General features: G+C 39.7%; 53 protein-coding genes, 2 long non-coding RNA genes and 1 other non-coding gene across 181 annotated transcripts in view; 33 read left to right on the top strand and 23 right to left on the bottom strand.

Annotated features, from left to right (window-relative positions):
- beta-Spec (spectrin beta chain) overlaps positions 1-6,940 on the top strand; it is a 39,488-nt gene extending 32,548 nt beyond the window's left edge. For all 8 annotated transcript variants that reach the window (XM_031982886.2, XM_031982868.2, XM_076366206.1 and 5 more), the window contains one exon: positions 3,360-6,940. In XM_031982886.2, coding sequence (XP_031838746.1) covers positions 3,360-3,363 — 4 coding nt within the window. In that variant the 3' untranslated portion in view covers positions 3,364-6,940. The remainder of the gene's footprint in view (positions 1-3,359) is intronic.
- A 725-nt stretch (positions 6,941-7,665) lies between these two features.
- On the bottom strand, positions 7,666-8,919 carry LOC116429802 (uncharacterized). The gene is made up of 2 exons (XR_012998268.1): positions 8,788-8,919; positions 7,666-8,208 (listed from the first exon to the last, which is right to left on the bottom strand). It is a non-coding gene; the product is annotated as an uncharacterized LOC116429802 (long non-coding RNA).
- A 313-nt stretch (positions 8,920-9,232) lies between these two features.
- LOC116429788 (sortilin-related receptor) lies at positions 9,233-22,751 on the top strand. Of its 2 annotated transcripts, none has more exons than XM_031983131.2 (11): positions 9,233-9,249; positions 9,568-9,909; positions 11,519-11,794; positions 11,882-12,043; positions 12,136-12,414; positions 12,506-12,771; positions 12,874-17,162; positions 17,233-17,486; positions 17,587-18,067; positions 18,186-18,392; positions 18,520-21,890. In XM_031983131.2, the coding sequence occupies exons 2-11, from the start codon at positions 9,637-9,639 to the stop codon at positions 18,579-18,581; spliced, it is 6,549 nt and encodes a 2,182-aa protein (XP_031838991.2). In that variant the 5' UTR covers positions 9,233-9,249; positions 9,568-9,636; the 3' UTR covers positions 18,582-21,890. The 2 variants fall into 2 exon arrangements, 1 of the variants encoding a protein (XP_031838991.2); XR_004235559.2 differs by lacking the exon at positions 9,233-9,249 and adding an exon at positions 21,916-22,751 and having other exon boundaries at positions 9,637-9,909; positions 18,520-21,762.
- A 6,279-nt stretch (positions 22,752-29,030) lies between these two features.
- On the top strand, positions 29,031-60,449 carry LOC116430968 (uncharacterized). The gene is made up of 7 exons (XM_076365678.1): positions 29,031-29,840; positions 35,896-36,085; positions 41,796-41,939; positions 50,319-50,401; positions 52,413-54,914; positions 54,998-55,064; positions 56,654-60,449. Exons 3-7 carry the CDS (start codon positions 41,863-41,865, stop codon positions 59,724-59,726), a joined length of 5,802 nt encoding a protein of 1,933 aa, XP_076221793.1. The 5' UTR covers positions 29,031-29,840; positions 35,896-36,085; positions 41,796-41,862; the 3' UTR covers positions 59,727-60,449.
- Positions 60,450-61,288: 839 nt separating this feature from the next.
- On the bottom strand, positions 61,289-67,340 carry LOC116430392 (uncharacterized). The gene is made up of 6 exons (XM_031984464.2): positions 67,261-67,340; positions 66,090-66,581; positions 65,288-65,535; positions 63,906-64,476; positions 63,108-63,330; positions 61,289-62,499 (listed from the first exon to the last, which is right to left on the bottom strand). The coding sequence occupies exons 2-6, from the start codon at positions 66,579-66,581 to the stop codon at positions 62,336-62,338; spliced, it is 1,698 nt and encodes a 565-aa protein (XP_031840324.1). The 5' UTR covers positions 67,261-67,340; the 3' UTR covers positions 61,289-62,335.
- A 13,539-nt stretch (positions 67,341-80,879) lies between these two features.
- Positions 80,880-108,547, bottom strand: LOC143174344 (uncharacterized). Of its 3 annotated transcripts, XM_076365738.1 has the most exons (4): positions 108,432-108,541; positions 83,639-83,784; positions 81,309-81,429; positions 80,880-81,200 (listed from the first exon to the last, which is right to left on the bottom strand). In XM_076365738.1, exons 1-3 carry the CDS (start codon positions 108,475-108,477, stop codon positions 81,424-81,426), a joined length of 198 nt encoding a protein of 65 aa, XP_076221853.1. In that variant the 5' UTR covers positions 108,478-108,541; the 3' UTR covers positions 80,880-81,200; positions 81,309-81,423. The 3 variants fall into 3 exon arrangements, with proteins under 3 accessions (XP_076221853.1, XP_076221851.1, XP_076221852.1); XM_076365736.1 differs by lacking the exon at positions 83,639-83,784 and having other exon boundaries at positions 108,432-108,547; XM_076365737.1 differs by lacking the exons at positions 80,880-81,200; positions 81,309-81,429 and having other exon boundaries at positions 83,404-83,784.
- On the top strand, positions 93,895-110,959 carry LOC116429897 (uncharacterized). The gene is made up of 5 exons (XM_031983404.2): positions 93,895-93,943; positions 94,275-94,367; positions 102,069-103,138; positions 103,683-105,305; positions 108,441-110,959. Exons 2-5 carry the CDS (start codon positions 94,353-94,355, stop codon positions 108,562-108,564), a joined length of 2,832 nt encoding a protein of 943 aa, XP_031839264.1. The 5' UTR covers positions 93,895-93,943; positions 94,275-94,352; the 3' UTR covers positions 108,565-110,959.
- A 610-nt stretch (positions 110,960-111,569) lies between these two features.
- On the top strand, positions 111,570-118,184 carry LOC116430975 (odorant receptor 4-like). Of its 7 annotated transcripts, none has more exons than XR_012998127.1 (10): positions 111,570-111,722; positions 112,540-112,806; positions 113,146-113,632; positions 114,030-114,129; positions 114,192-114,314; positions 114,993-115,148; positions 115,278-115,438; positions 116,232-116,398; positions 116,521-116,632; positions 118,085-118,184. XR_012998127.1 is itself a non-coding variant. In XM_076365320.1 (7 exons), exons 1-7 carry the CDS (start codon positions 111,707-111,709, stop codon positions 115,338-115,340), a joined length of 1,212 nt encoding a protein of 403 aa, XP_076221435.1. In that variant the 5' UTR covers positions 111,570-111,706; the 3' UTR covers positions 115,341-116,212. The 7 variants fall into 7 exon arrangements, 3 of the variants coding, with proteins under 3 accessions (XP_076221435.1, XP_076221436.1, XP_076221437.1); XR_012998126.1 differs by having other exon boundaries at positions 116,232-116,454; XR_012998125.1 differs by having other exon boundaries at positions 116,232-116,454; positions 116,521-116,815.
- On the top strand, positions 118,183-131,401 carry LOC116430978 (uncharacterized). Its single transcript, XM_076365677.1, has 12 exons — positions 118,183-118,268; positions 118,663-119,140; positions 119,714-119,813; positions 119,883-120,005; positions 120,888-121,104; positions 121,174-121,295; positions 124,496-124,916; positions 125,285-125,771; positions 126,116-126,215; positions 126,277-126,399; positions 127,328-127,483; positions 130,834-131,401. The coding sequence occupies exons 1-12, from the start codon at positions 118,205-118,207 to the stop codon at positions 130,885-130,887; spliced, it is 2,445 nt and encodes an 814-aa protein (XP_076221792.1). The 5' UTR covers positions 118,183-118,204; the 3' UTR covers positions 130,888-131,401.
- Positions 127,666-130,924, top strand: LOC116430241 (odorant receptor 13a-like). Of its 2 annotated transcripts, XM_076365325.1 has the most exons (4): positions 129,548-129,667; positions 130,071-130,170; positions 130,243-130,365; positions 130,581-130,924. In XM_076365325.1, the coding sequence occupies exons 1-4, from the start codon at positions 129,567-129,569 to the stop codon at positions 130,749-130,751; spliced, it is 495 nt and encodes a 164-aa protein (XP_076221440.1). In that variant the 5' UTR covers positions 129,548-129,566; the 3' UTR covers positions 130,752-130,924. The 2 variants fall into 2 exon arrangements, with proteins under 2 accessions (XP_076221439.1, XP_076221440.1); XM_076365324.1 differs by lacking the exons at positions 130,071-130,170; positions 130,243-130,365; positions 130,581-130,924 and adding exons at positions 127,666-128,105; positions 128,660-128,934 and having other exon boundaries at positions 129,190-129,677.
- A 263-nt stretch (positions 131,402-131,664) lies between the features above and the next one.
- LOC116430993 (odorant receptor 13a-like) lies at positions 131,665-136,266 on the top strand. Of its 2 annotated transcripts, none has more exons than XM_076365323.1 (7): positions 131,665-131,869; positions 131,937-132,200; positions 133,205-133,655; positions 134,061-134,160; positions 134,226-134,348; positions 134,723-134,878; positions 136,085-136,266. In XM_076365323.1, the coding sequence occupies exons 1-7, from the start codon at positions 131,845-131,847 to the stop codon at positions 136,091-136,093; spliced, it is 1,128 nt and encodes a 375-aa protein (XP_076221438.1). In that variant the 5' UTR covers positions 131,665-131,844; the 3' UTR covers positions 136,094-136,266. The 2 variants fall into 2 exon arrangements, with proteins under 2 accessions (XP_076221438.1, XP_031841689.2); XM_031985829.2 differs by lacking the exon at positions 136,085-136,266 and adding an exon at positions 135,052-135,374.
- Positions 136,267-136,349: 83 nt separating this feature from the next.
- LOC116430996 (uncharacterized) lies at positions 136,350-148,313 on the top strand. The gene is given in 17 exon segments (XM_076365676.1): positions 136,350-136,499; positions 136,989-137,272; positions 137,741-138,007; positions 141,704-142,190; positions 142,574-142,673; positions 142,736-142,858; positions 143,059-143,214; positions 143,334-143,385; positions 144,921-145,229; positions 145,491-145,974; positions 146,139-146,238; positions 146,292-146,311; positions 146,313-146,433; positions 146,663-146,818; positions 146,915-147,667; positions 147,736-147,936; positions 148,078-148,313. Coding segments are annotated over 14 exon segments (2,445 nt in total). The 5' UTR covers positions 136,350-136,499; positions 136,989-137,256; the 3' UTR covers positions 146,969-147,667; positions 147,736-147,936; positions 148,078-148,313.
- A 2,132-nt stretch (positions 148,314-150,445) lies between these two features.
- On the bottom strand, positions 150,446-155,066 carry LOC116430244 (ATP-dependent RNA helicase DHX30-like). Of its 2 annotated transcripts, XM_076365318.1 has the most exons (13): positions 154,870-155,066; positions 154,562-154,633; positions 154,347-154,455; positions 154,219-154,272; positions 153,731-154,144; positions 153,477-153,655; positions 152,431-153,414; positions 152,003-152,344; positions 151,700-151,929; positions 151,423-151,627; positions 151,155-151,341; positions 151,018-151,085; positions 150,447-150,955 (listed from the first exon to the last, which is right to left on the bottom strand). In XM_076365318.1, the coding sequence occupies exons 2-13, from the start codon at positions 154,609-154,611 to the stop codon at positions 150,724-150,726; spliced, it is 3,054 nt and encodes a 1,017-aa protein (XP_076221433.1). In that variant the 5' UTR covers positions 154,612-154,633; positions 154,870-155,066; the 3' UTR covers positions 150,447-150,723. The 2 variants fall into 2 exon arrangements, with proteins under 2 accessions (XP_076221434.1, XP_076221433.1); XM_076365319.1 differs by lacking the exon at positions 152,003-152,344 and having other exon boundaries at positions 150,446-150,955.
- A 732-nt stretch (positions 155,067-155,798) lies between these two features.
- firl (firelighter) lies at positions 155,799-157,949 on the top strand. Its single transcript, XM_031985857.2, has 7 exons — positions 155,799-155,954; positions 156,317-156,454; positions 156,524-156,718; positions 156,933-157,062; positions 157,143-157,260; positions 157,362-157,487; positions 157,844-157,949. Exons 1-7 carry the CDS (start codon positions 155,799-155,801, stop codon positions 157,947-157,949), a joined length of 969 nt encoding a protein of 322 aa, XP_031841717.1.
- A 253-nt stretch (positions 157,950-158,202) lies between these two features.
- On the top strand, positions 158,203-165,257 carry LOC116430797 (estradiol 17-beta-dehydrogenase 11). The gene is made up of 7 exons (XM_031985372.2): positions 158,203-159,008; positions 161,497-161,692; positions 161,785-162,144; positions 162,268-162,382; positions 162,466-162,550; positions 162,706-162,816; positions 162,914-165,257. The coding sequence occupies exons 2-7, from the start codon at positions 161,504-161,506 to the stop codon at positions 162,984-162,986; spliced, it is 933 nt and encodes a 310-aa protein (XP_031841232.1). The 5' UTR covers positions 158,203-159,008; positions 161,497-161,503; the 3' UTR covers positions 162,987-165,257.
- On the bottom strand, positions 163,158-172,632 carry LOC116430806 (uncharacterized). Its single transcript, XM_031985410.2, has 3 exons — positions 171,106-172,632; positions 163,903-164,036; positions 163,158-163,582 (listed from the first exon to the last, which is right to left on the bottom strand). The coding sequence occupies exons 1-3, from the start codon at positions 171,143-171,145 to the stop codon at positions 163,277-163,279; spliced, it is 480 nt and encodes a 159-aa protein (XP_031841270.1). The 5' UTR covers positions 171,146-172,632; the 3' UTR covers positions 163,158-163,276.
- Positions 166,412-174,996, top strand: NKAIN (sodium/potassium-transporting ATPase subunit beta-1-interacting protein). 4 transcript variants are annotated; one of them, XM_031985353.2, is made up of 7 exons: positions 166,423-166,763; positions 167,543-167,680; positions 167,768-167,848; positions 167,935-168,126; positions 168,207-168,267; positions 168,977-169,034; positions 172,447-172,597. In XM_031985353.2, the coding sequence occupies exons 1-7, from the start codon at positions 166,710-166,712 to the stop codon at positions 172,454-172,456; spliced, it is 594 nt and encodes a 197-aa protein (XP_031841213.1). In that variant the 5' UTR covers positions 166,423-166,709; the 3' UTR covers positions 172,457-172,597. The 4 variants fall into 4 exon arrangements, with proteins under 4 accessions (XP_031841211.1, XP_076222134.1, XP_031841213.1 ...); XM_076366020.1 differs by lacking the exon at positions 168,977-169,034 and adding an exon at positions 168,562-168,595 and having other exon boundaries at positions 172,447-172,570; XM_031985351.2 differs by lacking the exon at positions 168,977-169,034 and having other exon boundaries at positions 166,412-166,763; positions 172,447-174,996.
- Positions 174,997-175,269: 273 nt separating this feature from the next.
- On the top strand, positions 175,270-185,398 carry GLS (glutaminase). 10 transcript variants are annotated; one of them, XM_076366011.1, is made up of 12 exons: positions 175,270-175,538; positions 176,779-176,876; positions 179,208-179,243; positions 179,675-179,774; positions 179,878-180,020; positions 180,101-180,474; positions 180,795-181,075; positions 181,140-181,316; positions 181,428-181,588; positions 182,026-182,151; positions 182,391-182,531; positions 182,826-185,398. In XM_076366011.1, the coding sequence occupies exons 1-12, from the start codon at positions 175,479-175,481 to the stop codon at positions 183,004-183,006; spliced, it is 1,878 nt and encodes a 625-aa protein (XP_076222126.1). In that variant the 5' UTR covers positions 175,270-175,478; the 3' UTR covers positions 183,007-185,398. The 10 variants fall into 10 exon arrangements, with proteins under 10 accessions (XP_076222126.1, XP_076222124.1, XP_076222133.1 ...); XM_076366009.1 differs by having other exon boundaries at positions 182,008-182,151; XM_076366018.1 differs by lacking the exon at positions 176,779-176,876 and having other exon boundaries at positions 182,008-182,151.
- Positions 185,399-189,354: 3,956 nt separating this feature from the next.
- LOC116430762 (uncharacterized) lies at positions 189,355-196,781 on the top strand. 3 transcript variants are annotated; one of them, XM_031985338.2, is made up of 5 exons: positions 189,355-189,724; positions 190,504-190,782; positions 191,525-192,379; positions 193,205-194,962; positions 195,274-195,421. In XM_031985338.2, exons 1-5 carry the CDS (start codon positions 189,655-189,657, stop codon positions 195,339-195,341), a joined length of 3,030 nt encoding a protein of 1,009 aa, XP_031841198.2. In that variant the 5' UTR covers positions 189,355-189,654; the 3' UTR covers positions 195,342-195,421. The 3 variants fall into 3 exon arrangements, with proteins under 3 accessions (XP_031841198.2, XP_031841179.2, XP_031841170.2); XM_031985319.2 differs by having other exon boundaries at positions 189,366-189,724; positions 193,208-194,962; positions 195,360-196,781; XM_031985310.2 differs by having other exon boundaries at positions 189,366-189,724; positions 195,360-196,781.
- Positions 196,782-198,869: 2,088 nt separating this feature from the next.
- Positions 198,870-203,921, top strand: LOC116430799 (uncharacterized). Of its 3 annotated transcripts, none has more exons than XM_076365592.1 (4): positions 198,870-198,903; positions 199,758-199,944; positions 200,014-200,339; positions 203,138-203,921. In XM_076365592.1, exons 1-3 carry the CDS (start codon positions 198,873-198,875, stop codon positions 200,330-200,332), a joined length of 537 nt encoding a protein of 178 aa, XP_076221707.1. In that variant the 5' UTR covers positions 198,870-198,872; the 3' UTR covers positions 200,333-200,339; positions 203,138-203,921. The 3 variants fall into 3 exon arrangements, with proteins under 3 accessions (XP_076221707.1, XP_031841259.1, XP_031841247.1); XM_031985399.2 differs by lacking the exon at positions 198,870-198,903 and adding an exon at positions 199,363-199,536 and having other exon boundaries at positions 199,758-199,866; XM_031985387.2 differs by lacking the exon at positions 198,870-198,903 and adding an exon at positions 199,363-199,536.
- A 912-nt stretch (positions 203,922-204,833) lies between these two features.
- LOC116430815 (uncharacterized) lies at positions 204,834-206,268 on the top strand. Of its 2 annotated transcripts, XM_031985422.2 has the most exons (4): positions 204,834-204,985; positions 205,386-205,520; positions 205,780-206,008; positions 206,118-206,268. In XM_031985422.2, exons 2-4 carry the CDS (start codon positions 205,442-205,444, stop codon positions 206,167-206,169), a joined length of 360 nt encoding a protein of 119 aa, XP_031841282.1. In that variant the 5' UTR covers positions 204,834-204,985; positions 205,386-205,441; the 3' UTR covers positions 206,170-206,268. The 2 variants fall into 2 exon arrangements, with proteins under 2 accessions (XP_031841282.1, XP_076221884.1); XM_076365769.1 differs by lacking the exons at positions 204,834-204,985; positions 205,386-205,520 and adding an exon at positions 205,573-205,683.
- Positions 206,269-214,464: 8,196 nt separating this feature from the next.
- LOC116430420 (uncharacterized) lies at positions 214,465-217,811 on the top strand. Of its 2 annotated transcripts, none has more exons than XM_031984549.2 (4): positions 214,465-214,816; positions 214,939-215,399; positions 215,736-216,163; positions 217,004-217,811. In XM_031984549.2, the coding sequence occupies exons 1-4, from the start codon at positions 214,732-214,734 to the stop codon at positions 217,098-217,100; spliced, it is 1,071 nt and encodes a 356-aa protein (XP_031840409.1). In that variant the 5' UTR covers positions 214,465-214,731; the 3' UTR covers positions 217,101-217,811. The 2 variants fall into 2 exon arrangements, with proteins under 2 accessions (XP_031840409.1, XP_031840417.1); XM_031984557.2 differs by having other exon boundaries at positions 214,494-214,816; positions 217,035-217,811.
- Positions 217,812-220,231: 2,420 nt separating this feature from the next.
- On the top strand, positions 220,232-222,889 carry LOC116430446 (uncharacterized). Its single transcript, XM_031984608.2, has 3 exons — positions 220,232-220,369; positions 222,320-222,662; positions 222,747-222,889. The coding sequence occupies exons 1-3, from the start codon at positions 220,294-220,296 to the stop codon at positions 222,766-222,768; spliced, it is 441 nt and encodes a 146-aa protein (XP_031840468.1). The 5' UTR covers positions 220,232-220,293; the 3' UTR covers positions 222,769-222,889.
- Positions 222,890-223,251: 362 nt separating this feature from the next.
- Positions 223,252-226,543, top strand: LOC116430435 (uncharacterized). Of its 2 annotated transcripts, none has more exons than XM_031984596.2 (7): positions 223,252-223,343; positions 223,643-223,833; positions 223,906-223,939; positions 224,011-224,207; positions 225,010-225,253; positions 225,334-225,466; positions 226,329-226,543. In XM_031984596.2, the coding sequence occupies exons 2-7, from the start codon at positions 223,792-223,794 to the stop codon at positions 226,384-226,386; spliced, it is 708 nt and encodes a 235-aa protein (XP_031840456.2). In that variant the 5' UTR covers positions 223,252-223,343; positions 223,643-223,791; the 3' UTR covers positions 226,387-226,543. The 2 variants fall into 2 exon arrangements, with proteins under 2 accessions (XP_031840456.2, XP_031840446.2); XM_031984586.2 differs by having other exon boundaries at positions 223,254-223,343; positions 226,326-226,543.
- A 177-nt stretch (positions 226,544-226,720) lies between these two features.
- LOC116430430 (calaxin) lies at positions 226,721-233,772 on the top strand. Its single transcript, XM_031984572.2, has 5 exons — positions 226,721-226,807; positions 229,180-229,516; positions 230,209-230,323; positions 231,185-231,438; positions 231,512-233,772. The coding sequence occupies exons 2-5, from the start codon at positions 229,182-229,184 to the stop codon at positions 231,729-231,731; spliced, it is 924 nt and encodes a 307-aa protein (XP_031840432.1). The 5' UTR covers positions 226,721-226,807; positions 229,180-229,181; the 3' UTR covers positions 231,732-233,772.
- Positions 233,773-239,102: 5,330 nt separating this feature from the next.
- On the bottom strand, positions 239,103-315,834 carry Oatp74D (Organic anion transporting polypeptide 74D). Of its 26 annotated transcripts, none has more exons than XM_076365797.1 (16): positions 315,018-315,824; positions 314,337-314,635; positions 286,589-290,138; positions 269,422-269,630; positions 260,125-260,216; positions 247,551-248,045; positions 247,052-247,434; positions 246,682-246,911; positions 246,370-246,510; positions 246,096-246,218; positions 242,492-242,656; positions 241,948-242,143; positions 241,596-241,746; positions 240,966-241,209; positions 240,707-240,835; positions 239,103-240,015 (listed from the first exon to the last, which is right to left on the bottom strand). In XM_076365797.1, exons 6-16 carry the CDS (start codon positions 247,866-247,868, stop codon positions 239,846-239,848), a joined length of 2,250 nt encoding a protein of 749 aa, XP_076221912.1. In that variant the 5' UTR covers positions 247,869-248,045; positions 260,125-260,216; positions 269,422-269,630; positions 286,589-290,138; positions 314,337-314,635; positions 315,018-315,824; the 3' UTR covers positions 239,103-239,845. The 26 variants fall into 26 exon arrangements, 24 of the variants coding, with proteins under 24 accessions (XP_076221912.1, XP_076221914.1, XP_076221910.1 ...); XM_076365799.1 differs by lacking the exon at positions 269,422-269,630 and adding an exon at positions 261,456-261,688; XM_076365795.1 differs by lacking the exons at positions 269,422-269,630; positions 286,589-290,138 and adding an exon at positions 313,596-313,632 and having other exon boundaries at positions 314,333-314,635.
- Positions 315,835-316,323: 489 nt separating this feature from the next.
- On the bottom strand, positions 316,324-317,166 carry Sf3b6 (splicing factor 3B subunit 6). Its single transcript, XM_031983840.2, has 3 exons — positions 316,987-317,166; positions 316,770-316,888; positions 316,324-316,701 (listed from the first exon to the last, which is right to left on the bottom strand). The coding sequence occupies exons 1-3, from the start codon at positions 317,017-317,019 to the stop codon at positions 316,476-316,478; spliced, it is 378 nt and encodes a 125-aa protein (XP_031839700.1). The 5' UTR covers positions 317,020-317,166; the 3' UTR covers positions 316,324-316,475.
- A 164-nt stretch (positions 317,167-317,330) lies between these two features.
- On the bottom strand, positions 317,331-323,249 carry eEF1delta (elongation factor 1-delta). The gene is made up of 9 exons (XM_076365815.1): positions 323,101-323,249; positions 321,173-321,304; positions 319,878-320,423; positions 319,060-319,158; positions 318,848-318,917; positions 318,612-318,782; positions 318,239-318,304; positions 318,043-318,168; positions 317,331-317,972 (listed from the first exon to the last, which is right to left on the bottom strand). The coding sequence occupies exons 2-9, from the start codon at positions 321,263-321,265 to the stop codon at positions 317,818-317,820; spliced, it is 1,326 nt and encodes a 441-aa protein (XP_076221930.1). The 5' UTR covers positions 321,266-321,304; positions 323,101-323,249; the 3' UTR covers positions 317,331-317,817.
- Positions 321,316-323,294, bottom strand: Snm1 (DNA cross-link repair protein snm1). Its single transcript, XM_031983595.2, has 2 exons — positions 323,152-323,294; positions 321,316-322,734 (listed from the first exon to the last, which is right to left on the bottom strand). The coding sequence occupies exon 2, from the start codon at positions 322,711-322,713 to the stop codon at positions 321,544-321,546; it is 1,170 nt and encodes a 389-aa protein (XP_031839455.2). The 5' UTR covers positions 322,714-322,734; positions 323,152-323,294; the 3' UTR covers positions 321,316-321,543.
- Positions 323,295-323,439: 145 nt separating this feature from the next.
- Chrac-16 (chromatin accessibility complex protein 1) lies at positions 323,440-325,377 on the top strand. 2 transcript variants are annotated; one of them, XM_031983655.2, is made up of 3 exons: positions 323,440-323,550; positions 323,857-324,110; positions 324,292-325,377. In XM_031983655.2, the coding sequence occupies exons 2-3, from the start codon at positions 323,976-323,978 to the stop codon at positions 324,682-324,684; spliced, it is 528 nt and encodes a 175-aa protein (XP_031839515.1). In that variant the 5' UTR covers positions 323,440-323,550; positions 323,857-323,975; the 3' UTR covers positions 324,685-325,377. The 2 variants fall into 2 exon arrangements, with proteins under 2 accessions (XP_031839515.1, XP_031839507.2); XM_031983647.2 differs by lacking the exon at positions 323,440-323,550 and having other exon boundaries at positions 323,625-324,110.
- LOC116430046 (vacuolar ATPase assembly protein VMA12) lies at positions 325,175-325,952 on the bottom strand. Its single transcript, XM_031983678.2, has 2 exons — positions 325,532-325,952; positions 325,175-325,445 (listed from the first exon to the last, which is right to left on the bottom strand). Exons 1-2 carry the CDS (start codon positions 325,947-325,949, stop codon positions 325,198-325,200), a joined length of 666 nt encoding a protein of 221 aa, XP_031839538.1. The 5' UTR covers positions 325,950-325,952; the 3' UTR covers positions 325,175-325,197.
- A 9-nt stretch (positions 325,953-325,961) lies between these two features.
- Positions 325,962-327,112, bottom strand: Muted (biogenesis of lysosome-related organelles complex 1 subunit 5). The gene is made up of 4 exons (XM_031983827.2): positions 326,992-327,112; positions 326,805-326,887; positions 326,365-326,553; positions 325,962-326,270 (listed from the first exon to the last, which is right to left on the bottom strand). The coding sequence occupies exons 1-4, from the start codon at positions 327,008-327,010 to the stop codon at positions 326,106-326,108; spliced, it is 456 nt and encodes a 151-aa protein (XP_031839687.1). The 5' UTR covers positions 327,011-327,112; the 3' UTR covers positions 325,962-326,105.
- A 316-nt stretch (positions 327,113-327,428) lies between these two features.
- On the top strand, positions 327,429-330,042 carry LOC116430037 (serine/threonine/tyrosine-interacting protein). 3 transcript variants are annotated; one of them, XR_012998200.1, is made up of 6 exons: positions 327,429-327,559; positions 328,582-328,680; positions 328,748-328,899; positions 328,976-329,164; positions 329,236-329,565; positions 329,676-330,042. XR_012998200.1 is itself a non-coding variant. In XM_076365816.1 (5 exons), the coding sequence occupies exons 1-5, from the start codon at positions 327,512-327,514 to the stop codon at positions 329,444-329,446; spliced, it is 699 nt and encodes a 232-aa protein (XP_076221931.1). In that variant the 5' UTR covers positions 327,429-327,511; the 3' UTR covers positions 329,447-330,042. The 3 variants fall into 3 exon arrangements, 2 of the variants coding, with proteins under 2 accessions (XP_076221931.1, XP_031839529.1); XM_076365816.1 differs by having other exon boundaries at positions 329,236-330,042; XM_031983669.2 differs by lacking the exon at positions 327,429-327,559 and adding an exon at positions 328,008-328,214 and having other exon boundaries at positions 329,236-330,042.
- On the bottom strand, positions 329,974-332,486 carry LOC116430105 (NPC intracellular cholesterol transporter 2 homolog a). Of its 2 annotated transcripts, none has more exons than XM_031983812.2 (6): positions 332,196-332,486; positions 331,811-331,941; positions 331,532-331,632; positions 330,492-330,605; positions 330,231-330,412; positions 329,974-330,153 (listed from the first exon to the last, which is right to left on the bottom strand). In XM_031983812.2, exons 3-6 carry the CDS (start codon positions 331,614-331,616, stop codon positions 330,070-330,072), a joined length of 465 nt encoding a protein of 154 aa, XP_031839672.1. In that variant the 5' UTR covers positions 331,617-331,632; positions 331,811-331,941; positions 332,196-332,486; the 3' UTR covers positions 329,974-330,069. The 2 variants fall into 2 exon arrangements, with proteins under 2 accessions (XP_031839672.1, XP_031839654.1); XM_031983794.2 differs by having other exon boundaries at positions 331,532-331,664; positions 332,196-332,485.
- Positions 332,487-333,145: 659 nt separating this feature from the next.
- On the top strand, positions 333,146-337,454 carry Tmem214 (Transmembrane protein 214). Its single transcript, XM_076365814.1, has 9 exons — positions 333,146-333,386; positions 333,582-333,775; positions 333,857-334,540; positions 334,619-334,829; positions 334,900-335,039; positions 336,034-336,160; positions 336,236-336,501; positions 336,566-336,717; positions 336,784-337,454. The coding sequence occupies exons 1-9, from the start codon at positions 333,260-333,262 to the stop codon at positions 336,908-336,910; spliced, it is 2,028 nt and encodes a 675-aa protein (XP_076221929.1). The 5' UTR covers positions 333,146-333,259; the 3' UTR covers positions 336,911-337,454.
- On the bottom strand, positions 337,221-339,545 carry LOC116430011 (deoxyribonuclease TATDN1). 3 transcript variants are annotated; one of them, XM_031983619.2, is made up of 5 exons: positions 339,376-339,545; positions 339,035-339,214; positions 338,189-338,582; positions 337,917-338,120; positions 337,221-337,847 (listed from the first exon to the last, which is right to left on the bottom strand). In XM_031983619.2, the coding sequence occupies exons 1-5, from the start codon at positions 339,413-339,415 to the stop codon at positions 337,742-337,744; spliced, it is 924 nt and encodes a 307-aa protein (XP_031839479.1). In that variant the 5' UTR covers positions 339,416-339,545; the 3' UTR covers positions 337,221-337,741. The 3 variants fall into 3 exon arrangements, with proteins under 3 accessions (XP_031839479.1, XP_031839486.1, XP_031839493.1); XM_031983626.2 differs by having other exon boundaries at positions 339,035-339,269; positions 339,376-339,527; XM_031983633.2 differs by having other exon boundaries at positions 339,035-339,266; positions 339,376-339,477.
- A 146-nt stretch (positions 339,546-339,691) lies between these two features.
- Positions 339,692-342,339, bottom strand: LOC116429977 (ribophorin I). The gene has a single exon (XM_031983569.2). It carries the CDS (start codon positions 341,655-341,657, stop codon positions 339,831-339,833), a length of 1,827 nt encoding a protein of 608 aa, XP_031839429.1. The 5' UTR covers positions 341,658-342,339; the 3' UTR covers positions 339,692-339,830.
- A 56,145-nt stretch (positions 342,340-398,484) lies between these two features.
- On the bottom strand, positions 398,485-458,538 carry LOC116431473 (uncharacterized). Of its 10 annotated transcripts, none has more exons than XM_076365982.1 (8): positions 458,314-458,391; positions 455,031-455,361; positions 454,703-454,956; positions 448,611-449,249; positions 436,561-437,016; positions 418,143-419,234; positions 402,908-403,597; positions 398,485-402,262 (listed from the first exon to the last, which is right to left on the bottom strand). In XM_076365982.1, exons 5-8 carry the CDS (start codon positions 436,726-436,728, stop codon positions 401,468-401,470), a joined length of 2,745 nt encoding a protein of 914 aa, XP_076222097.1. In that variant the 5' UTR covers positions 436,729-437,016; positions 448,611-449,249; positions 454,703-454,956; positions 455,031-455,361; positions 458,314-458,391; the 3' UTR covers positions 398,485-401,467. The 10 variants fall into 10 exon arrangements, with proteins under 10 accessions (XP_076222097.1, XP_076222098.1, XP_076222099.1 ...); XM_076365983.1 differs by having other exon boundaries at positions 448,611-449,243; XM_076365984.1 differs by lacking the exon at positions 454,703-454,956 and having other exon boundaries at positions 448,611-449,243.
- Positions 439,682-454,462, top strand: LOC116431522 (uncharacterized). 7 transcript variants are annotated; one of them, XM_031987138.2, is made up of 6 exons: positions 449,082-449,291; positions 451,457-451,532; positions 451,614-451,802; positions 451,907-452,075; positions 452,443-452,569; positions 453,339-454,462. In XM_031987138.2, exons 4-6 carry the CDS (start codon positions 451,951-451,953, stop codon positions 453,522-453,524), a joined length of 438 nt encoding a protein of 145 aa, XP_031842998.1. In that variant the 5' UTR covers positions 449,082-449,291; positions 451,457-451,532; positions 451,614-451,802; positions 451,907-451,950; the 3' UTR covers positions 453,525-454,462. The 7 variants fall into 7 exon arrangements, with proteins under 7 accessions (XP_031843041.1, XP_031843023.1, XP_031842998.1 ...); XM_031987163.2 differs by lacking the exons at positions 449,082-449,291; positions 451,457-451,532 and adding an exon at positions 448,866-448,990 and having other exon boundaries at positions 451,694-451,802; XM_031987152.2 differs by lacking the exon at positions 451,457-451,532 and having other exon boundaries at positions 451,694-451,802.
- Positions 458,539-458,906: 368 nt separating the features above from the next.
- LOC116431514 (leukocyte receptor cluster member 8 homolog) lies at positions 458,907-464,396 on the top strand. 3 transcript variants are annotated; one of them, XM_031987062.2, is made up of 6 exons: positions 458,907-459,052; positions 459,553-459,959; positions 460,243-461,414; positions 461,506-461,839; positions 462,054-462,261; positions 462,907-464,396. In XM_031987062.2, the coding sequence occupies exons 1-6, from the start codon at positions 458,907-458,909 to the stop codon at positions 463,067-463,069; spliced, it is 2,430 nt and encodes an 809-aa protein (XP_031842922.1). In that variant the 3' UTR covers positions 463,070-464,396. The 3 variants fall into 3 exon arrangements, with proteins under 3 accessions (XP_031842922.1, XP_031842912.1, XP_076222101.1); XM_076365986.1 differs by lacking the exon at positions 462,907-464,396 and having other exon boundaries at positions 458,908-459,052; positions 459,553-459,578; positions 459,656-459,959; positions 462,054-462,559; XM_031987052.2 differs by lacking the exon at positions 462,907-464,396 and having other exon boundaries at positions 462,054-462,559.
- Positions 464,193-474,374, bottom strand: Pka-R1 (protein kinase, cAMP-dependent, regulatory subunit type 1). Of its 3 annotated transcripts, XM_031986734.2 has the most exons (6): positions 473,965-474,102; positions 468,553-468,645; positions 467,744-468,053; positions 466,829-467,095; positions 466,415-466,618; positions 464,193-466,331 (listed from the first exon to the last, which is right to left on the bottom strand). In XM_031986734.2, the coding sequence occupies exons 2-6, from the start codon at positions 468,562-468,564 to the stop codon at positions 466,159-466,161; spliced, it is 966 nt and encodes a 321-aa protein (XP_031842594.1). In that variant the 5' UTR covers positions 468,565-468,645; positions 473,965-474,102; the 3' UTR covers positions 464,193-466,158. The 3 variants fall into 3 exon arrangements, with proteins under 3 accessions (XP_031842594.1, XP_031842585.1, XP_031842601.1); XM_031986725.2 differs by lacking the exon at positions 468,553-468,645 and having other exon boundaries at positions 473,965-474,374; XM_031986741.2 differs by lacking the exons at positions 468,553-468,645; positions 473,965-474,102 and adding an exon at positions 470,677-470,896.
- A 482-nt stretch (positions 474,375-474,856) lies between these two features.
- On the bottom strand, positions 474,857-481,805 carry Syn2 (Syntrophin-like 2). 9 transcript variants are annotated; one of them, XR_012998235.1, is made up of 11 exons: positions 480,555-480,843; positions 480,014-480,118; positions 479,667-479,865; positions 479,218-479,343; positions 478,981-479,142; positions 478,711-478,895; positions 478,480-478,638; positions 478,186-478,410; positions 477,910-478,113; positions 475,599-477,833; positions 474,857-475,484 (listed from the first exon to the last, which is right to left on the bottom strand). XR_012998235.1 is itself a non-coding variant. In XM_031986653.2 (11 exons), exons 1-10 carry the CDS (start codon positions 480,624-480,626, stop codon positions 477,726-477,728), a joined length of 1,545 nt encoding a protein of 514 aa, XP_031842513.1. In that variant the 5' UTR covers positions 480,627-480,844; the 3' UTR covers positions 474,860-477,177; positions 477,719-477,725. The 9 variants fall into 9 exon arrangements, 8 of the variants coding, with proteins under 8 accessions (XP_076222102.1, XP_076222106.1, XP_031842513.1 ...); XM_031986653.2 differs by having other exon boundaries at positions 474,860-477,177; positions 477,719-477,833; positions 480,555-480,844; XM_031986662.2 differs by having other exon boundaries at positions 474,876-475,801; positions 477,719-477,833; positions 480,555-480,844.
- Positions 481,806-482,114: 309 nt separating this feature from the next.
- Positions 482,115-484,473, bottom strand: LOC116431399 (mitochondrial nicotinamide adenine dinucleotide transporter SLC25A51). Of its 3 annotated transcripts, XM_031986781.2 has the most exons (4): positions 483,906-484,180; positions 483,256-483,519; positions 482,841-483,168; positions 482,613-482,761 (listed from the first exon to the last, which is right to left on the bottom strand). In XM_031986781.2, the coding sequence occupies exons 2-4, from the start codon at positions 483,400-483,402 to the stop codon at positions 482,742-482,744; spliced, it is 495 nt and encodes a 164-aa protein (XP_031842641.1). In that variant the 5' UTR covers positions 483,403-483,519; positions 483,906-484,180; the 3' UTR covers positions 482,613-482,741. The 3 variants fall into 3 exon arrangements, with proteins under 3 accessions (XP_031842633.1, XP_031842615.1, XP_031842641.1); XM_031986773.2 differs by lacking the exon at positions 483,906-484,180 and adding an exon at positions 484,253-484,473 and having other exon boundaries at positions 482,115-483,168; XM_031986755.2 differs by having other exon boundaries at positions 482,119-483,168; positions 483,906-484,184.
- Positions 484,298-488,041, top strand: Acadvl (Acyl-CoA dehydrogenase very long chain). 4 transcript variants are annotated; one of them, XM_031986620.2, is made up of 8 exons: positions 484,298-484,458; positions 485,381-485,588; positions 485,666-485,884; positions 486,026-486,454; positions 486,524-486,787; positions 486,874-487,230; positions 487,349-487,561; positions 487,642-488,041. In XM_031986620.2, the coding sequence occupies exons 1-8, from the start codon at positions 484,436-484,438 to the stop codon at positions 487,777-487,779; spliced, it is 1,851 nt and encodes a 616-aa protein (XP_031842480.1). In that variant the 5' UTR covers positions 484,298-484,435; the 3' UTR covers positions 487,780-488,041. The 4 variants fall into 4 exon arrangements, with proteins under 4 accessions (XP_031842480.1, XP_031842489.1, XP_031842470.1 ...); XM_031986629.2 differs by having other exon boundaries at positions 484,441-484,590; XM_031986610.2 differs by lacking the exon at positions 484,298-484,458 and adding an exon at positions 484,598-484,986.
- Positions 488,042-488,324: 283 nt separating this feature from the next.
- Positions 488,325-493,075, bottom strand: LOC116429970 (leucine carboxyl methyltransferase 1). Its single transcript, XM_076365993.1, has 4 exons — positions 492,681-493,075; positions 491,692-491,875; positions 491,260-491,611; positions 488,325-491,176 (listed from the first exon to the last, which is right to left on the bottom strand). Exons 1-4 carry the CDS (start codon positions 492,888-492,890, stop codon positions 490,972-490,974), a joined length of 951 nt encoding a protein of 316 aa, XP_076222108.1. The 5' UTR covers positions 492,891-493,075; the 3' UTR covers positions 488,325-490,971.
- A 445-nt stretch (positions 493,076-493,520) lies between these two features.
- On the bottom strand, positions 493,521-511,934 carry Gyg (glycogenin 1). Of its 2 annotated transcripts, XM_031986363.2 has the most exons (9): positions 511,769-511,934; positions 501,722-501,857; positions 501,468-501,642; positions 501,091-501,380; positions 500,793-500,973; positions 498,618-499,820; positions 497,867-498,070; positions 497,677-497,794; positions 493,521-496,157 (listed from the first exon to the last, which is right to left on the bottom strand). In XM_031986363.2, exons 1-9 carry the CDS (start codon positions 511,773-511,775, stop codon positions 494,614-494,616), a joined length of 3,858 nt encoding a protein of 1,285 aa, XP_031842223.1. In that variant the 5' UTR covers positions 511,776-511,934; the 3' UTR covers positions 493,521-494,613. The 2 variants fall into 2 exon arrangements, with proteins under 2 accessions (XP_031842223.1, XP_031842231.1); XM_031986371.2 differs by lacking the exon at positions 498,618-499,820.
- On the top strand, positions 505,708-507,618 carry LOC143174379 (uncharacterized). Its single transcript, XR_012998236.1, has 3 exons — positions 505,708-505,893; positions 507,120-507,390; positions 507,477-507,618. It is a non-coding gene; the product is annotated as an uncharacterized LOC143174379 (long non-coding RNA).
- A 1,180-nt stretch (positions 511,935-513,114) lies between the features above and the next one.
- On the top strand, positions 513,115-528,256 carry LOC116431250 (guanine nucleotide exchange factor DBS). 7 transcript variants are annotated; one of them, XM_031986391.2, is made up of 16 exons: positions 513,115-513,578; positions 519,938-520,033; positions 520,127-520,241; positions 520,321-520,411; positions 520,500-520,730; positions 520,801-521,060; positions 521,133-521,367; positions 522,392-522,586; positions 522,679-522,855; positions 522,932-523,117; positions 523,181-523,516; positions 523,586-523,903; positions 523,978-524,175; positions 524,246-524,454; positions 524,533-524,731; positions 524,934-528,256. In XM_031986391.2, exons 1-16 carry the CDS (start codon positions 513,407-513,409, stop codon positions 525,159-525,161), a joined length of 3,246 nt encoding a protein of 1,081 aa, XP_031842251.1. In that variant the 5' UTR covers positions 513,115-513,406; the 3' UTR covers positions 525,162-528,256. The 7 variants fall into 7 exon arrangements, with proteins under 7 accessions (XP_031842251.1, XP_076222123.1, XP_031842260.1 ...); XM_031986400.2 differs by lacking the exon at positions 513,115-513,578 and adding an exon at positions 514,394-514,917 and having other exon boundaries at positions 524,934-528,255; XM_031986427.2 differs by lacking the exon at positions 513,115-513,578 and adding an exon at positions 519,451-519,533.
- Positions 516,059-518,257, top strand: LOC116431278 (uncharacterized). 2 transcript variants are annotated; one of them, XM_031986455.2, is made up of 3 exons: positions 516,059-516,441; positions 516,827-517,033; positions 517,122-518,257. In XM_031986455.2, exons 2-3 carry the CDS (start codon positions 516,881-516,883, stop codon positions 518,133-518,135), a joined length of 1,167 nt encoding a protein of 388 aa, XP_031842315.1. In that variant the 5' UTR covers positions 516,059-516,441; positions 516,827-516,880; the 3' UTR covers positions 518,136-518,257. The 2 variants fall into 2 exon arrangements, with proteins under 2 accessions (XP_031842315.1, XP_031842307.1); XM_031986447.2 differs by having other exon boundaries at positions 516,061-516,441; positions 516,770-517,033; positions 517,122-518,256.
- A 365-nt stretch (positions 528,257-528,621) lies between the features above and the next one.
- Positions 528,622-531,037, top strand: Ak2 (Adenylate kinase 2). Its single transcript, XM_031984534.2, has 4 exons — positions 528,622-528,949; positions 529,089-529,325; positions 529,586-529,753; positions 529,827-531,037. Exons 1-4 carry the CDS (start codon positions 528,833-528,835, stop codon positions 530,079-530,081), a joined length of 777 nt encoding a protein of 258 aa, XP_031840394.1. The 5' UTR covers positions 528,622-528,832; the 3' UTR covers positions 530,082-531,037.
- A 342-nt stretch (positions 531,038-531,379) lies between these two features.
- Positions 531,380-536,327, top strand: Cul4 (cullin 4). 3 transcript variants are annotated; one of them, XM_031984492.2, is made up of 11 exons: positions 531,380-531,876; positions 532,455-532,818; positions 532,893-533,081; positions 533,158-533,304; positions 533,376-533,562; positions 533,635-533,827; positions 533,914-534,215; positions 534,302-534,532; positions 534,624-534,902; positions 534,985-535,137; positions 535,230-536,327. In XM_031984492.2, the coding sequence occupies exons 1-11, from the start codon at positions 531,570-531,572 to the stop codon at positions 535,323-535,325; spliced, it is 2,448 nt and encodes an 815-aa protein (XP_031840352.1). In that variant the 5' UTR covers positions 531,380-531,569; the 3' UTR covers positions 535,326-536,327. The 3 variants fall into 3 exon arrangements, with proteins under 3 accessions (XP_031840352.1, XP_031840371.1, XP_031840360.1); XM_031984511.2 differs by lacking the exon at positions 531,380-531,876 and adding an exon at positions 532,005-532,207; XM_031984500.2 differs by lacking the exon at positions 531,380-531,876 and adding an exon at positions 532,214-532,376.
- Positions 536,328-537,065: 738 nt separating this feature from the next.
- Positions 537,066-550,615, bottom strand: LOC116429862 (mitochondrial intermediate peptidase). 13 transcript variants are annotated; one of them, XM_031983314.2, is made up of 11 exons: positions 549,965-550,113; positions 540,721-540,899; positions 540,383-540,645; positions 540,081-540,267; positions 539,857-539,936; positions 539,330-539,518; positions 539,096-539,237; positions 538,676-539,014; positions 538,385-538,606; positions 538,081-538,311; positions 537,066-538,012 (listed from the first exon to the last, which is right to left on the bottom strand). In XM_031983314.2, the coding sequence occupies exons 2-11, from the start codon at positions 540,856-540,858 to the stop codon at positions 537,719-537,721; spliced, it is 2,085 nt and encodes a 694-aa protein (XP_031839174.1). In that variant the 5' UTR covers positions 540,859-540,899; positions 549,965-550,113; the 3' UTR covers positions 537,066-537,718. The 13 variants fall into 13 exon arrangements, with proteins under 13 accessions (XP_031839174.1, XP_031839212.1, XP_031839230.1 ...); XM_031983352.2 differs by lacking the exon at positions 549,965-550,113 and adding an exon at positions 544,808-544,902; XM_031983370.2 differs by lacking the exon at positions 549,965-550,113 and adding an exon at positions 544,509-544,745.
- HDAC6 (histone deacetylase 6) lies at positions 541,419-547,000 on the top strand. The gene is made up of 19 exons (XM_031983215.2): positions 541,419-541,569; positions 541,935-542,102; positions 542,193-542,615; positions 542,696-542,793; positions 542,853-543,026; positions 543,099-543,291; positions 543,409-543,468; positions 543,679-543,768; positions 543,841-543,947; positions 544,023-544,166; positions 544,238-544,344; positions 544,420-544,589; positions 544,675-545,015; positions 545,086-545,281; positions 545,368-545,497; positions 545,577-546,155; positions 546,213-546,379; positions 546,456-546,743; positions 546,851-547,000. Exons 1-19 carry the CDS (start codon positions 541,567-541,569, stop codon positions 546,926-546,928), a joined length of 3,516 nt encoding a protein of 1,171 aa, XP_031839075.1. The 5' UTR covers positions 541,419-541,566; the 3' UTR covers positions 546,929-547,000.
- A 266-nt stretch (positions 550,616-550,881) lies between the features above and the next one.
- LOC116430258 (uncharacterized) lies at positions 550,882-563,348 on the top strand. Of its 3 annotated transcripts, none has more exons than XR_012998154.1 (16): positions 550,882-551,027; positions 552,953-553,165; positions 553,406-553,519; positions 553,734-554,222; positions 554,343-558,657; positions 558,805-558,871; positions 558,989-559,060; positions 559,984-560,173; positions 560,262-560,378; positions 560,454-560,630; positions 560,698-560,865; positions 560,942-561,034; positions 561,107-561,149; positions 561,237-561,349; positions 561,420-561,620; positions 562,367-563,348. XR_012998154.1 is itself a non-coding variant. In XM_031984164.2 (16 exons), exons 2-16 carry the CDS (start codon positions 553,028-553,030, stop codon positions 562,383-562,385), a joined length of 6,246 nt encoding a protein of 2,081 aa, XP_031840024.2. In that variant the 5' UTR covers positions 550,882-551,027; positions 552,953-553,027; the 3' UTR covers positions 562,386-563,348. The 3 variants fall into 3 exon arrangements, 2 of the variants coding, with proteins under 2 accessions (XP_031840024.2, XP_076221634.1); XM_031984164.2 differs by having other exon boundaries at positions 561,420-561,550; XM_076365519.1 differs by lacking the exons at positions 550,882-551,027; positions 552,953-553,165; positions 553,406-553,519 and having other exon boundaries at positions 554,099-554,222; positions 554,322-558,657; positions 561,420-561,550.
- A 131-nt stretch (positions 563,349-563,479) lies between these two features.
- On the bottom strand, positions 563,480-565,898 carry La (La autoantigen-like). Its single transcript, XM_031984177.2, has 7 exons — positions 565,563-565,898; positions 564,989-565,342; positions 564,753-564,895; positions 564,581-564,665; positions 564,255-564,503; positions 564,038-564,173; positions 563,480-563,803 (listed from the first exon to the last, which is right to left on the bottom strand). The coding sequence occupies exons 1-7, from the start codon at positions 565,728-565,730 to the stop codon at positions 563,718-563,720; spliced, it is 1,221 nt and encodes a 406-aa protein (XP_031840037.1). The 5' UTR covers positions 565,731-565,898; the 3' UTR covers positions 563,480-563,717.
- Positions 563,880-563,959, bottom strand: LOC116431817 (small nucleolar RNA U6-53/MBII-28). Its single transcript, XR_004236010.1, has one exon. It is a non-coding gene; the product is annotated as a small nucleolar RNA U6-53/MBII-28 (small nucleolar RNA).
- Positions 565,899-566,024: the final 126 nt, after the last annotated feature.

The raw sequence follows: 566,024 nt of genomic DNA, 5'->3' as shown, positions 1-566,024 counted from the left end.
ACTTTCCAGTTGTTTTCCTTGTTTTCGTTTTTTTTTTCATATATATTTTTTATTCATTATATAATTAGCGTATCACGATAAGTACCAACAGGAATGTTCTTCCAATTGTGAATGCGGAATGATTTTCAAGGTTCTTCCTAACAGGAGAACATTGTATGTGCTTAATGTGTTTCATATGCGCGCTAAAAATTTCTTTGATTTCTGTAAAACATTTGGAGTCGCTGGTTACAGTCATATTTCGTTATCCGTTTTATGTAGTTCACATAAAACTACTTTAAAATTGATAAATTTATACTTCTATGTATATACAGGATGTTCTGGGATTTTCGTCATTCAAATCGTGAATGTTCGAATAACAAAGCTAAGAGAAAAATGTTATATGTTAGCTCCCACAGAAATATTTGTTACTATTTCGTTAGCATATTAACATTTAATGTTATCGTTGTCGTCATATTGATTAATGAAAATCTTTGATTATTTGAAAAAAAAGGTTTTACTTAATTTTTAAAAAAGAAAATTTTGTTCCGATCATTCAAATTTTACTGTATCAACTGTATTCTTCTTATTATGGAAGTACGTTTACGTAAAAAATTGTTTCCGACTACGGTTTGTAAAAGAAGACCAGGAACATCCTGTACACACATATTTTTAGCTTTTAGACTCGTACTGATTAGATTAACGTGAATTATAGCGAATTTACGCTTAATGAAAGTATTCTAAATACTCGAAGCCTCCAGTCAAAGTAAAGTAAAGTAAAAATTGCTCAAAAACTGCTGGTCCGAGCTTGTTGATTTTTACTTTACTTGTCGCCGACCTGTTCGTTTTACGAATTAAAGAGGCGAGTAGGAACTAATGAGTACATAGCGAAAGATGTAACGACATGTTAAATTTATAATTATGAAAATTACGTGTTCCAGTGTTCTGAGATTCTAATGTTACACGTTTCAAAGTTCTAGAACGTAGTGGATACGTGTTTTCATATGGAGTATAGACCTCCAAGATGTCACTTAATGAAACATGTATCGGTCTCTATGAGATTCAATGCACCGGAGACGAAATTCCAAATTGGAATCACTGGCCATTGAAAAATAATTTCAGTTTCGTTATACTCACAATCAGTGTCAGCAGATCAACGAATAGCGAGATGGGTGACTGTATTGCCTAATATACTATTTGTGCTTCAGCGACAAAACATTTCCAAACTTTTCTGCAATATTTGCAAATATAAAACGTATAGGTTGATCCGCTCCAGTTTCCTGTTTTAAGTGACTTCTTCGTTCCAAATGACACAAGAATGTTTTCCATAACAGAATGCATTAAATGCATTTAATTGCAAATCATTTTTTACCATTATGATTTTTATTAAACCTATTGTGGTGATATTCAATTACAATCTGGAGTTTATAAATGTCTAATATGTTTATTATATTAATAAATGACATTCTGTCATCTGATAGTTAAAAAGGAATCAAAATAACATCTTGAAGTCCTTTAGATTGATTATAAAATTTATTCTTTGATATTATTTAAAACTCAACGGTGATAAAAGTGGAGTTTATTTGAGGTGACGAACTGGAGTGATTCACCCTGTATACATATATGAAACACAATCGTTTCAACATGTCACGTATTATCCAATGGCCCAGTTCACTAGGCGCTTTTTAATCGCATTTTTCATTGCTTTCGTGAAACGTTTCTTTCGTTCGCCTAACGCTACACCTGGCAGAAAGTGTTCCACCAAAATCATTAGCATGGTCATTACAGTTCAAATGTCTATACAAATCACGACTGTGTATATTGCATTGTAATAGACTGAATGAAATATTCAGCGCGAGTAATATTATACAGCTAGAGATAAAATTTTAATTTTTCATGTTTCCGTTAATCTCTGATTTATTATAAAGTCGGTTATTGTATTCGATTTACAATAGAAATGTAATTTGCTCGATTGAATACTTTCTGCAAGGGATAATATAATTTCTATTATCACTATATGCGTAGACTATATTTGCAAACATGATTGTGTATATCACTGTTGGATCATCATTACCGCGGCCATCTTTTTTATCAGTATACTTACTCGCTATCATTTACCAGTTCATTTGTTCATGCTTCTTTGCTGTTGACGAGATCTCTCCTGCGTTTTGTAAACTGTAAAACTTTGTTGCCTTTTTTCTAGTGAAGGTACAAAACTTTGTCCACGCGTATACCCACCAGCCAATGCAGTTCTTAAAGACGGGACTGTGACTCATGCATATATTATTACTTTAATTGTTCAGATTTGTGTGTAGCATCCATTCGCTCTTATCGGACCTTGAGCCAAATATTATTATAGTATTCGTTTAGAACAGCATCAGAAGATATTTTCAGGCGTAGATATATTTTCCTCGCGATCAGGGTGGTCCATTTCGATCTCTCCATCTTATGTTATTCAACCAATAAGAATAGAATACATATTCGAGGCACAATGACTGCCGTTTGAATTTAGAAAGAAATATTTCGAAATGATAAGAGCTTTAATGTAATTGATCTTTCACACTCAATTGGAAGTTCTGATGATAAAAGTAAATAAGACGTAAACGGACCATTCTGTGTCTCCGTGTCGGAACACAATACAACTTTCGCTAAATACACGAATCAAAACGTAAAGAAGAGGCTAGAGCAACGTTATCCTTTGCTTAAATGATCAAAAAATAGTTGAACAGTCAACTGGAAAAATTTAAATACATAGGGACCGTACATTCATAAGGTAAAAACAGACGAAGGTATTACTTTGTTCAGTTGCAATTAGAAAGTAAGTAAATAGTAGTAGTGTGTACTGTGTTATGTATCCACCAAACGAACGTCCCACAGACATTCGGGAGCAATATTAACTAACAAGTTGCTCTTTGGTCCCTTGGTAGATACATAGCTTTATATTATTCTGCTCTATGCCTCATCAAAGACTACAGATCAGTTTACACCACTATGTAGTGTTCAAATCAGGGGTTGAAAAATATTATGACCAAAATTCATTAAGAATATCATTAATAGTCTCCATCTTGTTCCAGTTCAAAGCACTCCTGAGGGACTTTGATTTGACTTAGGCTCTAGTGGAATTTTTAATAGGATAATATAATTCCTATTTAATAACGGATTTTCTAAATAAGTCTATGAAGATTTATATTTGGATATATGTCTGCAGTTTTATTCCCATTTATTCAGAATCTTTATGTAACTATTATTAATTAATGATTATTCTTGCAATTGTTTTAACCCCTGGATTAAACACAGATGCACATGCCCTCCCGAAAATCCCTAGTATGCGATATTGCGTTACAGCTTTGATTTAACGTTCGGTTTGTTTGCCAATTTTTCAGCTAAACCGGAGCAGTGAAGTTCGGTATAAGCCGCTCAGCACAACACACGTTTAAACAAAGAAATGTTTCGTCGCTCTGCGTGGTTAAAGCAACGTTAACATAACAGATTAGGAGACACACGATACACGGCCAACGATGGTGTTTCGCTGAACAAAAACAAAACAAATAATGAACACGAAAATCGAAGGACGACCTTTGCTAAAACCAACTCGTTTCACGAAACGTCTACATCTCGACTACTATCAGCCACGGGATAAACAGAAAGAAAGAAAGAAAGATAGAAAGAAAGAAAGAAAGAAAGAAAGAAAAAAAAATAGAGAAATATATTTAAAGAATCAGCTGTCTGTATGTGTTAAAACACACTCCACACGCGTGTAGGCCATTCTCTCGAAGTCTAATTCGCATTTTTAGTTCTTCAAGGAATTTTTGGACACCTTGCAATATACCGCTAGTTGAGAAAAGTGATACACGCTCGGTATGTCCCACGTTAGCGTGATCCAGCGTCCATACACATTCAAATCTATCGATCGTCAGACGTTTATTGTGCACGCTAGAAGTTTGTCTTCTTTTAAGCCTTGTCATTGTACACATATAACTCAATGAAAATGTACCATTTAACATGTTTTGAAAGTTTCATACTGACTTCGTAATAAGATACGCATTGTAAATTTTTTAATTGAACAAAAGAAAAGAAAGAGAATGGTTTTTGATACCAGGTTGCCGTAAAAATTCATTCTACAAGCTAAACGAAATTTTGTAATTGCGAAATTTATAATAATGCTTCTTAAAACGTTTTCTATTGGAATCATACAACGTCAGACACAAACATATTTGTACACTGTTGCCTCTTGCTTTCACGTGATGCTAATACAGTCTAACAACTAAGTTGAACGATACTCTCGATAACCTACGTTTAGAGGTGAGAAAGTAAATGTTTATAGAATAATGCAAATAATTTTTAACTTAGTGTTAAGCTGGTAACGTTATTAACAATTGCAAGCAAAACGGTGTGCGAACAGATTTTTTTTTTTCATTGTGAGTACTCAAAATGGCGAGCAAAGTATGAAGAATTAGAGAGATTATATATTCCCATCAAACTGTAAAATTGTGCCAGTAAATCCTTCGTTTTGTGTAGCGTATTGTTGATATTATTCGAGAAGAGATTTCACAACAGTGTTACATGCATGAAAATGAGGAGTGACATGTTAGGAATATAAAATACTGGACATTTCCAATAAGTGATAAAATTATTCCAGTGGGATCTTCCATTTTAAATAGCTCTTGCTATAATTGATTATCCTCTTGGTCACTATGTTGAATGGGAACTCGCAGAGCAACCAGTGCCTTTTTTGAGATACTTGCGCATATACTTCATTACTCTTTGTATGCGATGTTTGTATATTCAATCCCATTTTACCTTCGGTTTTATTTTGTACGATCACGGAAATAGTTGTGGTTCCACGGCAACCTGATACGTGGCTGCTCATCACAAGAACATCATATTTTAATTTACATTTTTCACTCGTTTTGTCACAGGTCAGCGAAAGAAAAAGAGCTCAACCAGTGTTTTCGTTTTTCAGACAATACTTTCTGCACGAACTATTGTACTCTGATTTCGCGTGTTCCCGCAAACGGTTTGCGTTTGCGTTTCGATGACTGCCATATATGTTTATAAGAAGCACACTAACTTGGGACATGATATATAAATATATAAATAAATATATAAATATTATATATATATATAAATATGAATTAGCTTTTAACAAATTCTTAAATATATGCTGCGCTCTAAGGGAGAAACGCATTGGAGAATTATAAAGAATGGAACACACTGTGTAATAATTAAAAAGAGCATCCTCTTAACACGATCCCAAATATTAAGGAACATTCTACGGAATTAAAAAGAGAACGAAGAGAGTGACGTTTTTAATTGTTCGTTAGACTTCTTCGTGTACGGCGTAGTTATTATCAAGCATGAATGCATACGTCTGTATGTCTGTCTATCGATCTGTCTGCATATCTGTCAACCAGAATCAGACTTCAATCGATATTGATTCCACTGGATGTATTTTGCTTGATGCTGACTTAGCCGTCCCCGTTACGACTTGCGCGATTGTTAACTTTTTCTTTTTTTTTTTTGGTCTCTTAAATATTTATCAAGTTCGTTTCTTTTTTTTTTGTTTTTGTATATAGCATGTAAGAGCTGGATCTAACGCGACGTTAAAGAAAAGTCGCATTTTTCCGGCGGAAAACTGTTTTTAACAATTGACTCTCGATAAAAGCTCGTTCCCGTTCTATCGCTGCAATAACAATGCGACTCGAGCAACTTACTGTCGACTTGTTCCACCCCTTGGAATGCATATTTATTTTCCTTCGGTCGACAAACGATTAGACCTTGCGGATTTTTATGCGTATATGGATAAAAATAATTGTTCGGTTAGTACAGTAAAATTTTCATAAATTTTAATTAGACTTTTATTACGTTCGGCACTTAATAGAACCTGCGCAACAGTAAATCAAGCGACTGTCGGATCTCGGTCTCTGTAAATTGACTGTCAGTAATCTACATTTGCATAAACATCCGCAGTTTAGTATTAATAATAATGGGTCTCTTCAACGAACATTTCAAGAATACGATTTTATAGAGTACCTCATGTTTTTTAATCATTGATCCGCGCGCGCACTTCACTGATTTGTACATACAAACAACACGAGTTACAGCAGTACGCTTAGAGCATGAAAGACGAAGATTAAAAAAACGAAAGTATATAAATGGAATGACAACAACAGTCTCTAATCAAAAATCGTTTAAACACGTTCGCTTTTCTTTTTTAATTTAATGCATGTGCATTTAGTGAATACTTTTCTAAATATTTCGGAGTCGCATTGCTACACTACACAACTTGATATTTCATAGCTATGTGTTTTATATATAAATATATATATATATATAAATATATAAATATATATTTTATATATAAATATATATATATATATATAAATATAAATAATGAAGATCAGTAAATTATAAGAAATAAAAATTATTATAATAGATAATATATGATGATTGTGAAACCAGTCGATGGTACTTCGTGTACGGAATAACCCTTTCCGCAATTCCTGAGAAAATATGTGATGTTACATGTCTTTTCTGATAATGGATTTTTTAGAAGGAAAAAAAAACGTTTGTTGGTTTCGGAAAACTCATTTTTATCGTGTTACTCTGTTTTGTGCGTAACGCCGCAGTTCAAGAGAGAGATCTGTTCGTGCCACCAGGAAATGAAACCCATTATCTAATGTAGTTTTATTATTACGTTCAAGAGCCGCCATTAAAGTAGGTACTTACTCCCCCAACGACGATTTTCAATTCTTTTCTATTGACTGCTACCGATAATTATACAGGCAAGGACGCTTCGATTCATGCTATCTCAATGTTATTTCATACCTAGCACGTTCTGTGAACGTTACGATAAATGCTGTTGTTATTTTTAGTGTGAATTGTATCGACAACTGTACAAAATTTCGAACAAATTTAAAAATTCTGCTTAAGATTATATAATGTGTATCATTTTTTAAGAGAATATTTCCAAATTTTATCGTTTCTATTCAAATACCATGTTTGTGAGCATCTAATAATCCAATGCCAAAGATCAACGAATGACGACGCATATACCCGGTAAATAATATTTAATATTTTATAGAAAGTTCCTTAAATCTTGTTTGCAGTGTGCACGAGGTAATGTATCTAACTTGCCAAGGTAAATATTTAAATATTATATATATTATATAATATATTTATATATATATATATGTTTATAGATTGTGTGTGTAGGCTATGTCTATATTACTAAAACTTGGAGCTTTCACCGTGTAAGTAGTTACAGCGGCATTACAATTTTCTGTTGGATAGTGACATATCTTGGTATTTCTCTGAAAAAAAATATAAAACAATAGCTATCGGAGATAATTGGTTATCCACAATCTATAAATCATTATAAACTGTTTTGTACAGTGATGGGTTCGACAAAGTATATTGGATCATCGATCTGTAGAATGTTCTCTTTAACTCTGAAATACTGAATCATTTCTGCAATTACAATTCTATCGTACTAATTAAAATGAGATTATTCGGTTCATTTATTATGACTGTGCAAGCAACAGTACGTACGTGTATTTAAACTACAATTAGATTCAATCACGGTTTACCAGAAGGATTAATCTCGTTTTATTGTAAATCTAATATCTGGCAAGAGTTCTCCATTCGAAAGATTTCGGAAATCCGTAGATGAAAACGACGATGAACATATCTTAAATATGCAATACATCGCAACAATGCAGTGCAGTTTTTATTGAATAAATACAATGTCGTATGTAATAGAATATTAAATTTTTTGTAAGCTACGATAAAGAACATTAACAGGAGTTGTAGCACCATCTACAATAAAACGTGCAAGCTGGTAGTCTTCACATCCGTTTTACCTATTTCGCCACGAGAGGTGCAACAATCTTTCCTTTTATCCTTTTTGTTTTTCATGTAGGTAAAAAGTCAAATTTTAATTAAAAATTCTACATTCAACAATGATTAAATGTAATACCTACTTAAGAATCTATATACTTTCATATATCTTCAAAATATACTTTCCATTTAAGATTGCGTTAGTATCTCGATTTGTTCTATCTGATAACAACTCGTCATTATTCCGTCCATCATTTTTCATCATTTTTCCTTCGCCAAATGTGTAATAGAGAAAAACGACCTAGTCATCTGACATGGACACCTTAGATTTGCGCGATGCCACAACTTGGTTGAAACTATTTTATGTGATCACTTTGAACCAGTTTGCAGTCCCTTTGTTGAAACAGTAGATTACCGTTTCGTATACGTACCATATTGTATATCATGTTCTAGTATTTATCGCATGTATTTTAAAATAAATAAAGGCCACTTATGATAGACGACTTTGCCCAGCTCCTCTATTTTACTAATAAATTATCAGGTTTAATTACTATTGTAATGTCCGTATTTACCCCGAGAAATAAGGACAAAGTTACAAACTGATAAATTCATTCGCATCAAGAAGTCGATAAAGTTACTTGGCAACGCGCAAAAATGGATCGTTCTCCACTCTAATTTTGAAAAGTCAAATGTCAAAGAAGTAGAGTTCAACACAAACTCCGAAAATCGGAGTACTACAAAAAAATATGGTACTCAAAATTACAGTGTCGAAGAGTTCACATTTATCTCTGTCAGATTATACAATTCTCACGTGAAAAAGGAACTCTATTTATAACATTTTTAATTTTCCAGATTAGTTAGCAAAACGCTCCTTTTTTGCAGCGTTTTGATGTTCTGACGTTAAAAAGAAAATTCGTAGGTAAGAAGAAGATGAAAGTAAACGTGTAACGCGAAGTTATAAATCATACATACATTCTATGTTTCGATCACGTTGAATATTTAACAAATTAATAATCATATGTTATTTGAGCGATCGTATACGAGCACAAAGGATATTTCCGGACTGTAGTACGAACGTTAAGGAGTGGTGGCGCGCAAGTGAAGATAGATCAGATACTTTAACCTCATGTAACATTGCCTTCAAATGCAGCAAGCTTAACGATCTTATTGCTTCCTGTGATAAAATCTTATCATTATAATTATCCAAGAACAAAGTTGCTTCCGGTATCGTATTTTATACTTGTAGACATTCTTCATGTTAGAACATTTCCATTTCCTTTGTCGAGTGTCGCATTGTTCGAGTAGAGTTAACCATACAACCATTTTGGTCATCAGTACATCAGTTGCAATTGGCGCGACTTGTGGACGCTTCATGGAAACGCACATTTTATATAATGTGTACAAGAAATCCTCGCATACTTTGACGAAACTAAAGTAATTTCCACTTATCGGCTTTCTATTGTACACGTTTCTTACTCAGATCACAAGAATTCGATTGACTGATATAATACATTGCATAATTAAAGGACGTTAACAGTTTTTATTAGCATCCCTAGGAATCACGAATTACTTTTTAATAGATTGAATCGAATCTACCAAACGATGAACATCCATTTTCCTGACATTTATTAAACTGACTAATATTTCATTTATCGTCTATATTCCGGGCAATCGATTGCGAACGATCGATACATCTTTTACAATCACTTTATTTGATATGGCGTCGTTGTTATAACCGATACCTGTTTTCAGGACACTGCGTATATTTCTCAGTGCATATATACGCGTAATTGGTCATTAAAGAAAGTCAGTCTGAGCAAGATGGCCGGCCGGGTGAGTTCGGCCTTTCGTTATTCCGCGATTGTTTTACATTTGACATTATTAACAAGTTTGAATAATGGACTGAGGTACGGTGACAAGGCGACCACACTTCACATCGTCGAGGACGACCATCCGTTCAAAGGCAGACAGCCAGTTGTCATCAATCGGGACGAGCATTTGCACGATGATGATGCCAGCGAAACGTCATCGAGTCGAAGTCGCAGAGATGTTCCTCCAGAACATCCGGCAAATGATCCACACATCGTGACGAAGGTACGCAAATTTTTCAAGTACAGTCATCGTCTGTACAGGCTAATCGTAACGAACGAGCCGTACAAACAGAAATGCCATCAACCAGTTTCCCGCATAATTTGCGTTTTGTTTTTGTCGCCTTATCTTCTGCCACAGACTTGTTATGCTCGCGCGAGATACCACCAGTGATTTACAGAATTTTATACAACGGCTAATAAGGCCAGCGTACAAATGCGGCCTTTGTGCGCCGACCAGAGTAGCCCGTAATTGCCGTATTATGTCCCTTCCGGACTAAATTTAATCAATCTTGACGAAACGCACCGTAGCGTCACAGTCGTTCTGTTATTGACATGCAGAGGTCAGTAACCGCCTCGAATGGTTCTTTATTTTGCGATCAACATTCTCCTTTTTTTCCCGTTTTTATTTATTATTTCTTTTATTCCCTCTTTTACGTTTTAAAGAACTTACGGATCAGTTGATTGTTATCTACGAGCGGCAGCTTAATTCTTTTACGATGCGTCGGCTGAGAACAGCGCCGAAGGCCTGTTTTGATCGAAGCGTATATTGCAACACGAGAATTTCGGGGATTTCCCTGTTCTTTAGATAAATTGACCTTTCTTGTATCAACGCTTGAAAGGTCAGGGAAACTTTCCGCATTAGGTTGTCCCGTATTGGTTATCTCTTCTAAAGGAATTGCATCTCATTATTTTGAACTGAAATGGAACTTGTTTACAACAAGGATGTGGCATTAAAATTATATCTTTATGTTTTGATGAGACAACAAATGACAAGGAATCGCGAAGCTACAATTCTATGAACTCCATCAGTATCATAAATGATATTTGTAGAATAATGTTCTGATGATACAGCAGAGCGTGACAATTAGTCATAGGTACGTGCCCCTGAACACAATGAAATGTAAAGTTATACATGGACAAAAATACTTTCGTTGAGTGATAAGAAATATGTATTATGTGTCAGTGTTCTGTATTGATAAAATGAACCATATTATTCCAAATTAATGTTGATGCTTGTCTTAAAAATAAATACAATAAACGTATTTTTATATTGATAAGTGTTAATAAATCATAATTGTATTGCATATTTATAAAATTACTAATCAATAAAGAAAAAGAAAAATATATATTCTGAAATATTTAGGTAATTCTGTTTTATATAATTCGGAATGAACAGAAATAGTGTATAATTAAAGTGATCATGTTAGTATGAAGTCACACAGATTTTATAAGAGATATAAGCATTTTATGAGTCATCTGTTATACCTATTTGTATACTTTTGATAAAAACTGTTTTACCATGTTTTCTTTTTATGTAGATATACTACATATACAGTTTTTGTGACCATATGTCAACAAATGCAGGAAATAATAGTTATAAAAATGTCACAATAGTGTCACCGTATTTTTCTTACATATACCTGTGTTTTTGATAATTATTATCAGTTTGTCTTTATCTACATTTATGATTGATTCCTTTTGATACCTTTGACAGTCAACAAAAACAATAATTAATGACTGCAATAATGATATGAAATGATAAAAGTTGTATGGATTAGTAGTCCTAATAATCAATTTAACTTTTAAATAGCACAGTGTATTTTTCTTTGCAGGTTAATGCTTTAAATGATTCTCATCAGCAATTGATGGTGCACTGGGTCGGAGATGGATCTAATGTAATAATATGCTTAGCAAGGGATAATTTGCAAATACTGCGACATCAGGGAAGTAAATTCACCAACGTTCCCATTCCCAGTGCTGTTTATATAAGTTATGATTATGGAGATACATTTATAAACAAAACTGAACACTTTAGAGTCTCTTCCGAGCCCAATGCAGAATATGCAACATTGGATAAGTTTATGAACCATCCAAAATATTATATATATGTGAGTTTATGTTTAACAAGTATTTGTTTTCTCTTAACTAATTCTCCATTATTACTCATATTATTAATAACATATTGCATTTTCCAGTGTATTTTTGTGGACAGTGCGAATAAGTTACTTTTTCTTACACCCAACAATGGAGAGATTATTCAAAGGGTTGCACTTCCATTTAATCCAAGTGAAATTTCCTTTTCTGAGACAGACCCTAGAGCTCTTCTTGCTCTTGATAAAAAAGATCCAGAACGCAAAGTGAGATTCTGAATCTTTAATTACATATGTTCTCAATGTGTATGTATGTGTGCATGTTACTATTGTATCAATGGGTTCTTGTTTCAATTTAGTTATGGTTATCGATGAACATGGGAATCACTTGGGTTCCAATATGTCTCTATGTGAAAGCATTCTTTTGGTCGTCTTCGCCTGTAGTAGTAATCGAACGAATGTCGCCTTCTGGATCAAATACCGTTTTAGAATTACCGTGGACACACATTATCGATAGATTGCTCAAGGTTGGACCAGATAAGGGATCATTAAACGAATCATTGACAGTTGTGATGACAAATGTTGAAGATTTTCAGATGAAAGGTGATTATAGATTCGCAACGTCGAAAGATACAAAGGTACATTACGTGTTTATTTGCAATTTATATATTACTTTAATCGCAGTTCAAATTAGTTGCGTCTATGTTAAGGTAATTTGCTTTTAAACAGAGTGAACACGAGAATCTGGATCTGTACGTGTCTTACAAGAATAATAGTTTCGTGAAGGCGGAATTTAGTACGGACTTGCCTCGTAAAAATTACCACATTGTCGACGTTTCCTATAATAGGATCTTTGTCACAGTTGCTCATAACGAAACTCAAGTAAACCTGTATGTATCAGAGATTATAGACGAAAAACGAGCAACGTTCGTCTTATCACTCGAAGGAATTATGACGTTCTTCCCCAACAGTACCTGGAAAGACAGTTGGTTAAAGTAAGTCGATATTGTGATACTTGAATAAGTATTTGAAATGTATCCTTCTTATTCAACCAGGATCCTATTCTTTATATTCACACATTTTCTTGTTCTTTTCAGTGACGTGGCCGACGACACGTTTACTGACCTGTACAAAGTGGAGGGTCTTCGAGGTATCTACATAGTGTCTCAAGTAAAGGGCACACCCAAATCAGGCACAATCGGACCAGAGCATTTAGTGTCATTGATAACATTCGATCACGGTTCGACATGGAATCCCATCAGTACACCGACTGCAAATCACGAAGGATTTTATATACATTGCATGAAAAATTGTTCGTTGCACTTAAGTCAACGTTTCAGTCAGTTGTACCCTGTGACTAGATCTGTGTCAATCATGAGTTCAAAGTCGGCACCGGGTATTATAATGGCCACTGGTGTTATAGGATCGAGTCTGAAGGGTCATCCTGCACTCTACGTGTCCAGAGACGCTGGAATAACGTGGAAACAGGTTCTGAAGGATTATTACTTCTTTAACATGGGCGACCATGGTGGTTTATTGGTAGCCGTGAAGTATTTTAAATCGCGCGGTGAAACAAGAGATCTTTCTTATTCTATTGATGAAGGCGAGAATTGGCAAACGTATACATTCAACGAGAAAATGTTGAGGGTGTATGGATTAATGACCGAGCCGGGTGAGAACACTACGGTATTCACGATGTTCGGCTCGGACAGTGGTCAGCATCAGTGGCTTATAATCAAAGTTGATTTGCGGAATGTATTCGCGAAAAACTGTACCGATGAAGACTTTAAATTCTGGTATCCATTGCACTGGGATCAATCGGAGATATCATGCTGGTTAGGTAGGAAGGAGATCTATCGCAGGCGAGCCACATGGGCGAATTGTTACACCGGCGTAGATTACACTCGGCCAATTCGAACGGTTTTATGTCAGTGCGAATCTAACGACTATCAATGCGATTTTGGATTCATGCGGGAGGGTAATCCGTCCATGTGCATCCGTAACAAATCTATGTTCTGGTACGATCCTTATGCCATACCGAGCACTTGTAAACCCGGCGAGTTTTACAATCGAACCAAGGGCTATGTAAAGATATCCGACGATGAGTGTGTCGGTGGTTCAGCAAGAAACTTCGAACCGGACGAGATCCCGTGTCCCATAGGCGAAGTATCGCAATTCTTATTGGTAGCCCAACGGGAGCATATATCGCGTATCGATTTGGCGGAAGAGAATCTGGAGAAGTTACCTGTCCACGACTTGAAGAACGTTATAGCAATTGATTTCGATATGAAAAACAATTGCCTGTACTGGGCCGACATTGTAAATGACACGATCGGTAGACAGTGTTTTAATGGTACGAACGCTCCGGAGATCTTAGTTGAGACCGATCTGAGTTCCATCGAAGGAATGGCGTTCGACTGGGTCTCCAATCTCCTATACTTCGTCGACGGTGTTAAAATGAGAATCCAGGTGATCAGAACAGACATATCCAACATGGGAAGAATGCGAAGGACTATCCTTGGGCCTAATAATCTTCGGAAGCCGAGGGGCATAGCAGTCCATCCGATGAACGGGTACATGTTCTGGACTGATTGGGCGCCAGACAACGCCTCAGTTTCTCGTGCCAATCTGGACGGGACAGAAGTGAAACGATTGTTTGTGGAACCGACTGTGGAGTGGCCGAATGGGATAACGATAGATCACATAGCTGAGCGTATCTACTGGGTAGATGCCCAGCAGGATTACATTGGATCTAGCGACTTCGACGGCAAGAAGTTCAAGAAGGTAATTTCGAACAACGAGCGGGTGTCACACCCATTCGCCGTCGCAGTGTTCAAAGACAGCATGTACTGGGATGACTGGAAGCAATCAATGATATTCGTTGCGGACAAAGATCACGGTCTCGGCATTTACGCGATCATAGGCGAGTTGACTGGTTTGATGGATCTGAAGGTATTCGCGCATAGTATCCAACAGGGTACGAATGCATGCGCAAACAGCACCTGCCCGTACATTTGTGTCGGAGCACCGAAGAACGGCTATTCCTGTCTTTGTCCAGACGGTATGGAGATGGTTGACGGCAAGTGTATGTGTCCGGAAGGTGTCACTCCCAATCCGAACTTCACGTGTCCACGGGTGGCGAGTACATGCGCAGCGAATCAGTTCACCTGCAACAACGACGTGTGCATTCCGGAGTTCTGGCATTGTGACGGAGATAATGATTGCGGCGACCGTTCCGACGAGCTCAACTGTCCCCGAAAGTCTTGCTTCCCGAACTTTGAATGCGATAACAACACCAAATGCATCTCTCCGGCTTGGGTATGCGACATAGACAAGGACTGCAGAGACGGTACCGACGAGATGAACTGCAAGTACTCGACTTGTCCCGAAAATTTATTCAAATGCGATGGTGGCAGATGTATAGTACAGAGATGGGTGTGTGATGGTGAATACGATTGCCAGGACTTTTCAGACGAGTTGTTCTGCAAGACCGAACCCGGCGATGTAGCGCGCAACAACACCTGCAGGTCTGACGAAATGCTTTGCAAACACGAACGCACTTGTATACCCACAGGCTGGAAATGTGACGGCGAGGTTGACTGCGAAGATGGCATGGACGAGACGGACTGCAGTAGGATCGTATGCGAGAATTGGCAGTTTACTTGTAACCTATTTCAAGGGAATCGCAGGTGTATTTACAAGTCATTCGTTTGCGACGGCGATAAGGATTGCCCGGATGGCTCCGATGAAGTTGACTGCGGTAATTCAAGTCGAACGCCAGCGACAGTGGTCCCGGTGAATCCGGCGTTACCGACTAGCCCCTGTAACGACTGGATGTTCATGTGTGCTAATAAGAAATGCGTGCCTTACTGGTGGAAATGCGACAGCGTAGACGATTGTGGCGACGACTCCGACGAATTCGGTTGCGGAAACCCTGAAGATACGGATACCACTACAGCGATCGTGGATGTCACTGTGCAGCCTAAGGTTTGTAAGGAGAATCGGTTCCAATGTATGAACGGGTTTTGCATACCGAATGCTTGGGTCTGTGACGGCACAAACGATTGCCCTTCAGGAGAAGACGAGCTGCGCTGTGTTGGCGATAAGGGCAAATGCAACGAGGGGCAGTTCAAATGTCGGATATCTGGCGGTTGCATACCTATAGCAGCTGTTTGTAACGGTGAGATCGATTGTCCTGATGAAACCGATGAACTGGGCTGCTCCAGCGAACAGCACTCTACACCTGCAACGCCATCATGTCATCCTGGCCTGTTCCCCTGTGACGAGGTCAATTGTTTCCCGTTGGCCTCTTTCTGCGACGGTAATCCGGAATGCTTAGATGGCTTCGACGAGAATAACTGCGACAAGAACAACTCGCGTGTTTACCAGGTACTCGTGATGGGAATAGACGAACGTTCCACGAATGCTACCAGCCTCTTCTTGTTCTGGTTGATACCGGTCCCAGCGAATGTTACCTTCGAATTTCTACCGTCTATCGCGTACGCGGATCCACCGGGCAACTGGACAAACTCCACCAAGTGGATCGAGGAGATGGACTATCAGTTCAACGAACTGAAACCGTACACGCGTTACAACGTCACGGTCTACGTTAGGGTGAAAGGACAGTCCACGGTGTTCCCTCCAGCTAAATACTTGATAGTCATGACAGGGAAAGGTGTCCCATCCGAACCGCGAAACCTCACCGTGAAACAAGGCAACGGTACTCGTGTGGAACTGCATTGGTTACCTCCTTTGCATCCGAATGGACCTATCATTGGTTACGAGGGTTTCATGACACCGCCTAATCCGCCTGTACGGTTCTTCAAGGTAAAATCGCCAGCGGTGATCGATTTGATGTTCGAGGACGGCAAGAATTATTCTTTCTGGGTGATAGCCAGGAACGGTGAATACGAGTCGGCTTCCTCAAACGTGGCCACGTTAACTTTCGATGGATCCGTGAACATTGACTATATTGAGAAGCTGCTCATATTTGCGACCACTAATCACTCCGTTGAATTAGGTTGGAAACCGATTAAGAATGTTGACGAGTATCAGGTGAAACCGAGAGCAAGCTATGGTCTTTCGTATCCAAAATTGCCAATGATTACGACAACACAGCACCGAATAGAGGTAAAGAATTTGTCACCCGGTGTCAGGTACTTTTTCGAAGTGAAGGCAGTTAGAAAGAACTATTTTGGAAGAACATCCACCATATCCGCAACCACGCAGGGCACACAGTTGCCAGTGGTTCGCAACCTTACCGCACACTGGGTGAAGCAACAAGATGCGCCTATAACTTTATCGTGGCAACCACCTGAACCCGAGAAGAAGATCAAGTGGCAGTATGCTATTCATTATAGCAACATTTTCGCGACTGTTTTCGATGGTAATTTTCAGGCTTCAATAACGGATCTCTGTTGCACACTGTTTGAATTATTTATAAATGATTGTTACAGAACGCAAACTACTCACAACAAATCTGACGGTCACGATCGAAAATCTGGAAGCTTGTAAACAATATTGGTTCGCGGTTGGAGTTAATGGAGAGTACGGTGTTGGTCCTCTGTGTCCGCCAATCGGTGTATTCACGAGTTTCAATGCACGTGCTCCACCAAAGAGACCAAGAGTGTTGAAATCAGACAGGGACGACACTATAATTATTGCGTGGACTGCCAGTTGTTACGATATCTATGAACCTATCAAGTATACGGTAAGCTATGAATTCAGGGGTTTGTGTTCTTTCTTTGATGAAAATGCGGCATTTAATAGTTAACAGGAGTATGTTAGTTAATGTAACCGTATTGCTCTAGATTACTGTAATCGAGATGACACGTAACAAGAATTTTGTTGTAACCTTGCCACCAACGAACGAAACTATAATGAAACACACATTCAGTTCTATAAGGCACGGCGGCAAGTATTGCATCGTAATAGCTACAGACGTAGAAAACGCTGAGCCAAGTCAGCCGATTTTCTATAATGCACCTGAGATATCGCCTCCGCATCAGCTTCAAGTCATTTCTGAAGGATCAGAGTACATTATTTTCTGGCAAGAACACAATCTGCCTGAAAGTCTGACGAACGGAAAATACCATTACGAGATTTTGGTGGCGGAAGGATCCAACAAGATAAACGAGTCTATTGCTAAAGTCATCAAGGTTGATCAACCATCGTACAACTTCAGGGATGTTAAGCCGAATGTGATCTACAGTTTCGCAGTTCGTTTGGTCTCCGATGAAGGCTATCAAAGTCCTTTGAGTGAAGTTGTTAGCATCAGAACTTCTGCTGATGGTAATTATATCATTCTTTATGAACGATTCCGTAATTACTTGGACTATTTAAATCTGTTTCTATTATTCTCGATATTGCTTCGTCATTGACTATCTATATTCTGGTATATCTGTTTCAGAATTGGCGTTGCCGGTGGCAATAAGTACATCCAACATTCTGTCTTTTGCTATACCCATCTGTTTGCTCATTATTGCTCTGGGATCCGCGTTGACATACTTTGTAGTGAGACACAAGAAGCTGTCCAAGAGTTTCACACAATTTGCCAACAGCCATTATGATACAAGACGCGGGCAAGCGACCTTCCCAGGAACTGCAGACGGTTTGGGTTAGTCTCATTTGTAACCTATAACAGTCATCTAATATGACTGTTACACAATATTTAATTATTGATTATTCAGATTTATGCGATTTCAAATTAATTACGCAGGTTAATCATTTTTTATTGTTTTCAGAAGAGGAAGATAGCCCCGTGATTCGAGGCTTTTCCGACGACGAACCGTTGGTGATAGCGTAAACCCCGAAACACCCAATGTCCTCAATTAAATTCACACACCTACACAGAAACATATCACAGATAAATCACTGAGACACATATATACGTACATGAATATGATATTTACATGTTAGGAGAAATGTGCCAAGACACTATTATTAATTGCGGATAACTTCGAGTATACATATGTATAGATAAGACTTGATCATATAAGAGGGAAGCTTTTATGAAAGTGACTCGAGATTGATACACTTCATTAATCCTAACAAGTTACAGACTGATTAGACGGGCTGCTTAGAGCACTTACATGAAAGCTTTTGCAAATTACCAACCTCCTTTACGAGTTATAGAGACCTAATTCTACACGTTATCGCTCAGAATTTCGGAGTGTCTTTCGGACCTTGGAATGAAAGATGTTCGATTTTTTAGTTACATCTATAGACAAGTTCCTTCTTTCTTAGCTGTTGGTCTATTCATGAGTCAGCAGTACATAAGTCATGCCCAGTAATAAATCTATTACCAGACTGCGGATCTCTATGCAAAATTATAATTTCTTGGATGTAATTTACAAAGACTGACGTTGAAAGAAACTCGCTTCCCTCTGCCAATGATATTAACGCGTTACCATTGGGGTGCAAACAGCATTGAAACCAATTGTATTTTACATTTCGTCGTGCGTCTCAGATTTGCATTTAACGTTAAACGCATAAAAATCTGCAGTCTGTTTCTATCACTGTAATCAAACGAATCGAATTATACAGCGGTCGAAGGATGTTCCAAATGTTCGAGCCATAGCGTAAATGTACATGATATTAATTAGTATACGGAATCAGCTAGGTTTACGTCATTAAGACGGGCCGAAATGGTGGAAAGAAGTTGTTGATATATATATGTAAAAGTCGTACAAGAAGAGAATGAGAGATAGAGAGAGAAAGGTAGAGAGAAAGCATGTACATATAGTAAATATTTTGTACCGAATTGCGGAGACTAGTAGCATTTTTCAAGATGCCATGCATACAATGACGCTCACACGGGTTTGTATAATAGGATGAGGTTTAATCATTTGGCAAAGATTCTTTCATTGTCAATGCGTTGGGGTGTTGCTCGAATGGCAGCCGGATCAGTCGAAAATCGGTTTTTACGTATTTTTACAGAGAGGAGACAAAGAGAAACATTCTCCTGTCCAAAGTTAACGAAAGCATTTTATATAACTCTGCCTCTTCTAATTGTTTTGTAATAAATCTTTTTTACGGAAATATAACGAACACGTATGTATACACGTGGACACAGGCTGACGAGAGCTTATCTCTATACTTTTAGGAAGGGTGCAGAAGACTCCGCGTGATCGCGATGAAAGTTCCGTTAGTTTAAACCGTTCCAACGTGATCCACGACGATCCGAGATCGCGTTTGGTGCAGCTAACGATAAGCGAAACGGAACACCAGTCTCTTGTAAAGAAAGAATGCGTATGTGCATGTGCGTGAGTGCGTGAGTGCGCGTGAGAGAAAGGGAGAAAGAGAAAGAAATTGTATATTTAAGCGCGACGTTGTTCGTGCAGTTCCATTCTGGAACCTGTACGTTGGTTCATGGTTTTCATTGGGAAGGAACGGTGTCTTGGATTTTATTGCACAGGGTATTTCGTGGACGGGGCAAGGGGAGGTTCGTTGAGCAGCGTTAACCCTTTGCAATATGATTGCTTTCTTAGTGTCTTCTCGGTCAACTCTGATTTCATTTTTCTGGTTTTGATGCCTTACGTTGGATATGAAGAAATTGGTCGCAGCTATTTTAAGTTTCAACTATGACATGAATATTATTTTATGTAGAATATTATGAATATTGTTATTTCAGTTAGTGATATTATTATTTCAATTAAATAATATTTGTTAGTGATACTATTACCTCGATTAAATAATATTTAATCTGTTTGTTAACCGTATGAAGTGTGTCATGTCAGAGGTGACTCAAGAATTCTTGGGAAAAGTTGCGTTGCTAAACCAGTGGTGACTACGTAGTGCAAAGGGTTAATCAAGGTTCGTTCTACGCCGTGTCTGTCTGTTCAACTGAAACGCATTTAATCTGGAAAGTCTTTTCGGAATTCGATTTTAAGGAAACAACATTATCGTTGAAAACAAACGATCATTTTTTAATCGTTAACGCTCGCGTCGGATTCCTTCAGTTTCAAATCAATCGATCGATAGACTCTTATAGCTCACCAGTGTTACGGATATCACGGCACAGTTGTTCGCAAGAATCTTTCTGTAAATAAATAAGGAAACTAGAAATCATCGGCAGATACACATACATATACATATGTATTACGCGTTGATAGAAGCCATCTGAAAGGAGTGCAGCTCTAATTGGTCAGAGTGAAAGGAGGCACGCCTCCTCTTGCAGTTTTGACAGTAACATGTTATTCGTCAATACAATCACACGCCAATTAACACGTTGAATGTTCTGGTGTTCTGGTCATTGCCTCAATCAAATAAAATTACTGTAATCCGTTGGACTAAAGGATAACTGTTCAGAAACTTTTCGAAGCTTCACTCGTGATCCAATTAACACGTTCGCGACCACGGCCAAATTTGAACTATAATTCATAGAATTTTTACACATTTAATGCATAGTGATTAAACTGTATAATATTTTCACAATTCAATTAGTTTCACATATTATATCAGACGCTAAATATATGATAAGATCGCAATGGCAACGGTAATTAACTGAATTCTTTAAACGAATCGCTGCCTCACAAAAGTACTTATTTACGCGACGCGTGCTTGTGAACGTGTTAAAATAGTGAATTGAGTGCGAATCAACTTAATTTAAAAATGAAAAAGAAAAAGGAACGATGCAACGTAAAGCAGTTGAGTAGCTCAATCTGATAATCCGATATTATAATTTCCAATTCAACGTGTTAATTTCGCGACGTTTCCGTTCTTCTGTTTCTCATTGTTTCTTCCATTGATGTTTCCTTGTTTCTTCGCGTTCGTTTTTTCTTCTGATCGCTGTGTGCGCCGAATGTTCCGAGATTAAAGCGTCGTTGGGATATTACCGGTGGAGATCGATCCAAGCATTGTCAACACGATGATTATTAGACGAGAGAAACGCAGAAGAGGATGGGAGAGACGGTGGAAACGTCTGGCTCGGACAACTTCGATGGGGTCGCGTTGACGAGGGCGACGAGTTTACGGGAGCATAGTTTGTACGTGTAAATCTCAAGGGTTATAGCAATATAACAGTGATATATATATATAAATATATAAATATATATATACACATACGTATACATATAATATATTTGCGTGTAAATAAACGAAGTTAAGGCACGAACTCCAGGTTTTCAATCCATTTCCAGGTGTCGGCACTGTCGCAGGGAATTTCCTAAGGAATTCGAGTCGAATACCCGTCACTTCAACGTTCAACGATCACGTTCGATGAATTTATTTACGCGAAAAACCTCTTCAGCGTTTTACCATTTACGAAGAGAAGAGTGAAGACATTTTTGTAAAAAATAAAATGGTCATCGACGCGCGGGATACGGACTGACTGTCAGTTAACACGTTAAATGCCATGTCAGTCACTGATGACTGACGCTTCTGAATTACTTGAAAACAATCATAACATGCAAGATAATCGATGTCGAATCAAAATGTTTAACACGTTCGCTAGCAGCGCTTTTTTCGGCGACGGTCTCCTCAATTATAATATTTTTTTCCATCCAATAAATCTTCTAAACAAAATATTAGAAAAATGAAACTGATTTGAGTCATTGAGTTCCTAAATATAATCTCGTAGTTTATAATTTCTAATAACAATATTCATAGGATTAATTCATTTTCATTCTGTAAAATATAAGATTACGGCCGTCGCAAATATATGACGTTGGTATCGAACGTGTTAATAACGTACCTAAGTTGATAATCGTGTAATGCAAAGATTGTAACACCAAATAGTGAATAATTGTTGCTACTTCTCTTTGCTAAAAAGGATAACTGCACAGAAAAATGGTGAAGATTTGCGTGGCGCTTAACGTGTCAAATGTCTTGGGTGTATTAATCCTTTGCACTTGAGGTGACTCTCACTCACCACTTGATTTCATATAGTAAAAATATAAAATTTGATATTTAATATTATACCACGTATAATGCATCAATTTGAGAAACATTGAAATAAAATAGCTTTGTCCCTCGATGTACACGTGATTTCTCTCCGAGTTAATTTCACAAAAAATATCGTCTTTATCTCGCATCATCAAATGTTAAAATGTTTCTAGTGAAAAACTGCCAAGTACAAAGGGTTAAGTTTGTAGCGTATTTCGAGGTGTGATGCAAATGGTTTAACACGTTGACTGCCACGAGAGACATCAGTGTTTTATGTATCACTCATCCTTTCTACTGCAAAAATACAAAGCAAGAATTATTAATTCTTTAATACGAAAATTCTTACATTACCCTATTATCTAGTAATTTGCGTTATGGAAAATTAGTATTCGAAATCAATTATCTTCCAAGTTATAATTATTTTCTTGTCATTTGAAAGCTCCGGTCATCGGTGACCGCCCGGTGGCAGTCAAAGTGTTAACAGTAGGGAGTTCACTTGTATTTACGTAGGTCGCAGATTATTTCGCGTTTGGTCACGCGTGGCGGCCGTCTGTCGCAGATTATTCCGTCCGCGGATGCAAATGGGTTAATTGCACACTCTAGGCCAGTGCGCGGCGCTCGTGACGATCCCCGCTTCGGCGTCCCGCGCGGGCTAGGATCAGGTACAACGAAATTACGGGTCCCGTTCGTCGTCGATTGGAGAACGGAAGCTTTCGAGAGCAATCGTCGAACGAAACGCGAACCGGCGCTTCCGGCGGATCCGCGGAGAGGAGTCCGAGCTGCCGAAAAGTGGAACGCGACCGTCGTCCGACCGATTATTCCACAATGAGCTCGCTCGCCTCCCAGGGAGACTAAGCACTTCCGCTCAACTTCACGGAGATAATTTGAGGTTTTCGGCACCGTTACTTCATTAAAAATGAACAGAACGGAATGCTTTGTGCCCTCCGCGTTCTAAATTTCTACATACGCGGCCGCGGTGACGTTTGTCCTTTATTCCCCCTGCCCGCGGGAAATTGGAACCGTGTATTTTAAAACAACGCGAATCAACCGATCGACACGTATTGAAAAAATCAATTTTTTCTCATCCTCGTTTGTTCATTTTTTCCCTGTTTTATTCATTTTTGCTGAAAAGCATCGACTACACGTGTCTCTTCATACACGTGTACCATTTTTAACGGTTATTGAATAGATCTGAGTAAGCTATACGCTGTTAAATCATTAACTCGTTTAGATAACGTTAAAAAGTGGACGTGACAACGTTTAACCCTTCGAATGCTTAACACGTTGAATGCTACGTCAGTCCCTAGGGACTGACAGTGAACTTTCCGTTCAAGCGGCGTCAGTCCCTGGGGACTGACAATAGACTTTTCGTTTGGGCGGCGTGGATTCTAGGGACTGATAGCGAACTTCTCGTTTGGTTGACATCGGTGCATGAGACCGGTATCTTAAAGGGTTAAATTATTAATGACAATTAAAAAATTTATGTTAAAATTTAGTGAAGTATATTAAAACATTTTAAGCAAAGATGTGGCTGAGATCTGCACACATTACAGTATGTAACAACTTTCTTTGTGATTTTCCTCGCTACCTGGCGTCCGAACATTTTTGTGTTTGTGCTGTAACATTCAGCACAATATTTTCGAATCTTATGCGCCTTTCCTTCCTTCCTTTGAAATTTGTGAATACGTCTACTTGTATCGCGATCTAGTTTAGCGTTCGGCATCAAATGCTCACGCGCTGCCCCCTGAGCGGAAAGTATAGCAAAATCGGCGCTGCACTCAACGTGTTAATACTCCCAGCAGAAACGTTTTTCGTGTACAAGGCATAATTGAATTGTAATTCAATGACAAATTGAATGATACTAAGAGACACGTGTATTTATCGCGTTCACTTATAATTGTCTCCGCGGCGTTATTGTCGATATTATCGTAATTTTAGTGTACAAGAAAACCACCTTTACTTAGATGAAGATTATTTTACGAATCGTTTGAAATTGGCGAACCTGGGAATACCTTCTTAACCGGTTAGGACAGATTCTGAATTTGTTGCATCTCATTAACGGATTCCTCGGCGATCGTTGTTATCGTCGCTGTTAATAATTTTATTTCATCGCGGTCTGGGTGTACCGGAAACATCAAGCAAAACGTAACGCGCCCGAAACAGCCATTCATTTCGACGAAATGGAGACGAATAGCGCACGATTGCGCGCGCATTTCCGTGATTCTTTGATTTTCCTCGATAGCCTCGTATTTTTCTTTCTAGCACGTATCGTCGGCGATAAACACGCGGGAACTGGTTTACGCGTGGCAAACACGTTGCGGATAAAAGGCACTTGCTTTATGGTGCTTTCCTCCGTGCTGTTCTCCAACTTTACTACACCTGTCGTTTATGCCTATGCGTTATGATACAAACCCGTTTTTTCCGGTTAGTCGTCGATGATATGGCCTGTAAAAGAAAATATAAAGTATCGACTAGAAAATACGAGGAGCAATTGAACACGTAAACGTGGGTGTAACGATTCTCTGTCTCGGAAGAGTAAGTATCCATGTAATTATACACAAATCGGTTAACTGATCCCAGGAAATTTTTGCAGAATCCTCTCCCTTATGTTCAAGAAAGCCAAAATCGTTTCTTTGTCTATACTGAAAATATTGTAAAGATCTTCGGATTCTTATGAAATTACTTTATTACTCATTTTGGGGTTTTGTCCGAAATAGTGATGTGAGGTTTGACCATTTGATAAGATTCCTGCGAAGAGCTTTCCTCTTCGTATCCAACAGCCAAAATTATTTTTTGATTTACATAGAAAATATCGGAAAGGTCTTTCGGCTCTTATCAATTACTTTATTCCCTATTTTAGGGTCTTAGCTTGAATAGTTTGAAGCCTATACAACTTTCGATATTGATCTGCGCGTGATTGGTCTTTTTCCATGGGACACCTGTTCTATTTCACACTTGAAATTGTTGTAAGTAGTAGCTGAATCGTGGCGAATATTTTCATGGTCGCTGACCGACGTTTAGACGTGTTCTACGCTGTCACGCTTTATATGGATCCAAATGTAAAGTACACGTGTCTTTCGGTGCACAAATTAGGCAAAGGCAATCGTTTGATTCCCATTTTGTTGGCTTGAGAATCTCTTAAACCGGCTATTAAGCGCACGAAGACTACAATCGGCAATTAATTATTCATTAAGGCAGAACAAAGACCTGATTCGATACCTCCTACTCACGGGGCCTGGCGACTGTGAAATCATTCGCGGCACGACCGATGGAAAGTTCGTCGGATGCGGACTATTATGCGGCTAATGTTTTAATAATCCAGCAATCTGGAAGTCCATTCCGAGATTAATTCGCGATCCGTACCACGGGCATCGGTTTCCCCGTGAATCTGGCGCCTGTGAACCGGTCCGCCTTCGTGTCGAACAATTTTTCGATCATTCGGAGATCATTTTCTCACGGAACATCGCATTTTTCTCGATCCGAGTTAGGTGTTGCGTTTCGTTTCGAAGAAGTCGGTTATCTTTTACTCGTTCGCAGTTTAGTTTTTCTAACGGTATCCATTTAACGCTTAACTTTTAAGTTTAGCAATGTTCTACTAATCGACTCTTTATTACACGTATTTGCACTTTATAATGGTTCATGAAGCGGTAATTCTTGAAATAATTCCAGTGCCCTTATTTTCGTTTTATTATTCAATTATCATTTCTTCTGGTTTCTAGAGCTAAAGATAGTCGTAAAAAGTATCGAGAAGTTTGAATTACATGGGAATCATGGAAACGGAAAAATGGGGTTAAACCAGTTGCTTCACCGGTCAAAGTGTCCAATTCAGCTCATCGGGTGTTTTCTACGAATGTAACTTCATTTCACTCCATTGGTTTAGTAAACAATTATTTTTTAATTTTTAATATGCTTGGGTTTCGTTCAACAAAAATAGACCCTTTACCCCTGTTTTTGGATCGAACCAGAAATGTTGATGTTTCTGGTTGTCCGTATAGTATTTAAAACATGGACGAGTGCAGGTAGATTGCAGATTAATTAAATCAACTGGTCGGAGGTTATTAATTGACTGCGACTCGAGCGTCCCGCAAACTTCCGCTCGTAAACGACGAAGCGCTTAGCGATAAGTTCGAAATGGTAACATTTCAGAGATAGAAATTATACAAAAGGCACAAAAATCATGTGTACAAGATCATAAGTTCCATTTATTTCGCTCTGCTGTGCAGTTACCCGATTTTTCACTATATCGCTAACGTTCTATCGCTTGCTGCTCTATCACTTACCGCTTTTTACGTCACCACAGCTTAACGCTTCGATAGCCTCATATTTCACTCGTCGATTTACTTGTCGCCGATATATCTTTCTCTATAGGATTAGGGAAGCCAGATCGTTTCGGCCTATTAAAAAAGGGTTACTGAGTAGCAAGAAATGGCTTATGGAAGGCGAAAGTAGAAGCTTCGCGCTTCGTTACAACGCATATTTCAATTAATCAGTTAATCAATATTCAAAGATCATCAATCTTTCAGTTCTAATACAACGATTCTTAACGTTAAAACTAACGAGTAGTCAAATTGACGTTACTTACTCTTCCCGTAGAAATTCTAAGTGTGCATCCATTGAGATTTCGGGATAGCTCAGCAATTTTCGAGTTCTCGAAAGATCAAAAAACTTTGTCGGTTTAGGTATTATTTTTAAAATGGACTTTTGACTGGCCTAATCGGGCGAATACCTCATTGTGTATCGTTACACGTCAGGAGAAGCGACCGACGTTGTAATACCGCGAAAACTGGGCTACGCACGTGCAAATGTACCGCAATAATAATTGTTTCCTTAATTATGGGCTCGGTGTACGCGCGTGTACGCTCATTGCTTTTTTCTCAAACGCAGCTGGATCGTAGGCTAGAACACAATACTTCTTGGGAAAAGAAACGCCTCGATGATGTCCCTGGCGCCCGATTATCGACTTGTTTCGTCGTCAACGAATCGTTATTAGCGGAATCTTATTGGGAAATTGCGATTTGTGTCGTTTGCCGATTCCAAATCGAACAACGTCGTCGATTTTTTGACTACCCGGTATGTTTAGCGTTAACGCATCTTTCTGGATTGCACCATTAAAATGAATTCTGAAAGAACTGCGTCAGAAGTTACGGCAAATGAAATTGTATCCTTTGTACGATGGAGTGGGTAAAATCTGAAATCAATGAGCGTTTAACAAACAATAGATAATAAAAATAAGGAATTTATCCTGAACCGTGGATCGTCCAAGGAATCTTTTTATGGGCATTTGACCGTTCCGCGGAACGTCTAACAAGATAATTACACGATAGTCGCACCTTGCGTGAGCTCAATAATAGTAATCAGTAAGCAAATTCGTAATTGATGGAAACGCGGCTTCGTGGCTGGCGCTGAATCAACGTACTGGTATTTGATGGCCTGATGGTTGGAATTGGCCGGTATTAAAACGGGACGAATAATTTCGCGTAAAAATATATCGCGTGATCCGCGCGGAGATCTCGTTCTTGACTATGCATGACGTTCCTCAGGACGGAACACGTTTATGAATTTTTAAGAAGCTGGAAACGAGGAAAAATTTGTTATTCAAAGAGTTAATAGAAAAATCCTCCCTTTTATCTAGCTGTTTCATTTCAATCAAAGTCAACGGCGCACGTATGCAAACGCGGTCGCTGTTACGGGCACGAATTAATTTGCACGCTTCGGAAAGTTTCCTTGGGCGGTAAATCTTCATTAAACGCGATTGAATGGCTCATTTTAAAAACGTTCACCTTCGGACATGCGTTATACGAATACACGATAGCGTGATCAAACGCATTTCACCCAAGTTTATTTCGTTTAACGAGGGCGATCGATGCGATCCCGTGCGCCGCGCAAGCATCGCTCACGGTGACTTCAACGCTCGCGCAAGCGGTAACAGCGCGTCGCTCCGCGCTGGACTGGGCCGAGACAGCCGACAGTTTGCGATATGTTTTTAACGGTATTGACGTAACCGTTTCGTCTAAGCATCGATTGCGATCATTGAAATTTCCTCTTAACGATTTCCTTATTAACACTGAATCCAGTATTTTCCAGAGCGACAATGACCCGACTCGCGTTTCTTCTTTCACAATCACATAAAAGACACAGCACCATAAAGCAAGTGCCTTTCTGACGAGTATACACGTCATCTTAAAGCTTGAAATTACACTAATTCTTTCAACGATGAATTATTCATTTTTTCAGATAAATATGTTATTCTTTCTTTGGTTTACTTTGGTTTTTCATTCAAATATACCTTAGGTGCATCTGTTCTGCGTTTGACAAGTACACACTTCATTTTTCTATTTTATTGTGCGCAAAGACTTCTGAAACTAAACTCGATAGTTAACAGATCACAGAAGCCCTAAGAGCGCGATTATTGAGACGTTCATTGATTTAAAATTCAGTTTGCGTATTGCTAAATCAATTTCATAAATAATTTCTCAGAGAAACATACCGTTACCTCTTTAACAATTGTACAACGAAGAAATCAGGAATGGGTTAGTTTGACCCGTCCGGTAGTTTTAGTGTTAGGGAAAGTCGCGCAGATTATTTAACGAAAAATAATAATATCCCCGTGAATTCGTACCATTTTTCCTTCCCCATTGTGCATTGTGTCCGTTTACATTTCCCTAGTAACAAGTTAGCGAGGAAACAGTTCCATGCAGCTTGTTTAACATGCTAATGGATGACGGCCACCGGTCTGAACGGGAAAAACGGCACATGCCACGCACGTAGAACGGGGCGGACGAGCGCGAGAAACTCTCCGCGCGTATATGTAACGTACAAAGTATATACATAACTTACGCGTCGGAGTCGGATTGTGAACAAATACGCTCGCGTCACGGAGACAATAGCTCGTTTCGCGGTAACAGTTAATGGACTCTCGCGTCACGGGAAATTAGTCCGTTACCGACGTTGATTAACATGTTACGACGTAAACGCGTCGCGGATGACACTTTCTTGCCCGATGTAACTCGGTGTTTCCGTTTTCTTCGACACCTCTTTGTCCTTAACCAGTTAGCTGCTACGGCCTCTTTGAAAAGGGTGTAAATACCTTACTCTGGTATACGTGCGGTTTGGAGATGGCTCGATGTCTAGCGGAACGGCACAGAGGCAAGCGGTGTCTTTCCAGTTTAGAATTTTACAGGTGTGATTGATTACTCGTAATCGTATTAACCCCTTGGCCTATGATTTCTTTCTCAACTCTGACCGATATGGCTACTTTGTCATTAATAATTTATTGGAAACAGAGAAAAATTTTAAGCATGTGTTATACCTATATTTCCTTTTAAGTATAATAGTTGATTACAGAGGAATAATATTTACTCTGAATTCGATTAAACTGAGTAATATATATATATTTGTTGAATCATGTTGAAAATCTTCACCACGAGTGTCACTTATTGTAGGACAAGGAATTAATGGACAGTAAATTAGCGATCGAAAATGTCAGGAGTTCGGAAATCAAATCAATAGAAAATTGAATGTTCAAGTGATCTCCTAGCAGTAAATACGTGTTCGTATTTATAAATAATCTGTTCAAAATTTTTCATTTGAGTTATGTATACTTATAAAATTGGTTGTTTAAAAATGAATATTCCCTTAACCAGTTAGCTGTTTCTGGACAAGTGTACTCGTCACAACGCAATACCTTGCCATTTCCTCGTGACGAGTAGACTCGCTAAAAACAACAGCGTTTTATGTATCACCGACTCCTATTGCAGCGAAGATGAAAATGAAGAATTACTACATAATTATTTGATATTACAATTTTTCTATTACACTGTTACCTAGTTATTCAAGCTACTGAACATTTGTACTCGACATCAGTCATATTACGAGCTATAACTATTGCCTCGTAATTTTGAAGCTTCGTCCTCCGATGACTACCGTGGCGATCAACGTGTTAATTAGAAATCGGAAAAGACTAGCGGGACTGCGATCCTTTTTCCTCCGGGGGTAAGGAAGCAAGAAAGAAGCAGAAGAAGAAGGAGGAGAGGAAACACACGCGCACGCTTTGACGAACGGAATCTTTAATAAAAGAGAAAGTAACGAGAACTCGTTCTCTTCTTTTCGCGACGAATGCTGGATCCGATCTCGCGGCTCCCGTTGTTTCTTTGTTAATTACACGCCCCCATCGCCGGCCCGATCGCGGACTACGAGGTTTACGCGTTGGATCCGCGGGTTTATCGCGTGATTATTGCCGGCGGTTTTTGCGCAATACGGAATTACAGGTGTTTTAATTAACCGAGCGATAAAGTCTGCAAGAAAATGGAAATCGTTGCACTGATTTGACGTGGCGAAACGGTGCCGGGCATGAGTGTTTCGTTCAATAAGAACAGCACACCGACGACAGTGTTTTCTAGCGATGGTCCGCGGCTGCAGGTACAGGTGTGCCTACACTTTTCGCGCGTGTAGAAAGTGTTCGTTGTACTTGAAAGAAGCGAAGATTGCCTGTGAATATTATTCCGTGGGACCGAGCGACGCTTAATTCATTCAAGTTGTCCGTTAAGAACGTATCGGATACTTTTTTACCTGGCGTGAAATGTGGAATAAGCGTGTACAAGTATACTGTTCACCGAATGGAAACGTGAGGATACATTTTTGTTTCGTGCTACGTGGCCTCATTAACGAGCTAAACCGACTGTCAAATATAAACGGTTCGTTCATAAAAATTTCTAGAAGAGGAAGCGATACCTGCCTCCATCAGGTCGAAGAAAGGCCGCCTCTATTGAATGGCGAATAAATTCTCTACCGTCAAGCTACATTTACTCTGTTCGATATACATTGACGATCGACGAGATGATCCGGCGTCGGAAAAGAGAGAAGCGGGGACCCATGGATACGGGTTCCTTTCGAGAAACGAAAGAAACGACTGGAGAAACTTCGATGAACGTTAGAGAAGGTGGTCCAAATACTGTTTACGTATTTTCGTTCCGCTATTTTATGAACAATTTATTGAAATAAGCACTAATTCATCAGATGGTGAATGTTAAGTGGAACTGGGAGTGTTGAGAAAGAAATGTACACTAGTGACTACTGTTAAGAAACAACTCTCACTGAAGTGCCACTTTAGACACGTCTTCCCAAATATCTCGATGTGAAAGTATGCAGATTTTACTTTTACTTTAGCATGTTCTTTGGCCCGCATTTTGAAAGAGGAACATCTGCACTTTGCTTTGAACATTAATATTTCAAATAAACAGCACTTTCGTTCAGCAGAAACTTAGTAAAATGAACATGTTACAGATGGTACATTGATAGTATACAGTATACAGAAGCGTCGAAGAAGCAAAACCGTCCCGTATTTAGACCGCCTCCTCCACTCTTCCCGGCGCGTGGGCCGTCGGCGTATGCACGATGACGGTTCACCGAGCGAAAATCGAGGAACCACTGCCGAAAACGATCGGCGCCCCGTTTCCGGTGTCGAGCGACGACGCTCCGACGACGGACGAAAACGCCGACACGAATCTCCACTTTCGAGGAGCGGTATTATTCGCGAGAATGGTGTTACCGGTTAAACGAGAGAATCGTGGGAACAACGCTGCGGCTAGACGGGACGGAGGAGAAGGCGAGAAGAAAAGAGTAAGACGAGGAAGAAGGCCAGCTAGATAAACGAATGGAGAATGAGGTGGTGGAGGAGAACGAAAGGAAGGAGGTGAAAGAATACGGGCGGCCAGTAGGGAGAAGGTCTCGGGCGACGAGGATATCGCGATCGCGAACACCAAGGACACGAATAGCGTCCGCGTGTTTTGCCTCCATAGCGAAAGAAGGGATATCCGAGTCCCCACTATTAAATGGCTCGACTCCGACGCAGGAAAGGAGAAGCTACATCGGGGGCGGCGGAACACCATCCAGCCTCAGTGCAATTTCGACACTCGGCTGGCGTCAGCTAGGGGATCGATAGTGGTTTCTCGTGGTACAGTGTCTATTCGGATCGGCGGTTGAATGGTACCTTGGATCGATCGAGTTCGACGCGTTCTTCGAAGGATTTTGAAGGACCACGCTGGAGATCCGTAGCACGTACTTAAGGTATCTAAAGGTGCCAAGTTACCGGGGAAGGACGTTCTCGGTCGGCTCTAGATTTTGAAATCCTAGGGGTTGAGCTCTGGAAACGATAGATAAGTAGAGGATGAAAGAGCTATTTGGGAAACGAGTCTCTTCTATGAGAGCATGCAGAACGTTGAATCTACAGTGTGAAATAAAAGACTACAAGTAAAACATCGTTGAAAGATAAAGATGTGTAATAAAACTGCTCGTTCAAAAGGTTCTCGCGAAAGGTAAGGTTCTTTGCGAGGATTCTTGGGTAGGTGTCTGGGATTCTCTGCAGAGGACGAAGGATCCGAGTGAAAAGGAAGTTGAGAAGATTTGCAAGCAAGGTTGACTTCTCGGCCGAAGGATTCGAACGGGAAATACAAGGGAGGAGTGTTTGCGTGATTTTGAAGACTGCTTAAACGAAAGGAGGACACCTGGTCCTGGTGAAGGAGAAGAGATTGCCGGTAATTAACGGACAAGCACGCATTCGAGAACGACCGGGAGGATAATGGCACGGGAACAATGACAATCTGACGCGTGGAAGGGAAAGAAACTCGTCGGAAACAAAGGATCAACGGTCCCGGGAAACGAACCTAGACGAATCTAGGAATTGAACGCTTCTAGATGCCTTATTGGAGCACGAAGAGGAGGCGCGCGGGTCTCGGCGATGGCACGCGATCACTGAAAACACGTGTTCGGTTTCCCGCCAATTAACATTCACGCGTAGAAACGCAAGCGGGTCGAACGAGGATTGTTCCACTGCAAGGATAATTCGTCCTGGGAATCACGGTCGCAGGGACGCTCGATTGGAGACGGTGATTAACACAGTATTTACCACTGTGGATATTCCGAATTTTCCTTGACTTCTCTTTACCTTCATTTCTTCTTGTTCTTTTACTTTCTTCGTATTCAACTTACAGAAAATAAAGGATCGTTGCTATTCAATTATTGTTCCTTGTTTATGATGTCTTCTATGCTCTATGAGAGTGTCCATTTGTAAAGGTTGCTACACGTTCGCGAAAAAAACGCGATAGTTATCGTGTACTTAGACACGCTGGACCTAGCCTTTAAATCGCTCCGAGCGGATCCCCGTAGCTAGTTCGAGGAACATTCATCGACAGAGGTTATTATTCACTCCCCTTAAGCGTGACGATTAGATAGCAACTTGGGCGAGAAGCAAAAAGCTTAACGAGATTTCGTTCTAGTCCGGAAACGACGGGAAAACGGCGTTGTAGAAAGTGTAAAAGGGACCGGCGATCGATAAAAGCGAGGAACGACCGGCAAAAACGGAGTGTCGGGACGCGTTTCCGGGATCTAGGAGCCGTGAAATGTCACTTGGCAAAGAAAATTTCGGTCGGGTCTAGAAAGAGGACGACAAGAAGTTTGGAAGAAGAAGAAATTTATTGGAATTGTTCGAGTTGATTGAAATGGAGGCTCGGAAATGGTAGCTGTGAGAAGGATGTTCGATGACGGAGGACGAAAAAGTTCGTTGATCACATTTCGAGGTAAACGTAGATATTTGATGAACTGTGAAGACAGTTTGTAGAGGACTTGCCAATGAGACTGGACACTTTTTTCGGGTGGAGAGAAGATTTAGACTCTTTGTTGGTGAAGTAGTTTGGGTCGCCAGTCGGTCGAATCCATGCCAATTAAGTTCGATGCCGAATAGTCGAGAGTTTGCGAACGATTTTTCAGTTCAAGGAGATTTAGTTTATGAGCACACGGGTAAAAATATCGGCAAAGTAAGCGCGGAACATTTTTTTAATCGATGAACAAGGTTACAAGATTGTAGCCTTCTTCTCAGGAAGAAAGTTGTTTCGCATGGGGGATAATGGATTTTTAATCAGCCTCGACAGAGATGGCACGAGAAGAAGATTTAACGTGAACGTAAAATGTGATATTGATAACCAGGAATGTTGAAGATAATTGGTTCGACGATAAAAAGAAAAACATGATGACCATATGCTGTTGAGAAAATGGTGCGGATGCTGTAAAAGGAGCACAGTGACTAGCAGAAACGTCGGGAATGAATAGGCATTGGGAAAACTGGAGCATAATGTTTGTCGGTCTGTAAAAACAAACGATAATTATATGCGAAGCACAAGCTGAAGACGTGTACCAAGAAGACGAAAACAGCGTGCGATTCGTTTCGACGGATGTAACGAATTGGTCATTTAGATCGGCGATCACAGAGATCTCATTTGCCTTTCTCACGTTTTTCGATCGTGTATTTTGTGATTGATATGCTCGGAAACTATAGAAGATAGACGAAAAAGAAGAGTATATACCAAAGGTGAGGAATCGATGAATTTTCCTTAAAAAGAACATTCTTTTAAGTAAGGAATACAAATATAATAGCGGATACCTTACATACAATTTTCAAACTTTCTGTACCCCCTTGAAAAGTAAAAAAAATCTATAAAAATCATACTTTTACAAAATCTGAACCGTATTTCATCAAACTTACTAAAATTTTTCATTTATTTCAAGAATTTTTCGTGCATAACCTCAAACATCGTGTTTTCGAGAATATTTAGCGCCGCCATGTTGCGACAAAATGGCCGATGAGTAGAGACGTTAAAACGCAGTTGTATAATTCCATCGGTGATATTCGATTGATTCTAATTGGACGCAGAAGAGTATCCGGTCTGCAATTATCGTCGATGGAGACAACGTTAACGAACTAAACATTAGAGCGTGAATTTATGCTAATGCCTCGTTGATGGTCGATGTTTGTCGGACGCGCACCCCGATCTATCCGAACTATAATCGGTCCCCGTTACGCCTACTACCGGATTAAAATTGAATTCCCCCGGAAACAGTACGATCCCCCGATAAATCCATTGAGCTATAGATGCGTTTTGTATATACATACACGCGTTCGATCCGGCTGGCTGAAACTGTCGGTTATACGAGAATCGCCGAAAGAAAAATGGTAACCCGTATCGATAACTGTTGCAAATGTATGTAGGTGAGACCAGGCAACAAGTCCTATCGCCGATCGGTAAATCGTCCGATAGAAAGCCCTCGGAGAATGTAGGAGCTTTGAATATCGTCTTCCTTATCGGACCGCGGCGCGGATAGCCGATACTCTTCGCGGCATTACCGAGAATAAAATATTCCTAATCTTCCAGTTTTATTGATCGAGAACCCGTCTAACGTTTCAGGGCAGTGGAAAGCGATATCGCTGCGACCGGCCGCGGGGATCATTCTACGGTCAGAAGACGTCGATCAAAGGATCGAGGCATTATCCGTTCGATCGTGGCGAAACGTCCGATTGGATCGCCACGGGAAAATAAGGTCGATCCGCATTCCCTCGGCAAAGGAGCAGAGAAGGATATCCACGGTATGTAGTGGGTGAGTCCTAAAAGTTTTATAGTCGCGCGGAACCCTCGATCGGCGATTTTTCGCGTGAGGAAAATCGAATTCGCGGATCACGAATGGAATACGCTACGAGTATTACGGATGAATCGATCGTAAAACTATATAATCTGCGGACGAATGCCGTCCTAATGGCGACTTCGGTTATTTGAGCTTCGATGTCTAACATTGGATGCTGCAAACGAGAGATCTAATTATTTAAATAACTAGATATCAATACGTGGTCTTCTTCTTTTCTAGTGTTTAAGGCTTTGGTGTGTATTTCAACTTTCTATGGAAAGAGTGTTTAGAAGTCTGAAAAATTAATTTCGCAACGAAAGTAGGTAGGTATGTAGATACTATCAGTCCTCGCGTTCTAGACGCTTGCCTCGAGATTGAAGTTCAAAGAGTCATCTTCCGAACTCGATTCACGAAAGCCTGTAAATCATGAGGATAGGTTGGAAAGATGGCGAAGTGAACTTTGTAGAGGATATATCAAAATTTGATATCTTCATGCGAAGATCTAAGTTCACAGAAGGGTGTCTGGGGGAAGATGAGAAATGCGTTCGTGGAATTGAAAATTGAGCAGATTTGATCGAGGATGAGATGTAAAATACGATGATCCGCCGGAATTGGAATCGAATCGGCCATTATAGCGGTTAGAGACTGTATAATCAGGATTTCACGGAGAGAAACAAGTCGATAGCACGTTTACTGTGTTTACAAACATTTCTCTCTTTTTTCGGTTTACAGCCGACGTAATTATATAACGATGCGATAATTAACGCGCGAACTTTCGCAAACCGTGAAGTATATACGGTTCCGATGGTACGGTCTGTAAATACGTTCGGTAGAAATCGCACGTAATCGTTCGCCGAGGAAAGATTTCATTCTTTTGTCGATGTTGCCTGGCTGGTTGTTTCGCGAGTGTGCGAAATGCGGCGTCACGATGAAACCTATAAAGCTATCAAGGCAACGTCTTCTTCGGAAACATTCTCGTATCAATCAAATGATGACCATCACTCATCAATTTCAATTACGTCAATATGAAACTTCTGTATTAATTATGACCCAGCTAAGCTGTGCCTGTTAACAAGTATTAAAGTAATCGCAGTGAAACGTTCGTTCTCCTTTTCAAGAACGTCCACTACGATCGAGTACATTCTGCTCTGTCGATGTTTAATTTCAAATTGAAATTTCTTCACGAGAAACTGTTCTGGACCGTTCGGATCGAAATCACTTCCGTTTTGAGGTCGCGTTCATTTTCTCCTCGGGTTATTCTTCGCGTCGGAATAATTACGGTGAAACGTCCATTATTCCTCCTATTTGCAAATGTTCACCGGCATTTCCGGATGTCGTTCGTCAGTCAGATGGAACCAAGCTTCTCCGCGGAAAGCCGAGATTCAGCGGAGCTATCTCCTTTTCGAGGACACCGGTGGATGTTCACCGCGAAACCAATAAAACGATCAAAGTGAAACCGTCCGTTCCTCCGCGAGAACATCATCCGCGTTGGAGGATCAACTGCAACTGTATGACATCAATTCCATGTAACTAAAAAAAATGGTGAATATAATGCATGGTGTTCGAGGAAAGGTCGTCTGTTGGTGTTCAACGTTTTCTCTTCGGGTATTCTCGTCGTGCGACGAAACGATGGCCTAATAATATAATTACTGGATGAACTGAATTACAGTGAAACCGTTCATTGTTCGCTTTATTCGTGGGTAAATTCGCGGTTGAAAATTAATCGATCACCCTATGCATGTCCCGTGGTTGCCGCCAATGATGGTCACGGTGCGGTAATTAATTATTATTGCACCGTTACAGCTGACGCGATCTAATAAACATCCAGCAGACATGCTTAGCGAGATCCTCCACGACGATCAGCGTGCGGACGCACCTTTTCCTCGGGCGTCCTGCGAGTTATCGATATACGAGCCATTTGGACAGATTTGATAAAATTACGTATATTAAGGAACGATCGAGTGTTTTAATACTGAAACTTCCAAGCATAATGAATATAATTTTCTTTCGCTTCCTATAATAATTAGATTATGTTACGCAGTATAATTTGATGACTCGGGATTGTAATATCCATTGCTATTGGCTATCGTTTGAAAATAATTATAATGCGTTAATTAATCTCGAAAATGTATGTTTCGTAATGTAAATAATTAGGTAACAGTATAAAATGAAAACTGTGATATTTATTAACAAGTAATTATCTTTAATACCATCTTTGCCATGAAAAAATATGGTACATAGGAGATTTAAGATTCAGTAACTGCCGGTAAATAATATGTTACTAGGATAATTGTTAACCGAGAATTTTAATAACAGAAACACCTTTTACGTGTTTAAGATGAAAATGTGATTTACACTGTCTGGCTTCCGAGCCATTCAGACGTATTTACGTCTGTGTTAGCCTGGTACCGTTTCACGGTAGCCAATGTCACTTTTTCCTTCTTCGGTGTCGCGCCTTCCCCGCTTCCACGAAACTTTCGTTCTCTTCTGGATCGATGAACTCGCCCCGTCGCACGTTTGCACGCATGTCGAACGATCGACGATATTCGACGAGTTTTTACGCCGATTCCTATACGCGGAACGAACAAACCGGTCGACGATGGGGTTCCATTATATTAAAGTATTTATTATTATTTTCCAGGCTTGCCAATCTACAGAAGATTTCGTTTTACCATGAGTATTTAACTCTCAATTACTGTAGACGTTCGAAATACAGCTATCGCAAAAAGATCTCGTAAACCGCTGATGTTTATTGCGGTTATTTATACATTTCAGTAATTGAACGTTAGACTCTAATCAAAAGATATCTTCTATAAGATCAGATGAAATGTTCGGAGAAGAGTAAGGACGAATGAACATTGGGGGCGATTAATTCAATTAAAAACTGTTCCACTATTTTCCTGTCTTTATTATTTCCAAACTGGAATTCAAATCTATGCAAGCGGTAGAAGAAAGTTCCGTCTTTCCCCAAGAAACCGACAAAATGGAGATGCCAGCGTTATTCGTCGGTAAAACAGAATCCTACCATTCTGTGTTAAATTGAACGTGTGTTGGTAACCCGAATTCTCGAAGATTTTCAGAATCCGTCAATTATCAGAGTACGCGATTAACACTAAAACTACCAGGCGGCTCAAAGTTACCCATTCCTGGGAAATTATTAAAGAAATTGATTTAACAACACGAACACTGAATTGTAAATCAATTAAAGCCTCAATAGTCGCACTCTTAGGGTTTCTATAAAGGAATTTTCAAAAGTTAATTCAATAGCTCGGTAGTTTTAGCGTTAATCACGTATCAAGACTACGCGACAGTATCAACAATCTTTATTAGATGTATTGAAAGACCCGTCCGATTCTTAGATAAATCGTTTATGGAAGTTTAGTGTAGTAATTTACCTATTACTTCGAATAACCAACGTTTCACCGTACATGGAAATGGAACAGATATTTCAAGCAACAAATTCGCTCGCCGATGGCTGTAGGATCATAGTAAGAGGATGAAGAGTAGCCAAGATACCGAGACAGCGGGCGCTCCGGATACGTGTCCTGTCGCCCCGGGGCGGACAGAAGCATAACCGTGTTTTTAATTAGCTAATCTCGCCGGTTTTTACACCAAATATTACAGGAAACCGTGTGCGGTGCTGCTTCCGTTGTAAATGGAGCAAGATGCAAAAGTGCACGACCGCGAGATCGGGACCGGCTCCCGTCGATTGGTACGGATTACCGAACGTCGGTCAACGTTTTCATCGATAACGGTGCCGCTCGTCGCGGAAGCGCTCCCGTTCAACGACGCGTCGATTTTAATTATTTATACACCCGGCTGTGACGCAACGTTACAGAAGAGCGGATTGCGCGTCGACCGACCGATATTAATTTCAAGTTGCCACGGCCGATTGAAACGCATTTCACAATCGCTCGATTGCCCCCAGTTTTTCGGAACTGGAATCTCCTTTGGCCGGACTTTTCGCGTGACGTTCACTTTCCATCTCTTTTTTACACTTTCGATCGTTATTATCGGGTAAAAAGTCATTGACGAGTGCACTACATCCGTAGTATTCTGCTATCGATACGCAGTAATTATTATCAAGCAATCGTTGTCGCGAATGGAGGGGTGTAATTAAGTTATTTCGGAGATTAATATTCTTCGATGGAGATTATAATGTTGACGAGGCCTTCCCGTTTTCTCCAATATGGCGTCCGCATCGTTACGCGCGGGCTGACCTACAACAAAGTAACGTGATTTGTTACGGAAACATGGGACAATTGCGTATAATGATTACCGTAGTATTCAGTGAAGTTTGAATTTCAGTTAATAATCAGCCGTCCGGTTTTCAAAACGTTTAAGTCTGCAAAATGAAGAATAAAAAGATGTGATGGAATGATATATATATACGTAAAGGATCAATTATTTTAGCACTGGAATTTGATAACATTGGAATGTGAATTTAATTGTTTTGACCTCTGATCGATTGAAATGATAATTGACATTCTTTATCAGCTCGGTGAAAATAGAGTGATTTGTTTCATGTTAGAAAACGGATTCGATCGTAAACACGATGATTTTCCTATTCCAGAAATCCCGATACCGTAACGATAACTGGGAGAGTTTTTTCCTCGAATGTTTCTTACCGCGACGCAACCCTTCATTAACGCGTCCCATCATGCTAATAACGAAGATTCACGGATGCAGTTAACGTTTCCCAACAATTTGCCTGCCGATCGTGTCGATTACCGTCATGGGAATCGTTCAGTCTTGAGTCATGAACGATGATCTACATCCAGACCGGTGTTTTAGACGATTTACCATTAGTTCAGCTCCCTAGTTGAAATACAGGCTCACATTGTAGCTTAAAGAAAACTGCGGCCGACCAGTGTGGGTAACTTGAATGACGGACTGATTGTGTTCAGACTGTAAGCTTCTTTCACGTGTACTCCATTCAATTTTTAATGGTCTCGGTGAACTTCTGTTATAGTCTCATGACTATTTTTACTCGAATGCAACCGTGAAAGTACCGCTCGATTCTTATTCTTTCAGTTCAGAGCAACCCGAGGAAAACGATTCTCTAACAAAGCGAAGGAACTACAAATCTGACAGTGACATATTATTATTTATTAATTTATGTTACATCGATGAAGAAATTGTTAACGATAATATACAAATGAAATATATCAAATACACGAATAAAAAATTAATAATAATATTCGTAGAACAAACATTCAGGTCCAACGGTTTGATTTTGTGTAGCTGACTAAGAATAAACGAATAAACTAAAAATAAACAAATAAACTCAATTTTTTTAGGCAACCGCTACACATTTATTAGTTCAGTTCAGACGCCTTCCCTTACAAATGTTCGCAAATTAGTTTAACCCCTTGGCCTATGATTTCTTTCTCAACTCTGCTCGATACAGCCACTTTGTCATGAATAATTTACTGAAAAAAGAGAAACATTCTAAGCATATGTTACGCCTATGTTTCCTTTTAAGTATAATAGTTGATTACAGAGGAATAATATTTACTTCGAATTCGAATGAACTGAGTAATACATATGTTTGTTGAATCATGTTGAAAATCTTCACCACGAGTCCCACTCGTTGTTGTAGGACAAAGGGTTAAGATAACATTGCCGGAACGATTTTTATGTTCACAGGGAAGGAACAAGTTTAATTAGTAATTCTTTTTTCCAGGCGGCGCGCGCACACGCATGGAAATGGTCTGGCGACAGTAACGTCGATAGGCATCGTTTGCTAACAGATGGGAAAGGTATCCATGGCCGTAAGAAGTGCCGCTATGTCCCACATAGAGCCACGTCTGCCTACGATTCTGGGACGGTAAGCACGTTCTCCTATTATATCGTACATCTTCCGGGAGGTGGTTCCTGACAGCCGGCTTTTTTCACCCTTGCATACACGGTCGACCATGTATACCTAACTGCCCTACCACCGCTTTGCATGGAACCGATTCCAAACCTGGCCAATTCCGCGTCGTAATTAGCTGGGTACATTTCTAAGCCTCTTTCGCGTTAAATAGATCCTTGGCTTCGTAATTTTCAGGTGGAATCGACGAAGAGATTAGACAAATTCGACCAACAGGAAGCGTTGCTTTCCTTAACGCTAGAAAGCACCGAGCACTTGAACTGAAAATTTCTTTATAAAAACTACAAGTGTGGATATAAAATTATAAAACTAATAATTCCTCATAGATATCCGTACCTCTTCGATAATTGCAAAGGAAGAAATAAGGAATCTGGTAGTTTTAGTGTTAATGATCTTTTTAACAGTTTTCGAGTATTCACAGAAACGACAGACTTTGCGGAAAAGACATTTACTTTCGATAGGGATTTTCATTTAACCGTCTTTTCGTAATGGTAATGATTTAATATTATATTAAGCGTAAAAATATTTTTTAAGACGTTCTTCCTTGAGATAGAAGACAGCCTCTAAATTTAGTTTTTCAAAGTCAACTGTTATTGAGAAGTACCTTCTTTCCCATGTAATAAAAGTCGTTCCAGTATTGTTTCTTTTAAGATAGTGCAAGTGTTTCGTTGTTTGGCTCGTCTCAGAAATCATCCGCCATTTTGAGTTGCACTAATAATGGCGGGATGATGCAAAGATAATTGATCCTCTTCCGTGAAATGCGTCGTACAATTGAAAATTGTTCTCGCATCGTATATCAAGCCATTTGTCCGACTGCTTAACATTCAAACGCGTAATTACTGGACTTTTTCTTTCGGGGCGGCTTTGTACGAGCGTCGCCGCGAACCGGAAACGGTTGTCCGCCCCCGCTTCGCCACGTTCGCGCGTTTTCCACGGCTACGACGTCTCAGCCGAACGATCTCGCGTATTCCCCTCTCACTGGGAACAAGTTTCACCACGGGTTTCATTCTTTCCTCGTCGTTCGACGGCTCAGTGTCAATGTCGGATAGAGCGACACGACACTCATAACCGGAGAAAGGATTACTTCAGCGGGAAATTCAAATTTCACTAGCGAGAACCCGTTTCCGAATAAGAAGAAACTGAACTTTCATTCGGTTTCAGGTTACACGCGAATCGAGCAGGAATTTGCGATAATTGACAAGATGATTAATATGATTGACCCTCTGCACTCGAGAATATGTTTCTCTACAAACGTTCATTATTTTCTGATGAAATACCAATGATATTTTCTGGAACTATGGTAAAGAAATATCCTGCATAAAGTAAGGGACAGAACTATTTTATTTCGATGTTCTGTGTGTCGATACATTATGTAAAATTTAATACTGAATTTTGTTTTATAATTTTATAATTTTGTCGGGCCAAATCGAACGGCGATCGAAAAGCGCGCCTCCAGTGCAAATGTTTAATATGTAATTTTTATGAAAATTGTAACAATTTTCAGATTCTCTTCTGTTTAATAGAAATTTTTAAAATCATTTGGGATGTTTGATATTTCTAAGACGTTGATCATTGCGAAATGAGAAAACTAGAATTGGTCATTATGACTGGTACGGTAGATCTAATAGTCTAAAGAATGATTTTAAACTGCCTTTACAGCGTGAATTTTCATTTTATTGCGAGGTCTATGTGTTCCACCGCCTGTCACGTTTGCTTCCACTGCAACGGAAGTGGATCACTGGTACACAACAAATCGTGTACCTTTGAAGTAAACGCTGTACTTGCTCAACGCTGTACTTGATCCCTATCGCGACAAAGGTGCTTAACTTTAGAACCGGTTCCATCGTTTCTGCTTCGATTACAAAGTCAATCCTAAATCAAGATTTACTAAATCCCTAGTGACACTTCAGAACGTACAAACAGCCATAAGCTTTTGTGTCTGAGAAGATCTAAATCCTTCAATGGCGACCTCCAATATCCGGTTTCTTCCAATTTTGTCAAACTCTTCTTTCTCCTTACAAATGTTACAATAATCTATAAACAATTCAAACTCTGGCGTTTCTTTGAGCCATCTTCAATCGTAGAAACTAGAAAAAATGGTAATCAACTAATAAAAAGAGAATATCAGTGGTTAAATGTCGTCTAGAAAGGGTTAAAATGGCGAAACCCACTTCTTTCGATGAAGAATATGGATTTTTCAACATTTCTTCTGGAAAGAAGGACGAATGTCTTTTAGTTGAAAATTTATATATATTTTCACTATATTTTTATTAAGTTCCACCGATTTCTTCAGTTTCACTTCGATCAAATGTTACGAGTTCCGTTCAACGAAAATGGCGACACATCGAGGATCGCGTGTTCCCCGACGCCGCGAAAGTGTAGGAGAGAATTAAAATACCTGGGGGATACTGTTATCCGCGAATGAGCAATGGATGACTCGTTTCGCGCCTCGTTGTCTGTATAATTTCGCCGTTTCTATAGCCGCGTTCCACGGAAATGTACGGTATCCGACGTTCCCTTCGCCAGATTCGGACGAATTAAGCGTTGCTTGTCCCTCGGACTAACACCGAAGATAAAAATCTCGTCGAAATCCCGGTGTAAGAGATCATGATCTCCGACGATTTGTTTTATGGCCGTGGTTAACTTCGCGTTACGATTCTACGCAACACGGACGGACGCTTTACAATAGGAAGAACATCGAATCTCCCCCATTTTGCTCGTTCCATTTACTTTAATCGAGTTTCCGAGGAACCGATTCGCGCGTAGGAGCAATAAAAACAAACGCGTTCTACGAATTGATATTTTATTCATGGGCTGGACCACAATCTCCACCGTACTTCGACAACTCGAGAAAGTTACCATCGAACTTCCTGGTCGTTTCAGAAAATGTTTGGATTTTTTAGAATTGTTCGATTGTTTATTAATTCGATTCCCTTTTGCTTCATGCCGGCGTACTGCTGGAAATCTTAAAAAGAACAGCATTCGTTTCTTTGAAACATAAAACGTTCCAATTACGAGGACGATTGTTAATGTCACTGTCGAAAGAATCCAAGGAAGAACACGATACCATCTTTCCAAAATCCGTCGAAAGAATTATAATCATTGAAATACATATTACAGTCGTTTCTGTTACTATTTGCCTTACAAGATCTTATGACACTCTCGAGAAAGAGACCAAACAGTATTTAACAAATACAAACGTTGTTTTATCCCTTCAAATTTAAAATTACATATTATTTTTCCATCACGAATCCTAGTGCTCTAGAGCAAACATAACCATCGAATGCTTTTCTTCTTTCATCGAATAAAAAACAACAAAATACCCCTATCAAGTTGTGAAAATTCTAATCTAACCAATTAACACCAGAAACACCAAGTAGCCACATTCCCCAATTTTCCCACAGAAACTCCAAGAATTCCAATTTTTATATCGCTAAATCAACTGTTTATTTAATTTCTCAACCATCGGTTACCTTCTCAATAATACCAAAAGAAGCTTAGCAGTTCTGATGTGAACTATTAAATTAACCGGTACTTGTACGCCTATCAAGCAGCGAAATCACAAGGACAAGGGGTTAATGTCACCTGTAAACAAGGCTTCACGACTCTGCCGTATCAAATCAAGCGATGACCGAGATTCACATCTCTCGAGCGCGAAGGGCTCGAACGCTTCGCGGCGGCCCGACAAAATGGCCGCTGGCCGGCAGCCCGTGGTTACGTCATCCAGGAATTCCTGGCGCCCTGCGCGAGGTGTTTCAGCGCCGTTGCTCCCCTCGGATTCACCCAGTTCCCCGGTGATCGGCCAAGGTAGTCACGATTACACGCTTTAGCATAAGGCCCCGGTCATCGGGCGCGAAGGTTATTCAACCCGAGCACGGATATCTCGTTCGTGTATCCAACGGAGTAACGGGTTCCCGATGACTCGTGCATGAGGCGCCTCTCCTCCACCTTCTCGTAGATTACCCGGTGGCCAGCTGCGTGTGCACGCGCGCCGGCCAGCCAGCCAGCCTTCTCCGGCCGTTCTCGCGGAGGGTTCAGTCAGCCGTGCACCATTGTCGAAAGATCGTCCACCTAGACGACACTCGCCGCGTTCGGTTCCCCGACAGTTCGCCGCGACACAGACGGTCCTCATCGATTTATTGAACCGCGATCCTCTAAATTACGCTCTGCCGTCCTCTGATTACGTTTCGCGTCGGTTTGTCTTAATTCTCGTGATCCTTGGGGAATTGATATCTGATGGTTGATTGATTGTTATCGTTTTTAACGTCATATTAAAACACCCAGCGGGTTCGCCTGGTTCCTTTCGGGTAGCGAAGCGTGTTTTTTTTCCGATTCGATTTTCTGTGCTTTCGGTTTTCGATTTATTATTCGTGTGTCCGGTGTTTAAATGCAGCTTCTACGTGCTCTTTGAGTTTGATCAGGTAAGGAAGCATTTGAGGTGTTCCGTTGATGTTTGGGAGATTGATGCACGGATTTTGCAGGATTGAGAAGGTGGAGCTTGAGGAACGGGGGTGGTTGAGGAAATTTGTGATGCTTGGCTGGTCTTGTGTAAATCGATTGCGTTCCAGCGCGTCGTGAACGCGTTTTCCTCGATCATTGAACGCGCGATAAGATCTCACGGTTGTCTTTTTGGGACTGCTTTTCTTCCTCCTCGATGAAAGTTCGCCCGTTAGATGTTTCGAGGGGGAAGATTAAAGTCTAGTAGAAAGTTATTAACTGAGTATCGGATCGGCTGATCGATGGTGTGTTAAAGAACGTTTAATTATGCGGAAATTCTTCGTTTTTACTGTACTCCAGATTTCTCGCTTGTTTTTTGCATCTTTGGTACCGTTCCTTTGTTCCTTTAATCGATTTTTGTGAATGCTATTTGTCAGCTATGCTGAAGCGCCTTTTTGTATCATCAGTTGTTACCACTTTTCTTTTCTGTATACTGAAATGAATCCAGTAAAGTCACTTTCTTCCTCGTCTGTCGTTCCCTGTACTCTTTGTTACAATTCTCGTCTTCTATAGGAACTTATCATTCCATTATCATCTTTCAATTTTTCGATTTCTTAATTTTTAATTGAAACTAACCTTGTTCCTCGTTGACTGATACGATTTCTTCTAAAATTTGCCTCATTCCTTTGGTTCTTGGTTCGCGATAATACAATGTTACTATGTATTACTATTATATTTTCTTCTTTACTATTAGATTACATTATGTTATATTACTATTAAATTACACAATAATATTAATAATCTCTAAAGATCGGTATTACTAGTTGCAATATTAGTATTCAATCAATCCAAGAACATTCGACAAAAACTCTTTTCCTCGAGATCTTAGAAACAGGTGTTATAGACCGCTATTACTCGGAGCCACTCATATTTCTCCGTATTTCCAGTTACCCAACGATTCATCCCCGATTCCCCAATGAACGTCTTCTCCTTTGTCCTCGCCGCAGCCCCCGCTCCGCTCCAAAAAGTGGTCGTCGGCGGTCGCATAGGATTCAGGAATCTCGAAAACGCGGCGACCCCGAAAGCCAACGGACCGAGGGCCACGATAAAGCTGCGGAATTCGCCCGCGAACGGTCCGCCGCGGTAGGAAGCACCGTGACGAAAGGCGCGCGCGTTGTTCGTCGGTGCCGATCGTTCAAACGACGCGCGTCGTTTGCGACACATATTAAACGCTCTAACGGTACACCACTTGGGAACGATACGCGCCGCCGAGACGCATCGGGCCCGTGCAATACAGGGTGTAACAGAACATGTAGCACTCGAGCAGTCGACAAAGGAAACAGAATCAATAACGACAGCTCGTAAGGACACGTGTCCCATTTAACGTTTTTTCATTATGATTTGTTTCGTAATTATTCTCTTTGAACATTTAGGCTGACGATTCTTTGAAGTATTCAAATTCTTCAATAGAACAAGAAGGCAAATTACACATCGAACTTTGAAGTCCTACAAAAAGAAGACACTATGCACTGATCTTTGGCCATCTGAATAAATTATGTGTGCAATTTTGTATTAAAATTTTATATAACAGATATGAACACGACATTGTTCTTCGAAGAATTGAAGTTGCTCTTAACTTTAGAACTGCCGAGCTTCATTTCTGATTACATTGTTATATTATTATTTTATTCAGCCGTGTGCACAGTGTTTTTCGCGTATAGTGATGAGGACTTTGAAATATGATAATACCAGATGATTATAAATTATTTCTTGAGAATTGTTTACAGAATGGAAATGATTTCTATTTCACGTTATTCGACTATGAGTCAGTAGTAGTTCCACCCTAAGAGTTCGTTGTGAGTTTGTATAGTAGAAGGATTAAATGAATTAAATGTCCTTTCAAGGAGAAAGATAATATTTGATTTCGAATGAAAAGAGAGAACTACTGTAACGTTCTGTTACACCTTGTACGCAAATCAACTACAATGTTCCTCTGACACGCTGCCCGACCCCGCGGAGACATCGCGGCCGTATGCAAACGTGCGGGACTGGCGCAAACCGATATACCCGGTACCGTTATCGGACACAAATATTCAACGATAAAAAGTACTTTGAAAGAAACAAGATAAATAAACAAGAGGGGAAAGAAAGAGAGGAAACGGGCGGACGAGAAAAAGACACTTTTACGACACAGTCGTTCAGCCGCAGAGCCAGTCTGAATAGGTAACGCTTGCACGTGGGCGGACGGCCGTTAAAACGAGAATGTCCTGTTTCTCGTTTTGCTCCATTCGATTCCCAATCTCGGCACACGGTCAAGGTCATACCGTTGACCTTGGAGAGCGCGTGCTACGCCATGATGATGGGATTTTTGGAACTCGAAGGTTTCGATGTTGAATCGTTGATCGTTGGACCTTTTATGGTTGAAACTTTCATAGTTGAAATTTTTATAGTTGAAATTTTTGTAGCTGAAGCTTTTATAGTTGAATCTTCTGATACTGAAACTTTTATAGTTGACGATTTCACAGTTGAAACCTACATAGTTAAAACCTTGATACTTGAAGGCTGTAAACGAAACAAATTGCCAATGGTCAACGTGTTATACCAAAACAACTGAATACTTAAGCAACCAAGCCTGTGAGAATGATTTCAAATTTCTCATTTTACAAGAAAAAAATCGAAACTTTTATGTAACCGAAATTTTTTACGAATTATACATAGTAGTTGAAAAACTTTCGATTCTGACAGAATAGTTTGTTACTTCTAAAAAGTATTAGCAGTAGAAATTCGTGTTGAACTGTTCACAAGATGGGAGAACAAGAAACCTTGGGGCCTAACGAAGACCAAGAGAAAAATGACCCGCGCGGAAGGAATATTTTCATATAGATGTGACGAAGGAAGAATTTGATAGTCTATAAAGGATACATTGCAATAAATCGAAGGCTCAATTTAATGTCGTCTTCCTGGACGTCTCGAACCGTTCGATGCTTTACCGAGAACGGCGGCAAATTTTCTCATTCCCATGCGACCCGTGTCGCCTCGCGACCGATCGACACATGAGAATTGAATACGAACGATCGCCTCAATCGAGGCCTTTGCACGCAAATCGACCATAAAGAATTCGCCCCGCGACTGCACCACCTGCGTCATTTCTTCCGCAATTTAGCACGGAAGATTTTTTTCGGATCTTCACTGTCAACTATTGAATTTTCTTTTATCTTTCGCGTTCCCTTCGCTTTGGATACTCTGTTTCTAATACCTACACACTTAATCAATTACTAAACGTATTAAAGTACTATACGACAGTTGATCTATATAAAAATAAAATGAAAAATATCGAGTGGGATTCGCGACGAAATTATCGAATGAACGTTAACGAAGTTCAAATTGAAAATTCGATATAAATTCAATGTAACAGAAATCAATGAGATTTCAATTGAAAATACAATTCATATTCAATTTACCGAAACGCTATTAATATTCGATGTTCAGAGTAAAGTTCCTTTCCCTCTTAACAGATCGAGACAAGGCAAAGACAAAACAAGTCGATTAGTTAACGATGCAGTTAACCCCTTAACTTGCACGCTCGAGTTAATTCTAGCGCGCTAAACAGGCCAAACTGTGAAAATAACAATGTGAAAGCAAAGAAAAAAAATCGTTTTATTGATATTTATCATTTATATGGAATTGTAAGCTATAACACTTATTTATTCAAGAATAAAATATAGCCTTTTTCCATGGAACAAAAGAGCAGTATATCAAAATTGATTTTTTTGGCCGGCTTTTTTTAAAAAAAGAACTGTGCGTTAAGGGGTTAAGCGTTCGAAGGATCGTTCCCTCTAATAACACGTTATTCGAACATGAAGATACTTCAACCGTTCCCTGATTTGTCTGTTGCAGTGCAAAGATGCGGTCGAAATTGCTGAAGATCGTGGTGATCCTGGTGCTGTGCGGTTCAGGGCAGGCCAGGCCGCAGAAGACCGGTAAGTTTCTCGCGATTTCCCACGGGTGCCCGTGAAACGTGGCTCCCTGGTTACGGGGAAAAGGAAAGAAACGCCTACGGGGAACCCGATCTTCGAGAAAACGAGCTCTCCAAGGGAAGTGCCATCGAGGAAGCGGTTGCCAATCGCGAAAAGGAAGAAGGCGGTTCGCGAGGAGGGGCTGTATTCGTTCAATCGCGGATCGTTCGATGCGAAACGCTGCAGATTTCCGCGAAAGTCCTCGCCCGAAGACGGGCGTCAGCCTCTAATCAATCGGAGTGCTGTGCAATTTACGACAATGAGTTTTATTTGACTGGAATGACTTCCTGTCGAAAGCGAGACGGAAGGGATACAGGTTCAAAGAGAAAGATTATAGCACGTGATTAGTCTTCCAACTATTTTCTTAAGTACTTGAATTAAAAAATTCTTGAGATATCTGATCTTCTCGGTTTTCGAATTTCCAGACTATTGATTTTAACAAAGTATTTAAGCTCTTGAGTTCCGATGGGTTTTAAAGTAGAGTTTTTAAGTCAGCCAACTTTTGATCTACGAACTTCTTCGAATACTCAAGATTTTAAGGTCTCAAGTTCTGAAAGCTCTGGAATATCAAGTCCTAAAGCTTTTAAGGTTTCAAGTTTCAAAAGCTCTAGAATATCAAATCCCAAATTTTTTAAGGTCTCAAGTTCTGAAAGTTTTGAAATATCAAGTCCTAAAGCTTTTAAGGTTTCGAGTTTTGGAAGCTCTAGAATATCAAGTCTTGAAGCTATAAAGGTTCCAAGTTTCGAAAGCTCTAGAATATCAAATCCCAAATTTTTTAAAGTCTCAAGTTCTGGGAGCTCTGGAATATTAAATCCCAAGTTCCTAGGATCTGAATTTCTCGAAGTTCTAAAGTATCAAGCCCCAAAGCCACTAATGCCTCAAGTTCAAATCCCCCGACTTCTCAAATTCTAAAGTTATCAAATTCTTGCATCCCTTCAGTGTAAAAATCTAAGGACATCCCTTCAGTCTCCACGCAACATTCGTCAAACTCTTTAATTCACATTTCGAACCTAAACTCTATCGATACAGTATTCCCTTGGCGTCATCACGTCGACAGGCGTGTACGCAGGAAAGCACGACACGGAACACGTGATTACACGAATCGAGTCGCGCGCAGATTGCACATTAACCGAACTCTTAATTCGTGCACTCTGTCACGGACGTGTTCTAAGCGAGCGACCGCCGCGCTCGATGCACCCGCTTCAATTCCACATTCGCATTTCTTCAACATTATAAAATCGAATTTCGTAACAACGCGAGACTTTCCATTTTTCATCGCGAATCGTACTCCCCCGTAATGTTCCGCATCAATTGTCGATCGTTCGCGTCCCTGCGCACTCATCTTCGACAACGTTCACTTATAATGTCCGTATCGTCGAATCTGTACCATTAAGTCCGCGACGATTTCGTCGGTTTTCCATATTGTTCTTGACTGAACAGAATAATTCTAAGAAAATGTAAAGAAATTAATTGACTGATTCTTTATCAGTAACTGAGAGTGGTTAGTAATCGAGAAATAATTAACCATCTTTAAGCTTGTGTGAGTTTGAAATCACATACCAATATATTGGCATCTCGTTGATTTATTTCATTTTCCATAGCAAAGTGACGAGTGAAATTCAGTAATTAATCAACTAAAACTTTTATACGCCCTGGAGTGAAAGTTCAACGTCATTGTAATTCCAAAATAATGAGAATAGATACACGTTTTACTGCAATTATTGAAACTATTGAATACATTGTTAATTTGCATTTACAGGATATTTGTTAATTTTATACTGCACACATCTTTTTATGGTCACGAAAGAAAATTCGGCTTGTAGAGGGTTAACATAGCTGGAGAATATACGAATAAAGATTCGTAGTCTGCTTGCAGTTCCCAAATAACTTTAAAAACGATTCGAAAATTCATCGAGAATTAATTAAAAACTAGCTTTTAAAACAATTTGAAAATTCATTTTCCTCGATGTTTCAGGAGAGTCCTCGCAACCGGAGGCACTGAAACCAGACGAAAAGAGACCCGTCCAATCCGCCGGCACGCCAGCGCACGTTCAAGACACCAGGTACACGCGGAATTCCGGAAATAGTAGAATTCCATACGCTAATCCCTATTACGATCGTTTCGATCCTTTCGTCGCCGAGGTAAGTGCGGACGAATCGAGACCGAAGTCTCCGATCAGTTTCAACGGAGTCCGATCTCAAAATCCAGCGACGTCTCTCAGAGACTTGAAAATCCCCAAAAATTCTACTTTCAGCGCCGCTATTAACTTCGAGAAACCAGTTAGATCTAACCATCGTATGTTGAAAATATTCCCCGAAGGAAATCAAAACCATCCGCCGAGGTTGAGAAACTTTACTCACAAGTCCAAAGGCTCTAGCCTCCGCAATTTCACTTCTTTAGGGAAATCCGATCAAACATACAGGTTCAGGTACGAGTCAGATCGGTCCTCGAGTTCTAGGGTTTCGTATTTCATTGGTTCGAAAGGTTCCAACAACAATGTGTCGCGCAGAAGGCCAGAGATCGGCTTGAATAATTCACGTAAAGGTCCGTCCTTGGCCGGCGATTCGAAATTCTCGGAAGTTTCCTCTGGTCCCGGCGCGAAGGTCGAGGCCTCGAGGGAGTTTGATCACGTGGCAGCAATCAAGAAGATCACCGACATGTTGACTCGACAAAACGCTGCTGGATTACATTCGAAAGACAGGGTTCCGTTCGATAGAGTCCCTCAGTCTCCGCCGGTCCGAACCACTAGCACCCGTCATCCGAACACGAAAAATTCGAACAGAGTGAAGCACCGTCATCCTTCGAACCAGAGCAAGATAGATCAGAACAAGTTGAACACGAAGATCTCGAAGATCCGAGAGAAAAGCAATGACACCCAGTCCCAGTACTGGAAAAATTGGCCGAACGGAGAGATGCAAACCCAGAATGATTATCAAAATTACGAGAAGTACACTTCGTTCATAGAGGATTTGAATCCGGACCAGGTAGTGAAGAAGCCGGTCCACTTAGGGGACAACGGTACCGATCACCTGTTGCCCATTTCCAGCCCCAATCTCCAGGAGATCGTGCACTGGTTGAAGATCCCGGCCTTCATGGCCAATGGCAGCAACGTCTTGGAAAGCAATGAGGCTAATGATCCGATGAGCGCTGTATTCGACCCAGTGTACCAGAACCTGGAGCCGAACAGACCGTTGAGGCCTGAAAGCTTGAAGCCTGGTTTCATTTATCCTCTAAATTCCAAGTACACGACTGTGAAACCTGCTTTACCTAACATGTCCTCGAAGAACAAGACTAGTAGTCCTCAGACTCTGCAAGATGAAAATGCTGTTCAGTTGAACAGCGACTCGAAGAAGCCTAATTGGACTAAGGGACCTGGGAACAGTGGCAGACCAGTTAATCCGAGCTCTTCAGTGTCCTCCGGGTCTCTAGATGCTGAAAGTCAACCTTCACTCATTACTTTACCCCAGTTAGCTTCTTCGACTACCCAGAAACCAGGCCCCAACGTTCACATAGGCTTCACTTCTTCCGAAGACAAGAACAAGCTGCCCAATCAGGAGGAACTCCGACCTCCTTTAGTAACCTACGATCAAAGATGTCCCACCATCCTAATAAACTCCTACACCAGGATCAACAACACTATTCAGAGCAAAGAGGGTTGCACTGATCTGAACATCATCATCAATTCCCACGTCTTTAACACGAACACGTTCAAGTCGACTCCTTCACCTTCGTATCAGACTAATCCCGGGATTGATCAAGAGACGGACAAGTACGGTTCTGATCTTAGTTATCATTCGAACATTGAGGACAATTTCTATGGTCCCTTGAAAGATCCAGTGGCTAGTGGATCTCAGGACAATGTAGACTCGAACGTTCAAGTTTTTCAGGGTACTCATATCAGTATCTCGGGGTCTGGTAATGACGGAACTTCGGAGATCAACGAGTTTTCCGATGCTCCAAGTTCTGCTAATGATGCTCCGGCTGTGGAAGGAGTCAATCAAGCTGACAACGATCCCAACGTGAATTCCGTGGTTCGACCGGACGCTGATGTGGTTAGCGACGAAGCTTTTGTCCCTTCTTTGGGGTCTCCTTCTTCCGAGCTAGTTGCTAGCCCTGCTCCCGCGGCTGTGGCTAATGACGACGACGACGATGACGAATACGATCTGTCTCCTAGCGGCATCGTCGAGTCGATCGCTTCCGTGTTCGCCTACTTTACGTTCATCAATCCTTTGCATTATGGTTTCTTCAGCATCGCCGCTGCTCCCTTCACTGCTTTAGCTGCTGGGATACTCGGCACTGTCACGTTTCTATTCCCTTGGTTGTTCCCTAGCTCGTTCGGCTTCAGCAGAGCCAACAACGACGCGATCGGCTTTTGGTCGAGTGTCGAGGAGATTGTCAGTCAATCTTTGGAGAAGTACGGTAGGCTGAACGAGTGGAAGAGCAGGAAGAAGAAGAGGAAGAGGAAGAGGAAGAGATGAGGGTGCGGATCCGTGGTTAGGTTCTCGTTTCTTGATTTTTGATTCGGACAAGTGGAGATTTTAAGGGATTTTGTCTGGCAGTTCTTGCCAAAGTTGTTGTCAGAAGGCCCCCGATGGAGGACGAGAAGGCTCTTGACAGGTTGCCTCAGTAGATAGTCATCGAGTTTTATTGGATGGTTCGTTTAGAGGGTTTAGAAGGTTCGTAGCGTTGTGTCGTGTTCTTAGAGTAGGGTCAAAGAAGCTGGATTTCTGTTAGTGTTGTCCATGTACGGGGCTCGTGTTTCCTCTTTTACAGGCCATATTTTAGTTGTAGATTCCTCGCATGTGCTTTGGCATGTTCGTTAATTAACGTTGGACAAGTCGAACGGATCTATTTTAGATGCATCGTTTCGGGATACTTGAAATCGTAAAGGTGTCTTCGCTGGATAATTATTAACCCCCTGTCCTATAATTTCTTTTTAGATTCTGATCGATCCAACTACTTCGTTATTAATAATTTATTGAAAATAAGAGAAAATTCCAGGCTTGTTCTATGTCAACATGAGAGCTCTAAGGTATAACTATTGATAACAGAGGAATAATATGTAACTCGCATTCAAACAAACTGAATAATATCTGTGTTTATTAAATTTTATTTCAAATCTTCACCACGAGTCTGACACGATATTGTAGGGCAAGGTTTTAAATTGGTTTACTTGTTCGTGAGTAGGATATTATAAAAATCTTAATAATCGTGTTCTTGTGATTTCTGTAAATAGACTACGGATCGTTAGAAAAATTCACGTGTGTATAAAGAAATCAGTGTCGGACGTTTGTAGTATTAATAAGAGGAAGGGAGGTAGAATTAACTAAGGCGGAATGGGAGGAAAAGCCACGAGCTTTGGACAGCACTGCTGTGCATCAAAATAAGTTATTTATTTATTCATTTATTTTTCTATTTATTTATTTATTCAGATGTTACTTATAAAAGTATTGCAAGAATATTATTTTTAGTGATTATTTATTTCTAGCCAAGATTGTTCTTGAACATGGTAAGGGATGGAATTTCAGAGAATAAACCTTAACCTCGCTGGACGTAGCTTTAAACCTGTACCAATTAACGATTGTAAGGAAATGTTAAGCAGAGTGTAGACTAGATCCAACAGGAACAGTATTATTGAACCCGAACGAATTCACATTGTAACGATACGGTAATTAGTGCATTACTTGGATTGTTCCAATTCATACTTAACTTAATCTTATGTCATTCTAGGGCATTGATAGCGTTTGTGCCAGTGAATTGTAATCGAAATAAAACATTCCAACGAAGAAATTTGTATTCTTTCTTTACATCACCATGAAAGTAGAAATTAGCATTCAGTCATATAGTTCACTAACTATTCTTAGTACCCATGTGTCCCCTAACATCGTCCTCAACAAAATATCCTTCAATCATCAAAACGTTGCCAACCATGCATCAGAAAGCAAAGATTCAAGTACAAAAGAAATCACCATTGAAAGTTCCTTAAACAAATTAGAATAGAGCCTTTCTGACACACAGACGAACAGAAAAAAGGTAAGGAACAACTTACGCAGTCTGTCGCGAGTTTGAAATAATCAAATTTTCCAGATATTCAAAGTTTTCGTGCTCGAAATTCAATTTGATCCAACGGGCCCAGTTACCAGACTATCGAAATCCAGTTGTCTCTTGAATCATAGATACCAACAGAAAGACTGAATCGCCGAATTTCGTTTCAGCGCGCTGCAAAATGACACGCAACGTCAGCTGAAAGACCTGCAGTACATGGACCAGTCGCTGAGGACAGTGGCCACGCAGCTGTTGAACGTGACTAGCTCCGAAGATGGCAAACCCAACGGGAACGCAGCGAAGAAGTCAGGCGTGCAAAAGCTGTCGGAGAGGAACGAGATCCCGACGAAGGAGATCACGGTGAGCAGCGGCCCGCAGTCGGTGAACGTGGGCTTCGGTAGGCCGGTGAACTCGAAGTTCGGCTTCTTTGAGACTAGCCACCCAGGCCAGGCGATGGCGATCACAGAGGAAGAGCTGGAAAAAGAGTTAAGTTCAACGCGTTTGATGACTGCGTACAAGAATCATCCTACGACCACTGGCGGCATCTCCACTTGGGTCCTACTAAATCCTCCGTCAACCACTATAAAGACGATCGAAGGGGAGAAAAAGACGAAGCTTCCCATCGAGAACGAAGTCAAGGCGACATCGAAGCCAACGACCATCATGGAGAGGATAGACACAACGGAAAGAGTGATGGAGAAGGTTACACTGCCAGTTTCAACTTCGGTGTCCTTGGAAGAGGCTTCTAGCACCAGGAAACCTGTGCCAACCACGAAGAAGCCTGACCAGAAGCTAGAGAGGACTACCGAGTCCAGCCAAATCACTCTGAAGCCACTTCAGAATGTTACTGTTAGCGGTAACCTGGAGAATAAAGAGTCTCCTGTGGTTAGCACTAAGAAGATTCAGACTATCAGGACGACGCCAAAACCTAAGGTAGCTGTTCTGAAGACGACCGTACTGTCGAAACCGTCGATCTTGAAGACCTCCAGGCCTAACCAGCAAAACAGACCGAAGCCGCAATTGAGAAGAACCACTACAGTGAAGCCGGATATTGTTAAGAATGAGAACGCCTCGTCGGCTAAGATCGAGAAAGTGACTTTTAGGCCTGTCCAAATGATCACCGTGTCGAAGAGCAAGCCGGAGAGCACCGAGAAGCCGATGTTCGTGACGAAGATCAAGGCGTCGATCCTGATGGACACGCAGAAGACCACCACGCTACCTACTGTATTTTCTACCGGCAATCAGGATTTAACGACCACCTTGAGGACAGTGTCGAGTACCAGTGAACTCGTTGAAACCTCGACCAAGATGAAAACCGTTGGCACCAAGAGTAACGTGTTGAAAGTTCAGCTGAAGAAGCCTGTGGAGGACACCAAGATCGAGATAGAGCCTATCAAAGTGAACACACCTGTCTTGAAGATAGAAAAGGTGGAGAAAGACGAGTCAAAGGACGAGACCAAAGAGGATTCAGAGAAGGATACTTTGAATAATTCCAGGATAGACCTGAAGTTCGACTTCAATCCAGAGTTGACGAAAATCAACGTGGATTCAGAGACGCCCACTTCGACAACCCGGCCCTCTTCGACCACGAAGAGGTCCAGGCATAGTTCCAAGAGGAAGAAGAACAAGAGCCGTAGAAGAAAACCATCCACGACGACCACCACCACTATGGTCACTCCTTTAGCGTCCAGTACGATGGAAACAGACCTAATCACGGTGAATCCAGTCGCTGAGAATGGGATCCAAGAGTCCAAGATTGCATCTGACACTAAAGTCTCCACTAATGCGACGAAGACCAAGAAGAAACCAATTCAGAAACCGATCAGCACGCAGATATACAATTTCTTGAGTCGAGAAGTGATGCCCAGTTTCGGAGTGATGTCCCTGGTGGGACTGGGTCTAGGCTTGGCGTCCTATTTCCTGTATCCCTTCGGTGGAACCATTGCCAGGAGGAACTACGAGGTGGAGCCTAAGTATAAGTACAACTTGGACGAGTACGGCGGCAACTATGGCCAAAGCGAGGAGGAGGTTCTGTCCAAGGTTTTCCAAGGTATGACCAACGAGGACAACAAGTACCCTGGGGTGAAGGATTACGACAATTACTACCAGTACCAGCACTTCGACGGGGGTTATGATTCGCAAACGACGAAGAAGTACGACCAGAGGTACTCTTCGTCCCCTATCTACAGGCCAGAGAACACCGCTTCTGTTTTGAAGTACAGGAACACTGATTTTAGGTACCCTGACGTATCGAGTACTCCAAATTACTATGATAACAGGCCTAAACACACGGAATACGTTGTGGGTCAGTCCTCTTCAGCTAACAGGCAGTTCGTCGTTGGAAACGTTCCCAAAGAGTACCCCTACGAAGAGAAGATTTTATCTGAAGCTACCACAGGCAAGCTGCCAAGTAGCTATGAGCCTACCGAGAGCGACCACGTGAATTTCAAGCCTGATATCAATCAGAACTTCAATTTCCCTAATCAGAATCATGGACAGGTGCAGACAGCTAGGCCCGAAGAGGGCTACGAAGAGGTGGAGATTACTCCGACTGCAGTAGCTGTTGAACATGGCCCTAGGTCTCTGAAGACGAAAAGGTCCGTGGACAACCCATTGGGGTCTGTCTTCCTCAAAGGTCTTCGTTCGAGGGTGAAGAGGGACTCGGTGATACAGATCATACCCTCAAAGAGGGAGCTAGAGGAGGAAGGCAAGGAAGAGGATCTTAGCAACGAAATTTTGAATATTATCGATTCAGCGATACCTGGCGAGGACAACGTGAAGACGAGGAGGAAGGAGAGCGAGATTTCGGAGGAGTTAGAGGCCAAGAAGAGGAGGAAGGAGGAGGAAGAGGAGAAGAAGGAGTCCATTACGAAGAGTACGACTGTCGAAACGTCTGAGAAGTCCAGTGTCGAATCATCGACTCAGGAAACCGTCTCGTCAACGACGTTAAAGGAGGCAGATGGCTCTTTAGCATCCTCTTCAACATCTTCTTCAAGTTCTTCGGGGGTCACTTTCGAGAGTAGTTCGACCGAGAGCTCGAAGACGACCGAGGAGAGCGACGCGGAGTGGATGAACTCGACCACGAAGAAGCCTGAGGAACAAGAGGGCTTTGGACTTTTCAGCTTCGTGAAGAAGATTGCGGAGATTAAACTGAGACTGGGATTAACACTGCTGAAGCACGCGAGCGAGGGCTTCGCTAGATACCTGGGACACGTGCAGAAGAGAATCAACGGCGAGGAGTGAAGTGTCTCTTCTGGGTTGATCGAATCATGAACTTGTAAAGGTTCTCGCTGGCCGCGCTTTAACACTAGAACTATCGGACGGGTTAAAATGAACTGTTTCAGGATTTTCATTTGATAATTATTCGAATTACGGAGATGCTTTTGCGAGAAATTGCAAGGAAAATTCGTTTCTGCGGATGCAATAGTAAGAGTTACTTGGAAACTCAAAAAATATACTCTTTCGATTATTAAAGAAAATTGTATATAAATCGATGTAGTTACTTGGCAGTTCTAGTGTTAAAAGGAATTGAGTCTATTAATGCAGGATTAGGAATAGTGATTTATTGTCTGTAGTGATAGATTTGATTTCACTTTCTTTTATGACCACGGACAGACATCATTCCGAAAACTGTTCTATCGACCTATGTCTGGAGGTCCCAAAATTTTCTTGGACACTGCGAGTAATGATTAAAATAGTACCGAGGCAGTATGTCGCGCTGACTGCTTTCGCAATGTGAATTCTGTCTTCCAGCGTGTTTTGATTTGATTCGCGAACGAGCAACCCTCGATTAGAGATTTCGAGGAGCTCATTTCGCTCGAGGAAAGTGTTTTCGATGAGTTTCTGCAGCTGTGAACTGCATTTACGCGCAGGGCGAATTGTTTGACACCAGAGAAAAAGACTTCTTTTATGTTGAAGATGCTCGAACAATTGTTTATTGCTCTGAAAATTGAATTTGGAGGCGCAGCGATTTATTAAGAATTCTTCCTGAAAACTAAAAGTGTTTAGAATGCATTTCACTTTGAGTCTCCATCAAGATGGCGTAACCTTTCAATTTAAAAGGACGAATGCATTTCGTTTTATTTATTATACTTTCTTTTCATTGATTGTATCGCAAAAAATAAAAAATACTTTCCTTCTTCGTGTCAGGTGGTTCAACCTGTACAGGATGGCGTCTGTCCATTTTGCGATCGTCAAGGAAGTCAGTTTTCATCGTTCTGTTATAGAAAAAGCTAAAGAAAATTCACAATTTTTTCGACAGAAATTCCTCCTTTCCAAATTAAGAAGAATTCAAAGTTAACCCTCTGCGGACGAGCATTTTTGAAACTTCTAGAAATTCTTTCCACAGAAAAACTGAAAATTCATCGAGTTCTTACATACTAGGAAAGAAGAAAATCGCATATCAATCTATGCGACGCCTTAATCCTAATCACAAAACTAATCCCTCGTTATTCGAGTAATGACATTATTTATTTACAGCTTTCGATTACAGGTATATAAGCTCGAAGTCGTCATTACGGCGGCGTTCGACCGCAAAGGGTTAATACAGAATCATCGAATAGAAAACGAACGTTCCTTGACGAGAATGAAAACGAGTAGCTTTAAAACGGATATTAGGGAATAGGATTTCTCGCATGGAATGCGACCCCGACACGATCTATTTTGCGTCGGACGCGTCGGGTTGCATTCTACGCAAGCTTTTTCGAGACAATGGTCGCCCGGATGGGGTTTTTGAAAAACTTCTGGCGAAAAGTTCTATTTTATTACGACGCGGGATTTGTCCGCCACCGACAATTGATTTCTTTGTTCTGGTACTCATGCCTTCTTTTTTTTATTAAGTATTTAAGCGAACGACGAAATATACGACGAGACATTGTAAAGTATGTTATAAATAAATATATTAAATAAATAAATAAATATGGTGTGCTTCTACATGATACCCGGTAAGATACACGTATCCCTAGATATGTTATAAAGAAGAAGTTATTTATACATTCGTTCCCATCTCCTCCAGCAATTCGCTAAATAAATAATCAAGTATTAACATTAACGAGTCGTGACGAGTAACAAACGTTAACTTAAATCTATCCGGGAATGAGGAACGACGTTTCTGTGTCACGCCTCCGCTTCTCGTTAAAGAAAATATCTGTAAACGACGCGTTCGTTTCTTAAACGTTAACCTATGTATTTTGACACTGTGTGATATTAGAGCGACCGGAATGAAATCCATTTCTAGTCTCAACCGAAAGCTTTACAACTCTGTACAAATACTTTAATATTAATCTAAAATTTTGAAAAATTAATCCTTACACGGAGAAATGTGGTAAGAGAAGAAGGGAATTATATTTTGAATTAATGTTTAAAAATTCACAAGAATCGGTAAAGTTTTCTGTAGAGACTAGAAATAATGGATTTCCTCCCGGTTCCTATAGTAGAATATTTGTATAAAGTTGATCGTGAATTTTTTAAGATGATTGAGTGACCATCCTCGAGACGATGAATCGACTGATGAAATCCAAAGTGATTTCTTTTCCGTCAAGATAGTTTCACTTTTAAAGTTCGGATCAATGATCTTCAAACGGGACCAGTCTCTCCTCGAAAATCTTCTCGCTTTCAAGAGAACTGTCCCGTTCAATCAGAGATTCATGTTCTAATCGGCAATGCAAATTTCGCTAATTGAAAGCCGGATTTTAAGCGTGCCTACCGATGTCCCATTTCTCAGGTAGAATTAATTGATAGCGATAGATTCTATTATGGGCTTCGTAATCATCGCTGAAACACTGAGATCGTTCATTTTCTAATCTCCTCTTCTATTATCAAAGACTTTCTCCTTCCTCGTTAATTCGCATTCCCTATCTCAGCCTCGTTCCGTGGGCTCGTTTATTCGTAGGAACGCGAATATTTATGACTGAGTCACGACCCGCGGCGAACAGACCCGGGTCAGAAGGTGTTACGTCCCTCCTCCGACGGCCAAGTATCATTGGTATCATCATCGCCATTGTTGCTGGTAATATTCCTGCGGGGAAAAGGATTAACATCTTTAATTAACACATTGTTCTCAAGACAAAGAATAAATATTGAATACATAAATATAGGAATGAACATAAAAACTTAATGACTCAACAAAAGATCGAGGCATAAAAAGTACTTTATCTACTTAGTTTTCCATCTTCCATTTTTCATCCGGTTAAATTCATCTTTCTTTAATTTTCACTTTATTTCTCTAGATTTTTACCAAAAGGCCTAGCGGTGAGTTTTATCAATTTTTGTTTACTTGCTACTAAAATTGGAACATCGTACGACTGAACTAAAAGTTTGTCTTTGCTCTATTAAAAATTTATTTTTGATTCAATTAAGAATTCATAAAGCTCTCATAAGTCTCCTTTTAACCGATTAACTGTGAAATTTAGTTTGAAAAATCTTTCATTCTGCACGCAATAAAATCAAATAATAAAGCGTATACTCGTCAAACGCAGAAGAAGTGCATCTATTAATGTATTCTAACGAACAATAAAAGCAAAACGAAGAAAATTACACGTTTATCTGTAGAAATAAATAATTTATCGTGGAGAAAATCGCAGTTAATTGGTTAAATAAATACACAATAAATAAATTGTGATGCACCTGCGCCGACGGCCGCCAAAACGGCGGAGTTAGACGGCTGGCTGCCGAGCGTGTTCCTGATTGGTCTCTTCTTCAAAATGGCGGGCAGCAGCGACTGTTGCTCCAATTCGTACTCCCTCCGACTTTGATCTACGCTCTTGAACGTCTTCTCCACCTCCAGCAGACCTCCGTGCGACGTAGTAGTGTTCGTACCGTTGATTGACGGTAACACCGTCAGCCTGACCTAGGTAAACGATATTTCATCAAGCGACTGCCAGTAACATGCTCGAGCAGAGCGGATCGATCGGGTCGCTGAACAAGTGTCCCGACGACAACGTTTCTGGGTCGCCGGTCAGATTCCACGAAATGTTATCCATCGTTCAACCAATTATTACATTAATCTACCTCAATATTCAATTTAACGTGTCTACCTCATTTCACGAAAAGCAGGCTCAAAGAAAAGTTACCGTTCCGCATAGAAAATCCCTCAAAAGTAAAACAATAAACCTTCACCGACTCCTACAAACTTTCGTTTCCCAAATCCTTTATAAACTCAAATGATCTACAATCTAACAGAACTCTAATTGAACTTATCAATTAACCATCCACTGGACATCTACTAATAGCTACAACAATTAATCTCATGCGAAAAAGCGGTCTACTAATTGTCTTCATCGATTACCAATTTTCAACAAACAGTTCAACTGCCTACACACGATACGTTAACAAATGAAAATTCATAAACTGGAGACTAATTTCGATTACGAACGTTCTAACTGTCACTCGTAAAAAGAAGAAATCTTCAAGATCTAGCCTAACCTGTCTCTTGGAAGTCATCACTGCAATAGCAGGATCGTGATCCTCCTTTTTCACTCCGGCGACCATAGTCACGTTTGCAGTGGGTGGCGAGTCGATCTTGATTGATCTTTGCCTGGACTTCGAGTAACCTCTGTTAGTGGATAATAGGACCCATTGACCGTCGCCATTTCCAGGATAGCTTTGCGGATGATTGTTCACGTAGTCGTAATGGGAGAAGCCAGGTCGGTCGGTGGTCGGTCTAGGACGGTCGTCGTAGCGATTCGGGTAATCGTGCCAGTCGTTGCTCTCTTCCGCTTGATTCTTGTCGGGGTAACGATCTAGGAACTGGTAGCTGGGCTTGGTCGGCGGCGGCCTGTTCCAATTGTTGGGAAAGTTCGCTGGACGATTGTCGGTGATTATGTCGCTGTTCGGCCGATCGGTGTACTTGTTCCAAGACGGCCGCTCCGGCGGCCATTTTTGCGCTTGGTTCTCGTCGTTCTTGTCCGGGTAATATGGCGGACGGGCGGTCGGCTTCTGCCACGGCTTTTCGTTAGTTGTTTCCAGCCAAGTCGGCTTCGGCTTCTCTAGGTACCTAGAATTGACGAAGTACTCACGATCAGGGAGCTGAACACGGAACTTTTCAGTTTTAGGTTATATAGACGTGTAGGTTAATATTGATGTAAACTTCATGGACGTGCGTAAATATGTATGGGTGTAGCGTGCGTGTATGCGTTGTTTTGAATAAACGCGAAAAAAAAGAAAAGATATTGAAAAAAAAACGAAGTTTGTGTTGACAACGAAAAATATATAGAAATTGTCATCGTTTAAAATAAACGTCTATAGTTATGAGTACACTACGGATTTTTTTGCATTTACATTGGAGAAATTTCAGTTTTCCACTGGTGTTAATCCGTTTCTATGGATCCCGTGAAATTTTACAGGATCTATTATCCAAAGTGAACGTCTGCTTCGCCATTATTATATAAATTGCACCTTCGTTTAAACACACAAGTATTTTCATAGCGAAACTGATAATCAAACAAAATTATTCAGTTACTAGATAGGAAAAGTTCTGTAATTGTAATTAGATTCGTATGAAATCTGCTATCTAGGAACTGGAATATTTTAATTCTAAAGCGCCAAATTTTTAAAGTATAGTGCTTTTTATGTTTGTTAGGGAAAACCATCTTCTATCGTATATTTTTATTTTTCTGTGCTCTTTACAAGTTTGTAAAGGAATTCAAGTTTTTCATTTCGATGAAGGTCCACAGTATAGTTATGAGATTGTTAATACATTTAATGAACAATTTCATCTGTAACTGACGATACAGAATGTGAGAAGTAATAGGTACTTTTATATAAGCATTGCGTATGAAAATTTTTATATGAAACTTTTAATTTACCATGGCTTATTATTTTCGTAAATCGGCCTGACAGAGTAGTCAGAGGCCCAAGGCTTTCCCATGCTAGGCTTCTCCCATGGCTTCACTTCCGGCCAGGGTCGTTGAGTGGTGGCAGTCGCTTGCCATTTCGAAATTTTACTCTTGGACCACGGGATCGCTTCTAGAGTGACCCAGCCGTTTCTGTCTTCGTATGAATTCGCGCCGTAGTATTTGTTCCTTTTCAGGGTATCGTTCAAAGCTTCGCTCAGCTGAAACAAAAACGATTAAGTTATTCTTCATTTCTGAACAAATTTCATATTCAACGAGAAATTCGTCGGCCTATTCAAAAAGCTTTAAACAAACGAAACTTACGATCAGATTACAAAAACCTGAACAATTTTATACTCATCTATCTATTAACAAATAATCGAATAATGACGATCGAGGACCTCTAAACTATTAAAAATCTCTTCCGTAGGTAGCAAAATCTCATTACTAAAAAAGTAGAAACTTACTCGCTCTTAACGCTACAACTACCGACCAGTGAAATTGTCTTCTCGAAATTTTCCGACAACAACTCCAAGAATCCATTTAGATTTCTATTGATCTACAATTCAGCTTCCGTATCGCTAAGTCAATTTCTACAATTTCTCATGGAATCATCTATTGTCCTTTCAATAACCACAAAAAGAAGAAACCAAGAATGGTCACCTTATCCTGTCCAGTGGCTCTTATATTAACTATCAACATTATCAATATGGCAACACTTATTCCTAAATAGTAGATGCTTCATAAATGATCTCCCAAAAATTCGTAGACCTACCGAGTCCTCAGCAGCAGTGGTGTTCTCCACGTTAACTTCGAATTTGGTCTCGTGGTTGTAGCTAACGCTGGTTGTGTGCGTGGTCGGGTCATCCAGTTCGAGCAGCAAGGGTTCGGCAGGCTTCACGATCCTGAACGGGAATCTAGGGTACTTCTCAGTGCTGCCCTTAATTTTATTCGCGTACTCCTCAAGGAACTTGTTCAGCACGTCCGGATTGAACGTGGACGTCTCGAACTGGTTCTTCTGTTCGTTCTCGGGCTTCGCGTCCTTCGTTCTTCTCTCATCTTCCTCGGATTGGTAGTTACTGGTCCTCGACTGGTAGTGGGACGGGCTGGTGTCCGAGTCCTCCAGCATCCTCGAATTGTCCCCCCTCGTTCTGAACAGGTCGGACGCGTTCGTCCTCATCTTGACGAAGTATCGCGTGCTGCACCGGCCGCCGGTCAGGGTCAAGGCCACCAGGAGCAACAGGCAGATCGCTCCCCTCAGCAGCATCTGGAACCGAGGGGGAAAGTGGACGCTTGCACTTTCGAAACTTTCCGGTCCTGATCACCTTTTTCGTGAACTTGACCTGTTTCGCGCGCACAACGGATTAACGCGGAGTACAGTCGATCGAGATCACGACAGAGCGAAACTTGATTTCATTGTACGCTACTGATGATGGCACGAATGTAATTAGTTGACTAGAGCTCAATTTATTACGACCGTCGATTAATGCTGTTGGTAGATTGAAAGTAGGTTACAGTAATGGTACTGATGTAATGTGATTTATCTATGGATATACTCTTTAGATGTCTACGAATCTATTGATAAGTGTTACTCCATACTGAAATCGTTGAAAACTCGAATTGACCAGTGGGGAAATTTTCACAGAGTTTAGTTCTGTCTTATACTACTTTTCCGATCTATATCCCGTTTACATTATGTCCGGCGAAGACGAAACGAGAAAAGGAGACAAGGGTTGAAAATTCTTATGTCTATGCTCCTATCCTCAAGTTTTCCAAAAATTCAAGCTAGTAATACAAATTCAGAATAAAGAGATAAGACAATATCCCCGATTTACAGAAGGAATCTGAAGAAACTTAAGGAATACTCCATATCCCGTTTACGTTATGTACGGTAAAGACGAAACGAGAAAAGGAGACAAGGGTTGAAAATGGACACCATCACTGACCGTGTCGTGGATCGTCGGCTGAGGTCCAGGCGGCGGCGTACGATCACGTGGGCGACCAGGATCGGCCCGTCGGACACCGGAAATCCCGTTTCTCGGTTGCTCGCCGAATGAACTGTGTGCCGTGCGCTCTGTTTTATCACCGGTTGTGGAACGAGCGCGTGCGTTTCTGCTCGACCTCGACTCCTCAAGGTCCGAGATGGCTCTGTCGCCGAGACGTTGCCCTCGTTTGCTTTTAATCCAGGTCCCCACTTCCCGGTGGCTTGGTCCATTTTGTGTCTCGCTCTGCGGCCAGGCCGGTGCACGCGGTCGACACCGCGCGCACCTTTGGTCAAACCCGGAGAACGGACGGCCGGCTCGCTCGCGCTCATCCTTCTCTCCTATCTCGGGATCTATTCTTTCCCCTCCAGCTCCGCGTCCTGTGATAATTGTCCCGACAGCGGGAGGAGCCGGCGAGACAATGTTATTCGCGGTTTTACGACGGCCGCGGATATAGATCGATATACGAATGGACAGGAATAATGTCCTAACCCCCTGTTTCTGAGTTCTCGAGGAGAAATGCTTTTGCGAAATGGTTTTCGATTCATCGAACGCTAATGTTACAGTTATTCTTACAGCTGTAGGCTACTGTCTAACCCCTGAGTTCTCGAGGAGAAACGGTTTCGTGAAATGTTTTTGGATCGTGGTAATAATGGAACAGTAGGGAATAGATATATTAGTTATAGCGATGGCAAGTAGATATTGCAATAGTAGTATTGCAATTACCATTTGTTAACTGCAACGGTTTACTGCCGTTTAGAACTTAACAAGTGCATTTTGATATTGATTCGATTTGCGAGTTCTAAGTCCTGAGGATGAAATGTAATTTGTCTGTAGGATTTGGTAAAGAGCAGGGTTCTTGACTGTGGATAAAGTGATATCGTTGTTATTAATGCTCTTTGAATTTTCGGGAAAAGATTTGTTTAGACTTGATCAGAATTCGATGTATAGTGTTATTTTTGTTCGACCTTTGTGCACTGTTCACGAAATTGATGCGCTAGCGTTGAAATTCTTTTTCAAGAAATTCAGAAAATTCTTTTTCAAGCTTCCTCATCGATTCTATAATAGTCTTCGAGTCCACCGAACACCGAGGACGAAGATCAACGAAGCTGGACAGAATTTAAACAAATAAATATGCGTTTTTCGTGTTGGGAACGTCTTCGAGGTGTGTACCACGCTGAAAAAGCCTGGATTCGTCACGCACTAATTGCACCGGCGTGGACAATCAGCGGCTGCTTTACACGCTGGTTTTTCTGGTTATGATTTGGAGTGTCAGTCATCGTCACCGAGTTGTTCCTAATTCTTCGAGAGCTTCAGATTTCTTCGGATACAAGTTGCATCTTAAACAAAAAAAGAAAGGGAACGATTATCCCTACTCTCCGAGGAGTATCTCATTGGAAACCGGTTACCCGTTATGTTATTCTAAACCAATCGTTAGTTCGAACCAATAAAATTAATTAATTCAAACGAATAATGATAATCAGTTCAATCTAATCTTGGTTGATGATTTCCTGCTTCATCCGCGATTGAAAACACGCCACGGAAACTCTGATCCAAAGCTTGATATAAGACCAACCAAATCCCGAACGAAACTAACTCTGTCTTCGTCGAGACGTAAAACGGAGAGCCCTGAATACGTGAAAACCAATTAGAAATCAATGAATAAAGTTTTATCTAATTAATTCCTTTAAAATCTAAGACTCGTTCGAACTCGATTCAACGGAGACTGCAGAGAGATCCTAATTTGCATCTGACTCGTTCACATTTCGAATCAACGAGCTCCATTTCTGTAACACTGCCAAATTCTACTAGGAAAAATCTTGATTGCTCCTTCGAGTATACAATTCCGTCAAATTGATCTATTTCGTTATTATTTTGTTTTTCTATGTTACGATCATTTTATCTACATTTCTATTTCACGATTATGTCGATTACTGTTCTGTTTCACAACGGTCTTATCTATATTTCTGTTTCACGGTTATGTCGTCTAATTTACCATTTTATAACTATCCCGTCTACTTTTCTATTTTACGATTATTTTGTCCACTTATCTATCTTCTCATTTTGCGTTTCGAAGTTAACCACTCAGGCAAACGAACAGCTTGTCTAGACACGCTCGAACTCGGCCTAATCGAAACTTAATTAAATGGAACGAGCCTCGCGTGTCGAGACAATGTTGTCCGAGGTCCGGGCAAACGAGGAAGAAACGGTTCTCTTCACGGTCGATAAATCATCGATCGCGGCCCTGTTCACGGTCGTAGGTGGCGTCGGGTGCGATCGTTGCCGCCGATTTTTGCGCTTTCTCGGCCCAGAAACCGAAACGGCTTGTGTTTCTTATTTATTCCCCCGTTCTAGCGAGAGATTCTCCGCTCGTTCCCGAGTGAAACTAACGTTTCCGTTTTACGAGCAACTTCCGACCGGCGAGCCGGATTTTCACCGATCCCTCATTTTTGCCATCCCGACCCACAAACCGGGCTGCGCTTCTCTGTTCCGCCGATCGATCGTGCTCGATTTTCAATGCTGCATCGGCTTACGCTTCTTCCCGAGTAAACCGTCGACGGTTTTTGCGTGTAAAACTGTCGGTGGTCTCGGAAATCGTGTACCATGACATTACGGACGACGTTGGTGACATAAATTCTTCGATAATCAGTGAAGTTTACCGGTTCCAGCGTCGATGGATGTAATTTCTAGGGATATTACAGAAAATTGATGGAGACCGTTCTGGAACCCGTCAAATTGAAGGATGTTACGTCTGGTTAATATTATTTGGTAGAAGTTTGTGTATTTTGTTTGACGCAACTGTAGGAACACGCAATCGTAGTTCTCGGTTTTTGAAGTTTTCTGGTTTCTTGGATCTGTGTAATAAATAATTGTGAATCTAGTGTCAAAACTAGAATTTTTCATTGATTCAATGAGAATAGTGCTGGAAAGATTTTTTTCAAATTTAGTAGAATGTAAATAAAGTTGTGTCCTACCAGTGTTGATTCTACTGTGAGCACATTTCAGAATTAAATTCCGCAAGTTGACACGAGTATCTCTCCGAAAGAATACTTAATTCTCTCATGAATGAGGGACCAAACGAATCTTTCTTTCCTATTAACAGTGAGAGAATTACGTGTTGCTATTATATTCATTAAATCAATTAATCGTTCTTTTTAATTCAAAATTCAACGAAACTTTCATCTAATTTCAAACCTGGTAATACCTTCTGTAAAGAAAACAAGTTTTCACACAATTCTTACTCTTTCCAGTCAGCCTCCACAAGGAAACCAAGTTTATTTACATAAACAATTACATTCTACTCTAATAAGATAAAAGTGAAGAAGTCATTTGGCTTTTACCTAAGAAATTTTCGTGACCGATTGTACCGACGAGTCCGACAAAGGCAGAGGACAAGGGATCCGGTTCGCAGGGACGACTTCCGCTTTTACACGCCGCGCAGGAATTTTTCCCTTCCGATTCCGGTCCGTCGTTGCGGTCGGTTGGCCTACTCAAATCCGGAATTGGGTCGTTCGAGGCGTAGGTAACCGCGAATACGAGCACCGGCGAGGCCGTTGCCACGAAGAAAAACGACGAAAATCGAGAAAAAGGAAAGAACGGACGGCTGTCAAGCGTAGGGAACGTCTACTTTCATTGTCGGCTGGACGTTCAACGGAAGGGGGACGACGCGCAGTCTTCTCACGAACCAAAGCGCGAACCTCGTCTCCCTCTTTACATTTACCGTGTTTACTACTTCCTTTTTTTATGTACGTGTTACTATACCTTATGATTGCTATTCCTTTTGTTAAACATTTGTTACTAGACGTACTATGTTTACTATTCTCCTTTTTATGTATTTATTACTATATCTACTGCGTCTACTATTCCTCTTTTTATGCAATTAGTATTATACTTGTCCCTGTATACACATTTCTTACTAAATCTACAATATCTTCCACGTACGTCGGTAAAATTTAACGCACTGAACGTCAAACTATGGAAACTATATAATTCTATTCTCGGTTCTTCTCGAAAATAGCAAATATCTGGTGAATTAAATTCACAGAACACCTATTCGCCAAACAAGCAGCGCTACTAACTCCACTTTTAATACATCTATTGTAATGTCGATATATAAATTGGTTCTTTACGCAGCTAACATAGTTTCATTGAACTTTTCCACTTTTCGCTTTCTGAAAATCAGATTGTCACAATTAAATGTCAGGTACTTACGAAGGTAGTAACATAATTGTCCAATTGTCAATTTAAACGTTTTAATAACAGAAACACTCTTTAAATATTTCAAATGAAATCGTAACTTACATGTCCCGATTTCCGTGTCTTCCAAACATAAATCGCACTGCGTTCGATGCGTCAACGGACGATGAAAAGGGTTAAGCGACGCGTGAACGTACGCGTAGCGTGGCAAGCGGCGCGGATGACGTGAAATCAGGGTGGCGTGGCTGACTGATCGCGATTGTCTGGGTGTGGTTAACTGGAGAATCAAGATCGGGGATCGAGGAAGCAACGATTAAGCCGATCCCCGATAGCGGATCGCTGAACCGTCTTTGTCAAACGTTACACGGCGACGCGGCGCGGCGTGCAGCTGTTGCTCGGAAAGTAAGCTAACAGTTCGCAAGTAGAAACCGATGTCAGAAGATAACGCGGAGATACTGTTGCAATTTCGCGTTTGAACGACTCAAGAACCAGATGGAATCTTCTAAGTGTGGCTTATGAAACTGGGAGAAGATAGATTTAAATTGTTTCGTGATACTACAGTTTAGATCTGGATCGATGGAACATTGTGCAGAAACAGGAACGAATTGAACCATCGCCGGAAAATTGCATTTCGACGAAGGTAGGTAAAGCATCGTATTAATTTAGCTGTGAGTGGATTGAGAATTAAATTATTAAGGAATCGCATTGATTTGTTGAAGGTAGATATAACATTGTATCGTATAAAAGATAATCAAGTGCATTTTCAGATTAAAGATTGTTTCATAAAGTATTCTGTTAATAAAGAATTCTGTTTAAATATCTATTAGTTTCTCGTAGCTTGAAAGTTCTACTGCTTTCTATGAAAAATTCGATTAGTTTTCAATATCAGACCAAGAGGTTAACTGTATAAATATTCTTGTACGATTTCGTTCGAAACGTTTCATGATATTTGATGGTTTCAGTGCTGTGTCCATTTGTTTCGTTACGTTCAAGTTTAGTTTGTATCACGAACGTGAAACCGAACCAGTACAACGGCTTTTCGGGCGGAACACGTACAAAGGCATTATCGTGCATCTAATGCACCGGTCGTCATCCAGTTTTCTTCGTCTAGCTTGACCTCAGCGTGAAATAAGGTCAGACTCTCGCCGCTCGCTGATAAAACTCGCCTTAGAAAGTCTTTTCACCCCTTTCCGTTCTTCGCTCGCATTCCGTGGAGCTGTAATAAATACGATTTTTCCTTCTATTGCGTTTGTCCTGCGTGGAAATTCGAACCGAGATCCCTTTTCATGTCTGTTATTAACCTATTGATCGATATACGCTTCAACGGGAGAACTGGTACATTTTCTACTTCCGTGGAGATTCTTTCTATTTCTTGAGTAAGAGATTGCGTTAGATAAGTGTTCGGTTACTCGAGAATGAAATCCATTTTTCTTGTGTTATCCGATTTCCGTTAAACGTCTGATCGTGACAGACGGTTCCTACTTCGGACAGATTACTTGTAGTTAACGGAGGAATGTTTATTAGTATATTGGGGACTGTATTGTCGTGTTTTGCAGTCTCCTAATTTGGTTGAAAACAAAATCATTTATTTTTTACTGTTTTCTCGTTTGAACTCGATGCCTCATTATGACAGACGGTTTTTACTTCGGACGGATTTCTTCTACTTTATCGAGGAATGCTGATTATTATATTAGGAACTCTATCATTGTACACTGAAGTTTTTTTAATGTGTCTGAAAATAAAATTCACTTTATCTTTTGCTGTTTTCGATTTTGCACTCGATGTCTGATCCTGACTGATAGTTTCGAACTGATTTGATCACGTTTATCGAGAAATTTCCATCACTGGAAACATTAGCATCGTGTTTCAAAACCTTCCAATTGCCAGGAAATTATTTTATATGTTCATTTTTTATTCTAAGTCTGGTAACGACTGGACACTTCTACTTCAATTAGATTCCTGCATGTAACTTGAGTGTGTATTTCATTTCGACTATTAACCAACTGAATAGTTAAAATTAACGCTCTCAGAAGCTGTTTGGGTAATGTTTCTAGTGGTATTCATTTCATTACAAAAGGATTCTCATTTACATTATACTGCAATCTTAATTAATAGTCGCATGGGTGCAGGTCATAAAAACATACAACTATTTTATATTTTCTTCTGCTGGTACCGTTATAAATTATACAGTTGCATGATTCTCAGCTAGTATTGTACTGTTCAACCTCAATAAGTCGGATTGCTAGGAAAGACATAAGATCTTCGTGTTACGAAAGCTATTGAATTAAAAAGCTTTGATTTATAGACATTCGAGTTATGAAAGCTTTCGAATTATAAAACTTTGAGTTATAAACATTCAGGTTACGAAAGCTTTCGAATTATAAAGCTTTGAGTTATAAATATTTGAGTTACGAAAACTATCGAATTAAAAAGCTTTGACTTACAGACATTCGAGTTATGAAAACTTTCGAATTATAAACACTCAAGTTACGAAAGCTTTCGAATTATAAAGCTTTGAGTTATAAATATTCGAGTTACGAAAACTTCCGAATTATAAAGCTTCACATTACAGACGTTCGGTTTATAGAATCTTCTGATTTACAGAAACTTTCAGTGCCAAGAAGATTTGCGAGTTACAAACACTCCAGTTACAAAAGTCTCCAACTCTCAATCTATTCCGTCGCCATATCTCCGAGCCTGAAAAAAGTCAATTACAAATCGGTTATAACAGTAATTAAGGATTCGTTAATCGCGTTACGGTGAAACCACGGATGGCGTCTACATCCACAAGGGAAACTCATTTTTGCGGCGTGAAAAGTGTCCCAGAAACCTCGACGGTGGACGCGTGCCGTGCTGGCATAAACCTAAATCTCAGATTGGTTCGTGACGTCCATGCGTTTAACGGCCGTCCACGACACGTTTCTTGACGGTAAAAACGTTTCATTATTACCAGCGCGGTACTTTCCTTGGAAACTGGTTGTCGATGCGTGAATATCCCATACGGGCATCTAGGCTATTCCCCTTTTTCACGCGGTCATCCTTTCTTCCCACCCCGGTTCGATTTTCCGGCCACTTTCGTTCTGACCTCAGCCAAATGACTCCGGGTGCACGTCACCGACGACAATTCCGCCGGTTTGTCGAGCACAGAACGTTCGCTCGCAGGCCTGTCCGGCGCAATGGATCCTCCAGTGAAACTCCCGAGGAAAATCTGCAGTCGCGATCGACTTCAAATTGCCCGCTGAAACGGCGACTTTCATATTCCGTAGAAAACGCACCGGAGTGCGTGCACCGCTGCAGTCTTCAGTTCGAGAAACATCGTTTCTCGTTGATACATTGAAAGTGATCGTTCGCGTAAAAAATTAATTATATACTTTTGACAGTTCGAAGAGAAAATGTCTGTTTCTAATTATATTTCTCGGACGCCTGTTACTTTGTCGAGTTAATCGCGTCGTTTTTTGCTGGCTTTTCTTCTTCTCAGTAAAGAGATAAAGCTTCTTGAAGTATTATAAATATTTAAAAGTATATGATGCTCGAAATTCGCTTGGTAGTTATTAGAAATATAAAAGGTTAACAATCTCAGCAGATAAATATATAAGAGTATTACCTTCATTCGTAGAAATGAAACGATTTCCCTTGCATTACCGAAATTTTCTCCTCTAATTGATTGTAAAATACCTAAATATTTCGCGTGAACTTAAAGTACTCCTTTTAAATTCCACGTTAAAGGTAGCTGGAACACGAAACACACGATCGCGACTCGCCTAACACGCCGTGTTCGAAGGAACTTCGCAAAAAGAAACCGAGCGAGTCACGAAAATACGCGAGAACTATTAAACACCCTATTACCTCAGATTCGCGGCTGCTGGAACTAAACGAGCACTTTGTCGCCGACAATTGGAGTGAGTCCGGCGATTAAGGGGGCGAAATCGCTGTCGCGTTCACGCTTTTTAAAAAATCCGCTCGAGTAAAAGACCCAGGATGCGCGGGGGAACCGTTTAGTCCAGCGTTCGCGTCGCGATGGGAATGTCCTCGCTTTTTCTCGTCCCATTTCTCCGAGAATAGCATTCATTCCGACAAGATGCGTCTGCGATCTGGCGTCCGCACGTTGATTTCACTCTGTCTCTCGCTGTCCGCAGCTGGGATCCTCGCGAAAGGCCTCGAAGAATACGAGGAACGCCCGACGAACGAAGAAAAGAAGCCGATGGAGAAGTTCTTCACGGAATCTTCCATGGAAAACGACTTCTCACCGCAATCTACGACAACGGAAGCCTCGATCACGAAGAACGCGGCAACCTTGAAGCCGACACTCGAAGTTCCCAAAGCGAAGAACGCCTCAAGAGCGTTCAGACCCAGCATGCACTTGGGAGAGATCAAAGAACCGAGAACTAGCGCGAATCCGTTCAACCACGTGCAACACATCAAATTCGAGAACGAGGTAGACCCTAATGCTTACCAAGAGCAAGGAAAGAGTTATCAATTGGTCGTCGAGCCTTCTAGTCATCTACAACAGGCCAATCACCTTGGAAATCACCAGAATTTCTACGAGACGCTTTTCGGTTCGTCCGAAGAGAACAAAAACGTGCAGAATAATTTCGTCAAGTTCCAAGAGGATGTACCGCGGATTAATTATGTGTTCAAGGATCAGCCGCTGCATCCGCAGTTCGTCTATCCTGCGACGGACACCAGCGTAACGTACGGTGATGCCGTTAATCAACAGGTCTTTCAGAACTTCGAGAGACCGCTGAATGAACAGGACACAGCTATTCTATTTGGGAAACCGTCCAAGTTTCAGGTTGATGGACTGAAGCATGAGTTAGGGAGTTACTCAAACGGAGACGCTTCAAGGTTGCCTTATCTTGGCGGGTTTTATGAACAGAACCATCGACCAGGTCTGCACGACGTTGCTACGACCACGAAGAAACCGAACAACGAAGTTGTCTATGTACAGGAGTCGACTTTCATGAGGACCAGGAAGTTCCCTTATACGTATTATCAGCCGGGGGTCGGGTACCATCAGGTTGAGTTCCTAAACGGCGATCATATGGCTTATCCGGTTGCAAAGAGGTAGGTGGAAGGCTAGTTTTCAAGTATTTCATTCCTGGATTCTTTAGATTCTGCGATATCGAATTGTTCAGTTGTTTAATTGAAGTATTCCAGTTTCCAGGTTATGACTCTTTTATTACTCGATTCTTCAAGTTTAGTGTTTGAAGTCCATTGTAAGGTTTGATCCTTTCGATGTTTCAAATATTACGGTTTATAAGTTCGAAAGGTTTCAGTTCTTTAGTTTTCTAGGCATTTGAGTTTCTATTCTTCAGTTCTTTGATTCTTAGAGTTATTAAGTTTTCGAATTTTCAAGATTTTCATGTTGCCATTCGCACGATTTATATTCGAAATAAATTGTGGTCTCTTCGAATTTCTAAATATTCGTTAAATTCTTACTTCAGAAACTGTACTTTTTGAATTTCAATTTTTCATTTGATAATCCTGATTTGCTTTAAATTTTATACAAATAACTTTCTTCCGTGAACAGCTCTAAGCGTCGGTACAGAAGTTTCGAAAGTGTTCCTTGAAGAAACGAAACGAAAACAGCACGTTTACAGTAATTACCCCCCAAGGCTCGCGCAACAAAGCACTGAAAATCTCACCAATTTTCTGCACGTTGATCTTGATGAATAACCTCCGAATTAACGGCTTAATTAGCGCCTTCGTTCATTAATCCGGAGTTAATTTGCAGAGTTTCACCTTGGAGGAAGATTCTACACTTAATCGGCGCGTTTCTGCCTTTCGGCTTGCTACTCGCCGCGCTAACGCCGAGCGTCGTCAGGGTCGAGAATGTCACGTGAGTGTTGCCTTTGTCTGTTGTGACCTAATACTATTAACGATTGCTTCATTGTCTTCGTTCGTAACATTTAGTCGATTGAATTTTATCAGAACAATTTTTGTGATTAACTTATGAGTCATTACTTACCATTTAATCGAATTTTATAATTATTCTGTTATTCTTCGAAAATTCTGATATGTTAAACTTTACCTTCTTTTTCATTTGTAACATTTAAGTAGAAAATTCTTGACAAACGACTGCCCATAATCCTGAGTCTCAGCGGCCATCTTGAAATCTGGTTGTCGGCCATCTTGTCGTTGAAGTTCCATCAGAGTCTTTCTTAACCCTTGAAACACCGGACACACACATTTGTCGAATAAATTCCATTTTCGAATAGCTAAAATTTTATTCAGTAGTAATTAATAAATTCAATTTTGTAAATAATCATTCCAAGAATTCTTCATAACAAATGTTTCTTTAATATTTTCAGAATTCAAAATAGAACTTGGCAAAAATGAAATAAGTTTGATCGGCCAGATTGAGCCATACGAAAATCAATCTAAAATATTACCTACCCAGCAGCTATCAATAAGTTTCTCCATTTGTATTATTCAATATGATTTCCCGATTCAGGATTGTAATTTCAATAGTTATTGAACATTTCGTAAAGAAATCCTTAGGCATTGATTATCAGTCTCTAATAACTACCAGCAGATAATGTGTTGACTCTGTATTAATACGATTTAAATTTGGATTTTCAACAAATTTAGCCAGCCTAACATCGTTCTGTCGAAGTGGAGAGTCGCCGACCTGCCGGTGGAGCACAAACAGGCACGATTGCTCACGGAGGACCAGCGATCGACCGTCTGCGAGGAGAGATCGATTTGCGAGGTGATTTCAGCCGGCGGAGGGACGGAGTCCAGCGTGTTGCAGAACCTTCTATGGAACCTGGCTACCGGGTAATTCGGACGAGAAATTCTAGAATCGTGAAACTGGCCATCGCAGAAACGCGAACTAACATTCCGCCGCGATTAGGATCTCGGGAAAGTAACGGCAGGGCGAGGAACGGTTCCGTAGAGCTATTTTTACTGCCGGTCTAGCTTGCATCCTCCACAAGTTTTCGGAATTCGCATTCTCTCCTCTGGGATAACAACTAGATGAGATCCACTGTCGGCATTTCAATAATGATGTAAATAATGATGTCTTTGAATTGTTCCTGCGCGGTCGGTATACGAGGAGCGTAAAGAATAACGAGGGAAGTCCGTATGAAAGTTAATGTAACGTGGAAAAGAACATTGGAATTTGGATGATATAAGGCATAATAAGGAATTAAAGAGTCCAGGTGCGAGAATGATGTGGAATCAAAGAACTGTGGCAAGGGGGAAGTTGAAGTAATTTTATGCGGTTTGATTGGAATTGATTATTTCGATTATTTCCTATTCGGTTCAAACTAATTGCTACGATTATTTTCAACTGATTTGATTGATAATAGCTTTTCTGTATTTTCTATGTTTCTATAATTTATATTATTGTTTTTCTATATTAATGGTAACGATTGTTAACATCAAATTATTCAACATTCTCAAGAAAACCGGACGTTTTGGACTCATGTTTCAGAACCTCCAGCCGAGTGGCGAGGGAGAACGGTCTTCAGGAATTGTTCGAAGCGGTGAAGAGGAAGGACTGCACGAAAGTGGAGTGCCGACTTTAATTCCTCACGCAATTAGAAATCGCAGGGGAACGAAGGGGACAGATGAAAAAAGTGAAACGCGGAATGAAATTAAGGTTGACGATCCGCTGTGACACTGGGTTTTCGGTGAAGATCCTGTACAATTGGGACGTTTGAGTTCAGGGATTGAAGATAGTTGTTCGTTCTGATTCCTGAAACGGTTATGTGAATTGAAAAGATATCGATAATTTCTTTATTTCTATATTTCTATATTTCTATATTTCTATATTTCTATATTTCTATATTTCTATATTTCTATATTTCTATATTTCTATATTTCTATATTTCTATATTTCTATATTTCTATATTTCTATATTTCTATATTTCTATATTTCTATATTTCTATATTTCTATATTTCTATATTTCTATATTTCTATATTTCTATATTTCCATATTTCTCCATCTCTATATCTCTATATTTCTACATTTTTACATTTCTACGCTTCTATATGCCTATACTTTTATAATTTTCCTTCGACTCTAATAACTGTTTCAATCAGAACCAACATAAAACATCTCGAAGCAATTATTTTCATTTCAATCTCTAATTAAAATCGAGCAAGCGGCGACGACTTTCGTCCCGTGCCCCTTTTTCAACAGGAAGAGGCAAAGGAATAAAAACAGTCACTGGTTGGGTGTACGAGCAGGAGGGGGCCAGATGAAGAGATTAATTCGGGAATTCTTCGAATGAGTCGCGTGTGTGTCTGCCTCGGCACAAGTGAAAGTAGTTGGCGAAAAGTGGGTCGCCGGTATTCTATGCCGCCTCGACCCAGGAATTTATGTCCCAGCGATGAGATACGGGTTATCGGCGGCTTCAACGAGCTTTCACGTGCATCCCGTGCTCCCATCGCCACGCGATTCGTCGGACGAGATATCGATTCTCCCGTGAAAATTCACCTATCTCCCTTCCACCCTCCCCCTCTGTTTCCAGCATTCCCGTTGTTCCCGTTTCGAGACCGTGCTTCGCGAAGTTAAGCAAACATTACATTAACACTATTTTCACCGTCTGTTTTGTATATTCTTATGACTGCCAGAAGCTTTTTGTCAATTTTGCGCGAAACAAATATTGAAAATCCTGATTCGTAATTAAAGCGAGAAGAAAAACGAGATTCTGAGAAAGAACGCAAGGTCTCGTTGAGCGATTCTAAAGATTTTTCGAGGAAATCTATTAAATTGTTTAATACGAGTTAATTTGGAATTTAATACAATCTGATACAAAACGTATGTCGCTGAATTAGTGAAGGAAAAGGTTTCTTAGCGGAGGAGAGATGATTGAATTTAAGAGATAATTTTAGATAAATATTGATTGAGTAATGAACGAAATCGCGAAATTTATTTATAAATAATGAATAACGATTTTGTTTAAGTGTAAATTTGTTTAAATATGAAAATGTTTGCTATTCTCGAATAATTTTCGTCTATTCGACGAAGTTGTTTAAAATGTTATTCGAATAATGGCCAAGTCGACGCGTCCAGAAAACTAGGCCGTTTTAAATTGAAAATGCGTGAATTTATACGGCCGAGGTTTCCCTCCAATCATTTATTATCCAAGTTGCTGATAAATAATATTTATTTATCAACGAATATTTTCTGTTCGATGTAAATGTGCAACTAACTTTCCTGATCCAATTATCTGATTTTCATTTCATCGAAAGTGTGTACACGAAAAGGTGAGGTATTAGAAAAATGGCGAACTGATAGCTGAACTTTCTCTCGAAACATTTATTCACCATCAGTGTTTACAATAAATACTATTTATTTACACAGTAATATTCTGCAATTGACGTGAGTGTGTAATGAACGCTTCTGATCCTATAATTTCGCGTTCGCGATGTTTTCTACGTTGGAAAAGTGATGATCAAACTTTCCCCCGAGACTTTTATCACCAGGAAAGTAAGCGCACGATAAACGATGTTTATTTTCCACTTAATGTTTCGTTGCAAGTGTAAAAGAGCGTAGAACGTTGCTAAACCTATTATTTCGACGTTTCTTTGAAATGAAAAATGATGAACATAATAATCGAACTTTCCTTTCTTTACGTTCCTCGCTGAAGAAGACACCAACTTTGCTTAGAAAAATAATATTTATTTTATGTATTAATACATTGTTGCCAACGTAAATATATAATTCTTCTGCCTTCGTGACGATTCCAATTCTGAAGAATAAAAACCATTAAAGAGATTAAGCGTTTTCTTCAAAGAGCTGTAATAAACAAAACACTCAGAACAATTTGCGATAAACAAAATTTACTTTAATAACTCACAAGTCCGTATTAAAATGCAGAAATAATTGTTTTCTATGCTCGCTGTTCGATGCTTCTGAAGACTTCAACGCTTGGAGGAAGAGGGCGCCTCTAACTCCATCTCCATCTCCCGAGTTTAAACCTTACAATTAAACAAGACTTTAGATAATCCATATAACATTTATTTCCTGTCGACAAATCTAATGAACAAGAAATATCTGTAATATTCTAATTCGAAGTGACTTCAGCTCGCTGTAGAAAGTAACAATTTCAATTGGACGAATTATTTCCTTCCCAAACAACTTTCCCACGATGCAAGAATTTATGCTGTTCGAATGGAACACATACTCTTAGTGGAAGTTATTATAAGGAAACCATTATAGAGTCTTAAACTCGAAGAGCCGTAGAGTAAATTCAAATGGGGCTCGAATTTCGGGGTCGCGAGGCAGAAGTCTCGCTTCTCCATTTTCACTTCAGGAATGCACGAGCGCCAGTGTTGATCGCCGCACAGCGTTCGGTGGATTGATTAATGACACCCCACTAGCTTCTCCAAATGCAGCCAAATTATCGACTCGACGATTAACCTACATTTGTTTTCCCACGATCTAACCGTGCAAACCGTTAATGAACTAACTAGGATCTGGGACGAAGATTAGACATTGTCGGGCCCGACCTTTTCTTCGTTCCAACCCTGAACTTTGACAACTGGTTTGATTAATTAAAAACTATACACGACCAAAACATACCATCAATAATCGTTAAAACGTTTTTATTCGAAATATGTTGTATAAAAAGGAAATGAAGGTTAACCTTGAGGCTTTCAAAACTTTTTATGTATTACCTACATAAATTTAGACGCTGTTGTGTTTTTACCTGTAGCTTACTTTGTTATTATTATTCCTTAACTTCATTTCGTTCGTGTTGATTTTAATTGAGCTTTGAAGAATGAACATATATGTCGATATATTTGCCAACGACTTAACTCAAATTTCTCTATACCAAAATCCATCAATATAATCAATCACTGGGATAGTTGTTCTAGTTCAATATGATGAATTAATTTGTCGGTTGTTCTAATTCGACATGATCAATGCGAACATACTCAAATACGATTAATCAATATGCTGGTTGTCCTAATTCAATACGATTAATCAATATACTTGTTTCTATAATTCAGTATGATCAATAAATAAGTACTTCAATGCGATAAATTCATATACTGATTGTTTTAGTCCAATACGATCAATACATACTTTAATACGATCGATCAATATGCTGGTTGTTCTACTGTTAATCCGATTTGACTAGAAATCGCGCGTAATTTCGTTACGACGTAGTTGCTCAACGTGAACGGAAAAAAAATGAAGAGTCGTGTGTAAGAGCAGCTGGAAGAAAGTCCGGCAATTATACCCGTTTACCTCTCCCGTTAGAGCTGGGCTCTCCTCGCCTCTAATAAACACACTTTCAGAGAGCCAGCGGCTGCGCTGTGCCATGGATGGGCTGTTCGTATCGGTTCTGTGTTCGCGTTACGCGAGAGATCGAACCGTTTCAATGGCAAACGAAAGTGAGCCACTTTTTGTAGCGCTGGTTCCACTTTACACGGGAGAGGGCCTCGGGGCCACGGTCGAGAATCGTCCGCTCGTAAAACGGAAGGAACGGCCGGCCTCCGGTTTCCGGTCAACGCGCGCGCGACAGCTGTTTTAACCCTTTCAGAACGTAAGTTAAATGCCGCGATAATTAACTGGTCAACTCCTTGACCTATGATTTGTTTCTGAACTATAATCGATACAACTACTTTATCGTTAATAATTTATTAGCAAAAGAAAAAGTTTTGGATGTTTATTCTATGTCTACGTTTATTGCAAAGGTTTACGATTGATAATTGAAAAGTAATACTTAATTTACAATTTAAAAAAAATGAGTAATATTTAGGTTTCTCAAATTCAGTTTAAAATTTTCGTCACGAGTCTGACACGATATTGTAAGTTAAGAGGTTAAGGTTATAAGGGAGAGTATATTTATTTAATAAATATGTGTATACATATTGAAAATATTAAGAGTATTATAAATATTATATATATTATATAAGTTTATATTTATTTAACCATAACTGGTTAATTATTTCATAGTGGTTACAAATTATTCGCGTGACTAAATCCATCATGGCCTCGCTGATGGAAAACGTCTTGCAATGATAACCCACAACTTCTGCGATTTTTTCAAGTTATGGTATTTCGAATATACTTGGAAATAACGAAGATTCGATAAAATCTTAAAATTTCTAGAATTTTCGTCGCTTAATCGCACAATTCGTATGTCAATAGCGTAACAATATTCATATCTATGTTTACCTCGTCCTGCCTCAGTTTTTGCACCTCGAATTCAGGCATCACTTTGATCATCGTTTCCAACAACAGGCTCGTATCTTGTCGTCTGAAATTTTCGACGATCTCTGTGTTTTTCTCGACGCAGGATTCCTGAAGGATCCACGACCCATCTGTATTTTTTTAAGTATATTTTAAGACTTGAACCCTGCTCACCTCCAAAGGATTAAGACGAGATGGAATATTGATAGTGCTATTCCTTCCTGAATATCAAGTCGTCTCGAAGTATACTGCGGTTTACCGTGAACCGACTCGATATCATCAGTTCCATACATTTCTGTTTATGTCGCATAATTGCTGTGTACGTCTAGACGAAGCTCCTTCACGGGAAACGTGACCTTCCATTCGAAAGTTGAATTCTCCCGAAAAATCAAGGGAAATCGTCTCTTCGTTAACCCCAATGACAAGTGAGACCCGTAACGAAGATTTCTATGTTAACTTAATAAAAATCAACGTTCTTCATTATCCACGGATCAAAGCAAAAAGCTATTTCGTTGTTACCAATACATTATATTCAAAATAAATTTATATATACAATGGAATGGAACATATTTGCATTTCTTCCGAATTGTTGGTAATAAAATTTTATACGAGCTTAATAGCGAAAGTAAATAGTACACCAAAGAGTTCTCATAAAGATCCTTAACATCTTTATTTTTCGAAGATTTCATTTGAATTCGCGAAGGGTAAACAATAAAAACAGAAAAAAATTAAAAGCTTGCTGTGTTTGAAGGATAGACGATTAAAAATTTGACGGTCAGGAGAACCAATGTTCTCAAGGCAGACGGTTTTTTGTGATTCTATCAATCAGTATTTGTCGTTGGATAAAAACCAGTCGGGATTCGAATTGAAAAAAATTTCGCGACGCAAACGCTAAGAATACCACATGTTCTGTTTCCCCTTAAAATGGTGAAGATCCGACCAGAAATAGCGCGTGGCTACACATATACACAGGAGATAGTGGAATCGACCACAAAAATGTTCGGAAGAATTTATTATACGAACGTTCCTCGATGTTGACACTTTCACTTTCCGCGAGCTTTCTATGCGTTGATGAGAAAAGAGCCATTTTTTACGAGGACGATCGTTTTAACACATTCAGTGAGTTTCGAGTGGGTAGCGCCTTAACACGTTACCTGTAATAAAAGAAGTTCAAGAAATGAGTAAAGAGTATTATAAACATGCAAAATTGATATATTTCTTACGTTCTGATAAGCTGAATATTTATTTGTTACTTATTATTTATTATTATATAGCAATAAATGTTGAAATTAGTGTTATTTCTTATAATGCAGTCTCTTCTCGAAAAATTGGCCTTAGTATGCGTTAATTGATCGACGAGATGCACTGGTCCACGAAATGATTTAAAATCGATACAGTTGTAATAGAAATGGACGCCTCAGACGTGCGTTATTCGATTCCATGTAAACCAAACATCATGTATAGGGAAATTTCAAAGTATGTATCATTCAGTGAGTATATTTCCATTATAAATGTATCGATTTAAAATTTGATGAAGTACGCAGTGCTGAGGAAATTCGTGAATCCTCCAACATAAATAAAAACACATTTATACTCGGTGTAAACACGTACGAATGTAGTACAGTCGGGCAAAATCATGAAAACAAAAACAAAATTAATAATAATAAAATATAATATAATAATAACATCTGGTATAATAATGAAATATAAAATAAAAATAAAATATAATCTAATAATAAAATTACTTAAAGTTAATTAACACGTTGAATGTCATGGAGGTCATGGCTAGATGAACGTGCAATAATAATAATGCAATTCAATCAAATGATTTAACATTATGTTTTTTCATTTTGTGTATTTTCGTCTAAGAAATCGTACGGCGTTTAACGTGTTAAATTTCTCGACATCGAAATCGATGGGGAACGCGATGCAGTGAGAAGTTTGCTGCTAATAATATAATGGCGACGGGTAAATACGTGGGTAGTTTGCTATGAGGTCGCGTAGGCTCGTCTTCGAGGTGTGTCAAGGAAAACAAGTGCGTGTGCAACAGAGGAGGCCGAACGATATTGGAAAACGTCGACGGGCCTTCGTGCGGATCATATCGAACACAATGGCACGCGTACGCGTTCATAATTCTTAATGACGAGAGGCGTCGCGAGGCCGCCGAATTCTATCGAAGGACGCGAATCGAATGGCTGGCCATCGTACGAACTCGACTTATGGGTTCATTGTCGCCGATCATGCTTTGTCTGTGAATAATAGACGCTCGAAGCTCCGATTGACGTGTCGGACGTTGACAAAAAGGAGAAAGTGTAGATTCGAATGATTAGAATAGAATTTAAGTCTATTTTAACATGAAATTAGAATTTTAATTTGAAGATCATTTGAATATTCAAATGCGATGACGTTTGCATGATTGCCGTGAGATTTGTTTCTAACTAAACGGTTTTAGGGGCATAATGAATTGAGACGTGTGATTTGTTACTTTTAATTGTGTCACGTTAGAAATTGGAATTGGCACGTGTTAGCAGTAGTATGAGATGTATTTTTGAATTAAAATTTAAATATTTAAACTATACGTTTGAATTTGAATTGATTTTTGCGATTAAATTCACATTCAAATTCGGATTTAATTTCAACGTCAACGTCAACTTCAACTTCAACTTCAACTTCAAATTCAACTTCAAATTCAAGCTCAAACTCAAACTCAAACTGAAATATAATTCCTAAACGGGCTGTTTGCACAGATAGTGCATCACCTCCCCGTTATCCCTTCGTTCCGTATGCCCGCACGCTCGCTTGCCTACTGAACCATATTACGAACCACCTGTTCACCATTCAGAATCGATCGATGCAAAAGAAACCTAGGGGAGGCGTCTCGCGTGCAACTCGCGTCAACAGGTCTCCGTCTCTTCATACATATTTTATCGCATTCCTCGGATCGGCGACCATTGGAAGCCGGGATTGCGCAAAACGTTTCCTTCCTGCGAGATTGCCTCCGGTCGCCCTTGAACAGCGAAAGTCTACGAATTTTCTCTGCGAGACGATTTCTGATATTCAAACACTATTGGCGTTATTTAACCCTTTCATCTGTTATGAGCCAGGACAACGAGCAGCGTAAGAGTAGCATGGAATCAGTTTGTTAAGACTCTCTCATGGGACCGAAGCTTCGAAATGACTTCAACACAATTATAATTCATAACTGACGTCGAATAAAAATGTTCCATAGCGTAAATAACTAGATAACAGTGTCACGTAAGAATCGTGGTAGCAAATAATTAACCCCTTGCACTCGGAAGTATTTCGTTAGAAATACTTCACATTTCCTAGCTAAACGAAGACGATATTTTTTAAAATGAACTCAAAGAAATTAAAGCTTTTTTATCCCAGTATTTCACACTCCGACGCATTATACACAGTTCATTACTAAATATCATATTTTATAGTTTTACTGAACCAAATCAAGTGGCGACTGAGAGTTACCTCTTGGGTGCAAAGGGTTACTAATTGTTCCTTTTTATCTTTGCTACAAGGGAATAAGTGATACGTAAAACGCTGCTGTCTTTCGTGGCAGTCAGCATGTTAATAAGGTGCGCGGACGAACCCAATGCGAAATTGGAGAGCCACCAGGTTGGAGAAATCTTTTCTTTTAAAGTAAGTGTCATCGAAAACGAACCTGACACAAAATCAGTCGCTAAGATTGTTAGTAGGCCTCGTAACATTATATAATTAGAATTATTTGATACGATCCGAGTGGTAGAATTGTATCGTGTGGGAACGTTCAATCGGTAGATTAGGATTTTAGAGGATAATTAAGAGCCTTAGAGGATTGCGACGTTTATATAACTCAATAACATTCTGAATAACTGCGCTTACAGAAATGTTTAGTGTCGTGGATGAATTTATAAGATTATAAGAGTATTACCTAAATTTGATCGGTGTTTGTTTAAAGAAAGCAACGGCTACAATATAACATTTGTCCGTGGATTGTTGTTTCAACAAGTTGTGTGAACGCGTTTCCGTTAACCCCTTGACCTACGATTTTTTTCTCAACTATGATCGACACGCCTACTTTGTTATTAAAAATTTATTGAAAAAGACAAAAATCCTAGGCATATTCTACATCTATGTTTGCTCTAAGCTATAATAATTCGTGACAGAAGAGTACTATTCAATTTGTATTCACAAAAATTAAGTAATATTTATGTTTGTTAAATTCCGTTTAAAATCTTCATCACGAGTCTGACGCGTTATTATAAGGCAAGGGGTTAGGTTAAACATCCTCGCGAAATCGTGTTCCATAACGGCGAGTTGTGGTTGTCAGGTGAGCCAGCCGGAAGAAGGTCGAGGAAGGTCATCGGCTCGATGTCAGCGAGTCACGCGGGCCAATCGCCACTTTCTTTTTCACGGGAAGAGACATTTAAACCGGCGCACTGGCCGGCCAGTTGAAGACAATTCGTTCACTTTCGACAATTTTCGGCGCAGGAAGAGGAATAATGTTTCACGGTTTCTGATCTGGTTCGCTTCCTGAGAAATCTTCCCGTCACTTTGCTTTCTTTCTTATCTTGGTTGTTGCGGGGAGAAATGATTTTTCATAGACGACGTGTTTTTCATTGTCCTGAATAAATATTAAGATAATGATGCATATGATATTAATAATTAACGAATATAATTAATACTTCCTTTGATACGCTGAAAAAATTGAATACTAATTTAAGACTAATTATCCTATCTACCGATATGATGATACGACTCATTTAATTACTGAAATCCTGTAAATTAATGTTATGTTTATTAAAAAATTGTTTATTTTATTCTTATTACTCTCGGACAAAGTTTCTGACAGAACAGACTCGCAATGATTGATTGTTTTAATGCGTCGTTTCATTAATCGCTTTAATATACTGTCAATTATTTCACGACGTGCTTCGATGGGCCGAAAAGAATCCGATAATTATGCAGGCGACACCGTGGTTAATTAATAGCGGGCATGCGCAAGCGGAAAGTTCCAGTTTTCGAGTGTCATTATCGAGGCGTCTAGAACAGTGGTTCTTATCCTTATAGAAGTCATAGGAACAGTCTTGGTTAAATATATTATAATATCACGTGTACATAACAACGAAAATAATTCATTTATCATCAATGCAATTTCAATTTTTAGAAATTATAGTTCTCAAGGTGAACGAATCCTACTTTTTTACTGTAATACGCAACTGTACTATAGTTCTTAAGGCGGTACTGTAGTTCTGAAAGCATCTCTTAGAAATTACGTTAGAACTTCACTCTTGGGAACTACAGTTTCTGTAGAACATTCGTCACCAATGTATTAAATTTACAAACTCATGAGACTGCTCTCTAACGAGTTACACCTACATTTTTTCCCACAGTACTTCACATAAATTCCTATAATTTTCCGCAACGCTTATAACAAGCTCATAGAGCATCAGCTAACACTAGGTTCACGAACAGTTATTGTACAGTTTCTTCTATTGTTCCTAGACAAATTGATCTTGTACCTTAGAAATTACATATTCAAAAATAAACAGTCAGTATAATCATTCATTATATTAATCAAAATCGACTTAAACGTTTACTGAATTAACACGCCCCATTCAGTTTTGACGTTCTTCTATGAGAAATAAGCAGAACATTTGTTTCTAAGATAACAATTTCTCCGTTAACCGTTTACCAAAAAGCTTCAAAATTTGCTTCAGCCCAATATCTCACGTGTTCTAACACGAATCGTTAACAACTTTTCGATAAGAATGAAGCCACACGATTTGCTTCTACCAACGAATGACTTAACACTAAACGTACCAGCATTTTATATACAACTATCCACTCTAACCAGCTGAATAATTAGTCGTAAACTAAAAGTAAACAGTTCGCACGAGCAATTCTTTTAGTAGAAACTACACCAAATGGAGAAACTAATAAACCGATTAATCGGGCAATATAAGAATCGTTAGAAAGTTAAATGGACGAAAGAAAATACAAAATTTTAAGTCATATTTTAAAACCGGTCGCGATACGTTTAGCATTAACACGTTCCGTGCCGGACCATTTTTTTAAGACTTTCCGTTCAGGCCGTATGGGGCGTATACGACCCTCACTTTTACAATCAATTAAAATTAAATAAACGCAGTATACATGATATTAAAATACCTATCTTTGACTCTACACTAAATTTTGAAAAAGTTCTTCGTTTTTCAATGGGAGTTCATTTTCGGTCTGAATGGAAAATTCAGCGTGGGTCATATACGCCTCACGCGGCACGAAACGTGTTAAGAACCACTGGTCTAGAAGAAAGGAACGAAAAAGGAGCGAACGGAATGGAACGGAACGGATCGAACCCGCTTCGGAATAAAATGAAATCACTGCGAGTGACAACGGCGGTGCTTCGAAAAAAGAATAACCGTACGGCGAGGGAACGGGATGGGGAGGAGGGGATTGTAACCGAAGATTTCGCCGCAGGCAGGAGGTTACGCAGGTGTGCATCGTCTTTGTCGCCCGTCGAACCGATGGACTTTCACTGGCGGGTCTCTGAACCCGTCTCCACGGCCGCCACCTTTAACGACATCTCTTCCGGCCTGGCTTGACGGGTCGTCGATCGTGAACTTGAAAATCGGACTTGCCGACTCAAAAACGTTTCGTTTCGCGAACGATCGTTTCGCGCCTCTGCGAACCCGCACATTATCACTTTAACCTCTTACCCTATGATCTCTTTCACAACCGTACTGGGTAAAAGTACTTTAACACGTTAAGCGCCACGAGAATCTAGAATATTTTATACATGATTTGTTCCTTCGTAGCGGAGGTAAATAGGAACAGTTATTAAATATTTGCCATCAGAATTCTTACATTACGCTATTGTTAACTTATTTATGTTACTCGATATTTTTAGTCAACAGCAGTTATCTTGCATATTGTAGTTTTACTCAAGAAATTAAGAAGCGTCGGTCATCGATGACCGACACGGCATTTGTGTTAACCCATTCGATATTAGCAATTCTTTCAATGACAGTCGTCGTGATTAAAATATTTTATTAAATGGAACATATCGTCTTTATAAAATACAAGGAATATTCAAGAAGAAATATCTTCGTAACTTTCTGTACGTTATACCATGCGTTGCAATGCTAGATGAGAACACACGTAAATGTAATTTACTCTTTATTTCATAATATATGAAATGTCGATCGTCACAAATATGTGACGCTGGTAGCGAACGTGTTAATGTGAATAATTTATTAGAAAGCAGAGAATTTGGTACTTATTTGACTCGCTACTTTTTATTTACTTGAGACGTCAACGATTGATAACAGAAGAGAAATGTTTAATTTGTATTTAAGGCAAATAAATGACGTTTAGATTTGTCAAAGTTAGTTGAAAATTTTCATCGCGGGTCTGATATGGTAGCGGCAATGGGTTGATAATAGAATCATTAAGTAATCGAAGTAATTAGTTGTTTTTTATGGAAACTATGAAAGTGCGGTTATTGACATTCTGATTCCGTTGTGTCTAGTGTAGTGAAGATCTTTTCGATTTTTCGGGAAACCAAAATTTCATTTACGTTCTGCCATTTTCCTGAGAACTTGCAATGCTAATCGCGATATATATATTCGGTAGAGTTGATCCTTCGCACATCAAATTTTTATCACATTTCCTTTACAACTTTGCATTACTATAAGTGTTTCCCTTGAAATATATTCCAAAGAATAGAACTTTGTTTCTTCCCTCCGGAATTTCCATAATGTCATAATTAATAATAATTATTTTCCATATAAACATATAAAATCTCCAGTCCAATATAATCCACTGTTACAATATCTGTCATGTAACATCTAAATATCCGTGCGTGAATTCGAGCAACCATTTCGGTTGCAATAAATCGAGAATGACACTCGTTGGACCTCGATACGAGTGTGCGACCGGTGATTTTTATGAACCGTCGCATTTTCAATTAATCTCCTGTTATCGATCGATGTGAACGTGCTACAGAGGGAATGAATTATAATTTCAGAAGCGTGTAATATCTCGTTTCGCTCCCTACAAATTTAACCGGCGGTTTTAATTGAATTTCCTTCGCTCGAGAATGATTATCGGCCACTTAATAAGCGATCAATTATTTTCGAGTGATAAGCGTGCGTGGACGGGGCCATTTTCCGTGATTTGCGCGTGAACCGGATGAAACTCGCGCGCGCGCGCGAGCGCGTTTTCTTCTCTGTTTTTTCCCCGCCGCGCAAAGGCGGTGAAAGTGGCCGGCGAACGATCCACGAATCGACTGAAAACGCGATTTTTCATCGCGCCGCGCTGCTGCCGAGTTTCTTCGTCCATCGACAATCTAGATTCATGCCAGTGACCTTAATAATGCCCGCGCGTAAGAGGAAGAGGATTACCGAGGCCGATTCTCTGGCAGACATCAACTGAAATATGAAAAATAGATATTGGGTTGATGTAAAAGTTTTCACGTTTTTTGTACGTGGTTTAACAAACAGATGTTTTTCATCGAAACAAATAACACCTATTTCAAAAAAAATTATAACGTGTATAAAGGATACTTCCTTCTTTGTTTTTATATACTTTTGGTCTAACCAATAAACAGCTGAGCTACTAAAGGAAATTTAAAAGCTAGACACATCGAAACTTTTGCATGAAAAAAAAAATAATTAGACTGTGGATCTTTAATGTGAATGTTTGCTAAAGTTTGCTGTAAAACGAAGTATTTTATTGATATAAATATTTCAACGTGTGTATTAAAACAGCGACAATTATATTTGTGATTAATGTATAATCTAGTATGGTAATACATATTCGTTGCAAAATTAGAATCACGATAGAAAATGATTTTTTATAACAAACATTGTGAAAAGTACTACGATTTAGATATTTCGTGTATTATTATACCATGTGGAATTTGTGCAACTCTGCATTTCCAAATTTTCTGCGTTTGCATAAAAATTAGAGTTATGGACAACGAAGATCAGCAAGAACATGAGAAAATAAGTCAAAAGAAGAGAATAGAATTTTTTCGTACAAGGTAAATTTATACTTATTGATTTCATTTTGATGGAATGAGTTGAAATGGAGAATTTCGTGGGTTAATTCGGTTCGAACCGCCAGGAATTTGTAAATTGCTCGGTGTGATGACGGTGATCAACCAACCACGGCTGTTAAAGTTTTTCAGTAGGCGGTGCATTACAATAGTTTCTATAATTATATGATCGTTAAATTGTTATAGCTAACAAGCTTTAGTTATCCAGCTATGCGATTAGTCGATTTCGATCATCGATACGGGGTCCATCGGTTATTAGCAACTATTAAATTCCAACAGGTACATATATGATCCATTTCTGTTATCAAAAGAAAACTCTACTTTCAGATACCATTAGAATGAATCTCAATTGACTGTCGTACATATTCTTTCAATGAAGTTCTTAGAATTTTCCAACGAAAAGTGTTCCTTTCAATCATTAATTTAAAACTATTTTGTAGATAAACTTGCACCATTTTAAATTTAACTAACTTTTCAACAAAAATATAATGACCTTTTCAATCTGCAATTCCAAAATTTTCTTATATAAAGTTACACTTCAAATTTGGGCAACTTTTCAAAGAAGATTTAGTGACCCTTTCAATCCTCGATTAAAAAACTTCCGCGCAAAATTACGCCACTTCAAATTGAAACAAGGTTTCACCGAAAAACGTAGTCACAATATCGATCTTTAATTAACAAATTATTTCTATTAACTCTTTGAACTCGAGAGGTGAGTCTCAGTCACCACTTGATTTAGTACAGCAAAACTATGAAGTTGAATATTTAGTATTTTAAATTAAACTTTGTATTGCTATGTGGTATAGTCAAATAAAATACCTTTGGTGCTTAATTTATCTTTGAATTATTATTAAATTAGTTTCAAATAACGTCATCTGTATCTCATCAGAAAATGTTGAATCTTTCTAGTGAAAAACTTTCGAGTGCAAAGAGTTAAAAGATATATCACTTGAAATTCAAGCAATTCTTCAAAATCATTTCCTAGTTGCCTACCGTTAAATCACTCGCCAAGGGGTAGCGCTGCATTCCGCTCTACGAAAATTCAAATCGCCGATCCTCGTGGATCGAATTTCGGGAAAAAACGTTCCCTAACAGATCGTCGTCGGCGACGGAAGAAGGCGAAGGCGAACGCGGGAAGTAGGTCGGTGAGAAGTGTCGGTCCTTCGTCGGAGACACGAGGAGCCGCTGACTGAGCGCCTTCGTCAGTCTCGCGAAGATATTCCGGGAGTCAACAGGTGCGTAGGAGCGGGCCTCCTCTGTCTCTTTCTCTCTTTTTTTCTCTCTCTCTCTCTCTCTATTCCTCTCTTTCTCTCCGTCGTTCTCTCTGCTCTCCTCGCGTTTCTTTTCCTTCCTTCCTTCCTGCGTGCCGCGGGCCGACTACGATTCTCTCCGTCTCCGCAAACGGCGAACGACAACCGGCGCCGACACACCGATCGATCGTTCCGCGGGATTTATTCGTAAGATCGCCGCGCGCCGCGTGTCACGCGGACCCGAGAGAACCGCGCCTCGATCATCCGTGTGCACTCGCCTTCATTTTTTTTTCCTCTCGCGATCTTCTCGTCACAGCTTCTCTCCGCTTCCGTGATCTCTTCGGCTGGAGGACTGCGTGCATCGGGAAAGGAGCAAGAGGACTGGAACAACAAAATGGACAAATTTAAGGTAGGTTTCCTGTGTGTGTATGTGTGTGCGTGAAAAGAGATATGTTTTTTGGAAAAACTGTGTGCAGTAGGATTTTAATTGATATTAGAATTATTTAAGTGGTAATGTGGCAGTTTTTGCGTGTGTGAAAGGAGACGTTCTTTTTTTGAAGAGTGTATACAGTGGGATTTTGTTTGTTCACGTAAGAGTTAATTAAATTGATATCTAGAACTGAAATTTCTCAGATTTAGGTGAACGTTTAGATTTTCGAATAATTTATTCTGGAATCTACACGCGTGTAAATTGTTGGTCACCCAATTAAATCGGATAATTGAAGTCTTAGAATATTGCATCTGTCTTCGTAACGAAAAGAAATTGATCTTTTATTATGACGATCTTTTGTGTGATTTTTCTAGTAATTATGAATAGAGTATGAATCGTTGAATATAAGAAAATTGATTGAAAAATCTTGGATCTCGTTGTTAAGTAGAAGCGAAGAGATATTTCGTCGAAACTAATGACTCTATTGTGGCGAATAATCGCCAATAAAGCTGGTGAGTGCAGTTGTTAGGAAAATTGTGAGGCGGGGAGGTAATTATCGTATAGGCTAATTGAATTGTTCCTGTATCGGAATATACGGTTCTTTACGACGCGGATGAATCACTGCAGGTACGAAAAAGAAAAGGTAGCGTGGGATGGAAGAAAGTCCTGTGATTGCATCGATGATGCACGATTGGTTGTGTTCGCCTGTTCCTCTTTTACCTGCGATCGACCTGCTCCTCTTGAAAGGAATCGCCTTCTTCATCGATGAATCATTCATAATTTAGAATCTATCGATGCAGCCGTTACAGTGTCCCAAAAAACAACGCGCATGATTCTATAAACCTCTTCAAACTTGCATGTTTCCTTACTGTTTAATATTTACAGTTAAAATGTCACGTCATATGGACAGATTCAAATGTTCTCGAAGGAACGTTAAATCACTTGAGCATGACGCATTCTAAAATTGAAAAGAGTAAAAAACAGAGAACTCAGCTGAAAAAGATTAACAAATTTCAGACCTGTTTTATAAACCTCAGCTGAACAGAATTACAGATGAAAATTCTAAAGCCATTAAAGAAATTTGCGTCCTAAAAATTTCAAATGCAAATTTCCGAACTGTTCAAGAAAACCCAGCTCAGAAAGGATTTCGAAGCTGTTTGAAAAATGTCGACTCATTAAAAAATGAAATGTAAAGTACACTAAACGCAAGCTAAATACAAATGAAGTGTAAGAAATATTTAACTCGACATTGAAACTAATTAATTCGATAACGAAAAACCTGGCTTGGTCTCGTATCGGCGAAGATATGTTTAAATCCTCGTGAAATCGTTCGCGGTTCTCTAAACCAGCCGTTGGACCGTGAAATCGGGGGTGATTCGTGAATTATCGAGCTTATGGGGACATGGAAAATTGCAGCGTCGCTGGGACTAATGAACGGCGCGCGATTAACGTGCGTTTCGTTGGAGGAAGTGCACAACGGTTTGGCCCCGTTCCGTGTCACACTGTATTTCCGCTCCAGAAAGTTCGCGGACGTTAATTCCGCGGCGATTAACTATGCCTCCTCGTCCCTGTTTCGCGATTTTTGCCCGCCGCTTCTGTCAAATTCCCGCTAAGATTCACCGCTGGACTCCGTGACAGTCTAATTAAGATTACCGGAAATGAATCTTACTGCTAACGAGACGCTAACATAACGTCCACCAGGGAAAAATATTTTCTACAATCTTCCTGGTGATTATCGAAAGTATTCTTCGCGTGTTTAATCTATGATAAACAAGAATTGATATAGGTATAATTTATATTCCTTAATGGACTATATTATTATAACGCTGTTTCCATATAGTTAAGTACGTCGAGAATTATGTCAAACTGAAATTTAATGATATATGAAATCAGTGTAATATATTTTATGATTAAATCGTTGAATTACTTTACTTTCATTGCTAATTATTACACGTTTTATAATTTAATTGTGTGCTAAACACATAATTTGTGTCTTATTAAGATTCAGCTCTTTGCATACTTTTCACGGTTACTTCACATCATATTTTTCATTCGTTCAAGATACACATGTTTCTGTGGAATTATTAACACTAGATTTGCGGAGGTTTATTGTACATTTTATTCTATTGTTCCTAGAAATCTAGATGTTCGTTCGTATAGAAATTGGAGCTTCGGCAACAAAGAATGGCGATATGTACAATCGCATCGATCGAATTAAACTGTTACCATATAATTCCTCTAAAATTCAATATCTATTGTCTAATAACTACACACCAAGTGTGTACAGTCAACGACGTGTAAAGTTTAAACCTCAAAATATGTTTTTATATGACAACAAATACTTTTTCCAAATATACAATGTAAATCCAAAAGAAGTTTCAACTTTTAGGCATGATTTTTAACACTTTATCCGACAGGGAAAATTAGATTAGTTTCAGTTTTATTAAGAAAACTGTTAAGAACTTTACTCAGAATTGTTTCAACCGCATAGGAGTTCCGGTACAGTGAAATTATAAAGTGAATTTGATATTAAACTTTGTATAAAGTATCAATATTTAGAACATTGAAATAAACTAGCTTTGTTTCTTGATCTTCCCCTTGTTTTACAGTGTCATGTATATTTCATTAGAAAAGGTTGAATATTTCCAGTGACAAACGATCGAGTGCAAAGGGTCAGAAGACACTATGCTCTCGGATGGGTTAAATCGAGTCAATAACTCAAGAAGCTTAAAGTTCACCGTGCCCAGATCCTTCTCCACCGATAAACCCGCGTTCTTCTTACCGTTCTACTCTGTTATCCTTCGAATCGCTAAGAGTTCATCAGGAGAAAGAGAGAGAAAGAGCAAAAGGGTAAGAATTTTCGGGAGGTCAAACCTCCTACTAAGGTCAACAGATACGCAAACGAAGAGAGAACACGGCAAGAGTTTCTTGTCGCGCGGGCGATCGCGCCGATCGAAAGTCACCGGATCGGAAAAAGTGGATCGTCCCGTGGCGGACGCGTGCTGGGGCCATAGAGACGTGCCGAGCGTGGAATCGCGCGGGGCAAAACGTGCCCGGGGAAAGCATGTCGTTCCATTTCACTTGTCGACGGTCCAGTCTGCCCATGCAAGTTTGTTTCGGTCCTGTTTCTCTCTTTCTTTTTCTTTTGTTCTCTCGTCTGGCGGTGGCTCCCGAGAATTTATGACGATGGGGCTGCAGAATTATTTAAAATTTTTGGGTACTTGTGTATTGTACTGGCTACCTTTATTTTTATGAAATGAGATATTAATAATAATAGTATTAATAATAGTAATAATAATAGTAATAATAGTAATAGTAATATAGTTCTACAAATGTCATTCGATTTTTTCGAGTTCAAACGAAATATAATTGTTCCCGTTATTAATTCATATAGTCTGTAGTAAATTTAGATACAGAAAGAGCATGGAATTTTTTAGTTTTATAGTAAGTTAGTAATGGTAAGTGATTCGAACAAGTGTCAAACTAGAATCACACAGTATATAGCGCAAGAAATGACAAATTATAATTGAATGCATGCAAATCCATAACTAAAACAGAAATTTTTCTTTTCTATTCTGGAGGGGCTGCAGCCCTGCAACTATATAGTATGCTACTTCTAGAACCGGCTCTACGTTCGTTCCATTCCTCGGTTGTTCGAAAGTTATTCTTCCATTTCGTTCTGTTTTTTTTTCCTTTGTTCCTTTCTTTTCTGGTCGCAGTTGTTCCCGCGAATCAGCGAAATCGAGGAAAACCGGACGCCACGCGACTTTTTCTGCGGAGGAGGCATTCTTCTGATGACTTTGAGCCTCGTCGATCTGGTTAATAGAGAGACCCGCGATACAATGTTCAATCTTTTATAGCTGACTCGTAATTACTCAGTCATCCAGTAAAAAATTAAGATAAATGTTTTTTAATCCAAAATATATTGTCCTTAACAACCTACAAATGAACATCTATAGATATGTATATAACTGATATTTGATTAATTTATTAAAAAATATTTTAGCATGACATTTTATTCGAATCGTTATTAAGTGACCGGAAATCAAAATGACGACCGAAATAACTTCAGTTTTGTAGTTTAACACGTTGACTGCCACGAAAATGTCTAGCATTTTGAATAGTACTACTTATTCTTTAATAACAAAGGCAGATGATATTGAAAATAATTATTAATGGTTTAGTATCACAGTAGTCATATTACGCTATGATCTAGCTACTTATGTTACTAAATATTTTTATTTGAAATCAAGCTTTTTATTATAGCTGTTTTTCAGCAATTTGGAAGCTGCGGTCATCGGTGACTATCGTGGCAGTCAACGTGTTAATGATATTACTACACATAATTACTATAGTTTACTATACAATATTTGTTGGGACATTCTAATAACTGAGTCAGTAGGTGAAAATGCTTCGAAGATCGTACACTGATGAATATTATTAATATATTAATCGGTAGATATTATTGTCCAGGAAAGGAGGGAATAATGGCTTCTATTAAGACGGAAGCGCGATGGGACGAAGGAATCCGGAGGACGTCAATGTTGATTCCATCGCGATAAATAAAACCTCGACTTAATAATAGAAAGTATACGGAGACCGGTCGGTTACTGCATCGCTATTTTCTAATCTCGAGAAAGAATGTCGGCAATTTCAGCGAGCTATTAAATTTCTCTCGCCGCGATTACCTTCGCGTGATCGAGCGGCTCCCTCAATTCCCCCCGTTACAATGCATCGATTTCTGTCGCCTCAGTTCCGGCTAACTTTTCTCATTAGCAGCCGTAAATCCTTCTTCAATTATCCCTCTTCGCGAGAAAACGTTCCGGCAGGAAACTCTATCTTCGCGATCGAAATCTGGTTCAAAAAATTCCTGTCAGATAAATAATTCCCTGTTTTCGATCTTCAATCAATATTTCTCTATTAATTACTCTTCATATACGTACTCATTCCTGTTCCACAAATAAAAAAAATGCTATCAGCTGTGAATTTTCATTCGATTACCCTAAACGGCCGAATCAAACGTTTATCTTTGCGATCGCAATCCTATTAAAAAGTTTCCTATCAAGTAACTAATATTTTATTTCTGATCTTCATTTTATCACTTCTTCTTTTTCATTTTATATAATCTTTACTCTTCATTTATTCATCCATTTGTCACGAATACAAAATATACCATCGTTCACAACGCAAACGAATGTTTCGGATAATAAATCTGTTCATTTTTGTTCCCCGATTAAATTCTTGCATCGATCGCCTCGCTAATGCTACTTTAACGTCCAAATTGACGTGTATCGTGTTTGCACGCATTATGGGTTCCGATGACCGAAAAATTCTTGATTAATTACCCACAATTACGAAGGAAAATAATGAACCAGGTTAAAAGATATTTCCACATAAGCGCGAACGATCCCAGAGATTTTGCTCGAGCTCCCATTCCCGTCGACTGACTTCGAATCAAAGACAGAACTTGTTGCGGAATTCGCGGCGCGGCTCCGTTTATAGAACGTCTTTCGAGGCAGGATAAAAGGGAACGACACGGGAGAAAGTTCAGTGACTTGATAAGGCGCAAGTTCGCGGACCCTTCCCTTTTCCGTTCGATGTAACGACTCGCGTAGAAAGTGCGCGCGATTGCACTTTTTTTTAATGGCCTCGAAAGCCCGGCCGGCCGGCGACCGAGGATCGACGCAACGTCCGCCATACTTCGACGGATCGTGCCCGGTATCCTACTTAACATGTTCGCGGACGTGGATGCTATGGCATTCATTTTTATCATGATGGACAATTACACGAGTCCTATAACATTCAAATTTATATCAGCCCCATTATCAAGCATTTAATTCTATATGATTTTAATTTTTTGAAATTACTATGCACTTTAATCCTCGGAGCTTTAATTCTATGTAACCTTAATTTTTTTTAATTATTACGCACCATCATTCTCAGTATTTAGATTTTTCGCAGCTGAACATTGAATATTTTTGTAGCTCAGTAAAGTTTGAACGCGTTAACACATTCGCGACCATCGAATTTGTCGCTTTTCTGATACTCGTTGCCGGTGAGAACGAAAAGAATCGTAAGCCGACTGCCGCGAATTTCTAATGTTAAAACTAAGACAAAAATTGGAACATCTCTTTGGGAACATTAGACTTGTAACGGCCTGTTGTTTGAAAGTTATTATATTTGAAAAGACTCGAATTCATATCAGCCGTCCCGATTGTGCTAACGCATTACGGTCCGGCCTGTTTCCGCGATAATTGATGCGTGGAAAGAGATCATTTGAATACGATCAGAGTACGCAATATTAACCTAGTCTGTAAGAAATTATCTCAGTGCGTAGAACTTGTATTCTCAACTGAACGATAATTATTTGAAAATATTTCTATATTACAAATAATGCTATCTAACTTGATGACGTTTGGCAAGATAAATGTGTGGTATTAATAACGCAATTCAATTAAATAATGTTATATTATATGCATTATTGCCATATACGATGAAGATTCCTAAATTAATTTAAGGTTTACGGAACGCGCCAAATTGACGAATATTGGATTTTAGAAATATTATTTTGTAAATGTTTACGCCGATTTTGATTGATGCGATCACACTGATATGTACCCTAATTACCTACTATCAAATCGCCAGTTTCCACAATCTAAATAAACGAGCATCAATTCTTTTAGGAATAATAAAATGAAGTGTACAATAAATGCCCGTAAACCTAGTGTTAATAAGCATCAGTGTTGTTCAGTGTACACAAATCAAAAATCAAAAAGTTATTTCACTATTACCAATGTTTTCTCTTCAAAATAAATTTGCAGTTACAATGGAATGTAACAGTTTTTTGCGTTTCTTCCAAATTGTCGAGGATGAAATGGTATACGAACTTAGTATCGAAAGTAAGTAATACACTGAGAGGTTAATGTGTATCGTTTTTCGGTCGTTCAGCTCGAATCGAGTCGAAACATCAGTTTCCGATGTTGAAATTCAACAGAAGCACCGCGTGGATCGGAAGTGGGTCACGCGTAAGACAGGTATTTACTTGCACGCTGTTCACGATGCACCTTCGCGCGCGCGTTACGTTTGCCCGGGATCGAGGAAGGCACAATGGACTTCCGGTAGGCTTGTTTCCAACGAGGTGCAGCCGCGTAACACATTAGTCGTTACATAAAACGAGTTTGTAATTAGTGCCCGCACTACGCGCTCTTCCTAGATGAGCTTAACGGTGCCAGCTGCTGTTTTATTGTTAATTATTCAATCATTAATTCCGCGACAGAAAGAAATTTAAGCTTGATAAGGAATGGACCTTAGTATTAAATAAGAAAGGTTAAAGAACAATGTCCTTTATCTTCTATTTGTTTTACTGATTCAGTATTTCGTTAAACTATTACAGAATGAAATATTAAATACATGTTGAATATTAAATGTTAGTTTACTCGAATATATAATGTTTATGTTTATTACATATTTTTAGATTCATAGCTGAGAGTGAAATTTTTATAAAGTAGTACATATCAGTGGTTTTCAGTTTACAAGGAATCCGACAGAAGATTTATATTTTCCTCTATAAAATAATTTTAAGCATTCAATTTTTTCCTTAGAAACTTATGAAACCCCTACTCAGCTCATAATAATCGTGAAACGAATCACAAATCAATATCCCGCCTCCTCGTGTTCCAGGTAACGCTTCTCCTATGCCTGACCATCTCAGCCGTCATGGCGTCAGCCGCGTCGGAGGTGCCGAAGCCCAGCTACGCGCGAACCATGCTGAAGGTGTCGAGGAGCTTACCAGGCGAGACGGAGGAATTGCAAGTGCGGACCAGCGAAGGAAGTTTGGCGACTCTGATCGTCAAACGAAGGGACAAGTCGATACCCGAGGACAAGCTTGAAGAGACGCAGAGAGTCGATCTCGAAGAGAAGAACAAGACTTCCATCCCTCTGCAAGCTTTCAAGCTAGTGAAAAACGAAACAAAGAGCAAAGAAGAAGTGAGGAAACTGGAAGAAGCTCAGATACAGCAGCTGAGAGCCAAATTGTCGGACTCCGATAACCAAAAAGGCGCGGCGAAAGCAGAGAACAGTCTGAGAGAATTGAAAACAAGTGCGACAGAGAGGGAGCAACAAACGGTTAGCGAGAAGAACATCGATTATGGCAACTGGACACCTTTGGGAACGGATGGCAGAGCTGTACGCTTAGAGGAATCCACCACAGAAGAGTACCAGAGCTGGAAACCTCTTCCCAGCGACATGAAGAGCAATTTGGAGGAAAGAACCAGCTACGCGAGGTTCGATCCCGCGTTTCCGACCAGCGGGTTGCTCCTGCTGCGACATTTCCAGGATAGATCACAGAGGAATCTTCCTGTCCCTGATCAGTCGGAGGAAATGACTCGTTACACCTTCCTGCCTCATCAAATCCGCTCAACGAGGACCAATATAGGGGCCAATCTGTCGAAGAACAGGGATGCGAAGAATGTGCCGCCGGAAGTGATCGTTCGCTCGGAGATCAACGTGAAGTCGGGGCCTAAGAGAACTCCCATGACCATCGACAGGGATGGAACACCTGTTATCCATGGGAAGAGGGTCCCCGATGAGCCTATCGATAAGATTCAGACCTGGCGCAACGCTAGAGTGATCAATAATAAATTGATACACGAAGGAGCCAACGCTGACATGCTGGATCCGTCTGTGAGCTACTATCAGGAAACTGGGGAGAAGCAAGGCTTCGAGAGGTTCTTCAGGAACGTGAATAAGAGGTACGTGGTTGCAGATTTGGGCAAGATGTAATCTTGCGTGTTGACCGTTTGACTTATGATTTCTTGGTTTATTGTATGATTTATGCTGTAATGTTTTGAGGGATTGTTTACTAAGGAAGTAAGCGGAATTCTGGGGTTACGTTTGCTTCAAAGATTAATCGGTTTTGTCACGGGTCTAACATATTGTAAGACTAGAAGTTGAGGTTAATGATGAAAATGCAGTTTTTAAGTCGATTGTAAGTTAGCGTTATAAGTTGTTAATTAGAACTCATTGTAATTATCTGGATAATAATTCTAAATTAACCACGGTTGACGACTAGAAAAGAGATTTTACAGTCGATTTAATCGTTGCACTTGAATGATCGTTCTTCGCGTTCATTGGCTGAACGAGTAGATACCCACGAACACTAGTACGCGAAAGAGGATTTCAATTTCGTCCGAGTCCAAATTTAATTAGAGAAGAACCTGCTCGAAGTTTTCTTCCAAAAGAAATATTACTTCTATCAAATCCCAAGCAACAATTCTCCGTCACTTCTTCCAACAGGTACGGAAAAGACATCGAAGAGGAAGGAAAGAACGTGTTCTTCGAATGGGACCCGAAGAACTACAAGAACGAAGCCCTGAAGGCAGAGGTGTACGAGCCAAGAAACGATAACTACCGCGCGAGCGGTCACAAAAGGATGCTCCATCCCGACGGAGTGGCAGTGTACCCTGTCTCCCAGTTGTACAGCACGCCGGAAAGCCAAAAAATCGCCCCGGTGGCCTTGAAACCAGGTGCCAGAGCACCTGTCCTCCAATACGCTCACCCAGAATTGGGTGTGCAACCGGCGAAGATCCTGAAGAACGAGAAGAAGCGTCCAGACAACTTTCCTGAGAACCAGTACTCGTTCACGGAGCAAAAGCAGAAGAAGAAGTACGTTTTGAATGATAAGAACATCGTGGACACTTACACGACCAAGAACTACTACCCGAACCAACACTTTTACGGGCTGAAACGCCCGAACGACGCGCCATTCTGGGTCAAGATCTCCGAGAACCTGAAGAGCCAGTTCTCGAACGGCGTCGAGAAGGTGTCACAGTTCACGCGGCCAGTGATCGATCCCTTAGTAGAAGCTACACACAAGATATCGCAGAACCTAGGCCTATCCAAGGGAAAGGAGGCTCAAGAAAAGATTGGCACCGTTGCTTCCGGCAGCAGTATCTTGATTCCAGCATTAGGACTAGTTGCATCCGGAGCTGCTTTGGGCATAGGAGCAGTGGCAGTTGGCAGATACCTAGACGTCGACGTTTTAAAACGATCGAACGGCGTGATGGGTAGCGAGATAGAGTACCAGAGAGCTCTGGATGCTGATCGTCCTTTCGGCGAGCAAGATTCTGAGTCTTCTCAGAGGAACAATGGAAAGTTCATCGGAGGGCCGGTGTATTTCCTTGAGAATCTCCCGAGGAATATACATTCCAGCGACGTTAGGAATGATAATGATAACTCGAGTAAAGAGAATGGTGTCCTGGTGATCCTCGAAGAGGATCAGAAGACAGAGAACCAACAGAAGGAAAAGGAAACGGGATCAGGGTCTGTGGTGAGCAGAAGCAAGAGGAGTTCGGACTACTTGGACATTTTCCAGGCGGATGGGGACTTCAGGAACCTAGTAAGGAGCAAGAGGTTCCAGAGGAAAGGCGCGGATTCCATCAGCGAGATTGTGGAGATCGATCTACCGGCTAAAGAAGACAGCATCGATGTTACTGAACTTCTTATTCCGAGGAAGAAGACGGCGGCTGAGAGCTATGGCAAGGAAAAGGAGGAAGATGCGTCGATTTTGATAGTCGAGGATGGTTCCAGGCCTTTGAAACTGTTTGACGATCGATTAGGGGCTGAAGCTTCTAAAGGGAATGATTTGGATAGTTCGGCTGGAGCTTTAGATGATACGGAAGGGAAGAAGAATTCTGTGGATGGCAGAAACGAGAGGCGAAGGAGGAGTGTGGAGGGTGATCAGGAGCTTGAGGATGCTCTTCAGAACTTGGAGAACGCGGAAGTGGCCGAGGTCGCGCATATCGATGGGGATTGGACGAATACGCCGTGCGCGAAAAGAATATTCTGCGACGCCATGGTACAAAGGGGCGCTGATGCGGTTATTATGATGGAGAAGAAAATGGCGGCTTTGCTGGGCCTGTGAGTAGCTTCAATCTTTTATGTAGTAATGTAATATAATTATAATTGAATAGTACCTATATTTATGATTTATTATATTATAATTTAATATACTATAATCTATTTTAATGATGTTATTAATAACGATATAACAGAACCTCGATTATACGATTTAATTAGGTGACTAATGATTCACATAAATGGCGACTCGAGAATGTTCGAAGCATAATTTTAAATTCTAATTACATCAATATCGAGATGAAACCCAAGAATATTCGAACGATCAGGCTCGTGAGTAATCATGAATCTGGAAAGTAGCGACTCGGTTAATCGAGGTCTGAGAATTTTTCTCCGTAAAAAGAATAACCCGGTCGCGCTTTACAAAATAGAAGGAAGTCTCGTTGTTCCACGCCGATGATATAATAATGTTGCCCCGGTTAGCATACGATTGTGCAGCTGACTATGTTCGCTGGACAGACAATGGGCTTTCGTTTTCGCGGGAAACGATCGAGCTCAGGAAGAACGCACGCCACCGAATTTGGTGATACGAATTTCCCTTGTGCACTTCGGACGACCATCTTGTTGCATCTGTCTTTTAAAGTTTGGAAATACGTAGAAAGATTCGGTTTCGCAGTCTTAATGAGTCCTCCGTTATAAAGGATATAGGAAAAGAAAAACCATTGAATAATAGAAAGATATAATATTACTACATGATTATTACATTTTCAGTTTCTGTGGAAGCATGCAAATTACTATCATCGTTGCTCTCGCGAAATCTGCTAATTAAGATAACGAAAATATTTCTGTTTCACTTTTCTGAACGTGGCGAAGCTGAAGGAAATGTAGTTTCTAACATTAGTATGCAGAAAGGGAAAGATACAAATTAATAGTCAGCTACATAATTAATCACTCACAAGTTATCTCAGAATGGGGCCGCATAAAATTAATTCTTTTATCTTTTGTATACTGGCTCTCACTTTTTCCTACAGATCCACGAACATTTCCATTTTCGAAGAAGAATATGTTGCAGCGTATTCTTCTCAAGATGAGTTTTATAAATTATATTATAATATTCCATAGTAGAAAGAAAGCGGAAGAAAAGTTACAATTAACGTTGGAACTACCGAACTTAAAATTAATGAAGTTATAAAAACATAAAGGCATAAAGCTATCAGTCTGCCAGGAATTGACTCTGTAAAAATGTAATTTGCCAACAAATTGGAAACGAATCTCTGCAGTTACTCGGTAGTTCCAGTGTTAACATTGGAACTATCGCACTCGTCAATATGACGGATTCCAACTTTCTGATTTCTCTGTCATTGATGCCCTACAAGTGTCTATTACACGAAATGCATTTGAAAATAAGTAGTTTCACTTGAATACCATAATGAATACACGAAGAAACCGAGAAAAATCAATTTTTATAAAATGTTAATATTACATATTAATATTACATATTAATCATATTAAACACTCGGTAGTTCCAGTGTTAACACTTTATTTAACACTTGTGTACGTGTCTACTTGTAAAGCTCTATATCTTTAAAATCAAAGTATGCCAAAATCTCATCACGTTGCTTTGTTTTAATTAATTTCGTTTGTTTTAACACTAAAACTACCAGACGGGTCGAAATGATCCACTTCTGATTTCTTCGTTTTGAAATTATTAAAAAGATAACACATGCTTCTCTAAGAAATCATTAGAGAAATTAATTTACCTATGCGTAAACTGAATTGAAACTCAATTAAAGTCTGAATAGATACATCCTTGGAGTTTCTATAGAGGAGCTGTCAAACAGACAATTTAACTGCCCGGCAGTTTTAGCGTTAAAGCAGCTGATTTTAATAGGTTATCAGTTGTTAAATATTCGGAATCTGAAAACCGATTAATAGGCTTGCGGTAGTTAAAGCGTTAAGAATGCAACGGATGAGAGACTCGTCTTTCTTTGATTTTCAAAGGACGTCCGCGGGCTTTTCCTAACACGCGCGCGTCCCGTGCGTGACGCGGCGCGCGCCGCATGCACAGAGTGAAACTGTGCTAAGAGGTAAAAGTCGAATCAGTCAGTAGGACGTCGCCGGCGAAAGCTGGAAGAAAGTTATCTGTTCCTCGCTACGGTTCCGTCTGGCCATCGTGCCTCTTCGATTTTTCTCGTGGCCCCCGACAAAACCTTTCGACTTCGAAGATCGCGATTGTACAACAGGCTAATGAAAACACGGCATCCAAGGCCTCAAACTTTTTCATACTCTAACTACCACATTAATGGAAGTAAATTTTTTCTACAAAATTTTGAAAGAGAATCAATTTTCTCGGTGATACGTTAACTGAACCGGATTTTGTTGAATCTATGAGATACTACAAATCTTCGCTTCTCAACAGACATCTCATTCCTTCGTTAAAATTCCCGACCAGCATCCAACGCAACGCGAGTTAATTTATCGTATTTATCCTAAGTAAACGCTTTAGAACATTGCGATCATCGCCGATATCCTAGTTACTTATAGAAACTGAACAAAGCCGCAACAATCTTCAGTTAACCATTTAGTTCCATCATATGAAAGCACATATTTCCATATCAATAAAATGCAAACCAGCGAACCAGTCGCGATACTACCGGTATAAAATCAGTATGGTAATAACCACCTATTCGTTGACAGAAGTAATAGCAGTGTCTATAAAAATATTCATTTTTGTTAAGAAAGAATGTTTCCCGTAAATGTCCTTATTTGTGATCGAAATCAAACAAGTCCTCCACGATCAGATTCCGAAAATCCCGAGTGAAAACGTTTCTAACCAACTTTGAAGCACTAGCAGTCAGATCGACACCCGATCATCGCCCAAGGTCTTCCCATTAGACCACTAAACACATCCACGATCTCTCGTGCATCGATCCCGACAAATGTGACTCATTTGAAACATCGTTCTCCCCGTAATCTCTCGATTCGATCCGATCGACAGGTCTGTCTTTTCCTGCGGCGCGACTTATTAACAAGCTCAGAAGGTCCCGCCGCCAATTACAGACGAATATCCCCTTATTCTACTCGCTATCAATTATATCAGCCCGCCATGACCCCCGGCAAATTGTCAGCTCGCGGTAGAGCTTTCTAAACGAATCTCTATCTGCCATTAATCGTCTGTCTTTTGCATACCTTTTTTAGGATCCAGCCGGGTGCCGCTGTCCAGGTGTCCAGTCATTTTCAGGAAGTGATGGACGCGGTGAGGAGACACGATTGTTCCAGCTTTCTGTGCCCCCAAGCCAGGCCTGGCAACGTGTTCTTCTAAATCCCACTGTTCCCACCGGGATTCCCGCACGAAAAACGGCGCGATCGTGGAAAGCCGGACGCTGATAATAAATCTGCGTAGCTGCGGGCCCGGTGAAAGCGGACCACCGGATCGCGTTATGGGATTCCGAACGAATATCTGATCACCTTCGCAAGCGTGCGCAATCGTCATCTTGAGGACTGCATTCGCTTTATAGTCAACGACCGAAAGATTAAGGCCACCTTAACTGATATCGATTGAGAATATTTAGTAACCCGAGTAATTAGATAATAGTAAAACGCGAGAACTGTGATGCTAAATTGTTAATTGGTAATTGTAATGTGTCTTTGTAATGTGTCAAGAGCCAGCAAAGGAATTAAGCATGAGTTATGACAAATTGATATGAGGAAATGAACAGGTATTGGTAGATTCTCAAAGATGGCACTAATTTTTTTATTAGGGACTGTTGAACTTTACGCTATCCGTAATTATTCGAATGGGGTTGACTCTTTATTTGTCCTTGGCGTAATGAAATGTTGAAATTTTGTGTAACGATGGTTAGATGTCTTTTTGCTGATGTTATTAACATGGTGATTATTTTTCTGCAACTACTATTGATGGTTACTGTGTGCAGTTGTAATTTATTGATGTAATGTATATCATTTGGATAATTATGGATGGTTGTGTGCGTCCGAAGGGATCGAAATTCGAGGAATTCCCGAAAGTGACGAGAGTAATTTAGCCTAAGTCGAAGAAGCTAAGGAAACAGCGGAAAAAGAAGATGAGAGAAAATGGACGAATTTACGGCCACATCTGCACTTCGAAATTCTCATTTGAATATTCATTTATTTTTTCTATTTTTCTTGTGTTTACTTCTAGCTCATTACTTTTTCGCTTTCGTTTTCATAATCCGATTCGTAAGTTGTTCCAATTTTCGAACATTAATTTCTAATTTGTATCTCTCGATTCCTCGAGACGCGTAGAATTAAGAGTGACGTTTCAGGCATCAATCGGACCATAAATTCCATTTACTGTCATTTTCATTTTCAAGCAGATTCTCGGAGAAGAGACTGCAAACCGGTCTCGAGCCAAAAGTGTACATACCTGCCACTCTATTTAATGTCATGCCTAAGCAATTAATCTTAAGAGATTAGAGAATAAGATTTAGAATCCAGATTGGCGATCAATACGAAGATCCTTCCGTTGGCAAGAGCTGGGTAACTTGAATTTAACCTTATCCATTTTAGACGGTGGACCGAACGTTTCGAGATCCAGGAGATTATGATAATTATTACCGTTACATCGTCATTTTAGTTGAGGCAGGATCAATTTAGTTGATCCCCTTGCCTTTCAATTCTAATGAGATTCATTAACCAATATCTTTAATGAATATAATGATGTAACAATTAATACGTTTCCGATTATTCATTTTGTTTTTACTTTCAAAGTAATAAACAAATTTTGTTAACAAAACGTAATAATAGAATAATTACAATTTTCATATTTTTTCCTAATTACAAGTTTTGTTTTTACTTTCAAAGTAGTTAACAAATTTTCCGAATTAAACTGAATTTTTCTGGGACTCGAGGAACTTTGTATGCGCGTGTTCGACGTACGACTCTAACCGTGAGATTTGGGTCAAATTTGAGTTTCCCTTGGGTCTTCACTTTCACTCGATCGCCGGGTTCGACGCGAATGTTCGATCCCGTCGACTCTCGCGCCCGCTGAACATAATTGTAAGATGGTTTTGGATTCATTTTTCGCGGGGTTTCGACTCGAACATACGTCAAAACTGGACTGGGGATTCTTATGCAAATTTACATTTTCATAAATGTAATTTAAAAAAATTTAGATTTTTAAGAGTATACTTTAAAAAGTTCAAATTTTTAAGCATATAATTTGCAAAATTCAGATTTTCAGAAATATAATTCAAGCATACACTGAAAAAAATTCAAATTTTTAAGAACAGTATGTAAAAATTCACATTTTTACGAATATAATTAGATAAATGGAATTCTTACTAAGAATAGTTTCTCATAACAAACGTTCCCGAATGCTCTACACTATGGATAGTTTATATATTTGTTCGTTTTCTATGCATTTCGTGCAAGTTTACGCTCTCAAGTATCTCAACAGCCATGAAGATCCACAGTCTGGTCGCAACAGATAGATATTTATTTCGTTCCCATTTTCGTCGCGGGGAGAGCTCGGATTTCTCGAGATGCATCGAATGTACGTGCAAACTAGTAATAAAACGTGTGTTCTTTCGTTTTTACAGTAATCGTGAGACTTTTAACTCTTGACCAATCCCCCTGCTTCACGAAACGAAAATGAATACTTAAAGATAGAAGTTATTTATTTTGTACTGCGTGTTATGTATGATCCTAACGAATGAAATATATTATTTTATATGACATCCATCATCTGATTTCGTCGAAAGTAATCGAGTGCGAGTTTGTCGAGTAGAAGAAAATTATCAACGAATCATTTCATTATTTTTATCTATGACAAACACTGGACTATTTTAACATTTCTTTAAGGCTATTAAAATTTTTGAGTTATTTGTAATCTTCGAAGTTATGTTCATTAATTACAAAAACATTACTATCAAATTGATTTAATTTTATCCACAACAAATACCCAAAATTCATTACAACGAAAAATTCATGAAATACTATAAAAATATTCGTATCACTTGTAACTAGAGATATTCCTCGATGAAGTTAATTCATTTAAAGTTACAATTCCTTTAATTCCGTGTAACAATTTAATTAGAAGACACGTCGCACACATAATCCCCGGTAGTTCTGAGACCACACGACTATTCGCGGTGCATTTTATCGAAGTGATAAGTCCATTAGGTTAAGAACACCGGGGAATAAGAATTTTTTTTGGATACTAAGAAGCGCCTTAAATAATCGAGGAAGTTAAAGACAGCGGTAAGACGAAGTTGCCATCGATTAGAAATGTTTTTTTGCCATCGCAGAAGAAGTAAATTGCGAAACTACGCCCAGAGCCTTCTTCCACTTGACCTCGTCACGTTTTCTACGGGGGTGGAATGGAGAACTGTCTCACTATAATCGAGCATGCGTCCTTCTGACTGTGAGAAGGGAGAAATTCGTGGTAGCCACTTTATCGTGTAGTCTCCGCGCGAGTGGTGCCAATGGATTACGAACGAGGTATTCCGTTCCCCTGTTTCAAATCGAAATTCCGGTCTTCCACCTTGCAAACGTGACTGTTTATTAAATTAAAATCATTGGAATGCTAATCGAAACGTTTACATTGTGCACGAGGCTTTAGAAAATCATTTACATCGCGACTACAAGTTTCAACACGTTAACGTCGGTGCTGGAATTTACGTTTCTGCACATCCAGCGGTGAAATTCTAAAAATTATTGAAATTATCAATAAGTAAATTAATTTTCATACATGGAAATTTGTTCTGTCTACCAGAACAATTTAACGAACTACGTATTTGATGGTACACGTGCTGTGACATTTAAGTGTGAACCACCGGTGGCGCACGCCGTCGCCAACGTGTTAATGTTGGTATCGAATAGTACGGAATTAGTGACTATCGCATTGTGCGATCAGTGATTTCGTTGATGAGCATACGAAATTTGTTTGTAATAAATTTGATAAAATTGAAAGATCAGTTTGCAACAGATATACGTCACGTACAAGTGAACCAACTTGTATATTGGAAACGTGTGAAGGATTCGTTTTAATGGAACTGGTTTAACATTATTTCAAATGATTGATCCTTGATGGTGGATGTTTTTGTTATAGGGAAAATGTTGCAGTTAATTAATTGCTAGAAGTTAGAATAATGGAAGTAAATGAAACTTATTTATTTTACGTTCAATGCTAAGGAATTATATGAACTTTGAGGAGGCTAGATTCTTTCGATTTTTATACAATATCGTGGATCGTTTATTTTGATTTCCAAGTGATTAATTAACGTTACTCTGCATTACCATTGTGATATTTTCATAGATTTGAAGGAGGCAATCGGATGGAACATTTTCAACTTGAACGCGATCGGAATCTGGCCGGACCCGATGACACTGCATGACCGACTGGCGGATTTCAGGGCTTTCGCGTCTATGATTATTATCCTCACGTTTATTAATATATGGCAGACCTGGAATTTGTTCATGTCGGACCGAGACCTTATCAGGATCACGGAAACGTTGTCCCTAGCTAACATCCCAGCGTACAACGCGGCCATAAAATTAGGTGTCATATGGTATTATAAGAAAGGTATTACAAACAGACTATTAAAGATATCTGATTGATCAATAAGTTCTTCTGATTGATAATAAAAGAATTACAAAAAACACTAAAAGTATTATCATATTAAGAAAACTTGATTGATAAATAAATTCTTATGATTGTTCTTGTTATAATGTCTTGTTTACATGATTCATATAATGAAATTACAAAAATGAAAGATTGTATATAATAACGTTATAAGACTTGAAAGTTTGTGTTAAAGTTTAATTGTAATTCCAATTAAATCCGTATAATACAATTTCATGTAGATAATAAAATGTGCACATATAAAAATTTGTCAACTATGATTTTCGTTTATGTTCGAAGACCTCCAACCGATCGTTCAATCGTTATACGACGATTGGTACGCTCCGAAAACCAACGAGGAGAGGACAACCATGATGAACTCTGCCAGATTCTCGAAAAGATTGTCTTTTTGGTGCATCGTGTTGAGTCTGATAATGTTAACCACGTACGTGTCTCTTCGGTCGTTCAAAATAGTGAAATACGACGTGAACGCGATGAGCCAGGACCGTTTGGCTATTTATCCCGCCTATTATCCGTTCGACTTGAGACGAACGTCGGTCAGAGTTGTAGCGAACGTGGCCCAGGTGATCGCTGCGTACTGCGGTGCACTCCCGTATTCAGGCGTTGACACTTTCATAGCCACGCTCGTGATGCACGCGTGCGGACAATTCAAAAATTTGTGCAGAAAATTGGAGAGGCTGATGGACGAGACGAGCAAAAAGAGAAAATCGAGCGAGATCCAACAGGAATTAGCTTGGATCATCAAGAGACACGAACACTTGAACTGGTGAACAATGAAATTGTTTTGTCTAATGGAGAATTAATTAACTATTTCACGAAAGATATTTCACTGATTTGCATTTTAGTAAACGTATTTTATATTGGTGAAACAGTATTAAGTATTGGTAAAACTTTTTTTTGTTTCGAAAAAAAAAATATTCTTTTGTCTAATATTCTAAAGTTGATCCTAATATTTGGAACTTTATTGTGATAGAATTAATTAGCTAATTAGAAAGTATAAAACATTTGGTATAATATACGTTTCATTGAATTATTCTACTTTGTGAAAAAAATTTGTTTATTCCTATTGGAATATTTAAAATAATGTTTATAATCATAATTCAACAAGAGAATATATTCTTTGAATATGGTAAGGAAATAACGAATATTCTTTTTTCCTGAAGGATTGGCAATAAAATTGGAGAATACTTTAGCATTCTACTGTTTCTGCAAATGTTGCTCAGCACCGTCGAAATATGTTTTCAAGGATTCTCATTTTTCAATGTAAGTTTTCTCGAGCGGTCAGACGAGCGATATTAATCGTATGCATTCATTTGAGATTGCAGGTGATACTCAAAGATGAGAACGGTTTACTAACCTTTCAAATGTTCTTTTTCGTGCTCTACGTATCGTTCGTTATAGTGCACATGTTTGTTTATTGTTACGTGGGCGACTTACTTCTTGTCCAAGTGAGTATCACATCCGTCCGATGCAATCAATCGATTCATATTCAATACTTCCTTAATTGTTCAAGTGCATAATGATAAGTTTCTCCTGTTATTTGAGTTAAACATCAGTTGTCGCGAGTCAATTCAAGAAAGGGGGGGATAGCCGTCCATTTTTCTCACTAATAATTCTGGAAGCGTTGTTCTAAACCAGTGTTTTCCTTTTCATTCAAATTCTCTTTCTCTTCAACTTTAATTCTATATGAATTGATCTACCAAACCTCAAAATAAAATAAACATTCCGAATACTTTGGATAACTCTGGTTTCAATCATTTGAATATATTCTTTGGATCATTCTAGAAACTTAAAGTTCAAGTAAAATAGAATATTTATATTATCCGTCTATACACATCAGAAAAAAATACTATTTGAATAATTTGAGAATCCAAATCCAAATTTCATTCTCCAAACTCCAACATATCCAACAATCGTATGTAGTTATTCAAGCTCTACGAAAATTCAAAATCATATTACGAATACACAGAAAATGAAAATCTATCAAAGATTATCGACGTATAGGTGTTTCCTAGGATTCATAATCCAGATTCCAAATGTAATTGGACAACGCTTTTTTTGATTCTAATATAGGTCTGAAACCGCGACTCATTGAACAAAACCCGCGTCATAGAAACATGTTTCAGAGCAGTAGTTTGGGCATGTCTGCCTACAAATCCAGATGGTACAACGTCGCTCCATCGGATGCAAGGTGTCTTTTATTCATTATGTTAAGATCCACGCGACCACTTTGTTTGACAGCGGGAAAATTTGGTATATTTTCCATGGAGATGTTTAGTAGCGTAAGTTTCACCAGTATATCCACTATAGAATCTCAGAATGAAAATTCTTGTAGTTACCCGATACCCTAGTGATTTTTAAGAAACCATGAATACAGGAAGCTAAGAAAATCACTGACACTTTCTTTCCAGATTCTAAGAACAGCCATGGGTTATCTATCAGTTCTTCTCACCGTCTCTAGTGGCGACAACTGAGCATCTCCATTAGAAAGAAGTTTAGACATTTTAGTTACAACACTATGGTACGATTTCTGAGAGTCGAAATCAAAACAAAAATAATCGAAGACAAAAAGGTTACCATGACAAAATTGAAGTAACTTTGTTGATGTGTCAGACGGACGAAAACAGTTAAAATTACGGTTTGTCTTGTCTTGCGAACTTCCAGATTGCATTCCGTTAGAATTTCTTATCGAAAAACGTTTTCCTGGAACAGATGCAAACAAAGTAATGGAGGTTGTAACCTGTAACGGGTTACATTGCAATCTGGTAGTTCGTTTGTCGGAAGCGGGAATTCCTTGGTTAGCGAACGGTCAAACTATCTCTAACGTGTAGAAATCTTGCGGTAAAGTTCTTAGGTTAGACGATAATTAGGTATTAAAATAGTATTTAAGTAATAGTTTAAAAATTATTCTTACGTATTACATTCTGCAATGTATACTTTGATGGTAATATACAATCGATGTTGCTTGTTGAACATATTCGTGGCTTATCTGTTATTGAACACCTTATTTATCGGAGAGTTATTAACAGGCTTTTCACTAACACAATCTTATGAAGTGGTCTAATAATTTCCTTTGAACAATAATTCTCAAATAACAATTATATTATTTGACTTGATATATTTTGCTGATTGTGGATGGTAATTGTTATTTTCATCGAAAGTTTCATTGATGCTTTATTAATCTTTAATAAACTGTTCAATAGCTACCGACAGATAATGTGTTAACGCAATTACTTCCGCAGTAAGAGAAATTTACCAAGATTCTATAGATAGGTTGCCAGACTTTCATTCCTGGTTTCATAATCTACCAATTCCATTCATTACTAATTTCAAAGATTTTTATTTCTCGTTTCTCTGAATGATAGAAACCTGCACGATGAAGTATAACAACAACCGAAACGTGTTCACTTTGAAATGCATGCTTCACGACGTCCTGGTTCATTTGTACACATTACGTAATGAATTCAATATTAACATGCAAGAGTTTGAACGAAATGGTCGAGAATTTGTTGAACAAATTATTGGATTCAAGGTTTCTTACATTTTTCATGTTAAGGATCAATTCCACGGAAGAAAGTCGCGAATAAAGTAAAACAGATACTCACGAATTTAGTCCATACGGAAACACCATTTTACTAGCGATTCTTGTTTCAGTAACTCACCGATTCAAGAACAAATTCTGAAAATCCGGAGGTGTAATGGAGAGTATGAAGTTACAGATAGATACCACCAAGTAACACCTCTTGAAAAGAACAACACAAATCAAGTAAATAAACACCAGAAGTAATCACGTAAAAATACGTCACTGAAAAGAATCAACAGAAAATTAACCTATATGTCAAATTCGTAACCACCTGACCACTAACATTCGACGCTATGTTCAAAAAAATATAATTAATCCAGAAACTTTTCTTCACCATTGCATATATCCTCACATTGTCTGCTCCAGGTACATACGTCCATCTGCAATTAACGCAATTAATTGCCACTCGAACATTTATTTCAATTTCGATTTTACTAGACGAGAGAAGTGTTTGTTAACGACCCCGATTAAGTTGACCAAAAAGTTTCGTCGTACTTCGGAAGTACTCGTGAAGTTCACAGGAAAATTTCACTTGGTCCAATTTAAATTGTATTTTATTCGGAAGCTTTCTATCGTCTTTTAGTTTACCTATCTGTATTTATTCTAACATTACGACTTAATACGGTGAAGATTATTCAAATATTTGTTTCTTGTGGACAGTTATCGGATCAAACGCGTGTATAACAAGCACGCGTCTTCGGGATCCCGCAGTAATTCGTGCACCGTGTCATTAACGTAACTGTCGGTTAAGGGAGTAGCGAAAGGCAATTTTTTTTTAAACTCTGGAAACGTCGTTAAATAATCGACGATGCTAACGACAGCGGGAAGACTGTTGCAACGAAGTTCTAATCGATTGGCCATTTTTTTGTCACCGCGACAGAACAGAACTATGGAACTACGTCCAGAGTCTTCCACTATTTAACTTTGTTATTCGTTCTAAGAAAAGAGGGTGGAAAATCATTTTCTTACAGTGTTCGAGCATGTGTCCTCCCGATGGACTATGCGACAGTTCAGAACACCGGGGAATTTCTCGATAGTCACTTTATCGTCTAGACTATACACACGCGAGTGATGTCAATGGATTTCGAACGAGGTATTCGTCTCTACGTTTCCGAAACTGAATTTTCACTTTCTTCTTTTTAAATTTAACGATCGTTTGATTCGACGAAATATCAGTTAAAAAGTTGAAGTCGTGAAGATTTCAGAGTTATCAAGAGTTAGTGCTGGGATTAATTAACAAATTTCGTGTCAAACGTACAAAAATATTGTAACAAGATATTAATCATTTTAGAGATAAAAATATTAAAAATTATTCGCCGTATGGGATAAGTAACATAATTTTTCTATGCCAGTGACAATTACTTTTCTCGTCGAAGAAGTGTTTGGGGAACATTAAAAATACATGAATAAATGTTCGGAGAATATAATATGAAAAATGTTTGAACAGTGAAATTTTCAAGGAAAAATAACTTCTGAAATTGTATACGTGTTTTCGGTGGAAATTATTCAGTCTTTGACGCATTAATCTACGAGGAAGGATTCTTTTAATTTTTGAATAATATTACCAATCGATTGTATTGATTTTTTAGTGATCACATTATTTCTGATATTGCAGTTGTAATGATATTTTTCTAGATTTGAAATACGCGATCGGATGGAACCTGTTCAATCTGAACTTAGTTGGCATTTGGCCGGAACCAACGAAAAGCAACAACTGTGCCGCGAATTTCCGAGCAGATCACGCAAACATTGACTATGGCTAACATTCCGACATTCAACGCAGCCATTAAATTACTTGTACTGTTGTATTGTCGAAAAGGTGAGCCTGCGAACAATGGAAAACAAACGACAATTATTTACAACATTTCCATCTCGAGAAAATTTCCTAATATTCCTTGAAACAAAACATTTAACATGACAACGTTTCTATGATCGATAACAGATCTTATAAAAACTTCATGGACAGATTTTCATCGAATACTTTAAGCTTCGGCGGTTGAATACAGCCGTGATAAATAATAAATTTGAAAACAACAAAGTTCCAAAATAATCAATTTTATATCTAAAATCGCACGCTACAAACTAACAGTTTTATTATTCGAATAACTAGATGTTTTCGATCAATAATTGCATTTTTTACGAACAAAGTTTTTAGAAGTTTCAATGATTCCCGTCCGCGAAGAGTTAATCTCCGACGCGTGTTTGTCTTGAAGATCTTCAGCCTCTGGTTAAGTCGTTCTACGATGATTGGTACACACTGAAGACTAAGGAGGACAGAACAACGATGCTGAACAGCGCGAATTTGTCCAGATTTTTGTCTATATGGTGCAGCGTTCTGACGGCGATAATGGTGTCCTCGTACATCTTCCTTCGATCGTTTTTGATATGCAGGTACAATATAACCGCGGAGCCGCAGTATCGTTTGAGTATTTATCCTGCGTACTATCCGTTCGACATGAGACCAACGTTGGTCAGGGTGATCGTGAATGTGGCCCAAGTATTCGGCGCCTATTGCGGTGCCGTTCCGTACACTGGTGTCGACAATTTCATAGCTATGCTCGTGTTGCACATTTGCGGACAATTCCAAAACTTGAAGAGGAAACTGACGAGACTGATGGATGGCCAGAGGAAACCGAAAGAGATCCAGGTGGAACTGGCTTGGATCGTCCAGAGACACGAACACTTGAACTGGTGAACAATGGATCTCTTTTGCCTATCGGAGAATCAACTGTTCAACGTCATTTACGATTTTGAAAGATATTATCTTATTCATATAATATTCTTATTATAATATCTTATTAATATAACATAATAAAATTAATATTCATTTATTCATGCTTGGAGAAATGATTTTCATTTTGGAGAAAAAAAGTTTTCTTTTCGTCTGACATACCAATTCAGGAATATTTTTATCATTTTTCTTTTTTGATAAATCGTTTCCGTCTGCAGATAATTGAGAACACTTTTGTCGGAGTTTTACTTTTTTTGAAAAAGTTCTTCTTGTGCTTTTGTAAAAGAGAATTTTTGTATCAATCTTTCGAGAAATAGTTTACTTATTTATGTATGAAAGAAATGGTCCAATGATTTGTTTGAAAATTTTTTTCTATATTCTACCGTTTCATTATTCTACGTATTTGTTAGTAGTACAATATATAATTCAGTGACTCAGTGGGCGTTGAACAGCGAGTTCAGTACTTCGTATAAGGTATAATCAAGAAATTAGTAATTCTGTGACCATAGTGTTGCATATTTTTTTTCCTGAAGGGCCGCTAGTAGAATTGAGGATTGTTTTAACCAACTCCTGCTCTGGCAATTGCTGCTCTGTACCATTGAAATATGTTTCCAAGGATTTTCGTTCTATAACGTAAGTTGTCTAGAGTTGTTAACGTAATATCGAAGGATATTAATTGCATATATTGATTCGAGATTGCAGGTGCTATTCGTTTCGGAGACTGGTATATCAGCCTTTCAAACGATATTCTTCACGCTGTTCATATTATTTGTTATAGTGCATGTGTATCTTTATTGTTACGTAGGCGAATTATTACGAGTCCATGTAAGTATAACAGTTTAATGCAATTATATCAGGCGATACTTATTCTTATTTCTCATGGAAAAAGAATACCATAAGCAATTTATGGGATTCTGATCTGATATGCTTTTTCGTTTTTTCCATTTTTCTTAATGGGTGGTTCAATAATTATAAATGGAAGTCCGATACTTACTTATTTAAACTAAAAAATGAAAATATATATAGAAGATATCGTACAAGGCATGGAAGCTTTCAATTACGTCGCAGTTGTCAAACATCAACCGTTCGTCGCGTCGTGCTTAATTAAGATCGGTGACCGCGTGCATTTTTTCACGTAATAGGAGATACACAGTATATATAAAAGGTTTTTGTGGATACAAAAAATGTAACTGTGTTTCCTCTACTCCTTGTTTGCTGGTTAAACTGTCACCACAAATTCCACATATAAAATTGGGAATCTGCAAAAAACCCTCCTTAAATTTACAAAATGCCCAAAATCCTTTGGATGTCCCTATTGGATCCACTGGAGGAGCGAGATGAATAGAAGATTTTATTACCTCTTTCTAAATTATATAATATATTAAGCAAATTAAAAATCATTCAAAGTTTTATATTCAGGAATTAAAATTATAAAAAAATCATTCAGAATTATATTAGAAAGTAAATGTTAAAAAGATCATCCAGAATGATTCAAACACCGACCAATTTTCTGCAACGATCAAAGATAAAAGAATGCTGCTAACAAACTTGTGTGTATATTATCAAAAATTACCAAAAAGAAATATAATTTGCTCGACATAATCTGATTCTAGGAAGTATACACACAAGACAAAGGACACTAATTTATGAGCTAGACAAACCTATAGTGAGAATTCTCTCAACCGTGTCACAGAGATGTTGTTTCAGAGTAGTAGTATGGCCATTGCTGCATACGAATCCAACTGGTACAATGTTGCGCCATCAGAAGCCAAGTGCCTATTATTTATCATGCTGAGATCCACGAGACCTCTTCGTTTGACAGCAGGAAAATTCAGTACCTTTTCCATGGAAATGTTTAACACCGTAAGTTCCATTTCACTATACACACCATGTGATCCTAAAATAAGCATTCACTCAGTCACCCCATACTCTAAATATTTTTAAAGTAACAGAAACATAGAAATTCGAAAAATCTCCAATTTTGCCATTCCAGATCCTGAGGACAGCAATGGGTTATTTGTCGGTTCTTCTTACAGTCTCCAGCAATCTCGATTGAATGTCCCCATTAGAAAAAAGAATCTAGAGACTGTAGTTTCAGTTACCATGTTGTCGTTGGTAATAGTTCAGCAATCCTCTACACTAACAGTAAAATGTTCAACCTCAGAACGGATTCCTGTGTCAACGAAGACGAACAGCGTTTCCTGTCGTAACTGTGAAACTTTTTTTATCGGTCGGACAAACGAAATGAGTTGCAATTGTTGCCTACCTCCGCGAACTTTTAGATTGCTGCAATTAGAAGTTCGTATTGGAAAACATTCTCGCGAAACGGATACGAATGTGTAATGAAACATTCTTACGGTCTGCGAACGTTCAAAGAGACTACGCGTATAGAAACTTCTGTACATTGAATCTGACGAAACTGAGTATAGTATTGAATCCAATTCTATGATTTTTGAAAATAAAATAAAATTGGTGTACACTTGTTAAACATACGGTATCGTTATTTATTTTTTAACATTACAGCATTCTAAGGCAACGAAACTAATCTTAATATTCAAATTTATGGCTCCTAGGTTACTTGATTTTTACATTTGATTTTCCATTAATAATATCCAAGTCGTTTTCAAAAATATATTGGATGCATTATTAGTTTTAGTAATGTTTTTTTCTTGTTTCTTTAAACGCTGAGACAGTGTAACTGTTGAAAAGTGTTCGTTATCGAGGTTGAATTTGAAATATAAATAGGGAAATGGATTATGCGATGAAATGGAGTCAGCTTAACGGTTAATATACTCTTGGATAAGAAATTTTGCGGTGCTCGGGTTCACCCTCGCACCTCGCACCTCGGATTTGATGCTGACGTCGAGAACTTTGCACAAACTGGTTGAGAATATGTTGATCAATGTGACAGTTTCGCTCTCTTTGGTGAAGGAAGTCGTTTTACAGTATCACCAGAAGGGTAACTGAAAGAATATTACTTCAATTCACTGTTCCAAATCGACAACTGTAGTAGAACAGCTATATTTTCTATTCTTAGTCCATTTTCCCGTAAATAATAACTTTCCGATGCAACAAAAAACGTTTTAATTATCCTACACAATGTAATACCATTTAATATTTGCTTGAAACATAGCTTTTTCATTTTTACGTTTTCAATTTTAGGGTATGTACTGCCGACGCAATTAGAGTAAGCAATACATTAATAACAGTAATTTAATTAATAATAATCGATAATCAATAATGACCATTTAAATCATATTTTCGTGTTTAACACATCATTAATAGACTAAATAATCCATATCTCTTAAATGTTATCATAATTCAATTATAAGATGGTGAAATATGAATTAGTAAGTCGCAATGATGATGTTACTACACGCAGAAACCAGTTGAACAGATGTTATCCGAAATATTAAGGAATACTGAGCCGTTGTTAACCAGTTTTCAAAAATGTTTTCCATTAAAATAAGAATTTTAAACATTCTCGTGATTAACGTTTAATTATAACATACCCAACTCCAGAGCATTGGTTTTGCTCAGTCAGCGTTTGACTGTATTTGGTACGAACTACCACCGAAACAAACAATAACGCCAATTATTACAATATGTCGAGCTAGAAAAGCGATAAAAATAACAGCTGAAAAATCTCAACCGTTCTGTTTGGAACTTTTCACCGCCCTGAGTTCACAAGAAATTACCAACAAATACTAATATGCTGTTATTTAGTTGTAAAATAATAAAAATGTCGAGGGTGTAACATTTTTTTCAGACTATAAAAACTTCTGCTGAATATATGTTCATGTTACTGGCTACGAAGGATACAAATACTGATGACAAATAAATAAAGACAGATACGATTTACGTTTTGTTGATTATAAACAAGTGTTCTGATCTTTGTGATAATATGTGATTATTAATCTTATTCAATAAAATTCTCATGAAATTATTCTGTGAACAGAAGATAAATAGATCCTCGCGTGTTTGATCCGTATAAAATCTTCCATTTCAGATACGATACATGCTTTAATAATTCACTTATTCCAACGTGAATGGAAAAAGATCTGTAAATGAAATTAACAATATAAAACTTTGCTCATATTTATGTATAATGAGAACGAGGCATCTTAACAACAGACTGATCCGTATATTAAATACTCAACTACCTAAGATCCAGAATTTGAGAAAAAGTGTCTGCTTCAGGTATTCATTCGTAATTAACATAATTACCTACGATTTGAATTCTTATTTTAATTACAATCTTCCATTCCGTGTAACTTGTCATTTCAGTCATTCGCGGGAATAATATTTTACAGAAGAAAACAATTCACTCTAAATTATACACTATGCTTAAAAATGTTTAACAACTCACCAGAATAAAAAAAATTCAACAAGAATAGATCGAAGTTTAATTTGGAAACACAGTACGTCGATTATTCTGTCACTTCAAGTTTCCACCACTTAGTCGGTAAAGGTATCGTTATTCGTTTAATTACTATCAGTCCAATTAAAAGAATCGAAATGCTTGCCTCGCAAGTTGTTTTTCATTTCGAGGTTCCGCAGACAATAATTCGTAACGTGTTTCATTAAAGTAACTCTACGAGTTACATCTGTCGATTACGAAAACCATGGAAAGAAAATTTTGTTTGAGTCTGCAGGGGTCGTTTAAATAATCGACGAGGGTGAGGACGTCGACAGACAAAGTTACGAACGAAGCAGGAATTTTTTTCGTCGTCGCGAAGGAAAGAAACTACCAAACTACGTCGGCAGCCCTCTTTTACTTGACTTCGTTGCATTTTCTGCAGGGGGTGGAAAATAAGTTTCTTATGACAAACGAGCATGCGTCCTTCCAACCAGACGACAGAGAGAATTTCGTGAGTAGTCATTTCGTTTTGTGGTCTATACGCGAGTGGTAGCAATGGATTTCGAACGAGGTACCATTCCTCTTCCCCAAAACAGAATTTTCACTCTTCTAAATAGAAAAGTGAAAAAACTGTTTAAATTTCATTGAAACTTTTAAGGAAATTGATAAAAGTATCTATCACTTATCACTACGTCTTCATTCATGAAGACTTTGTTGCTGGAACATCAATATTAGTTAGTGACAAGTATACGTCATTAATTAACTGTTCAAAATAATTAATGACCTTTGCTTCAGTGGAAAGAAATAGATATACATCGTGGAAGTGTTTTCCGTCGACCAGTGAATGTACTGAATAAAGTTTGAGAAGTATTTTTTTCAAATGTTTCTATAGTGCTTTATTGTTTAATTATTCATGAAATTTAACAAGATTTTCCTTCGATAAAAATGGTTATAGTTAGATTTACTCCTCGTCATATTGACAGTAAGAAAGTTCTTCAAAGATATACAAATTGAAATTCTTTTAATTTTTCCCAGATATTACAAACCTGTTATTTTAACACTTCCGCGAATGTACTATCAATCTTCTTACAATTGTGATAATGTCATAGATTTGAGAGAAGCGATCGGATGGAATCGTTTGAATCTGCATATAATTGGTATCTGGCCGGAACCAATGGTGCAACAGGATCGTCTGGCGGATTTCCGTGCTTTCGTTGCCATCTTCTGCACTCTTATGTTTGTCACCATATGGCAAAGCATAAATTTGTTCAGATTGGACGGAGACCTCGGAGAGATCACGCAGACGTTGACTTTGGCTAACATTCCAGGCTACAATGCGGCCATAAAAATATTCGTTGTCTGGTATCTTCGAGAAGGTGAGGCTAATAGTGAAATAATAAACAGTTAATTTTCTTTTAGTGCAACAAAATGTTAACAGTTGTTCAAGCTTCAATATTACAAACTTCTTAAAGAAATTTCTTACCTTCTAAACCATGCAACTGTAAATATTATAGAGAGATATTACATACTATCTTCTAGCTATTAATTAATAAGTTATATTTTCTCTATAGTTATTAATCAATTCATACATTAATTGCTCTATTAAGTTCCAGAGAATAAAGATAATTAAGCAAGATTTTTACAAGAACACAGCCAATTACGCTAAATAGAATATAGCAATCAATTAATCACAATTTTTCAAATCGATTCCTCAAATTTCACTGACTGCGAATTATGTTCGAAGATCTCAAGCCTCTGATTAAATCGTTTTACAACGACTGGTACGCTCCGAAGACTGACGAGGAGAGAACAACAATGATGGACAGCGCGAAACTCTCGAAATACTTATCCATCTGGTGTACGATTTTGACGCAGTGCATGGTGACCGCCTATATCAGCATCCGGTCGTTCACGATCGCCGGAAGTAACGCAACCACAGAGCGCCAGGACCATTTGGTCATTTATCCCGGATACTACCCTTTTGACATGAGACGAACGTCGGTCAGGGTAACAACGAACGTGGCGCAAGTGATCGCTGCCTACTGCGCTACCATCCCGTACACCGGCGTCGACATTTTCATAGCTATGCTAGTGTTGCACACCTGCGGACAGTTCCAGAATTTGAACCGGAAACTGACAAGGTTAATGGACGAAGCGGACGGGACCAGAAAATCTAGCGACATTCAGAAGGAACTGACTTGGATCGTCAAGAGACACGAACATCTGAACTGGTGAACAAGGAAATTCTATTGTCTGTGAAAGAATTAATTGATTGTTCAAGGTCATTTGAAAGTTTGAACTTTGCTTGTATTTGATACTATGAATTTGAAATTTAACAATTGGACAGAATATTGAGAAGGTGAAAGGAAAACGTTGTTTGTCCAATATTACAAATTGAAATTATACATTCACGTAATCTATTAAATATGTTTCTGTTAGGCTTTTGTAATTTTATTCGTTCAATTCGTTGCCGGTTTCGAACGATCAGTTCATTCTTTCTCTTCCCAGGAACAATAAATTAAGAAATTATAGTTTATGACCTAAGCATAGTGATGAACGATGTTTTTCATTGAAGGACTGGCATTAAAATCGGGGAGTGCTTCAGCATTCTATTGTTTTTGCAAATGCTGCTCAGCACCGTCGAAATATGTTTTCAGGGATTCCTATTTTTCAATGTAAGTTTCCTGGAGCGAACGACGAGAGAGATGTAAATTCACATATTAATTGAGATTTCAGGTGATACTCAAAGACGAGAACGGCTTTCTAACTTTTCAAATGTTATTCTTCATACTCTTCGTATTGTTTATTACAGTGCACATGTATGTTTATTGTTACGTGGGCGAATTACTTCTTGTTCAAGTAAGTATCTCTCACTCGTATCTTATTAACTAATATATTGATGAATGTAATAGACGGCCTAGTATTCGAATAGTAGGACTTATAATACATACAATTCAATATACGGTAAATAAGTCCAAGTCTGATCCGATACTGTAGTATCTAGAATTGATATACACCCCTGTTATTGAAATTTAAGCGTCCTTCACCGCGTACATTATTCAAGATGAGTGAACGTGCGCTTTCCCTACGCTTTTTCTTCAGTAAAATTATATGAGTAAAGTAAAATTATAAAATTGTCAGACTACACTAAAAAAAATACATTTACAACTTTACTCCTCCTTCGTTCCTGTGTGATGATGATCATGGGTGATGGAGGGGACTGTTGTTCATACGACAACAAAAATAGTTCATTCAGCATTTTAATATCCTACCCACCATGACATTGCAATTCGGATCTAAATAATAATTCTGATGCCATTATTACGATTTTCCTAAGAGCTTTCCCAAAAGACGACTTTATCTTATCCAAAGAAATAAATTATATCCTACTATATTGTGTGAAGTTGTTCATGAATTTGGATAAAATTTAATTTGTGAAAAAGATCCATGCTAAACATGGATGTTGTTCTGTTGTAATATCCATAAAATCAGGACTCAGGAAACGAATTTGCGTAAAGAAAATTTAGGAAAAACATTCTTCCTAATGGAAGAATACGGAGACTACTAGACTGTGGTGGCCCCATAAAGAGAATAGAATATATATTATTATTATGCAGTTTAATTTACGATAGATCACACAACAGTTATATTTAAAACTTCCTCAAACCTTCATGAGCTTCAATTGAGAATTACATGTAGTCAAACAACGCGTACCCATTCAATTTCTCTTCTGTATGAAAAACTACGACAAGTTGAGCAAACTCTGCAACAAAGAAACATGTTTCAGAGCAGTAGTTTGGGCATCGCTGCTTACGAATCTAAATGGTACAACGTCGCGCCATCAGACGCAAAGTGCCTTTTATTTATCATTCTAAGATCCACGCGACCGATTTATTTGAAAGCAGGCAAATTTGGTATCTTCTCCATGGAAATGTTCAGCAGTGTAAGTTTCCACCTCTATAGTCCACGACACGATGTTACAATAAAAACTCAAACACATTAGCGATTGTTGACGAAACAGCAATACAGAAATCCGAAGAACCACTGATCGTATCGTTTCAGATTCTAAGAACAGCGATGGGTTATCTGTCAGTTCTTCTCACTATCTCGGGTGGCGACGAATGACCATCTTCGCGCACAATCTAGAGATTATAGTTAGAACCATTACGAATGGCATTTATGAAAGTTCACTGAACCTGCGGATGTGTCCATAGTGCTGCATATAAGAAGAAATTTCTACCTCCATGACAAAACTACATTCACCGGCTGAACTGTTCGAACTTTTTCCGTCTATTAGAATGGTCATTATTTTAAGAGTCTGTGAACGGTTTTCGACGGTATTCGTTGAACATACAAAAAGAGCTCGGATTACAGGGTGTCCTGCCACGATTACTTTCCAGATTGTAGCTATTAAAAGTTCGTATCGGAAAACGTTTTCAGGGAACGGATACGAATGCGTAATGAAGGCAACGGGTTGCGCGCAATCTGGGAGTTCAGTCGTCGATAGATCTCCGTTCGACAAAAATTCGAGTGAAAGGAACCCGCGAAACCTGTAAAGTGCAAACGTTAGTATTAAAAAGAGAATTTCTGTAGTGCCGTTACTGATCCATCAATGATTTCTATGAGTTGCATTCTGTGAGATGATGGTCCTTGAAAATAAAGCTTCGTTGGTGTAAAAATGTGGAATATACTGATACCATTATTCGTTGTCCGATATTACTTACTTCTTACATGTAGACATATTTTTAACACTAGATTTATAGACGTTGTATTGAACACTTCATTATATTATTCCTGGAACAGTAAATATTCACTGATTTATCATCAATATGTGATGGCATATAATATTATGTAGCAATCTACATACATCAATTAAAATTGACTTATACTTCTCCTAAATAATGTTCATAAAATTGAATATTCGTCGAGTTAACAGATTCCGTAAATCTGGTGTTAATTAGTATATTTATAGGCTCCAGAGTATTTGTTTCCGGTCTCGAGCCTTACAGAATTGACTTTTAGCTTTGCTGCATTTAATTCGCGTTGCATCTACGGCTGTACTTCACTGTAACGATGAAATATAGTCTTTGAATAGCAACGTCCATTTAAATGCGAACAGAGAAATGGATTTTGCGGTGGGATGGAATCGTTTCAATCTAACTTTGCTCGGCGTGTGGCCGGAACCAAGGGTGATCTCGAATCGCGCGCGACGAATATCGTCTTTCGTCTTCTGGTTCACGAGTTCCGTGTCGCTTATGTTCATATGCGCACCACAGACAGCGAATTTGATACTGAAATCAACGAATTTGAACGAGGCGGTCGAGAATCTATCGATCAACGTGCCGATCGTTTTCGCTTTGGCGAAGCAAATCGTTTTACGATACCACAAACAGGGTAACTGCAAACGTATAATTGACAAATTTTTGCTCTGTCGTTTGTTAAATGAATTCTAAGCTAAGTCAAATACGAGATAATAAAGTAGAACGAGACATCTGTAACTATCCAAGTTTATACTTTTATTATTGTTATTTTTATATTATTACGAGCATGTTTGGCTAACAAATTCGTAACTTATATACCAAAGAAGATAAAGTTCTTCGATTTTGATCGCATTCGAGTCTTCATCGCAGTAAATCATTATCGTTCCAGCTCTCACGTCGTTGGTCAATCAAATACTCGAAGACTGGTCCAGGTCCCTGCCGGAAACGGACCGTCAGACGATGATGAAGAACGCCCGGTTGAGTCGAATGATATCTATCTCTTCCTCCACGCTGAATTGTTTCATGTTGTTCGCGTTCGTGTCGCTGCAAATTTGGAGCAACATGCAGAACACTTCGGAGGCCGACTTGGGCGGTCTCCTGCATCCGGCCGTGTTCCCTTATGACACGAAGAAGAGTCCCAATTTCGAGATCACATGGCTGGGCCAATTTATGGGCACCGTTCTGACCGCAATCTGCTACTCTTGTTTCGACACGTTTCTAGCGTTTCTCGTGTTGCATTTGTGCGGGCAACTGTCTATTCTCAGGATGGCCCTCGAAAATCTGGCGAACAAGAGCGACGGGCACAATTTTGTGAAGTTCAATGAGAGACTCGGATACATTGTGTACAGACATAATCAACTGTTCAGGTGTGTATAATATATTATGCAAGAATCATCTATGATAATTTTTGCTATAATATTTGACACTCTATGCTATAATAATGTACGATAATTTATGCTAGAAATGAAATAAAAAAGGTAAAATTGTGCGTCTTATTCCTTTCAGAATTCTTGTTTTGCAATTAACTCTTGATTTCGTGATTGCGGCTGCGGCTTTGTTGATTTTTTTTTCATAAATAATGCGCTGCGTTGACTGCTTCTTTTATGTTTCTATGGCCTGCCAAAAGAGAGAATATTTCTTTATTACCTAATGTATTTATCAGTTGATACTCGGAAAACGTGAAATTTTTATTCGTACCAATAGTTACAGACTGCTGATGATAATTGAGATTCAATTTTGAGCGTGTATCCTTTAAACTTTGCGTTCTAGATTTGCAGTGGTTGTGGAAGACTGTTTCAATCTAACACTGCTTATACAAACCCTGATCTGCACAGCGATGTTGTGTCTGACTGGGTATCGTATGTTAACTGTACGTTCATGGAACAATCAATTGAATACAATTCCCTGATCAAGTAACGGTAGTTGCATAATCTTTTCGTAGTCTGTGGATCAAGAGTGCGAAGAAGTGCCTATTGTTGGGTTAATATTTTTTATCATACACGTGTTATACACGATGTTGCATTTATTTATATATTGTTATGTGGGCGAAGCTCTTGTCAGAGAAGTAAGTATTTAAAATATATATATATATTATTCTATATCCATTTATTACCGGTGAAATGAAAGAAAACAAATAATAAATACTTAGCAAATACTTTTACAAAAAGAAGGAATGACAAAAGGTTCTAAATTTGGACTGCGAGTTGGACTATTGAAGAACAAAAAGTAAGAAATACTTTCGCGCAGTTGATCTGTAACGATAGTTTCTCTAAATTCTAGAGTACTGAGATTGCTCGGTCAGCGTACGAGTGCATTTGGTATGATTTACCGTCAAAACAGGCAACCATGCTGATTAACGTAATATGTCGAGCGAGAATATCCTTCCAGATAACCGCAGGAAAATTCAGTCCCTTCTCTTTAGAACTCTTCAACGTCGTGAGTCAACAATAAATTATTATTGAATGTACCGATATTTTATTAGCATTCTTCCAATAATCAGAAACCTATCGGAAAATTGAACGAATTTTTCCAGGTGTTAAGGACTTCCGCCGGATATTTATCCGTGTTACTGGCCATGAGAGAATGATTCGTCAATAAAGAAAATAACAATGAGTATTAATTCCATTTACAGCAAGAAAAATTACAAATCACCGTTAATAGAGCTCAAACATTCTTCGTACGCATTTTATATTCAATTGATTAATAAAATTGTATCCAGCATTACATTCGAGAATTACATTCTTTAATTCTGGAACAAATCATTGTATGAACACTATAGCTACTCACTGCAATTAGGAAGCGACAGTAAATGGATCCAACAAGTACTCTCAACAATTCGATATTTTACCACAACGACATTTCCGGTGAACTGATTTGCATCTAAAACATTGATTTTGAGGATTTAGCATTTAGAACCGAGCAACAGTATTTAAGACTCTATTTTCAAACAAAATATTTAACAGAATTAAAAATAACTTAATAGACTCCACCGCTAAGTTAACGAACTTTAAATATCTGCAAGTAATTTCTTCGCACCCCATGCGAGGTGTCGAGACCACAAAAATTACAGTTGACTTAAATCAGAGCTAACCGAGAGCAAACTAAGAAAACAATTGCAGCGCAAAGGGTTAAAACATTATTTAAAAAAAAAAGAGAAACACCTAGACTAGTCGCAAATTCTCCTATAATATTCCAGCAGTAAAATTATGCAACAGAATTTGTTTCTGTGCTCAATAAATTATTAACGTCAAAGTAGTCGCACTGATCGCAGCTGAGAAATAAATCATAGCGCAAGGGGTTAACCCGAGGAACATCAAACGAACGAGACGATGTTAAAAAAATAAGAAACTAATTTTATGAAATAGACAATACGTTTCACTTACGCGAATCCGCCCGACGAGAAGCTTCGACCACCCCTGTTCGTGTTGATCTGTAAGCGATTTCCGCGCTCCGCTTCCAATCGTTGAAACGAGCATGCGCGAATAGGGAAGTGAGTTTTCAATAAAAGAACAGCCTTGCATTTCTTAGAAAATAGTCTCCTGCGATGGTCTCGGTGGACGTGGAAAAGGGTCCGTAACTTTTTTCCTTCTTGCTCGCCGTTCTCTGGCCACTCGTTCTATTCTCTGATATCGTTAGACTTGGGGTACGTGTATGGATGGAATTATTACACGATGAAATTCATGGGCATCTGGCCGGAAGAGAGAGGATGGAAGCAACGATCGAGCTATCTGGTCCTGGTCCCGATCTTCTTCATGCTGTGCTTCGTCTGCATCCCGCAGACCGCCAACATACCTAACATTCGGCACAACCTGTACCTGTTGGTAGACAATTTTTCGATGGCGAACCTCACAGTCTTCCTGTCCTTCTTCAAAACGGTCACCTTTTGGATGCGCGGGACATGTAAGTGCAACATACTTTTCGTTTCATTCACTGTGAAAGTTATGATTAACCCCTTAACGCACAGTTTTTTTGAAAAAAAAAACAAGCCAAAAAAAGTCAATTTTGATTTACTGCGCTTTTGTTTCATGGAAAAAGGCTGTATTTTATTCTTGAATAAATAGGTGTTATAGCTTACAATCCCATGTAAATGATAAATATCAATAAAACGATTTTTTTTCTTTGCTTTCACATTGTTATTTTCACAGTTTGACCTGTTTAGCGCGCTCGAATTAACTCGAGCGTACAAGTTAAGGGGTTAATACGGCTTGTGCCGTAAGACGTGTAATTCGTTCGATTTGTGTGGTAGGTAGAGAAAATTTCGATGTAATCGAGGATTAGTTTACTTATTAACAATTTCAATATAATTTCAAGAGTTTTAGGAATTTCCTCCATAGGTGCCAAATGGGTAAACTGAACATATGAATGAATATAAACTCATCAGAAATAATTTAGGCATCTAATTAAAGGTTTCGAAAGCGAACAACAAAATTCGAATAAAGATGTCAAAGGTAAACAGAGTCTAAATATAAATTTCGAATATAAACTAGGTAACAACCTAATTAAATGTTTCTTATGATAGTCAGTTTTTAACCCTTTACACTTGGAAGCTTTTCACTAGAAACATTCAACACTTCCCTAAAAGACGTAAACGACATTTGAAACGAACTAATGAGAAAACATACGTAAATTAAGAAACAATGCTATTTTATATAAATACTTCACGTATTGATGCACTATACGAAACTTAATATTATATATATAACATAATTTTGTTATATCGAATGAAATGGTGACTGAGAGTCACCTCTCGTGTGCAAAGTGTTAATAGTCTACCCTTGGATACGATAAATACGCGAAACGGTTTACTTGTCAGCTTTCTGAAGGATGTGTCTTTCTGTTGTCAATGGTAGTAGAGCTCTAGCATTGACACAGTCGATCCATTGACACATTTCCTCACTTGCAAGCATTGAAGTCCCTGCTGAAGTATATGGCGATAGACTGGAGCGTTAGAACGAGGCCCAACGACAGGGTGATCATGATGAATGTCGCGAAGTTCTCGAGAAGGACGATTCTAGTGAGCACGATGTGCTGCAACCTCCTTGTGGGCGCGTACGTGGTGAAACATCGGATAACCGCCAAGTACACGGATCGCAAACTGTTCTTCCACGCGATTTTCCCGTACGACGTGAGCACCAACCCGAACCTGGAGCTGACTATTTTCGGTCAATTGGTAGCGGGGATGTACTCCGCTGGCACTTACACAGCGGTGGACACTTTCATCGTCATGCTGGTCCTTCACGTTTGCGGGCAGCTGGCCATTTTGAAGCAGGACATGCTGAACCTTCAAGAACACCAGGGTGCACAGCTGCAGGCTGCCTTGGCGGACATCGTACAAAGACACGAATACATTAACAGGTCTGTGTGGAGATAATTTCCAATCTTTTCATTCGATTTCATTGAGATTCAACGGCTTCTTCATTTTTTTCATCCTATTACGGTCCCCCGTTACCATTTTAAAACAAGATATCGTAATTCTGCACGATATTCTGGAAATTTTTAGTCTACCATCAAATTGAATTTTTCAAGAAAAATTAAGTGATTTTGTTAAACTGTATCCTCCTTTTTCCATTTTCAACACGACTGAATTGTTTTGTTAAACTTCAGCGATGTTCCGTTTATTCGATTACCTTTTCATTTCTTTGAAGTTCTCTATAAATATATGTAGCTGTGCTGAGGACCGTAACAGGATTGACGGCTAGGGATCACTGTGATCTACGTTTAGGTTATACTGAAAGGGAAAAATGGATCTTATCGGTGAAGGTTCGCGAGAACGATTGAGAACTGTTTCACGATGATGTTGCTGGTTCAGATGCTTGGCTGCACGATGCAGCTTTGTTTCCAGGCTTTCCAAGCCATCATGGTACGGATAATTTGCTATTCATCGAACAACAACGAGAAAGAAGTTCAAGGATATTTGAATTGCAGACGCTCAGTGGCGAGGAAAAGGAGCTGATGTTGGTTCAAACCATCTTTCTCTTTCTATACCTGCTCTACATTATGGCGCAGCTGTATTTGTATTGCTACGTGGGAGAGAAGCTCGCAACGGAGGTATGTACAATTGCTCGTGAAAATTCAAGAACGAATTCTGCAGAATTCTTCAGTGTCTGTAACATTCAAACTACCGAACATTCTTCATTTCACTTTGGAATAAAATTAAGTTCGAATGAATAACCAGGCGCACATTGTAAAAATATATCATTTATTCCTTGCAATGGACCCCTAACTACCATTGGGATGGACAAAAGTGGAATTCGAGTAGCTTCTTTGCTCAATTAAATATCATTATCCCGTTGGTAGTGTAAGGTTTAATGCGTGGGAAACTATTGAGAGTATAATTTTGCACGAGTCGATAAATATTCGAGACCCGAGTAAATTTTCCTTTAAAAATGCTGCAAACTTGATGCAGTCGCTGATTTTTACAGAGCGCGGGTATAGCCACCACAGCGTTCAACTGTGGGTGGCATAAACTGCCGTCGAAGAAAGCTAAATTATTGGTAATTATCATGTGTCGGGGGAAATCACCATTGCGGATCACCGCGGGCAAGTTTTGTTCTTTCACGTTGGAGCTATACTCCGAGGTAAGCAGCCGCGAATAAATTCAACGCAACCGTATCTGTTTTTACCAGTACACTCGCGTGCGAACGATGGTGCATACAATGTAAAACCTGTTGCATAAATAATTCCATTTTTTTGCGATTAACATACATGGAAATCCCTTGCTCGATTTCGAAACGCGTTTCTACGTTTTTAGATCTTGAAGAGATCGATGGGCTACATTTCCGTCCTCTACGCCATGAAAAACAAACCATAGGCATCCCATTACAATTCAAGGGAAGGGTAGAACTTGATGTCAAAGGCGTAATAACGTACTCTATTTAATATAGAATAAATAGTATCAATAAACTGCATAAAAAATCAGCTTAATCCTTTGCAAAATAAAAAGAAAGGTGTCTCGCATGTAATTAGACGAACCACGCATTATCTGTATCCAAATTACACATTCCCTGGTTTATTGCATCCGGCGGACCCTATTCCTTTGCACTAAATCGAGCCTCGATAGATTGAAAGGGAATTACGACTCCTCGTCGAACTAGAAAGCAAAAAAAAAAGGTGAATGCACACGATACATGAAAAGTACGACAATCGTGGTAAAAAGATCGAAAATTGGTGACGAAGTAATAAAAGTATGAAATATTAACGAGCCTCCTTGTTGCTCGCGTGATCCGTGCATCGAGTATGCATTCAGTAGCTCGAGAATATCATTTTTCTTTCGTTTTTTTTCCTGTACGAGTGCAAGGACACGCGATCTCCCTTCGCTGATGAATATTTAATTTCTGCATTCTCGAACCCTCAATTACGACTATATACAATAGATAGAACGATGTCACACTGTCACCGGACCCTTCATCTTCATGTTAGTCCTCGCACGATCAATTATGCGAACGCGTGTATGCCCTATCTGAAACATTAATGTCTCTAAATTTCTGTGAAAAGTCGTTACATTATTTTTAATCCAACTTGGAATTCCATCTCCACTTTCTTACTTATTTTCTTCTCCTTTGTTCTTTGTTCTATTCTATTCTGTCTCTGTTTTACGTTTGTACTCTAGATTATTAATGATCGTCAAAGTTTTAATGAAGAAATATATTTCGTAAAGTTTGCTGTAATGATTATAATCAAATGAGTAGATAATTTAATTGAGAAATGAGAAGTACGTTTTCTTACTTTGGTTTCATTTTCTCTGAGCATGTTGCAAACATTCTCTTGCAACTGTTTCTTTCAAGATTTCATGATGCGTGTTGCACTCGAAGAAAGTGAAAGAGGCTCAAAGTTTCAACGTGAATGGCGGGTTTTTAAGAGGAATGACGCGTTTTGGGGCGGAGGCGAAAGAAAGGGAGGAGCAATGGATCGGTAGTGTTATCGGTGGCATACGAGCCACGTGTCAGTGATACCGGAAATGCGTGTTTGCCGCACACCCCACGATACTTCGATCGTTTCCTATCGACGCACAGGATGTTATTGAATATCAGCAGCGCGCTGCCGGCCGATATCCACGAGAATTATGTGCATCCGACGGTCTACATCAGTGCCGCGGTCACCCGCGAATTCTTCAGGTTTTTCGGGTTGAACCACATAACCGACACAGTGATTATAGCTTCACGAATCCAACTGGTACAATGTCACGTCATCAGAAGCCAGGTGACTATTATTCATCATGCTAAGTTCCACGAGACCACTTTGTTTGACAACAGGTAAATTCGGTATCAGTTGAATTTGAGACAAAGTGTTTGCATCAGGTATACATCTGTAATTAGTACAGTTAATTATTATTCGCAGGAATAATATTTCACATGAGAAAACAGTTCACTATCACTTCTAAACCGTACACAGTGCTTCAACATTTTTAATTCATTGCAATAAAAGATTGAATAACAGTAGATCAAAGTTTTAATATAGAAACACGGTACATCAATTTTTTTTTACTTTAATTGCTGCTAGATAGTCGATAAAGATATTGTATTATTAATTACTACCTGTTCAATTAAGAGAATTGAAATGCTTGCTGCACGAGTTGTCTTTTTCATTTCGAGGTTCTACAGACAGGAATTCGTAACGTGTTTCATTAAAGTGACACTACGAGGTACATCTGTCAATTACGAAAACCATAGAAAGAAAATTTTGTTTTAGTCTGCAGTGGTGGCTTAAATAAACAACGAGGGTGAGGACGTCGACAGACAAAGTTATGAAGAAGGAGCAATTCTGTTTTTGTCATCACGAAAGAAGAAAACTACGAAACTACGTCCGCGGCCTTCTTCCGCGCGACTTTCTTGCAATTTCTTGCAGGGGTAGAAACTAACTTTCTCACGGCAAACGAGCATGCGTCCTACCAACCAGAGAGCAGAGGGAATTTAGCGAGTACTCACTTCGTCTTGTGGTCTATACGCGAGTGGTGGCAATGGATTTCGAACAAGGTACCATTCCTCTTCCCCAAAATAGAATCTCCAGCCTTGTAAATAGAAAAATTAGAAAAATGTTTAAATAACATTGCAATTTTTAAAGGAATTGGTAAAAGTATCTATCACGTCGTAGGTTCAACCACACTTTCGTTCGTGAATACTTTATTGCTGGGACGTTCTTATTTCTCTCATCGTGGAAGTGCTGTATTACAAACAGTGAATGTACCGAATAAAGTTTGAAAAGTATTTTTCAAATGTTCCTAGAGTACATTATTGTTTAATTATTCCTGAAATTGAACAAAATTTTCCTTTAACGAAAATGGTTATAGCTAGATTTACCCCTCGCCGCAATGATAATAAGAAAGTTCTACAAAGATATACGAATTGAAATTCTTTTAATTCATCTCAGAAATTACGAACCTGTTATTTTAACATTTCCGTGAATGAACTATCAATCTCCTTACAATTGTGATATTGTCATAGATTTGAGAGAAGCGATCGGATGGAATCGTTTGAATCTACATATAATTGGTATCTGGCCGGAACCGATGGTGCAACAGGATCGTATGGCGGATTTCCGAGCTTTCGTGTCTGTCTTCTGCATTCTTATGTTTACCACCATATGGCAAAGTATAAATTTGTTCATGTTGGACGGGGACCTCGGACAGATCACGCAGACGTTGACTTTGGCTAATATTCCAACGTACAATGCTGCCATGAAAGTACTCATCGTGTGGTACTATCGAGAAGGTAAGACTAAAATATGAAATCATAAACAGTTTTCTTTTAAAAGAACCAGGGTGCTACAGTTGTTTAAATTCCCATATTATAAATTTCTTAAATAAACTTCTTAGTTTCTATGCAACGCAAGTTTATAGGTATTAACTAATAAGTTATAGTTTTATCATAGTTATTATTGAACAAGTTATTAGCTACTTCATATACTAATTACCTGTTAAGTATACGGAGCATTAGAAATCTGAAACAATTCTCTGATATTTTTACAAGAACACAATCAATTACGCAATATACAACATAAGAATTATACTCTGATTTATGAAAGAAGTGCCTTTAGAGGTAAACCTGATTTTTTATCGTGTCGTCGACTAATCGATGGCGATTTGTCTGCGTGAACTGAATCCCACTACCCATACTTTGACCAATTAATACCCTTTTGCCAGTGGCCTTTTGGCCATTTGTTTTTGTGGCAACGAGACACTGTTTCGATGTTTAATAGCAAACACAGGAAGCTCACATTGCACCTAATGAATGACAGGTAGCGAGTCGTCGACGATTTCAGGCAGTTTTACGCTAAAAGTGAAAGGAAACTTATACATTTATTCAATAAAAGTTTAGATCAATGCAGCTTTTCATAACAGCTTTACTATATAAATTACACCTATAAAATTTATGTAAGAAATTATTTTGACTAATTATACAGTTGTAGAAAATTGTTCAATGAATTATATATAGCAAACATTTTTATTTTAGAAATTGAAATTTTGACAAACGAAATAGAAGTTTAACGTACATTTCCATTTAAACTATAATATTTCTAACAAAATTGTTAAGCATTCACAGCCGTGTGAATTGAACTAGGGAATAATTACTCGGCATATTCTTACATGGATCAAACAATTTCGCAGCCGATTAGCCTAGCACCATCCTCGATAGGAACTACTCTATCGGCGATGCTGCTAGTTTCCAGGTCTCACCACGTGCAGGTTGCTGCGAGGAGACCCTGGGAGGTGGGTGGAAAGTTCAATTCCACCGACCTTCCGTTCTAAATCTAAATCTTATCTCTAACACACTTATTTTTATCGCACTTATTGTTAACGCACTTATATTTAACGCTCTTAATAATATTCATCTATCGGCTGTCTTCTTTCTTGAGTTTATTCTGAATTAGATTATACTACTCTTCGTTTCTTCGGTAGCCCGCCATTTTTGAAACCCTGAGCTTGCTCGATAGCGAATGACCAATGGCTCGGGAACAGCCATCGAACATTCGACAATGCAATCGAGCAATTTCGAACGTTTCGCCTAATTGCGCCTGATACCGATCGCGACCGCGGCATTTAAGTGGAACTAAAAAAAGTCGAGGTCAAGGCTGATCAGCAATCGGCATACTCCGTTTTGCTATCAACTTAGAACCGATTTTTCAAGTTCCCCGGTAACTGACCATCGTGCAGAAACGACGGCCAGCACCGGCCCCTGCCTACTTAAATCTAACATTCATTCCAGAGAGTATACTACCTGCCTACCTACAGCTATATTTAAAAAAGGGGCAAAAGACTCATTCTCACAAACACACATCATTCCAGGATTATCTCTGATGCACCCGGGTGCGAAAGAACCTAACGCATAGAGAGAACGTCCCGGGACGTTCGCCGAGAACCACATTCATACTCTAGTTTATCAATTCCTGAAATCGACAGGCAATGGCTAACGATCTTTGAGAAAATATTTTACTTGGCACGAACGATTCATTGAAATTAATATAATTCTACTGTTCTTTATGTCATTTGGTAATGCATGGACGATCAAAGTATTCTAATATTTTTATTCTACTGAGTAAAGTAATAAGGAAAAGTGTGTATATATTCCACAAACAATTTATTTATTTCATTTTCAGTAACTGGAATATACACGCATAAAGAGTATTTATGATATTATAAAGTCCGACGCATTTCCACTTCCTAACCACACACACACACAAGTGGATAATACGTCGGGAACGATACGTTAGCCATTGTCCATCGCTCACATGTTTAAATAATAACAATTTCATCATGTCCATTGCTCTCACTCTCCCAAGTAGCACCTGGGCACGTGAGAGAGATCGAGCAACGAACATGGAAACAATATCCTGAAAATCCTAGCTATAAAATGATGTTAGTTTCTGGTTTTTCTAACGGACTAATGTTCTTTGGTTCTCAATAGTGACTATAATTGACTCAAAATTAAGAATTTAATTCTCTAACTTTAAATAGAAAAAGTGTACTATTATATATATATATGTTATAATGTTTACAAAAAGGATAAGAGAAATTATAATTTAATGGGAAATGTGATTTTAAGTAAAATTTCAGTAAGAATGTATCTATTTTAAATTTATAACATATTTTTAAAAATCCTCAGGTGATCCCTTTGTCGAAGCAACTGTTTTTAATATCAAAAGAACGTATTACAAAGTAGTGGCTTCGACTCGGAGATCTACCCGTCGCGAAATGTTTTCTTGTACGATATGTACTACGATGTTCAGCGAGTGAATGAACTTTAACGCGAATAATTAATTATCGTAATCAATTGGACCTTAATCGAACTTTAAAAATCGAAAACTAGACTGAACCTAATTGATACAATCAATGTACCGCTAAGTTCTCGGTCATATTTTCTAAATGAAATCTTAAAGGTTGTATTATATTTCTATATGAAAGCACAAAATAAAGTTACTTAGCTCGTAATATAATAGAAAATCAAAGCATTGTTGCTAGTATTTACAGTTAACGTTAAACGCGACGTACAAGAAGGCCCTGTCCTATCTAACAAATAAACCAAAAAATGCTACTACTCTCGGGTATGCCTCGCGAGGCATATCTGAGATCACTGCACTCACAAAATCAAAAGCTACTAAAATAGTACCACCGGTCACCGGTGTCGTTACGGACCATTCGTCCTACGACATAATGAGTGACCGGAGTGAAACAAAAATAGCATGCGACTCACCGATTGCTGCTTGCAATCGGTACATGGCTCAGGTTGGGTTGAGGATCACTGGTTTGCACTCAGCTAATGAGCATCATGGATCTGCATTGATCTCAACCGGACGGTAATGGTCAGTAGTGGACAGTGATGGTCAGTAGTGGCTACTAGTGTTCAAGAGTGGAGCTAGGAGTAGGCCACTGATGGCCAGAGAGGTCCAGACGATTTCAGGAGTGTCTACTGATCCTCCCCAGTCCTCACAGTTCAAGAGCTCACGACAAACTGAGCTCTCTGCTGTCGAGGCTGACCTATTTATAAATAAAGGTCGCCAATGTTAGTCAGTCAGAAGAATGTTTAAAGAATTATTGTAAGGGTGGAGGGTAATTCTAGTCTTCCTATACATGGTAGAGATCGTTAAAGAAGTATTAATTAAACGTTACGACATATATTACGTTCTTTCTACATAGAAAACCATCAATACAATAAATAAAAATTTATTTATCATGATGTTGTTCAGTAATAATGTTAAAACTGACACTGTAATTTCTTTAAGAAGGTCAATTTCTTCTGATTAATCTAAAGAACCGTATATGATTAATATTTTTTGAGATAAAAATTATTGCTCACCATACTCTATCTCATAATGTGACAAGGGCCCTTCTTTCATAAAACAAAGTATAATTAATTACAATTGTTCACCTTGATTTCTCGAATACCAACGACTTCAATTTATGTTCGAAGATCTCAAGCCATTGATTAAATCGTTTTACGACGACTGGTACGCTCCGAAGACCGAGGAAGAGAGGACAACGATGATGAACAGCGCGAAACTCTCGAAATCTTTATCCGTCTGGTGTACTATTTTGACTCAGTGCATGGTGACCGCCTATATCAGCATCCGGACGTTCACGATTGCCAGAACTGACGTAACCAAGGAGCGCCAGGACCATTTAGTCATTTATCCAGGATACTATCCTTTCGATATGAGACAGACCTCGTTCAGGATAATAGCGAACGTGGCTCAAGTGTTCGCTGCCTACTGCGCAACCATCCCGTACACCGGCGTAGACATTTTCATAGCTATGCTAGTGTTGCACACCTGCGGACAGTTCCAAAATCTGAATAGAAAATTAGAGAACTTGATGGACGAGGCGGCTGGAATAAAAAAATCTAGCGACATTCAGGAGGAGCTGACTTGGATCGTCAAGAGACACGAACATCTGAACTGGTGAACAAGGAAACTCTATTGTCTATTAGAGAATTAATTGATTGTTCAACGTTACTTGCAACTTTGAAATTCTTTTTACTTGAACTTTTGAATTTGAAGTTACTTTTCATTGAAGGAGATCATTGATGGGAGAATTAAAGAGAACATTGGACAGAATACTGAAAAGATGAAAAGAAACTATTTTCGTTTAGTATCATAAATTGGAATTATATGATTACGTAAATCTATTAAATACACATTCGTCGGATTTCTGTAATCGTAGTGACTCAATTCATTACCGATGTCGAACGGTCAGTTCATTCTTCCTTTACCTAAATGACAATAAATTTAGGAAATATAGTTCTTGATCTAAACTTAGTGATGATTGTGATTTTTCATTGAAGGACGGGTATCGAAATCGGAGAATGTTTCAACGTTCTATTGTTCTTGCAAATGCTGCTCAGCACCATTGAAATATGTTTCCAGGGATTCTTATTTTTCAATGTAAGTTTCCTAGAGTGATCAATAAAGAGATGTTAATTACACATATTGATTTGAGATTTCAGGTGATACTCAAAGACGAGAACGGTTTATTATCGTTTCAAATGTTATTTTTCGTGCTTTTCGTAATGTTTATTATAGTGCACATGTATGTTTATTGTTACGTGGGCGAATTACTTCTTGTTGAAGTAAGTATATTTAAACTGTATTTTACTAACTAATATATTGAATGCAATAGACTATATGATTAAATAAAATTGCATGAGCGTTGACCGGCTATTAATTCAGATTTAAGTGTAGTCAGACAACGCATACGCAATCAATTTCTCTTTTGAATTAAAAACTACGACTAGTTAAGCAAACTCTGCCTTAAAGAAACATGTTTCAGAGCAGTAGTTTGGGCATCGCTGCTTATGAATCCAGATGGTACAACGTCGCGCCGTCAGACGCAAAGTGCCTTTTATTCATCATATTAAGATCCACCCGACCAATTTATTTGAAAGCAGGCAAATTTGGTATCTTCTCCATGGAAATGTTTAGCAGTGTAAGTTCCCACCTCTGTAGTCCACGACACGATATTAAAATAAAAACTTAAACACATTAGCGATTGTTGAAGAAACAACAATAGAGATATCTGAAGAGCCACTGATCGTTTCATTCCAGATCCTAAGAACGGCGATGGGTTATCTATCAGTTCTTCTCACTATCTCGGGTGGTGAGGAATAATCATATTCGCGTACAATCTAGAGACTATAGTTAGAACCACTACGAATGCTATTTATGAAAGATCACTGAACCTGCTTACGTGTCTACATTCTTGCATATCAAGACAATTTTCTACCACTGTGACACGAAGAAATTCCCCGACAGACCTGTTTGAACATGTTTCGACCATTGGTATTGTTAATCTCTTAGGATTCTGCGAATGGTCTTCGAATCTTTTCATTGTTCGAACAGACGAAAAGAATCTGGATTGCAGGGCGTCTTTCTACAACTACTTCTAGATTGTGGGTATTATAAGTTCTTAGCGGTTGTGAATGTGTAATAAATACCATGCCCGATAACGGGTTGGGCTCAATCTGGGAGTTCAGTCGTCGATTTATTTGCGTTCGGGAAAAATTCCAGTAAAAGAACCCCGCGAGGCCCATAAACCGCAAACATTAGCATTAGAAAAAGAATTTGCAAAGTGTCATCACTAATCCATCAATCAGTTTTACTGAAGAATTAAGATATTTAACAAACATATTATAGGTAGTGATTTTGGCAATATATAACAGAGTCCAGTAAGAAGAGATATGGGGTGGACATCCATAAGTTTGGCGCTCCTATGTGCACTGTAACATACTTAAAATGAAATTGCATTTGATTAACGATTTTTGGAAAAACAGAAGTAAAAAGATACCAGGAACGACTGCCTCTTTCAATTTCAGATAAGAAATTGAAGAACAGCGATTGATTATCCATCAGTTCCTTTCACTATCATGGGCAATGACGACTGATCAACCTCAGAGTTGTAGAACCTCTACGAATATCATTTATGAAAGTTCCACATCTGCACGCATCTACGATATCTCATATCGAGACAAATTTCTATGCAACGACCAAATTCCCCGACAAAACTACCCAACTTTTTCTTCCAACGGGAACGTTATGACCTGAAGAGTCTACGTCGATCTTTGAATCTTTCGATCCGTCAGGCAGACGAAAAGAGTTCGGATTACAGGGTGTCTTTCCATGGGCAACTTTCAAATTGTGGCTATTAAAAGTTCCTATCGGAAAACGTTTTCGAGGGATGGATGGGAATGCGTAATGAAGACCGTGCTCGGCAACGGGTTGCGCGCAATCTAGAAGTTCAGTCGTCGATTCATTTCCGTTCGGAGGAAATTCGAATAAAATAAACCCGTGGAAGCCGTAAACCGCAATCGTTAACATTACAGACATAGTTTCCGTAACTGCGTTCTTGATCTATCTCAATCATTCCTACGAGTTCAATTCTGTGAGATGATTCCGGAAAATAAAGCATCGTTGATGTGCAGTTTTGGAACATACTGATACCGTTAATTGTTCTTCGATATTACTTACTTCCTACGTGAACATATTTCTTTTTGATTATAATACTCATAGATTATATGACATTTGCTTTCGGTTCGTAGACTCGTAGAATCCATTTCCAGTATTCGTTTTTGTTTGAAGTTGAGTTGAGTTTATGATTGAATTTCGTTGTGGTGATGAAATATAGTCATTAAAAAGTGTTCAGCAACGAGGTTGATTTCAATGCAATCAGAGAAACGGATTTCGCGACGGGATGGGGTCAATTCAATCTAACTCTGCTCGGCGTGTGGCCGGAACCAAGACTGATCTCGCATCGTAAACGGCGAATATCGTCTTTCGTCTTCTGGTTCACGAGTATCGTGTCGTTTATGTTCATATGCGCGCTGCAAACCGCGCGACTGGTACTGAAATCGACGAATTTGGACGAGGTGATTGAGAATCTGTCGATCAACGTGCCCATTGCTTTCGCCTTGGCGAAGCAACTTGTTTTACGATACAATAAGACTGGTAACTCCAAGCAAATATTCGCCACTTCTTGCTCTCTCATTTGTTAAATGCCTCTAATAAACTAATCATTAATTAAGTATATAGGAAGGAATTCAGGCATTATCATCTTATTTTTTTATTATCATTCTTATTATTACTACTTCTTTATTATTACTGGTCTTATTACCAATTTTAGCTTCTTGATTTTCAACTTATTTTCCAGAAAAGAAAAAATCTTTTCAGCTATCGCCATGGACTCATTGTTTTGGTAAATTATTATAGTTCCAGCCCTAACGTTCTTGCTCGGTCAAATACTAGAAGACTGGTCACGGCCTTTGCCAAAAGCGTATCGCCAGACGATGCTAAAGAGCGCCAAGACAAGTCGAATGATATCCATCGTCTGCTTCACGAGTGTGTGGATGATGCTTCTCGCATTCCTCACGCTGCAAGTTTAGAACAACATGCAGAACTCTTCGGAGGCTAATTTGGAGGGCTTCTTACATCCTGCCATGTTTCCTTATAATACGAAAAAAAGTCCCAATTTCGAACTTACTTGACTGGGACAGTTTATAGGCACCGTGCTCGCCGGGGTTGCTTATTCTTGTTTCGACACGTTCCTCGCAGTCCTCGTGCTGCATTTATGCGGACAGTTGTCCGTTCTTAGACTGGCCGTCGCAAATCTGGTGAACACGAGCAACGAAACTAATTTTATGGAGTTCAAAGGGAGACTCGGGTACATCGTGTACAAACATAATCAGTTGTACAGGTCTGCACCGATTATTTATGCTGGTATTAATACATTTGCGATCGGCAAATTGTTCACTTTTCTAACAACTATTACTGGTGAAAATAATATATGCAAATGTTTGCAGCCTAATGATACTAATTATGGTCTTTGGGAATTTAATTTCTTTAATCTTTGGATTTTAGATTGGCAGTGATCCTGAAAGATTGCTTCAGTCTGACATTGTTTGTGCAAACCCTAATCTGCACGGTGATGTTGTGTCTGACAGGATATCGTATGTTAACTGTACGTCTATGAGAAGTGAATGAAACCAGTTTTTCCTAATGAAATAACGATAGCCGCGTAATCGTTTTGTAGGCTGTCGATCAAACCACAGAGGAAATGAATGTTGTTGGTTTGACATTCTTTATTTTGCACGTGGTATCCACGATGATGCACTTTTTTATATATTGTTATATGGGTGAAACTCTTGTTGAAGAAGTAAGCATTCAAGATACTTATAATTTTATTACTCATTTTATAAAAATATTTTATGAACAATAAAAAATAAACGTGCTAAGCAATCGTGCTATAATATTCATGGTAGCAAATTCAAAGATTTTTACAAAAAGACAAGAATAAAAATATAAATTTGCATTTTCATTTTATTGAGAAAAAAATAATATTTTCATGCAGTTCCTGTATAATATAATAGTATTCTAAACTCTAGAGTACCGGAATTGCCGAGTCAGCGTACGATTCCATTTGGTATAAGCTGCCGCCGAAACAAGCATCCACACTGATTAACATAATGGGTCGAGCGAGAATATTTTTTCAAATAACGGCAGGAAAATTCAGTCCCTTCACTCTCACACTCTTCAACGCTGTGAGTCAGCCAGGACTTATTCGCGAACAAACCGATAATTGTTTAAAATTTTTCAAGTAATAACAGACATCTCGGAAATATAAAAAATTCTTTCAGATTTTAAAGACTTCCACCGGATATTTATCCGTATTGTTGGCCGTGAAAGAATGATTTGTTAATAAAAAACAAAATAGTAATCACCATTCAACGAACGCGATACATTTCTCGTACACATTTTATATTCAGTTGATTAATAAAATTGTAGCCAATATCATATTCAACAATTATATTCAATTATCCTGGAAAACTTATATAAATATTACAGCTACTCACTGTAGTTACAAAGCAAAGGTATTGGATCCAACAAATTCTTTTAATCATTCGATGTCTTTTCACAACAAAACCATTTATTATACGTCCTTATTGCATTTCTTAATTTATCAATATTTATTACTCTATTCCCCGAACTAAATATTTATATTTTAACATTATGGATGTTTGGTGAGCAATCGTAACTATCATGTGCCGGGAGAAACTAATTGCGGATCACTGCGGGCAAGTTTTGTTCTTTCACTTTGCAGCTTTACTCCGAGGTAAGCAACCGTGAATAAATTGTGTCTTTTCTTGCCGGTGCACTCGCGTGCGAAGGTGGGTGTCTTCAATGTGAAACCTGTTCCATAAACAATTAAATTTCTTGCGATTAAAATACATGGAAATCCTTTTCTCCATTGGGAGACGCGCTTCTACGTTTTCAGATCTTGACGAAATCGATGGGGATACATTTCCGTCCTCTACGACATGAAAAACAAAACATAGGAACCCCATTAAAATTCAAGAAAACGGTAAAACCTGATGTCAAGGCGTACTCAGGTACTCTATACAATACAGAATAAATGGTATCAATAAAATACATAAACAATCATCTTATTCCTTTGCAGAATAAAAAAAAGGGTATCTCGGATGTAATTGGACTAACGACGCATTATCTGTATACAATTTACACATTTCTCGGTTTATTGCATCCGGCAGACCCCATTCCCTTGCACTAAACCGAGCCTCGATAGATTCAAAGGAAATTACGACCCCTCGTCAAACCAGAAAGAAATGAAGGAAAGGAGAGCGGGAATGATACACGAAAAGTACGAAAACCATGGTAACAGAATAGAATATTAGTGAAGAAATAATAAAAGTATGAAATATTAACGAGCCTCCTTGTTGCTCGCATGATTCGCGCATCAATTATGCATTCGGCGGCTCGAGGATATAATTTTTTTTTCTAGACGGATGCGAGGACACACGATTTCCCTTCGCCGATGAATATTTAATTTCTGCATTCTCGAACCCTCAATTACGAATATACTTGCAATGGCTACAACGGCATTACACTGCCACCGGACTTTTCATCTTACTGCTAGTAGTTGCATGATCAATTATGCGAATGGCAATTGAATTATTCATGATCCCGGAGTGTAGATACTGTCCCTAACGCTTTTATCTACTTTTGTGAAACATTAATGCCTTGCAATTTTTTTAGCGAAATCGTCACATTATTTTTAATCCAACTGAGAACTGACTGTCCATTATATTGTTGAAAGTAAAATGTCCACTTTCTTACTCATTTTCTTCTCCTTTGTCCATCCATCTTTTCTGTTCAATCTTTTTTACGTTTGTACTGAGATTATTAATGGTTATCAACGTTTTAATGAAGAAATATACTTTGTTCTTATTTTTGTTTCATTTACATTGATCATCGAGTTGCAAACATTCTCCTATAATTGATATGAATGACGTATTTAAATATATTCTAAATTTACGATGGTAATTGAAATTTCAGCTATAACTGCATTTCGGGACAATCCTAACTGTCTCGTCACTTTGACGCATCGATTCTTCATCCTCTTGGAGACTATGTTTCCCATTTTCTATTTCTGTCCTGTTTTCTAAGAAGTTCAACGAAATTAGCTGATTTCGAAGATTCCGTTCACGCAACTAAGTAGCAAATAAAATCAAAAGTAAATTGCCATCGATAAACGTAAATGAATCTTTAAACGATACCGTAGAATCATCCTTCGGCTTGTCCGGTGATATGTTTCCGACCAGTATGTTATTGTTAAGCATTTAGTTTACATCTAGACTAATTAAACACGAATCAAACGTTACGCGTTTAAAAGTTCGTCAAACGGGTAAATGTTCAATTGCTGTCTGCTCGGTTAAGAATCTTGCAATTGCGACATTTAGAGGTAGTTAAAGAATCTTAAGTAACCGAAGCCGCTACGTGATTGACATAATGATTTAGCAATGATGTCAGGAACCTTATATACTTCGCATTTCTAATATATACGTAGTTCTTATCAAACAATTATATTCATTGCCATCACAGAGTCTAATTCAACTATACAAAACGGCCGGAAGTGCAATATTACATTTTAGAGAGGAGCACTGTAGCTATTTGTTAATGGCGATACTTGTATCCTTATCGATGAATATGTACTTATGTGCATTAAATACGATGTAATTAGGATTAATTACTAGTCGATACAATAACTCTCTAAGAAAGTAATATAAAGATATTACCAGTTATTAGTATTATGTTAGTAGTAAACACCATTGAAGTAAGATTAAACAGATAAAAGAATCTGATGAAACATCTTTAAACATATCACCAAATGTAGCATCGAAAAATGTTACGAGTTACAAAAAGTCAATGTTAACTTCTTCACTCATTCTTTATTGGTGTAATTATTGTTTACGATTTGTCCAAGACTTTATATTCGTACTTTATTAATGTAATTGTTGTATTCTTTGTTGTTGTTCATCTTATTACTCAATAATTGAATATAAAACGATATTTATACTCATAGCTGGATAAGATAGAGCCAAATAACATCTAATACTACTATGCAGGCGATATATTGTTCATAAGTTACTTAGGTACATACTACATTGCTATTTATACATCTTTTAACTTATAGATTAATATATGTCATAATTGTTGCACTAATTTATGATAGAATTGTACATATAACAAGATACGAGAGAATAATAGATGGTTGTTATTTAGGATGTAATAATTTTGCCTGTTTATTTTTGACAAAATCGTTTTTTTTTCTTTATATCAGAAGCGCACGCTTCAATGTACCTGCCAAACATATGCATAATTATATAGAATATAATGTTTTATTAGGATATAATGATGGTACATTTTATACACTGTATGGAATAGTAACGGGAAGCTTGTAATGAAAAAGTGTATTTAACTGAATTGTAGATATATACATATTGTAATAGTGCAAATGGCGAACCGATTGTCATATTTTTATACAGTCAAACAAATTAAGTCGGTTGTGCGACTTTACACGTGTGTAACGAATGGAACACCGCGAATGAATTTAGGTAAATTAACGATTGAAATATGAAAAAATATACGATTCATTGTAAGATCATGCGCGTGTAGAAATGAACGAAAAAATGAATTGTATATTGATGCTTCTCCAGAACGAAAAAGATACTTTTTCATTTGGGGTCGAGAATAAATCTTTCGTATTACTCTCAGAATTGCGTTCGGTGATGGTAGGGATTCGGGACTTGAATTGCGTTCGGTGATGGTAGGAATTCGGGACTTGAATTACGTACTTACTTAAAATTTTTTTATTGGACAGATACAATAATTATATAAAAATATCATACAAAACATTGTACTGTGATCATATGCTCACGCATATGCGTGAAACTTCCATTTATATGAATAAATAATTTTGGAATCTAAATGTATATGTATGTATATGTACATATATATTTTACTTTACATTATACTTCTTTAATGTGCATAATACTTACATGCATAGAAAGTTATATTGTTTTTAACAATTTATCTGTGCAGACGTTTAATTCTTCAAATGTTTCAAAAAAAGAATTGAATACCTTATTTATATAAATGGATCTGATGACGTCGTCTCTTGCTGTGGTTCCTTTACTACAACGGGTTTGTCTATATTTTTTGCCGATTCATTGATTATTTTTATTACTAAACGCAACATTTTCTCTTTATAGGAATATACAGATATTACATCATTATTATTCTTTGCGGTCAAGTGCTGAATTACGTAATTTATAACTTTCCAGAAAATACCTCGAAATTCTAATAGTAATTCTGCAGTCCTGTTGGAAAAAAGGCAACATAAAATAATCATTATAAAAATTAAAAATTTCAAAATACGCACCTTTTATCGCAATACAGGCGTAGATTCTGAAAATCCTTCATAGTCATAACAACATTCTCTTCACTTACCTACAAATACATTAACTGTTAATGTCTGTTTATCATATATAGACATTAAAATATATAAAACTATTTTACCCAGTCACAAGTGATTTCATTCTGGCTAAATAACACCACCGACAGTGGTGAAAGTAAACTTGTATCTGAAATCGAAGATTTCCTTCCATCTTGACCAACTTGGTGAAAATACGTTAAAAATGGACTTGGCCAATTTTTTCTTTTACTATTTACACTATCAGGTGATATTGCAACCTGTGTATTTTTTCTAAATGAACGTGAATGTTAGGTCGCATAATTATTTTTTTCTTATTGTATTATGAACGTCCTAAATGTTTTTGATACTCACTCGGAAACTATTGTGTTTATAGTTTTTGTAAAGATCCCACGTTTAAATCCAAAAGGTTTAACATTTAATAATTGATTGCTGGCCGAGAATAAAATAGCTCGAAGTAGTTCTGAATGTTTAGCATTTGTATTTAAATGTTCACAGTCATCCGCAGAAAGTAGAATTTTAGAATTTATAAGGTCATTTATATGTAAATTGTATATATCTATAAAGAAATAACACAATAATCAATCGTCGTGTGATTTATACTACTACCGTAAATGTGTAAAGATCATACTCCATAATTTCCGAGAATTGTCATTCTTATTCGCGTTGTTATGAAATTTTGTTGAGTTTTGCTGATCCGACACGGAATTCCTAAAATACCGTATCAAAGCGATATGATCACTTGTACTGTGAAACGTATGTTTTATATCCTTTCTGACCGACTTTGACATCAACGAAGTAGTATTCATTTCGGTTGTAGTGGAAAGCATTGTGATTAATGACAACATAGGACTCAAACATCTACAAAATAGAAGAACTCTATTAATTACAAATAATTTGTTTTCACTTCGGAAACTTGTATACACATACGTACTGAAAAATACAAGAAAGTATTAACGCTTTACTATATCTAACATCCATTGAGAAATACACTATTCGTATCCCTAAAGGAGTGAGATTTTCATTCTCGTCCAGAATATTAAGTTTCATCAAAGTTTCGATAGCATTAGATACTGATCTTTTTTTAGGTTGTTCAATCATTTTACTAAAGAAATCTCGTACATTTTCATTACCGAATCTTTTACTAGTAACAATTAATTCATTTAACGATATTCTGCGTATTTCGGGCTCTGGAAATGATGGTAGTTGATGATACATATCTTCTGTTATCAAGTGATAACTTTCACCAGGTGAAACGCGACCAGCTCTTCCTTTTCTAGACGTTAAGACGAAAACTTGTTTTACTCTTATTGTTTCCCTTCAACGACAAAACATAGTAAAATATTACAGTTTAATAATTACCTTTGATTAATATTTGCACGTGTTACCCAATGAGTGCATATATTATATATAGATGTACGTTCATCCCAAATTAAATTTCTCTTACGGACAGTATCAACAACATACTTAACATCTGGAATAGTAATACTGTTCTCAGCGATATCTGTGGCCAAAATGATTTTTTGAGAACCGGGGGGAAGAGTTTTAAAAACTTCCTGTTGTTCCAGATTCGTTAATTTTGAGTGAAATGGAATTATATGTACATTATAATTCTGTAGATATTGTAATGTCTTTCTAAGTATTTGAATTTCACTCCAACCTGGTAGAAAACACAAAATACCACCAAGTGGTTTATTTTCGATAATCCAACGTATTAATTCTGCTGTATCGTCAAGAGGAGTTTCACTTTCCTTCAACATTTTACTGAGATTATGCTGTTTAAAGATCTTAATATCCTCTAAAAAATGTGTTTTTACTGGATATATCTGTCCAGGTATCTCAATTACATCACAGGAAAAGTATTTTTGTAATATGTCTACGTTTATAGTTGCTGACATAATTATAAGTTTCAGAGATGGTTTATCATTCAATAATTGTTTCACTATGCCAAGCAGAACATCAATTTCTACTGTTCTTTCATGAGCTTCATCTATAATTATATGCGATAAATTTTCTAAAATTGCATTACGTTGTAATCTTCGTAAAGCTATACCAGTTGTACAAAACAAAATTGAACCACTCGATTGTGGAATTACAGACTCAAGTCGTATATGGTACCCTACCACATGGCCAAGACGTTCTCTCCTCTCAGAAGCAACACGTTTGGCTAAAGATACAGCTGAGACTCTTCGAGGTTGCGATATGAGTATGTTACATTTGTGCGATTCAAGTTTTTCTGTGTATAAATCCATTATATATTGTGGTATTTGAGTACTTTTACCACAGCCAGTATCACCTTTGATTATGACGACTTGATTATTCTCTATAGTGTTAAGTATATGTGATCTGAAAAGTTATTTTCAGCATATTAAGGTAAATCTTAGTACACTGTAATTCTTAATACATACTTATATTGCTGAATCGGAAGATTCTTCTCTGAATCTTTTCTGTCTTCAAGTTCCGAATATAATCTACGATTACGAAACTCGTGATCTTCACTTGAGTTCATAAATGGTGTTTGTTTTGCTTCCAAATCAATTCCATCAATGACCATACTAGACGATTCTGTTATAATAGGTTCTATTTCCTAAAAATATTTTTTCTATGGAAAAGGTTTATACAGAATTCTAGAATATACATTGTTACTAATCCTGAAACTTACATGATAATATGTCTCCAACATAAATTTGATTTCATTGTTAAACTTTGAATCAAGATCTATTTTAAAATGATTCAATAATAAAGATTGAATTTCTGTTCGCGTATAAAGTTCAGGTATTAAATTTTTAACATTTCCAGTTTGGTTCAGCCACATCAAACACTTTCTTCCAGCATGTAATCCAGCTGCTTTCTTCGACGACGCTGCTTCAGAGAATGACATTTTCTCAGGCCATGATACATTAATAGTACATATTTGTTTGCGGGGATGAGTTGTGGTATCCTCCGAATAAATGAAAGATATGTGTTGTTTTCCAAATTCACGGTTTACAGTAGAATAAATCTGATGAAGTTGGCTTATTGAATTTTCATGCAGGTTGGCATTAATGATTTTAGATTGCTCATATCGTTGACGTTTCTGTAAAAATTATCTTATACTAGTAACGGGTATAAAAATTTCTGATACTGTTCCAAACAATATACCACACGTACATCATTTTGGCTATGAAATCCCTTTTGTTCGTCATTAGAGCTGTGGGTTAGTCGCTGAAAATAAGTGTTTATCTCAAACAATTAAGGTAAAGTAAGGTAATTCTAAACAATTATTTAATAAATCTTACTGTATTAGCAGCTATTATATATAAATTCTTTTTTGTCTTCTTATTATCGGGATAACAAAATATTTTTGAATGTGACCGAATACTTTGTAAACATCTCCAATATAGCTGACTATAAAAAATAAATTCCATTTAATCAAGACGTAATATGACATTAATTATAATGAAACTAAGTTTGTATAATAATATATTCTAAACAAATGCATAATATTACTCACTGCCTATGCATTGGATTCTTTAGTGTATTCATTACTTGAGGCAGAAACATTGTTGTACATTGGATTTTAACTCTGTAACAGAATAGGTATCCAGCATGATTTAATTCCGGATGATTCTATAAATTTACCATTACATGACAACAGAAAACAGTGCACACGTTTGAAAGAATGAATAAACATTTTATAAAGAAACAAATTGTATCAAACAAACGATTAAAATTAGAATAAATCTGACATTGTAAAAAACTATATGTATACTAATATTAATGAATTTATGTTAAGGTTAACCTTATTTTATGTTTTCTTACCATTTAACCATATAAATTTGTGTTAATGTTCTCTTTTTATCTTCCCTGTGTAATATATAATTAACTCGTATAATATATAATAAATATATACATGCAAAATAACTGACAGAGAACGTGGCCCTTAAAATTCCTTGCTCTGTATAACCAAATCTATGTACAACTACAAGTTAGTTACAACGACTACCAGCTTAGGTATTTCACTGTAGATGGCACCACGAACATTTTCAATGATATCGACTGCCTAACTTACTAACAACTTTCTTTTAAATTCAAATAACGATAACACATATTTACAGAAACATTTAGAAGATAAATTTACAAATTCAGATAGTACAAGAACTGATAATAAATAACTGATTGCATCGATGCTCAAATACAAATGATTGATTAAAACTTATTGTAATAATGTCCAAACAATTGTTTCTAAAGCTTAAAATGTAGTGTATATTTATTTACGTCCTTGAAATTAATATTATAATTAGACGAGAAACTAATTTTCCGCTACAATACAACTTAACAAATACGTATTAAAAACTTTTTAAGTTCATAGCATTCTATGCTCATACGTAGAAAACGTCGACTATTTGAAAGCGGAAAACAAAAGTAAAACCAAAACAACAGAATTACGAAAAAATGGAAATACGCTACATTGTGAGCGAATTCACTATCGTCAAAGTAATCACATCTAATTAATGTACCATTGAATTTTAGCACTCGTTGAAACTACTTATAACGTAGTATCGATAAATAGTAATGCACTCTAAGTTGTGTAAACGCACACACTATAAAATAGTTACTCTTTTATAATATACACATACTCTTTTACATGTCTAAACAATACGTAAAAATATTAGATATTTACGGTGTATCGCTTAACCGCTATCTATCGTCCGATATCCAAATATCGGTAATTATTCGATAAACCCAGGATGCCAAGTATAATATCTGCCTTTACACTAAATCATTTACGATTATTGTACAATCTTTCCGTCTTATCGATGAAGATTTGTATAACTATCATAATGAGAGCCATTAAGCAGATCATACCCGCTCGTTCGAAGAATTTATTAGGAGAAACAGTGTTGGTATGTAACAACAACGATAAATGCACAACGAATAGAAAAAGTATAATGACATTACAGAATTAGTGTTGGAATTATACCTTCGATCGCTTACCATATGAACCGTTATGTTTATATGATAACACAGTCTAAATTCATTTTCTAAACAATTTAAATAACGTCTATAAACTGTAAAATTAACGTTTGTGTACAAAAGTGCAAACACCGTGGAGTAATCATTTGAAAAATACAAATTTGTGGCCTCTGCAACGTTTAAATATTCAACTTTAGAGTCTTGAAATGCAAATGATAAATATAAGTTACGTCGTTTTCACCTTGTAAACAGAAAACCCAACTTTTGTTGATTGCCGGTGTGTTTTAACCAGATTACTGGCGCTGGACATGGAATTGGCCGCGAATTGGCCATTCAGTTAGGTTCTTTGGGTTGCATAATCGTTTGTTGGGACATAAACGTCGAGACGAATCGTTCAACGATGAAAGCGGTGTCCGAGAACGGAGGAGAAGTGAGATAAAAGGAATGTTGAACGTTAGAAAACAATATATTACTTTCATTCTGATTTTGGGCAAGCTAGGTGTACGGGTTTGCTGTGGATGTATCAAACAGGCTACAGGTTCAAGAAACCGTGAAATTGATGAGGAAACTAGAGATACCGGAAGTCACCATTCTAATTAATAACGCTGCGGTGTTGTATCATAGACCGTTTCTGCATCAGGATCAAGATCTCATCGAAAAAACGTTCAACGTTAACGTTCTTTCTCACTTCTGGGTATAAATTCGTCAAGTATCGACAGACGATCATTTCTATTCTCCGATTTCTTCAATCTTACTTGTAGCAAATCAAATTTGTCGGGAAGGCGGGCTAGTTTTTATTATTATTATGCAACCACGAAGTTCATGATCGAACAAATTTGAGCCCGATTAACAATTTAATAATTAGATTTAAGATTCCTACATACTTACGTAGTGCTTTATTTTATTAGACGATCAAAGCTTTACTTCCGAGCATGATAGAAAATCAAAAAGGGCACATCGTGTGCTTGTGTAGTATGTGCGGTATGTACGGCGTATCCGAGAAAGTGGCGTATTGCTCTTCGAAATTTGCCTTAAGAGGTATCATAACATTTGCGAAGTCGTTGTTCTCTTACTAGATTGTGAAATAACAACGATTAAATTATCGATTTGCTTAACAGGATTAATGGAAGCGCTTCATGAAGAATTGCGGCTGAATCCGAGAACAGCCAACATACGATTTACAACCGTTTATCCGTTTTACGTGAACACCGGATTAGCTAGAGATCCGAAATACAGGTGAAAAGCAAACTGTAGATTAGAAGTCTGTGGATGATTGATTTAATGCTACTTTAAGAATCCTTTCGAGAACCGGTCATCGCGGGTGTCTATCGCCGTAGGTTGCCTTACATATTCGGCGTGGTGTCTGCAGAGTACGCAGCGCAAGAAGTGATTAAAGCGGTAAGAAGAAATTACACCGAATACACGATACCACGGTGCCTTCTCGCGCTGAACTCTGTCAATAGGTTAGAACATTAATTCAATTTTAACACGTTGACTGTCACGAGAATTTCTCGCGTTTTGAATAGTAATACTTATCCTTGAATAATAATAATAATAATAATAATAATAATAATGATAATAATAATAAATAATATTATTTGTAATAATTTAGTATTACAGTAGTTATATTACGCCATGATCTAGCTACTTGCGTTACTAAATATTTTTATTTAAAATTAAGTGTTTATTGTAATTGTTCTTCAGCAATTTGGTAGCTCCGGTCGTCATCGGTGATCACCGTGGTAGTCAACGCGTTAACATACACGTCGAAAGACCTAAAAAGCGACTGCGCGATAATATTCTTTCCCTTGATTCTCAGAGCACTGCCGGACACGGCGATGAGGCTTATCCTCGACTTCCTGTCGAACGCCGAACGGAAACGAAGAGAAAACTTGGTGACTGACAGGAATACAGCGTCGAAATGACGTTATTAGTCGCAAGAGGTAATCGCAAGTTACTCACCGAGTGTCGCAATCGCGAATAGATGCGGTAATTGGAAAAACAAACGTGTCTCCGGTTCCAAAACGAAACCGAGTCCGATCAGTTCTCCGGTTGACTGCGTGCAACGAATCGCCGAGATTTTTTCGAATTGTAGGAATCATCCTGTCTCCGAAATATTGGACTTTGTTTTCAAGGACTCCAAATTAAAATGCGCTTCCAACGATAGAAAAAAATAAAGAAAGATGTGACCTTTAAGGTCTCGTCTGGCGAACACGAACGTAATTCCTCGTGCTACCCCAGACCTTGACCATGGATATTGAACCGGACCGGTTTAAAGGCTGTTGCACGGAAACGGCGCAGTGCATCCTTTCCTTTCAACGCAGCTCGCGGAATCCATGGTCCACCCGTCGCAATTGCTGCAGGAGAACCTGCCTAAATCTTTTGGCTTCTGCCTGGTCCGGGGAGGGATCACGCGTGTGTTGTCCGTAGTCAGTTAGAAACGGTGAATCGAATAGCAAACAAAGCAACGAATCTGGAGGAGAGGAAGAAGGAATGAGGATGAAGGAGGCGACGACCTTGCTGTGCTTTGCTTATCCCAACATGTTCGAACGGAACGATATTCAGTCAGGTTGAAGCTATTCGAGCGCACTGTCGGCCGGTGGAGTGGCGGGAATTTTCTCGTGCACCCGATCTTCCTCTTTTACATCTTCACCGGTTACAATAGAAATCGCAGTGCAACGCGAACGTTTCGAACTTTTTCGTTTCCCGGCGTCCCATTCGATTCGATTCCTCGTACTCAATTAGCGTGGAAGAAGGGAAACACGAATTGAACGTAATCCAACGAGGATCGTAGTTAAACCGAAGCGATGAGCCCATTGTTTCGCGTTTAAACATTTTGTTTTCGGTGGTAATTTGGGTTCACCGTTAACCATAACAGTCGCAACTATAACAGTTCGCCGAAAATCAGTGATTCATCGCGTGGACAGTTACTGGCGATTTGTACTTATATTCTCCTTCCCGCGACAGAACACCATAAGCTGAAGGTAAGTGCCCGTTAATAACGCAATAACGTTGTTAATGATACGTTTCATCCGGAAATTCGATGAAACACATGTGAAATGCGAGCAAAACGAGGAAGGAATAATTTCTTACTTATGCTGTCATCTGATCGTACGCAACTTAAATGCATTTAATTCTTCCTTAATTAACTATGATATTATATTCGCGTATCTAAATGTCCTAGCAGATTTATTCTATTGCGTATCGCTTGCATGTATTGACGTCAATGCATACAAACGCGTTTTTTGTTGCTTACTTGCGTAAAGAAGAATCGTAGGATATTTTCGAACGGATTTAGTCGAATGTTCGTATGTTTGCAGTCTCATTCGTCATATAACGGGACGAAAATATTTCGATATGCTACTCGAAACTTAGCTGGTTGTGAACGTACAAGAACCAATATAAATAGTTCTAAATTAAATTATTGCATTAACCCTAATCGGACCACGATGTGACTTTGAGTCACATTTGAACTTTTTACTTAAATTTTTTTATTATTTCATATTGAATTTCCAAAAATTTTTTTGGGCTTTTAAAATTTGGGCCCTGTGAACAAAAATAAGTAACATTTTAATCATTCCTTTTATTCTCATAAATGACTGAGAGTCACATTGTGGTATGATTTTTTTATAAAAACACATAGTACGATTAGGGTTAAAGGTATTGTCGCCGGTAAATAGCGGGACGCAGAAATATATATGAATGCTTTGTCGTTTAGCTAAATGAAATTTAAAATTAAATGATGTCAACCTGTGATAAAAATTATACTTTGATTGAACAAGTAACTTCGAAACCTCGGGAAGACCTTGCGTAACTCTTAGAGCAATGACCACCGTCGTAGACATAAATAACGTCTATATCTTTTGTCGGAATACAATTATGCTAGTTCATATATTGATATTAAATTTTTAGATATGTCACGACTATATATCTTGTTAGCCAACAGGTCTATCTATCCGAAGGCCTTAATTATCCATTCATTTTTCTAGCTATCGATGTTTCTGCCTATCGAATTGATATTCGCATTAACGACTAGATTTTTCTCTTTCCACTTCGCATTTTTTTATATTTTCATCCAAGGATGAAGATCGATTAGTAGATCGAGTAAAATATTCATCAATATTCACGTCTATAAAAATAGAGTACCATCGCCTTAACAATTATCGTCAATCGAGCATTGCGAACACATACCCAGCCAAGGCAAGAGAGCCGTACACGTTTACCTTGAGGATGTTTAATGAAAGAGTAGCAAGTTCACGAGTAACTTCCCCGTATCTACACAGTTATATGACTTACATGTGTGTACTGCCAACTCCATTTCTCAGTCGTTGACACCAAGGGCGCAAAGCTGTTCGCTACATCGGAGGCTGTTGCACCGAATGTCGAATGCAAATTTAGCTCGTTATCGTTACTTTAATCAAAGTAATATCCGTTTTCATAGAGCATAAACTGCACAAAATTAACAGAAGTTACCTCAATTGTGAGCGAGTTCTACGTTAATGAATCTTTGCTGTTCATTTTGTAAAAATACTGAAATACAATGAACCTCGTGAAAATACATACTTGTCTCAGAAGTATAGAAGAGAGCTTAGTCGACCCAACTCGATTAGGAAACGATTCTTGGCTATCGGAATGCTATATGATTCGCTAAATATATTCCTCTAGCGTGATATTTCTTCCTGATTTCGAAAGACTGTTTGAATCACCTACTGAGCATCAAAATCCTGTAAAGTATAATCGTTACTCATAGCTCGTATCTTCTCAGCGCGCAATTAATTCGGGGAAACATGTTTCTGAAACGATAAGCATATTCGTTTGTTTCATTCGGTACGTATATAGCTCTAGAGGGCAACCGCGCTTCGTTTAAATAAGAAATTAGAATTGCACGAAACAAATGCATTTAATCGAATGGGAAACGTACAACGCGAATTGTATTGTCATTATTTCGGTGGACGTTAATTCCTCGATTTTATATCTTACTTAATATCGTGCTTCTAATACGAAAAGTTTTACAAATAATTGTACAATACACGATGAAGCATGCATATTTCTGTTGAATTATCTTATGTAAAGTTTTTTACCATTTAATGTAATGACTCGTAACAATGCATCAGTACAACAGTTTTTGTGTCACATTAAACGACACATACATGAGAAGTATACATATTTCTGTTGAATTATGTTATATAAAGTTGTTTGCCATTTAATGTGGCGACTTATGAAATGCATTAGTATAACAGTTTTTCCGTCACCTTTAACTGCCTGGTAATAACTCCTTAAAGCAATTAAATGAGTTATTCGAACGTGATCGAATCGCCACAAATAAGTTCCCATTTTAATTACCAGTAGAAGGTTACAACGACTTTGTAACTTTAATACATCTTTCCATGGTTTCAACTTCCCATTATTATCCAGCATTATTATTTTTCTGGAAATATTAGCGATACACGCTGATAAAAACTTTATTTTCAGTGAAAGAATGTTCGTCACGATAGACGAAGCTTCGGTGACAAACTCGAGACTCGGTAGCCCTTCGTCGGTTGTCTGGCTGTTCCTCATCGTTGAATTTCTGATTGGCGCGCTTCTGTCAGGTTTTCTAGGCATTCTCGAGATCGTGAAATCGTTGCTACCCAAACCGCCCAGGGATATGACCGGTGATGTAGTCCTGGTAAACGTTTATAACGATAACGACGTCTGGCTCAAGTTTAGCTAACGGGTTACACGACTGATCTGCAGAACACGTTTCTTTCTCTTGTTTAGGTAGCCGGCGCTGCGTCGGCTCTGGGTGAATCTCTCGCCGAAGAATTTGCTAAATGTGGATGTTCCGTCATCTGCGTGGACCACGATTCGGAGTCGATCGAAAGAATAGCCGCCGGCTTGAAAGGACGTTACCCTATGGTCGAAGAAGTTAAGCCGAACCATGACAAAGACGATTCGCAGAGGCTGAAAACGAGAAAACTCGCTTACGAGTGCGACTTATCGGACAGAGAACAGATACGGAGTACAGCGCAGAAGATCAAGGACGAGGTTGGACGAGTCGACGTTCTGGTGACTTGCGTGGGCAACCTGGATCAAGACATCTTCGATACAGCCAGCAGAACTTTGATGAGTCATTTCTGGGTAACGTTCGCCCTTCATTTTGACCATAGAGGACGAATTTAAAGATATGAATCGCGCATCGATTGATCTCTGGTATCCCGACATCCCCGGTTCTCGTTTCTGATTCACTTTTTCTTCCCGCAGACGGTTTTAGCGTTCCTGCCGCTGATTTTGTATCGCGAACGAGCACACATTGTCGGTGTTACACCAATTGTGTCGAGTCGCGACGCGTACCACGGTTCAAGGGCGGCGATAGCCAGTCAGTATAAGATCATAATGGTTCCTTCTGCGACTGAACTCACGGGATAACAATATTATTTTCATGTGAACCATTTTATGCAGGCCTCATGGGGAGTCTGTGCCAAGAGTTGAGCAACCACAGCAGCCAGTTGACGTTCTTGGCATTCGCGCCAATCGCAAACTGCAGGTAACGTCCAATTTCGAAAATGATCTCGTGGCCATCGTTATACGTATTAAATACAACGTGCCCGTATTTTGTCATCGCCTCCTATTTGCATTTTCCTGTTGTTTCTCTCGTAAATCACGACCGTCGACCAAACAGATTTTCCATCGATCTTTCAGCTCGCCAGAAAAAAGCGTGAAAGAAGTAGCCACGAACATCATGCACGCGGTTAGAACGGATCAACAGAGTTTAAACGTGGGTTGGATGTCTGGATTCTTGTATCGATTAAGGTATACCCCTCGAAAATTCGCATAAATTAAACTAGCAGTACGAAAGTCTTTAACACGAGTTACGTTACAATACATGATTCCCATTTAATCGTTTCAGTTGCACAATGTATTATTATATAACGGCCTTCACGGAGTGGGTTCATTCTCAAGGATGCGATTATCCTGCATAAGCTTCATCCAAAAGCATGCAAATGATGAAGATAAAAGTTGTCGTATAGAGAGCACTCTCTGTTTCTCTAAACTTGCTCAGTTGATCGAAGACTACAAATTGGAAATGATAATAAAGAAAAACTGTCGGTATGCAGTCTAAAATTGGTCGGTACACGTGAAAAGAACACATCTACAGAAAAACAGCACAATTTATTAATGAAACAACAGAGGTTGCGAAAAAACAGTCGGATAGAGATCTTATTGAACGATCTCGGCTCGTTGGGGTCGGCTGTGCGTACTTATTGTTAGTTCAATCAGGAATTAGAACGTCGTAATGGCCACTGTCCGAGTTTCCCGTGAACAGGAGCCTCGCGGTTTCGTACTGAGAGCTCACGTGGTTGTGAAACACTCGCTTGAGTTCATACCGATTTCTGATCTCCCGATAGATCGACAGATTCATGTAATACATTTTCGTGGCTACTGTGCACTCCAACTCGCAGGCGAATGTGCCAACCATGCCCATGTAATCGCAGTACCTTTGACGATCCGATATGTTCCATTCCGCCATCACGAACGGTCCGTACTCATACCAGTTGTCCTTGATGTGTTGGACGACCTGTACGATAAACCGGCGAATGAATCCTACGACAGGATAGTTATACATAAATATTTGATATCTTGGTATCGATGATATTAACTCATCAATCAAGAAATGCGAGTTCATTCGTCATTTTATTTGCCTTCGACTTCCCGTGATTTTTCAATTGCTTGCCTTGCCTTCAATTATACTTCCACGGGCAATTACAATTGAAAAATCACACCGTTAACGGTTTAAACTCGGTTAGCTTTAAGATACTCGACAAAGAAAGCTCGAACTCTGTCAATGAATGTACACTAGCGAATCGCATTGATTATACAGGGAGAAGTGAAGCCCACCATTGCACGAAGGTATCGATGTTCATCTTCGTTTCGCCATAAAATATAACTGATCGCTCGAAACATGCAATTCCCATCACCGTATATATTGTGCACGCGAAACGTGCCCTCAGCGCACCTTAATCGAGCCGTACCTAGAACATTATGAAGATATTAATAAGAACACGGCAAGCTTTCGCGTATGTTAACCCTTTGCACTTGATAATATTTGATATTATAAATAATTCTTGAGAAGATATTTTATTTCTTGATAAAATATCGATAACATTATTTACAACTAACGTAAAGAAAAATCGTGTATAAATTAAAAAACAGAACTATTTTATTTTGATGCTTCCTTGCACAAAATTGAATATTGAATTTGAAATTTTACAATTTTACTGTGTTCAATCAGATGGCGACTGGCAGTCGCCTCTCGAGAGCAAAGGGTTAAAAGACCTTCTTTAAAGGAGGTAGATCGTTTGAATTTAGCTTTACTAGAGCGAGCAATTCTAGAGTTGCGCGAGATTAATTTTATGTGCGAACTCCAGTTTATGCGCCGGAAATACACGGAGTTTGTTTCCCGAATTCTTGTGAAGCTTTCAACGTTACCGAAGTCTCCGCGGTCCCAGTATTCTTCTTCTCTGAATTGGTTGCACCTTTTTGCATTCTTGACCGACGGTAGACGAGGCGCAACCTTCTCTATTGGAAATGTTCTTTGAATTTATTGTCGTTTAAACTGTAAACTGGATCATTTTTTAAGTCTCTATGCTCGTGTTGGCATTATTAAACATTTGCACTCGAGAGGTGACTCTCAGTCATCACTTGGTTTCATACAGTAAAATTATAAAATTTAATATTTAATATTGGACCATGTATAATGCTTAAAAAAAGCATAATGCTCCTTAAAAAAGTATCATCTTTGTCTAGTTAATTTTAAGTATTTCTAATGAAATACTTCCGAGTACAAAGGGTTAACACTAGAACTACGAAAAATGACCGGTTTCGATTTTCTTGTTTTTTAATTATTAATATCTCAAAAGCATTGAATACTCAAAATGATCTTGAAAATAAATAGTTCCACCTGAGTACTATAATGAATATCTGAAGAAACCGAAGATAATCTATTGTTACAATTTTTATATGTATTAACATAGTTAATATTACATATTAACACGTTGAATACCATGGTAATCACCGGTGAATTCGCGGGATCATTAGGTGAATTCCATGAATAATGACCGGGGGTCATTAGGTAAATAACGCTACCTAATGCAGTGACATTTAGCAAAACAACCCTGCGATAACAACAGCGCAATTCAATTAAATAATTTAATATTGTATTTTTGTTATAAAAATATGTGTTAATTGTGTTAAATGCTTTGTGGTTCTAAACATTATTTCAAAAATGCGAAGAAATGGAAGTCACAGTGGAGCATAGGCAACGAGTTAACTCGATTTCCAGTTTACAGATTGAACCTGACCCTTAGTCATGAGGTTTGTTACAAACACGCAATCATCCTTCTCGTTACATTGCGAACGTAATGGCATGTACAACATAGCATTTATACCTCAAAGAAATTTAAGAACTACTTTATGTATTGTGATATGACGAATTAAAGTGTGATTAAATTAGAACGATCGTCTACGACTAAAAGAGGAAAAGTTCAATTTTCTTTACCGTCCTCGAAAATGTAGCTGCAGAAGTAAAAGTACAACAAGCAAGGTAACAATAATGTTTTCAAAAATGTTAATATCTGGACTTCAGCAATTTCCAGTTTAGGTTTCCTTTAAGATCGCGAAAAGATTTCTGCTTCACCGATTGCCGCATCTTTCGATAATATTTAAACGCGATCCAGAACGGGCACAACAGGATACTCCAAGTATTTTCTAATTAAACTATGCGTTCATTCACGTTAGCAAAATTTCATACACAGACATTTGCATTTTGGATGCTTCTGATGTTTTTCTCGTGTTGCCAGACGTTGAAAGTGCATGTATTCATTACACAGAAGTGTCATGATAAGTTTACGAAGACGGGCTTACGCAATTCGGAATCGTTGGGGTCAGTTTATATTTAATTATTATGTATAAAACAAATTAGCGTATCATAAAATGATCAAACCTACAAGAGAACCGATCTTTGTATGCGACGAATAACCTCATCCCTTCATACGTCTCTCTCTCTCTCTCTCTCTCTTTCTCTCTCTCTCTCTCTCTCTCTCTCTCTCTCTCTCTCTCTCTCTCTCGTTTCCTTTCTAAAATAGTAATTTATGATCATTTTATCCTTACAAAATTTAACGTATTTATTTATTAAATAAATTGAAAATAACACAGAAAAGTAGCGTAATTCATTGTTACAAATCTGTTTGTTGTTTATTAATAACTTTAATGCTAATCCTAAATTTAATGGGAAAAATGATATGATGTGTTCATTGGATAGTATACTATGTAAGTACTTGAGTAGCAACTTATCTGTTGTCCTTTTATTCGAAACTTTACACCGCAAAACGCTTCCCCCTACTTATTTCTCATTTGAATGGAAGGGATCAGTTCGGGCAGAATGTACTACGGTCCGATTCGATGCGTCCGCGTCTCGTCACAAAGCGGCTAGTCTCGGTCTCGGGTACAAAATAGTACCACGGTCGAAGCGCGTGCATGTCACTTGCACCAGTCATCCACAAGAAAGGTATGGGGAACAAGTGTTGAGGAAACATGGCGGCGCATTGGAACGTGCTAGAGTGATGCAGTGTACGCGTAACGAGACACGCTCGAGTTCGACTGACCAAAGAGGCCTCGTTCGCTAAATATCTACCCGGCCAAATGACATGGGAATTTGTAATCGAAGACACTTCCTGCTGACAATATGTGTCTTACAACTTGTAAGTTCACCGAACAAAAAAATCATTTCCGATCCCTTTGTGTGTTGTATCGTCATTATTATCATCCTGATTGTGATACGCGATTCACAAGCGTACACTTTCTTGCTACGGTAATTAAATGAATATTAGTTTTTCCAACCTAATTCTACGGTCCGCTTTCCACTTTCGTTTCACGAGTATGTTTTATACATTGAACGGCGGTACCATCGTTTCGTCGAAACGGTGAATCAGTTTCGAACAGTTTTATCGACAATACATTGCGACCCGATGAAACGCTATACACTTGTTAGATTATCGTATCGTTTTATCGATCCGTGGGTCGTCTGGTTTATCTCTGCTTTGGGAAGATCTGTGTAGAAACTAGACGAACCATTTATAAACGCTGCTTTTCCTACTTTCTATTACTTTCTTGTGCTCGATACGAAAGTTTACCATTTTACATTAACTGGACGATTTTGTTTTAATAAATGATAAAGAATATCTGTTTTCTAATAATAAAAGTCTCTTACATAATGATTGCGTGGAACAGCTTTTTTTTTGCTAAGAGTAATAAAATGTACTCCATAAAACTGGTTCATGCATTGACTCTGCGACTCTGAGTAATTAATTCAGTATTTAGAGCAGAAGACAATTGGAACAGATTATGGACACGTTTAATGAGTTTGCTGAAATTGAAGGAGTGATGTTTAGATGTTAATTTGTTTACACCGACTTTATGGCATTCTCTTATTAGATGCAATTTAAAGTATCGTTTTCTTTTCTTTCCCATACTTTTTTAGATTACTACTGTGGAGCGCCAAGTTTTCGACTTTTTAGGCTTTATGTGGGCCCCGATACTGGTTAACTTCTTCAATATTATATTTGTTATCTTAGGATTTTTTGGGGCCTTTCAATATAGACCTAAATATATTATATCAGTAAGTAAAAGAAATTCTCTTTATTAATATAATGATGTTGTTCAGATATGTGTATAGTATTATTAAAATATGACTGATTTCTTTCAGTACTGTATATGGAACACTGTATGGTTAGGATGGAATATTTTCATGATATGCTTTTATCTCAACGTGGGTGTACTGGACAAAGTAAGTTTCGATCTTTTGTGTGTTTCATTTTGTAATTACTGCCTTAAAGAGTGCAACAATCGGTCCTAATTTGAAATACTTTTCAGAATAGCGATATTTTAAATCTTGGAACAGGTAGTTTTTCATGGTGGCATGTAAATGGACCAGGTTGCAAACCAATTTTTGATGTCACAGAGCCTGAACTGTTTAGACCTGCAAGGCCTACAAATGTAACAGACTGTGTACTAGATTATGAAGTAGTTGAAATTTTACACGCGTCTACGCAATGTATCTTAGGTGTACGTATAATGTTTTTCCTATATATTTTTCAATAAAATTCTGTTAAATTCCTGTTTAACGCAATATTCACATATTTCAGTTTATCGCGGTCGTGGGTGGTATTTGCCTAAGTAAAGTTTTCATGGAAGAAGATGATAGCTGTAAGTATCAAGTTGAAAAATATTTATGTTGATCATTTCTATCATCGAAACACTATAAGATGTAGTTTGTTGCATAAAATCATTCAGAGTTTTCTTTTGGGGTATCATCTGGTGGTAAGTTTAAGTATAATTAGCAATGGTATCGGTAAACGAGAACTGCATAAAGAAATAAGTCATGGGGATTACAAAACGTGTATCACTTCTATATAGTACAATACGTGACGATAAATATTTTTATTTCTAAATAACATGTTGGGATTTATTATTGCTTGAAAAGAGGGTTGTCGGTTACAGTTGATTTCATTGGTGGATTTGATCCTCCATTTTGGTAAGTGCTTTGCCTGATTCATTGTATGCACGCATTTTTTATCTGCCCCTTTCAGCACGTGTAAAATTATTGTTTCTCGAAATTGTCCAGTATTTTATATCATCACCGAGAATGTCACTGTATTGCGTGATAATATTTTGCATCTTCAGTAGCGTAAACTTTGTATCTATTCTGTTCAATTAATTCCATGAAATTATGTACTCGAATAGCATGAATCGTTTAACGAGAATTGTTTTTACTTTTTTTTTCTTACAACACTTGTTCGAATGCTCTGGGAGATTATTAAATATTATAATAAGTAAAAAACTGAAGGAAAGAATCGTCTGAACGACAAACACAACAAATTTGATCTAATGCAATGGATTCTGCGTCATATTTCAGTTGACTTTGTGGGAGGTGATGACTTCGGGTTGGCAGGCCACACACCGTTACATCCTATGTACGTTAGCTACTCGGCTCTTCCATCACCTGCCCACCCTCAAAAAAATTCCAATCAAAATTACCCAGAAGGCACAGTTAGCTCTCATCAATCGGTTGGTCACGATACCAGCTTCCCAAAGCAAAACGACAAATTCTTAAACAACTCGGTGCGAAGTAAAAATAGTTTTCGAAACGACACGATCAGAACCACCAGAAGCAACGTGTCTAATCGCGATTTGAAGTACGTGGATTATTCTAACGACTACTCAAACCCCTTAGATCATTTGCAAAGACCCGTGTCTCCGTGCGACGAGTACGACTCTTTGGACAGTGCGGCTAAATTGAGATATCAGAGAAACAAAATGTATTATCCGCATTCATCGAAATACAGTCCCGTTGCATCACCGCGTGTAAAGTCTCGCCCTGCCACAGCGAAACAATCTAAAGTCTCCAACAAGCCTAGAGTTTTCACGGATCACGTCCGTGAGCAACCTCTACGATCGTTTTACTCGGATCCTAGATTGGCGATCGAGAATCAACAGAACGCGAACGAACAAGAAAGTTCGAGCAGGTCTCACAATCACAGAGACAGTAGACCGCTGTCGTTGTACGCCAGTAACTTTTAAAACAGTTAGAATTAAGCATGACGTTTCCCTCGGTTCTTCTTCTAGGGATTCGCATCGAATTATTCCCTAGTTTTAAAATGCGTGCTGCCGAAGTTCTGTGAAGTACTCTCACATTGTTCCGCGGAAAATTGTCAGAGCGCAACACGTAATTCCTATACTTGCCAAATAGATAGAACGATTAGAGTAGCTAATTTAGGGTGCCTTCTCCAATCTACGATCTTCATTAGCGTAAACGTAATTCTATCATTCTTTGTAACATCACGCTAACACGTGTTTGCCACGTTTTCTTTTTTTCTCTTTTTTAAGTATTTTAACTGATGGCCCGATCAGATCCTGTGTTCAGTAGCTCCGTTTGTTTTCGTGCTCATATTAATATCTCCTTCCCCCACATTTTTTTTCTTTTGTCGGAGATTTATTTACAATTTCAGTTTCGCGGATGAATCGACCGCGAAGCATACGTATAGTCATGTTCGATGAAGCAACATGAATTTATACGGATACGCGCACTGTGATAACGTATAGGAATATGAATCATGTTCGAGGATATTCGAGATTTTATCAGTTGTACGATTTTAAACTTGTACTTATTGTTAACAAGCAATTTCGTTTTTATACATTAGATTGACGACGTGTTACATCGTGGAAGTAACTGCTTGAATATGAAATTTGATCGTAAATGTTCCGCGAATGCTGTAGGATCGTTCGAAGCTTCGTATAAGGATATTCTTTGTGACTGGCTTGAAAAAGTGACACTCGATGGAATCGTAGGCTGCATTTAGCGAGCTTGCATCGTGACACGATGAACTAGTTTCGTTTGTTCAGTGCTGCGGACGATTTTGATTTTAAGAATGTGTCTGAGTAGTGCATGCTAGTTCCCTTTTTACAGTTTTAAGTTCAATAAAATGTTTATTCTAGGTTCTTTTTTTCGAGCAACGATTACAGTATACCGATTACATATAAGTATACGCTTAATATATTAAATAAAGAACGCGTGCAATTGGATATTGTAAGATACAAAACGAATTTTCTAGATTTTACATTTACCGTAACTTTCTCTCTCTCTCTCTCTCTCTCTCTCTCTCTCTCTCTCTCTCTCTCTCTCTCTCTCTCTCTCTCTCTCTCTCTCTCTCTCTGTCTCTCTCTCTCCATTCATATATATATATTTTTTTTTTCAAAAACTTAATTTTCTACATTCCATATCGTATACACAAAGATTGATCCGAAGTGACGAAAAATTGTACACACAAGTTCCTCGTTTTTCGAGAAACGTGGAAGTGTGTCGTTTTGTTTTAATAGACTGCACAAACTAGCGTCGCGCAGGGTGTTCTACGAATCGCGGTTCAAGAGCCAATAATAACTATTTGTCGAGTGTGACGAATAAAGCAGTACCGGTATATAACACCGCAATTCGATTATAGAAAATTGCATCGAACTCGTTTCGAGAATTGAAGGTATTTGATTTGCCGAATGTTCCTCTTTCAAACGTTGCACACGCGAAGTCCATGAATGAGCACGTACATGTCCCCGTTCCAAATGATCCGCTGGTGCGGCAATTAAGTCGCCGATGGTATTGAATTGCGCGCAACGATTGATAAATGAATATTTAACGGGATCCAAATATAGACAGGAGATGAGAAGCGCGATGCTCGATTCGTTGTGGCGTGCAAGAAGGAAATAGCAACGACGATAGAAAACTTTTAAATATATTTCAAATTGAACCGTATTGTGCAACGCTCCTCGTCACACTCCACCCATACCATTGTTGGCCACGTTCGGTACTTGTAAAACAGCCTGCTCGTTAACCATGTTTGTTTTTTACTTTAAGTAGGTTTTATCGAAGCATCGTTACTCACGGATTACATACTTCGTACACGGTGCAATACTTTACGTAGGATACACGAGCACAAATTGTTACTTAACGTTCTCGCAGTTTCTCTTAGGGGGCATACACGATGGGATATCGCCATCTTTCATCGGTGTGGTTCGATGAACATTTACTGTACATAGGTGTACGTCTTTTTCAGTGGATGTGTACGCATTTTCACGTAACTTATTTATGAAGCAGCCTAGCTCCGTGCATTATGATAGCACACTTAGCGGAACGAAATTAATACCTGACCGTCGAACGTGTCACTTTCGGTTCAGGTTGTCAAAACGTAGTGCAATCCTCTCCTCGTTTGAAGCTTGTACACAGTAGTCGTGTGTAATTCGTTTAAAAGCGTAGCCCTTAGTTTTATATTTATTTACTGTATCATTTGATTTATCTTGGTGCGGTTCATTGGCGACAATAAACGTGCAATGCTACTACTCGCTTGCTTTTTTTATTTATTAACCCCCACTCTCTGTCTCTTTCTTTCCCACTCTAACAATCTCCTCTGCGGTTTTCGGGGAACTGTTTCGTTTACTCGTCGCTATTCTTCTGGTTATCGTTCACTTTAAATTCTTTACCGTTCACTGTAGTCCGTAAGTACGTATGATCGTATTATCGCTGGATATTGCGCATTTCGTATCAAAACTAACGGGATCTGGGTAAAATTCATACGAAGTTGCGTCGCTCGAAAAAAAATTCATCGGAGCGTCTGAGGAATTGTTCGCTGTGCACGTAGTTGCCGTTTCAGCTCTCGCGAGGCAATCGCATTTCTGTTAATTAACTTAGCCCTGTGTGCATTAATCCGAACGTTTTGCGTCTGTTATACGCGAGGACGGTCGTTCGGGAACGTCCAAGTGTACAGCCGCAAATCCATCCGTAATTCGAATCATTCATTCCTCTTGTGACCAGACTTTCGCTCTCTGTTTCCGTAACAGTACAAACTAAACGGAAGAAAAAGCAGCCGAGGCCGTTGTATAGTATCGAGTACTCTCAGCCGGAGCCGCCGGTGCACGATGACAGTGTATCCCCGAAACCGATGACCCCGCGCAGAGTGAAACGCAGGTCGGTCATCTCCCGGGACGGAACGCGAAGATCCAGCCGCAGGAGTTCGGTCAGGCAGTCGCGGCGAAAGAATCCCGTGAACCGTATCATGGACCATCAGGAGAGCCTGTACGCGAACACCACGCCCAGCAATCTGACCAACCAGAACGTCAACTCGCTGTCCCAGGGTACCCTTAATTACGACAGAATCTCGATGAGCTGGGACAGAGACAGAAACTCGAACTGGCAACCGGAAGCCGTCAACATGGCCGTGTCCTCGCCGACGCTTTGGAACCAGGACTCCTCCAACAATTATTCCAACACGAGCAACTACGCGAACCAAAATTATCCGAATTGGGACGCCAGCAGCTCCACCAGGAACCTCACCGATAATTGGCAGCCAAACGAAGTGAATCCTATGCAGTGGCAAGGCCAGAGCAATCCGACATTCCAGCAGACCAGCACGCAAAGTCTGAACGGCGAAGACTTGGACGATTTGTACAATAATCGGCCAGCCAGCGCCAGGTCCAGCTACAGTAATTATCATGGGGTAAGAGCGACACCTCAGGTGCCTAATAGGACCGATATCGTTAGACAGAGTCAGAGACAGTTCGTTCTCAGCGGACCACCCGCTTATCAGGACACGGTGATCTGAGGTGTCGTTCGCGGGCTTGCGTTCGCGGAAGACGCAACGTCGGGGGATGAAAGCTACTGCAATTACAACTTACAACTGGGGAACGTAACTGTCGACGAACGTCGCGGATGTTACTCGAACCAGTAGATAAGATTGCTGACTGATCTCATCGGTATCATCCCCGAGTCTTTCACGGTTTACATATTTTCATGCGAACGTTGGCTACTGTTAGCAAATGATAGTACCGTATATGCTACGGCGATCTTACGTTAGTACTGTTACCGTTAAGGTACAGTGAGTGAGAGAAGGTGGTCCCCCTTTCTCGACATTTCACTGATTTACAAGCTTTACTCGACAGCAGCGGATGCAATTTTTATAGCACGACCCACCCGCGTCTTGTTGTACCCTGTATAAATATGAATTCGAGTCCCCCAAAACGGGGGAGCTCTTTATGAAGTTTTTGATAATCTTTACATTGTATCGAATCTCGTAATATTTCGTAGATCTCGTAGACTTTGCCTTCTTAATCTCTCCGCCTTTTGTCTCAGGATCGAACGCGTTGGAGTTTATTCAGCGGCAAACACTTGGCTTTACGATCGTTAACAATTTTCGAATTCTCGGTCAACCAAATATTTCACGTTTCCACAGCCAATTTGTATCGCCGTTCAAACTGTGTTCATTCGAACGATCATCTGTAAATATCGAATTACGATCATGACAATCATCCTTTATTTATACGATTCGAGCCTTAAATACACACGTACGATGCACCTTCTGGGCACGTATGAAGCAAAGGAAGATCACTACTTTCTTACACGCATACTATTTTCCGAAAGGATATTTAAGATTTGCACTGAACGCCATTGTATTGTTACGATAGTGTCATAGTCTTCCAGATTACGAGAGGAAAAATGTTGTATAGGTATGAGCTACGCGGGGACCAAAATAGATAACACGGCGCTTCGATCTTTACCGTCGAGGACGAATCTATGGAAATAAGGAAGAAGTTTTCGAAAAAGAAAAAAAAAACGATTTACAGGTGATTTATCTTGGTCTCGTGTAGTCTCCATATATTGTTTTCTATGATGTATGCACTGCGCGTGAAAAGTGCAATAAGGTTTTCTCATCGGAGTTGCAAACTATTTTTTCATACGATAAATCAAAATAGATTACGTCGATGATGCTGTTGAACTGTACGTACTTAAGTACATTCGTAGATTACCTGGTAGAATGTGAAATGGAAACCAAAGTATTAAACATCGATGTAAGTTATATTAATAATATCTACTTGTAACTATTCTACGTAACGTTAAACTACTCCTTAACTTGTTCTTCGACTTTCGTACAATGTTAGACATTTAATTCCGCGTGTCGCGCACAATCGACATTAGATACTTAATTCTCGTCGACAAGAATCTCTCAAGTGTGAAAGCGCTCGGTCTATCGATCAGAGACACTGCACCTGCTGTCAGTCGCACGACTAACGAACAGTTGCACTTTTGTTCGTTACAGCCGGATCGATAAACGGACCGCTCAACCCGTAGTGAACAACTAAATCGTGCCTCGTTAGGACTTAATCGTTCCCCCGTGTTTAATCGTTATCCGCCTGCGAGATTTCGAGCTCGCAATTCGACGGATCCGTCGCCACAGCGACACGATAGACTGACCGTTTTACTGGCAGCACGGTGCGTCATCTTTACTATTACCTTTCTATCCACCTTTCCGTGTACAATGTACCACGAATACAATAACTGCAAGACAATAAACGAAAAATGAGATTTTATCTAGACTCGTACTACCGGTTTCTTTCTTCCAAAAGAGTTTCCGATCGTCGAGGCCATCGTTCATCGCGTTCTTGGCCTACGGTTACCTAAGCGCGTCGATGATCGTCTCTTTTGTACCACCACGGCTAAAGAGGTCTGCCTGGCCCGAAATCCTCAATGCTTAGAACCAGTCCCGCGTCCTATTGATCACGAGCGGCAAAAAACCGATTCGACCAGCCGTGAATTTCTCGACGTAGTCGCGTCTAAATCGCGCATGTGCCCTATACGCCGGCTGGCCTCCCCGTTGGCAAACGTCCCCGCGACCCTTAATACCGCAGTAACTCGTAGCTGACGGGACGTCGAGGGTCGCGCTCTCGCGTCATCGTTTCCGAACGTACGTGCGTACGCGTGCGTCTTTCGCAGATTCGAGGAGAGCCGAGAGTGTCAACCCCCGAGTTCCCGTGCCGTTGCCCGAAAGCGGACACCATCGAGATCTCCCTTTACGAGCAGTGAAAACCCATCCCCGAGGATGCTGAAGATCGTGAAGGTTGGCGCGAACGGGCTCAGGAGGCTGCACATCAGCAGTAAGGTGCGAAACGTTCTCCCGGTTCTGTTCTATGCATTATTGATCCGAGACGTTCCCGCGAAATTCGGTTAACGTCTATCGATTCGGATGGCAACGAAGACCGACCCTCCTTTCGCAGTCTCATCGATCCGTTGTCTCGTGAAATTGGATGAACGTTTGGGCCAGATCACGTAGCAACGTGCTGCTTGAGCCTCCAGGAAGGAGCTAAAGTGCGCGTCGTGGTGTCGAGGACTCGATCGAGTGCAAGCATGGAAACATCTTGTTCGCCGACAGTTCTTCTGTCTTCAACTTCTTTTCACCCGTGCGATGACCGGTGATTGTTCGAGATGTAGGAAACAGTTCGAAAGTAGACAGAGGTATCTGGATATTCGGGATTTTCGAACAATCCTATACCCTATTCTCCGGAAATCTTGTCACTTCGACGAATCTTCAAAGTCTCTAATGCAAAATTTGAATGAAACTCGTGACGGTTGCTCGACGAACGGCGACAGCGATTGTGCATACGCACTCGCGTTATTCTATTCATGTTTAGCGTCCACGTGGGCGGTGGCAGTGGCCCATTTCAGCGACAGAAATACTTGAACGCCGTACAGCCGACTCGTAGCAAACAGGCGCGAGCGTCGCACTTTAATCAGTTGATCGTTAGCGTCTTTCTACGCGATAAATTGCTGTCAATGATCGACAACCACGATTGGAAAGGATGCGTTGCTCCCGCTGTCCGCGACGGCTTCGTCGGACGTTTGATCCTTCAACGTGTGATTTTTCATTCGGCAGCGGCGGCTTTTCGAAACTGGGTCAAGGGTGGAGCAGCGCTCCTTAAGAATTTGTTTCCCTGCATGCAACCCGTTGATCCGAATTAGGAATACACGTGGCAGGTTTCGGCTTAAGGTGTTCGGAGTTGATTCATCGAAGGATCAATACGGGAACTGTCTGGCAACCGGCGCCTCTGCACCCTTCCTCGCACGCTTTGCCGACTCGAAATTCTTTCGTTCTCAAAACGAAAGCGGAGGCCTTTCAACGGCCCCGCGATCCCTTCCCTTTAATCATTGTGAGTCCGCGCGGATCAAATTTTCGTTTCGCACGCCGCGAGGGTTCCCGTGTCCCGTGGGAAGAGAGCTGGTCGTCGAATCGCCGATTCCGATTGAAAATCGAACATCTCTTCGACGAGCGTCGCGCGATTATTTTGCGGTTTTTCGTTTTTCGGAGTTGTCTTGATCACGACGGCGGAACTGATTGATTGCAGAGACGGGCTGCGGTACCGGCGTCGAAGAAGCTTGGAACTATAAAATACTTGGATGCCGCTTTCGGAAGTGCCTTAGAATTAGAACGCGCGCAAACACGGTAACGAACACGTTCCCTCTTCTCTTGTCATTACTTTGTCAATTACTTGATCGAACAATCAGCTGTTCGACAACTCCGTTATACGCCTTTCGCCTCTATGGAGCCGCGATCGCGTGGATGTTCGGTTCGAATCAACGAACGAACATCTCCTTTCACTTTTGCTAATGTCGAACGATTCCGTGTCAAAGGATACGCGATTATTTATCGTTTACGATAGAGCGCACGGTGATTAAGCGATACGATCGGTTTGCAAAGCGATTATACGCGCGTACTCGACTGGCGCGTGCCTTCGGGCGCGAGAGAATTGTTCGGAATTAGCTAAATTAGTTACTGCAGCGATACGCGAGGCACAACGACGATAGTGTTCGACTAAACGATTGAAATAGTTTTGAGTTTTACAATATATTGTATTTTATATTTGACTGAGTACGATACAGTGTGCACGTATACGTGTAGAGTCGAAGTTCCATTGCGTAATTCGGAGAATAAATGGAAACGTTTACAACGAGCCGATCTATTTAAACGCAGCGACGCGTACAATAGTCCAATTGCTTGTATCGAAGATCGTTGTTGCGCATTCGGAATAAGGCTAATCGTTTGTTGCGTTCTCCTTACTCGAGGAACATCGTAACAACGGAGAAATAGATCCATGCGCTAGGTGGAACACAATAGAGAATCAATAAATCCGATGTAATCGATGCTGACGGTTCTCATTCGTTCGCCTTCGGTTGATTCCACATCGTTTTTCTGAGAAAGCTGCGAACGCTCGATCGCTTTCGATCGGTCATTAATTCCTTCAGTTGCAATTACACTTCTATCACGAGAACTTCTGTGATTCGTTTTGCTCGTATTTTTTCAATCAACTTGGAGTTTCGTTTGCCTCGTGTCATATCTCTTTATCATTCAATTATTTCATATTCATATTCTCATCGCCGATCCAATTACTGTTTACTCTCGACGAGTGACTGCGTCGGAGTTTTCGAAGATCGTCGAACTCGACGGAAATCCCACAGATGGTTAATTGAGAACCATTGATCTTCATAGATCCGACCCCAAGCATCGCTATTTATTGTCTTAACGACACCGCTCCGCATTTAAATACGTTCGGAGGAAGATATCGTTTCGTTCTCCGTAACTTTGCTCAATCGATCGACCGTTCGTGCGAGCTTAGGGAAAAGAGTGTTGCGCTGCGATAAGGCCAGAAACCGGAAGGAGAGTAATAATCTTTACGAGTGATGAACGGCTGGTCCTCTTTCGAATACACCGTTAACACGAGACCGAAGACAATGGACGACTTCGACTTCTGCGAACAATACATGAAGGATGTCGCCGATCTGTACACATCGTCGCTTCGGTAAGACCGAACGCTCGCCGTTTCCTCGATAAAACGGCTGACCCCGGTGCTCGAACGCGAATATTCGATACGCATGACGGTTTCGCTGACGAAATTCACACCGCGCGCTTACCAGATGACTATCATTCGTGGTACTCGAATGTCCATCGTTCTAATTGATTCTAATCAACTGTTTGTCCACGGGTGCGATTTTCCACGGTGTTTATCCCGTAAATTGCTCGTTCAAACTTCGACGCGATTTGTGCGCGGCAGGAAGCCGATTCTGTTCTAGACGCGTTGCTCGCGGATCGATTTTCTTTTGCTTAATAGATAAGTACAATGTCAGATATGTTTGCGGTTATGCAATCCAATCATCGGCGGCGATCCCGGGGTTTCCATTTGTCCAAGCTGTTTGCTCGTTTGAAAACGCTCGAACGCCACCGCGATAAACACACTTCGCACCAGTTGTCACTCGTTGGCGTTTCCGCTATTTTTGGATCGTATTTCTCGAGTTCGAGTGGGGTCGTAGCTCGTTTCCTGTCGTTTATATAAGGTCGTATTCCTCATTGATTTCACGCAAACAGCGAAAAGATCTCGCGGAGGTTCGGGATCGGTCGAGAAACGCGGAATCGAATCGTGTCCCTCGCGACAATCGTGATCTTTCCGAAAGGTCCAACACGGAGAAACGATCGAAACGATTTCTGCATCGAGCTACCGGTTGAAACGATTCGTTTCTGCTCGCGGAACACTCGAAAATGAAGGAAAATGGACTGAGCATCGTTGTGCCTTGCGTCGCGGTAGCCGAGAAACGTTCGACGGAGAGTTCGGCTTTAGTGCCAATCGGGATTTCTGATGATTACTCGATCAAATCGAAGGTCGCGTGCTCCATCTGGCTGGAGAAGAAAGGTTACAGATCTAAAAGAATGTTGGCGCGATTCCTTAGGTAATGACTTCGATCGCAGAATCGATTGATCCAATTCTTCGTTATGTTTTTGCAGCGAGTACAGCTTCATTCATGACAGCCATTACATGTAGTGAGTACAGTGTGAGACGTGTTGTTATTGGTTGATGCATGACTCAACACGCGAAAGCTACCGTTCCGAAGGGTAGTAGATTTTTCGTTGAAACGAACGTTATTTCATTGTTAAATGCTAATGACAGCACTATGTCGCTAGTAAGGGTTAGCGTCTAGGGTACACGCAACGATCGATAAACGAGTAGTTGTAACTTAGATTTTCCTGCTCTCGCGATAGAAAGGGTAAACTCGATGTCTATTTGTATTATAAAATTGTAGGCATCGAATCTGGCCACGAACTTAGCACCCTGTCATAATACTTCTATTGTTCTGCATGGAATAGTAAAGTTTAGAAAATTGCATGCTCATAGAACTGCAAACGTTCGGTTGCTAGTAAAGGCGAGATAACTTTCAAAGATTAATCGTTCCTTGTTCGACGTGCTATTCCAGTACCAGGGATCAGGATCAAGCCACCAACGCCGAAGATGTATTATTCGACATGTTCAAAAACGAAGATACCGATCTCTTACCGGTGGGCAAGTTCTTGGCTGTGAGTATTGCGTGATTTTACCCGCGAGGAGTCGCAAGCGAGACTAGTTAACGCTCATTGCTCCCGACGTTCCGCATTATCTTCTTATTTCCCGTGTTTCAAGGCTTTGAGGACGACCGGTTTGCGAAACGACGACCCCAGGCTTCAAGAATTCTCGGACAACCTGCGGAAAGAACATTTGGCGACTGGAGGCCACGAAGGTGTTTCTCACGAGACGCAGAAACTGAACAGGGAACAATTCCGAAGGTAGGAGACCCTAGGAGACATGTAACTGCCGTTTCCACGATTCGATTCTGTTGTTCGATTACCCGTCGCCTCGTTTCCAGGATCATAAATCCGAATATAGTACTGATCTCGAGAGCGTTCAGGCATCAGTTTATCATACCCGATTGGTCGGGTTTCACGAAACACATCGAGGACTTCTACTGGAAATGCAAGTCGAACTCGGAGGGCAAGGTCGCCTCCTATATACCCCAGCTGGCCAGAATGAATCCAGATTACTGGGGTGTCTCGGTGTGCACGATCGATGGACAGAGGTTCAGTATCGGCGACACATCCATTCCATTCACTCTACAGAGCTGCAGTAAGCCATTGACATACGCGATAGCTTTGGACAGGCTAGGGCAAGAAGTCGTTCACCAATACGTCGGACAAGAACCATCGGGGAGGAACTTCAACGAGTTGGTGTTAGATTACAACAGTGAGTTAAAGGTTTAACGTATGACGTCTCGGTACCTTGAACGCTATTTCTATCAAAGGTGTCAAAAGACATCATTTGAAATTTTAACTTAAAATTATTTTCCAAGTTTAGTCGTATATTTTGAATTGATTTTTCAACTTGTGCAATAATGATTATGAAATTAACTGTACAAAATGTCCAAAATTCAATTGAGGAAAAATGATTAAACTAAGCAAACAATTTTAAATACTTTCAAAAGGTATCCAGTGAGACTATCAATAGAAATAGTGTTGAACCCATCGCTAGTAAGAATGTTGATACACTTGTGTACATGTTTTCAGAGAAGCCTCATAACCCTATGATTAACGCGGGCGCGATATTGGTCTGTTCTTTGCTGAAGTCGTTGATTAAACCGGAGATGACACTCGCGGAGAAATTCGACTTCACGATGAACTATTTTAAGAGATTGGCCGGTGGAGAGAATCTTGGCTTCAACAATGCCGTGTTCTTGTCGGAAAGAGAAGCCGCTGATAGAAATTACGCACTTGGCTTTTACATGAGGGAACACAATTGCTACCCGGACAAAACAAACTTGCGGGAAATAATGGACTTCTACTTCCAGGTGTGTAACTAGCTCTATTTCTGTCGGATCGTCGCGTATCTCTATGTCGTTCCTCTTATCCCAGTGTTGCTCGATGGAAGCGAATTGCGACACAATGGCGGTGATGGCGGCTACCCTCGCGAATGGCGGTATATGTCCTATCACCGAGGAGAAGGTCTTGAAACCTGACAGCGTCAGAGATGTCCTCAGTCTGATGCACAGCTGCGGCATGTACGATTACAGCGGACAGTTCGCGTTCAAGGTGAGTCGACAATGAAAACATTGCCGATCGATAGATCAATTTTCGATCGGACACGAACCCCTTCGTCGTCTAAGGTGTATAACGACGGAAAAACTGTCCATTGAAACGCAGGTCGGAATACCAGCTAAATCCGGAGTGTCGGGAAGCCTTCTCGTGGTTATACCGAACGTAATGGGAATCTGCACGTGGTCGCCACCGCTGGATCCCCTCGGCAACTCCTGTCGGGGCGTGCAGTTCTGCGAGGAGCTCGTCTCAGAGTTCAATTTTCACAGGTACGCGCGTCGACATTGCTTTAAAACTGTTCTCTGGCTATTCTTTTTTTTTTACGATCGCGTAGATGGAATTTACACGGTTTACACTGTCACAACATGAAACACATGTACGATAAATTGCGAACGAAATGTCGATCACGATTCCGTTTCTATGATTTTCGCTGCGAAGATTTACGCTTGTTAATCTATATTCTAAAACTAATCGTTCCTCGACCGAGTGACAACACATTAATCAATTATTTATTTCCCTTCCTTTGCTTTTCTCACGATCCGCTACACGTTAATCCGCACGAACAAACCCGTCCGCAAAAATCTCTGTCACCGTCTTCGAAATCGGAACACGGACCACCACCGGCCAACGTTACTTGGACTATTTTCATTGTCTCCCGTCGTTGTCCATCCCGTCCCGATTAGTGTAGCACCTACTATGATCACAGGTATGACAATCTAAAACACGCGACAAACAAAAAGGATCCCAGGAGGCACAAGTACGAGACAAAGGGACTGTCCATCGTGAATCTGTTGTTCAGTGCAGCTAGTGGCGACGTCACCGCGTTAAGAAGGTTCGTGGAATCGACTTATTCATGAGTCAAAGCGATTAACTCCATTTTTACAATATTTTCAAATTGTACTGAAATTCTTGATTAATTCTCTACGTATGTAGTAAATGTTGAGTTGTTCTATTTCCCGTTCTATAGAGTTGATCGCTTTGGCAAATAAATTGCTCGATTACCGATCGAATGTTGCCTTATAATTCGAATCAGCGAGAAAAGGGCGAGGTGCGATATTATTCCAATTTTAGGCATCGACTAAGCGGCATGGACATGACGCTGTCGGATTATGACGGCAGGACAGCCCTGCATTTGGCAGCCAGTGAAGGCCACCTAGATTGCGTCGAATTTCTGATCGAACAGTGCGCCGTACCTCACGACCCCAAGGACAGGTAAACCTGATTGAACACCGTGTTCAAGCAATTTAACAGACAATCCGATTGACTCAAAACGTTCGGAGATTTAACAAAGTTTTGCACAAAGAATTTCCTTTTTACCTATCTCGCGCAGATACCTACATTAATTTGGTTTATCAATTATTTTCTATAGAGCGATGCATTTTAAAAGAATTTAGTATCTATAATGTAACAGGACTATCGATGTGTACAAGACGTCGTTTGCAATTTTAGAACAAAAACATCAAAGTCTTTCCAGCGCAAAGAAGTTAATCGCGTTCATCGTTTCAGGTGGGGAAAACGACCGGTAGACGAAGCGGAAACCTTCGGGCACATGCATGTGGTCGAGTATCTGAATAATTACGCGATAGCCCGTAAAACGGAATTAGAGAATACGCAAGAACAAGCCGACAACGAGAAAACGGACTCAAGGAACGTCGTGGAGACCACTGCTCGAACTCCGCTACCTTAAACGAAGATTTAGATAGGGTATTTTTCATGGGAAACATGACGCGTGTGTTGCGTGTATGATGCGTGCCTGTGCGCGTGTGTGCGTGTGCATGTGGATAGGAAAAGAAACACGTGGGACACATTGTACCAGGACGGTGGAAGTTCAAAGATCTCCGTTAATCTATTATTTTCGTAAAGTACCGCTGATTCCATTCGGTGTTGCGTTCCGACCTTCGAGTATTAGCTGGCCAATAGATGGCTTCCCTACTTTCATTCTGTGGAACCCCACTGCAATATGCTCCCACTGATATTTATATCTGTTTTTTACATTGTTTTCCGTGCTTCTTCTTTTAGTCTTATCGTTAGTTCCGTTCGCGCGGACTCGCCCTCCGTTCTTTTTAAGTTACCGAGGAACAGCGTATACATGGCATTTGTAACATTAGATCCGAGAAATATTCGGATTGCAGAGGGTTCGCGGATAAGGCAGGCGTTTCTTAGGTAGAGAAGAATGACAGTTTACAGTATTATTTGCTGCGCTCGAACTTTCAAGTGGTAATAATTTATAACGACACGCGGATAGATGTTTCCGTTAAGGCGTTAAGAATGTAGATTTTAATTTGTCGACAAGTCCAGACGATTGTACGTGGAAAAGATGTGCATTGACGAACATTTTCATACGAATAGCGTTCCATTCGTTTATGTGATACTCGTTCCTATTCATCTCTAACGTTTAAGAGTTCGCTCTCGAATACTTTCGACGAAGAAATTGTTTCTTCTCTCTCTTTTCCCTTTCGAATAAAGTTTGGAGCTGAGAAACATTTTCACGTAACTTATTTCTGAACGATAAAAATCGGTAGAAATCTTTCTTTCCAAAAAAATCAATCTTGCGAGCTAAGAACCGATCTCGAATCAATCTTCCAAATCTCAATATGACCGAACGTCAAACTTCATTGTCTCAAGCCGGGATTGTATAATGTCGAAGTCTGATTCGTGAGTCAGTATGTTCGTGACCTCGATCTCTTTCAAAAGAATTTCGTCCGAGAGCGAAGCAGCATATTCGGGTTAACAGGAACTGTGATCCTTTGTGTCCTATTGTAGTCGATAGTAAACCAATGATTGCGAAGAGAAATGTATCGATGGAAAGGCCACTTCTACGGGGAGAATGTACGCAGAAGCGTTTTCCGTTTCCTCTGCGAGCAATATTTTTCCACTGTCCCTTTATTGGTTAAAACACCTGACCCTTTACCTGGCAAACGACAAGCGCGATCGCCATATTATTTACAGTAATCTATAGTTTCACGACGCATTAGATATCCTGAATTTCCCATACCTTTCATGTCGTAAGGAAGGATGAACACTGAATGAACATTGAAAGAAAGATTCACTGATATTTTACTATTCCTAGGAAACGTGTATTAACACGTTGAATGTCATGGGAGTCACCGGTGACCAAATCGAATTACTATAGTTCATTCAATGAAACGATGATTATTTGAAAACATTTCTATGTTATACATAACGCTACCTGATACGGTGACATTTAGTTAGATGAACGTGTAGTAATCATAATGCAATTCAACCAAACGATTTAATATTATATTGTTTCCATTGTGTGTATTTTGCTCGGTGGATTCGTGCAGCGTTCAACGTGTTAATTGCCATGAATAACAAATTGTCAAGTAAAGGGTTGGCCGTCTCAGCGTCTTTTGTCAATTACTTGAAAGTCTGCCTTAATGTCGTCGAGAACGAGGTAGTGAAGTGCACGACGAGCAACGAGTTATACGTACATACTCGCGTGAGTATGTCTGAGAACTGTGCGTACCGAACGGTCCGTGAATTCACGTCGAAGAATGCCTAATGAATGCGAATATATAATAAGTATATTGGAAAATACAGATGTTATCTCGTCCGATGGATCTCGTTTCCAAACACATCGTTCTCGCGTTAGAAGAGAATTCTCGAGCGCGAACGCCGCCATATCGCGTTCCAAGCGCGTTCTCCGCTCATGTTATGTAACTTTTCTCAAATGTATTTTCCAAGAGAAGGACAATAATAATTAATAATACTTCGATCGTCGGCAAACGTGATCGACTTGCCGTCGGAATCTCATGCTCTCCGCCGAATATCGTTTACGTTCAAACACGAAGAGACAATAATTTTCATCGGTAGTACGCTATTGTTTCTCAATTGTACGCGCGATCTTTTCCCAACGATCGCGCGCGCTAAGTTCCGGAAGAATCAATCGCAGTATTAGCAGCAGACTCGTGTACAGCTTCAACGCGCAAAATGTTCGCGGACTCGTCGAACGATAGTTTGAAAGACGACCATCTTCGTTCATGGGGAAAGAATTTAGAGACTACTTACACCTACATCCTTGTACTTGAGTTGCTTGTCAAATAAATGTTCAACGTAGACGTTCGCAGATTCAATGCCGCCAAGCTAAGAGCGAACGGTGATTATCATGTCACGCTCATCGGTTCATCGTCGATCGCGCGCGTTACGTCATGGAAAAAGAGGGAATACACCGTGTCTAAAGAATGTGCATTAAATCAGTAATAACGCGTGACGCATATCTACGGATTCGTCAATATTCGCGAGTGAATTGACATTCCGGGAATTGCGAGTTCCCCGTCGATTCTTCGTCACGTGTTACCGAAAGCAGCAATACCGGTGTACCGATCGCCGAGATTTCCTTTCATTGCCGTCGAATTTTGTCGCGCGACGAACCATGCAGAAACACTAACGGTGAGTCGCCAAGGTCTCGTCGAAAGGTGCGCGTTGTTACGTTTCGTAACGACTCGAGTTCCGTGTGTCAACGACGGCAGACCGTACCGCGCGGCGCGAGGCGTTTGACCCAAAGATCTCGGTTTCCATGTTCATCGATTTCCCTTTTGCTTTCCCGCGGTTCCCGAACTTCATCAAACAATCGTCCAATGACGAGTCTATCAATAATCGACCGACAACGCGCGAGTACCAATGAAATTTAGATACTTTCAGGATATCCGTGAGTCATCAAGCGGAATTCCCAGTTTAAGAGCCATTCAAAGTCCGCGCGCGTGATTCTGAAATTCCGCCTACCACTTTGCGCCATTATCATATCTCTGACTGTCTATCGAGCGTAGTTTATTAATGTCGAGCCGTGTGTACGTATCCTGTCTAAGACGTCATCCCGGTGTGGGTGATTACCTCGCGACGTCGTGGAACAGAGCCCGATATCGTCGGCGATCTTGATTCGGAATAGAATCGGATGATTCTCCCGATCTCGCGGAGAATTATAATTTCTTATTACTGGCGATACCGATCGATGCGCTAATATAAGCGCGATTCAGCTGCAAGGTTACTCGACTTATCACACAGATTCAATTTTTCCGTGCACGTGATCGCATTTTTCCCACACGCGTAATCGCGCGAGTATTATCGGCTTTATCGGCGATCGTGTTTCAAAACAAACGCGCTTCCCAGCCGTCGAAACGAGTCATCGAACAAGTTGTGTCCGAACGTTTCCTCGTTAAACGTTAATGGGATTAATAACGGATGATTATATAATAACCGAGGACTGTTTTTATTAAAACGGAATTACTTATCGCAGCGAGGCGATCTCCGTCTTCTTCGGAGTTTAATTAACCCGGTCCATCGACTTAAATTTTTCGTCGATCGTGAAGAGTATTTAAAAGCGTAAACTCATGCCGGGAACAGTGTCCTTTTTTTTTGTTTCCCAGATGCTCCGTCGCGATACGATCGCTCGGAAGATTTATTTTCCGCCGGGTTGTTGAAAAATATCAACCGGTTCCTCTTGCTAATTTGCATAATCACAGAGAATCCCGTCGCCTCCACGAAAAAAAGGATCCACGTGTACCTTGGTCTTTTTATGTTTCCGCTCGATTATTCTACGGGCACCGAACATCGGTGGCTGATCGGCGATTACTACCGGATCGGAAAACGAAGCTGGCCGATCATCGTTCCCATCGAGTTACAAAGAAAACACGACGCGCTGCTCGGTGATCCACTTTCGTCGAGCGATCCGGGATCGATCGGTGACTGCCTCGAAACGCCGGATCGTGACACGAGCATCGTTTTCCTTCTACCAAGGGAACGTTCTTTTTCAAATCCCCGATTACTTGGGAGTCATTGAACCCGACCTTGAGGATACTGGTTCTCATTGCGTCGAGTGGAAGCTGTAAAAGGGGGTTTCGCGCTGGATAAGTATTTACATACACGCGAAAAATTGCGTTCATATACACTTACCATAAATAACGAGGCAACGGACAGTCTGAAAAATTATCGAATCGCGTTGTTGTTATTGCTATTCTCCTCCAACGGAGTTCTTCGCGTAGATGCAACACTGTAACTCAAGACCGGAATCAGGTGACGTAACGCGAATATCCTTTCGTGAAAGGATTTTGATGAACCGGTAGCAGCCCGGTCTTAAGTAATTCTCGAGAAGAACCGTTTAGCGTATTCTTCGATCATGGACATTTTGGAATTACACATGTATTCCAATTTCTTCTAGCCTCATCTATTCCGAAGACGAATTTTATGTGTTTTTCCCATTTCCCTTCGTTCTTTCGCAGGAACAGTACCTTGACCCACATCAGAATTCACCGGAATCGGTCAAGATTGCTCGGAGAGGGAGGCGTCGCTAGAAGGTTTGTCCAGCGGTCTTGTTCATTCCGACCGGAACGCGCTGCGATTTACAATCGATAGCTGATTGGGTTTCCCCCGACTTTGTATGGCGTCCCAGGATTATTCTCTCATTCGCGCGCGCGTTTGCCGCATAATTAATGGGAAGTACGTACGAGAAATGGCGGTCCAACTTTTTCTCGTGACGTTTTACTATTAATAACTATACAGACTTCACAGACGCTCGACAGTTATGGGTATCTTCCTTGAATATCTGCCGTATGCAAATGTCACCTGTTCCGTTGAAAAAATGCCACTATCGCAGAGTCCTTCTATGAATGTTAATAATCTAATTATTCAATCAAAACGACTGTAAACTGAAAGGAGGAAACTCGGTGACCCGTAACATTTTATCAATCCTTCCTCGTAACGTTGAAATGAAAATGAATGGTGGATGAATCGACCATGGCTCTGAAGTGTGTTTATAATGTTACACGAGTTCCCTATCTGCGTTAGTTCACCGTTTTCCTTGATCATTTTCATGGCTTTATCATCGTCTCCTACGCACCGATTGCTCATCGATATTATGAGGCGCGCGGATCGGCCGGTCGCTCTAGGATCGTAAAACTCGCGGATTAAAGTCTCGGATTATCTCGTGAACGACCACATTTTTCGGCAAATTGGTCACCAGCTATGTAAAAGGCTAAAACTGTGGTGTCAATAAAATTTAGACTCGTATTATTGCCACGTTTGCATGGAAACATATATCATTTCAACTGCGTATAAAGTCATTCCTGGAAATTAAGCGTTTATAATCTTTAAACAAAGGCTTTGCAATACGACGTTAACTCAAAACTAATCTTCTTTTCCACTGCACGTTACGTTATGCTCACAAAAACGCAATGCAAATCCGTAGGAATGGAAATACGCCGGAATACAATAGTACCTCTTAATAATTGATTTAATTGGGCTAGTCGCTAAGATAGAGGAACGATTTTCGTGTCGAGTCTCCGAATAATGAAAGCTCTTAACACTAGATTTACGGAACGAGTCAAGTTGACTCATATTGAATTTTATAAACATTATTTACCAAATGTTAGGGTCAATTTTGATTGACACAATTACGCAAATATGTATTCTAATCATTTACTTTTAAACCTCTAATTTCAAAGATCTAAATGAACGAATATCCATTTTTCTAAGAACGATACAACGAACTGTACAATAAATATCTAGTGTTAACACTAGGTTTACGAAGCGCGTCGACTCGACGCATATTAAATTTTATAAACACCACTTGATAAACATTTACGTTGACTTTGACTGATGCAATTACAGTATGCATTTTATCAATTCTTAAGCCTCTATCTTCCAGACTCCGAATGAAGAACATGATTTTTCTAGCAGCAGTAGAATCAATAATACAATAAATGTCCATAAGACTAGTGTTAACCGTCGGCATCGTTGAAAACAGTGATTCGCAGAGATCATGTCCTGTTCTTCCCCTCGATAGTTCCAGTTTTCCCAAAAGGTTACGAATTTCCCGGGCACGCGTTCGCTCCGAATGTTTGGGCAGAGGAGAAACGGAGGATCGAATAGTCAGCAGGGATACCCCAGCATGGAAAAATGAGAAGCGGTTCGCCGAAACGATCGGACCTTGATAATACTGACTCGATCCTTGTCCAGAGAAAGTTTTGTCTTTTCCCGCGCGACGTGCTGTTGTCCTCGCGTCTTCGTTCGGGACATTCGAAACGATTCTGCGTGAATCGGGAGATCACGGGAATCCGTCGAAGGTACCTTCGTACGAACCGTAAATCCGATTTCCACGAACGGAAATCGAAGAACGGAAGAGACTCGACGCGGCGAGCGACGGCCAATTATTGTCCAACGTAAAATCCACCGGTGTCTCGTATATAAGTTGTTGTCTCGTTCAAGAGCTTCAGTCGTTCTTGACTCTTCGACCGCGGAGATTATCAACCAGTAAACATCAGCTAATAAATAAAACTTTGTGCGTGTCTATTGATTGTCGGACTTCACTCGTGCCAGCAACATGAAGTTCTTGAAGTGTCTTGTGCCGGTGGTAATATTCCTGCTTGCTGGGACATGCCACGCTGCGCCCGGTGAGTTTTCCTCTCGATCGACCGTTGTCTTTCTTTTTGGAGGAAAATCCTTTTATTTGAAGAATCTATACACTGGCGATACGTTTCGTTTTGCTTGATCGGTATTGGAATCAAGATTTATTAGTACTTAGATAGTTACTAGTAGTGTCCGGATCGTTGATCTACTTGTCAGCGCGATGACAGAGTTTCAGTTTCAACCTTAGTAATTTAAAATAATCAGTATAATTATAGTAATATTACCCTACAGAATCGTTTTGGATATTTTATTAATCATATTTGCAAGCGTTTTTTCGAACAACACTTGTTCAACGTCGCGATCCCTTTAACCCCTTGGCTACTATTGGCGCCTAAAGGCACTGAAAAATGTGGTTTCGATATACTGTTGGCGCTTGTAGGCGTTCGTAATATATTGTTGACAATAATTGCAGCAAAGCTCGCTTAGATCTGACGTAAGTTAATTATAATTCAAGAATTTCAATTTCCGTTAGTCATATATTATATATAAATCTCTTATACAAATGACTATTATAAATTGGTTTAATTTAGTTTAATTCAGTGTTTTCATAGTTTCAATACACTTTCTTAGAAATATACATTGACGCAAAATTCTGTCGTAGCCACAGGGTTAATGGCGATAAGTGTGAATACAAATAAGTTTCAAGGTCTCGACGAAAGTCTCTGATGGGTTAAGTGTACACATAGTTGAATCAATGGTGCCTCTGAAACAGAAAGGTCCACGGGAAAGCAAATGGTAAATATAATTTGAATGTTGTACGTAGGTCTGCTCGGAGAATTGGCAGCCAACCATGGACTCAGCATATTGGACCCCTTGGGACTGTTCCATAAGGATAAAGGTACTCGATCGACGAGTAACGCGCAATCGTTCGGAACCAACCTGAACTTAGGACCTCTTTCCTTTTCCTCGTCATCGGCATCGGCATCGGCATCAGCGACCGCCAATGGCGGCGGATCTGACCTAGCCGCTGCGAACGCGAATACTCAAGCCTTTGGAGGGTCTAATGCAAACGCTGAGGCCTCAGCCATCGCTAATGCTCAAGGTATTCCACACAGGAACTATTATCGAACGTCAATTGCATAGCGATATTATATTTGCACCTACCGCTATTTAACCATTTGCGGACAAAGACTCTTTAACCCTTTGCACCCCAAATTTTTTTGCATTTTTTCCTCGATAACTCTGTATTATTACGATATTTTGTTTGAAATGAATTTGATAAAATAGTTAGAGTAATAGAGAGCAGAGTAAACGATTCTTCTTACTAATAACATTGAAAATAACATTTTCCCTCGATAACTCTGTATTATTACGATATTTTATTTTAAATGGATTTTATAAAATAGCTTCTAGAGAGCAGTGTCAGCGATTCTTACTAATAATATTGAAAATAACAATAATATAATTTATTTTAAAAATATCTCGACAAAGCACACCTACGAATAAAACTGATATCACGCTCGACACAGGAGCGCAAAGGGTTAAAGTCTACAAAACTCGCAGCGTATGAATCTAAATTATATACCCAGTGGTTAAACAATAGGAAAAAAGGGAACTACATACTGATCTCTTGATGTTCGAATAACTAAGTCATTCAGTTGCAATTTAGTGTTCCAAACCTGAAAATTCGATCTCGACCGACATTCGTCTGCAATGAGTTAATGCAATAAGTTCCCAACAATTCCTCGCGATTTAAACTCTATCCCCGGTGTCAGTACGCACCTGAAAGCGACGAGAAATGGCCGCGCAAAGAATGACGAGCGTTGCATTTTCTTTGGGTGTAGGTGTAGGTCCTTCTCCGGGACCGGATTACACTTCTAACGCCGGTGGCATCTACGAGGGCGGTCATAGCAATTACGTTCCACGTAACTATCGGCATCACGGTAGTAACATCGGTTCCCCTTTATATGCGAATTACGGTGCACAGGCCGGCGCGAGTGCAGGAGCGAACGCCAACGCGAATGGCGCGTACGCCGGTGCGCAGGCTGGCGCTCACGGCAACGCGTACGCGGGTGCATCCGCTGGGACGTACAGTGGTTCGAGCGCGAACGTCAATCAGAACCTAAACTCGAACACGAATGCGAACACGAACGTCAACACGAATGTCAACACGAACGTGAACTCCATCGCCGACACGAGCGCAAACGCGAACACAAACGTGAACACGAACGTGAATACGAACGTGAACACCGTCTTGAACACGAACAGCGCGAAACCACTGACAAGCTACTACAATTCTGGAAACGTTGAAGCTAATGCAGATGCGCACGCGGTCACTAACGGCGGAGGAACCGTTATTCCCGAGAAACAATTCCCATATAGTCCCGGCGTTCAAGGACCACGTTATCCCGGACCTAATCGAGAAATCGAGTTCATTTCTAATCCAAGACCAGTGCTCTCCTATCCGCGGCCAGATGTAATCGTCCAACCGCTTCCTCCGCCTCCACCGCCGCCATTATCGATTCACAATGTCCCGCCGCACCCTCCGCACAATGGAGATTCGGTGATACCAGTGGTCGTCGTTGACGGTCCACCGTATGGTAGACCCATACCTAGACCAAGACCGATGCACCGTCCGAAACCGAAGTATGAGCCGTTGCAGATCATCGTGATCGAAACTCCGGAGCCGCAAGGCCAAGGTGAGCCGCTTTGGCGGATCGATCACGCGACACATCGATCACTGCACGACGCGGGCTTCCTCGACTGCACGTGGGTTCGGAATCATTGAAAGATGAGATGAAGAAAGAGAAGCTGAAAACGCATGGGGAATGTTGTATCTTCTTCGTTAGAACTCTCCAGTTGCGATCTCGTTGCACCATTTCTCTGTTCGAAACTTTCCTGCGGATCGACTGCACCATCATTGCAAACATACCGAGAATTTCTACTTCTCTTCTGAACACTAATACTATTAAAATACTTCTGTAGACAGTGTTGCGAAGTTCCCTGTGGCTCGTTTGTTGAGACCGACTGGTTTATCGCGTTTCCACTGTTGTGTATCTTTCCAAATAACATTTAACACGATACTTCTTGAAATCTATGAAATGGCTGTTCCCCTTGATCTCGTGTAGATGGGACTGTAGTAGAAAGATCTTTTAGCCTTGATTGTTCGACTGTCGTACTTCACCAGCATTTATCTGTTGTCGAGAATCTATTAACTCCTTGCCTTGTAATAACGTGTCAGACACGTGGTGCAGATTTCACACAGAATCGAACAAGCATGAACGTTACTCAATCCTTTTGAATTCAAATTAAATATCAGTTTTTGCTCCAAGATATAATAATTGATAACAGAAGAATATCTTGGAGTAAAGACTGATATAGAATATGCCTCTAATTCGGTTCTGTTTCTTAATAAATTATTAATAACAAAGTATCTGTATCGATCTTAGTTGAGAAATAAATCGTAGGGCAAGGGGTTAAATGACGAACTGATCTTGACTGCAACTTACTGGAACGTTATTCAGCAGGTGGAGTTGGAAAGGGGTACTACCCGCCAAGCGGACGTCAACCGACCGAAGGTGGCAACGTTTACCCGACGGGCTTCTCAGGAGCGAATGCTAACGCCAACGGTTTCGTGAATGCCAACGCGAACGCGAACGCGAACGCTAATGCAGCTGCCAGTGGAAATGGCTTCCCCAGTTCACCTGGTTACGTGCATCAACCTGGCATCTATCCTTCGAGCGGCCCATCGTATCCCGTCGGGTCCAGCAATCCTTTCCTCAGTGGATCGCAAGCGAACGCAAATGCCATCAGCAACGCCAACGCCAACGGTAACGCCAACGGTAACGCCAACGGTAACACTTATTCCGGATCGACAGGCATCGCGCAGAGTCCAGGATATTATCCGACAAGTGGTGCCAACCTTAATATAGGCGGAACCAATCCTTTCCTGTCAGGATCCCAGGCAAACGCGAACGCAGCTGCGATTGCTAATGCCAACGCCAATGCCAACGCTGGAGCGAATGCTGGCTCCTCGAGTCAACCGCAGTATCAGAATCCTTTCTTGAGCGGAGCTCCTACAATCCCCGAAGCTCAGAATACCATTGTACCGAAACCGTCCTCGGGACTGGAGCATATAGTGATCAACACAGGAAGCTTGGCTAACGCGAACGCTGGAGCGACTGCAGGCAGCCAGGGTAAAGCGCAAGGGATACCAACCGTGTATCCGGGTCAAGGTAGCGGTTCGATAAACTACGCTCCGCAAGGTGGTGACTTTGGCCCGATTTCTGGATCGGCAGGTGCTGGAAGTTCCGCGAATGCTAATGCTGCAGCGAATACCGTGGGCTCGAACGGTGGATACGTCCAGCCGATCAAGTCAGCCCCGGTAATAATGATCCCGGCGCAACCTGGCATCATCGCAACAGGACCGACTGGAGGACAAGTGCCTATCAAGGGTGTTCCGATTTTCAAACCTTCTGGGTCAGTTTATGGTCCGACTGGCTCGTCCGGTGCTAATGCGGGGAGCAAGGCTGATGCTGTAAGTGGTGGATTCAATGGCTACGGAGGAAACAGTGGCAACGGCGGTACTGGTAGCGGCCCGATCTTAACTGGTCCCTCTGCACCTGGTTTCGGAGGTTCTGGAGCTAAAGCTGATGCGATATCCCATGCCGGAAACACTGGATTTGGTGGATTTGGTGGAAGCAATGGATATACCGGTCAAAATGGAGGATCTTCCGGAGCTAACGCTAAAGCTGATGCTATATCCAATGCTGGAAGCAGCGGATTCGGCGGTTTCGGTGGAAACAATGGATATACTGGACAAAACGGAGGTTCTTCCGGAGCTAACGCTAAAGGTGATGCGATATCCAATGCCGGAAGCAGCGGATTCGGCGGTTTCGGTGGAAACAATCGATACACTGGTCAAAATGGAGGTTCTTCCGGAGCTAACGCTAAAGCTGATGCTATATCAAATGCTGGAAGCACAGGATTTGGCGGTTTCGGTGGAAGCAATGGATACACTGGCCATAACGGAGGTTCCTCTGGAGCTAACGCTAAAGCCGACGCGATTGCCAATGCCGGAAACAGCGGATTTGTTGGAAATAACGCGTTTGGTGGAGGCAATGGTTATTCCGGATCAAATCTCGGTGGATTCAGTGCAGGATCGAGTGGAGCCAATGCCAAAGCTGATGCAGTCGCTAATGCGGGAGGTTCAAGCGGTAGCTTCGGAGGCAATGGAGGATACAATGTCAAAGGATCCGGTGGATCGGGGATTTATGGACAAGGTAGGTTCTCATGTTAGACATATATCAGTGTAGGTAGTTTGACACGCGGAACTTAACACTGCATGTACTAGATCAATACTAAGTCAATATAAAACATTTTAGATTGCCTTTATAATTATATAGAAGAAACGGGTTTCTGGAAGCTTTTTTAAATAACATTCGTATAGTATTGCACATTCTAAAGTGTAAATCAACTGAAATCTTACTAAACGTACCCTTGTCTGTCATTTATGTAAAAGAATAAATATCAGGTAATTTGATTGCTGGGTAGTTCTACCGTCAATATGTTCCTTTATGTGTTCTTTCCGCAGATTCGACCTCGGCGTCGACGTCAGCTATCATCCAGGGCATTGAATCTGGCTGGATCCTAATTAAATGATTGCTATCCCCTTTTCAGGACCGTCTGGCGGGTCGTCTAGCGCCATTTCCAACGCCAGCTCGAACGCCTTCTCGAGCGGCGGATCAGCTAACAGTTCCAGCAAGTCTTCTGCTTTTACTTCCGGAAGAGGATCGGCGAACGCAAACGCGCAAGCCTCGAGCAGCGCTGTCTCGACGGGCAACAAGAGCTCAGCTTCCAGCTACGCGTCTGCCAATGCGAACACCGATGACATGTTGATATTCAACTGATCTTTGCGACTCTCAATTCCTCCAAAGATTCATCCGTGAGGCAACCCGACACCACAGACGTGCCATCGCTCGAACGACTCATCGCCAGATAGTCATCTGACTTCCGGAAATGTAATTCCTGTAATGTTTCTTTAATTTGTGATGCCTTAGACTTTGGATACTCTTAACGACGCGTCGAGTGTCGCAGGAATAGGCTTGAAATTACCGGACCGCGTACACTATTGATGCTCGGATAATAGTTTACCAGTCAGCGCAATAAATATTTCGATGCTTCGAACGTGTTACGTAATGTTTTACTGCGTTTCATTTGTCACAGCGTTTTATTCCAGCAACGTTCCCTCGACACTCGATTTGTAAATATTTCGAACGACAGATCGATTATCCTCTGTAGTAGTAATTTCAAGATAAAGATATTCTTCATTGAATATCCATTGGCGTGATTCTTGCCAATACACAACGCTAACGTTGCCATTCTAAATTCGTTCGAATCGATTCCCTGAAGGATCGAAGAAAGTATTTTGTCGAATTCCACTGAACATTAAGGGCTTTCGACATGATCTTCCAAGGAGATTGAACAAACGAGGAATACTCTAACTCTTACGTATAAGTATACAACCGTTACGTGCATGTACCATACTATTAGATTGTAAAGCTGTAGGTGAATGTTTTTAACGAATGTTCTTGCGAGCGAGGTTGTTTGCCGCGTCGCTTATTTATTGCGAGCAGTTCACGGTATCCGATGACGCGCGTCATATTATCGGCTTGACCAGACGAAAACACGTCTAGGTCAAAGTGCACCACGTCGGGCGGGTGCGACTAATGAAATTGCATTTACGCACGGGACCGAGAAAGAAACCGCAATGTTCGCGCATAGCGCGGTGAATGAAACTCGGATGAAAGACAGTGACATTGGAATTCAATGGAATGACATTCGTTTGGTTCCGTCAATTTTCATTTAAGAGATACTTGATAATCTTCACGCAATTACCAGTAATCAATTTCGCATCGACGGACATTTATTTCGCGTCTTCCTCGGAATTTCAGACTATTATCATGTCTTATCACATGACTGCAGACATCGGTTCCTCGTCTGTGTCATTGCTTCCCTCTTTCTCGCTCTCTTATGTAATGAACATTTTTCTGCGTTCTTCGTAAATTGTAAAAACTCAATAAACTGTCATTTTCTATCGAACTATTCGAGACGTTTTCATTTATACGAGTGTATGTATCTTCTCCTCCTTATAGCAGCCGTATGAGAACTGATGGAAAGAAATCGATTTAATCGCGAATATAGTGCAAGTAACGTGTAACGATGAGTTGCTGATTAATCATTGCACATCTCTCTGGCGCTCTCAGATGATGCAGTTCTTCAATTATTAATTGCTAATCTTCTTTGTATTATATTACTGACATCTCCACCCTTACCGATAATTATAATCAAATTCATATGAACCTTCGTGTAAGTTTTATGAATGAATATGTAGATCTATGAACATAAATTTCTGCGGAAACCTCTGGCATTGAACCAGAATCGTAAGTCTTATTATCGGTTGCACCCTTATTAGTTTTTCGTTATTATTGACCATTTAACACGTTCTACCAGCGTTACATATTTGTGACGGCTGAGATCCTACATTTCACATAATGAAAATGAAATTAATCCTATAGATACTGTTATTAGAAATTTTATACTACGACATTGTATTTAGGAACTCAATGACTCATTTCAGTTTTATTCTTCTAATATTTTGTTAAGATTTATTGGACTGAAGAAAATATAATTGAGGAGACCGTCACCGAAAAAAAAGACAATTCATGATTCTATGAATTACAAGGTTTCCTAAGACAATACCTTTTACTTGTGGCGCCATCAGTGGCGAAACGTTAAAACTAGATGCGAATGATGAGCTTATGGTGAAAATATGTACCTTTCCCTACCTGTTTGAGCGTTATACCACGGATGGCGCCTCTATTCGATGATCATGCCTTTTTACCATAAATAATTCTGTAAATACAGACACCATCAGAGAAGAATGAAATATAATATATCATCGTAAAAATTATTAATGTAACATATCTACTGTACACAGATATTGTATATAGGCCTATGAGCTCGAAGATGATCTTTATGGTCAGCTAAATAAATTTAAAAAAAAGTAATTGCCCGGTAGCATTATTTGTACATCATCCGTTATAGTAAAAAATCACTTACATTCGCGTATAACAAGAATTCAATATGACAGCAGTTTGAACAATCGGTATTAACAATTTATAATTAGCGAAGTACTCCGCAATATTTTATATAAGTATTTACATTTTGCACTTATCATATTTTCTCTGAATGCAACGAGCTGGAGAATGAACATTAAGTAAAAAAGAACATTAACCCTTTACATTCGAGAGGTGACTCTCACTCACCACCTGATTTCATACGGTAATACTACAGAATTTGATATTTAACCCTTCGCACTCGGAAGCTTTTCACTAAAAGCATTCGACACTTTCTGATGAAACATAGACATAGACACTTAGATTAATTAAGAAACAGAGCTGTTTTATATAAATATCTCACATATCGATGCATTATACAAAACTTAATGTTATATATAACACTTTGTAACTTTGTCATATCAAATCAAATGGTGACACCTCTCGAGTGCAAAGGGTTAATATTATACCTTATATAACGTATCAGTTTGAAAAATATTGAAATAAAATAACTTCGTTCCTCAATGTACGTCAGATTTCTCTTCGAGTTTCACAAAATATCGTCTTTACTTCATCAGAAAACATTCAAATATTTATAGCGAAAAACTTCCGAGTGCAAAGGGTTAATACACGTCAGCCATACTGAAAACTACAATTTTTCGTATGAACACATGTTGAAGTTTCAAAACTATGAAACTTATATGTAAAATTCATCGTGCTTTTCCTCGATCGTTCTGCCTACGTTAGGCACTGCTTACGGTAAACTGAAATCTTAAGGGAAACTATCCTTGCTTCGCCATTGTTCTCAAACGCAGCTGTACGATATTGCAGCCCTACGGTCTTCCAAAGTTCTGGGACAGATAACGCGTACGTCCTATCGTGTTCGCAGGTCAAGAGATAGACGGAGCGCAAATGCAACCCTCAATCGCATCTCTGGAACCATTCGTTTCCTGAAAAGCAGAAAGCATCGAATACGAAGCGCATTATTCACTTGTGCAGTAGACGTCCTACCAAAATGAAGTCTGTCGTCCTGTTCGTTCTGATCGCCGAAGCAGCCATCATAGAGTCTCGACCCATGAGGAGCAAGCATACGACGTTAACAGAAAGTAAGACCTTTAGACTTTTATGAAAATTATTAGGGGGAAGCACAGGAACGAGGATCACGTGATCCGTACTGAAATCTCGTACGCTCGAATCCCGAGCGTAAAATCCCGAAATAAAATGAATAAAACATCGGAGACGGTCGCGGCTCTCGCGGGAACGCCTCGGGTGTATTTTTGAATTCTCTGTTTTCCTTGACCAGTCGATTCCCCGAATCGAATACACACAAAGTCCCCGTTCGGATTAGCGTCCTTAGATTTTAGCCGTACGCTTTCTTGCGGTCCACTTTCGATCGTCCCTGGACCGTAAGGACGTCCACTCGTTAGGAGCCGATGAAAAATGAGCCGTTCTCGATCGCTCGGAAGTGGCCGCGCGTGTATTCCTACGATTTCGACAGTGAAGGGGTCCCGAAGTATAAAAGCGTCGTGAATCGCCGACTATCTTCGATTCGTGTTTTTGTCTCTCGCCCGAGTGTTTCCGTGAGAATCTGGTCGAAATGACATCACGATTTCTGTCAATAACTTCGCTGTGCGCGGTCCTGTTCGTTGCGTGCTACGCGAAGCCGACCGACGTGCTCTCGGACGGATCGCCCTCGTTGAACCCATTGCAACGACAGCTGATCACGGCCGTGGAAACTGGTTGGTATTCGTTAACGTATGCCACGTGGGTCACGGGTGACCCAAAATCAATCAAACACCTCTGGTCCATTCGAAACGATAATTATCTAGGAACGTTCCGGTAGAATCGATAATATAACGTAAAACGGTGACATTCAAGATTTCTCGCGTCACGCGTTCCAGTTTGCGAAATCGTCAGGCGTTCGATGTGCTAACGGTTTCGTATTTCCGAACTTTCGCAGACACGAAGAGGCAGCAACGATCCCCGCAGTTCGGATTCCCTGATGGCGGATTCGACGGAGGATTCGACGGAGGATTCGGACCCTACTCGGACTTTGACAACGATCGCCGGTACGAGAACCATCGCAAGCATCATCATAAGCATCATCACAGGCCGGAAGGCTGTCGGGAATTTGGTTGTGGTGGAGGGTACGCGTCGGAGCCACGCGTCTCGATTCAGCCTTTCGTGTTCTAGCATTTGTTGCTCGCCTGTTGCAGATATGAGCCGGTGCCGCCGTTCCAAGGCGGAGCATCGGAATCCGCAGCTCAGGCTTCCGCCGGATCCAATGGAGGACCTTTCGGTGGAGGATCGTCGGCTCAGGCTTCCGCCGGATCTGCGGGTATTGACGGGCCCTTCGGAGGACCTTTCGGTGGAGGATCGTCGGCTCAGGCTTCCGCCGGATCTGCGGGAATTGACGGACCGTTTGGAGGCGAAGGCGGAAGCCAGGCGAACGCACAGAGCGCGAGCTTCAACTTCGGCCCGGTCTCTGCCTCCTTCAGCATCGCCGAATCGTCGTCCGGTGGTCAACGGTTTTGAGATCACGGTGAGTTTCGAGGATATTGCGAAGAAACGAGGAAAGGAAGCGAACAGGAGAATATTAACCCCTTGCCACGACGAGTGAGACGAGTGAGACGAATGATGAAGATTTCTAGATGAATTTAACGAAACTCAATGTCGTTCCTTGGTCAATATCTCGAAAGAAAAAACTATTTTGCTATTATCACTGTATTATCTTCAAATGAAATTTCCACCTAAAGTAGAATGGACAGTTGCGTTGCATTTCTTTCAAATTGTCGATAGTAAAATATTACACGAGCTTAGTAGCCAAAGTAAAGAATACGCCAAGGGGTTAATCGATGGCTCGAGCTCGTTAGACGATCCAATTGTTGGTAATCTATCGAAATTGAGGCGATCACGGCGAACTTCGAATAATAATTCCAGATAGCTTGAGTAGAAGTTAGATTTCAATCATTAAACTTGTCCGACTAGATTATATTTCGTACAACCTTGGTTCGAGGCACGCGTAACGTAACTTGACGCGCTCCGTCACGAGAATTTCGAGAGTTTTGTATAATATTACTTCGCTCTTTCGTAACGAAGGCAAATGGCGTTGGTTATTAATCGTTCGGTGCCATAGTTCTCGAGTCACACTATTATTTAGTAACTCGCGTCATCGAATATTTTGATTCGACATCAGTCCACTTCGCGTAATTGTCTTTGAGCGTTTCGGATGCTACGGTCATCGGAGCATCGCAGCGATCAACGTGTTAACGAGAATCGCGTGCAGCCGAGAGGAATCGGTTCGTGGCGAATCGCAGTCCTACCCGCGACGCCTTCGAGCGCGAGATGCCTGAGCGTACGCGTACGTTCCTGTTAATCCGTCGAGAATGTTCGCCAGTTAGCGTCGATTAATATACGCGCGGGTCCCTCGTATTTTTTCCTTTCCATTGGCAAGCGATGCTTCCGCAATCGTTCCGAGAACCGACCGGTCGAACTGAACGCGAGGCGATTTGATTATACGGCGCGCCGCGTGATCATCGAAAACTTCTGCCCGAAAAAGAGCCGGAGAATCGGGAATCGCGAATTGTTTCGACACGATCGCTCCCGACTTGATTGGTCGGCGAGATCTCGAAGCTTCCCTTGTTCGCTCAGGACGAGACGTAAATTCACGCGGGAGAGCGCGCGCGCGCGCGCGCCCGAACGGGGGTTAACGAACTGTGCCCATTACAGATTTGCACGTATTATTACAAGAGACGCAGCCGTCCCGCTTCCAGCGTATAACGAGAACATCTGTCCATCGGTTGGTCGGAAAGAACACCGATCATGCGGATATTGTTCGCATTCTTCGTTGATTTCCGCCGGGTTACAAGCAGAAAATTAACGCGCGCACCGCTCTCGCATTTCCCGGGAATTATCTCAATTTCGAGAACTGGCGAGTCTCTATGCTCGTGTTTATGTCGAACTCTAAGATGGACAAACTCGATGAATTAACACTGGATCCATTTCAGTTTGGTTTTCTTCTTTTAAAACGGGATCACTTTACCGAACAACCATTTAAACAATGTATTTGCTCATGTCAACTAAAGCATGAGTGAATCAAAATCCAAATAAACGCGTTCTCGTTCGTAAAAGGAAACAGAAACCAGTCGATTCGACTGTCGTGGTTGCAGCGTTAAAAGAAAAGAGGAAGTAGCGCCGACGCCCGTGGACGACGCATCTTCGCGTCCCGCGTCGCTGGTGGATCGCAAGAAACCAGCGGAACATCTGTCCGGAACACCGGCTCCGTCCAGGTCGAAGATGCAACAATCTTCGCTTATGTGTCAGTTTCGTCGGGTGGCTTTGACGTCTATTTCCCTCCTTTCTTCGTTTCTCCCCTGTCTCGGCCGATGCTCGGCTTAGGACGATTGACGGGACAAGCAGGAGTAGCAGCGAACGCGAATACACGAGTACACGGACGTACAAGTACATGAATACACGAATACGGGAATACAGGAATACTCCATTATTCAAATTCGCGAGAGCGCGGTCGCGTGTGTGCATGCGGGACCTGTGCGCAAAGAGCCTCGTAAACGCGCGCTGCCCGCCATTGTCCTATTGAGCCGCGCTCCTTTTGGTACGGTGTGAAAAAGAATGGACAAAGGGAAAATGAATCTTCTTGGTTCTCAGGCGATCGGCAGACGGCCAGACGGGACGGATTAACTCGTTTTAAAGGGATCGGGACGCCATATTGTCGGTCGGCCGGCCCGGTAACTCCGGTACCTACAGAATCGGGCAACACGCTTTCTCGGCCCCTCCGAGAACCGCTTCGTGCCGACGAACCGGTCTGTTTTGATTCCGAAAACGCGCCTACGCGTGGTCCGCGAGCCGCTTTTCGCCAATTCGTTTCCCGATTCCCAAGCGGACGAACGATTTGTTCTCGATATCGTTTACTTCGATGGGATTCTAGTCGAAATTTCATTTCGAGCACGACGATTCGGCCGTAACAAGACGCGTGTCCGCGACAGTTCGGTCTTGGCGAAACCCGGTATGCAAATCGCCTCGAGTCTCCCTGGCAGGGGTCATCCGGGAAGGGTTAAAGGTCACAAGTGGTTGCACGTCGCACGCTTATTCATCCGTGAGTCCACGGTCGGCAGAATGTAGATTTCGGGCTACCCTCCCTGAAAGCGCCTAGTCCAGTTATCTGATTGCCCACAGCAAACAAACTTTGACTGCATTTCAAGCGCGCGACACCGCAGTGAATCGTATTTCGCGGTTGCAGGGTCAACAAAGGAGGAATATTAAGGTCGAATTTCAGGGTACAAGTTGAGAGGAACGCTGAAAAATGGTTCTTTCTCTTCACAGGTCCAACAGCCCTGGGGAGCATCCGCTGATTTATTGGTGCACCGATCGACGATCCGCGCCGATGCTCGGCCATTGTTTACAAACATTCTACGTCACTAGGTATAAGTAAATAAAGCAGCAGCCCGCCGCAGCGGAGGCGAGGTCGTGCGTGAGTTCGCGAGTGCATGCGTGTTCGCCACCCTCCGTCTCCGAAGATTTCCTGGGAGCGAGTTCCCTTTGTCCACGCGGGCAACCACCAGATGTTCCTGCAAATAAAACCGACAAAATATCGCGACGCTGCATCCCAGATACGGGAGGAACGAAGACTGGAGCAAGGGCAGAGAAAGACCGAAGACCGGAGGGCCCGAGGATTAACAGCACAAAGGGAGGCCAAAGAGCGGAGGGCTCGCAAAAAGCGAACACCTAAAATTCGGATCTGAACCGAGCGGAGCGGTGTGCAATGACCGGGCGATCCGCGCACACGCGATCATCCACGCGAGCCTGTATCATCCCGCTCGCGTCTCGATTCCGGCTAAAACTTTCTCCGGCCGAACGAGACCCTGTTAGATACCTGTTCTTGCGAATAAACGTTTTGCGCCTGCTACGATGATATGGCCTTGATTCCACGTTTCCGTTCCCAACGATCGTAATCGCTTCGTTCCTGCTTAGTTTACAGTGCCGAGCAATTTTCGTCTCGCGCGACGCTGAATCGAGAACCTAATATTCCGCGATGGTATATTAGGAACTTGAGATAATTAAGTCTACGATTATCTATCGATATGAATTGAAAACGATGAAATAAGAAATGAAGAACGTGCACTGTTTTTATAGGAAACTCGATGATACTACAGCACGAAAATGGTAGTGTGATCGCGAACCAACCGTCGGTTACGATAGGTATCGCCTACGGTTCTTGAAGAATCTACTCCGCAAACGACTTGTCCCATCCTCCACCGCGAGGACTCGAGTTTTACGATTCCTTTCTAAAAGATTCCTTGAGAACACGCGAGCGCCTTAACACTAGAACTACCAAGCACTCAAACTGACTTCTCCAAACTTACAACTGTGCATTTATTAAGATTTCAGTTGATTTACATTTCAGTGTAGGTATTACTTAATCAGCTAACGATTTCTCACACAAGCATCTGTACCTTCTCAGTAATTGCCTAAAAAGTAATCAAGAATGGGTCTTTCTGACCCATCTGGTAGTTCCAGTGTCAAACATCGACGGTCGAACGGAATCGATCAATAGAAACCTAACTTTCTCCGACTCATGAACCTATGCGGTGCAAGCAAAGAGTCTTCCCTCTAACTCTGTAGAAGACGAGTGTCTTCGCACTTCGCCGAGCAAGGACCGATTTAAATTTGGCATTTGCGTCAGTGAGGCGACGATCGCGAGCGGAACCGCGAGCCGCGAGCCGCCCGGCCGCGAGGAATGAGGAGCGAGACGCGGCGTGCACGGTAGCCGAAAGAAGTGACGTTCGTGACACCGGAGATGCGTTAAAGGGGCTCGTTAAAGGTCCGTCTCCCGGTCGTTAAGCATTGTTTAGCCGCTCCTGGACGCGCACGGCCCCGCCGACCGGGTAAACCAGTCCTCCTCCCGGCTGGATCAGTCCGCGAGGAGCGAGACGAACGAACGTTCGAAAATGGGGGGGAAAAAATGAAATAGAAAGTGGTCTGTCCGGTGCAACGATCTACAGTTTGTTGAACGGTCCGAGGCGCCTCCGACTGGACCCTTACCCCCGACGTGTTCCTGTTCACCACGCACTATAGCGAATCCGCGATGCTCTCTTGAAGGCTTCCGCGGCATTGTGCTCGCATTTCTCGTGCGGTTGTCGACTCGGAAAGTATCTTCTGGTCAACTCGTCGGTAAGTCCTACTCCAGTTTTAAGTGGAAACCCTACGATTCTCGTTCGCTGTTCGTTGGACCCCTCCGAACGCAACGTCGTTGCTCGCCGATCCTCTTTCTCGCCGTCTTCCTCGATTCTTTCGAATATTCGTCTGGTTCAAACTCGCGAGATCCGCGCTGTCGTTGATCCTTCGGCAAAGGGAATGGCCCTTTGAATTCGACGCTTCGGACTCGTTGCCTCTCTCTCGATTGGTACTCCTGATTCGAGCCGTTGCGAAAGCTGATCGGCGATCAGGGAAGGGAACGGACCTCGGATGACGTTTATGTCTCGGTTGTACGCGACGCGAGAAAGGTGGCCCCGTCGCGGACTCAACAGAACTCACGGATGCTCTAATTTCTATCGATTCTATCGTTTCGCAGGTATAACGACATTTTAGGCCCCGTCAAAAAGTGAAGAAAATCTGCAACATCGCAACATGGCGAACCTTTTGGCTCTTCTGGTGATCACCCTCGCTTGCGCGGTCGTCCACGCCCAGCAACTACCCAATCAAAAGCGTAAGTAAACGTTCGTTGACCGCGGAGAACGAGAGATTCCGATCGATCCTCGACCCTTTCGAAATGAACAACGCGTCACAGGTATTTCAACGATCGTTGCCGAACGAGCACGATCGCGACCTTGACATTCCGCTCGCGGAAAGGAAATTCTTCGCTGCTCGAGGTAATTACACCTGTTTCGCGTGATTCGTCGAGTCGAACTCTCTCGTCGATGTTCGACCGTTCGATCGCGAATTCATCTTTGTCTTCTGCGTTTCAGCCGTTTTCGGTCAAACCTTCGACGAAATTGTAGTCTCCTCGGACCTGAACGTTAGAAGAAAGTCCAAAGAAAACCGCGAAGGTAAAAGATTGACGAACATACCATCGGGAACCACCGGCCCACCTGAAAAATCCACCGTGGTCGCATCCAGATTCGTCTCCGACGACGGTACCCGGATCACGTCGGAAAAAAAGCAACAGAAACGCGAAACTTCGGATTCCCGGAAAAGGTAAGCCGGTGAAAGTACTCACGTACAACGAGCGAAAGTTTTCGCGTCGTCCCGCAGAGATGTCGGTCCGCTGAAACCGGATCGTCGGCTGTAATCGAATCTGTTTCAGGTATCTGGACATGGGCGTCGCGGGATACTTGCTGAAATCTCGAAAACGATGAAAATTCCACTCCGAGGACAACCGCACGATCCTCACACAGCCATCCCGACCATACCCTTTCGGCTCACTTTTGGACCCAGGCCTTGTAACAAAAAGTGTAATAAAAATTTTCTGTGTCACAGCAACCTCGCCTCGGCTAACGTTATTCGAACCTTCACCGTGCCGCCCACGATCCCGCGGCGCAGCCGATTTACCGGGAATCCCCTTCAACGCGAGATATTCCGCGAGACGCGGCTCACGGCTCGGGAATCGCGGTGTCGAAAGATGACGCGAGGCCGCCGTTTAAAATATTTAAAATCATTCGGCGCTCGTTTCGAATGCACCCTTATAGGCAGCGCGTCACGATTTCACGATAAGTCCGCCGCGACGCCGGCGAATTGTCAGGCATTCCGTGTGCCGCAGCGAGCTGAAAAAATCGGTTGGGCTGAAATATGGCGGGCCGTGGTCAAAAGGTAGCCGCCATTGCGATCCCTGTGCAATCGAGCGACGATGCACCGCGCTGCGCCGCGGTTCACGCGACACTCCGCCCCCGTGGCACGTGACGCGCACGTCCAAAACCTCTCAAGCATTTTTCCTCGCGCGCACAACCGTCCCGCGCCTTCCGCTTTCTCCGTTTCCAGCGAAACCGATGCTTTCCGCGCTGCGAGGACGACGCGCGTAGCGTTTCCCGTCGGTCGCGCCGCCATCGACGGAAGGGAGTTTCCTCGAATTTGAAATCGGCACCGGGCAGAAACAGGCTGACGCTCGTTAACTCGCGAAACGATCGGACCCCCGTCGTCGAATCGGAGATTTTATTCATGCGAGGGAAGGAATCTCGTATTCCGCGCGTTGCCTTCGGCTAGCACTATATATTTTATGGTGAATCCGTGGCCGGACTGGTAGGCACGCTGACGTGACGAAGCGTTCGTCATACTTTTCGTTTGACGCGTGCGTGGCCGCTGTTATCAATGTCCGAAGGAGACGTTGATTTAAGGCCACGAGTTCAAAGGATCGTCTGATCGGTGCGGCGCCTGCACGAAACCTCGTAAACAACGCGTCCGTCCGACGAGGCTGATGCAGGCTTCGTTCTCGACCTGTTCTCGATTCACCCATACACCCACCGTTCGCGACTTCCAGCGATTTCCAGCAAATCGCGAGAGCATTTTCGCGGTCGGAACATTCGAGCGAACTCCGTTCTCCTTTCCGACGAACGGATCGATTCTAATACTCTTCACGGATCGCTGTTCAGCCCTGAATCACGCAAGACGTTCCTATGGTCCCATGAACGCGAGTAGGGACGAGTCGAACGATCTCCGACGGAACGAGCAGGTGCTCGTCGAGCAGATCTCGTTTTTACATCGGGATGCAGAATCCGTAGTCGACGTTGCGAATGCTCGCGGGCGTTTATGTCGGCCGACGATACACCTGCGACTATTTTATGTCTTCCCTGAAAAGACCGGACGGTAAATTCCAGCCGGCTACCCGGCGTCGATCCTCTGACTGCTGATCAGAGGCATCAGTGGCGTAGAACGGGCGTGGGTGGATCGAGGGTGGCTCGATCTCCTCGTCTCTGACGAAATTTTACGTGTACCTTCGTTCACCTCGCATTCGCTAGCCATCCGCGTGGATCATGAATCGATATCGCTAACGTTCCTTCGTCGCACCCGAGAAATCGGTCCGAACAGACGTGTTCTGGTGCTCGTCCCTCCCGAGTAACGTTCTCCACGCCACTGCGAAGGATACGCGTCTAGCACGGCGCGCATTACGCTAGTATACGACACGAAAACACCTGTCCCCGGTGTTTTATTCTGGAAATTTGCAAAATGAACGCGATCCACGGGCGAGATGTAACGCGGTCTTTCAACCCATTTCAAGCCTCCTGAACTTGCCGGGCTGGCAATTCGTGATTCGTGTTCAAATAGGAATCCCGGTGTGCCGGTGCGCGCGTTCTATCGAGAGTCATCGTCCTTCTGGAGGAAAGTTTTCGCGAAAAAGCAGAAAAAGGGCGCCACCGGAAAACACGGGCGCGGGGCTGCCGCGTAAATCAAATCGGCGCCCGAGTATTTCCGTCGCGTTCCGTTTTTTTTCCCCGCGGCCGCGCGCATTTTTACCGGAGACCTGCATCCGTCGCCGGGAGAACCGTGAGGTGTAAAATTATTTGCGCTGTCGGAATTATTCCGAGAAACGATCTTGAATTAAACATCCCTGTCCACGCGCCCCTCGGGATTTCTATGGAATCGTAGATCAACCCCGACCGGATCCGAGCTGGCGAATTAGAAAATCAGAAAGAAACCAACGGGAACAAAAGCGACATACTACGTGCTTCTCGTAGCGAGCGGCCCTCTAATTTCTTCCCGGAAACCGTGCGCTCAACGAGCTCCTTGTCCTCCGGCCGCGAAATCGATCGCCGCGTTTCAATCCAACGGCGAACGGCTCCGGAAAAGCGGCAAGCCTTTCGCGAAACCGCGTTCAAAGAGCGCGTTCGATCGCGATTATCGAAACGGACGAGCGAACCCACCGCAGAAACGATACGATTACGATGCGTTTCGACAGTTGTCGCGCGTGAGCAGACGAACGTGTCCGATTCAGTATGCCGCTGCGAAGCACGTGCAACTCGACATCGGTTGATTCCGGATTCAGTGCGTGCGACTGTTCACGAAAACAGGAGCCACGTACGGACTCCGCCTCCTGAGAACCGCGCCGTCGCGCGTCGCGTCGCGTCGCGTCGCCACAGTGGGGTATTTGCCCAATCCGAACGGCCAAAATTAAAAACAGGTTTATGCCATTTTGTTTGGGAATCATTTTTCTTTATTTTAATCGTTATTATTTAGCTGAAAAATATAACATCACATTCAAACTTTGCAAAATATCACAAAGAATCTATTCTAATTAATAAAGATATTTCATCCTTTGCACTCCTGTGTCGAGCGTGACTCGATATCAGTTATGTTCACAGGTGTGGTTCTTTGTTAAGACACTTTTTAAATAGATTATCAATATTATTAGTAAGAAAAATCGTTTACACTGTTTTCTAGGTACTAACTATTTTTTCAAATGCATTTCAAATAAAATATAGTAATACAGAGTTATCTAGGAAAAAGTGCAAAAGAAATTTGGGGTGCAAAGGGTTAAGTCAGCTTAACTGAACTCAGCTGTCTAAGAAAGATTGATGACTTATGGGTATCTCTAATGATTATATATGATATATTACATGATATAATATACAATACAGTACTTTATAATACATAATACATAATACATAATAATACATCATAATTGCTATATAATTGTTCAGTTTTCTATTTATTTTAACTTTCGCGGGAACTCAGCACTTTGCGAGTGCTCCGAGAATAAACAAATCATTATGACGGTATTCGTCTTATATTCAGCTATATCGAATATCAAGAGTCTCACAGTTCACGTAATAATGATTACGGCTGTCGTAATGATTCGTTTACGTAAACTGCAAAATTTGTGATATTTGAGATAGTTGAATATGCAAGGAACAATGTTCTACAAATTTTATTATCCTTGGAGCATACAAAAACTGCTGAGCTTTTTTCAACTACGCATATGTCCACCTTTTCGTTCCAGAGCGATTTCTAATATACTCCTTTCTAAACCAAAAAGGGGCGGAACCAACCCCCAGAGGCGTGGCTAAACTGTCCAGGAGGCGGAGTTAAAGCGAGAGTGATGTAACTAACCTCTCAGTGAGCTGGACTAACCGATTTAGTCCTAACACTAGCCAATTTGCTCCGCCCCTTAGAAGGTTAGTCCCGCCTCTAACAAATTAGCACCGCCCCTGGGAGGTTTTCCCACCCTTCCGAGTTAGCCCAGTCCTCAAATTAAACAATTACATATCATTTATGATGTATTATCATATATCATATATTATATTATTTTATATTACATCGTGTAATGTATGACATATAAATATATATTCTTTCATATATAGTAAATGCATATAATGTATATTAATAAATTCATTGATTGCATATTGTCATATTACAGTCCCATATTTCGTTGCAAAAAGTCGATATAAACCTCCTCAACTTTGGCCGCTCACATCGGGCAAATACGCCAATGTGCGTTGTCTCGTCTTTCGGGACGGTATCCCGCGACAAATAAGCAAATGACGCTCGCCGTTACTGCGATGGCCGTATCAAATCGTTCCTTTTCCCGACTCTCCTCTATTCGTCGGTTTTACATTCGGTTTCCATCATCTTTCCGAGAGGCCCGCGCATACGTTGCACACGGTCGGGCTCCCCTTTATGAATTATTCCTTTTCGAGAACACGCTGCTGTTATACACGCATCTCCATGAAAAATGATTCACGGGATGGGGCGAGCGCTGGGGTCGACGTATTCTTTCGAGCCGGCTAGGCGTACCATAACGCGAAACCGCGTCCACTCGTCCTCGCCGGCTGACGCACGCGGACGTTCTAACAATAACCGTTATTCCTATCGATTTCAATATTTCCAAACTTCCTGCCATTGCCGCTTTTCCGCTTCGTCATCGGCGATACCGATAACCGCATAATTCATGTCGCTTCTCGTCAAACTTCCGCTGCACCGACAGCCGGTCTGACCCAAATCGAGGCCCGCCACGCGTCGCTCGGCGATCGCGCGAAACGGTATCGTCCGGTTCCGCTCGAGACGATCCCGACGCGGAGTCGTCGTAAACAGGATCGAGGGACGCGTTTCGATGCTCGACCAATGGGGTGGAGGAACGACGGATGGCTATGGAAAACGGTCTAACAAAGGGATCTTTCGCGGATGGACGCAGAGGTGGACGATCATCGAGCTTTTATGAAACTTTACAATGGTATACATATATAGACGTAGATATAGTTCAATGGAGAGAACATTTCGCTTGTCCTAGAAGCTAAAAAGTCAAGAAGACGAGGAAACTGCGAGGGAAGCCGGATGCAACGAAGTGAGATGTAACGATAGAAAATAAAATTCATAATGTCGCTTCATTCTCTATCGTTACGTCTCACTTCGTCGCATTCGATGTCCCTTCCAGTTTCCTTGACTTTTTAGCTTTTAGGACAAGTCTTTTCTCTGTCGAACTCTACAAATGTATGTACGTACATGTATAGTTACGACACAAGCCTAACGTACAGTGCGGTACAAAGTACATTAACATCAAACGCTACTCTGCTCGCGTATGCTCGCATACTTATATTAAAAAATGAAAGACACTCGAATCAGAAATCTTGACGCAAATCTGGCTAATGATATTTCAAAATTAACCAACGGTTTACCTATTCTTTTAACACTAGATTTACGGACATTTATTCTACACTTTATTCTATCACCCCTAGAACACTACATGTTTGTTTATATAGGTTGTAGGAATTAGAGTTTCAAGAACAGAGAATTATAATGTGTAGTCGCATAATTGCACCAACCAAAGTCGACTTAATTTGTTACGAAACAATGTTCAAAGAATTCAATATCCGTCAAATTGACGGGTTCCGGAAATCTAGTGTTAGTTACTGAACAATCGCGAGTTTGCCTTTTCCAAGTAGCTCTGACACGATCATCGAGAATTTGATAGTATTTGCTGGTGTTCCTGCAGGATTTGAATTGCTCCAACTATGGGGCCTTGATCGATTTCCGGCTGCATCTTCCGTCGGACAACGAATACGCCAATTATCTTCAAGCACTACCCCCTTCCAAATAATCGATGCTCATGAAGGTACTTCGCGTTGCCGACGAAAAGAGACCTGGAATGAACGGGAACCCAATTGATCAACTTGCATCTCTTCTCATCTCGTTTTCAACACTATCATAAATTATTACGAATATATTATATTACAGTATATTGTATAATACACTATTCGTCGATACGGTTACACATAACCGATTAAAACTACAAACAAACCGAGCAACAACACAGAATACGCGTCTATTCAAAAGTAAAACAATCGCGAGCTGCTCTCGCTTGTTCCACGTCGCGAAAGATATTCTCGAGAGCATCTCGCGATAGTTCTGCGCGTAGCCTCACGCTCGAATCCACAAATCTGCCGCGCTCTCCATCGTCCAAGCGAATCGTGTATCGAGTACCGCAAACGACAAGATATTTACGAAGCATCCGAGGCAACGATCGTTGCCGATGTAAGCGGCGGAACGCGTCCGAGGGTTTTCTGCGATCGAGCGTGTATCTAGGCAACGATAGGTCTGGCGGACGGGCGCGCATCGTGAATTTTAACGCGGAGCAATCGTCCGATTTCCGAGTCCGCTCCGCGGCGGACGGTACGCAAAATAGGATCGTGCACGCGGGGTCGTCGAACCAGGCTTCGGCCGTTCGAAGCTGTCGAACACGAGGTTCCGCGCGCGGCTACGCCGAAGCGGAGAGCTCCAGCGAGAAGGACGCGGTGTCGTCCTTCGCGAGGTGAACGTTGCCGTTCTTTTCCCACTCGATGGAAAAGCGAGTCCCATTTTTCCACCGGCCGGCAGAGTTTCGCGTTACTCTGCCGTGAGAAACGCGCGGTCCCCGTAAAAAATGGCGCCTCTTAGAGTTACCGGCGCGATTTGCATTTTCGCGGGCCGTCGCGAATCCAGCCTGCATCCGAGCGAAACGGCCGTCCCGTGTTCTATCGGAGATGGACGCGCCGCGCCGGTTTGCGTCGGCTGGTCACGCTCGAAGATACGATGACGCGTGACTTGGAAAACGGTGCGTTTGGAAGTTGATTCATGAAATAGTACGAATTCATGAAGTATTCAGCGGCCGCTGCCCGTACATCGTCCGGACGATCGATGGAGATGAATTTGACGGTGGATCGGTAACGGAAGGTCGCCGGTTAGACCGGCGCGGCATCGAGTCGCCCGCGATCGGTCTCGATCAGTCTCCATCGACAGCCCGGGCAACTTGTCCCGCCACGTCCGACGGCGTACCGTTTGACGTAACAACCTCTTAATATTAATATTATGTCAGTCATACGCGTTCGAACGTCCGCAGTATGACTGGTCAGAGGCGACGATAATTCTTGGGGATGATCAAAAGTCCGTAAGAGTCCAATGGCGGTGGCCGCGGCGCTCGTGCTCTGAATTCCAAACAAATTCAGACAGATCCGCCTCGACGCGTCACCGTCCTCCTCTCCTCCCCCTCGCCCATCGCCTTTCCACTCCCCTTAGGTTTCGAGTCACCTTTGCGAAAACCAATGAAATTACGATCGGCCCTCTTCTTCCCGGCTCCGATGAGTCCTATCATCTCGCCCTCTGCGTCGTTATCGATTTCACCGAAACTCGGATGCGTCTCTATTCACCGTTTGAGTCCCACGCGCCGCTTTCGCTCTCTTCAGATTTCATGTCAAAAAAACCCAGCGCGTTTGAACGATACGGACAAATGACGGCGCACTCGCTATCTGACAAAACGCGCTTAATTTTTCAGAGGCATCTACGTCCCATCGTTACTTTTTTTGTATATAAGTAATCCAAGTAATACATTTTGTATTTCGTTGTTACCAACTATAAATTAACATATATACAATAATATTCACATAGATTGAGGCAAGCGCTATCACGCCGCTTGGATCTGTTTGCATCCTATTCAGAAAGCGATATTGCGCTTTTGGCTTTTTTCGACCGTGTTCTTTTAAAAACCTGTGGTACTCAAAGGGTTAAGAATAGTCGATGGCGCCTATAGGGTATACGTACGCCATAGAAAAAACGAGTAGCGGTATCGGGAAAGCGCCAGAGATCGCAAGGGAGGAATCGAAATTCTGGGGACGCTCTGGTCGACCTGGCTCGTCGCTTAGGTCGCGGGTATTTATAGACCGATGGAAAATGTATGAACCTTCTCCTTTCTGTTAGGTCGAACGATTCTGTAGCGATTCGAAGATTAACCGACGGAACTGTTGTCGATGCAAGCGGCGCGGGATATTCCACGGTATCGTCGCGCGCTGCGCAACATGGTCCAGCCGATTTCCTCTCCATCGAAAAGGAAAACGGTCTTCCCCGTCGGCCACGACGAGCCACGACGAGCCGCGTCTACAAACTTGGCGAGCTTCCGTCTACTTCCACTGGGCGACATCGTGTAATGCGATCAGCCGAATTCGATCGGCGACCGACGAGGATCGCCGGGACGGCCGGGGATAGACGAGGATCGCAATTAATGCGTTCGATTCGACGGGCGTCCGATCAGGGATGATGATCACGTATCGTTGATCGATGCGCGCGTTTGCGTCGACGACGATCCTGTTGGGTACGAGGCAACCACCTGACGAGCCATGGTGGGGGATCCAGAAGATCCCGTATCCCCGTTCCGCGCGTGGATCCAACCGATCCCGTCCCATGCCCTGTGCCGTCCTCGTTCGCCCATCCCATCCCCCGCGAGCTCTCCTAGCTTCTGGTATAAAAGCAATTGCGGATTCGAGTATAGCAGCATCTAGCAAAAAGTTCGCGGACCAGGTAGACCTTGGCGGTAGTGCTTGGATAGCTCCGGAGTTCAGCGGATTCCGCGACTAACGATTTTGCGGAGAAGTGTCCCGAGAGATCTCGACCCGATCGACCGATTTCCATCGAGTCCCAGCGTTTCTAACCGTTCCGATCTAACTCCAGCAATTCGATCATCGAGGATGGCGCAGTGGATCAGTTTCCTCCTCCTCGTCGCCGCAGCGACGATAACCGTCACGGAGTCCAGAGCAATTCCCGCCGAACCCGGTAAGTACCTGCATCAGCTGATCGGTCTCGATCACCGTCTCCGTTACGTGCGTGATATTTGAACTAGAAACCTAGACCATCCGCGGGCAAGCGCGAAAAGGATGTCGAACGTCTTCGTAAAGTTTCAGTGATGCTGGACCCATATGGCAATCCCATAGTCTTCCTCCGCGAGAAGAGAACCCCCGTGCAACCGTATCCTCACAGGGCGATGATGTTCACCGGGTACTACAGGCCCGTGCGCCGCTCGAGTACCGGCGGCCAAGCGACAGGCGTTTTCGCACAAGGAAACGCTGTTAGTGGCGAGGCTTTCTTCGGAGGCATGCAGACGCCTCACTTGAACAACGGCCCGGAACCGATCGAGGAGTCAGAAGTCTCGAGCGCGGAGGCCCAAGCGGCGCCCGTGCCCGACGAGTCTTACAACGAGGACCAGACGCCGGTGCAGCAGGAAGGAGAATACCAGCCCGAGGGACATAATCAGCAGGATGGACACTATCCTCAAGACGAGTCGCAGAACCATCCACAAGAAGAGTATCCTGTGGAAGAGGAACAGAATCATCACAAGCAGGGTGCTCTTCCTCCTCAGGTATCGGCGTGACTTCGGAAAGAAGATAATAATGGTTTATTTATATTAGGTTGTCCTGAAAGCACCTTTCATTATTGATATAATCAATGCACATTTTATGTCTTATTACGAAACTCCGATCTACTCTACCTTCCAATACCGAACCTATCTTCTTTCAAACACTACAATTAGAGCACGAAAGAAATTTGTAGGACAGCCTGATAGATCGATACCCTTTTTGCAGTGGATAGGAATTGCAAATTATAGCAAGAAATAGGAATAGGAAAAATCATCTCGATAGAAATGGAGAATAAGAGAGTTATTACAACGATAATATTCCCCGTTGTTCGTTATTAGGAAGAACCGGAGCCCGCGCCTGCGCCAGCGTTCACCACCGAGGCGGCTCCGGTTATTCCTGCTGAAGAGCCGGTCTACCCCAGTTCCGAAGCTCCAGTGAATCGACCCAAGGTTCACCACGGCAAGAAGACCAAGAAGACTCAGGTGGTGGTTAAAGATGACGACGACGACGAGGAGGAGGACGACGAAGAGGACGACGAGGAACTGTCCGTTCCTTTCGTGCCTTTCAAGGGCAACCGTCGCCGGCAGAACTACCCGAACTTGAACAACTACTTCCCCATGGTGTTCAGCTTCCCCGGTGTGTCCACGCGTTCCGGATCCTCGGGATCCCCTCCGGGAGCTGTGACCGCGATCGCCAACAGTTACTCCACCGGCAAAGGAGGAGTCGCCAGCTCGGTAGCCACCGCGTACGGAGGATCTCCTAACGGGTAAGTCGGTATAGAAATCAATAACTACTTCCGCTTGAAAGCGAAACTGTCGCGAGTTGCTCTCGAGTGGACGTTGCCTTAACACTGGAACTACCGAATAGGTCAAAATGATTTCTTTATAATTGATTTCTTCTTTCGTGATTAATGAAACGGTGTGAACAGCTGTTTGAGAAGTTACTAGAGAAGCTGATAAACACGTTCGTTATCAGCGTTTATTTCAGGGAGGACCTCCTCAATTGTGATATTTAATCCAATAAATCTAAACGAAATATCGAAATGAAATTGGAACAAGTAATTGAGTTCCTAAATATAATGCCGTAGCTTATAACTTTGAATAACAGTGTCTATAAGACTAACCCTTTGCGCACGAGGATTCTTTGAAATGTACAAAATCTTCAACATATGAAGCTAAATTATATATCAATTGTTTAATTAATAGAAAAAAAGAAAACTACGTGCTGAACTCTTGCTGTTCGACTAATTAGATCATTTGTCCACGATTTAGTCTTCCAAATCTGAACATTTCATCTCACTGAAATGCCGACATCCGTCCGTAAAGGGTTAATTTCATTTGCTTCATCTAGAATATGAAATTGTCAAATATGTGACGCTGATAGCGAGCGTGTTAAGTAATATCTAAGCTGAAATTTAAAATCTTTCGAATCTTAATAAATCTACATTCGCAGTTTTTATAAAGAAATTGTCAAGGGTCAGTTTATGTGCTCGATAGTTCTAATGTTAAGGGTGGGTTTTGAGATCGACGATGCAACATAGTATTTGCTCGCGAGAGATGTCTTGGAAAGCAACTCGCGATAATTTTTCTCTCGAATGGATACACAGCGTTACGATGCAACGATCGATCTGTGTCCAGAAAAAAGAAGCGTCCAACAACTGGCGACGAATAAACCTTCAGCCATCGGATGGAGATCGGCCGTGAGACCGGATCGACGGACGAGCCGAGTCCACCGTTCGATGTATCTTTCGAATCGATATTCCACGCGGCATTAACACGCGCAACCGGGCGGATTCCCAGCGGTGCCCTGCCTTCTCTTCATCATCGTGGTCATTATCGTCGTCGTCGCTGGAATGCCGCTCCCGTGGACGTCCTTAAATCAATTCGTGTTCCTGGCAGCCTATCCAATCGCGTTAGCCCTTTAAGACCGATCCAGCCTAGGAGATCCTCGATTCGATCGACTTCCGCAGAGTCGCGTCAACGACCGATATATCTGTAATTGGTAACGGTAAAACGAACGAAGAATCGTGATCGGAGTCGCGGATCCGACCAGCTCGCGTCACCATTTTTTGGGGCGGAGACGCGCGGAATGGAGTCGCATCGATTCGAGAGATTGTAAAGAAGTCGCGTGATCGTTCGTTATCGCCTGGAATCGCAAACAACTGAAAAATCAGGAATCTATCGAAGCTCGCCACATTGTAGCGCAGCCTACCGATTAAAGAGTAATCACGGATTTATGCACAGCTGATGAATTTGGTGAGTCAGCGTCGAGGAGGAACGATAAGGTTACGCGATTCCATTACGATCCTGTTACGGCGTATTCTTGCATTTTCGGAAATCTTCGCATGCGATGTTCGAGTGTCGCGTAAGAACCTTACTTTTAGATAATTCTAGAATAAAACTGTTTTAATAGTAGACTCGTTCGTTTGTCTCGTTGTTGAGTTACCTATACACCTACCTATCCGACCGTTCCTAGTCCTTTTGAGTGTTATTGACTAGTCCTACGCACTTGCGGCAAGGCCTTCCAAGGCCGTTCAAACACTGACCCCAGAAACACTTTCTTGGAACGAACGTTGGTTATTAAGCAACCACGCCTACGAGCGTAACTATTTCCGAGAACCGTCCGTTAAAACTCATAATCGCGTCTGCTTGCTTTTCAATGGATCATCGGTATTATCTTGTGACACGCTCGTCACTCCGTTTACGCAGAACGATACCGCGAAATTCACGGTTGATTTTCATTTCGTGCAAGCCACGCGATTTAATTGTTCGCTAACAGCGGTTGCGCAATTGGGGAATCACACGTTTGTCGTCGAGATCTCGAAAATGCGGCGTACAAGTGAGCTCGATCCGACGAGCAATCGCGATGAAAACTGCATAGAAATCGGGAAAGACGCCTCGCGTCTGCAACCTTGAGAGTAAAAAAGCAATCACTTGCATTCTAATTCAAACGGAGAAATATGCGCCCGTGATTCATTCAAGAATCACCGCTGTTGCGGCTTTGATGGAATCCTCCTGTGAAATCACTCGCGAATATCCGATCGATCCGACGAAACACATTTGGAATGAACGTGTCAAGGAACTTAGGGTCGTTAATTTTTTGTCGTTCCGCGGAGAACTGGTCGCTGCTACCGTTAACGAACGTGTCATTAACACGAGCTTCGGTATTTTCGTCTAGTAGTTTCTTTCGCTGTGGAATACCATTTCTCGAAACGCTGCACTTTCTACGTTTAATCCCTTGTCTTAGATTATCGTATCAAATTCGTGAAGATTTCAAATGGAATTTGACCTTTGCACTCGAACGTTGTTTCGCTTCACATATATATTATCATCTAATGGAACATTAATTAAACTGATCCTATTAAACAGAAATGATGCACTAAACAAGGAACAGAATTATTTTATTTTAATATTTCGTATCTAACTAAAATATGTAATATATGATATTGAATATTGAATTTCACAATTTCGCTATATCAATTATGGCGACTGTGAATCGCCCTGCAAAAGGTTAACAAATATAATCACTAAATTCTCCCCAATATTATTTGTCTATTACTAATTGCAATGCTTCTACGTAAACGTGAACATAGAAGCATTGCAATTAATAAGAGACAAATAATATTTCGAAGAATTTAGCGATGTTTTTAAATAAACGTGGACATAGAACAAGTACGGAATTTTCCTCTTCGAATGAACTATGAACAATAAAGTATCTCCGTGGAGCACAATTGGGAAGGAAATAACAGGGCAAGGGCTTAAAATCAATCGTTCCCCAAACGGCGCCTCTCTTTCTTCGTTTTTCCTATAAAACGCGGTTTATTTCGCGGATAAGTACGCACGGATGCGCACCGTAATTCACAATTCCTTCTTCTCCCTTTTGGCTCACGATGACAGTGCTAAACGAGTCGCCGGCTGCCTTTATTGCCCATTAAGCCGAAACGAATAAAACGGTCAGGACAAGGTATCCCGCGCGGAGAATCCCAAATGTCCTAGGGACGATTAACGAGTACCGTAGACACGAAATTCTAGGAACACAGCCGTGTTCGGATGATTTTTGACAAACACCGCTGCTAATGCGAGTTCCCCGCACTCTAAGCCGTATCGATGGTCCCTCAAGGCTATGCTCCTCTCCGAGACAATTAGGAAGCCCGCATCGTGTTCTCGAAATCGCTGAATCACTTTCTGTTACGTTAACCCTTTACACTCGGAAGTTTTTCACTAGAAACATTTGAACATTTTCTAATAAGACAAAAACGATACTTTGTGGAACTAACTCGCAGAGAAATCCGTACATTGAGGAACAAAGTTATTTTATTCCAATATTTCTCAAATCGATGCGTTATATAAGGTATACTATCAACCCTTTGCATTTTGATTTAATATAACGTATCGCCATTTGATTTAATATAACAAAATTACAAAGCGTTACAAATATTTATATAAAATGGCTTCGTTTTTAAATCAACGTATGTTTTCTCATTAGCTCGTTTCAAATAGTGTCTATGTCTCATCGGAAAGTGTCGAATGTTTCTAGTGAAAAGCTTCCGAGTGCAAAGGTTAATATCGACTCGAAAGAGAATAACGGACCAAAGTAAAGATTCAGATAGTTGGACCTACCGACAACGTTTATCGTTGATTCCGTTAAGATCCGACGGTCATCCTAGTTGAAGCACGATCGACGTTTCTACAAAGCTGTGGCTCAGCCGTGCTAATGAGATGCGGCCGCGTCCCTCGCGAAGAGTACCTGTTTCGTACCTTCGTAAATGAGTCGGGGTATCCCAGAACGGTTGGAACGAGCACGGTTCCTATATAAAGGCTGCCCTCCTGATTTCCTCATCGCCACTTCACATACGATCCTCAAAGACGTCTGCTACTCGTCGCGACTAGCCGGAACATGTCGAACATCGTCTTGCTCGTCCTCGCCGCGGTGTTGGCCACCGCCTACGCTTACCCCGCCGTTGTCGCAGAAGGTACGTTTCCTTTCTCCTATGACAGACATTTCGATTTTCAGGAAAACGGCAGTCGATTCTCGATAGTGATCGAGCTTGGCTGTTGTGGTTTCACTGTCTTATTCGGACGAACTGGCGTTCCGAGAAACGGACAGCTGAAAATCGCTGTGTGCACGTTCCGAGTGTGTACGTGTTCGATTGCTTTTATTTATGTGTTAAAATTCGAAAAGAGTATCTAACCCTTTTGCCTGTAATATCGTGACTCTTGACGAAAATTTTGAACTGAGTTTGAGAAATTCAAATGTTAATTATTAATAATAGAACAGTAATATTCAATTTACATTTAAAAAGTATAAGTAACACTTAGATTTCTTAAATCTCGACAGAATTTCTAGACATTTCTCAAATCAAAGGACATAATTTTTATGTTCACTCTACGTCTAGGTTTACTTGAAATATTAATGGTTAATAATAAAACAGAAATATTCAATTTATATTTAAGAGATATAAGTAACACTTAAAGTAAACCTAGACGTAGAATGAACATACAAATTCTGTCTTTTCCTAAGAAATTATTAACGATAAAGTAGTTGCATCGGTCCTAGCTGAGAAATTAATCATAGGTGAAGGGGTTAACACTAGATTCACGGACGTTTATTCTAGTTTTTGTTCTGTTGGTTCTACGACACTAGGTGCTGGTTTATGTAGATCGCGAAAATTGTAAATTCAAAGATAGAGCATTACTATGCGCGTTAATTATTATGCATAAAATGACTGGTTACAATTTGTTTGTTTCGCAATCATTGATATCTCAAAAGCATTGAATACTCGGAATGATCTTGAAAATAGACAGTTTTATTTAAATACTATAATGAATATCCGACGAAACTGAAAATAATCTATTGTCACAATTTCTGTAGGGCTTACATATGCTCGTTAATTCCAGTGTTAAACTGCTGGTGAATAATATTTGAATTCAATATCCGTGAAATTGGTGGATTTCATAAATCTAATGTTAATATGATTGGTATGTAATTATTATAAAATTATATACATTCTTTTCAATTTCTGGGAACATTCATTATACATTAAACGTTCAGTTGTTGATTTGTAAAATAATTTTGGATAAATAACACGTTGAATAGCAACGATAATTATTTGAAAACATTTGTATATTATAAATGATCCTACCGCAGATGCTAGATGAACAAGCATTAATAATAATCTAATTCAATCAAATGATTTGAAATTCTGTCTTTCACTTTGTTCACTTTGCTCTATGAAGTCGTGCAGCATTCAACGTGTTAACATTAGAACTACCAAATAGGTCAGAATGACCCTTTTCGTGTCACATTTTCTGCAGTTATAGAAAATACAGAGGCGATTTTCTGAGAGATTATTCAGCAAATTGATTTAGACCAATACAAACCAGAATATAAGGAAATTGCATACTCATTAAATTTATTTTTATACATTTTATAAGGAAACACAGAATAATCAATTTTACTGTTCGGTAGTTTTAGTATTAATACATTTACGATATCAATTAGCGTGAAGTTCGTCGGACCACCAATCCGTCTGAGCACGTGTCCACTATAACTACAGCCTCGCACGTAATCATTCCTCGTTTGCAACTTCCGTTGCTTCCGCTTTCGCTTAATCGCTGAACCACGCTCTGAACGGTTGTCGCAATTAATTCGCAGATTTCCATCGAACAGTGGCGTTTGAAAGTTTCCCGTACCACATCGTCGCCATCGAAATATACTTAACGCCTTGACTCATCGTTTAGCGAGCGTTGGTGCAATCTTTTCACAAGCTAGCACCAATTGTCGTCTGTCGGCCTTACTTCCCGACGAAGGTCGATGTCATTCTCGCTTCCAAAATAACTTCTGTTCTTTCGCACGAGTACGATTTCCTTGACTCCAAAATGTTTCCAAGAAATTCAATGAGATCGTGTCTTGGTTTTTCCAGAATCGCCATTGCCGAGAGTTGCTAGAGCCGCTTCGCCTGATCCAATTCTGCTCTTAAAGCATGGTTTCGGTGGATATGGTGGATATGGTGGATATGGTGGATATGGTGGATATGGCGGATACGGAGGACATGGTGGATATGGTGGATATGGTGGATACGGAGGACATGGGGGATACGGTGGATACGGAGGACATGGTGGATACGGTGGATACGGAGGACACAGAGGAGGTTATGGCGGCTACCCTTACGGAGGCTACGGTGGTGGACTTTCCGGAAGCTCCGCTCATGCTGGGTCCATCAGCTCTCCATTCGGAAGTGCGTCCTTCTCGAGCGCCAAAGCTGGGTAATTATTTATTCGAATTTCAAGATTATTATTGTCGTAAGCGGTTTATGTCCAATGATTTGCATCGCTTCTCTTATGTTACAGAGCTCTTGGTTTCGGACGATGAGACATCGGCTGAGTCACGCATTGACCAACGAGAATACGGTTCCGTCCAGTGCATCGCTCATGCTTGTAAAATATTGCCTAACATGTAGCTAAGTTTGTATAATAAACCATTTTATACTCTCGATTCGACTGCTCTGTTTCCCCTTGCCAATCGTCACAGGAGAGTATCATTGTTATAATAAAAAAGTCTATAGAGATGGAGATTGTCTCTATAGATTATCGCGAAATCGAGATTCGTGGACGATTCGTAATTATTATTAACCCTAATCGTGCCACGTGTTTTTATAACGAATCGTGCCATGATGTGATTCTCAGTCACATATGAGAATGAAAGGAATAATTAAAATGTTATTGTTTTTGTTCAAAGGGCCCATATTTTAAAAGCCCAAAAATACTTTTGAAAATGTGGTATGAAATAATCGAAAAATTTCAGTGAAAAATTCAAATGTGACTCAAAGTCATATCATGATCCGATTAGGATTAATGTAACTATTATGTCATAAAAACTGTTCTCCGCTTACCATGCATTCGAACTGACAATTTCTCGAGATTAATAACCAACGTTTCTCATCTGAGGTAAGCTCGCGCACGATTTATCGCGCTGCTACGTACGGTTAACACGTTACATGGGGGTCTCATCGGTGACCTAGACCAAATAGAATTACTATAATTTATGCGATTAAACGATGATTAATTGAAAACTTTTCTATATTACAAGTAGCTATCCGATGCAGTGACATTCAACAAGATAAATCTGCAACAATAATAACGCAATTCGATTATATTATTTGATATTCCATTATTTCCATTTTGTATATTTTTCTCGGCTAAATTGCGCGGCACTCGACGTATTAATCGCGCACGGATGTTTGCAGCGAATGTTTGGAAAAATATGGCATGCCACGATACTCGAGCACCTACGCATCGCGGCTATAAAAGCGATCGTTTCGTTCGAGAGCGATCGTTAAGTGCCGCGATTGTCGATCGATCCTTTCGCGAAAAGTTGATAGTGAGATAATAAGAAATGAAGCTTGCCTTGCTCGCGCTGCTGTCCTTCCTCTTGGAAGTAAGTCCATTGCTTTGGTAATGAGTCCGCAAGATACTCTAGGAGTTTACTGTGATTTTTATCGGTTTCTAGGCTCACTGCGTTCTCGTTTCTTCTGAGCCGAAAGGTACTTGAAAATACCGAATCTATCGAGATCGAGAAGCCTTTGTTCTTTATTTGATTGTTGTATTTGCGAAGGGAATGAGACGGAGCTGGAGCAACGGCGTAGCGCTCGAGTTCACAGAGTCGCCAGCGACGACTTCTACGGGAAGGAAGATGTCCATGCGAAAAACATAGTGGACGTAGAATCGACCGAACAAACTTTTCGATCAGGCAGTCAGAAAGAAGACGTGTCACTGGCAGATACTGTTTCACCGATAACGACTGAAAGCGAGGCCAGTAAACTACTATATGATTTAACTTACACCGATCTAGACTCAAATCGTGTGAAATTTAAAAAGTCGAACAGGCTTAACACATTCGCGGACGTGAATGCTATAAGGTTCATCCTCATTGTGACCTCAAATGACTTGGATGCTATAATATTCAAATTTACAAGCCACATTATTACACATTTAATTCTACATGGCCTTAATTTTTTTAAATCGCCACGATTTTTCTATTTTTACAGCTCATTAGAATTTTTACTGTTGCGAACGTGATAACCCTTTGCACTCGGTGACTCTCAGTCATCATTTGATGTGACGCAGTAAAACTATAAAATCTGATATTTGATGTAGAACTTTGTATAATGTCTTGATACGTGAAATATTGGAATAAAATAGCTTTGTCGCTCAATGCACTTGTGATTTCTGTTCGAGTTAGTTTCAAAGAATATCGTCTTTGTATCGTCAAACAATGTTAAATATTTCTAGTGAGAAACTTCCGAATGCAAATGGTTAATATTTGCACTACAGTTAAAAATCTGAATTCAACGTCGAGATCATAATCATCTAGGGCGCTGTTCACTTAATAACTATAATTGAATAATCCCATCTCGATTTAATATAACATGAGCTATATTATTTAATTTTATCCTAAATGAATTCACTATATTAACGAGAGAAAATCAATTTTCTTATATCGGTGACCTCGACAAAACGTTTCGATCCGCGAGCGCGCCTGAAATCCCATAGGATTCCGAACGCAAAAAGCAACACCGTGCACTTACAATATCATGGTAACTGTATTTTGCAGACGAAATTTTCCAAACACATGGACAGTGTTAACCGCGTCCTGAACGAGTGGTCCCGAGAAGTAACCGTCGCGGCGAGAAACGATGACCTCGCGTTTAACGGGATGACGGAAATGATCGAGTCACCGGCGTTCATTAAGTTACTGCCGAAAAACGTGCATGGTTTACGGAATCCGCTTAATTCGCCTGAACTAATGGATATTTCTTATTCGGATAACTCGAACGTCGTGAAGAAAACTGAGTCCGGTATTCGCTGCTCGCCTCGCGTTCGTAAATGATCTTTTCGTTTAAATTTCTTTCCTGGTTACCCGTGTGCGTTTGTTTAGGACCCAAGTATGGAGAAACGGACGATTTCCAGCTGAGAACAATAAGGACCGTTGGACTGTACTTCGAGAGGCTGCTCGCGGAGATTCAGGATCATGCAACTTATATTCAGAACGTCATCGAGAAACTTTGCAGGTAAGATAACAAAGGAGCTACCAGCTGCTGCATAAATGTCTTATAAGAGGATCAGACATGAAAATCTGTTTTTCAATGAAATACATGTTGTAGTACGTACCTAAAAATGAAGAATTCTCGTGGCTTTCTTGACAATGGTCTTCCATTTTCGAAAAAGATGAGTTTCAACACTAGAACTACCAGATGGGACAAAATGACCAATTCCTGATTTCTTCTGTTACAATTATATATATTGAAAATATAATATATATATTTTTTTTATTTAAAAGTACAGAAGCATCTGTACTTTTTCAATATATATACTATATTTTAAATATATATTTTACTACATATATATATATATAGTATATATAGTATAAAATATAGTATATAAAATATAATATATATATTGAAAAAATACAGACGCTTCTGTGAGAAATCGTTAAAGAAGTTGAACTAGTAATACTTATACTGATAAGCCGATTGAAATCTTGGTAAATAGACAGTTAGAAGTTTTATGAAGAAATTTAGGAAAGTTAATTTAAGTGCTTGGTAGTTCTAGTGTTAAGTTTGTAAGTTACTCTATTGGAATTCTTTTTTGTTCCTCGTTTTCCTTTGTTTTTATTTGAATTATATAATCTCTAAATAACTTGTATTTTATTACTGTAATAGTATTTATCGTCTTATGAGTAACATACCAAATTGAAGCTCATTTTCCTTGGACACAGAGAACCATCGTCAAAAAGCCATCAGAATTTTTCATTTCTAGATACGTACTACAACGTGCATAGAGTTTCATTCGAAAACAGATTTTTCTGTCTGGCCCTCTCCTCATTAGTCCAATTAATCAGTATATAAAATCAGTATACATATGTTTCAGAAGACATCGTTCGAAAACACCGCGTCAATCGGAAGTCGATGGTCCGGTGAAATTTTCGTAGACGAATCACCGAAAAGGAGTTCCAATAATTTCAAATCAATTTTAAAAGCTACTAACAAGATTCACTACTAACGAAACTGTTGTTGAAATCACTACGAAATTGATCTAGGCAATAAAAAGGAATCATTGACAGTATTTAGCGCACAGCACGAGAAAAATAGATGGCGTTCATTTCTTATTCCTCGCGCAACCTCTATTCGTTAAGCATAAATTTAACAGCATCTTTACGTTCCTTTATGAATTCTCAACGTAACACAGCATATACATAGAATGAGGCTTCAAAGAAACGTCATGCAGCAGCTTGAGAATAAAGAGATTATCTTGAAAACGTCCATAACGGTTGAAAAGTTAGATCGATTCCTTCCTGTAACCGTTGACGACGGCAAAGAAACAATCGCGGCGAGTTTACTACCCGTTGGACGGTAAGTTTGTTGCTAATAGGATAAGATTAGTGTTATAGGTAGACAGCAATAAAAGAATCGTCGCGCGGCTGAAAATTGAGAGATTGTTGCTCGTAGAGGAATAGATTGACCGTACAGAATACAAAGCAACGCGAGAGAATGCTTGCCGTGCAGCCGAAGTTTCAGAGCTCGAGACGTGTATACAGATTGTTTCGCTATTATTCACCGATTATTACTGTTCCTGTCGTGCGAAACTTGTTTTCCATAAAAATATTCATTACGAAACAGCTGTGCGCCAGCTTGCTTCTTAGTCAGCGGTGAATATAATCGATTAACATATCCGTTTCGCGTCGTATCGAGCAAGCTATATTTACAACCTCATTATTTCGAACGAACGTTCAGCCCACTATCGTGCCTGAACTTCACGGTTGACCTAAAATCGCGCATACGCGAGCTTCCCGGTGGTTCAATCTCAGATTAGAAGGCGATTGTATTCGCCGTTCGTGAGGCGAACTAATTGCTCGGGAACCGCGCCGCCTCTGCTAATTGATCTCGAGCGTGTGCCTTCAACGTGCGCCTGTTGAAAGGCAACTGGGGCTACAAGTTGCAGGCGAGTTGCACGGGACGTATTCTTTAAGGACACTTACTCGCGCTTCGTCTTGGATATGTTAACCCTTTGCACTCGAGAGGTGACTCTCAGTCATCACTTGATTCGATACAGCGAAATTATGAAGTTGAAGATTTAGTATTTTAAATTAAACTTTGTATTAATTTATCTGTGAATTATCGTTAAATTAGTTTCAAACAATGTCGTCTATATCTCGTCGAAAAATATTAAACCTTTCCAGTGAAAAACTTTCGAGTGCAAAGGGTTAACAGGTTTACCTGTTTAACACTATGTTTACTGACATTTACTGTACGATTTCTTCTATTGTCCTTAGAAACATTGTTATCCGTTCATTTAGATCTTAGAAATTAGAAGTTTAAGAGAGTAGACAATTAGGATACATATTTTATAACTGCGTTAATAAAAATCGACCCAAACATTTACGAAATAATGCTTAAAAATTAGCTCGTTCCGTAAATCTAGTGTTAACCAGAGATAATAGAAATAATAAAGATAATACAAATGTAATAACTGTTCATGAACAGTCTTCGATTATCCGAAATTTGTCGGTACGGAACGTTCGAAATGAACAGCCACAGAAACACGGTTGGGCAATTTCACTGTTTCGCGAAAGATGTTATTTTTACAGGAAATTGCTAACTATATATTCTATGCGTTTAATAGTTCTAGCTTTAGCGATGTAACAATACGATGTTGAATGAACACGTGACTGAAGTAGTTTCGACTGTGTAGCGTAGGAACGGTGCAAATTGAATGCACCGAAACGTGATCGTTCTCCTCCGAAGATTATTTCTCGGTTACCAGTACCAGGCACGACGCGATAAGCCCCGCTAGCCACTTCTCGAAACGAACGTTCCGCCGTAATCCTGTAAACGGTTTCAGACTTCGCGAAGAACTTTTCATATTTCATCTCGCTGCTAACGGGTTTCCGGCACGCACCGATTCAATTCCGGCCGGGACGCGCTTACATACTAAAATGCATTATGCAAAGCGGTTCGTTTAGGAGGATTCACCGGCAACTTTGCATAACGGACAGTTCTCAGGGTCCACCGAGAAAGCTATTTCTCAAATCGCGGAGTTACGATTCGTCAGCCGATCGGTCCCCGATCAACGAGTTCCTTCCGAGATCGGAAAAGGCGAATCATTCTGCGTTATCGACCAATCGATTCGTAACCATAGCTTCTATCGTCTTCTCGCGATCAATCCTTCACGTCCGGCCGCTATAATTAGAACGACGTAAGAAAGTTCGAATGCATTCCACTTCGAGTGAACGTTCCAGCGTGAACGCCTGTTAACGTCGCAAAATCCGAGCTATAATGATAGCGACCGACATCTCACTTGTATGGTCACCTCGAGTCAGACTCGTGATCTTTGGTCCAAAATTTTTATCAAACTCGTTAAAGTACGGTAAGCGGTTAACACGTTCGCTACCAGCGTCACATATTTGTAACGGCCGTAATCCTATATTTTACATAATGAAAATCAGATTAATCCTATGGATATTGTTATTAGAAATGGTAAACTACATTATATATAGAAACTCAATGATTCAGTTTCATACTTCTAATATTTTGTTTAGAAGATTTATTGGATTGAAGAAAATATAATTGAGGAGACCGTCCCCAAAATAAGCGCTGGTAGCGAACGTGTTAAGCCAGCGCGATCGGCACCCAGCTCGTACCGATTTTCCGGATCGAAGATACAGCGACGAAAGTCGTCGTGGTAAGATGGTTCGCCGACTCACGCGATCCCGCGAATTTTCCAGAGATGACCGAAGAGCGCGGCAGTTCCTCGAATATGAAACCTCGAACCGATCACGGAACGGTCGGCGCCGGCGCCAGCGTCGCCGTTGGCGTCGGCGCCGAGGCCAGGAACGTTGCAAACATTCGAGCTGGCTCAACCCTCATGAAGAGCGTGTCTATCTTCTTGATGAGCGGTCGCAAAGCTTCGGTGGACTCGAGGAAGTTGATTTCCGACGGGCCGAAACGCGAATCTCGAAAAAGGCATCGCGGAAGGATGCCAGACGGCGGAAGCGGTACCAGAAATTCGACGCACACCGTCAAGCTCATCGAGTCACTCCGGAAGAAAACCAGATTCTCCTGGCAAGTAAACCCCGCCGCAGCTGCGATGCTTCGAATTGGTGTACAAAACTAACCGTGGTTACTCTCGGCGCGTTCTTTCTCGACATTCAGTCGCTTTATTTTGTAATTGCGCGCCACGTGTGCCCTTTCGCACCAAAGATCAGGCTAGCGAATCGCGTCGCGTGAAGCTAAGTATTGTAATACGTGCATCGACACCGGGTTTCGTAGAACCTGTATCATTTCTATTGGCCTCTACGTGTTTGATTCTTCTCATTTTACTGGATGATACAGGATTTGGACGTTAATTTCAATAATGATCTTTGATCATTCCGGGGTATCAGATTATTAACCCTTCGCACTCGGGAGGCGACACTCTCAGACACCACTTGATTTGACGCGGTAAAAATATAAAATCTATTTAATGTTGAACTTTGTGTAATGCCTTGACACGTGAAATATTGGAATAAAATAACTTTGTTCCTCATTGTTCTTGTGATTTTCCTTCGAGTTAATTTCAAGGAATATCGTCTTCGCTTCGTCAAAGAGTGTTAAACATTTCTAATGAGAAACTTCCGACTGCAAAGGGTTAAATTGAATCCGATACCTGAACTACGAGTATTGAAACACGCGTCAAGGAACCTAGATACCGATGCGTGTATCCCCGACGTGTATCATAATGTGTAGAGGCCTCTCGAGGCGTTCAATTGTCACAGGCTGGAATTGGATAATCTGTGCAAGCTCTACAAAAAGTTAACCAGTTCCGGGCAGCAACAAGTAGGACAACCGTTCGTCATCGGCAGGAGGCAGCAATCGAGCCACGCTATAGAGGTAGCGACACTTCGAATCATAGGAATTTCGAGTCGCGTGCGTGATCCTGTCATTTTCAGTCCGCGTGGAAGCATGCAACCCGCATAACTTTCCCACAGCCGCTGACTCGTGAATCCCGTGCCTCCTTCCCTTTTGTCAAGCATTTTTCAACCGATCGCTGAGTAAATCGTTGCTTCCCGTTCGTTCGTTTGGCGACGGAGACCGTGGTTAACCCATTGCCCTATGATTTCTTTCTCAATTCTGATCGGGACTACTTTGCCATTAATAACTTACTGGAAAAAGAGAAAAATTGTAAGCATATTCTATGTCCATGTTTGCTCTTAACCGTTTGAGTACCAAAGATTTTTGAAAAATCGGTCGAAAAAAACCGAAAGCGTGATAGCGCTTTCTGAATGGGATATGAAAAGATCCAAGTGGCGCAATAGCGCTCCTATTTCATGTCGAAAGAAACCCAGCAGCGCGACAGCGCTTCTCTTAATCTATGTTAATACTTATGTATTATTTTATAATAGGTAACAACAAAGTACAAAATGTATTACTTGGATTACTTGTATTAAAAAAAAAGTAGCGATGCGACGTACGCGCGTCTGAAAAGTTGAGCGCGTTTCGTCAGATTGCGAGTGCGCCGTCAGTTGTCCGTATTGTTCAAATGCGCTGGGTTCTTTCTACATGAAATCCAAAGAGAAGCGGCGCGTGCGACTCAAACGGTTAAGAATAATAATTCATTACAGAAGAATAATATTTACTTTGAATTCGAACGAATCGAGTAATATTTATGTATATTAAATCACGTCGAAAATCTGCATCACGAGTCTAACATGTTATAAGGCAAAGGGTTAATTGTTCCGTCGTCGGCGTCAGGGTATCGACAGAACCGTGTTCAGGGAGTTGCTGCACAACACGTTCAAAGTCATCACAGAGGACGCGCTGGTGGAGCGTATATACTGCTGCTGGGATCGGGAGAACGAAGGGATCATCCGGCTGGAACCGTGGGTGATGGGCCTGGACCTGTATCTCCGAGGCAGCCTGCGTGAGAAGATCGAGTTTTGCTTCAAAGTTTACGACCTGAACAACGACGGCTTCATCGCCAGAGACGAAATCTTCCAGTTGTTCAAGTAAACCGTCGTTCCGACGCTAAGTCCTCTTACCTGGTACACACTTTCCGACGGAGTTGTCTCGCGTCCGTAGGAACTGCATGATGAAACAACCGGGCGAGGAAGATCCGGAGGAGGCGGTCAGGGATCTGTCGGAATTGGTGTTGAAGAAACTGGACGTGGATCGTGACGGGAAGATTTCCTTTCAGGACTACAAGGTGGCTATTACCGGGGAACCGTTGCTCCTCGAGGCTTTCGGACAATGCTTGGCCACGGAGGAGACGTGCGCTTGTATTCTCGCCACGTTACAGTAACGGGCCCGGTAAACGTTTCTTTAACGATCTTCCGGCGCCGCAATTAGGGAACCTAGGATAGACGAAAATGCAAAGGTCGTTAGGATTTCTGGAAACGAATGGGTACACTTTCGTAAAACGGTCGATCCGTTCGACAAACTTTGTAATCATGGCACCTGCCGTTTATTAAAAACAAATTCGATAGTAACCGTAATTACAAACAATAATAATATTAATAATAATAATATAATATAATAATATTATAATATAATAATAATAATAGTAATAATAATAGTAATAATAATAATAATAGCAATAATAATAGTATAATTACAAAATACGTTCGATCTGGCTTTCTTACAGCGTGCTTTGCTGAATCAGTCTTAACCCTCGGATTACCAAGCATCGAAATCTTTTGTTCTCTTTCCCCAGAAGCGGTTTTCTTTTTCCACCCCCACCCCCCCTTCGAAGCTTCGCGAGAGTTTCTCGTTGTCTCGAAAACAATCGATCGAACCGGCGATTCTCGACCGATAACCCGAAGGCTAATTAAACTATGAAACGGTCTAGAGGTATGTTACAGTGATGCAGGGGTTTCTTTTTCATCGCGTAAATCGAAACAATTGACTTTTACTCTGTCACGCGCAACAAAATACATATCTGCTTCGCGTCGCGGGATTTCCGGTTCCGGGGACCCGTGCCGCGACCTCAAGGTTCCTTTCTACAGACGCGCTCGTCTATCTGTTCTTTTTTCTGTCCTTTGTGTGTATATATGTGTGGTGTATGTATGTATATTGCGTGTTTTTCTGTGTCACGTGTTGTGTGTGTGCGCGCGCGCCTCTGTATATATTTATGTATATATATACATACATATATATGTATATATATATATATACTTTTTTTATTTATATATATAGATTCATTTATTTATTTATTTATTTATTTGTTTGTTTATTCATTTATTTATTCATTCGTTTGTTATATCCGCAATAATTAATATATCCGAACGCGTTGGCGCGTTTGCAGAGCCCATGGGCGCATCGGTTGCATGCATCTTTGTACAATTATCACTGGGACAAAGGGTGAAACATCGTTCCGGTTGTACTAAGTTGGTTAGTCGTCTCTTTGTACATACCCATCCGTACTCTGTTGTACCGCTATAATAATATACATACATAGTTTATATTTGTCGAGTGTCGGGTGCACTTTTACACGTTATAGTCGTGAATCCCGATACCCGGATGCACTCTGCAAACGCGAGTGTTTCGTGAACGCGCTCCACGGAAACGAGCGGGACTTTTATGCGCGAATAAAAAATAAACGATCCACGTTCTCGTTTCGTCAGAGTGCTGAGATCTGCTGAGGGTGTTGAACGACTTTCGTCCATTGTGACGCGGAACTAGTAGTCAGATAAAATACTATTTCGTCTTTTACTTTTACTTTTACTTTTACTGTTACTTTTACTTTTACTTTTACTGTTACTGTTACTTTTACTTTTACTTTTACTTTTTCTTTTTCCTTTACTGTTTTTTCTTCTTCTTCTTCTTCTTCTCTCGTCTTCTTCATCTTTTCTGTCTACGACACGCACGCGTCGCGCGCGCCTATTTATATTTGTATGTATGTACGTATATTGATTCGTCAAAAATCGGAAACGACGATTCCATAAACCGCTACTCGTGCGCCCACGCGTTTATTCGCCGCCGCTACGGTCGCGTTTTAATCCATGTGAAACGTTCTATCTTGTAATTTTTCGGGTAAATATAATCTTTCCCCTATAATGCATATTTCTCTTTTTTTTTTGCCGCTTTTGTTTTCTCGTCGATACTTTCCCCGCTATTGTATGCGTCTGCTATGTATTTATTCAAAGTTGAACGCGCGTTCGTCGCGATCGTCGCGCGACCGGAGCCTCTTGCGCGCGCTCGCTTCGTTCCGGCCATCAAAATAGTATCTTACCCACTTCTAGAAACTAGACAACGAGGATTCGAGGAGGATAGACGCGATTTTTTCCGGTTTCTTTCTTTTTAGGCACTTAAACGTCGGGAGTAGTGAGGGAACCTTAAGGCGGAGGTCCATCGTACGCCTATTTTCTATGTACAGTCTTGTCGGAGAGACGCGGGTTTCATCTTCCTGGAGGAATCGTGAATCGACGAACAACATCGCGCGATCCGCGTCAGAGTATTCGACGCGTTGCTCGGCTACTAATTCGAATCGGATCCGCGTTCACCGAGGTTCACGCGCGATTATCCAGATTACAATTGACCCGTACGTTCGTTTTGCGCGTTGCCGTATCGATTCGTTGGAGAATTTCTCGGAGGGGCAGCTGTAACTTTTCAATGATCGTAAAGCGAGAAAACGGAAACGATTCGTTCTCGGTTTGTTCGATAGTTCTAGGCGTCGACGTGTCGCGATGAGTTTTGCTTTTTTCTTCTTTTCATCCGATTTCCGTTCAATCACGCTCGACGAAATGGAATTATTCGCCGAGCAACGATACGGACACTGTTCGTCTCGATAAAAGAGTAACTGCCTACGCGATAACTAGCTAAAAATAAGCACAACAGCAAAACAGACATACCGACAACTCAACGACATTTACAAATGTAAAATTCGTTCTGCGCGCATCCGATGATATATTCAGACCGGACGCGTGCAGAATTAATCCGTATCACACTTGCACGCATACACGCGGCCAATACGGCACCGTGCAACTATATCAAAATACACGTATCTCCTACAGAGTAATCGATTCCTTTATATATACATATATATGTATACACACATATATATGTACGTACTATACATATTATGTATAAAAATTGAAGCGCATAGTACGATAATTCGCGGCCGCGAATAATAATTATAATTAATAGCGATATTCGATAAAGAAGAATTAATAGTCGATGCCAGCGTGCACGGCGGTCGACCGTGCCACGGTGGCAATTAATATTAATCAAACCGAAATTCATTATAATCGTTAGCGCGATATATGCGCCTATAAAAAATGGCATTGTATTCGTTTTTCATTTTACCTCGTTTCTTCCTAATTCTATTTACCGATTTAATCGTTTCTCGATACACAATTCGAATGCGTGTATATATATGTACATACACACATATGTATACATATACATACATATACACACACATACATATATATGTATATTATGCGCATAATCGTAACGCTGAAACAACTTTAGCACTTTGCGCTCCTTCGAAACGTTAATCGGTTCGAAAGTCGAATTGTCGATCGCGATCAAAACACGATGGATTTATTTCGATTTCGTTAAAAAGTCAAAAGAAAAAAATAAAACGAACTCTCCGCGACGCTCGAGTATCGATATCGACGACCTTTCGATCGGTGACCCTCAATGAGATTCATGAAATCGTCGTGTTACACCTTCGACGAGATTGAAATGTGTCGCCGCGATTTTGCTTTGTAAGACCCTAATAAATACGAAAGAAAAATAGGATGATCGGACGATCGTGTCCGCGATTTCTTATGAGGAGAACCCCGCGATTTTCTGACAGTACCGTGAGCCTTATCGCCGAGTTTTCGTGTAAAATGGTAAAGTTGTTTCGATACGGGATCGATAAAACATTTAATATAGATATATATTTATACATATACATACATATATATATATATATATATATATATATATATATATATTTATTTATATATATTTCAGCGAAACGTGCGAATTACACGGATGCGCGTCGCACGGTAAGGACTAGCAATTATCGTTTTCGTAAAAACAGAAACTACGCCGTAGTTAGGTAAGACCGTGTTGGGGCCACCGACATGGCTGATTATCCTACCGGTATATTATCGATAAATCCTTTCTTTACTAAAATAGAATTATTACAACGTTTCGTGTTGCGCCAACGATCGGTCTGGTCGAATAGAAGTTGGCAACGGCGGTGACGACGATGACGCGACGTCGACAATCTTATCAACGAATGGATAGAGTGAATATTAAATGCTAAAAGAATGTAAACGTCGATTATTAAACCTGAACGCATCTTTGTGCGCGTACCTTTAAAGGTGGTCTCGGATTGTCGAAATTGTACACGTGGACGTGAGTGTAGTCGTGTTACGTTCACAGTCGATTCCATCGCGAGGCTCGGGATGCGAAAGTGCAAGTATCAAATGCAAAGATACAGTCGTTATCTGAGAATCTTAGAATTGGTCAGTTCGAAACGTTCGAAACGCAATGCAGAAATTGTTCTCGCCGGTTTGTCAGTCTCGTGAACGCAGATCATTCGCGTACAGCTATCGATACGGTTGATCGGTTAACGACGTGTAAACGTTATCGGTTGAAAACGCGCTCGAGAACGAAGCAAAAAACGTACTCTGGCAGTAATTCAGTCTGCTATCGTTATTTCTTTTACTGTTTCTTTCACTTTTTGAAACTAAGTTAATGATTTTCAATCGATTGGCAGTAACGGTGACGTAGGCAGTGTTCGGTGCGATCGCGTCGTCGTCCCGTTCATTCTCTGTCGCAGTCACGAGGCGGAATGCGAACGATTCGAGGCTAATAGAATGCAATCGCATCCCTGCGTATCGAGCAAGGACATTCGAAAGCTACGGATCTTACCGGGGAGAGAATTGAAATCGTGGAGAAAGTGACGAACCGTTCCTGTCCGCTCGTGATGGACCGCCGCTGGCGCAACACCCGGAATTAAATGTCGAGACTCTGTCGTTCCACGCCACGATTATTTTGGCAATTATTGTACTTTCCTATATTTACAAGTCTATCGTACACGTAATATACAATCGTGTATCGAGTGCTGAAAGGTGAGCGCGCCCATACGCGTCGCTCGCCGCTTAGCTCCGTCGCTCGTTTATCCGAAAAATAAAACGGTACTCGATAAAAATCCGTCCGTACCGGCTCCTTTCGCGATCAAAATAGAATAACAAACAGACAGATTGAGAGAAAAGAGGGGGGAGAGGGGGGGGGGGGAGTTTTTCTTGGAGCGATACAAGGTCTCTCTTGGTTCGCAGGTTTTGTGGAAAATATAACGCGTACGCCGTCGTTGACCAATTTTTCGCGTGTAATAAATATCTGTATTCGACGGACGCACGGGACGACGGCCAGCCATCACCCGTTCTCGCTCTTTCGCTCTCTCTTTCTCTCTTTCTCTCGTTCTCTCGCTCTCGCTTTCACGTACGCTCAGCCGCTCTTTGATACTTCATGGCCGCCGTATGGATGGGCAATCGAAGGGATCGGACGTCGTGAAGAGAACCGAAGGAAGGAGAGAAGCGCGCACGATAGACGCGAGATGGTCGTCGTCGCGGTTCTATTGCATGCTTGGAGAAAAACGAAGTATAAATACAATAGAATCTCGATTATTCGATTGAATAGGGCAAGTAACAGTCTAGAGAAATGGAAACTCGAGAACTTCTTCGAATCGCGTTTGTAAAATTCGATCGTACGCATCCTGAGGTACGATCCGAGAATCCGAATTATCGAGTTCGGGACTCTGAACGGTCTAGAGCGCGATAAACAGCGATTCATCGATCTGCTGAAATTGTTGTTTGAAACTTCGGTTTTCCGACGAAGCCGCGACGCTGCACGTTGCAGACTTCGACGGAACAGCATCGCGAACGTTAAGGACCGTCAGGGCGGCAAGTCAGAGGAAGAGAGGAAAAAACTGATCCCGGACAGGAAGAATCGCGTTTGAACGGGTCTGTTCACATCCAGCCGCGCTCGGCGCGGAGGATGAAAGAGAATAGATAGATTCGAAGGGTGGATCGGCTCGACGTCACGTGTCATGTGTGCTTACGCGACGCGTGATCGATTAAAATATAGATTACGTTCGCTTCGAATACAAAAATACAATTCTCGGTTGGAGACGGGTACAACGGGTACACGAAAGGCCGTATCCGTCTTTGTGCGGAACAACGATTCAACGATTCAACGATACAACGAGTCAACGGTACGAGTGTGCTACGCGCGCAACAGGCACACAAAAATACGTGTAATGCACACGTGCGATCCTAGCCTCCCCCTCGTTGGAGATATCATCGCGGAGACGACGCGATATTACACAGACATTTTCTCTGTTTGTGTTCGCCTTTTCGAGATACCGATCGATCGGTTACGTATCGCCGGGAGAACGTAGATACTTTTTCTTTGTCACCGGAACACGTCAAACGTCAAAGTCATCTTCGCTGTAATAAGATTACTTTCACCCGGATAAAATATCACGCGAAATCAATTCACGAATAAACTTTAAAAGAATTGCAATTTCTGATCCTCTTCGCGGCCGACCTCGGAGGACGGTCCTCCGATTTCGGTTAACGAGAAAGCACAGAACCACCGTTCGAACGGAAATACATGTATTTCGAAACTTTTCAATAATATATATGTATATATATCCCTAACTCGCTTAAATTGACTTCGACGGAGACGGTAACAACGCGCTATCGCCGTCCAATTAGACTCTAATAGACTCGCTGTCTAATTGCAAAATAACCGTACGACTTTCTATTCAAATAACAGCACGTATTGTTCTCTTGATTACCATTCATTGCTTCACTCTGCATCGAAATCGTTGTATTTTCCGGAAAAGTACGTTTTCTCCTCGATCGCAACATCGAAAAATGCACGAACTTCTTAGGCTCGGCCGTGATTCCTTGGATCCGGCAACTCGTAGTCTCTCTAGCGATTAACCCGTTCCTTAAACGCGTACTCTTAATTCCTTTCTTCTTCTTTCACATTATCTTTTTAAAGGAACTCTCTCCCTCCCTCTTTATTCTTCCCTCCCCTCCTCCCTGCCTTCTCTCTCTTTTCCGTAATTCAATATTAGCGATAAACGTTACTCTCAATCTTTCTCGTTAGTTTCCTCACCAAATCATCTAAAAATATGTCCTATATATACTTCTTAATATTCGTTCACGCATACATACATATACACCCACCCTCTCCGTTTCTCTTTTTCGCTTTTTCACTCGTTCACACTCTCTCTTTCTCTCTTTCTTTCTCTCTGTCCGACCCTCTTCCTAACGTTCGCGCCTGTTCATTCTTTCGCTTGCATCGTTCGATGCAAACGTAATTCTCGTACACGCGAACACCACAGATCGCTTGTACGTGTAGCTTGGTTACGTCTGTCTATACTTTAAGAGAGAACACCGGACGGTAATGGCTAAGAAAACGTCCAACGGAGGATCTTCCGTATTCTTTCCCGTTTCGCAGATCTAAGACGGCCGAGATCGATGCTCGACCGTATTCAGAAAATTGGGCAAGCGATCGCAAGAAATTAGACATACCTAAATAGTAGCTCATCCATCTTCCTCACACACACGACACTCAATTGCGACGATCATTTCTTTTCTCTCTCTCTCTCTCTCTCTCCCTCTCCCTCTCCCTCTCTCTCTCTCTCTCTCTCTCTCTCTCTCTCTCTCTCTCTCTCTCTCTCTCTCTCTCTCTCTCTCTCTCTCTCTCTCTGTCTTCGTCAACGAGGAAATTGGGTAAATCCCAATCACTGGTCGAATGGAATGATCGACAGGTTTGTTTCGGGGGATACAGACTCGGACAGACGACACGCTTCTAGGATCCGACTCCACCGTGTATATACCACCACCAGATACCTCTCGTTTCGACGATTTCCGGACACTCGAACGTTTCTCCGGCGATCGGATCGCGATTCCAGCTCATCGGCACCGACTACTACTCTTCTCCATCTTCTCTACCGTCGCTCTCTTCGTTCCGCGCTGATTCAACGTTAACCACGACACAGCCTCTTTGGAAACTACGGGCATTTCCCAGCCCAGCCTAGGACTGACATCATCGATAGTCGATTCGCGACGCGTCCGTTTTTGCGTACCTCGGTTTTTCCCGTGGGACCGCGGAACACGATCAACGCGAGCACCTTCTAGAATCGAGCCAGCGGTTCTCTCGCATCGAGTTCTTCGACTCGAACGAAACTCACAGAGACCCAGGTGACGCAACGCGATCCGCCGTGGCCTGTCGACCGCCGCTGCCGCCGCCGTCGATCCGCCATCGGATCCAGCGTCACTGATGTCGCCGAATTCTCTTCGGGTTAGGAACACTTCGCGTCGCTTCGTCTCGGCCCACGACGAGCGGTTAAATTCGGACCTGGATTCTGGGATACCGTCGACATTCGACCATCGCTCTTCACAGATAGTCGTTGTCAACGGCTTGCGCGTCCTGAGATTTCAGGGTGGCCATTTCTTCCACGGTGCCCTCCTCGGCCTCCTGTTCCTCCACGAAACTGATGCTCCCGGCTTTATACCAGACCACGATGTCCACCACGAACGCGAGGATCAAGATACCGCCGGTTGTACCTGGACAAATCGTTATCGATCATTTCCATTGTAGACGTTCGTCTTTACTTTTCTATCTCTTTCCTTGGTTGCCCGTCCTATTATACTTCACCTCTTGCGCTGGAAGGACGTACCACACACGTCGAGATTGCCAATGATGTCTTATATACATCGATAATGTATCACTCTGCAAAATGGTTAACACTAGAACTACCGCGCACTGAAACTGACTTTTTGAAACTTCTCTGTAGAAACTTCAAGAGTGCATCTATTGAGATTTTAATTGATTCATGATTCAATTTGCGTATTGCCAAATCAATCTTTTTAATAACTCCCAGAGAAGCATCTGCAATTTTTTTATTATCGCAAAAGGAAGAAACTGAGGATGGATCATTTTGACCCGTTCGGTAGGTCTAGTGTTAATAAACAAGATTACTGCAACGCATCTGCGTGAAATGGGCAGAAACAAAGTTCTTCGAAGACTTTGCTAGAACTCGGAATTTCCAGCGCAAGAGGTTAATACCGTAAAGCTACGACCGATGCATTCGTTCCACCGTTTCATTCTTTGTTAGACAGACCAGTAACCTACCAATGACTGTTAGATAAACAAATAAATAAATTATACGCATTCGTCGAAAAGGTCGCCCGAAAGAATCTCGATTCGAGTATTCGGTCAATGATTATTCGATTCGGGAATCGAGCGCTCACGTACCATGATAGAACATTCGAAAGATGTTCGAATCGTAGAGCCAACAGGCACCTCGTTGGCCGCACGCATACTCCCACACGAGGCAGGCGGAGTCCACCACAGCACCGTAAACGATTGGACACGGGACGTTACCTGGAAATCAAAGGACGAACCGATGAGACTATACTACGGGGCAAGCTAATTCGGACTAAGCCCCATCAGCACTCGTCTAACGAAGACAAGCTTCGATAGGAGGTGAAGGGACACTAATAGGGATAATTACCGAACAGGCCGATGGCGAATTGTATGAGCCCAAGAGCCATGGCTTTGTCCCGTGGATCGACGCACCGTAATATCAACAGCATGGAGCCCACCTCGCTCGTCGAGTGGATGAAAACGAATACAGAGAAGAGGACCATGTAAACCCAGAAATTGCTGCACTCGAGCTCGCAGTAACCAATCGTCGCCGTGCTGCTAAATGGTTCCGGTATCGTGAAGTTCGTGCCAACGCACTGGCAGTTGTAGAACTACAAACACCAGCGGAAATCCAAGTTATCAAACAAACGCTTACGTACAGCTACGTTGCGAAGTAAAAACCGCTACGACGAGGAGCAATTCTTCGTCCGGTAAGTAGATCAATCGAATACAATTGGAATAATCGAAATGCTTAGAAACAATTGAAATGATTTCAGCAGTGAAGGATAAGTTATAGAAATGGAACGAAGTTGAAAATGATTTGAATCTGTGAATTATACGATAACATATGTCGGGAGTAGATGATTCGTAATGGGTTTGGAAGACGATATGACTCGCAGTTTATCAAAAAAGCGACGTATCCAATGATAGATTATGGATAGCAGGCTTCGACCAAGATTCCCAACGATCCTTTCGATCGAACTCGAATTATACTCACCGAAGCCACCTTGCCGTCGACCACGGTATAGTTGGAACATCCGGCGTGACACGCGGAGAAGTAAGTTTTACCGTCGGCGCCGCAGATCGGACTGAATTTATTTTGGTCGCAGTCGCAGGTGGCCTCGCAGGTCGGTTCGAAGTTGGACAATCTGCGGAAAGCAATGCATACCTACTGGAAAACAGAACCAGGATAACCCGAAGCGATCGAAGACGAATCACTGGCGCGAACGACGGGAAACTTTGTATTCATAAAATGAATTTGTAATTGTGAAAGTACAATGGAGAGAAACACAGAAAGAAAGAAAGAAAAATTGAAAAGTGGAAAACAAAAGCCAACGTGGTCTACTTACCCGTTGGAATAGTTGACGAGGCCGGCGAAATCGTCCATCGGACAGCCGATGAACATTAGCACACCCATGCCGATCGCGTAGACGACCGCCGTGAAGGCGATCCAGGCAGCCACGAACCTGGCGTTAGGCTTTGCCCTCAGAATAAACACTCCGCTTATTATAATGCCCAGGCCCATTACTAAAATACCTCCGACACCTGCAAAACAAAGCGGTCGTGTTTGCATCGTGCTAAATTGTAACTAGATTCTCTCGTGTGCACGATCATTTAGGGTATTTGAATCATTTACGGGTTAAACGGATCAAGTCAACAATAATACGAACATTGTTGTTTTCTTCAATCTGAATTCTATCGAGATCATTTATTTCTTATTCATGGGATTAATCAGTTTGACAAGCGAATGGCGCGAGTGTTACTAAAGTTATAAGTTATAAATCAATGAACAACAACGGAAACAACGAGCGGAGTTAACGACATCAGGGCGGGGCAACGTACAGGCTCGACAATGACGAGAATGATTCTCGCGTGTCTATTCTCGAAAATTACCTGAGATCATGTTCGCATGATGAGCCGGCAAGCGAAATTGGCTCTCGAGGTACTTTGGCAGGAAGGTGTAGAGGCCGGCGATCGGTAGGATGTGCAGCACGCTGCTGGCCGTCCGGAACATAAGAATGTCGTTCTTCAACAGCCTCTTCACCGCTTTAGGGAAGTCTGCAACAGGTAAAGAGAGAAGCCGAGGTGTAGCCAGCCGGTCGCGCAACGTTCCCGGTTTCCAGTCCCGCGATTTACATCGCTAACACAGACCAATCCATTCCCCGCGCTGCATTATTCGTATTGTCAGAAATTTCGACAGCTCCGAGATTCTTCCGGACACACGAATCGAAACCGTACCGACCACGGAGAAGATTGATCCTTATTTATTTCCGCGCGAGCGTCCATGGTTCGTTTCCCTCGGCTCGATTCCTTTGGGAACCTTTGTAGGGAAGCAGGATCAGACAAGCGAATATCGAAGAAGAAACCCGCAAAGGTGCAAAGTGACGAGCGACACGCGATCCACCTGTTTTCGGTACAATTAGTCGAACGGCCGCGAAAAAGGAAGAAAGGGAACCGCGAAACGGTAGAAAAAACGGCGAAAAAAAGAGAAGAGAAGGGACGAGGAGGGAAGAGAAGGGGTGGGAAGGGAGGAGAAGAGAAAAGGAGGAAGCGAGATTGGCTCGCGTTCATGGCGGATGCGTTCCTGCAAGATTTCCTTTCGAGAAACCCTCGGCTCGATGGAAACCGGCATTAACGATGCCTAGGACTGCTCTAGACTTCCTGGAAGGCGAAGCTAGAGTCGTGGCAACCCTGCATAGAGACGTCCTGCAGACCATGAGTAGACAAACGTGACTAACATTGCGCTTCGTGTATTATCGCGACAACCCCGCATCGACCACATACAGGGTGGCGTTCCGCGAAATGTCCGTTAACGACGCTGCTCTATCGAACACGACCCGCCCGAAACTCGACGAAAACGAGTCGAAGGATCATCATCTTCCCCGTGGAAAGTACGCGAGTAAACTCTTTCAACGAACTTCACAGCGATTAATTCGATGACTATCGACGGTTTTCCCTAGATTTTCGCGGAGAGGACGAAGGAATCGATTCGGAAAACTTGTTCCCGGCACCATCGTAGGTCACGCAAACGCGCGGCTGGTAGAGTCCGTCGTGGCGCGACGGAAAGTGAAATTTTCGCGACGAAACGCGGAACACATCCGGATTTCTGGTCCCTCGGAGGGGCGCACGTTCGTGTGCGATGGGCGATGTGTGTGCACGCGGCACTAAGGATCGGCGGTTGTGCGAACGCACGGGGCCTCGTGTGTGCGTTAATAATGATGACTGACCGACTGGTGCACTAGGTGGGGCAAGTTCACGGTCATGCGTCGTGCATAGCGCTCGGTAGGCACGCGCGCGTGCATTTCTCCGCGCATATACGGCCGTGTTCTTTTGCACGCGGATCCGCTCCTCGTGGGGAGAGACTTATCTCAGCTGTCCCGTGCACCTCGACCGACATAACACGCCTCGCGCGACGTAACCGTACAGAAATACACGGCGTCGCGCGTTTGCAATTTCGAATCTCGATTTCGACGGCGACCACCGGAGAAAGCGAACGCTTCCGCGCGCTCCCGTTTCTCGTATGTCGATCTTGCGGCGTCGACGATGACGTCGAGGATTCTCGGGCTAGGCGTTGCGTCTTCTTCGACGGGTTTCTACGGGCACGGGGTCGCAACTCGCGAATCTGGGTCATCGACGATCGCCGGTCGATCGGGATCAAGAATCTGGCTGCTGTTTACTGTCCGGATGCGACTTTCGATCTGAACTTCCAACCGAGCGGATTGAGAACAAACGGGGAAGGGTCGCCCCTTCATTGTTCCGGCGTGGACGAAGGGTTCTCGGAAAGGGGCTCGCTCGCGACGAAACCGACAACGTCCACGCACTCTCCGAGAAAGTGGCGGCGCGACGTGAACTCGTGATGGAACGATTATCGCGATCGACGAGCAACTGCGGCGGTTATGAGGAATCTCAGAGGGCTCGGTTAGCATGTTGAATGCCGCACGATTTCACGTAGCGAAATGCAGAAAATAAAAACAACGTAATATTAAATTATTTCGTTGAATTATTTCATTATATTTGCACATTTATCTTGCCCAATGTCACCGCATTAGATAGCATTATTTATAATATAAAAATATTCGCAAATAATGATCGTTTAATTGACTGAATCATAATAATTCGATTTGGACGGAAGTCACCGATGACCCTATGGCATTCAACGTGTTAACACGTTCGCGATCACGCGTCGCGTGTATTATTGATCGAAAGTTTGGGACCATTTGATATGTAACGGTGCGAATTAAAAACTGTATATCTGATAAATATATAAAATAAAATAACAGAACTATTGTATATAATTATATATTTATGTTTGTATATATTTATGTTTTACTAATACACGTGTGTTCCACGTTCCTTTATCATACGCAGGAATTCTTCAATCAAAGCTGTTTCCAAAAAATGGGACTTTTTCAGGCAACCCAGCGTGAGATATATGTGACATTGACGATTATTGTTGCTGTGGTGATACTGATACATGAAATTGGTTCTAATCTTCGTCTGTTACTTTGTAAAGGAATGAAGAACCGAAAGACATGCTTGGTCTTGTATTAGCTTTTGTTATGAGTTGTTACAGCAGTTAATCTGGTCTTTAATTTATCAATATGCGATACAGCTTCAGAATTTTTGAAATCATCTAACGAATATTGTAAAGGTCGTGTATGTTCCATTGAAAACCGACGCACTACCACATGGTGTTGTGAAATTTATGAAACGCGTGGATTCTTGTTTTGAAAAGTGACGTAAAACGTGAAAAAACCCTCTCAAAGAGTTTGTCTTCATTTGTTTCCAGTGGATTTCATTGACTTTTCCCAAATCAACGTGTCACATATGTGTGCCGCATGGTATATGCTATTAGCGCTCTATCTACATCCCAGCGTAACACGTACGTGACACTTATTGAAAATGCTTCGTTTATTACGTTTCATATGACTACAAGTTATACGAGTAACATATGCCGTAAAATTATCGCGAAAAAATCACGGTCTACAGTGTATTTCCAATATGATCTCGATCACGAACATATTGACACATTGACCACGATGTTCACCAATGACCGGAACTTCCAGAATGCTCGAAGACAATTACACGAAGGAAACTGATGTCGAACGAAAATATTCAATGACACGACTAACTAAATAACAGCGTAACTCAAGAACCATGGTACCAAAGCAACGATAACTAATACCAATTGCCTTCATTACGAAAGAACAAGTAATACTACACAAAACGCTATAAATCCCCGTGAACGCGCTAATAGAAGGCTTCGAGCGTTCGACATTGCCTTTATCCGTCTCGTTGAATCTTCCTCGGTCGATTTCACGAGGCTACGAATGAGGGGCGCGCGGATCGTCCGTCTCTCGATTCGGGAAGCCGTAAAATCAAATTAAACCGCCTCCGATCGGACGGTGGAGTTTAAACAACAGCGACCTCCCCGAAGAAAGATTCGCGTCGCCGCCGCGTCGCCCGCCGCACGGCACCGCAATAAATCAGGACTTACCTCTGAGACTAGGCTTTTTCGCGTCCGCCCGTTTCGGCGGAGTTCTGCTCGCGGGCAGCCTCGTCGGGAACGCGAACATTCCAATGCTGACCAGCATCAGCATGGCGGATATTAGCACCAGACCTGAAACACCGGACGCAACCGATTCCCGTCAATCCAGGAAATTTCATGCTCGAACGATCTTCCCGAACTCGTTGCCGCTTGGACATTCGTTCGGAAGATCGAATGGAATGGGTAATACCGTAGCCACGCGCATAACGAGAATCAAATTTACCGAGCCACCATGCTCCGACCCATCTCGGGTCCGTCGGCGTGATTTGCGGATTCGCCGACAAGTCCGCGTAGACCATGGTGCACAGGGAACCTAGGATGAAGCCCAGAGCCGGGCCGAGGATCCTCACTCCGATCGTGATCGCTGCAACAAAGGATTCGCGAGATTAAGACGCGAGGACAATCGCGGAATCGGCGACACGTCGACTGCCAAGAGAATCGCCGTCTCGCGGATCGCAATCGTGTTTGATCGATCCGGCAATCGGCCAACGTTGTGGCAGTGAACGCGTTCGAATGGACTCGGAGCTGAACTCACCGAAGTAGAGCGGACTCTCCCGGCTGGCCACATTGTCGTCGATGTAAGGAATGCCAAGGGTGTAGACCGCCGTCTGGCCCATGCCGACCCCCAGCAACGACACGAAAAATATCGCCAGGACCACCGTGGTGATTTTACTCTGTATCATCTGCTCCTTCTTGAAGTCGCCCTCGCAGTAGTTGAGCGCGTCGACGATCCGTCCAGCCGGCGTCGTCGACGAGATCGTCAACCTTCGATCGTGAAAAGCAGCGTGTGTTACGTATCATGCGTGCGTGCTAGCGTGTGCGTGTTCGTGTGTATGTGCGTGAGTAGGTAGGTGCGTGCGGTTACGTATCGTAATACGTGTTTACGCTGATAATACGACACTCACTCGTCGAGCGTAACGTTCTCCGGGCGTTCCGGCATCTTGCAAAGGTTCGCGGGTATCGGGTCGGTGCTATTCGACCCTCCGGCCTCGCCTCTCGGCCCGACACCGCTCACCAGCATCTCGTTCTGATGGATCAGCTGTTCGCCGAAGATGAAATGGGGCATCGAGCAGGTGAACGAGCTCACCGCGAACAGGATCATGCCCCAAGCGATCCACTTCGGCCGGTGACCTTGGCCTCCGTAGTACGTCAGCAGGAGAGAGGAACCGATCTGCCCGATCTCCGTCGCCGACATTATGATGCCGGTGGTCTTCGACTGGATCTGAAAGAGCTTCTCGATCGTCGTGATCACCGAGACGAAGTACGTGTAGTACATCCCCTGGAGTACCTGCGAATGCGACAACTTTCGTTTTCAAAGGGGCACCCCGCCTAGCGAAACAAACTTCTCAAGTAGAACCTTACGGTCCACGGAATCTTGAAATCTGAAAATCCTCGGATACTAACCCAAGTGACGCAAAAGGTCACCAAGAAGGCCTGCTTCGTTGCGAAATACTGGAGCCAGTGCGGCCTGCACGGGCCCCAGCCGCACGACACGTCCGCATCGTCGAACTCCGTGTGAAGGCTGCTCGATTTCTCGTCGGATGCTATCAGCTTCCCGTTCTCCGTCCCGCCGATCTCGTGCAGCTTTCCGTTCGGTATCGAGCCGTTGTTGTTGTGCTGCTTCCCGCAGATTAGACCGTTCCCGTTCGTCATCTTCGCCGGTATTATCGTGAGCGCCTCGACGTTTCCGTTTGCCAGGATCTGCGTGTCCTCGCCCGCCATGATCCCTCCGAGAGATTCGAAGCAACGCTCCCGCTCACCCAACCCCACCCCCTCGATCGCTTCTTCTTGAGCGTTCTTCCCGACCCACTCGACCCGTTGCACCTTCTAATCGGGATTCTTCCTCGTAGGAGAGCCCCAATGGCCGCCGTTCAAGCGGTTCGTCTTCGAGCGTTTAACCTGGAATCGATCAAAAAACAATCGTTCACTATTGAATCGTTCGAGGACCGATTCGCGGATTACACCACGGAGAAACGTTCGTTCGGGTCTCGAAAGGAATCGGCGAAATCGCTGTCGCGGCTTCTCGCAAAGGACCGCTCTCGAGACGCGTTTCGCGTTTTTAAGTGTTCAACGTACGTGCGTCACGACATTATTTATAACGACGGTCTCCCGAGTCGTCTGCCGCGTTTCCCCGAAATCGCGATTGGCTTTGTTCCACGACCCCTGTTGCACGAGAACGGGTTCCGTACAGTTTCCCAAAAAGCACGTGCGTTCACTGAAATTCTAAACCCGTAAACAGAACAATAGGTGCAGATAGAAATGAACAGAAACGAGGACCGGAAAGCGAATCGATCACGGTCGATCGGTATCGCCTTTCTCCCCGCATGATCGACAGAAAGGAAACGGTTCGACTGAAACAGCCTGTAGCTGGCATCCTCTCACTTTCATCGGTGCCCGACTTTCCTCATTTCCCTCGCGTTCCATTGCACACCGGCTATCCTACCGATGCGGTTTTCACTGACAGCGAGTAGGAGTCTGCGGACTAGAACGCGCCTCCGCGCGCCACTGGCACGTAACGGGTGACCGGAAAGTCTACGAACGTGAGATTTGTACTTCCACTATCGCTTCGTCGTTCTGGAGAACGTGCGAACAGTTACTGCCTGGAGAACAGTTTCTGCCTGTTTCTTTTCGAATCCGTCACGACGGACAACGCGGCGTAACGAAATTCAGCAAAGGATACCGTGAGAAAAATTTGTTCTCCGGACGTCGCGCCGACGTTAATCGATCGTCCGCATTTGTCGACCCGTGAAACGACACCGTCCGAGAACGCGAACGTGTTTACGGTGGAGCGTCGTTTCGGGTACGCCATTGACCCGTAAATGATTAACATCGCGCGACTCGTACGTCGCGTGTATTCCGTGCGCGTCTACGAAACGACCTCCTTCGAATCGATACGCGCGCACACGCTCGAATACCCTGTACACGGCCAAGCGAATTAATTCGGAGTCTCCCGTCGAGAGAAAAAATTGACCGTAGACGTTGTTTTCAACGATTTACGGCGATACACTCCGTCGTTTCCTCCGGGAGGAATAAACGCGTTGATTCAAAGCCGGACAAAATTACCCGAGAACGATTTTCCTGCAACTTTGCATACTGGTAGCCGTTTGGTTCTCACATTGATTCGGTGCGAAAACTTCTTCCCCGGACTTCAAGGTTACGAGGGGAGAAGGTTAAAGTACGGATTTTGCGAAATCTGTGATGCGTTGTAATTTTTGGTACAAACAAGATACAAAAACCGATACAAAAACATGGTAATAAATTCGAGCTTTCCAATGGTGAAAAAAATCGTAATAAATTCGAGCTTTCCGATCAGAAGCTACAACACGTAATCAATTTCCCGAAATATGTACTTTAACCCCATCATCGTAACCTTGAAGTCCACGGAAAAAGTGTTTGCACAGAATCAATGTCAAATCCAAAGGGCTAGCAACAAGCAAAGTTTCAGGAAAATCGTTCTCGGGTAATGTTGGCCGATTTTGAATGAACCGCATGTGTATCATTCGAATAATAGACGATCCATAGTCGTAGCCGGCAACGTCGGCCCTCGCAACAACGAAATTCCCAGCGGCAATCTCCGGTGAGAACGGAATCGGAGATTAAGAAGTTCAATTAGCTGAGAACTTTCGCCGGTTAAGGAGGGCAATGTCGACACACACCACACGTATCGAGGCTGCGATCGGAATGAAATCGAAAGGGCCCGGGGAGAAGAGCGTCGTGCTCTGTCGAGCACGGTATCGATGTCGAAACGTCTCGTCTCGTCCCGTCCCGTTCGTCCCCGTTCGTCCGGTCTCGTCGCAGTTTGCCCCGCGATCGGCTTTTTACCGATCGTAAATCCTTCTCGGACTACACGGGTGCCAAAGTGAAAATCCTCGCGAAGTCGGTCCTCGATTCGACGAGATTCCACGAGATTCCACGGCTCGTCGCGCGTGCCGCGTCGATGAATCACGTCTCGAAATCGACGTTCAAATAGTATCGCCGTTCAAATATTTTCCGAGAGATCGGAGCGTGAATATTCATCGGAAGAATTCTCCGGGTAAAATTCGAGTGGCGAAGGTCGCGAGATGCAAGCTCGGAACTTCCGAACGGCCGTTGGCCGATGATGCGATTCGGCGCCGCGAGGAGATGGCATTCCTTCCACGTTGGAAACGCGTTCAGCTCGCAAAAATCGCACGCTTCGACGAGCTCCTCCATCGGTAACGAGGGAATGGGTAACGGGCAACGTGTAACGGGTAACGACGCGGAATGGTGTTACAACGATGTTACAACCTTAAGAAATACTTGTAAGATCGACGCGATTTCTCGCGCAACCAATTAGGAATTCCGCGCGCATTATGATTTCGTTCAGGATCTCGTAGACCGGCGTGGAACCAGCTATGATGCAACGAGAAAAGAAATTTCCGGTAATAAATTGTCGTGGTATGTTGCCGTAGGCTTGAATGGGGACTCGAATGGATCTCGTAACAGTTGTTGCGGAGAGAACCCACGTGCGTACCTCTCCGAGGTAAAGCTCGTCCTTCTCGTTTCAGCCATTTTCCTTTTTCATCGATAGCCGATCGCGACGTCGATCGTTACTCGCCGCGCACCGACTAGGATCTCGAAAACGAAATGCCTCCCGTTTCCTTCCGTCGAACGGTACCGATCTAATTTCTCGAATCGGTCGACCGTTTGCTCCAAGTGGAACGATGGGCTCTGATCGTTGCGATTCGACCCAATCTCGTTGGTATCGGGACGCGAGAAGATCCGCCATGCGCGATGCGCGAACGACTGAACACGGCCAAACCGTTTACCCGTGTATGTATACGTGTATGTATGTATTTATACAAGTACATGTGCACGTACACTCGCACACGACACGAAAACAGCGGCGTTCGTCAAGTTCCAGCAGCGTTACGGCGGAGAGACTTGGTCTAGGTCGCCTTTCACTGTCCTACTGACGTCTCGTGGTTAGTTGGTTAGTTGCTCTATTCTACTACGACTACAGCTCAATGCCAGCGTGCAGCGCGTCGTCGTACAGAGCGATTCAAAAGAAACTACCGGCTCGAGAGGCGGAGCACGCGATTTACCCGATTCACGCGATCGGTCGAGCGCGAAATCGCTCGTCGTTCTCCTAAAAGATCGATCGAACTTCCAACAGCGCGTCGTCGGGTTTTCCGTTTGCCAGTTGTCGCTTCCACGGGTTCGCGCGAACCTAACGAGACCGAAGCGAGACGAAATCGCGCAACGAAGGCAAAGAACGCGGGATCCTTCCGCGTCGAATCGTCGTGTCGACCTTCGTCGAGACAATGCTGCGTGCCCCGTATTCGTGGCACACTTTTTGCCACCCTTTCACGGTCAATTGCCCTTTTAAAGCGACTTTTTGCCGGGTTGTTCATCGGTACGTGTGCATAGAGAACGAAAGAGAGAAAGAAGAAGAAGGGTGGGAGAGATGGAGAGCACGAGAGAGAATCGGAGGGAATGAGAGAGAATGAGAGACGGGGGTGGGGCAGAAAGAGAGGTTGACCGTTCGATCGAACCGAGAACGGACCGGTCTCCAGCGTCTCGAGCGGCGCGAGCGTCTCGGCCGTCTGGAATACGCCGAGGGATTCCACCTTTGTCGACTTCTACCGGGTTATAGAAATGTTCTTTCACAGAAAATTGTTTTTCCTTAGATATCGAACCGTTGTTCCCGCCGGTAACTCGGTTCGGGATCGATAAGCCTGGAAGAACGCGAGTAGCTCAGCGCGCCTCGCTCTTGGGACCGCTCGATCAGGGTGCGGCAGTGTCCGCTTTCTTTTTTTCCCCTCTTTCGAATCAAGGATCGATCGTGGCATTTCAATTCCACTGATCGAATTCGCGGCGCGAGCGAAATCGAGCGAAATCGAGCGAAATCGTTCGCTCGGAATCGGCTGGCACAGGAGAACCGCAATTTTTCGAAAACCGTGTCTCCGTCGCGTCGCCGCGAGAAAATGTCGGCGAAAGGATCGATTCGAGATCGGTTCTACGCTGTAACCGGCGATTCGCTTTCGACCGGCGCGTCGGTGAATGCGTGTCGCGGGAATCTTTGCAAATGCCCCCAAGAAAGTAAGTGGAAAGCAGCAAGATTTATATACCACTTTGATGTTACCAGCAAACTTGTTGAACCTGATCTTGAATCTGGTTTACGGTGATACGCTTACATGCGCGTGGTGCGGCGCAATCCGAGCAGCGCCGAACGAATAATTCGAGCCACTTTTGTGGAACAATAAATAATAAACGGTGTTAAGAACCGGCTAGAATGGCCGAGAAACGATTCTAATGGGCCGCGATACGATACGCTCACGTACTCTCCTTATTATCGGCCCGCTGATTGCCGTCCACGAGTAATGGGATCGAAGAGTCATCTAAAACTCTTACGGGCGATCGTTAATCATCGCGCCGCCTCTTCTTTTCCTCGACTATACACGCTCGTTGAAAAAAACACTTCGTGAAACGCGAGCCCTCGCGAAATCACGTTCCCCTGGACGTGAACCACGTCGGAGAACCGACGATCGCGGATCGAGGATAGAGGATAGAGGATATAGAATAGATGATAGAAGATAGAGGATAGAAGATCGAGGATCGAGGATCGACCACCGCGAGCAACCCATGGAAACCCGCCGTAAATAATTTTCATTCGCGCACACCCAGTCGCGCGAGACTCCGATTCCAATTCCGACTCGCGATACGAAGAAAAGAAACGAAATTACAGCTCTCCGCGGAAAATGGCCAGGGATCTGTAATCGAGCGAGAACGAAAGTCGTTTCTATAGGATCGCGATCCCCATGAAAATCGAAAGCGGCGAAAGTATTATAATTCTCATCTGCGAACAATGGGGGAATCTCAACGGCGATCTCGTTCTGGAGAACGAGAAACGCGAACGATCGAAACTCCGCAATTTTTCGATCCCCCACGACGCGACGTCGAGTAATCGTAATATCGGGGTACACAAATCTCTCCTAGTCTTTTATAGTTCACATCGTTAACATTCTTTTTCCCTTTTCTTCGTTTCTATGGATTCTATACCGCTTACGCGTCGCTCTTTTTCTTCGTGATTGCTCTGTTTCGATACTCCTGTTCTATCTACCTTTGTTATTACGTTATTCTCAGCTTGATTCTCATTGTCGTTCCTTCGGTGTCAACGAGTTTCCGTGAATGAACGTCGTGTTATTACTATCGGAACAGAGGGGGAATAAACGGTCGTCGAAAGCGCGTCGCGGACGAGGAAAGTTGCACGAGAGACTCGCGCCGAAGGAAAGGAATCGAACGAAACCAAGAGTGAAAGACGAGCTCGCTCCGATATCTCCACCGGCCGAAGGAAAGCAAGAGTTTAATGGAAACTAGAACATGAAAATCGTGTCATTAGAGCAGCGGGGAGAACGAGAAAGGCCGGCAACGAAAGTTCAGACCCGCGCCCGTACCCAGCACCCGTTCTCGTTCCCGTTACCTTTTCGCGGACCGTGTCGGTATAATTCGACGCATGATAAATGCCGCTTCCGAGCACTTTCCATTTTTCTGCTACGGCTCCGACGCCGAACCGCGGCCAGCCGTAAAACCCTCTGCACACGTTGACACGTCCCGACACGCGTGTAGGGGGCTTAACTTGCCGCAACTCACCGCGTCACGCAGGTACCGCGCGCGTCCATTATGCTCGGAGTCGATCTTCGAAATTTATACCATCGCGCGACTGTTAATAGCCCGCCGAACCGATACACCTGGTAATGATAGATAAACGTCGCGATATTAATAACAGTCGGTATATTCATAGCTGCAATAAACTTGCTCGGAAATTATGGGTAATAAAGGCTCAAGGGTGCGCTTTTTGCACTGCCTTTATATCGGCTGCTCCCCGAGTAGATCTCGTTAACATTGTAGCAAAGTGGGCCGTGCAACGACGAAAAACGGGACCGAGCAATCGAACCTCCGCTTGTCCCACGAATTTCCAGCGTGAGTACGATCGCGGCGCGAAAAGATTCCCGATCAATCGCCGACGAAGCGAATCGACGATCGCGCTCGCCCCCGGACGGCACGGTTAAGAACACGACTTAGAACATGGTACGATTTCGCGTTGCGCGTCGTACAACCGGTTAAATAATATGACGTCGAAGCTACAAACGGCGGAACGATTCGCGCTGCTAGCAGCAGCGCTATCGGATGACTCCTGCCGCATCTACCAGTCGTTCAATGGTTTCTTTTGCATGCACGAGTTGCGGGATGATTTATGTACCGAGCACGAGATACGTACTGCTATGTTGCACGCGTGTATCGGTGCATTTGCAAGCCGTAAAACTTGATTGAGCGGTTATCCCTGCTAAGTAATTTATGTCGGGACGATCGAGTTGGAACTGTTCGGACTCGAAATCGAAATCGAAATCGAAATCGAAATCGAAATCGAAATCGAAATCGAAATATAATCGTCCCCTTATCTCGTGAAATTCCCGACGGCCGGGCGTTTCGTCGCGGTCCAGAATTCGATCGCAGTCGGGAGCCCGCATAAGAGCTCGCTCGCTCAAACGAACCGCCGCCGCTAGGCCGATACAAGGGAAACGGAATTGCACAGAACGATCGTAATTATCGTGGATTAATCGCGAAAATCCAGCCCGTCGAATAAAGATCAAGCCCAATTACCGGCAACAATAAACATCGTTCCTGAAATGACATCAGATCCGATTAAGCGGTTAATCGCTGCAACGAGACATAATCCAATCTTCGCAGACCGCTACCACATAAAACCACGCCCCTGCCCATCCGAGTGAAACTGGTCAAAACAATTAACGCGACCGTGCGCCGCGAACCCGGATCGAACGCGCTTTCGAGAGATACACGTTTGGCACCGGACACCGTGTCTCGGCGAACCTTGAAGCGCGTTCGATGTTCAACATAATTAATCGGAGCCTTTTGCTTCCACGGCTCGCCGGTTGCTCGCGTGCCAACTTCGCATCGGCTGCCTCCTTCCAGGCCAGATGCATCGCGTTAAATCCGCGTCTCTCGAATCCGGAGACTCCGCTGTTTCGGAGAAGGTGCTGCGACCTCCTCTATTTTGTACAACGATCTCTGCTAACTCTTAGAACTGATTTCTTGTTGAGACACGCGGTGCGAGGTACGATCGACTAAAGATACTATAAGTATACGTTTCTAGGATACGAGATGACAAATTTGTGAGTCCACCCTCGCCAGCTGCGTCGTCGAACGTAGTTCAAAACTTTGGGACGATGAACGAACGACCTATAAACAGTATCTACAGCGTTTATCATCGAACCTTCCGAGTCCACCGAAGAGTCCGTTGAATCGCGGACGGAACGCGGTTCGTTGAATCGCGGATGGAACGGTCCAACGATCTCTGATCGCCGGAACATGGACCCACAAGCGAGCCGCGCGCGGAGCTTCGTGCGCACGGACGGACCTTGAGACTACGTTCCGCTGATAGCGTATACAGCTATGCGGCTATGCGGCTGTGTATCATGGTGGCCATAGGCGAGTACCGACGTCGAACCGCAGCGCATTACGGTGGACACAGCTCGATGTAATAATAGATTGTATTCACGACCGCCGTGTGGCCTCTCGCCGCAAATTACCGACAATCATACCTGGCAACGCTATCGCCGCCATCTTTTCGGCAAATAACACGCTAGCCGCGACCGTGCGTCGACTAACAGCGCTGCTATTCGCTACGAGCGTGACCCTCGATATCGATTCGGACGGAATGGAAGCAGCCGGTCGGCAGGTTTTCGGTCGCAAGGATCCAGCGGCATCCGGCCGCCGCGCCGATCGAAACGACGCACCGTGAGTCGGAACGGTCGACGGCGATAAAAAATCTATAGCTTTGCTACTGGCTTTATGTGTTTCAATGAAATTTCGAGGAGTTCATCATTACGCTAAAGTCTTTGTATTGTGCTAATTAAAACGGGGTTAAAAACACTGAGAGTCTAGATGTTCATTTACCAGACGTGCTGAACTTGTAACCACTTTACCTTTACTAAGTACCAATTCAATGGTATTATTTTTCGCCAATAAGTTGTATTGTTTATAGTCGAACGATTATAGTCGATCATGCTCTAAATAAATTTTTTGCCTAATACCCACTTGAATTATATTTCTGTTAATTTCTATTGTGATTAAATACTTTGGAAACTACTAAGAATAAAAGAAAAATGACTACAAATAGTCTTTCGGAGCTAAAAGAACTGCAGTACAGTCTTGCAATAACTGGCGGAAGGTAACACTCCAACAAATTTCCGCTATTATAAAGGAATATCTTAAAACTTCTGTCACAATTTTTTTCAAACATCGGTGGACGATGTTAAGATGTTAGCCTAGATACGTAGCTAGGTATCTCAGAGCTAGATAGCTAATTGACTAAGAGCTCAGAAGTCAAGTAACTAAGTAGCAAGGTAGCTAAGTAGATGAGAAACAAGGTACCTATGTAGCTATGTTGCTAAAGAGCGAGGTATCTAAGTGGCTAGGGGGCAGGTAGAGAGGTAGCTAAATTGCTAAGGACCTAGTTAGCGGGTAGCTAATTTGCTAAGGGCCTAGGTAGCAGGTAGCTAAATTTCTAAGTTGCTGAGTAGCTAGATACCTAGGTATCTAATTTCCTAACTAGCAAGGTGGCTACGCTGCTAAGGAGCAAGGTATCTAGATAGCAGGGTAACTAAGTTGCTAATCTGCTAAGTAGCAAGGTAGCTGAGTTACTAGGTAGCTAACCACGCCCCTGGCCAGTTAATCCCGCCCTTGTCCGGGTAGCCCCGCCCCTGGACCGTTAGCCTCGCCCCACCACTTTCTACGGTCATTAAGGTTTAATACTTCGAAACAAATTTTTCTCTTATAAATTTATGTCACTTTCAACATAAATATTGTTTATTATATATGATTATGTATTATATATTACATTATTGTATATTACATCATGTAATACATTATATATAAATACATACTTCTTATATACTTATATGAAACTGTATATAATTTATATCGACAAATTTACTGTTATATGCCACACAATTGCATACTATTGTATAATATTATATTACATTCTCATATTTCCGTATAAAAAGTCGATATAAACCTGCCTTCAATTACGACCACTCAGATCGGGAAAATACCCCACTGTGCGACGTCGCAACGTCCGTTTCCAGGGGCGAGGAGTCCAACCTCCGCGCAGGAAGGCCGGCACGAACATCGGGAACCGGACCACACGCGAGCCACCCTTGCACCGCAATCGATTGCAAACCAGTGGCGAATTTACGTGCGCTCGCGCGTCCATTCGCCTTTACATCCTCCGTCCTCGTGAATAGGATCGAGGTAGGAACTAGGACGCGATCGAATTTCGACTACTCTCCATCAAAGGCCAAATCTACGATAGAATCGAGAACCAAACGAAGGGATCCACCGAGGAACATACTCTCGCCCCCAGATTCTTCCGCTTCTGGCGTCTGTCCTTGTGCTTGCGTGGCCGGCTACATGTGCCGCAACTTGCCGGCATTTGAGCACGCAAGCACGGCTCGTTACGCGACGAATTCATAGGTTCGCCTAATCGCCGGCGAACTCGTTTCAACGAGATTCCCGATTCGAGCGCGACACAGCCGGCCGTTTCGTCGACGAATCGATGCCGTTTTCGCGGTTCACGGTTCGATCCGACCGCGTGGTAGTCGGTTTCCCAGCCCTTCTATACCTTTCCGATTGGTCGAACGGAACGCGCTGAACTGGTTGTTGCATGCGAGCGCATTATAGCCAGCCGGATTATGCGAGTCAGGTGAACACGCGGTGCACAGGTGTGCCAACGCTAGAGATGGGATCAAGCCCGTGATTGTTCGCGAACAATGTAGCCGTCGATCGTGTATCCCCGCCGCGCAGCCATCGACGGTGAAAACGAACGGAGAGACGAGGGTTGCGTTGAGTCCAACGCTCGTGTTTCTCTTCGATCGAAGCTTCGAAACGCGATTAGATCGTGACAAGGGTGATGCGCTTTATTCGCTCGGCGTACGAACGATACACGGTTCATCGAGTCGGCTTGTCGGACTAAAGTACGATAGAATATCGTTTATCCTATTCAATCGAGCGACCAATGGCTCGGGTGAAAGGAGATCACCGGAAGAAATCGAAGCTGATTTGCGAAATCTGCATGAATTGCATATATACGATGTATTTCGAGGTGAAACCAAGGAATCTAAATGATCTAATTCGCGGGAAACAACGAAGTGATTTAATCGAGGTCCTACAACCAGTCGCATAAATCGTATTCACCTTGGACCGATTAGACGGCGAAAGATCACTCGGAAAGTCGCGACGTTCCGGTGGAAATGAAAAGGAACGTGCGCGCGACTCGATCCCATCTCTAGCCAACCCACAACGCGCGCACCGGTGCACACACGAGGCTGTTGCTCGCTCGCAAAGTTTTATGCACGCATTTATTTCAAGCGTTCAGCATCTATGTAGCCGGGTCCCTCGTGCGAGGCCTACCGGCTCGACGCGGCGGCACCCTTAATGATTTCGCGGAAACCTCATTCCCCGCGAATTCTCCGTTGCGCCGCGCGCATACCCATAAGGGTACCAAGCTACAGCGAAATGAATCGTTCGGATGGTCGTTACCGCTGACCGGAAATATTCCTGGAATCCGTGGAAACTGGACGGCCCGAGACGACTCGGGACGGCTCGAGATACGCTCGAGACATCCCTTTCCGAGACCGTTTCTCAGCTGCGCTTCCTTTTCGGCTGTTCGCCTCGGATCTTTCGCGGAGAGAAAGTTGCACGCGGTTGGCGCGCCGTTAACCCCTTGTCCTATGATTTTTTTAATAACTCCGCTCGTCAGGGCAACTTTGCCGTTAATCATTCACCAAAAAACAAAGACAAATTCCCGGTTATCTATATCCACTGTTACTTTGGAACATAGCGATTAGTAATACAAGAATAATATTTAGTTTGGACTTGAAGTAAATGAAATTGAACACGTTGACTGTCACGAAAAACTTTAGAGCTTTATGTATCGTTTATTCTTTTGTAGTAAAGATAAAAAGGATTACTTCTTTCTTGATATTGCGATCATTAGGTTAATAATATTATCTACTTATTTACACTGAACATTGTCATTCGACGTCAGTTTTCTGACAAATTATCATTGTTTTCAAGTAATGTGGACGCTTCGATCATCGGTGACCACCGTGGCAGTCAACGTGTTAATGTTCGTAACATGCGTTTGACAACTTTTTCGCAAGACTGACTGAATATTGTCTGCCAAAGAGTTAGAAAGATTTCCCATTGTGGACCGCGACGAACGTCGAATCGCGTTCACGGTGGATCAGAGGCCTTGAAATCCGAAGGAATGTTCGACCATTCGGGGCCGAACGATTCGAGGCAGCGCACAGCGGCTGCCTGCTTAGTTTCAACGAATTACGCGAGATCCGATTCGACGCATGTCGCGCGACGGTCGTGCCGCGTTTCCCGACTTTCTTCGAGGCAGCGATGTCCTCCCGGCCGTATTTGAAATTCCGCGCCGGAACGTAGCACTCTTTTTTTCTCCGGCGACGAGGGAGCGTCCCAAGTAACGGTGTCGGCGATAAATCAGCCGCGAAAAATTTGCGACGTCCCAGCGATCGCGCTCTCAGCCGGCGAAGTCGATGGATCGACGAGGGGAGCGAAAGAAAGTGAAAAAGGCGGGACGAGAGTTATGCGCGCGACGGGGAACAGAGAAGGAGGAAACGAGAGAAAGAGGGAAAGAGAGAAAAGGGGGAAAGAGAGAAAGCGAAAAAAGGAGACGAACCTGGCCGGATGACCTCGGTCGTGGTGTTGCAGTTGCAGCGCGACAGGTTCGCAGCTGCGGCCTGTCCCAGATGTCGAGGCTGACGTAGGCGTAGGTGTCGGAGATCTGAGTGCCCGCAGAGTTTCGCGTCGCGTCGCGTCGCCTCGCGGCGTTTCGTTCGAGCGGACCGGTCGATCTGTGTCACGGCAACTTTCAGTCGGTTTAAAAGTAAAAGTAATTGATAGACCGTACCGTTCACGTTCACGGATGATCGTTAGACGGAACGGCGAGCATCTCGCCACCTTGGCGACCCTCCCGGTTTCTCGTTCTCTCTGGTCACTTACCTGAAACAGAAAAACAGGTGCGTTGGTCATGAAACGGTCGACGGGAGAAAGAAGAAAGGGGAAACGATGCAGCAACAATATAGCAACGACGCGACAACGATAAAGGTAAAAGCGACGCGATCGAAGCGGCAGCAATTGCAAAGTTTCAGGCGCAGCAGGTGCGCATCTGCGACCTACTCTCTAAATCGATGGTAAGCACCGATGACGTAGGCGCAAAACTGCATCCGATCGCTAACACGTGACGCGACGTTCTTCGAATCAAACAAATTGGTTCCGCACGGTGCTTCTGCCCGGCCGACCGATCTTTGCCACGTGAAGAACCGTTGCTGTTGTTATTTCTGTCGCACGCTGCGAGCCAGTTGAAAATTGGAAGCTGATCGGACCGATAGATGCTTCTTATTCGAGCGAATTTACTGGGGACGATGCGTGAACGATGACCGAACGATCACGGGCCCGCACGAACCCGAATTGAACTCTGCGAAGATGCCTCAATTGAGTCACGCTCGCTGCGGCGAGTACGTCTCCTTAATTCTAGGATCGAAACGACTGCCACCTACATTATTAATTGGAAAATAGCTCCGAGTGTCCTTCTACTAGCTATTCGGGCAATTTCGTCGGGCCCTGAATGGTTTGCTGCACAAAGCAGCAATGGAGCACACTGTTGAGACTTTAGAAACTGGCACTACTTCGCGCTTCAAAATACAGGTCAAACGGATATTAAAGTTGTTGGCCGGGGACTCGTATTCAACGACATCCTGCCCCGCGCGAGTTTCTTCTAATTTTCTTCTCTGCCCGCCCGAAGATTCCCACGGCCGATCAGCATCGCGTCGCGAGGCATCGAACGGATCGGTTGCCCGTCCCGGAACGGAGCGCCGATCGGAACATTCGCGAAAATATGCGTGCGAACTCGTCTAAATTCGTCTAAACCCGTCTAAACTCGGACAGGAAGCATCTGCGGGAGAGGAAGAAATCGATGGAGGGAGGTGGAGGGTGCGAGAGATGCAGAATCGCCCGGATGACCTCGGTCTCGAAGCTGCAGCGCGGCAGGTACGCAGATGCCGGAATGTCCCATATTCCCATGGTGAACTCGGACGCTCGATAATCGAGATATCGAGCACGTAGGTGTAAGGCTCGCGAGCGCTCGCGAGTGCGCCGAGTGCTCGCAACGCTGGACCCGGCTTCCACGCTTGCATCATACGCATTACGTACGGTTCGCTTGATGAAACAAATTGGTATGACCTGGTCTAGCGTTGCTTCTCATCGACACCCTCCAACGCTAGTCTTCCTCCGTCCGACGTCTCTTCTCCCCCGCTGTTCTTTCTTCGTATCATTGAAGGAAGTCGTTAGAGATGAGCGATTCTCCGAGCGAACCTCGACTCGACGATCCCTCTATGATTCCTCTATGATTCCCTATAATTCGTTCACGATTCGCCAGCGACTCTTTCCCACGAGTCCCAGCATATGTACCTAGCCTGCGAGAATTGAAATTTTATCGAAAGAGAATTGTTCATCGACACTGCGAATCGTTCGCCGCTAGATGGAATCACGGAAAGCGCGAAAGAACGAAAGAACGGAAAGAGGTCATTCCGGAAAAGGGGGAGGAAAGGTCGCGAGCGAAAGGCGACGCGGCCGAGCAGGGAAAAGGGTTGACGAAGGTTCGGCGCTGATAGTTGAAAGATAGGCGTGCAAGAGCGAGCACGAGTGCCGGGTCGAGCCGTGTCGGGCCGTGCCGTGCCGGGCTGCATGTGCATTGGTCGGCTGGCCGCGCATGCACGTAGACACCGGCCGCTCTGCGGTACCGCCATTGAGACCTGACCTACTTTGCGACACACGGTTCGCCGACATCGCGCTTTGCCCGAGTAAAAGCACCGAGAGCAAAGCGCGGTCCTCGCTCTCCACGATCGTACGCGGCCTGGACTCTCTCCCCTTCTCGCTCCCGTTCTCGCTCCCGTTCACCTCCCCAACTGTCCCATTTTTTGCTTCAGCCGCGGTTTTTTCGAACCTCAGCTTCGTCTCGATACCGTCACTCTTCTCTCTCTTTCTTTCTCTATCGCTTTCTCTCTTTTTCCCTTGTTCTCTTTTTTTTCTCGGCCCTCGTTCTCGGCTTCCATGTTTCCTCCCTTCCGCTTTCTTCCGCTTTCTTCCGGTCCCCTTCATTCTCCGTTCACTCGCGCCCTTCAGCCAGTCCTCTTCCTCTAGGTAATAATCGCGTTGCTCCCGTTTTTTCTCTCGATCCCTGACGCGAATCGTTTTCCCTCTGCCACGCTTCTGTCTATTTTTTCTCAGCTCTTTTTTCCGTGGTGTCGGCTTCGCCGATCGTCGACGCGCGTTTTTAACGCGCTTCTCGGCTCGCATCTCTTCGCCGTGGAATACTACGACGCACCCAATTTTCGATGCATCGTTACAGCGCGAATCAAGAGCGATTTCGAGTACATCGGCCTAGATACGAACTCGTACCTCGGTTCGAGCGAGGCTCGCGCCAATTTCCCGGCTACCGTTGGGGGCCCTGCGAGAATTTTTTTCGTCGGATATTGTCGGATATCGTCGGACATCGGGGACCGAAACGAGATTCCCGCGAAAAGAGGACTGCGGAGCTCGATACAGCCGGCCTCCCCTCCACGCAACACTCGACGACGATCAAAAGCCGATTTTCATCGTGTAAATGAAAAATGAATCCGTGATTTGATAGAGAAATAATTTTATAATATGATAAAATCTAGTTTTCAGTATTTGCTTTGGTTTCTTGTTATTGACGTTTAGAGTCTACCGGTAATCACACAAATTACCGAGAGCACTTATGCTCGATAACTTTAATTTATAGTCCTGTGAAATATCACTTTGCAAGGCATAGTTTAAATTGACTGCATAGTTAACCATATGGATATCCATCTTATTACGAAAATAAATTAAGATAAAATATAAGTAACTTTCTTAATAATAATATTTAAATCGAAGGAGTGCGTTAATAAAAATTTAACCTTCTTTTAAGGTTTCAAAAAGTGGCAATCATTCGCAACGGGTCTTATTTGTACCATGTTAAAGACTAAACTTAAAAAATTGACCCTTCTTTCGTCGCAGAATTGGACTTCCGTTATAAAAGTGAGAACAAGCCATTGCTGTCGTTATTAAAATAAGTGTCCACAGAGTACAAACATACAACAGCCATACAACCTCCATGTGTCACAAGAATTGTTACAATAAAAATAGAATCGAAATAGATATCGAGCAAAAAATTTATTTCGAGCAGAACGACTATAACCTCACGTTGTGCTCACAGATCGAAAAGGAAATATAAGTATACAATTTATTGGCGAAAAAAAATACTATTGAATTGGTACTGAACAAAAGCACAGTGGTTACAAGTTCGGCACGTCTAATAAACGAATATCTGAACCCTCAGTGTTTTAATCCCATTTAAATTAACAGAATACAAAGACCCCATCGTAATGATGGACTCTTTAAAGTATCATTAAAATACGTCAAGCAGTAGCGAAGTTATAGATTTTTGATCGCCGTCGGCCGTTCCGTCCCACTGTGCGCCGGTCCAACGACATTCTCCGATCGAGCCGGCTTCTCCGCTTCGAGGCGAACGGCTTGCTCCCACAAACGTTTTTCCCACGTGTATCCCTCTCTGAATTACGATCTAGGCGAGCTTCGATGCGCTCGACCGTTTCCTCGGAATCCTGCCTGCGAATTCGCCGGTGTTCCGCGTTGCCGCTTCGATTATCGACGCGTCAACCGCCACGGTGGTCACCGATAACCGGAACTTCCGTGCTGTTCGAAGACAATTACAATGCGCAAAGCGACCACGATGTTGAATAAAAATGTTTGATAACGTAAGTTACAGGACAACAGCGTAACATATCGTGATATCGCGTAATTAACAATCGTCTAAATTCGTCTTGGCTACAAAAGAACGGATTTACAAGAACGCTCGAGATATTCATGGCGGTGAACGCGTTACGGACGACGACTTGATCCGGCCGTCGTCTTTTCACCCGCATCCTTTTCTGAAAAGGAAATCGTCGCGCGATTCGAATCGCGAACGAAAGCCGGCGGCGATTTCATCGTGCTCCGAGAAACGAGGATATTCGGTCAATTATCTGAGCGGAACCGAATACCTACGGATCCTTTCACCGATAATATATTTAAACATTGTCGCCCGACGCTTAAAAGCATCCAGAGAAATCGAGAGGGAAAGCGAGCACGCGGACACCAGCGATAAATTAGTATTAACGAAGAGGTCGCCTCCTAAAATTCGTGGTTCCTACTTTCTCGGGAGGTCGGTCTCGAAACGGACCCGCCGTCGCCGCGGCGAACGCGATTCCGTCCACGACGAGCGCACGATCGCGCGCAGAAACGAATCCGCAAATACTCCGGTCGGCCTTCTGGATTCTAACTTTACCTTGAAACGATTATCCGGTCGCTGCCGCGAATAGTTGCGTCGACGATTTGATCGACTCGCGTGCGTAAGCGAGGCGAGCGAAAGAAAGGAAATGCTCGTCGCAAAAAACGCGTAAAACCGAAGAAAGGAAACGGCGAGGTTAAAAAGAATAGCGCCGCGAAGAAAGCCATTGGCCAATCCTCCGTGAATTCCCCGCGAATCCTCCGTGAATCCTCGGTGAATCCTCGGCTCTTGCCGGGAGACGCGTCAATGGAGTCGACGAACGATCGGGTTGGATCAACAAACTTGGGCTTAGTGGAAAACAGGACCGCGAGTATTTTTAGCAGAAGATTGCGCACGGTGGTCGAGAGCCCGACCGTGTCTCGGGCTTCGCCCGAGTGGAATGCACGTGCATCGAGTCGCGAGCACGGAGAATCGTCCCGAGAGCTTGCAGCCACCCGTCAACTAGGTCAACGTGACATCGTCGCCTCTTGACGCACGTGCAAACATCTCGACACGCGACACGCATGTGCACAGCCCCCTTTCGCTTCGGGGACAGCTTCGCCCGTCCGGCCACGAGCCTGGATTTCCCTGTCGGCGATCGATCGCCGACAGTCTACCGAGCCTTCCTCCTCCCTCCTCCCACGACCGACCGTGTCCCGAGACTTTCATCGAGATAAGAATAACGCGAAGACAAGGGGAAAATCCTCCTACGCAGGGGTAAGAACCGTCTCCCGAGAGCATAACGAGGAGACTGCTCGAGCAGAGATGCAATAAATGGACGGCACACGACGCGATAAGCGTTCGCGCATCTTCAAATCGAAGACCCGACGCACGGTCGTTGCCGCGATACGGCGAGATGACGATTCCAACTTTTAAGATGGAACCTGAATTCTACAGATTTGGTACCAGCCGACGCATCTGTCCGACCAAGAGTACGTTTCAAAAGTTTTACCTAAACCGTGCGGTTTTTGTTGTTCGAGATAGGTGAATATAAGGGGAACAAAGGTTTAACAACCTTTCTGTCCTTGGGAAGTTAGGCATTTTTTGACTACGCGTTTTACTCTTGATTACTTGCAGCACTTTCCATATGTTTTGTGAATGCACGAATTTTTCTTCGGTATTAAAATTTTTCAAATATATACTGTACCTTTAATAGAATACCTTTTTACCGTGAACGTTCATATCCATCTATAAATACATAAATATCGACATTTTAACACAACTAATCATCGATGTTTGTTACAATTATGCAACTTCACGAATGGTTTCATCATAGATCTAAAAAATGAATAAGACTTTGTTCCTAGCATGTTCAGCTATCTCGGACAGCAAAAATTGTACAGTTTAGGTAAAATTTATAAAATGTACTTTCAGTCGGTCGAATCGAGCAAACAGCCCACTGTGCGATGTCGCGCGACTTCGGAGCATATCAGAGGTATCCTAAGCAGATCACCTCGGGATAACTCTACACGTTCGAGCAAGGGTGAACAACGGGGAAAGCGGGAGCGAGCGTGCGAGCGTCGTTTCGAATTTGCGATTAGAGGCGATACGGAGGTGGAGATTCGTGGATCGCGGAGAACCGAGTGCGACAGAACGCGCGCGCGTTCCACGGTTCCCGAAAAAGGCGAATCACCTCTTGCTCGAAAGTTGCTCCATCGAACGGGCGCGTTACGAGCCGAAGAGAGGAGGAGGAGCGAGCAGCGAGCGAGAGCGACAGCGGCCGATTCGAACCGTAAACTTTCGCGGAACGACTCGAATATCGAAAAACAACTCGCGCTATTGACAGCGGAACGGTGGAACGACCGAGAATCCGCGTTGACTGTGAGGCGAAAGAACGCTTGCGGCTCGCATTCGTCGTCGAAGCTCATCGCGGTGCGTTATCCGCAACGATCGCGGCAATTGGGGCGTTGCAGCGTTCGAATGTCTCAGAAAAGAAGGAAATGAAAACGATCGCGAGAACCCGACCAGAAGCGGCGTTGTACGCGACCGGGAATAATGGAGAGTCAAGGAGGGATACGCGAAGAATCGCGCTCGTTTTAACCGAGAGTAATCCGCGCGGATGCATTTTCCATCCCTCCATTCATTCGCGGCCGGTGTTTGCTACGACCCACTTCCATCCGGAGGAATAAACGGCGCAGCAGCCCCACGCACGCCAGCCTCTCGGACTTTCATTTCGACTTCCATTGACGCTTCGGCTCGTTTTCCCCATCGTTTCGCGGCGACTCCTTTCAGAAAAGTTGCACCGGGATTTTGTATATCCGTGCGAGACACGAATAACGAGAACGACAGCGCCGATGCTCCGATTCGCTCCGCGCCGAGGAGGATCGAAAATCCATGCGATCGGCCTCGAGCGACGCGACAGAAGCGGAAAGTGGAGCAGCGGTCGGATCGAGATCCTCGTTAGAAAACTAACGGACGTTTACGTGACATCGGAATTCGCGGAACGGTCGGTGCCTCGCGTTTCGTTGTTGAGCACCCCGCCCACGCGGACGATCTCGCGGCTATCGACAAACCGAGGAACTCGTGCAACAGTTTCGCCAACGGAAACGAGCGGAACGGCCGCGCGAAAAACAGCGTCGCAGCCGGGCGGTTTTCGACGAAAATAAAACGCTCGGTTTCGTCGGCGGATGGAGAACCGGCTGAAACGACGCATCGCGTTCGGCCTCCGAACGAATCGGCCGAATTTACCGGATGCCCGAACCTGTCTCCTCTACCGGTGTCGGTGCGGTGCGGTGCGTACGACGCTTCACGGAGGCTCCGCCACGCGTAGAAGTCGTTTACCCCTCGGAGTTATTTGGCCCCTTCGTAGCGAGCAACGCTCCGAGCAACGCGCTCCAACCGGACGACCAACAGTGACACAACACGGCAGAGACAGGCACGAGGAAAGAGACGGAAACCGGCACGGTCGCGTCCGAGCGAAAGAGAAATCGAGCGTTTATTGCTTCGTGACGAGAAGAGATGGAGGTGGTGGAGGTGGTGGAGGTGGACGGAGAGCAGGAGGAAAAGAAGGAGGAAGAGAAGGAGGAGGAGGTCCGTGAGCCGAGAGGAAGTCGCGAGGGGAAGAAAGAAATTCGTTGCCGAACGTGAGGGAGTATCCTACCAAAGCGTCGAGACGAGACGAGACGAGACGAGACGAAACGAAACGAGACGAGTCGAGAAGGAGACTCGAAGCGAGCGCGTACGCGTTCGCAATAAAATTAACGCGTCCCCGTAGCACGAGCTCCCGCTTGTCACGGTTCCAAGCTAAACAATTTACGGAGAAACATTTACCGGTCGCATCGGCCCGATCGGCGAGGGTCAAACGCTGTTCCGACGGGTCACCTAACACGAGGAAGCCTTCGATCCGAGAAAATCGTTCGACGCGATCGGACAAAGGCGAAAGGAAACGGAATCGCCGAAATCGAGATGACTCACGGAACCGAAGATCGACGGGAAACCAGGCAAGGCGACCGAAAGACGCGACGGTACATGTGCCAGGGACGCGCGGTGCTCGCGGCGGAGCGCGAGCAACGGCGAGTTGGGCTTCCGAGGAAGAAGGACGACGAGCTCGTCGAGGATAACCTGGAAAACGAGAGAAAAAAGATGACACGTAGAGATCGGACAAGTGAAAAAGTAGGTGGGAAAAACGAGACGGCGAGGAAAAAGAGGAAATCAAACGGAGAGGACGAGCGAGAAAGAGAGGCAGCAAAAAGCGACGAAAGAAAGGTGGAAGCGAGAGAAAAAGAAAGGCAAGTCGGGGAGGAGAGAAAATAAGAGAAAACAAAGGGAGAAGAGAAAAGGAGAAAAGGAGAATCAAAGGAGTTTCTCTTTCTTGGAGCGCGCGACGTGGCGCGAGCAGATTGTACGAGAGCACGCAGCGACGCGATTTTAGGCGTTCCACCCTCCCCTCCTCGGGCTGGTTCGGCAGAGTCCCCCTTTCGAGCGCGTCGCGGCAGCCGAAAACGAGCAAGAGACGACCGAACAGAGACCTTCGCGTATGGCAACTCGCCCGTGGCCCACGGCCCGCGACGACGACCGCTGCGACGAGAGCGACGAGTACGACGACGACGACCACGACGACGCTCGGACGTATTCCGCATACGTAAACCCGTGTTCCTCCTCCCAAGGAGCGACGCGTATCCGCTCGCGTCTCACGAAATTTCGGAGAACGCGCGATCCTTCGACGAAACGATCTAACCGACGAGCCAGCGACAGAACGGAGGAACGAAGGGTGTTCTACGAGGGTCGTTCGAAAAGTAAGTTACACTCAGAACGGGGAAAGAGAAATGTTCGATGTTCAAAGGTTTTCGACGGCGGACGGCGGACGAGTGGCAACGTTGAGAATATCCGTGTAATTTCGGAGTATCGGTACCGAACGTATCTCGGCAAGGTTTTTATCTGGATGTCTTTAACCTTTTGCCCTCAAGGGATGACTTTCTGTCACCACTCGATTTAATATAGCAATGTTATATATACAGGGTGTATACACTTGCAATTGACGATAAAAAGTGTAGCACAAGTGTTGCAGAGTATGGAGTGTATAATAGATATCAGTAAAAAAAATTTCGAAGACTGTGTTCATGACGAAATCGGGGTCACGATGAATTTTCCGAATAACATATATTTTTTCTACCATATTGTAGAGGACATCGAGACGGATTCGAAACACGTGTTACATATTTTTACTGAGATATTACTGGATTTGCGGTAGTAGAAATGGAGAATATTTAGCTTTTCGTTTTATTTGTCTTTAAGGCAGTGTAAGTATTATTCGATGTCGAAGAGATTGTCGAGTGCAAAGGGTTAATAGATAAAATGTTATACACTAGCGTAACTTACTTTTCGAACGTCCAGGTATCGTACTCGCGGTTTCGTTCGCAAGTTTTCCTTCGGAACGGTAGTTTTCCGGCGCGCGGGAGAGTCGCCTTGCCAGACTTTCACGGGAAGGCCGTGCTCGTTGCCAAGTCGCAATCCTTCTTCTCGTCGATTCATTCGGGGGTTTTGATGGACACGATGAATGTGCAACGCGTTGTACGCAAATAAACGACCTACAAGGTGGAACGAGAAAAACTTTCGGATCGTAAAAATATAACGGAAACGCGCCGGTCGAAACGTTTTTCTGAGAAAAGTCGGCTGACTTTCCTGCCTCTCTCGATTTCGAGTCTCGCCGTCGCGACACCGGCGAAGAAATGGAAAGCGTATTCGAATAATTTCGAAAAGCAATCGTTATTAAACGCGCGTACGCGATAAAACCGATAAACGCGCCGGCTCGCGAGACTCGTGGTCGTGACGATCGACTTCTGCGAACGGCGATACCGATCCGATCAGAAGCAAACATTTGACTTGCCGCGTTCGTAAACGTGCCTGCAGGCTGTTTTGACCATGGCCTTAATCGCAATGTACACCGATATGCGCGCGATGCACGCGCCGCCTTTTCCTACACGCTTCGGAGCCGTGAACTCGTCGAATTATCTTCGTTCGAGGGAGAAGTTGTACGTTAACGCGACAAACAAACGACTAATTGTCCTCGCGAATGCCGTCCCCACATTTTTCCCTGGACGGATTCGAGGAACTCTCTCGTCGTCCTCGTCATCGGGCTACTCGGGCCCGATGACGATACTCGCGACGATCGAAAACGCAATTCTGAAAACGTCGTTGACCGAAGGTCGGACGAAGGTTTCTTTCGAAAAAAACATATCGCACGCGTGGAACGCGTGCTCGACTTCAGCCGGACATCGATCCGCGAGGTCGTCGGATCAATCGTCGGACAGAAAAACAAGAATCGAATCGACCCTACTTTGCATCGCGGAATCGCGGGTTATCCGCACGTGGAACGCAACAACAAAGTATCCATTCGAGTTCACGGTAATATGCGTCAGATTACGCTCCGCGCGATTCGAAAATTCCATTCGCAACACCCTCCTTCGTCCCAGCCCTCCTCCCAGCCAGTTGCGTTCTCGTCAACGCGACCGAAGAAAGCAGGAATAATTGAATTGGATTACCAGCGCGACGCAAACGGCTAATTACCTCGTGACCGGCAACGACGCCGTGGCCGTATTTAAAAATACCCGGGAATTCGAAATGCATTAAAGCGTCCTTAGCGAGTTTAGCCTGTTATGTATGTCCGCGAACCGGTCGACGAAAAAACTGGCCGATATCGGCTTGTAAGGGTTATCGAGTATCGGCGACTTTCGATTAGCCTACAATGTACACGCGTGCAACTGGTTCGCGGCTCCGCAGAACGATATCGCGATTTCGACGCGATCCAAACGAACGAGCCGCGTCGGAAAGTATTGACCTAAATCGCGACGGAGCGAATCATCGACGAGCGCCGACGGCGACGGCCGCATCGACGCAACTCCCCTATCGTACGATGCACTTTCGCGATACGATTACCCGTCGGAATAATCGGCCAGATAACGTGCTGCGAATGCTCCGTTTTTGCACCGCTCCGAACCGATTGCTTCGATAAGATAAAACTATTCGCCACCGCGACATCAATCACACCGATCCCCGCGGAGAACGTCGCATAGTGGGACGAAACGATTTCATCATTTTCGTGATGTAAATTAAAAAGGATTCATGTGATTTTGGTAGAGAAATTTGGTAGGGATTGTATTCTACCGTGATAAAATCCATGTTTCAGTATTTGATTTTGTTCCTTTGTTATTGATGGTTGACGGACGCGATTGCAAAGAACGGAAACATCCGAGGACAATAGTTCTTGTGGATTTATAAATAGAAATATGTTATCTAAAATGTAGCGTAGTTTTTCTGAAATTTTAATTATTTTGGAGATGGCAAGCATTTGATGTGTTGGCTTCTAAATGTTTATATTAAAATTATTATTTGAGATATCAATAAAATGGTATGCTACATTTTAGAGCAAGGTATATAGAATATTCTCTCCAAATTTAAAGAACAACGGAGGTTTTGAGAAAATTGTAAAAGAAGTTTTGTAGTATTAATTTATAAAGCTCCAAGATATATACCTATATACTCCAAGACAGTACTTCAGTTCTTTTAAATGTTCAATAATAATAGAAATTAATAAAAATAAAATAGACCGTTGAAGTGGTACTGAACAGGGGCACAGTGATTACAAATTCAACACGTCTAATAAGTGAATACCCGGTCTCTCGATATTTCAATCTCGTTTCATTCAACAAAATACAAGGACCCTAACCTAATAATCAACTCCACCGAATTCCATTAAAATATATGAGTCGCTCAGAATCTAACGCAGCTAAATCCATAATACAAAAACTGAGAAAATTCAAGTTCTTTAATACATAATTATTATACAACACATGCAGAAGCTATAAAAGTCAGATCTTCCTTACCCAGAAGAAAACGAAGAAACGAGTAAATCCTTTAACAACTAAAAATCACATTACTTATTCCATTGAAATTAACAAAAATCAAAAACTATCAAAAAATCGACTCAACCGCACTAGCTTCTGAGCGACTCGTATAAATCGGCAGCAAAGTTATAGATTTTTTATTGCAGTGGCTACACATTCCACTTCTATTCTCGAATTCCCTCGTTCGAAGGCGAATCGGATTCAAATTTTCGCGCGACGCGTTCCTAGCGAAGCGGACGACGCACGACCGCGAGCGATCGTGGGAATGAAGCGCGAGGCGGATCCGCGATGGGCGTGCACCGGTCGCATCGACCAGGACGAGGACGAGGACGAAGAGGAGGACGAGGACGAGAACGAGGACGAGGACTAGAACGAGATCGCCCCGTTCAAGCGATTGAAGCCGCAGAACAACCTGACCGCACCGCACCGCGCACGGGAAAAAACGAAAAGCGAAAGCGAAAGCGAAAGCGAAACCGATGCGCGACTGTTTCGGATCGTTCGTAGAAACAGAAACGTTCCGGCGAACGTCGACACCGCATCGAAGAAAACTCGCTTACGGGCCGTGTATTCTTAAGCGACGACGCTCGACATTATTTCACGCCACTTATCCGTACCAGTGGCTGAATTAAAACACGCTCAGGCAACGAGCGAGCGTTCTCGTCAAAAGCGCGCCGGCAAAAAATTTACGAGCAATAAAATTAAATACGACACCGTATATCATGCTCATCAATATTTACGCGAACGAGTCGGTTAAGCGACGCTTCTTTCACGGACGGAAACCGTCGTCCCGTCGATCTATCCTATTTCGCGTCCCGTTTTCGACTCCGGACACGCGTTCAATCACGATAGTGCTGTTAACTTACGACCTGCTCGGGTACGCGAGATAGTTCAATCTACAGCATCATTTTTCTATAGGTTCGACGATAATACTTTGTTAAATAACAATTCACGCTTGGTAAACTTTAGCTTTGGCTAAATGATAAAACGATGAAGCGGTTATTTGAAATTGCACGCGTTTATTTTTATAACACCAACGAGCTTTCTGTTAGCATGTGGACTGCCACGAAAACTTTAACTATCACTTATTCCTGTACAGCTATGGTAAGGAAGAAAAATTATATGTTATCAAAATTATTAGGTTCCGCCTTTATACAGTTATTTAAACCGACGACCATTTTCATTCAAATCGGTTATCTCGCAAATGATATTTGTTTTCCAGTAATTATAAAGCTCCGGTCACCGATGACCACTGTGGCAGTTGACGTGTTAATAGGCCAATCGAGTAGTTAATTTTGAACTACCCCGTAAGATAGCTCGGTACGCAAGTACCTCGCACACACGATCAAAGGACACGACACTCTGCTCCGCGAGTCTAACGACGGCGTCGTATTTTCTCGAATCGCGTCGGGTTCCGTCGAATCTCGGGACGAACGTTCGTAATGGACGCGGTGTGGCGGTATGTGGCTCGGCGAACGAACCGAAATACGGTGGCCTAACACGGAGGCCCATAGGCATCTAGACCGACCACGCTGCCAGCTGGAACGACGACTATCAAGGTAGTTCCGCGTGGACAGAGACGTCACGTTGCCCGTTCCGTTGCCTGTCGGAGTACTTTCATTGCTGTTATACAACCGCGGATCGAGCGACCGACCGCTGAAAGGAGAAATGGGAACACGCAGAGGTTCTCACGCGAACGGAGCTTCCGATCGATCGCGTTTCCACGAGGAGGACCGCCCTCCCTCACCGTTCCCCGACGTCCCCTGCCCACCGCGCCGCGATTCCTCCACGATTCCTCGACGAATCCTCCTCGAACCCGCGGAACAACCAACCGTTATCCCTTAACCGTCGAGCTGAATTTCAAGGCATCTCGGTTTCTCTTTCTTATACGGTGGAGCTTCGAGATTTTTTCGCAACAGACTGTCCGTGTCGATTCGGAGTCTAGATTCTTGATAAACTATATCGGTACAATTTCGTTTCTGTGAAATACAATAATAGTTTCACGCCGAGACTCTTTGTGTGGACGTTTAAGGGGTGCTGCGCGAGTCGCAGTCGTTTTTCGGGCAATCTCCCATGCCGGACATTTCGACCGGTTATCTCAATTCACCGGATGAATACCGAACGATTCAATCGTGGACCAACGACGAGCGAATTTTGCTCAGCTCCACGACGATCATGCCGGAGGCAACGTTTGGCACGTGGAGACACATCAACGGGTCGTCGACTTTGCTCGATTCGAGGCAAACACGTGTATTTGTTTTGCTATTACGTTCGCTATTTTCGATGGCCGCGTAATAATACGTGTAAGCGATATCGTTTCGCGATAAACACCGTTGTTCCTCCTCTTCCCCGAAGGAAAGGAAGACGTGTTCCGTCGAATGCGGCGCTCGGTCCATCTGCAAATAGAACGCCGTCGTCGGCGACGCCGCGCGGTAGGCTGGATCGGAAAAATAGGTGACGTTTCGTTATAACTCTTCGACCGCACAAGGTATCCGGATGATATTTGCATTAGAATTGGATAAAAAATTATTATTTTGCAATGATAGTCATTGTGATATATTTTGTTTTTTAAATAACCTTTTAATTAATTGTTTCAACAATATTGTTTCGAAAAATGTTTCTAATTGTTTAATCGTTACCTATACTGTATTTCTGTATATATTTATAATATGAAGAATAGATCTTTATTTTTCTTTGATGATTTCCTATTATGGCTGATTTGTCGGTAGCAAATAATAACCTCTGAATACGAAAAGAAATTGTAAAAAGACAAGCAATTTCTTTTGCGAGAAACACACTTAAAATGTCTAACTTCTGATATTTACTACAACTAAATACAATACTCACGAGATTATATCAATTCCTTCATTCCCGAGGTGTATAGACGTTTAAGAACCAAAATATATGCGGCAGATATCGATTCGAGAAAGTTGCCTTTTTGGCAAAATGTAACCTACTTCGCCGGTCCAGCTCGCTGTGCGCCGCCGCGCCACACCGCGCCGTTTGAGCACCGCGCTCGAGCCTCGAGCCCAATAGAGAGAACAGAACGAAGGTGAGCTTTATCTCGCGGTGTTCTATCCAAGGCTTCGCGTGTAATCTCGGTCGCGGAGAAAGTGGAAAAGTGTATCACTGACTTCGTTCCCTACATACTCGGTTCGCTCGAGTTCCATCGATACGCGTTCACGCGTTCACGCGTTTCACTGGCTTCGCTCCCGCGTTCCGCTTTAGTCGAAAACGTTGCACGCCGATTTCTTCGGTTTAAGCGAATTCCGCGAGTCCGCCGTTCGTTTCCTTCGAGAAACCTTCGTGAACCGAGACCGCGGAAATCTTTCTGTTCCCATCGTCGGGATCCGCGGTTCGAAAGTTCGTCGATAAGAAACGCAGGGCAACGGTATCGCGGCGTGCACGTACGTTCACCTATTTTCGGAGCGCGGTCTAATATTAATCTCGACGATACCGGCCACTAAAATCGATATGCCCCAGCTGAACTGGGTCAAACAGTTCCACGCGTATTCCGACGTTATTTTTAATATCGCGAAATCCAGCCCCTCCCGCTGAGCGCTTCGTTTTCAAGGCGATTCGTCGAGTTACGCTGCCTCACATCGGCATCCTGCCTCAAGCTCGTCGCCGCATCGCTGCGTTTCGCGGCGCTCGCGCATAGACGCGGAAAACTATTCTTCGCTAAGAAGGGATGCTATTGAACCCGGAAATTAAAAAAATCATGAAACTCTGTATGTACGTAGAGTGAGTCGAGCCTGATACATTGCTATTTTTTGTTCGTGCCGAATTTCACTTTGAAGAGATGAAACCACCCCTTAAAAACAATTTTTCTTTTATGTGGATTATTTTCGGAAATATCTCAACGGTAAGAGATAGCGAAGAAAGATTTAAAAACAGCTACATTGTTCTGACGCGCCTATAAAATTGCAAAAGAAAGTAATTAATTTTAAAAATTGATGGTGAGGAATTTTGGAGAATTTTTATTTTGTATTAGGTTTGATTTACTCTACTTACAAAGTTTCATGATTCTTTGAGTTTCCGGGTTCGGTAACTTCCCTTGTAAGTTCATCGATATTTATTTTTAGTCATTTAAGTTCATCCCTTCTGTTTCTAGAAAAGTTTTCGTTCGTTTAAATCCTGGAAACTGGAGGTTTAAAAATAAACGATTAGGATTCACATCCGTATAACTTGATTAACCAAAATCGACGTGAACGTTCACCAAGCGGTTCCTATAAAGTTCAAAACGAGTCGAATCGCCGAAAATCTGGCGTTAAAGCCGTGTTCATTTACGAGTACCGTTAGACAATCGAATTCGTGACTATTGGGGATTCATTATTCCCACCATCTTTACACGCGGAGAGAAAAACGTTCGATTCTCGTGGCCCGTGCAAACGAATGACCGATAACTCGAAAACTCGGACAAATTCTGTAATTCCTCAGAACTCGGTTAACGCGAATTCCGTGAAAATCGTACGACGAACAGGCCGCGTCGCGAACAACTACGTTTCGTAGCTCCCTTCGACACCGTTGGCACGGTTCATCGAGAAGAGTCCACATAACTCTCCTCGTATGAACGCTGCGCAGCATACAATGCAATTTGAAGCAATTGCACGGGAGCAATTACATTGAAGAGTACGGGAGGCCGACCGATACACGTGTGCAGCGTTTCGACGAGCGAACGCGTGCTATCGAAAGGGGAACTCTCTTTGCCATCGGAACTTTTCGAAAATTTTTGCCAACTTCACGCGGCCGCGCGAGCTTCTCGCTTTGTTCCGACGCTCGTTTAAAGCGGCACAAGAAAAGAAACAAAGCGCGCACCCTGTTGCAAGCCGTTCGATCCTACTTATATCACAATGTTATTATCGTCCGTTCAACCGTTAACGTTCGATCGACGACGTAACAAAAGCGTTAAACGTGATCGTGTTCGTCGAGCGGCGTTCAACGGTCGTTCGCGTTAAATCCGGTATACGCTTAAAGCCTTTTCCGATCCTTTTAACGACGCAGGACCATCGCGTGCCCTCTAAACAATCGATTTTTCAACCTCCACGGGTCCTTACGACGCGGCAGCGTTTCTATTCCGTAATCGTTCACCGTTCTTCGATCGTCCTCCGACCTGAGAGCTGTACCGTTACCGATTTCGGTGACGTATCGGACTAACGGAATTTCGTTGGATCTTCGAGATGCGAGGAGATTAACCCTTTGAGGACAAATGCCGTGATATTGAAGACATTGGACTTCTATATTTAGATTCAGTAAACATAGTGATTTGAATGTTTAAGCAACGAAAGATCAGCGTATAGTTTCCTTTTCCTCTTTACCATTTACGATTTCAATATATGATATAGCTTTCTATGACCGCAACATTTGATACTCTAAGAAATCGTCGTCCCCGAAGGGTTAAGAGAAGAATCGTTACGGAAAATCGGAACTTTTCAGTTTTCGGATTCAATAGTAAAATTTGTTTGATCGTACGAAAGTTACATAATAACGCGACGTGAACCGCGTTTCACTGGAATACCACCAACGAAATATACGCTCGGGGGGACTCGAGAAAAATATTTTGCTCGTTCGCGCCGTCGTCCCGAGACCGTCGATATTTCGCCGATATTCTCGAAAGAAAAAGGAGGGTAACCGTCTTCTTCTTGCCCGGCGGAATCGGGTCCGCGTTTTATCTTTCGATATTCAAGCTGAGTTGTCCGAATACGCCGCATCACGACGGAGATCCGGCGAGGAGCGCGTCGATCGACGCATATCCTGCAGCTTCATCCTCGCGAACCGTCGCGGTTCCATGTTTTTCTTCGAAAGCAGACGCAGGCGAACGCATCGCGTTCTCGAGGCCACGGGTCGAGTCAGATAAGATATAATTATTCGTGTCGCAAAAATGGCTGAATCCACTCCGCCCCACCCTCCGCTTTCGCGCTTTCTACTTCTTATATACAATATGTCTCCTTTTTCCTTTTCGCTCTCCGAATTCTCCATCCTTTCAGCCGACCGTGATTTTTATGAAACTTCCCGTTTTCCCTCTCCCCTTCGACCCTGTTACTCTACTCGCGATTACTTGAAATTAAAATTCAAACTGACACTGTTTTTCAGAGTCGAGAAAATAGAAAAGGTGGAAGCTATGGTCGCCGATGTTACGTTATTTAAAAGCCGACAGATCGCAACAGAGACAGAAAGAGAAAGAGAAAGAGAGAAAAAGAGAGAGGGAAGGAGAAGGAGAAAGGAAGAGAGAGAAAGAGAATGACCGGTTTTTGCATCGTTTCTTGCAAAATTCGCCGAGATTAACATACGCGCGGTATATTTAAAGATGTGACGTCGAACAAAACGTGCTCTGCGGATTAAAAGGAGATGGGGGAAATAGAGAGCGACGGCAAAGTTTTACGAAACTGAAGGAAAATTTCAGTTCGAATGCGCTTCGACGCTAGACGTGGGTGTCTCGCGGCTCGGTCAATTTCTCTTCGATGGATACGCTCCACTTTTTGCACATCGATCTTTACACAAATGCAACCGAAACGCGTCTTACCTACTCCAACGCTCGGACAACAAACTTCGACGAGACAAGTACCCGTCCGAATTTTGGAACCTCATCATCGCGCGCGTCAATTCGAAAATTCGATTTACGATCGAGCGCAACCGAGTTTTCGAATTGCTAGCAAACAATTACGATAAGAAAACTGACTCGTCTGGATGAAATCATTGGATGAAAACAGTAAACTCGTTGGATGAAAATAGTAAATCGAGTGACTAGATACAATTTATCTTTGTTATGAAAGAACAAGTAATGTTATGTACATGGAACATTGAAAAATCTGGCGGATGTTAACACGTTAACCACAAGAATTTTGAGTGTTTTGTATAATAATATTGCTTGTTCTTTCATAAAAACGGCAAATAGTATTGGAATAGGTTATTAGCGGTTAGGTATCATAGTACTCGAGTCACTGTTTACACACACGTTATTTTTGTATTAATTTTATAAAACTTTAATGTACCACGCGATCGGTTGAATGGCCGGTTTTAAAATTTTCCGTTCTTCTCCGCTCATTTAACATTAAATCAATTCCCATATTACCCGCTTAATAATTAGTTTCTCAATTTTCGTCTTCCCTCCTGTTTCTGTTTTCAATAAGAAAAATTTATCGTTAAACTTGTTTACTTTCATTTTGTAACTAGTTATTTAACTAGTTACAGTAGGTACAGATTTAGTGTTAATAACGCTCGAACATTTTGGGTTGGTGCAAACGATTACATCAGTTAATTCAAACGTCACTTTAATAAGTGAAATGAACGGTAACTCGTAGTATGCAGTTTACATTTACGCGTCGAGCAACTGTTCTGTCTGAACGCTGATTTCTGACTTACCGCGTCTTCAGGTTGATCTGAGGTACGATGCGGAGTTCGCTTGTCGACCTAACGGTCGCATGCAGTAAAACGGTTAGAAAAAAGCAGCTGCAGGAGGCAGTGGTTCGAACATTTCCAAGTTTTCGAAATCTCCCCTTGCCTTATATCTGCACGACCTACAGATTCTTTTCAACTGTTCCACAGCGTATACGGAAAATATATATATAATGTTGTCGCGACGCAACAATCACACAATTATTTAGTTACTCGTGTTATTGAATATTCTCATTCGACATCAGTATCCTTCGTGTAATTGTCTAAGCATTTTCAAAGCTCCGGTCATCGGTGATGTGTCGGTCAACGTGTCAACCGCGAACAACAACGAACCATGGAATCGGACGTCGACTGTGAGGAGTGTTTTCGAACCGCGTCGATTCTCATGAGCAAACTTTGCCATCTCGTCCCGGACTTATCGCACCACAAATAAAGAAGAGGCAGATATCGCGATATCGTTCCGCGACGCTCAGATTAAACGCGGAAGATCCACCCGGCGTGGCATATCGGTGTGCCCCGACGTGAGGAAACAAACGAGCGCGCAGCCCCGTCTGCAACACGAATAGATAATTTACAGCTCTTCCTAAATACGTGGAGCGTAAGATCTGTCGAAACCATGCCGCGCCACGCTACGCCACGCTACGCCACGCCGGCCAACTTGAATTCCAGCGGAGAAAGGGGTCTTCTCGCTCCCTTCCAATTACCCGTCCAAGAACTGCTGCTCGGCTTCCTTTTCGAAGGCCCCGGAACGAGAGAACCGAACATGTTTCGAGAGATGACTCGTCAAGAAACTATCTCGGATCACGGAGGTCCTCGGAGTTCGAGCACTCGCCGAACACCGGCGACGAGTTTCGAATCTTCTTCCTTGCGCAGGAAAACGACTGTCGCCTATTTCCTTCGCTGTTTCTTTAACCGATTGAGTACCAGAGGTTTTGAAGTAAAACACGGTCAAAAAATCTGAACAGCGCAATAGCGCTTTCTAAATGGGATGCGAAAAGATTCGAGCGGCGCGATAGCGCTCCTTTTATTTCATGTCGAGATTAGCCCAGCAGCGCGACAACGCTTGTCTTAATCTATGTTCATACTATTATATACATTTATTAATTTATAATAGGTAACAACGAAATACAAAATGTATTACTTGAATTACTTATATACAAAACGAAGTGGCGATGCGACGTACGTGCGTCTGAAAAATAGAGCGCGTTTCGTCAGATTGAGAATGTGCCGTCGGTTGTCCGTATCGTTCAAATGCACTGAGTTCTTTCGAAATGAAATCTGAAAAGCACGAAAGCGGCGCTTGGGACGCAAACGGTTATAGTACAGAACAACGTTATACGACGGCGTCCAGTGGCAAACAACGATTAACGCATCATCCGTCAGATGGAAATGTCCCTTTAATCTTCTACAATTCCGCGCGATCGAATACGGTTCTGCAGAGCACGGTCGCCTCTTTTTTCAGAAATGTTTATACCGATAAAGGTTAATCTGGCAACGGTACGTAGAGGTTTCTCGGTCGTTAGTCGACCGCCGAACGGTCACCGAAACGATATCGGAACAGAATGAGAGCGCGTAGACGTGCGGTCATCGAGCGGTACGGATAAACGGTAGTTGCCATCGAAGGTGGCAGTCGGCCGACTATTTATTCATTACGGAGCTAGGGTAGCTGTTTTCCCGGCACGATTGCCCGCGTGCTCGGCCATGCTCCGTCTCAAACGCGTTTATAAATAACTACTCAGACCTGCGTGTATCCGTGATTACGATCAAGGAAGATAGCAGAGTGCACGTCGGTCGCGTTGCCATTGGTCCGCGAGTCGCGGGACACTTTCTTTGTCTTACGCAAAATCTGCTAGTTCCCGCGTGCTATGCGGTTCGGGATAAAATTTTACTGGCCCTGCGTCCCGGGTGCCAGTTGCTCGAGCGATCTCGGGTTCAGGAGATCTATTCAATTAGACGTCTAGCTGGATAATCAGCTGATTGAAAGGAACCACGGTGAAATCTTGACGTGGCACTTCTTCTGCCTTCCCAAGGAGAGGGAAAGAAAAAGAATGACAACAATAGCGACAACGATTTTGGCGGGACCACAGCAACTGGTTTACAATTCGATCGCGCCGCAACCTCTGATGATCGGCGGCGATCCATAATTAAGTTCCGAGTATCCGCGGACCGCAACGATACGAAATTCATAAAAAGCACGCGATCTTCTGCTCGTAGAGGCGCTAATTTTCTCGCGATATTCTCTTTGCTCCGTTCTTTCGCTTTTACCCGCTTTTTCCCATCGTTCCTATCAAGTCCTTCTTCTTCTTCTTCTTCTCCTCGTCTCTGCCCCTCTACGTCAGATCCGCCTTTCTCTTTCTTTTTCTCTTCTTCTCTCTGTTTCGTTCGTCGAGTTTGGTTTCACAGGTTGCGCAGCAATTTCATGCCGCATACGAATCCACCGCGGCAGCAATAAGGAAAGCAAACGTACACGAGCCGATGCAGTTTATTTAGCTAATGACGTTGAACAGCCCGGGGTCGAGTTATTAAGAAGCCGCTACAACGAGGCGAAACACCTCGAACCGAAAATTCAAGCTGGCCAGCAAGAGATCGTGGGAATGCGCTTGTTCCGGGCGGCCATCGCGTTTCGCGTGCGCGTACCATCTCGATTCCGACATTGCGACGTTCTCGCTGCTATCCTAGGTGGACAGCGCGTCGAAAACGACGGTAAGGATTTCTGAAAAACTTCATCGTACTGTTCCCATCATTAGCTGTATCATATCCTTGCTTTATTACGTAATAATTAGACGAAGATGCTTTGACTATTTCTCAAATGTTTAATATCAGCATTTTTTCTCCGCATTAACTTCTTGACGTATTATTTACTTTTTCTACTAAGCTCGTGTAACATTTTACAATTGGCAATTTGGAAGAAAAGTAGCAAAATTTTCCTTTTCACTTCAAGCAGAAATTCAATTTGAAGATAATACATTGATAATAGTTTGCTTTGATCCGTGGGCAATGAACAACATTGATTTCTGTTAAATTAATCTAGAAATCTTGATCACAAATCTCACTCGTCATTGTATGGCAAGGGGTTAAAAGAAACACTGTTTAAAACTATTTCAATATAAATTGGAAAGATAATACTTTTCTAGAAACGAAAATCTAAACAATATTTTTTATGAATTTCGAAAATTGCAAAAGTTTACTGCATCACAGACAAAATATGGTTTCAAGTTGCAAATACATATTCTATCGTAATAACAATAGACGTAGGAAGATAATGTGGCAGTACAGAAATAAACAATTATTTTTCTGTGAAATATCAAGTCCCTAGTGTTTGACGATTTCGTCACAATGTGGCGGCGCCTTCCTTTTACGCGTCGCCCACACTTTCTCCGCCGAATTTTCCATACAACGATAACAAGCTCGTCGTTATTGTTCCCGACCGGTATTGAACATCGTGTGAAAGTTGCTTAACCGACGAATAGGGAGGGGCCTCGAAAAGAAGCGGGTTGGATTTTATGGGGGCTCATTATCAGCTGTACTCGTTCCTCTTTCCTCGATTTTGTTATCGTTGACCGTTCAGAATCGCGTCCGCGACTTTCGTCGCCGATAATTTTCTTGCCGATCCATTTCCCATCGAAATGATCGCAATTTCGTCCAACTTTATTGTACGAATGGCCAAAAAAACGCGACGCGGATGTTAATAGAAGGACCGGACCGTTTTCGCTCGATTCATCCGACTCGATCGCATGCGTGACAGTCGATCACCGCGTACTACGGCCAAACGGCAGTTTTCTGGACAAAACTCAATAAATCAAAAAGTACGAGTGACACAAAGAAATGCTTCAGACAAAAGTTGTAGAGCTAAATATATGGTAGTAATATTTTTTTTACAGTACAGCCATATTATGAAGTTTTTTCAATGACAATGGAAATTTTGCGTTTCGATTCCGACGTTATATAAATAGAGAAACGGGGTTTATTTACATAAAATTTCGATTTTTGAAATGAAAATCATTTTGTATAGCAGACTACTTAGAAACACATTGGTAACCTCCAAATTTCGTCATGTGAATAATCGAATTTTAGGGTTTTGTTCGCAAGCGGCCGCACTGTGCGCTGTTCCGTTTTATTTTCGACGATCGCGAGCGGTCGGAGGAATCGATAGGTAAGTGAAGACACGGTCGCGGATGTGTGGAGAATAATTAGAAGCGACATGTAACGCGAAAGGTAAAAGTTGGCGGGATTTCATTTTCGACAAGGAACACGTCCGATTCGGGAATCGTCGCTGGGTAAGATGCGTCGAGAACGTGATTGTCCCGGGAGTCAAGTATCGATGGACAACTAACTATAGGCGACAACTGCGGCTATTGGAATTTACTAGTGCAAAGTGTGCTCCAAGTAACTGGTGGCACAAGTAGGCGCGAGTAAAAGTTACAGGCGATCGAGTCGGCGTTCAATAAACGAAATTCCCGTGTTCCAGGTCGCGTGACTATGCAAATCACTCGCGGCAACCGGCAGTGACAGTGTAATAATGACCGTTCTCACTTATAGCGGGATGATGTTTACACGGGTGCCCGCGATGACGATCGATCACGCGACGCTCTTGAAACGCGATAAAGGATTTCGGGACCAGATCGACGATTGATCCGTGAAAAATGTCACGGAACCCCTTCCACGCTTCTCATTCATTCGCACAATCCACGGGTACGTCTTCGAAACGAACCACGCAACATTGAAACTCGCGTTCGAGTGGATTCGCGATCTCGCAGTCCCGGTCTCGAACGAAGCTCGATTGGAATGGGAAATACGCGCATATGGGAGGATCGGTTTTTTCACTGTTGTTTTTGCGGTCGAAAGTGAACGCGCTCGCGCGCGAGGCAAATCCGCCCCGTGCAGTTTTTGCGCGGCTTATTGCGATTTAAAGTCGATTTAGGCGCGGCCACCGCGTCGCTCGGCTTTGATCATCGACAACCAAAAAAGTGAACGATCAATGATCACCTGAAACCGGCCTGGCTCGTCTCCGGTCTCCGGTCTCCGGTCTCCGATCTCTGGACTCTGGACTCTGGACTCTGGACACCGGTCTCCTGTTCCTCGCTGGAGAAGCTTGCGGAACTTCACCGGACGATCTTGGATTTTAGCGAATTTACGCCGCAACTTTCTCCGACTAGCCACGCGATCGAAGACCGATCGGAGCAATCAAACGCGAGCAAAGTGGAAATACTCGGAAGGGAAGCGTGTGCGGCGGTCGGGTGGGGACGGTCCTTTCCTTCTCGAACAACAACTGAACTGGAAAGCTCGAGGAACGGAGGAGAATGAAGCAGATATCGTAAAAGGTTACCTCCGAAAGGACGGTGGAAAGTGGAAGAAAGTGTGGCGGCACCTTTCCTACTCTGCCAATAGAGGGCTACTGACACCTAACAGCCTTTGTCGCTCTTGCTCAGTCCTTTCGAGCCATGGGTCTGCCAGAAAATCTTACCGATGATTCCACTGGTAGATCCCGGACGAAACGCTCTCACCCTCTTCCCTAATCTTTTCGAATCTCTTCCTCCTTCCGTAACATTACAGGCCGCTTCAAAAGCCTCGGGGAAGGAGACGAACAGCGCCGAACGGCCAAGTACACGCTTCGACTGTCCGTTGAACGGTCGCAAAGTAAATATTTTTTATCAGTCCATGTCGAATTTCGCATTCCCGCGGTAGATCTATGCCGAGATGCCTAACGGTACCTGATCTCCCCTTGACTGGCAACGCGCGTGCATCGCAACCGGGCAACCCACCTCTCGAAACTCGTCGAAGCTGCAACTTGGTGAGAACGTGACTCGGATGCATCGGTGCGCGAAAGTGGAAAGACCGGCGTCGAACGCTCGGTGGCGAATTCGACGCGTGCAACTTCTCACCTGTTGCGCGAGGCGCGATATCGATAGCGCGGACCGTTTCGTTTCGGGCACCGTCCAGGTGGGAAGCGCAGCTAGTAATTATCAATCCGTGGGTTCTCGCATCGATTTCCTTCCCGCTCAATCGGAGACGAAACGCGCGAACTATGTATGAGGACGTGGGGTGAAACAGAACAGCAATATTTTTTCATAAATAAAGAGCTCGCATCGAATTGATATCGCGTGACATCGTTGTAATAAGTCCTCGGTGTAGCTTGAAATCGATTTGCAGAGTGCGAGTTATTTTTCGATTACAAACATTGGAAAGGTATTCAGTGAAATGTTTTGATGTTACTTAGATATTAGAGCCATTTCTTTTTTACCGTTCAATTAAAAAATTGAATATGATGGCTGCAGGATATGGGTTCTAATTCTTCAACTGTATCTTTGACATTTGAGTTATTTCTTTACTCCATGCCAAACTACGAATTTTAAACGCTTTTCTAAATTATGATGCGCGGGGCAAAGCGGAACACTTCAGCACAGACCAGTGCTTCGTGGTTTCAATTGGTTATGTGTAATAGTGTCGATGTCCAGCAAATTAAAATCGAAGATGAGATAAAAACTGACTAATTAGATTGCACCAATGCAGAAAAAGGTGGCATATCTTCGTATGATTTTACACGAATTCTACCCTACCCCTTTCGCGAAGCGGACATCTCGATACCTTTAGAAAATCGTGTTACCTTTCGTAACTAAATATTCTTATTAAAAAAATCTTCCGTTTCCTCATAACCTGAGGTCTACTTAAGTCTACCAAAAAAGACTTCAGGCGTTTATTGCTCCAGAAACTTTGTTGTCACAATTAAAAAAAAAAAGCGTTCCATTTTACCCTACTTTCCCCTACAGGTTCGCGCGTCGCGTGTCGCGTGTCGAGTATTACGCGAGCATTCTCAACCATGCGGTACGAGCGAGCAGGTCCGAAGCACAGACCACGAACCGACATCCTTACTGCCGTTTTCGGAGCAGCGCGGATTCCATCGTTATAGCACGTGCCCATTCAAGAATAAATCGCAAGTTGCTAGAACATTTACACGTCCCTTTTGTAATCGCTAGCATAAAAAGCTTCATAGAGATGTAAACGTTTCCCTTGCACGGTGCACAACGAACGTCGACGCCTGGGAACGCGCGACCGTCATCGACTCGTCCGACTCTTCGATGAGAGCCGATCGACGAAAGCCGTCGATGGCACGGGCGAAGGTCGACGCGCGTCGAGCAGCGGGAATCGGAGCAGCGACACGACGGTCGCGGTCCAGATTTGCGGTGGGTCAAGAGATCGGCCGGCGATTCGCGTTTCACGGTTTCGCGAAAAGCCGAGGAGTCGCGACGTACCTGTCACACGCAGTTCGCTCGGTCTTTCTCCCGCTAGCGGTCGACTAGCTAGCTGGCTGGCTGGCTGGTCGGTTGGCTGGTCTGATAGCTGGTCGGATAGCTGGCTGGCTGGCTGGTTTGCTGGCTTCTCTTTCGCGATGTTTCGCGGTCTTTCTCTCTCTTTCCCCGTGTGTCTCTCTCCGTCGGTCTATCTCTCTGTTTCTCTCGCCCTGTTTGGTCAGGGCCATGCGTCATCGGCGCAGAATTGGCTGCGCTTCGGAGGAACGTGGACGCGGACACGGACGCGGTCCCGACCGAAGAAAGATCGCGCGCGTGCGGCAGGATTGGCCACGGACAACGGCAACGACGAGAGCGAGCGCACCGTACGCGGAGATATTTGGCGGGCTCGAAAATAGCAACACCGTTGTCCTCTATGGTGCGCCGCGCGTGCTCCCTTCTTCCGCTGGGCCGCGTTCACGTTCGCGGTCGTGGTCGTGTTCTGCGTCGTGGTCGTCGTTGTCGTCGTCTGGTAGTTCTTGTTGCTCTTATCGGTCCGCACGGCACTGGCAGGCTCGCGCGCACCGCCCGGTAACTCGGCCGGTCGACCGACCGATTCGCACTTTTCCGTAGCACGCGTTCGACTCGCCTCGTATACGTCGTCGGTCGTTGTTGGTTGACCGCTTTCCGCTGTTCCCTCACTCGGTCACCAGCTGCGCGCCTCGTATCTCCGGATGCGGCGAGCCAGCAGCACTCGCGGCGCGATTAGGGCGCGTCGATACCGCGCCAATTGCACCAGATAACCCCGAATTCTGCGCGATCCGCGTTCCGCCGTCCGTTCCCAGCTCTCTCCGATCTCCCGATTCCCCTTTCCACCCTAACTACGGCCGAGCGACGCGAGCTCCGCTCCTCCGCATCTGCTGCTCCGGGTTAGGTCGGTACACCTACCGGTCACCCATCCCTCGCGAGATCCTCTCGGCTAAGATCGACCCGCGATCCGCCGACGCGTCAGCTCCGCGAACGCTCCGAACTCGAGCCGTTCATGCTCCGTACGCCAACGATTTTCCACCCCCGACACGCGCCGCGCACAGGGATCGATGCGTCCGGAACGAATCCAACTGGAACGTCGTTCAGAAACTAGGCTCCCTCCTTCGAAACCCGCGATCTCGCGCGGTGCTCGATGTCCGTCCGCGCTTCGGCGTCGTTACCCCGTTGTCTATCCACCGAAGGAACCGTCGGACGGAGTCAAGCTCGCCTGTGCCCGGTTCCCATTCGTTTCCTCGTCCCGTTTCTCCGTCGCGGTTTCCTCTCCGCCGTTCGCACGTGCACGCGGCTCGAAACGCCGGAATCCCGTCGAGCAGGCCGAGAGAGAAACGAGGAGATACTCGCGGCTCCGCGGATCGCGCGCGACTGACCGAGGGCGAGAGTCGTTATTGGGAGCAGAGCGCCGGTGAAGTCTGTTCGTCCGCCCCTCTCATGGGTCTCCGTCGGTCGGTCTCCGTCCCGCCGGCACGCTGACGCATTCGCCGTCTCCGTCGGCCGGCGTGCCCCACTCTCGCTAGCTTTCCGTCGCTCTCGCTCGCTCGCTCGCTACCCGCTTCTCCACCCTCCGTTCGCCGACGACACGGGCTTTTCCCTCTCGCTTCTTCCCACCTTTTTTCCCGTCTCGGACTCTCTCCTCCTGGCGGCGGCTGGCTCGGTCTCGTTCCGTTCGCCGAGACGGAGCGCCTTCGGTTTCTCTCGTTCGCTCTTGGAACGTTCACTCTCGGCTCCCGATCGACGCGGAGCAGGCGCGAAACGAACGAAACCGAAACTTAAGCTCTCGGCTGTCGCCTCCTCCGTCTCTTCTCGCGCTGCTGGCTCGCCGCGCGAGCGACTCGGATTCGCCTGTTCCTCGTCGCCCGGCACTCTCGGCACTCTCGGCACTCTCGGCTCACGGTCCCGTTCCCGTTCCCGTTCCCGTTCCCTGCGACTGTCCTTCTCTCCTGATCACGCTCTCTTTTTCTCTCCGCTGGTCTCCTTCGTTCTCCTCCGTTCTCCACCGTTCTCCTCCGTTCTCATTCGCTCTCCCTGGCCGCGTCTCCTTTTCTCTCGCGGAGCCTCGGACTGCCGTCTCTTTGCGCGGAGCTCGTGCTCGCGTAGGCCTCGTTCCGAGCCGAGAAGACGCGGCGCGCTGTCCGAAACTGGTTGGAGAGATGGCCGGCCAGCCACTCGTTTCGGCATCGTAATCAACTGGCCAGACTGCTGTTCCACGCACACGGTCGACCATCCCCTCTGCGATCATCGTTCTCACCCTACTTTTACCCACCCCTTCTTTCTGCATTCCAGACGAACCTCGACGAAGGGAACGAGACCTCGATGCGCGCGTTTACGCGGCTACGCGCCGCTCCACGCCGCGCCTGGACCCAAAAACTCTGGCAGCTGTTCCATCGGTCCGATCGCTCCGCGATTAGGGATGTGTGCGGCTACCCGAGATTTCCGGGACTCAAGCCTAGGCTGTTGGAGCGAGGAACGTTTCCACCGGGTCGTCCGAAACGATCTCCGATGAAAAATCTTGACCCGAATCGAACGTCCGCCGACTCAACCTATATTTTCTGGCACCCCCGTCCGCGACACGTTCGCCGCTTCGTTTCCTTCGGTGAACGCCGCGACCCGTTTTCGCGGTCAAAATCCATTCGCGCAACCACCGACGACCACGAGACTAGTCGACGCGTGGAAACTCGACGCAAAAAACCATAGAATTCGAGTGAAAGCGGCGACTCGCCGTAACGGTGATCACGAGATCGATGCTCGCCGAGACTCGGTCGATTTCGTCCCTGTCGAGAAAACGATTCTCGAAGTTTGCTCTTTTCGTCCAGAGGACGATCGAGTCGCGGCAACCTTTTCGCGCGTTGCAAATTTTCACGGAGACACGCCGAAACAAACGGCCGAACAAACGAGGTAACGCCTCGATGAAAGTTCCCGTAGAAAGTGTAGGCGAACGAGCGAACGAGCGAGCGAGCGACTTCCTAGATACGATCAAATTACTTCCGAGAACGGGGTGCAATGGAATTTCGTTTCGTTTCGTTTCGTTTCATCTCGTCTAGCCTCGCGATCCGTCTTTCCGACTCGTCGGTCCGCTCTAACCTCCGACCTCGTCTTCCGCGATAGTTTTCGACATCGCGCGCAAGGCGAATTCGGGTTCGAATTCTCTTCGAAAGTTCTTACGCAATCGCAGACGCGACCGTAACACGCTCCAACTCGAAATTAATGAAAAGAACGTAACCCGTCCGACGTTCCGAGCCTTCCGCATCGAAAAACCGAGCCGGTCGATTCCACCACGCAAAATCGAGGACGCGAACCGGATTTCTATTCGGAGGAACCATTCGTGAAATACCGTGAGCCCAATTTCAACTCTACGTATCAGGTTCCAAATTTTTCTTACCCGTGTGGCGGAATTTGCTAAAATCACCACGAGAAAGCTACGAGATCTACGAACATTTCTCGCTCCTGCTCGATTCAACGATCAATATATAAGCTTCCCATGAACCTCCGTCGCTCGTCCTCAAAACACGCTCTTCACGTGCAGACAAAACTAGCCAAGGAAAAAATATTAAAACATGTAGACAACCTGAATATAACAAATAATGCTCTACTCTACCACAAACATCCATAACACATCAGGACCAGATATATATATTCACAAGCAGCAAACTCAAAATTCTACCCAAAAAGTCACTTGTACGGTTAACACTACATTCTTAACAGCTGCCTAAAATTAGCATACTTCCCCAGAAAGTGGAAGACAGCAAAAGTTAATTCAAATTAATCCTTTGCCAAATAATGACGAGTCAGACTCGTGATGAAGATTTCTAGACGAATTTAATAACAACCTGTTGCTCATTATCCACGGATCAAAGCAAACTATTTTATTATTATCAATTTATTATCTCCAAGTGAAATTTCCACTTCAAGTAGAATTGAAAAATTTGTTGCATTTCTTCCAAATTGTCGGTAGAAAAATGATACACGAGCTTCGTAGTGAAAGTAAATAGTACGCCAAGGGGTTGAAAGGCCCGGGAAACAGGAACACCTACAGCTAAGGTTAATCCAGAGCATCTCCTCAGCAATGTATTTGAAAAACAACTACTGAGGTCCTTTTTCTATGGTATCCAAACCCATAGCATCCTAGTCCCCTATCAATTTGGATTTCGAACAAACCACTCGACCATCCAGCAGCTGCTCAAAGTTACGGAACATACCATCATATCACTTTTGAAATAAACAAGAACAGACTAACACGAATGGGGTCCTCCTGGACATAGCAAAAGCTTTCGACACTATCTGGCAACAAGTCTACTGCGCATCACAAAAATATTAAAGGGTTATCTACAAGGCAGTAACCTTTCAGTTTCAGTAAATGGAGCATACTCCACCCCCAGAAAAATCTCTGCAGGAGTCCCAGAAGGATCTATCCTAGAACCCATGTTATTCAATCTTCACATAAACGACCTACCAGTTCACAAAAACACACAACTTGCCATATACGCAAACGGCACAGCCCTCTACGCCTACTCCTGGTCTCACGAGGCAGCAACGAAATATCTCCAAGAAAACCTAACTCTAATCTTAGAACTCAACAATACCTGAAAAATCAAAATAATCCCATCCAAGACACAATCAATAGCCTTTCCCAGGAAAATAAAGAAACCTTCCAGCCTGATTAATATACAAGGTATAAACATCCCATGGTTCCCCTTGTAAAATACCTGGGTTATACCCAGAAACAAAATTCTTGTGGAGACAAGTAATCAGCGCCACTGTTACAACCCAACTTTAATCGTCGATCGCCGGATTCATTTCGATTTCTACCCAACGACCAACGATATCGCCTCTAACCATCGACGCAATAAAATTACCATTTCTAGGTACACAGCCAACCCTGGCAAATAGAAACGCGTTGGACGCGGTAAGATTTTCAATGGATCGTTCGACGGAACGAGAGAAAGAGAGAGATAATCGGTTCGTCTTCCCGTGTTAGGTCTTCTTTCTAACTTCTAACTTCTAAGGTCTAACTTCTTGAAAGATTTTCGAAATCTCGACCAACCGGGAAACATACCCCACTCGAGGAAAGAATGAAAAAAACTCTTTTCGCATGGCTGATTGGACCTGCGCGATGTCATTCCGCGTTACGAAAATACTTTCGGTCTATGCGAGTTCCTTTCTCCCAGCCATACGCCGTCGGCCGTGCACTTGCAGTTGCCGAGCCGACGCGACGGCATGAATGGGTTCATTATAAACCGTGCGAAACCACGATTTCGGTACGCGGAATTCTTTCGCTCGGACGTTACGTTAACGCCGGCCGCGTAATGCGCGATAACCACCGGAAACCGAGCGCCGTTACTCCGTCGCGTAATCCGTCCGAGTAATCGGTAAATACACACCGATTGTCGAGGTATGCCGTTGATCGATTACGCGCGAGCGAAGCACGGAAATCTTAATCGAATATCTGCAATCGTCGAATCGGACAGGGTCCGACAATTGAATTGTCCCCGACTTCGTGCTGTGAAAAAAGCTGAACTTCAAGTCGTATTTTTGTCAGATCTGTTAACCGATCATCACCTGTCAAAACGGTAAACTGTCCGTTTAGTTCATTGTTCAGCATTGTTCAATATGTGATTGTGATTGCTCCTTTTGAAGCAACAAAGTCAAACAAGGAAATCGTGAATAATTTAAAATGTGAATCGAAAATTCGTGCAATAAAAAATATTTGGAGACAAAAAGCAAATTTGGTGGTGGATGAGAAGAAAAGGCAACATCAATCGCAATAATAGGAAATATGAAGAAACGTTTGGAAAGAAATTCACGGCATAGTGCAAATAAATTGCAAAATAAAAGGCAGAGGTGTTGAAATATTGAAAAATGGGCTAAAGGCAAAGCCGTATAAGATGTAGGAAGAAAGTAAGATACAAAAGAAGAGAGTAAAAAGAATGAAGGACTTCAACGCGACGAACCGCGAGCGGCAGTTTGCAAAACATTGTTTTCTTCGATGAAAAGATTTTTACAATTCGGTAAGTTGTTAAGAAACAAAACAATGAAGTTTGGTTGACGAGAGATCTACAGATATGCAACATTTGGTAGCCACTCACGCACAAAAAGTTGCATCTGCAATGGTCCGAGCTGCTATCACTCACAATGGAAGTACTCCACTTGTTTTTGAGCCTCAAGGAGTAAAAATTAACCAACAGATTTGTCGTGAATTGGTTTGGAGGACTGTTTGAAGCTTTGGTCACATAAACACTTTAAATCAAAGACATGACATTCGAGCAATACTCCGCATCAACTTACAACGCCAAAGGAACATAAAATTGGTTGAGAAACAATGTTTCCAATTTCATTTCCACTATTGAATGGCCGTGAAATTCTCCAGATTTGTATGCCATGGATGTTTTCGTTTATCTATATATCGAAGACTGAAGTATGCTCTAAAAAACATACCACTTTGGAAGCTCTGAAAAAGGCACTTAATCTTGAATGGAAGAAAATACCACAGCATCACTTGCAGGCTTCTTACAGTAACTTTTTTCAACGTGTAAATAATATAATTGTACACAAAGGTGGTCCGCTTAACCTCAAAGTATATTTTTTAACCTTTTAACTACAGTACGTCACTATAGTGGCTTTCGTGGTTATCATATTCTTAAACGGTACGCCACTGAATTGACTCACTCTGTTTCCAGATATATTTAACACATCGCCTGACTGCCCACGTCATTTCTTTCATTTCCCATTTGTTTCGCGTAAACAATATTTCCTAACAACATTTCTAATGTCGCAGTAAGAAGCGTGAGACACAGATTCACGCGGTCCGTGTTGAAGCTGCAGAGATAGCATTGCGGAAAATCCCGTGGTAGCTAACAGGTTGGATGTAAATATATACAATGATCCCAATGTTTCCAATAAAAATATTCATTAGAAAATGATGGCGGTTTTTCACCAATTACCGGACCCCGTAAACGCGCGGGCAGCAGTCGACGAAGCTCTAGCCCATGTCGAACGTGAGGATTCGCGCGTCGATTGGCATTCGACTCGTCTCGCGCGGCGAAATGCGTTCGTACACGCATCGCGCGTGAATCGCGGTGCACGTAACGTCGCTCGTACGACGCGCCGACACGTCTCTTCCGCCGGCAGCGATTCGCTCGCGTAAGATTCGCCTCGAGCGAGTACCTACGCGTCGCAACGCGACGGAACGCGCGAGGAGCCGACGGGTACCGTTATGCGAACACCGCGTGCTCGGCAATTTTCTACGAACCGAAAGGCTAGCCGACGAAACGCGACGAATCCTAGTTCGAAAACGAACGATCGCCGAATGCGCGGGAATTCGTGGACTGCCGACTGCGACAATAAATAAGTTCCAGCCTGAAGACCGGTAATAACATCGAGATCGCTTAATTCGAAATAGCCGCGTTCGCTCGAGTCACTCGACACGCGCGATCGTAGAACGGTCGAGTGAACGTTCAACATCAAGACGCTCGAAGATCGAAGGGCTTCAATGAGTTACTACTACGTAATGTTTCGAACAAGATAGACTGTCCCGAACCGATCAATCAGATAAAATTCAATATACCAAACCATTCACTCAGACACTACTCCTCTATTCGATACACCGAATTCTAAATCTAGATTTGGTAATACTGACAGCACCAATAGGATTCGCACCGCTGCAAACGAATACAGTGACCAGACCGATTTCTTCTACGATAATAGCTCGAAATGTGAGACGATAACTCTCGCGAAATGAGGCATTGATCCCCCTTTTCAAACCCACTCTGCAATAATACTTGTTATCTTGTTATAAGTATTAGTTATTAGTACATTGGTATGAATACTGTTGGATAAGTCAAATACCGGATTGTGAAGTCTTATTATAGTTTATACTCTCAGACGTATGCGTAAAAAGAGATTTAGTAGCCGTCGATAAATTGAAATTAAATGAAATAATACGCCGCTCAGGACATTTCAAATATTTAGGTCTTCGAGGAACGCGGTCCAACTCAGACCGCGGCGTTTTTACCAGTGGTCTACACGTGAATCCTATTAACATAAATGAAAGGGCTACGCGCTGCGTTCCGCGACGAATGGAGATTGACCTTCGTCGAGATAACGTAACCTTGATGCGTCATTTTTATACGAATCCGTGGCACGCGTGTGCAGGTACCTGTGCACGTGTATAAACATATAGAAATATATAAATCGGCGTTAAGGAGAGCCACGTTCTCCGACGAGTGAAAGGGCTGTGAGAGTGTCTCCGGCGTAATCGTTGCGGCCGATTCGTTCGATCGATCGATCGATCGGTGCCGGGAAAAATCGAGCAAAGTCGTGACACCCGGCTCCACTGGAAACTCGAAGAGTTAACGGGATTTCGGGAACACGCGCGTGTACGTATAGACGCATACGTTGAACGGGGACCGAGAGGCGAGCTCCGCGCTAAAGATAGGACGACAACAACGGGAGAATTAATGGCGGCTCCTCTGTATCAATTACACGCAGTATAATATACCAGGAAACGACGAACAATTATTGCTGTCTGGCCCACATATTGCACCGAGCGGCCTGCGAACGACAACGTCGTTCCTCGTCTCGTTGTCCACTTGCCTTCATTGCACTCGTCGAAGGTTCACAGTTTTTCTCGCGCTCCCTCCCTTTCTCCGGTCGGTGCGGTCCAGAAGAGTCGCGGCGGTGGTCTGCCGTTCGAAACCGAACGATTACTCGAACGATTACTATGACTATTCGCGAACTAAAAAGCGCAATCAAACTGTAAACGTCCACGAAATTTCCATCGTTCGAAAGTTTTCTTTCGAGTCGTTTCGCCGCGACGACCGACGGACGGGAGAGAGGGCAGCGTGCCCCCTATTTAGATTGCCTTAGATTGCGCTCGCTCGCTCGCCTGCGAGCACGCGCGCGCGCGCGCGCTCACTCGAATCACCAACAATTAATTTGTTTATCGAAAGAAACCGCATCGTAGACCTAGACGAGTGTTCATTGGGCCAACATGAAAACGATTAAGCACACACGACGGAGGCAATTATGTCTGGTGCGCGTCGAACGAGCGATCCCGGCGATCCCGGCGATCCCGGCGACCGTCGTCGATCCGTGCGTATCGCTATTTTTACGCTCGCGAAAATACTTTGAACCGCCTCGATGTCGCTACGTACTTACATATCGCCGCGGCGTTCGTTGCACAGCCGATCTCTGTTGTTTTGCAACGAACGCGCGCGCGTGTTTCACAACGTAGCGAGCTTCAGGCTTATCTCGCCGTTGCAATACTCTAATTTAAAATGATCCTCGATAATTTAGTCGGTCATCGTGGCAGCTTTAAAAAAAGAATGCGATAACAGCGAAAGAGTGTTTTCGTGATTCCAGCCGTATCTGACCTTCGTTGCAAAAAAGTTGCCGCGATAAAAGTCCCGTCGACGGAGCGGACGGATCCTTTTCGTAATTCGACGATGCGTTTGCTCGGCCGTTATCCGTGCGCCGGAAACTTCTCGTCCGTCCGATCAGTCCGGTTCGAACCACGAATGCCGAGTATGTAAGTACCGCGATCGAAACGCGTCGACTTCCTCCTTGCTCGCGGAGCCGGGCCTGAAAACACCGCCGCAAACAGTGATAGGCTCGGCTCGTACAGCTCAGATTCTTATCTGCGATAGTCACAGCAGCCACCGCCACAGCTCGGCAACGCGTCGTTTAGCATACTTACGTCATCTTATCAAGAATTCTAAACGAATCCATTTATCGTTCGGGACGCGTAATTCGCGCGTTCTCTAACCGGCCGAAAGATTTTCCATCGCGTACGGCCAGCGACGAATGCGTTCCGAGATACGACCGTCCGCCCGACAAAAGTCTAGCTGCGATTACGATAATGGCGCTCGCCGCTATTTTTCCTCTCGTTCGCGGCACCGATTCCCTTCCGATCCCCCTACGCCTTCGCGTTCCGACAGTTCGTCCCAGCAAGCGATCCCGAACGGAATACCTCCGCGAAATACACAATACACGATCTGAAGAGTACACGATCGTCGAGTCTGGGTTAGGTGTTAGAGTCCCGCATCGCTCGCGCGCGGCCAGTGCATTGAACCACGGATCGGTGACGATGAATCGCCATCGAGCAGATCGGTCGCGGACCCAGCGACTTCATTGGGAAACGAGACGTTGTGGCCCAGATATCGATGCGACCGCGCTGCCCCGCTTCAATCGTCCGACGCGAATCGTTGCCCCGCTCCGCGGAGAATCCATCGGATCCATAGAAATCCACCGAAAAGGATAGCCGCCTGCAAGATGTCCTCGCGAGCGGGCAACCGCGTGTGAAAATATAACTAACCGGATAATAGCGTAACGTAAGCAATTGCGATACCGTAGAATTAATAATTGTTTCCATTTATCTTTATCGCGAAAGAACGAACGACGCTTAACCCCTTGCCCTATAACGTCGTATCAGACTCGTGGCAAAGATTCGAAATAGAATTTGACAAATATAAATATTATTCAACTCGTTTAAATTCAAATTAACCATTATTCTTCTGTCATCGATGGTTATACTCTAAGGCAAACGTTAACATATATACCTAAAATTTTTCGCGTATTTTCAATAAATCACTAATAACGAAGTACTTAGAACGATCATAGTTCAGAAAGAAACCACAAGACAAGGGGTTAGAGAGCTCACGATTCTCGTCGACGATTTAACCGACCCGCTAAGCGAACCAGCCGCCGGAAACGAAAGGCCGGCCGAGAGGATTCCGGGTACGCGTCGGAACGGACCTCGACGCGTACGGTTCGTAATATCAACGAGCGCGACACTGCCGCCGCGCCGGTGGAGTCCATTGGAAAATTAGAGCCAATCTAACGCTCGCGGAGCGCAGTCTCACGCTCGCGCGCAGACAGAATTCATGAAACGTATATCATCCCGTCTAACCTCGTAACGTTACAATGGAACGGACGAGTTAGAGCGCGGCGTGGAACGAGGAAGAGTGCTGACCCCTCCACGCGGAAGTGATTAAGCGCGCCTAACGTTTAATCGCACACACGGATTAACCCGATCAACTTGTTCGTCAAAGCGCGCACGGAACATACGCGCGCGAGTAAGTACGTATATGGAAGCCGGGTAGCAGCCAGACGCGGCAGCTCGATCAAGATCCCATTCTTTCTGGAAGCAGCACCCCTTCCGGCCACGTCTCGCGACTACGAACCGTCCATTCTCTTTTCCGTCGTTCTCTCTTGCGATCGGCCTGCCCAAAATCGCGCTCGAGCGCACCAACCAACCCCTACGGTTCGCGTCGTAGGATACCGCGCGCCGTCCCGACCCTCGCTCACAATGGGTCTACGTAATTTCGTTTATCCCTTCCGAGAAGCCAATTACGCTTGAATTAGGGTACGTTTACAGCGGAGCTGCAATAGGAGCTAAGAGAGCTAAGCTAATTTATAACGGAGCCGCGATTGTAGCGTGCTTTCAATCGTTTCTATATCCGCGAAAACGAATCAGCGACACAAGCTCCGAGGAGTGTAATAACTGGCGAGAAACGTATGTTACGTGTTGCGTTGTGTATGGGGGAAAGTAATGTTTCTTAAATATAGAGTTTATTTCAATCTTTCGAATTGAGCGTAAAACCTTCGCTGAATGAGATCGTAGCTGTCGCTGTTTACATTTTGCCATCTGGGAAGGAGTCCTTGTGTGCTTGTTTTATAAAGATCCCCTGATTTTTGGTTAAAATAGTTTTATGCTCCATTCTTGGTATCTTCGTCATTGGAGAATTTTGCACCATCTACTAAATGTTGTAAAAATCTCGATATTTGAAGATCGGATGAGGAAGTTATGGGAATACGGCGGATACGGCAAACCTGATTTTTTGCTACATGACTTTTACAATGTGCGACCCTGTTTTCAAGAAGAGACGATCTCCAATCTCTCATTATCTTCTAAATAAAAGTCCAGGTTCCGAAATTGTGTAAAGCATCGTTGACACTTCCGGACACTTAGTACTTCTGAATAAACCTTATCCATATCGTTCGACGCAACCACAGCATTGTTTCCTTTATGAAATTCATAAAAATGAATCCATAAAAAAATTGAGCAGTTTATACGGACAGTGTTTAAGGTTGTTTTAGCAATAGATCGTCAATTCGATTCGCGCGAGGTTTCGAACATCGATTCAACGACAAACGTCAAACCAAGAAGACGTAACATTTCGTGTTTACATATTGTTCGTATCGTTCGACGTAAACGCTTCCATTATAGAAGAAAATCAGAAATCAGCGAATTACTCCTAGCTACTAACCGCTACTCCCTATTATCGTTTCGAGTCTACGCCTTTCACTCGTTTCATTGCCGAGCAATAACGTCGATCGTTCGACCGATGCCAAGACCGCTCTGCGACGAGACGAATCGAGAGAAGAACCACGCCAGTATCGCGTCCCGAGCGCAATGATTATTCGATGCGTTCCCCGTAACGGTCGGTTCAAAGAAAAACGCGAAGCGCACTTTCAAATCAGTCTGGTATTCGCTGTTTAAAAGGCGTCGGCGAACGTCCTCCCGCGCCGTCCGCGCTGTTTAGAATGTAACCTTAATTCGACATTGAAATGCGCATCCTGTCCGACCGCATTCAAATGTATGAAGATTCGCGGCGTGGCCGACCAGCGTCGGACATCGAGACAGATCGAATAGGCAAATACGGTCGACCTCGTTTCGAAAGGCTGCCCCCACCTCTGGGCGTTGTTTTTCCGACGATATCCGGCGACCCGCTCGAAAACTTGTAATTCGATCGCGCGTCTACGCATCCGGTATTATTCTTTTGCCTGCCTACCGAATGCGGAACAAATTGGAAGCGACTCTCCTCCGACAGATCTTCTTCTCCGAGGCGATCGATTCGACGAATCGCGGCTGCGAAAGTCTTCCCCACGCGTCGAGAACCGCACCTCGACGACGATATTCCGAAGATTCGTCGGAATTCGGAAGACCCGCGATCGGTACCACAGAGAACGCGGCAACGGTCAGCCATTTTCGCCTTGTTTTCGAATTTCTTGGTCGGCCGTGGCTCGCTGAATTATTGATGAGCCCGATCGGCTATGCCTCGACGGGAGGAATTCAGATATTATTCGCGTCGGGCTAGCGAGAGCCACGATCTGAACGTCACCGAACGTCGTCCATTTTGACCGAAGCCTGACGGAGCTACTGATTTTCACGGAGATAAAGTGACCTTGGTCCGTGACAGAAAACGCGGGAAACGAATCAACTTCGCCGGGAATTTCGGATGGAATGTTAATCGGCCGAACGCTTATTTTAAGACGAACGTGAGAGCCGCGCGTCGTGGAGGCGTCATCGGAGCTTGGTCGCGTATTACTAACGACGCGACGACGCTCGAACGATATTTCGAGAGGATCGGACAGTCGGATCGTAAAAGCGGAAACGGTTTTGTGCCCGTACCTCGAATTGTCCAGAAGCGAGTGCATCCAGCGATCCGCTTTTCGAGAGGTTCGATGAATCGGTCGTTTGATCGGTTGACGCTCCGAGGAACGACGATCCGAGTAATCCGGTCGGTTTCGTAGCCTCGCTTCGGTTGGCTCTCAATTCGGCAACGTCCCCAGCAGAGCGAATCGATCACCGCGTTTCCCCGAGAACAACAGGATCGAGACCGATTCCTAGTCCAACTGGTCCAGCTAGTCGCCGAGATCCTGTGCAAGGATGTACGCGTGCACAGGCGAACGCGTGTATACATAGAGGGCAGGGTATTGGTGTAGATACACGTAGACGTGCACATGCACGCGTATGTGGCTGCGCCACCCTTCTGCCTGGAGCCCGGAGAAAGAACAAGGGAGCAAACAAGACGAAAAGAAAGAACGAATAGAAGCTAGGGGCTACGAGACGAGGCTACGAGGCGAGGGATAGATCGAGACGAAGAAATGCGGCGACGAGGAGGAAGGATACAGGCCCGTGTGTATGTATGTATATAGAAAAGCGGTGCTGCGCTGTGGATAGAACGACAGTCGACCTTGTCTCGTGACGTCACCGACCGTCTAGACGAGATCCACCGCTTTCAATGTCCCCCATTCTCCCCCATTCTTGGATTAAATTCGAGAACGAAAAAACTCAAAACGAGCCACGACGGGCAACCCGATCCACCCGTTCGGTGGATTCCCCGCATCAATTTCGACAAGCTCGTTGCTCCTTGTCCCTCCGTCGGTCCGCCGCGCCGTGCCTCCTCTTCCTTCTTTCTTTCTTTCCTCATGCGCGCGATGCGTGTACTACGCCTACTACACAGCCTTACCGCGTTGCGTTGCTCCATTGCCACGCTAAACGCTGCCACGTCCTACTTGCCCTCCTCCTTCGCCTTTTTCTTCCTTCTTTCTTTCAAATTCATCGTCTTCTCCATGAACACCCCTCCTGAAACTATCCTCATCGTAGCTCCTCCAACGGGAAAAGGACAAGGAGGAAGAGCAGGTCGACGAAGGTCTGGTTCAAGCCTGAATCGGGATACTACGCCCTCCTCTATCTCCCGCGGACGCCGCGTGGCCCACGGTCCTTCCAGCGGACTCACCCTTCGTAGTCGCGCGTCTGCTTGTCATTGTCAGTCTCGGCGAGGAAAATCTGGAGCCAACCGCCTACTTTCCGTCTCCATTTCTACGGATGAAATGAATCCAATAAATCGAAACGAACCTTAACCCCCGATGTACAGCCTTAATGATTGCAAGGTATTTTTAAACGGTAATAAAGCAGTGGCAGGGTTAATCGGCATGCTCCTCGTTTCGCGTTGGCGGCCGAACAATTTCACCAATCTTTACACGATTCTTTACACGGAATCTAAAGATGAGAACACAACGAGCTACGTTGCGATCCCGATCTTACCGCGAAGGGGGTAGTACGTGTAACCAGAGCAGCTGCGAGTCGCGAGGTGAGAAAAGGGTGGTAGGTAGTGGTAGTAGTACTAGTAGTAGTAGTAGTAGTAGTAGTAGTAGTGGTAGTAGTACTAGTAGCAGTAGCAGTAGCAGTAGCAGCAGCAGTAGCGGCGGCGGCGGCGGTGGCGGTGGCGGTGGCGGTGGCGGTGGCGGTGGCGGTGGCGGTGGCGGCGGCGGTGGCGGTGGCGGTGGCGGTGGCGGTGGCGGTGGCGGTGGCGGTGGCGGTGGTAGTGGTGGTAGTGGTGGTAGTGGTGGTAGTGGTGGTAGTAGTAGTAGTGGTGGTAATCATGGTGGTGACGATGGTGGTGGTAGTCGAAGACCCTTGTGAAAAAGGGAGGAGGAACGTTGGAGATCCTGTTGCGAACGTTGCAGCAGGACAGCCAGGATCCCTTCTCCTTCGCCGTAACGTAGAAACGCGTGCTCTCTCGCGGAGTCGGAGGTTAAAGTGCCGATCGATGTACGCACCCCGCGACCACACCCGTCGATGTTCCTCCTTTGGCTCGCTTGCCGAACTTCGAGGAATCGATACTTGCATCATCGCGTCATTCAATATCGAGTAAAAGCACGGACACGCGTTTACCGTGACGAGACTGAGAAACGGTACGATTCGCTTCCACGAGCGAAAGGAGGGGGGGGGGGGGGGGTCAGTTCCTTCGACGAGAACAGCAGAACCACGATTATCCGATTTCATTGGCCGATTAACGATCCGTGCATATGGAGACTCGAGATACATTATTCCGAAGATTGTTAATTCCGATCAGATATATTCCGATCAGATATATTCCAATGGCGTGATCGAAGAATACGAATCGCCGAGTTCCAATTGGACGGCGAACGATCCAAACCGCGGAAAATAGCGACTCGGTTGTTCGGTATCCGAACAACAACGTTCGAACCGATCGCAGGTTTTTCTCCGAACGCCGAGTCATCAGTGTCCGCGACGAACGAATTCGAAAAGCTTACGATCAGGGTGTCCGGAATCGGTGGCTCGTTCCAACCGTAACAGCTTGAACTCGAAACGTAAAGTTCGTCGCGTGTCCGGGGAAAGGATCGGCGATTGTCTAGTAATTCTGCTTTTCTCGTTAATAAGTTAACGCAAATTTAAATGGGCATGGCGTTTAACGCGTGCGCCAGCGAGTCTGATAGGCGTGGTACATACTTGTTCCGATTGAGCAGCATTTTTTCGATATTAATACACACTTTCATTCCACCAATCAATAGCTTACGCAATACACGATACGATTGCAGGATCGGTTATTAACATAAAAGTACGTTGACCTGGGAAACAGAAGGAAAAACGATGTCCTCGTTAAACGGCACACTCGATAATGTCCCGCGATTGTCGTGCCGCCAATGCCGCCATTATTTTCCCGAGCGGCGAGTCGTTCTTCGCGGGAAATCGAACGGCGTCTTTGGGAAAGAGAGGGTTTTTCCATCGACGCGGTGTAGAATCGAAAACGTGCTCGAGCAGCGGCCACGATCGGGCCGCCGGGCGGGGTGCAGGCGCGAAATAGCTGTGCGCGCGTGCTCGATGCGTCTCGTCAATTGGTTTTAAATCTCACGACGTGGTTTGCCCTTCAGGCTGGTCCGGCAGGGGTCACGGTTAAGGTCTGGCCAGCAGCGCGTCGGACCATTTTGGACGTCCGTGTAGGTCACCAACATTTTAAATGGGCCAATCACATACTCGGGACCGCATTTAATTCCATGCACCGAGGCATCCTTGAAACGCTCTTAATAATCGCTTTTGCGTTTCGCGGTGACTTTCGGCTTTCGACATTCATACTTTGCTACTCGTGATTCCATTCGACTCTCTTCCCTTATCCACTTTTCCAAAGAAGTTGCCGCAACTACGGTATAGTTGTAGCTCGAGAAGCAGGAAGGCAAGGAAGAAGACGAGCGAGCGGCCAACCAGTCTGGCAACCAGTGCATCGGTACGCGAGCAGTACGACAGCACTTGTATTCCTGGTGAGTACGCGGTTAATCGTTGAAAAACCGACATCGCATCGTAACACCGTACCGCCGTGTCGTCGATCGAGCGAGGAACAAGGCGACAAAGGGTGCGTAGGTGATCGGACCTCGCCCGGCTGATAGCATCCTCGTCTCGAAGCTTGTTTCAAAGCTCGGTCCCCAGCCCGAGCCGACGCGGGACGCGTCCCAACCGGGACGCGGAGGTTTATTCTTCGATCTGTTCCAGCAGAGGTCGCGCGGTTAAGGTCTTGCCTGCAGTGTCAGATTATTTTGGACGGGCATGTAGGTCAGCTCGAACAGCCGGAGCAAGCGCGACACACGCTCGCGAGCACGTCTGGCCTGGCCCTGGCATGCTAGCGGGCCAGATTGAAACACAATCGATTTAATGAAGCGAATCATCCGCCAGGACGAGGGCCAAGGGCGAATCTCTTATCCAGTCTGATTCACCTGTTTGCTCTGACCTCTCTCTCCTTGCGATCGTTTCGTCTACAGACTGCCCCACCGATCGACCGGTTCTGACCCGTCAACGGCAAAGAAAGTTCAAAGACGAAAGAAAGCCAATCATCGGCGATTGATATAAACGATTTAATGGTTTGGCCTCGCCACCGGCGTTCATGATGCAGCTTGCAATCCGCGATTATACCGCGACCATCCATCCTCGATTCGCGTAAAGATATTTCACGCGGATATCTCGGTTAACTCTTGTGGCGAGCGATGCGTCGCATTTCATTCGCTTAAACAACCGAGTGCGACCGTTTACAGGTGTGCGTTCGCAATCGATTACCCGACATCGGAATCATCGCTCGCGCTGCGACGCGCGGTCAGCACGGCCGTGTCATCGTGATCGCGATCGCGAGTCGAGACGGCCGAGAAAATCAAATGCGATCGTATGAAAATCGATCCTCTAAACGGAGCGACCCGATTCCGTCTCTGACGCGATTCCAGCGTTGCGAAACCGTCTCGGGCGAAGGCAATGGTATCTTGATAATAATTCACGAATTCGTTATCGTCTCGAGAAAAGATCGCTGCCGCGATCTCGCAAATAATTCATGAATCGACGGAACATACATTATCCTGTCGGACGAATCGGCTCGACCGAATTCGAAACGATTCGAGGAGACGCAAAGCGAGTAGCGCGTGCAACGCGACGAACAACACGTCCTATTGGCGTATCCTACTCATCTTTCTGTATTTGTCGAAAATTCAATGAAAGAGAGATAGCATCGACGGCATCGGAAGATCAGAGAATAAAGATATCCAAAAAAATGTGCGCATTGGTCTGGAGCTTCTAAAAGCATCCGCAACCTTTCCCGAACCAAATGCAAAAAATCGTAACCATTGCCACGCTGTCGCGCTCTTACGTTAGACGATTTATTCGCCGGTGAATTATCGCACGCGACGCACAATGTAACGAACCGATTTGCCATTACTCGTCCAACTAGTGGACTAACGGGATACTTCGCGCGGATTTACTAGCAACCTGCGGGGTACGTACACTTTGTTCTCAAGCCACGATCATCGGTAACACACCGGGAACCATGTGCACGGCAACATAAAGATATGAACGGCGGATTCGAATCGTTTCGCGTCGAAACCGATCAAGCCCGTAAGAATGGGCCGCCGAACGAGAAGAATGAGAAGCACGAGAAGAACGAGAAGAATGAGAAGAACAAGAAGAACGAGAAAAACGAGAAAAACGAGAAACGATGGAAACCGGTGAAATATCCGACCCCGAGCGAAGTCAGTTCCCGATCCAGTTTCAAGTAGCTCGTTCGTTCCCAGAAACGAATCGCAAATCAACGGCTGTGGCAGGTCGGAACGGGGAGCGAAATAAGACCGGTGACGATCCGTTTTAGCCCGTGCGTAGCGCGTGGACAAATGGCGCCGATACAAAGTCACCCACCACACGAATACGATCCCTAGAAGCTCCACCTCGAAGCGAGTGCCTATGAGGCTGGAATACGAGAAGTAACCAACTATTAGTAACCCAGACTTTAGTATTCCCGCGGTGTCGTCCCGTACGAGACTTCCTCATTCCAGAGTTGAGCTATTGTGAACCTTTCTCCTCCACCCGCGCCCCGCAGGGTCGCGCTTCGCTTCGTTTCGTTTCGTTTCTCTCTTTATTTTCTTCCCTTTCTTCCATCATCTTCACCGCCCTCTCCTTCTGCTCGATCGCGAATCCAATCGCATTTTAGTCGACTCCAGGCACTTCGCGGTTGCCTGTTCCCTTTCCCTTTCCGCCACCAATTTTCCGATTTTCTTTCGGTTTTCTGGATCCGTTCGCGTTCGAGGAGTTCTCGATAAGATTCCGTTTGAAAATCGAGGCGTGAACAACTCGAGGTATTCTCTCGGTTGGTTCGGCGGACAGACCCCGGAACGATACTCGACAATATCTTTTCAGCGTTTTCAACGACCGGCTCTCAGTCTAACTTCTTGGCTAAGCAAATAGCAATTAACGAGGCTGCCTTTCCGGGGATCGGTCCCGTTAACCTCAAAAACACTGGGAAGAAAACAACACGACCATTGCGCGTTCGCTTCCCATTTCTCGTCCCCCATTCCACTCCCCTCGGTCGAGCCGACCGAGAAGTTCCAGGAAAATGAAGCTAGGATCCGAAACCGAACCGCGACCGGTCTTCTCTTTTCGTCTTTCCTAGACAAACCGAGAACGGGATGGTGGGGAAAACCTGCCGTGTCGGCAGCAATGCAAAACGACACACGCGCGATTCAAGGACCGAAGCTCGATAATTCTTGAGCCCGATGCGAACCTAGTACTATATCCTGCCGACCGTTTCCTTTTCCTTTTACCCGGGCGCGCGCGCGCGCGCATTCACGGGTTCACACGTATTCTCTTGAATACTAAGTCATCGGACGACCTGCACGCTCTCTGACCCTTTTTTGCCGTGGATTTGAACCGGCTAATCCATTTAACGCAGCCTGGAAAGGGTGAGCGCGAGCTCTCCTACGGAACCAAGTTGCATCAGCTATTACAATGCGTAACGTCGCTAACAGCGCTGAGACGACGGAACAGCCAATTTAGCAATCGCATCCTCGAAATTCTGATTATACGTTTCAACGATTTACCGTTACGGAAACAACCGGAGCTACGTTGCGCCGGCAATGGCCTTTCAAAGTTCGAATTCTCGGTTTCATCGAGTGGGGGGATTCACAATCTTTCGCGTGCCTAATTTTTTTTTTATCGCAACCGACGAAAGTCGACCCACTTTTAGGAACATCTGAAAAAACCGACGCGACACGACAATGATGTTCGATCCACGCGATTCAACAGGACAGCGCGCAGAGCGCGGCCAACGCGCAGGGCGGCTGAGAACTACGAAGGAAAAGTCCTCGAGAACGGAATGGCACATTGTGATATTTCCCAACTGCAGCGATACTATCGCGAATCGGTAAACGAGCGTGCGCTTTGCGATGCAAATTTCATAACTAACGAACGGGAACAGCAACGGCGAGACCTCTTCTTCTCCGTGCAACGGAAACGAATCATCCTTATTTTTCACCAACGATCGATATTCCGACTTGGAGTTCGCTTGGTTACCACGTGACGCGGCGGTGTCTACGGCGGTGGTTACGGCGGTAGCTACGGCTGCTACGGCGGCACTGACGACGATGAGAGAAAGGAAGCGTGATCGGCCTGGAAATTACTTTAGGTGGAAAGCAGACGGCGGGAAGAGTGCTTCCAAGAGTTTTGCGAGGAACACTTTGACCAGGGAAAGTGGATGAAAGTATTACAACTTGGAAAAATCCTTCGCGAGCACGAGGAACGAATGGCCGGAGGTTTATACGATTCCGCGTGTTCCCATCTAACTCGGATTGCATCGGTCACACGATACAGTCGACGTCTAAAGCTCAATCTTTTTACGTGCGTATCACGCGTCGTCGTGATCTATCAATTATCATGATTACTTATTGAAATCCCTTCAACGGGTTCATCACGCTGAACGTGTAGCGAGGAGAAGTGTAAATTCCGGCGTATCTTGCTTGGAAACGATGCTCGACGCGTGCCCGTGAATCTGCGAGTCGAACCGGGTTATCAAAGGGTGAATGCTTTTCCTCCTTGTTGCGGGCAAGAATGAAAACGGGACCTGGATCAGGGACGGGAATGAAAACGAGAACGCGACAGAAACTCATGGCGCTGGCTGTATCCCTCGTGGTTCACGGCTCGTGCATCGCGTGTGGGAAGACGACAATGCACCGGTGTCCTCGCGCCCGATACGCCTTACGTGGTTGCATTCTCTGTCGCAGCGGCGCTTGTTGTAACTCGCGCGCGTCTCTCTTAACGATTCTATCGGTGCTACCGGTGCGATTGATATTCCAGCGCCGCTCTACCGCGTACGCCCCTGGCAGATGCCCAATCGCGCCACGTTCTCGCGTTCCTCTTTCGTTTTACAGATTTTTTTAGCTCCTCAAAGCCCCCGACGGAAGGACGATCAATCCCGATCATCGTCCAAGTCTACAACTATCTGATTCGGTAAGTTCAGATGAAAACCATTATTCGTTCTTTGCGGATCTTTGCGAAAACCCAGTCAAAAAGTGCCCAGTGGCGCGATCGCGCTCCTTTTGTTTCAGATCAGAACCTGAATTATGCTTTTCTGTTTTTGCATACAACACAAAAATTATAAATAGCGCGGTCGTTCCATTTTTTCATTTCTAAGAAGGTAATGACAGAAAAAAACTGAATGATTAGAAGGATACAAATAAATAAAGTTCATTTGATTCTAACCGATAGGCTGGCACTTTTAAATAGTGCGCCGCTTGGCACTCAAACTTATATTACCCGGAGCGAAGGGTTTTGTTCTGCTTCATCATCGATAGGGGGAGATCAATCGAAGCGATAAGTGCAGATAATTCTCGTGATTCCTTCAGAAAAAACGATTCCAAGCAATTCAAAGTTTTTCTATCGAAACCAATATGAACTTGAGGAACCAGTCTTCCGTCGGGATGGCCCTACCAAACGAATACAGCCTGCGGCTACATTTCTATTCACGCATCCTCACGATCTTCCGACGAACTATTGTGCCACTAACGCGCCACCGAGACCACCAAAAATGTGTCTTCTTTCGGAGAGAAATCGGTAAATGCGAACGTTGACCCATAGCTCCGTTATCGAGGATCCGAAATACTACCGTGGGCTGCGGGAGAACGCGTTAGCGTCTCGTATTTTCGTGAAACGACACGCGAACGTAACACCAATTATTCGAACCGCTTTCAATATTCGGCTGCCCGAAGCAATGTCAACGTTCGAGCTTTCGATCCTCCGAAGATCGTAACTCGCGAACGGATCAATTTTCGGACGGAAACGCGAGAAAACGGAAACATACTCGTGCCGGAAAGTGATCCGACGATCGACAATCACCGGGAATGTAACTAATGTCGCAAGACGTGTCATTCTCGTTTCCACGACGACACCAGACTCTCTAACGAGTGCGAAGTGAACAAGTTTTCGCTTACATTTGTAAGGTGAAACGAACGCTGGTCGTAGGTTACTAATTTCGGAGTCTTAGCTCGGAACCAATACTAGTTTTCATTCTTACATACCTTTTACTTTTACTTCTCTACTAAGGAATTCATGATCGTTAACGCGCTCGGTGTAATTAGTTTTTGGCTAGGTACCGTATTACACACCCGGTGTGCAATTAATCTCGAATGGGTTATCTAACCCGTGGTCGCAGCTTCTCTCCTGGACGACCGCGAAAGATCGAGATCCTCGATTTAACCGGAGATGAGTCGGAGTGCTACGAGAAGAAGAGCCACGTACATAACAGCCCCTCCTTCGGACTCTGTGCAACTCGAGCGTAGAACGTTCTCACAATCGTGGTTAAAACGAACAGTTTTTCGAGTTCGCGACGACCGCGAGAGCAATCGACACCGTTGCCACACTAGACGAAGATGGAGTGGCGCCAAATGTCGCGGATGCGATTCTCGGGGAGTACCGACTGAATGACAAGTAAATCAAGCATATAATTGGAATTCAATTCGCACAGTGGCACAGATACACGGCATTAGAATTCCGCTTGCAGGTCCGGCCGTTGTACGCTACCTGTTTCGCTGTACACGCACACGCGTGTGCACGTGCACGTGCACGCGCACCTGCAAACGCGTCAATTACAAGGGAGCTGCAGGCGATCCGTCTTCGGACGTTTCACGGGCCGAGGACAGTTCCACGATACGTGAATCGCTCAACTATATCGCTCCGCTTCGGTAAGAAGCGAAAACGGTAAGAATGCGCTAACGAACGCGCGGAATCGGCCAACGCGGCAATGTAGGAATGCAACTAGTGATCAGAAATTATTACGAGCTCGAGCTGATATATCGACTGGCGCATTTGAACCGAACGGACAGCAGCGGCAGTGTTCTGCTTTCCAGCCGCGTGTCTGCCCGAACCTCGCCTAGGAACAATCATGTTCGAACAGGAATCGGATGTCACGCGTTAATAACCACGTACATGTTTTGTCGATTCAAAGAATTGGAATTGTTCCGGAGAATGATGAAAAGTGCGCAGCGATCGCTGGAATGGCGCGATAGCAGGATGTCATTAGTTGTGGGAGTTCCGTTCAAGGAAGAGGCAGAGTCAAAAGCAAAGGCAAAGGCAAAGGCAGAGGAAAGCAGAGGCGGAGGCAGAGGTAGCAGCAGCAGCAGGGGGTGTACGGGGCTAGAACCTAGAAGGTTAACAAAATCAATACCCCGGGTGGGTGGCAGAGCTGGTGGTGTCGGCCTGCTGGGGGGCTAGGTCGGTCACTGACCTTTATCCAGGCCAACTGCATCATCCCCATTTCTACGCGCGCAGGCACGCACGCACACACAGAGGGAGGTCGTCTATTTTCACGCGACGAGCCATTTTTGCCGGATGAAAACAATCCGACCGTACGTTTGTAGAACCTGCTACCGTACTGCCAAATGTTCGACGAAACACTCGATCTCGATCTTTTGCGTTCAGAGACACGGCGATCACCAGCGATTCCAAGAACGATCGACGTTGTTCTCGATTTCCGTTTCGTATGATCGTGTTCGAGAAACATCCGTGAACGTTTCTGATCCGGGGAAGCAAGTTGCCGCGACTCTCAAACGAGGTCCGTGGAAACTTGACGAATATTTGAATGAGACGGAACAGAACTGAGGTGACCCAAATTTAAGATATGGTCAGAAAAATTCTTTCTCCGTCCGCGTACAGACGCTACATCTTAACCGGCAAACTCGATTCCATTCGATTTTCCCAAATAATCGTTCGTAGGCGCAATTTTTTTCTGAAATCGATTGAAACAAGCGAACTTTGATAAATTTACAGTACGACTCGTGCGTACGATATTCGTGGGAAGAAACAGTCGCGGAAACGGAGTTCGTTTCAAGTCCGATGAAGCCATTGGTGAAATAGTGGACGTCGTTCATTCGCCAGAACTAAACGTTCGTGTTGGACGAATGATTGTATTTCGAGAACGAGTCGCCGAAGCGAACCGTTCCGCGATAGAGAGTTTGAAATATGAAAGTTCGTTAACGCAACACGATACAACGGGACGGAACGAAAGGAAATAGTCGGTTAAAACGAAAGACGACGCATTAGCATTTTTTGCTGTCACGAATTAGCATGCTACACACCGGTGACCAGCGATGCTGGTAATTTAGGCCAATGATCGACGATGATGGCGGTCGTCCTTGTTCTCGCAATGTTGTCCTGTCGACGACTGAACCGTCCACGTGACACGCTTTTTTCTAGGATGTGGGACGAACTATTTGCGCACACTCCTAATCCACTATTCTTTCTGTCTCTCGTTTTCTCCTTGTGTGCGCACGAACGTGTGTTTTATTTAGAAATCCTCGCGTGCGAGAAACCTGAATAGAAACGGCTTCATTGACAAATTTTGCGCGCGGATGCGGCGCGGCGAGAGTGAAGAGGGAACAGTCGCGACTCGCGTGGATCATCGGATCCGCGTAAACTATCGGCGCAATCTTCGAATGCTAATAATGATGTAACCGAACGCGATCCTGCATACCGATTCGGTTCACGAGCGATCGATGCAACCAACAATACGGGTTTAGAAATGTCCAGAGTCCAGCGAGTACGAAACAACGTCCAGGTTTCGATCGCGATTTTCAGGCGATGCGCATAGAACGCGTGCTTAAATCCGCGCGAATAACGATACTCGTACTCGATTACCATGGACGGACCCCCGGCGAAACGTGGTACGTAGAATCGAAAAGAATTAAATAGCGCAGGGAGTTCGAAATTGCGTTTGATGCTCGATTACCAGCGGGGTTCAGTGAACGGGACATCGCTCTACAATAACGATAAGGGCCCTACATATGCACCGCGAGATCGCGTCTGCTAATAGAGTAGGGTGACGCAGAGACTCTTGTTCCTTCGTTCGACGATGGAACAAATGAAAAGACATGACCAAGATGATCAAGATGAAGACAAATGGTTCGTGGTACTAGACTCCGATCTCCTAAAAGTAACGCGAGTCGAATCAACGGAACGAATCGAATCGTCTCGGAGTGGCAACAGTCGATAACATGGTAAATTCATAAGAATCGACACACGAGCGACGAGCGACGACCGACGACCGACGAACCACGAGTAACGATCGACGATCGACGACCTCGTTCCGCTTATAATGCGACCGCGACAGTACCTTACAAATCCGCGACACCGAGATCGCAGATCGTTTCTCTTCTCCTCGTATCGATAATTAATCTTAATTTTCAGCCAGACTCGACTTCTTTTTCCATCGTTGCGAGCACGCTTTATATTCCCCTCGAATTCTTCGTCGGCGAACTTGGCGGATTGAAGGTTGAACAACTGTAAAAATTAGATCCGAAAAACTCTGAACGATGAAAATGTACGACAAACAACGATCGATTCCTACGATTCGGATAGGAATGCTCGCACGGAAGATCCGCCGGTATTTCACGCGGTCGTTTGGCTGGTCAGTCGCCGGCCTACGCGGAATCACCGATTAGCCAATTCCAGTCGATGCAAATGACGCGCGATCGTACGATCGCCACTTCCGACGTATTATGTAGATGTTCGAGGGGCGAACGGAAATTTCGGCGTAGAAAGCTGGTCGCGTAGCGTTGGCGTCCGCTCCGCGAGCTGACGCGAGCCTCGCCCCCCGGCCATTTTGCGTTTCAAATTTTCCCCGCTGTGATTCACTTCACGCGAGTAGAACGGATCCAGAAGTGATGCCGGTGCTTCGTGGAATCCTTGAATTTTTACAAGCGCCGCCTCGATGAGCGCGAACTTCCGTCAACCGACAGATCGATCGAAACGTGAACCGCATTTCACCAAAGATCATGCAACGTAGACTTACGTAGACTCTGTTAACGTTGTTCAAATTCTTTTCATGAGACGCAGCGGAGCATCACGAGCGATTGTTCAGCAAGAAAAACGAAGAAAGATCAGAAATGACATTAACGACGGTATTCGAATCTTCTAGCGAAGACAAAACCGTTAATGGCCAATGAACGGTTTTTCTCGCGATTCCTTACCACGGGATAACGACCCGTCTTTTCCCCCGTTGACGAACTAGTTGCACTTTCATCGCCTCGCACCGCGAGTACCACACTGTCGAACTGTCGCGGCCAAAGCGTCGAATCTCTGAGATCCTCGAATCGCGTTTAAAGCAATAGCAATAGACGCAAGTTCAATCGGTGTCGATATCCCTGAAAAATGGCTTTCACGTGTTCGTTAGCCGAGAGAGAAACGATCGCACGCGGTCGAAAGAGAAACCCCTAGCCCGTTTAACGCGCGTTCATCGTTTAATTACGCAAAGAAATAATTAAGTTATTTTCCGCATGCAACCGGCCGAACCGCTAATTAGGCATAACAGCACGCAATGCAAACACGACTGCGTCGCGCGTGTAGGCCTGTCCCGCGGCCACACTTATTCACCGCGAGTATGTCTCTTTCTATGTGTGATTTCGACGTCGTTCCGCGAAGGATATTCGCACATCCTTACATCTCTTAACGAAGTACAGTATTTCCCGCGAATATATTCGCGTCAACGAGAGACAGATTGTTTGAACGACCGGTATCCGTCTCGTTGATCGTCAAACGATATTGCTATGTATTTACATCCAACGGAAGAAGTGATTCGTACAAAGTAGCAGGAGATGGAAAGTCGAGACTCACCGCATTGCTAATCTCCAACGAGGAGTGAACACATCACCTATAATTAAAGAGAGAGGAACGAGTATAGTAAACGGCAATTAAAATTTTTCAAAGAGAAATCGAAATCGGACTGCTGCTCCTCCTCTTCGCTTCAAGAACGAAAACGAGGAGAAGAAGAAGGAGAAGAACCAAAACGAAATCTGCTCGCAGCGTTCGTAAAGAGAACCAGCTGAAAAGCCGGTATGTAATACCACGACATATTTATCCAGACAGCGGACAAACATACTCGCTCAAGTATACCCTGTACCTATTCACTTTCGTCGACTTCCGGAGACAAACGAGAGACACGTCGCTTACAAGAGATGTCGCAACACCGAGCTCACCGATTTCAATCAAAGTTTTCACGGTCGTGCCTACAGCAAAAACAAGAATACGCGTGCTCGGACATTTCTGCGAATCTACATAGCTTTTCCCCTCCCCCGTCCGGTATTTCACCGAGTAACTGCCAAAAATCCTTCCACTTCGAATCCGGCGGTCTTTTTCTGAATACCTCGGGAACTAAAAGAGTCAGAGATTTTTGTGAGAGGGAAAATTTCCTCGAAATATCGATTGCTAGGATATATTTCAAAGTCATCGGAATCGGTAAGTCAGTCCTACCAGTTCACCGACACCATGCGTGCCTCTGGTAAGTATACACCTATATATCTACACACATATGTACATGATTGTATACGTAGCGCGCGTACACGCACACTTACTCACTTCGATGCAAATCGGCAAGCGAACGAGCTGTGACAACACGACGATCGTAGCATCCCCTCGCACCGCGTTGTACTCGATCCACCTCTTTCCGTTCATTCATTCCTCCTCCTCGTCCTCCTCCTCCTCCGCCTCCATCCACGCGGCTTCGTTGTTTGTCCCGCGGCTGACGTTCGGTGTCCGCATCATTAGCAAACGACACATCATAGTTAACAGCAATAATATTCTAGCCAACGTTCCGTGCAACGTTTGGGCCGAATAAAGTAGGATATCACTATCGACGCAACGGCGAACCGGAACAACTGAAACGGAAGAACATCTCACCCACGTGACGGTCCTCCGTGCAATCGACGCCATTCGCGGCTTGTTTACGTCGCGAGAATCACGACACGACACACGACACACCAGATACGGTTAACATAGCATCGATTGTCGAAACATCGATCAACGATTATTTCAGCGTCAACTAACGAGACCTTCGAATACTTGAACGATATTAACGAATAAAAATACGGTTCCCTCCTTTTATTATTTTACAATTATAATTCGGATTCTGTTACTTCAATCGATAATGATATTATTGATAATTATATTTCATTCGATAGGTATAATTGAGAAGTATGCACGCGTAATATCGCGGTTAGTGTGGATAATTGAAATTCTACCGTGTTCGTTGAAACATACCCGTCGCAGATCCAGCAACGTGTACAGGCTGTGACGTTAGTTTTCATGGGTTGAAATAAGATGGCTTTTCTCTCACTGCGTGTTTTCATTATCGAAACAGTTTCTTTTTTCGCAGGAACGATACGATGAACGTACGATTTGATTGTTAACGGAATTAGATATCCCAGGGTTTCAAGGATCACATGTTCGAACACCGAGCACGTGTGACTAAGCGCGTACCGGATTATCGAAGTTGTTTTCACCCGCGAGAATAAACGAAAGAAAAATAGTCTCGTGGGTGTACCGTAAGATCGCGCTACTCTTCGAGTCTGGAACGGCTAGGCGGCGTGACGTGAACGTGGGATATGGTGAACAAACTTATTAATAGGACAATAGCAACAACGATGAACAACAAGGGACACCCGTACGCAAAATCCTCTACGTTACGGTAAAAGCTGGCGTACACTGCACGCGGTACTCGTAAAACATTTTCAAGGACGTCCGCGAACGTCTCACCGGCGACTTCACCGCTGCCGCAACAATCGAACGACATCTGATCGTTTTTTCGAGATCGTGGTAACGTTTACGTTTCGACTACGCGTTATTTAACACATCGAAATAAATGGATGAACGATAAGCACCAATAAGAACGCGTACGTTTTACATAAAACGGGGTTTAGCGCGCTGCAACACGATTAAATGGGCTGGCTAAGCGAGTTTTCGCTTTCGACTGAAATCGAGTGTTCCTCTGACTAGCCGGCTGTCGGTGTACTTGTGTGCAGTACTGTGTGTAGCGTCGCGCACGCGTGTATCACTGTGTGCGAGGACACTGCACGGACACCGACACGCGCATTTCCACCAGCATCCAGTATCGAGTGTCGAGTGTCTTGACAAGTAAACTGTAGCCTGTAGGCTTCGCGTTACAAAACACCTAGTAACGACGAGAGTCGACCGATTGTATTACCCGTACGACACGCGCGCGAATCATGCTCAACGACGATTAACGTATCTTTTTCTCCTTTACCTTCACGAACATTGTGTCTCCGTTTTACAGAAATTAAGTTTCCTCGACACTTTAGGCAACTTTTAATTTTCTAGTATTTTAAAGGACGCAACATAATGTTCGTGAAATCAGTAATTTGTCATAACCTTCCAACCAATTGTATAAATTTTATTAATTGAACATAATATTTCTGCAGAATTCTAAGTTGTATGGATTTCTTGGCAGAAAATGAAAACTGATTATATCTTATGCAAGACAGAAGTGAAAAATAAGATATTGCAAATCTTTACATTTTGTTGTTACATGTTATAAACATCAGATCCGTAATTTAAAAAATTGCATAACTTTACTGGTTTATATATACATACATACTTCACATTTCTTATTTATACATATAAAACATGATACAGGTTCTAATTTTTAAAACTTTCTTAATATAATACTTATATTTAACTTATCATGAAAGACTTATTTAATTACTTCTTTTCCTCATTTAGATTGTACTTTGTCTTTAATTTGTCTATTTCTTCCATCTTCTTGTCCACGTCGACTCGTTTGAATGCCTTATTGCTTTGATAATATAAAACCACCAAATATCGATTACAAACATTGAAGCCACTTAAATGATCACACGCATTCTTTGCATCAAATATATCTTCGTAAACAACAAAAGCAGTTCCTCTTGTTTCAGCAGTATTACCTCTGAAATAAAACCCTTTTAATGTAATTGTAGTCCTTAACCTATAAGTTAGAGAAATAAAAGTATTTACACTCTAATTTGTCGAATGGCTCCATATTTGCCGAAAATATCATACATTTCTTCAGCCGTAATTTTATACGGCAAATTTCGTATATACAACACCCTATTTACTTCGGGAGGTAATCTTACCTAAGAAAAAAACATTGAGAATAGTAAACAGATTAGGTTAGGTACGTTGGTAGTAATTGAAAACAGGGGTAACATTAAATATTAACATGTGTACTCACGTTAGCTCTTCGTTGCAACATAGCCATAGTCATGTTTATAAAATAATATCTTTTTGTTGTCTAATGAAGAAAACGAAAATTCAAAGTTTACTTTCCTTGTCAACTATAACCAAATCCGTATTATATCAAACAACTGTCTTCACTCTACAGCCACAAAGTTGAATTCCGTACAATTTTCTCCCCAGAGAGCAGCACTATCCTAATCAATTTCATTTCGTTACATATACAATGTCTTATTACTTCTGTATTAAATATATAATTCCCATTATTTCGTTATGATTAATTCGTTGCGGACGGCGTAACGTATAAAAGCTATTTTTAAGGGAAAAATATGACTACACAAATTACATTCATAATTTTTATTTGTGACAACAGTACTCCGAAACAAACAATTAAACATGGTACTAATAATTAGCGTTTACTCGCAATATCATTACTTTCCTAAATTATAATTTTGGATATCATGACTGAGTTGAGTATTTAATTAGTCGAGCTCTTCACACTTTCACGTGAATAGTATAATTTTAAACATTTACAGATTATAATATTTTATGTTGATGTTACGATCGCGCAGGTTAAAAATTCTATGGATTAGAATTCTTAAGAATTATTTCATAAATTGACACGTCAAATATTCAAATTGGATCACGACAGTTAAACCTTTGATATTTTCTGGGTATTCATATTTCATATATATAAGACATATGTATCAATGATTTCTTCATCAAAGTAGATATTGCTAGTGGAATGAAAAGATGGCACAACAGACCAATGCTTGATTGCAATTAGAACCGTCAGATACCTTCTACGAAAAATGTTTCGTTAATTTTTTTATACTTTATTAAAAGCTGCAATGTCTACGCTTTGAACATGTTCTTCAATTTGTTGAATCTCTTCTGTGAGCCAATCCACCGAAACTTTTTCATCTTCCACGACGCAGGAAATTTGAAGTTTGTGAATACCAAAAGCCAAGGGAACAAGTTTTGCTATAGAAAAACAATTACTTGAATCCTTATTTTACATTAGAAACTAACTTTTTTTAAGTAAACAACCTACCAGCTCCCCATAAAAGACCGTCGGTCTCAATCTTTCGTACTTCAGTTTCCATTGCCTTCATGTCTGTCTCGTTGCCCCACGGTTTCACGTCCAATATAATATTCGATTTCGCGATCAACGCTGGTTCTGTAAATTAATACCATATAGATGTAAAGTAAAGTACTTAAAATATGAACTTAACAGGCATACCACGTACTTTTGGATTTCTTTGCAGCGTATGCAGCCAATCTTTCTTCCCTAATTCTTGCAGCTTCAGCATCCTCTCCCTAACAAGTCAAGTATTTAAACGGTTTACAGTACAAACTACACGTAACAGCTTAAACTTCACTAATTGTATAATAGTGTCTGTGTCAAGTTCATGTAATAAATAAAAAATATATTTGAATGCACTGGTATTCTGGGAATATCTGGTGTACTACGTCTGATATATATCGTACAAAGTTAAGCATTTTTGCATCCTATTTGAGAAAACGTGTGAAGTGTATTAAATGTATCGTGCAAGAATGATTTGAAATATTCTGTAAGAAGGAAAATAACTGGCTAGTGTCTTTTGCACTGTTTCTGCCCACTTGCCTCTGAGTCTGAACCAAATAGATCGACATCCTCGTCATCATCAGCTTTTTCTTGTGTTTCTTTTGGAGCTGGGTCAGACTTTTCTTTTAGAATTTGATTAACCTTGTCTTCAAGGTCTTTGACACGATTCTCCAATTTATGAATGAAACTACTTAATTCTTCCACGGCTGTTGAAAACATTATTTAATATAGAGTATAATGTAATTTTATTTAAGCAGTACAAAATATTCACCTTGATCTAAATTATCCTTTTTATTATCATGTGGAGTTGTAAGTCCCGCGACAGCTGCAATATCATCCATCTATAAAATAATAATAGTATATAAACACTACAAATAAACATGATAAATTGGCATTAATGTTGAACATTATATTAGTAATTAAATTTAAGAATTTATTACGTAATAAATATTACTTATACCTTGTAAAAGATGTGGTACTCACACATTGTAAAGATTGTTTAATATGTTGACGAGCCTTGGCAACCTCATTGGCTAAACTTCCACCAGTGGATAAGACTGGACTAGTAGCTTGTTGATTTCCCTGTGTCCATCAATATTAAAGATCAACTAAAGCCAAACTGAATATTACAAACATTCTAATATCATACCTCCACTAGGATGTATATTTAATATTAAATTTGAACTATGTGAAATATCTTTTACCATGTGTTTAATGCATTTCAAAATATCATATATTCCATAAATTACATTCAATCATTATAGACACTTTAGTAAAACCAAGTGGAGCTAGATAGTTTATATCAACATTCAAAACATGATAGGCATAGCACATGTATTTTTATAGCATACTAACAAGTGCTTGTCCATGTTCACTACAAAAATGTGATGCAATTATAGATTTATTATCACTAGATGTGAATTAGTTATTAATAATCTTCAATCCTAAATGAAATATATTGCTTATAATGAATAAACATGCATAGCATTTTTTTTTTGTACAGAGGAATGTCATGCAAAGTGCTATATTATAAAAGAATAATTATGTACACGATACTTTTGTTTGTCTGAGAATCAAAGTAATAGTACACTGTGTAGAGGTACTTAATCGTGTGGGGTTCACCATGTGTTAACAGTGCATAATACAGAAGAATGTTTAATGAATATTTTAAATACGATAAGCAGATTTCTATAAAAACCTAAGCAAGAAAATGCAGAATATAATGTACAAAATAAAAATTTATAAATATTGCACATGGATGCACACAAAATATTAAATATCATGTAAGTTACAACATATACCTGATTAGGTAATTGCTGTTCATTCCAGATTAGCGATGTACTATTTTCTTTTATTTCCATAGTATCATTTTTTCCTTTTCCTCTATTTCTATGTCGTGTATCTGCTTTGTTCTTTTTTTCTTTTACTTCTGCTGTATTATATTTTGTAGACATATCGTTCAAAGAATTGACTTCCTTCTTTTTCTTGTTATTCTTTACATTATCAGTCTTTTGTTTTTCTTCTATATTTTCATTCTTTTGTATGTTGCATTCATTTTCATCTTTATTCGATTTTGCAACTTTTGTTTTAAGATTCTTAAGAGTATCATTTGGAATGTTTTCAGAAATCAGTAATTTATTATCTTTAGTTTTTTCAGGTTTTGTTTTTGGCAAAGAAGAATTACAATTCAAAATAGCGTGATAGTCATTAGTCACAGAAATCTCAGACTTTTCAGACTTTTCAAATTTTTCAGACTTTTCAGACTTTTCGAATTTTTCAGGCTTTTCGGGTTTTTCAGACTTTTCAGACTTGTAGGTGCATCTTTCCATTATATTATGAGATACAACCTTGAAACATGTTTCAAACTATGCAAGTAGGAGTTTTCATTTTGCAGTTAATATAAGTAAAATACAAACTAAACAAAGCATGTTTCTGTTACATGCTAAATACATTTTTTTATAATTATTACAAAATCAACTGCATAAAAACCAAATAATTTTAGTACTGGTTTCATGCAATCCCTAAATTCATTGAATATATTATCATATAAAATTATATGTTGTATGAAACTTTAAATGTAAGTGACTTAACAAAAAGTTTCACTGCAAATTATACAGTTATATTATATTTATGCGGTGTATTTACCATTAAAAGATGTATCAAAAAAGACATAAGAATATGTGGGTTTCATAAAGTTGTAACACTAAAGGGAATGAAGTTTTTATGAGAAAAATAAAATTCCCAACACCTTAAGAAGTAAGAAGCAGGTAAAGTGTTTCCTATCACCAGATATTCCCTGAGGTATATGTTAGAAGTGTTAGTTTCAGTTAGTACAAAAGAAAAGAAACACATGGCAAACTGAAAAAACATAAATCAGCTGTAGATGTTGGGGCTCAAGTTTGAAGTTTTTGTGTTTGTAAACATACTTTGAAATATAATTATTTTAAAGAAGTTATTATGTAATTGTTATTATTATAAAAATCTAGTACTTCTTGCAGTCAATGTATCGTATGTTTAAAAACATCTTCCTACCCCTGTTAATGATTACCTTTGTAATCAAATGATATTAATCTGTAAATCAGACCACAACACTTACCTTAGCCATTTTTTCAAAATATAGTCGTTCTGCTTTGTCATATGATGGCTTGTCGAACCATACCTTCTCTTGTGCTAATGCTGATTTTTCCATTTTTAAACTGTATTGTTTAGCAAGGATGCAAGTAAATTTCTGTAACATGAAATTTAACTTTGTAAGCATGAAAAATAAAATTGTTAGAAATATTCAAATTGTTTGTATTTATTATAAATACAAATTTTTCACTAGTACAAATATGTATACTTATATATATAGAATATACAAAAATTATATACAATAATTAATGTAGTAATAATATAATCTGTTATATATCTCTTCCATTCCGTTCACAATCAGTAATCAATTATTTCTAAAATAAATATTAATTATTGTTAAAGACTATCCTCATCATTGCTAAAATATTTAGACTTGAATGGCGGCTTACTTAATACTTTATAATTAGGTAGTTCTAATTTATATGTTTTTTCCACCGATAATGGCTTTGATTTCTTTGTAATTTCATTTAATAAATCATAAATTTCTTTTTCATTTGCAGAGCTAATTACACATGGATATATATCTACTGCTTTAAAATATTCAAGAAATGCTGCAAGTTCACTGCAAGAAGGATGAGTAGAATAACATATATTAAACGTTCTTTCCTTAACTTCATCCCATGCTCCTATGATACTTGTATCCTTTCTTCTCCATTTCATTACAGATGGAATTATTGTCAAGATATTTGTATCATTTACATCAGTTCTACAGTATAAGCCTGGTGAAGATATTTTTCTCTTACAAGCATGAATTGGAGTACTATACGCATCATTTGTAATATAATTACATAATTCCCCTATTCGACAATAACTATCATACACAAATTCTTTTACATGAATTTTTATATTTAAAAGTTTAGAAAGTTCTACAAAAAGAAATTCAGAACCATATGTAGCAGAACATTCCAGAATAACAACATTCCTTGGGTGTTTTCTTAACCAATCTTTAACAACATGCTCCATTTTAATCATACTTTCCTTTCTAGTAGGAAAAGAAGGAAAATTGTTACTTAAAAAAGTTGTATCTAAGTAGATTGTAGTGAATGTTCTAGGTAATTTTGTACCATAATGTAAACTTTTTAGGTTTGGAAAATCAATGGGATTAATACGAAAATCACCAGTGTATAACACTGAAATATTATTCCTTTCAAAAAGAAACATTACAGACCCAGGACAATGTCCTGCTGAAATACATGTTACAGTAATGAGGATTTTATCTTCATTCTGTAGTTTATATTCAACAACAGTAGGTATATTGGTGCCTATTTCTTTGATACAAGAATTCTTTAAATTAAATTTATTTTTTAATAATGCCTTTGTAATAAGACTGCAATAAAGATATTTATTACATGTATCTAAATTCATAAAAAATTCATTTGATAAACCATGCATATGATCGGAATGGCAATGAGTGAGAAAGAACACGGAAGATGTTAAGTTTTCTCCATCAAAACGATCCACTGAGATTCCAGGTATCTCCTTAATAAGCCCAAGAAAAGTTGACATTCTGGTACATGTGTTGTGTCCCTGTAATTTATAAATCCAGTTGCAACTACTCCAATATTTTCGATGGAAAAAGCTATTGCATTTACTTTGTATGAATCAAACTGAATGACTTATAAATGAAAAACAGATGTTTGCAAATTCGCAGAATAAAGATTGCATTTTGTAGGTTATAATTGTAAATTAGACATACATTATATTAACGAAAAAAAGCTTTTTTAAAAGAATGTGGTTTATTAATCAATGATCAAACAATTTGCTCAGTTTTACACGACAATCAGTAAATTTTATAGTGGATCTTCAATCCTACGAATTCACCATGTGCCGTATTGATCGACTAATTCAGTGGTTATATGGAGAATTAATTAGATCTTTATCGTTATTGCATACCAATTAGTTGTATGAGATGATTACAAACCAGTTGAATACTATTAAATATACCTTCACTCGTCACAAATTGTCAGATTGATGCAACAATTGTATGCTGGCCAAAATTTCAGTAAGCCGGATATAACGTGCCAATTGAAGAGAAATAGACACAATGCTGTACGAACAATGCTACAAGATGTCACTAGGGTTTTCGGTCACAACTAACAAATTCAATACAAATTTTCTTGTTTTTCATTTATTTGAAATTAATTTTTTATTTTACTAATAAAACACTGCATTAAAAAATTAATAATTTTTTTATACTCATAATATTTGTTGTTGGTTAAAAATATATAAGTTCGTAGATTAAGAACAGTAAATAGCCGTATTGATTTCGTAATGTCAGTGATAACAATTATGTTTAGGATATTGGAAGTAATATAATTTTTGTATGCAGTAAATATTATATAAGTAAGAAGAATTTCTTAATTGTTTTTTTGGGGTGATTACTAAAGTATTTTTTATAAGATATATTTATTATTTTCACTAAGTATGTATTGTCAATATTGAATCTATTTTGGAAAACTTAAAGAGTAGACCTTGTTCTTATTTAATATTAAACTTTTACAATCTTATCACCTGCCTTCTTGAACAAAAGATGACCATGACTCGAAGATATGTATAAGATTATACACAACAAAAGAAATATAACAATAACAGACAGTTACATAAACAACGTTATAAAATCATATCATATGTCAATTAATAATTTTGCAGAATATCTGTCCTACAAGAAACATACAATTCAAAAATTGGCGGCAAGTGGTACTCAAAAATACGTTGATGCTCAAGAAGTAGTTTATATTCGTTATAGTAGAAATCAGTTATTAAGCAAAATGACCGCTCAAGGATCACCGGCTAAAATGAAAGAATTACGTTTACCTATGTCAAGAGTGAAAACAATTATGAAGAGCTCTCCTTACGTTGATACCATTGGACAGGATGGATTGTATTTAGTCACAAAAGCTACGGTAAATTGAAATCAGAAAATTGAGGTTAAGCGTATACTTTTAATTCTAAACGTAACTATTTTTATAAAACGACTATCATGTACACATAGTGTTTAACTATATCATTTTGACTAGATTATCAGAATACTTTTTCATATATTAAAAATGAAAAAATAATTTTGTAAGAATATATTTTTTTTAGGAACTATTTATACATTATTTAACAGAAGAAGCACATTTACAAAATAATAAAGGAAATTCTCTGGATTACAAACATTTGGCAGAAGTGGTACAAACAAATGACACATTGGAGTTCTTAAGGGAAATAATGCCTAGAAAAATAACGGTTAGACAATTTAAAGAAATGATGGCTGCTAAAAATTCTCACAGCAGTTCAGAAAGTAGTTCAGATTCAGACAGTGACAGTGAATCAGACACAGATTCCTGTACTGATAGTGATGATAGGAAAGCAGATGACAATCTATCGAATAGTGACCATGGAAGTGAAACAAAGGAAAATGGTAAATGTGATTCGGTCAGTGATAAAAGCGAAATTAGTGGAAAAAGTGACAGTGAAGATGAAAGTAAAAGATAAGAACACAGGCATTTATTTTCATAAATTTTCTTGCAAAACAGATATTCTGATCCATTTCAGAATAATTTGAACTTGATAGGGAATAATACAATTACGCACATATTTGATAGTTTAAAATAATAATTTTAAAAATTAATTAATATTATTGTATGAATTCATTCATATTTAGTCTTATATTAGGAACAGCATCTTCATTCACATTAGAATTTTTTGTTCATAGAACTGCATACTTTATAGATACAATATAGATAGATTTTAAGATTTTATACAAAAAAGGGATTTATTTATCTTTTCCACTGTAGCAACATTAGCAACCCTTTACAACTTTAATCAAATTTTAAAATAAATACATTACTTTTTATAATAATTATTTCCTTTTAGTTATATCATTATTTATTTGGCCAACCGATACATTGGCATGTTACAAATTATTTGCCTGCATTTTAACACTATTTATAGAAATTACAAGTTTTAAAAGAATATAACACTGTTATAGTAAGAATTTGTAAAATTTTATTCTTGATGTAACTTTTTAGACACTGATGGTACTGAATTACATCCATCCTCGTTCAATTTAATGGCTAAAAAGTAGATTTCAGCCAGAGCTATGATTAATGCACAAATTATGCCTAATAGCAATCTAAATCCGAAGTCTAAATTCCCAACTATTAATTCTACACCAATAAATCCAAAGGCAAAGCCTGCCAATACAGAAAATATAAACTGTGCCACAGCTATAAGTTGCTTATTTATTTGCTTCACTGAAAATAAAACAAGATATTATTATATTATTATAAATTATTATCATAATTTAGATAAGATTAACATCATAATTTAAACATCTTACTTTGGTAAGAGATACTATCCTCTGGAAAATTCCTTCTAACTGAGTCAACACTTTTGGTCATAGCTTCATATTCTCTAGCATCCTGTTGTGCCTTCAGTTTCTTTATTCTAGCTTCCAATTCAGGATTCCTCGGTGTAACCTTTGGTATTGGTAATTTTATATTTGTTTCTTCTAAGAGTTCATGTAAATAAACATTCTCCTTTTTTATTTTCCTGTATTCCTCTAAATATTTATTCAGCCATCTTATATCTTCTAAGTTTAAAGAAATGTGCTTTTCTTTATCTTTATGCGTCTTTTTTAAAGCAACAATTGCAGATGGAACATCGCTTGTTTTCTTCACATTTTTTATAATAAATTCTATTAATTTTTTGCTTGGTATTATTCTTATAGAAGGGTCTTCAATTGATTCAACTGGCATTCTTATATTTTTTAAATAGAAGTATCCAATTATTAGCAAAATAACATTGCCTTTGAAGTTTTATAGATTATATAAAGAAGTAATATTATTTCGTATTATATGTTGCTATACCAAATTAAAAAAATATATAACATAATAATGTAACAAGGAAATAATTTATGTTATATGTAGTTTTTTTTCCAGATCAGTATAAAATTCTTTTATTTCATCTTCTTTTTCTTCAAAAGTTTGATTTACTTTCTCACATTTTTCACTCATATCATTGACAAACTTTTCCCATTCTAATTTTCTTATTTTTCTATTCTCTTCTAATGCTTTGTCCTAACAAATTATTAAATGAATATATTAATTACGAGTGTAGAATTATCTTAATACATGTAATGTTACAATAAAAAATGATTAAGAAATTAAGTACAATATCAAAATTTTGTTCCCTTTGAAGAACTCTTTCACACATGCTCAGAGCTACATCAACATTTGCTTTTAAACTGGGTAAATGACAATCGCCTAGTTGTTCTGTACGGTCCAATTGATTTTCCTTCAATTCAGTTGAATATTCAAGTATTTTAAAAAGACGTTCCACTTCTCTGTCATTTCTTTTTTCCTATAAACATTCAGAAATATGGAAATAATACAATCAAAGGACAAAAAACAAGTACGTTTTAAATTCCAAAGTACTTTCATTTGTTGACGACAGGTACTTTATAGGTTACATATAATGAGATAATATCGCTCGACTGACGTGTACGTACTTATATACGTGATGATCAATTAGTACAGTGAAATAGTAACAATTTTTGTCTATTTAACTTTCCCTGTTTATTAAGTATTGTTATGGATTCAAGTATTCTTTACCTGAAACTCGCGCAGGAAGAATGTGATTTCACCTTGAATGAATGGTCGATGATCAAATAGTCGACTCCAAATTTCACCAGTGTCTACGAAAACGTTACATCGCGAATAACATTATGATAATTAATTGTGATAATAAAACGTATATTCGAAAAATTACGTGTTTATAGTCAATCCACACATGCCGCACCTTTGATAATGGACGCCATGATCCGTTGTGAAATAGATTGTTACCTATACTATATTTTGTATAATATTGACGCAGATTTAGGATATTTAGGTAAAGTACTTATTTACTCATGTATCGTGTACGGGATTTTTTATATGGATGTGGGATTCTATAGATGCTCGTATCATTTCAACTTTATGTTTAATATTATCGATAATTTGTAAATTCAGATTTATTAATAGGAATTCATTTTATTAATCAGAATTTTAATATTACTATTATTAGGATTTCGATATAAGTGTTAAATAAATAAATGATCAAAGATTATTGAAAGATAAATATTTTAAAAATCTGGAATTATCGGTAATGTCAAGTGCGATACCATAGATTTAAGACACAGTATCTACTGTTATGGGAATTTTTGTCTAGTGCAAGGTATCTAACTCCATAGTAACTTCTCACGGAGAGTTATCCTCTCCATACCTGACTATAGTAGGAATCGAATTAGCTATATATTCCATTTCTGCTACGTGTGTGTTATATGATTTGGCGGCAGCAAATGTTTATAAGGCGCGTACATTTAAATGATGTAAGTCAGAAGCCTAGACAAACATTTTCATAATATATAATGTCTGTACGGTTATTATGTTTATAGATATAATTCTTAAACTCACTACTCTAATTCGTAGACTTTTTTTATTTACGCGATCGGTATTTCAGACCATCTGGCACCAGGTTCCTATGTTCATGTTCCTCGTCGTATCCTTCGTCGGTGTAGAAAGCCCCAATGGATAAGACATTTGTACGAATTTTTCAATTTGTGATATTGATATTGCTTCTGTATAACGCGGTTGATACAAAAATTGTTTCTTTGTCAAATATCGTTTTATATTTTATAATATAATTTATTATAGCATTGCTAACTATTGGCATAATTGTATAGGATTGAGAGGTCTGTCATTATTTAATTTTAATTAAAAGATGTAAACATATAAGTACTACCATCAGTTTGAGACACCCTGTACAGTAATGTATTTCGTACATCGTACAACAGAGAGCAGTAATAAGTAAGTTTAATATTTGCAAATGGCCGCTTTATCAAAAAACAATACACATTTTGATCGCGGTAAAAAAAAGTGTTATATTCTCTCTTCTGTTGTGTAAATTTGACAGTTTACTAAATACAGGTGTGAGAAATTAGTGGTATGCTGTCTCTAGACAGTAATGAAACTCATCAGGATGAGGTGTGTAAATTCGTTAATAATCCAAAACTGTCACAAACATTGTACTTTCGTCTTTCTAGGTTACATTATAATATATATCATTTTTATCTGTAAAAATATATGTTTCGCCACTTGTATACTTGTTTTTCAACAAACGTAACGTAAACAATTATTTAAACATATCTTGTTGCACAATATATTTTTTACTTTCTGTTATGTGTCATAAAAGAAATATTATTTTGACATTTATAATATAAGGTATAATTTATGTACGTAATTTCCATTTACTTTATTTAATAAAACTGTCACTTGTACAGTGCAATAGTTATTTTATTATGCTTATGAATTTGTTTATCTTAGATTAAATTAAATTATACATGTTATGTAGGAAACCACTAGTGAAAATGAATCAGATGATTATCCAAGAATGCCTATCCACATGGATGAACCAAAAGAATGGACATATACGATGAGGAGGCACATGCAGGTATCTCAAATATTGTTCACAAACAAAACATACTCAAAGTTTTACATTAATTGTTATCTTACATTAGGAGGTGGTACCTAGATTATACCTTGGCCCATACAGTGCTGCTAGTCGTTCGAAATTGCAATCTTTATTAGAACATGGTATTACGCATATAGTGTGCGTTAGACAAGACATAGAAGCAAATTTTATAAAGCCCAATTTTCCCGACAAGTTCAAGTATGAAATACACAAATCTTTAGAAGAAGAAATAATGTTTATACTTTGTATCCTATATTAATATGTCATGTTGCAGGTATCTTGTTCTAAATATTGCTGACACAGCAACAGAAAATATTATTCAACATTTTCAAAAAGTTAAAACTTTTATAGATGAAGGTTTAAATTCTGGTGGTCAAGTCTTAGTACATGGCAATGCTGGAATATCTAGATCTGCTGCGTTAGTTTTAGCATATGTTATGGAGACATATGGACTATCACAAATGTAAAGTGTTATATAAAAATTGTGCACTCCATTCTCCATTGAAAGAATACTGAAACATATGATCTTTTTAGACGGGCATATGCAATGGTACAACAAAGAAGGTTTTGTATAAATCCTAATGAAGGTTTTATGACACAATTAAAAGAGTATGAACCTATATATCAAGCACAAAAAACATTAAGAAACGGTCAACAAAGTTCCATAAAGCAACGAAGTAAACGATCTATACACCAAATGGATACTGAACGAATAGAAGACAGATGCGACGAAATGGATAGTTGATATTAATTTGAAAAATATTCAAATTATCAAAAGACTTATCTTAAACTAGATAAAAGGTGATAGATTTGACGAAACAAGATATACTGTATGTCGTCATGGTCTGAAAAATACCTAAATATGCAAGTATATTGTGAAATCAGATTAAATTGCTAATATAATATATAAAAATTAAAAATTTATTACAATATGATTTTATACTAAGTACTAGCTAAACTAATTGTTTATTTAGGTAACCAAGGTATTGCTAGCTTTGAACTCTACCTACACTTTTTTACTATAGCATTGATTTATGATGATTAACAAACAGTAAACAATTTTCAAACACATGCTGTCATAAATAATAATTTTAATTTTTATTTATTCAGCATGCAAGTTGTGTACAACGTATCGCTCACTTACAAAAGAAATAAAATGAATATTTTTAAGCTTTCCTCTATTTATTTTATCAACTGCAATAAAGATTGTACAGAATTTTTGTATATCGTGTACATTAAAATAATGCAGCTTAAGAGACATAGTAAACAACATTTCTTATCACTAAGTTTTGTATTTATTTCATACAACTTTTGTAAAATACATAGTTTTCTGAAACACAATATTGCAATACATTCAATTACTGTTACCTATTTTATTCTTGCCGGAATCAGCAAACAAACTATGTCCTGATTGTTTTCATCTCTTAGCTCCCATCTTACAATAAGAGAGAGCTACAATTTTACAATTAAAACTATTAATCAGAAACTGAAAATGAACAATTTTAAGAGAAATAGTAATATTAAAATACCTTAGGATAAGATTTTAGCACTGGCAATGTGTTTGTATAGTGACATGCTGTACCCTTAGCTACTGGACAAGTGATTCCTGAATGAGCATATTCACAAGCATTTGCATTTGGTAACGGAAAACCAATGGGAACATCCATTATAACTCCATGTACAATTGCATACATATTTGTTATTTCCTTATCTGTAAAAAAAAAGAAAAACATTTTTCGCGTTTCATAGATTCTCTGTTTAAATAGAAAGTACATGTCATAGATACTAACCAACTGTAAAGTCTATTTCAATTGTTGCATTTGTATCCCGTATTAAATCGCAAGCTTGTTTAGTCATATCACATCCGCTTAAAGTTACAGATGTAAACGTCCCGACCTTCGAGCCTGTATAAAAATAACGGGAAGCTTTTAAGAGACTCGTCACCCAATTTACCGGTTAAGAATAATCCTATTAATACTAACAGGCTGAGTCAACTTTTTATACAGTATTGAAACATTAATTGTTAAATGTGTCATTTTTGTTAATAAATAAGTTTGTTGCTCTAAAATGTGATAAAATACCACAATATCAATATGCGTCATAGACCTAGTCATTACATTGCGGCCGATCATGAATCATTACATGAACGAATTGTGAACGAAACATTCTCTGAGTGGTTCGTAATTTGAATCCCTTACGTAAAACGATGCTCATATTGACATAAGAAGAAATTACTAGCAACAGCCGTGACTTTGAACTTGTTGCCGGACACAGAACAGGTCTCTGTTATTATTGAAATCATATATCACGAGTTCAATTGCGCATTATTCGACCGGTAATTGTATAGCTATCACTTTATTCGGTTGAATATAGTTTCGTGTTCGAAGAATTCACTGCGATACGATTAAAAAGTCTAATTCAAATAAATTATCGAATAATAAATAAGAAACAAATCAATTTCATTAATCATCGGTAATTCATTATTTTTCGGAAATGCCATAAATTACTTGAAAGTTTACACGCGATAATATGCTATAATAGAGCTATACTGATAAATACAGAATTAGTTAAAAAAACAGAAAACACAAATGTTAAATATCAGTAAAACGTACTATGTAAATATATGTATATATATATATATATCTACACTTCCGTTAATTATCACCGCGGAAGATCGTGAGGTTCAACGAATTACTCTACTTTCCGTGAGACAAACATTTACTCGAAAATTGACAGATGTATTTAATAAAATGAAATACATCGACGTCAGGAATTATGTACTCTGTGTATATACTATTTAATGGAAAAATAACTGGAAATCTGAACTTACCGCAGTCGATAACTTCGAAGGCCCGACATGTCGGGGATAGTGCGAAGCAGAAAAGCAAAAGAAGCGGAGCGATCGTTGGACGCATGTTGTTCAGTCGGACTCTGGACGGTTAATAAAACAATTACGAAGCACCCTGGCGAAATAAGCATTGGTCGTTGATCAACCACGTTTGATGTATACCATGCTATTTTTAAGTTACGTATACCCGTATTTGATTATTGTTCATTTCCGTAAAATGTGATAGGATAATGAGAGATAATACGAGATAATTTTACGTACCCAAAATATACAAGTGCGTTATGCAAAGACACCGCCAACGTGATCAACAGACACAGAACTTCTACATAGAATGTCGAATGAAGAAAAGATAAAAGCGAAATAAGACTCCAATGCGATGTTTGGAAAGTAATCTACGTGATTAAGGACAAAGAGAACAGTCAATGTAAATAACACGCGTCATCGAATCTTTTAATGTCTTATTGAATTGAATCGAATTAAGGGTTCATAATTCACAGAAAAATTTGATACTCGCAAATAGTATTACTTCTATTCTATTTTTTTTTAATATAGAATATTTACAGATATTATGTGTTACGGGACTTTTCGTTGAACAATCCGCACAACATTTTTAGCGAATGGTTAAATATTCTTGTATGGTAATTACCTTTTTTCATGCTACTTATGTGTGTCCTTTTCACCTTCAAATTAGAAGCATGTTACTTATTAAATTGTTAGCGGAAATATAATTTAATTATAACAAGAATATCTTTCGGTCTGGTTTCATTGCTTTGCCGTTTCGATTTAAATTTCCGTCCATAAGAGTTCCGTCTATATTATAGTTTTGTTTAATCGTCATTCCGATTCAGTTCCGTTGTTTCGTCGTTACAGTTCAATTTCACTATTCCAATATATCTGTTCCACTGTTTCAGCGTGTTCATTCGACTGTACCGCTTCATTTATTCCACATGTTTTGGATTGCAAATCTTTCTCCTTCGTGCGATTTTATTTCCCTTGTTCCGTTTTCATTGGTACATCTTACTTGGTTCTATTCTACACAATCCGATTTGTTTCGCTCTGTTCCGCTCACATTTCGGACTACGATTACATTTTATAATAAAGAATTATATTAAAATTTCATACTGTTATTTGGAAATTGATCATTCATAAAGCCATCGTATGCTTCCCCTTTTAATAATTACAATATTCTGTTGGTAACGTTTATGATAGACGCGAAAACAATAACAGAACATTAGCATTTCAAAAAGTCAAATATGAAAGTATATTAAATGTCAAGCTCATTCCTACATTTTATTGATAATATTATATAAAATATGTTAACAATTAAATATTTAAGATATTGAAGAAGCGAAATGATAGTATATTATCATACCGAAAATATTGAGCAATGTTAAGTGAAAGTATTTAGAAAGTCTTCTAGTTACAAATGAATGATTTTTATTTGATAATTAAAAAATAGTATCGTAAAGAATTTTATATTTATTTATATTACTTCGAATAAATTATATGACATATTATATCATGATTAAAAAATATATTTTTACATAACTGAAAGTTACTTGATATAGAGAAAGCTAGGCGCGTGGCATGTTGCTAAACACGCATGCGCGACCACGTACAATATTCAGTCGACACACAACTGCCAACAAATACTTCAGTGCCTTTTAGTAGTATTGTTAAGTGTTGTTTGTTTACTGCATTTATTGCACTATGTCGTCTGGTGGTTGGGAATTAGTTGGAAGAAATAAAAAAGATAAAACCAATGGAAAAAATAATAAACTTACAAAGGCCGAGAAAAAGAAATTTATTGAGAATGCTCCAAAAGTGGAAGACTTTCGTAAGTTATTATTTTTAACCCTGACCAAGTTTCAATATTTTTGCTAAATATTATTATTTAAATGGTTAACTACCAGAAAACAATTCCATATAAACGGAAAATTTAATACATACAGACTTCTATACATAAATATATCTCCAGGAATAGTCAATATTGAAATATATTATAGTTTAAAAATATGTTTATTTGTTTCAGTACCTTTAAGTCAAGTAAAAACTTTATACGATACTTTAGATAATAATAAAGAGAACAAGAAACCATCAAAAGAGAAAGAAAATAAAACAAAAGAAAATGAAGAAAAAAAGAAACAACAAAAACAACATGTTGAGAAAAAGAAGCCAGAACCAAAAGAAAAGCCTCCAAAATCTATAAAAGATGCATTGAACATGGTATAATTCTATATAATTTATATCTTTCTTGTAAAATAATTTATATGGAAGTGTTATTCACTGGGAACATATTTTTCACAGATAAACCCAGATGAACTATCAAATGTTTTGACAAATGGTCAAACCAGATTTCCAGAAGCTCCACTAATATGGTTGAAAGATCTTGCTGCATTTCTTAATTTAAAAATACCTGTTGAGAAAGAAGATGCAATCTTCTCAGGGAAACCTAAAGACTATCCATTAAGTATAGTACCTAAACCAATTTCCTCTATCTTAGATAAAGCCATTGAAATAGCAGGAAAACAAACAGCACAACTTTTTTATGAAAATACTTTAACCGCAATGGCTACTGATATGGTGAAAGGATCCCCTGTTGTGGGTCATAAAATATTTTTACAACTTTTAGCATTTATGAATCCTGAAATGACTGTTGCTAATATTAGTAAATTGATCACTGTAAGAAATTCTTACCAGAATAGAAAAACAATAGGTTTATCCTTACTGTGGGCTTTATCTCAAGCGGGTAGAAAAGATTTAACTGTGGGATTAAAAGTTTGGCATGAAGTAATGTCACCTATGTTAGAAACAAAGAGTTATTCTAGTTATGTGGCACAAATTCTTAGCGATCTTGTTTTTGGGCATGAAAATGTTCATGACCTTAAACTAGAACTATATTTTGATATTGTTGAAGATACATATTCTGGAAAGTTTAATATCCCTGCTAGTGTAGGCAGAGAAATCAATAATAGCATTGAAAAATTAAGAGTAAGCATTAACAAATATTTACACATATTAATACACTTATTTTGAAATAGTAGATTATCATTCTATACATTTTTTCAGTCAATATTGTTCAGGAACAAAAATATAAGTTACGCAAAATTATTTGAACTATTAATAGGTAAAATCACACAAAAAGTACATGCAAATTACAGAGATGAATTAATTAAAGCCCTTGTAGATTGTTTAGCTACTGACCCTCTCTGTTTCCCTGTTTGGAGATCAATTTATGCTAAAAACTTGTACCAATCCCACCTTCTACTGACATACATTGGTAAGAATTATTGTTTAAAAATTAAGAACAATTCATATAACTATAAATATAATTTTATTTTATTCTTCAGATGCCAAATGGAGTACTTTATGTACAACTTTAAAAGCAAAGTCTCTTAAAGAAATGTGCATAATATTTCAGACAACTGATGAAAGGTGGAAAAAGGGAAGAGATGAAAGCCTTGCTAATGCTTGCAGTAAAATATGCAAGGTAGGTTTTTATTTATGATTATAATTTAATATTGCGTTTTTACGGTTCCTTTAATATCTTTTTCCTATCCCCACTAATATTTCTATCCCCACTGTCTTGTGATGTGTCTGACACACTTTAGAGAAAGAAAAACAATAACGAGTGTCAACCAATCAGAACAAAGATAAAATGGCTTTACCGAATACATACTTCGTAAAGTCTCGTGAGATCTTCCGAATTTCGTGAAGTTACAGAAGTAACGTTATAATTTAATTTTATATATTCTAATTAGTAATACAATTAACACGCATAACATGTATAAACTTGTTAATAGTTAGTAATGCGTAACATTGATATAATTTTGTGTGACCAAAATCTTTTGAAATAATCCGCGCGTCATACACTCTTAGAAGTGTTATGTGTTACGTGTTACGTGTGCGCAAAAGGGCCTTCGTAACAGTGTTTCAACGGTACGTGGTATGCGAGTTACTTTTTGGCTGATTGTCGAGTTTGCATATGAAAACGATCATTTGATAATAAATGCAAAATATATGTATTAACAACATCTATTGAAACCTTTTTACTACAGTTAGTAATATCGTGTGACAAGTTTTGTTTGATCAGTTCGAATAAATTCAAATCTCTGGTGAAGCTTAGGTTAGGTAAGCTTGTTTTTTCGGAAGTGAACTATCGATCGCATATTGTCCCCCCAACACCATCAGTGACGACATTCATCGCTCATCCTTCGTCGTCATCGCACCTTTTTTTTTTATAAGTAAATACACATTCCAAACAGTTAAAATAAAGTAAAATAATTTAGAAGACATTTTCTTGCTGTGCTGATTTTGAAGGTAAAAGGCCTGTATGAATAAATTAGACTAATTATAATTCGTTTATTTCTACTGACGATATAATGTTTGACCTTTTGTTCTTAATTAAATGTAATTATTAATATTTTACACGAGTAATCGTGTGAAAGAATAGTGAATTATCGATCTTTTATATTATGTTACAGGTTTTACTCTTAAAAATGACAGCATCGTCCAATAAGAAATTTCCTTGGAGGAAAGGAATTATTTTGTTATTGCTTTTGACTGGTGCTTTTGTAGGTTACGATGTTTACCAACATGGCAGTTTTCAAGGTAATAAGCAAAATTAAACATTTACATTGTATTATTTCAATTTAATTGTAAATTATTAATGTAACAATTACTTAGGTTCCAATACAGATAAGCTATTGAACAACAGCGGATTACCTGTACACGGACAGAAAGCATGGATCGTAATACAAGATTATTCTTCTAAAGCACTTAAATTTATTGAAACTAGTTCCCCAGAATATTACAAAGCAACTGTTGAAGCATGTAAACCTTATATTAAATTAACTAGAGATTTTTATCTGGTGATGAAAAATATTTCTGTCAGAGTATATGACAATGCTATAGCATATGTTGGAAAGAACGGCCCCGTAGTATTACAAACAGTAAGTTTCACAAGCTTTATACGAAATATTCACATGTAATATAAATGTTTCATTTACTTTATAGGTTGAACATTATGTTCCGGGAATGTTAGATGAAATCCATTTACGAAGTAACCAAGGATTAGAATTGGTGAAAGTTTATTCTAATGTTTGTATAGAAAAATTCACTGAACACTCAAGTGCAACACTTAAGTGGTTAGAACACAATGTATTTGTGTAAGTAGCAATATTCCTTAATTATATAAATCAATTTAGTTTATGACTTTGCCCTTTTTTTTTTAGTGGGAAGCTAAGTCCAAAAAATTTACAAAATTATGCTTCAAAGGCTATTGATACTACACAAACATTAGCAAGTCAAACTTACGATTGGGTATATGAAAAGGTGCAAACATTATCTAAAGTTCCATGAATGAAATTCATTGGATGTTGTAACCGATTTTTCGGTGATAAAACTCTCCCCCACTCTCAGCATTTACTTTTATGATTCCAACGTTGAAATGTTGTATATTTCCACATGTATTGCGGCGGCCATTTCACCTGTGATATTTGAAGAATGTATTATATAATTCCAATGAATTGAGACATTTTGAAACACTGGAAATTTGATCGAAGTGTCAGTCCTTTTTCTTAAGTTAATATCTATGTCAAACGAAATAACTATTAAAGTAATATATAGCCTACTTCATTTAGGATCAAATTTAAACCTATTATTTGCTACATTTATTTTTTTTACATTCCTGTTACGTGCATTAAATGATAACAAGTTTATATGTGAATTAAAAATTGTATTAAATAAAGTTAATTTTTTTGGTAATTTTAGAAAATTAATATAGAGGAATGGACGGTATGATTAACTTTTTAATAGATGTAGAATATCAACTAAATGTCATTGGATACAATAATAGGAGTAACAATAGTGATGTTCACAGGAATAATAGAATAATATTGATAAATATAGGAATAGTATTAATTATTATTATAATTATAAATATAATAGTGCTAATAATGCAACTAATGAAGATGATTATGGTGGCAATGATAATTTTAACAGGAATATATTAAAGTTTTATATGGAAAGAGATCAATGAAATGTGACTCTAGTCACGCCCATAGAGTAATGTATGTAAAAAATGAGTATCTTCATTTCCTTCCTTCTAAGAAATGAATTTGGTAAAAATTCTCTTTTTTATGTGTTTTTTGTTTTTCTTTTGTGCATAGTGGTAATAAATTTTGGTTACAATTACAATTCGTGAGGAAAGAAGACCTTCATTGTGTTTTTGTATATTTGATTACATAGATATTCTTCTTCTTCATCTCTAATTCGTGCAAGCACTTCTAAAATTTGACTGCAAAAAGGAATCAAATTATTAATTAATTATTCATATTTCGTTTCTGAAAAGCAAATTAATAATTACACTATAGTGCATGGTTCATTTCTTCCTTTAACCATACGATCTGGTTGCCACTTTTCTTTTTTAACAGATGGAAAATTGGTGATAACATCTTTCGCAGAAGCATGAGTAGGTCTTATTTCACACCATGGACAATCAGTTTCTATCATCAATCTGTCTGAGGGGATTGTTGTTACAGAAAAAAGATTTTCTTCTGTTTTAAGAGAGCTATAAATGTGATTAAAGTCAGTGTTGATTATATTAAACATTATAAACATATAACTTATTTATCGTACCATCCATTAATACCAATGTACAATCCCATTTGTAATATAGAATTTGCTTCTTCTGGATTTCCATCAAAAGAATGCACAACACCAGCTGTTAATGTATCTTTATGTTTCCTTAAAATTTTTACGAAATCTTCGCTAGCATTACGACAATGTAAAAACATAGGCAATTTTAAAGTGCAACATAAAGATAGTTGCAGCTCAAAATACTTTTTTTGTGTGTCCTTAGGACAAAATTGTAGTCTATCGTAATCAAGCCCCATTTCACCAATAGCAACAATCTTATCTTTATTATCTATAGCCAAATCCGATAATGATTTCAGATATGCCTCTGGATTGCCACTTTCTTCAAATTCATTACAACGTGTTGGATGACAACCAACAGTTGAAAATAATCGTTCTGCAACATGTGCAGTAATAAAAATGAAATCAAATTTAATTAAATGAGAAGAAAATAATACAATATATACCTAGTTAATTCCATTGACATGCATATTGTTGTTGTAGTTATAGAACAGAATCACAGCAACCATTGCATCTCTCTTTCAGCGGTTTCTTCGTATGTAATGATTGCATCACAGTCTAATACGAGATAAATAAATAATAGATGTACATTATTAGATTAAGTCTTTAGCCTCACAGCTGAAAGCCTGCAAGGTGTATAAAATATTAATTGTACTACAGTGATTGCAATTATTTATGATCTATTGATAGTTCTATACAAAAATGTTCATATAATGAACTACAGCTGCCCGTGATAGAGAGACGCGACAGTGACAATGTTTCATTTTTTCAACTAATTCATATAGAATCAATTAACAGTTTAAAAATATTTACGTAGCAATATCTTACCATCCGTTCGTGCTATTTCAAGGGCTTTTTTACTCTCTTCCATATTACCGGCAGTGATTATAATTTTGGAGAGATCATTGTTCCAACTTCGTTCTAAAACTTTATCTAAGTCCGGTTGATGTTTTTGAGATCCATGATAAATTCCTTGAAACATTGGGTCCGTCAAATTTGCCCCAATATCTATATTAAAACGAAGAACGGTACCACGTATGAATAGCAAATGTATAACCTCCTGCTAAGTATTATAAATTAACAACAAAAAAAGGAAAGGTTCAACTTTTTATTTAAAGAAACTGACCGATAGATACGTGAAACGATTATGAAAGAAAGAATACGATTACCTATAAATTTCCGTAAATTACTCATTCTAGCTCCGATCATTCGACGTACGAACAAAGTGACAGTTTTCCGAGCACTGTCTAAAAGGTTAGCAGGTGTCTTATTTAACCGGCGTTCTATACTGACACATGATTTTACGAAGTGTTTGACGTTGCCCAAGAATCAAATTTATGATTCTACATTATATCTTTAGCAATTATATATTAGTTTTACTAAATATATAAGATAGTATATTATTTTTAACGATAATTAGTGATAATTTATTGTTAAAATAATTAATGGTTCTTATTATCCTTGAATAAGTAATGATTAACAGAGTGTAATTTACATGTCTTTATTACAAATCTTAACTTATACAGAAAGGGTTACTTTATTTTAACTTATTATAAAATCGATTTCATCTAATATTTTAAATTATTTTCATCAAGTCTGCAGTTTTGAAATTCCACCAAGTTTATTACTGTAAAGATTTTACAATGGAATTAATTTTTTCAATGCATTCTTCTTTCTTCTTTGCAATAGCTGCCTCTGCTTCTACAAACTGCTGACGTCCTATTTTTCCTGGTACTAATTTGTCTACATAGAGTGCTTGTTGTTGATTGTAAAGTTCTTTTAATGTTCTATCGTGTTTTTGTAATTCTTGAACCCGATCATATACATCTCCAGATTCTCCTTTCAATCGTTGAGCAATTTCTGCAATAATGCTTGTTGCATTTTTGTATTCTTGATTAATGCCTTTAACAATGGATAAGAATGCATTGGCATCCTTATTTGTTTTAAGATATGCCAATTGATCATCTAATTCATTGTAAGAAGTTACACGCCGATCTTGGACAGCTAAAATTTTTTCGCATTGTCCTGCTATTCTTAACTTACTCTCTGAAATCTCATCTTTATCTATTGAAAAATCAAGCCTTACATAAGTGATTACTAACAAAAAGAGTAGGTATAATGCTGCTGCTACCAGCAATGGTTCTTGTAACATCAATATACGAGGAAATGTGTATTTTAGTTTAAAATTTTGAATATGATCTTCAACTAAATTTTTCTTGGTAATAGAAATTACTGGACGTCCAGAAGTATCCAAATATGTATAATGAAGAGAATCTGGCAAACGTGTTGCTGGATATGGAAGGCTCAAGTCAATATTTTTCGAACCTTCTGGTAATATAATTTTCACAATTAATTCATCTACTACCATTTCATCGAATACGTGATCCAAGAGTCTCATTTCTAATGTGTACTGATCTCCAGTATGAAACAAATACTCATAACTAGGTACATTGTAACCAACTATATATCGGGTTTTCCAACCACCAAAGAGTGGGAATCTTGGGCGGAGATTCAATTCTACAGAATCTTTCTTAATACGAGTATGCGATGTTGATATATTACCAATCTCATCCCTATAGTAAATATCAGAAGCAGCTGCAGGTAAAATAGTATCAAAGCTTTGAATACTAGCCTGCCCTAACTTAGATTCTCTAGCATACTCATAACGAGAAAATGAGCCTTTCAATAAGGCTCCAGTATGCAATAAATCAATGTGTTCCTCTACTGCAATGTTTCCCCAGTGAGATATTTCAATGCTCCTCTCAAGCTTGATAACAGTGAGGAATTTATTATTATTTTCAAAATGTATATTTAATTCTTCATGCGAGAAGGGAGGAAGTTTTTCATATGGACCATATGTAATCATTGAATCACTCTGTGAAACTGGTTTAAGTTTGGTATAGCTTTCAATATTGCGTGATGGTAAAGATACTGTTGTTGTTTGTTTCATTATATTGTATGGAGAATAAAGATAAATATTTCCCATGTACTTTACCAATTGCTTTTCCTTTTGCGTAATCTCTTTAGGATGAGGTACCAGTTCATGGCTCAATATCATTTCAATTTCAACAGACATAGTTCTCCCAGGAGAAAGTGGATCTTTCAATTCAATTTTGTAAAAAGTTTTATCTGGATGTGTGTTTACCTTCACTTCTGTCAGCTTCAACTCAACCCGTACAGGTTCTCTATATGCACCTATATAGCTTAGATTACCTTTCTGTTCAGATTCCAATGAAAATAGGAAATTTCGTATGTGTCGATCTTTACTTCCATTTTCTAGCACAAGTCTAGTTGTAATTTCTGTTAATTGAGATTGTAAGTTGATGTGTTTCTCCACGTTTTTAAGATTTAGATCAGAGTCAATGACATCGGCAGCAATGAGAGGTTGAAGATGGAAACCGAAAAACAACCCGATACTCCATATTAACGTAATTAAACTACACCGGGTCATATTTTCTATTTTAATAGTTCTCTTCAACTTATTTTATATTATCGGTCAACCTTCCCGACAAACCGGTCTACGGGATAAGGCGGCACATAACAGACGTGGCGGTTACCGAGAACCACTTATTATAAAGATAGGTAACTATATACCCATTCCGTTCACAACCTTTTTCGCTTAGTCAATGTTGGTATACACTAAATAAATAATCTTCATTATTAACTAACTACCGGTAAGGGTAAGTAATGTGTTTATTTTATCCCGGAAATAAAGTGTTGATATTAGTAATGTTTTTATAACAAAAAATTTCAACAGTACCATCAGTTAAAAATTAACGTAGTAAATGGACGTTTATTATAATGTAATTGATTTAATTACACTAACAGTACATATGTAATATTCGTAAGACCATAGACAAGGTATAGGATAGACATTGCAAGCTTATGGGATTCGGTATCACGTGTTCTAAATTATACTGTGTAAAAAATTAGAGGTTTAGTTCTGCTCTCTACGCCTAGAAATCGATGAATAGAAAAACTACTTCAAGCAAAATGATCGAAGTTAACCAAGTAGTAAGACGGTAAACCAGCATACAAACGTCACAAACTTAAGTTATGTATAGACTGTGTATACAATGTATTTTACTGTCTATTGTTCTAAAATATGGACACTGAAGAAAATACTTTAGTGTATTAACGGACTCTAACCACAGACTTGCAATTAAGTTTTTCGAGCAGAATTATTGATATATATATAAGTACGGCCACAAGCGTAAATAAGTAATGTTACCCACAGATTTAAGACACAGTAGGTATCTACGTACCTTAAGTTTATGGAAACATACTTTAAGTTCAAGTTTCTGCGCATAGATGGCGGAAGTATTCTATTCCCAATGTGCGATAACGGTAGCTCGATTGATATTGTGTTGGTGTTGTCATTGAAACTATTAAAATAATTTTAATTTTTATTATACAGATAATTGAACGAATACTTTTTTTAACACTTATGGCAATAATGTAATACAACCAAATGTTTCTGATTGTACCGCCTTTAATTGAATGTTTCGCGTATATACAAGCATTGCTTCCTTGAAATGATTCAAAATCAACTTTATATAAGATATAAGAAAACTCGAGAAAAAATGTTTCGAAATGTGTTTGTTTTCTTATATAATGATGTATGATCTAAAGATTCGAGTGATTAAATTTGTGATTAACTGAACCTCTGAACAATTTAAATCAGGGGTGGCTGACCTTTTATATTTCATACGTCAATTTTTTTATTTGTTTGATACACGTATAAACAAATCGTATAACCGATTAAAAAAAATTTTATTTGTGGTTCAGTGCGTCACTTCTAAACATTGAATGCATCATAGATTAGCCATACCTAATCTAGATTGTGAAAAATAGCAATACATTTAACCGTGGCTCTTCTGTTTTTTCTTAACGAGATTCGAAAAGAAAGCGAAGCTAGGCAGAAGGAAAGAGAGAAAAGAGCAACTGTTAAGTAACGACGTTTCACCGTGATTGAATGTAAAACGACGTTTTACATTATTTGCCAAATTGCTCAACGGCCACCGCGCGCGACCGTATCGGCGCGCACCTGCCCCGAAGCAGATGCCACGGCACAGAGCGCGGATTTTTTATTTATTTCCGCTGCTTAATGCCGTGATTGCTGCAATGAGAAATGTAGGCCGGTGAAATTTTGTTCTGCTTTTCTGAATTTTTTGATTGAGCCGCACACCCGGCTCGGCGCTGATACTTACTTACCTTCAACACGTTCAAGCTGCACTTAACCAGCCACCGGTTCCCTTACTTAGAACTGAAACAGCGCCCTCGATTCACTGAAAATTATTGTTGCCGACATGAAACTCGGGATTCAATTATATCCTTGTATTAGTATGGTATTATTGATACGCGTGCACCGTTTAAAGCTCCCTGTGATCGCAGCGTAACAACGTTGTTACCGTATTTAAAGGAACAGCAGAAACGTGGTAAACGACACTGCCAAGCATTATTCGGCATTGCGAAACGCTATCATGACGTCTTCGTGTACCGATCACGGTGCACATTAAGAACCGCATTGTGTAACGTGGTTGAACGATGCTTAATACGGTGAATCATTTATAAAACATGAAATGCGTACAACAACGTAAGTACCTTATCGGAATGATACGCCGTTAGTACATGCAACATCTTTCAAAATATATTTTCATCCAATCGCAATTCGACCGTATCGTCAACGATTATTTACGTAATTACTAAAAGAAGGTTCAGTAATTACGCCCGGTACAAGATCGAGTACTACGGTCGGTGATTTCTCCAGCTGATATTAATTCAATCCAACACGGAATCAATCTTCCACATGAGAGGCTAACATTGTGACAGAGACGGAACAATAAAAGTACATTTGATAGATAAGTACCGGATCGAAACCTGATACTTGTGAACCGGTACAAACTATGCGTATGGGAATTGCGGGCTTTGACTACTGGCCAGAAAATCACCGCTCGATTTCCTGCGATTTCCAACATTTAAAATCTCGGCTCACGAACGAAAACCTGCCCGGAGATACTCTACAAAGGCCCCGTGGCCGTTCTACGCGCGACAAATGACCGCTTCTTCGTTTTTTCTTTACGTAAGCGAGTGGTTTGGAACTGGTTTTTCGATCGGCCTTCGTAATTTTCACTGACGGTTAGCGCGTTTCCATGGGTTCCGTTTATTTTCGAGCTTACCTCGCGTGAAAGTGTACTCCCCAGGAAGAGTAAGAGTTTTTTCTGCCGGTCGAGAAGTCACGTATTTTTTCCGGATCTCGTAATGCATTTCGAGGCGCGGCGCTTGTAACGGGTAGCCACTGTTTATATAAATTCAGACTTTTACGGAGCACTTGGAAACGAACAAGGGTGAAATGAAATCTTGTGTATTGCGTTGCTTTTGTGACGACCGGAAAGGTTCTGTGAAACTTCGTTCTTAATCTCGATCTTGACCCATATGTACAACTGTAGGGTCAGCGAATAGTGTGGCACAATAAAAAACGATCGTAAAGCCATACTAGGCGGTTTCACCTATCCACGGCGATCGCTCGAGCGCGCCATTAACACGGATACGTTAAGGACGCTTTCCATAAATTTATTTCCCGACCAGAATCGCGAACCAGTCGGCAATACGTTTACTTTTGTCTTCGATGCGTTTTCTATCGATAAACGAGTCGCTGGTAACGGACGCGTTCGCCACGGGAGTACAGTTCAATTGTCGTGCAGCGTTTACCGTTCGTTTTATAATACACTCGACGAGTGTACCAAAAATTCCCGCGGGAACATCCGTCCGAAATATATACATATATTTTCTGTTTGACCATTACCGGTGCGCGCACCGTACAAGAATATTTATTGCGGCTGATGTTTATGACTCCGAACGGATGTAAAACGGCTGTTCATTTCGCGGCAGATTCCGGGCACGTGATTCACAGTCCATAGATCCACCGTAGTCATTAAATCGTTCTTGCCCAATGCCTATTTCAAAACGTTAATAAAAGAGAATCCTCCGATGTTGTTGCCGATGCTCCGGCAGAGGTGAACAGAGAGACGCGGACCGACGTGAACGCACGAGGTTGCGGTAACGACCGCGCGGCGGCTGCCGTATAAATGGCCGCCATAATGACACGTGCACGCGCGTCCGATGTGTTCACGATGTGTCGATATTTGCGAGATTAGACCACCGTGTTTCGCATCGGCTAGCGAGCGAGTAGGCAAGCAAGTTAGACTCCGATCGGATAGGCCGAACCATTATTATTTTCTGTTTACGATCGATGCGAACCGCCGATCCGCGCACCGTTACCCATTCGCGGTCTCGCGAAAAATTCTGAGCAGGATTCTCTCGCGGTGGTTAGACTGTTTACCATTAAACGGGTTTGATGAAGTAATTTTCCGATTATCGAAAGTAATCGGACGCAGGTGTGCGGAGAAAGGCACGACCGACAGCGGTACCAAGCATGGATCAACAATGTTATCGTGTCCCGGAGATGAATTGCGAGATGCTACTAAGGCTACGACTAATATAACGCGGTGTAACATTGTTGCAGATCAGATGGGATTAAATAGGAGATACAATGTTAGCGGTTCCGTTGAAGGAATCGGGGAAATCGTTCAGGTTCGTCGAACGTTTACAAGTTCGATGTACCTAGTTTCTGGTGATATTGAAAATTGCACGGTCGAGTAGCAATGAAGCGAGATTACAAAGATATTTCGAGACTGTTCTCGATAGTTTAGTTGATGTTTATTAAAGTACAATATAGTTGACTTATATTAAACAGTATTTAATATCATCTAGCATCTCTTGAACAGTAAGCAGTAATGATCGAAGTACCTAAAATTGGGTGATATTATTATACAAAGGGTAGAATGTAACCTTATTAAGCGACATCAAACTGTTTAACGTTATTATTTGTTTCTTCTTCTACCTTCTTATTATTATTCTATTATTATCTTATTATTATTTCATTGCTATTTCGTTATTACTTCACTATCTCTGCTTAGTCGATCGCGCGACATTTGATCCCCAAACGCACCATATAATATTTTCATGACACGAAACGTAACAATGTTAAACATTATTGGCCAGGTTACGTATGTTAACAAGCTGCTCCGGATCGCGTTTTGCTTAGAATGATGTTGTACATTTCTTTATGTTAATATACAGCCGTGACAGCTCGCGACAAATATTTAATGAAAGTTAGTAACCGGTACCCTAGCCGAGTATCGAAGAGCATCGATCATTCGGGAATGCCGCAGCGATATTACCATTTGAAAGAGACACGCGCATTGTTATCCGACACCAATTACCGCGCCGACCCGAGAACATTGTGCTCGTCAATCCTCCCCGGCCGTTCCTTTTCCCTCTTCAGGTAGGAGGCGAATAAATTACGCGAGTTACCGCGAAGCTGCCGTAAGAGATCGCTCAGCGTCGTGTCGCGTCGGAGCGAATAGCAATGCTGATTGTGTTACGGCGGAGGGACACGCCCATCGTTTCGCTCGCAGCACAATTTTTTCCTTTTTATTTCACTCCCGCGTTTACCGATTACTTATCGAAGTCGGGCGAAATGCAATCTGATTGCATACCACTGTTGATGTAATTATTCATTAAATGCGATTGTTAATTTCGTTTATCTTCCATACTGGATTGATTAATTCATTCTGTTGCCCTATGACTTATTTTGCCATCGATACAACTTTGTCATTAATATTTTATTGAAAAGAAGAGAAACATTCCATGTTTGCTATAAAATATAATAACTAACAGATCTTCACCGCGAGTCAAACACATTACTACAAGGCAACGGGTTAATGTGCATACTTTCTCATCGATTATTTGTAGTCTTCCCTGAACGTGTCAATTTGCCATTGAATTGTACAAACGTTACTTGGCAAACGTTTACATCGGTTTAGATCGATGCAATCGTGCAAATACGAGTCCTAATGTCCAAAGTTCTAAACGAAAGGGCATCAAGTTTTCTAGGAATAATGGAATCAACTGTTCAATTAACGTCGATGAACCTAGCACTAAGTAAATTGACTTAACAGTACATTGAACTGAAACACGAGTGAAACCAAACATCGTTAAATGCATTCTCGTGATTTGTACAAGAAAATACAAGACGGCCAATTTGACTGCTCGGCAGTTCAAGTATGAACAGACACGGTTGCGCTTGCCGTAACCCGGCGAACCAGCCAACCGGCGCGCGAGCCCTGAGATATGCATTCCCGTGCACCGCGTGCAATCGACACCATGCCACGGTTCAAATTTCAATCGATTAGGAGAACAGATCGCAACGACTGTTCGTTGGCTGGTGCATAACGGGACAGCCGGGGTTGCGGAGGAGGATGCTCCCTTCCACTAGCTCGAAACTGCACCGGGAAACGTGTCCACTTCCTCGATCGCGGTCCGTTCGCATCTCAACCGTGTCTAAACCCGTAATCTCGGCTTTTATCGGACGCTTAACGAACATTTATTCCCGCCGAGGCGTATTTATGATTAATCGGTGAAAAAACTGAGGTACGGCCTGCAATTATCATCGGTGGTAGCACGTAAAAGTAGCAAAACTATTAAGGAAGCGGACAGCGCTTCGACCTACTGCGCTATAAACTGGAGAATAAACCAGGGGTCAATCCTGTCGGTCAACGCACGGCTTTGAATTATTCTGTATCGGTTGAAACGACTCCGCTGTATTGTTCACGTGCTCTGGATCTTGTTTCGAGATTGTGTCAACAACGCCTGATCGATGCATGCAGGATTCTGTTGGTTTAACAGAATTTATCGAGCTGTTCCCGTGTACCCCGCGATATTATAGCGGCTTGATCAAGCCTGTGTTGCAGCACAGAGCTGCAAACATTCTGCGGCATGACTGGGGGACATTGAAATAGTTTACAATACTGTTAGGCCTTGGAAGATCGATTAAGACTATGTTACCGCGGAACTGTAGGCATTCTGGCAGCATAATTGGGAGACAGTCAAATAATCTACAATACTGCTACGCCTTTCTGCAGCATTGCAGGTGTCTGATCAGCTATGCGCAGCACTGCTTCCTGATCACTAATCATTTCGCGAACGCGTCGAAAACTTAACATGCCTTAGCAACATTTATAGAGTACCTTGAAGCAATTCAATACATCTTCAACATTTTATACATTTTATGCGTTAGAACAATCTACGACGTCAGAAAAACATTGCATATTCTATGCAGCTAGGAGTTAGGTAAATCCTTCAAGTATTAGCTAGATTTATCAACGTTTCCGGAGTACTTTAGAGCAGTGCGTAATACATTTCGATCATATTCATGTATTCCATTATATGTTGAAACAATCTACAATATTAGGAAACCTTCAACAACGTCTTATCGGGGTGTTAGCCAAGTGTTCCTAGCATTTGCAACATCAATGCTACTTTCTCAATTAAAATAACGCGGCACGGTAATAAATCTATCCAGCTCTATGCAACATTATTGACCTTCTTAAGCCGCTTGGTTGACCGAACCGGACGCTGTCCCGAGATGCCGATAGAGGATGTAACAATCACATTGCTCAGGTGTTTGTCAGCAAGATCACGACCTTGTTAGGTTGAATCGCGAAAGAGGAAATAAGAAGAGGGACCGTGCTTACCATTCGAATGTCAATGTAGCTGGCGTATTGGGAACGGGACAGATTAATCAGCCTGGCTGTCGACGGAATGCTACGGGGAACATTTATCAGGAGTCGAATATCGGCTGAGCCTGCTCGTTTTTCGCAGGTATTGTCCAGCTGGAGGGCTTTCCTATTTGAATATCGCGTGATCCCATAACGATCCCGGGCAACACCTTCAGCTCCGTTCAGATCACAGAGAGCCGCGCAATCCATCGGTGATCGCTGCCCACTGGATCATCGCTTCTTGCGGGTGCTGAGCCCAAGTCGAAGAAGGTTATTATATACCATACCGTTTGTTGCAGCGAACCTGGCACTCGTGACGTCATAGGGGCAGAAACAGTCGCTTCGAGATATCCAATTACGAATAAGAGAAACGGATCTTCGCGCTCTTCGTCGTGCGATCTGATTAGTGGGCTTGAGGGGGTCTCGGCGAATCATATGCCAGAACCGAAAATTCGCGTGAGCAAGGCGTGCACCTTCGAATTTGACCGCTCAGACGAAAATGCCAGGTTCGATGCAACGGAACGTACTTGGCTAAACTTTATCCTCGACAAGAGCCGCAAATCCTGAACTCAGAATTTCGAGTGCGAGTAGACGAGTGTTTTGATTATGTAGTATTCAAATTTCACAGTCTTTACTTGCATTTATAATTTATTTATTAATTATATAATATATGTAATTATTTTATAATTATTAAATAATTATATGCATGAAAAATACTTTGTATCTTGAACAGGTAACAGATTCTCTTGAGAAATAACTAAAGAAATTGATTTAACAATAGCTAAACTGAACTGTAAATTAATAGAGATTCCAATAGATGCATCCTTGGAGTTTCTGCAGAGAAATCTTCGAAAGTCAATTCGACTGCTCGGTAGTTTCAGTGTTAATTTTCTTGAATGATATGGAAATATCACCCCCAGCAAACCTACTGGACACTTTCTTTAACTTTTATTCCTTCCTGTTTCAAATTTCACTCTGTAAACGCACATAGCAGCAATACTACTTTCGTTTTGGGTTGAAACGAAACTAAAATATTCTTGTAGAACTTCGTGCTCAAGTATTAAAGGTGTTTTCACCAAGATTACAGACATTTCCACAATAAGATTTTCACAAAAATTACAGACATTTTCGCGTAGAGGTATCGAGCGTTTGTATTAGTATTTCGCGTTGCTAGATACGCGAGAAAGCAAGGTAACTCTTTAATGCTAGGTTTACGAACATTTATTGTACAGCTTATTCTACTGCTCCTGGAAAAATCGATCGAAGTCGGCGTAAGCGTCTACCAAGCAATGTTTATAAAATTCGATATGCGTCAAACTAATGCTTCCCGTAAATCTAGCGTTAACACTAGAACTACCAAATGGACCAGAGTGGCCCATTCCTAGATTATTGTTCTGAAACTATTGGAAAGGAACAGATGATTCTTAGGGAAATGAGTAATGAAATTGATTTAAAATTACGCGAACCAAATTCTATATAGGATTTAGGATTATACAAACCAGATTTTATATAGGAAAATTCGAAAATCTAATTAAATTACTCGGTAGTTTTAGTGTTAAGTGAAACGCTTCAACATATTTCCAACGATGCTACCATCTACAAAGAAGATGAAAGAGAAAACCTCTGTGTCTTTATTAACACGTTGAATGCCATGGAGCTCACCGAATTACTATACTTCACTTAATTAAATAATGATTATTTGAAAACATTTCTACATTACGAATAATGCTATCTAATGAGCTAACATTCAGCTAGATAAACGTGTAGCAACAATAACACAATTTAATCAGATGATTCAATATTAAATTTTCTCCATTCCATGTATTTTGCTCTATGAAATCGTGCGGCATTCAATTTGTAAGAAACACGCTGGCAGAAGTGTATCGAGTCAAATAGAGCATGCTGTGATTGAACATAAGTAAGGTCTTCTAGAATATCAAATAAGGTTTCCTTTTTCCCATAAAATCCGACATTTCGTTCGCACCGATCTAATATTTTGTCCTCGAACGCTTCTGTTCATCCGTTGTCCAACATTGAAACGTCTTTCCTGAACGATTCCGTCACTCCCGGCGTAATATGGAAGATACTCGGGACACGTCTAGTTGCTACAAAGTATCCGAGACGCATCATTGCTCCCACTAATGACACCGAATGGTAACTAATGACAGCGTTCGATCGCGTATCATTCATTAAACCCCGCCCTTGCGTGCCGCTTTTACTCCTCCAGCTTAATTCGTCTTTTTGTTCGGCTCGGTTACCTCGTTCCCCCATTTGCGAAGGATTCCTCGACGGTGTTTCGCTCTTGATACGCGCGGCGCGCACAATAAAGGCGATATTTATTGCGCCCCGGCACGCCAGCCGACACGATGGAAACGAATTGTGAAAAAAACGGGCGCACGGTAGGTTGCACTGTTATACCGCGCGCAAAACGGTATCAATAATAAATATCTAATAAACGACCGGTCTAATAGAATCCCCGCGTTTAATTATAATTAGCGTTTCCCATGCAACGGGCTCGCGGCGAGAAAAAACTTGATCGAATCCGTCCACGCACGTTTGCACTTGTGTCGCTGCACTTATGCCGGTTACGTTGCTTTTAGATTATATCCACGACTGGCTAGTACCCGTGACTTCGGTCGCTTGGTTGTTAATAGAATGGACGTCTGACGTCTAACGTCTTCTCTTTTCTACGAAATAGAGAGAAGAGTTTTCAACTGTCCGTTGGCTATACCGAAATTAAGAGAACAGGAAGAAAGAACTCACGTTATAATAAGACGTTATTTGTTTGGACAGAAAAGATTCTCTTTGTTAACCACGTATTGTGTACTGGTAACGAGAAATCTCGTTTTTGTGTAAAGACTCTTAGTTATGTAACTTTGCTAATTATCGCAGCACTTAACAAAATATCAAATTTTATTGGAACTGATCATCTATTTAATATATATTACATAATAATATGACATTTCAGTTGTTCCATGTATAGTGATGTAAGTTGATTTCACTGAAAAGCGCCATCCTCACAATTCTCCAGTAAATATGCGTTAATAACGTATACATTAAACTTCCGTAACGCTGATTCCTATAACGCGCTTAAATTTTCCGATTACTGTATTAACGTAACGCGATTCTCGATTTTTCTCATTAACCCTTTACACTCCAAGAGTTTTCTGCTAAAAATATCCAACATAGTTTCTAATGTAACATGGTCCACATTTCTTAAAATTAACTTAACGAGAAGTCGTGCATAAGTTATAGAAAGAGGCTGTTTTATTTTAATATTTCACGTATTAATGTAACAGACGAAAATTAACATTAAATATTATACTTCGTAATTTTGCTGTACCAAATCGTGTGGCGACTGAGAGGCACCAATGGGTTAATGTTCTTTTATTTCTTCATTGTCGAACAGAAACGATCTAATTCGCCTCGATTCACCCTATTTTGTCGCAGAACGCGTCAGTCCGTTACGAATCTCAAATCGACGATCATTTCAAAATCGTGTTTGGCTTACTTTATTTAAACATAAACGCATGAACACCTCCGAGCAAGCAATCGCCGCAGCTATTCCCATTATCGATAATTATCCGGATCTACAGGCGATTACGATTAATCAGAGCGAATGGTGTTCGAATACCATAGCGACTAAAATCCTCGTGCATCTTTTACCAACGATACACAATCTGGTACCCAGAAAACAAACCCAACAGCTGGAAATTGCCCGGTAACAAGTAGTTTGAAGATCGACGACGCGAGGAGACTTTTCCACAACACAACAACTTTTTTTCAGTCTGATACACATTATCGGACAGGTCTTGATACCCGTTATCGGTGCCATTAAACATTATTCATAATTATTCGAGGTTTTCGCGCGAGAGTCATATTCAGAGATTAAAAAGGTTCCAAAAATAAACTGTTTGAAACTGTAATATACAGGGTGTCGGATATAAAGTATTTATCAACGGTCAACGTGTTAAATATCGAATTTTATAGTTTTGTATGAAATCAAGCGGTAACCGAGAGTCATCTCTATAGTGCAAAGGGTTAACCCTTTGAGCTTCGATATTTCAAATCGAAAACGGCGATGGAATATTTCAATTATGCAATTAACGAGAGATTGTCGTACAGTTTCTTTCGTAGTTAAGACTTCGATGCATAATCCAGTTGTTTATGAAAAGAAATATTAGAAGTTTGAGATAGTCTCGTCCGCAAAGAGTTAATAGAAAATTGTCGACCGTTAAGGGTTAAGTCACGGTGCGACGGTGTGTTTCAAGCCTTATGCTCGCCGCTGGAGATTTTCATTCATGCCGATGGACGCATCGCGTGCGGGTATGTACATATGTAAGTAACTATACAGTGAAAATGCGGCTTGGAAAATGGACGGCCCGAGGGGGCCGGGTTATTCTAGACGCGGCAACGGGCTAAGGGAAAAATACGGATGTACAGTTACGCGTGCGTCGGAATCGGAATGGCTTGAACGAATCGGACGCGCGAACGCGAGAATCCCGATACCGATCTCGGGTGCCCTTTTAATGCCACGCACACCCGGGGCCCCGTATCCTCCGCATCGTTACGTAGGTACAACCACTCGGATACTTAGCCGTGCGTTCTTTTCGCCGTCTTCCGGTTCGCGGAATCGCGAGCGTGGGCAGCTCGCCGCGTCGAAAAAGAAACGCTTCGGCGATGCTGTAATCGAACACGTGCCGCATCCTCTTGTCCTTTTGCTGATCGAAACTATTAGACACGCTGGTTGCTGTGCTTCGGTGTGTTCAGACGTTTCCAGCGACGTTTGCAGCAATGTCACTCGGTTCGAGTGCAGTTCGAGACGTTTGAAGCGAGTGGGAACTGCCGATGCAAGCGAATTCGGCATTTTTATTGTGGATTTCGAGGGATATTGTAGTTATTCAGGGAATAGCTTAGTTTCTTGGGTGGTAGTTTTTAACCCTTTCCGAATTTCTTTTGCATTTTTTCCTCAATAACTGTATTATTAGGATAAATTATTCGAAATGCATTTAAAAAATAGATAGCTTGTAGAGAGCAGTGTAAACGATTCTTCTTGCTAATAATATAATAATATAATCTATTTGAAAAATATCTTGATAAAGAAGCACAGCTGTGAATAAAACTGATATCTATGTCACGCTGGACATAAGAGCGCAAAGGGTTGAGTTGGTACCATGGTTATCGGAGCAATATTGTTTTCAAAGCTGTGGCTTTGCTAATCGAACTGTGATTCCTAGACGCGCTGTGGTTCTTAAAGCGATATTATAATTCTTAATGAAATGTTGCAGCTCTCAAAGCAATAGTTAGTTTTCAAAATTAAACTGTGCTTTTCGAAATTATAGTTCTTAAAGCGATATGTAGTTTTCAGAGCAATGCAATAGCTCTTGAAGGAATAAAATAGTTTTCAGAGCAGTATAGTAATTCTTAAAACAATACTATAGACTATAGTTAGTAATTATGAAGGTGATACTATAGTTCTCAAAGCAATACCATAATTCTTTAGGTGATATCATATTTTCCAAAACAATAGCGTGATTTGTTCTTAGAACCTACAGAATCCCTCTCGAATATGTTAATCAAAAGCCTTCAAGTTCACTAAAACTGTATTTATACATGTATAATAAGATTAAGACATTACGAATAATTACGAAGACTATATCTGATTAATAAAATAAACATGTTTCGAGGTAAGTGACGTCTCTTCGTAATGCAAAGGACGTTTGATATCCACCAGTTATTAACGGATTGCAATTGAATATTGAAGAAACGCATTGTTGAGATTCCGATTCAGGCCAAGTAAAAACGAGAGCGGGTTTATTAAGAAATTAATGAATTAAGGGGACACGCCGTAAAATTCAAGGGGCTCTCAAGACGATATCTCGTCCGACCCTGTGAGAAAAAATTCCTGAAAGAAATGAGTTCGTTCGGCACCTTTTAGCCGCTGCAGGCAGCAAGTCAACTCGAAACCAGATTGTTCCGTTTCACTTTTACCTCGAAAATCCGCTCTTCCTTTCACTTCTTCTCAGCGTGGCCGTTCGACTTCTTCAAATCCGTATAATTATTCGCCCGCTCCTTTTCTCCTGTTCGATTGAAATAACCGGGACTCGCGGAACGGGCGACCTCGTTGAAGAACGCCGATAAAAGAGATCTTTCTCGGTTATTCGAACTTAACCGATAAATAAGTAAACGATTAAGATAGCAAGAAACGAAGAAATAAGCAAATAAACTCAATGAATGCGGGGATAAACGATTAAGAAAATAAAAGCTACGCACATAAAGAAATAACGTCGTAATTAAATAAATAACGAAGAAAATAAAGAATACATAAATAAATTCAATAAATACGTGAATAAATGATTAAGAAAATAACGATATAAAGAAGTAAATAAATTCAACGGATGTGCGAATAAACGATTAAGAAAATAAGGAATAAATATCAAGGAAGAAGTAAGAAATAAATAACAGAATCTCTCGATGCACGTTTCGAACGCATTCGAGAAACATGGCCCAAGGCATTCGGCAGCCTCGACTTCAACATGGTTGCAAAGGATCGCAATGATCACGACTTGCAATGCTCACCGACCTCAACGAAAAATGGCGATGGTTTCGCAGGCGACAATGAACGAATGGGACCCGTTTAACCACAATGATTCATTCCCTGCAGGAAATGAATCTTCTGGCGAAGATTGCGAACATGTCCCGAGGAACTCGTGCAACTTGTTCGAACCCGGTCTCGGTTCTTCGATTTAGTTGCTGGAACAGCCCCGCGGCTACTCGACGATGATTTATACGTCAAAGCGACGCGGCCTACGAATAAAAGAAGGTGGTAACTGGTCGCGAAAGTGAACAAATTGAAAGACCCCGCAGCGAAACGTGGCACCCTTGGGTTCGCAAGAAACGGACCAATAGCGCCCCGCGAAATGAAACGGAAACTCTTACGAGCGAGTTTATCCTCGTTAATGTTACGAGCTTGCGTTTCACTGCTCGCGAGGCGTGAGTGTGTCGGTGTGAAAGATGCGCCTCGGTGTAAAAGTTCTAATTGCGCTAGTTCCTAGACGCTTAACGGTTCTATAAACCTATAAACGATATTGTTCGACGGTTTAACGACTTGACGCGTTGCGAAAGGCTGACGAGACGACTCGTGATTAACGCGTTGCATTCTCTAAGTAACGTAGACTTTGGGAATGTATGGAGGTTTAAAAGATTCCTTAATATATTCTGGATGACAATAGGTCTACTTTCCATGAACCAATTGGCAATTTAGATATGCTTGAAGCGAAGGAATGGATAGTTACTAAGCGTAACACAATGTTCACTTCGCAATGTATTAACCCTGCGGATGAATGGCGACATTCCGGTGAGATGAAATTTTCGTATTTGGAAGACTAAGTCGCAGACAAATGATTTAGCTACTTGAACAGCAAGAGATCATCGCGTAGATTCCTTTTTTTCTTAATATTAATTAAGGATTTGATATATAATTCAGCCTTATCTGATGAAGGTTTTGTATATTTCATAGAATCTTCGCCCGCAAAGGGTTAACCCCTTGCACTTGAGAGGTGACTCACTCACCATTTGATTTGATACAACAAAATTGCAAAATGTTATATATAATATTAAGTTTTGTATACCGCGTCAATATGTGGAATGTTCATATAAAATAAATATTCTTCAGTTAATCAACGTATGTTTTTTCATTAGTTCGTTTCAAACAATGTCGCCTATGTTCAATTGGAAAGTGTCGAATGTGAAAAGCTTCCGAGTGGAAAGGGTTAAAGTGAACGCATCGTGCGAACATGTTGCTCGGTTTATATAAATTACATTCGACTCACTTGTTTATTATTTACTGAAAACACTTTCAATCGTACGCCAAAGGAAACGATCTTTCAAGTTTAATGTAAAGTGTCATTGAAATGAATAAAAACATTTAGTTACTACTACTAAAGCGTACATGTTAGCAGTGTATAGTCACTAGTGTACACTCTGCTGAGTTCGATGCGTCCGATTTCCAGCAAAGAACACGTTCAACGTTTTCGAGCAACCAATATGGCGGTCGAAGTTGCACGGAGCTGCGTGCAGAGAAAAGCAAACGTAATCGCTTCCGTTTCGCGAACAACACGAATATAAATCGGATCGATCGAGGAAACGCGATGTTGCGTGGCCGGCGTGGAAGAAACATCAATCGGTATCCAGCAACAATCCGTTTCCTATGTAATTTCTCCCCAAGGAACGTCGATCTCCTCGAGCATAATCGAGCCCGCGTTCGCTTTCGCGACGGCGATCTCTTTAACTGGTTAACGGGGTGTTTCTTTGGGTATCGATGCTCTCGCAAGGACGTGATTAAGCAAGTAAAAGTGACCGAGATTGTCTCATTCCGCGGCACACGATCTAATTTGATTGATTCAAATACCTTCTAGAACTAGCGTTGCGAATCGAATGAAATTTCATTCGGAATTATTGTCAGACAGCAAATGCTTAAGCATTTGTAACACTTTTGCAGTTGCAACATGTAACGATGTAAAGCTTACACTGAAATTCTTGGAAGCTTTATATCACTTGGAGTATTTGGGGATGTTTCGTGAAGATTAGAGGTTCGTTCCTTAAAAATTGATAATTGTATAGAAATATTTACTAATACTCTTCGCAGCGTTTTCTGCTTAAACGCTCTAGAAATATATTCTGCGTCTAATCATTTTGTATATTATTCGTATAATTATTATGAGTTATAATTTGAATACCTTTGTTCTAAATATTCAATTCAGAAGACCACATTGATATTTGTTAAATACTTAACACTATAACTACCGTACCTGTCAAAATGATAGGTATTAGTCTCCTTAACACTATTTCTACCGAAGGTGTCAAACGGCACCTTGAAATTTTATCTTAAAATTATTTTCCGAGTTTAGTCGCATATTCTGAATTGACTTTTCGACCTTTCCAATAACGACTCTAAAATTAACTACAGGAAATGTCCAAAACTTAATTGAGAACAAACTATTAAACTGAGAAAATAATTTTTAGTTAAAACTTCAAAACGTGTCTTTTGACACCTTCGGTAGAAATAGTGTCAATCCGCAAGTATTGATATTTAAAGAGCATCAAACGTCCGAAACGATTTTGAAAGTAAATGGTTCCATTAGTATACTATAACGAATACCCGAAGAAACCGAATAAAACCGACTGTTATAATCTTTAAAAAGATTACGCGTCGATCGTATAAAATCATCGGTAGTTTCAGTGTCAATAAAGGTAATGTAAAATTCCCAAATTTCCTCGTCGTCTACCGGGCCGGCATTAAAATGAATCGAGCTCCGTTCCCCAGCGCCGGCGTCGAACGTCGGGAACATAACCATACAACCGATGCACTACTTTCGAAGAACGTACCATTGAAAATCATCGAACGAGGCTGGAGGAACCGAGGCCCGATTGCCGAGGGATTGTAAAATTGTTTCGCAGTTTAAACGCTCGCTTCACTTTCTAATGGTCGTCGCTTTCCCGGACAGATTGAAAGATTATATACACCGCTAATAAAAGCCGGCGAGCGTCTTCATATTTGTCCGTTAAAGCGATTTTAACGGACACGCACGGGCACTCGGGCAACTGGTGATACGTTCCGTTCGAAGCAACGTAATTAATACACCGCCAATGCCCGCGGATGTAAGAGGAGGCAGAACTGCAGGGAAAGAACGGCTGGTTTTCTGATGGACGGGAGAAAGAGAATGGGGGAGAAAGAAAGAAAGATTGAGACGGGGAGAGAGGGAAGAAGATGAAGAGTGATCTAGGATAAGAGGGGAAGAGAGGAAATAAGGGAGATCGGATGAAAGACGGAGAGAAAGATGATTTGAATGATAAATATTTAAGGGAGAGAGGAAGGAAGATGGAGATAGAGAGATAGAGAGATAGAGAAATAGGGGAAGAAAGAGATGGAGATATAGTAAAATAGAGAAATAGAGGGAGAGATAGTGAAATGGGGAAATAGAAAAAAGGAAGAAAGAAAGAGGGAGATATAGAGATAGATAGTGAAATAGAGAAATATAGAAAGAAAGAAAAAGAGAGACAGAGAGATAGTAGACTAGAGAAAGGGAAGGAAGGAAATAAACGATTCGAATGATAGACATTCGAAGCAGAAGGAAAGAAAAAGTCCTCGCAGCTGCGGGCACCGAAACCGACGCATCGAATGATTGCAATTGTACAACACGAACGCAACAAACTCAGCACGATAACGCGGCGTCATTTGTAAACGACGCTATTCGTTTCGCGCACGTTCTTCGGATAGGTTTCCCGACTTGTTGAGAAAACAGTGTCCATGGTTTATCCGCGACGACCGTTCAGCGGTTCGTGACACTTCTGTCGGGAGCAACCTACATTCGCTGCATCGCTTCGGCCCGTACAAAGGCGTGTTAATAAAAATCCAATTTTCTTTTTTACTGGCCGGCACCGATCGGCTCGCGGCTTCTGACCAGTCATTCCCGATACGTTATGCCTGTCGAGGAATCCTGTACCGCTGCAGCTGTTACAAATTGGCTTTCCATGGGGACGGTACGTGATGGGTGCTTTCGCTTCGACGTTATCGCTTGTTGACTCCTCGACAAAAGCTGCGGCGTTACTTGATGCTTCCAGTTTGATCGGTGACACACGATAGACATTCGATCTTGGAAGTTCTAGTACTATGTAATGATGGATCATGGATTTCTACGGAGTGGATAGACCAGTGTTTCCCAACGTGGGGCCGTCGCCCCATAGGGTGGCAATTTGAAATTTGAAATATCACTCCGTATTTTTCACAATATTTACGCACGTAAACAAAATAGCAGAAATATTATAATTGTTCGTGCACGCTGTCCAGGCAGTATTAGTGGACGTGGCGTGACACTTTCACACGCCGAATTAACCTTGTGTGAAATAGATGTGATGAAAAAAGGCTTCTCCTTTTCTCGTTCAAAAGTGGACTGTATTTGTTGAATATTGAGTGAAAGGAATGTGTATATGTTTACAAAGTTAAAGTGTGTGTGTTGTCCAGTGAGTACAGCGTGATTGTTATGAACTTGTGATGTATGTCTGTCTGTATTGTCTGTCATTGTCTCTCTATATATATAAAAATACTGAGATAGGGCGGTGTCCTTAGTGACAAATCAGAAGGCTAAAACGCTCGGGGTGTTGCTAGTTATAGTTTTTTAGCCTACGCCCACATTACTAGTAGTGGAGGTAGGGGGTACGTTGTCCCTTCTGACCTGCAAAGGTGCCGGAACAATAATATTCTATTCAAAATTATATATATGTTCTCCGGGGGCATAAGAACTTTAGAATGGCTTAGGTGGAGCATGGCACAAAAAAGGTTGGGAAACACTGGGATAAACGGTGATCGAGTTGTGCTTTGGGAAATCTGTGATAGCAGGAGAGCTACATGTTGGAATACGATTGTTTCTTTGATAAAGTAGTGATACTCAAGTGTCAATAATATTAACGGTGATAATAGTATATCGAACAATTAGTGTTGTTTGAGGCTTTTGAAAGTAAATCGTGTGCAATAGCAAGTTTCCCAACATCAAACGTCAACTCTGCAGGCGTGAGTTGCCAAGCGCCAACTGTCAAACGTTCACTTTGTCAAGTGACAACTGTCAAGCGCCAACTGTCAAGTGCCAATCATAACCCTCCAGTCATAAAAGCGTCAAATCAATAACATCGTCGACGATAATTGCCCAAAAGAGTACAACTGAAGTATCCTCATTTTCAAACTCGAAGCAGATACAAAGCTGGTCTCCAAAATCGCTTTCAGATAAAAATATTCACAAACCAGGTCGAGCGCTAGTAATTAGTTTCAAGTTCGATTAAAAAACACTTTGCTATCCGGATACTCTGCCAATCTCTCTTGCCCCTATTCCATCACAGACGACTTCCTCCCGTCAACTATGTTGTTTTCTTGAAGATCAATATCGGCAAATCGTTTCCATTGCGTCAAAGATGTTATCCCTGGAATAGAGGGTGTCAGATATGAATGGCACGCACTTACACATGTACTTAGATGCGTGCGGCACGGTGTCCCAGGAGTTAATCCAGACATTGATCACAGCGAGTCGAACGGACGTTTATGAGTACCTTTTAAAATTCTTGCTCTAATTCACCGGTGGTTGTTCGGGCGTGCTTCAAGACCGTGATACAACCGGTTCCAATTAATATCAACCGGGTCGCGATGCTGTCGGCGTTGGCAGCCGTAAAGCGGCGTGTGTACGAGCGTAACGCTTAAGTTCACGGGGTCGATTATTGCTCGCAACGTATCATCAGGCGCCCTAGGGTGACACGAGGGAAAAGTGAGTACTTTGCTGAACCTGTGTGCATATACAGCCGGTATCCAGGTGTGCGGGCACCTTTTCGCGCATGTTTCGTGCACAAAGCACCGTAATTCAGCGGATAGTGGCATCGAGCCGCAGCAAACCGCGCGTTAAGTTCTCGCATTACAGAACAAGAAATGCCAGAAGCATTTCGAATCTAATTTGACGTCTGTCCGATCCATACCGTTGTTCCAACGTACGCTAACCCGGTCGGCCGACGTATGTGTTTCACTTTTCACGATGAGAACCCCGTAACATTTCGGCTTCGGAGTGGCAGCACTTCGCGGATCCGCCGCGCGATGGTAATCTCATAGGTCAAACATCGTCTGGCTCGGGGTTTATTAATTTGTCGAGGCCGATGGGCAGGTACACCGGGACTCGAAGAGAAAGTGAACGTGTTGTAGGCGATTTTCCTGTCAGTCGGAATCGCTCTGCTTTTTTGAGAATGGTATGATATTCGTGTGTATGTATCTTTTTACTGTTTGCAGCACTATTCGAGAAATGTTCCCATGATTAACACGCTGATTGTACTCATCAAAATTCCATCCAGTCGGAGCAATTTTCTTAATGAAATAGAAACTGGATTGTCGAGACTTTTCAGAGTGATTTTTCTGTTCATTTTCTCGCGTCTTGTAGATCCGTAGAATCATAGAATCGTAAAAGCTTAGAACCATAGAAGCTTAGAACCATAAAATCATAGAATCATAGAATCATAGAATCATAGAACCATAGAATGATAGAACAATAGAACCATAGAACCATAAATCCCTAAAACATAGTTCCACATAAGCATAGATCCACAGATCTACGGGCTCACAAATCCACAAATGCATAGATCTAAGAAAATTCGATTCAGTATACATTTCATTTCTTAATAACATCAATCGAATGAACTAACAACAAAAATAAAAAGAATTTCATTATAAAGTTAACATAAGATCTTCCAAAGACTACTGTCGTTACAAATATCACAGTGTACGTTCAGGCTTTTACAAAAAGAATTGAAAACATTATTTAAGAATTGTTAACGAACGATATGTACCAATGTTTCAAATGCGAAGGATATAATTGATTCGAAAAGTGAACTGTTGGGCACGAAACAGATAAGAGACTGAAATGCGAAGAGATTAATCTGTATCGAGATAGGCGTTACTGGTATTTAACAAGCGCGTGTCGATGCGATACAAGGTACAGGAATCATTTTCCACTCGGTAAATCTATCGACATTTCCCATTTTTTTTCTACCGAGATCGGTTTATGCGAAGGGCAAGGAAATTCGCTCTTGTTCCTACTTTCTGTTGTATCCTTACCAATCGGTCGCAAGCAGACGAGAAAATATGCGACCCGACAGCCTCGTCACGATAAATGTCCCGTTCCGCTGACATTGGCGCGCCATTGCGACAACTTACCATTAGCATTGATTATCAGCATTATACGAACATTGCGGGGCTATTAAACGAATGGACCGATTCGCGGATGAACGCTCCGCTGGCTGATTCCGGGGAATTCGTGAAACCGATAACGTTGCGAAGTGAACCGTAGAAGATCAATGAGAGGAATTTTATCGAATATTATCAATAGAGTAACGATAACAAGAATAAATTACTGATCCAAACATCGAAAATGACAATTAGTATATTGATAATCTAGCGATTCAAACAGTGAAAATAATTATTATTGTAATCAACTAATTACACAAACATTAAAAAGTTGTAACGATAAGAAACTAATAACATAGATATTAAAAATAATGATGAATCAATGATACATATATTAAAAGACCATGACAATGATTCACCAATATAAGTGTCAATAATAACAAGATCAAGACCAACAGTAATAAATTAACACATTGCACGGTGAAAATATCAGTCCTCGAAGAAAGAGCAGCTAAAGAAAATATTGAAAACTTTATACATGTTCGTAACATAATATTTCAATTGAACATTCGTCAAATACACTTCAACGAAGACCGAAGTTTTTTCATTTACAAATAAACATCAGTGCTCAAGACACGCGTACATAGAAAAAGAATCCCGCGAGGCCCCGGCGTGCAACGTGTTAACGCTCGAAACGCCTCTCGATCCCCCGTATCGCAAGGCAACGAAGCGCGTTGAAACGAACGCAAGAAAATACGAAACAGGAACAAAAGAAAAAGTGGATCGCATCATTCTTGACACGGTCCTCGAAGCCTGATCGTCGATCGAGCACCGCCAACCGGGGACGCCGAGCCGCGTTATTTTTAGCGATGGAAGCGATCTCGCAAGCGGTTCCGGTAACCCGAATTTCGGCTCGCGACACAATAGGACCAAATTATAATCGCTAATCGAGAAAGTCTCGAGAGCTGCGCCACCCTCGAGCTGGTTCCGCGATGTTAATGTAACGGGCGTATTTAGATACGGATCTGTTATGCATACATGCGCGCGGCCGTTAACGCGCGTATTCATTAGAGGGAACGAAAGTAGGCTGCGCGCCATTCAGCCGGCTCTCTATATTCATTCATGGGGCAACGGTTCGGTAAACAGATATCGTCCCGGGTAATTGGACAGACGATACGCGGAAGTCGCTGCGATTATGACCGCCGGTTCGCTTAAATCCATCGAAGAACAGGCGACTTTTGGTCCGCTCGAAATTCTCTCCTTGTCCATTATTTTCGACAAACAAAGGTTGCGAGTGATCGAATCGGGACCTGACCGGAATTCACAGTGTGAGCGCACGCGTAATAATTAACACGTTGAATGCCGTACGATTTTATAGAGCAAAATACATTTGATTGAATTGCATTATCGTTACTGCACGTTCATTTAGCTGAATCTCGCCGCATTAGGTACCATTATTTAGAATATAGAAATGTTTTCAAATGATCATCGTTTTATTGAATGAACTATATTAATTCCGTTTGGTTGGGTCACCGGTGAGCCCATGGCATTCAACGTGTTAACTGAAGAATATTTAGTAGTCCGATATCAAAACAATAGTGTGTATCGAGCGTAAGTTGAAATTTGAGGCGATACAAGTGTTACGGCGTGATAAAAGCTTTCATATTTTAGATGATAACGCAGGTATCGCTATCAGCGATGACTTTGAGGCTTTTTCACTTTTCAACGTGCACCGAGAAACCTCGGAAGACTCAAAAGCAACGTTTGTAGCGATACCAGCTAGCATCGACGCAGGTTTCAGCGAGTATGGCAGGCTTTGTATTATAGAAGCCACTGGACCGCGAATTGTTTCACTGAAGAAATTCGATAAAGCACAGATTCATAAGAATAATAGAGTTCTTTTCTCCGTTATTAAGCCCGCAGAACCTGGAACACGTTAAGGTATTCCCATTCGATTCTCGCTTATTTAAATTGCTCCGCGGAACGCAATCTTCCTTTGCTTTTCAGAGTTTCCCATTTCCATGCCTCTTTTATTTCTCGATTTACGGTTCGTGCGTTCCTTTATGTTCCTTTGGCTGCAGGAGGAATGTAAATAAACTCGCGTGCCGAATAAGAGAAACGTGGTGAGGCAGAGAGGATTGAGCGGAGATCGCGGATAGCGTGCCGGTAAACAGAGGGCCGAACAAATGTGGTCTTGGTTGCACGTTAATCACGATGATCTGAGTGTAACAGTTGTTTCCACTGCACCGTTTCTTTCGCGGACTTCAATATTCGCTGGTGTATAATTGCAACTGAGGTAATAATGAGCCGCTAATTAATAATAAGAGACAGCCACTCGCAATTGAATAGAAAATTGCATTGTAACGCCTTAATGCACAGGTTTCACCTATTCAACAAGTTAAGGGTCAAGCATGTTGATACCTGCATTCACTAGGAACAAAGAAGAATTCCATGTTCATCTAGATCGTAATAAATAGGGGAAAATAACGCTTAACACTAGATCTACCAAGCACTTAAACTGACTTCTCCAAAGTTCTTTATGAAACATAGAATTCATTCATTAAGATTTCAATTGGCTTATATTTCAGAGTAAGTATCACTAAATCAGCTTCATTAACGATTTCTCGGAGAAGCATTTGCACCTTTCCAGTAATTATAAAAAAAGAAATCAAGAAGGTCATTCCGACCCATCTGGTATCTTCAGTGTTAACCCTTTGCACTCGAGTGGTGCATTTATTTTGATATAACAAAATTATGAAGTGTTATATATAATATTGAGTTCCATATAATGCATCAATTTATGAAATACTTATATAACATAATTCTGTTTTTTAATTTATGTTTTCTTATTAGTTCGTTTCAAGAAACGTCATCCACGTGTCACTGGAAAGGGTTGAATGTTCCCCGAGAAAAGCATCCGAGTGGGTTAATTCGAACTCATAAGAATCCCGTAACGTTTATCTTCGTCGACCTTCGTTCGAGATGTTCCTCGCGAGTCTGACATCGTGCAGCGAGGGGTTAACGAGATTAGTTTCAACATCTAATCGAATTACACTTCGTCCAGCTCTGGCAGAAGGAGGAGAATGCAGGAAGAGTCGCGGCAGGCGAGAAAATATCCGTCCGTGTTCCCAGAACTCTCTGGATCGCGCGATCCACCTGATCCACATTATCTCCAGCATCTTTATCCCCGGGTGCGTCACCGAGGGTAATGTTCTCCGGAGACAACGGAATGCGAGTCGGACATCTTCCAACGTGCAAGGACTCTACCTAGGCTTGTGAACTCGCGCTATCCAGATTTAGGGTATCACCGTTCGGGCAGCTTAATTAACGCAGCGATTTACAAGGTGTTACGTTTTCATTGGCCTCAGCAGTCGCCCCTTCTAGCTGGAAGGATACCCTTTCCCATGCTCCCTGTGGCAGGCCGCGTTCAATAAACCACGGGTCTTAATGGCACGGAACAATTAACCCGGATGAGTGTGCTCTAGGAGGCTGGACAGCCTTTACGGTCCTCCTAGTAGCGTCCCGTATATCAGCCGGCTCTATTACGCCTTGAATCGCGCGTTAACCGCGTCCCCGACTGCCGCCGGTGCTTACGTTTAATTAGCCGCGTGCGACATTGTGTGTTCGTTCTCTCTTATCGGAACCAGGCGAAGACAAAGACCATTCTATTGTCCGCGGGTCTAGCTGGATTCGGCTGGTATTGACCTTTGCCACGGCGTAATGGAGGCGAGTAATTAGTTTGTTGGTTTATTTACAGCTCCGAGAACACTGGCGGCGAGCCGTGACACTTTGACTTTACTGTTGGGTGATCGGGGAACAGAATGCGGATGAATTAAGGATGAAGAGGTTTCGATGGTCGCTGTCCTCTGGTAAACGTGTCGTAGCTTGGATTAGTATGTTAGATTGGTAGGTGAATTAGTCCTATTGTACTTGACAAATGAAGAGTGTTCGTTAAACGGGTATTACGATGGTCTTAATCGACGGTATGTTTACTATTGTTGCGAATTTGATAATTGGTCTGCAAACGCGATTTTCATTACGGACGCGCAGTTAATAGGATTAAGTGAACAACTCATTACGCAGCTGTGAATTCTTGTAAAACAAGTACGATAGTAATAAATGTTATAAAAATAAGATTTAGAATTAGAAAGAGAGGTCGATGGAATTCAATTTCTACCCATGTGGTGAGACCTGGGCAACCACCATTATCCTCATTACAATATTTGCAGCAAGGGAATCAAGGTAGGCTAATTGGCTGCGATAATTTTGTAATTTAAATGTGAAATATGTAATCCTCGGTAGGAAAGAATTTAGACAATATTTGCATTTTTCGCGGATGAAGGAGATAGTTGTTGATGCTTACTATTCCGGTGCATAATAAAAATAAACAGAAAATCGCTAACTTTTCGAGTTTGAAGGCGAGAAAAATTCCTAAATGGTCACACAGGCGAATCGCCGTCGATTAGTCGACGACGTGAGTGCGCGGCAACTCTAAAAAACGTCGAATCTACTTCCAAGGGCTCTTCTCTCATAAATCAGAGTATAGAGACTAATTAATCAGTATCTGATTTGCGTCGTAACTTTCTCATGTATCATCCTATTCAGTTATTACACGAACTCTATAATGTAGCAATGAAAGGGAAGATAATAAAAAAATAATTGGAAAGCGTCGAACGCGAACGCACAAAGAGTAAACACGTTTTCATCGATTAACGAGATAAAGATTGATTTTATCGTTCGATGGGTTGACAAGACTCTGTTGAAGATAAGTTAAAGGATGCCGGTCGATCGATCACAGTCAAGAAAGTTCCATCACGCTCGAGGATTTAATAGAGAACGCCAATTTTCGCCTCCTCAGACCCTATTTACGTTACGCTCGTCCGGTAATAATCTTATCACGCACACATAATCGCCACGATGCTTCTTGCCGCGATTGAAATCCCAGTATGTACACCTGCCGCGCGGACGCGCGCATTGAAATCACCGGTTCTCTTCTTACCGCGCATTGAAATCACTTGAACCCCGAGTCGTCGTTTAAGCGGGTAAGGGTTCGTTTGCAACGATTCTCTGCCGCGGAAGCCGAGAAAGTTGTGTGCCGAGCAAATTGACGATAAAATATATTCCTTTGACACGTTTACTGTGAAGCTGCTTGCAGCTGAAAGAGAATTATCATTGTCGTAAATAATAGTAAACTATAATGAGGATAATAGCAATAATAAACATGAATATTGTATATTGTGTCGTTTGTATTGATAGCCAATTACTAAACAACCTATGCGTCAACGTAAATACTTTTAATATGAACGCGCGTTTACAGTGAAGTTGAGATAGTCGGAAGGACATTGAAACGTAGAAACACGCTTTTGTTTTGTAACTATTATGTAAAGCAAATATTGTATTATTAGAATTAACCAACACTTAATACGGTCATAAATCGTATCAGTAGATTTTTGTATTCATTACAGAATGCGAAACTGTCGATTCTATAAATCATTTCGGATATTTAATACTCTTAACATATCAATAATTGCGAAACAAGAAAACTGAAATAGGTCATTTTGTTGAGTGAAGTAGTTCCAGTGTTAATAATATGTTCTTTGCTCGTTCGTAATCGTAAAAGTTGGGAACAGCTACACTATTGACTTCACTAAAGGAAGATCCTATAAAGTATCGCAACTCTGTTGGAAACGTGCCTTAAACCACCGGACGAAAGCATTTTACTGCGAAGCGTATTAGTTGCAATCTCTTAGCTACGTTCTTCATCGGTCAGCGAGATATCTTGAGTTCTTATCAACTCTTATTAAAATCAACTGAACTTCACCCACTGACATGGAATCGGTCTCCTTCCGACGAGGTATGATTTTACGTGACACAAGTTACTTAAAATTAGCTGGTGATAACTTTAATGCGCAATGAAATCGATGGTTGTCGGCCATTATCAGCGCACTGATTGAAATCGCCGTCGGTGTTAACTACTTTCCGCACGGCAGTTAATATATACAATCAACAGACGATAAATTCGATGGAAAATGGCGGCAGGTAGCGGGACGCACTTTACATGAAACTAATTATACGTGGTCGATGATATCCGATAATGGTTCGGTCAGGCATTGAAATTACCGAGCCGCCATCTTTGCGCACGAGTCCACCGGGCGCTGTCCATCAAACTGTCACTCGAACGGTTTCAATAAGCGTTAAAAGCATCGGCTTGCTGGCCTGTCTCTCTCACTGTCGTCTCGTATTCTCGATGAAAATACCGAATGCGTGAAAAACATGAAACGTTACGATGATTTTAGATCAAATAAACGGACGCTCGTTCACTGTGCGCAAATTCGATTAGCGCCAAGGTATATCTTCACGGGAGATCGGGAAGAAATGGTAACATTACATTCACAGTATTATTATTATTATTATTAGTTTTCGTTGCCTCGTGTTTCAATAAGCGTCTATTTACAGAAACTGTCAACATTCTAACATTCGTCAGACGTTTCCTATGTATCCAGCCCTTGTTTGGAGAATCGGTCGAGCATTCTTCGAGTGACTATCAAATTAAAGTCCTTCTATATAACTGTAATATCATTTTTTACGTAACTTATATACACCGAGAGTTGTATAATCAGTGGATTATATTATTATCTAATCAGATTATATAAATTGTAAATGATACACCTAATTATGTTACATGTAACGGACGAATATCCGTTTGAAATGCAATTTTACTGGTTAAATGAAATACTTTGCTCGAAATAAACCAATTGGAAATACTGTTGCTGGATTTTTCTCTCATGAACACGTTTGAGGACGCGAATCGACATGGCACGGATTTCGCACGAGGAAGCCGCGGATCGAGTTTCCATTCCACCGGTCGACGACGGGTGTGTTAATTGAACAATAACGTCGGAGCACCTGGCCGGACAAATCAATTCGCCTCGAACGGTGCGCTGGCGAAAATAATTTATTAATTATTACGCCGCGGCGCAAGTAACGCCGGCAGGCGAATAAAAAAAGGGCAGAAATACGAGTGTCCTTTCACTCGGCGAAACGCCTTGACATTTCCAACGCGGCGAAGACAGGATGGAAAGTCGTCAACTTGCTTCTCGTCTTCGCGAGCGCGCCCTTCTTCTTTTCTTCTTCTTTCGATTCTCTCGCATTCCTCGAGTTTCGCGTTTTCCTCCGAAATCGGGGGAATTTGTAATCTTTCGAATGATTCTGCGAATTTCTTTTTACATCGTCTATTATTGGCTATTCAAACAAAGGACGGCAATGCACGAAAGAACATCGGAACCAACCCCTTAATACTCGTCTTCTTTACAGTTTTAGAGGTTTACTTTTTTGGAACCTGTATTACACGGATTGTATAATATTTCGCATTTAAATAATTTGTGCGTTTGTTACTTTGTAATGTCTCTAACATTGGAACTTACCCCTGAATACACGGAAAACTGAATCTGAAGGTTAACTTCCTTGGAACTTCTATTACGGAGGAACACGAGTTTTGAAGTGTCCTGTACTTTAATGTTTTCTACCTTTCCTGACAGCTGTTCGCGAAAAAGGATTCTTGTTCTTGTGTAAACAAAGTTGCTATTAGAATATTTGACTCGTGTCGATCAACGTATTAATTGCAATAAAAATTGTTAGGAAATAAAGCTTCTTTCTCTGATGAATTTTTGGTTAATGTTTCAGCGATTATCAAAATTACGAATCGTCTTCGATTCGGCCTATGAAAATGACGACTGTACGCGGTACGTTGAAACTGGTTAAAAATGAACGAAGACTGACGTTTATAGTCGTCATTTCACGTAAATGACGGTTCACCCGTAGAACGTATTCGCTGAATTTGTGAGAAGTTTCGCCTCCATTGATTCCGTGCATACGGTGCGTTCGGATATCTGGGTAATACACTCGTCAACGTTCAACCATAATTCCGTCGAACCGTTAGGGCGAGGACACAAATTGAATTTATGATGAGGACATGGTTTCGTTACTTTCGGTTCACGGTTTTATAACCCGGAAGAGTACACGTTCTAATTGCCACTGGGACCTCTCGTAGTCACGGGTCTTAGTCACGACGTAGTCAAGAAAATAGGTTATAACGAACGGTGAAAATTGCAGAAAAATATTTGGAGCAGATGTTTCCAGACGTCAAAACAATCGTCATACTATAATTCTAATAATTATACCTTTAACACTAAAATTACCGAGCAGTTAAATTGACTTTCTGAAATTCCTCTATAGAAACTTCACGAGTGCATCTATTGAGACTTTAGTTGATTTTCAATTCAGGTTGCGCATTGCTACATCAATTTCTTTAATAATTTCTCAAGAAACATCTATTTTCTTTTTCATAATTACAAACAGAAAAACCTTAAGAATCATAATCGCAACATTAGAATCATAATCTTAATTCTTACAGTTCCAATAATTGTAATTCTAATATTTATATTTTCGATCATTATAATTTTAGTAAATCTAATTTTAATGTTTATGACATTAACAAATTATAATTTAGATATTTACAATATTAGTAATTGTAACTTCAATATTTATAACTTCTAACGATCGCAATTTTGATATTCGCAACCTTCGAATCATAATTTTAATGCTTACAGTTCCAGTAAACGTAACATTAATATTTACAATTTCAACAAATTTCATTATTTCGACGATTTCATTAAAATTATCATTTTTATGGTTACAAGTTAAACGAAAAACGCTCCTAGCATGTAAACATATAACCTCAGCATAATGAAACACGTTTTTTGCGAGCAGATCGCAGCCGAAAAAACATTGGAGAACTGGTCTAGCTGAGTGATAGATTACCTCGAGTGGATTAAACGACTAATTCGGAGAAGTCGATCGCTCGGTTTCATTCTCTTGTGACGATCGGACCGATTAGGCCACCCAAATTTTGCATAATTGCTTGTTAATGGCCGTTCAGTGTCTTCTTTCTCTTGGCGCACAGGACAAGGCTAATTGACTGATAAGAATCCGGAGGCGATCTCCTGCGAGTTAATCGCTTCACGGGCCGTCCTTTCCAGTTTTATTCCCCGGCTGGTCGTAATATTTCGGCGATAGCTCGTAAATTCCCGGCAGTTTATGCAGTAACCTCGGGATCGGGATCCTTTGGCATTGTCCAATAAATCAGAATGAAGAAGTAAACCTTACGAACGCCAAAGATCTAGTCCGTCTTAATCCCTTCAGCGAGTCCGTTGACCCTAGATCATAAAAGGATCAGACGAATAAAACTACGCCGCGGAAAGTTCGCTTGAACGTTCGCAAATTCAATCACCGAGTGAGAGAACATTGTTTGGAAATCTTGAACAAACGAGATCGACACTGTGAAGATAACGAACAAAATAAAGTCCATTCTTCGCCGCAGGTATTGGATTATACTAGAACAATCTAACCTCAGGCGAAAATCGAAAACGATCGTCTTGGATAAGTTAACCTTTTGCATTCGTAGCACTAATTCCTTACAGTCTCTGACAATTTGTGGCGTTGGCGACCGACGATATATTATACTCAAAGTCAAACTGTTTAAATTTACAGCGAAACTTCAGTTGCATGTGATTTCATGTTTTATTGATTTCAGTGTTTAGCCGTTGATTGGACAGATAAACTAAGGAAATTTACGTTATTACCGTGAACTATTCACCGCGGCGGAAAAGTTCGAGTGCAGAAGGTTAATTGATTTGAAGTCGTTACTGTGCTTCACGCTAGAACCATCGAATAAGTGAAAGTCGTCCACTTCTGATTCCTTGTTTGAAATTAGTGGAAACGCGAGAGATCGTCTTGGAAATGATTAAATAGGTTGATCTTATAATACGGAAATTAGAGTATAAGTAAATTGAAATCTTAGTAAATGTACTTTGTAATTTTGATTTGAGCCTGAAGAAAAGTCGGTTTGATTGATGTAAGTGGGTAGATATATACTTCTAGTGTTGTATCACCGAGATTTATTGAAATTCATACGCTCGAACGTAACGAGCGGAACTTTTGCGACGGACTGTAGGCGTTGCCCGCGGAATCGCGCCAAATTAATATCGTTCAATTTACTGAATCGTTCCCCGACTCGTTGAGCGTGTTCTTTCAGGGATCAGCGTGATGTGTATGTCACTTCGACGGCGAGGCTGTACTTTTTCTGCCAGCTGGACGGGAATTACCTTGCCGCGGCAAAACGACGGGAACGGCTCGGTCTGTGGAAACAGCTGACGCCGAGTTGAACGAAGTGTAATCTGATTACGTGTTATTGACGAACGATACAAACGCCACTGATTCAATAACGAATTCCATTGTACAAGGTTCAATTGAATCGATGATCTACGATTGAAATTGCGCTGATTAAGGTGAATTCCTGTTAGCAATGCTAAATAGCAATCTTTGCAGTGTCGAATGAGAGTTATACTTTTAATCATTAGTCTTAATATTTAATTAGTAAATTGAGGATTCTCACGCATTCACTGAAAATTCTGGAAAGTGAACATTTGGAAATGTATGGAATTAGGTCTGGATTAGATGAAAATTTGGAAAGATGGGTGTATGAGATATTGATAGAGGATATTTGAAGTAATAAGTGTATAAAATATTAAAAGTGAAAAGTTGAAATAGTAAATATATAAAGTAATAACCCTTTGCGCTCGAGACGTGACTCACCGCTTGATTTCAAACAGTAAAACTATAAAATTTGAAATATTGTGATAAAGTAGCTTTGTTCCTCAATATATGCGTGATTTCTCGTCGAGATAGTTTCATAAAGTATTGTCTTTATTTCATTAGAAAATATTCAAATATTTCTAGTGAAAAACTTCCGAGTACAAAGGGTTAAAACTGAAAATTTGGAAAAGTAAGATACAGCAAACATTCAAAATCTAGTGCGTTTTATATTTGCTAGGAAAATCCACTTATAATTCCGTTTCATCAAATATATTCCAAAAAGTTTGAATTCCCATAAAGATCCAAAGTCTAGGTCAAGTGACATTTTGCTGACAGGTCGTATTTTTGCGTCTTAGGTGCAGGCTTCTTACTCGAGCTTGTCTCGAACGATACATCCCATCGCCCGGTTTCTCGACCGGCCGTTTCCATTGAATAAAACAAAACCGTGCCGACAAGAAGCAGCGGACATGGTATCATCCTTACCGGCCACGTCTGCTGCGAAGTTTGACCCAATAATTGCGATCAAGTGAACGTCCTCGCGGAAAAGAACATCCGCAAGAACTTTCCGCGTGAACCAATTCACACACTTGACTTCATAGAATGATCATTTGTGGGAGTGAAGCTTCGTGTGAAATTAAACGTGTGTGATACCCAGTGCAACGGAACCCAGATCACGTCCGTCATCTTAGAACTTCTTCGCCGGTTGCAGGTTCCCGTTTGATTTGAATCAAATCTATCTGTGCTAGTGTTCCGTTCAGCTTTCTTCCACTTTGTATTCCATCTGCTACCTCAGCAACACTCTAATTATTATTATCGTTTATTTCTTTGTGGAAAAATTCAGTGGCAGTCTGGCATTTTCTCTACCACTGCTGAAGATTCTTTTCACTCTTTGAGGATGAACGCTCATGTATTGGCAACATGAACTTTTGATATTTAACCCTGTACACTCGAATGTTTTTCACTAGAAATATTTGAACATTTTCTGATGAGATAAGCATTACATTTTGTGAAACTAATTCGAAGAGAAATCAATTACATTGACGAACAAAGCTATTTTATTTCAATATTTCTCAAATTGATGCGTTATACGAAGTATAATATTAAATATCAAACTTTATAGTTTTACTGTATGAAATCAAGTGGTGAGTGAGAGTTATGTCATAATTTAATTGTTTGAATGGTAAACAATTGATGCATAGTGATCTATACGGTTTAGTATTTGAGGGTTTGACAGTAATTTAGCTTCCTCTGTTGAAAGTTTTAAGTATTATACAAAATTTTCGTTTATAGGGGGGTGACGTTTATTCTAAGCAGTTTCACTGAGAAGTATGAGCTGGGGCTTTAACCCAGTTGGCAGTCTCACTGCCAAGTACAAGTGCAACGAATACAGTGAAACCGAGAAATATGAATTAATTTCTTGTTTGACAGTATTGTTTCATGTTTACCTATCATGTGTAAGTACTGTTTCTAATAAGAAAGTACCTTATAGAGATCACATCGCTTCTTTCTTTTCCACTTTGCAATGAGCGAAATTTATTTCGAACTGATTTGGTAACATGCTATAATGTTCTTGGAGCGATAAGGGTTGACTTGTCCTCAAGCCTGTTTATATTTCTCGTGATGGAGTTCATAAAATCCAAAGTCCACTCGCTGAGAATACTAAACGATGTGGTACCATTTTTTCAGTATCCGTTCGACGGAGAAAGTCTCGCGAGAAAAAAGTTATTGCTGACGGGACGCTTTTGGTGCTCGAGGGACCAATATGTCCGGTGTCGGCTGACAGACAGTTTCGTTGGTCGGCGTGCAACTGTAATACAGATAACGTTGCACGGAATAATTTCCAACAAGATCTAATCGATTTCGTAACGATCGATCACTTGAACGAGACCTGTTAGCCAGTGGCTAATGGCTACAGATATTTTTACTTTTACCCTTGGATCGAGTGACATTGGGTGCTCCGACAAGTCTCGTTCTAATTCCTCGCGGCATATTTACTTTATATAAATTTATAGATTTTATGGTTAGATCAGCTTTTTGTTGTTATAGTGAATTGAACTTTTTTTAATCTATGGATTTGCGGTTCTATGGATCTATGGTTCTAGCATTTCACGGATTTATCGTTATATGGATCTATGGTTCAGTGGATCTGTCCAACTATGGTTCTACGAATCTACGAATCTACGAATCTACGAATCTACGAATCTATGGTTCTATGGTTCTATGGTTCTATGGATATATGAATCTATGAATTTATGATTCCATGGATCTATCATTCCTCGGATCTATCGTTATATGGATCTATCCTATATGTATCTATGGGTTTATGAATCGATGGACTTCTGATTCTATACTCATACAGATCTATAAATCTACGAGTCAACAGATCAATAGGATGCGAAAAATTAAAAAAAAACAACTCCCATAATAAATTTTGAATTCTCACATCTTACTACACTAAGAAAATTGCTCCGATTATATGGAAGTATGATGGGCGCCGTAATTCGGTGATCAATACATTAATTGCGTTCGGAATATATTAAACCATATGATGACAACGTCAAGCTCCTTTAATCACGGTGGTTGCGCAACCGGGCCAATAGATCCGCGCGTTCTTTTCCCATTTTCCTTTTCCTGTCGGCGCGATAAATGTCAGCGACAAACGGCTCTGAACGAGCGATGCCAGTCAACGCATGCACGCGTTGCAAGAGCCGGCTGCAAAAAAGTTTCCCAGCGAGTGGTAAATTCTTCGGTACGGAAGAAAGGGGCGCCGTATTGGTCACAATGTTTCTTCACTCTTAAAATCACTGCGACCCAGCGCTAATCCTTTCCCACTGGCAACGGGAGCAATTTTATCAATCAATTCTAAATCTTTCTTAGGTCATTCTTCAAGCGATTCGTACATAACATACCGAACAATCAAAAATTCCAACGCTATTCCCAATCAAGATCAAAATTCTCTAAAATCTGAAAATCAAACATTGCACACCTTGCATATACTACTATAAAATACACAAAAAAAAAAACATATAAAACAGGTCTACAAAAGCATAAGATCCCCAATCTACTACTTTTTATACGGTTTCTTAGTAAAACACATGTCCCATCATAACCCTATTTCTCCACTAACATCTCCGGAACTTCGAATTACCATAAAAACCGACTAAAAATAAAAGTCCACTAATCAATTCCGAAATTACCAGTACGGTTCCATTTTCGTCACTCCAGAAAGCCTCCCTCGCGAACGTAATCGAATATCCATTCGCCAAGATTCACGCGACCAGGCCTCTGTATATGAGTAGCGCCGAGATAAGTTCTCATTTGCATAAAGTTACCAATCAGGCTCAAAAATATACGGCGGTTCGTATAAATTCCCTGTGTTCCTGTAAAGCGCGTCCGTTCGCCCTGTCCCCGTCACGTAATTGAATATTTTCATAATTCCGTCGTTTAACCGGACTGGCCTTTTTGCCCGGGCCCGGGATGTGATTCGGACGGTCAAAGCTCTCGGGTACTTTGCGCACGGTGGACTTTCACTGGGTCCGGAGAACCGGGCGTCGAAATCGTCGCGTCGTAAAAACGTCTCTGCCGCGGCCGAAGAGGCGTCGATACCGTCCCCTCGCGACTCCCCTCTCCTTGCCCATGGGTCCGGGAGCTTATTACCACCCGGTTAAGTCACCGGTCGCATACCTGGAATATATTTTCACCGGTGAACCTGTTTCGGTCCATGAAAAGATCGGCTGAACCAGCGCCACGGCTTGACCTCGGATCGTTATCTCTCCCCTGAGAAAGATCTACTGGAGACTGTTGCACCCAGATCTCCTTTTTTCGTGGAGGTAACGTTCATGGAACTCGTGGAAGAGGATTGCACGAGTTTTATCACAGACGACGGTCCCAACGATGGGAAAATGGGAGGAAATTCGAAATTGCTTGGGGAGAATTGTGATGACCTGTAAAACATTTAGTATCAGTGAGTTGATAGCAGTGTAATGTAAGGATTGTAGATACGTAATGATTGTTGCTGTAGTGAGACGATTGATGTTGAAGAAAAATTTTTAAGCATCTGGTATGAAAGTTCCTATCAAACCAAATAAGGGCAGGGCCAAGCGACAGAGGGCGGTTCTAACTTCCAGTGGGCGGGACTAACCGCCTAACGGACGATGCTAACTGGAGAGGAACTAAGTATAACCTCCGAGAGGCGGAGCTAACGGTCCAGGGGCGGGGCTACATATAGAGAGGGGCGGGATTAACGAACTAGTCCATTAATTTAGTTCGGGGAGTAGTTAACGGACTAGTTCGTTACTCACGCCCCCTGGAAGATTTGGTCCCACCCCCTGCCCGTACAATATATTTAAAATTCATCAAAATTGAAATGTACTGAGCACATCGGCAACTTAACCGTTTAATGAGGTAAGTGAGTTGATAACGATGAAATGGAAGGATTGTGATTTTAATTAATTAGTAATTGTTTTTTATTTATCTTTGTTGCGAAAGAACATGTGTTATGTATATACATGTTCAAAATTTTCCCGGCAATTAACGTAGTGACATTTTCTGCATTTCTGTCGCCCTTCAGCGTGAAGCCATGGAAATGGTGTTAATACAATACGTTTACGTTATATTACCTTGTAACTTTTATGAAATGCAATGCACCTTCTTTCAGACCGAAAGGGAAATCACAAAGGAAAGTCGATGGAGAACATGTTTTAACGAACACGATGCATCGCAGATTGTAACTCACGGTTTTATGGAATTGTTTTATTCCTGCGAACGGTAAATTCGTCGTTTTTATCGAATGCTGCAGGAATGTGTACCTTAATTACCATGCAAAACAACAATCCGTTCTTGAAAACCTTCTTGTCTGTGGTTTTACCACGTTTTAACTACGGATTTTATGCGCATACATACATGCATGAATATGCAAATAACGATAAAGTGAAACATTTTATTCACATTTCGAGAAGTCCTTGTGTAGCTACCTTCCTCGTTCAACTCCTTTCCTCGTGAAAAATATCCTGTAGTGTTCAACAAGTATTTCACTTCGAATAAGCTGTATCTTTTCTCTTGCCAATTTAACAGGATCGTTATAGTCACGGCCCACAGAAACGAAAGATGATCTGCTGCTGCGTTGTTTGATTCTTTTTCGACTGAATCGCATTCTCATTCTTCCCTAAATCGTGAATGTACAAAGAGTACCGTGTTAAGAACCAGCTCCGTAATAATAACAAAAGATTTTTTACCCATTATACCTAGGGAACTTGTACTTCGCTTTTTTCAATGAATCTTAGTGAATACATCAAAATGTTTTCAAAATGTTTCACGTGATATCTTTAGAAACGATTACTCAGAATACAGTATTGCAACGAATTTGACATTCCCAGTGCAAAGGATTGATACTAGATCCACTTTCACTGAAGTTTAAGTCAACAGAAGATTATTTAGTAGAAACTTATGTCAATTTCAGTGGCGACTCGTAGCTAAAATTAGTGGATCCAGAAAATTTTTAGCCTTTGCTTTAAAATGTTTGTATCCTTTCCATAAACTGAGGGATGGCTACTGACATTAAGCTTAAGGATTATATATTATGCAAGTATACAGAAAGAATTAAAGGAAAGGGGACTCATTATATTAAATGTTATCGATAATATCAAATGGGAATCAGTTTTCATTAACACTAGAACTACCGAATAGGTGAAATTGACCTATTCCTAAATTCTTCTTCCCCAGTTATTAAAAAGGTAACAGATGCTTCTTTGCGAAATTACTAAAGAAATTGATTTCTTAATATGCAAATTGAATCGTAAGTCAATTGAAATGTCAATAGCTGCGTTCTTAGAGTTCCTATATAAAAATTTGAAAATATCAATTTGATTGCTCGGTAGTTTTGGTGTTAAAGCAATTACGAATATAAAAACGTGCAATGAAATCTAATCTAATTCTCCGTTTTCGACAATTTAATCTCCAAACTCTATCAGTGAACAGTGCGCTGATCATTTTAGGCATTTACAATGAATGTTCCTAAGTCTAACGTTAATATTAATTACCATTAACAGGCAACGGGACGCATGTACGCGGTAATCCACGCATCACGCGCAATTACCACTGATGAACGCGGCGAACGGTTCGACACCGGATCCACCGATACCGCCGCTAATCCGCAATTAGCACCGCGAGGTGAATCGCTCGCGCGAACAAATCACCGTCACGTACATACGTATTCCAGGAACGCGACATGAGGTATCCCGGGAGAGACTCGATCGCTCGTCTCTCAAGCGCAATTAAAAGCGCGTGTGTAGACACGGCCGTTCGTGAATTCCGGGCCAGAGCTGAGCGTGGAAGAGTTGCGGTGATCGTTTTCACCGCGAGGCCAGCCTTGGCGCGATGAAGACAGCGCAGTGGTCCGGTTTGTGGAATTCAGTGACATTATTTTATAACTTTAAGGTATAACCGACGTTCACGTGGAATTTCAAAATGAATATTATGGGAATGTCGTGTTACTGGTTGGGCAAAACGAAGTGTATCAATGTTATTGATGTTATTATGGTAATTACGGTTAATGTATAATGTTGGGTGTATATGTATAGTCCGAGAAAGTTGATGTAATTAAGTAGAATTCAGTGATATTACTTTATAAGGTTTAGGTAGAGATGTACAGATGGAATATGAAATTGATATCATGGGAATGTCGTGTTACTGGTTCGATAACAAGAAGTATATGAATATTATGAATGTTATTATGATAATTATTGTTAACGTATAGTGTTGGGTACCTATATACTTCGAGGGAGTTGATGTAATTAAGTAGAATTCAGTGATATTATCTTGGAAGATTCAGATATGAGAGATATTCGTGTAGAATTTGAAATGAATATGGCAGGAGTGTCAAGATACAGGCTGAATAAGAATAGTTATATTAATCTTGATGATGTTTTTATTATTATTATTATTCATATATAGTAGTATATATGCCGGTTCAGTTTACAGATGCAATATATCTTCTTTCCTCGATGGTCTTGGACATTCTGAAGTATCTCTACTTCTAATGTACCACAAATCTTTGTAACGTGTTTCCATAACGTCTCTAACCCAAACATTAATAATTAATGAACTGACAACGGTAGATAGTAACGTCCAGCGGCGAGTGTCAAACAAAACGGCGCATTATGTCCGGAATCGGTATTCATGGTTGGTGTTCTCCGTAAACAACCGAGTTGTCTAACGTGTCGGTTTCTAAACCCGTTATCTTGTGATTGCTAATATTTCAACCATTTCTAAGTAAAGATATTAAATAGCAATGAAGAACGTAACAATGTAAGTGTCGATTTCAATGCTCATTATCAGGTGATTTAACATTTTGCTTATCAGGGACAATAACAGTAAGGAAGAAGCTGCCATGTGCCGATTTCTAGGTTCTTATCCGGCGATTTCCAGTAACCCGTCTCTCTACAGACAACATCAATAATAAAAAAAGCATCGAACCGTGTGCTAATTTCTAATCTCTTTCTATCACTTTTCTTTATCCACGCGTAATAATAACTCCAACAACAAAGGATCTAACCGTGTGTCGCATTCTATGCTCGTTATCACTTTGTAACACTTCGTCACGCAGCAATAACAATAGTATCGAAGCATCCAATCACGCGCCGATTTTAAGGGTTCCGATCGTATGATTTCTAACACTTCGCCCATCTGGTAAATAAAAATAAAAACAACAATATCAGCAAAGAATCTAATCATTCTCCTATTTTCTCAGCCCGTTATCACGTGTTTTCTAATCGTTTGCCTCTCTGCAGGCAACAACGATAATAATAACAAAGAATCTAACCTTGCGTCGATTTCTAGGCCCGTATCACGTGATTAGCAACACTTTGTCCGATGAACCGCTACATCCCGTTTACGCTCGACCGATCTACACCGCTCGCTAATTGCTCGGACAACACGGTTACAAGCACGCCCGTGAAAAAGGATATTCGCGTCTAACGAAATTAAGATAAGAGGGGATCCGTATCTTGTTCGAGTCATTACGCGACGGACAACTAGTTCGCTGCGCAGTTTTGCTCGACGTTACGTGACTCGACGATTCTCGGGTGGACACTGCTGGCAGCAACATCGTTCGATCGGTTACCTCGTGGGATTTATTCGCGATTTAGTATAGAAAAGATCCTGGTAATTATTATTTCGTGGTCGTGTTCGATATTGTCGCCGCGGGCTGGGATTCCGTAACGAGCGTACACGTTAGTCGACTGACCTTTAACTTTAATTGAAACCCGTCTGGTATCCTCGAAGCGTACCGGTTCAAGTCTTATCTGGTCCTGTCGACCCGATTTACATGTTGCCCCTTAAATATAATATTGAATCCGTCGAATCGATTAGCCCCGCTCCACAATTGGTCTATATACATCATTATTATATAAATATTAATAAAGCAGGAACGCGTGGGATAGCAACAAGCTTTTTATTACTCTCTCGAATTCAAAATGTCCTGGAGAAAATGGAGACGTGGTTATCTCGAGCCAGACCAAAGGAACGATACGTCTGTTATATGTAATACGTTCGCTACCAGCGCCATATATTTGTAACGGCTGTAATTCTATATTCTACAGGACAAAAATGAAATTAATCCTATAGATATTGTTATTAGAAAATACAGACTACGACATTATACTTAGGAACTTGATGACTCGTTTCAGTTTCATTTTTCTAATATTTTCTTTAGATTTATTGGATTAAAGGAAATATTATAATTAAGGAGACCGTCACCGAAATAAGCGTTGATAGCGAACGTGTTAATCTATTGTTGTGGAATATCGCGTTGGACTGAGTGAGGTACATCTCAAACGAACATCGATGAAGATAAACGTTAATCGAATTCTTTTGTGTTCAAGCGAAGTGTTATGGTTCTGTTACCATTCTGTTACGCTTCGGAGGAATTTGTTCTTAGTAAACTCTTGATGACAAGAGCAATACTAGTGAAGGAAGAATAGATACATGATTAATGTATTTAGATTATTTTCCAAGGAAAAGTAATCTGAAATATTAAGCTCTTGACCTACAATATCATGTCAGACTCGTGACGAAAATTTTAAACTGGATTCAAGAAATCTAAGTGTTATTTATTTGTTTTAAAAATAAATTAAATATTACTTTTCTATTATTAATCGTTAACCTTTGAAGTAAATGGTTAAGTTTATAGTTATCTTATGAGTTTTTTCCTTAATAAATCATTAACTATAAAATACATGTATCGATCACATTTAGTAAAATCATAGGGTAAGGGGTTAAGTAAAAATTGGAGGTTTTAATTCTGATAGTAACGAAGAGGTGGTTAAACCTATGAAACGAAGACATTATTCCAATAACTTCTAACAACAAGGATATTACAATCTGGTGTCGGATAAATTTTCCATTTTATAGTATCCTGATAATGGGTTATCCAGATAACTATACGAGAACACTCATCATCGTAATACCCAACGAAAGTTCCTCAACAATGAATGACTCATTCTTTCAAATAAACACGTAATTCTTCGTCATTCTGCTGTAGTCTTCTTATTGCAATATACATTGAACTCCTCATTAGTTGATTTTATCGTACACTCCACGAGAGATTTTTAAAACTAAAATCTACAAGTAACTGGTTAAAGGTATACCGAGTTGCTGTTCAAAGATAAAGTTGTTGCAATTTTCTTATGCAAACTGTTAGTCATCCTCTCTTAAAATGGAGCACGAACGTGTACCCACATTTACCTAGCTGCGATCTATCAAATCCTCGCTAAAAAAGTGCCAGCGTCACACTTCTGCGACTCTCCTCGTTAGAGACGTTGTCCTGCCTCGTCATACGCCGATAGATATCTCGGGAATAACTCAATAATCGACGGCAATAGTTCGTTTGGTAACGGCACAGAGGCCTTCGATGTAAATCCCGCGTCCTCCGCTCGGCCAGGAGCAACAAGAGCGTTTAATTGGTCACGAACAGGGCTTTCCTTTAAAGGAGACATCATATCCGAGTTTAATTGGCGGTGACATGTTGATCAAGGGTTGTTGTCCATTGATTACTGTTTTACTCCGACGATCGAGCGACTTTCAGTTGTCTGACGTGCACATTGCGGATCCGGACGACAAATAAATATAGATTGTAGAATACACCGGTCGAGTCGACGATTGATCTATTTCCCGTCACGAGAGACGTCTAAGAACGCGGGGACGCGATTTTATCGACGATCAAGGATCGAGGTGAATACATAGTAATCATTACGTGTCAGGGTAATACCAATTCATCGGGATTAATTGGTTTGTACTTAAACCGCGAGTACAACTTCGTTTTCTAGACGTCGGTGGACAAGTTTCTGCTCTGGATTATTTTTATCCGTTTCCGAGTTACGTTATTCGTTATAGATCATCGGGGTTCACGTTGTGATGTGCATCGTGACACTCTGATATCGTATATAGCGCCTTCTTTTCTGTTTAATCATCGTCGGTTAAAGATGATTACAGACGATATCGAAATATTCGAATTATCGATAGATCACTGTGATAGCTGGACGATAGAAAGATTTGATAGAACTGATCCTTGTTCTTGAAGAGTTGAGATATTAACCCTTTGCACTTGGAAATCTTTTGTTGGAAATATTCAACATTTTCGAGTGAGTTATAGATGAGTTATAATTTGAAAACCGGTGATTTGACACATTGGTTAACATTTAGCCTACCGAATGGGGAGATCTTCCACTTTTCACTTAGCAACGTATTGCCTTTTATTCTGTTTATCTTTTCTATTGTTATTTGGTAAATCTTGAAGTGGGATTATTTGCAATTCATCAAATACGATTCTTGTTTTTACAAATCACAGCTTCTAACTTGTTGAATTATTACTAATGCTATGCTAGCAAAAGCAAAAATGCCCAACGTTCATATATCTTTAGTCTAAACAAAGGCGATAGAAAGGCAACCAGATGTGTCTGGATTTTGTCATGCGAAGTCAAGAGACTTTTCTCCAGGCAAGGCCGTAAACGGTCTTGCAAAAAAAAGCGGATTCAACTTACTTTTGGGTGCTCCGTATCATTCACATTCGAGAACCTGAAAGAGCCAGACCTGTTTTCCAATAATAAAGTCACACTGTAAAGTATATACTGTTTCATTATTTAACCCCTTGCCCTATGATTTATTTTTCACCTGTGATAGATACAAATACTTTGTCAGTAATAATTCATTAGAAAAAGAGGACCCTTCTATGGGTTTTCTATATCTACGTTTGCTCTACAATATAATAATTAATAACGGAAGAGTAACATTTCACTTGAATTCAAAAGAATTGAGTAATGTTTATGTTTGTTAGATCCTATTTAACCCCTTAACGCACAGTTAAGTGTTATAGCTTACAATCCCATGTAAATGATAAATATCAATAAAACGATTTTTTTTCTTTGCTTTCACATTGTTATTTTCACAGTTTGGCCTGTTTAGCGCGCTCGAATGAACTCGAGCGTGCAAGTTAAGGGGTTAAATTGTTCATCACGAGTTTCACATGACATTGTAAGGCAAGGGGTTAATCACCCATTTCCATTAGTTGTTTTTAGGCGATCGTCTAGGTGTTAAGAGAAACCATTTAAAAAGTGAATCCTGTCAACAGGGTGTCGCGCAAGAGGTGTGCCCTGGTGTGCGAAAGCAAGAGGACTGGAACAGGGGGGATAGGCTCGAAATTCGTGAACTGAGAAACGTATAAGGAAGGTGTCGTCACCGGGTAGCGAAATCGGCACGGAAGGAAGGGGAGTGTCCTGCGCGAGAAGCGGCAACATGACTCGCAGTTTCTCAACACGAAATTCGCGTATCTGATTCGAACCTGTTCGCGTGTATGACAGCCGGCGTGAAACCGGGCCGGCCGATTTTCAACGACCACAGCATGAACTTGATCCATTAGTATTGTGCAACCGCTCACGTGGGTGCGTAGGCTACTTGTTTTACCGGTGTCCTTTTTGAGACCCGGACGACGAACGCGTCACGCGCACTTCGAGACGCGAGTTAGATATTAACCCTTTGCACTCGAGAGGCGACTCGCAGTCGCCATTTCGTTTGACACAGCAAAATTGCAAAGTCTGATGTACAATATTAACACATTGCGTACCGGCTAACATCCAGAAAACTGAATTGTGCAGATGGCAATTTTCAGTGAGATCAACTTATATCACTGAACATACAAAAACTCAGACATCATAACGTTATGTAATATATTTTAAATAGACAATCAATTCGAATCGAATTTAATATTTTTTTAAATGCTGTGGTAATTAGCAAAGTTGCATAGCTAAATGTCTTTATATAGAAACGAGGTTTCTCGTTACCAATACGCAACATGTTAAAGTTCGTTTAACGAAAGATGTTTTATGTATTACTTATTCTCTCTGTAGCAAACATGAAGAAAAAGAATTACTAATTATCTCGTATCTCAATTTTTACGTTACACCATTATATTGTTACTTACGCTACTGAGCATTTTGATTCGACATCGGTTACCTTACGAGCTAGTCAACGTGTTAACGTAATTATCCATGAAACATTAAAATAAAATAGTTCTATACCTTGGTTTCTGTATTACTTATATTAACGTTAGTTATAAAAATCTACCATTGATATTTCAGTAAAAAATGAAGAATATATCTAGCGAAATAATTTTCGAGTGCAAAGCGTCAGTCGCGACCGGTAAATTTGTCGAATGAAGACAATCTTTCATCTGACGATGAAACAGGAAGTAAAATTCGAAAATTCGTTTTGAAATATTCGTCTTGTCAGAGTCTGTTGCTTGAAATGAATTACGCTTTTCTATTTTCACATAAAAAAATTTTAAATAGTGCGATTGTTCGGTTTTCACATTTCTAAGCAATTGCTAGGCAATGGTAAAAAGAAAAATAAATAAGTAGAAGGAAGACGAATGAGTAAACTTCATTTGATTCTAGGAACCGACAGAATGGCACGTTTAGGTATTATACCGGAGAACACGATCGCGCTGCTTGGCATTCAAAAGGTTAAAGAAGTCGTAGATGGAATAGAGTAGTAGAATCAAATATTTTGAAAGAAACTATTTGGAAACACGTGAAAAAGAACTATAACTATAACCTTTCTCATTAACTTTAATTGAATGCGTTCAACAGGTTTAATTAAAAATTGTGTATTACGAAAACACGGAAGGTATTTATTGAATTGCAAATATCTTTAATTCAAGACTTATTAAATAACAACAGAAAGAAATAAACAAAGTAAATGGCAATTCGCTGCTAAGGGAAAAGCAAGATATCTTTCCATTCGATTGGTTAACCGTAATAACATATGTTTCTCAGTTTCCTCCGATGTTTGGTATAATATAGTGAAACTATTTACTTTTGCAATCATTTCGGATGTCTAACACTTTTAAAACATCAACGAAATAAGAAGACTGAAACTAATCATTTTGACTGATAGTTCCGGCGCTAACGCATCGCATAATTTTTAGAAAACTGAGCTGCAGAGTATATATCCTAATTATATATATTTCAGCCTATATCCAAGACCTAAATGAACGAACGTACATGTTCTAAGAACAATGGGTTAAACTGTACAATAAATATCCATACACCTAGCGTTAAATCGATCAGCAACAGACCCAACGCGGCAATTAAGTATAATAAAAGAGAAAGTCCTAAGACGTCGACGCGAGTTTCGTCCCGATCCGACTCAACGTATTACCTTTCAATCACTGGAAGAAATTCTTCTTTGGTTTCAGAATGACATGATCCGCGAAAATAGGAATACATATCGCGCGGTATCGTTGTCAATAACAGGGAACGCCGTCGCTCGCAACGCTACCAAAAGTGAAAGGATGACTCAAATCCGGCGAACGATGCGAAGAATTCGACAGATTAATTGGTGAGACCCAGATTCGATGATAGATGGCTTTGAAACGGTGTTTTCCGCGTGCAGAAACGAAAGGTACAGTGGAGTTCAAAAGTATTGGATCGCTCGTTCACGTGATTAATGGAGATTGATACTCCGTGTATTGTACAGTTAACGTTAATGGTTGCAACTACATCGCGGGAACCGAGTGCAACGTGAATTATCGACGTAACACGCAAAGATCGAATCGTCGAGCAGTAGTTTATCTTTTCCATCAATTGATATAAAATGCACTCGTCGATCAGCAGTCGTTCGAAAAACACTGCAAAAACATCGATGATTAACAGCCGAGAACATTTTAACACGTTCGCTACCGGCGCCGTATATTCGCGACGATCAATATTTCATATTTTGTGCAAAGAGTGAATTACCTTTACGTATGTCTTCATTTAGTAACGCATGATATAATATACAGGAAATTGCGGAGATCTTTTCCTTCGCTTGTTATTTACATGTCTTAAAGACTATATGTCTTATTTAATAAAATAGTGTAATCGCGGAGACTGTTACTGAAAGAAATGCTGGTAGCGAATGGGTTAATCAATATTTTCGTGGCCGGGGCTATTACAATGGTGAATCATGACCGTTGAAAAGTGGATTTACGGACTTCCGGTGAGCAAACTGTTAATAAACAATCCGCAAACTGGCCGCAGCTGACGCGAGACGCGGCTAGATGCCGCGATCGTAATGCAGACTTTAAAACAGACTTTAGAAGGGTCGTTAATTCTCTGTTCCCCGCGAATGATCAAATATTTCTGAGAGGCAATGTATCAAGGTAAGCTTATGATAGGTTATTACCGGCCACGTGAACGAATGCACGGGTCACCGCATCGCTCCTCTGTCTTGTAATGCCGGGATGCCAGCACGTTCTTTACTCGAGCGTCAAATGGCACACGCTCTGCGCGCTCGGGACGCGGAAAACGGTGAACATCGCGATCACGTCGCTGTTTCGGTGGCCGAAGCAGCTCTGATGATGATGACTTGTGGATTCTGAAATCTTAGGGTCACGCCAGCGTTAAAACGACGCTGCCAAAATTCACTGGATATTGTTTCTCTTATTATTAGTTATTTATTAATTCTATTTTCACCGAACGCACTCGGCGACGTCTTTGAGAATTCTAACTGAAAATTATTTTCTAATGTGGAAAATTCTGTTGGAGTCAAGATGAACGTCAATAATCCTGGTGCTGAAATCCTTGATACTCGAGGAGATAACAAAGATCTTTTTAAATTAGCTGATTAATTTTTTGTTAGCTGACTCACCGATCAGCGCGAAGGGCGTTAGGAAACGAATGTGTTTAAGGAAGCTTCGTTGGGAAAACAAAAGGGAGAAAGAGGAGTATAGAGATAATTCGTTACGCAAAATAGTTGGAAATAGGTAACGAAGATTACAAAACGTGTTACTGTGTATTTATTAATATTAGCGATATATACCTTAGCTATGGATACTCTAGCGTTCCTCAGCACGGTAGCAGCTATCGATTCGTTTCACCTTTAAGAATCGCGCAGCGCCGACCTCCTGAACCCTGGGGCCGAGGAGAGAAAATTCAGCGACAAAACCCGACCGACCAGTTCCCCAGGTGACAAATACAAGCCGCGTTTTTCACGGGGATCGTCGATTATCGGCGCGATCTGCGGCCAACGATCAAAGATCCTAGCGAGAAGATTAAATATGCGACAACAACGCCGAACAGTTACTTCAGCTGCGATTCGAATCGTGGACACGACGATTACGAATGAATTATTCCGGCTTGTCCCGTCATTGATTATTCTTTCCCCTCGATTTTTTCGATTGGACTCCGTGAAATTTACGATCGCGGCGTAATGTTATTCGGCACGCGCGTCTGATCGCGTAGGAAATTTATGTCTTAACTTATTTTCGTTAAATCGTTGGCGTGTATCCGGGTTATCCGGTGTTGGATACACCCGGTGAATTATTTCGGATAATCGGAGTTCCTCGATACCGCTGCCACACCTTGAAATCACCGTGGATTGGTATGTTTGTCGCGTGCTGGAACCTTCTAGGAAGTTGTTCTCTTGATCGAGGAATCACTGGTTGCTTCGAGGGTAAGTAGACGGATCACAAGTGATTTCAACGCGTGGTAGATCGATCGCCGAGGAATTTCACGCGGGGAAAATGAATCGCTGGTGATTTCAATGCGCGGTAGATCGATCGTTGAGGAATCTAGCCCTGGGAAAATGAATCGCCGGTAATTTCGATGCGTAGTAGATCGATCGGTGAGGAATTTAACGCCATGGAAAACGGATCGCATGTAATTTTGAGGCGTGGTAAATGGATTGCTGGTAAATAACTATAACGCGCGGTATACGGGTCAAAGTAATTTTAATGTCTGGTAAACGTGATCTTTGTAACTTTAATGCGTGGTAGATTAATCGCTGGTGACTTCAACGAGTGGTAGACGAATTGCTGGTGATTTCAATGCTTGGTAGACATATCGTAGGTGATTTCAGTGCGTGGTAGATGCATCGCTGGTGACTTCAACGCGTGGTAAACAAATTGCTGGTGATTTGAACGCGTGGTAAACGAATTGCTGGTAATTTCAACGTGCAGTTGATGTACCGCTGGTGATTTCAACATATAGTGATTTGAACACATGCTAAAAAAGGAGAGATTAAAATTTAATTGCATAGTAGAAGAAAAATGATCGCAACGTTAACAACATTGAAAGTAAAAAACAACATCACGCGATAGCTTGACAACTCTTTCGTCAACAGATTTTCGTACGAGACATTATAATCTTCGATTTGCATTATACTAGACTCGTACCCTACGTTCTACCGAACGTTAATAACGCCGAATCAGCAGGCTCTAGCAACAATACAACCAGTTACACAACTCACGGGACAGGGATTGGCTGTCAAGCCTGACGCTCCGACGCGGCGGCCGAATAGAGTCGAGTTATTTTCTACGGACATCAAGCCCCGCTGAATTAGCCATTCACTTCGTCAATCGTAGGCATCACGACGTCGAGACAATAACGTTAAGTTCATTACTGGCTTGCCGGGCTTCCACCTCTCGGAAGTGACCATTAGCGGTCGTTCTAACCGCGAGAATCGTGCCCGACGTGGTATTCCCTTTCTTTTATTCTTAGTAGCTTTCGTTCCCTGCCGGCATCGCCGAAAGTGTCTGAATTTTAAGCAGCTGTCACCGATCAGAGTATTAGAACGGAGAGAAAAAAAAGCGGACAAAGCTGGCGTGTGAAAGTCTCTTTCTCCCGATAGATCTCGCGGTTGAATCTAAAAAGAAATTAAAATCAACCAGGAAACAAATCTAGTACACCACGATGGAAATTAAACTGTTCGATATTTATCAGAGTTTACAAGATTACATGGTTGATATTACTATGTAGATATGAAATATATGTATCGGTATAAATTATAATGTATCAAGTTTTTTCGATGGTACCAAAAATACCCTGGCAAGATCCTGTTCGGTTGTGATCGAGCAAAAATGGAGAAAGAGCGCAAATCACTTTCTTTGACGGAAAGTATTCTTTTTCCCTGTAAGTAGGAAATTGTGGAACAATTGTTAAGTAATTCCCCGATCGTGCAGTTTTATATAATAATTTGAAATACGACTCGGTTTGCGAGGCCTGTCCCTTTCCTCGATCTCCGTCGTTCCGTCCGCGAGATTCATCGATCCCCGTTAATTGCAGGCTATCGCCGCAACTTTTTTCGCGGCACGTTATCGTTATCTGCAATTAAGCGGGAAAAAACGATTTTAGAGATCCCCGGGAGAAATATAGTGAATCGTGGCCGGTGACTAATAGCACCGGCGAGGAATCATTAATTTCTTACGAGTTCGAGGGATAAAACGATCCTGGTGAAAGGAAGACACGACCGGCCTGAACGGGATAGGACGCATTTCGCGAAATTTTAAGCGCGCGCGTTTCTATGAACCGTTCCGTCCTATTTAATCATCTGAAACTTTAAAAAAGATCCTTGATTTAACATTCTACTGCAAAAATTATATTTTTATTCTAAAGCTCTGTACGTCTAAAATTGCAATCTTTCTAAGCTTCAAAATTCTAAAGTTCCAAACTCCGAGTGTTCCAAAGTTCCAAAGTTTCAAAATTCCAAAATTTCTTAGTTCCAAAGCTCCAAAATTCGAAGTTTTCAAAGTGGCAAAGATTCTTAGTTCCAAAGCTCCAAAATTCTAAAGTTCTATAATTCCAAAACTTTGAAATTCCAAACTACGAAAGTTTTAAAGTTCCAAAGTTTCAAAATTCCAAAATTTCTTAGGTCTAAAGCTAAAAAATTCTAAAGTACTAAAATTCCAAAGCTTTGAAGTTTCAAAGTTCTACAATTGAAAAAATTTGTTTGGTTGTCGCGGTTTCAATGCACAGTGGCGTAAATTCGACCGTGATATGATAACCTTCGAGCGTCCTCGAGTCAAACCTTGAATACTCTCTCGGACAAGGGTCTAGCGGTGGTTTTTATGTGCTGAACAAATGTTAGCTCACTTTGGTCGGGTACGTTTATCAAACACTTACGCTCGGAATGCTGGTTGCGAGTACATTTGGAAGTTAGATTCAACTCTAATGCTTGCTCTAGCCACTTCACGACCGTCAGCTTGGATATTGGTAGCAATCGAACGCACAGGAACCGTTTTATGTTCGTAATAGCACACACAACAAATGAAATTCGAACCCGGAATGTCCAGTTAAATAAACGGAAAAACGTAGAATCATTAGAACCTACAGTTACACGTAAGTGATGAGTTAACTACATAATATGCCAGGCAAAAAGTTGATTAATTCGACCCCATTCCTTTATACCGAGCAAGTTTAAAGTTAATGACAACCTGAAGTCCACACCTCGATCTTTCTGCACGACATAACGTTTCAGTTTTACACGCACCTTTTCCCGTTAATACATACCTGGAGTGCGTAATTGAATCTAAGTGTTCGATCCAACGGAAAAGCCGATCCTTGTGTTTACTATAAGAACGAGACGACAGAATGTTCCGAACTACAACTTTTATTATCATTCCTTCAAGAAAATAACAACATTAAAATCATCTTTGCGTGCAACCTACGCCTACTCTACTCCATTAATCAAATTAAAAAAATCACTAATCGAGTTTACATCTACAATTTCATACCGATCAGAAGAAAATCAACAAGAAGCCAACGTAATACAAGAACACAGGGGAATGCAAAATAATATACACGAAACGATAACAAAAATCTAAGGTGAAAAACATCCAGACCCCTTATCAGTAATTCTGAGGATAATTGTGCCTATAATTATTCACGATATATCGTTCGGAGGTACGAAAAAAATCCGAACGAGACCCACAGCCGAGCGGCTCGTTACAAATTTCTCCGCGGCGGTAGGAGGGGAGGGAACTAAAGGCTTGCGTTAAGAGCGACTCGTAAATCAAGTTCCCAGCCGCGTAGCATACGCCGACGAATGGGGGGCGAGGGAATTTCATACTCTCCCGCCGCGTGTGCCTACTTATTAATTCAATGTTGTCCCCGTTGTTGGATCGAGTGGTTCCCCGTGTTTCAAAGGAAACGCTTCCACGAATCACGGTCCCGGATCCCGCGCAGGGAACGGACTCCTGCCGCAGATTGGGAAAATATCAACGTTTCCGTGGACAAATATCAATTTTTCAGAGTTCTTAACCCATTGCCACACGCTTTCAGATTTAACAAGCTGACTGCCACAGCGGTCACCGATGACCGGAGCTTCCGAATTATAAGAAAATAATCATAACTTGTAAGAAAATTGATGTCGAATAAAACTGTTGATTAGCGCAGATAACTAGATAATAATGTAACAGAAGAATTGTGATTATTAATAACTAATAATTCTTCTTCTTTATCTTCACTACAGAAAGACTGAGTGATACATAAAACGCTGGAGCTTTTGTGGCAGTGAACGTGTTAAAATCGTGTCCAGAACCGCAGTTTTTTTTTAATTGTTTGTTTTGACTTGCAGGTCATGAGAAATCGTACGTAAAATCAACTTACATGTTATTTAGACTGTTACTTCATTTTTGTTCAATGTATTACTGAAGAATAAGTAAATGCATTAGTACAGTCAGTAAAATGGACGGTTATAGCCGTCGTTTGCGGCAATGGGTTAACCGATCAGGCTCCAGATGAAAACTTGTAGAAAAAATACACTTATCTCTGCAGTACTTACTTTATGTTTTTCACTAGAAACATTATCACATTTTCTGCCGAGATAAAGATATTTTGTGAAACTAACTCGAAGAGAAATAACATGTACATTGAGGAACGAAGCTATTTTATTTCAATATTTCTCAAATTGACACATTATATGAAGTATAATATTAGATATCAAGTTTTACAGTTGTACTGTACGAAATCAAGCGGTGAGTGAGAGTCATCTCGCAAAGGGTTAAGAGTAAATCGTGGACAGTAATAATCTAGTTTGAACTAGTAGCAGCAGTAATTCTTAATTACAGTAACCCTGTATAATTACATTGTTTTCTATAAAGTTACTAAAAGACGATTGTTAATATGAAATCGGTTTATCTTCGTTTATGTAAACGTCACAAGCGTTTGACCGACCAAAGCTACGATATTACCCACGGAGTCATGAATCTAACGCAGCCCACGCGATCGGCCCACAAATCAGAATGAAGTAGCCGATCCTCTAACGTTTAACGGAGCTTTCGACAAACACGGTGCTGTGTATATACGCGTTCCCTCTATTAACGCGACGATTCCCTCTGTGTACACAGTTTGCTCGCCATCATCCTGTGAAACTTCCGCGCGTCCTCCTCGAGAAAACAGCGCAGCGCCTCTTCCCGATGCGATCTCCTTCTCTTGCTGGCTGAAGAGGCCGCTCGAGGGACCCAATAAACTGCATCGCGTGTAAAGCCAGTCTTAGCTTTTTGGGTCAGCCTTTAAGACAGCCTCTTACGCAACGACCGAACGTTCTGTATTTATCACTTATACGTTCAATTATTTCGTAATGGACGGGATGATGTGATTACAGGGTCTCCGGCGTGATACATTGTTGTTGTTTAAAGTAGCACCATTTAAGTATAAATTTGTCGGATTGGATATTTGCGGGCCTCATGTTACGCAATGATTCTTGCCGGACGATATTCGAGCATAATTGTAACGTGTTCGTTTCGTGTATAATGCGGTGGACAATTTTTCTTGCTTTGAAAATGATTGGACAGACGATCGGTTTCCGACACCAGACTCTCGTGTTTCAGCTAGTTGATGTTCAATCGTTCATGGATTCTAGTGAACAGCTTCGCCTGATTTTGGATATTTTGAAATCTTTTCATTTTCAGATTTCCAACTCTTCGACTCTTTAAATGTTCAAACGTTTAAACGTTCAAATGTTCGAAGGCTGAAACGTTCAAACATTCAAATGCGAATGCTAAAATGCTCAAATTCTCCAACTCCCAAATAAAAGAATTTTACATGCAATTTCATAAAATTTCTCTACCTTTCATTTTATAGAATTAATCACTTGGAATAGCTCATACGAACCAACAATTTCAGTTCAAGACAAACTCATTGCGAAGACTTTCGAACATGACTCCCGTCTTTCCAGAAAATGTTCAAACGGCTACTTCCTGCAGTCGAAAGTCTCCATTGCTAGAAATGCTCGTTGTATTCTGTTCACCGACCGTGCACACGCTTTCCGGGGGAACGCGAGAAAGCCGGAACATCCGTTGTACGGACATCGTCGTCCCGTCGTAATAACAAGCCAGTCATTCTAATTATAAACGTAATTAGAGAGTGTATTCATTAGATTTTTATTATCCCCGTCGCTCTTATCCTTGATGATCGTGATGTATTGTTGACCCGGGGTCGAACGTTTCCTCTAACCGTTGCGCAACGCTGTCTAGGTGAACCGCAAGCTTCTCATTTCTCCGTATATGACACGCGACCCGCGTTGTAATCGTCCAAAACGATGCAGAAACGTAAGAAGGATTCCTAATTATCAGTCAAGTTTCACCGAATTCGTATTATATAATTCTTGATTCGACATTCATGCGTTTATGCGCTTTTCATCGTGGGCAAACGTGTAACGATCCAAAGTCATCGTGAAACTGTGAGTATAAGTTAATCACGCGAACTTAATGAAAGTCTCATCCTCGAAGGAGTAATACTCCTAACGATCGTTGATAAACGTGAAACCGTACAATTCTGTGTTACACGTGAAATCTCTTTGACAAAAACTCTATTCCAGAATCAACCAGCTTGCGATACATTATTTAAACATACACGTACCTGTATACGTCGAAGGTGACATAACTTCTTAAATGTAATACTTCTCCGGCAAGTGAGACATTTTCTTCCCTGTTAGCGATGAAGGGGAAGTGCGGTTTCTTCGTGGTCGCTTCTCGACAAAAATCGAAGTGAAGGTAACTATGAGAGTGAGTCGTTAGTTCCTTCACTTGTGTAGACGAATAGAGAGCGGTTAGAATGTTTATCGGCGACTTTGAAAGGAATCGCTGTCGAAATTCATCGAAACAAAAAAAAGGAGGCCGAAAAAATTCTAAATCGCTACTACACATGGGGAACTGAATTGTGCTGTGCTACTAAATCAGTCAACTTAAAATATTCACTGTAAACATCGGAGACCGTAATCTAACATTTATCCCGATCCGAAATTACCGAAGTTAATTTCAATCTCACGAGTAAACGGATATGCAAATTTCTATTGCCAGAGGCTGTGTCCCATGGAAATTTAGATCGAGCGCTCACTTCGTCAGCCGAGAAATCTATAAATCCCGGTACAAGCGAAGAATCACAGTAATCCTCTCTAAAAGTTTCATTTAATCCGCTCATTTGAGTGTGACGAATGCATAGAATCCGGTGGCCATTCATGAGGAATGAATGAATACAATTGCAATCGTTGTTCCATTAGGAATACGAATTTTTCGCATCGAAAGGAGATACCGGTGACCTCGTTCAAGGCGTATCATGTCACGCGAAACGATAATCGGTCGAGCGTTTCGCGCAAGACCGTGACTCTCGTTACGAATGTACCCTAACCGTCGCGTCGCGTCGGGTTTAACCTTTTCAAGGTTACTGGCACGTACGTGTACGTATGATTTTGCTCTAAAATTAACCCCTTGCCTTGCAATATCGTGTTAGACTCGAGGCGAAGATTTCTAATATGGTTTAACAAACATAAATATCATTGAGTTGTGTTAAGTTTAAATGAAACATTATTGTTGTTAACAATTTGTATGGTGTATACTAAATCTAGACATAGAAATAATGGAATGTTTCCTCTTACTAGTGCATTATTAACGATAAATTGTTCTAATAAATGCACGAAATTAACACTACACCGAGTACTTAATACGATTAATATGTAATTCGTATAAAAATTCTAACAATAGATTATTTTCAGTTCCTTCAGACATTCAGTGTAATAATATTCAAGTGAAACTATTTATTTTCAAGATCATTTCGAATATTTTATGCTTTGAAGATATCAATAATTGCGATACAAAAATGGAAACCTGTCATTTTGACTAGTACGGTAGTTCTAGTGTTAAATCGTAAGGCAAGGGGTTAACCTCTATCAAAGTTATGTTTTTTTACTATGTTCTTTATAAGTGCCTCCACCAGTCTTCGTATTGTTCAATTCGTATCAGTTTTAACGAAATAAACTATAGCCAAACGAAAACTAAAATCACCTGTTTGTTCTCAAGAAGAATTCGGCCCTGAAGAGATTAACCCTTTGCACTCGAGAGGTCACCACTTGATTTGCAGTAAAACTATAAAATTTGATATTCAACATTGAACTGTACATAATGCATCGGTATGAAATATTCAGCTAAAAAAGCTTTGTTTCTCAATTCACTTGTGATTTCTCTTTGAGTTAATTTCAAAAAAATATCGTCTGTGCCTAGTTAGAAAATGTTAAGCATTTCTGACGAAATACCTCCGGGTGCAAAGGGTTAACACTAGGTTTACGGGCATTCATTGTACAGTTTGTTCTGTTATTCGTACAGTAATCAGTGTTTGGCCATTTAGATCTAGGAAATTAGAGTATAATCGCATCAAAGAAAACCGACATACACATCTGTTAAATAATGTTTATAGAATTCAACGCGTGTCAAACCGAAGCGCTCCGTAAACTTTTAGTTTTAACGATCTCGACCGTTCGTTTCCTTCTTCCATTTATATTCGTTTGCCATATTACATACCGCATTAGCAAGTGTTTGCCATGAGGGAAACAAGGTCGAAAGAGGGGACCGACCCCACGAATTTGCACGCTCAGTTATGCATCGAGTTCACGAGGATGACTGATGGCGGACGGACTGCAGAAGATTGATGGCGGGAAGCGAGAGTAATGTGGCGCAGCGCGCGCGATCTAACCCGATATCAACATGATCCTGTGTTTTCTTGCCCACTTAACGAGTCCCGTTTTATTCTATCCCATGTCTTTCTCGCGCGTGGATAATTGTGCAAGTGGAATCGTTTATGATCGTGGGAAAACAAAAGAGCTGAGTCGGAACAGAAACTTTCAATTCCCGACGTTCGAATCTGAAGATCAGCGGAGTCTATTTAGGTTTTGGGAACTTTCGAAACTTGAAGCGTTTGTTTCATTTGGAAGACGAACGTCTTGCTCTGAAAACTGAGAATGTTTTCGCGCAAATCTCTATGGGCTGTAAGAAAATATAAAGAAAGATACGATAGCGTACAGGAATATCGAATTCAGATTTTTGTTTAACGCGTTGAGTGCGCACAATTTCATAGAACAAACTACACTACGGAAGAAATATATATTAAATATATATTATATCATTCAATTGAATTGTATTGTTATTATTGCGCGATCACCTAGTTGCATGTCACCGTGTTAGGTAACACTATTTATAATATAAAAATATTTTCCAACAATCATCGTTTAATTGAGTGAACTATAATAATTCGATTTGATTGGGGGTCACTGGTGACCCCCATGGTATTCAACGTGTTAAGAACGGAAAACCTTCAGAGATTTGTGTATCGCTTATCCTTTTGTAGCAAAGATAAAGAACAGTAGTTATTTATTAGTTGGTATCGAAATGCTTACGTCAGACTGTCATTTAGTTATTTACGCTATTAAACATTCTCATTCGATATTAGGTATCTGACAAATTAACATTGTTTTCAAGTGATTCGGATGCTCCGGTCATCGGTGACCACCGTGGCAGTCAACGTGTTAATTCCGAATGATTCTTTGTTCGATTCGGATTTATGCGTCTTTTTATGCGAGTTTCGAATGTTTCGGATCATAAAGGAGCAGAGTTCCGAAAGTTCAAAGTTCGAATGTTTCGGATCATAAAGGAACAGAGTTCTGAGGCTTCGATAGAAACATAGAGAAATCGAAAGATGGAAATGCGACGCAGGTAAGAAAAGAAAAGGAATCGACGATTCTTTATTACTGACAAAACATTACAAAATCATGTCTCCTCTTATCGATAAGCGGTACCCCCGAAGAATAAACTAGATTATACGCTTATGTACACTCGCGAAACATGGCGGCACTCGTCACTGGAATAGTTCACAGCTTATAAAAGTATAACAACAATAAATAAAGCTAGACGTAAATTCGATAGCGATGCAATAAATATTCCTACTAGATGTAGCTCTATCGGATGTGTTCTAAGTATAATTACAAAACTGCAAAATGTTCGCGGCGCAATGGCCACTTATCACTCAGCGATGTCATTGAAAAATGTCCCCTTAATTACTGTACAAGAACGCTTGGCATCGAGCTGGCGGACGATGAACATGAACATGCACGGACAGTTTCATTGACTATACCCCCTACCGGCGAACGATGCATCGATCGTAGTTCAAAAAGAAATATTCGAATTCCACAACCATCTCATGGGAGAAACGCAGTCAACTCTGGAGGGAGGAAAAGTATAGTTTCCATTTAACTCTGCTGTGTTTCTTAGGTTTTCCTTCTCTTATTATTTTATAATTTTTTTAGTAATTCTCCGAATTCTCAATTTGAAAAATCGATAATAATTCAATCGATATTTTAAACGTATAGAGAAATTGTAGACCTAATAATGTTAAGCTTTCAATGTCTTTATTCCTTTAATTGTCTAATTATCATCTTTTCCTGCTTTCCAGAATTAAAGATAGCTACAAGAAATGTCAAAAAATCGTATTATCAACAGATTGTGGTAATATCTGTTTAACAGAGAAACAAGAATTCGAAGGAATTCAAAGAAACTGAATCGGACATCGTCATCGAAGGATTGAGACAAATTATTCTTTGATGGTTTGTTACGGGTTAACGAAGACCCAGCATCCGCCTCGATGTTTACCGCAAGAGTTGCTCGTTAACTCGAACACCCCCACGGGCGATGAAAAGGATCACGGCTGACGTAATAAATTCACGGAACGAATTGGCACGCGTTACAGTGAAACAACGGTTTCCTGGAAAAGGCGGTTGTCCGGGCTGTTACGATGGCTCGGATTACGGAGCTACTTTCGAACGAATCTAAAATACTTTCTACAGAACGATTACACCCGCGGGACTCGTGCTTGTTAACCCTTTACGGACGGGGATTTTCCAGAATATGGGAAACCTCTTTCACAAAAAGACAAACTGTAGTTAGAACAGCACAACATCTTTTCTTGTTCAACCCTTCGAATGTCAGTGAAAATTTCCTTGTAAAATTTATCGTTAATCGTTGGCTATTAGAAATTATACAGAATACTAATTACACATTGGATACCTTTTACTGTGAAGAAGATGAAGAATAAATTTAAACGATTTCACAAACAAGAATGAAATATAAACAATTGGTGTCTATGGAAACATGATATATCACTCTTGTCATACTTTTCACAGATGCATGGAGGTACAATCTATCAGTTTCTGTTACGCGAAGAATTAAACAATTTAACTACTTGTTTGCAACTTCCTGCTCCAAATGCAGAAGCTTGACCTAATTTAACACTAGAACTACTCTCAAGAAGTACTAGAGAAACTGGTTTAGCAATACGCAAACTGAATTGCAAACCAACTGAAATCTCAATAATTGCACTGTTCAGGTTTCTACAGAACAAGTTTAAAAGGACAATTTAACTGCTCGGTGGTTCTAGTGTTAACAATGTTCGTCCTCAAAGGGTTGATCGTTAATTCAAGTCTTTTCGGTCTTACTAAGAGGATTTCCAAGACAGCCGAAGCAATCGCTAAACTAACACGTTTCTCGATTCATAAGTCATTACGTGACTCGTTGCATCACAGATATATCGGGTCTCCGACACGTCCCGGCGATCGAGACAGGAGAGCATTACGTTATCTAGCGAACGGAATGACTCCGGTGATCGAGCAGCTAAGAGGATCACGAATTGTCTCGATAAACGGCTCAAGATCCACAGCTTAAGCCTTCAGGTAACGTCTAACCCGGCTGCTAGCTAGCCCTGCACATTCGCTCCGGCCGAGACAACTCTTATGGCCCGGTCAGTTTTTTCTGTGTGGGAGTTCCGTTACCGCTTCGTTCCGTTTCTGCGGAATGGTAGAAAAACAAGTCCCCGTTCGTACCCCTTTCCTTCATTTGAGCACGGTAATCGTGTTACAAAGTACATACACACGGTCGCTTTGAAGAGTCAGTTAACGCTTTCAAGAAACTACTTCCTAAAAGTGGCGTACTTGCAAAGGAACGATCGGAGTCTCGATTGCCAAGTAGGAAGGTTTAGAAATTTATTGTACGCGCGAACTAAAAAATTACCCGCTAATTGGCCAACAAAGTAGAGAGAAGCTGTAGCACCTACGCGTCAAGAATCTTCCTTCAAATTGGAAATCAAGCAAACATTATAGAATACATTCAGCTTCGTCAAGTTTACTTTACTATAATTTACTTTAGTAGAATCCCCTTGAATAAAGTCAAGATTCAATAAAATACTTTAACGATCAAGTCTTAGACAATCCAGAATCCGAAGTTAATCGATTCGACCAGCGTTCGACCTAAACGGTACCCGAAATCTCCGATACATTCGAATATTTCCAATAACCGTTAACTCGCTTTCCAAGGCGATCGTGTACTCAACGACACGGTAATTAGATTCTAAATCACTTGGCCTCGCGGAGGAAAAGGCTGCCTGAAGAAAAGAGTCACCGGTCGGCCGCCTAAGCATCCTCTAAATCAGCCCCATCCTCTAAATCATGTTCCCCCGAGATCGTCCCGAAGCTGAGGACACGGACTTTATTTATAGTCCCGCTAGGCCTCCAGCCCCGGCGTGTATCCTCGGCTTCGAATACGCTCGTGAATCTATACAAGCTCTCCCTGGACCAAGTACCGTTAGCCCCCGTCAGAATGCAACAAGGAGTACAGCACACTATGGTCCGATCAGATTACCTGAATCGCTACTAGCTCCCGCTAGCTTCCAACGGATTCTTCGATATGGGTGTCAGTATGCTCAGCTCTTGGTCCGAGTTAGGTGGCGTGAGGGTGTCCGCAGGTGTCCTCGGCAGTATCCTCGGCTGGCCGACCTTGGACTCGGCCGAGTTCCCGTCGATCCCCTCTTTCGCCTCGGCGGGATTGTTCACGGTGCACTTCTTGTAATGGGTCCTCATGTTGCTGCTCTGCGAGAACCTGAGGCCGCAGTTCGGGCAGGAGTACGGCTTAGTCCCGGTGTGATAGTTCAAGTGGGTCTTGAGGTGGTGTTTCTTGGTGAAGGCTTTCGAGCACAGGGTGCACTGGTACGGTTTCAAGCCAGAATGGAGCCTAGTGTGCAGAGTCATGTTGGACCGGTCGGCGAAAGCCTTCTGGCAGACCTGGCACTGGTACGGCCGTTCCCCGGAATGCGTCCTGAGATGCTGCTTCAGCAGCATTTTTCGCGAGAAAGCCTTACCGCACTGCTCGCACTGGTGCGGCTTGACACCCGTGTGGATCCGCACGTGCATGTTATACGCGACCCGCTGGTTGAAGCTTTTCCCGCATTCCGCGCACCCGTACTCCTTCCGGTTACGGTGGATCTTCATGTGAGAACTCAGGTAGCCCCGGTCATTGAAGTACTTGCCGCATTCCGGGCAGGTGGCCGCGAACTCCCTGGTGCCCTCGTGAACGCTGCGGTGGTACTTGTAGTTCCGCAGCTGGGAGAACTGCTTGCCACAGTCCGCGCAACGGAATGGCTTCTCGCCGGAGTGCGTCCTTACGTGCACCTGAAACAGAGGCCACAGGGAATTCGTCTTGGGAATACAGCCTGGAGATACAGGATAGGTCGAGATGATGTATCGCGGAGATTCTCTTTTATGGTCGCTGGGCATCTGTGCAGATCAAGGCTTTCGTAGAAACTATTGGATTAATGAATTTAATAATATGTATTCTGAAGCGTATGTTAACTGGAGTTTTAATGAATGTCTTGTAGTTTGTGGGGGATAGAGAAATCTGTCGATTCCATTGCGAGATCGTTGTAGCGGTGACGATGGCGCGATTACGTTAGGCGACTTGCGGTTGGACGACTGAGTCAATCGACTTTGAGTTGTTGAACTTGTCAACTTCGGAGTTCTGTTTTCGACTTCGGAACTTTGAATATTTGAACCTGGAGTTTTTGAACTTTGGATTTGTAAGGTTTGGAGTTCTAGGCTTTGGATCTGTAAGCTTTGGACTTCTAAGCTTTGGATCTGTAAACTTTGGACTTGTAGGATTTGGATCCGTAAGCTTCGGGCTTGTAAGCTTTGGACTTCTAAACTTCGAACTTCTAAACTTTATACCCCCAAACTTCAAACTTCCAAAATGCCTAAACTACACTTTATCTTTCCATCTAAAATTACTCAAACAGAAAAAGAACCAAGTAATTGCATTACCTTAAGAGATGCTCTGGTAACGAAAGTCTTCCCGCACTGATCGCATCTGTGGCTCTCCTGGCTGGCGGCCGGCCTCCCACGTTGCGGAACATCGTTCCCGACGATAGCATCGTTGTTATTGTTATCGCTATTCCTAATAACCCTATCCGCGAGCTTATCGTCCTTCCTCGGCTCTTTCTCCGGCCTCTCTGGTTCCATAACAGCGAAACAACGATCGTTTTTATCATCAGACTCGATCGTGTCGCATAGTCTGCTAACCGGATGAGAGATCTCCGGCTTCTGAAGCTGATGGGTCAGGGCCTGGCCGAAGTAACCGGTCTTTTTAGTAGCATTCGGCTGAACATTCTCATTGCCGATCAACGGTAGCCTCGTTGTCGTCGACACGACGTTGTTCTGCGGTTGCAGAACAGTCTCGCTGCCAGTCGTATCGTTTACAATAGCCGGAATGGTCTCCGGAGGAGTCGGAAATGGGACCTGAGGCGAATAAAACTCCCGGGATCTGATCCCTGGTGCCGAATTAGCCTCCAACAACCTCGGACCAGGGCTATATGGGACTTCCCGGCTGACAGGAGCCTCGACGCCATAATAATGGACCGTGGACGCAGCATTTTTAGGAAACTGAAGATTAGGACTGTACGGAATCGCTGCCGGCTGTTGGGCTTCCGGCGGACGCAAACTTTCTCCGACCTCCTGTAACACGATACAACAAAAAGTTCTTCCTCGGTACTATCGTGCAAAGTTTGCTTCGTCTGTAGATTAACCCTTTGCACTCGAAAGTTCGCCAGAAATAATTAATATTCTCCGACGAGATATAATCCATATTCTTCGAAATTCTCTAATGAGAAATCACACGCAAATTAAGTAACAAAAAACGTTTTATCCCAATATTTCACACGTTGATGCATTATACAATGCTTAATATTGTACACAACACTATAACACGACTACATCGAGTCAAGTGGTGCTCGAGTGCAAAGTGTTAAACGAGCAGTTCGTCTTCGAGAAGTATTTTCTTTGTCGAACCGCCTCAACTCACAAGCATCCCATCTTCCCCAATGACGTGATATTCACGCTCGAGCTACCGGCTGCATCTAAATGGTCCGTTTCACGTTTATATTGTACAATTACCTGACACCGTGAAGTCCTTATACAAGGTATTACTTGACACGCTCGCTTTTTTAGTGCAATAGTTACGACCAATAAACCAATCTCGATAGACATACTTTCGTAGTTTTTATAAGAAGGGGGGAACAAGTTAGTACAGCCGATCAGTTACTTTTAATGTCAATTTATGTGGGGAACAATTGCCTTTCCGTCACGCGCGCGCCATAATCAACGGGTTTAAAGGAACCGAGATAGCAGCCTCGATACAATTGTTCCTCCACTATGTAGCACGGTCGCTGTCCTTGGATCATAATGGCGCGTGGGAGTTCAAAGGCGCGCGGGAGACACTTCTCGGTGTCCAGCGTTGCCGTTCACCCGCGGCTGATCACTGTTATTTCGTGTCACGTGACCACCGCGGACCACATTAATTGCCGGCGTCTAGGGTAATCAAAGTAGCATGGCTTCCGCAGCACTCTCTCGCTAGTTCGATCGTAAAATCGTTCTTCTTGCGTGGCGCCGTGCCCTACAAGCAATCCCCGGTTATTGCTAGGAAAAAGAGGAATACCGGCCAAGTAATTAAATCACACGTTCCAATCTGGCTCTGGGGACGAACGATTCCGGTTCGAATAATGGCCCCCTATTAAGGTCCCCAGCTCGCCCACTCTTTTAAAGTTATACTCGGAGGGCAAAAACACAGGAATCGGCAACTGGCGCATGGAACCGGTGATCGGAATGCTTGTGTATGCGTTGTTAACCCCTATCCTGAATTTCCATTAATAAACGGTTATCGAGGGACAGATCGGTTTCTTATGTGGAAAGTGAACCGCCGAGACATAGATCGCTGCCTATTTCTCAGGATACATGGATCTCGGAACAATGATTCTTTTCCAGGATTTTCTATTATTACTTAGTATCGTCGTTTCTATCATATCTGTGCGAGATTCCATCAATGTATAACCGTTCGCACTCGAGGGATTTTATAGAGAATTATGAAGGTAGATGTTTAATATTGAGCTACAATGCGTCGATATGTGAAATATTGCAATGGAATATCTTTGTTAATTGATTTATGAGTGACTTCCAGTTAAGTACATTCCAAGAAATGTCTATATTTCATCAGAAATTGTTGAACGCTTCTAGTGAAAAGGTTTCGAGTTCAATAAGATAATAACCTTAGTCTTGCAAGTCGAGGATTTGTAACTTTATCGCAAAATTGGAGCAATACTCTTGTAGCGAATACGACACGTCGGTATACCATTGAAATGATGAAACTTCAGCAGATATATCACACGTGATTCGTTTGTTGATACGAGAAATCTATACAGTCTAAACTACCAAAATGATGGTAACAAAATGAAGTTACTAGATCAAAAAGACTCAAAGCAACAAAGTTGAGTACAAATTAGTTACTTAGTAACACTCGAAGCACGAGTGTCCAGTTAGCTGTTTCCGACGAATACGCTCACGAAGAAATACCAAGATCCCGTTTTACGACGAGTATACCCGTCCAAAAACAGATAACTTCCTTTTTGCACGTTTTCGGTACACACTTTTCAAAGAGGTCGCAAAAGGTAACTGGTTAACAACCATTGACAAGGAATCGAGGCGTTGTCTCGGTCAACGGTTTTGTTACACTTCTTCCCAGAGGAGAAGAAACGCTATCCCCAAGGAAACGAGAACTAGATCGAAGGGGATTAAACGAGCGTGTCAGTCGACAGAGTGAAGAGCACTGTTCGAGAGGAGAAAAAGAGGCTGAACAACGATCAATCCGACTCAGTCCACCGAATTACACCGGCGCGCGGCGACCGCTGCGGCACGATGGAACGCTATCTAATCGGTCGACCGTTCACCGCATCGGTGTTCCTCTTCTTGTCGCCGACAATTCCAGATTAAAACCGCGGAAAAACTTTTATGCTCGTCGTCCGCTGAGGATTTAATATTTCCGCGATCGTAAAACGCAGCGGCGACGCGATAAAATCAAGCCGGCCGCAATAAAGATGCGCGCGGACGGTTCGATAACGGAGCGAGCCGCGTCTGACGGACCCAGGGTCCGCGAGGATATACCCTATTCGCGACGGACGACAGAATTAATGTGAACATGCGCCAAGGTCAACAGATTGTGGCGGCGTCGTGCGTGTCCGCCCACTGCGCGTGACCGTTCTCCAGCGTATACCCTGCCGGTCAAAAGTTTCGAACCACTTGCGCGTGCAATGGCGCATGTTACACGTTAGTGTACCGTGTAGGAGTATCTGTCATTTCCAAGAGTTTCACAGCAACCTTATGAGAAATGTTGTCGACAGAAGAGTCAGCGTCTACTTACAAACTGGAATAAGAAATGAGAAACTGTGTTTTTGTAATGGAAAGTCAAGGTTACTTGGGTTCCTTAAGATGACATGTTTTTGATTTGGCAGAGTTATAATTGACCCCAAGGTGAAGTCAACTATGTATATAATTGGTGCAGACTGTAACTGTTACTATTGAGGAGATTGTTAAACTTCACTTTGTCTTAGACTAATCTTTTACTGTTACTATTACTTGGACTGTTTTACAAGCTCTAACATGTAACAATACCGGTTCGTTCATAGAAGCATTGATGCAGTCGCAAAATGCAACTGTATTTCTGCTTTCTTTTAGTGAAACTAATGAAACTTTTATAGAAATTGATCATAGGCGATCCTTCTCGATTATCTACTCTGACCTGCACCTAAGGATTTCTTTCTGTTTCAACCGAGAAAGGTCATGAAAGGACAAGTTCTGCGACCATGTCTGCAAGAAGATGCTGTAACGACAATACTAGAATCGATTCTTATAAAAGTCCCCGTCGAAAGAATCTTTCTTCCATTGTTTTCGTATGCATTCCTAAAATTGAACCCACGTGTTATGATACGCCCTGTACATCGGTGTCTCTCGGGAACGGTCCGGTTTATAAAGTTCAAGACCGGTACACGGCGTCCCCTGATAGCTGGAAAATGGGTAACAAGTTAATTCCCTAAGCATGTATGTTTCAATCGAACGAATCGGCTTATCCGTTAAAGTAGCTAGCCACACGAATCGATCCCTCTCTGGTAATCGGATTAGAGAAACTTTCGTGCGAACCCCAATTTCGATGGAACATTTTAGAGAATTCAAATTGTAGAGAAGGATTCGTTACGGTGATTACAAGATTCTTCGTGACTAATAAATAAAGCGGAAACGCCGTTAATACTCCTTAACTCGAGTACTTCCTTGAGTATCGATGATTCGGTTTGATAAAAATGACGAGGTGGAAACGTTATTAATACTCGGAAACACATTCTTGTGCATTACCAATTCGCGAACGCCTGATACACGCGAACGTCCGAAAGTTAACTAATAACCATGATTCCAAACTGGAAATGAGCAAGTTTATTATCTCAGGAGAAAATTTCAGAGGTATTCAAAGATTCGCGGCGCCGTATTTCGCCAGTGTTGCAGATAACTTCATCGCGTGAGTGGTCATCGGTGTCGGTGTCAGCAGCAATGTTGGTAGAGAGTATAGTTGTAAAATTTAATCTGATTACGCTTCAATACTAATGCGTAAATGACTACGGGTTGCTATCTGTAATCGTTAATTAGGATTTGTTTTAATCGCCTGAGTTTCAGTCCTGAATTACTGGAAATTGACAGTTACGAAGATAACTTGTAAGAAGAACATGGAATTAAGACCAAGAAGAGTTTTTCCCCGATAAACATCCAATTACGAATGGTATTTTAAAATTAATGAATCAATTGATTATATGGGGTGCCTGCGAAATTAAAATTGGTAGAAAGCACAGATGTTGTTTTCAACAATGATGATCTTACCGCAGCGATCCTTAGTTTCGTTTAATTAGACTGTAAGAAAAATAAAAGGAAAAAAAAGTATGTAAAGAAGTCAGAAGACTGTCTAATTAAGTTATGAATTATTTTATATATTTCCCTGCTATTCCTTATACCTCTTCCTCGATTTCTATATTGTGTCGAAGAGTTTAATTGTTCATACGACGAAAGATCGATTGGTTTTCCTTATTTCCTAATATTCAAGAATTCGATATTTAATTTAGCTGTCTACGAAAAAGAATCTTAACCCCTTGCCTTATAATTTATTTCGTAATTATGATCGATACTACTTCATCGTTAATAATTTATTAGGAACAAACAAAATTTCATGCTTAATCTACGGCTATGTTTACTTCAAAGGTTAACGAGTGACAGTAGAAAAGTAATATTTAATTTATATTTAAAAACAATAAATAACACTTAGATCTCTCAAATGACCCAATTTTGCCACATTAAAATTTTCATCACGAGTCTGACACGATATTGTAGGTTAAGGGGTTAATGCCTTCCAACGTCCCCGCTCGTAGAGGGTTAAGTTAACACTAAAACTACCAGACGGGTCAAAATTACCCATTCCTGTTATCCTCTTCTTGCAATTATATAAAAGATAACAGACGTTTCTCTGAGCAATTATTGAAGAAATTGATTTAACAAAGCGCAAGCTTAACCCCTTCACTTGCACGCTCGAGTTAATTCGAGCGCGTTAAACAGGCCAAACTATGAAAATAACAATGTGAAAGCAAAGAAAAAAAAATCGTTTTATTGATATTTATCATTTACATGGAATTGTAAGCTATAACACTTATTTATTCAAAAATAAAATATAGCCTTTTTTCATGGAACAAAAGCGCAGTATATCAAAATTGATTTTTTTTGGCCGGTTTTTTTAAAGGGTTGATAGTAAATCGACTAAACTCTGACTAGATGCAACCCTCGAGTTTTTATAGAGGAATTTCGAAAAGTCAATCTAACTGCTCGGTAGTTTCAGTGTTAACTCTAAAAAAATGCCACCTACAACTCACCAGAAATCGTTGAATACGTTCGTAATGAGAAACTTTGTATGCAACTGAGTGAACGCAGAAGGCACCGAAATTCGTATTATATTTCGTCCAGACTCCGCGGGTAGCGGTCAGGTATTCGAAGAACGGGATCGAGCGGAACAGGTGTGCGGCCCTCGAATCACGGCCCGGCCCCGCGCACAGTAGGAGGACGTCCCGGTGGAAGACATATGGTCAGAGTTGCGCAAGGTCGTAAAGCCGGCCAGAAAAAATCTGGAGCATATCGAGGATGCACGTGTCGAAAGAGAAAACGCTGCCGCCGAAGCGGTGCTGCCCGTGATTGCGTGTAATCGCGTGTAAAGCCGAGATTCGCAGCTGGCAGGCGCCAGCTGGTGGTGCCTCGCCTCGGTGCAACGATTCGAAACGGAGGAAAACGGGCAGCAGGGAAAAAGGAGGCGCGCAGGACAAACCAGTGAGAAAGAACGAAGGCAGAGAAAAGAAAGCGGAAGACGGGGAAACGCTGAGAATAGAAAGAAAAGGAGGAATGTTGAGAAATGAAGGAAAAAGTGGGGAAAGAGAGAACACTGAAAAAAATAAGGAAAGGAGAATACTGAAAGAAGAAGCAAACAGGGGAACGTTGAAAAAAGAAAGAAGAGATACCCTAAAAAGAGAAAGAAGGAGGTGGGGTGCGTTAAAGAACGAACGAAAGAGGGGAACGCCCAAAGAAGCAGGAAAAGAGAGAACGCTGAACAAAATGAAGAAAAAGGGGAACACGTTCGATCGCCTTAAACGAAAGAACAAGGTAAAGAGAGCAAGCACACGTCAAGGTGCCTAAAAAAGGGGAAAAAAGGGAAAGAAGAGGGACGAACGAGACAAGCGCGGCGTGTAACTGATAGTTTCATTAATCAGAACGACATCGGCTGACCAAAAGCAGCTGATGGCCGCGCGTCTTATCACCTGGCGGCATCGAATTAATTCGGTACGCGAAACGAGCTTGCAAAACCCAGCCGCATGCACTGATTCTCTCCTGTCTCGTTATTATCGCGGTTATTATTTGCCCGATGACATTTTTGCAGGTGAAACTTGCGTCGTGAAATATCCGAGTTTGGGGGACACACAGATGGTATGCTACAACGAACCGCGGCGGTAGTTTCTTGGTAAGTTTCGAATATTCTAGCTCGATGGAACAGTGATTTTTGATGAAATTTCGAATTTGAACTCGCTAGAGTTTATCCATGACTAAAAACATAATGCCTGTAATGAAATGATAATAGTGGATCGATGATTTGAAAATGGAATGCCACGATGCCTTGCGTTCCTTCGAGAATGAGTGCCATATCTTTTCTTCCCCGGAATTACCGTGATTACCGAATTTTCCTGTAATTAAGGATAACGCGCTTGCCACATTAATAATGGTGAATTAACGATCGTAAAACGAGTGTACTCTGTTCTCTTTTTCCTCCCCAGAGCTATCATTGTCTTACTTTCCCAGAATCAATTGCATCGCGTGCAATGAATTAATAAGAACTGCCAAATGGTTTGACTAGTCCATTTCTAAATTCCCCTTTCGCGACGAATAAAAAGGTAACAGAAGCTTTTTCGGCGGATCACTGAAGAAATTGATTTACCAACAGGCAAAATAAATCGTAAGTCAATCAACATCTCGATAGCTGCACCCTCAGAGTTCCTATAGAAATATTTCACAAAGTCATCGCGGTAGATCCAGTGTTGATCTGAAAACAGAACACCACTTTCCCTTCCATCTTCCCTTCTCCTCCAAAAGAAATCGATATTTACGTCTCTTTCACTCTAAATATTCATCGCGATCGGCATGAGTCATCAAAACACTTTCCTAGCACGGAGATAAAGCGCATCGATAACGCACAAAGTGGCACTTCGTCGGGCAGCGTTTCCGCGCACGCAAGAATAAAATGAACACACGCCAGCCAGTGGACTGGTGCTTTCATTTGTGGTGAAAGGTCGACGAAGAGCAAGTAAGTGGGTCCTGGCTGCTGGCACTTCAGCCTGATCCTCTTTTCTGTTCAGAAACAAACAATCGATCCTCTATATGGATCCACTATATTCTAGATAAGTGGCGTGCACTGTTCCATTCGGATCGAACGATAAGCGAATCCGAAGCAGATCGAAGCGAACGATCTCTTCGAAATTTATGATAGAAAAAGAGACAGACGTGAACATGGCAGCCCGTGGATAGAAAATTTTGTTCTCCACTGCTTTTCCACTGACCGGTCGAACACTGGCGCCATTACAATGACTCGTCGGTGGCTGAAAGGAAGTTCGACTTCCTTTTACCTCGTGGGACCGTTTCGTTTCGCTCGTTCGCGGCCGTTAACGGCGCCCATCTCTCGGGTTTATAGCCAGTTCTGCTCTATTTGCTCGGACCCGACGTAAATCTGCATGGATTAAGATCCCCCGTGATTAATTCCGATAACAATTTCGCTCGTTACGAGCGACGCGGACGTTTTCCTGGTACTTCTTTCCCTTCTGGAATCAATTTTCCCCGATGATCCGATGACCTTTTTGCTAATCCGCGTCGCTCCCGGACGATAATTAACGGAATGGAACCCCGCGGCTTACCGGTCGGACGCTTCGAGATTAACAGCATCTCGACGCGACTGTTTTTTCGCCATTTTTTCCCACCCGGTGGAAGGTATTAGCGAAACCACTGTTTCTGTTCGATTCTTTTTCCTAGGGATACCAGTCAGATTATTGTTGATTAGCTTCCTTTTTTGGAATTATTCTGGATCGCGCGGACGATATTATTTCGTGGCTTCCTTTCTGCGAATGTTACAATTGGATCTTTCGTTTCTTTCAGTTCCCGTTCACAGTTTTATTTCAGCTCATGCAAATCCTCCGAGCGAACTGGTAATTTTCTCTTTCCCAGTGAGCGGCGTCTGCGCGTTGCCCACAATGTAACGTTATCGGGACAACTCATTTAGGATCAACGTTAATACCGACAAATTCTTTCCTGTAATAGGTATCTCGCGTTGCGCGGCCCCTTAGCGACTTTCTAGATGGACGGACGACAGTGTGTACGCCCCGCTAATCAAACGTCTATAAAACGTCCCGTCGAATTTCCGATCGAGAAATTTTGCATTCCATGTAGAACATTCACCGAGCGATAATCGTTCGGATCGACGCGACCGGTGGAAACGACAGATTCCGTTTTGACTGTATAAATTCCCTTTTACAAGAGCGTACCGATTATTGCCTAACAAGGCTTTTGCTACTATATTTATATCGTTTAATATACTTCTAATAAATTTCATATTCTGTTATACTTCATGAATTCCAATTACATTATATATCATATTTACTACGGTACTAATTAAATTATACTTAATACTTTCTACTAATTTGCTATACAAGGAACGTCCACCACATTTCTTTTATCATTCTGTTCCATTTTCTGTATCATCTATTTGGAATAAATTGAAATTAAAATTACTCGCAAATGGAGATTTTTGGAATCATTAAAAATCTTTTTCGTAGATTATACCGAATGACGAATCGTTAGATATAGATTAGGCATTCCACGAGAAAATGTAATATGTAAAATAATGTCAAACTAGGTTAAAGACGTTCTTCTAAAAAAATTTAGAGCAACGCTAGATTACGTTATCGGTGTTCAGATAAAATATTGAAAATGATGTAGAACTACGTTACCAATCTCGAACATCTTAACACGGCGGCCTGAACGACGTATAAATTCTGCCAGCAGATACTTTGCAACACCGAAACGAGGACGATCTCGAAGAACGCCACGGGAGACGGGCAACGGGTTACGCAATAGCTCGAGCTTGTTCGAGAGATCATCAAATGTAAGCAAGTAGAGAAATGAAGAGAAAGAGGGGGATAGGGTGAACAAGCGAGCGAGAGAGGGAAAGAAAGAATGTTGCATGTACATAATCTCGAACTGTAAAGGGAATCAGGAGAAAAAGTAGATTGAATAGTTTCCTACGGAGCCCACTATCGATGTATACTGACGTGAAAATCGCTACTTTCACCGAGATCAATTACTAATAGGAGTGCGGATATTTACAGATATACAGCATTACCGGTACGTTGACTTATAATCGATAAGGAAAACGTGGCACGATATATTTGGCAAGGAGAAGAGGATATTATATTTCCATCGAACGGTAGATTAAGCAAACTGTCACGGGATTAGATATTAAGATTAATGATCAAAGTGCGATCAACCGTGTCACTCCAAAGTGCAACCGTTATTCGTTAGCAAAATCCAAATTTTCAAGTTTTCAAATTCTCAAATTTTTGAATTCTCAAATATACAAATATTCAAATAGTTAAATTTTAAAATTTTCGAATTTTCAAATTTTCAAGAATTCAAGTTATCTAGTTCTCAAGTTTTCAAGTTTTCTAGTTTTCTAGTTTTCTAGTTCCCAAATTTTCAAGTTTTCCAATCGTCAAATTCACGAGTTCCCAACTGCCAAAGTACCAAACTTCCCATAATCTCAACCTTCCAGCTACCCGAGTTCTCAAGTTTCCACACCTTTAACCTCTCAAACCAGCAAGCTTCCAAGTTCTCAATTTCCCAAACTCCTAAGTTCCCAAATTTTCAAATTCCCCAATCGTCAGACTCACAAGTTTCCAATTGCTAAAGCACAAAAGTGTCAAAGTACCAAAGTTTCCAAGTTCCCTTGTTCTCAACCTTCCAGCCAGCCAAGTTCTCAAGTTCCGAGATCAATCTCTCAAACCGGCAAGTTTTCAAATTTCCAAGCCTCCAAATCACTAAGCAATGATCATTTAATGAATGATCTTTGACAGACCACAAATTTCCCTCAAGCAGGCGAAAGTATCACCGTGTCTGTTTAAAAACTGAGAAACTACAGTTTATTCGCGGCTCGCCGATCGACGCGTGAATTATGAAGTTATTCGTCTGATACTGTTAGATGATCCGCTACTATAAACTCCTAGAAATATTTCTACGATGTTGAAAAAAGAGTCGTCGATCGTAACGACTCACTCCGCCTGGAAACCGTGACGTGCGCGCGCGGGGACAAAAGTATTCGGCCGATCCGTCGTTTCCCAGCAGAAAGACAAGAAAACGCGACGAGCGTGTGTAAGTGCGGAGTTAGTATTGTGTTCCATGCGTTAACACGATTTTCATTTAATTAGCTGTAAACCGAGTGATTCCGCGACCGATGCGGCGCGCGTCGGAAAAATAACGCGTATACTCCCGGTCGTTAATCTCTTGCTACGCGAATCGAACGATTGACATTTCGAAGCGGATCGTAAACGAGGAATCCCGCAACGAGGCTCGTTAAAATTATACCTTCGGCCAATTATTAGACCGTATTCGATTCCCATCTCCGCCGAGACCCGATTCCACTTTCCATTTAAAACGTTCGCTACTATCGTCTGTTTCAATAATAGCCCCTACCTTCGTAATATTTTATTGGCCCATTGCCGCACACTTTTTTTCAAGATCACTGCACATTTAGAAGAAACCCTTTGAATATTTCCAGCGTAAGTTTCCATATTGTGCTTCGCTGTTAATTACAATACTAACTAACAAACACAAATTCCAGTCCCTTGTATGTTAAAAATTCAGAACGAAAAGTGATTGTCTTAGAGACGCTTTCTTTTGAAAATGTTATTTTGATGCTGGAAAAAATGAGATGTTTCTAAGAAGTGTTTAATACGATTTTTGTTAATTTTTCGATGAGATAACATTGAGTATGAGAAGCGTGTTTTGAATGAAATATTGATGAAATGTAACTGAAAATTGTCATTGAGTTGCTAGATATAATGTTAATTTCGAATGGCAACGTGTGTAACTCCAATCTCACTTCTTCTGCGCGAAGTGAAAGATTGTGGTCGCGCCAAATATGCAACGTTGGTAAAGAACGTGATAACACGTCGAGCCGGAGTTGACACCCGAGATCCCGTGTGTATCGAATATTCACGGTTGCGACAATGTATTATCGATATGTGACCCGTTAGGAGACAAAATTCAATATTGGGGTCGGCGGACTCGCCGGAACGAAAGTCTATGAGTATCATACTTTCATAGAACAGAATACGTGTGTAAACGTTAAAGGAATTTATAAGAAATATTTAATCAAGAATTTGTTCTTGCCTGATGAGCTCTATTGTATCTGAGCAATTCATTTTTCAACGGGATAATCCGCACGAAAGTGAAATGTAAAGCAATCGGACGAAATGAAATAGTAAAAATCATATTTTAGAACCGAAGTTGACACTAAAGTCAGAGAGCATTAAAACAATGAAGTTAGTTACTTGGTTCTGATTGAATCATTCATTTAGTGTACAGTATCGAAAATTAATTCGATTTCAATTAGCTTAGATCTTATAATATCGAGCCCACGTAGAGTCTAATGGTTATTTGTTCTTGCGTTTGAAGCTGAGGTCGGTGTCTGCATTATTATCGACTGTTTCTACTTTTTATTTCCCAGACTCGATGAATTCAGCCGGCGGCGATAGGAGGCTCGCCCGCGGCTTATCGAATCATCGGACTGCACGATAGTTCATTGAATTGTTTAAGGTAAGAAGAAGTTCCTCCGCGGCCTGCTTTCGAATGAATTTCAAACCCTCGTATTTATCTCGGAGAGAAAAAAATTATTAAGACAAATTACTCGTTGCTGGGCGTGACGTAATCACGTTTAGGGTTGGGTCCGGTTTAGATACCGTTCTCTTTTTGCGGGCAAAACCGAGAGAAGAAGTGTGTTGGGAAACAGATCAGATACATTGTACACCGAGTTGCAACACGGAGCAACAACATAACTCTTGATAAAGAAACGTTATGATTATCTTTTACTTCGATACATGGCTTAAAGTCATATCGGCAACCTAGTAATTAGCGATAAGATACTATTTGCGCAAGGTTGAAAATCTCTGCAATAAATTCGAATTGTTTAGATTCAAAACCAGTATTTCTGTTTATTCAGTTCAATTTTTTGGTCTCGTATAGAAACTGATCGGCCGAAAGTGTTCCCTGAACATTTATTTCCTTCGATTTCAACAGCTTTATTTTTATCCTATCCTTGCTACATTCGATCTTTATCTACTTAATTGGTACAAAGTCGAATTAATCAATTCATTAATTAACCTTTCACTAGTCGTGTTAACAGGAAATAAGATTCGGTTTAATGTCGGTCACTTGAAAGTTTACGTAAACGTCTAAACTATCTACCGGTGGATACGTTGGAGAAACCTCGAAAGATGAGTTCGCCTATCCATCTCGATCGCGGAGTGTGAAAGGATACCGACTTGCTACTGGATTAGTAATCCGATCCGACGAGATCCATGCGACGTGACGTAACAATACGAAACCGTATGGGTCGAGAGATGGTAATCGGAGCCAGTCGATTATCGAACAAATTCGCGGGGAACGAACGAGGAAGAAAAAGAAGACTTCTCTTATGAAAAACTAGACACCCAGATGTTTGTGTGTTTGTAACATGTGACACTATAGAACGCGATAATCGAACTACTTGGAAGCTCAACGATGTTTCTGTATCTATTACTGTATCTATTATTCTATCTGTTGTTGTATCTATTATTCTATCTATTATTCTGTCTATTATTCTATCTACTATTCTATCTGTTATTTGATATATTATTTTGTCTATTATTGTACCTATTAATCTATCTATTATTCTATCTATTATTCTGTCTATTATTCTGTCTATTATTCTATCTACTATTCTACCTGTTATTTGATATATTATTTTGTCTATTATTGTACCTATTATTCTATCTATTATTCTATCTATTATTCTGTCTATTATTCTATCTACTATTCTACCTGTTATTTGATGTATTATTTTGTCTATTATTGTAACTATTATTTTATCTATTATTCTATCTATTATGCTATCTATCATTCTATCTATCATTCTATCTATTATGCTATCTATTATGCTATCTATTATTCTATCTATTAATTCCTCCGTTATTCTACACAAAACTGTAAACTCTCCTATTGCAAATGGTCATTCTTAGAACAAAATTTCCATCGTGCGCAAATGTTAGGAAACGTCGGTATCCATATAAATATTACGGAATACGTTGAATAGATAACAGCTCGAATATCGCTTGGGTCAGCCGATGCGTGATGATTCGAAATGACTCGGCATTTGCCAAGCAAGGGTTAAGTATGCAAATAAGATTACACACAAATCCTGTTGACTCTAGTTTACCCACAAGAGAATGAGAGCCATCTAAAAAATCCAAGACCGAAGAGACGCCGCTGAATCGTTGGATCAACGAACCACAGAAATCACTGGGATTGTTTCGCGGAAGAATTATAAGTGAATTCTAATGTCGCCTGAATTTTCTTTTCCCCCTTCGAGGCTGGAAGTGGAACACGAATCCGCGCGACCCAGATTTTATTCCACCGGTATGCAAATCCGCGTGCGTCCGTTCCTCACGATACGGTGTTTGCCGGTCCGCGAACGTATTTTTTTCCGGATGCGTTCAGACCTTGCAATCGGATATCGAAGACCGATCTGTTTACCAAGATAAATCATATTCCGAATGGATCACCGTCTTGAAATAGAAATCCCCGGTCTCGGGTGTTCTCGCTTCCAGCGACACGCGATATTTTTCGAGAATAGCTGCGAGACTATTAATCCTCGTCGTACAACGGAAAATTATAATGTTACGCAGTCGTGTCACCTAGTAACAATCCGCAGGTCAATGCGTTAATATGAATCATAGCGACTGGCAATCGAATACATTATCATTCGTGAGTGAGTAAACATTTAGATACCGTATATATTAGAGACAGGCATTTCAATAAGAAAAGTTAAGCGTTCAAATACATACGATAATGTATAGTGACGATAGAAATTCAATTTGTCCAGAGAAACTATAATTAATTATAAGAAACGAAAAATTCAAAATGATCTTAGATAAACCTATATTATCGTTGGATAATTATCCATAATTATTCGAACGTTCGGGTTGGTCAAGAATAATCAAAACTAGAGTAGCGGTACATTAAACTACAATCTTAGCATCTTGTACAGTGGGCATCAATGATACTTAAAGAAAAATAATAGACATCTTAAGTGTTAATAAGAAGTTACTAATAATCATCACACAGAATTTCAAGATTTTACCGTGACGTCATGAAGGAAACGGATAAAGTATCAATATCGTTCGAATAATTATAGTACGAGGAGGGTTCAGCCAGGCGAATGTTCGCCTGAATAAACCAGTCGCGGTGGAACGCGAACGGGACGTAAATTACAAGAGTACACGCGGGAGAGCGTGAATCGACTTACGACATCGTCCGCGTGAGGCTGAAGAAGCACGATGGGCTGCAGCCTGGGCGAGTGATAAGGCCTGGCGGTCTGTCGCCACGGGGAGGCGATCACGCGATTGGCCACGTGCCTTTTCGGTGTCCTCCAGCCGAAGCAACTTTCCCCGCACGTCAGATCCTCGCCGTAATCTGGTTTCTCGAGCTGTCTGGGCCGCTCGGCGGGCTGCTGCACCGACGCCGCGCACTGACTACCGCCGATCCTCGAACGGATCACGCTGCCTCGATCTTCGACAGTCCTCTCATCATCGTACAGACTCGTCGGTCGCCATCCCGCGTCTTCTTGCGCGCGATTATTCCTCTGGTCATTTCGCATTCTCAATTCTAGGGGGTCCAGCTGCCTGTGAAGCTCATAGCCGTTCCTCGAGAAGCAGAACTCCTGTTGCTTCGCCGGTGAATGACAGGTCGCCCGTGGTACGCTGTGCTCCGCGCCGGTAGCGGTGCCGTCGTCGATCCTTTCAATCCTCGGCACCGCGACGACGGGATGATGATACCGTCTGACGTCCGTCTGAAGCGTTCCGTCCCTATCAGGCAGCTGATCTAGAACGCGGATGGCGTTCTTCTCTTGGCCTGCGTTCAGGAACGCGGGAACGGGCCAGGTAGCGGAGCAGTGCCTGACCGAGCCGTATCTCGGCCCGGCAAAGTTCATCGAATCGGGAAGCGGTCCGATTTCCCTGCCGGTCTCCGGCGACTCGATCGCCGGGCAGACCTCCCGCTTGCCGGCCATGGTGTTGTTCGCATCTTGCTCTCCGTACCATCGGTCGCAGCAAGGATACTGATCGCACCGTAGGTACCTGGGGCTGATCTTCACGTCCATCGCGTCCTCTTGCTTGCAGTCTGGCCGCGAACAGGTCATCGAGAACGGCACTGGTGGAAGCCTGATCCGCAGCGCTTCCGCGGCCCGCAGGAAAGCATTCAATCGGGGCCGCGGCACAGTCGCGTTTCCGGTGTACACGAAGCCGAGGATCGCCGCAAGTTCCGGCGCCTCCACCTCCGCGAGGATCACTGTGATCGGCTCGCAGTGCGACGAGGTTTTGCTGTGCGCCAGCAGGACTTCCTGAAAACGAGAAAGGTGAGCCGGATTATTCCACGCGGACAGATTTATGGAGAGAGGCTCGGGTGATTCGGTGCTGAATACGTAATCCTATCGGGCGAGGTTTTAAGGTCGACCGGCCGACCGGCCGGTTCAGCCGCGGCATTCTTCGACCGACGGATTATTTCAGTTCCGAGTGCAACGAGTCTACGACCTTCGGCGAAGGCTGCAATGACCCGGGAATCAAAGATTTTTTTCACGGTACGCGCTTAACGTTAGAACTACCGAGCAATTAAAGTGTCTTTCCGCTTCTTCTAATCTTCTTCCTCTTATATTTAACTTTCAAGAATTCTTAATATTCGAAGCACCGATCGTTGCATTCGTCAAGTACACAAATTCTTATTCTGTCTGGTGGAAGAATCTACGTAATTCCAGTGACTGTATAATACAAATATTCGAATCCTGTTTTACAAGTTGAAATTCCGAACAATGCATGTTTTACAAGTTGAAATTCCGAACAATGCATATTTCACGCGCCGAAATCGACGTGTTCTTTCATCTTGCGCCCAAAATTATCGATAATCCTTTCATTGCGAGTCGGAAACATCAAAAACCCCGTACGGCATGCAAAATCGGGCAACGATCGCGTTCAAATTAAAAATATCAATGCCACCTTTATTACGCGTGAAAAGCCGGCAAGGTCCTTTACCGCGCATTAAAGTCTCCAGCAGTCGCTCTCCTTCCCGCGCGTGTGTGACAATGCGTCGAAATCACCGGCGCGCGGCCGCACGCCGGGATCACCGAGGTTCACGCTAATGATACATCGAAAACGCAAGAACCTGGAATCGTTTCGATTTCTGGAATTACTCGAGCAGAATTGTGGGCTTGCCGACATCCGCATGCAACGCGGAACATTCGAACGATGTCGGAGCTTATGCGCTCACGCGTCCATGATCGTAAATTTCGCGGTGCGCGAGGCATTCGTGCGTTTCGAATGGCGGGACGATACGGAGCTGCAGGAACACGCGACGAATCAGGGGCAGATCCGTTCGATAATCGCGCCGCGAATTAATTTGGGGCTGCACGCTGTTAACCGTGACTATTTAAACGCGTTTTAAATGAAACACGATCGCAAGAAACGCTCGAGAAAAGGTGTTCAAGGCAGTCAAGACTAACGGTTCTCCTTGCATCGGACGTACTGTCGTCGCCGTGCCACGAATTGGCAATAACAATTTCTCTAGACGAACCGTCTAACGCAATTTGTATTGTTGTTGCGTGGACGCAAGCCTGATTTATTTCACCCTGAAACGCGATTATCCATATCTATCGTTGGAGGAATGTAAGAAATTTCTGAGTATAAGTTTTTTGTCTCGAATATCGCCTTTGAACACGAATATCGTTATTTCAGCGACATCGAACTTTTATATTTCGAACACAAAGTTGCAATTAAGTTGTGCGGAAGTTGTAGTTATTCAAAATGTTAAAACTTATCGTGTAATATCCTTTTTCTATGATATTTAAGAGTTCCATAGTTACAATTCAGCTTTCTCTGGTGACGGGTTTGAATACTTTGAAAAACCCTCGAACGCAAATTCGCTGGTGAAATCAAGATTTCGCGTTTATATTAGACAATTAACGTGTACATTCAACGCTTTAGGATGCACAGAACCATTAGGAATGAGAATTTAAACTCAGGTTGTTGTGTTCACGCACCGATAGAAGCCGGCAAGACAAATTACCGGTTATCAACGACTCGCTTTACACGTGCCCGCAGTAAACATGTAATTATTATACTAATTTTCCGACGGGATAGAACCTCGAACGGGCCTGCGGGATATGTGATGGCGCCCATTACCTGTTCCCCGTGCACTTTTCCCTGCGATTATTCACCGGCTTGCGTCATCGTGCAATTTAAAGGACAGTCGGAAAAAATAACGCGACTGTCGCTTTATCGATCGAGACCGGCGTTTCAAACGCTTCAAAGACACTTTTTGCCGCTGAAACGTATGAATCAGCTGAATGCGAACAGCTTAATTGGCTGTCAAGTCCGATCCAGTTTAATCGACGGTATATTAATGCAACAATTACCTGGAACAGCGGTCGGGATTTAAGGAACACTTTTATTACCCTCGGTATCGTAAAATTCTTTCGATCGACGGTCCAGCGAGTAATGTCGATCCCCGTGTATATAGATACATACGTATATCTTTACAGCGTTGTTCGATCACGCGGAAACTTTGGTCGATAATCGAAAATGTCGATTTATTATTGAAATTTCCGCAATTAACCAAATTAATTCAATTACTTAAAAGTGTTTACCTTCGATTACGAAATGTTCGTCAGCCAAAGTGATCAACGGCTCAGAACGAAAATCAGAGAATTCAATAAAATTACATATACAAAGATCTAACCAAGCATCTGACCACTGAAATCTGAAAACATTCGACAATAGGAGTTAATCACTCCTGAACAACTCACGCGAAGAATGTCCTATAGAAATTCAAACAAAACAGACACACAGTCGCAGCTTTCTTAATAAGTTATGTATAAGTTCTTGGTACTATAACCGATAGTCCCAACGATAACGACTTCGCATCGCATTTGTCCAATTTACACCGTTAACCGCGAGATTATTCGAGAGGAGGCTTCAATATCCGCGGTTAATTGAGTAGAAAGCGTCCGCATCCGCGCTGCGGGCTTAATTTTAATTTCAAATCTGCCAGTTCAACTTGAAAACACGTCGAGTACCCGGATGCGGTGTGCTCTTGTCGAAAGGACCTTGTCGAAAGGACCTCGTCGGGAGACACCATGAAAAAACCGTGTTTCGCGGCGAATACGCCGAGTCACGCTGTTTCGAGTGTCATGAGCTGCGCTGCCTGCGTATTTATCTGCGATTGTTATTTTCATCGGACGAATTTCTCGAGTATACAGTAACCGTAATCGCCCACTCGGAATGCTTCGGTCATCGAGTCATCCAACCTCTCGAGCAGTAGACTTTTAACGGTACCACACTGTTGCCCGGGACTCAGAAGCACCCTTCGGATCTCGAGGAGACGTTTTTTTCTCTCCCTTCTCTTTCTTTCTCTCTAGAATATTTATGAAATAATAACAGTGTTCGGACTCAGGTTGGCACGCTGACGAGATGACATTATTGGAACGAATAGCTTTTTTAACGGGACCGACCGTTGGAAATCCGGACGAGGGACGGATAGATCGATTGTGTGTTAATAACATGGCCTGTTTTCATTAATTTTCTATATTTACTGTGTGAGTTGGAATGGCAACTTATAAGGATGATCATGAAGTTCTATTTCTCTTATATGTAATTTAGTCGTTTACGGTTATAACAGTTTAACGATCTTTTAAACACTGAGTATCGATATTTAAAAGTTTTTAAATATTTCTATGAGAATCATTTTATCTATAGATGATGTTTCTAGGAACACTTCTATTTATCTGCCGAACGTCAAGGTGATACCGAATTTTATTTATTTACTATTCACCTCAAAAACCTCAAATCAGCTAGAACTAATTCAGTTACATGTCGAGCATGAATGATTAAAATGCAACTTATATTCGACATAACAGCGACAATTGAACATTGTAAGGAACAGACTACATTTTACTCACTTTGTCCGAACCCCGGAAAATGATAATCCTCGAAACGTGTACTAGATGAAACAGGTTTCTGGTGGCAGTTACGAGGTGAAATGACAAATCGTCGGATTCGCTTCGCTGGTATCATTTGGATAAATCGAAACTGCAGCATTGTCGGTGTTCCAATAATGACTTGCCGTGTTCAGTTTGTGTTCACCAATTAAGCGACGACCGATAATGCATGTGGTCTCGAGCAAACAGAACAACCGAACGTTTTAAGCTCGATACACACTATCCGTTCAATATTCTTTCATTTTTATCGTTTTCAATGAAGATAAATCAAAGAACGAGCCGCGATAGGACCAGGATTCGCAGTGTGAACGTCGTGCATTATATACAATTTGAGAGTTGACCGACAGTGTTATATACAAACAGACCTAGAGCTGACCGATAGTGTGCATCGAACGTTAATGAGAAACTGGACGAGTTCCCAGGTGGTGAGTCGGCTAAAGCCTGGAACGGTATTAATCTAAGTGGAGCAGTGTCACCGGCGGGCCCTCCTCCTCCCATTCGATTGATATTTCTGATTAATTACTGCATACTACGGTCAGCGTGATCTCACGATAAGATAACATTCAATGGACATCGGCAACGAACGAATCGTGCACCCAGAAAACAGGGAAATTGTGAGTTATTGGACAGGGTCGATGATAACTTGCTGCTGTGTACAAAGGTACGCGACTCTTGTCAGTTCCGCGTGTAATATTGATAAGAACGAAATTGCAGGTGGTTTATTTATTGGCTTATCGATTCGTTCTTAGTCTCCTATTTGACAATCACTGGAGTTATAAAGATTTTGATTACCACTGAAACTACCGATCGAGTCGAAATTACTCAAACTGATTTCTTCTTTCGCAATTATTGAAAAAAACACGAAAGCTTTTCTTGGAAGTTGTTCGATAAATTTTTAGTATCTGGCTGAAGAGATTGTTACTTAAAAGGTTTAATAACTGTAAAGTTCAAGAAGTAAAACATTTAATAACTGAAAACTTTAGTAATTAAAGATTTCAGTAACTAAAAACATTGATGGCTAAAAACTGATTTAATAACTCTTAAGGAAAGCTTTCCTGTCTTATCAATAATCGATAAACAGGATTTACGAAAGTCGGTATGATAGCGTGATTTTCAATAATTTTACGAGGGTATTCCAAGGGAAATAATAAAATGTAATTGACCGTAAAATGACTTCGACGCTTAGAGGAGTGGTAACAGATCGGCGGAGGATTAAATGATACTTTGAATTCGATAGGAAATAAAGAACCATAGACGAGAAATATCAAGGGGGAATACATAATTAAGTAACTCAACGAGGAACAAATATAAATCTGGGCTTTAGTAATCAATCCGGAGTTACCAGGCGTGCGCGCGCAAAGGAAACTGCCGGATAAAAACGAGACCCTAATGTGATCTGAACTAATTAGAGTATTAAAGACAATATAAATACCACGAACATAATCTCCAAGAAAACAACGACGAACGTAGATCTTAAAAGAGGTGACAAACAAGAAATGATCCGTCGTTCAGAAATTAATCCGGACACTTGATTCGCGTACGAGGAATTCCAGCGCAAGAACAACGTTTAATTCGACTTCGACCTAATTAAAACGAGAAATAGTATAAATCACGATCGATCCGATCGACGGGGATAACCGAAAGTTCAAGAAGCGGTCGTGCAATCTATAAATCGTTGAGGAAACGGTCGTCGATCGAGAAATCGCTCCGGAGACGCGTGCATAAGAAAGATCTGCGAGCAAAAACAATCGTGGTATTAAATGCATCGGTAACCGAAGAAAATGATCGAACCGTTTAATCGCTAATCAAAAGGAAGCGGACGTTGATTCGAGAAATTGATCCGCATACCTCGAAGCGCGTGCTCGCGTAGGATACGCCCTCGCAAAAAGTCGAATTCTCTTTCGGGGCGGTCTAATTAGAAGATTACAAACATTGCGGATTCTTCAAAATGAATACGATTAAAATAGGCGAGCCAACGAATGTGTTGCATGCCGATGAAGGATAAATAATTAATAAAGTAAATATATAAATATAATAATGAATATAATAAATATAATAAATATAATAAATATTTGTTTATTTATTTATTCATTTTACAGGCAGATGTCCTTTAGTGCAGAAAAAGAAGAGATATAAACGAAGTGTAAGAAGTTTATAGAGCAAGAGTTTTATAGTATAATGCAACAGACAATAAAATAATAAGTAAAGAAGAATTAAATTTGAAATTTGACATTTTAATCAGTAATTAATAAATATAATAAATATGCTATTCAAAATAAAACACCGAATCGTTTATAATAAAGTAAACTCGGAGAAGCTCGAACGCCCGCGCGGAGACAGGCGATTACGCGCACGTGGTGAATCGTCTGCGTACAATCGTTTCTCGCAAGCTAATGCCTACCGTCTGCGTATACAGGGTGTTTGTTACGCAGAGGATAAATTACATAAAAGTTACGCAAAACGCGTTTAATCAGAATAGATTCCTAAACGACTTCTCCCGATGAATCAGCATTTACCGTTCACCGGAGTTCTACCTAAAAAGTAAATTTCTTCGCAACACTCGCTGAACATTTAATTAAAAACAGAACACGTTTTGATTACTCTTTTTAAATTATTCTATCATCGATAGAATTCTAGTAAATTATTAACAACAAAATTTATCGAAATGGACCAGTTAAAGGTGAAATCGTAGGGTAAAGAGTTAACGTACCGCGAAAAGACATACCGCTGATATTAACCGCTTGTCTTATGACTTTTTTCACAACTGAGCTCGTTAAAGACACTAAAAGACAAGAATTTAATATTCATTTTATGTCTACGTTTACACCAGAGGTCAATCACTGATAACAGAGAAATAACGTTTAGTTCATATACAAAACGAGCAACTATTTAGATCTATCAAATTCAATTAAAGATTTCCATCAAGAGTCTGACACGATATCGTTAACGGTTAAATAAGCAATAAACTCAATATTTTCATCAAAAGCATTCGCTTCTGGAGCTACTTCTGTTAGACAACTTCCATTCTTCTCAGCGAGTATCATGAACCCTTCAAGTATCCGTTCTTAACACTAGAACTACCAAATGAGTCCAAATACCTCCTTGAGAAATTACTAAAAAAGCTGACTAATTAACTACTAATTAACCTTGGCGTACTATTTACTTTCATTACTAAGTAATATTTTACTATCGGCAATTTTGAAGAAATGCAACAAAATTTTCCATTGTACTTCAAGTGGAAATTTCATTTGAAGATAATACATTCGTAAGAGCAAAATAATTGCTTTCATCCGTGGGTAATGGACAACATTGATTGTTGTTAAATTAGTCTATAAATCTTCATCACGAGTCGTCACTCATCATTGTACGGCAAGAGGTTAAGTAACACCTAAGCTAAAATTTCAACCAATTCAAATTTTAACAAATTCCCGTTTGTAGTTTCTCGAATGAAATGTTGAAAAGTCAGTTTAAGTACTCGGTACGTCTAATGTTAAAACACCCTGTAGATCTGACAATCTGATCCCCGTCGTCTAGCGTTCTCGCGCATACGTTATACAAAAAGGAAAACTGGAAAGGGAGGAGAAAAGGGAGAAGGTGCAGAGAACACCGTGTGCACGGCTCGCGCGATCATTTCCCAGGCAAAAAGGCGCGTGTCAGCGTGCGCGGAGGTTTATGACAATGATGAGGGGGACAGAGGACGTGGCCGGGTAGCCAGCACCGTAGACGGCGAGGGAGAGGGGCGGGCACAGGGAACATTGCGCTTACAATCTGCCGGGCAACAGTGAATCAACCGCCATAAAATAGCTGCGTGCAAGTATTTTAATGGGGCCGCGGGGCCCACTATCCGGCGCGGATCAAACGCGGCGTTTAGCATGCATCAACTCGCGAAACGCGTACGCCGTGGCCGTCCTACGTGCGCTAGAGAAGAACCTCTTTATCTTTTTACGAGACGCCGAAACGGTAAATGAAATCATTAGGGTGCGCTGACCCGCCTATCCGGGCCTATTATATCTCGAGGATGCGTGAGCACGTAGGTACCGCGATCGTTCAAGCGTCGATTACGCGGGGCTGCTTCATCCTCCGCGCAGGCGACCGTCCTCTCGCGATTCCTCTCGGAGATTCGAAGCTTTCGCGTCCTGGGGATCGATCGATCCCTTAACTAGCTCTACGATGCACCTCGCAAACCGTTCTCGATCGAATCACTTGTATCGTTAATAATTCCTTGGAAAAAGTAAAGAATCTCATACTTGTTCTATATCTACGTCCGCTACGGACGTTAACGATTAGTCATAGACAAGTGGCGCGTCGTTTATATTTTAAAGAAGTAAATGTCATTTAGATTTATCGAGTTCGGTTTGAAACGTCCGTCGCGAGTCTAACGCCGCGGGGCAAAGGATTAAGCGTGGACACTATTATTGAGACATGATTCGATGTCTGGCGAGACAGAGGCGAGGGAGTCTTCCGTTGTGTGTTTTGCTCGTAGTTTTGATTGGTTACGCGTCGCTGCATTGACAAATTGCAAATTAGTATTGTATGACACATGAAAATTGACTAATCCTCAGAGTCATCAAGCGATCTTCTCGCGGTACTTCGACGAGCCTCACTCGTGATCGCAATTGAGGACCAAACATGGACGTCGCGAGTGAGACTCGAGATCAGAAACTTCTGGCTAAACATAAACGTTACGAGTGAGATACGTAAATACACAGATGTTCGGGGGGATCGCTAAAGACTTGCTAGTATGCTAAGATACATCAGAAATCGCAGATCTTGTAATGCTAGTATTAGTCTCGACCTTCTAAAATCTCGACATTGGAATCATAGACCAGCCAAAAGGAATCATAAAGAGATGTATTAACACTAGAACTACCGAGCAGTCAAATTGATATTTTCAAATTTCTATATAGGAACTCTAAGAACGCAGCTATTGACGTTTCAATCGACTTACAATTCAATTTGCGCATTAAGAAATCTCTTCAGTAATTTCGCAGAGATGTAACTGTTATCTTCTTAATAATTGGGAAGATGAATTTAGGAATAGGTAAATTTGATTCATTTGGTAGTTCTAGTGTTAAGTAAGTAATACGCGTTAAATGTAGAAGTCCACGAGTCGCAGCATTATACATTCGGAAACCTAAACGTTTCCCGAACAATTTGTAAACGCATTCAATAGATTCCTCCTTCCCATTCGATCTGAACACGACCAACGCGTTAGAAACATTTCGAGAACTCGTTAATTCGATCCGAAGAAAAAAGCAAGAACAGAGCTCACGCTGCGCCCGGACATAAATTTTCACCTCTGCAGAGGAAAACAGGGAACGTTATTTAGAAGCCGATAAACGGGCGCGTAAACGCCGCTGGATAAAAATCGCCGAGCGTGTGGGCACTCGTAAAAATGTGACTTCGTAAATAAAATATACAGCCGGTGCGTGTTTAAAAGGCTAGCTTCGAGACGTAAGTAGAAACCCGGCTGGAGAGAAAGAAAGACGAAGAAGAAAAAAAGAACGAGAAACAAACGCGCTCGTTAATCGACGCGCTGCGCTAATTAATCCGGATCAGCCGTCATGCAGGGAACAGGTTTCCCGATAATTCCTCCGCATGCTGTGGCACGGCTGAAACGGGGCACGAGACAGGAAGCATGACATTGAACGGACGTAAGCGCGCCGAAAGCTTGGGATACGGCAGCCAGCCACTTACTTACGACCGATCGTTCAATTACCTAAGAGATTTGTCCCGGAGCGCGCACGTAACACCTGCGAGCGTAACAGGGCAACGCGACGCGGCGCGGTGACGTTCGACGAAAATGGTAACCGGCCGGAACGGGAGCCCGTAAATAGCACTCGTTATCGACTGGTCGCGCCCGTGCAATTCCGAATTCAGGATCCCGGCAGCGACATCTGTTTGCGGAGTGGAACGAGAAAAAATGGACGACAAGGGGAGAAGGCGAAAAAATGGCGAACCCACGGAACTTTTCGCTAACGGAGATTTGCGAATTGTAACTTTCAACCCTTAAGACCGAAACTAGCAGACGTTAACACGTTCACTGCCAATGTTTGTTTCGTCAAGGACCTTCTCAATTGTAATATTTTATTCAATTCAATAAATCTTCTAAACGAAATATCAACGAAATGAAATTGGAACGAGTTATTGAGTTTGTAAATATAATGCCGTAGCTTATAACTTTAAATAACAATATCTATAAGATTAATTTTATTTGCTTTATGTAAGATATAAGATTACGCTTGTTACAAATATGTGACGCTGGTAGCGAACGTGTTAAGATCCCATCCTGATTTCTTCTTTTTGCAATTAGAAAGATAGATGTTCCTGTGAGAAATTGTGAATCAATTAATGTCTCGGTAGATGTACTTTTAGAGTTTCTATAGAGGATGTTGAAAAAAATTGAAGTGTTCGGTAGTTTTAGTGTTAACGTTAGAAGTATGACGTTATGGGAGATGATTGGTTTATGTTTTGCTTTGCAAATGTTGGAATAATAATTGTATTAGGAATTCGTATTTTACGTAGTATCTTTGTCATTTTGTATGTTCTTACGTTAGCCTCAAATAGTCACTTTCGACCTCTAATGTTACAGTGTATCTGTCGAAACGACTAATTTCAGATTTGCTTCACAATCATCGAAATACAAGGGAGTTTATACTTGGTACTACCATGGAAATGAATTTCTTTATATTTGTAGTACGATGAATATTAAACGGAAACTTAGGAAGACATATTTTCATCAGTCTCTAGAGATCGCAGCGTAGAACAGAGAAATTCATTCGGAATCTACAATGTAGTAGTCATCTGTTTTTCAAGCACCGAGAAAAGAGCGAAAGAACAAAAAATGACGCTCGTAAGCGTATGCTTCTCTTTCCATTTATAAATGCCTACGTAAATCCACGCGTAAATATACCATCAGTATTACTACCACAACTACCAGGAAGTCCCAAATACAAAAACCGTTGATCGTGTTTTATGAACCCGCCGATGACGTTCGGGCCCAGGTCGCCGATTAATTAATACCATTATGCTGAAAAGTGTAATCATCGGAAAGCAAAAATCGGGGGGGGGGGGTAGGTATCTAAATGAAATACGCCGGCGATAAATTAAACAGTTAGCGCATAGGCGATGCGCGGTTTATCGCGGATCGGAAATGAGCCTGCCCCGCCCACTATCCGAACCTTCAAACACTCCGCCATCCGAGCGATTAAAAAAACCATGCCACTTAATCCCGAACAATCGGCCGAGCCGCATAAAATCGGGCTGGTTTAATTAAAACGCTCGCCGGTAATATAGATCGGTGGATAATCATTTTCATGCGTGTTCGCTGAATTGGCGATCACCTATATTTTCCGCTAATTGTTTGAATCCTCGCTTTTTACGAGCCCGCGGGAGCCCTGTCGCCGCGGGCCAGTTAAGATCATCGAGACGACGCCGCCTAGGCGCCCGGATGATGCGAGTAATTGGTAAGCGCCGCGCCGGCCGATTCATTATTTTTCAATGGCGCAAAAGTGGAGAGGAAGGTGTTACATCCTACACGGGCGTCGCGAGGTTCGTAATTAACGCATTCCTCGCAGATAACAAGCTCCGAGGCGTGCTTTCCTGTTACGACTCTCACCGGCGATCACTCATGCGCCGGCTGAAACCTGTCCAACCGATTACACGTCTCTTCCGCGGCGGGTTTTGTTTCATCGATCCGATCGATCGTTAGGCACCGCGCGACTTGTAATCTTAAACGGTCCGCGAATTCCACCTGTTGCTACGTGTAAAACGCGTGTTTCGTCACGCCTCGTATTAACGACATTGTTTGCTCTTTCGTGTTGTAGATAAAACTGTGGTAATAATAACTTCTGTTGGATTTTCCATCCGAAATCATCGTTTTCTTCATACCGACCGTCTAGTCCGCTAGGCGATCTGTTTCTAATTTTATGCCTTTGAATTGGAGATTCCGAGCTAGTTTCTGGTTTCTTGTTTTCCTTCGTTTCCTGTAGTCTGGTTTCTAGATTTATATTAGCTCCTGCAACGTGGCTCGACGGTTAACTTTTTACAACATAGTCTTCGAATTTCGTTTTACTTCTTGACGGGTGTTTTTATTCTCGGATATTGCGACTGCGACCTCGAGCTCCGGCATTTAAAATTTAAAGTTTAGGATGAGTAATCAGAGTATTCGAATTAAGAGAGATCGGTATGTGATTCTTCTTCTCTAGTATTCAAGATTTCGATGCACGATGCAGGTTTTTTTTATAGAAAAGGCTTTCAGAAGTTACAAAATTTTCGTTGTTAGACGATCAATTTTTAACTTATCGTTACTTCCAATGTTACGATGCACAACGAAACATAAAACTCAAATAACGAAAAACTGATATATCATTTCCTTCTTTCCCAGCATTCAAGACTCCAATGCGCAATGCAGCTATTTTATAGAGAATGCATTTAGAAGTTAAGAAATTCTCATTGCGAATGGTTAATTTTCGACTTGTTACCCCCAACATTCCAATACATACAGTCGGGAGACTAACTGGTTTGTCGCTAAAGATTTTATTTACAATTTTCATCACTTATCCGTAACCATATTAGCGAATAGTAAATTACTATCGAAAATGAGATGAGAAAAGATGAAAGCTGACCAATGAGATCTGAAACTCTAACCATTCCTCAGTCTCTCCATCAAGTCATCTCCCAACTGTACACTTCTAAACCTTCAACGTCACCGCTTTCCTCCGTCACAGACTCGCCACTCGTAACGAAGCCCTTATTATCGGTACTGTTGCTCGAACAATCCAGCGCAACAAAGCGAATTACCATCGAGATCTGGTATCGACATGTAAAGCGGCCCCTAATCTTCGGGCCGAGGAATGCCCCGCGAAACGACAGCCGTTTAACAAACAGGGGTCTTGCGTAAGAGGAAGCTTTCTAAGATTGATCCATCGGCTTCGCTTTCACTGTTTCCATCCATCCACTTAAGCGCGACGCTGGACAAGATCCGATCGCTAACCTCGGCTGATTAATGGCCGCTCAGTGACCAGTTGTCCATGTTTGAACAGAAGCAGGCTGTTCGGAGTCCGATCCATTAAGCACCGCATCTCGCTGTGCGCGTATTTGGAGCACAGCTTTTGCTGCTTTGACAACCGGAAACCGCGTTCTTCTACGACCGTGTCAACGGCGACGTCGTTTTCGCGACCGGACCGAACCATATACTGATGGAAGCGGCGGAAAAAACCTCTGCTTCCCGGTACAAAGTGGAAAATTAATTAATTTTTCCTTCATTTAGGCTCGCGTCAGTTTGTTCCGGTTTCCAGAGTTTCGTTCTGTTCGAGCCGTAACGACCTGTTCTCTCGATGGACCTTAGGCTAATAGGCAACCTTAATGAATTGATTGATTCGTGTGGATTTTTTTGGTGCGTATGCAGCGGTGTGTGTGACTTGTTCAATTGAAAGGTATCCGATAACTTCTGGTTGAGCGTAATGTACAGAGTGTTACAGGGAAAAGGTAACACAATTGGAATGATGATTCAAGATTCATATCACGAAGGAAATCGAAGTTTGAATATACTTTTTGGGAAATCTGTTTGTGGAATCAGTTTGATGCGTTTGTATACTGTTACTATGCTTGCTTCGAACGTCCGACCATCAATGGATACTTCTACTTAGCCCATTCGAGACCAGGATCTTTTAAAGATCATTCTCTGAAGCCAAAATTCGAAATTATTATTTTCACCATTACTGTTCAGCTTTTGTAATCCCGACGAGCTTGATTGTGGGTTGCCCTTTTTACAGTTTTAGCTTGAAATTGACACAAGTTTGCACTTTTGCACACCTTTGAATTGTACTATTAACTGATAAAGGGAGCTAATTTATCACTACTAACTGATAACAGAAATTGGTGACCATTACGCACATTAAATCTAAACTTTAGAATAAATATATTTATATAAAGCTTTATTCGCGAGAAAATCGCTGCTGAATGGATCCACCTGTTAAACCGTCCGTCCATTGTCTACCGTTTCTACTTGTTCTAAGCAGAAAGCGCGCGAAATTAATTTGCTAGCGTTCGTTTGTTCGAAAAGGGAGCTGCGTATCAGAAAATCTTGTTTTTTCGATTTCTTTTTAATTGTACATGCATTAGATCTATCCGAGTTCGTAACTATCTTCGTAAACAAGTCGTGCTTTGGCTGCTTCAAGTAGAAACAGTCGTCTATAGTCGGACACGTTGAACCATCGGAACGAAGGCGGGCGAATCGCATTGAAACGGTAAATATCGATTTCTTTCCGAAAACCAAGTTTCATACTAAAAAGAATCATAAATTCCAAAAATCAGAAAAATCTTCAGAATCCGTTACCAATGATTTTCAAAAACTTCAGACAGAATGAACAAAAAGATACACAGTATCATATGAGCCAAATCGGTTAACACCACTTGTTGAATTTTTAACAGTTGTTATCGTTAAAACATTTGATTGAACTATTCATATTTAAAATAATAAATTTCTTTATTATTGGGCTTAGTAGTATAAAGTAACAAAAATTCTTTGGCCATGAAAACAATAGAATAATAATAACAGTAATAATAATAATAATAATAATAATAATAATAGTATCTAGCAGAAGAGCACGAGTGAGGCGTCTTTTAGTTAACAGTTTCATAATTTTGATTGCTTACGCGTAATCGTATTGACGAGTAATAAATTAGCGATCGGAGATATCAGAAATTAGAAAATAAAACTAATGAAAACTTAAACGAATGAAAATGAAAACTTCGATCGATCAACCGAATTCCTCAGCGTAGCCATCGAGTGATCTACTAGCGGTACATACATGAATAAAGCCACACTTTTTTCGCGTCCGCTAAAGGTGAGTTAAATTAATACGCGCCGGTGCAAAGATAACGAGCCTTGTTACGGGTTTCTGTTTCCTGACTTTCTGACTATACAAGTGACACCCGACGAGCGTGCTAGCTCGCTCGTTAGCACCGACGCACGGGTTATTTACGTGCCAATCGCCAAAACAATCGCCGTTTTTACGTCGGCCAGTGGAATCGCGTTAGGGTATCTCGGTAAATCGCTGTTATGAGTTCTGATTGCACCGCTTTTACGAGCCCCGGTTAACATTAACTCCCTCGCGGCCAATAAATTAACAACCGTGGAATGCGGTAGGTCTTTTTGAGATCGTTAACACTGGAATTACCGAGCATTCAATATGATTAATATCTGAATCTTATCGAAACTGTAACAGCAGATCTTCTTCTCGTTTCTTTATATACTCATTTATTATAGTATTCACGTGAAGCTATTGAGTTGTCCGGAAAGTTCGTGCCGATTTTTGGTAGGTGGCGTAAGGACAAATCTGAATATATCAGAATGGTTGAAAACAAATGACAAGCGTACATATAGTAAAAGACGGTACTTCAGGCATATTTGGAAAAAAATTTCGTTACGATACGTTAATTTTCGTCAGTTTTATATACCTTTGAATATGGAAGAAAACAAAGTGCATTTTAGGCATTTAATGCTTTTCTTTTGCCAGAAAGGCAGAAATGCCACACAAGCGGCAAACAAGATATGCGCTGTTTATTGCGAAGGTGCTGTAGCTGAAAGAACAGTGCGGAAGTGGTTTGCTAGGTTTAAAGCTGGTGATTTCAACCTTGAAGATCAAGAACGCCTGGGGTAGCCCCTCCACCACAGACGAAGATCAGATTAAAAGACTGATCGAGAATACGAGCATTATATTCAGACCTGTCCTTACACGACCTACCAAAAATCGGCACGAACTTTCCGGACAACCCAATATTTATTTTTCAAATCGTTTTGAATATTGAACGGTTTCGATGTATCAATAACTGTGAAATAAGAAAACTGAAACCCGCCATTTTGACGGGTACGATAGTTAGTGTTATTAATCAGTGTTAGTTTAACACTAGATTTACGGAACGAGCCAATTTGACTCATATTGAATTTTGTAAACATTATTTGATAAATTTTTGAGTTGATTTTGATTGATTCAATTACGTGATTATAATTCCTAATAATACATTTTTAAATACTTGATTTCCTAGATCTAAACGAACGAACATCAACCTTCCTGGGAACAATAGAATAAACCGTATAATAAATGTCTGTACAACTAGTGTTAAGGTAGATTCTCATCTTACGGTATTTGGTTGGAACAGTGTACATATACAGATTTTTTTAAAATGGTAAAATCTTTCAAGGGTATCGAGTAATCGTTAAATAAAAGTAAAGTTGACATTTTTGAACGTACAAGTTACGAGTATATATTTTTAAGGTAGACGTTACTCGTTAAATACAAGGGAAATGTGTATTTTGAAAGTTACAAGTAATTAGTACTGTTTATCGTTAGAGAAATTAGCTGTTTACTTTAACAGTTTGTATATGGTACTGCAAATGAATGGTCGATTGCCTAGTTTGATAAGTAAACGCTAAGCACACGCAACACGAATAATCACCCGTTGCCATCAAATGACTCTTGGATGATGGGTTATTAGATGTCTTCGAGGTTTTCACGATACTAATCTTAAAGCTCGCGGTTATTTCCGATTGTATCCGATCAGAGGTGACGGAATCTCTTCGAGTCTATTTTCACGGATGAAAATACTCGTACCCTGTGTACTTATTGCTAACGCTATAAAAGTGATGGACCGTGAAACCGATGGTATGATCACGCATGATCTGCAATTAGTACCTCCACAATTTTAACGAAAATGTCCGTGCGACCAGTGTGCGCCTTTATCCCAATCTTAGAATTACCGGTCGATCGAAATAACTTATTTACAATTTCTTATACAAGTTAGAAAGTACGTTTCTTAAGGTTTCACGACTTCTCATAAAAGCATCTTCAAGATATCAACAGCAGAACCTGAATTAACCGAGTCGTTATTGTGTGCAATCTAGATCGTTCAGATGTATTGAAATGTATACGATCAAGTTTAATACATGCAATTTTGACAATTTCTTCTCAAATATCTATTTATCTCAACTGTTACTCTTCCAGTTAAATCAGATAATCAAGGCTCTAGTATGTAAATATAAAATACAATATTATAATAATGTCAACAATTTCTTTCTAAATATGTATTTATCTCGACTGCTAGTTGTCCAGTCAAATCGGATAATCAAGGCTCTAGTATGTAAATATAAAATACAATATTATAATAATGTCTACTATTTCTTTCCAAATATCTATCTCGACTGTTAGTCGCCCTGTTAAATCGAACAATCAAGGTTCTACTAGTATGTAACTATAAAAAACAATATTATCATAACTCTAATATGGATGATTTTAACTCATTTCGTTATTCTAGCGTCAAAGTTTATCGCCCCAAAAGGATAAAGGAATATTAACCCTCTATAGACCCCTGTGACTTTGGTCACACATCAATATACTCGGTTAAATTGATTGATCTAATCTTTTACCACAAAATGACGAATGAAAATTAAATAATTAATCAACAAACTTTCATACACACAGACGTACACGTTAACATCAATATTTCAAAGTTATAAAATATGTTCGTTTTAATAAGATTATCAAGTCTATTGAATACATCGTTAATTTGTATTTATAAGTTAATATCTATTCATTTCATACTGGATAAATTTTGTTACAGTCACGACAAAAAATTCGGCTCATAGTGGGTTAACAAAACAGAGAAAAAGAATACTAACCTGCAGGTAAGGGCTAGCGGCCGACAAGACGAGACGATGGGCGAGGAACCTTTGACCGTCGGGACAGCAAAGGGCGACGTCGGCGAACCTCTGAGATAGCATCGCCTCCTTCAGGAACTCTCCGACGTCAGGTGCCCTCCCAGAAACCCGGATCACTTCTCCCATCATGCTCCGACTCGATCGAAAATTTCACTATTCACCGATCAATCCCCGCGAGAGTATTTTTGAACGGATCACCGACAGTCCCAACGTTTCCCCATGACACACAACGCAATGGGAACTTGTAGTCAGTTCATTCGAGAGAACGAAAAGCAAAATCCTCCGGACCCGTTCTCACTGAACCGCACTGATCGTCGTCGAGCTCGTTGGGCTACCGAAGTCCCTCGACGAGTCCTCAGACAAGGTAGCTAAGTGTCCTAGCAATGATCCGGCTGACGCTGGCGCCGGACCACGGCGCTACAAGAGAAACGCACAAATGAGAATCGAAAATAAAGAAACATTCGAAACGACCTCGATTGTCCAGCAGATTCTCGACATGGCAGGTAACAATTCCTTTACTATCTACCTGATTAACACTAAAACTACCAGAGGGGTCAAATGACCCATGCCTGATGTCTTCTTTTCGCAATTATTAGAAAGGTAACAAATGTTTCTCTGAGAAATTATTAAAGAAATTCATTTAGCACTACTCAAATTGTATTGTAAATCAATTAAAGTCTGAAAAGATACACTCTTGGAGTTTCTATAGCGAAATTTTCAAAAGTCAATTGAAGTGCTCGGTAGTTTTAGTGTTAACACGTTGACTACGGTGGTCACCGATGATCGGACCTTCCGAATTGCTGAAGAACAATTACAATAAAACTATTTAGTAACATAAGTAGCTATATCATAGAGTAATATGATTACTGTAGTACTAAATCGTTAATAATTATTTTCAATATCATTTGCCTTTGTTATTAAAGAATAAGTATTATTATTCAAAACGATAGAAATTCCCGTGACAGTCAACGTATTAACACGTTAAGCGCCACGAAAATCTCGACCGTTTTACCGTAGAGTTATTCCCTTGAAGCAAAGAAAAACAGAAATAATTATCAATTATTCGGTGTTACAATCATTGCATTACACTATTATCAACTTAGTTACGTTATTAAACATTTTCAATTAAGTTTTCAAGTAATTCAGAAGCGTCGATATTACTGACTGACATAACGCTACCTTCTGTTTGTAATTGCACTTAAGTAAACGGTAATATTAACGCCAGCGTACGTAGCTTTCCAGTTAACAGTTCTCTAATTAAACAAGATGACTCTCTGTCAATACTTGATTCGACATAGCAAATTTATGAAGTCTTATATACAATATGAAGCTTTGAATACTACAGTATCTGAAATATTGAAATAAAACAACTTGTCGTTTATATCTCATCGGAAAACGTTGAATATTTCTAGTGAAAAACATTCGAGTGCCAGGATTAATCTGGCACTGTAACCTGAGACGTTTCCACTTTGTCCTACTGAAGTCTTAGTAGACTACAACCGAAATCGATACATAGGGAACTCGTAATCAAAAGTATGTACCAGAGCCGGCGATTTTATTACGATTGGTACAACGGTAGCAAGCCGGTTCCGCTCCGGGAACGGAGCGGGGATCACGGCCAGTGCCATTGTACTGTGAAATTGCTTTGTGGCCAAGTAATTGATACCTTATAACACCCGAACCGAGACGAGACGAGCGCGGCGCGTGCGCGCGGTCCGTCGCACGCGTGGCTGAGCAAAGTCACCCGTTCGCGATTACTAATGGCCCCGGGACCGCCTCATAGACAGCTTTTCCAATTACGAGCGACCGCACGGTAGACGCCACGGAATGTAAACGCGAAATACGTGTGCGCGCGCTCGTATAGAATTCGTTCGTTTCCTCGTACATTGCGAGATCGTTCTGTTTCGTCGGAAGAATGAATTTAGGACCTCGATTAACCCTTCGAGGACGAATGACGTCGTTTCGGCGATATCAAATTTCTAGGTCTAGAATACCGAGTTGCGACCGAATAATGTAATTACTCAAATTGCGAGAGATCAATGTATCATATTTTCTTGCTATTTGAAAGTCGAATACGTAATTTAGCTTCGTCTGCTGGAAGCTTCAAAACCTTTAACCCTTTGCACTCGGAAATTTCTCACTAGAAATATTTCACATTGTTTGACGAGACAAAGACGATATTCTTTGAAACTTGAACAGAAATCAGAAGTACTTTGAGGAAAAAAGCTATTCCAATGTTTCACGTTCCGAGGCATTATAGAAAGTTCAACATTAAATATCAGATTTTATAGTTTTACTGCGTCAAATCAACTGGTGACTGGAAGTCACCTCCCGAGTGCAAAGGGTTAAAGAATTGTCGTCCCCTAAGGGTTAACTCTTTCCTATGAAATGTTTGTAGCTTGCAAACACTTATTTTAGTACACCTCCATATGTGTTAATTTTACTGACTTCCTTTATTGTGTCCTATACACAAAGTGTTCGCAAACTGTCAAAATGGAAATTTAATAAAAGAATATAAAATATGTATTCATTATGTGCTATTACGATGTTTCAAACATTCTTTGAACATTTTCAAAGAGATTTCTCTAGATTGTTCAGTTGTCCATGGACTCAATAATTTAGATTCTCGGATCATACAAAGCATACGACTAAAAGGCTACAAGAAAGATCGAAATTCGAATTTCCAGGTCTCTGTTTATCGAATCGAAACGATTCCCTTCGAAAGTGACGACGTTGCTCTGTGCCATTCGCAAAATGGATTTCCCGGAGTCGATCATTGAGAGAACCGAGTACACGAGCAAAGAATCGAAAGATAAAAGTCCGAACACATTCAAAGTTCCACGTAGATGTTCTTTCATTAAATGAGAACGATTTCGCTCGGTTCCGGTAACCTGAGCTGTTCTACCCAATTATTGCCAGGGTAACAATGTTGCCTTGTGCCATTTGCAGAGCGGAACTAATGCGCTTACGTCCGCGCGATTCTCGGAATCGACCACAATGTTTGCATTCTCTCTCTCCCCCCGATCGCTAATTATTCTAATCGCTTCATAACGCTCCGCTAACCGTTCCTGCGGCGAGATCGGGAAAAAATACGGTGAAATGCGCGCGATGCGATGAGAGGAGATCGATGCTGAAGGCACCTGCGCATCGCTGGTAAGTAAGTACCTATCTATCCACATCGACGTCATGTTTCGTGGATCGCTTTTCAATTTATGGTGTGATACAGACGTGCCTCGAGACGTACCAGTTTCGATCGCGGGATTTATGATAATCGAAAGAAATAAGAGGTTAAGACGCGAGAGGATGTGGCTTAGGATTCTGATTCCTGTATATCGGGTGCAGGCTGCGTCGATGCCGACAGTTAGTTTTAATAATGCAATTTATGATCGTTGCAAGAAATATAAAATTGAACAGCAAAAGGTCTGATCTTGGGTACCCGGTCGCTGCATCGGATAAGGTTACATTGCTACTGATAGTTGATTCCAATAATGGGATTTACGATGATTGCGAGAGATCGAAATAAAAAGGCAAACGCATGTGACTCAGATCTCTCATTTCTGCAACGGGTACAGGTTGCATTGGTGCCGACTGTTAGTTTTAATAATAGGATTTATAATCATCGCGGGAAATAGAAAATTCAAAAGTAAAAGGATACGTCTTGGAATTCTGATTCCTGTATTAAAGCCAGGTCATAATCGGATTTCTGATCATAGCAAGAAATACAAAATTAATACTTTGCGAGGGATGTGATTCTCGGTCACCGCTTGATTCAAGGTAGCACGACCGTAAAGGTACGTGCTCTCAATTCGAGACTGCATTTCACAAGTTACTTTATAAACATGATGTATCGTAACTAAAATAATTCTCTGATTTTCATAAAGAAATTTCATCGAACCTGCGATACTTAAATTTTCTTTCAAATAATCCTATCCACAGGGTTATGATAAAATTAACCCTTTGCACTCGATAGACACTTCTCAGTCGCCATTTGGTTCAATACAGCAAAATTACGAAGTATAAAATTTAATATTAACACGTTCACACCGGCGCTGTAATTTACACTTTTTCCCATTTGACGGCTGAGTTCTCAAGATTGATGAAAATATCGAAGTTATCAATAAGTAAATTAATTTTCATGAATATGACAATGTTTTCTAATTACCAAACCATTTGACGAACCACATATTTGACACACACCGTTTAATGTGACATTGAAAATGTGAGTCACCACTGGTACACACCGTCTAATGTGATATCTTACTATGAGCCACCGGTGGTACACGCCGCCCGGAACATCCAAGTGCGAACCACTGATGGTATGCGCCGGCGTAAACGTATTAAACTGTATGTAATGTATCAATTAAATATTTTCTTCAATTGAATAAATCTTCTAAACAAAGTATTAGAAAAATGAAACTGAAACGAGTCATTGAGTTCCTAAATACAATGTCGTACTTTATAATTTATAATAACAATATATATACGATTAATTTCCTTTTCATTACGTAAAAAATAGGATTACGGTCGTCACAAATATGTGACGCTGCTAGCAAACGTGTTATCTATCTGCGGTGTCTCGTTAACTTCGTTTTAAACAGTGTCGTATACCTATATCTTATCAGAAAATGTTAAGTATTTCTAGTGGAAACATGTTAGAGAGCGAACAGTTAAACAGCGTAATCAAGAACGTTTAATTCGAAATAAATTGTTGAGTGAGGGGTTAAGAAGCAAAAGGATGCGAGTCGGCCATCTGTTTCCTGCATCGGATGCAAGTCGAAGCTTCGGCTTCGATGCGTGTATGGGTAACGAGTGTCATAATGTGCGGAGGCCTTAAGGAGGCAACACAGATCACCTAACTGTTGTTCCGAATTTAATGATGTTTAAGTCCGAGTCGCGATGAGCGAAGAGATCGAGGTGTGGCGATGCGGTTCACGAAGCAAAGACATGCTGGCGGCCAGTGAGCCATAATAGAGTTAATTACCGTACGGATAATTTTATTCGGCGATTCGACGAAATTATTGGTACCCCTTCTGCCTGCTGCGTAACGGCCCCTCCGTTCACCCGTTAGACACGGCGGGATGCTTAGGTATATACACGGCCAGCAGTACATTTTTACGACTGAACGCAGGAATGTTCACACGTTTTTGAGTTCATTCGCGAAAACGAACTCAACCGTGCGACAGTACCGATTAGAGACGCGTTCGAGCCAACGGTGGCAGTTCCGAACGCTTCCTTTAACCCCTTGACCTATAATACCGTGTCAGACTCGTGACGAAAATTTTAAACTGAATTTTGGGAGTCATGTCATATATTTTTTTTTAAATATAAATTGAATGTTACTTTTCTATTATCAATCGTTAATATTTGGAGTAAACATAAAAATTTCTTCTTTTCTTAATAAGTTATTAACGACAAAGTAGTTGTATCGATCATAGTTAAGAAATAAATCATAGTGCAAGGGGTTAACGGACATTAACCAGTTGACTGTCGAATGTGAGTTGCTTGGAAACGATTATATGCAATGGAACGATCGATGACAAAATCTGTCTGGAAATGGAAATTATTAGACAGTGAGGAATAGGACTGTGATGTCAATCGCTTAAAAACCAATGCGGTTAAGTCCAGAAAAAAGAATTGAGAACATTTTGGCTAGTGAAATTATGAGGCAATATAATTAGAGGCTATAAAACAAGGGCTTTCTGACCTAGGAAACATATGTTAAACCTTTGATAACTAAAAAGAACATTATTTATTTCATTGAAATTGACAAAAATTAGAATATATCAAAGAATCGACTTAACCACATTGGCTTTTGAGAGATTCATACATGATATATAATTGATGATTATGTAGTTTGCCTTTGCTATGAAGAAACAAATGGTAGAATATAGAAGATTCAAGAGATTAGTGGTAGTCAGCGTGCTGACCTTTAGAGGATCAAAGCCCCATTTGGGCTTGTATATGTAGGCGAAACATTTGGAAAAATTGAACAGCTATTTTTATAAAAATGTCGACCTTCTAAAGGTTAACGCATTCACCACTGCGTTCTCCAACGGTGACCGACATTGAGCTTCCCGTTTCTGTTGTGTCTTCCAAGTACCGGTAGGAATACAAGTGAACAGGCAGCGGTATAGAGGTGGCTCGATTTCCAAAACGAGACCAAATAAGGCACGCATTAGTCTGCGACATCTAACTATTCAGATAACCAAAAGTCTTGCCATTTTACTTTCCCATATAGAATTTACGTTGCGATGCACTAATCAATATTGGAAATAATCATTCACACCATAATGCACTAACAAAAATTGCAAATGAACAAACTAAAGGACAATGATACTTTTCGAACAAAATACTCATCGCGCAAGTCAATAAAGTCCAAGTGAACGTAGCGAAACTTTTCTTTACCCTTCATTTAAAAGTGCGATGGGGCATTTTCTAATTTTTTCAATCATTATTTCCACTAATTATCTTTTCCACGCGTGTCCCTTCAACTTCTCCTTCAACCGAGAAACACATAATACGCGTCACAGAAGCACTTTTCTCCTAAAGATTATAACTACGTAAGAATAAATCATTATAAACGCGAAATATTCAAACGGTTATGGTTACCTGGATCGTCCGCAATTTAGTTTTATCGGCTCGAGATCGGATTGGCGTAAAACAAATCTGTCTATTACCGGAATGGTAATTCAGCGTCGTGAATAAAGATGCGAGGGCAAATGAGATTCCGTTTTGCATCGGGAGTACATATAAGCGCTAACTGTTCCGCGATCGATCGGGCCCATTCTTCTCCCGATTCTCACGACACGACCTTAATTACCCGTCGTTCGCCGATTACGGTACCGACGCGCGCACTGACTCAACCTGAAGCGATGCGAACGACGGTTAAGCCTGGTCAGGCCAAGTTTCATTTCGTTTAGGCGTGATCCGCATCGCGTCGCGTGGATTTTAATTATCTGGGTCATGGTCATGGTCGTTGATCAGCGAATACCAAGCTTGACCCCTGTGCGGCTCCGTCAGGGTCCATTTTTCACCGAGAATCCGAGCTCGCCATCGCGATCTTCGAACATATAAATTCCGTTGGGCATTTCGAAATTTACGACGTAAACATTGCGCAATATAAAATGAACTCATCGATTCATCTAGTCATCCCATAAATAATCTCCATCGCACGCGCCGAATATTGAAAGAGGACCGTTGAAAATCTACCAGAGAACTGGAAGCGCATTGTGATCAACGAAGAATATATTTTCGATTGAAAAGTATGTTATTTATTTTAATTTTTGAAAATAGAGGTATTAGAGAGCCACGTTATTCGTGGAACAACTCGATACGCGGTAAATTTATAAAGTAAATAAAGTAAACTGATATTATGGACCATTCGAATAGTCACTGGTTGATTACGTTAAACATTTCTTTCAGACTATTTCCACGAGATCCATCCGTCTCACTACTTAATCCGACATAATCAACCGAGAACACGAGTTGAATGCAAACGAACGAGAAGTTGAAGTGAAGTGTTTAAAGATCCGAGTCACAACAGATCCGGCCACCGGCGGTGGTTAATAGAAAGAATCATAAACGTTAAGAAAGGATTCGCGTGTTGATCGAGGACAATAACACGAATTTTGTTCAATAAATTTCTGAGTCAAGCGTACGCGTGCGCGCGCGATGAATTAATTAAATTTAATTGCACCTCCGATCTAATCGGATTCGGAGGAGAACAGAGTAACAGTTACTCGCAGAGATTAAATTGTATCTAGGTTAGGCCTGGGTTATGGTAGATCAGGTCAGGGTTAGGTTCGATTTATTTCGAATAGGATCTAAATTCTATTGAGCTTTGTTTGGGTTCGTGTTGTGACAGATCGGATCCGAGATTAAAGAGGACTGAGCTAAATTGAATTCGATTAGATCTCCAGATTGCAACCGACGACCGGCCAGGTCCGTGTCTTAAAATACACCGGACAGATTTTTTTTCAAATATCAATTAGATCGGAACTCGAATAATTTTGACTTTCATCGGATTCTCTTTCAACGTAAACACTTTTGAAATTTTAATTACAACCGGCACCGTTCGGTTTCGCTCTTTCGATTTCAACCGACCTACAATTTTTTCTTTCGCTTCGCGGGATACCAAGCCTTATCCAAACCAGTTCGAATTCCTGCGATTCTATAAAAATCACCATTAACAACATAATACTGCTTAATTAATTCTGTACGCTCCTTAATCGCCTAATTAACGGACGCCAGATAATAAAACATTCCATTCCGTTAACGGCCGCGCCCCGCAAATCGGTTTTCGATGAAAACAAAAGGGGAGAAGAAAGAGAGGACTGTAAATAAAATGATTAATAATGAATCACGCCAATTAATGTGACGCGTTAAGGATATAAATCCTGTCGATCGGTTCCGCGTTAACGAATAAATGTCAGCCGGCGAACGCGGCGCACGGTAAAAATCCTTGTCGTGCACAACGGAATCATGATCGGGAGCCATAACAATAATTTCATCAAATGTAAGAAGAATCCGCTTTCATAAAAATACCATAAAATGCCTGCGTGGTCCGTTATAAGAAACTCAGCCATTGCATTCTAAATAATTAAACAATTTTTACAGTCGAAAAATGGGGGGAAACCGAGAGATAGACTTGGCATAATTTGAACGAATTAGAAAGTTTCCGGCCATGATCATTTTCCAATAAATTTAACGTCAATGAGATCACCGTTGAAACGCGCAAATGAACCTTACGCATGCATTGGGATGCACTGAGCGCACAGTTTTTCAATCGAACATACACACGAGCGACGCACAACCGCGAAAATCAAGCGATGTTAACGCACGCTGACTGCCACGAGAATTTTGAACGTTTCATATGGTTATAATTTATATTTTCGTAAGTGGGACAAACGGTATTAACCTTTCACTCTCTAATGGCCACTCGCAGTGCCCATTTGATTTAATAGATATAAAATAATAAAATTTAATATATCATAATAAACTTTGTATTATGCATCAATATGTGAAATAAATAAAATAGTTTTATTCTTTCATTTATATGTGATTCCTCGTTAAATTAGTTTTAAAAAGTGACATTTATATCTCATGAGGAAATGTTGAGTATTTCTAGTGGAAAACTTTTGGAGCGTAAAGAGTTAAAGACAATTGTTCATTATTAGGTATTACAGTTCTAATTTTATGTATATTGTTATCTAGTTGTTTAATCTCAAGTTGTAGTTCAACATCTACTTAGTTTAGTTTCCATCTAACTAAGTTTCAATCTAGCTTAGTTTCTACTTAGCTAAGTTTCGATCTACCTTAGTCTCGATTTAGTTTAGTCTATATCTAGTCTTGCCTCCATCTAGTTTAACCTCTATTTTAATTTATTAAACTATGTTGTTCAATCTCAATCTAGTATAGTTCCCATTTAGTACAACCCTGTAGTCCACTTCAGTCTTTATCTAAAATACTACCTAGTCTTGTCACTATCTAGATTAGCCAGTATCTCCAGTTTAAACTCGATCTTGTTTAGCCTCAATCTAATTAATCTAGTTACTTATCCAGTTAATTAGTCCCTTCGTAATCGTTTCCAAGAACATAATTCAAAAAGGCTGGCCACTGGCGACTACCGTGTAAGTCAAAGCGCGTCAAAAACTTCAAACGACAAAGCGTCAACTAAATCCCGAATACTCGTCCCCGAAACATGATTCCCTACGACGGAATCTATTCGTAGCCTTCCGCCGACTGATCGGCGACTCTAGACCGCCGATCTTTCGTCCCTCGTAATTAACTATCCCGATTATCGCGATAATCGCATGATTTATTGCCCTGTCGCGTTCAAATCGTCCGCGCCATAAATAAAGCTCATCGAATTATCAGTTTATACCTGGTCGTCCTTCGATAACCGCGTTTACTGCGAACGAAAACCTTCCTTTTTTTCCTTCCTCCTTCGTTATCTCGCCTCGAACAAGAAACTTGCTACTTTTGAACTTACTTTTCACATCAATTTTCCACAATACGGCGCGTCTCGTTTAATGTTGATTCACGGTCACATTGACGTAGCAGAACATAACACACATTTACATGAACATCTTCGTCTGCCATCGTCCTCTCTTTTTCTATTTCCTGTTCACCGTCAACTGCTTCCGTGTTCCCGGTCGTTCGAAATTTCTTACGATTAATTATGCAATCCTACGATATTATATTACTACATATTTATTAGATCGAACGAACGCCTGCTATGTACAATATATTGATTGATCAATAACAGCACTTTACTTTTATAGTTACGTTTCACGAGCCATTTTTGCTGAACCGTCCGACATTTTCACACTAACGTTCTCCCCTGTAATTCGAACGCCGAGGCAACCGAGGGGAATCGCGTCGTGAACCGACGGCCGATCATCGGACATTTATCAGGATTCCTGATCACGCGATGCATCACTCTCCCCCGTGTGACGTTCACTTTCCTTCGGCCCGATACGAACCAGTCGTGTGTCCCGCCCCGTGGCCAGCTCCACTCGACCAATTTTACTTTTGGCGAACCGTGCCGAGCGCTCGGTCGATCCCTCGATCGCATACGAACATCCTTCGCCACGTTGAACGCCCGATAAGCATTCGTCGGAATCCCAAAATCCCAATTAAAACGATTATTACCTTAACGAAACGGAAATTGCGAATTCAAAGTATTCCGTGGCGTTTCCTTTCTCGATCTTCTCGCATTTTATAGATCCAATAATATTCAGTTCGTTATATTAGCTTTTAACTATGACGTTTAGCTATACTTTCTTTCGCAACACAGCAGAACTGTTCTACTGTTTGTAATTCACTGGACAAAGAAGAGTTTCCACGCTCGTTTTGATGTCTACGTTTACTTTAAAGCGTCGAAGTTGACAAGGGAAAGATAATGTTTCATTTCAACTGGAAAGAATTGGACGATATTTATGTTTGTTGGATTGCATTCGAAACCTTCACACGAATTTAACGTGATGTTTAATGTAGTATTCATAATCTACGCTTCATACGTGTATTTTTATATATATCTATAAATATTGTCGCTGTAACAATCGAAGCAGCAAATTTCACTGAACGATTTGATATTTGATAATTTGATCACTCGGATCATCGGTCACCATCGTGGCATTCAACTTGTTAAACACTTTATTCGCGGTTGATCGAATCATCCACGGCGAGAAATGAACTTTTAATCCGTCACTGTTGCAAAAACGATGTTTCCCTTTCGCCGAACACGTGGCTTGAACTTTGAACGAAATACGAGCGAGTGAAACGTTCGAGAAACGATAGTCCAACAATGAATAATCCGCGGTCACTATTTCCATCAGTCGTCACTGGTGTTCACTGATGCTGTTCGTAAACCGCGATTCCCACACTGAAGGCTATTATCAACATTGTACAGGAACTTCGTGATCGGAACTTCGGATAAGAGAGCGAAGAATCCGCGGTTCGTTTCAGAAACATCGTGCAACGAAGTCACTCGAGGATCGAAGAGATTCTCCGGTTAAGCCGTTCACCAGCGCGCCCCGGCCTCATAGACGATTATTAACCATCGCGTATCGGTACCTTCGCGAAACAGGCGTGCTGATCTCTGATCCTTTCTACCATCGATCAAACTAACCCATCGACCTCTAGCGAACCGGTAACAAATAACAGTAGCAAAACGAATTCTTTATCAACCTATTCCCTTTAACAACTGCTTGCCTGCTGGACAAAAGGGTCAGCTTCGATACGAATTGAACACGTAAAATATGAATAATATGAGAGAAACACAGAAAATATGGCAAACATGGAGACAATGGGAGAAATATGGAAAACACGAGAACTATGAAAGAAATATAGAAACTACGAAAGAAGCATGCAAAGTATGGAACATACGAAAGGAACATGGAAAATCTAAGAACTACGAAAAATGCGAGGACCAATTCTCGAATAGGCGGAGAAATATCGATTAAGATAAGCAAAGGAAACGGTCGATGACGTGTTGTGTTTCAACTAACCGTGAAAAACGCGTGTACCTCGGTCGACCGATCGTGTATACTGTCCGTGTTTAAGGCGACTGTAAAAATCCTGCATCGTAGTGCCTATCTATCCCTATCTCTCTTTCGCTTTCTTTCTCTTTCTCTTTCTCTTTCTCTTTCTCTTTCTCTCTCTCTCTCTCTGTCTGTCTCTCTATCTCTGTTTCTATCCCTGTCTCTATCTATCTGACGTGCGTGATATATGTTAGAGCGCGTTGTCAGGTATGTGGCAGTAGTGTTAAGAGAACTCGGCTTAAGAGCTCGCGGGATCCTCTGGATCACGACCGTCGTCGGTGTCCCGCTTACGAGAGGTACCCGTCGCTGAACAACTCAGCAGGGCGACTGCCACCTGAAATCCTCAGGTGAGCAGAGACCACCTCTGCTCCATGCAGTCTCTGAACGGAGAGAGAACTCGATGGAACTCCTCCCATATCGGTGCCCGACTCCCTCCTCGGTGTTGTACGGTTCCCATCGCGGCGCACGATTCCACCGGCCGCCACGCGGTCACGTCGATCGCAATCGTTAGAAGAAATGGCGGTGCCGCGATCGATAGGATCCTCCATGCGGCCTGGCTTCCACTTCGGGCATTAGACGGATCGCAGCGGTGTCTGGTCTCTGCAGCTCCAACAGGGAACAAATTCAATTAGTACATTAGTGTTCAAGGTGTGATCTGATTAGATACGATTCCAATGTCGATCCGATCGCGAATAATTGTTTACGATCGTCGGTCGTTGGTAATCTGCGGTGATTAGAGTAAATTACAGGTGATGATCGAGTGGCGAGGAATAATAGTGTGACTTCTGTTTCTGGGCTCTCGGGGCAAGCTTTTGTGGATATTCTTGGATTAATTGAATATCACTGTTACGAGTACCAATGTTAATATTGATTGTTGATGTTATTGATATTGTTGCTATTTTAGAATTATTTTATTACTATTTTATATTTAATATTATCATCATTTTATAATCGATATTGATTTTATACTTATTATTAATATTATTGTTAATATTATAATAATTATTAATCGTTAATAACATGGTAGAGAACATTCCGCGAGAGCTTTCGCTTCTCCAGAGCTCAGAAATAGTAATTAAACCACGATTACGCTGAGCTACTTGATTACAAGTGAGAAATTACTGTTGCATCAAAAGTTGCATTTTGATAGTTAGTCTTTGTATCTCTGGCACGTGAAGAGTAACGTTACACAGTTTCGAGCGTTCCTGATTTTTGATCCTTTCGATTTTCATTTCTAACGAGAAATTAAAATTCAACGTGATCGAGCTAGAAGAAGACCGATGTTTCGAATCGTCGTGTCGCTATTGTTGAATTTCCGGGAAACACGAGCGCCTTCGATAAAACCTGCTGCTTTTTAACCTTCCGCCGCAAAATCGATGCTGCGTAGATGAATTTTTTCGCACCGAGGTTTATCGTTCGATTTAAACGGCCGACGATCGAGCCGCTTCCGCTTGTGCGCGGTATACAGGTATACGCCGCGACTTGAAGAAAAAGAATTCGGTGAATCTTATGAGATCGTATCGCGCGCGGATGATTTCGATCCCACGGATTCCGATCGCGCGTCGCGGCGTGGATGGGAAACCTGACAATAACAGAAGAGATAAATCTCTTTTAAATTAGCAGAATTTTAATGAAAATTGGACGTAACTAACGAGAACTGGATCGCGATCCCGCCGACTGCTACAATTTCGATCGGCTGAACGACGTCGAAGAAATAAGTGTGCCGGAGCTATAAATACCGATTTAATTGACGCAATACGCGCGTACAAACGTATGGCGGAAAATTCAAACGATCATCGTAACGGCCACGCTCGCGACCAAGAGAAAAACCGATTGTTTCCGATAAGAATATCTCATGCAAGGATCATATCTAAATTTGCGTAATTACCGAAACATTTCCTTGATTTTTTATTGATTTTCAGCAATAACCGGTAACAAAAACGTAGAAACGGCACGTCGGGACGTGGTGGAACATGTCGCAAAAAGTCGTATTGAAAAAGGTTTATTGCAGCTTTAAAAAAGAAACAACTGATTTTAATGTTTTCGTCGGTGATGTTATCACGGGTAAAGCTAATTCTTAAGTGGTCGTCAATGATCGTTCCGACTGGATTCGTTCGAGTGTTAAACGAATAAATGTCACGTGCCCGATGAAATGAGGGTTTTTCAGGCGCGGTGTGCCGGCGGAAATTTGAATCGAAAAATCATAATTTTCGCAGTGAAATTTTTGTAACGCTCTACTTTATGGACGTCGTTAATCACGATGTAAACGGCCGGCGGAAGGTTTGTGGGCCACATTTGCTTCAACCGGGGCACGTGGTCAGTGCTAAACCCATTAACGCGATGCGAGAACGTTTTCCAGGCTGGTTATCAGGCAAATATCACTTTGTGTCGGTTCCCGTTTCACCCAGATACTTACATCCACCCTTCGCGTTAATGGCCACGTCAAACTATCGTCGACCGCAGGTTTCGTTCCTGTGTCTACGACAATTGTCGACAATTGCTTACTTAGAAATTGCACGGTGAAATTACAAAATGAAATAGAACGAAATTGCAGATATTTCAATTGCGTTTTTTACGATGATCTTCGTGGTTCCGCGAGAAGAACGCTGGTGCTACCAGACGTCAAAGTGTCTCATTCCTGGTTTCTTCTGTTTGGAATCATTGCGAAGATAACAGATGCTTCTCTGAGAAATTACTGAAAAAACTGATTTAGATATATTCTAACTGAATTGCAAACCGATCGAAGTCTTGATGGATGCACGGTAGAAGTTTCTATAGAGGAATGTCGAGAAATTAGTTTGAATGTTTGGTAGTTCTAGGGTTAACGAAAAAGGTATTAAGTGATAAATGTTCCGAAAATGCTGGCGCAGATGCAGTACCAAGTAACTTGTAATTTTTTTTCCTTTTATTTTCCATTAGCAAAAATATTTTCTTTTATTATTATTTCAAGTGTACTGAATTTGCTGCCAGAAATTTGTTTACATATGGTATACCAGAGTCGCTGTCAGAAAGAAACGTCACAATTTTCTTGGTAGCGTGTTACCTTTAAGGTCACCCTGTATGAGACAAGGAATAAGTGTATCATGTGAGAATACGTGCATGAACACTCGAAGAAATGGATTCGATAAAAATTTTACCTCGATCTGGGTCAACGTTCACGTGAGTCTATTCGGAATTTGAACCCTCTGTCGGACGGTCCGCCATTTTATGGCGTTTTGATTCGTTCCCGTCGGAATAGTTCGAGTTAACTTTGAACGTTTTAGAACCTGGACATTTATTGCTCGACGAGATCACTCGACTGGCGAATATGAACGCGCCCGTGACCGAGATGAAAGTTAGACAGTGGTCGGCCGCCGTGCCTCTGAAGACACCGGACAACATCATATCTTCGCAGTACACATCGCAGAAGGTCTTCGTCCCGTCTTACGAAAAGTAATCAGTCGATTTCTTTATTCTGTCCAATTTCTTATTCATTTATTCTATTCGTCAATCATTTATTTATTTACATTAATCAGCAACACTCTATCGAGTGACGTAATTACAATAGCCATAGAAAGTTCGATTAAGAAATCCTTATGCGATGATCATTAATCTCGAACATACCGTTCTACCGCAGGTAGATAATGTATTAGTACAAATGATTAATGCATATTAATTATTTATTTAAATTGCAAATGCAAACGTACGGCCAGAATTTTCAATTGGTCCTAGTTTATTTTTAGAAAGTACGCCACGGGACAGATGAAAAATGAAGTTGTGAAATGAACAAGAAATTTAATATGCTTGAAATCGTGTGCAGGGAGAAACGGCCTTGCATAGAACAGCTGATCACGAACGAATACCAGCGTATTTGGTGGCAGGAGAAGGAAATATGGGACAAAAGACACAATAGAAAGCCGACTACGAAGAAATTATTACAGCGTATGGTAGGGAACGTGATTTTTTCATTCCTCCAATCCTCTCCCAGAGCTTGAATTCGTTATGGATGTCGATTGAGTTCACTACTAGCTATCGCGCGGATCATAAAGTCTAATACGACTCGTGCAAATAACAATAAATTATCGATCGTTAAAAACGGGAAAAATACGGAAAATTGTTTTACCTCTTGCCACGATCCCCATTCACCGCACATCTTTTCTCTGGCACGCCAGTTGCACGATCGTAAGAGAAATATCATTTCCACAAAGACATTCGACTCGTGTTAATGAATAAAAGCTATTCGACCGTTAGTGCCATTTCTATTGCTGCGCAATTCAATTAAAATTCTATATGCACTTCAGTAATAAAGAGATTATAACTTTTCTTCTTCGACACTATGGAATTCAGCTATCGTACATGCACTTGTTTACGTTTTGTTCGGTTTTAACAATATAAAGTTTGCCGTCGGACATTCCTTATCAAAATAACTCGATATTCCATCTATTATTAATAGTCTAATCGAGGTAATCGCGTTGTAATAAATAATTATTGACACTGATTCTATTCAAGTACAACGATGAGCGACAAAGTGGCAATACACGCTGGTCACCTTGCGTTTATGGCAATACACACTGATCATCTTGCATTTATGGCAATGCAATATCAATGAAGTCTGCTACCATGGATGAAAAGTTGTAATCTCTTCTTCATGAAGTAAAGAACGGTCACAGCTGAAAAACCTGAATCACCGATCCGGTGTGTCGTTGTCTGTTAAAGGTGATCAGAAAAAAGTCGTCCAGAGAAGCTACCGTAGAACTACCAAAGAAAAGCAAGAAGCCAAGAAGAAAGGTGGAATCGAAGATCGAAAAAGTAGCTGAGGAATCGAAAGAGCCTAAAACGAAAGAAATTATTCCGACTCAAACGGGAGATGAAAAGGGAGAGAATGAACCGAAGGAAACGTAATAAATTTCTTTACGTAGATCATAGAGCATGTATCAAATTCGGGTGCACCTATCAAAATTATAGTGAAACACGATGATTTTACGGCACTATTTGAAACTTTTGAAGACGAATGCTAACGTATTGGCGACATTGAAGTTTGGTCCTTAAAATCATAAGTTACAAGGAAATAATTTCATTAATTAAACAGCAACATGTCAATCTACATTTTTCTTCTTCTGTAGTATTTAGAAATTTGTTAAAAGCTCTTTCATTTACAAACGATTGTTCGTTTTAAACTGAAACGGTTTTATACAACGTGTACATGTAACACACGCATAGAAGTACTTGTATTTCGACTGAATGATTTAAAGAAAGAAATAAAGTTGCTATTGCTAATCTCTCCCCATAAAAGATTATAAATAATTACGTAAGACAAAAATTTAGCTATTTACTTGCAACCGTATAAGCGAACGTCGAGTAAAGTGGTGTTCTTTTTTTTTCCAACGGAAACACTTGCGATAACCGTTTCCCATATTCGAGAAGAATTCTGCCTTTCTATCTCGAAACAGACATTACGGAAATTAATGCGTTTAATCGAGATGCTTTATCAAACGTCCGATGTTTCAGAACAACTTGTATATACAGGGTGTCCCGTAATTAATTTATAAATTATTGGTTTCATTCAATCATCGCAGATGCTTAGAGGTTATCTTGGCATTAGTGAAACGAATCACTGCGTAAACTAACTTATCCAATCAATCAACGAATGTTTACAATGTCTACAACGACACACAGTAATAAATAACAATCTAATAAATCCTTTACTGTCAGTCACCGGTGGCCAAACAAAAATTTCATTGTCCCTCACCAGAATTGTTACACTCAACATAACAAATTAATAATACAAAAAATGTAATAATATAACGAACTTTATACAGGGCGTAGTTAATCAATAAGGTGTAAAGAAGAACCTTATTGTCGGACACGCGTGACTAACGCGATATTCGACGTGTCAATCAAAAGTATCTTTTAACACGTTAACTGTCACGAAGAACAGCGTTTTATATGTCACTCATTCTTTTCCTAGCAATAATGAGAAAAGAAGAATTATTAATTATTTAGTATCACAATTCTTAGGTTACACGACAATCTAATTATTCACGCTACTGAATATTTGTATTCGACGTCAGTTATCTTACCAGTAATCATTATTTTCTTGTAATTCGGAAACCACGATCATCGGTGTGCGCCGTGGCGGTCAACGTGTTAATTAAGAAATATCAATTCTCGTTGGTGATTAATAAGTATAGATAAACTCGATTCGCGGCTGAATTCGCTCGTTTCGAACGGAACACCTTGTATGCATGGCCCGATGCCATTACCGCCTGAATCGTTAAGAATAACGCTCGTTGTCGATGGTAAACGCGTACAACAACACTGCCGCTGGTTATCCCTGTCGAATGTTTATGCAATTTAAACAATATTCTTTTCCGATAATTACGCGAACTTTCTAATGCTATTACTCACCAGCCTGTGTTACACTATGATAAGATTACGGTTGGTGGACACTGGTTGCACCGTTGCAGCTCGTCGAAAGACGAAAGTCGCCGATGCTGATGCAACGTCCAACGATAGTTGAGTTTGATTTCCAACCGTGCACCTAGGAATTTCTCATGGGGGTCGAGAATGTTGCTGCGTGTGTTTTACCTCTGACTACTTGTTTGATTGTTTTTGAACTGGACCGCGGATGTCGGCTTCCACGATATCGAAATACATATAAAGTTGAGTGAAATATATCTCATAAACACGTTCAATAACATCGTTGATTCATTTTCTTCCTGGAGAAGCTGTTGACAAGCTATTTAAATATTTAACCCATTAACGGGTACCATTATCAAGACCAATCACGGAAACACACTTTTTCTTCGAAAGATTCGTTTAACGGCATAAAATGTTTAATGGAAATTCAATGCTTCTGAAAAATATTTAATACGATTTTTGCTAGTTTAAAAAATGTATCACTGTTATAATCACGTGCCGGTGTGTAAACAAAAATCTGACGATTATAACAGTCGTCCGTGTTAACGGGTGAAAATTGAATACATATCTTGCAAATGCATTCAACGGTATTATTAATTGAATTTGTTTCCGGTGAAGCCACTGACGAGGAAAATTAGTTTCTTAATCAAGATCGATTCTATAAAAATCTTAATCCGCGTAGATATTTCTGGTTAGTTATTTTCATCGCGGTATAATCTCCAGCAGAATCGAATTGTTCGAATCGTTAATCCGACTTCAGTTTTTCTGTTTTTCTTTTGTTTGTTCTTTGCCAGCGATTTACATAGTCTCAGTGACGTCCGCGCAAAGGAACTTAATTAATACTAATCATTCTTTGTGCGACCGGTATTAATTCGAAAGGTAGCTCGGTCTTTCATTGGGAGTCAACAAAATCACCGTAAACGTTCGTTCGAAGAGCGACCAATCATCGTAACGACTCTGGAGGATAGTTCGGGATTACACCAGCCGTTGTAATGTCTTCCTTCGGGCAAGAAGCTTCCGTTAAATCCCGCTATAACTTCATTTCGCGTCGTCTTGTTGTTACGCCTCGTATCATCGACAGGAATGGTGGTCGTGTTATGTGGGCTGCGAATGTTTATGCAATTTCACACTTTCATAGATCACTTCATACAGGTCAGAGTCAAAGCCGCTACACTGATAAAAGTGCCCCCGGATCCACGGAACACCATAGAAATTTCGTTGGTAGTTGTTAAATTTCTTTCTTTTAATAATCGTTATACTATACAGACCAACCAGTAAAAATTCCATTATCCTGTAAACAGTTCCAACCGATTTTTCGTTACGCTGAAACGCGTAAACCGCAACGTGATCCATTTTTGGCGGAACTTGATAGCCCAACCGCGGAAGACTTAAATAATTCAACCGATCACTTTCTAAACGCGACAAAAGATTAACGTCGAAACCTCGTGTACGTTGTTGCTCCGTTCATTTTTACGTGTTATCCTTTTTGTCTTTTTAAGGATAATATTTTTGAAGGGAAGGTCCGGAACTCGTTCAAGGCGAACAACATGCCTCTGGATATGTCTATCAATTAACTATCCGATATTTCATCTATAAAACAAGACGAAAGAACGATCGTTATTGCATCATAACCGCGATTCACTCTCAAAGATATTTTTGATCCGTAGAAACGACACAGAACATGTCGCTTATCGTTATCGAAAAAAAGCAATGGTATCGTAAAATTTGCCAGTGCAACCGACGGGAACGACGTGTTTTAAGGTTCACGGGATCCATTAGCAGTTTCGGATAAAACAGATAGCGAGGCATAGAAAAAGGTTCGCCGATTTTTAAGACGGAACTGTGCCAGCGCAAAAATCGAATCGCGGAGCGGAATGGGAACGAAATTCGATCCTCTTAATCGAGAATCAACGAAATAACAGATCGCTGGTTTACTACTCTGCTTAAACGTTACCAATCTATCTTCACCCGAGTTCCGGTCTGAAAAAACAGTAGAACTGCGTTACAACTTCATTCGATATCCCTTGAGGATAGTGTTACATTCGCGCCAGTCCATATTCCGTTTCTACCATTTTATTGCAAAACTGCTGAGGTGTTTCGTTACGTTATCCCGCCTGTTTCCTTACGAATTCTTCTTCTGTTAACCCAGTTTGCCTGGGTGTACTTGTCTGACTAAGATATTTGTAACGAAACATTTTACTGGTTGTGTTTTCTTTAACTATAGTTTTACGAATGTTTATTGTACGGTTTATTCTACTATTCCCAGAAAAATGTATGTTCGTACGTTATCTTGGGAATTAGAGGTCTAAAAATAGACAATCAGGATACCTATTTGTGTAATTGTGTCTACCAGAAACGACGCAAATGTTTAGCAAATAATGTTTATAAGGTTTGAAAACTCAATTTGCAAATAGACGCGTTCTAGTCACATTCGTTGTACTCGTATAAGCACATATATATGTATATATAAATATTTAGCAACATTTTCAAGAAATTTAAATATATTATTAACTATATTAACTATATTCTTGAAAGTCTTTATATATTATACATATTATATACATATACATTAAATTAATAAGTATTATTAATATGTGTTTAATTAATAAATAATATTATTATTTTCAAGAAATTTAAATATATTATTCTTTGAAGATGTTTTCAATAAGGAAAAACTATTTCTTCGACTTTTTCGAAGAAATTATTTGTGGGACAAAATAGGTTAAGGCGACTCTAGTTGTCGTCTAATTACTCGACGCAAAACGCAAATCTCTTGTTTACCTGAACGCTTACCCGGGTATATAATCAAGCTAGAGGTAAATGTTGCCAGTATGTAGATTGCTGACTCTCATACGTTCATAGAGTACATAGGGTACATTACAGTTCAAACGTTTGACGGAGTCATTAGCTTATCCACGCAAATCCTCTTAACGCGATACAAAATTTATTTTAGATCCTACGGATCCTTAAACACTAAAACTTTTCTTTTCAAATAAATCACCGGATTTTCTTCCAGACGTGCACTTTCACTTTGACCATTTAATCCTGAACATTTAAACGATAGTGCCTACGGTTTATTCTAAACGTATTAAAATAAGAAGTTTAATGAAATGTCAACTCCATTTGTAAATTGGCATATGAAAATGTGAATGACAAAGTTATGAATAGACACTTTACATAGCAATGAGTAGCATTCTTGGTTAGCAATGAGATTGTTGCTCGAAAAGGTTACTATAATTTGGTGAAAAAAGGTAAGATTGAAGATACATACATTAAGGAATGAAGAAACGGTGAACAGTCCACTCACTGTTTTATAATAACTTCCTGAAAATTCAACCATTCAGTTCTGATTCACTTTTAAAATTAAACTTAAGTTCGGAACAGTACCTTATGGGGGCAGCAGTGAGATCTTCTCGAATCGCCGTTAGATGGCTACAGCAACGATTAATTCTACCAAGTTCCCTAATTTCTTAGATTTAAATGAAAATATTTGATATTCAACATCTAGATGAACGATATTTAAAATACAGGTGAAAAGAAGTATCGAAATCTGAAATAAAATGTATTCGAAACAGCATTGATTTTCCCATAAGTAAAAAAAAGTAGTGACAATAAGCTCCGACAGTGCTGCCGCCTAGCAGTAAAAGGCCGCATAATTTGTCGCCTCCATTTTATCTTGTCGAACCAAGCTTAGCCATTACATATCCAACGCGTTACCAGTTCGTTAGAGTGTCGTTTAATTCGTGAATATGTTTTAAAAGTACGCCTTCCGCTTGGACTAATTCGTGGTAATGCAAAAAGTGTTTACGGCGGTGAAACGTTAAGCGTAAAATTGTTTAAGCAAATTCTGATTTTTTCCACGGTATGTCAGAGGGCGAGGCTACAGCGTCGGAGAAGAAACAGCAGCCATTTCAGCAACAGCCACAACTCGGAGTGAGCTTGATGGCAAACATGGCATGGCAATATCCCTCGCCAAACAATATACACAACATGTTTCCTCCATATTCGGGGTAAATTTCCTGCCAAAATATTTATTCACATTTTCCCTTATCCTACTCCGAATGAAATGAGTCACCCGTAAACACGTATTTGAACAACGCAGATAGGCGTAACGTTGTATGATTTCATTTGGGTGATTGATTCCTGTATTCGCCTTCAATTTATATTAACTGAAACATTTTTTCCGTTGAAATGAATCAGCTGCATAAAACAAAATTGTAGGTGTAGGGTATGATCTGTATAAAGAAATTTATTGATGTATTTAAAAAAATACTGAGGTTGACCTAATTTTAGAGTAATATATAGAATGCAACCATCTATAGAAGGCACATTCGCATATGTAAATGTGTGCTTCCAGTGTGTTGGAACATTTGAACAGTTTATTGAACTTTTTCAAGTTTAGATGAATTTTAAAACTGTGCTTGTTACTTAGAAAAGTTTATTGTTAAGAAAAATATGTTTCAATTGTTGAATTGCATTTGTAAATGTAATTGTATGTTCTGCGTTATAGGCAATTGTATGGACCTGGATATCAAGGTGTACCTCATCAGGGGCAAATATTTAATTATTATCATACAATGATGCCTGGGTATGGACAACCTTTTACTCCACAGCAGATACAACAGCAGCAGCAGCAGCATCAACAACAGCAGCAACAGCAACAGCAGCAGCAGCAGCAACAACAGCAGGGAAGCAATCAAGGGAAACAACTTCATCAACAGCCTCCTGTACCTGGGACACCAATGTCTCTGGAGGATGAGTCTGACCTTCCTCCTCTTCCACCTGGACCACCTCCATCCGTACCACAATCTCAACCACATAACAATCAAGTGCAACAAACTATGCAGCCCCATCCAGGATACATGTATAACTCTTTTCCTTATGGTAGCTGGAATGGAATGCATAGTGACATGTCTCGTAAGTCTTTTTAACATATATGTACAATTATGAGATGACTTGATGTTTAACAGGATGGCACAGAAGCAGGAGGGGTCTATCACTAGAGATTTTGATTACGGTTTTGATTGGTTATGTATGACCATATTGATGAATAGAAAATTAGTATTGAAAATAAGATGAGAAAACATGAAAGCTGACTAATGAAATTCACATTCCTCAGTCTTGCCATCAAGTCATTTCCCTACTGTATATGATTTTGTTGTTTCAACAATACTTTAACAATACATCACCTTTGTTTTAGAATACAATAATCAAATTCGTTTTAATGTTCAAAACAAGAAGAATGGTTTGACATTCACTCCGTCTGGCAATAGTGGGGCTGCAAAGAAAAAACGTAAGCGGAACAAAAACTTAGCGGCACAATTCAACAATAGTTTTCAGGGGAACAATCCCACAACCACTTTCGTACCGGGTCCCAATTTGAAGACAGAACTACCACCTCTACTCCCCGCGCAGCGCGAGGTTGCAGCTCCTCCTCCACCAACAGAAGAATCCCCTGCTTCTCCTAAACCTGCTACTACTACCGTTAACACAACTCCTAGTGCTGGCACGCCGGCGATAGGTACCCCCTCTGTTGTGACAACCCCGAGTCCAGTTGGAGATTGGCCTGACAGTTTGAAGAACTATGTTAATCGATGCTACGAAAAGTGCAAAACGGCGGTGGACAAGGATCAAGTTGAAATTATATTAAAAGGAAAGATTACGCGCGCTGCGAATGATGGCTCGCTATGGGTGAAGGATTGGGACCAAGAACCTTTACCTAGCATCCACAGCGAACGCATGACAATGACCATCAAACCTCAGAAACCGGCGTTAAAGTTGAACAATTTGGCAAATCCACTGATCACTGCACAGGGAGGCTTGCGCAAGCCAGGCCTCTCTACTTCTCTTGGGGCTCGGCTTGGTGCGCGTCTCTCTGTCAGTCACAAACGGTCGAGGTCAAGGTCGAGGACTAGATCTAGATCAAGATCAAGATCCAGATCGATATCAAGATCGAGGTCGAGATCGAAATCGAGGTCGAGGTCGCGTTCGAACACACGTAGCCCACCGTCCCGAAAGTACAGACGTAGCACATCGTCATCGTCCAACGTTAGTGACCGGGAATACGATTACAAATCATTAAAGACGAAAAAATCTTCTAAAAACAAACAAAACCACAGCAGCAAGAAAGCAAAGAAGACTAAACAGATGAAATCACATTTCTATTCAGAATTTGGTTTAGCTACAGGAAACACCGAGGAACTGGGATCCAAGGAGAAACTACAGCAACGCGCAGCAAGATTTAACGACAGTATTTCCAGGACCGTCAGCAATGGTGTTAAAGATGATTCTTCAGCAGAATTTGATTTAACTGGTCTTCACATTGTTGGAACCTGCAAGGATATAGAAAAACCCTATTTGCGGCTAACATCTGTAAGTTCTTGTATCATTAATAATGTATTACCTTTGTATTTTGTATTTTTTTTTCTATTTACAAAATTCTTATATTACTTGTACGTTACAGGCTCCAGCTCCCTCCGCTGTACGACCGGTAAGTGTACTCCAAAATTCTTTGGTACATGTCAAGAAGCGTTGGGTGGCTGATCAAGACTATAGATATGCTTGTGATCAACTTAAATCCATTCGTCAAGATCTTACCGTCCAAGGTATTAGAGATGCATTTACAGTCCATGTGTACGAGACGCATGCCCGTGTAGCTCTAGAAAAAGGCGATCATGAAGAATTCAATCAATGTCAGACACAGTTAAGGATGCTGTATCAAGATGTCGGCGGAGAAAATCGGTGTGAATTTATCGCATACCGAATATTGTATTATATTTTCACAAAGAATACGCAAGGTAACGAAATCACACATCGAAATCTTTCAGATGAGATATAAGATATACCAAACATCTTATCATGTTCTTTACTGCGAAGGGGGTTTTGAATTTTTACCACTAAATGATAGTACTTCATGGATGTTAAGCGATATACTATATCTTATCTGTGGACATATTTGAGATTTGGAAAAGACAAAAGAATTATCAACATTTTTTACAACTCCTGTTACAGATTTGACAACGATTTTAGCCGCTTTATCGAAAGAAGACAAAAACGATGAATGTATAAAGCATGCATTGAAAGTACGTTCGGCTTGGTGGCTGGGCAACTTCCATGCCTTCTTCAAACTATACGCTGTCGCGCCAAGAATGGCGGCCTTCCTGATGGATTGGTTTGCTGCAAGAGAACGCAAGAATGCATTAAAGTGCATGATAAAGTCGTACGTACTAAACATTTTGTTAATCATTATCCATTTATATTTGTTAAACTATATCCAAACAGTATTTGCTAATATTATGCAAACAGTAGTATCATTAATGGACAACAATCTTTTGCAGATCATATTTCACAATTTCCTCTTTATGTCATCTTCAGATAATCGATATTGATTTTTTTTATATATTTTACATATCTAGTAGATAGTCGATTTTAAATACATTAGCGTAGTAGTTGCATATCATTAGTGAAGTCATAAAATTTTACGCTTCCTTTACAGCATAGATATAAATAAATTGAACGCAGTGTCATTAATTGTCAAAAATATTTTCATATCTCTGTTGGAAATATATTTCTCATTATTCTAATTATTGACTTGTGGAATTTATCAATTTGTAAAAGTTATACAGGGATTCGTAGTTGTATGGAGAACGATGGAAGATTGAGCAATTTTTTTTGTCATTTATATAATCATGTATAGATTTCTGTTACAGGACATCGTAGCTGAAAAATAATTACTTTTTATATATATATATATACATATATATATACACATACATATTCAATTACTACTTCTCATTAATATAATTTGTAATGTACATACAGTTCACGCACAATTGTCTAATGATACATTTCTTCTACTGTTTAGCTACCGGCAAAATTTGGCGGTTGATTTCGTCGTGGCAGAATTGGCCTTTGAATCTTTGGACAAGTTTTATGAATTTGTCAATGAATTCGGGTTGGTTTATGCTGATCCTGAACAACAGCTAATCGACTGCAAGACAAGCAGTGGTTCTCTAGGTGCTTGGTAAAAGCAATGTCAGTCTTCTAGTTTCTTGTGGAAGCCGCATAAACAAATCGATTGTTCCTTGTGCACACTGGTAGGCGCAAGTTCTCCTTACGCGTGTGCCCTATATGCGCTTGTCTCTCTCTCTCCCACTAGTATATGCGTATGTGGACCTGCACGTACATATGCATATACACACGTCGCCCCATTACGATGATTCTTCTCGCTGTTCTCTTTAAAATCATTGTTCTTTATTGATCGATTCACATCGTTCAAACAACAATCTTGTATACGAGAATTCCTTCCACGATAAAGCTGTACATAAATCTCAATCTTGGCCCACTTTACCTGACCTCGAAGCGGAGATGTTTCGTGGGGCTCTTACAAGTTGTACAAAGGATTCTGGGTGACCAGTTTCTGGTCATCTGCAACTACCTCAATTCGAACTCGGTATGAAGCCGGGGCTTGTAGCGAATTATGACAATGACAAAAAAAAAAAGAAAAAGATCAGAAAAGAAAACAACGAATCGTCTTTTGGGAGAAAAGTTGTCGTCGGGTTGAACTTCGAGTTCTTCGATAAATAGCCAAGTCCCCCTCCCGTTCGTTGATTGTTGCATTTTTTCGCCTGTCGTCTCTAGTAAGTCGTACAAACGCCTTTTTAAAACGCTGCCCGCAACGGAACCGGAATTTTTTGTACCTGGTTGCCAATCCTTTTGCCCAATCGAAAACGCCTCACGGTTATCATCTGATGGGGAGCTTCGAAATTCTATGGATGAAGGATATATGACATGGGAGTTGACGGGACCGATTTATACGTGGACGAAGAACGCGTCATTTGGCTGGATCACGAATCTCGAGAAATTCTTTGTGGAAGATTGAGGTGCTATAAAGGGAACTGGCACGCCGGGTAACATTTCGATTGAAGAAAGAGAGAAAGAAAGCCACGACGGAGACCAACGGGTTGTGTCTTTATTGTGAATTCACGATATAAAGGCATTGACTATTGTGGAAGTAGTCGACGATACGCGTTCAAATATTGACGCCTAGAAACTTTAACCGGAACAAAAATCTATTTTGCGTCTCATGTCTCCATTCGCGTGTGATACAAGTGATTTATTTTTATCTTTTTAAGTGTTTACCACAGGACATTCTTTTTTTTTCTCTCCTCCAATTAATCTCTGTTACATTTTCGGTTATCGAGAGAATGTTTTTCCTCGATTTCTCTGCCCGTACAGAAATACATAGGAGTATTATCATCATCATAACTGAGAGAAGAAAAAGTGGACTATTTCATTGTACGATCACATTCGAACAAGGGTGTTTGTGCATAATAAATTATTTAATTTTTCGAATATTATATTACTTTTTAATGCGTTACACATTAGAAGAACCTAACGGATTTACAGGGAATCTTTGTTGTAAATTGAAATAAAACGTTTTATTATGTTGTAATTCAACTTCTTCATGACCTAGACATCACAGGAAAACAATGGTAGAGTTATTTTGGTAATTCGATAATGTATTCCAGACAGTTCATAAAAAATATTTAACCCTTTGATGTCACAAATTTCCTGACTGTCCATTTTAATAGGGTAGTTATTGCTGGTTAAATATACATGGCAGTTGGTACGAGAAGGACGAAAATCTTTGATGTATTTCATGATAGATTAAAAATAAAAAAAAAAGTAATGTATATAAAAAAATATTGATTTACTATAAAAAATACTGCCAGAGAAGTTCATATAAATTACATGAATGAGCAACATGATGTAATTTTTTATAACGGTGCTTTAATACAAGCTTCTAGTAGACCTTCCCTTACTTCCTTGGTTCGTTCATTGTGCAAAGTTAAAAGAAAAAAAAAAGAATTACTGATAAAATTGTGCGAAGCTACGTTAGAGCTATTTAAATTCGATATTATACAAATATTCAGGTTTGATATACTTCTCTTTTTATATTTCTTCCTCCTAGATCATACACATATACGTGTACGAATTGATCGCTACATCATGAAATGCATATAATAATAATTATACATATTCCAAACATTCTTACGGAACGATCAAGATCGCTTGAATAGAATTTAATGCAATAAATAACAAAAATTAAATACTGCCATAACAAACAAAAAAATGAAAGTTCAGAATTTCAAATTCCAAACGATTCATAGTAACGCGACGAAATTTTTTGTTAATCCCTTCGAACATAAATATTTCATGAAGTAAACGCGCGTTTTACCGAGATTCTCGAGTTCCCGTGGTTTGTGTTTTAATACTTTCAAGAAACATTCGTGTAAAAGACTAAAAGACCGACGTTGTACACGGCCGTGTTGACAATTACAAAGTGCGTAATAACGTTACATTTCGCAGAGCGTTTCCAATCGTTCTCATTTAGTGTAAACCAGAATTATATATATGTATATATATAATTATACTGTTACCATCTTTCAAAAACACCGCGTAATCTTGTTAAACATTGCGCGAACAAAATTAACAATTACTGAAATTATGATTTGAAAAGAATAACCCTAAGATATTTGTCGCAGTGCTAATCAAAAGTGTGGCAACGTTGATCTGATTCTTTGAGCAAACGAATCATAAATCTCCGTTAGATGTTACAGCATCGATAAGAATTCGCTCTAAATTTACATCAACAATTTTATTGGCAGCTCACCCAGATGCGTGAGCTGAAACTTCAACCGTAATGTACAACATTAACGGGAACACAATCGATGACGACATGGATGCATTTAAAAGACGGTTAACGTATATTACAATTCTTAACGCACATATTGGCTGACGTAATATAGTTACTACTAGACCACAGAAATTCAAATACTTCTACCATACATCAATTCAGAAAATACGATAAATTAATGACCTAAATCAAGTTCAATACAGCTTCTATTTTACGTTAAATCTACTAAGGATCGGAGGTGAACGAAGTTGATTTGATTCCTGCTTTTCTAAATTGATCTGGAAATAATCTAAATTTGCATGAACGTCCGCGGTCTAGTTATCACTTATATATTACTTAAATAAAAAATTGTTAACAGTTATAGTGAAACGGTAGTTCCACAATGAAAATCAGAATAACTGACACTTGGAGAATAATTTATACGGATAAGGAAACGAAACTGTTATATTGGGTAATGTTGCGTTTCAAGATATCTGCGCAGGGGCCCAAGACTCTTTCGAACCTTGCCCTATCCAGTTTTACACATTTTAAGGGACCCCGAGCTACGACTGTCGCAGCCCGTGGCCTATCTAATAACAATGCGATCTCACCTGTAATTAACAGTAGCATTAAATGTCATTTACACTTATGGTACAAAGGCAAACCTTAACTGAAAAATCATTTTAAACCTTACCGAAGTAATCAGATGGCCCTAAACGACCCACTTCTGCTGGTTCCTCATTCTCCGAGCGTTGTTGAAGGACCACAGCGGTGCCCTCTACAATTATATAAAAGTCCTCACCCGGTTCACCCTGTCGAACTATCGTCTCGCCGTCATCAAATGCCACCGGTTCTAAAGCATCAGCCACCGTCAACCGTTCCCACTTATCCAAAGATTCTAAACATAGATCAGGTATTATACAAGCAACTTGTAAGTGACGATGTAGTGAAATTTGGAACTGGCAGGACAATCGATTGCATCATGACAAAGCTGTCTTTTCAAATATTCCTGGGAACTTTTAAAATACTAAAGGCTTTATCAGGTGTAAGGACCCTGGTTGATCTACATCCGCAGCAAAAAGCTTCTGTCTATGGTTCTTCATCTCACCTAATATTGATACTCTGGAAAGGAACTCCTCGTACATCTTTCGCTTCCTTATAGTGGAACCCATAAGGATTCTGCGATAAGAATCTCTGTCGATGCCCCATAACTTAACGTCTGTTTTCGCTAGGACGGTCGCTGCACGCGGCGTGCCGTAGATCAGCGCCAATTCACCAAAACTCCCACCTTCCCCGATCGTGGTCGCTAGCTCACCGTTGACGAATATCTCGACTTCCCCCTGATCGATCACATAGAAATTGTCGCCCTCGTCCCCTAACCAAGTATAACAAAATTTCAGGTTAAATTAGCGTACTTAACCGTTCCAGCAAACAGTATATCGTGTACAAAGCGGTGCGTCGCAAATAGGAAACACTTAAGTGGCCTCTTTGACAAAGCCACTTAACCTTTACGCAGGCCAGAAAGTAATTAGCGGTCGATCATCTAGTATTTACGACCCACACTAATTTTCTTAATATACTTCGGTACTAGAATTAGGATTTGAACAAAAAAAATCAGAAGAACATGCGATAATTGAATAGAAAAAGCTAGAGAAACAGGTCGAGCTCTGAAGAATGTGATATTCAACAAAATCAACTAACTGTAAATAGGTGTACAGAAAAAAATGGATCAAATTGTATAATTTTAACACGTTGAATGCCGCACGATTTTATAGATCAAAATACACGAAATGGAAAATATATATTATTAAATCATTTGATCGAATTGCGCTATTATCATTACATGTTCATCTATCTGAATATCACCGCATTAGGTAGCATCGATTATAATATAGAAATATTTTCAAATAATCGTCGTTTAATTGAGTGAACTATAATAATTCGATTTGGTCGAGGATCACCGGTGACCTTCATGGCATTGAACGTGTTAATCTAGCAAGTTGTCAAATTTGGCAATGATTACCCTGCCTAATGATTGCCTCCCCTGGCAAAAACGTGACTGGGAACATAGCGTCGAATATGTCGGAACGTTCGTTCTCATCTAAATGGGCGAAAAGAACATTTTTAGCGATGGCCTTGCTCAGAGCAGCCATCGTTTTGTAGTCCTTAGGCACGACCTTCTTGACATAACTGGTCGCATCCTCCTCGGAGACCGGCTCCGCGGAGATGCCACCTCTACGCCTTGGTACTTGAGGACCTTGCTGACCCGCGGGTATGTCCTCCGTATCTTCGGGACTAGTCGCGATTTGTTGCTTGGCATCATGAGCCTGTTCCTGAAAACACGACCATAATAAACTAATTTTAATCAAATAAATTACTATTTCCTTCAACGTAACAGAAACAGTCAATATAAAAATGTATGATTTTCTTTTTATCAAAATGATATGCACTTTGCTAAGTCGACTTGTATCGCAACATTGAAACAAATAAATTTATTCATTTAATTATTGATGTATAATGTCTTTTTTAAATTTGCAGCAGTATCAGTTTTAAATACATTGTTTATGTAACACTAGAACTACCGAACAGTCAAATTGACTTTTTGAAATTTTTCTGTAGAAACTCTAAGAGTGCTATTATTGAGATTTCTATTGATGAACAATTCAGTTTGCCTATTTTTTAATCAATTTCTGTAGTAATTTCTCAGAGAATTATCTGTTATGTTTTTAATCATTGTTAAAGGAGCAATCAGGAATGGGTCATTTTGACCTCTCTGGTAGTTGTAGTGTTAAGCTATTATTATTCTTATATTGTTTATTCTGCTTTACTCGCCTGCTGCACCATGACGACAGTGTGTCCTCCTAGTCGTTTTGCAGCACACTAACCGCGATGTCGTCTTTTAATTTGACTTTTTTTCTTTTTCAACTAAAACGAACACGACACGTGCCTCGATAGAAAAAGAGAGAAAGGGAAAATGAGGGAAGTAGAAAGAAGGGGAGGAAACCAATGCGCTTTTATAAGTCAGTTTTGTTTACACATGCGCGGAATAACTACAGAACCCTTCCCCTAATGAAATCACATGCTTCTTGAAATTTTCTGAGCGTACAGGATGTCTCGAGTGTCAGGCGAGACGGAGGGAACAGAGAATTCTATTTCGTGAAGGTGACTCGGAAATCATCTTGATACAAAAATATTCATCTATTAACCGAATACTTTCTTGGCAACGAGCATCTATAAAAATATTATTTACACTGTTAATTTGCATTCGAGAGGTAACTCTCACTCAGCATTTGATTTCATATTTAATATTATACTTTGTATAATAGCTTTGTTTCTCAATGTACGTGTGATTTCTTTTCGAGTCAGTTTTACAAAATATCGTCTTCATCTCAACAGAAAATATTCAAATATTTCTAGTGAAAAACTTTCGAGTGCAAAGGGTTAAAATAAATATCTATATTAATGAACGTTTCAATCAAATAAATTTATGAGCAGTCGGATGAGCACAGACGACAAATCAATTCGTTCTCTTCTTTCAACGTTGATGCATGCCTTTACAAAAGGACTAGGAGGAGGTTTGAAAAAAAAATCTATCTCGTAATATCGTCGTCTATTGTTTTTCTAAAGTTCGACTATGCTTGTTGTAAAATTATAGAAGCCCACGGGAAAAATGTTACACGGCGTACAAACACGACGCGAGTATAGCTGAAGAAGGTTGGCAAATAATGCCATAGGTCACTTGGCGTTTTCACGGATGAATGGTGTCTCGTAAATGCATAATGAATTCCTTCGTGAACACATCAAGACAATATCTGCAACTTCACGCCGCTTAAAAAATCCCTTGTTCGGTCGGTTTCGATTGTTTCGATCACTTTCATCCCGCTTACCACAGATGTCTCACGAATTTTGATCGCAAACGAACACGATCGCGAGATAAGTCATGCTTGGCTGCTTGGATCTCTCCTCGTATCGATCACTGAACTTTTACATGAACGGGATACCAACAAATTAACAATTCGTAGCGATACAAATTGACGAACGTGTTACAGGCGATCCATTCATGAATTAGTAATATTAACGACGCTTTTATGGTCAATAATTCATGGCACGAGTACCCGTTGATTGCAACACCTTCATACAGAGGGTGACTCAAAACCTGATATGTTAGCTACTCTGATATTTACAATGGAAGAAAAAGTATTACAATCAAATGATATTCCTATTGAACTATTTGAGAAAACATTTAAATCGATCAAATTACGAATATATAAATATCAACTCGATGTATGCGTATATAGGGAAACGTTAAAATAACACTATCTCGTGACGAACATTCGAACTACGCTCTAACAATAGCACCGAATTAAAAGCAGTGTCAAGACTAGTCGGTCAATGGTCTTAGCACGTGGTAAAATAGCATTGTACTTTCAGCCAATTGTCATATACGACGTTTACTGCTTTCTTCTCGTGTAATTTGTCTCTGACCTTTATTAAAACACAGTCATTCAATTGCACCAATTAGCAAACTGCAAATCCAAAATTCTTTTCATCAAGGACAACTTTCAAGGACCAAACAGTTATGTGGATTCAAAGCGTTTGAATTCAAGGTATCTTAAATAAATGTAACGCGGAACCAAATGATTTTACATCTCTCAGAAAATGAATGGAAAACGTTTGATGATGTTTAAAATAGAAAACCCGGTCACCAAAATCTTTGAAATGTTGTTTCTATCACTACGATTGCAAAAGAAACTTTCAAAACTCTAGTAATAAATTAAAACTAGATTAAAATCAACTGACACTTATATCCTGTACCAGGGCAATCTATTTCGAGAATAAACGAAAAAACAGAACATCGACAAGTTTCAATCGAACATTGGAATTCGAATAAGCTGCGTTAAGTTACTCGACTGCGGACTTGTTTAGCGATAATAAAATTCATATGTACAATCATACCTTGTCCATTATTTATTTCTACGACCGCCTGTGCACGATAATTTCGTCAAATATATCCTTCACTGGCACCAACACGCACTCACACACGCGCGCGTGCGCTAATTTCGAAAACGGAAGTCACGGAAACTGGATTTTCTCGTTGTCAAAAGTTACGAACTGAACTAACCGACCGCACGAGGCGCGCGAGAGGACGATCGTGTCTGATCGCGACGTCCCGCCGTGGCGCTTCGGAATTTTCTAAGGCCTCGCCAAATTCGATTAATACGACAACGATCTTTCGCGGCACGGCGCTCTGCGTGATGCTAAAGGGTAGGGGGTGGCCGCGTGTGTCGTATCACTTAGGAGGGAGTGGTAAGATTGAAAATGACCGAAAACACAGAAACATTCTGTTAATACGAATTCTTCAGTACTAGACGTACAAAAATTGGGAGAGAAGGAATAACGTTTAATTCAATGCATTAACCCTTTGCACTCGACAGTTTTTCACTGAAAATATTTAATGTTTTCCGACGAGATACAGACGACATTGTTTGAAACTAATTTAACGATAATTCACAGATAATTTAAGGAACGAAGCTATTTTGTTTAAACATTTCACATAGCAGTACAAAGTTTAATTTAACACTATTTTTACCTGTTTTTCACTTAAAATTACTTTTTTCAGTTAAATCATTTGTCCGCAATTGAATTTTGGACATTTCCTATAATTCATTTTATAATCGTTACTGAAAAAGTCGAATAGTCAATTTAGAATATACAACTAAACTCGGAAAATAATTTTAATTAAAAAATTCCAAAGGTGCCTTTTGACACTTTCGGTAGAAACAATGTTAAAATACTTAATATTCAGCTTCATAGGTTTGCTGTATCAAATAAAGTGGTCATTAAGAGTCACCTCTCGGATGCAAAGGGTTAATAATTTCGGTGGGTTAAAAATAATAATAAAAAAAATATCAATCATAAAACCGTTATAAGTCACATAAAAATCCGTGGTCTGATGATTATAAAAAGATTCGTATAACATTATTTGAAAAGACCGGTACGGTACGGGCACGTTCCCTCTAAACAGGCGCGAAAACGTAAAATCGAATATTTCTGTGAATGCCGCTAACGAATCAATCGACTGCCGATAGAAGGAACATGGAAATGAACTACGAGATGTAACGTAAGAAAATTTCCATCGCAACGTTGTTCCATTTGCATGTGTTTCGAGAACGTCGCGACCACGAAATGCGTTACACACGGACTTTCGACGCTGTTGGCTAAGGTTGCGCGTCTCGTTATATTTCGAGCGTACTTCTATATTTAGAGCATGCCCCTATACAGCGTTCGTCGTGACGGTATTCAAGATTTTCTTGAGTTTTCGTGATCATTGGATAAACGATAATGAGAATGAGAATAGTATTCTACTAACGAAAACGAACCAGATGACTTTGAAATTTCGTTTGAATTTGTTAACCGTATGATTTTCGGCCACCAAATGTTTATTTATAAACAAGCGAAAAAGAATAAATTAGAACAGATATTATGATGGAACTAGATAGAATTTTCAGGTAAATAAATAAAAAAAAAACGAGAAATTGTTAAATTACAAGTACAGATGAATTCAAATCATAAGTTACAGAATTTGTGTTCGATACAATTAATAGGTTAATAGTTAGGAACATCCTGTATATCGTGGCTACCAATCGAACTAACGATTCGCATATTGCGACATGCCCCTAATTTTATGAGATTTAAATCCCTTCGTGCGTTACTGTTCGCGTGGTCGACTAAGAAATGGAAAATGGTATCGATCATTACTGTGCAACGTAACCCTGCACCGTATAGACTGCAAGAAAGGGGCCACCTAAATCTCTGTTGTTTTCGAAGATGCGAAAATCTCGTCAAGGTCAAGGCTATACCGCTCGGATGAAAAATGAGGATGCAACTGTCGTGGAGACCTCTCTAGACTACAAATAACACATGAAATTAATATCTGGACGCAATATTTCGTGTTACAGATAAAAGTGTATAGAGAGTGATTATTAGACAGTAATTTTCTCTAAATAATTAAAAGCTAGTACTAAAAGAAATGAGGAGAATTATTGTACAAAGGACTACATTAAATTTTCAAATATCATAAATGAAAACATGTTGTTATACTTCTTAATGTTTCAGAAAATATTTTATACTGATAAATCCAAGAGAAACAATAAAGTTTCTACGATGTTACGTGCCAACTCCCTACCACGTAAAAACATTACTCCCACTCGAATACTCACAGATCGAATGTGTTTATAAAAACGCATTTCGCGCCAAATTTTAACCTCACAAACAATTACAGAATAAAAATAAGAGAGTATATTTCAGTATTAAAAAAAAATTAAACTAAATGCTTTGAGGTTTTCAATAAAATATGAAATTAAGGAAGTAAATAATGACAGAGAATTTATAGTATTGTATATAATAGTTTAAAAATTCTCTTTTTTTTAACAAAACTAAAAATTGCGCATTTGTTCAGCATAGAAAAGTTTCCCATATTAAATTCATAATGAATTCTCATCTGAAATGTTATGTAGTATTTATTAAAAGAATTTTCTAAAATGAAATTCATTAAAACAGTAAATATTATATCGATATAACAATTGGTGAATTGGCTTTTTTTAGTGTAATTATTATTATTTAACAGGCTTTATAAAGGTATATATTATTTTTATTATTTGGTATTATGAATTTCACTCACAAGACTAAAGTACTTTGATATAATTTCCCTTTTAGATTTGTGTAGCATAACATACAAAATATTTCTTTCTAGTACACCTATATTATTATTTTAAATCAAAGAAGATACTATTAGAGAAAAATGTACTTATGCATTGATATCAATAGACAATATTTTATTACAACTATTGAGTCAAAAATAATTTTAGTAAAACCATAATAGAAAATTACATTTTTATACCATAGTCTAATAGAAATAATATTTAATGTACTGACATACTGACATATTGAAAGTACCATTAATAACTGAAAGGAAGATTAATCGGTGTAACACTTTTCTCGCTTACTATATATTACCCATACTTGTCAAACGCTGGAACGATATTGAAGTCTATGTATATGAGTATTTATATACGGAATTAATGTAATTTGCATCATATACAAACCGACTGTTTCACTACATGATTATTAAGGAATTGTATTTGTTAGAAATAGCCTAATAAATTCTTAATTGGTCGGCAGATCTCAAACGAGCAGCGAAATGAAATAAGAGGTTATTTACAGGCGTTGCAATTCAATACATACCCGTTCTAGTTTCTGAAAATATTCCCTCAAGAAGGATATGGGATTTTCAGGACGTCCAACACACAGTTGCACTATACAGTCTTTTAAAACTTGTTGAATATTGTGTCTCTGCACGTATTCCTCGCACTCTCTTAAACTTTGCTCTTCCTCAAGATTCCCCGCCATATTGATGCACAACAGCAAATACCTTCTCAACGATTTTGCACTCGACAGGGTATGTTGAACGCACTTTCTGACGTTCACAACTCAATTTTTTAATGTAAATAATATTAACACGTATCGTACGGACCTTATCATATGTTATTTGATACACATTCAGTAGCAAAAGACTATAACGATCAAAGTTATAATTTAATCGAATATAACGCCATCGATGCTATGCGTCTATAGTTTATCGTAAAAGTACTAGTCGTATCAGATTTCATTGATTCTTTTATAATTTATGTTGTATCAAATATTTTAAGCTTTTGAAGTAATAATTTTGAAAAATTTATAGACCATAAAATGTTTACCCCATGCAATAAAATTACAAGGTATTCACCTATTTTAATTTACAGTGAAACTTCCTTATCTTCGCAGATTCAAAACTGGTGCTTGTAAAATATTTATTTAAAAATTTATTAACGATATTTTATTATTTATAATTCATGAAGGAATTATATTATCGTAATTAGATTGTGTTTATTCAACTTACAAACGGTGAGATTACATATTATTATATTCATGAATTCATTTTTATATTGTAGGGATGTACGACGAAATTAATATAAATTTGTATAAATCAACACTCTTTCTATTTAGTAAAGAACATTTATTCAATCAAATGCTGAAAAGTAAATTGGAATAAATTACACAATTACGGTAACCCACGCAATCGTTGTACAAGGGAAAAGGCATTTTAAAAATATTTAAACTATTTTTTAACTTCTAACAATAATATATTTTAAAACATATTGTCAATGGGAGGATAGACATTATAACACATAAACTATATTTTAAAATATAAGATAAGAATGTTTTTTTTTTACTTTTAGCAGATAGTAATTCTGTAATCCCATATCAATCTAAAACTATTATGAAATAAATTTTTTGTGGCATTTTGTGGTATATAGAAAGACATGGGATTTCAGAATAACAAGTTCTTTTCAACTTAAAGCTTATTATTTAGAAAACGTATGGCCATGTTCTTCTTAATTTATATCAATATTGCTGTGTAACATAGAATGACTTGATATACCTATATAATTGTTCATGCATTGTAGAATCCATTAAAATATCAATATAAACATTATGAATTTCTATCAAATTATAAAAAAGAACCTTTTATAATATAAAACGTTACGATAATATTTATCTTTTTTACAATGAATGTTTTTCAAATCCCTTTTATTAAATAAAAGATTATAAAATGAATTCTTCAATGATTATGCTTTTAAAAAAAAATGTTAAGGTTAAACAACTATGAGTAGCATTATATTCAACTTCTGCAGATCAGTTTCTCATTCTCTGGCTTATATTACCTATAAAATGTAATTGTGCAGTTCTTTATTATAATCTAAATTTAACTATAGAATGCATGCGATGCACACGTATAATAGAAAACAGCAATGCCATTGTTGAATATTGTAACATACCTTGCACTTAATAAATATAACACACAGTTACAATTGCTTTCTGAGTGTACTGACATAAGTCATTACTTGTATGTTGTCGAATACAATTTTATTGTGATTGCAAGTCTAACAAGTGGACGCCTATAAATAGTACTTCTCGCATACTGAACTATTTTGGCCCTTGCTAACAACATTACAGTCTATAAAAAATCACCGCGATGCATCTGTAATTAAATTCAGTAGTGGGCTGATTTAATCTTTCATATGTTTTAACATATGCATATGGTCATTTTCTAAATAAAGAATATGAATAGAACACATTGATTTACGCGGAATATTAGAAAACATTGTAATGCAATGAAGTGACGCTTGTTTTCCTAGAGTGCCTTTTAATTACAATTGAATTACCATAATAATTTCTGCATATCTCCGTAGCAATTACCACAGTAGATTCTTTAAAGTTCTGATCATGATAACACTCTTACTGTTTAGACTAGGAGAATTAATCTGTGAAAATTAATTAAAATTCCTATTGTATTATATATAATGGTATAGGCACTTTCTACGAGTAACTGGAGACCCTTAAAATATGTAATGCAAATTAAAGACCTGTCAATTTCCTTGCAATTAAAAACTATTTTCACATAATTCATAGAAATAACATGTCTGTTTATAACAAATTATTGGCTGATAATATTTATTGATCAATAAATGAATGAACTGTATAGAAGTATGCAACCGTGAGTGCATACAATTTTCATTATGTATTCTCTGACAGTTATGATAAAACTCCAGTAATACCTTAACGTTAGAAATTGTGTATTATGATTAATACAAAGTGCAGTTTGTGTTCTAAACAGCGTTCCTTTTGTTTCTTCATCCAATGTACATTTATTGCTCTAAATATAATTGTAAATTGATAGATTAATTGCACGAAGTGTGTTATTAGTTTTGAAAGTTATTTTGCATAATTAGCAACATTAAAACTTTTATAGAGAAAGAGGAGAATAGATTCTTATAACGAAGTAACGGAGGCTTCCATATATTAAAATTTTTCGGCGTATAAATCATTAAAAAATGATTAAAAATGCATAATAGATCCATAGATATATTATAATTTACAATATACTTTTAACTTAATACTGTAGATAAAAACAGGAATTCCATCGAAAATGCACTGCTAACTTCCATAAAACCAATTGACAAATGAATTATTCATAATATGGTTTATATGTTTGCTCCCTGTGATCTATCCCTCCTTGTTTATACATTAATAAATAATTTTTACTTATTGCTATTAGGTTTTTCTTCCACGATTTTTGTCTCATTGAATTAATACTGATTTAAAATTAATTAGACTAATATAATCTCATATTTCTGTGTTTAACGTAAGATAAAATTTTCTAGTAAAATGTATACCTTGGCATTAGATGCATAAAACTTGCTGTTCTAATGAACTATACAACTTCGATGCAATTTTGTAACTTATTATTAATTACACCTTGTTCATGGTTTTTAAGGCACCAGATACACGTGAAAAGTAACTCAACGCATGAATATATGAATCATTGCTTAAAGAAGACTGCCTTATCGTTGGAACCTAAAAATCATGAACGAGCGCTTTAATAAGTTTTTAATTTTCCACTTAACGTTTTCCATTTTGTTATAATTTTGCAACAAATGCAAGTTTTTTTATATAAAAAGAAAAATGGTATATAAAACAATATGCTTTTAAAATTAAAGTAATCACGCTCTTACAGTCAGCTTGAAATATTGTAATGAAATATAAATTTTCTATCAATTTCTAATTCATCTGTGTAAAAAAATAAATAGCAGTGCTTAATTAATAGCAAAGTACATAACAATATATATATACATAAATAAAATAACATCTAGCAACTAATATTACTAACTACATAATAGTTCATCGGTATCCTTCAGAAATAAAATCGGAAGCATTAAAGTAAAAAATTTATATGCAATTTAAAAAAAAATCATAAAGATATTTCCACTGGGAAATTGACTAGTATTTGACATGTTTTCGTTCTATTTCATTAATTATTAGTATTTCTGTACGTCTATATAATTATATGAATGTTGAACAATGATCCATGTTTTGCATTATTGGCGATAATACTTACTTTAATCTTAAGGTGTGGTTGACGTTAAAAAGGTTGGATCTACCGCGGCAACCTTTGCGGTTAAGAATGCGTGCATACAGAACAGTAGATTCTGTAGCTGAGAACATTCCAATTCCTATACATGAAAAAAATGAAAATTAATCTATGAACCTTGTTTATTTGAATTAACGTCATTGGTAGTAAATATATACCTTTGTCTCAATAGCAATACTATCAGGTTCTTGAAAGTGTAATTTCAGCCTACTCTTTCCATCATCACTGGATCCCCTCAATTGAGAAAATTTATAACGCCATACAATTTCTCCAACATCCTCGTAAGAAAGTGTAAAGCCTTGAGTCCACTCTAATGTCAATCCTGCACTTCTTCCGTTAAACGTAACAGCAAATGTTTTACTCTGTAATAAAGGCATATGTAATAAATATTTAGAAATTAGTTGTTATAATTTCAAAGAATATTTTGCTCGAACTTTTAAATGTGTAACAGCTGAACAGACTGCAGTATGCCATGCTGCTTCAACTCGTAAAAGTTCTTGTCTTGTTTCAACACTTAAATATCGCGGTGGTTTTCCCGGGCTTTGAGCTAGAAAACAATGCTGTCTTTCATCCACGTTCTCGGATTCTCTCATGACACGGAACATCGTTTGATAGACTTTAAAAGTCAAAGCGCATCGTGACCAATCACCTATATTACACTAAAAAGAAACCAAATATATATATTTTGCTTAAATATACTGTATACTTATATGCTAATTTATACTCACAGGAGGTGTTTCAAATAACAGTAAATCAGGCCCTTTCAGTGCCAAAAATCTTGGCCTATAACTCTGCCATGGCTGATTACTATTACTCACTGCTTCATTTACCCATCCCATGTACTCTATACGTTCACCCACCCCAAAATTACGATTATACAATTTCATCTAAAAATATTTAAACATGTTTTAATACTAAATTCGATAGAGTTAATCAATTAAAAAATATGAAATTTTCACCTGCAAATGCGTTAAGCCTGTAATGTTATCAGTAATATACTTTAACCATTGACTTAGAATTGCACTGTCATCACAGTGTATGACACCAGTGCGTGCACCGTTTAATCCCCTCACTTCAAATGCATTTCTCCTTAGTTTGTCAGTTCCAAAGATGTATCTTGTTACATATGCCATCATCAGTGGAACTATAAGTTTATAAAATTGTTTTGTTTATTATTAACATCTTAATATAAACAAGTAGAGATAAAAACCTGATAAAACTATCGAAACCTGTTATAACATCCACCCATTTTTTACACTGTATTAAAGTTACAGATGCATTTGAACTTTGCCGGCTATGACCACACCTGGGACTGCCACTCTGTCTATTAGGTGACAGCCATTCATCTTCCGAACCACCATTTGGAACATTATCCAACTTCTCTTCTTTTTCTGAGAGTAATGTTAAATTAATATTGCAAAGTTACAATACATCAAAATTTGTTAAACGCGTAAAGTTTCATTTACCGTTTTTTTGTAGAAATGGTTTAGCTGCTCTATAATGCTTTACAGTTAAAACAATTATGTCACCAGCATTCCTCAAAATGTTTACAGCATCATCATGATTGCATGCAGTTATATATTCTCCATTCACTGTGTTAAAATAAAATATTAATTCATATTTAATCAATTGGTATTACAATTTTTAAATAGTCAACTATGTTATACCATGTTTACACCAGGTTTCATTTAAAAATTTCAATCAAGGTCTCATAGTTTAATACAGATGGAGAAAGAGTATGCTAACTTTGTTTCAAAAGAAAAACCAATATTGACAGACCTGACACAAATAGAATAAGTATTCAATATAACTTCTATACAATACGGGTGTTTCACTGTTGTAGAACTATGCGAAAAGGATCAACAGTTACAATATAAATTTTTTTTAAATAATTTTATAAAAACTTTACACACACCTTTAATAATTGCATCTCCTACAAACAATTGGCCACACTGATCAGCTGCTTGGCCTTTATAAATTCTAGATATAAGAACAGGAAGTTTATGTTCTGCTCCCCCTTTTATACTTAATCCTAAACCTCCGACTTTCTGCCTAGTAATTTGCACCATACGTTCCTTAGCATCCAATGGTGGCTTATTATGATTCACTGCCTGCTGGAAATCAGTATTATTTATTATAAACCATTTAATTTGAAGCCATATTATAACGAAATTTAATAAATTATATCGTAATACAAATTAAATAATCAAACAAATGTCAAAAACTCAATGTAAAAACAAAAATAGTTACATTAAACATTACCTCTAAATCTTCTCTCTGAAGTTTTAAAACTTCCATAGACAAATGCAAGCGCATTGGTATTGGCTTGCTCTTTCCATCGCTAACGCTTACCATCCCACTCCTCACCTTTGTAAAAGATAATAGTAACTTGTATGTTTTTTTATATGAGAAAATATATTATACTATATGTTCCTACATTCTACAATGTTTTATAATTACAATTAAAGATAAAAATTATGTTAGTGATTTAATTTCTATATAAAAATAATTTCTTATAATATTTATTTATTAATTATGGCTTGAGAACGTACATATACAATACTTTTTACTTCTCATAACGTTTTTAGTACACCAGCCAAGTTTGTCGCATTAATTACGAAACACCTTACATATGTATACAATCAAATACAAAATTTTGTAATACGTTTGATATTAAAATAATTTATATCATATTTTCAATCCGGTATTATCGACTATTTCAGTTCTCGACTTTTTTTCATTTTACGATCAAAATAAATCGAGTTATTACATCGTATTTTTAAAATGATATAAAATGACGTACTAATATTAGGTCTCGATGTATCAATAATTCACTTCCGAAGGACCTAATTCTCTGCGGTATTATCTTTCTCATCTGATTCAGAGACACAAATAAAAGTACGAGATTTTAAATGCAGGTTAATTAAAAAATCTAAATTAATTCGAATCATCAAGCAACGCAGTAGCGTATATCATGATCTTGTCCGGCTGTCATTCAAATTTTTATAGTAATTATAAAATTACGGATTTTATATATTTACTTAATGTTTTGTATGCTTATATATCAATTAACTTTTACGAGTTATTTTTTTTTAGAATTAATATAATGTTTAATTGAAGTGCACAATTTTTTTTATTGTAATTTCTATTAATCCGTTGATAAATCTAGGTATATATAAATATCCATAATCCATCAGTTACAATATCGACAAGAGTCTTTCAATGTTTAAAATTCATAATTCCTAAGCAAATTTTAAGTAGCAATAAAATGTGACAATCGAAAAAATTATTCATACACCATTACTCTTGTTTTTTATTGACAATATAATTTTCACTATGTCAATTGCAATAAAAATTTACATAAGCTTCTAATATCATAACGAGCTAAAGTTTTTGCGAAACAGGCCAATGCAAATGATTTTTAATACTGTGTTACACGGTGGACAATATTAACAATTGAAACCAAAGGTCAAAGGTGTACGAATAACTTTCTTCCCTCGCTATACATTGCGACGTTGACGCTGTCGACTAGAACACTTGAATTCCGAAGAATTGATTTGTATTCAATTTCCAACGTTAAAAACGGCGAGAGAAAGATTGCTTTGGATCCTCACCTTCAACTTCTGGTCAATCTTCTCCTCGATCGGAGTGCTCATTTTCGTCGCGTTGATTCTCATTATTTAACCCGATTATACGGTCCGCGAAAACAGCTCCCCGTATTGCCAGCCGCGAATCACCGGGCCCGAGAAAATTTCGGTTCTCCTCGACACCGCGGATTGCATGTTAGTTTCATACGGATCGTCCAACACGACTGTGGCCGCTGTTCGAAAACAGTAAGATCATAGCCACGATCTCTTTTCGAAAACGAAAAGAAAAAGGAGAACGCACCGACTTATACCGGAATCGAATATAGATATTTCACGACGCGGCGGCACGCTCATACGGAATTAAAGTCGCGGGGTACAGCGCATCGTGACGCTTCGAGATGTTACGGAGGAAACGAAAAGCTCGAACCGGGACGCAGAAGAATTGGAGTGGGCTAAAAGTAGCTAAAAGCCCGCGGCCGAAGCGCATCGATTTACTGGATACGTCGCGCACCGATGCTGTCTCGTTTTCTTTCCGATCGCGGGAAACATGAACTGAATGTCATTCCCTTGGAAACGCAAGTTATTCAGTGGTCTTATTGAGTCAGATTATAAATAACTTCTGTTCTCTTTCTGGAAATCTACTCTAATCTATAATATTTTCTGGATAGACTGTGGATGTTTATACAAATTTACAATTTTATTAGTCGTATTGTTTTCGTACAATAAAACAGTATACTCCTTGTATGAAATCTACATGATACATAATTATGGAAAAATCTCCTACTGAGAATAAAGAACGAGATAATTTTATATTATTTTCTTTAACATTTAGAACAATTATTATCAATTTTATTTACCATAATTTACATTTATTCGTTTATATTAAAAAAAAATAATATTTTATAACATTTTTACAATAATTGTAAGAATATAACCATAGAACTACTATATGTTTATACAAGATTTCTTATAGGATTTTCTTTGCATCTGTGCAATCCTATTGAACTGTTGTAGAAGTAATGTGCGATTATTGGCATTAATAATTAAACTATGACTGGCTTCATTAGAGATAAATTTTTTTAAATAAATATAAATATTCGTTCCTAATTCGAATTATTATTAAAACATGATTTGTTTAAAGAAATCATAAGATGCATTTATCACTCCCCAGCTAATAAATGATCTTATACAATTCAAATGCACACCTTTATAAAATGACATTATACTTCTATTTCTCGCTATATATATTTCATGTGTAACAGTCATAAACTTCTCAAAGTTACCACCTATTTTTGATTGCATATGTATTTTTATTACATTCATTGGATAAAATACGGTACTTGTGAAGCCACCAATTAAAGCACCATTAATGAAACTTGTTACCAACGATTCCTGGTCACCCATTAATCGTTTTGATTGTTCTCTTAAAATAAAGAACGTAAGATTAGAACAAGTATTCCTATATATAATTGGAACTAAACCACGATAGCATTCCGATATACCATAATTTTTCAATAAATATTTAAATGCATGAGAAGTATTCTTAAATTTATCATGGTACCGCCAATCTTGTAGCAGTGTTTGTACTCTTTCGAGTGGCATAAGTATAGCTTCAGCAGTTCCAGCAAAGTGGGCTGCTAATATTCTAATTAATACATCATTGCTTGTTAACATGTACAGACGTTCTTTACATCCTTCATACATACTGAACATTACACTAAGAGATAAAGTTTTTTGGCAAAGAGGTGGTAAAATTCCACGGTACAACAATCGTATGCCTTCTTTGGATAATTGTTTGAAAGCAGTATTGGCTGGTACGTCTTCCAAAATCTGTATAATGATAACAAAGAAATTGATGTTCTTATTATATGTACAAAATTATTGCTAAAGACATTAATCAATAGTTATTTTACATACCTGTCTAAATATAATTTTATTAATAGGAAAGGTAATGGATACATTAATAACAGCAGCCCCCCAGCCACAAACAAATTCTTTAAAATCATTATTGTTTAAAGCTAATAATGATCTTAATGAAACATCTTGCGAAGTAACATTACTCATTTTAATATTTTGTAGAATAGTTTATTTACACAGAACTACAATTTAGAACAGCCAATCATGTTTACTTCTCTTCTATATCATCCTCTCCAAATCATTCGGATCAAATAAATTATTTACCTGTAATGATTAAATCATTTATATTTTCCATAAATTAAAATATTTATAATGCAACACAAATTTTTACAGCGAATGATAACCGTTTACAAGAAAAAAAACACAAATAAAGAATCGATAATAGTACTAAATATCATCCAAGTATTATGATAGTAATATTAAATAAATTATTTAGGTAAATTTCGCATAAACAAAAAAATTAATTGCACTTTGTATATTAGTCTTAAAATATATTTATTTAAATTCATTTAACAAAACAATGTAAATATTCTGTGTAAAATGTAAATTGTTGTATGCGCTGAACAATAATTAAATAAATAAAACTCAATATGTAAAACATGTTATCGTTGGCCGCATTATGTAACTTTCATTTAGTGAGAATTTATTACACGTTGCAAATATAATATAATCTTAGAAATGTTCAATTCACGTCTTGTGCGATTCATGACTCAACCCATATTCCCCGTTCACATATGTTTCAAATTAAATTTCATTATCGTATTTTTCAATTCATTGAACTTTCATATTCCTTTGTAAATTAACAGGAGCAGTACTTAACACACACATTTTGTTTTACTGTCTAGATTTTAAGGTTCTATTTTGCAAAACTAGATGACAGTAAAACCGATTAGAATATCAAGTATAAACCAATCAAAACGCTCGGATCTTACGGAAAGAACATGTCAATTTTTACATGATACAGATATGATGTTTATTTAAAAAAAGAAAAACTTACAGCTTTGTTCAATTTCTTCTGTTAATTCTATCTGTATCTTCAGTTCAAATGAATTTTGAGTAAAATGACAGGTAGAATATTTCAATGCTTTCTACCGTTCGAATCACGAACCACGAATTAAATTATAAAACAAAAGAACCATTTAAACGACTTGTATTACAACATTTCTAGTAGTAGTATGTTATGAATAAACAAAGATATAGAAAGTATGTTAATTCTTGAGAATAGCTTTTTTTCTTGCGTATTATATTCAGCTTGACTGAATATTTTTTTTGGTGGCGCTGGTTTAATTATAAAGAAATCTAGTTCAACATTATAGTTTATTAAGGATATTTCCTGTAAGATTTTTATGCAACTACGTAATTTGTAATTACATAAAGCAAATTGGAGCTAACCATTAATTGACTAGATTATTTTGTATATATATATACAAATGATATAAAAGACGCAATTATTTGTGGATCATTTATAAATTAACACGATTTTTCGTGATCTCATGTAGTGACAACTGACTAAATAGTACAAGAACTTTGCCCCACTTCTATACCTACATTGTATTGAATCGGTCCGTGAGTCTGAAAGTTTTAGTTCTATCGTTTCAAACGTGGAAACATTCTCTCTCGTTTGTCTTTTAAATATCTGTTGGTTTCAATTAACCTCAGAATGCTGCGAATTGCAAATTTTGTTACTAAAAAACCCCGAAGATTTTTGCAGATCATCGACTCAAATGTCAAGTAAATTATTTTTATATAAGAATACTATATTTGAACACCAATTACATACAACATATTGCAATACGTTCAACTGTTAATGATCAACTGTCAAAAATATAGACGTGTATTTAATTAACATACATTTGAATTTTTGTAATCGTTTAAGCTTCAGGTTTATTGACAGATGTAACTAGTGAATCGTTAAAGGTATTTATTAATTTGATAGTTCAGACATCTGTGTTGATATCAGATTTATCAGTTGAACGGACTTTGATCAATGACATACATAAATAAACTTATAAGTATTATTTGTTTTGTATACTTTTATTTATATTGTTATGGTACAACATACAATTGAATATTAAATATGAATGAATAAATAGGTGAAATGTCTTTGCAATGTTATTTGCTTTAGATGTTTAGCGACACAAGCAGCTGTGAAAAATGCATCAGAAGAAAAAACAGAAAAGGGGGCAGCAACAAAAGAATCTCAATCCTTTACTATGAATAGTTTTCGAGGTCAGTTGCAATCTAGCCAAGTATTTCCTTTCCCAGAACCATTAACTGAAGAGGAAACTGATACATTAAAACTTTTAATTGATCCCATGGAAAAATTTTATGAGGTATAAATGTTTGTATATGAAAAATGCTATTCTATTATTTTCATAGAAATTAATTTTATTTAAATTTATATTTCAAGGAAATTAATGATCCGATGAAAAATGATGAAAACGAATTCATAGATGAAAAAACCATGGCTGCAATGTGGGAAATGGGTGCGTTTTCTCTTCAAGTCCCACAAGAATATGGAGGTTTAGGATTAAATAACACTCAATATTGCAGATGTGTAGAAATTTGTGGGTACCATGATTTAGGTGTTGGTATTACTTTAGGAGGACATCAAAGTATAGGTTTTAAGGTATACATTTTTCTCATGCCCCTTTATTGAGCTCTAAGTTTAATATAGTTTTATGTTATCCTAAAAGTTTAGATTTCTTCTTTTTCTTATTATTAACTTGATGTTTAAGGATTTTTATTCAAGTCTTTGTTTCAAATGCAGGGTATACTTTTATTTGGTACACCAGACCAGAAACAAAAATATCTTCCAAGAGTATGTAATGGAGATGTGGCAGCATTTTGTTTGACCGAACCAAGTTGTGGTTCAGATGCTGGTTCGATTCATTCTCGAGCAGTCAAATCTGAAGATGGATCACATTATATATTAAATGGAAGCAAAATCTGGATAACAAATGGCGGTATAGCAGAAATAATGACAGTGTTTGCACAAGTTCCTGTAAAAGATCCGATTACTGGAAAAACAAAAGATAAAGTTACTGGATTTATTGTTGAAAGATCATTTGGTGGTGTAACAAGTGGAAAGCCAGAAAAGAAGATGGGTATTAAATGTAGTAATACTGCTGAAATACATTTCGATAATGTTAAAATACCCGCAGAAAATGTGTTAAGCAAAGAAGGTCAAGGTTTTAAGGTATTAATTATCATAATTAATACTTACAAACTATTAGATACATTTGCCATACATTATATGCTCTTTCAGGTTGCAATGACTATTTTAAACAATGGTCGATTTGGTATGGTGTCTGCTCTTTCTGGTACCATGCGTTACTGTATTAAAAAAGCTGTTGATCATGCGACACAGCGTGTGCAATTCGGACGCACGATACATAATTATGGAAGTATCCAAGAAAAATTAGGCCGTATGGCAATGTTACAATATGTAACGGAATCTCTTGCATATACACTTTGTGGCAATATGGATTGTGGAAGTCAGGATTACCACCTAGAGGCTGCGATATCTAAAGTATAATTTATTGAATAAATCAAAGATTAATTATATCATTATACTATACTGAGTGTCATATAATATTTAATGTAACTTTCTCACAGTGTTTTGCATCAGAATCCGCGTGGTGGGTTTGCGACGAAGCTATTCAAATATTAGGTGGAATGGGATATATGAGAGAGGCTGGTCTCGAACGTATTATGCGAGATTTACGTGTGTTCAGAATCTTTGAAGGAACTAATGATATTCTCCGTTTATTTGTCGCGCTTACTGGAATACAATATGCGGGAAGTCATTTGAAAGAATTACAAAAAGCATTTAAAAATCCTGCTGCCAATTTGGGATTGATTCTTGAGGAAGCAACAAAAAGGGCAACACGAGTAATTGGTTTAGAATCTGCGCCTAATTTTAGCCATTTAGTTCATCCAACTTTACGAGAAAGCGCTGCAATGTGCGCCAGGGTTCGTATCTTTCTTCATAATGTCAATAGCTCTGTGAATACTAAATGATAGCTTGCTTTTATAGTTATAGCTATTATCAATCCGAATTGAGTATTAATTGATAATTAATTATTTATAGAATATGCAAAATTTTGGTCAATGTATAGAATCTGTTCTCATCAAATACGGACATAAAGTTGTAGATGAACAATTTGTTCTCAATAGAATAGCACAATCAGCTTCTGACATATTCACTATGGCTGTCGTATTGAGCAGAGCAACAATGGCTGCTAATAAAAATCTCCCAACTGCAGAACATGAATTGCTTTTAGCTGAGATTTGGTGTAATGAAGTAAGAACAGTCGTCTGTTTTTCTAATTTTACTGTTTCAATAAATTGTTATTGTATTAACACTTTTTAATTGCATTGCAGGCATCTCATCGTGTGGCAAATAACATAGGTGTAATTTTTTCTAATAAACAATTAGACGTATTCCAAAAAATAAGTAAAGTTTCGAGAAACACGTGCGATCATGGCGGATGCGTTCAGCTAAATCCTCTAGGGTTTTAATTACATAAAAAATGATTAATGTTATAAAATGAATGCTACGGATAACTAACTCATACATAGGCTAGAAAATTGAATGATTGTGTGCCTGAAATTCGGAAGTCGTAATTCGTATTTTAAATACTTTAATAAGTAACGAGCAATGCAATGTGTAATATAATATTGGAGATATTATATATAAATTTATAATTACGCATGTAAAATATTTTTCTTATTTTTACACGAGAAAATAATGGTAAATAAAATTGTTACAGATAATACTATACATATGAAGATAGATGCTGTTTATTTTTCGTTAATCCTCACAGAATAATGAAATCAGTTTCGAATAATGTACAGGATATTCATGTCCCTTTTATATAATAAATTAAATTAAATTAAATCTAAATCAAAGAACCATATTCACTTACCCATTTTTCTTTATCATCATTTTTTACACAAAATATTCGATGAAATTATCACTATTCATTTTGTTTGCACTTTGAAGATTTTGTTATTAAATACAAGAAAACAAGTATTGTAAATATTTTTTAAAGTTCTAATTAATATTAATTTTCAAATACTTTCTTTTAATTGCAATATATAAATGCATAATTTAACAATATCACAACGTTACGCAAAGTAAGGACATATTTTATGATCATTTTACATCCGTCTATAACATAGATTGGGAACTGGTGGCCCGCGGACCATTTCACCTCTTTCGCTGTTTCGCTGGGCGACCCCCCTTTAATATCTACTAGGTTTTGACGATCGCAGTCGAATTTCTCCTCTTCTAATCACCATTACACTCACATATACTTGTAATTAGTTGATGCCACTACGGCTACGGTACAAGCTTAGTAGATGATATGGAGGAGGGCACTTAGTGAAACATTAAAAAACAAGTGACGCGCAGATCACCAGTTCCCCATTTATGATCTATAACATGGAAGCACACAGAATATTTGTATAGCCATTGTATGATTGAACTTTTACAGCATCCATAAAAGACAGAGATAACATTAAGTGTAGAATAAATTACATGCAGAAACATAGAATTGTGTAATTCGCATCCTTTAAAAGTACTTCTTAAGTTTGAGATTCAAACTATCATTTCTTTAAAGTCTATAAATGAACAAAAAAATTATTTCTTAGGTTCGATGTATTTGTTTCGATAAAAAGATAAATAAATAAATAAAAATACCATTTGATGACGCTGGTAAGATTCGAAATTTTTAATTTTGTAAAAGCAACTATCACTTAATCGTGAGTTATCGTTGAAGAATTTTTTAATGATATATTGGCAGTGTTTTGTTCCAATTTGCAATAACCAACTATACAAACAATTTGATTCTCAAACTTTAAGCTGTCTAAAACACTTAACATGTATATTCAATATCGTTTCAAGTAAATAAAGTAAGATTGTATGAAAACTATTCTCACAAGGTATAATTTTATTCTTAAATGTCTGAAACACGAAATTGGAAAGAATCAATCTACTGTCGCTGATAGATATAACCGTGATCCATAACTTTCCAGAAAAATAGAACATTGGATTATTTTTTTTTTTAGTGCTTGTTACTCCAGGTATGCAATCCTATGTTCAAAAACATACAAGTTTCAATAATACGAATTCACAATTCATTTTTTTTAAACATATTTATATGTGGTTTCCTATATAATGTTACATCTTATGGTCTAATAAGCCTTTATGAGAATATTGGTGAATATATCATCACGAAGAATGAGAAAAATATAGTTTGAGTCACCTCAGAGCTAACATACTAAAATATGAGACAAGTAAAAATAGTTGTGTTGTTATTATTATAACAGAAGTCCCGTGTAAATTCTCATAATGTTCTTAGTTTGTGTATATTGTAACCCTGATGTTCCTTTTTAAGAAAATAAATCTTTACTAATTCAGCGATCAAGTTGTAGGCAATTTAATGAGTCAGTTCGTAATCCACTGGTAGAAAAATGGTATACGTATAGTCTCATTATCCTGCCAACAATTTGCTTCCTGAGAATTTCTTCACTATCATTTTATGATTCATCTATATAAGTATAATGTACTTATTTGTGATGACAATGGTGAAAATACAACTTCCTGTATATACATTTGCTCTTTTTCTAATAGAAGACAAAATTCAATGTTACTTTCTATTAGTGGCATAAATAGCAGTACAAGAACATCAGTTGTACCTTAATCGATCCTTTCTGTGCATAGAATTTATTGAACTGAAATCATCTGAAATCTGTGGAAATAATATACTTAAATATTGAATTTATATTTAAGCGAAATCTCGTTTTCGTTGCATATTAGTATTTTATATAATCACGCTTAGGAGAAACTGTAAGTGACGAGAATTAATGAATAGTTTGTAGTACTAATCTGACTTATAACGATTTAGTAAGAAATATATGAATATACTCAAAGTACACTTAAAAATGTTATTATATAATAGTAAATTCTATAAAGATAAGAGTTTCCAAGTATAAAGTGGTAAGTTGCATAAGAAAATAATGGATCCACAGATGTATATAATATAAATTTTAAATCTGTGTACCTCGGGTTGGTGACTATGTTATAGGCTGTTATATAAATTTTACAGAAAATAAATAGAATTTCTAGAACTTAATTAAATGTTGCACAAGTAAAAAAATATTTAAATATGCCATTTTAGAATTTGAATTTTTTATACCTAGCTGTTGAAAAGATATGAATAAACTTTAAACTTTATCAATATTATTTTTACAGTATACGCATTATAACATTTATAACACATTATTGTAATCTGAATAGAAATATAAATTGTATAACTTCCAAATAAAATGAAATATACTTGAATATCAAAGTATCTTTTTTATACAATTCTACTTACAATGTTTTAATACTTTTTAAAAATGTAGTATGTTTTAGTAGACGTACAAACTATGTATTTGTTTTGCAAAGAAAAGTACACACAAAGTCTTTAAAGTGCATATAAATTTTTTAAATCTTCATTTACAAATCGGATAATAAAATTTTGTATTTTCAGTGAAAAAAAGAAAAGAAAGATATTGAAATCGGAATTGAAACATTTCAACTTATTCATTTCATGAATAAATAATGATTTTGCATCACTAGTTGCCACACATATACTTACAAGCCTATAGAGTTTTTTTTAATGATACAGTATTACTACCTGGAGTAACTTATAAGAGTTAGGAAAGCTAACCCTGTGCTATAGACAGATTTTTAAATGTTTGTCCATTCCAACCAATCGAGATACAGTAATGTTGTAATAACTGAGTTAAAAGTTCTTGTTCATCCAACATTTCTATATGCTCCATTCGACTACGGTCAGATTGAGGCAGTGAATCATAGACCTCTACCATGGTCCATGCATTAGAGCCTTCCCAATTATTTATCGTAAATCTGAAAAACAATTACATTAAATTACTTTTCTTGTCAAGTAAATTGTTCCTAAATTACTAAATATAAAAAAAGTAGACGTATACCGTCTTTGCTGAGTTTCCAAAGACTTGCAGTCTTCTACACCTGCTAATAAACATCCGCGACTACGTAAATTAGACAACATAACTTTACCGAACGTATCTTTCATGTTCACTTGCTCATAATTAACAAAAATACTATTTGGAAATTTGCCAGCAAGCCATTTTAATAATGCAGAAGCTGCACTAGTGTCTACATACACTAGGACACACTCTGCAAGGAACATGGTTGGTAAATTAAAATTAACTTCTGCTTGTGTTAATTTATGAGTAAGTTCGGATATCTGCCGCAGATCTGTTCCCATGACGTGATAATTGGCGGCATGTAGATCTATTGTTGAAAACCTAATTTCTCCATCTGTAAAAAAAATGTAATTTAATGGTACAAGCTAATTGTTTACATAAGGTGAATTCAATAATTAAGATTAGAAACTCAACCTTCTGTATTCAACATGTCTATCAGCCGTTTGTGCTTTTTGATGTGATAGCATTTTCTAGCAGTAACACTTGGAAAATCAAGCTCTATAAAATTTGAAGGACTTTTTCCTGCTTCCTTAAGTCTCCAATAAAGTGTATCAAATCCAGCACCCAAGTTTATGATTTGACTCTTTTCACCGGACAACTATATCAATGGCATAAATGAATTTTTCTGTGTATATTATGCATCTAAATTACTCAAGTACACATTTATAATATCCATTTTACTATCGTATACTATCTTTATTTTATAGTTTAATCCTTATTATATTATGATAAATTTTATAAGTTTTCAAAAATGTAAAATCTAAATTCAAATACTTTGAGCAAATGTTCATTGATTATAATTTCTAATATATGCTAATATTAATTTTATTATAATTGCTATAGTACATAACAAAATTTTGTTCCACTTAAACAATACATTTATTTAATCATAAATGAAGCATGTAATATTGGCAATGTAGAAAGTACCTGCTATGTAAATATGTAAATGTTAAGTGGTCCCAACAGTAAACGTATTATTATAGGATTAACAATTAATTCCCGCAATATGTTTCAATAATGTAGTAATAATGTAATGTTATTACTTTCATAATAAGAGTTAACTAATTAATAACTGTCCTTCCGAGGCTATGTTTATTAAACAATCTTCAACTATTACAATTGTATCTCATAAATGATTTATCGTTTGAATATTAAAAAAAAAAAGAAAGAAAGTGTGCCTGTAGTATATGAGATCAACCTATATTGTTGTTCCACGATAAAAGGGGGGGACCTCGGAAATTAGGACAGGGCCTCGGTCAGGTCAAGGTTTCCGACACTGCACACATCCTTCGCAACTCGAATCAGCTGTATTCCGGATTGTTTCTATCATGTTTCTAGGTTATGCGAATCTTGATCACGGAGTTTAACGAGATTCGCGCGTGTAATGAACCAAGGCTACATACCTTGAGAAACTTGTCGATAAACACTTCGATTCCTTTCACCCTCGCATAATAACCGCGATTGATTTCAGGCGGTTTGCGTCCGGTTTGTTTCACGAAAAAGTTGATAAATGAATCAGGCCAATAACCAAGTTGCACCGCGTATCTTTTACACTCACTGGCGTCGTCATTTGTGGCCTGTATGGCCTCATCGTCAGCCATATCTCTGATCATTACACCGATCTTGGTTCACCTCAGTTATGACAAATCATTATTTAACGTTTTATCCTTTAGCCGAGAACACCGTGTTACCTCACTACTCACGGAAGAAAACCTGCCCAAGCAACCATACTGACTACACTGCTGTATGCGTTGTATATGTCGCATCCACTTGCGGCGCAAGCTTGCGTTGCTGCGCGGGTCAGTTGGTAGTGGGGATATCCTGTAATTCAGCCTAGCTATTTTCAAAACGATATGATTTCAAATCGTTATTTTTTTCATAAAAATTTTAAACAATATGTTTATGCTGTTTTTCGAAGATAATTATTGAATTCAAATTTCTAACGGTACATGTCGCATTAATATATTAAATACACTCCATTGTTTCGATTTTAATAATTATTGTGAAATTTACATATACATACTTTATAAATAAAATATGGAAGTTAATACAATTTTGTTTGAGCTTTTAATTTATTGAAATCAATGACAAAGGAAATTAAATTTTATTCGATGCCAGTTTCTAGACATTAGTTCATAAGAATATCAATTTATGTACACTTGGAAATTTAGTCTTTGTTCAAATTACATATACATATGACAGGATCAGTGAAGAAAGGATAGATTAATGGTTATATCATAATATAGAAGTATAAATAGACTTTATTGTTGAATTATTTAGATTTTTCTTTTTACAGATTGATATAGATTAGTTTTAAATGGGATAATAAATAAAAGTAGTGTATTTGATCTTAGTAAGCTTTCAAACAAATTCACCACCTCTGCTATATCTTAACACTAGAAGTACTGAGCAGTGAAAGTGACTCATTTTTAATTTCTTATCGAAACTAGAAAGGAAGAAATCAGTTGAAATTTGATATGATTTTTAATATATGTGCGTGAACATATAAATTTATTTAATAATTTCGCATAGAGGCACCTTCATGATTTCAGTAATTGTAAAATAAAAAATCTGAAACAGTTTATCTTGACCTGTCTAGTAATTCTAGTGTTAAACAAGATATTTATGTGATGATGTATATTGTGTATATATATATGCATATATATGTGTATACATATATATACATGTATAAATATATAAAGATATAAATTAATACATATAAAATGTATAAACTTCGTGTAAAATAAAAAATGTTTAACTAGTTTTTCACGACATCTTGTTTAGAATAGTTATACGAATTATAACAGATATTGTTTTGTGTTTTTCTCGACAAAATAGTAGACATTATATAGATGATCAATCACAGCTACTTATATACGTATATCATTAAATAAATTGAAACTAATAAATGAGTGAAAAGTTAGTCAAGACACATATTAAAATAATATATTAATAAAGTAATAATTACAGAACATTATACCTAAACGGTATTACTTTTACTCCAAAGATATACGTAAATATATAAGTGAGGGTAAAATACAAAAAGAAAGCTTTTATTTAGCGTTGATACTTAATTAAAAAGGGCACGTCATATAAAATATGTATAAATTACGAAGCAAAACATAACATTGGAATATAATGCTGCTTGGAAATTTATAAGCATTCAAACATCAAAAAAAACTGTGGGCGATATAATTCGAAACATATTAAAAGTATAAAAATTAGGAGAGACTAGTAGTAAGTATCACCTTTTATTACTTTCTTGTTTTCATGATTCTTAATTTTGAAACTTCAAAGTATATTTTCAATATTATTGTCAGTTTCTGTATCGTGTTATTATTCTACGTCGGATTTTTTAACAACTGGTTTTGCAGCTGCGGTTTTTGCTTTTCTTTTAGGTGGGACTGGTGCATCGGAAGTACTAGATGATGGGTTTTCAGGAACAGGTGTATCTGTGTCAGGAGCTGGCCCAGATTTTGTACCTTTCTTAACAACCTTTACAGTCTTTTTTGGTTTACTAGCAGAATTACTTTCTTCTGCACCATCATCTAATCCTTCTTCTGGCTTCGCTTTAGGTTTCTTCGTAATCTTTTTTACTACCTTTTTCACAACTTTTTTCCCGCTATTATCACCCTCCACTACTTCTGCAGGCTCTCCCTCTGACGCAGACTTCTCTAAAGATTTCTTTACAGTTTTTTTCGTTACTTTTTCTTTCTCTTGGGATGGAGATTCTTGAGAACTTTTTGAGGGTAGACTTAATTCTTTCGCTCTTGACAGTCTAACTGGGCTTTCTGTTGATGATGGTGACTTAGCTACTTCGGATTCTGATACAGACTTTGGTAATTCTGATGTTTCTTTTGTCGTCGATGTTTCAGATTCTTTAGCTTCTTGCGCTGATTCGGTTTCTTGTGGCAAATTTTTATCAGTGCAAGTTTCTGGTATTTTTGTGTCGGTTGTAATACTCAATGATGACGCAGATGCTTCTGTAAGTTGAGATTGTTCTGCAGGAGCTGAAATTTGTGCAACTTCTGTTGTTTTTGTACATAATTCACTCGATTTATCAGTAGTATCGACACTTGCTACACCCGTGATAGCATCTGAATCCAGTTTCTTTATATTTTGAACGGGTTCTACTGCGGTCGCTGATCCATTTTCTTGTATTTTCCTTTCTGGATCTTGCGATGTTTTGGAACAAGGTATGTTAGATTCATGAACAGGAGTTATTGTCGAAGAAAGAATTTCTTGAATCATTGCTTGAGAATCTGACACAGACTCTTTGGGCTCTACTTGAAGAACTGATTCTGCAACTTGTATTGGTACCGGGCTGACTGTAAGGACTTCAGAAGCAGTAGATAATTCTTTTGCGTGTTTTTCGTCTATAATATCTGGCTTTATTTCTTGAGTATCTACAGCAATTTCGAGGTTTGTTACATTACTTGAAAGTTCAGTTGGAATAACGAAGTTTGCATTATCTTTGTTACGCAATGCTTCAACATTTTGTTCTTCAACCAAACATGACTGAACTGAATCTTGTGGTAATATAGATTCAGTTTTTTCTTGTGAGACTTCTTTTAATAGTAAACTCGCATCAAGTTCACTTAAAACTTCTTTAGGTGTCTCTGATGCGAATTGTGTGGAAGGCACAGTTGCAACTATGCTAGGGGATTTACTTTCTGTCATTATCGAAGATTTTTGGGAAATATCTTTTGGTATTTCTTCGGATATTGATTTTTGTTCTTTTTCAGTTTTTTCATCAGAAATCAAAGTATTAGTAATTTGTTCGTTTTTCTCGAATAATTTAGATTCTGTATTATCATTATCTATTACAGGAACATTGTTAAGTAGAGATTGTTCTTCGCTATGACTGGGTGTTGCTTGAGCTAAATAAAAAGAAAGATAAGACCATTAAATATATGTGGACAGAATCATTTTTAGAAATACAATTTGATACGTTCCTTGTTACATAACTATACTATAATGTTTCTTAATAAATCTGGTTAATTATTATTAATATTTGGAACAAGGTACGTACCAATAAGAAAACATAATTGAAAATAGATTATCTACTAAAGTTATATGCAGTATTGATAGTGTACTAATAAATAATACCATATTTCTGTACAATGTTATCTACATACAAATACCTGAAGAAATTGTCTACTTCTAATGAGAAAAATATAATGATTGCGATTGAAATTATTACTGTAGAAGTGCTCTCATTAAATGCTATAAATAATATTGACTAAAAATATACTATGAATTTTTCGTGTTAACATGAAACACAGAATGAATAAGTTCAGCGCATTTTTAGCGTATTATGTAAGCGTTAGAACGATAATATGAACAAGCATATCATGCACAATGATCGTAAATGTGTATGATTTTTTAGCAGCTTAATATCAGCTCCCAAGCAATAAACACCTGGAATTCCATTGTGATCCAACATGTATAAGCAAGCCACATAAATATAATCCAGAGAAGGTATTAATGAATTATTTAAAGAAGCGTTATTAACTTTATGCGATTATCAATAATTTCTTATAAATAATTACTGAATTTTTGCATTAGCATCTTTTAAAGATAATTTTACATATAGCTAATACATTATGTATTTAGGATTTAGTTTCATAATTATTATGTACCTTAATCAAACATCTATATTCATAATGTTAAGAAATAATGAATGAAAAATGAGTTCTATGATTTATTAAAATATGATGTAGGCTCGATGATATGAACTTTAATAAATAGTGTATATTGTTTTCGTTTTATAAACATATTTAAATTATTTAGAAATGTGACTGTAAAAAATCGCTGTTGTGATGATGTGAGTTCTCAAAATATTTACCCCATTAAAGCAAAATGACAATACAAGATGTAGCAATGCTATGGCGCCAGGATCTGTTAGTTGCTGTCCTCCGTTCCTGTTTCAAACACTTAAACTTGATAAACTGTATAAAAAAGATATAGTTTTCACTTTTTTAAATTATATATAAAACTGTCCAATATATTATTAAGTATCTCGTAACTGCAATTTATATTTAACTTCTATAATGAAAAACTTCATCTTCGAGTATCAATCTAAAATACCACATGCTGTAGTTAAAAAAGAAACGAAAAATAAATTAAAAAAGAAACAAATAAAATTTTAAAGCATATTCAAGAAAACAGTTAATGGCTTTGCGCTATGAGCACTTTAATTTTCAGCTTCTTACATAATTCTTAGAATTGCTCAAAATTTTCGTTACACGAAACTGTTTATGTATCCTCTTCCTTCAGTATGCAGTCATAATTGCCACATAAATACATTTTTTTTGTCAAAAAAATATATGGGAATAAATTATACAACTTAAAACATTTATTAAAGTGAAATTTTGTTTTCAATCAAATAAAACGTACCAGTTCCTTTATCCACCTCATCTATAGATTCAGTAAGTTGATTAGGTTCAACAACTTCAGTAGACTCAGTAGATTTAGCAGTCTCATCGGTCTCAGGTTTCTCAGATTTTTCCGTTTCCTATGAATTAAATTTGATAGATATATTTATGTATATTTTAAACTGGCTATAATTCATCAATGAATTAATTACCTTGGGAGGAGAAGGTAATCGGGATGGTGCAAGAGAGAGGGTTTGGCAGATTTTCTTCCAAATATTGTCGAAGCTATCACGGCCCATATAATCAATGTGTCCTTGCTCCCAACTTTGTTTTCGCATATGTTCTTCTAATGCAATTTGTTCAGCGCTTCTTGGTTCACCCAATGTAATTTGAGCCAAGGCACCAGCAAGACCAGCCTATAAAATCAACAAAATACTTTCCATTTTAAAATTGTTTCTTTTCAGTGAACTAAAAACAATACAACGATAAGATTACAGAAACATATTTTCAGAGATTATTTATTATTATTTAAAAAGTTACCTTAAAAGATTGCAATATGTAATTATTATAATATACATACAAATGCAGATATGACGAACATGTAGAAAAATATCACACACAAAACTGGCATAAATTAGTAAATTAATAATAATAACAACAATACATCATGTTATAAATTCCAAGTTATAAACTTCCTTTCTACAAGTATTAAAGGAAATACTGTTATATAGTTGATTGGTATCACTATAGGATAATGATGAAGGATCTATGAAGATGTAGAAATAAAAACTGCATTAAAACTGCAAGTAACGTCCCAAAACTATTAAGTACATGAATCGCACATATAAAATATAGTGACATAAGGACATAATATCTATCATACAAGTCGATAAAAGGAAAATATGTATAAAGTTTTCTTAATTTTAATGCAACCTACAGAACAATATGGGAACAATTACTTACATTTGAACTGTCTTCCGTTATGTGTGGGTCAGATTGCGTTGCTACATTGTGGATGTCTGTACAAGGTTTGGAATCAGGAGGAGGACTAGTAGATATCAGTGGATTAGTCCGTACGTCTGTAATGTTTACATTTTCATTTTGTTCAACATTATGTTTAATAGAGAAATCGTTATGATGAACTATATTAATTTCATTAGGCTGTGCATGATCAATTTTATCATTTATATATTCTTCTCTCGTATGATGAGTTTGGTTCTCTTGCTCATAATGTTGAGTAGCTTCTTGATTAGTTACATTATCATACGTTTGATGATGCTGACTCTGCTGATGATCAACAAAAAGTGTTTCATTCTGTTGATGTTGCTTTGATTCTTCTTGCAACTCTCTGTTGCTGTAATTAGGCGAGTGATGATGGTGAACATGTTGATAATCAACATATTCATGCTGTTTTGTTTCTTCTGGAAATGATCTGTGATCACCATTATAAGAATGCTGATAAGTATGGTCATGATCAACATGTTGCCGATAATGTCTTGTTTCTTCTGGAACTGTTACATTACTGTAAGAATGCTGATGGGTGTATTGATGGTTGTGTTGATGGTTGTGCTGATGGTCAACATTATAATGTTTCTCAGAATTATTGGAATGCTGACTTTCTGTATTATTTACAGGTATATAATTTTCTACGTTACGTTGATTATGCCAAAAATCATTGTGAACTTGTGTGGTGGGTGTGTTTTCAGAATGACAAAATGTATATTGTTTGTGTTCGCTAATAAATTGATTAGGTTGTTCTTGATTATGATGATGTTGAGTATACGAAAGAGAAGAATTATAATCGTTATGTTGTGTTTTATGAAACAACACCTCCCTATTATGTTCTAGTGGTGATTCATAATGAGTCTGATGAACGGGTTGTACAGAATTAAACGTATCACTTAATATAGTTATAGGTGAAGGTCTGTCAATTGTGGAATAATACTGTTGAGTTTCATTATTGTCTCCTTGTTGATGGATAACTGGATCATTTTGCACGCAATAATTTTCCCATGGATCTTTAAATTCTGAGAAGTCCGGTGGTTCTATGTAAATGTCGTTCTGTGGTTTGTCTTGTATGTCTGTGCAAAAAGGACTATTGGGAACAGGGGATCGAAAAGGCATAGGAGAAAATTCGTGCCAAATTGGTGCCAATGTGCTGGTGGCCTATGCAAGCATCATGCCAAAACAGAAAAATGCACATTCAATTGGTTAGTAGAAAACTAATATAACAGTGTCCATTTTTCTTCTGTCAGTATTGTTATTCAAAAAATATGTATGTATTATAATATAAGTACATGTTATTAGATGGCATGTTTTAATTCTAATATTTAAGTACTCTGTAACATATGAGCATATAGTTGTATCGTCTATTACGACAGTTTCTAAATATAGCAAACATGTCTACATAAAGTATCAAATTTCAAAATAAGCATTTGTAAATTACAAATGTACACATTATAGTTTTAATAAAATGGTAGAAAAAAATGGACACTGATCTACAAAAAAAAAAAAAGAATTACAAAAAGATTAAGATCAAAGTGTACTAATTCAAAATAGAAAATTATAAAGTATCATTGTATCGCTTTAGCTATTACTATCAATATTGAAGATTATACTACAAAGGAAAAACCAAAAACATACCTTAACTGCCACAAGAAACAAGTCAAGTCAGAAGATGCCATTCGTAATAACTAATGGTAAGCGGTATTACTTTCATTAATTCTTCAATGTTTTTCATAATAATACTTTTGAATATGTACAATATATACAAGTTATAATTCATCAAGCATGTTTGTATTTAATAATGCATGATTGTGCTTGTGGTATTCTATCTATGCTAATTTTCTAAATGTTAAGGAACGTCTTACGATGTGAATGGCACACTAACAAGAGGAATAAAAGCATTCTACCTTACCTTTATTCCTTACATTTATATTTAATAGTTTAGTGCTGTTTTTCTTTTTGTTTGGGACTTGAAATCTTACAATCTAATATAATGCATAAGAAATAAGAGAAAATGTACAAGTTATTTTTTCAAAAAAACCATTATATTTACAATAATTTTCGCACTCATAATTAGTTAAAACACGAAATTCATTGCCATTTGCCTTTTTTCAAGCAACTCGTTAAACTTACCATAACAGGGGATAATTGAGAATGCACATTTTCACAAAATATATTCCACCACAATTGTAATAATGGTTGCAAATGTGTAGCCTCCATTGGTGGTTGAACAATACCAGTTAAAGTATCAAAATACTGTAACCAAGGTTTGGTGATACCAATGAAATGAATTATCCTGACATCATCTCCAAACCTAATAAATAAGAATATTTATAATCATCTTTTTTTTTCATAGCACGTACGGATGAAGTGAAGTTGCAATTCGTGTGCACGACGACACAAAGCATAAAGTTAATATAAAGTTTCTTACTGTTTGAATGCAGGAAGGTAGGAATATGCAGCGGTGGAACACATGTTATATATAAATGGTAGATGTTTCGAAATATCTTTGTGGGCCCAGTCACTGAAATACATGTTCAATAAACCCTGATCACCGCCATCGAACGAACCTTTAGCAGCGGCAAACGCGGTGATGGATGCAAAAGTTTGTTGAGATGGTTTGTATACAAAAACACCAGAATTAAAGCAGTCGGGCCAGCCTACATCGGGGGCAGCAGACAATTCTTCTCTTTCAAATAACTCATCACAATTTCTGACCACCTAACGTACATATACACATTAACTATATTCAATTGGTAATTCGAAATCTCTGATCGAATATCTTTGTTAATTGTCCACAACACTTACAAGCGTGTCTGCATCAAGAAAGACGCATTTATCAAACTGTGTCAATCTCCAGCAATGAAGTTTTGTAAATGTAATACCCAATTCTGGTCTAGCTAATAGTGCCAAATTAGCTTCATCTTTAGAATCGAGTACATTCACTTCCATTACTACAGAAAAGACGGCTGATAATTTTTCCCTGTATCGACGAGTATAAAGTGACGATTATTCATCTATGCCTTCCATTGTTTTAGAAGATATTGTAATTAATTGCCCACCTCATTACTTCCGTTACTCCAGGAGTAACCAAGACAGCCAATTCATACTTGGTACCAACTCGGCGTAGAGAGTGTGCCAAAACTAATGCTCCCAAAGAGTAGGCATCATTGGTGGCTAATGTAACCCATGCATATCCTAAAAATAACATAATCTGCTACTTAGTAATCATATTAATTACTAACACATTATAGATCGTACATTAAGTTTAATGATATAAATTATTTATAGCAGAAACAATTAAGTCAGAACTAGTGAACATGCTGCAAGATGAAATTGCATGTTCAAATAGTAGGGCATTATTGAAAAATATGAATAATTTATTATTACAAGTGTGAGAAACAAAAAAAAGTCGCTTAATTGTTTGACATTTCAACACACGTGTTTATAAACCGTTTGCATATTAATCCCTCATTATTCGATAACACTTTACCGTATCATCGTGCATATGAATTGATAAGACGTCTCCTGTGAGTGAGATTCACTTTGCAGACATTCAAAGTTTAGATTGATTTCTGTATTGTATTGTCTCTGGTGTTACATCATTGCCTCGAATCAAGTGGGGAATGCATTTTTCTTTCAGTATAAGTAGCTTCGGAAAGATAACACTATGAACTCTGCCGGTGCCATTGACTTTACTTCGATACGCTTATCGCATTAATGATTACGTAAATCCAAAAACAGTTTGACAATTGTATAACATTAAACAACGTTCCATATAATTCCATAAAATGTCTAATAGACAAGAATAGGATTTAATAGATCAAATATTCGTCGGCTAGTATAAGTATAAATTAATCGTTTCATCCAACTTCTAGGAAAAAAGAAGATAGGGAGTCGTAGGTCACTTCAAGGTCACGGCACCCGTATGTACCAAGAGAGAACAGTATTGTTGTTGTTGTTGTTGTTGTTGTTATTGTTTTATTCGTTTCGAATTGGAAAACCGATAAAAATAGAAGCAAGATTTGCGGATCTAAATACGCGCAAACCTAGGTGCGTCGTTTCTCGAGGACAAAGAAATTCATCAGATTTTATTTATAACGCACATCCTATTTCTAATTCGCGAGTGTCATCAGAAACTTCGCTTGCTACCCATGGCCCAGAATCGTCGGAATATTGGCTCTAGTTCTCCTGGATAAAACTTTATTTTTAGACATTATCTGTATTCACAGTTGCTTATATCTTCTACAAAAGAAAGAAAAAAAAGGGAAAGAAGTCGTCTAAGCGGCAAAATAAAATTCTGTATAACGATAATTGCGCTTATCAGCTCGACGAGTAGTTAGCTGGTTTACGGTCCACGTACAAGCCAAAAATGACTCTTCGAATTATTGGAGCACCCGTGACCCCATTTCATCTTCGCGTTACATTTTCGGGATAATTATTTTACCAATATTAGAGATAACCGCGACTTTGCCAGATAACATTGAAGCCGAGATAGGAACGAGAAATACCCATTGTTCATTACTCTATCGTATTAACATTGACAAAATTAATGAAACCATCCGTGCTAACACGTCAAGTTAGATCATGCACGAGAAAACATTTCATTCGGTTCAATCGATGATCAGCGACTAATAGAAAACAAGCATACATAAGATTTAATTATACTTATCACTAGAATATCCATCCTATTTTCTAATATCTCTCGCGACGAACAGATGAAAGTTTATCAAAAACGCCGTTTTCCCAGATTCTGGTCCGGTCAAAACTACGTTCAGTTTCAAACCGATCGGGTCACAGCGTAAAAACGGCATGACAGGTTTTATCAATTTTCTTTAGAATCTGCTACGCAATACTCGGGGCTTTACGAAATGCCGTGTAATCGGGTCACATGTGACAATTCTAGAGCTATCCCATGTAGTCTCGAGCCTTGAAAATGTACCGTTCACGTTTCTGGAATGGTCGCGTTCTACGTATCGACATTGAATGGGGTATTAAGTTTCGTCGCGTTAGGTGCACAAGTGATGTGCACGCAAGTGATTGTTGCCGCGTGCAGCCGGCCACGGGCATAGGGCCGACCGGCAAGAATCATTCGAGCACCGTGTACAGCGCGTGACATGAAATCGGGCCCGGCGAGGGGAGGCTGGCTTCGTTTCACGCTCCTCCTTTCTTCACCTTCCGCCGCAACCTTCTAATTGTTACAGCCCGAATACATTCTTCGTTTCCATACGTTTCATTCGAATAGAAATCATCCTAGAGCCATCCTCCTCTTGCCTGTTCCTGTTCTATCTACAGTCAATCGACGAATTATCTTCGTCGCTGCTCGAATATTCGAAGCGCTCCCGAATTTTTCCGAATGTTTCTCCCTAGACACATATTATACGGTTTGGTTACTAACACGCGAATAAACAATGTTCTTCGTCACCTTTCACGGTATATCCTATTCTACTCGAATACAATTGTCTACCTATAACAAAATTACGTTGTCGCCAATGACCAAGACGTCGATGCGATATTAAACAACGGAGAAGAAACAACATTACCTAATTCCACAAACTCGTTTAAGACTCATTTGTTAGCTCTTTAAGGCTCGTTTGTTAGCACGAGAATTCACAAGTTAGCCGGCAATTAATCATCGGTTTAATTTTGTAGCGGCGCGCACGTAAAGGCAGCAACCGTCGCGCCACTATCAGCAGACGCGCTTATCAATACGTTCGATGCCTGACGAAATTCTAGATTTCCGGTAGGGGATTTGGAGACTGACCCGAACGCTATGTTACGACATATAATAATCCTATCCCCCTATCGGGTATGGTAAATTCTTTTTGGCCCGGCGAGGAATGCGCAGAAAAAAATATAAAAATTTGATCGATGTTAGAAAGGCAAGTTTCGGACGTTTCTCATCATGGCTTTCGCCAAACTACGAAGAGAGCTTCTTAACGCACTATTGTATGTATGATTGCGATCATATGCGAGATGATGGTTACCGCAAAAATTTCAGAAGGATTAATAAAATGGGTACATCTCGGAATTTTGCAATGTAAGTTGATGTTGCGCCCGCGGTAAAAGTAATCTAATAAGGAAACTTCTGTTTCGTTGACTATGTAACGAATCGTTGACCGATTGTAATACTCGTTAAACTACCGAATAAACGAACCTTTTTTTATTCCAGTAGCCTAGCACTGATATAAAAAAGAGAAATGAGCATCGAAACTTGAACACGTACCGCAAGGGACACGGTGCATTCTCAACCCTTCGTGCTCGAGAGTCGACTTTCAGTTGCCATTTGATTCAACATAAAAAAATTATGAAACATAAAATTCTATATTAAATTTCGTATATGGTAATTCCTTCTGAAACGGTTGGATTTCATTTATATTGTCATTTAGATTTTTGAGGTGTGGTAACATCTTTTTGCAACCTCCTATATTTACTTTCATAAATATTTGTTAGATATTAATGATATTTATGATGCAAAAGTTTGGTAATGTAATAATTAGGATTGTCATATTATTAATTAGAATAATATGACGTACAATGTAATAATAATTTCTAAGTAACGTAACAATTCACGATGAACATTTATAATTGAAAAACACTGTCGAACGCGAAGGGTTAGTTGTCCATATCTTACAGCCGAACATCGGCGTCGTCGGCGGGGTTCTCGGCTCGCGAGTCCGCAATTAGTACGGCGAGAGGAATTTCAGAGCGTCTAATTTGTATACGGTTAGGTCGGTTTAGATCGGGGACCGACAAGAATTAATACCCGTTATCGAATCACTTGATACCATCGCGATGTATCGACGCGACAACCTACAACTGTTCGAACAATCCTAGAATTCTTGTCCCCTAATCTGTCGAGTTCTCCATCAAGTGGGCGGCGTATATACGACATTGTTATTAAGATTTGTTTTCGTCTATTATTAAGACCCGCATTACGCGGTACGGCGCAGCGTGGCTGCTAACGGATGCATCGAAAGCGCATGGTAAAATTAAATGCAACAAATCCAAAGGAACTGCAGTGAGTCACGTCTATAGAAAGAAGGGAGGGACGAGCCCAGGAAGAGAATAGATGCAAGGGGAAAGCTCGGATTTCTGCTACCGGTCTTCACCGGAACACAACCCGTTCAGTCATGTCGATCCTAGACGACGAATTAACTTCTATCAGAAATACGATCCCGTCGGTATTGTGCGATCCCAGAAGCTGTCTCGAATCGTTACATTGACTCCGGAGGTATTAACCCTTGGCACTCGAAAGTGCCAATTAGAGTTTACTATTTAAATTTAATCATTAATTGTAGTACGTTATTTTAATTTGTTTTAATCGAATTAGTAAAACATGTTGCCAGTTAAAATTAATTGGATCTGATCAGTATAAATCGATTCAATTAAAATGATTTAGTGAAGTGATTAATAATTAATTATTACTTGATTTAATATGTAACATTCAACTTTGTATAACGCATCGTGAGTTTCAGTTTCAACAAACATCGTCTATTACTCGTCAGGAAATACTGAATATTTCTGGCGAAAAACCCTCGAGTGCAAAGGGCTCGTCATCCCGTAATTAACGGCGTTTCTCGCGCCATTCGCGGTATACCAAAACGTGAAACGGCCGTCGAACTATATATTCGTCGACTTCCAGAAACTCGGAAACGGGAATCGGATCGATTCGGCTTACACAATAGAAGACGTGATCGCGAAATCTTCTATTTAATGCCATGGAAGCCCAGATGCCCCAATTAGAAATTCACGTGCAAGTCGAATGTCTAATTCCACGATAACATAGGGAAGATAAGACGAGTCGAAACCCGGGGATCCGTGTGCTCCGGCCCAAAAAGTCGCGACGGACTCTCGTTTGTTTACTTCGAAAATCGTATTCGTCGACTGGCCAACGACGCGGGCCAGGTTTAACCTCTTGCGTTACAATGTCGAGCTAGACTCTCCATGAGGTTCTAGTGGACAACTGCATAGTGACAAACCATACTCATCATGCATTTAATTTCTATCTTGGATTCTTTCTTCATTTTAATATTCCACGAGGAATTACAGTTATATTTAAAGTAATAACATACTTTTAATTCACAAAATATATGAAGGTCAAGATGAAATACGTTGTTTCATTTCTAGCACTTTATATTACACAGTGATTTATTCAAATTAATATTAGAACTACCGATCACTTAAACTGACTTTTACAAATTTCTTTATAAAAACCATAAGCGTGCGTTTATTGAGATTTCAATTGATCTGTATTTCAGTTTTGCTATTACTGAATTAATTCCATTAATAATTTTTCGTAGAAGTATCTGTATTTTTTCAGTATCGTAAAAGAGGAAATCAGAAATAAGTCATTCTGACCCTGGTAGTTCTAGTGTTAAATGGTGTTTTATTACAAAATTTTTCATAATTATATCGAAGTGGTAAGGGTTAATGCGCTTCGATCGGTTCTATTGAAAGGTAAAGGTTGAAGTTTTGGACGCCGCCGATGTTACGGGACAGGGAAATTTTTGGCAGAGAGAAAACCGTTCTCGCGCGTCTGATATTTTCATCGCAGCGGCGTGGCGGCGCGATGAAAGGGCGGGAGGGAGAAGAAGGAGCAAAAAGGAAAAGAAGAGGAAAAAACACTAAAACATTTATCTTGGCTATGAGAAACGCGGCGCTCGGCTTCACTCGTATATTGTAACACGCAGACGAAACCCGAGAGGCAGAGTGCCGTTGTGCCACACAGGTTTATATTTATACAAGCCGTCCAGCTTATAATAGCAACCGGGCCTAGGCGTTTGTACAAAATGCATTCATACACTCTTGCCTTAGGTCAAGCACTTGTCGGCCAAGCCTGACGAGGTTTCCTTATGCGTTCCGTGCCTCCAACGTATATCGTCTGCGAATCGACACTTTCTCCGCATACTAGAAGAGTGAATAACCATCGCCACCCTTTGCCCACAGCGGGATGAACAACGAGCTGATCGTTTCTAGATGGAACTTCCGGAGAAAAACTAACGGAAGTAACTTCTCGAGTCTACCAGTTACAAGATATCAACCCTTTCCACTCGAAAGAATGAATTTTCACTAAACGACCTCGCGATACATCCGGTATTTGTATTTCGTAACCTGAAACTGCTGAAGTGCCAAACCTTTTGTACTCGAAAGTTCGCTACGTGTATTTATAATTTTTTGGCGAAACGTTAATTAAATGTTTAACTCTACTAAGTAGACTAACATACGAATCGGAGGATAGAACTGTTCTGTTTCAATGTTTCATGTCTAATTACATTGTACAAAATATGATGTTGAACATCGAATTTTCGAACTTCACTGTATCGAATGAAACGGCGACTGTTAGACTGAGTCGCGTCTGGAGTACAAAGGGTTGACGCTATTATCTTTCTTTTACTAAGGATCTCTTTGGTCTTCGTTTATGAAGAAGAAGAATAAGAATCATTTTCGACTCAGTGAAGATACATATATGAGTTAGGTACAGATGAGGTCGTTTAGCCTGGCTCGTTAGTCTCTCTAGAAATAATTCTGTCCCTTTTTCCTACGCAACGCGAATATTTGCAAAACAGAGAGTACAAATTTCGAAATTTCCGGCAGAAATGTCAGTGACGAGAGTAAATACGCCGGCATTTGCGAGTTCGCGTTCTATCGTGCCAAAGAACTCGGATTTAAAGCTAATGCCGAGGACGCTAGAACTGGGAAGCATCAGGAGCCTGTCCACTCGAGATGCGTTTCAAACGAGATACGCGTTAAGAGTTAAATTTACCACTTAGAGGATTTTATTCGACGCGTTAATGTAAACACACGTTCCAATGTTTACACTACATTCTGGCAAGGTCGGAATCTATTTTCTAATGAAACGGAAGCTGCGTCGCGCGATCCGAGATTTGTTACGGCGCTTAGTTTTTCTCAAGCGTATCCGATCTCACGGCGAGCCGTTGCCAGATCCGTTTTAATTCCGGTGCCGTGACTTGAAAGTTTACTTCCCGGTTACGAGACAGGCGAGCGTCAATCGGGGATTACGAGGAACGGTGTCGATCCGCGTGACACTGATCGGTTCGTATCTCATTCGCTGAATCGTCCGTCGACACACGATCGTCTCGGGGATGGTCCCTCGGGTTCCCCCGGCGAATGAAGATCGATTCACGGGAACCCGATCCGCAATTAGCCTCTCCGCACCTATTCCGAGACGATCGTGGCACGGAGGCCAGACAACCGGCCAATAAAAAGAACAGCTGCATTCCCGCGTTTAATTAGAAATGCGAGTTCTATTAGGGGACACCGGGTGCGCGCGGTCGTGCTCGTCGTTCGTTCGGCTAGACGAACATCGGAAACTAGAATTCCCGAGTTCCAACGCGGGACGAAGGTCAAGACTGAGCGCACATAAAAATAGTACCCGAGCTATACCGCGTCAATCGAGGTACAATGAACTTAACAATACGAGCTTCCGTTTAACGTAACATTAACTCTGGCTGCTCCCAGCGCTTTTTATTCGGGGAACTCGACTGTGCTGAACACGCGGATCATATCGAGCTACCTATCGTAGGGTACCGTAGTTTTTTCTGTTTTTAGTCAAATATATATGTTTGGTCCTTTGCGGTCCTATATCGGAACGAACTCAACATTTTGTTTCATTACGATATTCGCTTCAACAATTTTTATTGTAATTACTTTGTTATATCGTGATTGTGTTTGTACAATAATAGTCGAAGAGCTATATTGAATTGTAAGCGAATTAGATAACGTCGATCTCCAGAATGAGAACGAACACATCGAATACGAAGAAGAGATGACAAAGTGGTTATATTGGAAAAGATTAAATGTAACCGTAGCAATGATAAAAACGTGAACACGTAATGGAATAAAGAAAGAGAAACGCAGAATGTAATGCAATATGGTGCTCAAAGTTTGCTAGATATTTTTTCAGCTGTTAACACTTCGACTGCCACGGCGGTCACCGATGACCGGAGATTTCGAATTATAAGAAAATAATTATGACTTGGAAAATAATTGATTTCGAATACAAATTTTCGGTAATGTAAATAACTAGATAATAGGGTAATATAAGAATTTTCATATCAAAGAATTAATAATTCTTGCTTTGTATTTTTGCTATAGGAAGGATAAGTGATACGTAATACGCTGGTGTTTTTTGTGGCAGTCAACGTGTTAAAGAAAATATAGCAGCATTCAAGAAGAAAAGAAGGAATACTTCATATAATAGATACTTCAGTCATTTAACAGTCTAACAGTGACTAACTTGTACAATCCTTTAATTACTTTGATAAGTATACGTAACGCGGAATGATGTACCATACATGTACCATTACCATTTCTTTAATCACGAGTGTTAAGTAAACATTGTATTTAAAGGAAAAGCAAAGTAAAAAAGGTCCATTCATATTTTTTCGGGTAAAAATTTCAAGTCTCGTTCCTGCAGAACAAGTAATCCGAAACTTCCAAACGCCAGTGTATGTACAATCTCCTCTCCGCACGCCGTGCAATTATCTGAAATACGACGATTAAAGTACAAGAAAAAAGTGTGACAAGGAGAATTACTTCAAGAACGTCGAATTTCTTTTTCTTTTATTCTTCCTTTTCGAAACGCGTAGATTCCCTCTTGCATATCTCACTGCTGTTACATCATCGGCCAGCCTCGGCCAATAAATATAAATTAATATCGTCGCAGTTACGTTAATTTCTGATTAGGGAAATCTTAAATTAAGTAACATCAGTTACGTGTAATTACTTAAAAGTGACGATAAGTGGAGCACGGATATTTATGCAAATTAACATTTTTATACGGCGATACGCGAAACAAGGACAATTATACATTTCTTCTTTCAACGGTCTCATTAGCGCAGGCATATACAAATGTCTCGTTCCATTGAAATTTTATCGGCACCGTTGAATAAACGCGGTGCCATTAATCGTACCCGTTTGTGTTAACAATTGCACCAGGAACACGTACCAGACCTGTATCTAGGCGGATTAACATTTTCATTGTGCATGCTGATTTTCAAATATATTTGTCTCGCAAGAGGAAGATGTCCGACGAGTGCGGGAAAATTTTAACGAAGAAGCAATTTTACCACACGTGCGAAATAAATATAGAGAAGTGGATGGGGTTTGGCAGAGAGCCGCAATTTCTCCCCCAGACGGCTAAGAATAAACTGTTGGAATACCGGCGACAGTTATCTTATTTTATGCAGAAGGAATCTCGCATCTAATAAAAAAAAAAAGAAAGAGAAAAGACGTGAAATGCCTACCTACGCTCACGTCGGCGTTACTAGTGTTTAATTAACTAAGTCCTGAACGTGCTGACCATTACACATACATATATATATTTATATATATATTATATATTTTATATATATACTTTAATTTCATCTATCACATACATGATTTTCTACTCATTTAAAACGTTACAGAGCATGAAAGAAACGGTGTTTATTAATGCACATTTATTCGACTAATTTGCTTGATATATCAGTGTTAAAGATGGCCGCCCGGTTACGTTCATGAAAATAGAATTCTCCGGTTTCAAAAGTGCCCCGGCAAAAATGACAAGAGGAAAATCTGAAAAAATCTAGTTCTCTGTGTAATTCTATGGTACAGTCATGAGAGGAACGTTTAGTACTCCTCTGAGAAACAGTTTAAGATATACAGCATTAAACTGGCGCCAAGTTTCTTAAAAAAAAAGAGAAAAAAAGGGAAAAAAAACAAAAAGATGCTCGCGCATGTGCTCTCGGGGAGAAACGCGAAACCGAGCGCGAACCGGGCCGATTCTGGTGAAATAAACTAAAACGAAACACGTGCCGGTTCAGTGATCGATTAAAAAAAAGTTGCGAGTTGCGAGGGAATAACCGTTTCTTGAATGGGGCCAAAAATCACGCGGACCCCGTCGACTAAAAATCTTCGTGGGAAGAGGTTATTGCTCGTTGTCTATGGTAGATATGAATCGTATGAAGGTCATTGGGTCAAGACCGGTTACCGGCGACGTTATCACACACCCCAAATGAACTTCAATGAGCGTAACCTTCCGGGCGAAATCTATTGAACGAGAGGAAATATTGGAAATATGTATGACGAGGGGTCCGTGTACTTACCACCCATGGTTGGAAAGAAACTGTGTTTCTTTTTCGAATGGACCAATTCTACGACACACTCAACACTCGCCGATGCCCGCACAACTGACAAAAAGTCGTACGCACTTCATCAGCGCTACAACACGAGTGACGACTCGAGTCTCTCCTTCCACGCCGCGGCGCTATCCCCACCTTTCGTCCTGTGCGTGCCTGGACTGCATTATCGACTGACGATCCTGCAGGCACCACCACAAACAAAATATACAATAGATTTCGTAACAAAAGGAGCTTTTAAAAGGGAATTGTCTATACCGCGTCTCACTTGAGATATGTCACATTATATTTCTTATTGAGTAATTTATACGTAAATTATTACTGTATATCATTCTCTTTTATGATTGCGTACTATGAAATGTATAATATACTGAATGTCTTACCGAACTTTATCGCTTGAAATATTTTCTTCGTGCAAAGTGAATCGTTGGATATGTCTGAGTAGAAACTTCTTGATTAAGCATGGATGGTATTTAACTATCGGACAATGATGTCTGAGTTTATTTTCACTTAACTGAGTTCGCCAAGAAAACGTGCGTTTTTCAATTCTCTTGTATCCAACCACGCAAGAAGGCTACCGAAGAAGTGTATTTTAAAATACATTTAGAAACAGAGATGACTAAAGTTCAAATTAGATCCAAATATTGCACCCCAGAACGTTGATAGCAATGGTCGCTTTGCAAGAGTTAATCGCGCAATGGATTTACCTGGTTTAAAGAAAAATAAATTGCTATAGTTAAGTATAGGAAACCGGCAATTGTATCGTACCCTTTATATTTCAATCCGTCTTTAAATATTGACTGAACTATAAACTGCTGTATCGAGTTGGAAGTTGATGTCGACGTGGGTACTTCACAAATTATGTCTGGCCAAAGGTCGCTGTTGACCCACCCAATTCTGCATCAATTCTTAACACGTTGAATACCGCATGTTTTTCCGATACAAAATATGCGAAATGAAAAAAGTACAATATTAAATTATTTAATTGAATTGTGTTATTATTATCGCAGATTTGTTTTGCCGAATGTCACCGCATTAGGTAGTGTTAATTACAATATAGGAATGTATTCACATAATCATCGATTAATTGAGGAAATCGCAGTAATTGAATTTAGCCGGGGGTCACCGGTGATCCCTGTGATATTCAGCTTTTTAAAAGAAATTTCTCGTGCAAAAATGTATTCGATCGCTTGGTGCGCCGCTTCAATCGAATGCAAAGTCGAGGTTGCATCGAACAGGCGCAGTAAAATGCTAGCCGAACAATCCATGCGCGCGAATTTTACAGCCGTTCGCGACACCTGCTGCGAAAACGCTGCGGCAGGCGATGCGTCGTTTCAGTTCCGGGTGTTCCTCGACGGACAAACAAAACATGCATCGTGTAGCGGGAGAAGATACGGGGCAGCGGTCAAAATTACGGCGATACGTTCGCTCGCACACCATCGTCCACCCGATTCTGGTCTAGGCCGTTCGATCCCGTAAAATGTAGCCAGCCGTTCAGACAAAGTCAGTGCACCGGCGCCCGTAAAACTCCTGACTTATGAGATCAGCTCTCCCGTTTCCGTCTCCAGCACGTTGACGTACACCGAGGAGTGGCGCGCGAAAAAAATGGCCAGTTCACCAACTAGCATCGAGAATCAAATAGACAGTTTTCTCGAACAGTTTAAACGCAGTGCCTCCCGTGCTATGGAGGAGTCGCACAGGTCCAGCTACCATGCTTGCAGCAGTAATATCAGTCGCAGTCGAAGTGGGAACCTGGATCTCGAGATCTTGGATGCTGGTAAGTTTCCGCTGAAACTGTCCCGCCGTGTATATTTCCATTTCATTTGAAATCTCACCAACTTTTCATACGATTGCTGGTGTATTTTCCTCCTGCACGGACATGCGACCGTTTTTCCATCGTTATCCATTGATTTTTCGGGCGTTCCTCGCACATTTTCGTGTACTCGTTTTTACGCGATACCTACGGCTCCAGTACACGTACTTCAAGCCCACAGTACCTACGCGCATTAAGTTTCGACTCGACGGTTGAATTCGAAAATTCTTAGTATTAAATATTTTTATACGCGACATCCTGTTGCCTTTCAAAATTTCAATAACACGCTTGCTTTTTTTGTCGTAATTGTATGTAAATGTATTTCGTACACTATCGTACGATTAGTATTTATTATAGCGTGAGAAATATATATTTTACGATTTTACGTGGATTAAGAAGTTTCTTTAAATAACGATTATGTTGAAATTCTATTCCTCGTCGATCGCGCCTAATTAGTTTACATTGTTAAGGAATTAAAATAATATTTTTATGATTAACTTCTCAACGTGCCGACACAATGAAACAAAGATAAAAGTGTAAGTCGCTTCTGAACGGAAGATTATAGAAATGATAAAATCATTGTCGATTAGTAAAGTTATAATTCGCTTCGATTTAATCGTACAGCTTGACAGTGACACGCTGCGAGTCACGTGCAGCTACCCCTCTTTGGGAATAGAGTCTTCCGCGATTGGTTGTTCCATTTTGTCTCTACCTTCACTGTGGAGAGGCATTATGGCGGTGTACCTCGGTTGGGCTGCGATAGAGGTCGTCGTCCGTTGCCGTGGTCCCTCATGCCGTCGAGTTGTAAAACTGCAGGGTTGCAAGATGCATTTAGTAGTCTCGCGAAAGAAATACCGTCCGTCACGCTGTTAATCACGCTCGCACGGATCGTATATGGTCAATGCAGCGTCGCAATCGGTTTCTCGATCACGGTTTTCTAATCGTTGCGCGGAGTGATAGGCAGTCAAAAAACTTGTACGAAACATTGGGGTGTACGGGGAATACCCGGCTGTAATGATCGAACGTGAACAAGCGCCGCCGGCATCACCATGAGTTTCCATTGAATTGATGTACGCGACAAATTGACCCGGTTCGCTGCGTCAGCAATGAAACGATTTCACGTTTAACGATAAATAAAGTTACTATCTGTTTGACCTTTCCGGTAACATCGCGTAATATTTTCATATTTTCTAACCGTAATTAACTATTTGTGAAATAACCGAAAACGTTATGATCCTACGACGAAAATCCGCGCACGGCTGCAATTGCCCTTGCCATCAACATTGCTCCACCAAATGTGCAGGTTTGAATTTACACGCGTACATATATCTCTTTGCGTACTGTACTGTACTGTATGTGCACCATGTAAATTAATGCGACACGGATGAGCGTTGACCAGCGCTGAAATTAGAAACGCGTACGGCGAAAACGATCTCCGTTCTATCCTTTTCACGAGTTCGTTGCGACTATAAAGAGATTATTGATTTATAGATACGTCTCGTTTGTTTACATGTGGCTGTTGCAGGTATATGTGTTATGGATATCCGATGCCCGTAATTAATTTGATATTTTTTTTATATAAACATTCGTTTTAGAAAAGGTTGATGCGTTTAAATGTATCGACACGTACCTAAATACGCGTGTACTTCTGCATGTACGTAATTGTTTTTTTTTTTTTTTTTATATTAATTACGTTACCTGTGTTCACGTAAGGCCTTTTTGCGATTATATGTTCGCTGATCATTGAACTTGCTCGAATGTTACGGATTAATGATAAAGTATGTTGTATTTAGAATACTTAATGTATTTATTGTAACATTCGTGTTAATCGCATGCTAGTCTAAATACTTACAACAGCAGAAATTTACGCAACCCATTCCGATAACATTGTTTAAGCTTTGCTGTACAGCGGCATTTTACAACGATACACAATTTTCCGATATACAGGGTGTTCTTAAAGTGACTAAACTTTACCAGCGTATCCTATTAACCGTATTGACGAAAAGCTATATTAGGGAGAACCGTTGTCTGCATCTCTAAATTGAGGAGGGGTGTCCCTACCCTTTTAGTATGCACAGTGGTGCTCAATAGAACTTAGTTAACCGTATGTGAAATAACTATGTAAGTAGAATCCAGTTGTAATTACAAATTAAAAAAGATACTCACAGGACTAAAAAATTGATATTATTATATTAGATAATAATGTCAACGGGTAGGATTTTTGTTCCACGCAAAGTGCATTTTATATCGAATACACACAGAAATATAAAATATTTATAGAAATAAAGTTAGATGACCAATACAAACCAAATATAAATTATTATTATTATATTTAAGTCCTTTTATCGTTTCTTAGTATTCAGGTAAGATTGTTTACATTTTGTTATCATATCTGAAACATATGAAGCAATCTATATGTGAAATGTCTGACGCATAGAAAACGGAGGTGGGTTAATTTTCATTTTTTAATCACATTTTTTTTCCAAGACTAATGATATCGATAATCGACAACCTATCTTGGTCGTCGAACGGTTAATAGAATGGCCGAAGTAAAGTGCAGGCATACGTTTTAGAAACAACCTGTATTAAATCGAGTGCAACGTGAAGACCGGGCTGTACGTACGGCACTGGACCTGTTATCCCCTCCACGCGGTATTAAGAAGTACGTTCGCCATATCATTGAGCTCTGTGCTTCATAATATTAACCGGTGTACTGAGAATAACGAGTAATCTGTATCGCGAAAACACACAGTTGCAAATGCAGTATCTTTTGAAACATGCTGTAACTGACTTTACGAAGATAATTAAAAAATTAAGCTGAGAAAAGGTAAGTAAACTTTGCCTTGCCACGTATCATAAAGATCAAAGTTGTAAAACCATCCGTGGGAATAAGCGATTCTCAACCTTGTTGATGTCGAATGCATTTTTTTTTTGATGTTTCGCTCGATGAAACGTAGAGATATATACATATAAATATCTCGATGCGTTTGTCGAAATTCATTTATAAGTTGTACTTTATAATAATCATAAGAGAGCCAATTTAAAGGGAATTTTAGAATTAGTTCATATACATACAAGTGACATTGTAATCAGCTGATTGTTTGTTTACAATAGTTTGATTCGGAATACACGAATAGTTTTTTGTTTTATTTCAGTTGTGTTTAAATGTTTCTGTTAGTATACACTTCCATCATTGATATCTTGATGTTTAGCGGAATATATAGAAAGTATTAGTGAGCACATTGTTGAGTAATAATTGGTGGAGTATGGATATTAATTTGTGCGAGAAGAATAAAATGGGAGTGCAAACAGGGATTGATTCCAAAGGAACTTCATATGATAATAATGAGAAAATGCAGGTATCCGATTGTCAATATATAGTCAATGATGAATTGATATACTCACAAGCGAAGCAAGAAGTAAGTGAATATCTAATATTCAATCTTTGTATAAACAAAAAATATTGTTGTACATTTTGCATTATATATAAAAATTTGAACATTGTAGATGGTGCGTACTTCTCCCAAACCAAAGAGGACAGTGACAAAAATTAAAGTGAAGAAATCTAAACTAGAAGGAGAGTCAAGTTACGATTCCACAAAGCTAGAGGACAGTTCTATACAAGTTTTAGAACGATTTAAGAGAGGATGCGAATGTCAAGATGACCAATGCTTCAAAGGATTAAATCCTGAGACAGTGTACAGGCATAGGCTAAATATTGCAGAGTTAACTAAGGCTGAACACGATATGTATTTAATGGGCGTTACGATGGCATGCTTAACAAATCCATACGAGACAGCAAGACATACAGAACGTCGTAGATTGCGTGCGCAATACGTGTATCAAGGTCGCAGAGTTTGTTTAGATGCTTTTTTATATTTAGAAAATTGTACACATTATCAAATAAAAAGAATTAGGAAACACTTAATGACTCATGGCGTCACACCACGAGTTCACGGCAATCATGGGAAGATTCCGCACAATACATTTTCCTTAGACATTTATAAAATAGCTACAGAGTTCTTAAAAAGTTTTATTGAACTACAAGAAGCGAAACAAAAAACTAAAGTTGCAAAAAATGCACCATTACATTTACCACCTGATATTACACGTAAAGTAGTGTATGATTTATACATACAGTATTGTAGAAAAGTATCGCCTAACATAAAAATAATGGGATATTCTACCTTTAGTAGATTTATGAAAGTTCAATTTCCGCAAGTGAAATTTGCGAAGCTAGAATTTGTAGTTAGAAATCAAAGTATTCAAAGTCAAGGTGGTAATAAAATAGATTTGGAGACAGACATAACTAATGAAGAACCTAAGTCAACGGATTTAATAACAGAGGATGGTGCCTTATTACCTTTATTAATTGCTAGTGAGGCAGGTCAAAGTGATACTTATTTCTTGACACCAGTCAGCAAATTACATGACGGTATGAGTTATCAAATAACTACAACTGGGCTTCTTGCCAATAAACCAGCATTGCCTATTACTTTAACTAAAGTAAATGCTATTTAAGGAACAGAGATCTTTATATTTAATATTTGAATATATTTAAAAAAATAATATATGTAAAAATATATTTATATATATATATATACACACACACAATAAATATTTACGCGATATTTTAAACATTGCTCTTTATATTAAAGAAATAATTTATGGTTTATGTGATGAAACCAATGGTTTTTGTCTATGCAATTAAAGTTTGTATTATATGTATAGACGTTTTTTATTATGTTTTACAATTATTTTAAGAAAAGAATATTACATTTTCGAAATAATTTTATTTCTAAGAATTTCGTGTTTCATAGTACAGAAATTTATGTAGATAATACTTACAAAAGACGTATTTATAATTTTATATTCTTTTTAACACACAATGAAACATAAGTATTTGCTCATTGCTTATTCAACTGTTCAATAATGACATTAATGTTATTCTTCTTTATTAAAATAGCAGTATTAGTTATGTAAATATGAAATTTGTTAAAAGTAGAATGATACGTACTTGTTCATCATACAGGTACTCTTTACGTAAAAATGTTTATTGATATACAATAATAATATTCCTCTATTATAGTAGAGTATATGATCTTTAGCTTATTTTAGGATTTTTTTTGTACAAACTCATGCTCTATTTTAATGTGAAAAAGGTACTTAGGAATGAAAAATAAGAATATACATAGATCAAACTATTCATGTTTTATAAAACTTTGTTGCAAAATATTTTATTCTATTGGATAGAATTAAATTAAGAATATAATGTGTGATCGTGTTATGTTAATGTTTTATATATTACAAATATGTAATAAAAGATACACGCAATAAATTCTCTGTATTTTTTCAATTTATAGACGTGTCTTTTCTCATCGAAATAAACGCATAACGATTATGTATATAATAAATTTAAGGATTAATTCTTATCACAGTTAAATTCCAAGCATGTAAATCAAAGAAATAAGGAATCTTTAATACAGTGTTTCTCAAATCCTTGATAAATGTAATAAGTAATAAAAACTTGTAAACCTAATGAGTATATCAACTTGTTATTAATATAAATTGAACTTCTTCAATTTATAAATACTTCACGGAATTGAAATACATTATGAAGTGATAAAAAATATATATAAGAACATTTTACAATGTTATATATTTTACAAGTATTATTTGTTATATGATCTATTTTCTTGTATTACTACATTAAATAATAATCAATCTAAACAATTCAATTGTTATGCCAATTTCAAAATAATTCCTTTTGTTATTGAAAATAAATCTCATCATACTTTGTAATGTTGATTTCAAGTTTGAGAGCCTCTTGTTTTACAGTTACAGCAGAAATGTTGTAGGTACAGCAGGAAACTGTTTGAGTTAGCTAGAGTCAGCAAGGTCATTTGAGTGCACTCTGAGGTCTTACATTTATATACAGTAAATATTGCATAAGTAAACGTCAATAAAGATTGTAATACATATCATAGAACAATTTCCTGTTTTAAGTGATTTCTTTAACCAGTTGTATACAGTTACAGTAATTCTATATTGTAAGAATTATATTAATTAATGGTATCTTGAAAAGTGTACTGAATATATTTTCCAGTAATAAAGATTATTCACTAATAAGTTGACAATTATATGATTTACACTATATATATCCCTAGTATGAAAACTGAAAATGTTATAAATGTAAATGTTATAAGGTGTGATATTTTAAATGCATAATATTCCATGAATTTATATTACACGCATAAATATAATCTGTATTATGCTATTATTAAATACATTTAATGTTATTCAATTAAATTTATGTTTTACAGAAGATGTAGAGAGTATGACTGGTGAGATCGAGAACGGAGATTTGGCAATTCGAGATGTTGCAGACCTTCTTCAATCACAGTACGCTATTATAGCAGGTAATTTAAATTAAATGCAGTTAATGTTTTTAAGTTACATATTAAATTGGTAGCCCTTGTTTTTAATTATATGTTTTATATATATGTATATAGGAGGAAAAACTCGAGAAGGTTGTCCTATAATTACTTTTCCTGATAATGGTAATTTTCATAACTTATCAGAGTTGGATTATCAACGTCTCATGCTCTACCTTACTTCTGTGCCAACGTGAGTTTTCTGTATTTATAAAATTATTAGTGTACCTTATACAATTTAATTTTGTAAAAGTATGATTTATCATTTTCAGTTTACAAGAAGCTGATCTTGGATTTCATTTAATCATTGACAGAAGGAACGATAAGTGGAATTCTGTGAAAACAGTCTTGTTAAAAATTTCTGTAAATATAAATATTAGAAAATATAATTATGATATAATAAGAGATACTATGATAAGACCAAACATATTTATTCAATCTTATTTTTCAGGGCTTCTTTCCTGGCTTAGTTCACATAGCATATGTTCTACGTCCAGCTGGATTTTTACAAAAGGCTATTTCTGAAGTTACTAATAAATTTTTTCGCGAGGATTTCAAATTCAGAGTTATATTTTTAGCAAACGTTGCTGAGCTTCATGAGTTTATAGAGACGGATCAGCTAACCGAGCAACTTGGTGGTACTCTGCCGTATTGCCATCATACTTGGATACAAAACAGAATTGTAAGATTACATAATGTAGTAAGAAATAGCGTAGAATTATTTTATATTAAATGTTTATTTTCATTTTTAGAGTTTAGAAAAATTTTCATCAATGACACAAGACGTGTCTCTCGCATTAGATTCTTTCACACGGCGTCTAGCCGAAATTGAATTTCCTAATAATACCGTTGCGACCACGGCTCTACTATCTCAACAACAAGTTGAGTATAATGAATTAAAAGAAGAAATCCTTAGTGCTGCAAGACATGGTGAAGCATTGTTGGACAGTGTACGGCAATTAACCGGCAAGGGAACTGCTGATAGATTAGGAAATGTTGCAGCAATAGAAAGGTTTAATTTGTAACCAGTATATTTTATAACTATGCATTTAAAGGGATGTTATATATTACTTTTTATGTTTAGATTACTTGTTCAGCTAGAAGAAACAGAACGTACATTTGACTTATTTTGGTCGCATCATAGTTCTCGTTTGAGACACTGCCTAGCTTTGAGACAATTTGAAGCTGACTTTAGAGAATTACAAGCAACTTTGGACCAACATTTAAAAAGTATAGAAGACATGACGGAAGTCGGAGAAACCCAAGCAAGAGTTGAACAACTGCTATTAGACACAACAGCATTTCAGAGAATATGTAGAGTATGTATCTTTATTTCATTAATTCTTGCATCATAGTATATCGTTAAATAAAATATTTGTTCTAAATTATGACGCGAAGTAACAGAAATACATAAAAATTATATTCTTTCATGAACAACAGAGGATAGCATTTATATGCTATACATTTAGTATACAATAAAAATATCATTATTGTATTAGAATAACTGTTAACATGTATCAATTCTGAATATGTGCGATTAATGAAACTGTACAACTAAGAAAATAAGAATGATACAATATTTCGACTTTAAGTTCGGGAATGTTCATAATGCATTTAAAGCAGCAAGGAATAATGTTCAAACCAGATTTACACATTTATGTATTATGCTTCAATGTATTAGAACAATAATACAATTATAGTATACACCTTAATAAAATACGAACAATACAAAAAAATTCTGGTTTGAATATATTTATGCCATCGCATATACATATAATGCACATCATGCACAAATGTTACTTTGCACCGCTTTCCTCATTTTGTCGATAGTCCTATTTGTTGCATACCATGTGGATTTGGGTCTTGGTAAGCAATCCACTCAACAAAATACATATATCTTGTAATAGATTTACATTTTTAAACACAGTGATAATAATTTAGTATTTCAACATTTAAATTCTGTATTTACTATATCTTGAGATATTAAAATAAAAGAAAGTATTACTTTTAGCGGTTTTTATGGGTTTGTGAATTAAATCTCTATAATATTCGTTCATCACATGTAATGAGATGCATATTTGAAATGTTAGAAGTATTCTATTTAAATATTAAAAAAAAATAGGGATTTAATTCATGTTTTGTATTAGCATGGTGGATCTTTGAGAATGAATATCATTGTTATTTCTCACTTTGCACTGCACGTAAGATAGTACATTTTTTTTTGGAATACTTTTTTAGATGAACAATGAATCGACAAAGAAAAGTTCAATTACTGTTTGTAGTTTTCTTGTTAATGTTTTTTCGATTCTTGTTAAACATCAATAAAATTATATACATTTATAGGGAGACATAGAGCGAGCAGAGGAAGTTATATCAGCTGGTCAACAATTACTATCTGGAAGGCATCAGTGTCCAACGGATGTCGTAGAACCTAAGTGTGTGGAATTACAGAGAATTTGTACCATTTTAAGTCAAAGATTAGAAAGGCGATTACACATGTTGACTAAGTGTAGAGAACTCATGGAACGTATAGACAAGGTAACCTGCTGATATTATCAGAAAAAATATAGAAAAGAATTTCTTTTAAATTAAGTACAAATTATGAATCCGTTTCTGCATTAAATAAATAGGCAAACACATGGTGTACACGTGGAATAGAGTTACTTGCATCACAAAATAACACAACACCAGCTGATCAAGCACTTCAAGAGTTGCAAGAGTTAATCGAAGCGGCAGAAGAATTTCATCATCCAAGATGTATTTTTCAAGATTCTGTAATGCCCGAAACAAAAGCCTTAATCACTCAAGTATGTTTATTCTAAATAGTAAGATTTGCTGTGATATTAATACGAAATATCTCATTTTCTAAAATAATTTTATTAGGTCTTGCAAAGAATAGAAGACGTATCTTTGATGTGCGATAAAAGAATAATGACATTGAAGCAACAATTGATTAAACCAACAAGGCCAGTTCAAACAGTTACACCCGAGCCAGTTAAACCAATGCAATCACTGCCTCAAACTGTAAAGCCTGGACGAATTCTTAAAAAAGCTAACACTATGCCAAAGGTAAATAGTTATTTTTTTCAATTTGATGTCTCTTATGTTACAAGTAATTTTAATTTGCTATAGATGGAGATGAGTCCTATAGAAGGAGAATCTTCATCGCCAGAAAATGAATCTAAGGATATAGAAGCTTTACGCTTAAAGCGTGGCCACGTTTTGGCCGAACTTGTTGAAACTGAACGAATCTATGTTGCTGAATTAGGTTCTATAATCAAAGGGTACAAAATGGAATTAACGAATGAAGCAATGGCTCACTTAATACCGCCAGCGTTAGTAGGCAAAGGAGATATTTTATTTGGCAATTTAGAAGATATTTACATTTTTCATGGAGAGACATTTTTAAGAGATTTAGAAAACTGTATTTCAAATACAGAACTTGTTGCATTATGTTTTGTACAAAGGGTAAGCGTGGCTATTATAGATTTTTATAATTGTAAAAAATGGATTTATAAACAGTATATACACTTTCAGCGTGAAGTATTCTTCAGACTATACAGTTACTATTGTCAAAATATCCAAAGATCGGAAAGATTACGAGAACAGATACAAGATGAACTGCAGTTTCTTGTAACGTGCCAACAGAGACTTGGTCATAAATTACCTCTTGCGGCATACCTATTGAAACCTGTACAACGTATAACAAAATATCAGTTATTATTAAAAGATCTCTTAAAATATAGCGATGAACCGTCTTGTTGTACTGAACTACAAGAAGCCTTAGATTGCATGCTTGTTGTATTAAAATGTGTTAATGATAGCATGCATCAAACTGCGATTACTGGATTCGGTGTAAGTATAATGTTTGATATTATCTCATTATTATTATTCGATAGTAAAGTAAAAATTTATATTACTACTTTCAGGGTGATTTAAATGCACAGGGTGAGCTGTTATTACAAGGCTCTTTCAGTGTATGGAGTAGCAGTAAACGAGAACGTCTTCTCAGGTTAAAGCCATCTCAGCGCCATATTTTCTTGTACGAGAAGGCTCTTATATTTTGTAAGCATAGTAAACCGCAAGCTCACAATAAAGCTACATACCATTTTAAGAGATATCTAAAGGTAGATGTCTTTTTATTAATATTTTTATGAAAATTCTCGGATTACACTCAAATAAATACGTTTGTATTAGATGTCACAGATCGGACTCACGGAATCGGTCAAGGGTGATGCAAGGCGATTTGAAATTTGGCTTCAGGGTAGAGCTGAAGTTCATACGATACAAGCATCGACTATCGAAGTAAAACAGTCCTGGGTGCGTCAAATTAAAGGCGTTTTAATGTCTCAGTTAGCAGAACTTAAGGGAAAACAAAATTCTGCTCTTGGAAAAACCAATCATAAGTATGATACATATTTTTACGTTTCGAATTTCAAATTTTCGCATCAAAATTAATTCTTTTCTGTATAAAATATTTCCAGACCATTACGACAAACGATTTCATGGGAAGCTCAAGGGAGTGTATCTGGATCTCTGCGTACACTCTCGGTGGACGGTAACAGCGTTATATCGCATATCACAGATGTTTCACAATCAACAGAAGACGATGTTGCTTGGAGTTCAGAAAACAGTAACACCGACGATGAAGATGCATTCAGTGAAAATGCCGGTCCAGCTCTTGTAAGTATCTTTATTTTTCATATTTAATTTGCACGAAGAAGTATTGATGAAGATACGTGTAAATCAAGAAGAATATTCTCACTTTTTGTGACTGAATGTAGACAAATATTCAACACGAATGTATCTCCATTTATGCTTTCTAATGTAGATTAGTCAATTAGTTAGATAAAGTTAACACCATACGAAAATTGTATCCAATTAGGGTGGAAGATACATAGCATTAGCTGATTATTGTGCAGTTGGCCAATCGGAGGTGACTATGCGCGAGGGAGACAATCTAGAACTTCTTAAAGTCGGTTGTGCTGGCTGGTGGTTTGTAAAATTGATAGGTACTGAAATAGAAGGATGGGCACCTGCGGCTTACATGGAACCAATTAATCGAAAAACTTCGCGTAGCTCTCAGTCGGTTAATAGCCAAGAGACCATATGAAACAGGCGCCTAACACACTAGATTTTTCCTAGTGTGTTAGCCCCCAACTGTCTCGTTGATGAGTATCGATTGTTATAGTATTAAAAATTGCATATGGAGGCTTTTGTAATATAAAAGGTACGAGGAAGACTTTGGAATTTTGCATAAAACGCAACCAGTAATTTATATACATCGTATTAAATTTGTTATTCTCAATGCAACGTTCTCTATTCGACGTAGCAATATGCGCTTGATTAATATGATTAATCACTCAGCGATTATAATAACAGTAAATTTTTTAGTTGAAGTTACATGAAAATTAATTCGAAAGAAATATTTGGCAATTTTTTTAATAAGATGTCAGAAAATAAGATGGAAATTGTATACACTTCTGATTACATAAAGTGCACTCCAGAAAATTTGTTGACGTAAAATCTTTATGTGAAAAAACTAGAATATGTATTTATGAAACAAATATATTGATTATTAGATTTATTCTTACAAAGAGAATAACATTTATAGAATTGTACAAACCGAGTTTCGATAGCGAATTAATATCATATACACATATATTTGCATTTACGTGATTTAAGATTGCTACGGATAATGCAAATGTAGTATGTAATGTTACATACTGTAATACTAATACAAAAACGACTACAATGAAATACAATCATTTATATAATTCTGTTATCATATTTGCAAAAGTTTGCATGGAAGTATAAACTATAAAATTTATCTATACTTAAAAGCCTACATGCCACTTGGCCGTATGCAAAACTTCCAAAGTTTATATAAGACTTGGGATCATTTTGTTCAGTGTAATTTGTTAATAATGCTTGCAATACTTTTCATATACTGAAAATTTGAGTACAGTTATTAAATAAAATCGAATGTATTGTTTTTATATTCACATAATTTAAATACGTAAGTTTCTTTGCAAATGTGCATCTGTTTATTCATACAAATAATACAATACAACAGTATTAAGATTTTATCTTGATATTTAGAAAAGAAAGCGAATTTAGAATATTTGCAAACTGTCGAAAAGTGATCAAAGAATTTTTTAAATTGAGATATGCTGAACAAATATTTATTTGGTACTTCTGTAAATGAATTATAAAAAACTTAGTGGAAGTACTTTGTTGTTATATGAGTATAGCTAGAACACAGAACATATTGTTAATAAGTCTTTGTGACCAAACAGCTTGATATTAGTAACTATTTTAGTAATTAATAAATAACTTATTTAAAAAATATTTAAATAAAGTGAAAGCAGATAATTGCAAAGAAATAAATAACATACACACAAGATTTTTAGAAAATAAAAGATTAACACCAAGTATTGTGCAATATTTAACACTGATTGTAAGAAAATATAGAAGGAAACATTTTAGTAAAAGAAGCAATTTCGATTTTAGCAGAGCTAATAATCTGTTAATATCTTAAGTATTTAATGATAATGAAACGTGTATAATATTGTAATTTGTACTAAAACTTTATATGAATGCAGAAAAAAATTAGGAAATTGTTAAGAATTAACATTTTCTTGTAGGTACATAGAGTGCAATAATTGTGTTTATTTTACAAGTAAAAATCATGAATCCATTATTACATAATTTATATTACTTAGACAACTGTTAATTAAATGTAGCTTATATATTATTTATATATAACAAAATTCTATTGTGATCATAAGGTACACATATTGAGTACAAATAATTTATTTTAATACTAAAAATATTATTAAAATAAATTCATGTTGTAATGATTATACTTGAATATCATAATAAACGCATCTCCATAATTTAAATACACACCATGCGCGCGCGCATACACAGATATACATATAATTTATAGATACATTTTCAATGTTTAATTGAAACATAATGTGAATATTCGACCAAAGAAAATTTTGCACTTTTCTTTGGTAAGATACAGAACTGGAGGTATTATTAACTTAAGATAGCTAATGTCAGTTATTACGTTGAGTATATTAATTTTGTAATTAATTTATCGTCTTTATCCATTTCCACGCCGTCCTAATATTAACTAGTTATAGGGTTTAACCAGACAAAGTGCATTATTATTTTATATTCCCAGTTTGCAATTTATTTTAAAAGTATTCAAGGAGTTCTATATGCACTAGTTCTATGTGCATGATAATAAAAGTTGAATATTGTTATACATTTACGAAAATAATTTTAATTATTTATCATTTCAACATTAAAGAAAAGCAAGTATAAAATGAGTTGTGCTGTATGCTACATAGTACAATTATTCATTTCACCCTATGTATGTAACTTAAAATTTTAAACAATTTCTTTTTATTGTTTCTTCCATTACAATACATGTTCTAGTATAAGTGAATAAAGTGATGTTCGAGTTTTTAAAATTTTTTGTAGACAACGTTGAATTAACATATAGACAATAAATACACGCCCTTTGTGGAAAGATTCCATTTTGAACTTATAACGAATATAGTAATAATTTTTGACATGAATAAAACAATGTTAACATACTTCCTTTTAGAATTCTGATAAGCAGCAAACTTCTATAGAGCATATATTCGCTCTGTACAATATTAATAGAACTACTGTATAAGATAATTAGCAATGCTAGCTTTCTTCGAAATATTAAGACACACATTAATTTACAAAAACTGAAGTGTAGTTACATCATTAACTACAACATTTAATGAACGGTTCCTTTGGTTGTTCCTTTATAGTAAATTTAATAAAATTTATTTTTACATACTTAAAGAAAATATGAACGCTAACATTTTTCTGTATCTTTACAATGTTGAGATAGAAATTTTTAAAGCTATTTTAATGAAGAAGAAACAGAAATAGGGTTGTCATTAAAAATGTAGTGTCTTCTTTTTTTATTCTAATTCTGTTCACTCTCTTTGTAAAGATGGCACTGTGATTAGTGTTATAATAATTGCAATTAAATGAGTAATTACACAAGTCATTAGCATTTATTTATTAATTAAGGTGTTGAGATATGTTACAAATATTGTATATTGTATGATTAATATTGTATTTTGTTCGATATATTTCTTATATATTTGTAAAAATTATGTAATAAGATAAATATACATTTAAATTATAGAAATAATATATTTGTGCCACATTTTTAATCATTCTGATTTCTAGTATATCTGAAAAATATACTTGATCGAACAAACTAATTATTTTTTATAAAAATAAAGTATGAAATATAATTTTTAAGTAAATAAGATACTAATATAAACACGAATATCTTTAATTCAAACATTTCTAGAGGCAAACAAATTTTCCACCAACTTCTATTGTTATCCCCTCGAATATATTATTTTACATTTATTAAAAAGATAAGAGTATTTATTAATTTACACAGTGTTCGTATACTAACAAACAAATAGTTACACAATAAATTATATTTTCTAAATTTAAATTTAAATTTTTAAACGGAAACAAGTCGATTCGATAGTAATTTAAAAAACGAACGATAGATGAAGCGAGTGTTGCACGCGTATCAAAACCCACGGCGTTGCGTGATTACGGAGGATTCAGTAGAAATTAATGGTACTCGATAATTACACTGTTCGGAACAGTGATATGTACTCTTGATAGTGAACTTTGACATAAGTATTATCTAGAAAGATCGTATTTTACATTTTTACTAAAAGAAACTTTGATATATAAAATATGGCTCCGCGAACAGAAACAGTTGCGAAGGAAACTCCGGAATTACCGAAAGAAGCTCCAAAAAGAGGAATTAATGCGGTTTTATTGGGGCCACCTGGTAGTGGCAAGGGCACACAGGTAAAATTGTGTTTTTTGAAAAATATTACAATCATTCTTCATTTAAATATTGCAACATCATATATCCTTGGCTATGGTTATCAAGCTTTTTTGCCCAAATATTTCTGTATCTTTTAATTAAATATTTATAATTCTTCAGGCTCCATTGTTCAAGCAACGATATTGTGTATGTCACCTAGCTACAGGCGATATGCTCAGAGCAGAGACTGAATCTGGATCTGCTTTAGGAGTAGAAATTAAGAAAATAATGGACGAAGGTAAATTAGTCAGCGATGATCTCGTGGTCAACTTGATTGACCAAAATTTGGACAAGCCAGAGTGCAAACGTGGTTTCTTATTAGATGGTTTTCCCAGAAGTGTTCCCCAAGCTCAAAAAGTAAGTTGATAACGAAAGTTCAATATTCAAATGTCCATTGTTTTTTTATCTGTTCTTAATAACATTTAAATGAATTTCAGCTGTTATCAGTAATAATTATCTCTATATTTTTGTTTGGCTTGAGTGGATCGTTTGACCTTGAAATGACATTCAAAAAAAAAGAGTGAAAGCATCTTAGAAATATTCTACTACACATTTAAAAAATCATTACATTTAAGTAATACGAAATATATTTATATTTTATCAATTTTCTTTAATAGCTAGATGATATGCTGCAGAAAAGAAAAACCAAATTAGATGCTGTAATAGAGTTTGGAATCGATGATAATTTATTAATAAAAAGAATCACTGGCCGTCTGATACATACTGCAAGCGGTAGATCGTACCATGAAGAGTTTGCTCCACCCAAGGTTCCTATGAAAGACGATGTAAGAACAACTATGTCTAATAAGTTATAATAATCAAGTTGAATTAAATAGTAAGTCAATTTATTCTTAATAGATCACTGGGGAGCCATTAACAAGAAGATCTGATGATAATCCAGATGCATTGAAGAAGCGATTAGCGGTATATCATACACAAACTCAACCTCTGGTTGATTATTATGCTTTACGAGGAATTCATTATTACGTTAACGCAGCTCAATCGAGTAAAGAGGTTTTTAAAGATATCGATCGCATCTTTATGAGAGCGACTAAATCCGAAAATATTGACGAAGAGATTCAGAAGAAAGGATTTTTTGGTCGATTCTTTTGAAGCATCTAATAAAATTGTTCCAGATCATTCTTCTCTTGTAAACTAAAAGAACAGCCTGTAGTTAATGGGAAATGTTCTACTTTTAGTATTATAATAATTTTTAAAGAACTGTAGCATTTTAGATGTATAATCTCCAATTCAGAAGCAATTTACATGTTTAGGGGTACATAGTTGATACCATACGTATTTTTTTGATTGAGTACTGTACAGTATATCTAACAAAGTATGTAAAAAGTGATGGGTAATGCGATTGTTACCGCATTAATTTAATTGCAAACGACATTGTAGGTTCTTAACAGAAAGTATTGTAAGCTAACAAATTGAATGCACACATTTTATCAGCATATTAAGCATAGTGAGAACGTGACATATAAATTAGTCGTTTAAATAGACGAAATGGACGATATATTTGTATATAATGGACAACAAAATAAGATTTATTTCTTTGATTAATGCTATAAAAGATATTTTTTTTATTCGTTTCTACTTTGTTACTTTGACTTATATATTTATCCAAGACGTAGAATATGCATGTCATTTCTTGCATTTTTTCATTCAGAATTATAATTATCAACATATTTTCATGTATATGTTGTAGAGAAATGTTAACCAGTTTTACACGCACATGTATAAACTTTTATAATCTTTTTGGTCAGTCGGATCGTATTTCGATATGAAAATGTATTGCATATTTTAAGATTTTGCACTATCAATGTATCGAACATGTTACTAAGCCTATATATTATCAAAAGTAAGGAATTTTACGAATGGCTATAAATTAAAACACAATGTAGATCAAAATCTCTATTTTCCATAAGTGAGAGTAACTCAAATCTATTCTGGTACAATATTTCTGCCTATATGTGATGTATCATTATTCAATTGTAAATATTTTACAAAGAGAAATGAATGTATATCTGGATAAAATAAATTTCTAATACATGATCAATGGAAAATATTCTATTCTTCCTACTTCGCTTCGTATAATATCCTACAATACACATTTTCCTTGATATGTACAAATCACATAAATTATCATGTTCGAAAATATGTCTGTTACACATATTCTATTAGCCGTTTGCTTCTAAAATAGGGTATTGAGCCTATAAATAAAAAAGATATGAGAAAATATATTTAGCAATGTAATAAATCAGAATCACGATTCCCTAAAATAAGCATTAGTTGTTGTGTTAGTATAAAATTTAGTATTTGGTAAAGTGCGAAAACATGTACAGAAAAGAATAAGCGGTTTAAGATGCGCGGCAAGCACGCGGAGCGCGCCGGGTAAACGCGAAACGCGTGCGCGGCGATCGCCAATTGTTCGCAAGAGTCTCGTCATAAGCAGTATCTGTGGATAAATAAGTTTTTTCCGCTTGTCGGAGTGCACAGGGACAAAGGTAGAACGGTAGAGGGAGAATCGGTTGTGAATTTCTCGGTGGAAAATTGTTTTCCGAGTGCTGAGGACCGGCGACCGAGTGATGCGTGCATATGTCTAGGCTCGGAGGAACTCAGGTTCTGGTCTCCACAACACAGGTGAAAAGGACAGCCGCCGATCACGCAGCGCTGGTGAACGTCGGTGCTGCGAAACGCAGCAAGCTGTCCGCCGTTCCGGTCACGGGGATCGACGGTATTGAAAACATGACGGACACAGCCTCGGCCACGACGGACACGCAGAAGAGGGCCAATTTCTCGGCGTTGACTGTCGGGAACCCGAATGGCGTCAATAAGATTTCACCGAGCTTGGCGAGCGCGAAGACAGGCACCGCCAGAAAACTCGTCATCAAAAACTTTAAAAGTAAGCGACATCACGGGACGACCTAACCTCAAAATCAGCTGGTGACTGACTCGCGATGAAATTTGTCCTGTATATAATTTATCGTTGGCACCGAGCCGTACGTGAATTGCAACATTTCTTTCATAACATGTATTTATGTATTCGGCCAAGGATAAGATCATTCTGATGAGGATTAATAATACGAGACTGACATAACCTAACCGATGACTCAAGAAAACTGAAAATGGATAAATGTTTTTAAGATGCGTTATTTGATCTTTTTTTTGTACGGTTTCCAGAACTTTCGTAATTCCAATGATTGTGTAATTGATTGAAGATGTCCGCTTGCACGGTTTCATTTCTTTCTTTCTTTTCCGAATGACTAATACAAAAATAAATATGAACAAACTATTTTTGTAATCATCTCTAATCGGACGTATAAACTTGATTTTCGTTGTCGTATTTTTTAATGTCTCTCGTTTAAAAGGGAGCATAAAATTATTTGAATTCCTTTTATGTTTGTTTGTATTTTTTATAGTAAAACTCGTATAAAAAATGCAGAGAGGCGAATGGGTGCTAATAGTGTAAATTTTATTTAGATAAGCCGAAATTACCTGAAAATTATCAAGAACAAACATGGGAGAAGTTACAGGAAGCTGTAATTGCCATACAAACCAGTAAGAGTATTCGTTATTCGTTGGAAGAACTTTACCAGGCTGTTGAAAATATGTGTAATCACAAAATGGCATCTACATTGTACACAAAGCTGACGAGGCTAACCGAAGCTCATGTTCAGGCTAATATAGAACAATTTTTGGCAGAATCCATGGACAGGCATATATTCTTGAAAAAGATGAATGAATGTTGGCAATCGCATTGTAGACAAATGATTATGATTAGGAGTATTTTTCTATACCTGGATAGAACATATGTATTACAAAATCCGAGTATTTTGTCCATTTGGTAAGTAGTTTACATCTGACTATAAATATTAGGCCTTATTGATATTTCCTTAATTGCTATAAACGTAATTTCAGGGATATGGGATTACATTTATTTAGAGTATATATCGTACTGAATAATTTGGTTCAGACACGTACAGTAGAAGGGTTACTTATGCTCATAGAGAAAGAACGGCAAGGTGATACAGTAGACAGAACACTTCTTAAATCATTACTACGAATGTTATCAGATCTACAAATTTACCAAGATGCCTTTGAAACTAAGTATGATTCTTTTGAAAGCATTGTTTATCAATGTGCATTGAAATAAGTTCTCTTATTAATTTTTTTATTTTTACAGGTTCCTAGTAGCTACAGAAAGATTGTATGCTGCAGAAGGACAAAGATTAATGAATGAACATGATGTCCCAGAGTACTTAGCTCATGTAGACAAACGACTTCAAGAAGAAAATGAACGTTTGTTGCACTACCTTGACGCATCTACAAAGTATGTAATAATCATTTTAACGTTGGTTGTTAGTACTTCTTGTATATAATATTGATGATTGAAAATTACAGATGGTCGTTAATTCATACAGTAGAAAAACAATTGTTATCCGAGCATATTACCAGCATTTTACAGAAAGGATTAAGTGGTTTGTTGGATGAGAATAGAATTAGTGATTTATCTTTACTTTATAATTTGTATAGTCGAGTTAAGAATGGCCTTGTAGAACTTTGTTTGAGTTTCAATTCCTATATAAAGGTATTCACCATATTTGTATCTGATAAGTGGATTGTTTGAACCATAATTAAATTTTTGCTTCAATCTTCATAGAAAAAGGGTAAAACCATAGTTATAGATCCAGAAAAAGATAAGACTATGGTTCAAGAACTTTTGGATTTTAAAGATAAAATGGATAATATAGTTAATGCGTGTTTCCACAAAAACGAGAAATTTGCGAATAGTCTAAAAGAAGCTTTTGAAGCTTTTATTAATCAACGAGCAAATAAGCCAGCTGAGTTAATAGGTAATTTCAACTATTATACATTTATATAAATACAGTATCTTTATAATTCCTCATGACATTGGTGAATGGATAATTTTTAATTACAGCTAAGTTTGTTGATTGCAAGTTGCGAGCTGGTAATAAGGAAGCAACTGAGGAAGAATTAGAAAGATTGTTAGATAAAATTATGGTACTGTTTAGATTTATACACGGGAAAGATGTATTTGAAGCTTTTTATAAAAAGGATTTGGCTAAGCGTTTATTAGTGGGTAAGTCGGCTTCTGTTGATGCTGAAAAGTCCATGCTGTCGAAACTGAAGCAAGAATGTGGAGGAGGTTTTACCAGTAAATTGGAAGGAATGTTTAAAGATATGGAACTCAGTAAAGATATTAATATTGCCTTCAAACAGGTAACGATAAAGATTATATTCAGCTTTCAATATGCATAAAACATGATGTTCATTTGCTAAATATGGAAATCCTTTCTATCATTTAGTATGCAGGAAATTTACAAAATGAGTTATCTGCGAGTAATTTGGATTTAACTGTTTCAATACTAACAATGGGTTATTGGCCAACATATCCAGTGATGGAAGTAACATTACCACCAGAAATGGTCCAATACCAAGATGTATTTAATAAATTTTACTTGGGAAAACATAGTGGTAGGAAATTGCAATGGCAACCTACTCTAGGACATTGTGTATTAAAAGCATGGTTCAATCAGGTACTTTTAACGTTTAATAAGAACTATTTTTAATATCTCAATGGTACTTACCAGATATATATTACATCACTTTATTTCAATTTTATAATAGGGTAACAAAGAGTTTCAAGTATCGCTATTTCAAGCATTAGTGTTAATTATGTTCAACGATTCTGATAATTTGTCCCTGGAAGACATAAAAGCAGCGACAAATATAGAAGATGGTGAACTTAGGAGAACTTTGCAATCTTTAGCTTGTGGGAAAGCTAGGGTATTAAAAAAGAATCCAAGAGGAAGAGATGTCGCGGATAATGATAGATTTGTGTTTAACGCAGACTTTACAAATAAATTATTTAGAATTAAAATAAACCAAATTCAAATGAAAGAAACGGTGGGAATTATTCTGGAAAAGTTGAAGTTTTACATTTTCTAGGATCAATTCATATTAAGCGGGTCATTATTTTTTTCTTTAGAACGAAGAACAGAAAGCTACAGAAGAAAGAGTTTATCAGGACAGACAATATCAAATAGATGCAGCTATTGTTAGAATTATGAAAATGAGAAAAACACTTACACACAACTTGTTGATTAGTGAATTGTACAATCAATTGAAGTTCCCTGTGAAGGTATGTACATAGTATAAAATGAAACACAGATTAATTCATATATTAAATGTAGTTTAGTAACAGATATTACATAATAATAAATATCTTTTTAGCCTGCCGACTTGAAAAAACGAATTGAATCTCTTATAGATAGGGATTATATGGAGCGGGACAAAGATAATTCAAATGAGTACAACTATGTTGCGTAACCTGAACCAAATGCCAAAGTCATTGCAGACTGGGTTGACGCTATATTTTATAGCAAATGGAGCCAATTCATCTTCAGTGTTTGTCTATTGTGAATGTGACATACTGAAAAAGAAAGAACTCGTAACTGATTGACTGTCAGCATAACGTTGCAGAGTGTGGTCAGTTGATAAGAAAAAAAATTAGAGTGGACCTCATCTTGGTTTTTGTAGTGCGTAATGGACACTGGACAATTAAGATCCCTTTTAAACAGTGCTTTACTGTTATTCTTGTGTTGTTTCTAGATTTCGCTAAAAAGGACCATGTGCAAAAATGTCTTTAATGGTATAATATTTAAAAAAAAAATATATATATATCAACAATTTTTTATGCAAAACAGTTTTTCACAGCATATTAAAGATTTAAGATGATAATGTAGTAAGACTATTTTAGGAACGCAGTGTATTATTTGACTGAAAATGAACACAAATGCATTATTTATGACAAACATAACATAGTGTGTTATGGACATCGAACTTAATCCAGTGAAGTCATTCTGAATCAGAAAATGCATTATAATATTCTAATATACAAAAAAAACATTTAATTCATTTCCAAGTTTTGAAAAATGTTTTGAAAAAAAAACATGTGCATACTACACTGCAAGGTTTAGGAAATCTAATTGGAAACACAACATGTATTTCTGTAACAAATTTTTGTACATTACCTTATAATACAGAGTTTATAAGTAAGATAGTTATTGTACAAATGTCATCCATTTTTGTCGAAACAATAGTAAAGCAATACATATAAATTTAACTTTAAAATAATATGAAGCACTTTTAAATATTGTCTACGTTGTTTAAGACTGCTTATCTATATTGAAGTCGACACTACCAGATGTAGTTTTATGTATGTATAAATGATACACTTCGTTTTAAGTACACACCATTAGTTTATGATGAATCTCAAACAATGTATGCCAATTTTCCCCCAATATTCTGTAATAAAAATATACAAAATTTTACTGTTGAAGTGTTTCATATTATAGTATAATGAAAATACTCTGCCATTAGCTTTACGATTTTCATAAAACTAAATAAGATTAAACAAAAATAATCTCATGTTTGTTTAATTAACTTTTAGGTAGCTTGTATAAGTTGTATGAAAACTGTATTTATCATATATATCCTTATATAAAAGTTGAAATGTATGTGATATAAACTGGTTTTGGCTGATTGTGATTTTATTTTGTATTTGTTATTATATATTGAAATAAATTATAATTGTATTGCTTTTAAGAAACATCTATTTCGGATTTTGAAATAAATTTAAGAAGTTTATATTTTAATCTTACAGTGACTAAGTAAATACATATAATTACAACTGAAGTGACAAGTTTTCTTTGTCGGTATAGTTATAATCTTAAATAATTAGCATTTATAAACATTATAAAATGACTCTGTATTACAAGGTTCTTTACAAACAATTTTCGAAGAAATTCATACTTTATAACAATGCTGTGTAAAATTGTATTCTTCAAAGATTATCGTACAATACTGGAAATAAAATAAATTTTAAATTGTCAGAATTATATACAACTTCTTGTAATAATTTTTAGTGTAATCTGAAAACTGAAACAAGAGATTGCTGTAAAAAGATGTCCAGTGCTTCTTTTTTGTGAATACATGACATCTAGTTATATATCATCAAATATTTAAAGAAATGATAACTTAAAAAAAAAACATAAACAAACAACTGCATACTGTACATGTACTATTTTAATGGTATTGATACAATTTAGAAATGGATCATCCACTGGTTTGTTCAGCCGTTTTACGTCAGAATAATTATAATAGCACATTAATGAAATTTTGTATAAAAACAAGAATGTTGTTGATGAACCATTAGACAATTTTAATGGATGTCCTCTCGGAGAGTTTTAATAGAAATCAAAAGCATCTTAAACGCAGTACATGGTAACTTCATGCAGAAAGCTATTTTAATGTGATCAGTAAATATTATAAATAAAATAAAATAAAATAAAATAGTAATATTGTTACGTTATATTTTAATATTTAATTTCATTTTTATAATCACATCAAAAAATGAAACTAGATCTATGCAGCTATTATCTTCTCATAAATTACCTTATACTGCGTTTTGTCTGTATTACACTCAAAGGCTTATTTTTGTGTAATCATTCATAGATTTATCAAGATTGTAAATAGGGTAAGGTTTCCGTACTTGTAATAAAATATAAGAAAAATTTCAAATTTTTGTTTACAACACATAAATTAATATTATTTAAATACTTTTACTATTTTCTTTATAAATTTATTTTCATCAAACCTTTTCATCCGCTATATTTTTATAAAAATGATTTGTTTCGGATATTACATTTTACTAATTTACTTCATCTTCTCACTTTCCGTACTTGTTCAGTTTTTATATCGATTTCATTAAGTAAAGATTTTGCAAAATTGCTAGCGCTTGCTTCCTTATTTAAAAAATCTGATACTAATTTGGAAGAGGGTTTACCACCTCCATGTGCTAAGCATTCATTTCGATATCGATCGCCTGCTGTACGATTAAAAGGATCTGCTTGAAAATAAGTTTGCCATATCCACCAGGCGATTGCTCGAGAAATTAAATAAGCATAATATTTTGCACCATATCCAACTAGATGAGAAAATCTTAAATGCCATGCCTATAATAATTTTATAATATAGATAATACGAATCTTCATATCATTTAAATATCGAATAAAATACATACTGTATTTTCAACATAGGGAAGCCCAAAGTATTTTCCTTGTATTTCTTTTAAAATGGTAGTAGTTGATTTTTCCAATTTTCCACTATGATAAACTTGATCTAACATACTATAACATACTTGATTTTGTAATTCAGAAGCACAGAATATGTTTCTGGAGGCATGTAACTTTTCTACCAAATTAGCCGGTATTTGTTCTCCGGTTTGAAAGTGTCGTGCAAATGTACAAACCACCTAAACCCACATTTAGTTATTAAGAAATTATAGAAAATACAATTTCATTATCATTGTTATAACGATAACTTACTCTTGGATCACTTGCAAAATACTCCATTAATATACTTGGAACCTCTGCAAAATCGGTACTGCATCTGGTTCCAGCTACATGTTGATATTTTGTTCTACCTAACATAGAGTGTAAGGCATGGCCCATTTCGTGAAATAAATTCTCTACAGAAACAGGACTTAATAAACATGGGAAGCCCCATCCAGGTGCTGGTAATGATAGCATTAATACAGCTATAGGATTCTAAAAAAATATACGCATATAAAATTCAATCTTCTAAAATTATTCGTTTATATTAAGAAAATCTCATACTTGATAAGTTCCATCAGATAATTGTTTTCCTCCCCTAATAGTAAAATGGCAATCTTGATTAGGTTTACCTTTGCGTTCAAAGAAATCGCAATATATGTAACCCAACACTGAGTTGTTTTCATCTATTACAGCAAGTTTTTGTATATTATCCGCCCAAACTTCACCCGACAAAATTTCTGTGGATTCTAATCGAATACCATATAATGCTTGAGTCAAAGTGTTTATTCCATCCATGCAGGCACCAAGTGAAAAGTATGGAATAAATTCAGCATTTGACATATTTAACCAAGTTCTTTTCGCTTGTGCTAAGAAGTATGCAGTGTCCCATTGCATTACTTTCTGAACAAAAAGTATGCAAACTCGGAGAAGTAATTAAACAAAATTTTAATTAATAAGTAATATTTAATTAAACTTGCGAACCTCTGTCATGTTGGTCTCTGCATCTTTCATTTGTTGCATCTCTTGGAAATCTTGTACCGCTTTGAGCTTCAGATTATCATTCAGAATATTAAGAAAATCAAATATCACTTCTGGTGTTTCTACTGTGCTTCCCTTTACAGCTCTAAACATTTATTATACAAGTAGAAACAGATATAAGTGGTAAATATTCATTGTTTACTTAATATAATTTATTAATTTGTGTTTCAGATCTACCTGTGAGCATACGATGAAAATCCACATAATCTAGCCAGCTCGTGTCTAGAGTTTAAAAGTTCTTGTAAAAGATATTCTTGTTCTTTATCTGGATACAAAAATATACGATATGCAGCTTCTCTAACCACACTATTAGGGGAATCTACATGAAGTCCAGGTGTTATCACTTTATTACCCAGTACTATAAAACTGTGAAATGTATTTAATAGAGTTTGATGCTTTCCAAATCTTGTACCTTGTAAAATTTCTTAACACTAAAACTACTGAGCAATTACAGTGATTTCCAATTTTTTATAACAATTAGAACAATAGGTTTCTTGAGATTCAAAGGATCTCCTAGTCTTGTATCCATACAAATCCACAGATTTAATTTAAAATCTTTTGCTAAAATGTCTTCATAATTTAAATATTTGTAAAATAAAAATACTGTACTGGGTCAATTTGACCCATCTGGTAGTTTTAGTGTTAATGAGAAAATATAAACTACAAAAACAGTATTAGTTTCAGCGTTCAATTGTATTACTTACTGTTTCTTTAGATCATCCGGAAGAATACTAGTAGATACTGGTCGTGAATTGCCAATGCCTGCCATGAATTTTTGACCTACCTATATGTCAAAAAATGTAATATACTTAATTGTATATATATTGCTGTTTAAAAATTTAAATACTATTTAAATACGATTTAAAGTAAATACTGATTGAGAATATCATGTTTTAAGTACTGGTATATATGAAAATCGATTACATACTTGTAATATATAATCATTTAATTTTACAACTGTTTGTCTTTCTGCTTCAGGCAAATGTATACCACTTTGTTCAAAATCAAAGAGGAATAATTTAGCTACATGATTATCCACATCAGAAGTTGCTAGAATGTCTCCATTATGTGAAACTTGTTTTAACGCATTATATAGGTCGCGATGAGTATTTAACCTGATGGAATGTTTAAACATTTATATTATCTTCCAATGAATGATATCATTGGAAAAAAGTTTCCAAGTTTCTGTAAAGTTGAATCTAAATCTTTTTATTTTACAGCAATATTTACTTCTCTACTATACCACTGATAAATATACAAGCATCTTCTGCAGCCATAATAAATTCTGTATCTGGATGTGCGAGTCTAATAAATTCAGCTAAGTCTGCGACTTTGCAGAGTACATTAGACATTTCATCAAAAATTTCGACCATCTTACGTTTTCTGTTTGGGCTTGTAGCCTCTTCTATAAGCATATTTGTTTGACACATGGCTTGATCTTTTAAAATATTAAATCCTTGTGCACTTTTTAATTCAGGTATACCAAATAAACCCTGTAAGATAATTCGAAATCTCAAATGCTCAGTTTTATTAGTATTTATTTTAAATCAATAAGAAATCCAACTTACAGATTCTTTCTTAGAAAACCAAGGATCATGTTTATGTTTGGTAATGGAATTGAATGCTGTTGCAAGCGGAGACCATGTATTGACACTCCTATATGTTTTAACATGCCTTATAAATTGCTTCCTTAATGTATGCATCATTTTTCATGAAGTCGATTTTATTAATAGGAACAACATTCATTCTGAAAAGTTTAGATATTTTACAATGTTTCATTATTATAACGAGTAGCTTTTCGTCGAATTTTTCATGATTAATCAGTTATAAAACTGAATTAAAAGCTACTTTATTTCTATTCACTTTAATAATTGTTGGCTGAAGCACTGTTTCAAATATTTGCGTGAGTAAAAAATAAAAAAACAAAAATAACATTTTGATAGAGATAAGATAGTGTTTCGAAATTTTCATGTAATAATATCTCGTTTCAATTATTTCAATAAAACGAGATATTAATTATTATTGAAAGACACGTATTTTCTGGAACTCAAAACATTACATGTACCGGATAGCTTTTTGTTCATCACAAATACCTAATAACCTTATTGTAGTAGAAATTGTGATTCTATTTCTGACGGTGGGATGGCATTACTGTGATTTTAACTGCAGTTTGCGGTTACGGCTGCTGTCAGTTTTTTTTGTTGAAATGGATTGAGAGCAAAATTTTAAATGTAAGATGAATAATACCATCGAGACAATTGTGTTTTCTTAATGAAAACAAAATTCTAATGTACAGAAAACTCTGTTCGGCTTTTCAAAGATTAAAGTTATCAGAATAGTATGATTCGCCAATAAAAGTAGTTTGTCGTGGAGTGAAAGAAATAAAAAATTTCAAGGTTATTCATTAATCCCAAATGGTGAGAATCCAATTTAATGATTAAACAACCGCTTGATTTCGTCAGAATTCGAATATGATAATTCTTGTTTTCGCAAAGCTTAAACGTGACAATGCGTGATGGTGTGGAAGGGGTACTGATATCTATACAAGGATATGTCTCGTACCGTCACCCACGTCTCATTTGTCAACATTTAATATTTTTTTACGAAACACTGTGTGGTTTAAGTATGAAACAAAATTAATTTTTTAATTACATTACTTCTTAACAGAATTAATATAAAGAATAGAAATCAATCTCTTTTATTAATGGTTTACTCAAGTTACAAGTTTCATAAAAATTTGTTATCTTTTGTATAGAAATAATTACTTGTGTATCTTTTACAGTCTGATTCTGTGATTAGTGGGAATTTATTCGCTGCTGTTAAGCAGTTAGCGGATAGTGAAATTCAACTCTTAAAAGTTATAGAAAATTCAAAAAAAGTGGACAATAAGAATATTACAAATACAATGTCAGCAAAAAAGGGTGCCAAAAAATCTGGAAAAGCATCTAATGTAAATAAAAATCCCAATGCACATAATTAGTGACAATGTGATTATGTTTATTATATTACTTATGAAGTTAATTATTTATTCGTTAATTAGGTTCGTCCATCTGAAGCTTTGATAGCAGCTAAAAAACAGGCAGCGCAAAGACAAATGTTGCAGGGAAAGAAATTTAATAATATTTTTGTACGCGATATATATCAGAAAGCTATAGATGCTTATAATGCAAAAAGAAAGAAAACTGGTCTGGTATTTGATCGATCTATGGTAGAACATAAGTGTCTTTGGGATCCAAAGTATCCAGAATGTCCTGCTAGATTGACAAGTGTTTTACAAAGATGTGAAGAATTAGGTTTAATAAATAGATGCCAATTCATTGCATCAAGACAAGCTACAGAAAATGAAATACTCGCAAAACATAGTCAAAAAACACTTGATATTTTGAAGGCCACTGATGGATGTATAGATGTACATAACTTAGAGTTATTATCATCCAAATATGATGCAATTTATGTACACCCTGTAAGCAAACATTTATAGAATGTGAAATAAGTTTATATAATATATTAATTTTAATATTAAATTGCATAATATTGTTTTAGTCCACCTACAAATTATCACTGTTAGCTGCAGGTTCAACGATAAATCTAGTGGAAAGCATTTGCAAAGGAGAAGTTCAAAATGGGATGGCTATCATTAGGTAATTGAATTTTGATATTTAAATTTGAACAAGAAATTAACAGTTATTATTTATTTTAGACCACCTGGTCATCATGCAATGAAATCAGAATATTGCGGATACTGTTTCTTTAATAATGTTGCCATTGCTGCTGAAAAAGCCTTGAGTAATAATTGGGCTAGTAAAATTTTAATTGTTGATTGGGATGTACATCATGGCCAAGCAACCCAACAAATGTTTTATAATGATCCACGGTTTAAAATTATTTCTACAAGTAATTCAGATTGTTAGTTTAATTGTCTTTTACATATATAAACTTTTTGTAGAGTTATTTACTTCTCCATTCATCGTTACGAGAATGGTATATTCTGGCCGAATCTTAGAGAGTCTGATTTTCACTTTGTCGGAAATGACTTAGGCCAAGGATACAATTTTAATGTACCGCTCAATAAAGTTGGTATGACTAATGCAGATTATTTGGCCATATTCCAGCAAATTTTATTACCAATGGCTTATGAGGTAAGTAGTGCTTTACTGTAACAGACTTTATTAAACGAGTATTAGACTCACTTAGCTAAACTGCAAAGTTCTCTGTAAGCTATATGTATGTAAAATAGATAAATTTAATCATTGTAGTTTCAACCAGATCTCATAATAGTGTCAGCTGGTTACGATGCAGCCTTGGGCTGTCCAGAGGTAAATGAGTGCAAGTTATTAATGAATTTTTTTATCCTAGTTTAATCCTGATTTTGTCATTATTTCGGCTGGGTTTGATTCAGCATTTGGAGATGAAAAGGTTAACGATCTTTTTTTAATCCTATATACTTTTTAATTTGATTGTGAACTTATATATACTCGATAGATTATGTGTATTTAACTTCCTAATTTAGTTATTATTGTATTAAGGGTGAGATGTTGGTGACTCCTGCATTTTATGCTCATTTAGTGTCATCGCTAATGAGTTTGGCTTCTGGAAAAGTTGCTGTTATAATGGAGGTATAAAAAATACTTTGAATATGCTTGTCATCATTCAAATATCTTGTATATAATGTATATTGTTCCTTATAGGGTGGTTATTATTTAAAGTCACTAGCTGAAAGTGCAGCATTGACTTTACGTGCTTTATTGAGTGATCCATGTCCCATTTTAGAAGACCTTGAATTGCCTTCATTAAGGTGAGAATATGAATATGTATATACGAATATGTATTATACAATAAATTAATTCATACACATTTTTTATTATTTCAGTATACGAGATTCAATACTAAATACAATTTATGCACATAAACCATATTGGAAATGTTATCAATATCAAGATACTTTCAGTATTAATAATACAACAAGTAATAAGGAACAAAGTATTAATCAGCATTTACCTCTAGTTGAATTCAAGTAAGAAATTTAATGCTTCTTAATAATAACTTTATTTTTATATTCACTTACATGCAACGTTTTTATTGTAGAGGGACTGAAGATAAACCGGATATATATGAAACTTCTAATTGTTACCCGGTTCATAGTAAAGAAGTTCTTGAGATGCTCGATTCAAAATTAAATGCACTTATACAATGTAAGCACCACTATGTTTATAACTTTATTGTACAATGTACATACTAATTATATAAAAATAATTATGCCTTATTAGTTACTAGTTTATCTAAAGCACCAAACAGAGTATGTATTGTTTATGATGAAAGAATGTTAAAGCATTGTGATATAAGCGATGATACCCACCCAGAAAAGCCAAATCGTATTATTAGTATTTACAAGAAGTTTCAAGAATACAATATTCTTGATCGATGCTATGTACAACAGGTATGTATATATATATATATATATTTAAAAATAACACATTAGCCACCAAGTTTCATCTAAAATATTATCAACAATTATTGAAAAGGGACGAAGTGCAACGATGGAAGAATTATTATTGGCTCATTCGAAAGATTATATAGATAGAATAAAGAGCACTGCAAACACAAAAGCCAAAGAACTAAAAAAATTAGCGTCGTCTTTTAATTCAATCTATTTACATTCGGAAACTTGGACAAGTGCCCGTGTATCTACTGGATCGTTATTACAAGTAGTGAATAGTGTATTAAATGGAGAAAGTCAGTGTGGTGTTGCTATTATAAGACCGCCGGGACATCACGCAGAGGAGGACATGCCATGTGGTTTCTGTATTTTCAATAATATTGCTATAGCAGCTAAATATGCCATAGAATGTCACCATTTAACAAAGTAGTTATAATTTTACCTATATGCTCTCAGTATACTTTAGCATAGAGTAATTATATATTATAATTTTCAGAGTGCTAATAGTGGATTGGGATGTACACCACGGTAACGGGACTCAGTCTATTTTTGAAGAAGATTCAAGAGTTCTTTATATATCTGTTCATAGATATGACAATGGAGGTTTCTTCCCAAATTCTAAGAATGCTAATTATACCAATGTTGGTTCTGGAGCAGGGGAAGGTTTCAATGTCAATGTACCATGGAATAAAGTTAGTTTCCGAAAATTTCTATACGACGATTTATTTTAAGTTTAAAATAAAATTAATATGTATATATTTGTATCGATAATATGTAGAAGGGCATGGGCGATGCTGAATATATAGCAGCGTTTCAACAAGTGGTAATGCCAATTGCTTATCAGTTTAATCCAGAACTGATTTTAGTTTCTGCGGGTTTTGATGCTTGTATTGGTGATCCTCTTGGAGGTATATAAACTAATTTTACAATTAAATTATGTTTTATAGCATTTTAAATGGTTTATTGAAATATTTGATATTTTTCTAGGGTGTCTTGTAAGTCCAGAGATGTATGGTCATTTAACACATTGGTTATCAACATTAGCTAATGGCCGTGTAATTCTTAGTCTCGAAGGAGGATACAATATTAATTCAATTTCACATGCAATGGCACTTTGTACTAAAACGTTACTCGGAGACCCTTTGCCGATGTTAGAAAGTGGTCTAATCCCATGTTCTAGCGCCATTAATTCCATAAATAACGTTTTAAAAACGCAGAAACAGTATTGGCCAAATTTAATTTTCAATGTTTCTCTACCAAAAGAAAACATACTACCCAAAGCTAAATTGAAGCATACCAAATTAAATGAACAAATGAAAACTGCAGACGAGCTTTTCAAGCAATCTGAATCTAAGATAGCGCTGGAAGAAATTGAAAGTGAAAAATTAGAACTGAAACTTTCAATTGATAAAAATTCTGTGACAGACGAAGAAATTCTAAAATTACAAAACGAGGTTGAGAATATTAAAATAAAGAATTCCTCTCATGAAAATATTTTGAAAACTACTGAGAAAACGTATAGTAAAACAATGAAAGTGCCAGCTGTTGATATTTGTGAAGATAAAGGTACAGTGAATTAGAAATGAATATTATAGAAGAAGTAATGATTCTTTCATTTTTCAGTTTCTGAATGTAAAAGGCAATGTGTAAATCAACCCGGGAAAGAAGCAATTTCTGATAAAAATTTTGATAACTCTGAACCAGGTAGCAGTGGCGAACATACAGAAGGAGCTGTTGCTCAAACTGGTAGCGCTAGAAATTTGTATGACTACTTATCCGAGAATTTGCAAGTAAGTAGTATAATTTCTTGTTTAAGATGCCGCTAAAAAAGAATACAAATGCATTTACAGTTTTATAATTTAATAGGCATTGGTAGCTGGTGATATGTTCGCAGTGATACCTTTAAGAGAGTGCCCACATCTAGATAGTGTCAGGGATGTTCCAGCTTCAGGAATCGATGTACATTTGCCCTGTGCAGAATGTAACACCAATATTGAAAATTGGATTTGTTTACAATGTTATACCGTACATTGTGCACGTAATATTAATCAACATGGTCTCTTACATGCTGAGGAATTAAAACACCCATTGGCATTGAGTTTTAGCGACTTGTCGGTGTGGTGTTACAGATGTGAGGCATACATCGATAATCCAGTAAGTTATGACTTGAGTACATGTATCAATATCCGTTGAATTGAAAAAATGTAGAATACTTTTTTTAATAAATAATCGTAATCTATAATTTTTAAATTACCTTTTAGCGATTATTTGCAGCGCGCAACGCTGCTCATCGAAGTAAATTTAATGAAGAGTTGCCGTGGACATATAATGAAAACTGAAGTGCAAATACGCGTTGGTGAATTGGTCACCAATACTATATATGAATTTTTTAACATTTGTAAATGATTTACAAAATAGAAATGTTGTTAGCTTCTCTATTTGTTATTTACTGTATGTTTGGGAAAATTAGCATCTCGAGAAGTTCTAAATTTGGTGTAACTTGTGTTCAAAAATTTTTTGAAGAAGAACAGCAATAATATTAGTTAATAAAATCGTTAATTTAAGAATAATTTTACAAATATTTCTCATCTTTTTGAGTAAATAACAAATAGTAAATATATAAACTTTTTTATTTCCAGATAATCAAATTATTTGTAATTTAATTTTATATTTACATAAGATTTCTATTTCTTAATAACGTATTTTACCGAACTAAAAATAGAAAGTCGCAATAACTTTGTATTCTATTTTTCTATATAGAATTATGATTAAATCAATAGTAAAGATGAAAATAACTATAATAGAAATCAAATTGTAGATTCAAAATTAGAAAATCTATGAATGATTTCAATCCGACAAAATTATGTATAATCAATTATTTTTAACAATCTTTGTAGATAGATTAGGTCTTTCTATTAGAATAGAATTATTTCGTCTATTTATTATAGACCTCCAATTTGGTGATCTCAAACGATTTATAATTTATAAGGATATTTTTTTTAAATTCACAATATTCTAGTTTCTTTCTTTAATTCTTTATTCTGTTGCTGTAACAAATGTACCAACCCCAAGAGATAACTTGATAGCAAATACATGAAAATTAATTTTATTTTGTACAAATAAATAATCAAATTAAAAATGTTTACTTTTCTGTTTCTCGTGCATTACATATTCTATTCGTATCAAGAATAATTGAAATTGTTGAAACGCATTCAATACGTCATCCATGATTTCAATGAATAATCGCACTGAAACGGTGTTTACATTTGTTAAATGCATAATGTCATTAGAAATGGATGAGAATGGTAATTTCTCGACCGTAACATGCGGATGAAATCTATTTACAATATGGTAATTAAATAGATTTGTGTTATTTTGAATAGAAATAAATTCTTCCATGTCAGTGGCAGGAAGAGCATAATACAATCTATATGGTACCCTTTTGATAACATATTTCTGTTCACATTCATGAAGTTTTAAGGCAATAATATTACACACATTACTAATAGATTTTGAACCCTGTTCGTAAAGATGAAAATCTTTAACTAGTTTATACTTATGATTTCCACTACTCAAATAAGTTTTCTTAGTATTTCTTAATTGTAAAAGTGCAGTTGGTAAGGAGTAAGTATGTGATGTAAATAAATGTATATGAGTTAATTCTGGTTTTGCTTTTAATTCGGTAGCTAGGTGAGATGTTAGAGGCAGAACGCCACCTTGATGAGCAAACCCATAAAAGAATGCTAATGCAATATTACACGTGAACCAAAACACTTGCAATTTAGTAAACTTTTTCTTTGGTACAGAACTATTGTTGTATGCATTATTTTCAACAATTCGTGCAACAGTATCGACTCCTGATATTTGATTTAAATTTGGCGCGTACAAAAACACCAGAGGTAGAACTGTTGGTATTATAAATCGAGGTTCTTGATGTGGAAAAATTGATAGCATTAAAATAGGTGTAATAAAAGATGCAGTCATCAGACCAACAACGCTTTGTATACGTGGTAACTCCAACCAACGAGCTTTTAAGCCACTGTAAGTAATTAATTCCTATTAATAATTGTACAATTAAATATATTAAATGCGGTATAAATAATAGTAACAAATCATTCACCTGTGTAGCATTTTTCCAAATGTAAACAGACCGATAATTCCAAGAACATTAAATAAAAGTGGTACATTTACTATGAAATGCACGTAATGAGGATGCAATCCGTGATTTCGTAGGTTTTTGTTATTTGCATTGTACTTCAAGAAATTAAGCGGTGTTACCACAAAGCTGTTCATACTAATATCAAGACTACCTATTTCTGCCATTGTTAAATAACCAAAATAAAAACTGTCAACTAAAATAAAAAAGACAGCGACAGGTACTCCACATGCCAGGAATGTGAATATTCGAGTGTGAAAATCTACAAAACCTACACTTCTTGAACCTAGACCTCTTTGCAACCAGAAGAAGATAGGGGCAAAGGCAAATGCAATAAATGTTGGTCTATTAAATATACCGATTACAGTAATAGTTGCAATTTTGAAGCAATGATTTAAAGAATGTGGGGGTAATGAAGCTTTAAGCTTGTAATATTTCACTCTTTCTACTCCAGTTTGTGCTTTATCATATTTATCTGAAAGATAGTCGCTTTGAACAACTACCTGAAATGATAAATATCCTTTGCATTATTTTTCTCTTATTACAACTACATAAAAGGCATAGAGGTGTGTTTTAATTTCCAATTGATAAGATGCAATAAATAGATAGACTTTATCAATTAGAAATTAGAGTACCTAGAGTTTTTTATGTATTGGTAAATATATAATTATATTTATTTAATTATATACCTAAAATAAAAATTTGTACCTTTTCTGAATATACCATACAGTATGATGCATAGTACAATAATAAAGCTGTTAATATCAACTCAACAACATTCGACAATGTACGAGTTGCATAAACAAGCATAATATAGGAACTGGCATAAGTGATTAGTCTTATTTTGTAATTTTGCCCATACATATAGCATATTTTGTATAGGCAATAGTCTGATACAAAGGACATGCCGCACATTAACAAACGTGGAAGTAATACAAGAAAATAAGGTGTTTTTAATGACACACCAAAATAGAAAAGTGTATACTGTGAAACTTTTGTTAAGATTGAGTATGGTATACCAATAGTAATTTGTGGTATTAAAGCAGTTCTTATAGGAAATGTGGAATTGAATTCCCATGGTTTGTGAACATCAATATCAAAATAATCCCCTGAAAGATTTAGAAATGGAACTACTCTGAATCTTGATTTTAAAATATATTTTCATAAATGTGTTATAAATAATAAATAATTTATATTGATAATTAATTGTATTACTCACCAGACACAACTTCAATAGACTGAAAATATTCATCAGGATGAACATATCCCGTTTGAGGAATTAACGTGAGAATAATTCTTAAAGCAGCCAAGAACCAATAAGGTCCGATCTTCCTTTTTATTGGATCAGCTGGCTTATATTCGTCTATCGACCTGCGATATTCATTTTTTGAGCTCATTTTCACTTCTCAATAATTTGAATAAAAAATAGGTCTTCTGTTTGATCTCCTGTCAAATCTGTTTAAGTTAGGTTATTGAAATTAACAAAGAAGTGTTTGTCCATTGAATCGATCATTTCTCTAGATTTTTATAAATTGTTGCTTTCTGAGATTAAACTAAACAATGTATTCAATTATAGATATTTGTTTCATTATGGTATTTGAATTCATGTAAAACGTAACACGTATCAAATATAAATACTATCACAATACAGTAATCACGATAAGCACTACCATAAACTTAATATTGGTATAGATGTTCCATACACTGTAATATTTTATTTACCGTCCTGAAATATCGACACTGTTAAAAATGGATCAATGCACTAGTGGGTTTTAAGGATTTACATTGAATAATTAGTTACTGTACTAGATTACATTGTACTTAGATCAAGGGTGTCTAAATAAGTATGGAGAGGATAACTTTTCACGAGAGAAGTCTCACTAGAATTCCTGCAAGCACCGATTTAAACACCCGTGGTTTATATATAAATATATATGAAAATTGTATATATACTAATGTTGCCATTTAAACCAAAAACATAAAATTAAAGAATAAAAATTAAACATTAAATTGATTGTACAAAATTGTGATATTGAACTTCATATAAAATATATATAATATGGAAGCTTGAATGATATTGAAAATCGTAAATTTGATGTTAGTTATTACCTAGAAACTTTTTTTATGCAGTTGGCAATTTGAATTAGTTGGTTTGCCGTCATCAGCCGCCATTCCGGTCAGTTTCGACGTTTTCGTGCCAATTTTCGGTGCTTACCGTGAAACGTACCGCGATTTTTGTGAATTCTACGTCGAAAGTGTTGCTGCTTCCTGAAGTTCCAGTTGTGAGTACCATTTTCAAGTTCCAACTATTTACTGTAACATTTTTCATTCCTGTTTATTTCTGGAAGGATACGGGAGATCGCATTTAATAGTTGACGACGTCGTGACTTCTTAAATTATATATGTTATAATAAATAATGAAACCGCTTTTATTGACATAAGAAATCAACGAGAACATTATTTCATTTATTTTATTGTTGATCTCCTAACAGCAAAAGTTATATTTGCTCGAAATTGACAATTTATTTCTCGCTAATAATCATGACGATTGCGTTGAAGTGCTTGTCACCGTATATTCTTAAGATTATATTGCTTTATTGTATTCAATCATCGAGTTCTCATGTACATTTAGTAATTTATATCATCCAAAGGATATTCATATGATTCTTGGCTTGTCCGACCTTTGAATTTCTTGCATTAATAAATCAATGAGTTTTTATTTGACCCAATTTGATTCTTGATGCATTGATGCAGTGGAAATTTCTGCCCTCCAAATACATTAGAAAATTATACACAAAGTGCAGTTTTCCTGTACACTACGTCTGTATTGTAATGCGATAAAAGTGAACAAAAAGATGTGATGCAAACCGTTTTCATCACATGTTAGAAATTACAATAGGAAATTAAGATTGATTATAATTTAAGTTCAATTTATATCTTCTGAAGGAAGTGACTGACTTTATTATTAATGAAACACTTTTTATGTTACATACGCGACAAATAATATATTTTTAATACAATGAAAAATCTATATTGTATATGTTATTATTATATAGTTAAACTTCCTTATAACTCCTGTCATACATTTTAATGATAATGCACATATACCAATTATACATATTTTATATTTCCAGATATATTATTCAAAATGGTTTTTGCTAATACTATTTTATTATATTTTTGTGTAAGCTTTTGTCAACTGCATACATACAATCATTTTAATGCGAATAATGTTCTTTATTTTCCAGCAAATTGATAGTTCAATCTATTAGAACAATGTAATTATAATTATGTTTGGCATAATATTTGTCTAATAGATGACTTTGCTAAAATGCCTTGGATTAATTTGTTGGATAATGAAGTAATTATATTTTCAACCATTATATCCATTTAATTGTTAACGTTTTGTTTGCTTTTAATTTTGAAAAATCTTTGCTTCTTTTTAACAGAGAGAGAGAAATAAAATTTAATGAATATTTAGTTTACAGTCTTGTAAAAAAGATTTGTATACACTCATTTTTAGTGCAATATTAAATCTTTTTTTCAAGAATATGGGATAATTATTCATTGCTTTTTTTCTTTTTCTGAGAATGAGTGAAAGATGTTTGCATTTATGATTCTCTTTTTATAATAATTATATACAAGTACTTTTATATCAAAACTTGTACTTTATAATTTAAAATATTTTACTGCTATATTATAGTATTAATTGCTGATTCAGAGTGGTGATCCAATCTAACATATTTTTATGTTAATTGTATATAAAATATATCCTACATTATCTGATTTAATAATGAGTTAATTAATAATAAATTATTTAATAATATGTACTTCATTTTGTATGAACTATTATAGAATAAGAGAATAATATTTTTTACATAGTATTCTTTATTCTGCTAATATAATAATTGGTTGACTCTGTACCAATAATTATAAATTTAAGATGAATTTTTTCTGAAGTTATTACTTAGATAATATAATGCGGATGTATAAAATATTTCAGGTATATCGTTTCAACTTTCTTTCTAAAGTGGCCTCCGTACTTATAAATCTTGCAGATACTTTTACGTTAATTATATTAAAACGTATGTATGATTGGTGGCTGTACCATGAAAGCAAAAATACATAAACTGATAGGGATATTTACTATTAATCATGTACATGTGTGGCAGTAACTGTATAACAATTTTCTTTGAATACAAAATAGCGTCCAAACGGACTGCGGCCCTTAAAACAGTTTGGAATGCACTAGCAAACGATTTGCTAGAGAGAGGGTTTAAAAATGCAAAATTGGAACCAATGGCAATTGTCAGCTGGTGCTGTTGCCACTCCAATGCCACAACCACCAGTTGGTTATGCTGCGCCTGGAGCAGATCCGATGGCTATGATGCAAGCTTACATGCAGTATTATAGTCAGCCGGTAAGTATTTTATTAGAAATCTACCTATATAATGTACATACTTACATTTCTGTGTATTAAGTTCCATTGTTCTAGTAATATTTCCGAGTTTTGATTAATTATATTGTCATAAATTTCATAATCTATAATTCACAAAATTGAAGATTAATAATGTGAAATATTAATTATTTTGTTACTGAATAAAACAACTATACTGTCATTGATAGTATAGGCAGTGAAAGTATCATATTTTATTATTAGGCACCCAGTGGATATACAGCAGAACAATGGGCTGCAGCACAACAACAAAATTGGGCTCAATGGCAGCAATGGCAACAACAATATCAACAATGGCAGGCTCAGTATGGAGAAAAGGTACATGGAAGATTTATATTTTATTAGATACTATGAGATAAATTTGCAATTAACAGAAAACTAATTCCTGAACAACTGTATTTCATGTTTGATAAAAAATTAAATTACAATTATTATTGGTATTAGAACATAAATATTAATTTCATTTTCAAGTTATCAGCTATTAAACTATATCATACCGATTCGTAGATTTATTAATTCAATTTTGTTTCAGTATCAGGAAACTATGAAGCACATGTCTGCCCAGAACATGAGCCTGGCTACACAGGTGTCTCAGTTACCAATTATACAACCTCCACCACCTCTTCCGAAAGAGGATGCAAAGCCACCATTACCCCCAACCACAATGAACACATATCAGTTTACAAGCATGCCCCCACCGCATCAAAATAATCTTCCATTATTTCCTGTTAAGCAAAATACGAGTGCCACGGTGCAAACTAGTGTACAAAACTGCCCCCAAAATCCCCCTCTGCCCCCTAATCAGCCACCGTTGCCTCCTGAAAGTAGTAATAGTAGTAAAGAAAGTACATTAACCGGTAAACGCGGTAGTAGTAGCGTTAGTGAATCCAATAGTGCTAAAAAGTTAAAAGTTGAAGACGAAGAGTTAACCGAGGCTGAGAAAACGTTTGACGCTCAGTTTAAACAGTGGGAGGAGCAATTTAATAAGTGGAAAGAGCAAAATGCAAATCATCCAGATAAGGTAAGTAATATATTACGATTATGTGTTATTCATTACAGTTCAAAATCTTTATTACAAATACTAAGAATAAAATAGTGCTAGCTCTAATTTTTCCAAAAGAGGTATCATTTCCTATTATAGACCCAATACAAACAATATGAAGCAAAGTGGACGTCCTGGCGAGAGAAGCTTATTGAGCGACGCGAACAAATGCGTAAAAAACGCGAACAACAGAAGCAAGCCGCTGTTAAAGCAGAAGTCGAGAAGAATAAGAGCTTACCTGGTGATGATAAAATAATGAATATTCTGTCGAGTACAGAGAATCAAGGATTGATCAACAATTTATTAGGCATTGGAAAAACTCTTGGTTTAACCGGGAAACAAAATGCTAACGTACCTCCACCGCCGCCACCGCCACCAGCTACAGAGACTGCAACATCCACCGTTCAAACATCTACCATGGCACCCACCCCTCAAGGAACATCGCAGTTGTCAACATCTCAATTACCAGCTACGAACATGGTGTCTTCTAACGCAATGACTTCATCCCCTTGGAGTTCCCAGCAATGGGCACAGCAGTATAACACAGGAGTAAACATACCAGGCTTCTCCAACTTTCAATCCATGACCGGTGTGCCTCCACCACCTTTTGGTACACCACCCACGCAGATGCCTCCACCAAATTTTACACAGCCACCACCAAACTTTCCTAATGTTCCAAACTTCTCTCAGCCACCACCTGGTTTTGTTGGCACTGATAGACAAAACTCTAATATACGACCGCCAGTTCCACCAAATATACAAGGAAGACCTCTGCCATACGGTCCAAATTTAAATGGTCCCGATGGAAATCATGCTGTCGAGCGTCTAGGACAAGCTGGTCCCATGAATAACTTTGACTCGATGAGTCATTCGAATAGTTTTGGTAATAATGATTCTAATCGACAGAAAGATGGCACATTGTCAGATCGCTTTAGTCGAGATGGTATTATTGACAAACAGAGTAACCAGTTTCGACCTAATGACGTATACGGTCAACGAAACGAGAACTATAAATTTAATGATGAACGACTGTCTGAAAATGATCAGTTTAGAAGAGAAGATAGAAATTTTCAGGAACACGGAAATAATCAGTTCGGCCAACAGAAGATGAATTTCAACAATGAAAGATTTGTTCCTGGAAATGATCGTTTTGGACCAGGGAACAATCGTTTTGGTCCAAATGATCGATTCAGTTTAGGAAACGATCGTTCCGGACCTGGAGATAATAGATTTGCAAATGAAAGATTTGGACTGCCAACTGAAAGAAGTGGACAAGGAGCTGAACCTGCTAATGAACGTTTTGGAATAAGTGATAGGTTCAGCTCCAACAATGAACCGTATAGTCCAACGGGTGATAGATTCAATAGAAATAATTTGGATCGTTTCGATCAAAAAGATATAGGAGATAGACGGGATAGCTTTTCGAATGCTCCTCGTGGCTTTAATAGAAATAATCAATTCGAACCGTCAGATAAATTAGCACCAGAATTGAAGAAACTTATGGAAAAACGGCGAGCTGCAATGGACGTCTTCAGACCAAGTTATCTAGACTCTGATAAAAGTAGTAACGTTGGTTCATTGAGCGAGAGTTTTAAGAAGATAACTGGCGAGTCTCCATTTGTGAAAAACTCTGGGATTAATAATTTTGGTCCCCGTGGTCCAGGTCCTGGTAACTTTAGAATGCCTATGGATTTCAAAGCTCAAGGAAATTCTGACTTTGGACCACGAGGTCCTGCAGGTCTTGGTCGCAATAGTTCATTTGACTTAAGAGACGGTGTTCCACTGAGAGGACCTAATTCTAGTCCACAGCAAATGCAAGACATTAGCATAGAATCAAGACCAGACGTTTTAAGTCTAGTGACTGACCCAGGCATGATTAAAGATAATAATGAACTTGTTAGTGGAGAGAACCAACCTGATCTGGCAAATGCTCAATCTACTGAACAAAATATCGATACTGCCCACAATAATGGTCCTGACAATTACCCAGTGCAAACTGCTGAGATTCCATTATTGGAGAAAATACCATGGACCGAGGGTCAGTTTCCTGAAGGTAATGTGCAAAAAGATTCTAATACTCTTAAGGATGGAGATAATTCATCTACCAATTACATTGCTTTAGAACAAGGTACTCAGAATGTGACAACTGAAACGGTAGAACCTAATCAAGACTTATCCAACGATGATAATAGTGCAACCAAAAAATCTGAAGTATTGCCCTTCATGGGAGAAAATGATCCAAAACCCGAAGACTTAAATATGGAACCTCCCCCAGAATTTCCGAATTTAGGACCCCTTACGACAGACACTATTGAAAGTACCGATCCTCTACGGAGGACAGATGAGGTACATGATATAAAGGAGTCTTCCTCGCAGCCTTTCTTAAACAATCCAGAATGTTCTACCTCTAGAGACAATTTTGATCCTGCATTTGGTCCAAGAGGAATGCAGTTTAGACCAAATACACCTTTCTTTGGACCTAGAGCTCCTGGTGACAATAGATTCCCTATGTTTGAGCCCAGAGGTCCAATGCCGTTCAATCCTGTTGGTCCGAATTCATATTCATTAGGACCGCGAGGTCCTACTGATGGACAATTCGGTCCACGAGGACCTAATATTGGACAGTTCGATCCACGAGGTCCTAACGATGGACAATTTACTTCAAGGGGACTTAGTGACGCACAGTTCCGTCCAAGAGGACCAAATGATGGTCAGTTCGGTCCAAGAGGTCTCAACGATGGACCATTTGGACCAAGAGGTCCTGGTGATGGACCGTTTGGACCAAGAGGCCCCAATGACGGGCCGTTTGGACCGAGAGGTCCCAACGATGGACCATTTGGACCAAGAGGTCCCAATGATGGATCATTTGGACCAAGAGGCCCTAATGACGGGCCGTTTGGACCAAGAGGCCCCAATGATGGACCATTCGGACCAAGAGGTCCTGGTGATGGACCATTTGGGCCAAGAGGCTCCAATAGCGGACAGTTTGGACCCAGAGGTTCTAATATTGGACAGTTTGGTCCCAGATACGAAGGACAATTTGGACAAAGAAGACCTAATGAAGGTCAGTTTAGTCTCAGAGGACCTAATGACGGACAGTTTGGACCTCAAGGGTCTAATAGACAGTTTGGTCCTAGCAGACCAAATGATGTGTCTTTTGATAATCGGAGTCTTAACAATATGCAGTTCACTCCTAGAGGACCGAATGATGGGCAATTTAAATTCTCAGGTCCAAGCGATACGTTATTTGGTTCACGTCGCAACGAGGGTCCGTACCAGCGAAGTCCGAGTGGTTTAAAAGGTACAACCGAAGGACCGTTTCCCAATCGATTCAATGAGAAACCATTTGACACTCCTGCCGATGGAACTTTCGTACCACAAAGTGGAAACGACACGTTTTTTCCATCGCAAGGTCCAACAGATGGTTCAAATGATTTGTTCACTACTCGAGACAGACAGTTTGATGTCAAAGGAATTAATAATATGGGTCTCAAGAGTAGGGAAAACTCAGAAGTCAGTGGTAATGGAGGATTGTTTGAATGTAAGGATCAAATACAGATGGAACAAACCGCCCAACAGGGGAAGTTTCATACTAATGATACGCAAAGTACAGGGTGGAAGCAATCATATCCTAAAAATAGTTTAAGTGATGTCGACCAGAGATCTGGACAAGAGTTTGACTATAACGAGAAAGCTGTGCTTAGTCAAAATGAACCATTTAATCAGTGCGTAATAAATAATCTAGAAAGAAGATCTCCTTTAGATGCAATCAAATGTAATATACCAGAGATGAGGACAGACAAGACTATGAGCGAATTAACAATTGGGGAGACGTCTTCGAGCTCTGAATACTCAAAGTTCAATAGTCCTAGTATGTATGCAAAACGGTCGATGGATAGTCGACAATCTCAGGTTAGATGTACACCTGTTAAAGAATTTTGTATAGAGAAACAATTTAATTATAATCATGGTGGGGCTGCTACTGATAAAAAATTCATTGAACATATACCTGCTAAAGTAATTGATTATGCTCACACTTCTCGTTCATCGATTCAGGATCACTTAACTCCTGTACAGTGCTTCGATTATGGACACGGTAACTTGAAACCACTGGTACCAGAGCGTGAAGTACACCCGAAAAAAGATTTTAGAAATTGGGAAGAGAGTGAACAGAACTTGAAAGAATATACAGAGAAAATAAGAAGATACGAGCATTATTCGGTTAAACCGGATAATAGAAGATCAGGAGATTATGGTCACAGAAGAAACAGCGAAGAGTATATGGAAGATAAAAAATCTGAAAGAGAGCATAGGGAAAAAGAAGACTACAAGGCAAAAGATAGAGATGATAGAACATTTGATCATGTATCTAACAAAGATCAGGATAATCGATACGATAAAAAAGCTAATAAAGGTAATTTGTAGTTTGAGATTTCCTAATTTGAGTATTATGGTATTCCTGTAGTGATTTATTCTGAACAAAAATTACTCAAATTTAATCAGACTTATGAGAACATAAGTATCCGTATTTACGTTGACTATTGCTTTTTCTGAAATGTAGAAAGAACACGGGAAAGAAATGAATCGAGCCAAAAGGAAACAAATAAAGAAAACAAAGACGAGGACAGGTATAGTACCAGTGAATTTTATCACTTATGTATGAACATATTGTACATAAATAATAACGAGTTATGTGAATATGTAAAAGAAAATTCGTTTGAAAATATATATATAACTTTCTTTAGATCGAAAGGGAATATAAACTGGCAGGAGAACTCGAACAAGAACATCGTTGAGACAAAGCCACCAGATACCAGGTATGTGGCACCAATTATTAAACTGCGCCTTAAATGGTTTAGTCCTTTTGAAACATTGTAAAATAAATGCTTTTACAACTTTTGTGTTTTTACGCGGGTTCGAGTTACGACATTGGTATCCATTTATAGATTATTTAAGACAAACATTGCATTTTGCATAAAGTATGAAGACTTGTTTATGCAAACTCATGCTCTGTCTTCAGTCTGCTAAAATACACAAGCGCATTGTGCTTGCCTCTGTAGTGTCAGTGTTGACACATAATAAATATTTTTGAAGACCACTGGTTTTCGTTACGTACTGAATTTACATGTTTACATGTACGATTGCATAGTCGATGCAATTATACTAATTAGTTAGAACACTCTAAGGATTTGTTATTTTCATATGTATATACTTTAATGATTCTGTATTTTTACAAATTAATGACATTTTTGTCATCCTTAGATCATTCGGAAGCTCGAACTTAAACACACGAAATGTGTAGCGACATAATACAAACATGTTTCATTTTTATATATATTTGTATTATGTGCAAATATATTTCTTGTAGTTTAAGCTTTCTTTATTTAAGCGTAGGTAACGTGGAAAAACACCATCTTCAGGCGTTTCATACCATTATTGCTACCACCAACAATTGCTTCAAAAAAGCATTTTCATTTCCTCTGCAATGGTTTAAATGCGTTCAACGTCTTAATACCTTGTGCAAAGTTTTTATTTATGTCCAAACTAGAAGGTATATTATCAATTTCAGAAGTACATTAAATATATAAATTATTACATACTCATGATCATTTACATTTCATTGCTGATTTTGTTTATTTTATGTTGTATGAGAAATCTATTATATTTTGTTGAATGATATATTTACAATTAATAAGTGGATCGTTAAGATCTTTTGGTAAATTCAAATTATGCGTTGCAGTGTTACAGATGCCCAACACAATGTGGTGGAACCTGCACCAAAGACTTTGGAGTTGGCGAAAACGCCAAACTGCACAATGGTGGATGACTTACTGTGTACTCCTGGTCGCCAGAATAGACCACCAAAAATGGCCATTATCTTAAGGGGTCCTCCAGGCAGTGGGAAATCGTTTGTTGCGAAACTGATTAAGGTAAATTCGTATTATAAATATGTGCAATAACATTTATTTTTATGTCCATCGTATTCGCGTCAGGAATTCATTATCTCTATTTTTGTAGGACAAAGAAGTAGAACAAGGAGGCTCTGCACCAAGGATTTTAAGCCTAGATGACTACTTCTTAGTTGAGAAAGAAATAGAATCTACCGATGATAATGGCAAGAAAGTGATCGTCAAGGTACAGTTTCTTGTTGAAATCAATTTCATTTGATTGAATATAAACACTTTATTTATACTTTGATGAATGCTATAGGAAATGGTCTATGAATATGAAGAAGCAATGGAGCAAAGTTATGTGATATCGTTGGTAAAGGCATTTAAGAAAAATATTACCGACGGTTTCTTTAACTTTATAATACTTGACTGTATTAACGAAAAAATCTCTGACTACGAAGAAATGTGGAGCTTTGCTAAAACTAAAGGTTTCAAAGTAAGTTCCATTACAATAGAAGTAGGTCGCCTTTAAAGATTGGTGTTTCATATGTATTCGTTTCTAGGTGTATGTATGCGAAATGGAAATGGACTTACAAATCTGTTTAAAAAGGAACATTCATAATCGCACGGAAGACGAAATAAACAGGATTATAGACTATTTTGAACCAACGCCAAGTTACCATCAAAAACTAGATGTTAATTCAATGTTGCAAGAACAAGCAATTGAAGAGGTAAGTGTACAAAGTAATGTTTGATCTAGATAGTAATAATCATAAAAGAACTTCACTTTATACCTTCTTCTCCTAGGTTCATATGGAAGATAGTGAAGAAACACAAGAAAAAGTATCACAACAAAACGAGGATAGTCAAGATAGTCAAGAGGATGTTCAAGATGGTGTTGTGAGTTTTTCTCCATATTTAACGCGCATGTTTAGACGAATTGTTGCTAATTGTTACAATTATCATTTTCAGGGAGTAAGCAAGTGGGAACGCATGGAAGCGGAAGATAAATTAGGTAAGCTATCACATATTGTATAGCGTTTGAACACTTTTTTGACGGAAGTATTTTGTTGTATAATAATTATATACATATGTAATGCAGATCGTTTAGATGGTCTCGCGAAGAAAAAGAATGAAGGAAAAGTTCAAACAATGAAAGACTTTCTTCAGGTTCCTGATTACTATAATATGGAGGATACTTCTGGTAAAAAACGCGTAAGTAAATTTTTAAGTTTCGAATAATATATTAAATATCTGTTAACGTATTAACTTGAAAATGTTACAGGTAAGATGGGCAGACTTAGAAGAACGGAAAGAACAGGAGAAAATGCGTGCTGTAGGATTCGTCGTTGGCCACACCAACTGGGATCGTATGATGGATCCAACGAAAGGAGGAAGCGCTTTAACACGCACAAAGTATATATGATTTAACTTTACTTCTAGGATATCTAAAAAGGATTAGAAGTAAAATTATCATTGTTTGCTTGTAAGTTCTAGTCTACAAATCTATACGACTACTTAAACAAAGATCTAGGCATCTGAAAAAGAAAATATAATTTTTCATATTTTTACAAATAAAAGGGGAATGAATGATTTTTATGCTGTGGAACGTAATGTTATAATAATATAAAAGAATATTATCGTGCTAAAATGGGAAGAGCTTGATGAAACAAGTTCGTTCTTACAGTATTCGTTTATACCACATGAAGACTGCCCTCTTACAATTAATATAAAAGACTGCAATTTACTATTACAGTTTTACAGTATTTGATATGAATTTAGTAATGATATTTCTGTTACAAAATGAATCGAGAAATACAATCACGTATATCGTTATATAAACATTTTTTACATGCATCTAATGTAAAGCTGTTAAATTTTTCTTATTCTAATTATACATGTATGTGTATATCTTCATAAACTAATTCTTAAATTGTAAGTGCGATTGGTTAAGGCAAAATGTTAATATTATTTTAAATTGACTGTCACAATACATTTCAGTGGACATTTGTAAAAAAATGTTGCTTTATACAAGCTTGTACATGCTACATTTTTATTTTCCTCCTTATTTAATCCGTTAATAGTATTTTCATTTTTTATACCTTTAAATACAATTAGCTTCGTAAAACGTTAATTTGATTTTAGACATTTTAAATATCCTTTTTTACATTTCCTTACAATTCGACGAAAGCAAAGTATTTCAGTGTTTCACACAATCATTGTATATTGCAGGTTTTTCTCGCTATCGTAATGACAGTTGCCTTTTCATTCTACTGACTTCAGTAACACAAAAAATCAAGACAGCAAGACATCTACAACTTTCAGGTCCTTCGAACACTGATGTACTATTTCTAGAAAATCTATTTAATAGAATCATTAAGTCACTTTACTCAAAGTACATTGTAATTATTGTATATACTATTACTTCTAATGAAATTGTTTTCATTACGTGTTTTTATATCTCTACTTCCTACATATTGTATAAAGCAAAACTGCAATCTGAGTGTACAGGATAGATATACACTGCCTATCAAAAGTTCTGCTATAAAAAAATTAATATATACATAAGTCGTTGAACTACGATAATCATTGTACGGATAAAATAAGAAATAAATTATAGAGCATTATTTAACAATTTGTTATCGTAGTTATAATAGATTTGTCTTTCAGAATTATTGGAACAATGCTTTCAGAAGATCGTATATACTATTAAAATTACATGGAACTATCAATTAAAATTTCGATCAACATAAATAAATTTAATTCTTATTACGATGTATTGTAATTATAATAATAATAATAGAAGTAAATTTTAATTTAAACATATTTTTCAAACTATAAGGAAAACCTTAAACATTGCCTATTAGAAGACATTTTATTCATAAGAATTGTTAATAACTGATTTATTTTAAATGAAGTCTTTCTAAAAATCATATTTTTCATTATTTTAAAAAGGCGAGAATTTTGTTAACACTTTTATCTCTCTTCATTATTTTACTTTTTATTCGCGATCTCTATCATTGATCTGTATACCTAATGAAAAGAACGTCGAATTATCAGATAAATATAAAATTAATATTACTTTCTTTCTTTGTCTGAAATTTTGACTATTATTTTGGGTTCGGAATATATTAACAAGGGTATGAAAAATTATACATATAGAAAGATAAGCTTACCATATGCTAACGAATCAACGAACACGGCTTCTTCACCGTATATTATAGTTATCTAAAATCAACGTATATGGGAAATTTCACGATTCTTCGTGATAAAGGTAATTATATCGCGCCGCAGGTACCATGTGCATTCATTCATTAGGTTCTCACAATAATGAAATAAAACAGCTTACAAATATAAACAGTGTCGTATTTTTATCTCTTAAATAATATACACACTGCTGACATCTAACAAAAAAATATGCGCATAAAGTAGATGACTACTTTGAGTTTGTAGCAGTGTAACGTTCTATGTTTTACGAACTATACATGTGTCTGTGTCTTTCCACATAATAAAAATAGGATTAATATACATAGCAGAGAAAGTGTGGAATTTGTTTAACTTGTCATTATTATCTAGATTTATTTCATTCGACATTCGCTTTCTTAGCTGGTACTTCGTCATTAGTTTCACTGCTACGCCTCTTTCTCTGACCCCGTTGTACATTACGACCTGAAAAATATGTTTCGTAAATCAAATACCTGTTACGTTTTAACGAGGAACAAACAAAAAAAACATTGGTTTATTAAACATTCAGTAAATATGAGAATTCAACTCAGCGAGATCCAGATAATCCCTCAGTATTAGCATGGCAAAGCATCATTATGTAATTAAAGAAAATTTCGTTTGAAATTTTTATTATTGAATCTGTAAAATATTATTTCAAATAGTTCGCAATAACTTTACCCTTTTTGCCTGCACGTTTTCCTTTATTGTACTTTTGCCTGGAATTCGTCATTTCTTCTTTCGCTTTTGCAAGGTATTTCTCCTCTTCCTCGCCTTCAAGTATTCGGCAAGCAACGTCTTTGTCACGAATCGTTACCTTTTGGGGAAGGCAAATTAAATGAATATTAATATATTATGAATTTGTTTCAATTTATGGACAATCGTTTAGAATACTCACTTTGTTGTTTTCCATTTTATCAACTACAGTTTTTGCAGAATTCTCGCCTTGTAGGCGAACCCAACCTTCTTTGTCCCCCATCTTAAAATCAACGAATGCAATACTGGCTTGAAGTTCACCCAGACGTTCTTTGATGTCCTCTCTTGTGCATTTATCAGGTACATCAGAAAAATGAATTACACAACCTTTAGGTAAAGCTGACTCCTTTTCATTTTCTTCTCCACTTTCCTCATTATCCTTCTCTTTTCCCTGAAAAGAATTAATACTATAATAAATTAGGGAATAAATATTTCATATATACGTAAAATAATTGTTTTCTTACTAACAGTATCATTTTTTTTGGCTTTTTGTTCAGATCTCTTCTGTTTTCTCTCTTCCTTCTCTTTCGCTTTTTCTACGCTGTAATCTGCTCTGAAATTTAAAATCGTATGTATCTAATTACAAGTGAAGAATAATAGTAGATACAATATACTTGACGAAATAATTTTTTAAACTTACGACCACTTCCTAATTAATTCAGTATCACCATATTTCACAGAGTCTCTAGCCATAAAAGCTTTTGCATCTTCTAATGTCTTGAACTGTACAAAGATAGATCCTTTGAACTGTAATTTCTTATCCGCATCAATATATTTTCTCATCTAGCAAACAAGAAAATTGTCTGAAAATCTAAACAATTTTGCACCAACTTTCTCCAAGGTTAGTCACAGAATATTTGAAATGTAGATACTTACAATAATATTTTCAAATGATTCAAAATCGTTGAAGAAGTTTTTAAGTTTCTCAATATTTGTATCGTTTAATGGAAACCCTTTTATATAAGCTGTTCTAGCTTCTTGTGCTTTTCTATATTCTTCATTATAAACAGGTAGGGGGTGTTTCGGTGAACGACGAATCTTTTTTTTGTCCTCTGCTATTTCTATGAGTTCACTAGATTCTAAAGCTTTCAATATCACATCAGTATCTGTACTCATAGAAGCTAGCATTTTAAAATTCAACATAATAGACATTGGTACCCAGCCATCGTCCAATTTCGTTTGTTCAATAAGAAATTTATCTCTTTGCATATTAACATCTCCAAAGTAAAACTAAAAATAAAAATAATTGTAATTTTAATCATTGTAAATAATTGTTGATGAGTATATAATACACTAATTCTAATAATTTTGCTTGCTAAATCAATAGGATAAATTTACACTTAATTATTTGATAGTAATCATTCGGAACACCCTGTATACAGAATACACGCAACTGTGAACCAGTCACGCGCAAATTCAATTGACTGTTAAATGTATTACAAAATAGTACCTCAATTTGATTCCTTATCTTATTCAAAAGCTCACTGGATGGCTCCTCAGTTTCCTCATTTTTTATGGAATTTTCTTCGACCTTAGAAACCGGCTTCTCGCATTTAACCTCATCGGTTGCAGCATCACTCGCATTCTCAGTTTTAACTTCTTCTTTTCCGTTTTCCATTTTTCTGACTTCTTACTGGGTACACGTTTCAAACAACTCTACTATTTCTCTTTTCTGTAAAATATAAATTCAAATTGCTTTGATGCAATAATTAAACACAAAACAGCATGACGCACACGTGCCCCTATGTTCACTGAAACCGGAAGTGGAGGCTACAAACAAAATTTTAACAAGTATCGACACATCATACTCTATAAAATATGCAAATAATTGTATTATGCATTTCAAACGAAATATTAATTGTAATTTTACAATTTATTTACAATGTACAATAATCGAACATATTTTGATTTT

This window comes from Nomia melanderi, chromosome 3 (assembly GCF_051020985.1).
Source record: "Nomia melanderi isolate GNS246 chromosome 3, iyNomMela1, whole genome shotgun sequence".
Classification (NCBI taxonomy): Eukaryota; Metazoa; Arthropoda; class Insecta; order Hymenoptera; family Halictidae; genus Nomia; species Nomia melanderi.
Note: the sequence above shows the minus strand (reverse complement) of the source record. Positions and strands in the feature narration are given on the sequence as shown.

What these genes read in the sequence shown, in the direction of transcription:
- HDAC6 (XM_031983215.2), top strand. An exon ending in ATGCAATTTATGTACACCCT is followed by an intron (nt 542,616 to 542,695) that starts GTAAGCAAACAT and finishes ATATTGTTTTAG; the next exon opens with TCCACCTACAAATTATCACT. An exon ending in TATTGGTGATCCTCTTGGAG is followed by an intron (nt 545,498 to 545,576) that starts GTATATAAACTA and finishes ATATTTTTCTAG; the next exon opens with GGTGTCTTGTAAGTCCAGAG.
- LOC116430975 (XM_076365320.1), top strand. An exon ending in CATATGGTATTATAAGAAAG is followed by an intron (nt 112,807 to 113,145) that starts GTATTACAAACA and finishes TTATGTTCGAAG; the next exon opens with ACCTCCAACCGATCGTTCAA. An exon ending in AGACACGAACACTTGAACTG is followed by an intron (nt 113,633 to 114,029) that starts GTGAACAATGAA and finishes TTTTTCCTGAAG; the next exon opens with GATTGGCAATAAAATTGGAG.
- Ak2 (XM_031984534.2), top strand. Translation starts at nt 528,833, where the DNA reads ATGGCTCCGCGAACAGAAACAGTTGCGAAGGAAACTCCGGAATTACCG. An exon ending in GTGTTCCCCAAGCTCAAAAA is followed by an intron (nt 529,326 to 529,585) that starts GTAAGTTGATAA and finishes TTTCTTTAATAG; the next exon opens with CTAGATGATATGCTGCAGAA. An exon ending in AGGTTCCTATGAAAGACGAT is followed by an intron (nt 529,754 to 529,826) that starts GTAAGAACAACT and finishes TATTCTTAATAG; the next exon opens with ATCACTGGGGAGCCATTAAC.
- LOC116430420 (XM_031984549.2), top strand. Translation starts at nt 214,732, where the DNA reads ATGGCGCAGTGGATCAGTTTCCTCCTCCTCGTCGCCGCAGCGACGATA. An exon ending in AGCAATTCCCGCCGAACCCG is followed by an intron (nt 214,817 to 214,938) that starts GTAAGTACCTGC and finishes GTCTTCGTAAAG; the next exon opens with TTTCAGTGATGCTGGACCCA. An exon ending in AGGGTGCTCTTCCTCCTCAG is followed by an intron (nt 215,400 to 215,735) that starts GTATCGGCGTGA and finishes GTTCGTTATTAG; the next exon opens with GAAGAACCGGAGCCCGCGCC.
- LOC116430762 (XM_031985310.2), top strand. Translation starts at nt 189,655, where the DNA reads ATGAAGTTCTTGAAGTGTCTTGTGCCGGTGGTAATATTCCTGCTTGCT. An exon ending in GACATGCCACGCTGCGCCCG is followed by an intron (nt 189,725 to 190,503) that starts GTGAGTTTTCCT and finishes TGTTGTACGTAG; the next exon opens with GTCTGCTCGGAGAATTGGCA. An exon ending in TCCGGAGCCGCAAGGCCAAG is followed by an intron (nt 192,380 to 193,204) that starts GTGAGCCGCTTT and finishes AACGTTATTCAG; the next exon opens with CAGGTGGAGTTGGAAAGGGG.
- LOC116430392 (XM_031984464.2), bottom strand. Translation starts at nt 66,581, where the DNA reads ATGCTGCTGAGGGGAGCGATCTGCCTGTTGCTCCTGGTGGCCTTGACC. An exon ending in CCACTGCTGCTGAGGACTCG is followed by an intron (nt 65,536 to 66,089) that starts GTAGGTCTACGA and finishes TTTTTGTTTCAG; the next exon opens with CTGAGCGAAGCTTTGAACGA. An exon ending in TGATGACTTCCAAGAGACAG is followed by an intron (nt 63,331 to 63,905) that starts GTTAGGCTAGAT and finishes TCGTTTACCTAG; the next exon opens with GTCAGGCTGACGGTGTTACC.
- LOC116430968 (XM_076365678.1), top strand. Translation starts at nt 41,863, where the DNA reads ATGGGAAAGGTATCCATGGCCGTAAGAAGTGCCGCTATGTCCCACATA. An exon ending in CTGCCTACGATTCTGGGACG is followed by an intron (nt 41,940 to 50,318) that starts GTAAGCACGTTC and finishes TGTCTGTTGCAG; the next exon opens with TGCAAAGATGCGGTCGAAAT. An exon ending in GAAGAGGAAGAGGAAGAGAT is followed by an intron (nt 54,915 to 54,997) that starts GAGGGTGCGGAT and finishes TTTGTCTGGCAG; the next exon opens with TTCTTGCCAAAGTTGTTGTC.
- LOC116431514 (XM_031987052.2), top strand. Translation starts at nt 458,907, where the DNA reads ATGTCAGAGGGCGAGGCTACAGCGTCGGAGAAGAAACAGCAGCCATTT. An exon ending in ATGTTTCCTCCATATTCGGG is followed by an intron (nt 459,053 to 459,552) that starts GTAAATTTCCTG and finishes TCTGCGTTATAG; the next exon opens with GCAATTGTATGGACCTGGAT. An exon ending in TTTCACAAAGAATACGCAAG is followed by an intron (nt 461,840 to 462,053) that starts GTAACGAAATCA and finishes CTCCTGTTACAG; the next exon opens with ATTTGACAACGATTTTAGCC.
- LOC116431278 (XM_031986455.2), top strand. Translation starts at nt 516,881, where the DNA reads ATGGATATTAATTTGTGCGAGAAGAATAAAATGGGAGTGCAAACAGGG. An exon ending in ACTCACAAGCGAAGCAAGAA is followed by an intron (nt 517,034 to 517,121) that starts GTAAGTGAATAT and finishes TGAACATTGTAG; the next exon opens with ATGGTGCGTACTTCTCCCAA.
- eEF1delta (XM_076365815.1), bottom strand. Translation starts at nt 321,265, where the DNA reads ATGGAAAAATCAGCATTAGCACAAGAGAAGGTATGGTTCGACAAGCCA. An exon ending in AACAGCAATTACCTAATCAG is followed by an intron (nt 319,159 to 319,877) that starts GTATATGTTGTA and finishes TGATGGACACAG; the next exon opens with GGAAATCAACAAGCTACTAG. An exon ending in TTAAACAATCTTTACAATGT is followed by an intron (nt 318,918 to 319,059) that starts GTGAGTACCACA and finishes ATTATTTTATAG; the next exon opens with ATGGATGATATTGCAGCTGT.
- LOC116429788 (XM_031983131.2), top strand. Translation starts at nt 9,637, where the DNA reads ATGGCCGGCCGGGTGAGTTCGGCCTTTCGTTATTCCGCGATTGTTTTA. An exon ending in ATCCACACATCGTGACGAAG is followed by an intron (nt 9,910 to 11,518) that starts GTACGCAAATTT and finishes TTTTCTTTGCAG; the next exon opens with GTTAATGCTTTAAATGATTC. An exon ending in TTTCGCGACTGTTTTCGATG is followed by an intron (nt 17,163 to 17,232) that starts GTAATTTTCAGG and finishes TGATTGTTACAG; the next exon opens with AACGCAAACTACTCACAACA.
- GLS (XM_076366009.1), top strand. Translation starts at nt 175,479, where the DNA reads ATGCTGAAGATCGTGAAGGTTGGCGCGAACGGGCTCAGGAGGCTGCAC. An exon ending in GGCTGCACATCAGCAGTAAG is followed by an intron (nt 175,539 to 176,778) that starts GTGCGAAACGTT and finishes GATTGATTGCAG; the next exon opens with AGACGGGCTGCGGTACCGGC. An exon ending in CGGTGGGCAAGTTCTTGGCT is followed by an intron (nt 179,775 to 179,877) that starts GTGAGTATTGCG and finishes CCGTGTTTCAAG; the next exon opens with GCTTTGAGGACGACCGGTTT.
- La (XM_031984177.2), bottom strand. Translation starts at nt 565,730, where the DNA reads ATGGAAAACGGAAAAGAAGAAGTTAAAACTGAGAATGCGAGTGATGCT. An exon ending in AAGCCAAAAAAAATGATACT is followed by an intron (nt 564,504 to 564,580) that starts GTTAGTAAGAAA and finishes AATTCTTTTCAG; the next exon opens with GGAAAAGAGAAGGATAATGA. An exon ending in ATAAAATGGAAAACAACAAA is followed by an intron (nt 564,174 to 564,254) that starts GTGAGTATTCTA and finishes CTTCCCCAAAAG; the next exon opens with GTAACGATTCGTGACAAAGA.
- LOC116429977 (XM_031983569.2), bottom strand. Translation starts at nt 341,657, where the DNA reads ATGACCCGGTGTAGTTTAATTACGTTAATATGGAGTATCGGGTTGTTT.
- Chrac-16 (XM_031983647.2), top strand. Translation starts at nt 323,757, where the DNA reads ATGTATAAGATTATACACAACAAAAGAAATATAACAATAACAGACAGT. An exon ending in ATTTAGTCACAAAAGCTACG is followed by an intron (nt 324,111 to 324,291) that starts GTAAATTGAAAT and finishes TATTTTTTTTAG; the next exon opens with GAACTATTTATACATTATTT.
- LOC116431399 (XM_031986773.2), bottom strand. Translation starts at nt 483,402, where the DNA reads ATGAGTAATGTTACTTCGCAAGATGTTTCATTAAGATCATTATTAGCT. An exon ending in ATAAAATTATATTTAGACAG is followed by an intron (nt 483,169 to 483,255) that starts GTATGTAAAATA and finishes ATCATTATACAG; the next exon opens with ATTTTGGAAGACGTACCAGC.
- Cul4 (XM_031984492.2), top strand. Translation starts at nt 531,570, where the DNA reads ATGTCTAGGCTCGGAGGAACTCAGGTTCTGGTCTCCACAACACAGGTG. An exon ending in CGTCATCAAAAACTTTAAAA is followed by an intron (nt 531,877 to 532,454) that starts GTAAGCGACATC and finishes AATTTTATTTAG; the next exon opens with ATAAGCCGAAATTACCTGAA. An exon ending in AAATTCAAATGAAAGAAACG is followed by an intron (nt 534,903 to 534,984) that starts GTGGGAATTATT and finishes TTTTTTCTTTAG; the next exon opens with AACGAAGAACAGAAAGCTAC.
- LOC116431250 (XM_031986391.2), top strand. Translation starts at nt 513,407, where the DNA reads ATGGCCAGTTCACCAACTAGCATCGAGAATCAAATAGACAGTTTTCTC. An exon ending in AATGTTGCAGCAATAGAAAG is followed by an intron (nt 521,061 to 521,132) that starts GTTTAATTTGTA and finishes TTTTATGTTTAG; the next exon opens with ATTACTTGTTCAGCTAGAAG. An exon ending in AAAATGCCGGTCCAGCTCTT is followed by an intron (nt 524,732 to 524,933) that starts GTAAGTATCTTT and finishes GTATCCAATTAG; the next exon opens with GGTGGAAGATACATAGCATT.
- Sf3b6 (XM_031983840.2), bottom strand. Translation starts at nt 317,019, where the DNA reads ATGACTATGGCTATGTTGCAACGAAGAGCTAAC. An exon ending in TGTTGCAACGAAGAGCTAAC is followed by an intron (nt 316,889 to 316,986) that starts GTGAGTACACAT and finishes TTTTTTTCTTAG; the next exon opens with GTAAGATTACCTCCCGAAGT. An exon ending in GCCATTCGACAAATTAGAGT is followed by an intron (nt 316,702 to 316,769) that starts GTAAATACTTTT and finishes GTTTTATTTCAG; the next exon opens with AGGTAATACTGCTGAAACAA.
- LOC116429862 (XM_031983314.2), bottom strand. Translation starts at nt 540,858, where the DNA reads ATGATGCATACATTAAGGAAGCAATTTATAAGGCATGTTAAAACATAT. An exon ending in ATCAGTGGTATAGTAGAGAA is followed by an intron (nt 540,268 to 540,382) that starts GTAAATATTGCT and finishes ACATTCCATCAG; the next exon opens with GTTAAATACTCATCGCGACC. An exon ending in TTCCCTATGTTGAAAATACA is followed by an intron (nt 538,013 to 538,080) that starts GTATGTATTTTA and finishes AAATTATTATAG; the next exon opens with GCATGGCATTTAAGATTTTC.
- firl (XM_031985857.2), top strand. Translation starts at nt 155,799, where the DNA reads ATGCCAAGTATAATATCTGCCTTTACACTAAATCATTTACGATTATTG. An exon ending in ACGTTCTTTCTCACTTCTGG is followed by an intron (nt 156,719 to 156,932) that starts GTATAAATTCGT and finishes TTATTTTATTAG; the next exon opens with ACGATCAAAGCTTTACTTCC. An exon ending in TTCGAAATTTGCCTTAAGAG is followed by an intron (nt 157,063 to 157,142) that starts GTATCATAACAT and finishes TTTGCTTAACAG; the next exon opens with GATTAATGGAAGCGCTTCAT.
- NKAIN (XM_031985351.2), top strand. Translation starts at nt 166,710, where the DNA reads ATGGGAATTTGTAATCGAAGACACTTCCTGCTGACAATATGTGTCTTA. An exon ending in GACCTAAATATATTATATCA is followed by an intron (nt 167,681 to 167,767) that starts GTAAGTAAAAGA and finishes GATTTCTTTCAG; the next exon opens with TACTGTATATGGAACACTGT. An exon ending in CTACGCAATGTATCTTAGGT is followed by an intron (nt 168,127 to 168,206) that starts GTACGTATAATG and finishes CACATATTTCAG; the next exon opens with TTTATCGCGGTCGTGGGTGG.
- LOC116431473 (XM_031986982.2), bottom strand. Translation starts at nt 436,728, where the DNA reads ATGATGGGAGAAGTGATCCGGGTTTCTGGGAGGGCACCTGACGTCGGA. An exon ending in AGCCTCACGCGGACGATGTC is followed by an intron (nt 403,598 to 418,142) that starts GTAAGTCGATTC and finishes ATCGTGTTACAG; the next exon opens with GAGGTCGGAGAAAGTTTGCG. An exon ending in TTACCAGAGCATCTCTTAAG is followed by an intron (nt 402,263 to 402,907) that starts GTAATGCAATTA and finishes CCTCTGTTTCAG; the next exon opens with GTGCACGTAAGGACGCACTC.
- LOC116430037 (XM_076365816.1), top strand. Translation starts at nt 327,512, where the DNA reads ATGATTTGGCGGCAGCAAATGTTTATAAGGCGCGTACATTTAAATGAT. An exon ending in GGCGCGTACATTTAAATGAT is followed by an intron (nt 327,560 to 328,581) that starts GTAAGTCAGAAG and finishes CATGTTATGTAG; the next exon opens with GAAACCACTAGTGAAAATGA. An exon ending in AATTTTCCCGACAAGTTCAA is followed by an intron (nt 328,900 to 328,975) that starts GTATGAAATACA and finishes GTCATGTTGCAG; the next exon opens with GTATCTTGTTCTAAATATTG.
- LOC116430799 (XM_031985387.2), top strand. Translation starts at nt 199,395, where the DNA reads ATGACATCACGATTTCTGTCAATAACTTCGCTGTGCGCGGTCCTGTTC. An exon ending in GATCACGGCCGTGGAAACTG is followed by an intron (nt 199,537 to 199,757) that starts GTTGGTATTCGT and finishes GAACTTTCGCAG; the next exon opens with ACACGAAGAGGCAGCAACGA. An exon ending in GAATTTGGTTGTGGTGGAGG is followed by an intron (nt 199,945 to 200,013) that starts GTACGCGTCGGA and finishes CGCCTGTTGCAG; the next exon opens with ATATGAGCCGGTGCCGCCGT.
- Snm1 (XM_031983595.2), bottom strand. Translation starts at nt 322,713, where the DNA reads ATGTCAACTTTTCTTGGGCTTATTAAGGAGATACCTGGAATCTCAGTG.
- LOC116429970 (XM_076365993.1), bottom strand. Translation starts at nt 492,890, where the DNA reads ATGATCAGAGATATGGCTGACGATGAGGCCATACAGGCCACAAATGAC. An exon ending in TTATCGACAAGTTTCTCAAG is followed by an intron (nt 491,876 to 492,680) that starts GTATGTAGCCTT and finishes CCATTGATATAG; the next exon opens with TTGTCCGGTGAAAAGAGTCA. An exon ending in TTGGAAACTCAGCAAAGACG is followed by an intron (nt 491,177 to 491,259) that starts GTATACGTCTAC and finishes ATTGTTTTTCAG; the next exon opens with ATTTACGATAAATAATTGGG.
- LOC116431522 (XM_031987181.2), top strand. Translation starts at nt 451,951, where the DNA reads ATGAACGCGCCCGTGACCGAGATGAAAGTTAGACAGTGGTCGGCCGCC. An exon ending in TTCGTCCCGTCTTACGAAAA is followed by an intron (nt 452,076 to 452,442) that starts GTAATCAGTCGA and finishes AATCGTGTGCAG; the next exon opens with GGAGAAACGGCCTTGCATAG. An exon ending in AGAAATTATTACAGCGTATG is followed by an intron (nt 452,570 to 453,338) that starts GTAGGGAACGTG and finishes TGTCTGTTAAAG; the next exon opens with GTGATCAGAAAAAAGTCGTC.
- LOC116430241 (XM_076365324.1), top strand. Translation starts at nt 128,664, where the DNA reads ATGGATTTTGCGGTGGGATGGAATCGTTTCAATCTAACTTTGCTCGGC. An exon ending in TTTACGATACCACAAACAGG is followed by an intron (nt 128,935 to 129,189) that starts GTAACTGCAAAC and finishes TTATCGTTCCAG; the next exon opens with CTCTCACGTCGTTGGTCAAT.
- Oatp74D (XM_076365798.1), bottom strand. Translation starts at nt 247,868, where the DNA reads ATGGCGGGCGAGGACACGCAGATCCTGGCAAACGGAAACGTCGAGGCG. An exon ending in TGACCTTTTGCGTCACTTGG is followed by an intron (nt 247,435 to 247,550) that starts GTTAGTATCCGA and finishes TCGCATTCGCAG; the next exon opens with GTACTCCAGGGGATGTACTA. An exon ending in GGAGAGTCCGCTCTACTTCG is followed by an intron (nt 246,511 to 246,681) that starts GTGAGTTCAGCT and finishes CCTTTGTTGCAG; the next exon opens with CGATCACGATCGGAGTGAGG.
- Syn2 (XM_031986653.2), bottom strand. Translation starts at nt 480,626, where the DNA reads ATGAGAAAGATAATACCGCAGAGAATTAGGTCCTTCGGAAGTGAATTA. An exon ending in TTCAGAGAGAAGATTTAGAG is followed by an intron (nt 479,866 to 480,013) that starts GTAATGTTTAAT and finishes ACTGATTTCCAG; the next exon opens with CAGGCAGTGAATCATAATAA. An exon ending in ACCATTTCTACAAAAAAACG is followed by an intron (nt 479,143 to 479,217) that starts GTAAATGAAACT and finishes CATTACTCTCAG; the next exon opens with AAAAAGAAGAGAAGTTGGAT.
- Acadvl (XM_031986610.2), top strand. Translation starts at nt 484,916, where the DNA reads ATGCTGCGAATTGCAAATTTTGTTACTAAAAAACCCCGAAGATTTTTG. An exon ending in TAGAGGCTGCGATATCTAAA is followed by an intron (nt 486,788 to 486,873) that starts GTATAATTTATT and finishes ACTTTCTCACAG; the next exon opens with TGTTTTGCATCAGAATCCGC. An exon ending in CTGAGATTTGGTGTAATGAA is followed by an intron (nt 487,562 to 487,641) that starts GTAAGAACAGTC and finishes ATTGCATTGCAG; the next exon opens with GCATCTCATCGTGTGGCAAA.
- LOC116430435 (XM_031984586.2), top strand. Translation starts at nt 223,792, where the DNA reads ATGAAGCTTGCCTTGCTCGCGCTGCTGTCCTTCCTCTTGGAA. An exon ending in TGCTGTCCTTCCTCTTGGAA is followed by an intron (nt 223,834 to 223,905) that starts GTAAGTCCATTG and finishes ATCGGTTTCTAG; the next exon opens with GCTCACTGCGTTCTCGTTTC. An exon ending in CGATAACGACTGAAAGCGAG is followed by an intron (nt 224,208 to 225,009) that starts GCCAGTAAACTA and finishes TGTATTTTGCAG; the next exon opens with ACGAAATTTTCCAAACACAT.
- LOC116430244 (XM_076365318.1), bottom strand. Translation starts at nt 154,611, where the DNA reads ATGTTTCTGCCTCAAGTAATGAATACACTAAAGAATCCAATGCATAGG. An exon ending in AAGAATCCAATGCATAGGCA is followed by an intron (nt 154,456 to 154,561) that starts GTGAGTAATATT and finishes TATTTTTTATAG; the next exon opens with TCAGCTATATTGGAGATGTT. An exon ending in GATTTCATAGCCAAAATGAT is followed by an intron (nt 154,145 to 154,218) that starts GTACGTGTGGTA and finishes TAATTTTTACAG; the next exon opens with AAACGTCAACGATATGAGCA.
- LOC116430806 (XM_031985410.2), bottom strand. Translation starts at nt 171,145, where the DNA reads ATGGACTTCGCGTGTGCAACGTTTGAAAGAGGAACATTCG. An exon ending in GTTTGAAAGAGGAACATTCG is followed by an intron (nt 164,037 to 171,105) that starts GCAAATCAAATA and finishes ATAATGTTCTAG; the next exon opens with GTACGGCTCGATTAAGGTGC. An exon ending in ATCGATACCTTCGTGCAATG is followed by an intron (nt 163,583 to 163,902) that starts GTGGGCTTCACT and finishes TTTATCGTACAG; the next exon opens with GTCGTCCAACACATCAAGGA.
- LOC116430446 (XM_031984608.2), top strand. Translation starts at nt 220,294, where the DNA reads ATGTCGAACATCGTCTTGCTCGTCCTCGCCGCGGTGTTGGCCACCGCC. An exon ending in CCCCGCCGTTGTCGCAGAAG is followed by an intron (nt 220,370 to 222,319) that starts GTACGTTTCCTT and finishes TGGTTTTTCCAG; the next exon opens with AATCGCCATTGCCGAGAGTT. An exon ending in TTCTCGAGCGCCAAAGCTGG is followed by an intron (nt 222,663 to 222,746) that starts GTAATTATTTAT and finishes CTTATGTTACAG; the next exon opens with AGCTCTTGGTTTCGGACGAT.
- LOC116430430 (XM_031984572.2), top strand. Translation starts at nt 229,182, where the DNA reads ATGACCGAAGAGCGCGGCAGTTCCTCGAATATGAAACCTCGAACCGAT. An exon ending in AATCGAGCCACGCTATAGAG is followed by an intron (nt 230,324 to 231,184) that starts GTAGCGACACTT and finishes CGTCGGCGTCAG; the next exon opens with GGTATCGACAGAACCGTGTT. An exon ending in GAAATCTTCCAGTTGTTCAA is followed by an intron (nt 231,439 to 231,511) that starts GTAAACCGTCGT and finishes TCGCGTCCGTAG; the next exon opens with GAACTGCATGATGAAACAAC.
- Muted (XM_031983827.2), bottom strand. An exon ending in TCTTCCTGCGCGAGTTTCAG is followed by an intron (nt 326,554 to 326,804) that starts GTAAAGAATACT and finishes GAATGTTTATAG; the next exon opens with GAAAAAAGAAATGACAGAGA. An exon ending in GGGAACAAAATTTTGATATT is followed by an intron (nt 326,271 to 326,364) that starts GTACTTAATTTC and finishes ATAATTTGTTAG; the next exon opens with GACAAAGCATTAGAAGAGAA.
- LOC116430797 (XM_031985372.2), top strand. Translation starts at nt 161,504, where the DNA reads ATGTTCGTCACGATAGACGAAGCTTCGGTGACAAACTCGAGACTCGGT. An exon ending in CTTTGATGAGTCATTTCTGG is followed by an intron (nt 162,145 to 162,267) that starts GTAACGTTCGCC and finishes TTCTTCCCGCAG; the next exon opens with ACGGTTTTAGCGTTCCTGCC. An exon ending in TTCAAGGGCGGCGATAGCCA is followed by an intron (nt 162,383 to 162,465) that starts GTCAGTATAAGA and finishes CATTTTATGCAG; the next exon opens with GCCTCATGGGGAGTCTGTGC.
- Tmem214 (XM_076365814.1), top strand. Translation starts at nt 333,260, where the DNA reads ATGTCGTCTGGTGGTTGGGAATTAGTTGGAAGAAATAAAAAAGATAAA. An exon ending in TCCAAAAGTGGAAGACTTTC is followed by an intron (nt 333,387 to 333,581) that starts GTAAGTTATTAT and finishes TATTTGTTTCAG; the next exon opens with TACCTTTAAGTCAAGTAAAA. An exon ending in CCTTCTACTGACATACATTG is followed by an intron (nt 334,830 to 334,899) that starts GTAAGAATTATT and finishes TTTATTCTTCAG; the next exon opens with ATGCCAAATGGAGTACTTTA.
- Gyg (XM_031986363.2), bottom strand. An exon ending in GGAGTAACGGAAGTAATGAG is followed by an intron (nt 501,643 to 501,721) that starts GTGGGCAATTAA and finishes TCGTCGATACAG; the next exon opens with GGAAAAATTATCAGCCGTCT. An exon ending in GATTACCTTCTCCTCCCAAG is followed by an intron (nt 497,795 to 497,866) that starts GTAATTAATTCA and finishes TTTAATTCATAG; the next exon opens with GAAACGGAAAAATCTGAGAA.
- LOC143174344 (XM_076365736.1), bottom strand. Translation starts at nt 108,477, where the DNA reads ATGACTGGACACCTGGACAGCGGCACCCGGCTGGATCCTAAAAAAG. An exon ending in CCGGCTGGATCCTAAAAAAG is followed by an intron (nt 81,430 to 108,431) that starts GTATGCAAAAGA and finishes TTTAATTGTAAG; the next exon opens with GTTTAAACTCGGGAGATGGA. An exon ending in CTGCATTTTAATACGGACTT is followed by an intron (nt 81,201 to 81,308) that starts GTGAGTTATTAA and finishes TTTATTCTTCAG; the next exon opens with AATTGGAATCGTCACGAAGG.
- LOC116430046 (XM_031983678.2), bottom strand. Translation starts at nt 325,949, where the DNA reads ATGCCAGTTGAATCAATTGAAGACCCTTCTATAAGAATAATACCAAGC. An exon ending in GGATAGTATCTCTTACCAAA is followed by an intron (nt 325,446 to 325,531) that starts GTAAGATGTTTA and finishes TTTTATTTTCAG; the next exon opens with TGAAGCAAATAAATAAGCAA.
- LOC116430258 (XM_031984164.2), top strand. Translation starts at nt 553,028, where the DNA reads ATGCAAAATTGGAACCAATGGCAATTGTCAGCTGGTGCTGTTGCCACT. An exon ending in ACAAAGCCACCAGATACCAG is followed by an intron (nt 559,061 to 559,983) that starts GTATGTGGCACC and finishes TATGCGTTGCAG; the next exon opens with TGTTACAGATGCCCAACACA. An exon ending in CTAAAACTAAAGGTTTCAAA is followed by an intron (nt 560,631 to 560,697) that starts GTAAGTTCCATT and finishes ATTCGTTTCTAG; the next exon opens with GTGTATGTATGCGAAATGGA.
- LOC116430978 (XM_076365677.1), top strand. Translation starts at nt 118,205, where the DNA reads ATGGCTAACATTCCGACATTCAACGCAGCCATTAAATTACTTGTACTG. An exon ending in ACTGTTGTATTGTCGAAAAG is followed by an intron (nt 118,269 to 118,662) that starts GTGAGCCTGCGA and finishes TTTGTCTTGAAG; the next exon opens with ATCTTCAGCCTCTGGTTAAG. An exon ending in GCGAATTACTTCTTGTTCAA is followed by an intron (nt 126,400 to 127,327) that starts GTAAGTATCTCT and finishes AACATGTTTCAG; the next exon opens with AGCAGTAGTTTGGGCATCGC.
- LOC116430993 (XM_031985829.2), top strand. Translation starts at nt 131,845, where the DNA reads ATGGTCTCGGTGGACGTGGAAAAGG. An exon ending in AGACACGAATACATTAACAG is followed by an intron (nt 133,656 to 134,060) that starts GTCTGTGTGGAG and finishes TTATCGGTGAAG; the next exon opens with GTTCGCGAGAACGATTGAGA. An exon ending in CGTTGGAGCTATACTCCGAG is followed by an intron (nt 134,879 to 135,051) that starts GTAAGCAGCCGC and finishes CTACGTTTTTAG; the next exon opens with ATCTTGAAGAGATCGATGGG.
- LOC116430815 (XM_076365769.1), top strand. Translation starts at nt 205,584, where the DNA reads ATGAACAACGCGTCACAGGTATTTCAACGATCGTTGCCGAACGAGCAC. An exon ending in GAAATTCTTCGCTGCTCGAG is followed by an intron (nt 205,684 to 205,779) that starts GTAATTACACCT and finishes TCTGCGTTTCAG; the next exon opens with CCGTTTTCGGTCAAACCTTC. An exon ending in ACTTCGGATTCCCGGAAAAG is followed by an intron (nt 206,009 to 206,117) that starts GTAAGCCGGTGA and finishes AATCTGTTTCAG; the next exon opens with GTATCTGGACATGGGCGTCG.
- LOC116430105 (XM_031983812.2), bottom strand. Translation starts at nt 331,616, where the DNA reads ATGCGTCCAACGATCGCTCCGCTTCTTTTGCTTTTCTGCTTCGCACTA. An exon ending in TGAAATAGACTTTACAGTTG is followed by an intron (nt 330,413 to 330,491) that starts GTTAGTATCTAT and finishes TTTTTTTTACAG; the next exon opens with ATAAGGAAATAACAAATATG. An exon ending in TGCTAAAATCTTATCCTAAG is followed by an intron (nt 330,154 to 330,230) that starts GTATTTTAATAT and finishes GTAAAATTGTAG; the next exon opens with CTCTCTCTTATTGTAAGATG.
- Pka-R1 (XM_031986725.2), bottom strand. Translation starts at nt 474,129, where the DNA reads ATGGCGGGGAATCTTGAGGAAGAGCAAAGTTTAAGAGAGTGCGAGGAA. An exon ending in ATTTTCAGAAACTAGAACGG is followed by an intron (nt 468,054 to 473,964) that starts GTATGTATTGAA and finishes TCGTGTTTTCAG; the next exon opens with GAACAGGCTCATGATGCCAA. An exon ending in GGAGGCAATCATTAGGCAGG is followed by an intron (nt 467,096 to 467,743) that starts GTAATCATTGCC and finishes ATACTTGGTTAG; the next exon opens with GGGACGAGGGCGACAATTTC.
- LOC116430011 (XM_031983619.2), bottom strand. Translation starts at nt 339,415, where the DNA reads ATGATCGGAGCTAGAATGAGTAATTTACGGAAATTTATAG. An exon ending in TGAAATAGCACGAACGGATG is followed by an intron (nt 338,583 to 339,034) that starts GTAAGATATTGC and finishes CACATGTTGCAG; the next exon opens with AACGATTATTTTCAACTGTT. An exon ending in TACATTGGTATTAATGGATG is followed by an intron (nt 338,121 to 338,188) that starts GTACGATAAATA and finishes TCACATTTATAG; the next exon opens with CTCTCTTAAAACAGAAGAAA.
- LOC116429897 (XM_031983404.2), top strand. An exon ending in TTCAGGAACGTGAATAAGAG is followed by an intron (nt 103,139 to 103,682) that starts GTACGTGGTTGC and finishes TTCTTCCAACAG; the next exon opens with GTACGGAAAAGACATCGAAG. An exon ending in ATGGCGGCTTTGCTGGGCCT is followed by an intron (nt 105,306 to 108,440) that starts GTGAGTAGCTTC and finishes TACCTTTTTTAG; the next exon opens with GATCCAGCCGGGTGCCGCTG.